The 433239-nt window shown below is 38.3% G+C and overlaps 3 protein-coding genes and 3 long non-coding RNA genes across 7 annotated transcripts; 4 read left to right on the plus strand and 2 right to left on the minus strand.

The window, feature by feature from the left end:
• Nucleotides 1–55789: 55789 nt before the first annotated feature.
• LOC135313087 (uncharacterized) lies at nucleotides 55790–363423 on the minus strand. Its single transcript, XR_010372679.1, has 9 exons — nucleotides 362854–363423; nucleotides 348950–349128; nucleotides 341809–341929; nucleotides 277395–277567; nucleotides 186209–186277; nucleotides 127020–127131; nucleotides 108505–108697; nucleotides 80545–80637; nucleotides 55790–62783 (listed from the first exon to the last, which is right to left on the minus strand). It is a non-coding gene; the product is annotated as an uncharacterized LOC135313087 (long non-coding RNA).
• Nucleotides 65429–77668, plus strand: LOC135313271 (uncharacterized). The gene is made up of 3 exons (XR_010372888.1): nucleotides 65429–65505; nucleotides 71557–71611; nucleotides 75118–77668. It is a non-coding gene; the product is annotated as an uncharacterized LOC135313271 (long non-coding RNA).
• On the plus strand, nucleotides 89878–98313 carry LOC135313272 (uncharacterized). The gene is made up of 2 exons (XR_010372889.1): nucleotides 89878–89916; nucleotides 98060–98313. It is a non-coding gene; the product is annotated as an uncharacterized LOC135313272 (long non-coding RNA).
• A 36-nt stretch (nucleotides 363424–363459) lies between the features above and the next one.
• Nucleotides 363460–374346, plus strand: CTSO (cathepsin O). Of its 2 annotated transcripts, none has more exons than XM_064449819.1 (8): nucleotides 363460–363872; nucleotides 364847–364952; nucleotides 365804–365937; nucleotides 367169–367336; nucleotides 368850–368971; nucleotides 369967–370160; nucleotides 370587–370679; nucleotides 372427–374346. In XM_064449819.1, the coding sequence occupies exons 1-8, from the start codon at nucleotides 363576–363578 to the stop codon at nucleotides 372459–372461; spliced, it is 1149 nt and encodes a 382-aa protein (XP_064305889.1). In that variant the 5' UTR covers nucleotides 363460–363575; the 3' UTR covers nucleotides 372462–374346. The 2 variants fall into 2 exon arrangements, with proteins under 2 accessions (XP_064305889.1, XP_064305890.1); XM_064449820.1 differs by having other exon boundaries at nucleotides 369967–370130.
• On the minus strand, nucleotides 374255–386370 carry TDO2 (tryptophan 2,3-dioxygenase). The gene is made up of 12 exons (XM_009504903.2): nucleotides 386262–386370; nucleotides 385787–385892; nucleotides 384570–384660; nucleotides 384047–384117; nucleotides 382171–382298; nucleotides 380329–380515; nucleotides 378944–379051; nucleotides 377861–377972; nucleotides 377682–377739; nucleotides 377082–377161; nucleotides 376418–376508; nucleotides 374255–375214 (listed from the first exon to the last, which is right to left on the minus strand). Exons 1-12 carry the CDS (start codon nucleotides 386288–386290, stop codon nucleotides 375061–375063), a joined length of 1215 nt encoding a protein of 404 aa, XP_009503198.1. The 5' UTR covers nucleotides 386291–386370; the 3' UTR covers nucleotides 374255–375060.
• Nucleotides 386371–400508: 14138 nt separating this feature from the next.
• On the plus strand, nucleotides 400509–416783 carry ASIC5 (acid sensing ion channel subunit family member 5). Its single transcript, XM_009500135.2, has 9 exons — nucleotides 400509–400742; nucleotides 402671–402902; nucleotides 404056–404175; nucleotides 405160–405309; nucleotides 405882–406029; nucleotides 407548–407604; nucleotides 409754–409922; nucleotides 412654–412745; nucleotides 413372–416783. The coding sequence occupies exons 1-9, from the start codon at nucleotides 400603–400605 to the stop codon at nucleotides 413566–413568; spliced, it is 1305 nt and encodes a 434-aa protein (XP_009498430.2). The 5' UTR covers nucleotides 400509–400602; the 3' UTR covers nucleotides 413569–416783.
• The last annotated feature ends 16456 nt before the right edge of the window (nucleotides 416784–433239 follow it).

Raw genomic sequence — 433239 nt, forward strand, 5'->3', positions numbered from 1 at the left:
TTGTATAAACATTCAAAATGTTCAACATTTTGTGGACATGAAGCCATCAAATTGAAATAACATCTTCTGTTATTGTTTCATCATGAAAATGAGTTCTGATGAAAATGTGGAGGTTTTTGCAAGTTGGTATGACTTTCTCATATCGGTTCTGGAAAATTCTCAGGTGGCTCCTAATGCTGTCTTAGCTGCTCTGTTTTGCCCCACCCTCACCCTCCTACAAATGAGAGAAATGTCTGGTGTAAATGTGGCATTTAATTATGCAGTCTGAACATTAACCCTGTATCAGAATGCAGAATTGTGGTCATACAAGGAACCTGGTTTACTTGAATTTTGAGTCTTTGACCAGAATAGAGCGTTTTGCAGGGATGTTAGGGACTGGTTTTGGGGGTTTTTTTTTGCATTAACATTGTCCTTTTTTTGTGATTCAAAGAGCTTTTGAAAAGCAAGTTAAGATAAAAGCAGAAATCACAGCCTCTGGCATCATAATTCAGCAGAAGAAGTGAAAAATGTAATTGCCTTACAGAAATTTCTGCTGTAGGAATTGCAGGAGGTCTAATCTTCTCTGTAGACTTGCTAGTGGAAGAAGGCACGACATGCATTTTGGGGTAGGTATTTGGTGGCAGCAGAAGAATGGGGAGTTTCTAGAACTGTACAGAGTACGGAGGGTAATGTTTTCCAAAAGTCGTAAGTATTTCTTCTATCGCGCCCCTCTGGCTTTGGCTCACTTTCTTCCTTGCCAGTTTCTTGCACCCATTTCCTTCTGAATTGCTTGCTGTAGACCTGCACTTGAACTCCTTATTGCTTTGCTCTTTACATCCCCTTCACTGTGCTGTCTCTCATCTGATCCAAAATCACCATCCCTCCTATTTGCCATCCTCTTGCCAAGCATTGTTAAGCTCTTTCCCTCCTCCTTGGCTCCGTGCTGAAGCTGTGTCTTCTCACTACCACTGCCCAGACTTTGTTTTTCTGCCTCCCATCAGAGTTCAGGGGACTTAGCACTCGACCTCTTCCCTAGCTTAAAGAGCGTGGGTGGGACCAGTTGTTTTAAAGGACAGGATTTGGAAAAGATACCAGCCAAACGAAGAAATGAACGGTGCAGTTTTCCTGCTTTGTGCTACATCCTCTGTCCCGCTGGGTACAGCAGCTGCTGGCTGCAGTGGGTAACTTCTGCTGGTGGCCCGATGGGGCGCACCCGAACCATGTCCTGCCTGGGTGTGCTGGGCTTGGTCTGGAGAGCCTGCCGAGCTCGCCGTGGTCTTTGCATCCAGAAGAGTCTTAAAATGTTTTTAAGATATCCTGACAGCACAGGGGAGCTGCTGTAACAACAATAAGTCACACTGGCAGCCTCCAGTTGGCGGGAAAGCGTGAGGTGAGGTAAAATACACGAGGCAAGGCGAAGACAGGTGAGGGTGGGCCGGGCCAGGCCAGGGCCGCTGAGGGGCAAATACAGCAGAAAATGGCAAGAGACAAATGGTGCTGATGATGGCAGCCTCCTAATTTGCTGCCAGCTCCCCCGCGGTGAGGGCTGTAGCTCCCTGACACCTCTCTCCCTTGGGGGTTTTGTCAGCCCCAGGTGCAAGGCTGTCCTCAGCAGGCGGTGTGGGGATGGTGCCCGCCAGCAGAAGGGATGAAATAGGGACATGTGTGGCTCTGGGTTTAATTGGGATGCCTTGAACATTGCTGGTATTTGGTCTTAAACTTTGAAAAATATACTTGATATAAAACTTGAGAATTGCACGTAAGAAATGTACTAATTAGGTTAGGTACGGTTTTAGCATAAAGGGATTATTTCACACGATACTTATAGAAACAATTACCTAACTCTACCTCTCCTAATTTGCTTACATTTCCCCCACTGAGAAGTTTTAATTTTTCCCTCTGAAGGTTTTCTTACCCAAAGATGAAATTTTTCAGTCAGGTGTTTCTGAGGAGCATTAACTTCACGTGGCCTTAAGGTGAGCCGAGGCTTGTTACACCCACAGTTACCCACAGCGTTCAGGAAATGCTCCTCTGAGGGTTTTGTTCCATTATTATTATTTATGTTCTGTTGTCTCTAAGAAAAAAGTGTGCTAAACTAACTGAAGATATTAATCATGAATTACTAACAAGCAATCAACAGTGCCTTTCACAGTTACAGGTCATCGCAGCTGAATGCCAAGGATTCCCTATATGTAGAAAAAGATTGAGAAAAGCGGGTAGAAAGCCCATGATTTTCAACATGGAATAGAAGTTGCAAGCTTTGATCTTACATCTTTGTGGAGATTTTTTAAATTGTTGCTGTCTATTTTAAGCCATGAATTGCTGAACTGCATTAATGTAAGCATCAGTGTTTGGGAATAAAGAGGAAAATTACTGTTTCCAATGGGCCTAAGCAGTGGAAACAGCCGAGGGGAATAAAGTAGCTCCTGTAAACAGACAAAATCCAAATAGTATAGGCTGCATTTTGTAGGTTTTATTGTATTCCCAATAAATGGCTTCAGCTAAAAGTAATTATTCCCCCCAGAGGAATAGGTGGGGAGCTGCCAGCCGATGGTGAGCCTTGTTTTTATGGATTCTGTAGATATTCACATTCCTGGGACCCTCCTGTCAGCCGTGGCTGGCATGGGAGTGATGTGGACCAGCACCAAAACTTTAGTCACCGAGGGCGTTAACTGCAGATCTGTTGGCTCTTAAACTCTTACAAGTTTCGCTGCTCTTTGTCTGTCCGGTTGCACAGCCACACAGCTCCTTTTCAGCAGAAGAGAAAAAAAAAATGTGGATTATACAACAGAGTGTGTGGAGGGGAAAGACAGTCAGAAGTACAAAGCCACCTTATTTAGTAGCTACTGCATCAGCTAATGTAAGCTGTTACCCAATTTCCTTTCTAACAGAGGACTGTGTTGAAACACATAAATTCGCAACTCAGATACAAGCAGGTGAAAATAGTCTCATTTTGATTGCACTGAACCCTGGAAATAGTAACTAGAAACATTTACTTTCTGTTTGACTTCTGAAGATACAGTAGTAGTGCTACTTTTAAAAGCTCTCTCATAAAAACTCATGCAGAGATGCTAAAAGAATCATGATTGCATGATTTTGATTCTAACCAAGCTCAGAAGATAAGTAGACCAACTTACTTTTCTGATGCTGCATATGATATGATATCGTATTTAAATTAGTTTGAGTAAATTTGCTTTTCATATCATTTCTGCATGGGATGCTTTATCAGACAACTTGCCTTTCAAATTCGTTTCATGCACCTTTTAAACCCAGGGACAGTGGCTTTGTTTGTTCATGTGCCAAAATCACAGGGTAAAAATATAGTACTTTTTTCAGCATAAATTTCACAAAGCTTTTCAGAGAAGGCAGCTTGCCTATTGCCTCACTGGTACTCCCCTACACCGTTGAAAGAAAAATAAGTTTACAGCTCAGTCATGGAAGAAAGATGACAGCTTTTTTAAAAGTGTGCTTCAGAGCACATAAGCTAGATTCCTGCTCTGAATCATGCTCTGCGTTAGTCTTCATTGAGCTTGTCTGTCTTCATCGAGTAGAGGCAAAGCCTGGCCCTCCAAGTTGAGGCAGCTCTGTTAGATGCATGAGGTTAATCAATGGGAATGCCCCATTTACAGGCCTGTTTTCTGAACAAAACATCTCTTTCTCAAAGAGGAGTCTCAAGAAGATCTGCAGCCTGGAATGTTTTTCTATATAGCCGATTTGGCAAGCTTTTGTTTTGCCTAGTGAAGTAAAGACAGAAGTGCCAGTTCAACTCAAGCCCATTCTGCCTTCCTCAGATTCTGCAGCACTGAAGGCAGATCCAGGCGAGCTTGGTTCTGGTGTCTCTCCTGGTCAGACTGACTGACAAACTACATCTCTCTTAGTAAACTTGCTTTTCTTTCACTGTGCAGATTCCCAGTAAGTTAACAAGGTTGGCAAGAAAACTCGTTTATCTGTCTCACTTTGTCCTGCTTCAGTCATATCCGTGGGGTGTGCTTTGGGATCTCAGACAGCACCTACATGAAACTCATTTAAGATAGAAGGCTGGTGAAGGCCATGGTATTTAGGATTCTTCTTGAAGAACAGTTTCACAGAGTGATCAGTAAAATTAGCAACTTTTTGAATTGAAAGATAGTAAAATTGACTGCATGACTTTTTTTAAAATGCTTCATTTAGAGACTGATGAGATTAAAATAATGTTTAAGCTTTGATTTCATTCTTTTCAAGTTTTTAATTATTTCAGAAGAGGGGCTGCTTTTCACCATCACTAATTGATTTTTATTGCATATCCTTTTGTCATAAGTTGAGTAATTTCCCTCAAAAACAGTAAAATAAACACATAACTCTATGTCCTCAGGTGTTAAAAGGCTGGACCCCCAATTCTTTCTGCCTTTAGGGTGACATCTCTTTTATTGTGACTAATGTACTCTTCATTGAGGAAAAGTAGGTGACCTATCTACCACATAGCATCTTTATGCTTAAGTGGCTCCTTAAACATGCTAAGCAGATTTTTTATATAGCTACAGTGAGGAGGTGCTAGACGGAAATTGGCTTTTTGGGGCCTTCAAGTTATCATGAAGTCATAGCAAGCTTTATATTGCCGAAGAGCATATGGAATTCAAATGTACCAAATTCTACCACTATTCTCCGGAAAAGATATGCCCCATGTGCAAAGCCTGAAAAATAAATCTGTTTACCCGTAACCCACTTAGTTACTTTTCACGTCTCACGTTGAAGGTAAGTGTTGAAGATAATGTGTATCTGAGCTGTAAGAAAGCTTTTTCATCCAGAGGCTTAAGCAACCAGATCTCTGATTCATGCAGTAAATCATAACAACAGTCTCATTAAATGTTATGTTGTGTAGTTAAATCTCAGATCTTAAGCACAGATTTCTGATACAGGCAGAAACAATCACCTCTTGGTCATGGGGGTAGGGTGAGAGGGGATCCTTTCTTGACTGCTTTATGGCATCTGGCTTTTCGGGAGCAGCCTGAGAGATACAATCTGCATGTGGTCCTTGGCCCCAGGCTGGCTTCCACTTAGAAAACTGCTTATTGATTATGGAAAATTAGGAGCCTGTGAATGAGAAAACAAGCGAAAGGTCTGTGTTGCTTTAGACCAGATACTCATCTAGTTCAGCGTTCCTGTCTCTATTCATGGTGATGGTGGTTGTTTATGAAAGGGTTCAAGTACATTATGCTTTCCAAATTACAGAAATTAGTAGTCTGGAACTCCTTCAGCCAGAGTTTGAATTACAGGCCTTACCATCCTCATCAGCGTCTGTAAAACACAGCACATTTAAATAAATAAATAAATGTCTTCTGTATGATGTGATCAGAGAGGTCAAAATTCAGCACAGGCCCTGCCTAAGAGAGAGATGGTTATCGTAAGTGCCATAAGCTTGGTTTCCTTTGCCACTCCTGAGCTTATTATGTTCAAAAGGGGCAGATATGCTATCTCACTACCAAAAAGGCAGGGGGATAATGAAGTACAGGTGACATACACAGGAAAAGCAATGCACTTCTTGCATGCACTGTGAAGTGTTCAATAAAAGCAGTAGTGTCATACAGACTATTTACTTGCTGGAAGGATAAAAAGTTATTAATTGTTCTTTTACACAGCCTTGTTAAAGTGCTCTATATGCTTTCCTTCTATACATTTCTTCATCTCTAAGGCATTGGTCAGGTTGGACAGTCTGTTCTCATACATTTGGCATACTCTCCTTTCTTTCATGAGTTTCAGATAAAACTTCAGCAGCTTTTAGAAGCTGATTCTGTTTTTACTATCAGAAACAATAATACAAGGATTATTAAAGGCAAACTTTAAAGCGTAGCCATCTCCAAAGAGAGATGTTATTTGATGTTAACACATCAAATAAAAGAGACAAAATTATGGCCTAAACCACAATGGAATTGTGTGGCTGTGAGGAATTCCTTTTAGTCACATTAGCAGCTTTACATTTCCAGTAGTTTAGCAGTGTGGCACATTAATGCCAAAGTACTGTACTGTTTTTCTACTGTAAAAGTAAGGATTTATTCCATACAGTTTGTGAAACTAAGCTAGACAGTGACATTAGAGAAGCTGATGAAGCGTGGGCTGGATGAGCAGGCAGCGAGCTAGACTGAAAACTGGGTGAACAGTCAGGCCCAGAGGGTGCAGTGGCACAAAGTCTAGTTGGAGACCAGTAACTAGCAGTGTACCTCCAGGATCAATAGTGGGTCCAGACCTGTTCAACATCTTCATTAATGATCTGGATGTTGGGGCAGAGTGAGGGCACCCTCAGCAAGTTTGCAGATGACACAAAACTGTTGGCAGGTTGTACTGCCATCCAGAGGAACCTTGGCAGGCTGGAGAAATGGGCTGACAGGAACTTCATGAAGTTCAGCAAGGCAAAGTCCAGCATCTGGGGAGAAGCAACCCAAGGCACCAGTACATGCTGGAGGCCACCCGGCTGGAAAGTGGCTTTGAAGAAAAGGATCTGGGGATCCCAGTGGGCACCAAATTGAACATGAGCCAGCAATGTGAGCCTGTGGCAAAGAAGGCACGTGGTACCCTGGGCTGCATTAGGAGGAACATTGCCAGCAGATCAAGGGAGGTGAGCCTTTCTCTCTCCACTCAGCACTGGAGAGGCCACACCTGGAGCGCTCTGTCCAGTTCTGGTCTCCTCAGTAAAAGAGAGCTATGGACATGCTACAGAGAGAGCAACAAAAGGTCTCTAAGGTGATTAAGGGACTGGAGAATCTCTTGTATGAGGAAAGGCTGAGAGAGCTGGTATTGTTCAGCCTGGAGAAGAGAAGGCTCAGGGGGATCTCATCAATGAGTGCAAATACCTGAAGGGAGGCTACAAAGAGGACTGAGCCAGGCTCTTTTCAGCAGTGTCCGGTGACAGGACTAAAGGCAGTGGGCACAAACTGAAAAGCAGGATGTTCCTTCTGAACATAAGGAAACACTTTCTTGCTGTGGGGGTGACTGAGCACTGGAATAGGTTGTCCAGGAGACTGAGGAATCTCCCTCCTTGGACGTGTTCAAAAGTTGTCTGGACATGGCCCCGGGCGACTGGCTCCAGGTGGCCCAGCTTGAGCTGGGGGATTGAGCCAGATGATTTCCAGAAGTCTCTTCCAACCTCAGCCATTCTGTGATTAGCACACATACAATTTCTACCAACCTTAAATTTACACCTTAACACTGAGATATTCAAAACATCATAGAACTAAGAATTAATAAGCACAGAGTCAAGTATTTCCTTATGCTGTAAAGGGTATACCTAAGGGTTGAATTGCCTCGTAATGTTTACGATCTGATAGATGACAAATTCTTTTACTTCAGTTTCTCCCAGAATAGGCTTCTAAGGGTTCATATCTGCTTTGTTAATCATTACTTTCAAGTTAAAAACTGAAGATAAGGATGTGAAATAATCATATTTTATGTGATAGGAAAACGTCTATATCTAGGCCAATATCCTGTGTGAAATCACACCTTTATTTTTCAAGTAAGATCAAGTTTCTTGTATAAGTGATAGCCTTTGAACTCTTACCAAATAGCTTACCTAATAGCCCTTCTGCATTTCAGTTTTGCTTTACATAGCATATAGGAACGTAGCCATTTTCCTCTCAAACTTGTTAACGGTACTTTGCCCTGACAAAAAGTACCTCTTAAGTGCAAAGAGAGATTGGGAGTTGCTAGCCACTTAGGAAATGACATCAGAACAATTTTATAGCATGTTGTCCAGAGGCAGCAATGCCAGAATGGTGCCACACAGGATGATGACAACTACCAGCTCACAGATAGGCCAGTATGTAAATACACACAGGATGCAGGGTTGGGGACCAGTGCTCCTGGGAGTCACTGTGGAAAGGATCCACCTCTTCAAAGACTGACTTGTCCCTGTATTCTGTTTGAGAGAATATGTAAAGCCAAATGACATCATCCTAGTCCCTTTCTGGGAAAAAAAAGGAATGAAGGGCTAGTTAAACTGTCCTGACACTTATAAATTTTTTTTGCCCCATGGGAATGTAAAACAACAAACAGGGTATTTATTTAAGCAATGCTGCAGTTCCCCTTACCCATGCTCCAGGGTGGCATTTAGATCAGTAAGGGCAGCATTCTTTCCTGTGTAAAAGCAGTGAACAAGATCCTCTATATAAATAGTTTAGTCTATAAAGTACCTGCATTAACATATCACTGCTGTACTATCAACACCCGATCAAGTCAAACCACTTTGTATCGTGGGGTAAAATTGTTGCCTTAAATATGGTAGCTTAGTTTTCAACTATTTTAAGCAGTCTTAACGGATTTTAGAATTTTGGCTGCCCTCGTAGTCTCCTCGAAGGTCGCTCTGAGTGATGGCTCCAGTGAAAAATTTCTTCTCTGTGACCTGTGGGACAGTTTTAAGCAGTGAGGTCATGAAAGCACTCTTATTTAAATGCAAGAGAAAAGGCCAGGCACAGATTTATTTTTAAGTTTCAGGAAAACCACTAGAGAAATCATTCCCAACTGGCAGAAAGGGGACTCCCATTTCTCAGCTAGGTTTATTTTGTTTCTTAAAACAAATTTCCTTATCTTTAATAGGAAAATGTAAGAAGATTAAAATAAAGATCATATAATCTAATATTTAGCTTTATTCACTTTCATACATTCTTTTCATATGTGTCCATCTGCAATACAAGCAGTGAATCTGGACTGCCTGAGCCTATGCATTTTCTGCCTGCCTTCAAGTTGTGCTAATGGGCCCCAGAAAGTAGAAACACTCAGTCTTTTTGGATTTTTCAGATCAGTGTCAGTGTAGTTAAGCAATAGAATTAGTAACCAGAGAAGATCAGTTAGTCTGTGCAAATAAAAAACCTCAGGATCTCTACAGATGAAAAATGAAAGAGTCAGAGAAACTCTTTTTTACAGACACAAATTTAAGGTAAGCACCTAGCAACTCTTGGGAGCAAGTGGACTGTAGGGTCTGACTTTATTACTATCTTTGAAAATCTCCCCTTTGAGCAAAAAGAGGGTAGGAACATATCTTTGAAAAGGGACCCAGGTGTAGATCTGAAGACCGAAGAAACTAAGCCAGGCTGAAAGGTGGTGTTTACAGAGGAAGATAGCCATGCTTGGGGACTGATTATGTTCATTGTTTGAGGAGCTCTGAAAGGCTAGGGTGTGTCTCTCTACTGCAGTCAGATGAGCGGAGTTTTACATTGCTTTGGGTCTGCCTGGCAGTGTAAGATGCTAAAAACGAGCATGGCAGAGACCTGTTATTAACAGGCACCTTGACTATGGCAGGCTGAAGGGGGCTCACCTGCACTTATATAAAAGCCTTCACAAAAGCCACTAAAACAGGAGCTCTCCTGACTGACCTGATGGGGCTTTGCCAGCGTATGCCCTCAGGGGTAGTGGCAAATACACTGTGCTGTGAGAGATCTGCCATGCGTCCCAAAGGAAGAGTGCATCGTTGGTCTGAGCTGCATTTACTAGTGGTAGGCCTCAGCTGTAATGGTGGCTTGAGCTAGTGCATTTCATTTTGCATCAGTGCTAGCTCCAAGTGCATCAGGGTCTGTTATAACGCAGCTGATGGATATTAATTTGTCCATTGTTAATTTGTTCAGTTGCCAAAACCTGATTGTTTTCAAAGGCAGCGTAAAAAGAGCAGGAGGAACCGTGCGCAATGCAGAGAGTGCAGGTCAACCACCACCTGATGTTGGCAATTGCAAGTTTGGATATAGAGGGACTGAACTCTTGAGATGGTGAAACAAAGGGGGGCTTTGGTGGGGCTAAGCTGTGGTGTGCTTCCTGTGAGGGGGAAATGTTCAGAGGCTTGTCAGGAAAACATCTGGTTTTGGAGTAGAATGGCAAAGTTTGTAGCTCAGAGACATCGGTCAGTGAGTTTAGATGTGAAGAGTGTGGAGGAGAAGGCTGCAGCCTGGAAGTGCCACCCCATGCATGAAGCAGTGGACGGTTAATTTCGTCTTACAGAAATGGCGTAGTGGGATTTACTACCACCTGCGTACTTGGAAATACTTGATTTTGTGATGTTACGCAAACTTCTGACTCTGGGATTATATAGTGGGATTATAGACAAAATTAATTGTTTGATTTTTGGTTGCTGCACCTGGCTTTTGACCAAGTAAATTGAAAAGTGAACTTTTCTATAGTTATAGCAACATTCTTTGATCCATGGGTTTTATCACTGATACTGTTATGGAGGAGGAGAGAGTGTTCATGATGTCTGTAGACATAAAGCTTTCACAGCCTCTGAGCAGCAACATTTTGTCCTGTGTGAGCAGATATATTTTGGAAAGGGTAAGCTGTAATTCTTGGAGGCCTGGCCAACGTATTGTTTCCTTGGCTTGGAAAGCTGTATACTGGGTACCTGAACCGCAGCAAGGAAAAAATGAACAGCTTTTGTAGCAGATTCAAGCTGACTGTGGAATGTGCATTTAATAGATTAAAAGAAGACATGTGTTGTGTTTAAATTCTATGAACCAAATACTCCAACTTTTCCCATTTCATGTTGTGTTTTGTCTATTATCTGCAAAGTATAGAGGAAAACATTGCAAGGTGGAGCAGGGATTTGGAGAGTCTGTCTGCTGTTTTCTGAAAAGCCATTCAAGAGTGTAATGACAGGGACTGATTGTGGTTGCACATGGCTGAGGAAGATTTCAGGAGACTGAACATTTGCATAAAATATACAATATGCATAAAAACTTAGGATCAGGCCTGTGATATAAGTTTACTCTGACTTGAGAAACTGACTAATACTTGTCTTTAAACAGAAGAAGTTTGAATATATTGGCTATATCCTAATTCTTGTAGCATGTCTTCTTCAGCTCCGGTCTCTTACTATTTAATTCAGCAAATCCTAAACCTCTGCAGCTGGAGTGAGCTGCTGCAATTGCCATTTATGTGACATGAGTACTTTGAGACCCAAGTCTAGCAAGTGGGAAATTAATTTTTTTAAAAAAATAGCTTGGGTACATCTCTCAGCAATCTTCTCCCACTGTGCAATCAAGAATATCTTTACTTTGAAAGTTTAGTCTTCTGTTTGCTAAGTTCCTTGGTGTTCCCTTAGCCTGGTGTGCTTGATTTTATTTTTACTGTTGGTGTAGCATTTTTGGTAATCGGAGGCATTATATTTAATTTTCTACTGTTATAAACTTTTTCTTTTTATTGGAGCTCCAGCAAAGTTGCTTACCAGAGGTACATACTGTGAAGTACATTTTCCTGAGCTTTCCATGGGTGAAATAAATTGCTTCACGTGGGAAGAAGAGGAAAATAATGTGATGCATTCATTCTGCAAGAGATCTTGAAATTTTATTTAGTTATTTATTGTGACATATTCAGCTTCTTACCTGAAGTTGGAAAACTTTTTGACATCTGTATTGATTTTCTTTTTTTTTTTTTTTTTGCCTAACACCTTTGTCATAGGAGACACTACAAGAGAACTTCAGATTATTTTTAAGTATGTTGGCAGTCAGTTTAGTTGTATAAGCCATATGAATATGGATCCATTCACCCAATAGCAAATGCTAACAGATCTTCTTTACTGCGGGGTAGGCACAAAGGCACACTGGGGAACCACTGAGGGAAGGGCTGTGTTGAGCGATGCTGCCTGACCCATGCACCTCTGGTGCATGACAGCACTGAAACAAAGAGAAATTTTAGTGGTGTTACCATGCAGGCCTTCAGTCTGGGGGAGCTGGGCTGGAGACCTCTTATGCCCATTTTTAATACTTTTGCTGTCCCTTTATATTGACATTTTCCCTAATGTGCAGATATCGAGATCATCTTATTTTCTTCTATTTTCAAGAAGTGCATGGGGTCCCAACAATCTGTCAGCTGCTCAGTTTCCCACATGGTCTTCTGTGGGTATGTCTGCACAGTGTTTAGAGCAGGAGTGCACTTTTGAAGCAGGAATGTACATAAATACCTAAACACATAGACGGTGTACAGCAGATCACACTGTTTACATCATGCTACAGCTGTATAGCTCCTTCACAAATGTATATGCACAAAAGATGGAATGTTACCAGTATGAATATTCATTACAAAAAACTCCTTTTAATTGTAATCTTTTCTTACTGTTGTGACAAAGGAAGAAGTGTCTAAATTAATACTGATCTTTGCTTAAATGCACTGTCTGCCAAGATTATTATGAGCTCCAAGTGATTTTAAAATCAAATTTTCTTTGATGATACAGGCATATTCTAAAGTAAAATATGTGCCTATTTTATGATCTTGTTATTATCTTGTGATATTCAAGAAACACCTTCAATGAATCGACAGATAAACAGATCACATAGCAATGAATTTGCCTTTCAGTTTACATGGGAAATATTCTCTGCCTTTTTTCAGACCAGAACACTAAGGATTTCATGCATTACAAGAAACCAGAGAAACTGAGGCTGCAGTTCTGGACTACAGATTCTGTGCTATTATAAGCAAAGACTCTGCTTCCAGGTTTAACATAATAACATCATCTCCTCCTTTCCTTCCTTCAAGCTGGTAATCTATCGGACTGGAAATAAGCATTAAATTCCTGTCGCTGCCACTGATGCCCAATGTAACGCTGAACAAGTCACTCCCCCTTTCTTAATTTACCCTGTTGGATGTAGGTGATGGTGCCTTCTTTTTACAAGACACTTTGAATTCTGAATATGGAACACGAAATGCAATTTTAAGTACAGCCTTATTTTTTATAAGTCGGCTTGGAATAATACTATGTAGATGAACCCAGGAGTTTACAGAATGAGAAAGAAATGGAATTGCAGAATCTTTTGGGCATGTAATTGCATTGCCACATAAGGGGAGGACTGTGGTTCACCCAGGTAATTATTCCACAAAGTGCTGGGATGATGCATGCAGCATTCATAATGTTGAAGCTTCTGCTTTCTCACAGTAACCCAGGCATGCATTAAAACAGAAATGTAATACTTTGTTGTTTTGGTTGGGTTTTTTTAACACGTCTTCATTAGTGCAACTTCCTTCCCAAATCAGCAGGACTAGTGTTCTGGCATTCAAAGTTTACAATGGATTCCACAATTTGTGGCTTTGTCTGTGTCTCCACTGCTTCAGAGACAATATATCCCAGCAAAGACTGGGCGTTTCAGCATGTATTACCTGAAAAGCGAGGACTTCAGGAATAATTGTTCTTTCAGTGGTTTTGTCTTTCTTGCAGTTGTTTCTTGCTACCTATAGCTGGAAGGATAATAAGAAAATCATTTTACTGTCTATGGATTATTTGGACATGTTTTTCTTATGTGGTCATTGCCCATAATCCTGAAAGAAGCCAGCTTAGATGTCTTTCCTCCACTTTACCATGTCTCTGATGTATCAGAAATCCATGTTCACTAGCAGCCATTTTGATTTTTGGCTGAATTTGCTAATAGTATTTATTTCTGGTTTTAAGGACTGTTTCTGAATTAACTAGGAGAATTTTATACTTCATCTTCTTTATAGGTATGACAAATGCTTCTTTCTGATCTAAAACATCTTATAGTATCCAAATGATTTTCTGAATATCTTGTTCTTCCTCATCACTTCTCACGTTGCAAGAAATCCCAATTTATGCTCTGTTTGGCAGTTACAAATGTAAAAATTATCAGAAAGAATATAAAATTTGAGGTTGATTATCTGTATTGGTGTAATTTAAAAAAGGCCTAAAATTACATTGAATTTAAAGATACTATGAAATGTAACTCCAGACTGGCACTGGCTTATTGAAAATCTCTGGGGTCTAGTATTGATGTTTCAAAATGAAAATAGATAATTCTTTACATGCATGTGTGCATTTCTTTTCATTTAATGTTCATTTAATGTAAAAACATCACTGGTTACACGTGTGTCTGTTTCAGCTGATACTTTTTACATGAAGTTAGCTCTCCCTTCCTATCATATATTCTTTTTTTGCACCTTCACTGTGCTTTCAATATTTTTATTAATTTGCAATGCTGTCATTCCTATCATGCTTGTAGTTTCATGAAAACAAAAAGCATATAAATATTAATGAAAGAATGAGTGGTAAGGAGTGCAAATTACACGGAAAGTAATTTCTCAAACACAGAAGCCCTCAGTACTGTATATTTTACACTTACTCTCAGAGACAACAGGAAAGCTGCTCCCCACCCTCAGTCTAATTACCATGGGCTTTATAGCACTTCCAGCACCTGGTTTCTTCTTTCCTTTCAAAGTTAAGGTTTCTGAAGTAAATCCATAAATCTAGCAAGTATTAACTCTAAAGCTTTGAACATTGCTTTGTTCCTGTGCAACATCAGATTTGTTGTTGTCCCAGTGAATGGAAGGCACATAAGGTAGAACACAGAAGGGATGGTACATCCACACTCACACCATTTATGCCATTTAATCTGCTTCTGCAGGTGTATGAGGACTGTTTTCTCCTTTGTCCCCCACGCTAATTGTAGAGTTTCATTTTGCAAACTGGGACCAAAACATAATTTTGTAACAGACGTGGTCTTGGGGGGGGGTGGTGGGGAGGGGGGTGGGGGAAAGAAACTAAACCCAAAAAACCAACCTAGTCTTCTTCCACAGAAAGAATGAGTGGTGGTCTGTTAAATTATAAAAGGAAACAAACAAAAAAAACCTGAAACCAATGTGATATGTTTTAAAATTCAAACACACAGTTGCAAAAATAAACAGTTTGGTGATAAAGCAGTAAGGTTTTTTCCCTCTTTCATCTAGGTTAATCATGACCTTTGTTCATTTAAAATCAGTAATATCACTGCAACAATGTTATGCTGTGAGACAATAACATTTTTACTTATTCAGAAATAAAATGGGGCATGCAGTACTTATACAGACAAGTTACGAACTCTTAAAAACAAGATTTTATAATGGAAGCGTTGACATAGGCTTAATTCTGCTGGCATAATAAATTCCATTATAGCATTCACTATATGAATTTCCAGTCCTTTTATAGACTATGGAGTCTCTGGAAAGCAAATGAAATAAAATAACTAGACTATCACACAAAGTCCTCGCAGTAATTACTTCTTAAAAGCGGCATATGTTTTGAGAGTGTTACTTTTGTTTCCAGGAATTGTCTCCTTTTCTCAGGAGACATTCATTGTTTTTTTTCCCCTTGCCCCTGTTTTGCCTTGAACGCATCATCAAATAGACATATAAAAAGAAATTTTCTAGGTGATATAACTAAGTTGGAAGGAAAGTAGAAATTTCAGGAACATTCAAGTGAGTCTGCAAAGTCAATATGGTCCTAGTCATACATTTTTTATCCCTTGTTTGACTGATGAGGCTCACATTTGTGCTAGGAAGCTGATGAAAGGCAAATTCCAAGGACTGAAGCAAAGCAGACCACTTTCAGAAGTTGTATAAGACCACATCCACAAAAGGATTCAGCATCAGGTTCCCAGTGTTAGTTACTCTACATTATCCGTCCATTTTGTGATGGGGCATGGTGGGAAAAGGCCAGCTAGGTCTGACTGAGCACTTGACTGGCCAGATGTCAGTGCAGTCACTGGTTTGGGTCTCAAAACAGTGTAACTACACTAATGTGACTCTGGCTTATATGGGCAGAGGTAGGGCTTATTAACTAGGAACAGGGCCATGCTGATACAGCTATAGTATTTTTGACTAAAGGCAGGTCATTCAACCAAATTCTAAGAGCCTAGATCCCACATCTTCCTAAACATGAATGGTTTCAGCTTCCTTACCTACATGCTTCTCTGATGCTGCCCTAAATCCCCGGGCTAAGGGCAAAAGCACGGTGAAGTTGCACTCTGCTCTTTCAGCTGAATCTACATTCCCATTCAGTTAAAGAAAAAACTCATGGGCTACAAGGTAGAACTAAACACAAAAGAAATGCTAGTGATGTTAAACTAGGAAGATGGGAGTCCTGGATTTGGACCTTTTCCTTTAGCCTTTATGAAATCACTCTGTTACCTCAAAGCAGGCTGTGCACCTCACAGCCCTGCTAGGCTGAGCCTTCTGAAGAGCAGAGGAGCCAGAGCGCCTGTTTGTGAGTCTGGTGTGGCCTGTGTGAGGGAGATACCTGAGGCTCTGACAGTGTGTCTGTCCCATGGGTTGTTGTGTAGGCTGAGCCTAGGGTCTTTTTACGCAGTGGGAACGTTGGAAAATTCAGGTTCTCCAGGCTCTCCCCTGCCCAAGTAGGAGGCAAGTTTTTTTGTGTGTGGATTGCTCTCTTGTAATCAGGTACTGAAAATCTGCCTGGCCCATGCATTTAGAAACCCAAACACTTTTGTACATCTGAGTCTTCAGTATGTCAAAAGCGTAAGGACAAGCCTGAGTCAGCAGGGGTAGAAAGTTTTGAGCTGATCTCATTAAGCCACTTTAAACTGGGAAATGAAAGAGCTAGGGAAAGCTGTGGGAAGATACCATAGCTGATGGGAGGTGTGGTTTGAGCACATATGCATAGTGCTGCATGAGAGGTAATGAGTGCCATCTCTCAACTGGTTGACTCAGAAACAAGACTGTGTGACCTTGGTGATATTGTATCCAAGCCCCAGCTTGTAAATCTGTATGGTGCTGCACAGATTTGTTTTTAAGACTCTGGAAGCTTTGAAATCTTAGGCATGTCCTAAAGTCTATTGACTTTAAATCAAATTAAGGGTTGGACTTCAGTATAACTTGATTTGTTTGAAGTTGTCTTTGTTTTGGAAAAGAAAATCAATTTTATATAATCCTATTGTTGTTTTTTCAGAAAAAGGATACAAAAGCTCTCTGAATGGCACCTTTTTTATCTGTATCACAAATATGTGAGACCCAAGCCAAGTTTCTAATATCTTATTATTTTCTGATTCCAATAGGTAAAATCTGTGAGCCCTCTTTCTTGTGTAATCATGGTGTACCACTTTCTTGAAGGGTTTGTATGCATTTTCACCCACAAAGAAATTTCACTATGTGTAAAAGCAACTCCCACATATTAGTCCTGTGTACAGCTTTGACCCCTTGTGTTTCAAATCGTCACTTGCTAGAAGTTACTGTCTCTTATCTTGTCTGAAAGCAGTTTTAGAAAATCATAGAAGACATTAATTGACGTGTCTTTTACTTGGCATTACAGGAAAGAGTCTGAACTGAATTATTTGATTCTCCCATATCTGTAGGTTCTTTTCAGTTGCAGGACCTGAGCAGACTAGAGGAGAAGCTTTACTGTAAGGAATAGGAAGCCTGAATCCTCACAGAAAATGTGAAAAAAAAAACAAAACCAAACCCTCAGGCATCTCACAAATACTAGCAGAATGATCAAGGTGGACAGGTTTTATTGTTCTTGTATGGTTATATAGTTACATATGAAATTTCTGTCAAGAAACTGTGCATTTAAGATGTTTATTTACAAAAACTCTAGCTCTAACTCTAACTGTTCTTCTGTAAGCATTGGGTGTCTCTGAAGTAACTCAAGCATCCACCTGGAATCAGGTGGATCAAGAAGACAAGGTAAGACATTAGGACAGAGGAACTGTTTGGATGCTCTTTAATGGACCTGAAAGTATGTTGTGGCTGTAGTGACAACCCTTCAGAAGAGACAGGGAGGTTATTGCTAAATGCAACATTGGGTGACAGTGCAACAAGTTGTTGTCCTAAGGAAGTCCATGGCAAACTTCTCTCTTCAGGGGAAATTTTGCTTTTTATGGCTGTTAAACAAGTGGCAGGGCTAAGTTTATACAAAGAGGGGAGATGGGTGAAGTGTCCTTTCCTGCTGCTTTTAATTCCCAGAGTTCCCTTTTTAGCAGTTATTCCAAGAAATGACTCAGGGAGTAGTGGGCTATAAATAACGTTATTTTACACTTAGGATACAAGAAGAGGGAAGAGAGACTAGATGTTTAGATGATTGGCCTGATACCGGAGCTGCTCAAGCCTTCATTTCCAAGCTGTGAGAGCTGGCTGAATTTAATTAGGGACAGACAGCTGACAGTTTGTGAGTAGTACATGCAGGCCATCTTTAGCTCACTGAATAGCACTTGTATTTGTTCAACTTGGCAAATACAGTATTCCTTTCACCATTCTGTAATACACATCCTTTGCCCATTTACGTGTGCAGACACATTAACTGAACAATGAAAGTACACCGTAAGTAATATGCATGACATGATTGCACTGTAAAGAATAATAACCAGCAGGACATCCAGCAAGTATATTTCCATGGACATTTCTGCATGTTCCTTTTTTATAAAATGCTAGTATTATAGTCCTGAAATTTCAGGCAACAGTACTTAAATACATAAATTCTTGGTTTAACATGTACTAAAGCTTGACGATCACACAGTATTTTCAATCAATGTATTCAGTTTATTAATAAATACAGGGATATTATAATGGTGCCCTTAAAGATGGTTTAAACCAGGCTTCTGCAGAGACTGACTCATTGATGTATTGTGTCATTGTTGCATCTGAATGTTACACTGTCAGTTTTCTTAAGACTGATTGCTCATCCGCCTATATTTTAGGAAATTTATAGGTAATCAGACTAAAAAAAAATAAAATCTAGAAATGCAAACTATTTCAGGTGAAGAAAAGTGTCAGTGGAAACTTTGGGAAAGAAATAGTAGTTCTTAAGAATTTTTTTTTTCTTTGACGAGGTGCTATAACCTTGATATGCACTGTGGTGCATATTTCAGTGAACCACTTAAAGGAAAAAATAACAGAGGAGGCTGACTGAATAATGCATATGTCAGACTCTCTGTTTACTTGTTTGCCTTTTTTGAAGAGAAAATAATGAGTTTATGGGGACAGGGGAGGTCGATTGATACATTAAGGCAACTGAGAGAAAGCCTAAATGACAGTAAAATATATAGGACAAATGTTATGGATGTATATTATATTTGAATAATTGATATGATCCGTGAACATCTAGGAAGTTTTAAGAGACATTCAGTAAGTCTATAGCTGAATAGATTATTTAGGTAAGCATGCATGCGAATGTGGTTTGCAGTTTTTATCACTCATAATTTTATGTCCAAAGAAGTGAAATTCCTTTTGTAAGGGATCAGAATAGGCCAGTACTGAAAATCACACACATAATTTATTTCTAATTGTGATAATGAAATAAAAGTTTTAGTGTTTACATTTGATTTATTTACATTTAACATTTGTTTAGCTATTAAAATATCGGGTTTTCTCTACTTAATATGGAAAAGTTACTCAGAAATAAGATATGTGGCAACTTTTAAAAGAAATTGAAGACTTTTTTTCTAAAATGAGTCAATGCTCATTCAGGTTGTGAAGAGATTTGAATTATTATAGACTTTGATCTGAAAACTTTATTTGCAAACAAGAATTTGATAAGAATTTATGATGGATTTTTCTCCTTTCTTCTCACACTTATTTTTATCAATCCTTAGGAGAAATTGCATTTAGAGAAGAGAAAAACCTAATTATAAAAGCTTTTAGCTTCAGGCGTGAAAAATGCTTTAACCATTCTGAGTTATGGTTATATTCTGCTGCACGTACATGGTATATCAGTGCCATGCCAATGCCTTGTTCCTATCAAAAGAGCTATACCAGAGACTGCAGTATTTCAATATGCAACCCAGACATTGAAAACCCCACCTACACCAAAGACTTAATAGAATATCTGGCTCATTTATAACCACAAACAGCAGGGGTTAGATGTGAGTACTTCCTCCACAATTCTATTTACAAATTTACATGGGTTTGAGGAAATTGGATGGCAAGCATTAAATCGGTACTGCACTTTGTTGAATTTCTGTTCTAGAGAACATCAATATGTGATAAAAGTAATTAGTGACTCATAACAGTTATCATGTTTGTGCTTGTGTGGTATTTAATGCTCAGCAATGGTACCAAATGAAGACTGAATGTTTAATTTTTGAAGTAACAGTTGAAGACACATCCATTTAAGATGTGATGTGTCATTGGGTGAGTCATAAAATCTTTGTGTTTTTACATCTACTCACTACTTTGAAAATTATTAGAATTATTTGTGTCAGGGTGTTGGTGGTATTGTTCTGTAAGTCACTGAAATGAAGTTTATGTGCGACTGTTTGTTGAGTTTTTTCTTGTAGCTCATCCCTGTAGCACCTGAGCTTATTGCACACAAAATTATTAAGAAAATCTAACATGGACCTTAAAATACTTAAAATACTTTTGACAGTTTGGGAACTCTTCTTGTTATTTTTCGCTTCGTTTTCACAGGGCAGGGAGACAGGGTTGTCACATGGTGGTAATAAATATAATGCTTGAATTGTGAGTGTCACTGATGTTGGCAAGGCTTTTTAAAAGAAGGCTGTGCAATGTTTTCTAAAGATGGTCAAGTCTAGATGTGCGTGCTGTCCTCTGGCAGAGGCTTTGCTTTGTCCCCTGCACACAAGCGTATTGATAATGGTGCTAATGACAATTAATCCACCTTGATTTGTTGTATAGTGTCCCTAAGGATCGCAGTTCTAGTGCTTTGCTAGTATATTTATTGGTTTTCTTCAGCTATTTTGTAGCTGCTTATCCTGAGGTGGAGGAGATTCATGGTAGCCACTGGCACCAGACTTCCCAGGTCAGTTTTAAGTTCCTTGTAAGGATTATGTATGGATTTTGGCAAATCTCTTTATACTGCAGAATTCTCACAGCTCTGTCCGCTCTATGAAGCCATTAATGGAAGAATGTATTTTCAAAGTTGTCTACTCTGTGTCTTCTCTTCTGATATTTCAGTCTGCATGCCAAGTGATTGATGCTACAGCAGCAGCTGCCAAATACCTGTCCTTTGTGTCGAGTGTTGGCTTTTTCTGTGTTGGTTGCCAGAAAATTGTGAAGGAATGAAAAATATGTCTCATATGAGGTCATTGCTGTTTATGCAAAAGATCATAGCAACTTCCCCTGCCACTTCCCCTGCTTCCATGTTTTTGCTACCTGTGTCCCCTTTCCTGCACCCAGTTCTCACTGTAGCATTGTAAAAGCTGCTTGGGGTGCAAGGACTGCTACCCATCTGTTGGTAGCAGCTGAGTAGTATGGCATTTGATCATCAGTCCTTTCCCCAGTGAGTGTCTCCTAATGCTCAGTTCTGATCTGAGTTTCTTAAAGAACTTCACTGTCAGCAGCTCATTGTCACTGGCACGTTACACGTATGTGCCAAGAGCTCTCTTCTGCAAAGGCTTACAGATGGGCTCAGCTTAACATACATGAGTAGTCGTACTAGAGTCAATGAAACCTCTTGTGTACATGAAGTGCCTATTTAAGCTTTTGAAGACAGTTACTTAAAAAATTATCTGAATATACACATTTTTGTACACAACATTTGTCTTTTTAAGGACTGCTGCTGTGATGGAGCTTATCTGGCTCATGTTGCTTACTGTAAGATACCCAGCATTATCTGTCTGCTCTTTCACACAGATCTTTGTCTTGTGCATGCATGCAGAAAAGTGAGATGTGCCCCCTTGCTGCTCAGATATTTCAGTGAGCTCTGCAGGGCAGATGGGCATTGTTAAGAGCTATTCTCAGGTCACAAGTACTATGGACATCTATGCCCACAGGTTCTGAGGATTTCTAGGTAATTGCACCTATCCACCCTGAGTTAAAAAGCTAGCATTCTGCTAACACACATGGTCAGTAGCACTGCGCTGCCTCGTGCCTGGTGTCCCCAGACAGTGTTTGCAAAAGAAGAAATATTAGTATCTTCTGTCCCATTATTTCTTGGGAACCAGTGGGGTTTTGTTCATAATTAAATATTTTCCAATTATTTCCCCTACAAAAGTTCTGTAACCCTTAACTTATTCAAAGATAGTTTGGCCCTTCTTCCAGTCAAATCCTTAATTGTTCCTTTTGCTTTGGAAAGAATGTTAATGTCACCTAAGGCACGGCCAAATACAATTATTGTCTGCTCAAATAGTAAGCAGAATGGATTGGTTAAACTTGTCCAATTTACCACTTCTGGAGGAGAATATTCTTTCCAGACCAGACATAACAGCAAACAAATCACTTTGTGATGAATATGCGGCCAAGCACTGGTGACCCCTAGTTCCATCTTTGGGTCAGTAAGGCTTTCAAGGAAGCCCCTGTGGATTGCTTGGTCCTATTATTTCAGATTGTGCTGTTAATGCATCTATAAAAATACCTATAAATAGTAATGATGAAGAGCAAGAGTATAACTGTCCTCCAGTGCCTTCAAATATTTATCATACTCTTACACATCTGCTGAAACACATTCCCAGAAGCCTTTAATTTTAACACATTATTGGCAGAAATCCATTTGTTGCCTCCTTTTGCTGCCTCTAATATCACTACTTTAGTACTTTTGTGCATTTGGTCTTTGTGTACAGCTAATATGTGTCCACAAATATTTTCAGGCCTAACCTAAGATGGCTCACTGCTAAAAAAAAATAAAAGTTACAGGTAACAAATTAGGATAAGTAAGGAGGAAAGAGAGAGGGAACCAACACTATGCCAATGTTACAGGCAGAGAAACTGAGCTGCTGTCCCATGCAGTGTAACTAAGTCTCACTCAGGGCTGTTGCTGTTCATGTTTGTGTCTGCTGGCAAACCAGCAACCCCCTCTTTACTCTAGCTCTAATGTTTGTCCAGCCTTGCTTTGGGCTGTTTCAGTGCCTTAAAGCTATAGAAAACTAACCTGAAAAGCAGGGAGGAGAGAACAAAACCCTTTCATATGGCTTTTCATACTGAAATGGCTCAGCCAGGGCCAGAGCTGAGACAGGGAGGATGGCAGCACTGAGGCAGCCAGCAGGCAGATCAGCTTTAGGAACTACCGCCTCAGGCAGAAAGGAGATTAGATAGCTTGTCCCTTATCAAGTCTGCAACAGAGCCAAGAATGAATCAAAATCTGAGTCTGAGCTGAGTGCCTAACACACAGAAATAACTCACCGCTTGATTTTTCCATTTAGTGTTCTTTTTCACTAAGCGGTTTGACATTTCAATATATAATATATAAGAAAAGTATTTTATTTATTCCTTTCTTTTGTTTTCATTTCTAAACAGCTTTGCATGCTTTTGCTTTTATTTGTGGATGTACCTCTTGCAAACTTAGATGACAAAGTAAGACAGGATTATAGGTGTTCAGATGGAAAATGCAGTGTGTCAGTTTTCAGGCACACAAAAGACATCTTGGCTTTAAAGATATTTTTATAATGTGAGAAAAATAAGATAGAAATATGTAATTAAAATTGTATAAAAATTGGATGTGTTTCAGTTTAAAAGGGCTGGTTTTTTCTATAAAGAAAGCTTATGTTCAAATACAGATACAGTTTTGTGTGGCCAGAAGTGTAGAGGCACCACATAAATGGTTATGTATGAACGAAAACATACTATATAATATACTTGTGCGAAAGAAAATACTATCACTAAAACGCTGATAACAAATGGCTGTCTGGAGTGTTTAAAAATGGGGAAGTCTAGACTTCAAAAATATGTTAATTGAAACAGGTCTTTTTTTTTTTCTAAATACAGACAAACGTAAGAAATAGAGTTGGTGTCTACTTGTGAAACAATGCTAAAAAGTATTCTAAGTTAAGTGATTTAGAAGAAATGGCTCTGGATTATGCGGCTATCAAAGTAATGAAAGGACAATACTAATTAGCATGCCAAATCTTTAATACCGTACCAATCCAATTCTCTCCTTTGGTAATTCTTTATTGTAGCCATAGTAACAAAAGAAGGAAACTTAAGTCACCCAGGCATTTGTAGTTCCTTTTATTTTTCTTAAATAAGTCTTAATTTCTCTAAGAAGCTCTGTTTTCTACTTGTAGCACTTGTAATTATACTTTCCTACATTTAAATATGACAGAATATCCTTAGGCATTAATTCCTTCCTACATAGCTCATCTAGATTTAATTTTAAAATGCTTGCTTTTGCTTTCATTATTTTATGAAGAGGCCTTCAAAATAAGCTGCAGTATGCAGAATTTAAATAAATATGTATTATAAAAGTACTTACCTAGAATAGAATAGTTATTTTGAGGGATGTACTTTTAGAAATAGTTTAAAAGATTTTCATGCTAAGGCAAAAGAAGGTTAAAGAAGGTAGTGATTAAAAAGCTGCAGGAAAGGTCTTAAAATGTTTAATGGATCATAGATTAATTCAGGTTGGAAATGGCTCCAGGAGGTGTCTAGTCTAACCTACTGCTCAAAGCAGAGTCAGTCCTGAGGTCAGGCCAGGCTGCTCAGGGCTTGATCCAGTTGGGTTTTGAAAGCCTCCAAGGCTGGAGACTGCACAGCCTCTTTGGACAACCTGTTCCACTGCTTGACTGCCATTGTAGTAAAAGAGTATTTTTCTATTTCCAGTGGGACCTCCCCATTTCTGTTTATGCCTGTTGTCTCTCACCCTCCTGCCACAGACTGTTGTGGTTGTGTCTTCTTGCTAAACTTACCGTAGGCACCAGGAGGCTGCTGTTGGGTCCCCCTGAAGCCATCCCTTCTCTCAGCTGAACAGCCTCAGCTGCTGCTCTCAGGACACCTGCACACCTGCTCCAGCCACCAACCATCTTGGCAGTCCTCCACTGAACTTGCTCCAGTTAATCAATGTCTTCTTTTCCTGGTCAAGAGGCCCAAAACTGGACATGGTATCCTAGATACGGTCTAACAAGCTAAGTAAAGGGAATAGACAGTTCTCTTTCCACTGTGTTATGTTCCTTATGATGCAGCCCCAAACACTGCTCCCTTCATTACTGCCAGAGCGTGTTCATCTTAAGCTTATGGTCCACTAGAGTCTTCTCTACAGAGCTGCTCCACAGCCAATCAGTCCCCAACTTGTACCACTGCAAGGGTTTCATCCATTCAAGGTGCACAACTTTGCATTTGTCCTTGCTTTGTTTCTTGTGGTTCCTGTTAGCCCATCCCTCCAGCCTGCGTAGGTGTTTCTGGATGGTGGCCATGCCTTCAAGTGGATTGACTGCATGCACCAATTAGGTGTCGCCTGAAAGTTCAATGACGGTGAACTCTGACCTCTTCTCCAGGTCACTGAGAAAGATATTAGAAAAGGGAGGTCCTAGGGTAAAACCCTGAAACAATCATAACTGGCCTCCAGGTAGAGCATGTACAATTAACCACCCACCCTTTGGGCCTCAGGGCCCAGACAGGTTTTCACCCATCTAGTAGACCACCCATCCAGACCCACCACCCATAATGTTCCAACTGTGATACCAGGATGCTGTGGGAAATGAAAGAGTACTTCTATTATTTTTATATTTTTTTTACCAGAATCCGTATTTCTGAACTACTGAAAAAAACTTTACTAAATGATATGCTAATATTTTCAAGTCACAGATCTATAAATATTTAGTCTGACAAAATTAATTTCAGGTTTTTGCACATTGTATATAGTGCAGTTTGTTGATTTCTATCAGTAAATAGCGCAGTGTTCCTTCTCTATCTAGTATAACAAGAGTAAGAAATACTCAGCAGAACTGTACTCAATGAACATGTAATTATCATCGTTTAAAACTACCATAACAAATGCATCATCCCCATATTGATCATAGTTCTTCTGAGAATGATTTAAATTAAAATCTATTTATTTTATTCCTATCATGTTCTGTGAAACCATGTAGGTGCATAGAACAAGAGGTTGGAGAATGGGAGTTTTTCTTAGGAGGTAACATGAGCAGTTCTTGAGATGGGAGCCCTAGAGTATTTCACAGGAAAAGCAAGATGGGTTTTCCAAGATATAGGCATCTCTCCTCCGTCTTGATGGGTGTCATCCCTAACTGATTTGGTGTCAAGTATGCACGGAACTGTGTTCCTATTAGATTTCAGGAAGCATCTCCATCCTTATACAATTTTCTTCACTGCCACAGTTAATGGTGCTTGCAGTTGTGACCCAGAGCCAGGCTGCAGTGAGTGGCCCAAAAGCCACCTTCCTCAGTGCAGACAAATACATTTGGGTCACTGGAAGCTGTCATATGTTCATCCTGAGCCCCTTGTGCAATCTATTTGTTTTAGAGCACGTGACTGAAAACCTGGAAAATATCTTTTTCCCTCCACCCTTCCAGCCCCAAAAGAGCTGGTACGTGCATATCTGAGCTGTGTAGGCTCAGCAGCATCCCACAAACAACTGAGAAGCACCACAAGTGCTGTTGCTCACTCTTCAGAGGTCCAAGCTCACCGGTCTCAGATTTCAGTCACACCAAATATTTGGCTGCAGCAAGCTGCAGTGAAATCCCGAGGAGAGGTATTTCTGAACATTGGCCACGCTTTCTTTAATATGTCCCTTATTCTCCTTTTTTTTCAGGAGTATTTTCTACCTTTGCATCACTGTTTTCCTCTCAAAGCTTTTCTTTCTTTTCACATGATGGACGTTGCCACCTGAAATAGTTTGCCTGTTCTAACCAAACACTTCAGTTGGGGCAGCATAACATATCAAACCTGGCGTTAATTATGTCAAAATTAAGGAATGCAAAATTACATGAGAAAGATAGGTATATCAATTTTTAAAATCTTCAGTTCTGAAGTAAAAATTTCTTTACATGAAAATCCCTAAATATAAAATCTTTCACTGACAGCTTAAGAATTGTAGCAAAAGAAAAATGTCAATTTACCATTTTCATAACACACAAATATTTATGTGCGTGTATGTTTCTTTTTTAATATAGAGAATCACTTTGCAATTCTTCCTTAACACCACTACCAATCTCATCTTTTAGTTTCTCAGAAAGCTTTCCAAATGTTGAGACTGGTTTCACAGTGAAGTCTACATAAAAGGCTATGTGTTGGTTACGGATCAGATCATCTTGAATCCCATCACATGGCATGTACAGGACAGTCAGCATGGATTTATAAAAGGCAGGTCCTACTTGAATAACCTGATCTCCTCCTATGACAAGGTGACCTGCTTAGTGGAAGAGGGAAAAACTGTGCATATTGTCTGCCTAGACTTCAGGTAAACCTTTGAAACTGTTTAGCACAGCATTCCCCTGGAGAAACTGGCTGCTCATGGCTTGGAGGGGCTGGGTACACTTTGCTGGGTGAAAAACTGGCTGGATGACCAGGCTCAAAGAGTTGTGGTGAATGGAGTTAAATCCAGTTGACAGCTGGTCACAAGCAGTGTTCCCTAGGGCTCTGTTTTGGGGCCAGTTCTGTTTAATATCTTTACCAATGGCCCGGACAAGGGGATTGAGTGCACCCTCAGTAAGTTTGCAGGCGACACCAAGTTGGGCGGGAGCATCGATCTGCTTGAAGGAAGGCTCTGCAGAGGGACCTGGACAGGCTGGATCGATGGGCTGAGGTCAATTGTATGGTGTTCAACGAGGCTCAGTGATGGGTCCTGCACTTTGGTCACAATAACCCCATGAAACACTCCAGGCTTGGGGAAGAGTGGCTGGAAAGCTGCACAGTGGAAAAGTGCCTGCGGGTGTTGGCTGAATAAAAGCCACCAGTATGTCCAGGTGACCAAGAAGGCCAACAGCATCCTGGTTTGTATCAGGAATAGCGCGGTGAGCAGGAGTAGGGAAGTGACGCTCCCCCTGTACTCGGCACTGGTGAGGCCACACCTTGAATACTGTGTTCAGTTTTGGGCCCCTCACTACAAGAAGGACATTGAGGTGCTGGAGCGTGTCCAGAGAAGGACAACGAAGCTGATGAGGGGTCTGGAGCAGAAGTCTTATGAGGAGCAGCTGAGAGAACTGGGGTTGTTTAGCCTGGAGGAGGCTGAGGCTAGACCTTATGGCTCTCTACAACTACCTGAAAGGAGGCTGTAGTGAGGTGGGTGTTGGTCTGTTCTCCCAGGTCACCAGTGACAGAACGAGAGGAAATGGCTTCAAGCTGCACCAGGGGAGGTTTAGATTGGTCATTAAGAAAAATTTCTTCACTGAAAAGGTTATCAAGCCCTGGAGCAGGCTGCCCAGGGAAGTGGTTGAGTCACCATCCCTGGAGGTATTTAAAAGATGTGTAGACGTGGTGCTTAGGGACATGGTTTAGTGGTAGACTTGGCAGTGCTACGTTAATGGTTGGACCTGATGATCTTAAAGGTCTTTTCCAACCTAAATGATTCTGTGAAATGCTGTCACTGAGCCTTCTGTAGTGTTTCAGACCTTCTCGTGTAAATTGTTAGATGGAGTCTGTTTAGACTGGCTCTTCATTGCAGAAGCTTCTATTTCTCCTTTTCTACTCTTTGCTCATTTCTGACAGGTTGCTCCACCATCTTTTGCAGCGCAATTTGTGTAATCCTTTCCTCTGAGTTATTTAAAGTCATATGAAATTTTCCTCCCTAAAATCTTGTATTATTTTTACCAGGATTTTCTAAAATATAAATAAACTCAAGAAAGTAAAGAGAGGACAAATCTGAAAGAACAAAGCTACCTAATACTTACTTTAAAGCTCTGCATCCTGAACTGCAGCCTTTATAACTCCTGTAAGTGGCTGCATAACTTTGGAGTCTCCTGAATCCTTTACTTGTGCATTTTTCTAAGCCCTCAGCACGTTGCCATGCTGGCATGGCTGTCCAGCTTCTCAAATGGAGCAGGCTTAGGTGGAGCTGAGTTGGAGGGAGTGCAGACTGAACCTGCAGCTGTCTTTAGCCACCTGTCCGTTTAAAACCCCAGTATTTCCTGAAGGCTTTAAATTCTTTTTTCCTGGGCATCCCAGAACTAGCTTAGTGTTGAGCAGCCCAGCTGTAATTTACATTTAAGCCTAATTTGGATTAATAAGCAAGGCATTCTCCAGTCTGTTTCACCTGAGGGGCTCTATCCAGCTGGCATGCTCTTAGCATGACTAATGGTGCAGGCTGTGCATGAAGTACAGCAGCAGAAAGAGGTGATAGGAGTCCTCATTCATTCCTCCAACAGCAGTATGAGTAGGTGATGTGGACAGAGCTAGGTTCAATCTCTGCCTGGCAGAAAGGGTTTATTCCCACTTTTCACCCCAATCTTACACTTAAAACCTATTTTAATATACCTTCTTCTGTGAAACAGCTCTTCATTTTAAAGGAATATGTACTTATTTCCATAAGTAAATGGAAGGAGGTGGGGAGGAGTATGTACAGATTTTATGCCAGAATAGTCATGTTATTTTGGTATCCTGGGGCAGTTAGAGCTCTTGCCTGGGAAAAGGAGAGGTCTGACTTCTAGTCCTTGCTAGTGGTTGTTTTAAAGTTTTAGCTGATGACTGATTAACAAAAAATTCATGAACGTTAGCCTCCTGGCTGTTGTAAATCTCAACTGGATGCCTAATGTTACTCACAGGTTGAAGAGGAAAGGGATGTACCTGCCGCAGTAGGAAGTGTACTTGCCTGCTTGCACCTCTCCCTCCCTCCCTCTAACAGGTATTTTATGTCTTTTTCTGGATTTAGACCTTGAATTTAGGCTTCAGTCCTTACATTCCCAAACTATACTGATTCCAAAGAGCATGAAATGAGATATGCCCTAAGGCACAGAACCCAGCATATGCATTTGAAAAGCTTTGTGTGCACAAAGCTGGCTATTACAGTGGTATTTGAAAATGAGCAAAAATGGATGTCATTATGCACATTTGACAGCAGCGTGTACAGAGCATGCAAAGAAGAACAGGTCTTGTGGCTTGTGTGTCTCATTCAGACTGCAAAACAGTGAATAGGAGAGGCTAAATCAAGATAGTTTGGACACCTCAGAGTGTTCGCATGCCATTTGGTAGAATCACTTTTCTTAACACTTTTTAACATAAGGACTTGAAAGGCAGAAGGCACTTAAATTACTGATATACGTATAAATGTACATTTTTGCTTAGCGGAATATGTGTGCTGTTTGGTATTTTTAAATGTTGTTTGATAAATATTCTTACTAAAGACGTACATTCAGTACATGGAAGATAATAGTAGTGCCTAATGTTTATAACTTTCCCAGCATAAATCTTGAACAGGTAAGATATTATTGCAGAGCAACTACATCAGAATAAAATTGTAGGGGTTAGAGTAGCATTTATCTAGCGCTCTGAATAAGGGCTAGCTCAAGTTACTCTTTACGCTGCCCAGAGCATTATCTAATCTTTATACCACTGACTTAAGATATAGCTGGGATGGGTGTTTGGTGGCTGGGGGCTACGTAACCCAGTGGCAAGCTAAGGGCAGATTTTTGTGCTGTTTGTGTGTAGCAAAGTCGGTATATGATCTAGAATTCAGTGTTGTGATAAGACAACCATCAGGGACACTTTTTTTCCATTAAAGTGGGACTACAAGTGAAAAACTCAAACATATGAGATATCTGTAGATTGTAACAGAGTAATTTAGCCAACAGGTTGTTTCTAATCAGGTTAAAGTAGAAAAGCTGTGAATTGTGAGGCAACTGAGGGGAAGATCAAGATGTTGAGAGATTAAGATTTATCACCAAAATACATTTTCATAGATTTGAAAGAAACAGAGAGGTCCTTTTTTCACTTGTAACACCACTGTAAAAGTATCTAGGACAGTCCATTCACTAGATTAGCTTGAAACTTCAGAAACTTGAAAGCCTGTTATATGGGAAGTGTAGTACTGCACAAGCCCTCAGACTTCAGCCAGCAAAATAAAAGGGAAATTTAATACCCCAATAGTATTAACATTGTATTTACAGCTGCTGCTGCTGCCCACATGAAAAAATGTTTCCCAGGGGCTGAGATCAAAGGTACTGCCACAGTGTGACATACTATGGGACCACACTATAATAATTTTAGAGATTTAACAGATTGTTTCCAATGAAAATGTGTGTGATATAAACTGCAGGTGTTCATAAACAGAGGATGAAGGATCAAAACTTCTTTTTTTTTTTTTTTTTTGTAAATACTGGTTAAATTTTAAATTAGCTACTCATTTCAGATGCGCAACAGGCTCATGTTTGATCCTAGAAAAGAATCTCCTTTATCTATAACTTTCAAGGCACACATATCATCCAAATATCCTAGAATTTTGGTGGGACCATGAATCCTGTGTAACTACCAGCCTACTCTTTCACATTAAACCAGAAGGCTGCTAACAGTTTGTCGTCTGTGTGCTATTCTTTTTTAAAATTAGTTTTTGTAATACTGTTAGGTACCTTATATGTAAGGAAGTTTATATGCAAGTGGAAGATTCTTTATTAAAATCAAGGCAAACACCACACAGACAGACAGACACACACACACACACAGAGTTACTGTACTTTGCAGAATGTCTTAGCTGGAGGAAATTATGCTGTCTCTTTGTTTTATTTTGCCACCCTGATATAGATGAGGGAATCATCACATCCAAAAGGACTTAGAAATGGCAGCAGCCTACTTGCCAGATGCTGTGGGTACGTCATCAGAATGGTGTGCAGGCATTTAGCCTCCTGACTCTATTAATGTTAATGGGAGTCAGGCAGTTCAACCTCCATGTACCATGCTCCAAGCATATCCATTGAAGTCTGGCAAACAAGCCCCGAGGCTTCCTTGTAAAAGCCTTTGAAACTGCTGCTCTTCTCCTGTAAGGTTTGTGATGAAAAACAAGCCGGAAAGCTGCCCACTATACAAAGATTTCCATGCAAAAACTGTGCCTGAATATAGATAGGTCTGAGATTTTGGCATACTACTGAAATCAAAGCACTGTGAGGGGAAGAAGGGTGGTATGAAAGGTGCCTGCTTCCTATGGGCAATGAACTCGCTGGCTTTGTAGATGCATCTTAAGGCAGGTATTTTCTTTGCATATTATACTGAAAGCTGCTGAAAAACACCTGAACCAGGCACCACAGTTCACATCCCCAGCCCTGATAAAGCATTGCTGATTTATTATGTTGTTCTGGTCTGATGCAAAGTGGCTCTACAGCCAGTTTATCTCTCTTCTGGGCATGTGGAAGGATATTCAGGTATTACAGAAGGCTGACCACAAAGATCTCCCTTTCAGCTCCTCTCTCAGTAGGGAAAATGACTGCATCCCTGCTGCCCCATTTATGTGAGGGGGGAACCACCCTTACAGCAGCTGATCGGCTAGTTACCCACGAGAGGAGGAGACTCAGGCACATCTGGAAACAGGGCCCCAGGGAGTTCATTCTTCATACCTTCTGCCATGTGTGGTCTTATCTATGGTAAAGTCTGAAGGTAATATTTATTCCCACGTAGATATTGCAACAGGATCACAGATGGTCCAAAAATCATTTCTGGAATACAAATAGAAAGGGGCAGGAAGCCAGCCTCCGTTGCTTTCTTACTTGCATAACTGTAAGTTTGAAATAATCTTACTCCCATTATCAGAACTACTCACTATGAAGCTCCTGGGAGAAAAGAGTCAAATTCTTTCTTACTTCCAAAGATGCCTCAAACTCCTTGACTCTACAAATGGGAAAGATAGATAGTTCCAGGTTAAGCCAGTCTGCAGTTACTTTCATGCATGCTCAGAATCACCAAGTTAACAGTGCCCTATTTTTTCACCTGCTGTATTCCTGCAGCTGCGTGGTCCCCTGCAGACTGGGCTGCCTTCCACAAGCCATAAAAAAACTTGAGGACTGCCCTGATATAGCCTTTTTTAAAAAAATTTGCCTTGACTGCAGTTCATCAGCCAGAAGTGCAGCAATGCAGGATGGTAAAAAGCAGCCATGTTGCAACTAGGAATCTGGCCCCAAATTGCCTGATTTTAATCAGGTACAGTGCAAGATATGCCAGATAACAGATTTCCTGTTAGGATAACTTTTTCAATTTTTTTATGGTAGCACGGAAGGATATTTCCCTGTTTACTTCTTTGTCCTCATTAATACAAAGTGGCTTGCAAAGAAAATATGTGGCTGGATAACTGAAATTCATGCTTCAGGGTATAATGTGATCTCTTCAGAGAAATAGGTCTCTCCTCACATGCTGCCTGTGCCATCACACAAGCAAGAGTGCGCAGTGTGATGTGTGTGTGCTAAGATATGAATCAGCAAGACTGAGTTAACTAGACCTTTCACGTTACCCTCTGAGTGCAACAGGGAGCTAGACGATAGATGAGATCAAATGTGGAAAGGTCTGTGTGCCACATTGTGTCTCTTGCCACCATAGAAGGCCACGTTTCTACCTCTGGTACTCTAACCTGCAGAGCTATTTATCTGTCTGTTGCTCAAAATAAGCTTTATTGGCTTCACCAGCAATTTTACTCTTTGCAGAAGTACCATGTCTTCGCAAGGAAGATATTGGCATTCTTTCACATGTAAACAGTCATTCTATTTTTAACTTTTACATTTTTTCCTGACTCAACACATAAATTGTAGTTTATATTTTTCTGCTGCTTCATGCTTTTTTCTGGCTCCTACAAGAAATGTGGTGAACTAATATTTAAATGAATAATATTTTTAATTCTTCAGGAAACCAATTAAGCATTTTCAGAGGCCTCTAAGATTTACATGTGCCTTTCAAGAATGGTACATAGCTTTCTATGCACGTATTAGAAGTGTAAGCTTTCTCTTCCAGGGTAAATAAAATGCAATTCAAAAAAACCCAAACAAACACTTTATTAGCAAGAACAACCAGAGTGAAACTTTTTAACAGATTTCCTAATGTTTGGATGATTGAAATTAAATGGAACCTCATACAAACTTAAAACTTATAAAGCTAAGAATAGACTTGATTTCTTTATGCTGTTTTTCAGCAAACTGTGATTATTCATCTGAGAGATAGTATTATGATTTTAAGATTGCTTTCAGAACAAATTTGCTTTCTTTTTGCTGAGAATACTGGTTGACAACGTACGTAGACTCACAATACTACTAATATCCTGCTCCTGCAGGAGACAATGTGATGAAAAGCCACCTGTGGGCATACATTGTGTGTTGATCCACTTCCTGTCCAGAGATGGCACAAGCTACAGTCTGACCCCAACTAGCAAGGTTCCTTTTGAATTCAGTGGCTCACAGAGAGGTATGATGACAGCAGAGATTTTAAAATCATGTTTTCCTCAAAATATAATATTCCCTAAGCTGTGGATCACATGTTCATCTCAGGATTTTTTCTTGCTAAATCTTCACACTGCCATCACCTTGCCTTACAGGCTACCCGTACCTTCTATCTATGCAAGATTTTGTATAGTTTTCAGAAGGATTTCAGTTGAGGTTTTTTGATTTGGTTACTGGTTTATTGAAAAGGCAAATGGATTTCCACTGGCTGGGTGAATCCAGATTTTTTTTTCCCCATCATTTTGAAAACAGGTACCCTGCTGGATGGGTTTATTCCACTTGATTATAGGGGAGGGGTTTCAGAAATGCATAACTGTGTTCTGTGCATGGTTTTCTGGATGTCCAGTTTGGCTCATTGACTAAAAGCTGAGAAAAGGTGATAATCCTGTGATCAGAATGAAATCCTGCTGCTTATTTGTGCTAAGCAGAACTTCATTGCTATAATAAGATTAAAAAATCATTCAAATTCTGAAGTAAAAGTTAAAAGATTGCCATGTTCTTAAAATCATAGCAATGATTGTAAGAAAACCACCCAAAACTATCTGCTTGTTCTTTCTGGCAACATAGAGTAACAATGTGAAATACAGTTACAATATTCCATAGGAGTTCTGTTTTTTAATATAGTTTCCTGCATCAGTTCTATTTTAAGTTACTACAACTGATATTGATACAGACTGATTTTTTTTCTTGAAAATCAGCTTTATTGATTTGCTTTACTGTTTTATCCTGATGAAGTGGAAATTTTCTTTTATCAGATGTTTCACTTTGCAAAACTGCATGGCCTTACAGCTTTCATTAGAATAACAAAGACGGTTAATGTACCAAAGTTGGAAAATGTAGAATATGTCATTTTAACTATATTTCAGCAACTATAACTTTCAAACAGAAAACCGAGCCATCAATCAATGCCAAAAAATTGTCATAAAAGTATGTATCTTCTGTGCTTCTCAGCGCCTATGAAACTAATAGTTATTAATTCCACCACCGCTAAGCTGAAAACCTACCTATTTGTATTACAATTACTGGTTAATATACAGTATACTATTCAATGGATTTGAACCTCATCTAAATTTTAAGTACAGGAATATTAAGCCATAGATACACTAATTTAATGAAAAGTTGGCAGTTTGACATTGGGATTTTCTAATAAATAAATGGCATTTGTCTCAAGGTTGCATTAAACTCTTAAAACAGGTATACCTAGTAGCCATTCACAAAGACACAAAGAACATGTAAGGGAACTGCAAATGAGGAAGGGATAGAGTAATATTGTTTGCCCAAACAGTTTACAAAATGCAAGGTAACAGCATTATACAAAATATTTGTCTTTCTGTCAATAACTTATTTGTGAAACAGAAATCCCCTTCCCCAAGCCTTATTTTAAGATTTGCTTGTTACATATTTTCAGGATTTACAAGATATAAAAAAGTATAACTATTATGAAAATAGTTTCTTTGCATAGCAAGAGGTCATGGAAAAACTTATCAGATCTCTTATAGGTGAGAATGCTCCTATATCTATTTTGTGCAGTTCATACTTCTCCTTACCCATACTAATCAGAAAAAATTAACCCCAAGAGTTCCACCTGTGATCCACTCCAGAGGAGACCTTAGAAGGGCTTAAGATGTTCCAAGTATTTATCAAAAAGTAAGCACCTAAACTTGAATTTGCAACACCTGCCTGGTGCCCCCCAGGTGTTCCTTAGGACCATATTGCCATGCTAGGCTGAGCTGCCTTGGTCTGGGGGATGCCAGAAGCTGGTCTCATCAGCTTCTCTGGGGTGGGCATTGGCCACACTGCTCCTGACAGTCCTGCTGACCTGTTGCATGCTCACCGGGAGTGCTTGTAGGCACTGCCAAAACCTCAAAAGGGCTAAGTTTCATATTAAATGATTCATATCACTACAGGGGAGATGTGTCTGTAATTTTTTGCTGTTTTGGGATTTTTTTTTTTAAAAGGGTGGTGCAAGAACTGGTGCCCACCTGATATGATAGTAGTTAATATACTAATCTAGAAAGAAAAGGCATTGAAACTCAGTGTCTGTGCTATCCTCTCCCCCGCTTCTTACAGTAGTATGTATTTTTTTGAGGTCTGCTCTTTTAAAGGCAGCCAGACAGAGGCAGATGGGATTCCTGGAGTAGTTATTCAGCTGTCGGGTACAATTACATTTTGCTGCTGCTCCTCAGCTGATAACAATTGCAAACACTTGTGCTTTCTGCTCATGCAATTTCTACAAGCTGAGCTCTTACTGTGCACTTTAGTGTGCTTGCACTAGCACAGAGGTCTGAACTTCTCACTCCTGTTTTCCTTTGTGTTCCTGTAGCAGTAATGGGTTCCTGTTTTAAGGAGTAGGCTGCTGAACTGTGAACTTCATTGTCACAAAGGGTAAGGTTATACTTTAAAGTAAGAAAACTTGCAGTGTGTAGAAGGCTAGGAAAAAGCATCCTAGGCTATGAAGAGTTTATGTGGTCTCTGAGCAAACTAAGAGATGATTTCATGTTTTTGTAGTTTTTATGTCTAATGGGTGAGAAAGAACACTAGTGCTAGACTTAGAGACAATCCACTTGTGACCTGTATCAAAAGTCAGCGACTGCTTGTGCACAGCTATGTATCTCTCTGGCTTTGAGTTTTGTCTCTGTGTGTCTCATATCTGAGTGATCTGTGTCTATGGCAATTTTGAAAAGAATGTTCTGTGGCCAAGATCCAGAAAGTTTTGAAACGGCAATTTTGAAACTGCATCAGCCTCCGGTTGCCCTTAAGGAAGAAGCACCGTAAGACATAGAAAGGTACTGTTTCCTGGCACTCCTTTTCCAACCTCCTTTATTTGGTTTTGTCAAATTTAATAAAATCAATGTCAGTGAATGTGATAATCTGGCAAGTACAGCTAATCAGATACTTAATGGGAAACTGAGCTGTGTTTAAATTCATTTCTGTTCCCAAGATACAAACCACAGATGCTTGTTTTAAAAGAACAAACTAATTGCTCCCACAAAAGGAGGCTGCAGTGTATTTATCCCATCAGTAGCTTCTACCCCTCATAAGCTCCTCAGAAAGAAAACACTGTTGGAATAATAAGTTCTTAAAAGGAAAATAAAAATCCAGTTGTTAGAATATTTGCTCAGGTTTTAGAAAACTAAGGCTGAAGTCTCTTTGCTAATGGAAAAGGCTAGAACCCTACTTGACTATCTCTGGTAGGAATGTTTTAAACCATGGAGTGGAAATATATTCTGTGATGGAGTGCTCTCAGTTTTGCTTGTGGTATTATTCAATTAGCCATTTAAATGATGGCACGTTTAATGTAAAATACAAAGCGTGGTTGGCCAGCTGCCCCTATCCTGAATTAATACCCTAACTCTTAGGTTATGCAGTTATGTTTGCACTCTCTGGGCCCAATTTTCTAACATTGACTATAAGATTGCTATGATCTCTTTCTTTCTCACTCTTGCAAACCTGGGAAGTAATTTTTCCACACAAGCATCTTTCTGTGGAGAAAGATGCTAGAGAACCCTGTAAACCTGTAGAGTTTACTTTTCACATTCTATCACCTTCAGCAGAGATGGGAATTTAAAGCCACATTTTGTTCCTTGGGTAGGTCCTCCAGTAACGGTGCTGCTGGGGTAGAGGAGACCCCTCCCTTCTCTCCCAGATAGATGGGATTTAGAGTGGGGGTTGGAGGGTTTTTTTCTGAAGAACACAAATAAGAACGATAAGAAAAAAAAGAACACCTCATAGGCTAAGAAAACCTGGCAAGGAAGGGGATCATCTCTGCAGATCCTGGCAGGGATTAGGTCGATGCTTTTTGTTTAGTTCTGCCAAGGTTTGGGCAGTTATGGGCAAGCTCAGAAGCAAATATTCCCCTTTGTGCAGAAAGAGTCTCAGCCACCTGCTTAACCCCTTCATGAAATATGGGTAGGTGGGAGCCAAACAAGAGTTCTGAGAATAAAACTTTCAGACTAATGCGTTCAAGTTACCCAAACACCTTTTATGCTAACTCTAAACAGTCATCATTAACTGTGCTCTTTTAAAATGAGGCCAATACATAAGATTGGATGAGTAAAACACTGTTTCTGCAAACATTCGCTCCTTTACTATTGCCAGGAGCCTTTTACAGCTCAGTAGGGACTTTTCATGTAAGTTACTGGTTAAGCAAAGCAATAGGTGTAGTGGTTTGGAGCCTGTAAATGCATGGCTATTTCTAAGCTGCTCCTGTTCTACAAGCAAAGTACTTCTATCTCCATGGATTCGATGTGCCATGTCGTGTACAGCATTGAGTACTTGGAATGATTTGTCTGGCAGTATTTCAGAAGAAAGTAATCAATCACTAGCTGAAACTGCAAATGGGTGCTTGTTCAAATTTAGTCATTTCAATCCCTGTCTTCAGATTTGTCTACAGATTCATATGTTATATTACGCTTAATAAAACCCCATCTTTTAAATGTGTAAAATATCATTATGTTTTGGACACCATAGCGATATTACAAGGATGCCAAGAAAAACTATTTACAAGCATTACTTAATACTATTTAAATGAGATTAAATAACTTGGCAAAAATTGTTATTCTAAAGAAAAAAATGTTTCGATTATCTAACATAAAAATCTGGAAAAATATTTCATTTTAAATATTTAAAGGCATTACTTCAAATCTAAGAATCAAATTACTAAAAGTAAATTCATAAGGCATGATATTTTTTTTTTTAATGGTGGGTAATTAAGGTTAATGCCTATTTCCAAGTAAATGGAAAGAAAAGTGAATTTTGCTGAATAAGCACTTCTTGCAATTGTTTCAACCCACCTGTGAATTAGTATGATTGTAATTGCTTGTCATGTTATTCCCTTTTAATATGGTCAGATTAGATGCAAAACTATAGAATCTTGTTTTGTAACATCAGCTGCAAAGTAGGTACGTACATCTGTATTTTACTAAAAAGAATATAAGGACTGTGCTTGTTTAGTCTGCTTCCTAAGCAAGGATCTCTTCTCTGTTATCTAGATGCTTTTATATTTGCTTTCTATTGCTTTTCCAACCAAAGGAGGCTGGGGGGGAGGAATCTGTTTAACTCCTTGAAACAGCAGGGTGATGAAGTGGGGTGTAATTTGCCCTCCACCCCCATGCTTTAGTAAACCATAATGATATGGCTATATATTGTTTCGAGCCAACATCGACATTACAATAATATGTATGAAAAGTTATCCGCAATCTTATGTGACACTTATAATTTTTATTAAGATGGAAGAGAAAAATTTACTGCTGCCTTTTATGAACCTTGCATGGGTACAGTGTACCCATTCAGTGATGTATGTTATTTATAATCTAACTTCAGATGCTTTTGCAACAGTAGAATAACATACAGTTTGAAAACCATCAGAAGTAGTTTCAATTCCTTTCTACTTATTTTTACCTTGCTTTAATTAGAAAGTGTGAAAATGCATGAGAAGAGAGAGAGAACTATTAATCTTCTAACTTTTAAAATTAGCGTTGGGGTCAACTGCTATGCCTAATGCTGTCCTCTCCCAAGTGCAAGCACTGGCAGTGCCAAAGGCCTGGACAACTCAAAAGAACAGTCAGACAGTGAATGAACTTGACTGAAAATACAAATAAGGGAGTTTTTTTTGTTTTCTGTTTCATTGGTTGTGGTGGGTTTTTTTTGTGACTGTCACAACAAGACCTAGAGTCACCCATAAAATTCTAGGCCAGCCAGCATGTTAGGTGGGAAAAGAACCTGTGCCCTGGAAGGACAGGGCTAAAAGCACCAAAATAGTGAACAGCCAAGAGAAGGTGCTTGCAGGACTGGGGCCACCTTGACATTTCTATCACCTTAGTCTCAGACTTCTGCTCTGTCAGCAACTGATGAACCTCTTGCTGTTTAAACCTAAAGTTATGCTGGCAGTGGAGAATACAACATACCTTCTCCTGAGTGTTTAGAAACAGTTGAGAACTTTGCCTTCCTCCTCCTCCTTCTTTTCTCACTCAACTCCTGCTGCCATGTATGTTACATCCACTTTTTGTAAGGACTAAGATGGATCTTTTTTGAATTAAACTCTCTGAAGAATCTGTCTGTGCATGATAATAATACAAAGGTGCAAAAGTGATGTTGAAATATATTTTCAGCAAATGTGATTACATTTTAGTGAGTTGACTTATTTGTCCCTGACTTACTTAACTTTCCTATTGTTTAGTATTTCTTCTCTGCCTACAATACTTCCTTTGTTAATTGGATGCTTGCTTTTTAATAAAAAACTGCATGATACTGTCCTTGATAGTTGACTAGTTAACATAACCATATTTTCCCTTGGACTTTTAAATATAGAATTCCTGATCTTTACCTGTGTGAATGAGGGGAGGAAAAAATTTTCTGTATTTCAGCACAAAGCTACCAGTGTGGGAAAGCAGGCAGGGAATGCAGTGCTGGTGCATTGGGCTGCTGCTTCTGTGGCCTCTGTTGCAGGATTATGTGCCATGTATAGTATCATCTCCAGTACATGGCTTCAAGTAGCCAAAGCTCGGTGCAAATATACTGATCAAAACCAGGTGTGACTGGAAAGGGAGGACCACTCTGGTTTTTGCAGCAAGTATAATTTTGTGGTCTATCGTGAACTTCTATGCTGGCTATATTTGATAACTCTGGTATTTATAATGAAGGGCTAGGATGGTGGTTTCCATGCTCTGGACCATGAGGCTGTGGTACATGGCCTTCACAACTATGTTAAACAAAATAACAGTTATGGATTCACAAGGACTGGGCTTATTGTGACCATGTGGTTTCCCTGACTTGCTCACGTGCCTATTGGTCTATAGGAGATGCTGAATGATTAGGCTAAACAAGGAAAATGTGGTTAGTCTGTTGGTAGCTTCAAGAACATGACACAAAAGAATAACAATCCCGATGGACTTCAGTCCCATCGAAGCAAAAAGGGAAATTGCTGCACCTTGTTGTTTTTATAGAGCCTAAATACCGCTTTTCTTTTCTTACTTTCCCTTTCTTCCTGCCATGATATGTAGGCCCTATATGAGCAGTCAGGATGGGGAATATGGGTGATGATTTCCACAGAAAGACAATGAGATCTCTTAGTTTGGCACAGAATATGCTTCTCTTTTTCCCCAGGCTGCTGCAAAGCTAAACATGTATGAAGACTTATCTTCATTTGTGTAAATATTCACTTTGGGGATTTCATTAACATAGGCATATGTTTTAACCTCTTTCATTCCAGAGGAGACTTTGTATGTTGAAACAAATCTCTGTTTTACAACGCACACAGTGTCCTCTATACCACCAGATAACTTTTGTGACAGAATATTTGGAGGTTACTACTGATCTGTTAACAGGGGAGGAAAAAAAGAGGGGGGACTCATATTTTTCTGGGAAGTTTTTATTGTGTTGCAGTGTGCTCTGAATACACTACTCATGCTCTACTTGAAGCTTCACACACACACACACACGTGCTTTGGGAGTGAAAACCAGGGTATGAAGTATTTTTAGTGGCACTGGAATGGCTTGTATGTGTATTTAAAAAAAAATAAATCCTGAAATGATAATGTTTTGATTCATGCACCTCAGTACCAATCCGAGAGGCTTTGCCAGGAACTGGGCATGGGATTTGCCTGATATAGGTGCTTGCCCCTTAGCTGCTTGTCAAGTTCCTTTTAAAATCCTTGGAGAGAAGAAACAACTTTAGGGTGTGGTTCTTTAGACATGTTTCAGATGCCACCTTCATGGTGAAATGAATTACTCCCTAGAAATGTTTAATCCTATTGTCTATAAAGGGAGATTAGGTCAAATAATGACAGGTACATTTAGTGGCATAATTGGAGCCATCCAGGGTCCTTCACTGCTGCTTTAACGATTCATTTAAAAGAAAATAGTTGATTAAACCCATGTTGCTGAGTAACTCTGTTAATATATTACAGTGGTAGTCAAAGCAAAGGTATCGTTTTGGTCTCTCAGTTGTAAATGGAGACCTATAATGCAGAAAGATTAAGACCAAAATTTTTTCTGATTTTAAGATGTTTCAGTGTCTGAGTTAATGACAATGTCATCAAATACAGCTATAAATATTGGGGGATATGTGAAAGAAATGGGGTTTCTGTTTTCAAGTATTTTCCAAACATGCTACTCGTGCATATTATTGGTAATGGGGATCATTGGTAATGTGAATCTAGTAAATAACTTCCTTGCATAACCAATCAGTTCTTAAAAAGAGTTTGTCTTGAGCTGCTACAGCTGGAAGTAGGGTGCTTACATAAATAGTTTAATTAGGAGTTTCTGTCTTATAGCTAGCTGGAGTGTTTTTGTTGTTGTTTCCTCAACCCGCTCTCCATAAAAATATTAGAAATTGTTAGAATGATCTGGGCAATTACGTAGTTTGTTATATGAATTCTAGGTATTCATGTTTGTTTGGTTTTTCCTCCCTTGCCCTCTATCTTCTACACATGCTCAGGCTTTACAGACTGGATTTTAATTTCTTTCTTTCTTTTTCCCCTTTATTTTTTTCTTTAATGGGAATAACAAGAGATTTAACCCAAAGTTTTCCTAATCTACAAAGCTCTGAGAAAATCATTAGTAAACAAAACAGTTCAACACATTCTTGAAACCTTTAAAAATTAATAGGATTTCACTTAAATGTGTTTTGTTTGTCTTTTCTTTTTGGAAGTTTGTTAAAAACTTTGCTCGAGATCCTGACTTTTTTTACACAGGATATCTTTGTTGTAACATCTTCATGAACATTATGACTTGATTTTCATCTATGCTTTAACTACTTTTTCTGAGGTGTCCCGTATCTTAGCTGAGTTGTGAGCCTCCAGCCAGCTTCCTAAACCTGGTGCCAATATTTTGGATTCATTCCTACCCTGCCCCTGTCAAACTTCAATGTGCTTTTACAGCCATTCTGTACTGAAATAGATGTCAGTCAGTGTCTGTCTTCCTAGAAGAGCTCCTATCATTGCTAATGCACAAACCTGGTGGGTGATAGAGATTAAAGCCTCCCTGTAGTTTATAGTTTCCTGATCACCTCGGGGAAGTTTCAGTAGAAGCTGTTCAAGAGGCTTTTAAATTTTGTGCCATATATCTGGATTCCTCCATAAAGAGGTAGCATTCATTTCAGGCTTTGCAGCAACACTTGATTAATTCCAATAGTACAAGCTGGATGTGGGCAAACACTGTCACAGCTTGTATGGATCTGCAGCATTTGGTAATAAATTATGCTTTGTAAAATAAATACCCGTTGCAAGTGTGTCCACTTAACCAGTATTTGAAGAACAGCATTTCTGACTAACTTCTATTTGGTGCATAATACAGGTGCACCGGGAACCATATAGCGCTTTTCTATACAGACTCAGTTAACTGGAGCTGTAAGTTTCTTCACTGTATGTCTCACATTATTTTTCTCCAACTGATGGAGTCTTTGAAGTCAGGTGTTACTTGTGATACTGGTATCAGCCTGATGGACCGTGTTAATTATTTGCACTGTATTGTCGGTATGCTGGACATTAGAAGATTTTTCAGACTTGACAGTAGATTGTCCACTATAGGGATGGGCAGTTATTGTTACCAGTGAGGCTTCTAATTTATTCCTGTGATGCCTGCGTTATTCAGGTAATGACAAGGAGAGTAAAGCAAAAAGAAATGAGACCAGAGCATTCCCTGTGTGCTTCTGTTACTGGATCTGGTCTGGGTCTCGTAGTTGAATAAATTCTGTTCTAAGACTGCTCAAGAAGCAGCAGACTTGTTGCAAAAATACCATGTTTTCTGTTGCTTAGAGAGCTCTAATAATATTGTGAGTACAGTTGTTTTTATGATGCTGTTGTATTTGCATAGACTGTGCAATGTGACAGTTGTCAATGTCAGGGAAGCCCTGAACATCACTTAGGGAAATCAAGGAAAACTGGTATGTAATTCTTTTTCTTGCAGATGGTATTTTAAACCAGATTTAAGAAAAGGGATGTGATGTAAATATATACTGTATCACTCTCCTGTAATTTAATGATGGAAACTTGTTTGTAAGCTTTTATAGCAATTCACTGCTCCTCTCTTTTCTGTTATACAGGAATGCTTGTCATTTCATCTGATGCTTCTGAGAGTAGTGGTGTTAATGCTCTGTTGTAATGTCGGCCTACGTGTCCATGCCAATGACTGACTTAAATCTGACCCTACTTGGTGTATTTCCAAAAGCCTGAACTGGTCTAGAGGAGTGGGGCACTTTCACAGCTTGTTGCCTCAGTGGAGCTGTGCTGGGCCTGTGGCGAGACAGCTCTCTTCTCCCTGGATGCCTAGCTCTTCCATATTCATAAACACTCCTGGGGGTGGAATGGGGAATCTTATGACCTCAGAGATAGTGTAGTGGTTTTGATGCAAGTAAGTGCACAGGGTTTAAAGGAGGGGGTGGGGGGGGGAAGCTTTAATGCAAGGCATATTGCAACTACTCAAAAACTTCAGCTTCTCCACCCATTAAAAAAGGAGAATTATTCTCATACAGAACTGAAAATAATTACAAATTGTAAATGTATTGACAAATGACATGTATTACAAAAAACTGAATTTCATGCGTCTTGGTAGGAAACCTAACTTGCCATTCTAATAGTTCATTATACTTAAATCCTTATTATACTTACATACTCACTGGATTATAATGTTCTTCTGATTTGTTTGCCTATGGGATAACTTTATGTGACTTCATCTTAAGTACCAAAATGTGAAAAAATGTTAAACCATGTCCTCCACTCTGAAAGAGCAATGAAAGAAGGCTGCTGTATTTCTACTCAGACTATAGACATAGATAGTCGTCTTTAACTCTGGATTAAATCAATTATTTCAGCACTGTAAAGAAAAAAACTTGTCTCTCGGAAAATAATTTCCAAGCAGACTCTCTAACATCCAGAACAAACATCTGGATCACGTTGACTTTTTTCACCGTGGCAAAAATGGTGAATGACATATAATTCCTACTTTCTGATGTAATGAGGATTCCTTCATCCTCACAGCAGCTGGAGCTCCCAACCCCTAAGCGCATATATATATTTTTCAAGTTGCAGATGTTATGTGTTTTTAAAAAGAATTGACACAGCTTACTATGAAGCGACTTCTCTGTCAAATGGAGTAGATAAATAATTTTTCTTTATGTGCAGTTGTCTTTGTTAGTCATTATTTTTAGCAAAACATAAAACATTAATGCCTTGCAGGATATATTAGTGGTATCAGAATAAAGTAATAATTGCTAATTGCTTATGAATAGATTAAGCTGTTCCATTTTCATCTTCTGCATGTGTTTGGGGTTTTTTTTGTATTCATAACACTTTCTTGGATCTGTATGTATGTTTGGTTTTCCTAAGTATTTCTAATGCTCTATTATTTCTAGAATAATATTCTTAATACAATATAATCTTCCATGATAAACTGTAGCAGGCTGGCCCTGGGACAGAAAAAAGCTATGCTAAATTTTGGTCTGAATTTTAGGCCCCTTGTTAGGCTTTAAAAGAAAGACCCTGCATTAAAAATAGTTTGACTCTTTTATGTGGTGGATTAGCCTGGGTTTAGCTGCTTTGAAATCTGGTAATCAGATAAAGTTCTGCACAAAGCAACTGCAGCTCTTTGCACTAGTGCTTATGGTATGGACCAGCTTGAGGTCAGTGATCAAGATGAAGGTACATTTCAATGAATTTCCCTTGGGAATGTGGGCTGAGCACTGCTGGTGGATCAAAAGCAGTGGTCTGTGGCAATGAAAAGGGGCAGAGAAGCACTTACTGTCATGGAAGTACACATTGTGTTTGCAATAGCACTTGGCATCTTTCGTAAAGTGCACGGCTATCAGGACAACGGAAAGCATGACAGCCACTCTTGCTTTTCCCTTCAAACGCCTGAGTTACGTACTTGATCTTCTGAGCAGAATTATTTAACCAGCTGTGGCACTTCTCTTTCATGTCTGGGTGACGAGGCCTAAGTGCTGGTGTAGGTTTTCTGAGAATGAAACGTCCTTTTTCCCCGACAGTGGAACTGATTCAGTTTTGCTGAAGTGAATGTCTTCATCAGGGGGGCTGTCCCTGGCCACTGGGTTGTCAGGTGCAGGTAGGGTTGTGATGGACATATGCAAAGGAGAGGGAAGCCCTCTAAAATAGCAAAAATAGTGTTTCTACTGCCAATCTGAACCAAGATGGAAGACTTTCCTACTTGCTTCCTATGTTTTTCCAGAACTGAAGGCATTCCTGTTGGCTGGACTTTGTATCCCAGTAGAGATGAATATGAATAATACCATCACACTTTGTGATAAAATCATATACATTCCAGCCTAAGATTCATTGAAACTTGTGGACAGGCACACACAAGAAAAAGGCAATAAAGCTGAATAATTTTATTCCGCCCCCTCCCCCCGCCCCCTTCTCTACATCGATTTAAGAGAGGGGAGGGTTGGCTTGCCATTTCTTGTAGTTCAAAACAAGTGTATGAGCCTGATGGCGTAGAGAGAGAGAATGCAGCAAGGCCTGTTCAGTGGATTGATGCAGACCTGTAAAATTAAAGTCTCGGGTAGCTTTTGTTATTGCAGCTGCTAGTTGTAGAAGGAGAGAGTCTGAATGTCTTCTCTCTGTTGCCTCTGACATTTTGAGCAAGCGTGACATGCCAGCACAGTTCTTACCCTGAGCTCCTGGAACTGTTGTGAAGTAACTGCTGGGTTTTTTTGCAATTGCATAGGAGAGTTAGGAATTGTACAATACAGAATTGTATTCTGCCTTCCCACTTATTCCAAGAACAGTTCCCAGGTGCTATATAGAAGTGTTGTTTTTTCCCCCTCTAAAAACTAAGGTGATCATGCTTTCTTGTCAGTATTCCCAGAAACTTTTTCTTTTTCATAGGCACTCTGAATTTCTTACCTTCATGGCATGTTCAGTTGTGGTATTATACCTTGAACTTGTTCTGCTGTGGCAACTATATGTAGTGACTGCAGACTTCAGTGACCCGGAAATAGTCTGGCAATTGGTCTGTGGTTATAATGTTTTAAGAAGATAAGTACCAATATAGGATGGGCAGTGGCTGGGCTTTATGATAAGTGTAACAAAATAGAGAATGCATTAAACTTAAAGTCGCTGGAGTGATTTTTAGGAGAAAATTGCTTTAATATGTTTTATACATGCAATAGGCCCAGGATGACAGTCAAAAACTATCCCTGCTATAAGGGATATTTGTGCTCCCTTTGCTCCTCTATTTGTTTCGATGGTTCCTCTTGCCTTATGAGTAATGCTGTGTACTAGGATTTACCTCAGTGAACTTACAGACTGACTTCTCAGAAACCACTTGGAAAGTTACACCAATATTGGAGTGAATTCATCTGTAAAATTGCAAAAATCTCTTTTTGTGTCTGAAGCAAGGATGAGAGAGCTACAAATTAACAATGAGAACATTAGTGCAGTTATGATGTCTCAGTTAGATCAGTTACAGCCGAAATGTTTTCAGCTAACTTACGCTGCTGCAGCTGCTGCTGCTGTTGTCATGTTGATCTCCAGAACCAAATGGAGAAAAAGGAGACAGGAACAGCATTAAGGGCAAGGAGATGTTACAGGAGTTAATTTTTTTAAAGTTAGGCTGATATTGATGCTTTACTTAGATGGGAAAAACTGATGGCAAAAAAGGAGGCAGGAGAGATAGGATGCCAAAACAGACAAGTGTGCTCTGATGGCTGCTACTCCCCAGGCAGATGCATTGCTAGCGCAACAAAATACTTGAGTTGTTCGCAAGCATTTCTTACGGTTTCCCTCCAGTCTTTTCATTAGAGACTGGAAACTCATAAACCTGGAAACCAGCCAGTATCTTTACTTTAGCTCATACACAGATATGAAAGTGCCAAAGGTACTTGGCAAAGGGGCACAGAACAGAAATGATTTAGGTTTTAAGTGCCGAAATGTTCATAGGGCCCAGGGAAAATATTCTTTTGTGAACATGCTATTCTGTAAGTATCCAGTTTGTACCTTCCTCAGAAATGCCCTATTTTAGTTACAGTAGATAAAGTATACTGGCTACTAGTCTGATCCATGAAGGTAATATTTGTTAAATGTTGTCTGAAGTAATATTGCCAGCTACTTTCAGAATATGGTTAAGCATGCACTGAGATTAAAATGCAGGAAAAACATTCTTTTCCAGTGTTCTTTAAAATATTAGCCTTAATGCAAAACACTAAAGGAAAGATTAACTAAAGCGTTAATATTTTTTTTTCATGTCTTTGTCCTCTCTATGGTATTGGGACAATTGAGTGAGTAAGTGCCAGCAACCTCCTCCCACCCCTTCACTGCCAGAGATAGTATTCCTAAACAGGCAATGCTTATGTGCCTGCCTTAGTTTGCTGAGATATTTTGATGCATACCACAGACTATGCCTGCTCCTAGTTTTGCGTCATGGCTTTTTGAACATAAAATGTAAGAACTAGGTAACAGAATGGCATTGGTTGTCGTTCCCTGGGTATTTGAGCCAGTTCACTGTTATTTAAAGAGTGTGATTTTGCATCTTTGAACTCCTTTCCTTATTTTCTCATGGTCTTGTCTTACAATGGCCCTGGTGCTGATGTGGCCTATTGAACTGCCTGTGCATTAGCATTTCAGCTCAAGTCAGACATGTGCTTTTGAAGCGAATTTCTGGATAGTCCCAGTTTGCTTTGGACTGTATTATAGAGGGGTCTGCAAGCACACAAAACAGAATCATACAATCATTTAGGTTGGAAAAGACCCTTCAGATTATCAAGCCCAACTGTAAACCTCACACTGCCAAGTCCACCACTAAACCGTGTTCCCAAGTGCCACATCTACTCATCTTCTAAATACCTCCAGGGATAGTGACTCAACCACTTCCCTGGGCAGCCTGTTCCAGGGCTGAACAACCCTTTTAGTGAAGAAACTTTTGCTAATATCCAACCTAAACCTCCCCTGGTGCAACTTGAGGCCATTTCCTTTCATCCCATCACCTGCTACTTGGGAAAAGACATCCCCCTTGCTACAGCCTCCTTTCAGGTAGTTGTACAGAGCAATAAGGTATCCCAGCAACTTCCTTTTCTCCAGACTAAAGAAATTGCCATGAGATAAATTTAAAGTGAGAAAGGCCATCTTAGAGAGGCACATTAATTTGTGCCCAAATGTTAATGGGGAGTCAGTTCCTGGGACCAGACTTGCACTAAAATAGATGTGAGGTAAAATGTTGACACGTATTGCATGGCTGTTGGGGTTTGTGCTAGTTGTTTTGCTCATATCCTGTTAGCTTGTGCTATTTGCTTACATAGCCTCTATTAATTGAATTGGCTCATAAAATGCAACAAATTACAATCTGGGTTATATTTACTGGAAATGGCTTTTTTTTTTTTTCTGCAAGGTTAGTGAGTTAAACTAACTTCTGGAGTTGACTTTAGTGAATACTACAGCCAGCACAGGGACATTGCAGAAGCACCTATCTGGGAGTGGGAAAAGAAAGGGGAGCTGTTATGGCGACTTCCCCTATATCTTACCTTGCTTTGGGGTAAATGGAAAGTCACTTATGTTGTCTACTGTACGGCATCTTGGCTTTTCCTTCCCTGCATCATGTGGAGATCTGTTAAATGCTTGTTGACCAATGGCAGCTTTTTTATAAAAAAAAAAAACAACCAAAAAAACCCCAACTTTTTATTGACCTCTTTCCTGTTGTCACAGATCATGACTAACATACTGAACAAAAGAGTTTGTTCTCATATTTTACATGACTTTAATGTAAAACTTGAAATCCTTTTGTAACCCAGAGGATGGTACAGAGTTTCAGGGTCTGGAACAGAGATGGTGTGCCAGCAAAAGATTGTGTTTATTCAGGTATAGTGGTGAACATGGTGTCATTTAAAGAAAAAACCTTACTGATTTTGAGACAGCTGCTTACAAGGAATTATATTCCAGATCAGTTTTTAATTGCAAAGGAATATATCTTTGGCATACGTGCTTTTTATACTTCAGTGGACACCATCAGTCTGTGATAAAGCTTCAGGGAATCTCCTGTGAATTAAGGTTTCCTGGAATGCAATTTGCCGAGATCTGTGTTATCCTAAACTTTCACTGCTTTAGTAATTTGGATGGTGCAATGGTTAACTGAGATGCACAAACTGACAGAAAAGAAGAATTGCTGTGATTCTTCTGTCTTATTGGGGAAGGGAAAGGGTGGTGGTTGCCTGTTATCCAACTGTCAGTAGCATGAGCTGTCTCTTTTTTTTGACAGTTAAGTGCAAATGGTAAGAAAAACTGAGGAAAAAAGAAACAGTAGTAATAAATGGTTATTAAGATGATGCAAATAATTAACGTTCCTTAAAAGCTTTGCTTCACTCAGATATTCGGATTCGCAGATGTCCTCCATTGAAAGTGCACTTTTGCATGCATAGGTCTGCTGACAGTGAGTTTACGGAAGATTGACATTTCCAGAATGAATAAGAGCTGTGCTAAGCTTGTTGTTCTCTCCCTAAAAATGTTACTATGGGAAAGTATCAGGTCAGAGGACATTGGTGGTGGTGGTATTTCTCTAGATACTCTCCCAGATTTGGACAACACATGGCAGCAGAGGGAGTGGTTTTGCATTTAATCAATTTTCTGGCATAGATTTGTCCAACTGAGTGGAAAAAAAACCCCAAACAACAACCCACAAAAAAAACCCACAAACAAACATAAAAGAAGAAAAAATCAATCCCCTCAAAAATGCAAATAAAAAACTGAAACCAACCAACCAAAACCACCCCAAAATGTAAACAAAACAAGAAAAAAAAACAAACAACCAAACACCAAAACAAAAACAACCAACACATGTGAGTAGTTACAGCATTAGGTGGCATCAAGCTTAACTATACTGCATTGTATGATGAGCCCCATCTCTGTTTATTCTGCTTGGTCTGACCCTGGTAGCCTCATCTGGTTATTCTAACTCTTATTTTAAAGAAGGCAGTGAATGGTTGTTCCACTTGCTCTTTCACAGTACAGGGGATTTTATGGATCTCTGTCACATTACCCTTCAATCTTATCCTTGCCGGGATGAAAACAATTAACTTACTGTTTCTTGTGTTGAAACAAATTCTGATAATTCTATTGCATCCACTTTATCTCTTACTAATTCTGCTAGTCCCTTTGGACTGTTTTATTTCCCTTGCACTCCCATTTCAAAATGAAAATGTAGGTTTATTTTATACTAACTGATGTCTTCATAGGATTATTTACTGTACCCTTAAGATGCTGGCTTGCTTTTTTTCTTCTTACTGCATCTTACAGATTTATACCATGAATTAATTTCACTGCCACTATAAATAAGAACTGCTACTCTCATCACTTGCCTGTGGGCATAGACCCTTCCTGTGAGCTGCTCTTACTTACTAGTCAGCTAGGAAACTAAGCCGAAGAAACAGAGAAGTCACTTTCGGCATTGTCTGGTTTAGTGATTCACAGAGGGGAGTGGTGGATGCTCCCTCTCTTCAGACATATTGGGTAAGTCCTTTTCATCATAAACTGGGCCAGTCTAATGGCTAGTGCACATAAAACTGCAGCCATGTTTATCTTTTAGATGTCTCTTGGGAGTAAGTTGGGGACTTTCAGTGGTCTGTAGGAAGCAGGTTTAAACTGTATCAAAGCAGGCAGTTACAAGGGTGAAATGATGTTACACAGCCCAGAAATAAGGTTTATTTTGCTTCTTTCTCTTAGTTTGGAAATGATTCTGACCTTGGTTTTGCTGTGGTATTTCAAAATACATGAAAGGAAAAGTTATTTTAGACAGAGTGGAGTAGACATCAGTTTAGAAATGTTCCCCAACCAAGAGATTGTAGGCCTGTGGCACTTCTGCAAGTGGCTCTACCACTGATGACTTTGAACAAGGCTGTTCTGGCTGGTCAGTGACAAGTGATTGAATCAGGTGGATGTGTCATAGTTAGGATGGGTTTGCTATGAGTGCATCATATCTTTTTAAAAGAACAATAATAATAAATGCAATGAAGCAAGAGGCAATCTAAGTTTAATGTCAGGATTATAGTGATTGGTTTTCTCAAAATAACTAATGGATTGCATTAAGAAATGTCCGGAGGTACTTCAGAGGTTTCTCATTATAAACTCCTCCTTGTGTGTGAAATAGAAGCAAAAAGGCCAAGATTGCAAGAATTTTAGGTTTCAGAGGATAATTACCCTGAGAGTTTAATGTAGAAGTTTTTTGCCAAGCTGAAAAAGTGTTTGAATAGCCAAATCTGCTGCACCTCTAATATTCAGTAGCTTTTTAAAGGAGTACTTCAGCTTTTTAGAGGTGTGTAGTGACTGCAGAAAGCTGTGATGAAATCATAGGAGTATATAAATATATACAGAATCACAGAATCATTAAGGCTGGAAAAGACCTCCAGGATCATGAAGTCCAACCGTCAACCCAACACTACCATGTCTCCTAAACCATGTCCCAGAGTGCCACGTCTACATATCTTTTGAACACCTCCAGGGATGGCAACTCCACCACCTCTCTGGGCAGCCTGTTCCAGTGTCTGACCACTCTTTCAGTGAAGAAATTTTTCCTAATATCCAATCTAAACCTCTCCTGATGCAGCTTAAAGCTGTTTCCTCTTGTCCCGTCGCTCGTTGCCTGGGAGAAGAGACCAATACCCACCTCACTACAACCTCCTTTCAGGTTTATCTGTTTTCCTCACAGTTTCTATTAATAGTTGGCAACAATTCATTATAGGGAATAGGCCAAAGCAATCCAGGATAGAAAGAACTGTAGGACACAATTATTATCCTTTCCCTTCATACTTTTAGAGACAGAAAAACTTTTGGTGGAGTGATTCTGCATGCTCAGTCACGTTATATAGTGTCTGTTGTCTTCATGGTCAAGGATCCATACAAATAAAAAATTATATAAATGTCTTCAGTATAAAGCTTGTTCCCCGAAAGGAAAAATAGCAAGTAGCTTTCTTGTGCAAAAGGGGCCTAACTGAAGGCACTTTGAACTGCATTTGTAAAAAGGATATAAACTGTTGAATGCCCTTAAATATATTTTTTTTTTCCCCTGCAGATGACCTTATAGACTGAAAATAACTAGCACAGTAAGAACTAGCATATCACACATTGCACAGACATGGATATCTCCTGCAGTTTCTGTAAGTAAATGCTTGGAATTCAACAAATATGAACAATCTGACTGATACTAAGAACAGAGCCCTAAGAGGCTGACAAGAAGGAGCAAATGCTGAAAGGGAAAAATATGTTGGCTAGAGAACAGGATAAGATGCGCATGTTATGCTTGAGCTTTTCTTAAAAAGAAACTGATTATTTGGGACAGCACTGATGGCCGGTAGTTTCTGAGACAATTTAAGTGTTTTTTACTTTTAAAAAGTCTTGGCTATTCCAAATGGGAATAGGTAGTTCTGAGACTTGTAGGTAATGTATTATATGTTAAAGAGCTTGCTAATTCCTGATAAATTTATTATGAATAAATAGTATTGGCCTAAAAGTTGGTATAGGTTTGATTAATATTTCTCTGCCTCATTGTAAATAGTATTCACTCAACAAAAGCTGTAACTGCTGTTAACTAACGCTACACAAAGCCTTTTAGCAGTGTCAATTTATTGCGTCCCCTGTGTATTTATAGTGTAAGTAGCTTTCTGTTAGAAATCTTGTTTCTTTGAGCCGATTTGGTAGAGGAACATAAAACAATCCCTTATGAGGAATTTAATAGTCTAATGGAAGTTCATTGTGTTTAAATAAATTTCAATCTGCAGTTCTTTCTGTTATAGGGCTGGTTGTGGGGAGTTAGTACCTGCCTTTAATCTCAATAATTTTTGCAAAGTTTTGTGAAAAAAATTGAAGATGGGAGGAGTAGTAGATTATAAAACTGAGAGGAAAAGGTTTGGATTTCAGGTGGCCACCTGGATAGGCTCACCGCTTATCTCTGTTTTAAAACAAAATGTGACATTATATTGAGTCTAGATGTTGAAGAGGCAAGTCAGTAAGCATTACACTTCCATACTAATTTGACACCTGAAGCAAGTCTTTATATAAAGTTTGCTTTGAGGTTGGTGGAAACATTTTAACACTCAGCACACTTGATTTCTTCTTTTTTAAACTGGGGATAGCCTGGGAATCATTAAGTGCCAAATGCTTTCATCAAACCCATAAACAAAAGGGGATTCTATAGTAAATCCATTTACTCTCAAGAGGTTTCAACAAAACACATTTTCACTTATTCAAAGTAGAGGAATAAATCTGTAGCTCTTTTTAAAGAGACTTACTTCACAGCCCTAGGAGGTAGACACAGTACTGGATTTAAAACAAAAGCTGTAACAAAAGCATCCTCACCAGGCTCAGTAAATTGTGGCAATGTTTTATAGGTCTGTAATACATCTGCATGTGAGAGCTATTCAGTAACTGCCCAACCTACCAACATATACAGTCTATGTGGAGAAAAATATGTGCTGTAGGGATGCTGATTTTTGATTAAATAAACGCTGAGTGAATCAGCTTCTTGACTAAAAGGAAAGGCTATGCTCTGATAGCTGTGCTCATGAGTTAGAAAATTACTTCTATGGCAACGGAAAGCTTAAACAACCTGGTGTTTACCTGTATTTAATCACACCGTACTCTTCCTGAGTTGCCTTTCTCATCACAGATCATCTCTACACAAGCACGCTGGTAATTAACCTTGCCTGACTTACTTAATAATGACACAGTCGCTGCCACAGTAGAGGCTTCTAGCTCAAACGTGGGGTTGATGTTACTGAATAAATACAGCGAAGGGAAGCTGGTTAGCTCTGGAGGTTGGCTCCTGCACCACATAATAACACTGGATGACAGCCAGCACAGAATATATCTATACACATCCATCTGTTGTCTTATGTCTTGGATACATACTCTTATATGGCTTTTGGTGGCAGAGCCTACTTCATGTATTTCTACCAAGCACTGGGGTGTCAGAAGCCAATTAACTGCTAGTTTATTTAGTGCAGAATATGGAAATATCTGCTCCTGTGTATCTTCTGAAGAGACCAGGCCACAGCATTTATCAGAACTCAGTTTTAGGGGTTTTGGTCAGTCAGGTAACCTATGGACCCTCATGGCATTTTTTAGGCCGTTCGGATATCCCTCTCACTACAGCGATAGGGAGCAATCAAAATACTCCAAAGAAACATAGTTAATTAAATCCATACTGCTACAGTCATTTGACCAGTGATGTATGTATCTGTAGTGCAGAATGCTACAGCAGTACGAGCAAGTCTTTCATGGGGCGATCAGTGTTCCTCCTCATCAGTCATAGTGTTCACTAGTGGAAATTAAAATGTTCTTGTCATTCTGATCTTAGTCTCAAAATATAACATACTCAGAAATGGTACAAAAAAACCCCCAACCAACCAAACAAAAAAACCGGTCTGGATTTCTTTCCTCTCTGTTGTTTATAAGTTAGATCAAAATAAAGACATTCCAGTGTTTTAAATTTCAGCTATTTTTATGAAAAGTTATTCTGTAAAGTATCGCTAGAAACCAAAATTATTATAATTTAAAGTCTGTATTACTTGCAGAAAACACACACTTTTTCTGACAGAAAATTGGGGTTTTTTTAGATTGTTTAAGAGAGTTTGAATCAGTATTATGCATAGCATATAAAAGATAGGAATGAATGGCAAAGTTAGCAGTGTAATCTTATATACAAAAATTACTTTTAAGCTTATAGTATGTATGCCCAAATTAACAATGAGAATTTCTGGTTGTTTTTTTGTTGTTGTTTGTGGGTTTGTGTGTTTGTTATTGTTGTTGTGGGTTTGGGTTTTCTTGTTTGTTTGTAGGGTTTGGTTTTCTTGGCTGTTTGTAGGGTTGGGTTTTTTGGGGGGGGGGAGGTTCCCCGTTCCCCTCCCCCCCCCCCCCCCGCCCCGAGCTATGCTTTCCAGATGTGTGGGATCAACAAAATAGTCTTGCCAGGTTTGATGATGTGTTGTGGCAGAAGGCTTAAGGCTTTAAATACACGTTGTGTGCAGCAACCAGAACAAAAAGGAACTTGCTAAGGATGGCTGAAAACATTAATGCTTAAAGCTCAAAATCAAACTTACAAAGGTTTCTGAGAATGGCATAGGAATTATGTTTATTTTAAGGAATATTTGAAGCTGGCAACATTATGAGAGAAGATAGTACATAAAACTTCCATTGCTTCAAAATGTGTTACGCTCTGAGTTCATTTACAGTATGTAGGTTGAACTAAGAGGACAGGGACAGGATCCTTTTTAATGGATATTGCTCTATTGAAATTTATGGTTTCTATTATTTGCTGATATTCTGTGCTTTGTATGTAAATTACTTTACAGTTTCACCTGCAAATAAAAATCATATGGTTGCAAAAAAACCCCAAACTCCAACATGATTATATTTGGAAGATTTACCAAGTTGTGTAGGCATGTCATACTAGGATTGTAATCCAGCAATTCAGCTAGCTCCATGGAAAATGTTGTAGATGTTTTTGGCATGACTATATTATTCATTTGAAAGGTGTGTTTAGACTTTGTCAGACAGATTCTGATAATGCAGCCCAGAGCAGCGTCTTTAAGAATGAGAATAGGCGCTCTATTTACGGTCAGTTCTTGCACAGAAACTATTAATGTGGATTCCTCACAGAAGTCTCAGGCACAGCAAAGGAACAATCTTTCAATAACAAATTACTCTGAGTCCACAGCCAGGAGCTATGGAGGTTTGATGAGAATGGAAATACAAAAGAACAGAAGCAGATTTATTGCTTGTGTCAGCACTAGACTGGGGGGTGGGGTGGGGGAAAGAGCTTCCATGCTTGCCTTCAAATTAAAATTCAAATTCTTCAAAATAATGATAATGAATTAAGTGAGTAGGTGGTTTAATTCTTTCTTAAGCAACATAAAGATTTTGGTGTTGACAGTGTCTTTGAGGCTTAAAAGGAAAAAAAGCATGACTTAATTCTAGCAGTGATAAATAACAAGTCAGAACGTAAGTTTCCTAATCACATTTACAGAGTACTTTCACATACATATTTGGTTAAGAACTATTTCTAAGGGAGGTAGATTTCCTTTCCCATCTTTTGTAATGATATTTCTTCTCATACAGAAACAGTAGATAAGCAGTGGTCAGAACATCCTTGGTATTACTTTGATTACTGTGGATAAGTTTCTAAATGTACCTAGGTTTTTGTTCTCATCCACCTCTACAAAAAAACGCAAAACATAATGCTTTTCTCCTCGAAAGAATAGATATAGGGTTAATTTAGCAGGTAATTCCCAATCCCTCAGACTTTGCTTACCCCTTTCTAAGGAAGTTCTGCATTCATCCCCACTGAAAATCAGTCCAAGTTGTCTACGTAACTTCACCACACTGTCTTGAAAAACTCATAGACTGTGGTGAGTTGAATCATGTCTCTTCCTCACAGTAAGTGAATGAAAATTGAGCTTACTTCTGGATTTTGGGCTATTCAGTGAATGTCACTGAAGTCTTGAAATAATGAACTTTGGCTTGGTTGTGTACAAAGAACAGCTGGGGCTTGAGCTCTGAAACTTTAGATACATACACATGCTAAGGAAAGCCACTACTCTGTGGGGAAGGGGTAGCTGGAGTCTCTTCAGTTCCACAAGCCAAATTCATGGTCAAATCATGTGAAATACATTTAATTTGCACAATGGCGAGTTCCTAAACATTTATCCCCTATTTCCCCTCCCTTGCCCCCCCAAATGAAGGAGGTTCTGATGGAGTGATTTGTAAATCTTGGGGGGGACAAGAGGACTTGAAAGACCAGATAGCTCAGAGCATTGACAGTAGACCAAATAGTGTCCTATTTAGATTCAAACACGCTGTTACATTTTGCTGTTGTCTATCCCAATTGATTTTATTTAGCCTAATTAAAAGTTTGACTGTTGCTTTGAAGAAAATGAAATCATAGGTGAATTGGTTGTAAAACATAGGAGCTGTGAGGATATGGCAATAACTGCAGAAATTTAGGTTTCCTCAAATTCAGTGAGACTAAGCAGAATATAAAAAAAGGACATATCTGTACAGGACTGGGGCTCTACTGGAGTAGGTGCTCAAGACTAGTGGGAAGAATGCTCAAAATGAGACTACTGGGAAGCTAACTTGACTCCACCAGAAAATACTCTGTCCTGAGTGACGCTGGTGGAAATAAGCCTGAACTGAGTTCACCACCAGAGTTACAAAACCTTCCAGCAGATCGGAAGAGATCATCACTGTCCTGCAGCATAATGTGTGGACAGGTAATGAAGATCCAAACTCTGCTGATGTGACTAAAATTCCAGGCACTGTGGTGAGCTGTTCAGTTCAGGCTTTTAAGTACTGCTGCAAAGTGTTTATGCATGATCAACCAGGATATAGCTTTAGTAAAATGTGATGTGATGAAGGCACTTGAATTTGCAGTCGTCCCTTGTCTAGCTTGAAATATAATAGTAAATATTTTGCCGCATTTTTTTTTTTTTTAAGATTTCCTCATCTCCATTTGCCAAGAAGTCCCATTTGCTATAGAATCATAAACACACTTTTTATTTTATTCCTCCGGGAGATAGTTATTGGTATGGCTTTACCAACTTTACATGTAGACTTTTTGTTTTTATATGGAGAACGTATATCAGACACCAACCACAGGTTAGTCTATCAACTTCTGTTGTCTCAAACCTGTTCATGTTTGGTGGGGTTTTTTTGTGGTCCCGCCCCCCCCCCCACATTATTATAAAATATAACTTGATTTAAACATGCTGTTTTCTCTTAAACAGATATAGTTTCATTCTTAATGCAGTAGGTAATTAATTACAAGTATTTGTGAGCTTCTTGCCATAGAAAAATAAAGAAGAAATATGGAAAAAAAAAAAAAAAATCAGTGTTGTGGCTGAGAGTGTTATTCATAAGATAATAGGAGAGCAATCCTGGAATTCAGAGTGATAGACTGCTAGGGCTCCAGCTCCCTGTGGACAAGAAAGACATATAAATCTTAAAAATTAAATTCTTTACATTCTTGGGACTGAGTTGAAAACAGCAGTTTGTATTGAGGCATGTTTTGGCTTTTACTGAGTAAACAAGAGCTGCACAGAGTATCACATGAATACATAAACCAGTAAGCTTCTCTCAGTCTTATGTATGCTACTGCCACTAGTTTCTCATAACTTTATCAATATGACTAGCTAACAACAACCAGATCAGCTGTGTGCAGCAGTAAATAAATATTTCATAAGCACCCACAGAAATAGATACTGTAAGCTTTTTGAATATGATGAATGTGGGCATTCTGCATCTTTGTACAGTTGCGTTCTCTGATAAATGTGATGTAAAACATACCTATAAATGCTAGTGGTAATACAAATAACTATAATAAGTACTAATAGTCAGACTGTTTCAGAATAATATCAGGTGTGAGTTCAGATGATGCAAAATGTCACACTTCTGTCGCTTTGCATTTGCAACAGCAGAAGATTTGATTCAGGTTTTCAGCTAGTTTCAATATTTCAACCACATTTTATATGGAGAAATATCCATATAATACCATTGCAACTCAAGTCCTGGAAAACTCTACAAAGAGCTATGAACAGTTTCCAAAGAGAAACTATTGACCCTTGATGAGATGTAATATGACTGAATGCCTAATATGGCCAAGAACTAAAATTTTGTTGTTCTTAATCGCAGAATACTTACTTCAAAACACTCTGACATCCAAAGGGCATTCTTTGAACAGATATTTCAGTAAATATTTGGTTAATCGTTATCAAGGTTGCGTAGCAGTGGTTTTCAAAGACTGCAGTCAATAGAAACAAAAAACACCCCACCCCTAAACAACCCAACAAATCATAGGCAAAATATTTCATTCCTATGGAATACATACCCAGTTTGGTATCACACCATTCTTCTTAAACCTATACAATAAGATGCGTAGATAGTCACACCTATGTTAAAGCAGTTTTATATAAAACCTAGTGTTTAGTTACTTCTCAGTTAAGCTAAGAAATCAGATTTTTTTTTTAAAGGGTTTATTTTTGGGACGACTCCTTACCCCCTGTTCTTCCCCTTCGATGCTGCGTTCACTTCAGAGGAGAGAGGATCAACTTCTGCTGTGTATAACTATGAGATCTGTTAAATATAACTTGGCAAAACTTTGGGAATGAAGCTGAAAATTATGGGTCTTAGTGACTGCTATTGTGATCAGTGCTTGCAGAGCCGGGAAGAAGAGATTTCTTCTCCTAATCTGCACACATTCATTATAAATGGTCTGAGCGGATAATCAAGAGAAGTCTATGCTTTGGTTCAAGAATAGGGAAGTTTAAAAATACTGGGAGGAATACAATGAAATCTTTCTTCTATATCTTTGATAGCTTCCTTTCAGCTATCAAGGGGGCTATGAGATATCCTTTCCTTTCACAAAGTAAGTGGGCAATTAAACTCCATCTGAATATTTCAGATGCACAGCATGGATTCCAGTATAGACTTTTCTGAACAATTTAAAATCAGAATTAAAATTACTAATTTGTTTTTTTACTGTAAATTTTCAACAGCGGAGTATGAAAACCACAGTACAAATCAGATATGCATTGCACACCCTATGCAATTTCTTGGGGTGAACAGGGTTGTGATACTTACCATCTTTGCTCAATGTTGCTTCAGTGTTGAACTGCATTACGGTAAACTGGACTGCTTCATCAGTAATTTTGTATTTTATAAAAGGAGTGCAATCAGAAACAAATGGTATTATTTGAAAGGTGATTTTATTGTTTCAGAAATAAAAGAGAATTCCCAGCACTTAAAAACAGAACTGAGGAAGAGCTACATATCATGGTCATCACAGATGGCTATTACAAGCTTTGAATGTCTCAACCGTAGCATTACTACTGGGTTTCTTTGGTGCAGAAGAGAAAGTCTTGTTCAAACAGAACTTTGCAGCAGGACTCTGCTCTGTGTATGGCCACTCTGCCTGGTGGTAGAGTGAGTAATGCCTTCACAGCCCATTGGCAGGTAGAATAAACACTGTGAGTAATCAGTAGAAATAGCCCATGGAAGGAGGAAAATATGATCGGTTTCTTTCCCAACCAGGAGGACAGCAGTTTATGACTTATACCTTACAAAACATGATCTTTGATGTTTGAATCCCTCTTCCTGCTTCACTGCTTCCTACCTTCACATTTACCCTTCAGGTTCCTCATCTTTTGAATGTGTTTGTTTTGTGTAGACACCACCTTAGGATAATAGCATTATTCTTGATTTAAACAAACAACTGACCAACCAACCTGTATCTGTCACCTCAGGTTAAGTAAATTTCCTACTCAAAATGTTAGAGTATGCAGCTGCTGCTATGATTGTTACTATTTCTTCCCTCGCTGTCGTGGTTTAAAGTGAGACACTGCCCCCCACCCACTTAATTATTGAGGTAATTATTGCTTAGATTAATAGTCCATTACTTAAGCAAATAAATTTGAATCGGGACCCTGTAGACTTCTTGCTTATTGCCCAAATAATGTATATGCATTGATCTTTTAAAGACTAAAGATGGCTCTGTGGTATGTTTCTTTGTGGGCTGTTTGAACACGGTTCATTGGCCTCGAGTTCATATTTGTTAAAACTTTTGAACGTGTTTACAACATTAGGTGCCTATAGTTCCATATAAGCTTGCACACTTTCAGTACCTAGTTGGAATTGGGTAAGACTCAAGTGTTGCTTAAAAAACTTGTTTGATTAGTTTGTGCAAATAATCTTAAGTGTGTTTTTGTTCTTAAAGCCTGCTCTTTAGACAAAGAGTCTTTATAGCTTAGTCATTCATGATGGAAAGATCAAAAGGCTACGGAGGAGAAAGTGCTTGACTTTGTGGTGAAAGTGTTGGAATGAGTCTCAGGAGACTTTGAGTCTTGGCTGGGCCACAGACTTCCTGTATGGTCCTTGTCTCTTGGTTCCTTCTTCTGTAAAATAGAGGTAAGAATACTGCCCTGTCACAACATCTGGAGAGAAATATTTTTGATGGTAAGGAAATACTGATTTTAATAGTAAGGAAAAAGGGCTTTATGGTAAATAACTGAACGTGGAAGTGAACCCAATTGAAGTTTGAAATTAGTAGTTTAATAATGCATTTGTACCAACCTGTCATGTATTTTTACTTGGCCTGTTGCTGTGGCATGTAAAAATAAAGGCAATGACCCTAATTTGAGTTTTGTATTAACTGTATGGCTTAAAAGGAGGAAAAAAGACAACTGTTTTGCATCCCTAGTTAATGCTATTAATGTCTTTGCAACAGAACTGCAATTCATTGTGCTTTAATCACAGCTAGAGTACTTGCTCATGAAAATTTGCTACCTGCCAACTCTGTTCTTTTCTCTTCTGCTGCTGGCTGATATTCGTGAATCAGAGCTAAAAATAGACCTACTCTTTTTTTTCCTTCTGTTCTAATAGGCATCCTTTTACTGTCAAAGCTCAGCACCTTGGACTAGCCCTCACTGCACTTCATACTTTACCTTCTTGCTCATAGAAATACAAATGATCTTAAGCAATGTGAAATCACTGCTATAGTATCTAGAACATGACAGCAATTTGGAGAGGACAACTTCACAGTATCAAGGAAATAAAGACACAAGTACCTTACAAACAAGTAATGGGTCTATTCTGGCTCAGATCTGTTTTGGGGGCATTTTGTTCAAGCAGGATAATGTAATGCAGTATGATGAGTGTAACTGGTGGTGGTGGTAGCTCATTTTCTTCTTAGAGGTCAAATAAAGTCATAATTGAATGGTATTTTTATGTGGTGGTCTAAAATCATTTTACAATCAGAAGAAAAGCAGGGGAGTGATATACCAGTGTAAAACCAGAGATTCCAGATGTGAACTGGCATAAAAAGGTAGCTTTGAGAGACAGTTGCTAAAAGCACATTGAAGCTGAAATCTAGAGAGGAACAGTGAGCTTTCTGGGATGGCTCAGGCCCTTGCTGAGAGTCCAAGGGTGCAGACACACTGCAATCAGGAAACTAACATTAGCTCAGACAGGATGCATGAGTCAAGGATATTGAAAGGAGATGAAATACATGGTATTTGGGCATCTGCCACTCACCAATTGCTGGACACAGTTTGTGGTTCATGCTGCTGATCGGAACGTACTGGAAAAGAAACAAAAATAGTTCAAATTGGGTTAACAGCTAACATCTGTCATGTGACTTTCTGAAAGACAGAACTGTTTAGCTGCGAGGACACGACCGGAGAGGACAGTAAAGAAAAACTCATGGTAGTGAGTTTCCCTTTTTGGTCCACCACACCCAGGCCCCCTCATTCTCTTAATCTCAGCTGATAAGGTTTACTAGCCTGAAATACAGAGTATAACCTGACAAGCAAAGCATGTGTGGTCCAAAAACTGCAGCCTATGTTTTGCTATTTTCTTGAGTTGTCTGCTGAATTAAAACCCAGAAACTGTAGGTGTTCAAAGCAGACATCACAACATGGCCCACTTAGTTTCATTTAGGCTGGATTAAAAACAAAAGATCCCAGTGACCTTGCTCTGACCTAATAACAGCAATTCCTCTTTCAGACCATGCTTTGCTTTAGTTACCACCACTTACAGGTATTTTTGTGGATGGATGTAGCCAAACAGTTCAATGGTATGGAGCATTTAACAAACAGTTAAATGTTTCATTTAACATATGCTGACTACTGTGCATTTGGTGTGAGCTTTAGACTGAAGTTATATCAGCAGCTGGAGACAACGACTTAGACAAGAATCTGTTCTGAGCAGTCGGTTCAGATAAGCACACGATATGTTTTGCTCTCACTACTTTCCTGACCCCCAAATCTTTGTCTGAAATCTAGTACTAACTCTGACATATTTAAATTGATTTTTTTTTTAAATAATTTGATGACCTGTATTCAAATACTTTTGTCTCCCTGTGTTTCTGGGATCTGTCAGACATGAAATCTGACTCCTCCTTTGTTATATTGTTTCTATATCAAGAATAAATTCATTGAATTCTTGCTTCTGACCTGTGTAAGCCGTTTTGGCATCTCTGGCATTTTCCAGGAGCAAGGAGTTCTCAAACTCTGAGCAATTGCTTATTTCCATGACATTTTTAACCCACTTAAATTCTCTTGGCTATGTTTGATAACTTTAGACAATGATAAGCTGATCCTCTGAATACACTGCGGCTTGCCTCTTGTTATTGAAAAGATCTATGTAGTGGTGGAATAAGTCTTTTCTTAAGACTGAAACTTACTCTTTACAGAGAAGAGACGAGAAGACAGATTTCAAAAGTTTCCAAAATAGCTTGGAAAAACAGTGAAGTAAAACTACAAAGTAAAATTGTCTGTTATTTTAAGACCCTACTGCATGCATCTGTCTAAAACCAGTACTTATGTTTGCTATCCAAAAATTCTCAGTTCCCTGGTTTATATTTTCTAAAACCTAAAGCTATTTATAGTTTGGACTCTAAATTGTAGCATTTGCTCCTGCTTTACCTTCTTCTCCCTTACAATATGTCAAATAAAAGCACTATTTGCATTTATTTGGCCAACAAAGCTTGAGTCTGGAGAGTAGGCATGATTGACTGGATGTACATGGAGACAATTTGAATTCATTTATATATATGTTTTCTCAAATTTATAGGCTCTCAGTTTCTTAGAGAATTTTTGCCCTATTGTTTATATCAAAATGGCTTATCTGACCTTTATGTTTACATAGTATAATGGATTCGCCTTTCAAATGCTGATCAGCAATGGATATTATCTTTGATCTCCCTAGCTGTATCATTATTTTTACCTTGTGAATGAATTCACCAGTTTTATTGATAAATTCCCTGACTGGGCAGATCACACTAACACTGTCCATGTCGTTAAGTCAAGAAAAAGCTCACAAATATTATTTAAAAAATAACAAGTGTAGAACTTTTAGCAGAATCACATTTATTATGTTTATTTTATCTCAAAAGCAAAACCTAATAGTATATGTTTGTTGCTTATTGTATGTCTCAAACTGAAGTATTTTCTTTGCCTTATAAGGCAGACTTTACTCACTAACTATCTGACACTTACTTTATTTAACTAGTTTGGTGCAGCCAAAGGGTAATGCCAAATTACAATTAGGACATCTACTGTCCAGAATATTTATTGTAGTGCAGCTCAGTTACGTGAAAAACAACTTCTAAATGATGTGACTGTGACTGTTTTATAGTGCTGTTTTACGTTTGGTAGTATTAGTGTTTCTTTGAAGACTTCTAAGGTTTCCTTTTCATTCCTTCTAAAGAATTTTTTTTAAAGCATCCCAATATCCAACCCTTCAAACAAATAAACACAGAAGAGGTGTAAAACATTGTCCCCTACAGTTCTTTAAATACAGTAGTAATTTGGGACACACTTCAAGCTTCTGAAAGGCTTTCCATCTGATTTCTAGGTATAGACATTTGTTGCTATATGCTGCAATTAATTTGCTAAATCTAAATATGTTTCAGAAGGACACAGTCTTTGGCTATGTCAGGGTGGTGTCTGGTGCATGTGAGGCATGAAGGCAAAGCAATATATTCAGTTTAGCTGCTCATCCTTCCAGTCACTGAGAGTAGTTTGTACACCAGCTGACAATCAGTAGGCAGCAACCCTGGCTCTGTGTCCTTTTTTTTCATTCTGAACACTTTTCTACCTCCTATTTTAAGGAATCCTGTCTAGCTACTGAATGGAAATCCTGTATTCTCTTAAATCCACATCTGACAGTTGGGTCATACTGACTTTTTTTTTTTTAGAAGGTGAAAACATCCGTAAGTAGGAGAGGAGAGGATCTGAAAGGAGGGGGAAATCCAGGACTCCCCGCTCTTGCAGAAGAGTAAACTGATCCAGTGCAATTCAGTAAATGGTTAAAGATGTTAGCCACCCTTGTCTTCCGTTAGTTAACAGCTAAAAATAGGAACTATGGCTGCTTCATGTTATTTCTGTGTAGATGATGGCCCCCTTGTCTGACAAGCCTATGTATCTACAAGGTCTGACCCTTGTTTGATATCACTGGACTCCTATGGTTTTCTGAATGACTACTGAAAGGACCTCTTCCTGGAAATAGCCCAATGTGCATCCGACATGATGATGATCAGCACAGATTAAAGCTTGGAGGCAAATGCCAATGGTATTGTCAAGAAAAATCCATCTGCAGACAACAATAGACTGTCCTTGGCTGGGTCTGAGAGCACCCTCTCTCAAATCTACCACCTGAGTTGTGGTCTGTAGGGTGTGCTAGAATTTGGGCCTAAGACTTTTAGTTACTCATCAAATGTGTTTTTTTTTGTATCATCAATTTCTTCTTGCTCACTCTTTGCATAGGGTATTTGTAAAAACTGTTTTGTGTTATATCTGTGGGCAGCTGTAATTCAAAATTTACTTTTGAACTGATACTGCTCTGGCAGTTCTTGTGATAATGAGTGTGTTGGGATATTGGTTTTGTTTGTTTGTTTCTTTTGGTTGGTTGGTTTGGTTTGTTTTCCTCCAGAGTTAAGAAAAGTATATTGCTGTTGCTAGTGCTGTTATTACTGCTATTTAGTATACTATTCAACTCAAAATGTTTAAGGCTTATACATTTAATAAGCATAATCTAAAAAGATAAAAACAATTTGAGACATTTTTTAGTGGATCTGTTCAGATGTTTGGAGAGAGCACTCTATCAGCTATTTCAGCTGATCATTAGTATTTGTTTTAGTTATTGTTATGGAGCCTTTCCAAGTTCTCCCCCAGCCTCTGATTTAGAAATGCAATATTTGTGTCTGCCTGTTTTTTCTGTGAAAAGTCTGAAGTTAATGGTTCTGGCAGACAGACTAGGCAAAATGCAAGAGTGAGCACTTAAAAACGAAAAAAAAACCCAAAAAACTGGACATTTGAATTCTGAAGTGCTATTGCAGTGATTAAAAAATAAAATACAAAACTCGTTTGATCTGAAACATGAATACAAGTTCATTTTGAGTTTACAAAGCTGAGAACACTAGCATCCTTCAAACCTCTTTGGAAAAGCAGCCAATTTAAACTTCCTGAGAGTGAAGTTTGTGGGAAGTGGCTTAACATATTAAAAAAGCATTTTGAACTCCAAACAGAATAAGGTATTATGCTCAAAGATGATCCTTATGCTTAGCAAAGGAAACTACAAATTGTGAAACATTTGGTGTATGGTTTGACTTATGCCACTGTTACAGCAATGTATGCAACTCTTCAAAATAATCTCATCGCGGGGAATGTCTCATTAAAAGGACCTCTTTTTTGGCGGTTTGTTTCCCCCCCCCCACCCTGCGCAAATAAGGAAGTGGGTAAGAGCTTTCAAACATTGTAATCAAACATTCATCCTTGCAGACTCTTTGGAACAAAGTAAACTTTAAAGATTAACCTGACCAAACTAAATTTAAAAAGAAAAGAAAGAAAAGTACAACCATGTTCTTAGAACCTTACACAAAACTACATAAGGGCCCACTGTATAAAATATGCTTTACAGGGACATGTAACTTATGCCAAAGAGTAGGGCAGGCCTAAAAAGTGATTTTTACCTTAGACAAGAATCAAGTGAGCAGTCAGGGTGCCATCAGTCAGGTGAAATTCCGTGGCAGAAGCAGAGCTTTGGATTCTGTCTGTGTTTCTGGTGCACTGTAGCCCCAAATGGTGGTCAGGCCCACAAAACTCAAATGGTGTTATACAGTCTTTGCCATCTTACAGGCATTAGTCACTCATGAATATTCCAATCAAGTTGAGTCACCCCCTAACAGCAAGAAAAGCTGGATTAAGCCCCCTTCCCTTTTTTTAACCTTGTACTTCTCTTTTTTTTTTTTTTTAATGTGGTTTTTAAAGGCTTGTCTTAGATTTCCAGTGGTATAAATTAGATGAGCAGTAGGTTGTAAACAGATATTCTGATCATGGAGGTGCTGCTGTTGAGCTGTAGGTGATATGCTCAGCTGTAGGTGTGATATGTTACTATATATTTCTGTATAAAGACAGACTGCCTGCACATGATAAATCATGCAGTATTTCCCCAATTTATGCTGACTGAATGTATAGTTAAATCTCAGAAAAGTTTGTTTTCTTCTGAAAAGAATTAAGTGGCTACTATTTTTTAACATGTTTGTCAGAATAAATTATGGGAACAGACTTCTTGGAGTTTATTCCAAAACTAAGAATTGCTAAAAGTACTAGATGTCATTTTATCTTGTGCACCTGTGCATGTGCAAAAATATATCAAGTATAGATGATGTTTGTCATGTTAGAAAGATATTTCTTTCTGAACATAAATGAACCTTGATTTATAGGGTTCATTAGCAAAAGCTGGCCCATGTTGCCATGTGTTAATTTCTGCTGGAATGAAAGCTTTCAATCTGCTTTGAGTGTAGGGATGGCATATCAGCAAGCTCCCAAGTCTGGCAGTCTGGCTGTCCAGAAAAGAAAGCAGTGAAAGATGTAGAGGAAATACTGATTTCTGTTATGACTTCTTTAAGATCCTGCTGCTATCATCAGTCCTGTGTTATATCATCTGTTGCTTTTGCTTGCTGATTCAGAAGGTGAATCTATCTCCTATCTCCTAGTGTGTTTGGTATTTATTTAAAGCTGCAAAAGACATCGTCTGAATTGCTTTTCATATCATGCATCTAGCTGTAAAAGCCTCTAAAAGTGATGGTTAGAAACAAGCATCAAAAAAATGACAGGAATATTAATATTCAGAACATAGCCTATGTAACATTGAAATAGCTTTGTGCACTGGCTATATGAAAAGAGATACCAGTAACATTATGTAAGGGAATTCACGTGCTTCTAGGTTTGTGAAGTTTTTTTGGTTGGTTAATGGTTGCTTTTCAAGTGTGATTTTTCAGTAGTTAGGGGAGTGGTCTCTCTTTTTACAAGCTTTCTAGACCCCACAAGATGTAGCAGTCTTTTCAGTAGATATAAAAGATGGCGGAAAACAAAATTGCCGTACACTTCCTGTTATCCACAGGTAACAACAGGCTTTCAGGTAGTAGCAGAGAGAGCAATTTCTCAGATGACTAAATGAAACCGATGACTAAATTCTCTGCTAGAGAGAGGAACAAGATGCGAGCAGCATGTTAAATGCAACCTTTTCTTGCCTTCCATATTGCATTTTGTTCAGAATCAAATCTGCAACAGTTTTGATTTCTCATTTCACTAAATTGAGGCGATGAAACCTCAATTCTTGCTTGTTTCTGCATTCAGAACTGTTCATAAGTGATTTTTAATTACCACCACCCCCCCCAAATACTTTGCTGCTTTCACCGTCTTTGCTGGAAATGCAATGCCATTGCACGGACAGAAATCAGAGAGTAGTCTTTTGTACTCTGTTAATGGATGTGAAGGGAAGATTTACCATTGTTTTTATAACTCCCTCTACAAAAGTTCTTGAAACAAGAAAGCCCTTTCTAGCACCTCCTCTACTGAAAGCAACGTGAGTATGTTCTGTTGCTTTTCAAGTAACAGAATTTATGGGGCTCTGAATGTGGTGAGGCTTTATTGGAATGATATCAAAGGGTTCTGTGACTTTGTTTTCTATTCATGGTGTAAAGGCCTTCATGGCTATGGAGCAGGGGCTTGTAGCACTCCCATACTGTAGCAGTATATCAGTAATGCACTTCACTGGGTTCTCAGAATTACTTAATTGTGATCTTTACAGTTTAACTGGGTTCACAAAATCTACTTTGAGAGGCTCATCAACACGCAGTAGATGATTGGCTCAGTTGGCTGCCATTTGACTGATCTCTTAAGAGGGAAGAGATTATACCAAAATCAAGACTTTTGCAAAAATCAGATGCTCATTTTGGCTGGAGCCACAAGTAAGTGCAGAAGCTCAACTGAGAGCTGACAAAGACTTTCAGAAGCACCAGAATAAAATCCAAATGGATTTTCGAACTTGCCATCCTAGGTTTCAGAAAATGCATATGGCAATAGGTCTTGTGGGTCCTGAATAGGATACTTGCTCTTCCTCTTCTGCTTATACCAAGGGACACGGTGTTTAAGAACTTCTGTAAGATGTGGTAGCTGTAGCTTCACATACTCTTAGCCCCAAAAGCTTCACATCATGGGAACAGCTTAACGTTTGTGCTGTTAGAAACTAAACCTTTTTCAGGAATTTTTCTGTTTCAGTATCTCCTTCCCCCCCCCCCCCCATTATTTTTTTCAGTGATGAGGGGAAATGGATATTGGGATTTGCATGTGGTAACTATTAATCTAGTGCATTCTTAGTGTCTCAGGAGCAGTGAACTGGTCTGTTCTAGCCTATGCCTATACCTCCTGGAAAAGTATGACCTCCCATGGAACTAATTCAGCCTTTCAGAAAATTAACTGTGGGTTCAAAGACTGTGTAAGAATCCAGTAATTCAAAATCATAAGGATCTGATTGTGTTGTGTGGGTAAGGTACGAGGCTTTGTTTGATGTGTTTCCATCTTCCCTTCCTGGATGTGTCTGGCATCAAATATGCTTTCTGTGCTACTCTTCAATCTTTTTCCAGCCTGAAAGTCACTGTTACTTGCCTGCTCCCACCTGCCTGGCCAGCAATTGCTGTATAAGAGCAAGCCCCTAAGGTTGCTGGTAGCAGATTCTGCCACCTTTTCTACCAGCAAGTAGGACTGGGAAGGAAGACACTAAACTGACATCCTTCCTTGGGCGTTGTAGCTTTAGCCAGCTCTACAACAAAGGCTTAACAGTTGCATGCTGGCCACCAAATGCAGTTTGTAATTTCAGTTTGGGCGCTCAGGCTTCTGTCGCCAAAATCTGTCCTATTACACGCTGTGAAGTAAAAGTTTGGGGTTTGCATTTTAGCCAAAACCAACAACCGAGATAGGAAATGGCAAAGGAAGGAAAAACAGGAAGAACATGTTGTTTTTGTAAAAAGCTAATGGATTTGAATGCCGTCTTTCAGTGTGAGATAATAATGAAATATTTATAATCCTATCTGACACGTATACATAGACAGAAAAATACCTTCCCCCAAGAAGGTGAGAGACAAAAATGAGTAACACGTCTATAAAGTATCAGTAAGTAGGTGCATTTTGGTTTTGAACATATCTGCTAGCATGTGAAACAGTTCTGTGTATGTGTATTCTAATGAGAAGCATTATCTATGTATCTCAATATTAGAAAACAAATGCCTATGGTGAAATTGTGTCCTCTTATACATCACTTGTTAACATTATTTTGTGGTGGGCTGCTAAAGGGTAAATTAAAAAATAATTGTAAGTGTAGCATATGGCTAATTATGTTATTGATTTCTGAGCAATTATAGACATTTTTATAATATTTGCATACTCCCTCAGGAAGGTCATTCTTTTCCCATAGTCTGTTTTCCTGTATGCGTGGTCTCTTGGTCTTCGCTTGTCATGGGGTGTGCTTATGCAATGTAGAAGGTTCTTAGATTGACAAGGAGCAGCCCTTCCTCATTGTGTGGCTTTCTGACTGGACTTACGAGGAACAGTGACTCTCTTCAGCCATTTGTAATAAAGTGCGGAGCGGAGGGAAGCTGCAGATAAAGGGAGCACCTTGTAAATTACCTATCCTGAAATGCGCATCTTACGTATATGCTGTGGTATGGCAGATGTTCAATAATACTGCTGCTTCATTTTTTTCTTCCATATAAATGCTGTTTTTAACAACCCAGTAGTTAAAAAATGAAATAATCACCATTTACCCTGCAGCACTGCAAAGAAAGAAGCAACAGGTCACCAGAGCACCAGTTACTTGAATGGCTAGAGGCTTTACAGCAAGGTCTGAGGTCTTCAGCTGAGGGAAACATTCCCTATCAGTTTCCAGAAAAAAACTTTGTTTTATATGTAGATTACAGCTTCAGTATGAATTTTCATTTTGGTCTCCTTCTGCCATTTTACTGTGTCAGTTGCAATAGAAATGATGACATTTAATTTTTTTATACTTTGCAGCAGAAGACAGCTGAGAAGGTGCAATACTACGCAGTGTAACAGATGGTCTTCTCATGTACGTGTTGTCCATGCTTGCAAAGAACATCATGAAAGTAATTCTGCTGAGAATGACGGAGCAGTGATGTCACTGGCAATGTTCTGATGGAGAAACATTTCCCTATTAATTTATTTATTCTTTTGATTTTATTCTGGATGCAAAGGAAAAAAATATTTTATATGAAAAAAGACCTAGTGCTGAAAGCAGTAAGTAAAATACGTTTCCTCTTGAAGGAAACATTTATTTAGTGGTTTCCACAGGGGCGAGTTTTTGTTTAGTCTAATATTCTCCTGCCTGTTTAATCTGTATAGTCAAAATTATCTTTTCTAACTCTTGTTTTTACTTGCTCTTTGACTGCAGAGTTCCTAGTGTTGAGAAAGATGCACCAGAACAGATTTCTACAGATCTACATTTTTTCACAGTCCCACAACAGAGGGATGTTCCACTTAACCTGCGCAAAGCCACAAAACCTCTCAAAGGCAAAGTGTCCCACTTACCACAGACGGCGAGTACGCAAGTACGGGCTGTGGCTTCCCCTACCCTGCTTTCTTTTCTAACTATATTAGTTTTCTTGGCTTGGCCTTCCTTTATGGTATGAGCTTCCTTACAGCGGGAGATATTTTAAGAAATAAACCCTCCCAAATAACATCACTTCCCAACAACCCTAGCGAGGCTGAGTGGGAAAGGACAACAAAGTGCCAAGACAAATATTGTTTGAAAGGATGGGGCTCAGAAAGGACTGAAATACCAGTCTGTAGCAAGACTTAAAAGTAAAATTTTTATGTAATCATTTCTTCTCTTACTTCATTTTTAGTACAATCCCTAAAGGGTCAGCTTCCTCTAATTTTAGTCTCATTTGAATAACCTGGGCTTTGTATTTCAATATCAATGTGGATATTTAAAGAAACCAAAGCAGCTAGCGTTAGTTACAATAATTATCCACTTGCAACTACTCCTGTTGTATCCTTTCAATGAATAAAGTAATGCTGGAGCTTTTTCAGTTCTCCCACATCAGAAAGTGAATGAGTGAAGCTCATTTTAGAGGCTAGCAAAAGAAAAGGAGTAGACCCCAGGTTGATGTCATAGCATCTAGGGCCAGAGCATTCAACAGCAAACACACAAATGCATAACCCCAGGGAAAATGTAAGCAGGAGCTAAGATGATATGGATACTAGTCTGGGCTCCTCCTGTTAAATTGATATTGGATAAAATATTCTCCCAAATGATTATGATGTCACAAAGTTGTTCATCCTCTCTTTTTCCCTTGTTCATCCCATCCTTCTTGAAGAGAAGAATACATAAGCCAAGGCCCGTAATTTTGTCTGCATTTCAATGTTTGAAATACTATTTATAGTTTCTGCTGACTATGTTGGCTTTGGGGGTTTTTTTGTGTGTTTTTTTTTTTTTTTTTTTTTTTAAAAAAAGGTAACATCAGGTTTGTGTTTTGTAGCATTGTACAGAGTTGTGTGTGTATGTAACCAATAACCATAGTTAAATGATGAAGGAAATGCTGCATGCGGTGTTAGTTGATGCATGGTAGTTACTATGCAAAGTCTACAGTACTTATTTCTGCTGGTTCTTTTCTTAGCGGCTCATAACACTGAGTCAGTTGGTTAGATTTTTCTTTTTAAATGTAATTTTCTACTTAATTTTGCAGTTTCACTGCTGCTGTTATACTAAAACTGTTTTAAGCATCTCAGCTGCATACAGGAGGTTTCCATTAACAAAACATATTATAATAACCAATGTGAATCCCTTTATCCTGATTTCTTTTCTTTTCTACTGCTAGTGATTCTAAGCCACAATACTCAGATGCTTAATAAAATCAACTAGGGCATGTGAATATGTGCAGTTTCATAAAATATTGCTTGAGTATTAAATGTATTTAACAGTTTTCTCTAAAAAAAAATATGACAGGGTTTAAAATGTTTAAACTTGAAAATAAGACTTGATTTTCATATTGTACAAGGAGAATGCTGAGGTGAAGCATCATAGTGAAGGAAACAAATCTGAGAAATCATTTGAGTGGATGCCGATGTGCAACTTTTTTTGTGTGTCTGTAGGCTGCAGAACAAAGTTATATACACAAAGGGATTTAGACCTATCTGTACATACAGTCAGGGCCTGAAATTACACTTGACTACTTTCTAGTGTCAGAGGACCCAAGTTTGTACCTGTGTCCATCACTGACCTGCTCAGCTGTCCTCTCTACCCACCAGCAAAGAGGTGTGTATTTCCTGGGCCAAATCCATGCAGCCTCAATGGCTTAAGACTAGTAGGTGGGTCCTGTTTTGTTTCTAGTGGATACCCTATCCCTTTGTGACTTAACACCTGAATGCAAGTAATTACTGAAGAGTTTACGTAAGACTGTCAACAAAGCTGACGAGGCGGAGATAGCGCAGGCATCTTTGGAGGTGTAAGGAGAGGAGACCCTATTCCCAACTTATGGGACCCAATAGCTGTATTGAATTCAAATTTTCAGGACAGGATTTCTATAAGGATTAAGGACTCTGCATCCCAGTGATTGTAAAATATCTAGACTCCCCAGGCACTGTAGTTACCCAGTGTTTCAATCAAAAAATCCTGCCCCTTCTCATCCTCTGGAAGCTTAGACGGTGGCAGCCAGATCACAAAATTGGTGCTAAATTGAGTTCCTGTTGTGGATAAGGCTTTAACAGCATCTCTAGTCTGTACTTGTTACTGTTGTTCAAATCCTATGTAAAATAGCTCCAGCAGTTGAAGTGCACTTCTGCAGAAGGAAGGCTTGCAGGAGCCTTACCTACATCTTGCCTTTAACTACACAAAGTTACCACATTGTTCAATACAATATTGAGAATGGAATTAATATTAAATAATATGTATATTCACAGTATATTTATGTATCTATCGTTAATACTAAGAATTGATTAGCTGTATTTACAAAAACATCTTAAGAATAAAATTTTAGAATTTTTTTCCTTTGTACTCTCTTGGGATAGCAAATAAGAATATTAAGAATACCTACACAGGTAAGCCTTACCATGCCACAGGGGACTGCAGCGAAGCCTGGGCTACAATAGTCTCTACTACCAAATTCAGTGCCCAGGCTTCTTTAAGTGCATGTTGCCTCTTGTCACTTCCAAATCAGTTGCCAGACCTAAATCTGTAAGCCAACTAGCATTTGTAATATTATAAATTAATTACCACTTTTTTTTTACTAAGAATTTAATACACAGTAATACATAGAAAGGCTGTAGCTATGATGAAGAATAATTAGTCTGTGCTCACCTAGCTTTTTCACACCAAAACTGCATTTCTGAGCCATACACTTTTTCTTAGGAAAAACAGAAATTGATTTTAAAACTTGTAGCACCACTTTCACCACAGCTGCATATCCCCAAAAAGCACAGAAGATGCTGACTTTAGTCAGTTACTTCTGAATACTAATCAGGTACACTTATCTGGAGGAGTGCATAGTATCATACGAGGTGTTCTGGCCAACTGCCTTTACAGACTTATTCAAGGCACTGCCCTTCTCTTTGTAGGTTGGTGAGGAAACAAGCAGAAGAAATCCACACCTGACCTACATTCTATGGATTTCTAAACATGGAGGAGGACTATACCTCATCTTTGAAAACACCAGTTCCTGACAATGCCGCAAAGCAATGGTGACCTCACCCACTACAAAAGTCTTTGTTCCTGTCAGCTAAGTAATTTTTTTTTAATGTTAACTTGGTCCTATTTTTTTTTTTTCCTAGCTTTGCAGACTACTCTAAGTGGAAATGGAACTTCAGAACTGGGATAAAGTTAGTTACCTATATTTTAAGTACCATATTCTTATCATATATGGTCACTTATCATCTAAGAATGATGGAAGCCATATTGAACATATAATGCAAAAATATCTGGGAAGTCTATTTTGTGATAAGTATTCTAGGAAATTAGGTCAGTAGTAATTATTATCAGCGTGGTTAAATTTGAGTTTCCTGTTTGCTTTTTTTCTTCTAATTACATACTATTGAAACAGAAAAGAGGAAGAAAAATAATTTTTGTTTGAAAAACCAACTACAGGCTCTCTAATGTGTCATAATTATTTTAATTTAAAACATTTATAACAAGATGTTGGTTATCTCAATGTAATTAAAAAAAGAAGCCATTGTTAAGAAATTAGTTGATAGATGAAGGATCAGAAATGGCATAAGCTTATTAACTATACCTTACAGACATAAAAACGCATGACAAAAAAGTTTCCCTGGGAAGAACACTTAGATAATTCTCTGGGCAAGTTCTGTTCTATTCCCAGCCATTGTCTGTAATTCTGTGCCACATCTCCTGTGTGCCCATTTATCATTCAGAATAGGCACGTCACTGATGCTGATATGATCTTGATCAATGAGCAACTGTATATTGTTGTTCTGTGGATAAGCCCTAGATAACAGTTCCACCAAATGTATTTAAGCCTGAGAATTAGCAAGACGATGTATTACTTGACTCTAAGGACAGCTAACAACTGAACAGGGGATCTCACTTCTTTGCTCTTCCTTTTCAGATGGTACAAGTCTTCCCTGTTACCTTTTAAAAATGAGAGGGCTTACTCAGCATATACCTTGTTCATATCGCTACAGTTAGTACAGCAAAAAATGCTGGCACATCACTGACTATTTAATGCCACAAGTAAATATTATCACACTTCTCAGCTAGTCTGTGGCTGAAAGAAACTATGTAAGTGAAGAGCAGCAACAAAGGTAAAGCAGAGGTGTGGATAACAAATCCTCAGGGGGAAAACCCAACTCTGAAGAACAAGTGTTTACATAAAATTTGAAGAACAAGTGTTGGCAACAGCCTGTGTGCCAATTCAAAATAAGGTGGTTAAATTTTAGAAAGCGGATGTTTAAGTACTGCATCTAGACAATTCTCCCCTTACCCCCTGCCCAAAGCCCAATAAAAGTTAGAAATAGCTGCTATTTATTACTGTTTGTATGGTCAAGAGGTTTCTGTAGGCTATGTGTCGCTGTTCCCATCTAGATAATTTCTGCAGAAATTGGTTATCCTGTGTTCTTAAAAAAAAACCAACACAACACGCAAAACCACAAACCACAAAAACAAACCCACACACTAAACCCAACACCTCCCCCCTAGAAAATACCCAAAAGCTGAAATAGTGTATAGCTCACTTCTACGACTACTGTTCAAGCACAAGCAAGTCTTGAGCAATGATTGCCTCAAAATAATACTTGATCTTTTAAAATGGGCTAGTCTAGCTTCTACTGCACAACAATCACTGATATTACCTTTCTTGTGTGGCCCATTACTGAGGCTGGATTTGATAAGGAAGCTAGCAATGCCTCCCAAGTATAGGAGAGGATTTATGCAGAGTTTTCTCCATCAGTATCTTATAGCACTGGAACACACTGAACCATAAGCTACAGTGCACTTGAGTCTTAAGGTTATAAGACACCCCTCTCTCTAAACCAAATTCTCCAGGAATGGAAAAAAATGGAGAAACCCAGTGACGTTTCTTTACAGAAAGCACTCACATGTGAAAGGCTAGCCAAACAGGGAGAAGATTCATTTCCAGTTCCTGTTGTTGATTCCAACTTGCTGTCATTACTTTGCCTTGCCTGGGAAAGGGTAATTTATTTTTGCCTTTTTTTAATAAAACTGTTTTCTTCATTCTGCTTTTCCAAATACAAAAAGGAACAAACAGACCCTTCATCCTGCTACCCTGTGACACAGCATTTGAACCTAGCAGCCTGGCGTTCACAAGCATGATTTGTAGAGAATGTAAGGAAGGAAGAGGGAATAGCACATGCTGCCAGCCCCAGGAAGGGATTGCAGAGCTGCACAATCTAGGCTAACCGAAACCACGGTCAGGCAACATGGTATCTCAGGAGAAAGCTGTCACTGGTTTTGTACAAAGCACTAATCTTTGCAAGTTTTAAAGTAAACAACCCATTAATACTCTAGTACTACTATAATGAATTTGCAGTTACTTTTTTTCTGATCAGCCTAACAGTATTCTGTTCTTCCCCTTATAAAGTTGCATTACTGTTCCTAATGGAGCTCCATGCTTGTTTTCACCCCTTTCATGAATTAGGTTGCACTAGATTGCCTAAGTTATATTTTACAGTTAGATCTAAAGTGCCTTTTATTGTGTGTGTGTAAATTGTTTGCAGCTTGTCAATTCAACAAACTGAGAGGAAACTATTTTTGATTCAGATCCACAATATCTATATTTAGAGTCCTTTGGGATTCTCAGTTAAAAAAAAGGCAAGCCAAACAAACCACCCCCACCCCAAACACCACCACCCCACAAAAACTGTCCTCTGTGAAGAGCTGCTGTGAAGAATGCTCTTTTCATTTGTTTGTGCATAGAGCTAAACTTGTTTATTGCAACTCCATTGCCTGCAAATAAGTCATTTCACTTGAACAAACAAACAAAAACTAGAATTAAGAGTCTTCCATGCTTTTGATTAAATAGTTACTTGCCATTGTGAAATCAAGACTGAGCTTTAGTGCCCTATTTCACCTAGCCTGACTTGTTCATGTTTTAGAAGACTAGTTGTCCTACTTGGTCAAATTCATATTCCTAAGCAGAATTTCTAGGTGGTTCAGACACAGCCTGTATACTTTGGGGTTTTTTAGCATGCCTTATCTAAATTCAGATAGGAGCTTCACCTCCTATTCATAGGTTGATCACATAGTGCCCTGCTCTTTATTAAACTTGTTCAGTGTAAAAAAATAAATTTGATAGTTAATCGATAGTTCTGTGCCTTTTAGACCCACCCCTTTTAATCTTTACATGTGTTGCTTGCTTTTTTTTTTTTTTTCTCCCTAGTTCCCAAAGTGGGATACAAGCAGGTAGTTCTGGCGTGGACACACTGGTGTGTTTTCCATTTCCAGCTCTTTGCATCACATTTTAATAGCATCGGTACACAGCAGAACTACTTACCCTTGATATCTGCATTATGTGTCTCTCTTGGTCCAACACCACTTGTTCTAATTTGCCAGGAGCTTGCAGTGCACTGCCTCAGTGCTCCTTTTCAGCATGGGATGCAGGACTGTACTCATGACTTTCTGGGAGCTCCTCTTTGATCAGTCCCCTTCCTGATCTCCTTTGATCAGCTACCTTCTGGTGAGTTTTAGCCAATGACTTCCATTGTCATCTTGTGATTTCTCACACTTCTGCTTCTTCCTACAGCTCCTTTTTCAGAAAGCTCTAAATTAGCTAATACGTTCCCAGCCACATTACCCCAGTTCATGACGGAAAAAGCGCAAGTCTAGCAGCCAAGCTACAGACTCAGTTCTGGATCTAGGTGTCTACACTTATGAGAGAGAAATGTCTTACACAGCATTTGGGCTACAGGAACATAATTTTAGTGCAAATCAGTATGAACAGTATGCATATTTTTATTAGAAAGGTACAGATTTCTGGAAATTTAAATTAATCAGCAGTTCAGAACTCCTTTTTTTTGTGTGTGTGTGTTTATTTGGTAGGTTACTAATTGTTTCCCAGATTTCAGAGTGGTCACTGTGATTTTTTTCATGAGCACTAACAAAAGAAATGGTTGTCTTTACAAGGAGCACTTCTGTAGATAATATTTGTAAAACTGGAAAACAAATCTAATCTTGATGAATAAACAACACATGTTGTTTCTGACACCTTAAACAGAAAAGGTAAAGGCCCAGAGTCCCCTTTTCATAACTTTTTCTGCCCCAGCTCTCCCACCTTTATTCTTGTTCCTTATGCTACTTTACAGCATGCATCTACAGAAGAACAATACATCCAGTTATGTGGGAATGCATTTCAGCCTTATCTCAGTTGGGCAAGAAAACTATCCCTAAACAATTCTCAAATACACACAAAATCATGAGCATTACAATGTGTGGACTCAACAGGTCCAGTATTAACATACCAACAAGAAAACCATTTTCCTACCATGTTTTAAAATTTAATACCAATTAAAAACCTACTTCTTGTTCCACATAAGAAAAACTTTTTCTTTCTTTTCAATAAAATCTAGAAACTATATGTAATATATTACATTTTCCCCAAGGTCCAGTTTAGATATTCCTAGTTCCCTGTAATCCTCAATTCTTAGGGACTAAACACTTGAGAGAACACAAAAGAGAGAAAGGGATTTAGGCAGCCATGCTCCACGCTGCAGCACATGCATTTTTTATGTTCTGCTGCCTAATAAATTTTTCATCCCTGATTGAGGTCATGCCATCCAAGCCAGCAAGCTGGTTACAAATGGGAACTCCAAAAATCATCAGGTTAAGGAGGTAAAATACCCAACATAGCTAAGAGTTAAATTCTCGCTCTCAGAAATAATGCACTTAACTCTGTTTTAATGGGGAAAGTGTGTCGGCTTTTTTTCCTGTTTTGTTTCCTCTCACACCCAAATGAAAAAAAGAATCAAGGCCAGCTTAGTCCTTCGTAAGGAAAACAGGCACTACTGTAACTAACCCCACCACTGAAGCCACTATTCTGATGTGCTGGACACTGAAATTAATGAGGAAAATCTATTTTCTTCTTCTACAAGATAGCCTTCACTCTGGGACATTAAAAGTCTACAAAGATAGACAGCACCTGAGACACAGCTTTGAAGATAAAATTTTTTTGTGCACCAGAAATGATAGCTATTAAGAATTTTTTTTCCTATCTAACCTTGGTTATGGCATTCTGATGCTTTGTCTAAAAAGGGGATTTTTTTCATTTCTTAAAAGTTTCTTTAGACTATTATTAAATATGTTCAATTTTACAGAGAATTTCAATAGTAGGAACTTACCTGGGTATATACAAAAATACTTGTTAAACACACCCACACCCACCCATGTTTGTTTAAAAGAAAAGGAAAAAGCAAGACTGACTTTTAGGTGGCTAATGTGAGCATGAAATGGAGTTTCAGTGTTTGAATCCAAAACCGAAAATTTTCAAAACTCTGTATTACTCTGCTTTATCCACGTACCTGAAATGCCTTAGTCCTCAGCTCTCCCCTTCAAAGTTTTTGTCTGAATATTCGCTTTTGAATGTTTCCAGATGCACCTCATTTTCCTAAGGGCTGAATTTCCCAAGGATAGGGGGAACGAAGAAGAAAAAGAACAAATTAAATGATAGCATGTAGACACTGAAGTCCAAGGCAGTAAAAACAGTAGAGATGTAAAAACAGTAACTAATATGTTTAAGTAACTAGGAGTCAACACACACCTTTTTTTTTTTATTAGCAAAGTTACAGTGATGACTAAAAATATCCCATAATTGAGTGTAGCTAAAATTCGGTGTTTGTGGTGAGTCCACGGATACCGTTGTGCAAAAATGAGGAAAGGGGGAGGATATTCTGCTTCTGCTGTTGAGATGGAGTGTCTTTGCAACAGCAAGCATTAGATGCGTACAGCCTGAGGAACAGTAAGCAATGGAAGGAGAGAGATGGATTATCATCCAGGAATGGCAGTGGTGCGAGCATTTGTTTTCAGTTCCTGCTCCCAACACTAAATATATTACTTTAGCTACTATTTAATATGAAATGCTGACATAGTTGGGGTATTCTCCATCCCAGACAGAAGACAACCAATAAGATAATAAGTTGTCTAATAAGCTAATAAACCTTCTGATGCTCAATCCTTGAGTTTACTGAACAAGCCAGTGCAGCTTTCTAAAAAAAAAACCAAACCAAAAACAAAAAACCAAAACCCAAACCCAAAAAACAACACAACAAAAAAAAGAAAGGGGGGGTGGGGCAGAGTGCCCACTTTCCAAGATAGCCTGCATCCCTCTGGTTCAGTCACCCTTCAGGCTTAGAAGGAAATTCCCCCACCTGCTGGACAGGCAGCCTAGTAAAGAAGACTTTTATATACAAAACAGATTTCCATTCTTTCCATGATCTTCAAAGAGAGACAAGGCTGTCACCTAGACAGACACCTAGAGAGTCACCTAACCAAGAGAAAGGAAGGACTAGCTGAAAAAAAAATTATGACAGCTTATTAACTGACTGCATTTAGGTGCCTGTTTTGAAACCTAAATATTTGTATTCCATTTTAATGACCAAACCCTCCCAAGTACTCCCCACAATGTCCGTGGGTCTGATGGTAAGCATTGAAGCCTTGGGTTAGTTGTCAAAATTTCTTTCTAAATCAATAGAGAAGTTCTCATGGGTTAATAGTTACTACTTATTTTCTTGGAAGGCACATAACGCGCAGTCCTAGATATTCTTAAAAAATCCTAATCCTTCTCACATGTTTATGAATATTTTAGTTCCCTCGTTCATGTGCTATAAAATAAAGAATAAGATCTTAGGTACAAGGATGCTGGCTGTAGGAGGACAAAGGCACACACAGTTAAAAGCAGAGACCATGTTTGAAACAAGAAAAAGAAGTACTCGAATACCATCACTCTTTCTGTCTCAAATAGTCAGTAGGCGAGTTCTTCACCTTTAGAGATAAGTTAATAAGCAAGTTTAACTGTGATTCTAATTAGAGAGAATACATTCCGTTCATTTCCCATTTTCTCAGGAAAAGATGCAACAGTTTCTTTAATCACAAATCAAAGTCTCTTTATAGCTAATACTCTGGACTTAAAAACTCCCTCTCTCTTGGCTTCTTCCTAATGGGGAACTAAATGCTTCTCTGGCTCTTTCCCGCCTTTTCTGCATGCCCAGCTGCAGGATCCCAGCCCCTCTTTCTCCACTGTCAGTATGCAATTGCCATTTCATTTTGGAAGAAAGACAACCAGCAAGTACATATAACAGCTTGATAATATATTATCATTAACCTGTATAACTTAAGAGACGTAAGAGAACTATTGCAAACATTAGACATTTACCCAGTGACAGGCAGATGGTTATAAGCACCTAATTTATACGCCATAATTATAATATGCTCTATTATATGTTATCTGCTTGCACTATAACTGGGTATATTTTTTCAGCCATATCACCATTATGTTATTCTGTTCAGACAGGGCACATACTGTACAGGTTTCACTTGGTAATCAACAACCACCTGCAACTGCATCCCATCAGATGAGATCAAGACTTACTTGCAGGAACGGAGCTTCATCGTTTCCACTGGTAATTTACAATCAAAGCCGACTGACTGGAGACATTGGTCCCAGCTGAAAGGCAGCAAATGGCAGTAACCAAAGCCTGTCAGTTGTGGCTGTTGACAGTTAAGCACACTGCACTGCACTGAAGCTTGGAAAGTAAAGACAGACAACTCGCCTAAGATCTTAGTGCCTATTGAGCGGTGATAGTTAGCAGTCCTGCTATCTTCTAATGGAAATTGGTGTTATCTCCTCCGTTATGTTGCACTTCACCAGCGGTTCCCAGCATGTATGAAGACCCAGGCTCTAGTGTAGCGTAGTGTTGCACCGGTGAGCTGCTGTTGTGCATAGTAGGAGACAAAGGCCAGATAACTGGTTTTACATAAGGAACAAAAGAAAAACTTAGACGTAATCTTTGACTCTTCTGCTGTATAATTTACTTTAGTTGGGAGAGCAGAGATTAAGGTGAAAGGCTGCAAGTAGAAGCAAGTGCTTTTGAGACCCAAAGGTTACTCTAAGTTTGGATGAAGGAGTCATCCATTGGCAAGCTGCTTTACGTACCTCAGCAGGATGGTGATCAGAATTAGTTTTCTGGAGTTTCTTGAAAGGCACAGGCTCTTCGGCAGGGCCGCAAAACACTGATTTGTAAGTGGAAGAAGGACTGAGCTCAGCAAGTTGGAAAGCATACTATGTTCAGTTGGGTTTTTTTTTCCCCTCTCCCATAGACATGTCTGCAAGACAAAATTAATTCTAAACTAGCATAGCCTTTTTCCCTCTCCCTAAAACACCATGTCAGTTGTCTAAGTTCCAAAATCCTTATTGCAGGGAAAATGGAAGTTGTTTCCATTTGCCTAAGTATATTTATCACTAAAAGTTTTGTTGAACTTTTTCATGGGTTTCAATAATAGGACTCGGCATCCTTGCCAAGACACAAAGGACAGGGTGTGGCTAAGCGGCACAAGCAGGGACATGCAAGCATCCCCTCATAGTTCTACAATGTGCATCTGATTCTACCATATGCGTCTCTGCTGCCCTAACACAGAGATTATCTTCAGTGACCAAAACGTACAACTGTTTGCACAGCAACAATATACACAGGTTATTTTTAGTTCAAACATGTGGCACTACTCATTGTGCAGCTGCTTTCATGCATTAATGCATTGTGATACAAAACCCTAACTGCAAGAACCCAAATTAATTGCATGCAATGAGACATTTTGGACTGAAAACCCCTTTTGGCTACATTGGAATCAAGTTGTTGACTTTTCAAGCTAAAAGAGATATGAATCATGGAAAATATTTCATTCTTAACCCCTCAAAGTACCCAATATTCCTGAACTAATGCAAAATGCAGTTATGTGTTGGCTTAGAAATTACAACTTCTCTGCCAAAGGTTAATTTAGTCTATTCATCCAAGATTAGTTGCAAGTTTTTAAAACTGTAAATACATTCTTGTTCCTAAACAGCACAGGTTTTCAAAGCAGGGAGTATAACCCACAGCCTATAAAAGGAAAAGATTTAAAGCAGAAATGGGACATTTGACTTCTGCATATTTGGAACATTTAATCACCCTCTTGGTTATATGGAATAAGTTAGACTGGCAGCTTTTTCTTCAGCTCCTTAGTGAAAGTACATTTCTTTAATAGAGCCTTAATGCTTGTAGGATGATTTAGAATCTAGACCTATGTCTTTTACAAACAACTGTAGAACTCCTTTTTGTTTCAGCAGGGAAAAGGCCTAAAGATTGTAAGTGCCTGAAGGTACGGACCATAACTTTTTATCCTGTTTGAACAATGGAGTGCATCTTTTCAGATTCATATTACAAGGTATTAATGTATGCATGAAACCATTAATATTAGAATTAATAGGAGGAGTTTAATCTCATTCTATTAGATAGACCTATGCAAAACTTAAGCTCTTTTTAGTTGTAAGCGCCAGGTCAAAAATGTCTAAGCTATAAAAGGACTTTCTCAGGACTTATACTGCTATAAAGAAACGCAGCTGGGGAGGTAAAGTAATTTTTATGAGACCTAGGTCCCGGACAGACAAACTTTGGCAGATTTCGCTGTGGCACTTCAAAACACTGTTGCTATTGAATCACCTCACTCTGCCCCTTTGCTGCAGACAATTGCCCACATAAAATGAGCATCCTGGGTCTGCCTTGCACAGCATAATCTCAGCACACATTTACATTCACTCACAGTTTAACTCAATTACTCATGCTGCCAATTACCATATTAAAATAAGCATGTGTGCTGTTTTGTTGTCCTGACCCGAGGAAAAAAAAAGGGTAATTCAGGTGACTAAACTCTCAAAACAGCCACTCCCTCACCCACCAGAGAATTTTGTGTAATTTCATCTCATTTTCACATTTCTTTTCCACCTCTAAAATTTCTGTGGGTACATGTGGGAGCACAAAATTTTAATCCTGTTTAGATTGTAAGCAAACATGCTTTTGATAGGTTCACCTCTGACTCCAGTAGTCAGAAGCTTATTATTTACAGTAAGATGTACATTTAAAATTAGAGACAACATAATATTTAGCACCATTCTTACCATCACTAGAGCAAATTCCTCAGAGCTGAGCATGGCAGCATTATGAAGCACAGGTGAAGCAAGGGTTGGTGAGCACCCAGGCCCACAGGAAATAAGTAACCTACACTGCCATTCAGTATATGCCCCAATGCACTGTTGCTGCCAGGTGCCTCCTTTGACTTGAATGCTTTTCCAGTCAAAGAGTTTGGATAGACTTGTGTCTTTCCTCAAAATGGTGACCTACGTGAAGTGTTACACGTGGCTGAGATCTTGAAGAGTGAGGCACTATGTTGCAAGCAGTCAGGAGCGTGTTTACAGCCTCAGTAGCCCCTCAGGCAGTAACCGTGCTTCCTGTAACCCCATTCAACCTCACAGCACAGGAACCGGGGGCCCCCATTTAGTTCAAATGGACAATGCCTCTGGTCTGTCAGAGCTGGACTTTAGTCAGTAGTGCCTTGGTAAACATACAGTCAGAACATTGCCACTGATCAACCCATGACACAATGGCCTCCAGACCACGGAAAGCCACTGTCTGCATAGCAGAACTCCTCCAGTCCACAGGCTTATCTTCTGCCCAGCTCCCAAAGACCTAGCCTGCATGAGAGAAGAAGCACAAAACCTTAACACACCTGGTGAAGAGCCTGATGCCAGAATACTATTTTCTTGAAAGTGCCTGTCAGTGATGGCCTTTATTCTGAGTCCATTTCTCAGTGGGCATTCACTATCACTCAGAAACATCCCCAAAGTAAGAAGCTTTCAAACAAGGAGTTCAGAGTTCAGAGGGGCAAAAGACATTATTTTTTCTGTTGTTCCCTCAAGCAGCCCTAGTTTTTAATCTGACAGCCAGATCAAAAGCTGTCTGTAGAAGAATAAATTTCTGTCCCAGCAGCTGTAAATCAGAAATTGGAGTGGACAACCCATGTGCAGTTATAATCAAGAATTCTTATCTGGTCCATTTGGCCTTTTCAGACCCACTAGACTATCCGGAGAGAATAAGTGACACTACTGAATTTCAAAAATCCAAACGCTCCTTTTAAGGTTACAACGATCATACACATCACTTTACTGAACAGCATGAACAAGACTAGATATAAGAGGTACCCTTTGAGTTGTCCTATGGAAAGTATCATTCATTCTGTTGAGCTTCATTTTGTACCTATGTGAAGCAGTACTACAGTCTACTGTAATATTCTGAAACAGAATATGACTTTCTGTGAGGCTGCAAAGACCACAGCAACTTACCACATCCGATGCTTTTGTCAGATCAATGAAAGCTTGCAAAATACCAGCTTCTGCATATTTGCCTTGATAAAGGTCTTGACCAGATTGTTCCCTGGAAATTTTTCAATAGGTTGCATCCAACCTGCACTAAGATTCTGGAATTCTGCTTCCTGCACCATGCAGAAATAAGTGTCTGTTGATGGGAAAGCTAGTTGGCCTAGGCTGCTTAGTGAGGATCTTTTGATCTTCTTGCTGTCTAGGCCAGGTGGCCTCCTATTCTTCCTGATGCCACTGCATGTGCCCATGTCATCCACAGTGTTGTATAGCCACAGCCTTTTCCTTATCCAGTTTAGAATAGACTAGACTGTTTCAGTTGGAAGGGACCTACAATGATCATCTAGTCCAACTGCCTGACCAATTCAGGGCTGACCAAGTTAACGCATGTTGTTAAGGGCATTGTCCAAATGTCTCTTAAACACTGACAGGCCTGGGGCATCAACCACCTTGCTAGGAAGCCTGTTCCAGTGTTTGACCACATTGGAAGAGAAGCTCTGATGCTAAACTCGAGCTTCGGTAGGATCAGCACCTGCTATTGGCCTCTTAGTTGCTCTAGCTTACAGATCAGTACAACCTTGCACTAATACACCAGCTAGTGCTGGCCCTACGTGGGGTGCTTTACTACCTTCACTGCAAGTCATTTATAGTCAGGCTTTACAGAAAGGGTTTCGTTTGGTTTGGTTCCTTTCTTTTACATATTTTAGCCACTTTCACTGGCTGCAGTGGTTTAGTTTGTAAGCTGAGACAGTACATGGCTACAAGGCAGAATAATCATAGGAATATGAGCTTGATAGAGACCCTAAGGTCAACTACCACTCTAGTTGACTGCAAAACTCATAAGATAAACTTTTTGCTGGGCTAGTAAAGAGTTACCTGTAACTTCGTGTTACTATCCTAATTGTTTTAGCAAAACCCTCCAGCCAAACATGGGGCAAGAGGAGAGGAAAGCACTGTGGTTCCAGCACTGACTCCTTACAAACCTCATCCTAGGAAAATGTCCCGTTTTCTAGCATTGGTTCTGTTACTATGTTCTGTAAGCTCTTCTTAATACTAGTGAATGAGTTTTGAGCTGGCCTCAAGCATATTTATTCACATTTAATAGCACACACTGAAATTATGTTCTGATAGTAATTTGGTTAGCTGTGTTTTATGCCAATCGCTTCTACAGTCAGTACAAGAGACTTGGTAGTCTAATCTGTAATACTGCTTTAAAATGGGCAACTATAAAAATCACCTTTTCTCTCTTTCTTTTACACATATGGTAGGACTATTTTACTTGGATGGTATCTTCCTTTGTCCTCTTACCTGGAGAGAAAAAAACCAAACCAAACCAAAATACCCGTTGAACATTTTCAAACATTTCTTTACCTTAATCTCAATACATTTAACAATAATTAAGGAACTGTCCTCACAGTTACCTTGTGATGCCTCCATTAACCCATGCCCATCCTCTGCTATTTATATAGAAACAATGACCATTAGTGATTGTGTGCTTCAGATCCTGCATTATCCCATGCTTCTTTTCCTTACCCCTAAGCTATGTAATTGAAGACAGCAATATTTCTCCAATCTTATTCCCCTCTAAACAAATGTGAGAGCTCAAATTAGAAGTACTGTAATAATGTAAGTCATAAAGGAGAAACAAGGATCACAAGAAGAACTTAACAGTTGAATAATTTGATTTGTCAGCATTACTTTGGTACATCTGGGATGTCCTAAAGCACAAAGGATATTAAAACACAGACACAACTACATCAAGTGACATAAAACTCATTAGCAAAAGGAATTTTCAGGACCAATTATTGTGTAAGTGTCACCCAAATGTGCACTAAATAATCAATTCCATAGTTAAATTTGTATTTTATGAGAGTCAGCTAAAGCGGCTCAGGACAGGCCTCATACGCAGCCTGCTCAGTCACACCTTTTGTAGTAATTATTTTTGTGAAGTTTTGTGTGATATCACACAGCAACAAGTTATTCTGTTATTTGTTTCCTCTTCATTTTTAAATAGATAAAAGTAGTACAGTCTCTAACTTTTCTGATTAAAAATGCTTTTATCTGGTGATCACCCATATATTAAGAACAGAATAAAACACTTTTCTAGACCTGTGTTATCTACACATTTCTTTCTGCTGAACAACTGCTCCTGTACAGATCTGCAGCGTGCTTCATGACTTCAAAATACTAAGTACTAGATCACCATGACTGAACCATAGTAAGCAGACTTCAGGTGTGACTGAATCGCTAAGCGTAAGTGCAGAAGTCTAGTGCAGTGTTTGTGCTCTACACAAATTTATTCTCATTTCTGTGAGTGGCTAAAGGTATAAAGCTTCTCAAATGAAGTCTGCTCATAAGGCTTTTCCCTCAGTGCTAATGTTTATGTTACATCACTTGTTATTTCCTACACATTAACAAGCTTCAGCAGTCGCTTACCTTCCTGGATTCTTTATTACCCATTTATTCTTTTAAATTAACAGATTTCAGGCACGATTACTAGCAAATTCCTTTTCTTTTGGCTACGCTTCCAGCAGCCAAGTACTAGAGCTTTTCTGGTCCACTCCAGATGTAAAGTGCACTCTACGGAATGGAAAGCACCGGGATTCAAGAAAAACCCACTCCCTGCTACATCCAGTCTTGGTGCAAGTGGCTGAAGTTGCTGGTCCAACAGAAAAACCTGTCCTGAGCAAGACTGGACAGATAGCCAGGTGCCAGGGACGGAAGGGGGGGCATGGGCAAACTGACTTCAGAGATTGCAGAGCTTAGATTTAACAAGTTGAGCAAGAACTGGCTACTGCTAATAAAGATCTTTGATATCTATATGTTATGCAACTGTAAATTTAAACGCAGATTTAGACATTTCCTTCTACTACCTTCTTTCCAGAAAAATGTTACTGTGCAGATTGTAGGAAATGGTCTGGCATATGCAAAAAGATGCAGGAAAAAAAATCTTACCTCATAGGCCTCTACCTTGCAGATCCTCATTTTCAACGACACATACTGACGTCAGTAGATTATATTACTGAACTGACAAAAACAGACACTGGGATAGTATATGATGTAACCATGCTTTACTCAGAATATAAATGAGGCAGACTTTGCAAAATCAGAAACTCGAGCACTACTAGGGTTATCTTTGCTGATAAAAGATCAGAATCTTACAGTACATTATGAAAACACGTAAAAAAAAATCAGTTGTTCTACAGCAACTGTATTCCCTTTAGAACTTGTCACGCAGCAAATCCGAAGATATGATGCTCAAATCATCCCAAACATCCTCTCCAGAGGGTAACTCAGTACAGAAATGGCTACGTAGCCATCCCTCAGAGCAATGTCCTACATGACTGCAACAATTAGCAGCTGCTACACACGTGAAGTCTGCATTTCTCACCCATACATAACCTTAATTACTCTTTCTTTAATTTCTAGTACTGCATCTGCTACTTAGTAACATGGGTCTTAGCAAGATGGATTGGTGATTTAGCTACCCTATGTAAGTATATACAGGAACGCAGAATATGGTCTGTGATCTAAAGCAAGTATTTTGCTGTTCTCTTTATCATAAACATTTTGTACCTTACTTTACAATGTTATATGGGACCTGAAATATTGCTTTCTACACCCTTATCCCACAGGGAAGTTTCCCTGTGCTAAGCATGAGAGGGTATTTTTGCAAAGCATGCATGAGGCTGTTATAATGAGAGGGTATTTTCAAAAATAATCTTCATTCACTGAAAAGTTACTTAGAAGCATAAAAAAAACCCCAAAACCCCCACACACAAAAAAACCCGATCCCTCCCTTTCCCACCGCTTTCAGTTGCTACTTCAGCAGGTCAATACACAGCATTTTGGAATATACTTCCCTGATCAAGAAGAAGAGGAGAGACAATGAGCTAATATCGCAAATCATTATTCAGGGATTAAAGACAATTTTAGCCTTTAGTGAGATGTCAGATGAAGGGAAACACATTTTTACCATAATCCTCAGTACACAACAGACGCCAGGCTTGTTGGCTTTTTCGAAGTGCAATGATGATGTCAATTGTTCTCCCTTTGCTGCTGAGATTTCTTTTGCAAGAGGCTGATTTCCCTGCCGTGTTCTTCCGTATCTCATACTCCCCTCCTAAATCAGGCTTCCTATTACAGTGACTCCATCCACTTGAGAGGTGGAGAACAGAAGTCTTCCAGCTTTCAAACTTGCCCTTTTCCTTTCACAGTTCTAGGGTCTGTTTAGCTCTTTACAGTTTTAAGAAGTGCTTGTAGCAGAGACCACTTAAAAGGGTCTCTTTTTCCTTTGCTCCTTTTTGTAACAAAATCTAACTGGTTTTCCATTTTGAAAACCATTTTAACAACTTCAGAACTATTGTGAAATACCCAATACAATTTCATTTTCTGGGAAATTAAATAAAAAATATCCCCCAAATTTTCAACTTTATCAAGTTGAATGGAGCAGATTCATCATGTGAAGAATTATGTAGCAGACTAACAACAAATCCCCCTTATTACTTGCAGCCTATGCTTCCCTCCACCCCCAGCGCTTTTTTTTTTGGGGGGGGGGTTGTGTTTTTTTTTTTACTTTTTGCACTAGCTTTTTTGATTCAGGGGACTTCCAGCCTCTCCTTCCAGCTTCTCTCACTATTATGTTTCCAGTCACCCTTCTCATTACATTCTCCTTGGGGATTTCCTCCAACTTCACCACCATGTTTGCTGACTGTCTTCAGCTTTCTTCTACTGTGCACAGCTTACAGCTCCTTGATGTTTCTGTCTAAAAAGTTATTTTAGTGCATATTCTCCAGTGACTGATTCAACTCCCACATAGCCAGGGTGAGGACTCTATTAAAAAACATTAAAAACTACACCAGGAAAAAAAGTAATGAGGAGTATATGGAGACACTGAAGGACTGAACTTTTTGAGGCTACAGAGTTTGAAGTCCTTACTTTAAACAGTACTGACAGACTTAGCATGGTAGCAGCAGATCAACACCAGTTTTAAAAGAAAATCATATGCCAGCAGAGCACTAGGAATCGGTAAGGGGCTGAGAGGATAGCTCTACAGTGTCAGTCATTGACGAAGTATTAGAAAACCTAGACTGCACAGCAGAAGCAGCAAGCAGCACAATCGCTCTGACCACTGCCAAGAAACAACTCCGTGTCAAAACCGGTCAGAAATGCAAAGCCTGCTCCTTTGCAGCATAATTCACCTTAGGAGTTCCCTCAAAGCACCACTTGTGCCAGGAACCCACACCAAGACGTAGAGATTTCTCTGTACTGCCTTTCTGGTGAGAAACAGACTACCTAATCAGAGCAGTTCAAAAACCCAACATACGAAATCCCATGTCATAAATACTAATTGAACTCTAGTATCCTGACATATAGTGATATCTTAACTAACGGTCCTTGAAACCCTTTGAGGTTAGTCGCAATCTTGGAAGGGCACTGGTCTTCCTGAAGGTCTATGATGCCTGCATCGTACAATCACATCCCAGAAGGAGGTGCCTGGCATCTGCTGAGGACCTGAGTCTTTACATCTATTTAAGAATAATGTTTGCAGCAGGGAAAACTGTATGTGCAGTTTGATACAGATTAAATGGTAAAACTTATTGAAGGCTCCTGACAGACACGTTGGGGTGTATTCAACATGTGCTTCAATTCTATTGGAAGATGTTAACGTATCTTGTCAAGACATGCATCTACTTGGTTCCTTTCCTCTTCTGAACTTTTGAATTACTCATGTAACTGCAATCTGGATTTTCACCGATGTTACCCCCCAAGCAAATAATTCCCAAAAGGTAAACTGCGAGGGTGGATGAATACTGACCTCTTCAGGAAGCGACTGACACAGGAAAATCCAAACCTAGTTCTTCACCTGAATTGAGACCTCTTTCTGTTGAAGCCGATGGGGTCTGCTCCCACTGTTCTCCATTGCTAAATTTGAGAAAAATCACCAGTATGAGTGAAAATTAAAAAAAAAAATATCCTTGAAATCCTTAATAGTTTCACTGCAGAGCATAATTATGAAAACACTGCTTACAATGAAAGAGTATACTTACCCTGAAACATAATTGATGCTTACTAAGGCTCAGAGAAGCCTACCTTGATGAAAATTGCAAGATATGAAGAGATGCAAGTCAAAATCCAGGATAAATACTAGTGCGCTTAAGTACTAAAAAGCTAGCATAAGGTGAAATAAAAGTTGTGGCTTAGTTTCTAGGCCACAAGTCCAGGAATTTGTGTGTTGCTTTTACACATGAAATATTCTTAGAAATGAGGAGAGAAGAAAAAAAATATAATTGGACTCCGCGTGCCCCATTTCTCTGCATTTGTACAATTAACTCACAAATTAGGCTGGGGTGATACATGTAGGATTTTCAAAGCCTAATATTTTCCAAAATATTAGTTATAATTTAACTGTCAAAAAGCCAGAATCAGCATGTGTAATGTGCATACTCTTGGGAGCTTAGCCACCTAGGAGTTAAAAGAAAAAAAGCTGGTAAGTAACTGAGGGGGAAAGGAACCAATTATGACTGGTTTTTCAAGGCAAGAATTTCTAAATCAGCTCTGCTTTTTAAAATAGTCCTATGAATATGCAATATCCAATCTGGAACAAGACAAAAATTTCTCAAAAAGGAACCAAGTAGACAACTGTTTAGGAACAGTCAAGAATTCTATTTTAGCTGATCCAAAGCAAGCTTTAGAGTCTGCTTTCTCCATTAAACCCCATCAGACCACCATTTTTACTTTTTTTTGTTTTAATTATATTTATTTTACTTTCCTTCAGTTAAAATAACAGATTACCAAAGAAAATTTATTATTTTATATAGGTTTTATAGGCTGGGAGAAATTCTAAGGTATTGTCCTGAGAAGGAATCTTTTCAAAGCTAAACAGGAGACGGCATTCAATACTTTTTACGGATCCAGATCCACATTTTGCTAATCGTGATAAAACCAGATAAAATTAAAAATGGAGAGAAGAAAGAATAATAGAACTGCATATTTTTAAATACATTACATATAAAATTGTCTCTTACACAACTTGGCATAGTAAGAACTCCTTCGATACAGTTGAATCTATGAAGTTCAATAGCTCTGCCTTCAAACCTATCAGGGCAGATCGGGCTGGCAGCTGCAGCAACCACTAGCCTGGATAATTTCTTGACTGTAAAAACTAAACAATCCACTATGAATCTGTAGAAATTAAAACCAAGATTAGATACTGTACTGTATAGGCCTGCAAAAGATTCACTAGGCAGTACTAACCTTATTATGCAAGTGTTTGTCAAAGTATGTACAATGCTCTGGAGTTCAGCATTTATGTTAAAGGCAGAAAATGTACAGTAAGTCATGGCAAATCTACAATTTGGCTACACAGAGTCCCAAATGCTGACTTTTCCTACTTGGACGCACCTGAAAGAAAGAACCAACAGTGGCTGTTACCTTAGAGCGTGTGTGCTCAAGGTAATCATAACGCAGCTGCTTGAACTTCCTGACTACATAGGAAAACCAAATTGTGCTGCTGGCAGGAATTCCTGTGTCAGGTGCATGTTTTCTGCATCCAGAGCCAGGGCTCAACTTTTTATTGGCTTGCCTTTTGCAGCTAGCACTGCAAGGAGTACATAACTTACTTCTTTTTAAACTATCATAGCAGCTCCTGCTGCTCTGTCCTCTCATGGAAATATACCTTCTTCTGTCTTGTATTGACATAAATCTTGGAGCCCCCAACTGCTGGTGGATGAACAGACTCATATCCTCCCCTTTTTACTGTAGGAGTGGTGTAATAATTGATCTTAAGGGAGAAATTAATGCATTGCTTGTGGTGACAACAGAGGTGACTCTGGTAGTTGAGGGAAAATTGGAAAGTAATGCACACGTGGAGAAGGCAGAGGGTGGATGGCACATACTCAGCTTGCTATTGCAGAATTATTTTCAGATATTTCCCTGAGAAAATATACTGTGTGCACATACTATGTGATGCTGGGAGGGGGAGTATATATAATGATAGTTACATGGGAACAGCAAACAGAGAGATGAGATATAGGTGCGTAAAATTCTAGTATTTGGGTCCACTTTGTTCTTTTATAATACAGATTTTGAATATTCAGTCTGACAGTTTACCAGTGACTCAGACTGCATAGAGATATTAATACGATGTCCTGGTAGTACAAATACTTGATATTCACAGAGAGTTCAAACAAAAAATATTTTGTGTGATTACAGAAACATACAATCAATTTAATGTAAGGCACATAGAACCACAACAAAAAAAATATCCCAAACTAATAAGCTTCTCTAATCAGGACCCATTCACCAGCTTTCCCAGAGCACTTGTTCGCATTTCTAGTGTCACCAGTGATGATGACCATTAAATAATCTTTATTTAGTACGATAGGACTGGACTGCAAACATGGTTGTTCAAAATTGTTCTGTTATCAGTAGCTTGGCCTATTCCAGCTGAGAGAGGAAGGGGGAAAAAAGCCAATCAGAAACGCTCTAACATTAAAACTAGGATGTTTATCATCTCCCTTTGAAAGATGAGGCATCCAATTATAATGGTGGGTTATAAAGATTGAATTTCAACTCTGGCTGTCAAAGTGGTCTAGAGGAGGTACATGTTACAGAAGTAGCTTGTAGTTTAGTGCCTTGCTCCCTTTGGACCTTAATAAATGCAGCTTAGGAGTGGTATAAACCTTAGAGAAATGTTCAGCTGCAGTCTCTGGGAGGATTGCATGACAGTCCAATGCCTGTGCCAAGAAGAAATAAATCATAATTGTCCCTTCAGGATCTCACACTTATGGATTAGCTGCAAGGGAAGAGTCTAGAAAAATAATAGTCTGGCTAAAGCAGTATTTCTTATCTGCGGCATCAAACTGAAGTTGAAAACTAACAAAACCAAACAAACAGAACTCCAACAAAATCTTTCCTAGTTTTTGCAAACTAGATGTGAAAAACATTTTGTTGTTCTCTCCATTGGCTTGTTTTATGCCATGTGTATTTCTGGTCACCACAACAGTCACATACATGGGTGTATTTATGAATGTCCATACCCATGTGTTCAGCTTCACAAAGGAGCCTCTTCTGGATAATAACAAGAATTTTCTCAGATCTCTATAAAAGTTACCCAACTGTCATGGGTTTTTTTGTGTTTTTTTGTTTGTTTTTTTTTTTTTTAATTGCCTCATCCAGTAGAATAGAATTGTGTTTGAATTTGTGTTTGAATCGTTCTTTGGAATAGAAACTTCTTCCACCTCCTTAGAAATGCTGATGTCCCACGGTTGTATGAGCTGTGGTCATCTGCTGTCCTCAAACAGATATTTCACTAAGCTCTAAATAAATCATTAGCCCACAGTGAGATAAAATGTTCTTTCCTTCACCACACAGCAGCTTTCAAATTTCCGGGTGAAGGCTTACCACACAATTAATCATGTATTTCATGGGAGCATACATACTGAATCATATTTTATACAAGCTTATGAACAGGATTAATGTGCACAGTTTACTACAGGATCTTGACTGACTTTTGTTTTATTTCAGTCACTGAGGGGCAGATTGGTCTTTCAAGGAAAATTTACCATTGACTTTTTGGAATAATGGCCTAAGTATATTTTCCTGCGTTAAGGGCATATTTTAACTGTTTCACTTTCCTGCCCAATGAAACAATCAGCAAATAGCTGAGCAAAATGAGGCTTATGCATATTTCTAAGCAAGAAAGAAACTTTAAGATCAGCAGGAAATATTGGGAGTTTATTGTACAGTAGGAACTTGGCAGCCAGAGTGCTTCCCTTCTTATCACACTGCTATAGTTATGTTCATAGAATTTTATCTTTTTCATTGAGAAAGCAGTAAAGTATGAAATAGGTGTGGTTCTTACTAAATATTCATAACCTGGGGCACTACACAGTGCAGGCAGAATCCTGTGCTGCTCATCCTTTCAGGTCCAGGGATATGAGTACTTCAGGGTATGGAGAGAGCACGGAGAGTTTAATTCCTCTGTAGTATTAAATTTTGCTTTTGCAACAATATAAAGAGTTACAAGAGTCACGGACTACCACTTCTGTTATGTCAAAACCTGTAAAAACTGCTTTCAAGTGGCAGATTTACAGGTTTTGGCCCCATTTGGCAGTGCTGAATAAGACAACTGCTTGCCGTCTTCTGGAATGAAGTTATGAGGTCTGTGACAACTATACAATGGTTCAAAGACATCACCAACAATCCACTGGTTTTTGTCCTTCTACTCTACCACACATTGGATAGCTTATGCCGCTTTATGACCTGATCAGAAGCAAATAGAATGAAAGAAATCTGATTTTCTTATTCTCTCACCTCTCACAGGGTTAAATGTTTACATTCTAATCACAAAAGAAAAAGACACCAATAATTTGTTCCATCTTGGTGAACATTCAAGCATTTAATTTTCTGGTTTTAGCTGTACTCTACCATAGAACTCTTCCCCACCATCAGAAAAGATATAATAGATTCTGTCTTAAATGAACTGAACAAATACTGTTAAAGAAAAGAAGCCATGAATGAGATTATACTGAGATATGATTTTAAGGCACGTTAGAAGAAGGACGAGAGTTTCAACATGTTTCTGCAAATATTTTGGCCCATGTAAGTAATAAACATATCCTAATTGGAAAGTAAATTACTTAATGAGCTTCTTCCTGACAGCATTTTTCTGTCAAACTACATCAGGATTTTCCTTTGAAGGACCTTTCATAAATGGAGACATATCATGTTGAGCTAATCCTTACACACCATGCTCTGTTTACCGCACTCTTTAGGAAAAAAAAAATAAAAATCTCACTTCACATTGTTATGGGATCACCTCCTGTTAATCTTGTCCTTGTAAAAGGACTCATTCCATCGATTTATGCAAATGAAGAATATAAAAGAAAAAGACAGGTTAGTTGGTGTTACACTATATTGCATCAGTTTAACCTATATATCCCTCTCATCTCAAAGAGCTTTTAAGTGCTGGTTAGGAAGGCGACTGGAAGTCTAACATCCTTCACAGTGGTACATTTATCACATTCTCCAAACCTAGTCCTGTGCCCCATTTCGATTTCCCAAATGTTTGAAATAAAATTAGTTCTATTTTTGTTTCGAATGGGACCAGGTGGTAAAATAAGAATAGGAAGAAGCGCCATAAAAAAAAAAAGCTTTGGCAAGTATATAGACAAATAATTAAGTCCTGTCTTTGCTCAACAGTGCAAAGAGAAGTTAATTCCTGAAAGTTTTTGCTAGGAGGCATTGTGTAGTATCTCCAAAGTACGTGGGGTAAGGGTGGGGGCTGGGGACGGAGGCGATCCAAAGAGAGCTAGGGATTAGATTCCCGAGAGATTCCAAGAGTCATCTAGGGTTAATAAAATGAACAAAGTAAGGAGAAAACATTGCCTGTAATGAAGTCTATTGATTATGAAACTGCCTCCAAAGGGAGTAGTGTTTGCCTTTTAAGAATACGACCAATGAAAGCACTAAAGACTGGCTTGTAAAAGGACACAGCTGTACTAACAGAGAGGGGGACTCGACCTGGGGGGAGTTTTAGCTTTTTAAACTTTTTATGCATGGTGTGGTATTTGTGTATGAGGGCAAAATGTTTTTACCTGTCTCTACACAAGTGTCAATGTCATTCCCTGCAGGTACCAGCTGGTATTGTGGTTTGCATGAACAAGCTACCCATCCCATCAATCAAATGTTTGCAACAGTTATAGACAAACTTGGTGTTCCACATGCATTTTACTACATCAAAATGAGACTGCTGTGGAAAGCTGCGTTTTACCCCGAGAGCTGTAAGTCACTGAACTCCAGACTCCCCGTAACTGAAGCTGTCGTAGGTTTCTTTAACCACTCCTAGAAATTGCATTACTTATAGGGAGAGAAAAAAAAATAAAAATATCAAGCCCGTACTGACTAGGGGGTCAGTTTCTGCATCCATCTAAAGCAAACCAGTTCTTATTCCAACATACTCATAGAAGTTTAATCCACAGAATTATCTATTTAATTCCTTCCAAAGAAACAAAAATAAGTTCTTGGCCTCATTGGGAAGTCCCAGAGATTAATTCTGTATCGTAGAAGACAACAGTGTGGGTTTCTCTTCTGTTTTACCAAAATCCATACGTAAGGAGTCAAAGCAAGCATCATGCTGTTTGAAAAATTGATAGCTTTACAGAGAGAAAGGGTAATAATTCTGTTCCCTCCCTGCATCTACCCTTTCATCCAACAAAATACTAAGTCTACCCCCTCTTCTTGATCCTTATTCTCCCAAAACATTGATTTGAGGGTTTCCTCAGCAAACACTTAGAAATTTAGCAGCCATATGACCTACTCCTCAACCAGGAAAAGTGAGTTATAGACAGATACAGAGAGGATGGAAGAAAGCAATACCCAGCTTATTATTGTTTTATTAAAGTAATCAATGATGTTAAAGAACACATTTTGTCTCAAGTCACATGTGATCACAGCGGGGGAAATCAGAAATGCATCCGGTTGCACCCCAGGTCTCAGAGAGTTTCCCAAAATGGCAGTGCGTACAGAAACTTACAGACCCAAATTCTTTCCCAACACACCAGTGGTGACTCCAATAAAGAAATAGGTTCAATGAAGAAATCTTGATCAATCCCATTTAATTGGGTATTTGGTTCACTATTTCAATATCACCAATTCCATCTACTTGGAGTTCTCTTTCTCCACCCCAACTCTCATCTATATTACTTTACTGGTTTGTATCTGAAGTTTAAAAATCAGTGGTCTGCTAAAACAATGCGGAAAAAACACCCGGGTCTGGAATCAGATTTAGGGTCTCCTCACCTCAGCCACACAAATTGTGATGATTTACAACCAGAGTCTCAGAAATCAAGACTTGTCCAATTGAAACACTTGGTATGAGGACACAATGCTTCTTTGTAGGCTGCTAGAACGCAGTTTAAAGAAATGTTCCTTGCCTTGTTTCTAAAGAAACATAGATGACCTTGCAGGTGTGCCATGATTGCTGCATGCACTGCCAGAGCTGAGATAACCAGTAGGATTCTTACAGACTGTTGAGAAAAGTCAGTCAGGGAAATAGTTCGTGTGAAGCTCTACACTTCTACAGATAATGAAATAGAGTAGCTATTTCAATGAAGTGACATAAAAAGGTGGTGTTACAAAACAATAAAGAGTTCTAAGAATCTTCTCAAAGGAAAAATAAAATTAAGTACCACTCATAACTTCTATGTTGCTAGATGATTAACCCGTAAGTCAAAGGAGATTTGTACCCATCCCTATTAAAGTTTCACTTAACATCTCCAGAGAACTAAATCAATTCCAAAATGGAAGTTACACGTAACTGAACTTGTTGCCTTCCAGTCACTCAGTAACTCTCTACAAATATTGCACAGCACTTAGTGGGATTAGAGCAAAATAAATCATAAGAGACATGAATTGCATGACTGTGAAGCATGCTGATCTCTTATTACGGCTATAATCATATCAGGTCACCATTAAGTTTTTGCGTTGGAAGCACAGACCTGATGATATTACAGTGCATATTGATTCTGGCTGTTTGCTGGAGATAGAAGTGAAAGCCTTGGAGAGAGCTGGAGTGAACTAAGACCATATGAAGTATTATTTAAACTAAAGTAGAGAGATTTTCATATCTTTGTTGATTGTTGGGAATATTTACACAGTATTAATTATTACTAAATACAGATATTTTATATACTATCTGAATAGAACTTTGTCGCATAGGTGTGTTAGCTAACTTTTAGTTCATTTATACCTGAAGGGAGACAAAGACTTTCACCAAATAATATTTTCCCAAAAAGTACAAAGCTCCGTGCTTTAGTGCTCAGTTACATGACTCGAGTATTGTCTTCTGAGCTAATGGAATTAGCAATAATTCAGTTTTACTTTCTCTCAAATTCCAGCTCTTAATTTAAGAGTTACCAGAGTTTTTCATTTGTGGCTAACAGCCCAAAAAAGGGCAGAAGGACAGAGCAAATCTCTTTCTGGTATTTATTATTCTCATTTCCCAAATAAGCACAGGTGGTCACTGCTGGATTCAAACATTTTCATGCTTCAAGTCACACACTCTCTTTTTCAGACGTATTTGAGTTAAAGACAGCTAATACTCCGAACACTGCACCAGGCTGGATTACCAAGAACATCCCATCCCATGCAACAGTAAACAGCAGCAAATAGTTTTCTCTGATTGAGGAAACCACACAAGCTTCTGTCTTTTAAGAAGAGATCAGGCCATCCATGCACAGATGAAGGCTCTCAACTCAGAATCATATTACCAGAATAAAAACAAGAAAGATTTTCAGAGCTAGAAGGTAAGACTCAGTTTCCAGTGTTCCTGAGAAAAAACAGTGTCTAAGCAGGCCCTGTTATGGCTGAATTGCCAGGTTTAGACTCCCTCCCCTGTTCTGTGGTCTTTGTGGTACCTAAGTATACAAGAAGAGGATGATATCACGGTGGAAGCAGCAGATGTTTCTCTCTCTGTGCCTTTATATAGGCAGACATTCACAGAGAATATTCTTTTCTGGCAAAACTATGATTTTTCTTCCCGCGCCCCACCCCCCCTTCTAAGCATGCCCTACACTGGGGTAGGATAGAGGGGTGGTGAAACTCAGTTTCGTAGTACCCAGCTCAACACAATTATTCCTTTAAGAAGAAAAAGAACCCAAAATCCAAACTGAAAAACAAGAAGTCATGGTATTTCCCCACCCCACCCCCCTTTTTGATTGCTCAACATCATAAACAAGACAACTACTAGTTAAGTCAGACTTGGTAACGAGATGTATTGTGCATGAATATATACCCAACCTAACATTAAAAGCAAACTCTGCAGCAGCTGCAATATTTTAAGCAGTCACCACTAGATCTTTTTCAAATATATCTTCTGAGTCTCCCAGTAATTACTAGCTGCATGCAACATACCATTTTTCTGTCTTGTTAAGAACCCAATAGTATAATTAGATCCCATGCAAACCCCAAAACTGTTTATCATAACTTGTTATAAAAGATATAAAAATAAAAACAAAACCTTTGTCTCCAATACAGGATTAAGATGACACATTGGGAACATACTTGCACAACTCAAGACCTGATCTCATAGATACATCTAAGCCAAACAGCACATGGCTAGATCAGTTGTCTGTGTCAATAGGAACACGTGCACTCAAGACAAATTTGGTGATTGTATAGAAATCACAAACTCCATAGAATATGTGTGTGGCAACGTTTAATATAAATGAAACTACTAAGCCTAGAAAGTCAAGGTAAACAGATGCCGTGCAATCCCTCCAGCTGGCTGAAACATGAGTGGCTGTTAAGGAACCAAACTATCCAGTCAAAATAAGTGCTTCACTTACCCAGTTTATTGGGAGTTATCTGTTGAGGTAGCAGATATCACTGTAAAGTAACCAGTTTTCTACTTCTACCCAGCATTTTTCTTCATGGCAATTCATCTGTTCCCTAAAATTTACCACCAAAGCAAGAAGAGGCATTGGAAGAAAATTCAGAAGTGACCGCAGCTTTTGGGAAAGAAGGTGTCACTGCACGCTGAATTCCTAGCACTGATGCTGGGGTAAGAAGTAGGTTAAGCGGGCCAGGCAGCTACAGGCTGAGCTATAAAACCACAGTCCTAGCTTGAAGCTTTTCACACGTATATTTGTTTTCAATCCTTTACTAAAATCCTGATCACAAGCACTTGCTACACAGATCCTTTTGTTTCACTGTTAAGCCTGTGTAGAGCTAGGGTGGGGAAGAGGAGGAAGATGGGAGTTGAATCGGAAGAAAACTGAGGTTCTTAACAGCATCCAGGGGCTAAAGAGTGTTTCCTGTCAAGGATCAGCCTGCAAAGAGCCCGGGTGGGACTTGTACTGCCAGTGACAGCTTCTGGGAAGAAGCTCCCTCAGGCAGGTATAAATCAATAAATAATCTGTTGCAAAGGAAAGGTGGTTGAGAGACATACTAACAGTTCTGCGTATTATTATAGCCTCAGGCAAAACGAAGCTGACAAATGACACCACTTTCACTCCCAAACCGGTGGCATACATCCAGGAGAATGCACTGAAATGTTAAGAACCCTAAAAGGAATGGGGACAACATCATTTATTTTAAAGTCTGAAATCCACCTCCGATGTTTACGCCTAGCCACTAAACAGACATGGCTTATCTTTTTTTTTATGGTATTATTGCAGTAAGCAAGTTTGTTGGCAATAGAAGTGACAATCTTTAAAGCAGTGATTAGAAATAACAGAAAGTGATTTTTAATAGGGCACTAAAACTTGAAAAATAGCAACAGGAAGGTCATCCACAATCTCTGATCATATTACTTTTTTGAAAACAATACCTGAATTACTAAAATGCATAATTAAAAATCGGCTAGTTGAAGCATAGGAATATGCTATCACGCACAGGAAAGGATCTGGAGGATTTGGCAGCACAGTGCTGTACCTTTGTGTTCTAAACTGCTCGGCCACACTTGGCCGATTCAGCCAACCACCTCTCAGGTTTCACTGACATGACACTCCTGCTTACTCGTACATTTAACAGTTTTGCCATTTTCTGTTATGAGGAGATTCTCTCTGATCCAGCTGGATTCGAGTCCCCCGACTTCTTCTTCCAAGTCGTCTAAAGCCTGACACAGAAGGCGGCCAAAGCCCTTGGAAAGCAGATTCTAGCCTTAAAAAAATCAGCATTTACTCACTTCAGCAACTACTGCAAGGAACACCTCTTCTGAGCTGAACTTGCACACTACTTTGGCTTTGCCATCTATAATGCCTACACAGTAACACGTGTATGTACATAAGCCCTTTCAACCATACATACAGGACATAATATAGACCGTTCTCTTCCTGGAGTGAGATCAGTAAGGGGGGGCAAGAGGGAAGAGAAAGGAAAGCATTACATGAGAGAGTAGTCACCTTGATTAACATAACACTAAGCGGATGCTGAGGTAGCATGGTAGAGACAATAACGGCGCAAAGCACACAGAAAAGGGCACAAATTTGTCTGAAATGTGGGTTTAAGAAAGGACTACTTTTCTAATATAAAAGCAGCTCAGATAAAAGCTAGTTCTTTCACAAGCCTGACTTTATATTCTTTATGGAAGTACCTTCACAAGAAAACCTACCGGCAGTAGATGTGATAGCCTTTAAAACAGCTATCAGTTTGAAAAGAGGCAAGTTTTAAAGTCCTGACACTACTAGAAATGCAACCATAGTGGGATAACAAAAGAATCAGGTGTTCCGGCATCTGATCCACTCAAAACAAAGTTTCCATTTCACTTATCAGATAACCACAAGTTGTCCAACTGCTTCAGAAAAATATTTGCATCAATCCAGTTTTAGGCATGACATTCATAACAGAATTCACACAATCACAGAATGGCAGGGGTTGGAAGGGACCTCTGGAGATCATCTTGTCCAACTCCCCTGCTTGAGCAGGCACACCTAGAGCAGGGGCACAGGAATGTCTCCAGGGAAGGAGACTCCACAGCCTCCCTGGGCAGCCTGTGCCACTGCTCTGTCACCCTCACAGGAAAGAAGTTTTTTCTCATATTCAGGTGGAACTTCCTGTGTTCGAACTCGTGCCCATTGCCCCTTGTCCTGTCGTTGGACACTACTGAAAAGAGTCCAGTCCCATCGTCCTGACACCCACCCTTTAGGTATTTATAGGTATTGATGAGATCCCCCCTCAGTCTTCTCTTCTCCAGGCTGAACAATCCCAAATCTCTCAGCCTTTCCTCATATGGGAGATGCTCCAGTCCCCTGATCATCTTGGTAGCTCTCCGCTGCACTTGCTCAAGAAGTTCCCTGTCCTTCTTAAACTGGGGAGCCCAAAACTGGACACAGCGCTCCAGATGTGGTCTCACTAGGGCAGAGTAGAGGGGCAGGATAACCTCCCTCGATCTGCTGGCCACACTCCTTTTAATGCAGCCCAGGATACTGTTGCCTTCTTGGCCACAAGGGCACATTGCTGCCTCATGGTCAGCTTGTTGTCCACCAGCACTCCCAGGTCCTTCTCAGCGAAGGTGCTTTCCAGTAGGTCAGCCCCCAGCCTGTACTGGTGCATGGGGTTGTTCCTCCCCAGGTGCAGGACCTTGCACTTGCTCTTGTCAAATTTCACCAGGTCTCGCTGGATGGCAGCACAGCCTTCTGCTGTATCAGCCACTCCTCCCAGCTTGGTATCATCAGCAAACTTGCTGAGGTTACACTCTGTCCCATCATCCAGGTCACTGGTGAATGTGTTGACCAGGACTGGACCCAGCACAGACCCCTGGGGAACACCACTAGTGACAGGCCTCCATCCAGACTCTGCCCCATTGATCACGACCCTCTGATTTCTGTTGTTGAGCCAGTTCTCAATCCACCTCAGTGTCCACTCATCCAACCCACACTTCCTCAGCTTGCCTGTGAGGAGGCTATGGGAGACAGTGTCAAATGCCTTACTGAAGTCGAGATAGACAACACCCACTGCTCTCCCTTCATTGACCCAGCCAGTCACACCATCGTAGAATGCTGTCAAGTTGGTCAAGCATGACCTCCCCTTGGTGAATCCATGTTGACTACTTCTGATAACCTTCTTGTCCTCCACATGCCTGGAGATGACCTCCAGGATGAACTGCTCCATCACCTTTCCAGGGATGGAGGTGAGGCTGACTGGCCTATAGTTTTCCAGGTCCTCCTTCTTGCCCTTTTTGAAGATTGGATTGAAATTTGCTTTCCTCCAGTCCTCAGGCACCTCTCCTGTCCTCCACAACCTTTCAAAAATGATGGAGAGTGGCTCAGCAAGAACATCCGCCAGCTCCCTCAGCACTCGTGGGTGCATCCCATCAGGGCCCATGGATTTGTGAGGATCCAGTTTGCATAGATGATCTCTGACCCAATCCTTCTCAACCTATGGTAAGTCTTCCTTTGTCCCAATTTGTCCTGTCTTCTCTGCAGGCTGGGATGCCTCAGCGCCAGCCTTAGCAGTAAAGACCAAGGCAAAGAAGGCATTGAGTAACTCCGCCTTCTCTGCACCCTGCGTCACCAGTGCCCCTTCCTCATTCAGCAGTGGGCCCACTGTATCCCCAGTCTTCCTTTTACTGCTGATGCATTTGAAGAAGCCCTTCTTGTTATCTTTGACATGCATGGCCAGATTTAATTCCAAGTGGGCCTTGGCCTTCCTCATCGCATCTCTGCACACCCTGACAAGATTCCTATATTCCTCCCAAGTGGCCAGTCCCTTTTTCCACGTACTGTGTACCTCCTTTTTCCATTTGAGTTTCTCTAGGAGCTCTTCGCTCATCCATGTGGGTCTCCTGCCTCCTCTGCCTGACTTCTTCCTCCTGGGGATGCACCGATCTTGAGCTCGGAGGAAGTGGTCCTTGAATACTGTCCAGCATTCTTGGACCCCCTTGCCTTCCAGGGATTCCTAGCCCATGGGATTCCTCCTAGAAGGTCTTTGAAGAGGCCAAAGTTGGCCCTCTTGAAGACCAAGGTTGTAACCCGACTCATAGCCCTGCTCCTACCTTGCAGTATCCTAAACTCAACCATCTCATGGTCACTGCAGCCAAGAGTACCCCCAACTCCCACATCCTCAAACAGCCCTTCCTTGTTTGTTAAGGTAAGACCAAGCAGCACATCTCGCCTCGTTGGCTCCTCCACCACTTGCATCAAAAGTTGTCCTCGATGCTCTGCAGGAACCTTCTGGATCGTGCATGGCTCGCCGTGATGCTTTTCCAGCAAATATCAGGGTGGTTGAAGTCCCCCATGAGGACCAGGGCCTGCAATTGTGAGGCTACTTCCAGCTGCCCGTAGAAGGCTTCATCAACTTCCTCTTCTTGATCAGGTGGCCAGTAGCAAACGCCCACAACAGTGTCACCCATATTTGGCTGTCCCTTAATTTTTACCCACAAGCTCTCAACTTGTTCCCCCTCCACTCCAAGGCAGAGCTCAATAAATTCCAGTTGCTCCCTCACATAAAGAGCAACTCCCCCACCTCACCTTGCTGGTCTGTCTTTCCTGAAAAGCCTGTAGCCATCCATGACCACATTCCAGTCATGTGAGCTATCCCACCATGTCTCTGTGGCTGCAGTGAGATCACGGCCCTGCGACCACACATAGACCTCTAGTTCCTCCTGGTTATTCCCCATGCTGTATGCACTGGTGTACAGGCATCTCAGGAAGGTAATTGAGCACACAGGTTTCCCCGGAGGGGTTTACGAGGACCCACTACAGCCATGCAAACCCTTGAGGTGGTTGGACTCCTGGTTGCCATTGCATGAGGCCGCCACGGCACCTTTATCACTGCGCAGGTTGTCCTGTCTTATTCCCCCATTGGATGTGATGGCATTAGCACCGCCAGTTTGTCCCCCTCTCCCGGAATTCCTCAGTTTAAAGCCCTCGTCACTAAGTTTGCCACATAGTCAAGAAATAAAAAAAAAAAAAAAAAGACTCCCAAGTCAAGAGTAAGCCAGGTGGAGACTGATCAGAGTGTAGAAAACGAACCTTAAAGGATTTCTTCATCATTTGTACTGCCAGCTTTTGCAACCTGTCATGTTAATGAACATTCTTCATTTGGGAATTCTAAATATGAGAAATATTCCAGCTCTAAGATGGCAGGAGGACCATCAGCCGTCACAGAGAGGACAACTGGGTCTGCCCCCCTCCACCCAACCCCAAAACACCCTGTATCATATAAACACATAGCAAAACTTGGTCTCAGCTTAGCAGGAAGTCCAAATATATCTGCTCCCTGACAGGCTCTGGGCATTCTGTAAGTCAAGCTGGAGCTGACTGGTCTCTGTGCACCGTCTAAGAAAAACACCGTTTAAATATATATATATATGCACACACAAATATATTTAAAATTTAAACACCAAGTATTTCTGCTGAGGTTGGATGGCAATGGGAATAATGGGAACTAACATTAGATAAGGTGTGTGCAATTATTATTATTTTTAAATATCACACGCAACATGGAACAAGAATTCCAGGACTAACTTAGATTTTGGCTTACGTTATTTGCAAAGCTTCACTATCAGCCCATTCCCAGTTTTCTTGAATAATTTCTCAGCATTTTAGTAGCATTCTATGTAGGGTCTCCAGATTATTTTACGTGGATTGACACCGGTGCTTTCAACTTAGTGGTATTTTATGACTTAAAGAAGCAAATATGCTAAGCTGAAGATAAACATACACATATAGGACAGAAAAAATCCCTTTCTTCTCTCTCGCTTCAGTATGTTGAAAATGCTCTCTAATATCCTAACTGTTACTCCTGCTTGCTTCTCAGTGTTCTTCCAGTGCCCTTCCGCTTTTAAGTTCAGGCTTCATATCTCCACTTTTAATGCTCCATAAAACTCTGCCCTACCAAAATCTGTCCTTTTTCCTCATGTACCATGGACCTTGCTCCACTTCAGCCAACCTTTCAGCTCCTTTTCATCACATGTTTTTTTATGATACTATTCCTGTTCTTGAAGATACTCAGTGCACCTATGTGCTAATTCTCCCACATAAACCCTTCCTAAAAATTATTTAAAACCAGTCCAGCAAGCTATGTTAAATGCCGAATTCAGCGAGCTTTCTTCAGTGTAACACCAACCTAAGCCCATGGTGCTGTGGACCTTTTTCTATGACTTCCCTCTTTGTTGGACATGAGTTGGGGGTAAAAAAACCCAACCAACCAACCAACCAACCAAAAGTGGAGAGAGATTACTTGATTCTATCTAGAAGTCATTCTGCCTCCCTGTTCTTTCTGCACTTTAACTGTAAAACATCAGTTACATATAAATTCAAAACAATTGCTAATAAACTAATTACTAAAATAGCTATTAACATCTTCAGAAATGCTGTATTTAAGCTTATGCAAATTTTATGTGTAGATGCAGAAGTTTCCCTAGCTGCATAGGTAGCATTTACAGAACACCTTAATGCCAATGCCTTTAACTCCCTCAGTGTTTTATGCTACATCCTAGTCTATCACATTCTCGATGCAGAAATGGAAAACAACACCGCTTATCCTTTAGGATATATAGATTGATTATTTTTAAATAGATACAGAAGGTAAATAATCATTGCTTTTGAGGCTGACTTGGTGCAAAGCAACTTACTGCCCGACACCTCCAATGCTGCTGCCATAGTGGTGCTCCCGGGCTGGCTGAAGTCTGCTCCTAGAATGACACCCGGTGGCCACAAAAACGAACAGCAAGGCGTTCTTGCCCTCCAGTCTTGCTCCCTGTTCTCAGGGGTGGGAGCCACCACGGTGTCACAGCCAAGCATCAGTTGGAAATTCTTCATAGGAATCTGCAAAACACAGGAAGACAATGCGCAAAATTCAAATGAATGTATGTACAAAGTTTGAGTAAGTAATGCATAGTGTTTTGGACAATTATATACTCTTTATACAATTGTATTTAAAAAAAAAATTAATAGAGAACATTTTCAGAATTCTCAAAATGAAATTTCTTGGTTTATTCTACAGTGTTTCATTCTGGACACAGCTAGCAGTAGGTGAGCGGCATTCCCAAAGCATGACTGTGCAGGTTCAGGATTAAGCCGTAAACTTCTATTCCAAGGTAGGGAAGATTAGTTTATCTATTCTTAAAAGTTACAAGACTAAAACGCATTTATTAGGTTTTAAGTTATCGGATAAAGAAATTAAAATTAAAGACATATATTGTCCTGCTTAAAATAGCTTTGAACAAAGTAACACAGTAGCAGTGTTTCAATAAGTCATTGAGTATCAGGCAAGGCATCATGCCCTAGAAAATTAATTGGCAACTGAACATCAGTGAGAGTTGAGAGCTTTTTGTCACATATTTTATTCTGCTTAAGTACCATATGAGTCGGAGCAGAGCTTTTCTTAAATAAGAGCCCTAGCCAAAAATGATTTGATGATATTTTCTAAAAAGCAATAAGAAATGCACTGTTTCAACGAAATAAGCAAAAGCACTTGATTTTTGGTGTTACATTCTTAGGACTTTTGGCAAGCGAAATGGAAAGGGAGTATTTATTGCTTGTCAGTTTTCATTTGTCTCATTTTATTTCTCAGATCAGAGTCAAAATTCCTAGTGATGCCATAAGCCTCTTTATAGTAGCTAGGGATATCAGAGAAGACAACTGCTCTCTTTTTACTGTTGAGAAATATCTATTTTTTCCCCAGCAAGTACAAAGCCAAGTAAATAAAGCTTCTCAGACATCCTTGCACAATGGAATTTCTTAAGGCAATGGCAACTCTGTGCTTCCTTTGGCGACTCTTGCACCACTACCCCCACTATGCAACGTATAATGGGGGCAGCTGGCATGTGTCTGAAAACTGGTTTACTGTTTTCTCATCTCAACCATGCCTTAACACCTCCGCTTAGAAAGATAAGCATTAAAACAACAAAGGTATTTGTTTCTATAAGCATCATGAAATCATTCAGGTACTTTGTCTGAAGTAATAGTTTATTAAGATACATTAGCATGCAAAATCTGAAAGAGATTACCAGTGAACACAAACCAGCACACGCAAGGCAAGGGTAACATGCTACACCAGTCTGGAAACAATGACAAAAATGTGTCACTTATCAGTAAGTTATACACGTGCACTCACTGGCCGACCAAGTATGCAAGAATGTAAAGCTTGTGGCAGATCCAGCGACTGAATGAAATCTAAACAAATACAAAGCATAGCAATGGGAATAATGACCTCCCACTGTATTAAGTTTAAAGCTGGATATTGCCAAGAGACATGCAAAGCTGTTGGAGTATGCACACAGCTAATCCTTGAGATACCATGGAGCCAGACCAAAGATAGCACTGGGAAGGCAGATGGAGGGTTAAAACGCAGCCGTATAAACTGCTGCCAGCTGCTAGAGCTGAGCTGGGATTCAAAGCTCTGTATTCCAACAAGCAAGGCTGGGACTGAGCAGCCTTCAGAGAGAGACTTAGTCCAAGCACCTCCTTTGATCTTGTTCCTCAGTGGATGCAGTCATGTTGCAGCAGTGGCAAAGTTTTAAATGCTTTTCACTTGTTTCTAAGTTCACTTGCTTTTTGTTCACTGAAGAATAAAAATTCATTATTAGCTGGGAAGTACAAATACCAATTGCCAATCTACTACTATGTTTTTGTACTCCCTCTTCCACCTGCTCTCTCATGCTAGATTTCTGCATTAAGCCAAATTATGGTTTAAATGTACTAGGCTCAGGTGTGAGAATACAACAGTTTACAATATCAGTGTAAACCAGATATAAGGTACACAGGCTAACTGCACAGCATTGCATTTTAGACCACTGTATTTACACCCACGTATACACTACCATTACACGTACACTGTCATCTTCACACGACTCCATATATATATGTATGTGTATATATATACATACATACTGTATTAGGGTTAAATAAGGTCTCACTGTGAGCCAACAGCCTGATTTGAGAAGGCTGAACAATTCCATCAGGATCAAGAACAATGTCAGTAATAGTATTTCTGAATGGCAGTTTCTTTCCTGCCTTAACACTAAGCCTTCTGCAGAGTAAAATTTGTTCTGTGCAACAGAAATGCTACCTCCATGTTATCTTAAGCCCTACTTTTCCCTCTCCCCACCTGCCTCCAACTGTGAATTTCAAAAGTTGGGTCTGTATTTTAGATGCATGTGTTTAGTTTTCTCATGCACAGGCCTCCTGCTCTCCTCCCCAAATCCTAAAACAGACTTCCAGGTTTGAAAAGCAAAGGTGTGAAAGCAGAGAAGCAGAGGTAAGCACCATCCCAAACCCACCAGAGGCAGGCAAAAGCAAAACTCAAGCCAGTCACATCCCTGTTGCATTCTGAACTCATTCTCAACTCCCAGATGACCAGAAAACAAACGATAACAAGTCTCTTCATAGTGAACATCCCAGGTAAAAATCTCTACTGATGTTCAGTTGCTTGCTCATTAGAGATTGCCTTTAATAGAAGCCTTTACAGTTGATAACTAATCTTCCTTGAATAATCTGAACAGTCACAACTCTCACATTTTATAAATTCTCACAAGTAATTATTCTTGTGCAACTTTACAAAGTATCTAAATGAACTTCTGTGTAGTTCTGACAACAGTGAAATGAGATTTCTTACTCTTTGGCAAAGGTTTCCTCCATTTTTAGCATGATATTTACATTTCCAAACTTGACAGGCACAGTAATAGTTGGTCTTGGCATTCGCTGTTGTGTGACTCTGGCTTATAAGTTCATTCAAGTACTTTGTTTTAAAGAACTCCCTCTGGCCATTACCGCTTTTCAGCATGATCTTGCTTTTAAGTATTGTTTCATGACAAAATCAAAAATATTTTTTTACAGAGGCATGAGATCAATGTGTTTTGGTGCCTTACAGGATAATTCAGTATCAGTTCTTTAGATTTTTGAATTCAAAAAAACATTTTCTTCCCTTCATTTTCCTGTCCTCCTCTCTTGCGTTTACTTCCATATCTTTCCTTACATGATCACCTTTGACTGGAACCCCTTTTCCAATTTGTACACTCGCTATCTCCTTCCCTTTAAAATATTTTTTTACTGACAGGTCCATAAACCCATTTGTAATTCCACGAGGCCTATAACCCCCCCCATCACCGAGAGTACGCAACGGAGATCTGCCTCCATTTTGCCTACCAGGATATGCTTTTCTTTTTATTCCATGCTGAGCTGATGACATTGCACTAATAATACTTGATTAAGACAAACAAACAAAACAACCTCTTTCAAATGGGGGATAAAGAGACAAATGAGTCAAGCAGGGATAACAAAGGAGGAGTTCTCAAGGTCCGAGAAACCGTTGTAGTAAATCTGCAGCAGAAAGCCCTCCCTTACTCTGCATGAATGCGGCTGCCATACATAGTTACTGTGAACACTGCAGGCAGCTATTTATACACATTTCTGTGAAGAGTCCAAGGATGAGACACATCTAGGCTGCGCGAGGCTGATCCTCAAGTAAACAGATACCAAGAACTAAAATCCCTCTACCATGGTACGTTACACAGTTTGAAAACTTCACATTCATTTTTGGGGATTACAAGAGTATTAATTCTTCATTCTACATTCTTGTTATAGATAATTTTCCAGTATCGCCCATTCCTACAAGTAAACTAGAAATTAATACGATACCTTTTGTTTGTTGAACGGAACTCAAGGCATTACTTTTTAAACTATTAATCATTTTAATCGTAAGCTTTATCAAAATTTTACTACTGGGTAAGCATGTGGTTGTAACTGCACTGTAAGCAAGTCCTTTAAAGTTATACTAATTTACAAATCCAATTATAAAAGAAGAGGTGAAATGGACTGTGTACCTTCTGTGGCAGAAATGGACAGAAACTCTTCATACAGCCATCTGAACTGCTAGTGCTCTGGAATCAAGGATGTAAAAAAAGCTGAAGAAATTGGCTTTTAACAAATTAGCAGAATAAGTCAAATGGAAAATTACAAGAGCCAAGAAGTGTTAGTTATGTAGGAAATAACATTTTATCGAGCATGTGGATTGTGCAAATGAGCTTTTATTTAGTGAATGCACTTGCTTCCCCTCTACTAGCAGCTCAGACGACTGCATAAATAGCAACTATCGGTAAATGCAACTATCACTTTTAAAGAGACCACTGTTACCATGGTGACTCCACAGGGGAAAAAAATCATGTGAAGTCATGATTAAGGTCAGGAAAGCCCACCTTACATTATGCTCATTTTTCCACAGTAGAAGAGAGGGGGTAGCTGTGCCATTTGCAGATAGGCTAGAAACGCAGCCGAGGAGGGGGAAACTGTAATAACAGGATGCTCAGCTGGCAAATACAATGCATAACCCAAACTAGCTAGCAGAGGCAAAATCTTCTGGATATATTTGCTGGCATAAATCCTGAGGACCAATGAGAAAAGCAAAACTTAGTACAAATCAAGCATGGGATTCTAGGTTAGTGGCTGTTCAAGCAGCCAACTGTGATCTGGATTGGACTGAGTGAATTTTGATTTCAGACTCCAGCTATGCCAATGCGTAACGTCTCCCAGATTCCTTTGTGAGGCCTGCAAAGTCCCTTTTCAGGATGGATACAACGCACCAGTTTAGCTTCTGGTTGGCATCTGGGGTCTGACCAGCTCAGCAGGTCTGCAACAGGTACACAGTCAAAAAAAACAAAAAGAAAAAAGTGTCTTGCCTTATCCTAAGCACTTCAAAACCATGGATAACAAACCTCCAACTCAGCTTTCCTGAAAGCCCTATCTGCTGTTTTTCCAAGGTCGGCATTTGGTGCCTTTTAGTAGTCTATAGCCCTAAGTAATACAATACTCTATATCACGACCTCCAGTTCTTTGGTGTCTTAGGTACGTATCAGACTTTTCAGACATTACAGAAGTGCTACAGCTGCCCATAAAATTATTGGGGAAACTGTGTACATATATATTAAAAAAAAAAAAAAAGTCCCAAACAAAACATTGAAACAGATGCGCTGGGACCCCCAGCGACTGATCACCAGCTTGGCACAAAGTAAGGTGGAAGCATCAATATATATAAACTAAAAGATACTTATATTTATGCTTTTCTACAACCTGCCCCAAGAGTAGCCAATACTGTTACTTTTAGAACAGCTTTAGAGGCGGGACATTGATATCCCAGAATTTTGCCAAATATTATAGCCAGTCCCTCTGCAGCAGGACAAACTCCCCCTTTTCCTCTTCATCTATCAAAAGGATTTGGTTGTCCTGCCCACTTCCACCTCCCCTGAAGTAGGAGATTTCACGATATACTTGTGCCTCATCTTTTAAGCTAGGAGACAAAGGCATTACTTAAACACTTTGTCACTTGGTTATTAGCAGCCTGCAATGAAGGCGCCAGGATTCATGCATAGCAGCGCTAGCTGGATGCCCCTGCAACTATTCTGAGGCATTGGTGATACCTAAATGGTGGCTGTAGTCATTCACGTTCCCTTGATAACCTCTTGAATGATCAAATCGACCCTTGAGTCGAGTTGTTCGTACATAACTTCAGAACAGACAACAGGTCTGAGTAAATGTGATCCATGTTTGCACTGCTTGTACCAGACAGAAGCCACTGAGATTTGTTCCAAGGGACTGATGCTGGACTTTAATGTATTTTTGAGAAGGCACAATATTCCCACTACTAAATGGAAATAACACGTTGAATACACAGAGATACAATGAACCCTTGACACGGTAAGATATAGAAAAGCTGGTTCTTACTGAATAAAACAAGCTGCCTCGACAAATACTTTCCCTGATGAAATAAGGCCACGTTCTTACCTTAGGTAAGCTTTTGCATACCAGTCATCTCAATCAGATTGAATTAATATGAAAATGCATATTTGGGCCTGCTCAAAGCTGGATCAGTGAAAACTTAAATCTACCTTTTCTCTGTAGAAAATTACTAATACAGAATTCTAATATATTTTCTCCAAGATGTGCCAACTGTATAACAAGGTTGACTTTATTTTAAAAAATGCTTTATTCAGTCTTGTTACAAATTCTTGCTAGTAGTTTCCAAGTACATTTAGAACATGTTTAGAAATGTTTTGGCAAACCCTGACAAGGAGTGATAGTCACTTAATAATAAGTTTCCAAGCAAATGGAGCTCTTTTCACTGTCAGGACATGAAATTGAAGCATGATTCTTACCTATTCATTTATTTCTCCATAAAGACCTGTGTCATCCTTTAAAAGTCAGAAATGGCCTACACATCATTGATTTCTACTTAAGCTTTGTGATATTTTAGTCATTAAAGAAACATTTCTAAATAAAACGAAGTTTCTGATTCTTCAGGATATTATTGGCTTTAGCATGGTGCTTTGACCTTTTATTAAAGCCAAGATGAGGGCCCTAAAAGAGAAAGAAAACACAAGAAATTGGCAGATCTTTGCAGACCCCAGAAAGTTCTGTGTTACTGTGGATAGACAGGGCTTTATTCCCCATGGATATTCTAGGAAAGAGGAGATAGGAAAACCTGCAGGACTGTCTCCCTTCACTTCTTAAGTGGCATGAAATATTTCCTCTGGTAAGAAAATCTTATGACTTGACAATAAAGTACACTTATCTGACAAGAATTCTGCTGCTTTGGAAATTCTTTTTAATGACTTTTTTTATGAGCTTCTCAAAATGTCTCTTAAAATTCATGAAAATGAAATTTCAATAAAAATTATGACTCATTTAAAATAATCAGGCATTTCACTAAACATCAACCTGAGGTGCTGCCATAGTGCCTCTAAAAGGTTTTAATATGCTCAGAATGACTAATGTATGATGGAAGATCTGTGCAACCAACAAGGTTGAAGCGTCCTGAAATGAAAATCCTATGCAAAAATGCAACACCATTTATATCCCTACAATATCCTTTTGGAAATCTACTGAATGCTACATTCTAAGTACATATGGAAACCGCTAATACGTGGCTCAGTATTTATTGCTCTAGCTAAAATTTGTGCATTAAATTTTAACAATATCTGTCATCACATAGGAACCATGTTGATGATTATGACTCCTACCCCAGATGCATCAGTACAGCAAAGGCTTCTCAAAAACCAAACAAAAACACCAGCCCCCGCCCCAGACCCAACAACCAAAAACCACTCTTGCAGAATAAGTAAGTACCCGATGGTGAACTAGCACAATTCTTAGGCAAGCACCTCTCTCCTTTAACAAGGGCAACACTGTTACAGGTATGACACTGATCATTTCAGTCTTCATTTATCTTAACACGTTAGAGAAAACAGTTAGGCACAGTGGCCAGAAGATACCACTCTGAGGGGGAAAGAAAGTAGACAGGAATGAAAATCACACTGGATTTCCACCCTCCCTCCCCCACCCGTAGTTTTGATGACAATGGTTTAAGGCAAGTGTGACAAATCTACAAGCTTTGCTGCAGCAATGTCATTATAAGTCATGGCATTCTACATTTGACATTTATTGAAGTTGTCTTCCTGGAAATGGAGCAAAAGATTGCAATGGCTCACAAGAAGCTGTACCCTTCAAAGGAAAAAATCTTTACTTCTAAAATTAGGTCTTGTGGCCTTTCAAATAATAAAAATTAAAAAAAATACACTGTTCAGTAAATAGTAATGCACATAACTCACTAACTAAAAGAGACTATGAGCTTAAAAAGCCTACAGCTTTGGTGAATTTTAAAAAAAAATAATCAGGCATGATTTAAGAACGTGTTATATTAAGCAGACGTATAGGTATACGCAAGGAGAATGAATTTCATCCATTCTCAGCACATGGCTGAATTGAGAGGTTAACAGTATTTCTCTCTAAATAAATTACCACCTAGTCAGAGTTTCATTTGTAGGAAATGAGTCATGAAGCAATGATATCATGGCAATGGCTGACTATCATTCAGGTTATTTAAGATGCAAAATGCTACAAAACATATGGAAACATTATGCTTAAGTACTTTGTGATAAAATAAAATTTGGGAACATTCCAGAGGACAGTCCTTCGTGTTTCCTGCAACCCCTTAATTGAAATACAGACAATGCCTATAAAACTGCAGATTAAAGACACGGTGATCAGGTAAATTGATTTATACACAAGGAAAAAAGGTAATATCTCAGACATTTGTTAAGAATACTGCACCCCCTCACTAAAATCCATTTCTGACAGTACTGTTCTATTTTCCAAATTTTAAATAATCAAAGAAGTGTTTTGTTACTGAATAAAAATTTGATATTCAATCAAAATCTTTAGAGGAGGAAAAAAGAAAGTCCATCGTGAATTCACCTTTGAATTCACCTGTCCTGGTCAGGGTTAAACATTCTGCTATAATAGCACAATACATTACACAAAGCTACTTTTATATGCTAGCTGTACGCTAACCATCTCTCTACATTTTTACTATTAAAAGTGCCACACTATAAACTCACGACCAAGGCAAAAATTACCATTTCTTTGCCTGTGGCCACACAAGAGTCTCAGAGGAACAATATAGCCAAACTCTTTTTAAACAGAATTTGTTCAGCCTTAAAATTATGTTTTTTTAAGGTATCGATCCATTCTGGTTTCCTGGACTTCATTAGTCTTCCATATCCATTTTTATACCAGTTTGACTGCCTTCAGTTCAATTATTCTAAGTTCATTGTTACACATCAAGCCTCAATTGAGTGTAAGTCAGATCAATGACTCAACCATGTAAATCGATCAAAGTTACACTGCAGATCATGTAGGAGGTCTGTCTTTTATGGTTCACTTGAGCTATGAAAACTATTTGGATGAGAGGACAGTTATATTAGGACACCAATTACTTCTGCTGAAACCAGTGCATGATACTGACTCCAGACGATACACATCATGTGTGCGAACTGTGGTGTTCTGATGCTTTAGCTAGGGTAAATTCATCCAACTTCAGCGGCTTCGAGCTCAGGGGTCGGTAAGTTCAAACTCACACAAAAGAAACTGTATGAAAGGCAGTTTGGGTCGATAAAAAAGGATTTGATTACCATGTAAGCTCTTTTAACCAAGGAGGTTATCTAGCATTTCCTTTTCTACCCTGACATTACTGTCAGCCAGGTATGAAGCTTCTGTACACATAGCCTTGCTATATTCACAGACCCCTTGGCAAGTAACCAGCCAGTATTAATTTCTGTGCAATGAAACATTTAAAAAGATAAATTAGAAATGTTTTCCAATATCCAATGATGTGCACAAATATATATACACATACATCCCCCCCCTTCCCGCTGTTTAGCCCACATCTTAGGAAATACTCCTACAGGAATCCAGTCGATATTGATTACAGAAATATTATGTTCCCTGCTTCCCTTCATCCCTTCTCCTGGAAAAACAAATCTTAAAGCTCAGTCTTCTTGCCTTCTGAGCTCTTGATCTCTTTTTTTTCAAGCTGACAAAAGATACTGCCGCAACTGGGCAGACACACAAGAGCAGAAAAGCATCCTGCATGAGGAAGCATTCCCAAGTCTTCAAAATAAAAACACTCTTGCGAGCGACAAATGCGCTCGGATTCCTTATCCACCCTGGTCAACTTCAGTCATGTAAACAGTCACCTATAGACACAGCCTTGACAACAATTGCATAGGGATCTATACAGCTACAAGGTCCTCCCTTACAAGTAACTGCAGGATCACACCCAAGATTTCTGAATTGTGTTGTAGAAGATCAAAGGTTATGATTAAATAAAACAACATTGGACCATGGACTACGGAATATTGTTAGACAGCAGTAGCCTCCCGCATTGCGACTGGAGCACAGCGGTCACGTTATGTTCACATCTCTGATTGCACATGTGACAATAAAAAGAACTAAGTTTTAGTGAGTGTATATTGCGGTTGATATTACTAATGCTGGCACCCGCATATGAAGCGTAGTAATTTATGTATGTGACACGATAAAAGCAAGAGAGAGATGTTAGTATCAATCCAATAACTATTATCATGTTACGCAACCATGTCATTTTCACTCAGTAACTTCAGAATTTAGGAGTAGACCCTAAGTACGTTGCTACAGAAAATGAACTTTACTTTAGGAAAGACATATAAATAACAGGGACACGTCCCCTCTCCCCTGCTTCGCACAGTTCCAGTTTTGTCTGTACCACAGAGCATAGTTAGCAGGGTTCTGCTAAGAGCTAGAAGTGGACATAAGCGTTATCTGCCAGTCACTGCTCGACAGGATGCAATTGATTCTGCAATATCAACTTAGTAGATACTTTGTAAGACACTCTTAACACTGCAAACTTTACGCAAGTACCTCTACAGATGGGATGCATGAGTGCCTTAAGACACAAAAGATATCACATTCATTATTTGTTTGGATCTTGATCAGTACACTACAAAAGGACAGTACCAGAACCATTTACAGTCTAAAAATAAAATGTCACTATGTGGGTAAACAGATTAGGGAGGGGAAAAACCCAAACCAAACCAGGAGGAGAGCATACTGGTCAGCATAAGTATCAGAGGCCCAGCCACCTCCCCGAGCCAGTTATAGTTAAAAGCACAGTCAGATATGTGAACTTAATAGGTCCACGTGTTTCAAATAAAGTTTATGTGCTTTAGATAAATCCTCAGGAACCAAGAATGTTCTTCAATAAAAATCATAGTCTCCCAAATGCACTTATTAACAAACCAAACAACATAAATTACTTCTGTAACAATTTTTTGCTAGAACTAATGAGCTGAACACTGCCACAGAAGAGGAGAGATCCCTGAAATAGTGCTGGTTTCATACTTTTTACTCATTCTATGAGCAGAGATAGAGGCTTAAATAGTATGTACGATAGGAGAGGACATAGGGCAGAAACTAGGGACCACAAAGTACTACTACAGACTAATGCGACTACACTGTGCGTAAGAACAACACTTTTTACTGAAAAGAATGCAGAAGTTATTGAGGCCATAATACAAGACCTCTAACTAGGGCTCTTGAGTGTTTAACCTGATATGTTGTTAGAACAATCTTCTTGTAGCTGTTCCATTCATTTTATAGTTAAGAAAATAGTTATTAGTATAATTATTATTAACACATAAATACTCATATATTATCTGGTCCCGAGATATCAAAATTATCCCTTCCATTTCCTAAAGGAAATGACACCAGAAAGCCATTTGCAGTAAGTCCACTAGACATGCTGGAAACAAACAATTTGCCACAGAGATCATGGAAAATTCCACCACGTTCCTCTAAAAATATTGATAATATTACTTAATAGGAAGCACTGAGTCACTGAAATTTATTTCACATCCAGAGAATGAGTCTGTGGTAAACAGGCAGGTCATCTGTTTATGCAGCCAGACACTTTGGGGGCGGGGGGAATCCTTTAGCACTTGTGTGGTGAGGGTGAGGAGGTCAGAGTATTCACAGTACGCAACCTGCTTTTCCCAAAATTCATTATGAAAGAGAAGAAGAGAGTACTCCACTTCTGAGTGGCCTCAAAAAAACAAAAAAGCCTAAGTTCAGGCTAATTTTTCTCCTGAAAGAACTGTATTCACAGCTTTACAATGGCCCTTACAGTTACCAGGAATGAATGGGATAAAACTGAGGCAACCTGCCCCTAAACTGAAAGTGAATTAGAGGATGAGACTGATGAATACTTCTGTCTCAAGCATAACTTCTTTTCATAGCAAAGCAAATTAAATGACAACATTCAAAACCAAGAACACTAACAGATCTATTCAGGATAGATGTCAAGTCCTGAAAACGAGTTATAATTTAAAAGATAAGCATGATCACAAAGAATCAGTTCTGGCAAACAGATAACGAAGGTGCAGCACATATATCCTACCTGCACAATCAAACATACATGTGTGTGTCCACATGAACCCAATAGGTAGAATCAAGACCGACAGAGCAGCATGCTTCAGTCACAAAAAAGTAATTTAACTTTGCTATACAGTTCTCTGCAGGTATGTATATAATCTACAAAACCATTCTGAATAGCATTTATCGGTGGGTAATGATTTTGGTGTACAACATCTCATGCTGCTGTATCTCATGTAGCCCCTCTATTCCATGTGGTAATTTGCAGAAAGGGGGATGCTTTGTGTCTATTCAGAAAAGGAACGTGAATAGCTATTTTGCATAAATGGGGCCCATAAAGCTAACACATTTTCTTAGCAGATTTTGCTGTAATTTAATGGGGGAAGGACAAACTAGCCCCTTCCCGTCTCCTTCCATTCATGTCTTTCTAGACAACAAATCTGTCATATTTACCAGTGACATAGGAGAATGCCTTGGGGACAGCCTAAAATGACTGTGGACGGGCCTCCATTTCCACACAGAAATGGTAAAATGTCAGAGTCACAGGCACAGTGGTAATGAGAAATTTAGTATGGGGAAAGGTACGATGAAATCATTCCCCGTGTCAAGAGGTATATTTGTCAGACAACAGTACCCAGTACCACAGATAAGTCAAGGTTTCTAGAGGGACAGGGATGGTGCTACAATACAAAGTGCTGTAGAAGGGAGTAACGATTAATATTTGACCAATCAAGGAGACAAAGAAAAAAAAAAAAAAAAAGAATTTCTGACAGTTTAGCAAGGTAAGACCCAAATATTTTCTTTCCACTTGTTGACAATGGCAGGAGGCTGACTAACTCTTTGAAGAAGAAAAACAAGGCAAACCCTTTCATCTTCGTTTGGGAGAAAACTTGTGCAGAGATTACCACCAGTGAGAGAGCTTCCAAGTCCAACTCAGCTTTGTCAGTGACACTTGCAGCAATAACTTCCAGAAAAGCATTTGTAGGTTCACTGTGCACTTTATACTACTATATTATAGTCACAGTTTGCCAGCCACTCCAACCAAAACAAGCAATACTGTTGGCACAGGAATGATTTTAAGAAAGAAACTGGAGTTACACAAAATCTAGCAGGAAGAAAAAAATGGGTATTCTTCTCCTAGTTACAGAATAACAACAACAACAAAAAAAATCTAGAGCACTGCATCCTGTGTTCCTTCTGCCTTTCAGCCTTTCTTCCTTTATTTGGGTATTAAATTTCAAACTCTCCTTTAAGAGTAAAGTCCTGTGTCACAGAAATAAAAAAAAAAACAAAACAACAACAAAGAAACCAAAACCAGCAAGAAAGAATCAAAAACCCAAACAAAGCAATCAAAAGGTTTCCCATTCTGATACAGAGTGGGGACGATGCCTCCCGAGCCTGCCGCCCCCACCCTTGCGAACAGCCAACAGCAGTTTGCAGAGACATCTGCAATTAGCTTTTCTGACCACAGTCCTAGTGCAGAGGTGCATTAGCATTTTTACAAAACTTTATTTGATTACCTTCTACAATAAACAAAATGTAATAAATTTTTGGTTGTGCGAGTTAATTTGCACTGTCAGTGCTCTAGCACTTCTCCCCTTCTCTAATAAGGCTCGAAGGGTCTCATATTCCTTACAATATGCTCCAACTCTCCCACTTCTACAGTAGCTACACTTCCTCATCAGGAGGAAGGACTCTTGATTTGCATATCCAATAAACAGCACGCTTACTGCTTCGCAAGTTGGCCCTACCAAAAGGCAGAATGTGTTCTCCCCAAATTAAATCACCTGCCACCACCCCCTTCTATCTACAAGCACATTCATTCCCCGTTTGCCAACAATAACATCTCTTTGTGTCAGATTCTGAACTCTCCCCCTGCATAGTTGGAAAGTGACCCTATGAGTCCAATGAAAAGATATAGGATACAGCAAACTTGGTTTTGTTTTGCTTTTCTTCTCCTCTCTTGCTGAGACTGGTGCATGAAACTTCAAAAATCTCACCTGGACAGCACAGGACCCTCATACTGCCAAGACTTTTTCTCTGAGTCCAGAGAAGTTTCTTCAGAGTTACTTCCAAGTTTTCCATGATACTTAACCAAAATTCCAATTTACTTAAAAAAAAAAATAAAATATTACATTTATACCCTCAAATAGTTTCCTTAGTTTTATAATATTTGCTAAGTGAGTTTGGCGAATGTGATGAGTTCAGATCAAATACACCTGAATATAAAGAAAACATGATTATTTATTTACATTGAGTTATATTATTGCAGAAAAACAAGAGCTGGATCTCATTTATTTCAGGGTAAATCTGTTCAAGAAGAAGTCAGAATAATTCCACAGAGCAAACCTGGGGAACAAAGAAATTTATATACCTAGTTTTAATTTTCCTTGCTACAGAGAAAACTGTTCCTATTCATCTGTGAACGCCTCTGCTACACAGCTACTAAAGACTAAATATACAGTCAGGCCCCTCTCACCTTCCCACATATTTTTCTTCTATATAGACTAAAATAGGATTTTAGATACTTATCTCATAAGGATTAATGTGTCTCTACTATAAATCTAGCTCCTGTACTGCAATGTAAGTTACTCAGGTGCTCCATAATCAAAATGTAAGTATAAACTGCAGCTGATTAATTCAAGGTGCGGAACTGGAGAACAGACTACAAAGTCCTTCCATAGATTTCAAAGTTATAGCCTTTCAGATCCACCCTGCTATACAGTTGGTCACATTGCAGAGTTCAGATTTATTATGTGCTTATGCACACTCAAAAGACTTACTCATCAGCTTTTCCTTATAAAAGCCTTGTAGTCCCAACTCCATTTAGATGCAGAGAGGATAGATTTTTCAGCAAGGCATTTGCCTTTTTCTGATCCATCCATCCAAGGCTCTGTCTGTTCAGAAAAGGCTTCCTATTCCACAAAACACTTAAAACATCACATAGTTTTTCTCAGCTATCGATCTGTATGTCAAATGGTGGAAGCCATGCTAGAGAACAGATGGGAAAGTTTTATGCTCATCACCTTTATTCAGAAATACTCTCTTCCTCACCAGGGATTATTCCTTTCCTCCTCTCCCAGATTATATATGGTGATTTATTAAAAGTTTATACAGAAGTAAGCAAAAAAACCAGATCACCTATAATACATGAAATTAACTCTGCCATTTTAAAAGGTTGGGTTTGTTTGGGTTTTTTTTGTTTTGGTTGTTGTTTTTTTTTTTTAATAGCAAACCCACTGATCTCTATTTCAAAGCCATTAAGAATTCTATTAAGACTGATTATTTTCGTTCAGCAGAAAGTCCACAGATTTTAACCAGTACTGGGTCAGGCCCAGAATTCTTGTTTGTTTAGCTGCCTCTGCAGAAGCAATGAATTGCAGGATTTAGCCTGAGGTCCTGGTGCCTAGACCTTGTCATTCATCTAAGTTTACCTCTGAACTTTGTGGGAAACTGTTCCTTAGGACAGAAGTGGCAGTCCTGATGCACTGTGACCAGCCTGGCCCGTTAGGCCTTGGGTAGTGGATACGGCATATGCCGTCAGATACCTTGGCACTGAGTCTTTTCTGAGGGAGAACACATCAGACACCCAACAGCTCGTCTGTCTGGTCTACAGCCCAACTACGCTGCAGCAATAGTTTCTGCAAACGTTTCTCCGTCTCTTCCCAGAGATGTTACCAAGCCATCTGCTTGCGTCCCTGCTGGAAAACCACTGAAGACAGCTACACTGTCCCAGCGATGCACCCTTTGCATGCAGCACAAATCTTCCTGCCCATGAAGGGAAACCACAATAGTTGTTACAAGACCTACACCAGAAGACTGGCAGATGATCCGAATATTAAACAGTGTCTTAGGATACCTGAAACTAGTAAATTTTGCTTTGAGTTCCGTAGAGTTGGAAAAACGTACAGTTTGTCAAAAAAGGAAAAAAGGTAAAACATCTAGTAAATTTATTTTTTTCTTTCATAAAGGCGATTTTCATGTGCAAGTGGTGAGCTTACAGACTTGAAAGTTTAAAACCATTAGCAAAATGACAATGTAGAGGGGGGAAAAAACCAAACCAAAACAAAGCTCCACAGCAGTAAAATCCTGGTAGTTTTCTATTGCCACATGTAAAATAAACAGTAACTTTAATAAAATGGCTTAATAAAGTGCTGGCTTTGGAAGATCCCTCTAACACGCTTTCTACAAGCTGAAGACAGCGCCATTCTACATTTACACAACACATAGCTTGAGAATTAAAAGAAAACTGATCTTCGTTTCTGTTACGGAAAATAAATCTGGAGGAGAGAACATTTTTCATACCCTTCAGTGTATTTGTTTTGACATGCATTTAGTTCTCCCTTCCCCACCACTGTCCACAAAAATACAGGCTTGCATTGTCCTGCACAGCCTTTTAGATTTTTCCACGCCTTAGATGTTTCATAGGTTTGTTTTTAACTTGTTTTTATATCATACTGTACGCACTGAAGCTCTTTCATCGTTACATGGTTTTCTTGTGAATGCTGCAGTGTGAACATTCTACACGTGACCACGTGCAGACTCTGGAGCACAAGTAGCATGTGGCAACTTCAGCTACTGTATACAAGACATTTCAGAGTCTTTCTAGCAGAGTGCATGCACTTTGTCTCCAGCTTCCAGACAACCTATCATATAGCACTCAAGGCAGCCAGGGCTTTTATGGGAAACACATGGTAAGTGAAAGTCATGACCTACTTAGTAACTAGAATGAAAAGAAACTTTGAAAACAGTGGGCCCAGCTCCTTTTTCAGTTCCCCACCGAGAAGCAGAAGTCATGCCATCGAAGTCAGAGGAACTACAGCACTGAAATCCTACTGCGAACCCCAAAATTAAGAACGCTGCGCGGCCTTGGTAGCGATAGCTGAATAAGGGAAATGCACATTTTGATTCAGCGAGCGTTTATGCGAACAGACCCATCACAACTGTCCCATCTGCACGCCAGACGATATTTGTCCCCCCTTTAACTAATCCAAGCCACAGAGGTTTGGGGTGATTCAGAGACACTTTATAAAACCGTATCTGCATTAAGGCTTTATCCTCTAGCATTCAGCGGTATCACACCTCCAGCAACGCTCTCTCTTGCGCATTTACCTGTTACTGCCCGTTCCCAGGATTCTGGTTCAAGAACTAGGAGTGGGAATTGGCGGCTGTAATAGAACTAGAGGCTGATTTACTCCAGGGAACTCACTAGACAGCCACTCCCAGGGTAGGGGAACACAGGAACAACATTTGAAGCACTCTTTCTCCAACTGCAGCCATCTTGACCTAGCCATTATGATTTTTTTCCCAAAATGTGTAAATTGTAAGCCTTTCAGGCAGAAGTCGGCCTTTAAATCATCAAGCAGGCAACACCTTGCAAGCAATAAGAGTCAGCTTTTAGTTTGCCTATTACATTAAACACCCACTGAATATAGTTTGATTCCCAAATTCTATGTTGCTGTACCTCCTTACAGGAAAGGTGTTCAGTGCTTTAAAGGCTTTTGCACAGATAACTACTTCAGAAAAGGCAGAAGAATGTACTTTATAATTAGCACCTTAGCGTGGGTGACAAGTTGCAAAATATGAAAAAAAATATTCTAAAATTAATTATCTGCAATCCAGTAATAGGTGTTGATGAAATAATAAGATGGGGCCTCTCAAAAGCAGAGGAAGAGAAGGAAACACAGACAAGTGTAACTCCCCCAGGCCCAGTCAGAAAAGAGCTCCATATTGGCAGAATTCCTCCCTCCATGCCACATCCTGTGCTCCTAACTGCTTGTGGGGAAAAAAAAAACCCAAAACAAACAAACAAACAAACCCCACAACGTGTATTACTGGAAAAGGTCAAAAACTGCACATGACCATTCCGGGGGAGCAGGAAGCTTTTCACTTCCCCTTCTTTGGGGAGAGAAGGACGTAGACTCCCACCAAACCACCAACTTCCCACACACAGAAAAGAAAAATCACTTGCAAACACCAGACTGAGTTTAGCACAGCAGACCTTACTGAAGGTAATGTTTTGCACAGTGAAAAAAAGAAAGGTTAAAAAAGGGGCACCAGTAGCACATCCAATTTGAAAATGCCTGAAGCTTAAAACAGATTTATTCTCCTTCCCATCTTTATTCCCTCTACACAGGCTACATATTGAAGATTTGCATTTGAAAAGGACTTGCTCATCCTCCCCAGGGGATCAAAGCAGAAGGAAATCTTACTGCTGACTTTAGAACTTCATTAGTTCCCACAGCAACAGACCCATCACACACGCACACACCCCCGTCAGCTCCCGGAGCAGCCTCCCAAGCAACCCAGGCCTTGTTAGTAGCAATCGCACATTTCGGAGAAAAGCGCACTTCACACAGAGCTGCAGCTGGAGACCGATTCCTCCAGAAAGTTTAGTACTTCACCATACCTCTCACTAACCGAAACAGTCTACTTTACTTCCTCGTTAAGTACTGTAGTTGGAAATTCATCAGCATCGCTTCAGGAGCGACAGAGTTCCACATCTTATAGAATGAGACTACCTAAATAAAAAAAAAGGTGGTTAACTGTATATTCCCTTTAAAAACTGCTTCTCAATAAGCATCACGATCCCATTATCTCTGGTCTCTGCAACTGCTGGTTCTGATGTTTCTTCTTCACCGCATGTCCCTAAGACTCTAGATGCTTTGGTTGGCATGCATGAACCAGGTGAAACTGATGATGACACATCTGAATATGAATTTATAGATGTATTTTCCCAGAGACAAATGCTTCCTTCTGTATGCAAAATCAGGATATACCACCTTGTCTTTCCTTTTACCAGTCTTACAGAAGAGATCACAGCTGCTGGCACCTTTTGGGTTTGGGGTTTGGTTTTTTTTTGGGGGGTGGGGGGAGAAGGTTGGGGCAGGGGGTGAAGAAAAAAAAAATTCCCACAAATAAGGCTTTGTGGTAAACTAGGGCCTCAAGGGAGAAACAGCTTTGTCCCAGATAATCCACACAACTCACATTTGATATAAAGAAACGAACAGAGAAGAAAAACAAATTTTCTTTGGTCTTAAATGCACAGATTCTATTGATTAGTAGTACCCTTTGGAGTTGAATGTCTTGGGCAGCAAGCACATCTACTGAGTAGCAGTATAAAAATACTGGAGGAAGCATAAAAATATATATTTTTTATAAAAATATAAAAAACTGTCCAAGGAGGCAGTCTGAGGGCACAGGTGGAAGGAAGAAGGCATATCTACTCCAGTATAACTTCTCTAAAGAAAAGCATTGGCATTTTTTTTCTCTGTAGGAGGTCATTGAATACTTGCTGCTCTGAGCAAAATGGTCTCTGGGGATGCTACATATGAAAGATCCAGGGAAATGGTGAACAAAAACATTCAATGTCATTTCCTGTCCCACCCCACACATGCAAAGACTGACACTTCCAGTTGGAAACAGACTTCTTCACTTTGTGCTTACAGGTCACGTAGATTGTTCTGAAGTCAAATCAAGAGACACTTGCACTGCCAACATAACCTAATTTGTTCCTTTAAAATAATTTCAGTTGCTAGGTGGTAGTGTTTGGGGAGATGATCATATCCACTCTGAGACAAAGCAACCCATGGAAAATAAAAAATACAGAGAGCATACTTGATTTATTATGATTTAGAAAAAAAAATACACTGTCCTACTTTCTGATGTTGTGTTGAGCTGACTACCACAGAGAACAAAAGATGGCAGACATTCTGTTACTGAAGGAGCTCGGTCTGACACCAGCCCTGCCAAGCAGTCCTTTACGGAATACTATCATAATTCAGATGAGCTCAAGACAAGTAAATTGAGAAAGTAACTGGGAGGAAGACGACGACTTGCTGGGAAGTGGAATGGTACTCCAATTTTTATCCTAATGCCAACGTATTTACTGAAGTATTTTGTCCTTTGTGTGGAAAGTGCATTTCTCCCACATTTCCCTCAAGCAGGGCTTCACTTTCATGTCCTGATTGAAAACAGGAGGAAAAGCACAGTGTTTTCCAGTCATTTCAAAAAATGAAAGAAGTCAGATAGCATGCGAGTTCTGCTCTTAGAATGAAATGAATGTTTATTATCACAGACATGTTGTACAGCACTGAGATAGTCTTACTACCAGGCTAGCTTGTTATCCATGTCAGGTACCTCTGCATCCCAGTCTAAAATGCCAACATGCAGAACATGTAGAGAAATACAGATTTTTTACAGAAAGAGCACTGGGCTAATTTTTATTAACAATGGAAAGAACAAAGTACTTGTGATATAAAGCAAATCTATATCTCTTCAGCTCCTCCAAGCTCCTGGAGGCAGTACAACTCGCCAGAGCAGTGCATCTGGAAAAAATACCAATTTAATGGGATTTCTACCTGTATTGGATGTAGAAGGGTCACTGGTTTTAAAGATGTTTGTCTTCCAACTGATACTTAGTCCAGATGTCATGAGCCTGAATACACTATACTTGAGACTACGACTCAGGTTATTTAAGACACACTGTCCTATACGGAACATTTGAGGCTCACGAAAAGCAGTTTTCAGATTGCAATGTCTGCAAAAGCACCAAATCGTTTTAAAGCCTGCAGTTCCTTTTTTGTTATTCTACACAGAGTTTGAGGTCTCTGCATTAGCCATGCATTGGGAGCCACTTGGATTAAAACATAGATCACCTCTGCCCCACCTCTCCACCGCTCTCAAACACAGTTTGTAGCACTTAGTCATGGCTTTGCAGAGAGCAGGGAGGAAGAGAAGGGCAAGGGCAACAACGTGGAAATAGAGTCAGAACAAATACAGCTACTGGCTTCAGTACTGGTAGCTCTACAAAAGGATTTGCCAGTAATTTCTATTTTCCTTTCAGGGTATTTTGGCTCTGTTTACATCGTAAAAGGTGATCTAACTGTACTGGGTGATGGAGCTTATGTTCTTCACTAAAGAGCTAAGAACAACTGAAAAGGGATGCTTCTTCGGTACAACAGTAAGCACAATTCTTCCCGTGGCAAGGTTTTTTTTTCTATTAAATCACGTTAGGTCTGTTAACCTACTCACCTAGAAAGCATCTCGAGCGGTCTTTGATGGCTAATTATACTACTTTGCATTTCCCTCTCTTTTAACTTCTAACAGTAATGTAATAACAGCTCCATTCTTCTATTCTCTGAGGTCGCTTGAAAAAAACAGCGCACACAGTAGCAGCCTTACTCTCCAAAATATAAAATAAAGTAGTAAACCCACATACAGCACAGCTGAAACCATTTTAACATTTTTCTGCAAAAGACTTTATAAGCCCCAAATCAAGTTATGTGAAACACATGATTAGACTCCGTAAGGACAGGGGGGTGACAGCAGTCAAAGAGCTCTGGGAGCGACGTGCAGAATGGCTTCTCACCATCCCTTCCTGCGCAAACAGATTCAGATGTAACTTCCACTACTCTCATTTAATATCCACAAGGAAATTCAGTTGCATTTCTAGTGTTCTCTACTGCCTTCCATTTTTGTTGCCAGTCTCATTCCCTTAGAAGTTTCAGTGTCAGTCGCTTTTGCTGGAAAGTGAAAGGTATAATTACCACAAGAGGACCGTCATCCCTTAATACAAGTAATGAAAGAGTCTAAGGTTCTGCCAAAATATTTAGCCTGCCCGTTCTTCTCAAGGAATAATTTTAATTATTTTCTTCCTGTCACAGACCCAAACTTCTGACCACAGTCTGATTTGCTGCTCAGATGTTTATAGGGCTACATAATTTTATTGAACCTTCAAGAAAGAATTTATAGGCTCTGTGGAAACTAAAGCAGTTCAAATAAGACAGACCAATGACTAAAGCAGTGTAACATGTTTCTTGGTCTCCCTTCAGCAATTTTTGCTCACCCTCCTGTGATATTCTCCCCAGACTGTGGGCATACCTCACCCATCAGTGAAAGGCCTCCGGTTTTTAATGCCTAGCAAATGGAGATTTGCCAGCCCTTTATTGGCTTCTTTGCTTCTCATATAGCCTGTAGATTGTCCACTGGAAAGATGTAAGCTTCAATGATTGTTCTATCATCCTTGCTTGCATCTATCTTTTAGAACTGTGCATGACAAATAGTTTTCATCATGTTCCCTCAATCCAAAGTTTTGCTATTTTTTCTACTATATTAACACTTCAGAGAAATTTTATGGCAACTGCAGCCTCGTTTGGCAATGGTTTTGCAAGTCTGAAATCCAAATTCACTTACCTTTAAAGAACCTTGCCTGAAAAATACATTCGTTTGCGAGAGATTTGCCAGATATATTTTGATGATGCAGATTTAAACTTGACAAACAGAATAACAGGTCTGTCAGGAGCCTTACTGGCCAAGATACTTAAGCTTCTCTGAATATTCAGTTGAAGGCTATTATTGTTGCTTGTAGTAATTCAGTTCTACCTGGTTTACCTCTGTATTTTGATCAAAATCTAGACACGTCTTACAATATCTCCAGGGGCAATAGGAATTTTTCTTGCTGCTGGAGTGGGCCACCAGCACATACATTTGGAAGTCTAGTCTGGTCCTATAGATTCAACTCTGAAGGCCTGCAGCATTAAATCTGTTCTCAATTCTGCACACAAGTTACTAGGGTTCATATCAATGCTTAAATTTTTCTTATGGTTTAATTTTTTTTTTAATTGATCAGACTATGCAATTCCTTACAACACAGAAGGTTACAATGTACCTTACAGCAATCAAACTTAGTTCAGTTTTCAACAAAACAATGCAGAGGGCTTGGAAATCTCAGCCGCCACTGATACAACTAGCAATTGTGAATTGAAGTCCTCCAGATCTCCACAACCGTTATCCCTCTTTCTGCTTAGGTTTCTTGTCTTAACTGGGTTTTGGGGGCATGAGCCATGACATGGTTTCATCTAGCAATCATGAAAGTTGTCATCATCTTTGGTGTTACACAAGCATTCTATAATGTAGAATCCTAAAGAGTTAACATTATTCCCATGTCTTGATTTGACAGCTCTGGAATTTTGTTTTCATGATGTTCCTCTTTCACTCACTGAACCCACCGAGATTTACAATGCCCAACGTCCTAATAGTACAAAGGGAAATTTATTGCAAAGTGCAATCCTATAAGAACATCTACCACTGATGTGACAGTTCAATTCATGCTTTTGAAATTCTTTTAAAACCTTAAGAAGAAAAATGTGCGACTGGTTGGTTCTTACATGCTGCTGCAACGATTTAGACAGCATGAAAATTTTTAAGACTGTTCCATTCCAAAGCCTACATATGCAGCATCTGACCAAACACTGTCATTTGAGAAAGTTCTTATAAGCTTCTAAATAAGCCCTATGATGTATTTATATTTGGTTGTTACAGGTAACCTTGGTCTTTACTTGCCCCTCCAATACATGACAAAAGTAATATCTACCCCTGACAATCTGAGGAAAATTCATTATTACTCTATGTAAATGTGTAGATATAGATACATGCACACATTATACTTTTCTAGCAGTGTTGTATACTTTAACAAGACAAAAAAAAAAACCAAAAGAATTAGCTTTTTTCCATTTTTTTCTCTGTTGTCAGAGTACTTTCCCTTTGAAATTTTGTTCTTTAAATTAAAACTCAAAGCCATCTTGATGAGCTATTTTAAGTATAACATGCTTCCCACATCACTATTAAAAAAAAGCACACAGTAATTAAATCTTAGTCCAACACAACCTCTAAAAATATTCCCAGCTGTCCAAAACCTTGTTATTGTTCTTAGCAGCCAGATACTGGTTATTGTTTTCCTCCTGTAACATAAAGCAGCAACACTAGTTAATATTTAATGCCTCATAAAGTGATAACAAACCCCAATTCTCCAGTCTTTCATCAAGTGCCCAGATCAAGTATTCAGGCAGCCTAGAAAGTGTATAGACTCTGTAGAATCTTCTGTAGGACCAACAAAACCCCCCCAAACTAAAATCCAACAAAAACCCCATTTGCTCAACTCAAACAACAACATTGAGGTGATTCACCGTCCTCACTCTCAAAAAAAGACACGACAAATACCATCTCCAAGGGCATTATATACCCACCAGAGAACCCTCAGATTACTTTGCACAACTGAATTAAGGTCACAAAATCATGAAGAATGTCTGAAACTACTTTCAAATTCCATCCCAAATTCCTGGGCTAAATGCACTGTCCCCTCAGCCAGTATTAATGACTAGCACCTCATTCTTTGTTTTCAGTGAGCCGTCTGTAAGCCACATCACCTCAACATGGAAAATGCATGAAACAAACACCTCTGATCTCAACTGAACAAAACCAGACCAACTGGGAAAGCTCCCTGGCACAGAACCAAAGAGTAGCTTTGGAAAAAAAAAAACCCACCTCACTTGAGGGGAAATTTCTAGCAGGTGCCTTCACTTACCAGCTAGTCAAACCCTGTCAGATCACCATGGCACACAGAGACAAAGAAAATAGTAGACACCATTCCCTGTGCTTTTTAAACTCGCATTGCTTCCCCATGAATACGATAATTTCAGTTTTTTAATTCCTCTTAAAAGACATTAAAGGAAACATATTTATTTGAGAAGGCCTAAGAAAACTGTGATTATGTCTTGAGGAGAGGTATTGCAGTGTTTTGGCTAGATGTACTGAGTCACAAATTACACATTTTACAGATGAAAAAAAGCCTAATCTAACATGCCGACTTCTCATTGATTTCGGAGATTCATGCATTAGGAAGGGTATTCTTCAACTTTGGTTTTCACTATTGGTAAGGATTTATTGAGTGAAGTAAAAGGTTTACCAAGTAGCAAAACTCACAATGAAGCATATGATTTCCACTAAAGAGAGGAAAATAAGAATAAAAGAACAGTGATTTTCTGCTAGCGAGTTTTCAGTTGTACAGATGCTCTTTTACCCCAGCTTTCCCTATTACTTCATTGTCTCTAAATTTTCCAGGAAAAAAATATTTTCCTAAGATCACATGCACAGTTCAGTTAGCACCATGAGATTTCACACAGAAAGTTCAATAAAGCAAAGGAGAACAGTTTAGTAGTGGAATATTTGTACTATGTAAAATTATTAGGCAAACTCTATGTTTAGGAACAACGTTGGCCCCCCACACCCAGCCTCCCCAGACAACAGCACGGTCCCATCAGAAGAACCCTTCTCATCAGCTTTTCAGGTGCAAGCGCAGAACAGCACAGTCAGATTGCCTCTGCTCCTTCCTTTAGGGAGTTTTTCCCTCTTTGTCACTTTAAATACACAAATTATTGAGAAAATGCCAAGGAGAGCACAGAGGTCCGGAAAGTCTGGGATGGGGAGAGGGGCAAAGAGATACCTGAGAAAATAAATATTAGAGGCACACTCACTACTGCATCTAGATCCAAATGGCATAATCAAGCTGCAACTGGAGCTAATGAAACTTTATCTTCTAATTAATAGTACCATCACTATAGTCCCAATTGCCAGTAATAAAATACTCAATAAAAGACTGAAGGCAGAAATGGAAAAGCAGAATCTTAGACAATAGAGCTACATATAGAGTACAGGTTTTGTGTGCATTTAATCTAATTATCATTCTTCAGATGTCGAGTGGAGAGCAATGCAATTTCCAAGTATCATTCCTGTTTGACTTGGTAAAAAAAAACCCCACCTATCAGCTTTTCTTTACCACCACTGCCAATGGCAAAAACAAAAAAGTGTGCCTTTTATAGAGAACAAGTGTTACAGTAGTACCAAAATAATCATCTGTTAGCCCCTGCCTGCCCATAGGTGTTTGGGTTTTTTTTTTAATTTGTGTACATGCAAGCAGGAAAAACGTGATCACGGTACAGCAAGGAAGACACCAAGTGGACTGAATACAAGCTAACACACCCAATTCAGCAGAAAGGGAAGTTTTAGAATACTCTATAGGAAAAACAAGGCAAACCCTTTGCTAATTATATAATTATGCCATCACATAATGGTAAACAGAGACACAGCTTATACAGGAACAAAGAAATTGGTCTCTGTTAAAACAAGTTGTACCTAGTACGGGCATAGTCCTTCACAGTTTGTATCCTTCACCCCTAATGATTTTGACTGAAAGCAGATTTTGGATCAGAAGAACATGGTTTCACAAATCCAAAAGCATATGACATTTTTTGTAAGCCAGAATAAGACATGTGCAAAAGCCAGGATTCCTATCTCCCAGCCAAGCTCCACTACCCCAACTATTTACAGTATTGCCAACACCACACACACCAAAACAGAAAGTCGCTCTCCTCCAGAACATACTGCCAAGCATAACCTAGATTTACCTTTCTTCTTACCTACGGCATTTTTATTACAAGTCTTGAGATGTTTCTTCAACACCAACTCCCTTTTCCCCCTTGCCTCCTAGGAAAAACAAAAGCTGCCAGCACCACCAAATGTAAGTAAATAAATCAAACTTACAGCTTTTCAACTACAAACATTTTGATACTGCAACTCTCCACTCCTGCTAATCCAAGAAGTGGTATAAAAGAGGAGACTGAGGAGAAAAGCCTTTCCCAGGCCTGGGCTGGAACAAACTACCTCCAGCCTGCAGCCTAAAACTGCAGTAATCACCATTAACCTCTGACACCTGAGTTTAGACCAAATGGTAAATAAAAATTTCTTTAACCCTTCACATCTCTTTAAACTGTGGTATTTTTTCTACATGATTTCTGTTCCTAACTGTATGAAAAAATGAAGTTAAATAGCCTTAGGCAGATAAACTTTAAAAATGCCTCTCACGTTTCCACTGGGAAGTTACACAACACAATACTTCAAATTTATGGAGTTTTGTGAGGAACATGGTTCATTTATTAAATGCTAGGTATTCTTTTTATTTCGGTTCATGGCAACACCAAAGAGATTGTAGCGAGTGTTTTGTTATTTTAAAATTAATCATGGAATCTAAAACAAGAGATGTTCAGGCTAAGAAAACATCCAGGGTAATGCAATAGGTTAAGGTAAGGCTAAGGCTAGGTTCAGGCTGTGGTGATAACTGATTTTTCAGAAAAATATATCACTAACATTCAGGACATTTTTCATATTAATTCAACATTACACATCCTAAAAGCAAATTTGACTCACTGTTGCTTACTTAGGAGTCAATTACATCACTGATACTTTATCAATACATTGTGTTACATTATAAATTACATTATCATTATATAGTCACAAAGGCTTCTTCTCTTTTTTCTAAAATGCAACAACAAAAGAACAGAAGGTAGTTGTATCTCCTACAAGTGAAGAAGGAGTATAATTAAAAGCAAAAAACAACACGTCAGAAATTTTATTGTGATATTTAGAGACAAAAACATTCACTGGAAATCCCTATTAACTACCATGGCTTAACAAGGAATGAATATAGGCAGATCACAGAAGTGATTGCAACATACTCCCCTCAACAGAAAAATTACTCTGCAGAGAGCCAAGTTAGAACATTTATTCTTTGGAAAAGTCAGAACAAGGTATGGCAGCACCAGTTCCCAGGAGAGTTTTAAAAAGTAGTTTAATCTGAGCAACTAGATCATAGCTTTCAGATTGTCATCTGCATAGGCATGCAAAGGAGGGTCAGCATGCATATAAGAAACCTTCCTTTCTTTCTGCCTCTGGAGAAAAAAAATTGGCACAGCTGAACTCCTTCAGCTGTTACAAATAGATGTGAAATGACCCCTACACATCTAGCCATTGAGAGTTCAGCTCAGCATCCTTAGTATTGTGTAGCAAGTTTCTATCACTTACAGCAAAGAATAACTGCATTATCTGGTTAAATATTAATAAACTGTTATTTGCTACACTAATTTAGGAAGTTGTGAAAGCAAACATACAACCACCTTTTTCACTTGATATCCAGTTGTGGAGATACTCTTGTATCCAGGGTTCTTTGTAAGCACCAGCCTGAATACCAGCTGGGATACCTAATGAGATACAGGCAAAGCTCATCATCTATTGATGAAACCCATTTTTATAAACCCTGAGTTCCTGTTTGTATGCTATTAATGACTATTATAACTTTTGCAGCTCATGCTATCTGATTATGGTTATTCTAGTTGGTTTTTTTTTTTTAGTAATCTGTTTATTAAGCAAAGTCTTCCCTTATCACACCTTTAGACACATAAGATTCTACAGAGGATGTCTGTACTGCGCCTGTAATTGTAGAGCTGAGCCCTACACAACCATTATTGCAGTTTTTCCTTGCTGCAGTCTTGTAAGTTATGTGAGTGCTGCTGAGCCAAGCTGACATGCTACAGAAAGTAAGCAATATAGTCAGGTATGTATTGGAGGTATTTTGATAGAAGTGGAAATCTAATAATTTAACGTGTGTCTTAAGTTCTAGACAGAGTCCTAGCTGTCTAGATTTCTAGATTTTTCTTTTCCTTCTCTGTTTTTCTGGTTGGTGAAATACTAAATAATGCCTTTAATCCTGTCTCTCTTTCTTTTGTTTTTTAAAAAAAGGCTGCCTCTGTGCCTACATTTGTAGAATGCAATGAATAAAGAGTAATTTTTAATCAGTTTCTAAAGTCAAATTAAAGCATATTAGTAATTTGTATTATTTTAAGAAACATACAAAAAATAAGCCCAGAAAAAAAGGTACTACTTGACAAAAATCTTTCTCCCAGTTTTCACAGCTTTTCATTTCCTATAAATTTGACTCCTAGTGCTGTTTAAAAACTTGTGGTATTATACACTGACTCTCTTCAGTTAAGAAGAACTGAATTTCACATGTTATATACTACTGTATTATGGTGAACCAAACTAGAATTAAAAGAAAATATAAAGTTATTGCCACGTGAAGTGTTTAGAGTCTGTGTCTTTCCAAGTTGCTTTAATGTAGCGGTACAGGATGGATCAGCCATAAACCGATGTTATTCCTTTCAAGTCACAGAACAGCAACATAGTGAGTCAGTTTGTTCCCCTTTAGCAGCAGGAGGAACGCTGGTTTTGTAGCATGGTAAACATACCTGAAATATGAAATTTGAAGTACGGATTGTGTCATGTAAAGAGTGAACATGAAGATAAATGAAACTCTCTATGAAAGAACTATGCAAGGAGGAGAAATTTAACTTTTACTTTTCCGTAGGACTTTCTTGTTTTATCCAACCTGTGAGTGACTCTGCTGAGGGAAGTCTTATCTTCATGTCATTGCCTATGGCTCCTATCCAGTGATTGCAGTAACGCTGGGAGAGAGCGTCTCGGTATGCCTGATTGAAGGAATTAGCATTAGTGCATTATTATTCAATTGGGAAAGTCAGAATTAGAAAAACAGGCTCACAACTATAAAAATGTCACTCACATTGCTGCTTGGCAGCTGCATGCATTTATTTCATCTCATTGCTTTTTAGCAAGAGGCTTCTTACGCTACAGCTTTTTTCTTTTTTTTTCCTTTTGGGACTTTCATAGCAGGCCAGTATTTTCCCCTGGCATGACAGTTTACCACCAATCCATTACCCATTACCTCCCTGGCAAGTGTAGACTTCAAAAAAACCTTGTCTGGGATTTGGCACTCTGTCCAGTGCCTGATAAATGTTATAAATTTTATTCCTTCTCTTGTGGTCCAAAGTGGAAAAACATGGCATGCAGTTATGCCAGCATTACACTGTCCTCAGCCAGGGTTGTTTTTCCCTATAAAGTCCTCCAAAAAGAACGGAAATAATTTAGTGTCTCTAAAACCACTACAACAGAAAAGGGGATAAAGAAAAGTGGCAGTTCTCGAAGATTTTTGCTCCTCTGAACATACCAAAAGAGCTTATATTTTGAAAATAAAGCTTCTCATTCTAAAAACTTTGAAACTTTGCCTTTACATCAGTAATGTGTCATCCATTTCTGAGTAGACTGAACATCAAAACCAAAGAGGTTTCTTTGAAGACACAAACTTTGTTGCAACTTTGCCATAACTACATTTGGTTCAACCCTAGCTGGCAACTAAGCACCATGCAGCCACTTGCTCACTTACCCCCGGTAGAATGGGGGAGAGAATCAGAAAGGTAAAGTCAGAGAACTCTTGGGTTGAGATTAAAAACAGTTTAATAATTGAAATACAATAAAATAATAAAGATTATGATAATAAATTTTAACAAAAAGGAAAACAACACAGAAATAAAACCCAAGAAAGACAAGCGATGCAAGAGAAAACAATTGCTCACCATCAACCAGCTGATGCACAGCCAGTCCCGGAGCAGCGGTTCTCCCGGCTGGCTTTCACCCAGATTTATATGCTGAGCATGATGTCATACGGTGTGGAATATACCTTTGGTCAGTTGGGGTCAGGTGTCCTGGCTGTGTCCCCTCCCAGCTCCTTGTGGACCCCCAGCCCCTCGCTGGTGGGGTGGGGTGAGGAGCAGAAAAGGCCTTGACCCTGTGTAAGCCCTGCTCAGCAGTAATGAAAACCTCCCTGTGTTACCAACACTGTTTCCAGCTCAAATCCAAAACATGGCCCCATACTAGCTGCTATGGAGAAGATTAACTCTCCTCCAGCCAAAACCAGCACATGACAGAAAAGCAAAGGAAACAAAAGAATTAATGAAAATCTGGAGTCTAGATAAAGGTGTCCCTGTCATAATCTGACTCTAATGTATACATACTCATTATAGGACATTTTTTGGTCTGATTAGTTTGCACATTAGTTTGTTCTGGACACTGAATAACAATTGTATTTCTCCATAAATAAGAGTAGAACAAAACCTAAATGAAAGTAATAAGAGCTCTACTTAAAAAAAAATCCTGATGAATTTCCATAGACTGATGCTGCTCCTAAAAATCCTGATGTTAATAAAAAGTGTGAAAATGTTACTGTATTTATATTTTGAAAATTGCATTTTAGCTCCTTTAAGTCACACTGCCTAAATTTTATGTGTACTGAAGTGAAATATCCCCGGCCTCTCATGCTGCCAGTTCTCAATCACAACAAAGATTGTGAGGACTCAGTGTCTCACTCAGTGTCTGTTATCTGCTATGATTGTTTCTAAGGTGCAAGCATTTGTTGGGTTAAGCAGTTGCGACCACAGCTAGTGTCTCCAAAGTGAAATTAGCTTTTCCTCGCCCTAGGAAGTTGCACCATTTTATTACCAACTATTGTATGTCGTGTATCAGTCTTCCCCATCTGATCTTCAGCAAACAACTTAGTTTAAAGATGATGCTTTATCACTTCAGCTTGTTTCTTTTCCCAGTGAAATCAATATTACTTTGTCACTGATTTTCATAAGACTAACATTTTAAGTGCCCTTCCTGTAATATATATACCACATTTTTTTCCCTTACAATTTAGCACATTTTATTGCTTTGTGCAGTTATATTTGGAGAAAATAGCACAAAAAAATTGATTTCAGTGTAAGATAACCCAAGGTTAGTCACCTCCTGTGATTAAAACACCTATCAGCAATCAAATACCAATGCATCTGTGAAGAAGGCAATGAAAAAAATTACCCACTCTGACCAAACTGCATTCGTGTTAGTAGAACGTTTGGAGAACATGTACTCAGGAGAGTAAATACTTTGGTTCCTTGTGATCCAAAATGGGTCCACTTGTCTGACATAGTATTTGTTCCATATACCATTGCACATTTGCAGTTCTTGGATTCTGATGCTCCTGAGGTCAATCACCCATTAGATTTGTATACTCATCCATCCTGTTGTGTCCTGAAGATGCTCTGAAAGCATACTAACTAGGGAGACTGGGATGAAACCAGATTTAGGAGAGACTTGGTTTCTTATTTTATGAAACAGATCAGTGTTTTAGTACTCACCCATCCCTTACTGTCCCTCCTCTGCCCAAGCTAAAATGGTCATTGAATGGTGAAGGCAGGAGACGTGCAGAGACACAAACACCCACACCAACAAACGTGAGAAATTGATTCTTTAGTTTTATGACCATGACAATAAGACCATGGAAAAGCGAGGTTTAAAGCGCTCCTGAAATTGGCATTTACTTCTACAAAACTCAACAGTTCCAATCTGAGAGACTGAGAAATAATCCTCCCAGACTGCCCACTTTGCCTGCCATTTCTTAGGGCACAGAAGACATACCTTCAAGGCCTTATTCTAAATCAAACAGAAGGCAAATTGAAACTGGATCCCTTTCATTCTAGTGAATATCCTCACAGCTGAACTGTGAAAACAAATCTATTCGCTTAGTGTATAGCTCCAAAGCACTGCAACAGATTAGCATTTCCTTCAAAGTCAATGGCTACTTGCCAAAGTAACTGAGGTGCAGGAGACTGACCATTGGCTGAAATCTCATATTACTTCCCATTTAGGTACTGGCCTACATCCATTCAACTTACTGGTTTCTACAGATGTCATTCTGAGGCATGTAATTTTACTTAATCCAGGATGCTATTTTCTATGCAAATAACAAAAACATACTTAAATAAATATTTTTATAACTATTTTGTACCCTAAGATAAATACTACACAAGTTGTGTTGAAACACTGACAAGACTCTTAAGGGAGAGTATGCTCCATACTGAAGTCTTCTACTTCGTCCCTTGAGCAACTAGATACTCACTTTTTTTCTCTGACATTCTGCACAGGGAATCGTTCATCTACCTAAACCTGGATGTGCAGGAATCCCCTGATCATCAGCAGAGCTCTAGCTGCTCTAGAACGCTGTTGCATGCTCATGCTCTGAGATTGGGAGCATGTTTCCTCTCCTCCTAAAACAAGCATCTAAAATAGGCGAGATAAATGACACCTTGAAAGTGGGCTCCTCTCTCCCACAACTGTAGATGAATGTAATTAACTCGAATGCACGTCTCTACACAGTTGGGGTTCAGAGTTACAGAAAATGTGTCCCAATCTGGCTAGGCCCATCTGATTAAATATGAACTCACTAGATGTTTAACTTTCTGCTGAGCTGATACATTTTGAAAACTGAGTTATCTGTAAGTATTGTGAATATATAATAAGATTGTATCATACAGTAGCTTTTGTTTGCTCTCCTTTCATCCTGCAGTCATCGAACATGTGACTCTCCCCTTGGCCAGCCAGAATATCTCACATTCTATGATGCAGGAATGGTGACAGAGCACGACTGGTTTCACATATTTTTAGAATAAAGCCATTTTATGGCAAAGGTAAAAAAAAATTACCCAATGCTAGCAGACTTAAGGAAAAAATTTTCACCACCACATACGAAGCAGTATACCAGTCCTAATCCTGAGATTTACTGGAGTAACCAAAGGGGAAATAAACATCAGACAGGTGGATCATTCAACTGGAATTAAAAGAAAGGTAGCACATTGACAACTAATTAAATATACAAACACTTTACCAGTAAAAATCATCCCAGTAGCTGCCAAACACCCTGGCACAAAAGAAAGGAATTTCTAAGTAAATCTAAAAAAGGCGCTGCATAAAAAAGGAAAAAGAAATCAGGAAAGGGATATCTTAATGCAGCAAGCTTAGACTGTCTGGCACCACAGGGTCAAATGTTCTCACTGATTCAGCCACTCCAAATATTCATCAGTCAAGGGGAAGAAATTGAATGTTGTGAATGCAATTGTAACTGAATCTTGCAGAATGAGAGCATCATAAATCCAAAAAAACCCCAAGTAACAAAAAAGAAATTCTGTTTTCTAATTTTTGCATAAACGTTAACGATGCAGTGGCACCTTTAATAACAATAATGGTTTGCTCTTTGCCACTGTCTAGCACTTTCATCATTATACTGGCTCCTGTCCTCATTCCCAGAAGTGTCTGCTTTTCACAGGTGCCTTATTTCTATGGAATTCATATTCTGGATAAAACTGCAGCTGAAAGTAAAATATTGCCATTGTAACAAAACCTACCAGTCAGAACAAGATTTTTGTATGAAATTATTATAGGAAAGATTATAAAGGTGAGAAAATAATAAAATAACTGAAAATGAAAAAGCAGGAAAGGAAACTTATGTATGTGGGAAAGAACAAGAGAAAGGCACAAGTAATATTATGCATGGAAGCGAATACATTAGCTTTTTGTCACAGGATGTTCTTATTATCCAAGATCTAGTCACAGTTGCATTCATGACATTAAATTTATTCCCTTATAACACAGGATTGGTTGCATGGCCATGATAAAACAATAAGCTAATACAATAAATTTAACTTTTATTTTCCTTTCAGCCTCAAACAAATTGCAGGTCTGTCCCTTTCAGCCTTTCTTTCACAAATTAGCAGCTATGCTGTTCGGGACAAAACTGTGGAAGACTCACAGAGAATCTGAGTAATTGTGCATGAGGTTATTCAGAAAAACTAAATCCATGGCTCAAAATAGGACAACAAAATGTACCAGGAAAAGTAAGTATGCAGCAATAGAGGGAATCACTAAAGAAAGAAGATAAACATACTGAAACTACTAGTCTGATACCCAGTTTCAAAAGCACTGTCTCACACAGATCACCATCAAATTTAGCATGTCAGCTGAACAGCTGTGCATGGAATTTAGGAGGACTGTAGAAGGGAAAAGGTTTGTTAATACATTCTTCCCCTCCATAATTTTATAAGAATCTAAATTTACCAATTTGTTCTTTTGAATATAAAGCAGCCGTATTGCAAGCCACATAATTCACATATTAGATATGTCTACTATGTCCTGGTAAATTCCACAGCCTACAATAAACTGTTTCATTAAAATTGTTGTTCTATGACTTGAGGCTTTGTTGAGGCTTTTGGCTGATACATAAGCATACCATTAGGATACAGAAATGTGTACCCTGTCTTCCATTTTTCCTATGCTCAAAAATTTGTTAAGCCTACCTGTCATATGTTTGCTGATTAGACTCAAATAGCTGCAAATCAAATTTTCATCTTCACATCACAGAAACAAAAGCTAGTGTAATTTTTTCTGTGGTGTGACAGTCTGCTTCAGCAACATGCCAGCCCTTGCAGAGCACAGAAATTTATAGGAATAATGAGCCAGTTACATTCCAGAGGCGAGTCATTCTTGTCAGCTACTTAATATGTGCCTCACTGATGACTTGCTGGCCTTACTGGTGCATTGTAGAATGAAGACTTTCTTGGTGCACATTTAGGATGACCATGTGACTCGCTTGTGGTTTTCCCAGTTGTGAGTAACGTAAGGTCATCCTGAATGAGTGCTAATATCACCTTTATATCACCTCACACTTGCATGAATTCTCTAACACATAGCATATTGGAGAAGTAACTTCTCAATGCTTAAGTGATTTTTAGAAGAAATTGTCCAGATCCTCTGGGTAAACTGAGATCTATTTTATGCTAGGAGAGGTGGTAAAATGGAGTTATTATACACGTTCGTGCCTCTCTAGTCTTGCGACTGGTGGGTGCAACCCTGGCTTGTGCCAGCTACTAGTATTTGTGCCAAAACAAGCCAGGATCAGCTTTCATGCCAGTGGATGGGAAATTGCTGTCAAAGGAACTTTTATCGTATTCCTTTTGCATAGTGGGATCCCATAAACATCAAGGAATATCTTAGAGCCTGGATAAACATGGTGAAATCCTGTCTCCATTGGGATTTTTGCCACAGATATCAGAGGCAGCAGGATTTTTAACTGCTGTGTTTAAGACTGCTTTGCTTCAGAGGATGTAATGTCTGTCCAGAGATTGTGAAGGTCTAGCAGGAATGCCAGGTGGGAAACCCCCCCTCTTTTTAGTGTGCTGAGAGATCTTTTTTGCTTCAAAGATCTGTGCCATTCTTGGAGCCTTTATTCATTGCCAGCAGCTAATGCTGCTTAGGTGAATGGCAGACATTGGCTGCTGTTCTCTACAGTAGGCTATTTTGGGTATTTGTTTGTTTATTTTTAATGGAAGGCTGAAACACAAGCTTCTGGCCTTAAGGAGGAAAGTGAGAGTAGTGTTTGGTGCCATCAGATTGTGGGAAATTCTGAAATCTGTATATTTTCTCTTGCATTTAGGACAGCAGACTGAAAGACAGTTTGCTAGCAAGTAAATATTTTTAAACAATTTTTCTTCTGCCTTAGAGAACTGTAAAATGCTAAATAAATGGGAGAATTCAAAAAAGAATGTTTAAAAGCTCAGATACAAGCCCTGAAACTTTGGGAAACATATTTTGTTCTGCAGCATGAATATTACTGTAAGACAATATAAAAACATGTGCCAAATTTTGCTTTAATCTAACTTGGTATAAATCAGGAATATAAAAAAAATTATCAGTCGATGTATTAATTTATACCCATTCAGCCATAAAGAAAAAATACCCAATATACTTTAAAATATGCTTTCATATCGTTATGATAAGGTTAAGAACACAAGAAATATTAAAATTCCTTTTTGACAGATGATCAGTTTGACTTTAATAGGAATATGCTCTACAATGTAGACATAGGCATAGTATTGTAAGTCTTTAAAGAAGAAATTCCACTTATTAGTTATCACAGATATGTGGGACATTACTGGCAGTAGTGACATGCCATAAGAGTCCTTGGTAAAGAATGGAATTTAGACACTCTGATGTACCACATGGTGATATGTTACTTAACTTTTAAAAACAGGCAGCAAGAAATGACTGAAATGAATTTAAAAAAAATTACTACAGCCTTTTTCACTTAATTTGCCAGCCTGGTGAGAGAAACTTTACATCTATTTTCTTTAGCAGGATTATTTTTAAAAGGAGGACATGGGTTGATGAAGAAATACGGTAGTAAAGCAATAGAGTATATTCTAGAAGAATGGTCAAGAGGAACAAGTGAAATGGCAATTCATTTCTATTTTGTTATGATAAACATTAAGGTCACCCTTCTATTGATCCATAAAAAAACTCACCTCATCCCATCCCATGTCAACAATATTGAATTATTTAAATAATGTACTCATGTATCAGAAGTTTCAAGGGGCCATGTCATCTGAAACCTTGATTTAGTTGATGAAACTACCACACGGAAAAAGTGGAGATGCACATGACAGCGTCATGTAACAGTGTAAGAAAAGAAAAGCTTTTCTGGGTCACAGCAAATGTCCATCTAGTCTTGTATCTTCAACCATTAGCTAAGGCATAAGAGAGGTGTGAGTATGCAGAAATATTTCACTGGCATATCCTTTCAACTTCTCAGGAATTTCCCTAAGCCAGAAGAAGACTACTTCATTACGGAATAATGTTACAGAAATATATTTAGTCTTAAGTCCAAATTCTCAATCATATTGCTGAAGCACATATTTCAGTTAATTTTCAGTTAACTTTGTAATATTTGTAATTTTTTTTCCCAAACTATTTACAGAATTAAAAACCCACCACATTGAAATCTGATTAAACACAGGATGCCAGCACATCATGATCTGGTTGAAGGATCTGGGCTTACTAAAGTACAGTATTAAAACATGAATTCCGATGGAGGTTTTATGGTTGTATATAAGGTGGACCCCAAATGTCCTAGTTTATTTTAGGTTCAGGAAACTTGCAGAAGAGCACATATTTACCTGAACATTGATTTAGTGTCTGAGCTTTCTCTTTAATTCCACTCCCATTGCTTTCATGGAAATTCATTTTTATTTCCTTAAACTGATCAATAAAATGCCCACAGTTTTACTGTAGAAGTGGAAAATCATGTAGTATATGTTATTAATCATGTTATTGTTATTTTTACAGGGCAGCACCTAAGAGTTAGCCAAGGTCCAAGCCCCATTATGCTAGGCATTGTGAAAACACGAGCAAAGTCCCTCAGTTTATGGTGTTCACTACTGTAATGGAATCCAATTTGAGTGACAAAAAAAAGGCAGAAAATACTCATAAGAATACAAGAGTCACACCAAAGGTCTACCTAGTCCATATTCTGTCTCTGACACATCAAATGTGATCAAAAGTGGAGCTCCAGGAAGAGCACAAGAACAGAGCAGGTACGTATGATGCTTCCCCCTGAGCATTCTTCCTATCTCCAAATCTTAATTCTTCAGCCCCAAATCAGGGACTTCACAGTTTCTGTGTTTCTGCATACCCTGATTACTGGACAATGAGAACAAAGATAAATCCAAAGTCCAAAAATTTTTAAATCTCCAAGTTAAAATTTAACCTTATGAGCATTTCTATTGATTCTCAAAAGCATTTTCACATACTTTATAAAAGCCTTTGGAAAATATAGATTAAAAGTAACAACTCAGTGTTTTCCAAACGGCAGCACATTGCAGAGTCATTGCTGATATAGGAAGGCCGCATCACATGTTCCTATTCAGACTAGATTTCAGGCATTGGTTAATGAAATTAGTCAGGATAAATGCCTATTAAATGAGGTGTATGTGCACTGTGCTTATTTTGAGACTTTGTGAGGCTGCCTAATAATGCCTCTCTAGCGCTTTTCTTGGGTAGGAATATTCTAATACTTCCTTACTATGAACAGGAAGCATTACTTTTTTGCAAATTAAATAGTGTTTCACATGAGACTAAATGAATTTTTAATGCATTCAAGAGTTCCAGACTTACCTAGCCCTATTATTTTTGTTTTGTTTATACAGGTCTTTCTCATATACATCTTCAGGAAATTGAATGTCTTTAGATAATATTTTTTAAAACTATCTAAAGGGCTTAACAGGCTGAGTCATTGAGGTGCTTTTCAAAATGTTGTTATTCAGAATAAACAATCATTTGCATGTTGAGTGGGATCTTAGATAAAATTAGCAGGACCTTGATTTAGCGCGGAAAATGTATTATATTTTTGACAACTCTACATAAGCACGGCAAATCAGAAAAGCCATCACTATATGGCTGCAATGTTCAGACATATTTTATACATTTCATATTTTTTACTTGCACATGCTTAAAGAACTTCAGAGGGTTCTTTTGTACTTTGATATAGAATGACAATATCTTTGATATCTTTGATTATCAAAGTTTAGCAACATTAATTTCAGATATTCCAGTAAGATCTCAGAATTGCAAGAGGAAAAAAAATGTTACTGATCGAGTTTGTGGATGCATCAGAGACTGCACAGTTTGTATAGCTTATTAGAGGTACCCTATGGCATAGCAAATTCATTTCCTCAGTATTCTCTGTTGTTCATAAAGGTCACAAGATAATACTGTTCGTAACTAGAAGATAGAACAGATGTGGCATACCAATCTGGAAATCACTGGTTCCTGATTATGCTGTAACATGTCTCTTTTACTCCTGCATTTTAATAACGATTAGATTGTAAGCCTAATAATATAGCTCAGCTGAACACTGAGATCAAATGAAAAGAGCAAGGTTGTCAGGAATTAAATTGGACATAAAACATACTGCAAAAGAAAAAAACCCCATACATAAATAATGCTCCTTTCTTCTTTTAAATACCCATTCTCTTCTATTGCTGCTGGCAACCTGAGTACATATTCCCTTGCTCCCTTCAGAAACTCCCACTGCTTTGCTCTATACCTCAGGGGTAAAGTAAATGTAATGAAAGTACCTCAGTATTAAGTTCAGCTATGAAAACAGCGAAATATGTTTAAAATATGATCTTTTCCCTTCTAGGATGCAGTTTCAAAGCTACTGTACCTCTGTGTATATGCATCTGTAAGTATATGTGTAAGTGCATGGGTGCCTGTTCACAGCTCAATGTATGAGCACACGTTGAATTGGCAAATGCGAAAAGGGTTCCTACTGAGGTAACTCCCCTGAGAAATAAATACACCGCCAGATAACTCTGCTCAGTCTCAGCAGATCTCGCCATAAATCTGCAGAAATCAGAAGAGCAGTGACATGAGGCAGCATCAGCAGGGAGTAAGGGCTGTTGCAGCGTTGTCACATGTTTTAAAGCCAAGGACAAAGCAAGCTGTGTTAGACACGAACTTCTGTGAATGGAGAGTAAGCTGCAGGTAATCAGTGCCTCTTCCATGGGCTCATTCTCCAGATTTTTCCATATTTCTGAACGGGTCATTGCTGGTCAGATTTCCAGCCTTCCATGGATGAATGCATGAATTTCTTATGAGAACTTGTATAAACTGTGGTTCAAATTTCATTGAAACTGATGTCTGCCAAGAATAATATTTTAGCGGTGCTAAAGCCTCTGATAAACTATGTATTACAACCATAATTTATATGCATCATAGAAGTATATTATCTCAGAGAAAAACTAGGTTTTCTGCTTTAATCGGTACTAAATCAGTGTTATAAATACTATCAGACTTATTTATTGCTTTTCAGTAAAAAGTTGCTTCTTTGATCCTTTAAACATTAGCCAAGGTATCTGGATTTGCTTTGTAAGGTTTAAAGTCACAAAAATTATAAAATATTAAGAACTAACTTTCCTATGTTTTTTGGAGGAAGAGAGGGTTCCTGTACAAGAAATGCAAAGCATTTCTTATGAACCTCAGGTAATTGGGTTGTAGCTTAGTGTCAAAGTGCAGCTTCAGAGCAACTTCAAAACTAATCTAAATTTCACACGACTATAGTCTTGTAATCTCCTGCTTCATTGTCCATCACCCTATTTCTGTGTCTTGGAAGTTCCAAGACAGCTAGTTCATTTGGCATTATTTCCCAAGGCATAAATCAAGATTTAGTCCAAACTTGCCAAAGCAGAATTTTTGAAGATAACAACTTTCCCCTGCAGACATCCAGAATTACAAAAAAATATACTCTAACTTTTCACTAATGACAGTTATGAAAAATACAGGGTTGTTTCTACCATAATTTGCTCTGCTGTCAAAAGTTGTCCGATTGCACTCAGTACATATGCATGTGTGTTTCCTAAATAGCTTTGGAACCCACAGTCTGATTTCAACTGAAATTAAACAAAAGGACATTGATCTCCAAGATTATTATGTTTCCATACGTTCTGCAGGAGCAGATGGTCAAACTGAGGATTGAGATCATATAAGTTTCTGGCTGAGGGAAAGGCTGCGGGAGTTCACTCTTTTTTATGATACCTGAGAATCTGCAGGCCAGCACTTATAAATACTCAGTTGAAGGAAAAGCCTCAGGATTTTTCTACCTTCACCATCAAGGCCAAACAACCACAAGGCACCAGTCCATAGGAAATGGGGCTTCATTTGTGCTGCAGCTCTACATCTCACTTTTTAGTTATATTACTTTTTCATTAGTCAGACATGGATTTATAGCCAGGTGGGGGATGGAGGGTGGTGTATAAGAAATCCTAGCCTCCCCTATTAACACAATAAAGTGCCGTGCGTTTGTCTGGGATTTCTGGTATCTGAGCTCCAGCCAAAGTGCATGATGTCTGCAATTTATGGCCAGTATCTGCACAATTCAGTCTCAGGGTCCATCCGCACAAAATCTCATGCTGTGGGTTTACTGTGGAAGTTTTGTGCAATTACCTTGTACAGCAGCATACCTGTCTTTATCTACCAGTTAAGATCAGTGGGGGTGGAATTAATTTAAGCAAAAATTCAAGTAATGAAAAAAATCACTAATTTCCAATGTTCCAAATACAGATTAAGCAGATAAGAGAGAACGAACGTCATTCTCTACCAGCTTAGTGACTATTTGGAATGGATGCAAAAAAGGGCTGTTTGAAGGTATGTTCACCGGGAGAAGAAGGTTTCATAAACAGAGGATGGTGGAGAACTCATGTGCAGTTACCGTGCTCTACATAGTGTTGTGATTTAGATAGTAGAAATTAATCTATATTATATAGGGAACAGGGAGATTACAAAGCAAGCTGAGGAAAGACAAATTTTCTAGTCTTCTTATAAAACATTTATATTTTGCGTCATTTATACAATCGAGTCTGAGGCACTGAAACAAGTGTATTATACACATCATTATGACCACTGATCGTTATGTTTACTTGCAGCTGCTTCTGCAACTCTGGATACAATCAAGCCTTTCCATTTTGGAAACCAAGGGCAGAACTTCCCAGATTAGGTTTGAAAAGCAATACTTTTGCCTCCTTCAAGGATTAATGCTCAGAAAAATTCTCTCTAATAGTGAACTACAGTGACAGTTCAGCTGGTCATATTAGGCTGTGCGAAGGATGGCACTAAGGTAGCTGGAATTCCACTGAACCGGTATGAATGTCTCTGCCCAGTCTCTGCTATCTTGGGATAGCACAACCAAAGTTAGCTGAGACCTGCCTGTACCTGTCTGTGCAGGCATGCCCTTCTTCACATATTTTTAATATGATTTTAGGCAAGTTATAATCAGTAGAAAATGGGTGGGGCTGGAAAAAGGTTAGAACTTGTCTGGAATTTTTGGTGAAACATCAAGAAATTCTGATTCTTCAGAACATAGGCTTTTTGCGGTAGCATGCTGATTTTGAAATGGAAAATTCTCAAAAGGATAGTTCAGACTGAGAGCCAAGTGTATGGCCAAAAACAAAGACCTAAAAACCTAGATAATCATGGAACAAATTAACAAATTTTCATCTGTGATTTAGGCATCCAGCATCAGAAACCTTTGGTTTTTAATCAGATAGCAGAGGTATAAGGTCTGGACTCCCATATTCCAGATGACAGTCTGGTCTCCAGCTGAGATAAGAAAAGCAGTAATTGTAGTAATTATGGACTTTTGCAACACTTTAGTAGGACACCAAAATACTGCATGTGAAGCCCTGCTTAGGGTAAGTAGGGTTTGGCAACTCAATTTGCCCTGTCTGAATTCACACATCAACTTTGCTACACAAAGATGCATAAGATTTTAGCAGTGTTTAAAGCTACTGCAGCTCTAACCTCTGTTGTGAGAAGTTGTTAAAGAAGAGAGTCCTTCTTCTCTCAGATCACGTACTCAAACCTCTCTGACATGGCATGAGATGTTGGGCAGACAGAATTTTTGTCTATGGACATGCCCACAGAAAATATACATGTATCATATTATCAGTAGGATTTTATTCTTTACAGTAATATTCTATTAAAAAACAAGCAAGCAAACAAACAAAAAACAAAACCAGAAAATAACTTTAAAGGAGTTACTTGTGAAGTGTAAGGAAAAAATTGCTCTAATCTTGTTTTCTGATACCTACCTAGAACTTCCAGCAGTAGTTTCCTATCTAATTTGCAACATTACCCTATTAATTACGTTATTGATATTTCACTAAGGCTATCAATATTTAACTGATATCAGTGAACAGATTGATTGAAAACAGATGTCATAGCTGTAGCTCCAAATAACTTACATAAAATATTTGTTCTCTAGGCCAGCTTTGTATGACAGTCCAGCATTCCAGTACAACCTATTTAGTTCCTCTGTTGCTGAAGGTATTCCTAGGAACCCATAATTAGGAAAGATAGATGACTATGCACTATTTAAACAACAGATGAGAAGCAGGATTTAATTGGAACATTAACAAACAGGATTTTTAAACTTACTAAATGAAGTAAATAAGGATCACATTCATTTATCCCCTTTTTGTTCTTATCAGTCCTGATGTTTTTTAAAATATGACTTTGCATTTAAGATTTTAATCCTGAAGTATTTTTTAGATTGTTTTTTGTCTAGCTCCTTGATTTTATTACTTCTTTAAAATAACCAACAATGGTTAATTTCATATTAACAAATAGAGTAGAGATAAAGGGCAATGTCCAAGACAGCAAAAGATCTTACAGTAACAGGTCATGTTATTGTCAGTAAAATTCTTGTCCAAAACACCATCACCAGTCATGCACATCCATTGGCAAGCTTCGCATTTCTGAGCCCTACTTGTTCTACAATATCACATAATTTTAGAAAAATTTAGGAAGGGAAATAATTTAGATTCAAATTCAGGATACAAAGATGAGGGACAAAATGTCTGGGGGTGGCCTGAACAATGTCAATGAGTATTAGCTTTTATCAGGAAAAAAAGACTGCATAGATTTAAGTAGAAGTTCAAAGACTTTACTGTTAAGACTGCGTACAGGATTGAACATTTTCAGTTATTCAGCAAAGAAGAGAGAGCTAATGCAGAAAGTTTTTGTCCAGAATTACACTGAAAGGCTATGCTTAGTGCCACCAGATTTACCAGCCTAAATGCAAAAGTAGAAAAACAGGGTTTTACAGATCTAGTCTTGTCTACGTGCTTTTACTGGACTGAGTTCTTAGGAGAAAAAAATCAACCTTTGGTGTTTATTTTCAAATACAAATTTATGGGAAAGATGAATATCCTACCAGAACAACCTAAAACGGTGCACTACAGTATGCTTGGGGGAAAAAAAATACATCAAAGCACATACACACCTCTCTGTGTGTGTGTACTGAGGTCTGGGTTCCTCCTCCATTTAAAAATTTATCTTAGTTATGGATAACAATTAAATAGTTTCCTTAAAATTCTCAGAAAAATAATTTTCTTAAAATTTAAGTCCATTCTCCAATAATTCCTTGATTTGGAAACGAAAATATTAACAAGGATAAGCAATGTAAGAGTGCATAATCACACCAACAGTATGAAAGCAAAGTGGCATGAAGTATAAATCTGTGAAAAAGATCATGGACTTCGTTACCTTTCTCTAGAAGACGATTCTTTTAGTTGAGAATTGAACATTTTTTCACATATATTTATGTGATATTGTCATATTTTACACTCTTTTGATTTCTGTTGTAGTTTAATGTTCCACTAAAACCCAGTGCAACTGAGATTCAACCTTATAAGTCCTTTAAAAAGGACACTCTTGTAATTTTGTAAATGTCCAGTAAAACTGCATGCAATCTTAAAGAAGATCCATTATATAAGCTACTGTTTTAACAGTATTTTTGCTATCAGAGCACACTGAAAATATATCCCCTTATTTTCTTTTCATAGACAGATAATCTGGTAATTTACAGAGGTCAGTTGGAAATGTTCTGATAAAATATTTTATTATGTAGCGGAATAGTGGGCTGCTAATCATTTTCAGATCATTGAAAGTAAATTGGAAAAAAACCAATAAGACCTTTCCCTAAAGCCCTGAAACTGGAGCCAGAAGTACTTTGGCCAATTTAATTAACTACTGTGTATATTGCTTCTACTGCTTCAAATTCAGATGAACCCCCTGCAAGCCCTTTGCCAGGTGGCTAATGGCAAGAAAAAAGGGCTGGATAAAATACATCAAGGGTCCCTCACAAAAAACAAATAAACCTAGCTGAAGTCCACCCTAAAATGTGTGAAATCTAAATGCAAATTCTTTATATGGCTTTCACATGAAAAATCGTGAATATAGCTATGTTCAATAACTTTTTCAGAATATGAATAAAATACACGTACACACACATATACGTCAACCCCTTTGGAGAACTTTGGCAGTGGAGCTCTAGTCCAAGACACCAGTAAGACTATCCCACAGGTATGTGTTTCATGATCACAGTAATTCATTTATCCACTAATGTCCACTTGTAAATTGGACCATCACACAACAGGACTCGTAGCACCTCTTTTCAGATCTGCTTCTACCCCACAAAGAGCTTCTTGCTAAATCCAAGCGAGAGGCATCGCGCTCTTGCTCCTGAATTAACTTTATTCCAGGGATAGGTAAGGACACAAGGCCCACAAAAACACATATGGCTCTTTTATAAGGCTTCCAGCTGTACATAGCTCCCAGTATTATCTCATGCTGTGTTTGTTCGGTGTCTTCAAATGACTCCTCAGCTGGAGAGCACAAAGGAGCCTGGGAGAGTTGAACAGAACCCCAGGTTGACATCCAATACAGGCATTTAATCTGTCCTTTTCCTTCACTTGCTGGCAAAAGGAGACACCCTCCCACCATCCAAGTCGGGTTGAAACTACTCATGAGGCTTCTCTGTTCCCTGAGGAACTGCGAGTAGGCAGCCTACGCAAATAAAACCTGTTACTGCAATTTTGCCTCCTCACTAACACACGGAGCGATTTATTATCTGGAACTTTTGACAGAACAGCGTACATGAATATGTGAAAATGGAGTAACCAATATTATACTTGGTTACTACAGATTGACTAGCAATTTCCATTTGTGAGCTTGACCTTAAAACATTTAAATTTAACATCAGATAACCATCATTATACTTAACCAATCATTAAGTCTAATCAAACGCGTATGTATCAAAGCAGAACAGGACAGAGCCAATTGGCAACAAGGGTAATTGGTACCATGAATGTACCTGTTAGGGAACAGAAATGAAAACGTGGACCATTCGCTACCTGTGACTATCAATGAAACTACAGAAATGCTGATGATTATAATTTTCTTCCCACATTTTTGTCTCTGAAAGCACTGTATTCAGTTCATCCAAGAAAATGCATGTTTTCTGCCTTTTGTTTCATTTTGTTTTGTTTTATTTTGCTGTTGTTCTTCAGAAAAGAAACAGGAACAGTGTTACTTCTGTCTATGTTCTGTCAAAGTATGATTAGCCCTAATAGTATTTTCTTCCAGTGTATTCTGAAGTTACTTTAGTGACAGGGCTCCTTCCAGTGGAAATCATCCCACTGCATAAATAAGCCCCCATTTCACAGTATCTTTCTACATTTCAGTTGAATCTTAATATTCTTTTTTTATGCCCTTTAGCATCACCATAAGTATGCTGCATAAGCTCTGTTCCTTTTTCATGATTACATCTCTCCTTTCCAGATTATCATATTCTGTACAAGTACTGTTCATGCAAGCTATGTTTGTTTATTATTACATTTTTGCTTCTTACTCAAGTCACCTCCTAAATTTCCTATATGGGTCTGCATGTGTTTGCATGTAAATACATACTACAGTATAAATATATATTATGTGTGCGAGAGAGAGAAAGAAAGAAAATGTGCATGAGAGATCTGTTCTTCTAGTTCTATACTGATGTTTTTTCTAAGCAGAAGTGCCCAGAAATAAGCACAGTTCCAGCACTGGAAATTTCCTAAATTTATTTCAAGAAATGGAACATTATTAGGAGACTGTTTTCCAAAATAGATGGCAGAGACTAAGCTTAACCAACAATAATGATATTTTAATAGTAAGTATACACAAATCATTAAGGTCCAGAATCAAAAGTCCAGGGCATTAAATTAATTCTTGGTCAGGGTTTGGCAGGTGAATCCAGCCTGCTACCTTCACTTTCCAGAGGTAGACTGCTCTCCAACCCCGCTGCCTCCTCCAAGCTCAGGTGTTAGCTGCTCACATGTCTTAACCTCACAGTCCCCTGTAAGGGGCTGTCCTTACACAGCCCTTCCTGATTATTCCAGTTTGATACCTTCTTCCCACGTGCAGTCTGTAACAGCTAAGTGGATATACCTGGCCACAAGGCTAGACTTGGTGTATTCATGTATCCATGCTTTAGCTGCTAAATATACATGACTGCTGCAAATGCCAACTTTGGAGCGGTGGAAGAGCACAGGGTGTATAGGAAAGGGAAGTAACTACATAAGGGTGGTGTAAGGCACCTGCATATGCACAACCGCAATCCAAAACCAGGCTCCAGCTCCTGCAGCAACCAGGACTGTAGCGTATTCCACTCCCTGCCCTGTCAATCCCCCAGCTATCCAGTCCATTTTCAAGATGCCTTACATGGGAGTTTATTCCAATGGCTAGTCACTGCTTCAAATACATGTCTTACTTCATATTTGTTTTGTGATGGTTTCTCATTATCACTTTTCCATTGTGCCTTCTAAATTAGCAACTTTTGTTACCCTTTTTTTCCTCTTTAGAGATACATAACAAACTATATGGCCTTAACTTTGTTTTTTCCTCAAAAGAGCAACAGGCAAAAACAATGAGGAAGAAGATGGCTGGGAGAAGTCCACATCATGTTGAAAGAGTTCAGAAGAAACACAAGGAGATCACCTACGTACAAAACAGTGCATCATGCACCCTTTGTGCTTTCTGTCTTTAGAGGGCCTCTACCAGCATGCAGTGAAGAACCTCAAAAAGAAAAAGATCACTTTCATATAAATAGCTGAAGAGGGCCTTATTCCTTCAGTGTGTACCGCTCAGTTTTATCTGTCTGTCTGCATGATTAAGTGATGGCTCTTGGGGTCATAACATTCCTGAACATGTGCTGCGGCGTGTTGGATTGGGATGTGCATTTTGTTGAACTGTGACAGCTGATTGTGCTGCTGGTTCTGAAAAGCACCGAGGCTTCTGAGCTGGCACCCAGAGCACGAGGGAGGAGGTAAGAAAGTTGGCGAAAACCTCCACAGTAGCGGCTGTGCCCTTGGATGAGCCTGTGAATGCAAAGTGGGACAGGTGCCGATGCCCCATCTGCCTCGCTGGCAGAGATCTTCTACAGGATAAAGTAGGCACAGCTGTTGTACTGTGCAGGCTTTTCCTACACCCTTCTTGTGGGGAGGGGAAGGGAAAAGCTACACTTCTGAAGCCTGTCATCAACTATCAGGTACACAGGAATATAAAAAAATCAAACCAAACAATTATGCTTTGATTGTATTACGGCCTTTCATTGACCACACAGATCCTGCAGAACTAGTCCCTTAAACAGCTCTGTGACTCTAAAATGCAAATATAAAAAATAATTAATTTCTATTTTCCTTCTATAATTTGACAGCTGAGATGACAGAGGTTAGGAACAAGCCCCTCACATTACCTCTGAATTACTTTGTGCATTTAGAACTTCTTTCTTAACCAATACTCTATTTAGAGATCCCGGCCCATACTGTCAGGAGGAGTCCTACTGACACAATGCTCTGCTTCTGTTTTGAAAAGCAAAGTACAATTAGAACTGACACGGTGTGCTCATGGCTCAGACCTCACCTAGTAATCTTTCCTCCTGATGTGTATTTCAAATTCTGATCCTCTTGCTGAATAACAGATCTAGGATTTACAATTAATATATAAAAAAAAAATTAACTATGACGCTTGTGAGACAGAATAGAGTCCCCCTTTCTCCTCAGAAGAAAAACCGTGTCTTGTATAGCAACAAATGCAACAATAAAAGTTCGTATCAAAAGGAAATTGCCTTTATTCATTATTTACTGAAATGCCTTTCAAGTGCTAGTTTTCTCATTAGATTTTTTTTTTCTGAAGGAAAATATACTATTTCATGTAGCTAGTGGGATCTTTTCTTGCACAGATGATGCAGATTTTACTTCCTAAATGCTTATTTCTTTACAAAAAACCTTCTATATGTTACACAGAGAAGTTTCATGATAGACATTTTCTTAACATCTAGAAACTTCAAAGGATCACTATTTTTATTCCTACTTTAACATATATTTTACTTTTTTTTCCCTAATACTTATTAATGTGTGGAATATGAGTGCTGCAAAAAAGAGAACTGCTGTTTTTTCTTCCAGAATGGCACAAGCTGCTTTTCTCATTCTTACTGTGAACCGCTTTGAACATCATTTCCATCGAGTACGCCAACTTTTCATATTTTGTGAGCCAAGACCTCCTAATTTCATAGCCAGCTTGCATCACCACGCAAGTTCAATTTCTATTTTATACCTTAAGGATTACGGTGATGAAATCTGACTCAGTTACCTTAGGGCTAAAAAGACTGAAGTTTTGATCAATGATCACTGTCAGCTTTAGCACACATTTTCTTTAATCCTGCTTAGTGTGCTGGAGCCATTAGGATTGTTTTTGCTGTAGTTAATTTGGGTTTTTGGACTGGAAACAACCCTTAATTTAATCATAAAAGTTTGTTCATGTCAACCACGTTTTTGGATCTGTTAAAGTTTCATTAAATATGTTGTGTGTTCAGCCATGCTTTAAGACTTAGGTGACGCTACCTAACATTCATAAAGCAACTATTTATGCATGTCAATTTTCTGTCAAAGGCCTCGAACAATACACCTTTGAATAGAAGAAATGCAAGGCATTTCTTTTAAACAAAAATAAGCTAAATGACAGTACCGCAGGAAATAACAAGATGTGGAAATAAATGTAGGGGAAAATGGACAAGTCACCTCTATTCGATCCTGCATTCCCAATTTATCTATGTCCCCCACTGCATTCCCCATGCTCTCAAACACATGAGAATACACACAAGGAGAAATCTAATATATGATCAGTCCTTGATTTTAATGAAGCAGAAGACCACCAGAATATCATACTTAGAGCTTAGTCTGTGCCAGCACCATTTCCAACAGAGATGTTTCATCCTGACTTATAGATCACCCTGATACATTGTAAATCGCCACTTTTACCGACTTGAGACAAACCATTAAGTGGTTTAGTAATGCAAAGTAAAATATTGTGAGGACCTGAGTAAGATCACCAAACTAATTCCTGCAATGGAGATTTTATTTGACTTAAAATGGGAGACCAGTTCATACCACTGAGATCTAATTTCATCAAACTTAACACCCATATTCAGCAGGCTGTGAGATTTACTTACTAATTAAGAATCCTGACATGGTGATGATTACTTTTCAGTATTTCTTAATTTACTGGGGTTTTAGCTGTGTTTACAAGGACTACACTGTTAGTCACTTCAAAATAACTTTGTTCCCTTAAAGGGACAATGCCCCTTTATTAACTTACTAACTACTGTACATAATTATTTCTAGGCAGAGTTTACCTTTATTAAGGGAACCCATGCAAAATCTCCATACTGCAAGACTGCACAAAGCTGACAGTTGATTGAGCTGGCAGACACTCAAGCCAGGTATATATCTCATGGTTAGAGTGTGCATAGCAGGTTTAGTTCTGCCATAGTAGAAGGGAGTGTTGAAGAAAAGCTTTAAAACAAAAAAGGCAAAAAAAGGCAGGTATAAAATGGATATGTTGTTTCAATGACCCACGAAACCAGCATGAAAGGGCAACACATTCTTCTAAAAGGGAAATACTTACTTAGGGTGCTAAGGTAGCCTGGGACATGACCCCTGGTTCAGGGATAACTATCTTCCCTCCAGTGATTTCTACCACCTCACACCCCTGAAAAAAAAGTTCAGCTCCTGTGTTTTCATTAAGTTGCTTAAGCTTTATCACAGGCATTGATTTCTTCCACATATTATCATTTAAGTATGACCTTACTGAAGCAATGCCATCCCATAAGCTACAGGACACATGTGCATGCAATTTACTAGTTTTGAATATGAATGAGGATATTGATTTTTTATGAATAATGTTATTTAAGTGGGTATCAACCTGTAGACTACTGTGGTGTTTGGATGCCTACAATCCTACTGGTATTGTTCAGTTTTTTAGCAGATAAAACACAAGAAGAACTTTAATTGTCAAAAACCCAGTATGTGCTTCCTTACATCTTTGAAAATCTATCCTGTGTTCTTTTAGTTGCACACAATTATGTATTAACTTTTTTTTAAAATTACAACTGTATTTAGAAGTATTCAGACTACGATGCTACAGCACTTGCATAAATAACAAACTTGGAGCCAGACATTCACATTATCGTCTGAGATTTACAGACTCTGAAAGCTTTTTCCCATGTCTACTTTTGTAATCGTGTGTGTAGTTCCTTAATATCAATCCTTAGGCTATACAAGCATGTACAAGTAGTTAGTATTATTTTTATTCCATCATTTCTCTCTGTTTGCTAATCTGGAAAAACTAGAGGTCATTTAAATCCTTACCTGATTAACAATCCTGATTAAAGATTAGCAAAAGCTTCAGTATTCTACAGCTGGAAAAGCTTCATTACCCAAGAAAACTATATCCCGCAGCCTTTGGTCTTCTACTTTCTGGGAACCCAATCTTTTTATCCTGTTTCTTAATAAGAACAGTTGTGAGGGATACAAGACATTACACTTCTATTCTTCCTTAAACAGACTAGCATATGCTTTATTATTAAAATACAGTGTACACCACATCAAATCCTGTTCGGTTTTAAGTATGACATATTTAAGAAAGGTTTAGGAGTTTATGCATTTCAAGATAGCATTCACACGGAGTAAAATTCTAAAATGTTATCACTGCCAGGAAGAACTTTGTTCATTTTGAATTATGCATAACTTTCTTCTGCTGTTTTACTTTACAACCACATCATTTGAACACCCTCCTACACATGCTTTTTCTCATATTTAACCTGCAGCCACGGTGACACTATTGCGCTCCCATTACAAAGGGGACAAACAAGTTCGGAAGCAGAAGTTGCTACCAAAATATTAAACAATACACAAAATCTCTGGTCCAGAAATTGCTTCCAAATTAAAGACACAGAGAAGAAAAAAAATGCATGCTGAAAATAAATAAATTTGTATGCAGTAATTTGATTAAACTGAGATAGCATTAAAAACACTCTTCCATGTTAGTGGGAATGAGAAGTCAATATTACAGCAAGGAGTCTTCCAAATTCTATGTAATTGCATGTTTAGGCAAATAGATTCTAATAGCATTTGTAGCTGTTTGTTGCAATAAAAGTAATCTTATAACAACAAAATTAGTTTATTACCTGTGGGCTGATTTATAAGTGTATGTATTTACTGACTCTTGCTTGTGTCCTCTCAGGACTGAGATGTTAGTTTCTATTACTGATTAATTTTCTCTTAGCTTAAGTACTCTATGACACTATCTCACAAACAAGGACCTTCAAAAAGCAGGCAAGAACAAAGACATAATATATTTTTCCCAGGACTACACTTCATGTGAATTCACAGATGGCTGTTTTCTAGGATGTGACAGCTCATTTGGTAAATATGATATTCCATAGGTGTGAATGGAAGTAGTGCTGGAACTTCTGCACCTTCTATCTACTGCTGTACTGATTAACTTCAAACCGTTTCTTCTAATCTACAGTCTTTTAAATGGCCAAGGCCTATGTACTTGAGATATATCTGCAAAGACACCCAGGTTGTGGGACCATGGTAACAAATAGGAGGGGAACCCCACATTTGGACCCAGCTCCTGCCCCCATGGACACAGATAGCCAAGTGTTTTTCTTCAGTTTCCAAACAATAAAGACTAAAAGTTATTTCCCTAAGTTTTTTAAGGAGAAAGGCATAAAAACAAACAAACAGGGAGAAATGTGCTGTTTTGGTTCGAGTCTTGATTGGCTACTTTCTGACTGGTGAGTGAGAGAGAAGAGCTGCCCAACTGCATCACAACAGTTCCTACAATATGTCACTTACATACCCAAACTAGACCACCACAGCTATACACCAAAGATAGCTCTAGTCAATTATTCTTTGTGGTAATCAAATCCTTTATTTCTTTATTTTCAATTTCTACAGTCTTCCTTATCATACACCTATAAGAACTGACTGATTCTTCACAATTTCCTGACTCACTCATGTTCTTCCTCCAAAAAGGCCCCGCTTGATAAATCACAATCTCTCCAAAGCTACTCCTTAGTAACATTTGCCTATATGCCTCAGTAGTTTACCTGAAATTGTTAGAGAGTAAATTCTATCACACCTGACTGTCTTTTCTTCACCTGTTGCCCCTTATTTCTTTCATTTTTGATATCTAAATCTCCCTCAGATTTCCTACCCCTTAGCTGGCCTTCATGTGCAGGACACAGCACTTCATATCACAATAACTGCCTAGCCTGTTGTACATAATTCATTTCTATTGCTCCAAGATTAATTCAAGTATATAATAGAGAAGGTTAACACATGCTGGAACCTACATCAGTTGTGCATGTTGTCCTATTTTATCTTATGACTATACCAGTATTTATCTTGACATTAACGGAAGGACCAAGATGCCCTGACACATACATGCGTAAGAGTACATATACAAATCTGCGACCACATCCTATCTGTAAGTGAATATATTTATGTGTCTACACATATATAGATAGAGAAGACATATGGATGTAGATCAAGTGATCCTGAGCTTGGACAGTATTAGCCTACGCACTGAAAATAAAAAGGACTCTTCTCTACTGTTCTGTTGCTTTCACTAATACAAGCCTGTGTGCTTTGAAGGTAGTCAGCAACACCAAGATGAATCATAAAGTTACAGTGTCCTGTAACTAATGTCCTGTTTTCCAATGCACAGGTTCATTGAAGGGAATGAATATAACTACATGGATCAGGGAGGGGGGGGCAATAAGAGAGAAAAGAGAAGTTACAAATAGGCAAAGTCTGGCAAAATAAAAGGAAGGATGGCTGTGTAAGAAGTGAAAGAGGAAGAGAGAAAAGGGTTGACAGAAAAAGCAAAGGTACTAATTATATGAGATGAACTTTTGTGAAAAATGATAGCAAGAGAGAAAAGAAGATGGACGAATGGAAGTCTAGGAAGGAAATGAAACTAGAGCCAAAAGAAGAGCGGGCTACATATATTCTTAAAAATCCCTTTTTAGTTTTTCTTTTCTTAAAAATACCTTGGGATCACAGCTGTATACTTCATCCCTGAGATGTTCACTCCCTGAACATAACAATAAAAACTCATTAAAACAAATACTGTTAGAGTACTGATTGCCTACAGCCATAGGTTAATGAGTATCTTTCTAACTGGTGAATCCTGCATGTAAATGAGGAATGTGGTTCTCAAAAGGTTACAGTTCTGGTCCAGCTGAATACTGAGCATGTTACCAGTACAATGAGAGATACTGTAACAGACAAAAAATTATTTTCCTTTTGTAAGAGCACATTTCTAAGTAATAGATACCATTTTGTTAATAAAATATCCAAGCTCATGACCACAGAATTAATCCTCTTTAAGAAAACAATATAAGCCAGCTGAATTGCTGTGGGTTGAAGCTCCATCTTTAACACAGGCATAAAATTTTCATTTTCAGCAGCAGTTGCTAGGATCCACTCCTGTTTCCTAGCAACATAATTTTAACCTACTTTCCTAGTGCATCTCTTACAATGAACAAAAGTATTTTTAGAAGAAATCTTTCGCTTTTCTATCAATGCAAGTATATGCATGTAATAGTAAATTGAATATCTTTCTGGAGGAGTTATTGAAAATTCATTATTTTTCCTGAAATTAAGTGCAATGAATTTAAAAATGATAATGAAGTAACCCTGAAGAACTGCAGATTTTCAATGTCTAGTGTCCTTGTAATTCTGGACTTACTATAATCTCTTGAAAAAAATATAATATTTTGTTCCTAATGGAAAAATATATTGTTTCAGGGGCAAGTTTACTGGAGATTTTGAGAAAAGGATGTAATGAAAGCAGGACTATTTAAAATAGAGAGTCCTCCTTTTTTTATTGCATCAGGATCCTTGGAGTGCGATGTACTGGATATTAAAGAATATAACACTTGGGCATATTTTGAAGTCTTACGAAGAAACAACTGAATAAAGATCTCTCTTTAAAAATTCGTAAGAAATGACATGTGTAAAGGGAACAAAGTATACTCCCCATTTCCAGTACCATTCTCATAATCATTGCTTAGATATCGTCTTGGTAAAATTAAAATCCTCTGGGTTTTTTTCAGAAGCAGAGTGCTTCTGCCCTGTAGCTAATTAAGCAAGAATTGCAAAGCATTAGAAGTACAACATTATTTGCATGTTCATGGTTTTTCATTTTCACTTCTCATCAAACGCACAAAATGATCCAACATCAAAACCAAATCATATCCCACAGCACAACAGGAGCATCACAGAGTTCTTTTGCTATCAGCCTGTAATGGGAAAACCATAGTATCTTCCTTTGGAGAGTTTGTAAACAAACCTTGCATGCCCCATGTCATTTAGAGAAATCAATCTATGCAACGTCATTATGTTTCTTTTCCAGCAGGCATTCCCATAACCTGTCAGCAAGACATACACTTTAAATTCAGAATAACTCAGCAGGCTTAATCAATATGGGATTCAAAAGAAACACTAGATCACCTTAAACATATATCAATGCACACCTTGCCAAGCTAATACTCAGATACCAGAGAAGGCATAGGGAAGACTAGAGACATTAAACACATGGGTGACATAGGAAAGCAATGCTGACATGTCCAAATTTTAAAGAATTTTTTCCTAGTTCTAAACATAAAAAATAATAAATCCATCTGTAGATTAATAAATACACATGATCTCAGTCCTGTTCTCATTTATCAGTTCGTAGTATAAAGATGACCATTTATTAGTAAAAAAATAAAGTTCCATTAATGTTGGAAGACTACTCAAAATTGATGTGCTATTTGCTATTAAAATTATTTTTTGTTTCTTCTTAATTAAACAACAGAAGAAACAATACCATGTGATAGGTGACATAGGAAAATTGTACAAAAAAGAAAGTGTACAGCTCAACTGAATTTTTTCTCAAGCTATTGACTGAAACTTTGTAAAGTTCTAACACTGCTCTGATACATTGGTAATTTACTTGCAATTAATGATAAAGCATCAGCTCTAATATTTATAGAAAACTCTCCTGATATATGTAAAATTTGTTTTAATTGGAAAAATGTTCTTGGTGTAATCACACAGATAATAGATCACTTTAGTAACTCTTCTAAAGATATCCATAACTTTACCATCATGACGGTGCACCTGTGTTGAATAAGAAGCTAGTGCATGCTTGCAACTGATACGTTATTACTGATAAATTGAATAACTCATGGTTGTAACACAGATATCTGACAATTGACTTATGTGGTAGGCACTGTGTCATATTCAATACGTTAAGATATCTTTCCTGGATATATACTCTCATTCCCAAGATATGACTGAGATGAGATGTAGCATCATGGTACATAACTATAGATGTATGAATCCTGGTGAAGCATTATCCCAGAAGCCAACATTGCTATTTCAACATAGTTACTTTCAGATGCTCCACTGGTAATGCAACAGTACTTCAGTAGAGGTTTAAAGCATATGCAATTGCCACAGTGGAAGGAACTGTGGCACATGCAATTCAGTGAAGTTTTTTAGGCAAAGATATACCAACATTACAGTCATTTTATGAAGGGTAATACAGTAAATCATTGTGAGAAATTCTACAAATACCTACCCTGCAAGGAAGTATTAAACAGCAGTGTAACTGCATACATAAAAATATGCGTATGAAGTTTGAGAAGTGCTTAGTGTAGCTCTCAGACTTTATTAGGTTAATCAGTTGTGTTTTGTAAATCATCACAAACCCACAGGGAGGAATGTGAGAAGCCACTGCCTTTTCAATATTGATTTTTATGTTACAAAACACAGAAAAAACAACAAACAGGAATATCAAACTATAGGAAACTTCAAAAGAATAGAGAAGCCTAATTGCCTTCCAAAGCAAACACCTGAGGATTAAATTAAATGGTTTTGTAATACATGCCAAGTCTTGTCACAGAATCCGACATCTTTTATCCTTAATGTTGTCCACAGGAAAAGACTAAAATATCTGAGACCTGCATTAAGAATGAAACCAAAACATTGCTTTCACAGTTCTGTTACTGAGCACCTGAGGAAACATGAAGAGAGGTTGACTTTGAAAAACCACTCAGAGACAGAAAGGCATGGGGAAAGGTCCTGCTTAGAAGAGAGATCTGAGGGAGTTGATTTTTCCTTAACCTGATGTTAAACATAAGAACATTTACAGTTGGTTTTTTTGTTGTTTTTTTTTTTTAGAAAAGGGGATGTGGCTTGCAATGGAAGAGAAACAGCAGGCAGTCTCAGAAACCTCACTATTCAGAGACTTATGTATGAATTAAAATTCTACTGAGGAAACTCTGAATAACTGTCAATATATAACATTTGAAATCAAATGCTTGAAATCAGAAAGACAATCAATTAGACGCTTTTTTTTCCTACAGTAATTATGACATCTTCTTCATTATGGCATAACATTCATCTTATGCCCAGTAATTTCCATACAATACACAGACTTGAAATAAAATTTGAGGATATGAAGGTTGACTTGGAGCATTAAGAGTCATGTATGTGTGTTCTGATACAAAAGTTGGTCCACAAGTTTCAAATGTCAAGTCCAACATCTGGGAGTAAGTTGTTGATACAAGGCGTTGGTTTATGAAAAGGAGTCACATCATACCATTTTGCACAATAGAATCTTGTCACACTGAATTATCTCATCATTATTAATGCTAAGGAAGTCAGATACATACACGTGTAGTATCTCTGCAGTGTTACAAACTCCTTATTATTCATTATTAATAGCTGAATGTATGAATGGTTTTGTCCAAAGCTTCCTACTTGAGTATATTAATAACAATTCCATACACTTACAGCTGGCATGCAGGGATCATAAGATTCTGCTAATATGCTCCTTTCTCTTGTACTCTTTTAGCACCTATATAACTAATGTGGCCTTAACATATTTATTCTTAGATTACTGCAGTATAAATTAGAAAACTGTCACTTCCTATATCTTTCCTGGAGCTTGGAATGATGATTTCATTTTATTCTCATGTCCATCCACAGTTCATTCTCATGTGAAGTATCTTCACTTACTCCTTCTTAAGTCAGTGGGCCCACTGGCTTAAGAATAAAAATGGTAGTTTTATTTCATATATAACCATCATATGATGTCACACTCATTTCATGTTTCCAGGAAAACCCAGGAAATTCACTGCACAAAAGACAGAAATGCTGAAACTGCAGGAGTAACAACCCTATAATGGGATTTAACAAGATAATTTTTGATTCTCTGATATCATTATTGCTATGGTAACGCTTGCAATATTTTAATGCTGCAAAATCTTTCACTGAAGAAATGAGATTGCACAAAGATAATTTAAGGAAAATATATGCATGCACACCCACACAACTGAAAAATAAATGCAACCTGAACAAAGACTCTTTGGCCTTTAATTAAATAGAACACTTTGAGATATATCCTCATAAACACGTACAATTTCAAACATGCTAGGAAGAATTTCACTGACATTTACCACTGATTATGCTAAAACTAGGCATAAAGAAAAAGCATACAAAACCTGTTTATAAGTGTAAATTATATTGATGAAAAATACATAGCTATTTTTCCTGTTACTAGGTTCAGGGCTTGCAACAACATGACTCAGTTTAGTAGGACGGCAACTAGAGACTGCTGTGATTCCCAGATGTCAGAGTAGACACTGCGGGCTGTTTATCCATCATCAGGTTCAGAACTGCTGTGCCACACTGCTGTCAAGGTACGACTGCACTGTAGTCGGGGGGCGTAACATTAGCAGGAATAGGCTGACCTATTTGAGCCTTACTGGAGAATGGCCAACAGAAGAAGTGAACAGAAGGGTGCAGGGACAAGCATTCTTGTTTCTAGCCCACAACAAAATTTGTGCTGATGCTACTATTATGTACGTAATCCTGCTGGTTTGATTAAAGATGTAATTAAAGTTCCCCGCTGCAGCATAGACTTGCCTTGACTTCAGAAGCAAAATTAGTTTCCACTTGGCCAAGAAATTGGGGAAATGATCAGATGATGACATACCCTCTGAAATATTTGAAATACAATGTCTGTTATGTTGCCAATTTTTCAATTTGGTTCAAAGACTACTAAAAATCCGACCACATACAAAGGCAGTCCCAGCTGCTTATGGAATATTGTGACTCCTTGATCAGCTTTTGTTTCTGTTAACTCATAATAACTGCGATGGCAACAGTTTAATAATTGTGCAAATAAGCTAAAAATATGGCTCAGAAAACAAAATTTTAAAAGACAGATTTTTTTTTTTTCTTTTCTATATGCATTATTTTGTGTGTCCTGAAAAATTATTTTGGTAAGAATACCTATTTCCCCTTAATTCCCAGAACTACCATATCACATACATAGTTCTTAGTCTTACAAACACTCATGCTTTGTACTCAAGCAATCACAAAGTTACACATTATTTTTGCACATTATTTTGCTCTTGGCAAACTGAACCTACAGGCTGTTACTTCATGGCTGCACCTAACTCTTATTTTAACACAGCAAAATTCCTACCACAGTGAAGCTCCAGCATTCCAGAGACTTCTGGTTAATAATAAAAAAAAGAATATTAATAATAGCAACATGGAACAAAAATGCTAAAACATTTAGGTGTAAAAGGCCAAAAACTACAATTCAGCTTTAAAAATTGCTGAAGTGTACTTCCAATTCCTTATCGAGGTTTGTGGATACACTTTAGCAGCTCCTTATTTCTCATACCACAGCCCCAAAGTCGTACATTTATTTTGGACACTGGTCTTCAAAACTGTTTTTTTTTAATTTTTTAAAGGCAGGGTAACTTGTTATGCAATGGAGTCTTTTTCTTAGTGGGAGAGATCTCTACTTCCCACAAACTAAAATATTCTATTTACCTGGTGAAATGCTACTAACGTACTGAAGATTTCTGCACTGAAATTTTTTTCACAGTTACAGCTAAGGTTATAGATTTTAACTACATAACAGCAATGCCCTCTGAGCTCAAACATCTCTTCAGTTTCTTCCAGTTAGTGATATGGAGATGGTATAGTGTACATTTTTCAAATTTATCTAATTACATGTCCTAAAAAGGAACCATTAAACTATAAATCTACCTTATTCACTCAATACATATCTTTTGGCCTTAAAAGACTGTATACATTATGCATGAGTCATAACAGTCTCCTTGTTAAAGGATAAATCTATGTGAGGTATTGCACAAATACCTCTAAATAGAAAATACCTATCACATTTGCTATTGAGACCTGGATTATTTTAGTCTCTGTTTTGGCAACAGTCACTGCATGCTATTCTTCTGTTTTTTTTCACAGTTGTATTTTGTTCATCTTCTTACTCCAGGCAACAATTTTGCCTGTGGATATTAACTTGACATGGTAAATTTGGGGACAAATGTTGGCCCTTCCATAAGAAAATGGTCTGGGTTCCTTGTAGGCTGTGATTTAAGGGAGCATACAAAACATAACGACAAACCATATTCAGAGCATTCAACAGTGAAAAAAACCAAACAACCCAACACTCATGGCCTTACTAGGAGCCCAGATAAGGCTTCTGATATGACCCCTTTCAGGAAACTATTTCCTGAATAACCTCAAAACTGAACAAAATCTAGCATGTATCTTTAATTCATGTGAATCAGATATGGAGCTAGCTCTAACCACAGATAAACTGAGACTGAGACACTTTCAGTCTGTAACACTTCTGTGGGAAACACACAGTCTAAATGTTTACCTTGCTGGCATCATGCAGATTATATCACACCAGTGCAGCAACGGCTTGCCAAGTACCTTTTTTCAGAAGAGTCTCTGCCCTTAAAGTATATACCCTTATACTCACAGTAACAACCTAGGGCTTGAAACAAGTGTACTACACCACTGAGATACTGCTGCCAACTTCTCCTTAACGTGGCTTTCTGCAGGGCTCCTGCCTGCAGCACAAGTAGCCAAGAAGCGCTGCAACAGTGGAGCCAAGTCTGGTCCGGCTGTGTTTCCACCCGTACGGCAAGCTTGTGTACTGGAGGAGAGACAGCTGGAGGAGAAAATGTCCTGTGTCCAACCAAATTCTTACAGCTAGCTACAACATTACTGTAACTATTCCAAATGTGTTAGGATTAACTGAATTTTCATTTTTATAACATTTGGTGATACGTTGTGCAACTACTTATTAAAAATCTACTCCTGAATTCAATGCATATAAAACAAAATCTTAACAAAATTCTCCCAGAATAAGGTTAGGGCTTCTCCATGCTGAGTTAGATCACCTGTAATCAGCACTTCTCAATTACTTATAGTCTTAACCACACCTGAAAACAGCTCCTATAAACCACAGTGTGTTTCCATCCTTCCTGTACTCCACTGAGTAGAAAGTTACAGTTCTTAGGATCTATTTTTCACAGGTTTTCATTTTGTCTTCATGCTGAAAATTCAGAGTACAGCCCAGCAACTGAGACTGAAACCAATTACAACATTTTAGGAGTTTCTCATTTCCAGTTTCATTTACAGCACCTGCTATTATTTTGAAATTGCCATTTCCCACCTTGCTGTTTAATCATAATTCTCCGTTGCTGAAGACTTCCACGACAATTTGTTTTGTTGTGATTCATGATGTAAAACACTTTTGTCTTTCTTGCACTGTGTGGTCACAGTTTGCTACTAGTAGACTTGCTTTGAACATGTACGTTCTGCCTTACACTTACTACTGACATGCTGTTTCCTAAAAAGGCTTTCAGAGCTGCTGGCAGCACTGAATTCAGCAGCCATGACACACATATTGACAGCAGCAGTGTATCTTCCTTTCTCTGAAACACAGCTCAGGAGGGAAATTGTGTTGGTATTTCTATATCCTTGAAGGACCTTAATCTAATTCATAAGAGAAAAATGCTCTCTGTAATCCATAAATACTACCTGTTACATAAATTTAAAAAAAAAAAAGCTGTATGCTAATCAGGAATATACTGATCATAAAATCTCAGGAAACTAGAAAGTCTTTGATATGACATCCTGCCTTTTCTCGGCAGCAAGCTAGGTCTCAGTGACAGACAGTGTTCTGGATTTGAAATATAAATGATGCAGGAAGCACCACCACATATAGCTTCCTCCATTCTTTCCACCATAAGCCCTTGTTTTGCTTTGACTGCCAAACCTTAACCACGTGAGTTGAAATTCTTCCTTCTAGACAGTTGTCTCTGGTTGTTTTGCTTTCTCCCTTGATTTTTCCCCAAATCAATGTCAGCTTAAACAGCATAACCATTTTGAGAGTAAGGGTAAGGAGAAAAGGTTTCTCCATATCAAAAAAATATATAAATATTTATGTAGAGAGAGTCTAGCTTTTCTTCATAAAGTTTGGAACCTTAGGAGCAGGAATTTGATTTAACCAGAAGCTGCCCTTTGTGTCTAGCTTGTGACTTTTCCACTGGATGAAAATCCACTCAATTTCACCAAATTGCCAACCCCCTGAAAAATATCAGTTCACAAAGATTTGCATGTGCCTTATTACACAGAAGTCCAGAGATATCACCCCACTGGATTCCCTGAAACTGTGAGTGCAACATTCTCTGCAAATGCAGACAAGAACTGGAAGTCAGAACCCAGAGCCAAAGCCAAAATCAAGACGTAAGAGAGGTCTGATTTTTTATTCCATCAACGTTATCTAAGAGAAATACTTAGTAACCTGAATGAAGGCTGGACTGCAGTTGGATATGACTGGCATATTACTACATATGTAAATTTCCTGAGCTTTAATCACTAGATACACACTGCACCCCCAAAAAATAAAGTAAAGAAAAAAAAAGAATAGCTTAAAGAAGAACATTAAGGTAATAAACAGAATCATTCTAATACTTTAAGCATCCATACTATTCACTAAAAAAATGTTTTTCAGTGGATCTGCTTTGAAGTTGAGCCAAAACCATTTACTTTCAGTTCTTCCATTGTTCCAGCTCACAATACGACTTCTCTGTTCCTAGCCGGCCCTTGTCACCTTTGATTCACTACTCAAACCATCCCTTTCTCCTGTTTCCTTTTCTACCATTATATTGGATATAACTAACTTAAGAGAAAATTATAGTACTGAAGAGTAAAATGATGTGAACACTTTCCCAGTCTACACAACTTGCTTTTACTTTTTTTTATTCCTGTCTCTCAAAGAATTATAACCAAATTCTCCCACAACAAATCCAAAAGCTTATCTCACCTGCACCTCCAAATCCTCTCCTCCCATCTCAAGCATTTCCTGATTCTTGTCTCACTCATACCTGCTCCCTCTGTTTTTTTTTCTTGGTCTTATCCTTCTTTCTGTTTCTTCTTTGTCAAATTAAGGGTAAATCTTTTATCCTTACAAACTTATTTATTGCCTGTTTCCCTCACAGTTATGACCTACCTTCTTTAGAATTTTTAAATCCTTCAATTTTCAGCTTACAGCCACCGTCAGAAGCTCCCTTATTCCATCTACCATTTCTCTAGTTCAACTTCTGTCTCTTAGATTTCACAGAATAAAACTGTTTATATCCAAGTGGCCAATTATCTCTTCTTAGCTAAAACTATCCTTACCATGCATTATGCTCCTCAAGTGCCTCCGGTTCACTAAATTAACTTCTTGAAGTTTTGTTAGCCACTGTTTCCCATGAGGCTGTCCTCTAGATTCCTCTTCCATGAAATGCATTCCTCCAACATTTTATGAATGCTTCATAGGCCTCTAAACTGATCTCTTCCCTCGCCATAGCCTTAGCTAATCTCCTCCACAAAAAAACAGTCAGGTATTGACAGATACAGTCAGACTTATTGCTTTCTACACAAACACCATCCCTTCCTTCTGATATCTCCCCACAGCTGTGTAGTCATCAACCCAAACAGATCTAAACCAGAGCTGTTTTCCACAAGCCCTCCTTGCTCCTTCCTCTCCTGACTGCTGTTGACATCACCAGTGCATCTTTGTCCTTTAGGACCATACCAATGGCATTACTGATTTGCACATCTCTCATTTTGGAAAGAGAAATTCCATATACTTCTAGTGACTTATACATTAACAAACCCTTTGCTGACAGCTAATAACTATTTGATAAGAAAGTAGGGCACAAAGACCAGCACCTGTGCCTTCTTACTTTTAAGACCTTTTTTAGGACCATATTCTAACCTGCAGCAGGCTACTATATGGGTTCCGGTTTCTCTATGGAAATTGTGCAAGCTACTTAATTTCAGTTTAAAAGCCATTTGTGGCCCCATCATCCAACTTATCATCTTTCATTCACTGCTGATTGGTGACTCCTGTTTTCAGACAGCTCATAATGCTAACCTCCAGCGTGCACTTGGTAAATTTTGAAGCAATTTTCTCTATCCTGCTTCTCATTCTTGGGATTAGCACCTAGTAAGTATCTACCACTATTTCAAAAGCTTTCTTTAAACACTCTGTGTTCACCATACCTACCGTGAACCTGACAATGGTAGGCTAAGGAATGGTAAGTTAGCCTCCAAAGGTTGTTATCTACCAAGCTGATTATTACCCTGCTTAATTCCTTATGCTCCTGGTCCTAAATTATACTTCAATCACAAGCTTTTTGAGGACTGACTTTTTGATCTATGTTGTCATAATAGCATGCCATCTACAACTAGGTATGAAATAGTACAAAAAATACAGAAAAGAATGCATTCTTAGGACCTCGGACCTCTTTGCTATTTATTATGTGACACCTTTGGTTATAGTGTTGTGGTGAGTTGACCCTGGATGATGCCAGGTGCTCACCAAAGCTGACGGGTTCAACTTCACTCCCGATTTCTCTACCTCCTCCTGCAGCGTGGCACAGGGGTATGGGAAACGGGGGTTGTGGTCAGTTTGTTACATGTTGTCTCCTTCCTTCTCGGGGAGAACTCCTCATACTTTTCCCATGTTCCAGCGTCGGGTCCCTCCCACAGATGACAGTTGTTCATGAACTTCTCCAACATGTGTCCTTCCCACAGGCTGCAGTTCTTCACAAACTGCTCCAGCGAGGGTCCCCCCATGGGGTGCAGTTTTTCAGGAACAGACTGCTCCACCGTGGGTCCCCCACGGGGTCACAAGTCCTGCCAGTAAACCTGCTCCAGCGTGGGCTCCTTTCTCCATGGGGCCACAGGTCCTGCCAGGAGCCTGTTCCAGTGTGGGCTTCCCATGGGGTCACAGCCTCCTTTAGATGCATCCACCTGCTGCAGTGCGGGGTCCTCCACAGGCTGCAGGGGGATGGGTACCTGCTGGACCATTAGCATCCCTGGACTGCAGGGAAATCTCTGCTCCAGTGCCTGGAGCACCTCTTCCCCCTCCTTCTTCACTGACCTTGGTGTCTGCAGGTTGTTCCATCTTGGATCTGGCTGGTATTGGCTCTATCAGACATAGGGCAGCCTCCCATAGAAGCCACACCTGTAGCCCCCCTCCCTACTACCAAACTCTTGCCACGCAAACCCCATACAAGTGTCATGAGTCAGACAGAATCTTGCGGATATCAACAGGAAGGTCTGAAGAGTCAAGCAAACAAAAACCTCGCTACAAAATTAGATTTTTATTCCTCACTCTGCCACAAAGTTTTTATGAGTTCCTGGGCCAATCATTTCAGGCCAGCCTTACAGATGTGACTGCTAATTGTATGTTTTCACTCTTTTACATCTGACCTGAGAACTTAATTACTTCATTTACACAAGTCCCAGGCATTTGGAGAACTGAGTGAGGCAAAGGTCTTTTTAAAGTCATCATTCTGTGTCATAAGGTTGTATCATAACCAGAACTGAGGAAAAATTGCACCATTTTTTTAAAATGTTGGTAGTTCATCCTCCTGCTGTTAAGTGAAACCAAGAGCCAAAATAGTACATATTCTTGCACAGCTAAAAATGAAAAACGGAATTTAACTGATCAAAATATTTCATGTAAATACCTACAAAGAGTTTCAACCCAAAGGGTTTTTTTTCCATTTTGATAAAGTTTCGATTGAATTTTAAAAGTAAAATTATTTCAAATCTCAAAATGGAATTCTTTTATTTTAAAATAAAACTGTAATACTCAGTTGCTCCTTTTTTCACTTGCAAGGATATTTGGGACTACAAATACCACTGAAGCCGATCATTTTTTGAAACACTTTGTTTCCAATAGAAAAAAAAAACTTTCCAGGATTTGCAACCACAATAAATACACATTTTCTAACTTTTGAGTACTTGACTTTACAACCTGAGTCTTTCCTTTATACATGGAAATATAAGAATGTGTATGTGCACTTATATACTGATCGCAATTCCACTTGAGCAATAACTTTTTAAAAAATCATTGCCTTCAATTCAGGGTTACAGAAGTTTTATCTACACTTAAAATAAAACATTCTGGGGACTGTGCTCTGGTCCTAATGAGAACTGGCATAGGAAATCTTCTCACCTGCCTAGCCCCAAAACAGAGCAGCTACGCCCTGAATACTTATTGAATAGTGCCTGGGTGTTACCTGAAAGACTGCTTTTTAACTTCGGCCACTACCATGGCAAGGACCACAGAAAGAGCTGAACAGCCGGGACAGTGATAAAACTGTGCTCATATATAACCTAAACTTAGCATAAGCACGCATAAACTTAGCTATTATGTTTGTAAAACATATACTTCCTTGTTTATCACTCCATCTGAAGCTGCATTAAAGCTACTGGGAATTAACTGCACTGATTCTGAATTAGACGAACATTTGAGAGAGTAGCACATTACTGAGTTATTTTCATTGCCATACAGCTTTTTCCTACAGGGATAGGGTTTTGCTGTAATCTTGTTCATAAAAATAGCTTACTTATTATTGGTTCCACTTTTTTAAACCAAGGGAAAATAACTTTCCTATCAATAAAGCTTCTAATAGAGATAGGCTAATTGTGCATATAGTTGTGATAAAGTACTTATTCTCATAGATATTGGGAATGTACTCTCTCATTCTAATTATTTATTAGTAAAGTAAGTAGTGGTTTGACAGAGAGAAGCAAATTATAAATTCATGTGTAAAACTTTACAATAGGTTTGTTTGATTGTAAATGGAAGCAAAAAGCTGGTGCCTAGGGTATGCCTGTTAGTTATACCATATGTAATAAGTTCACTGTCATTAAACCAATAAAAGCATTGTTTGAGAGATCACTAGCTCTTTCTAACCTCTGACTGATGAAATTAAGTTTTATACGTTGCTTCTGGTTTTCCTTTTTGAAGCATTTACAGGGCATGAAGAGAAGTGGGAGTCTTAGAATGTGAACCAAAGCAGTCCAGTGCACAGGGCAGAGAGCTCCCCTGGGCTAGCCAGTCAGACCACAGATACACGTCTGAAATCTCAGTCCTGCTTAGCACCGTGACCATATTCCTATGCCCACCTGGCATAGGAAACAAACCAGACCAAAGCAAAAACAAAACCAGACAAACACAAAATACCTGAAAGCCTGCTCTGAGAATTCTTTCTGACAAATGAACAATAAGAAAATTATTTAGACATCATTAGCTTCTTAGGTTCTCTGGCCATTGAAAGAGGAGGAGATAGTAATGGTGTCCCTTTCAGTCTTTCAAGTTTGAATGCTTGCACAAAGAGTGGGAGACCTGAGTTCAGACTATTTTTTTCATCGTCAGGTAATTTAAACACTCTTTTTCACATGGATATCCCAGCAGTGAGCCTGTGGGGAGTATCCACCATGCCTCACCATAAAAGTTCAAGATTTGCTACAGTGCAATGATGGTGCAAGACTGAACATGACTACATATTGGATGTGTCAATCTCAGCTGTGAAGGAAGAGCCCTGTACCTGGTCTCTGCTATAAAGATCATTTATGTATCTAATGAATATTTTGTGTGTGTGTGTGTGTGTGTGTGTGTGAATATATATTATCTATGGAACCAGTAGCATCTGGATTTTAAGTGGGTTTAGTTGGGAGACAAATGCTAAATTGCTTAGCCCAAGGCAATTTTCAAGTTGCACAAAAGCAGTAAGATGTCTAGAGGCTTTTATTACTAAAAATTATACACTTCAAGTGTTCAGTCCCTTCAAAGAAGAAGTGGCAACAGATAGTGTTTGGGTTTTTTGGTTTTTTTTAACTGTGTCTTCAGTTTATTCATCTTTACTCAGCCTCAGCTCTGTGAGTTGCTTAAATTATTAAATAAGTCTAATAATGATAGCATTTATCTTCTGATTGCTGAAGCAGAGAACAGTGAGGAATGAATTAACGTATCAGTAAGACTCCTAGCCTTCTGTTCAATGTATTTAACTCTACACACTTTAAATTTAGGCTGACATAAAATACATGATAAAAAAATTTAAATATACCCTGACTTCAGCTCATGAGTAATAGTTAAGTTGTAAAACAAGGGGAAATGAAATTACTTCATTTAATAGTGCTTCAAATTCACACTTCCAAAGGGCATTGTTCACTCTAAATATGTGACAAGGAGTTGTTTCGGCCCACATAGTGTGGTGAGTGTTGCAGCGTTATGACTTATACTGACTGGTTAGGTTATTACAGCTGCAATAATTCAAAATACAGCCAGCTCTGAATTACCCCTGACTAGATTATCCAAACTGCACATGTTAAGACTTCCAACTTGGCTCTGTTATATTGCCACCTTAGGTCCAGTTTGGTTTATAAGCTCATGAGGTTGGCGCTGTATTTTCCAGAAGATTTATTAGCAAGGGTGTAGTGCAATGCAAATACACATAGCCAACCCAGGTTTCCTCCTTTCCATGGGAAAGCCATTTGCATCACCAGTAGCGAAGGAAGGAAGGAAGGGAGATGGAAGGTTTGGAGGCACTCTGCACTAAAATAATATGCCAAATACAGATGAGATTAAGGTATAGCTATGGAGAAATTTGGCACATAACTACAAAAGACACAGACGTACTAAAAGTAGCTTCAATATAGGTAGGAGAGATAACAGCAATGAAGACAGACTGGCAACAGTGCTCCAGTGACCCCACTTTTGCTAGCTTGCACAAGCAATCTTCAGCTATCTTCACTGCTATTTCTGCCCAAGTAATATTAAAGCCATGCAAGGACATGTTTATATATGGTGACAGACTAATCCTCAATGCCGGTTCTGCCCCCTTTCTAAATGTAGATATGAAAAGGTAAAAGATTAAAAGGTTGTTAAGAGTAAGGCATGTTTGTTGCAGCACAACATCTGGTCCACCAGGGATCCAGTTCAAGCGCCTCATGCTCCTATGTGATCTTCATGGGTAGATTTTCTGTCCATGGAAACCAAACTGTGATGATGGTAGCAATCATTCACACTTATCCAAATATGGAGGCAGGACATAATCAGGCACATGTTTTGTGGTGCCTTTGAGTCCCCTGGTTTCCATATAATGAAAGAAGCATAAAAGACCAAAGAAAAAAGTGGCTTGGGCAGCATGGAGATTAAAGTTGACCTGACCTAGAACTAAATGGAAATTTCCTGCAAAAAGTATTTTTCCTGGGGAATTTTAATTTCAGCAAAACACCAATGCCTGGCAGGAAAATGTTTCATACACAAAGTGTATCACCAGCCTTTCTGAGAAAAAAAGCGATTTTACAGATGCACAGGTATACTTAAGAAACAGATTCATTTGACACACCACATCCTCATCTCTTTTTTTTGTCCATGTTACATACATTACAGGTTTTTGGCACTGCAGTGAAAAAGACTCATGAGATACATGAAAATTTTGTCTTAAAGTAAAACTTGCTGGAAGGAATTAAATGAAATTGTTTGTGATTAGCATTTGCTTTACATGAAAAATCTAAGGGCTTTAACTGAATACAGACAAAATAAATTACAAAACATGTTTTCCCTTCTTTTTAACTGGCCATTGTTAGATCCTGTTTTTTTAATTAATAGCTCAATATTTTCAAAGAAGAAAAATCCATCCATCTCTATTCCCTGTTTCAAAAAATGTCTACCCATCTTTCATACTATGCTTTTTGCTGTCATTTCTTATGTTGTTCATTCTGTTTCTATAGCAGTATCATAGCAGTATAGAGCACAGTGAGATTTACTTAGCCTTATACACTGGCTTGTGCCCTTTACTCAGAGCATTATCTAATGCAGAGAGCAATGATGGGAGATTTCATTGTCGATGGATTTTTTAATGATGTGTTTCTCTTTCCAAGGTTTTTAGCAGTGGTAGCATTAATGAGGATACTTCCTGAGATTCCTTCACAAACAAGATATTTATATAAAAATATACAGTAACTCTCAGATTAGTGGTCTCTCTGCAGTACTGTTTCTTCTTATGTGTAAGAAATTATTCTCTGACCTGAGAGCAATAATTCTCTCGTCCACTCCAACATCGTTATCCAGACATTACAACCTTGGAGGGTGGAAAGATACAAAAGCTGCATTCTGCCAGACATAAAAATAAAACAGAAGAAAAGGAGACACAGTAGTTATCACAGTAGTTATCACACAACAGGAGCAGCATCAGTGAACAAAGAGACCACAATGATGCGCTCCAGGGAGAAAAGCGGACCAATTATCAGCCACAGGATATTTAGGATATTAGTGATAGAAAGACTAAAAGGAAAAAAATTAATTAGATTTTGTTTTAAATTAGGATTTTTGTGCTAAAAATAAGCCAATTTGCTTCAATAAACCCTGAAATTCACTCTAGCTTTCATAGAAGACATGATATAACTCAGATTTTACTTTTTAGTATATCTAAATTACTGCCATTTATCCTCTGATGGAACTATAAAAAGATATAAAATTATGCCATCTAAAATCACATGTAAATTAAATTATCCAGATTTGTGATATAGATAACTACTGCTCAGAGGGTATCTAAATGTCTAACTGATTAACCCTAAAACCTAAATGAAATTACTAAGGTGGGATGCTTGTCTCCACATAAAATTAATGGAGAAAGTTAAGATCCTGCATGAGCTGAAGTCTATTTTAGGTACTTTGGTTTTGCCACAGAAATCAGATCACTGACATCGAGTTTGAATCTAGTGAAGTGGCGCACCAGAGTTAGATACAGGAGGAGCTCCCAGGTCCTAAACTACAACTGCAGATAAAACCATTTTTCTCAGTCTTGGCACAGGAAGATAAGGTTCTCTATGAGGCATTTGAGTTGGATGTATAAAATCAAGTAGTGTGAACACCTCCCCAGAAGAAATATTCTTTATGACTCAACAGTTACTTTGCTTTTTATAGACCTGTTGTAAAGCTCAATATTCCATGTTTTCCACTCAAATAAGCAAGCTACAAGTGGCCATGTAATGAACACTGGAAGACAAACATGCACAAGTACATATTGTTCCTAACATCGTATCCTACCATGATATAATAATCATCGTTATAGTTTAGTGCTACCTAAAAAGGAAAGAAGCACAGCAATCAATGACATGTGAAGAGCTGTTCTGCGGAGTTCTGCATTTTTGCTGAACTTTGTCATGACCTTGAATGAAAATCAATCTGGGATGCATGTATCCTGAAGACTTATTGCTGTGGTTTGCTCCAATCTTTTCTTAATAGACTGAGTTAAAAATAACTCAGACAGCTCATTACTTATAACACAATACATTTTCAAATTAATTTGGGGGATGGCAAATGTCTTCATTATTCTTAAAGCAACATGTGCTGCGCAATACCTACCGTACCACAAAAATCAGTCTTCTGCCTTGTGACAGCCTTCACTGCAATAATGTTTGCTTATTCCAAGATTTATCATTCCTCTCCCCTGAGAACTATTTAGAGTTAATAATAAAAATAAAATAATCACCTTTGCATGTTTGGGTTGTCTACAATGTAACTGAAAGGCAACATTTTAGAGTTACCTCACTGGAAACTCCATAGCTAAGAAAATTCTTGTGGCATTAGCATTGAATGTTCTATGCAAAGGAATTTTTTTTCTTCAAGGAATTTTCCAGTAAATCGCTATAAAAATAGCATTTCTCTTGATGTTTCCATTCTATAGTAGCATATTTTTGCCAGCTTTTTATAAAGACATTATGTAACATAAAGACTATTTGTTGTCTTTTTTAATTCTCCATTTGTTCAGTGTTTTATATCTAATAAGAGCCAATGATGGCTGTTTCATTTACATATGAGGAAGAATGTAGGAACATTGTCAGTGTATGCAGAGATGCAACAAAAAAGGCCAAGGCCCACTTGGAACTAAATCTCGCATGGGATGTCAAGGATAACAAGAAGGGTTTCTTCAAATACATCAGCGGTAAAAGAAAGACGTGAAACTGTGGGCCTGCTGCTGAATGAGGTGGGAGCCCTGGTAAGGCAGGATGCAGAGAAGGCGGAGTTACTGAATGCCTTCTTTGCTTCGTCTTTACTGCTAAGGCTGGCCCTCAGGCATCCAGCCCCCAGAGGTGAGAGAAAATACGGAGAAAAGACTTACCCTTGGTTGAGGAGGACTGGGTTAGAGATCTTTTAGGCAACCTGGATCCTCACAAATCCATGAGTCCCAATGAGATGCACCCAAAAGTGCTGAGGGAGCTGGCGGATGCTGTCGCTAACCCACTCTCCATCATCTTTGAAAGGTCGTGAAGGACAGGAGAGGTGCCTGATGCCTGGAAGGTAGCCAATGTCACTCCAGTCTTCAAAAAGGGCAAGAAGGAGGACCTGGGAAACTATAGGCCAGTCAGCCTCACCTCTATCCCCAGAAAGGGGATGGAAGAGTTCATTTTGGAGGTCACCTCCAGGCATGTAGCGGAAAAGAAGTTTATCAGAAGTAGTCAACATGGATTCATCAAAGGGAGATCATGCTTGACCAACCTGACAGCCTTCCAAGATGGCATGATTCATCAATGACCTGGATGAAGGGGCAGAGCTTACCCTCAGCAAGTTTGCTGATGATACCAAGCTGGGAGGAGTGGCTGATACGCCAGAAGGCTGTGCTGCCATCCAGCAAGACCTGGACAGGCTGGAGAGCTGGGCCCAGGGGAACTCAATGAAATTCAACAAACGTAAGTGTAAGGTCCTGCACCTGGGGAAGAACAACCCCATGCACCAGTACAGGCTGGGGGCTGACCTACTGGAAAGCACCTTCGCTGAGAAGGACCTGTGAGTGCTGGTGGAAAACAAGCTGACCCTGAGCCAGCAACGCGCCCTTGTGGCCAAGAAGGCCAATGGTATCCTGGGCTGCATTAAAAGGAGTGCAGCCAGCAGGTCGAGAGAGGTTATCCTCCCCCTCTACTCTGCCCTACTGAGACCACATCTGGAGCGCTGAGTCCAGTTCTGGGCTCCCCAGTTCAAGAAAGATGGGAACTACTGGAGAGAGTTCAGCGGAGAACTACCAAGATGATCAGGGGACTGGAGCATCTATCTTAAGAGGAAAGGCTGAAAGACTTGGGTTTGTGTTTAGCCTGGAGAAGACTGAGGAGGGGGATCTCATAAATTCTTAGAAATATCTAAAGGGTGGGTGTCAAGAGGATGGGACTAGGTTCTTTTTCAGTGGTGCCCAACGTCAGGACAAGGGGCAATGGGCACAAGTTGGAACACAGGAAGTTCCACCTGAATATGAGAAAAAACTTCTTTACTGTGAGGGTGCCAGAGCAGTGGCACAGGCTGCCCAGGGAGGTTGTGGACTCTCCTTCCCTGGAGACATTCAAAACCCGCCTGGATGCATTCCTGTGCCCCCTGCTCTAGGTGTACCTGCTCAAGCAGAGGGTTGGACAAGATGATCTCCAGTGGTCCCTTCCAACCCCTGCCATTCTGTGATTCTGTGATATTAACCATAAATATGCATTGCTAGGGGTAGTGTTAGAATCAATAAGCAGCACTGGAATTGTTTCCTTTATAGCTATGCTGTCCATTTTCTTTGGAAACTGTAAATCTGCATTGTTCATTACTCTCTCTTCTCCCTTACCTATCATTCTGTGGGCAATAAAAGCATCTTCAAACACAACATAGGTAAGAAGCAACATATTTTACCTACCATACCAGCCAGGCACAAAGCAGCTGGAAATTCAAGATTTACAGTTTTAGAACAGGAATTAAAAGTAATACAATTTATTAAAAACAAACAAACAAACAAACAAACAAGCAAGAAAACAACACACAAAACCCAACAAACAACCCAACGAAAATCCTTCTCCTCCTCTTTCTACACCTCCCTCATGCCAATAAATTCCTACCTCAACTTCTAACTTAGATACAACAGTCCAACTCCATTTCAGCTCCACCTGCCAAGCACATTTCCGTAAATCACCTTAGCCACTAGGTATGAGACCTGCATCAATCTCACCTCCCTGGAGCTGTGTATGGAAGTGTGTCATTCTGATAGCTGGAAGGAAGCAGCCCCCCCAGGGGTGTGTGTGAGGGGGTGTGTTGGGGAATACACAGCCAATAGCACTGCCTATGACTTACACTCCCACTTCAGCAGCTGCCAAAGACAGTCAGTATGAGCACCAGTAAGGACAAGATACTAGTGGTACAACATTGTAAGATGGTTTACGAGCAAACTGAACTACCCATAACTTAATTTTAAAGAAAAAAATAATTTAAGAAAAGAACCTATATTTAGGCCTGTATAATGTTAATAGGATAATGACATTGCAATGAACTCAGATGCCAACCTTAAAAAAATATGTTTGAGTCTATTAAAGAAAGCTTTTATAATCTCTAAATTAAATCTCTGCACACATATGGGATCTCTAAATCTAAAAGATATGGAACATCCATTGGATGAACACATTTGATGGGAGACCTCTACATAGCCTACCTCATTTTAGGCCTACAGTACTGAAAAGTCTGGACACAATCTCAGTTGAAAGTGAATTACTATAAGCCTTACTCGGTAGGAAAAAATTAGCCCCAAATTTCGTTATCCTGTAAGTAGGTGCAACACCTCAAACTCAGCAGATTTCTCCATTTTTTAATTTCAATTTACTATCAGAACAAAGAACTATGTATTATGTGAGCTGTCAGAAAGACAGTTACCATATTACTGAAAAGTAGTTTTTGTATAAATTTGGCCACAAAGTCAATCAAATTTATTACTTAATCTTTAAATCCGAAGGAGAAAATGAAAACAGGGAATATCAATACATCATGATTCAATTTCTAAACTTCTTACTTTTTGTGCTGGTTTTGGCTGAGAAGGGGTTAATTCTCTTCACTGTGAGGTTGGGATACCTTTCCAGCTTCCTGTGGGTGTTGGTGGGAGGCTGGGAGGGGCAGGGCCACGGCGGGGGCGGCTGACCCCGAGTGTCCAATGGGATGTTCATGCCATACCATGTGACACCATGACCAGTATATTAAGGGGGGCAGCTGCGGCTCGGGGAGGCGTGGCGTTGGGTTGGCAGGTGGTGAGTGGCTGTGTTGTGTGCGGTTTGTTTCGGTGGTTCATCCCCCTCCCTCCCCCCCGGATTTCGCGCCTCTCATTGTTCTCCTTTCCATTGCATTTTTCTTGTTGTTGTTGCTTTTTTATTTTAATTATTAAACTGTTCTTATCTCAACCCACGAGCGTTACCCTTCTGATTCTCTCCCCCATCCCACTGATGGGGGAGCGAGCGAGTGGCTGTGTGGGGCTGAGTTGCCAACTAAAACATGACACTTTTATAGCATTTAAGGTTTAGACAAGCAATAGCAAATAATGATGATGGTTAACCATACTTAACCAGCTGAGTCACAAAAAATGGCTGTAGACATGTGTCCAGCCTGTTAAACTGCAAACTAAAAACAGATTGGTAGAAATCACCTGTAGAGTGGATAAAGCTAATGCATTTTACTTACATTTGTTAGGCATGCATACGTACGGCTTATCTAACCAGTTGTGGCTTGTTAAACATAACAAGGCAGTGGTGTGTCATCTTCTGGACAAACTCTCATGTTAATGTTTACTGTTTCCAAAATTAAAATAGATGCACGAAAACTAAAGAAATTAACTATATCTGAGGTCAATATGAAATTATATATTCTGCTCCATGTCAGTCCTGACTTTGATGTCAGTTATTGTTTTTTTTTTAACAGTCATCTGACTATTAACTAATTTCCCTAATTGCATATGTCTACGCAGGGATGTTGCCTCACTTGTGCCTTATTTGAGTCTTGCACGCTTTTCATGTTAATTTCCACTAAAAGCTTGACTAGAGATTTTATTTTGATTTGTTTCAAATCCACACATAATAAGGGAACAAGTCTGTCACAGTGAAACTGAAACTGTACTAATCACTACTTCATTACAAGCACTTGAAGATCTTGTCTCCATTAGTTGGTTGGACAAAATACCTCAACCATATCACTATTCCCCCTCCAACTCTTTAACTGATTCCAGAAATGAAGATTTGAGTCCCTTGGACACTGTTTTTCACCTTCAGGATACAAGAATTCCCACTGATTTCAAAAGAATTATTCAGTTCCTCCCCTTCAGGACAGACAGACAGATCACAGTTAGACACAATTGCCCACAAGGTGGCCTGCTGGAAATAATAAAATCATATTCAAATAAGTAAGACCCTAAGAAGTTAGCATGAAACATGTCAGCCAATCAGAGCAGTGTGAGGTAACATACCCAAAGATGCTACCAGTAGGCAGAAGATATGTATTTTAACTAGGAATTGTGCAAAGAATGTCTTTGGGTCCTATTTCTGTTAATGGGAAATGGTGACATTCCTCATGAAGGAAATGACATTTTTTGTTCTTTTAGGTAGCTAAATCCTTTTCACTTGCATGCACTTCTATCCAAAATATCAACATCTTCATGTTTTTGACAAACAGCACCACAATATCTGTTTTTGTAGCCTTTATATCACTGCCAGATATTAGCCACATTCTTTCACTTTTTTAACTGCCTCTGAGACTGGATATTTGAGGCACATAAAAGAAAATGGCATGCTCGTGGATAAACATTTCATTACATGGCTTTTTACTGTGAGATTGTTTCCGAATTTGCCATTAACACAAATTTGAGCTTTCAGGTATTTCATTGGTACAACATATGAAGAAAAAAAAGATACTATTGTTTTAAATATTAAAGGTTTGCCTATTTCTTGCTCACAGGATAGGATTTCTAGGGAAAGAGAATATGCACCTTAGTTTTAAGTCCATTATGAATTATATTTCTTGCATCAAGGTGACTGAACTGGTCTCTAATGGCAGATTTTTATGCCTTACATGCTGGAAGTTCTAAAATATTACCTGGTTGCTCATTTTTTAGGAAGAACATTTTAAAATACAACTTTCCACATGCTACTACATCAAGACAGAGAAAATGAGAATCAACGGCGGGGTCTGAAAACAAAGGAAAAGGCACAAAACAAAAGTGGTTATGGTAATAAAAAATGGAGAAAAACCAAAATGTTGATATAGTTAATTTGCAACTGACATGGGGGGGAGGAGAAAAAAAAAAAAAGACGACCTGTAAGGAAGCATTTCCTTCCACATTAACGCAATCTCTGAGAAACCCACTAGGAAAAGAAACCCCTAAATACTAAGTAGGATATTATTTTTTTAAAATCTGTTAAAAGCACTGTTACTGCAGCAAACACTGATGACTAGCTGAACTCTCTCCTCAGATAGTCATAGCCTTGTTTTTGTCAATATATCTATAATTTCTCTTGGAAAATGGGTAAATAATTTTGCAGGGAAATCCTAGTTCTTTTTAAATTATCATCTCCCATCTCCTCCTTGTCCTTTTTTACTTACACTCACCTCTAGTTCCTATCTTTACATGTTTTTATAGCTGTACGCTGAAACAAAAATGTGAAAAAATAGGTGTATTGATCTGTCAGATCTTACCTGAAATGGAAAGTCCAGAAGCATAAGGTTTAGCAGGCAGCTTAGCTCAGATGAATATTTCAAAAAAATCTGTTAAAATAAACACAAGCAATGAGAGAACAAATTACTTACTATTGTTTGTATTCAGTTTGAGCATCTTTGGTAGAACATGTCTCTATGCAAAATACTGCACGTGTATAATTGATTGAACTTGCCAGAACTAACACAAATATCTTTTGCCTCTCTCTTAGAAAGTTAACTGTGAGACCACTTTACTGTAGATGTTTTGCCCCAGGCTTATATTATCCTAATTTTAGATAAACACTGCTGCACATAAAAGAATCTGAACATTTTGTTCATACGCAAAAATGACTTTGTTGACTTAGCTAGGAGCTTCTCACCAAGATTTAACAAAATTGCATGACTGTTTTTGAAAGCTGACAAAGACCACTTCTTTTCATGTGCAGACTCTGAGCGTTCTTTTCAGAGTTACCTGAAAGCTGTGCTTGTGCAGAATAAAACATTTCATTTGGCTCATCTTCCTTCAAAATTTATCAGAATCATTTAATAAGGACAGTAATGGATGATGTGCTCGTACTTTACCAGGTATTTTCATGACTTTAAGACAGTCAAGGCTCCAGGAAAAAAAAAATCTAAATATGATTAATGATACAGCAGATTCCTATAATAGCAGTAAAGTATGCAGCCATCTAAAAACACACAGGAACAGTTTTGCAATGATGAACTGCCACTTAACCAAGGAGATTAATTTCTTTAGAGCACTAATTCTGTGCCACATATGATTCTCAGTGTCACGTATGAAAATCCTTTGATCCTAGCTGGGGTTAGTTATTACTCTGGGTACAATCAAGCACCCTGTAAACAAGCCCATCTCTTTGCAGACATGCCTACATGGTCACAATACAAAGATTAATTACTTAACTCAGGCGTTGTACAGTCCTACATGGCTGCCAGATGAAAACCGGCTTGCACCCTGGTATCTTGACAAATATGTGAAGCCACTTTGCGATTGTGTGTATTTGACTTTATAGACATATCTCAACTACTTCTTTGTCGAGTTAAAGTGCCACCAAATTAATAGTTTTAACTTCTGCCACAAGTCTACCACTAGAGAATGCTGAGGAACTCCTTTTATTCAAACTTCATTCCATTAGATGTAATAATATATTGAAAGAGATTTGAGGCAACCGACTTTGAACTGAGTTCAAAGCCTACCACCTGCTAAGTTGTTTAGAGATTCCACATGTGAGAAAAATCACTTTCTGTTTTAATGTTGTACCCACATAATAGGGATAATACTACACACCTTCCAAGAAAGGAGTTCTGGAAATAATTTGCATTTTCAAAACAAGCTGAGAATACAAAATCCCAGGTGAATATGCAAAGAGTAACCAAATAATACTAAAAGGCGTGCTATTGCTTTCTGTCCAGTCATCATGTGAGGACATGAGAAGATCCAAATAGTGAGACTGAAAATTTTCAATTCAAAAAGCAACACACTTTCTGAAGTATAAACGGAAATGGGTCCAAAAGGGCTGAAATGATAACACATACAGCAGTTATAGCATGTAAAACCACAGCCGCAGATATTTTCAGTGCCAAAAGGCTGAATTTAGTTTAAATGTACATGAACAATGTGATTTTCAACACAAGTCATAACAGGTTTTCCTAATTCAGACTTTATTCCCCCAGTGGATATTAAAGAGTGCAAACTCTTTATTTCACATCTACATTTTCTGCTGTCACAGAGAGATATCATACCTCTGGGTACTTGTGACCTTTCTCACATTATGAAGAGAAAGGAATATTTGGAACATCATATAATGAGAGAAAAAGTAGCATAATATAGATAGCAATGAGAATAATACTTATGTCAACTGTGAATAATGAAGGAATCTGAAATGAACAATAATTTAAAATCCTCTAACATGGGAACTTCCCAACATCTCTCAGAGCAGAATAATGGCAGAGAAAAACCTCATAGGCCAGGTTATAGCTGAATTACAGATGGGCAGACAGATACCAGAATTACATGAAAGAAGGCGTGTGCAACCTCCTAACTGAAAACTGCAATAAGTCACCAGAATGACTCATACAGCTCACAACATCCTCCTTGTCAATCTCTTCCCAAAAGCACTTCAGATATAGGCAGGCTGCAATGTGCAAAAATCTTTCTGCCAGCTTCCTGCTGCCTCTCACAGGGGATGCCAGTCCCCATTGCATGACCACACATATCTTGCCATGGGAACAACATCCGTACGATCTGGTGACGGATGACACCTGCACTGTAATCACTCAACAAATGACAGTCTATAGGACTCTATGAAGCCTGTCTTAGTAAAAAAAAACAACCACATTATCCCCTACCTCTTTCTTCAATGTACTATCACTTAACTACTAGCTTCTTAGCATCAGCTCACTACCAACTATAATATTTTAAGATATGATTGATGGTTACATGGTAGAATAAGAAGCAAGCCACATGCAATCTACAGATAAAAGAAAACTAGTTCCTGAATAGGTCCCAAGCATTATTATACTTGTAGGTCTTGTAAAGGCAGAGGTTTTTGCAGTGAACTCTTCAACTAGCAGAAAGCCACAAGTTGAGTAATTGTTTGCTTGTAATGCAATACAAATACGATCTGATACATACTATTACCAAAAAGCGTTAGCCTGACTTGTGTGGAAAATTCCTTGGGATATCATTACAACCCATGTGTTTGAATTCAATGACAGACAAACTAGCATCTGAAGTAAATCTGACCAACAGAACCTTAAGATAAGTATTAATTACACAACGTGTCATACTCTGATGGACGCTACAAGCTGTACCCAACTAGAAAAGAGACTTTGGATTTAAATATTTTTAAAAGTGTTTTTTTTTACTTAGTACCCAGAATTGTTGGACTTAACTGGCAGCTGAAGAACAAGAAAAAAAGAATTTAGTAACATCACCAGGATCTTTCAGATTAATAAATTGTGAGAGCAGCAAATGATTTAACACAGGTTTTTAGGACTGAAGATTTCTTTTTATATTTACATTACTTCATTAGTTTCCAGAAAAATATGTGAGAAACATCTGGTAGGAGCATAAAGGACTGTAATGCTTTCTAAGGAGTCAGGGTTTATATGACAAATCACTACATTACTTCCATGAGGCATATAATCAGAAAGCATGGATTAAGCTTCACCCCCGCACTGAATGGAAAATGTCTACAGAAACTCAGGGAGAAGAAGGATCAGTAGGCCTCTGTGAATTAGAAAGACCAGGCAGCATCGTTATATTTGCTAAGATAAAATTCGTCTGGGAAGATGAATGCTAAGAAGATTTTGAAGTCATAAAGGGAAATGCCCTAACTCATGCTAGATTTAAAACTCCAGATTCATCCAATTTGCAGTAGTCCATAATGCCAGACATGCACATCAGCACTTGAATAAACTGATGTGGCTGTTAGACACAAACCAGTAACTTATAGAGACTGCAGATTCAATCAAAAAGACACCAAATATTCAGTCACAGAATTTGAGTGTTGACCATTACGAAGACCCCCAAGACATGTGGTCCCTATTTATTGGGATTATGATTCATATTCACCTTCTGTAGCATTTTTAAGTTTAAATATTGTTTTTATATCACATTTGGAATGTACAGATATACATAGCCATTAAAGGGGAGCTTTTATTAAGAACTTTACAGTTTTGTCTTTTTAATAAATTGCATTTTCCCGTTACTTATGGCAATGACTGAATTGAAACCCTGAGCTAATTTTGTGGTCAGCTGCACAGATATTAAGAGTGATTATGGTAAGGCTGACTGCTCTCACTATTTTGAAAACTCAGGGTAAATATCTACTAAGTCCTCTTTCAGCAATGTTTGAAAAGCATTTTCATGTTAAATGAAAATTCAGTATCATATTGTGTAGCAATGTCATTCATAGGCCATAAAAATATAATGTAACATCTTAATAGCACCATACAATATAAACTTTCAGCTAAGTATTCTGAATATCATAAAATCTTTTAAACCTCTGTTTTCAACTTATCTGCACTTTAAAAAGCTCGAGGAATACAGATGTTCAAAAAGGTAATTATCCTAGATAATTATGGAAGTGATGTTAGTACTAAGGAAGCATAACATTTCTATTCTGCCACGGTTTAATCCCAGCTGGCAACTAAGCCCCACGCAGCTGCTCACTCACTCCTCCCTGGTGGGATGGGTGAGAGAACTGGAAGAGTAAAAGTGAGGCAACTCATGGGCTGAGATAAAACAGTTTAATAGGTAAAGCAAAAGCCATGCACGCAAGCAAAGCAAAGCAAGGAATTAATTTGCTACTTCCCATGGGCAGGCAGGTGCTCAGCCATCTCCAGGAAAGCAGGGCTCCATCACACGTAATGGTTACTTGGGAAGAAAAATGCCATCACTCAAATGTCCTCCCCTTCCTTTTTCTTCCCCTAGTTTTATTGCTGGGCATGATGTAATATGGTGTGGAACATCCCTTTGGTCAGTTGGGGTCAGCTGTCCTGGCTGTGTCCCCTCCCAGCTTCTTGTGCACCCCCAGCCCACTCGCTGGTGGGGTGGGGTGAGGAGCAGAAAAGGCCTTGACCCTGTGTAAGCCCTGCTCAGCAGTAATGAAAACCTCCCTGTGTTATCAACACTGTTTCCAGCACAAACCCAAAACATGGCCCCATACTAGCTACTGTGAAGAAAATTAATTCTGTCCCAGCCAAAACCAGCACAACTCACATCTTCCATTTTATTCTTTCATAGAAGGAAAAACATGTTTCATTTTCACACTGATTGTGCTGTCTACACTGTATGCTTTATTCATCAGTTGTCAGAAGAATATTTTCATGCTTGTTAAGTAGCATTTCTGGGCCAGTTTTACAGCTGTATGTCAGAAACAATAAAAAGAAGTGTTCTCACAGGATTGTTATCCCAGTTGATCATGTGTTCAAGACTTAAAAGGTTATAAATGATGTGATTTTTTTGCACTTACAAATACTACATGGCTCCTTTATTTTCAACTTGTCAAATTTTTTCAAAGATAAAATGTAACCCATCATTCTTTTTTTTTTAAAATGTATTAATCCATAATGTCCAAAGGAGATTCCCTTTGTATGGCAGTTTGTCTCAGACTAATATTCTGTTGCGTCTTCTTCGTTTTCATGTATCACCATAGAATTATATTTGGAAAGTACTGGAAATGTTACTATAATTTAGATAATCATTTCAAAGAAAATTCCTCGTCATAAGGTTTATGTTAGTACCTGAAATTACTGTTCTATAGCAGGAAACCATGTGGTTTGCAAAAAATCTATTAATGCATCTTATACCAGCTTGCCCATCATTCAACCGCTTTTAAGATGCTGGTGATGTATGAAGTTGTATACACAAGTTCACTAAAAAGATCTGTCAACATAAAAAAACCTCTCAGATGTACCAGAAGGCAAATTCAGGGATCCAGCTGATTAGAACATTCTTATGTTTAGCTAAACTGATTGCAAAAGAACAATTTTGACAACCTTATTTACTGCTTCAAACTGTACTAACAGAATTCAGTATTTATTAACTTCTTTTTATTTTTTCTCCATAGAACTTGCTAGCATACGTCCTCCTTCCTGCACAGTCTCTGACTTTACATTATGGATTTCATACACTCATCTCTGCAGTATGTGTCATATAAGCAAGAAATAAATAAATGTGATTCAGGAAAAATTACTGTTTCCAGATGTCTTCTAGCAGTACCCAGGAAATACTCCCCTTCCACTGGAGAAAACTCCCTTTACAATAGACACATGACAAAAGAGTAGCAATGCCACTCCCCTGCTCCACTACTGCAAAATAACCATCCCACTTTTGGAAACCTGGAACCAGGGGCCAATTAATCGGTAACTGTTAAAGAAGCCGAGGACTCAGGCAAACAATCAAGATGCCACAACTTAACAAGATGCCAGGCACCAGCTGAGCACAGTTAAAGTCTATGTATACCCTTCGTCACCACATTTAAATGAATTAAATGTTCAGTAGAATTTAGTGCAGAACGAGACAAAGACATAAGGGAAACCTGCAGAGTACCACCAGATGACAAGGCAGGCCGAGAAAGTGGAAAGCTGAGATCTTAGAAAAAACTCTGCAACCTGTGGAAATATAGCAATTCTATAAAGCTGGAATTGCTAAATTAATTTTTCTTTCAATTAATGTGAATCAGTAACTTCATACTGAAAAGTGCCACACCACAAAGTCACCTATTAACTCTGCATCATCTTATATCCATATATAAATATGACAAACACCGACACAGCATACATATGAGCTTTGACACAACTTGCTCATATACGCTTGCTTTTAGAAAGGCCATTCATTTATTTACACAGGAGACCACCATTCAGAGTTTACAAATATAAGAGATGTTTTTCAAATCTGCCTCATGATTTGTGTACTCCAGAGAGGAAAAATTTTGGCCTCAGCGGTAAATACCAAGTTGCCCAATTATTCTCTGTGTCTAGCAGAGTAATGGGAATTAATCCAAAGTCATAGTTCTGGCCTCTGTATAAATAACTTATTAACACATATTCAAAATGTCCATGATAGGCTTCAGAGAAGGTAATGACACACACACAACTACATACATATAAAATTCAAAACTAACAGATTTTTCTATTCGCTAGACCTTGAGACAAGTGGAAATTAAATTAGTACCTCAATATATCTAGCCATACAAATATATGGGTGCAAATATCACCCTGTAAGGTTATCCAGGGCAAAAATACTATTTTTTAAAAATGGTTATGACAGCAAAAAGTAAAGTTACTTAGGCCACCCAATGAATGGAAACATACATGCTCAGTCTTATATTACAAAGCACTTGTACTGAGGAGCAAATAAATTTTGTTAAAGTTATGCTTGAACATCAAGCATGGAGCTGGGATTTTTCTGCTGTTTTGGTTTATTTTGGGTTTTTGTTTTTGTTTAAATCCTAACACAGATACATTTCCGGGAAAGGAAGTAAGACTTTGACAAGATATAAATCAAGAATCACCCATCAGTTTTGAGACACACTGAGACTGTGTCACCTCTCTGAAATATCCTTACCAGTATTGAATCTCTGCTGCATTTTAAATCAAAGTGTTCAAAGAACTTTCCCTTGGGAACTTCCAGAGCTAAGGAAACATCTCAGAAGAAATCTCGAAGCACAGACAGAAGATGACCAAGCCAGCGGAAGCACTGTATCAGATGGACAAAGAGAGTGAATGCTTAATTTTCAGTATAGTTCCCAAAACTATAACTTAGATCTTTAAAACCCTGCTCGGATACCACTTTTCCTTGAGGCAGTTAAAGCTCTGAGTACACAAACAGGAAGTGCTGCTTCCCTTTTATTTTGTGCAATTCAGACAGTGTTTTTTCTTTTACACAGAAGACAGTAAGGTTCAACAGATCTTTTGACTGAGGAAATACACATCTAACCCATGAAAAGAGCCTTGATCACCAGGCTATAGTTTAGTGTGGAATGAGGTGCTCTCCTGTGAAAATTCTTTCTTAATGTACAGAATAATTACAGATTAAATAAAGAAAAGAGAGAAATATCTCTATAGGCTGGTAGCTAGAGCACTCATAGGAAATGGAGAGGCATGAATTTAAATCCCTGAAGTGGCTAATATTTATTGTACATTCTATCCCAAGAATTCTTTACTGACATGCCCATATAAGCTATTTACTTTAACACATGCTTACAGAAATAGTCAGAGATTCATTTTGGGGTGAAACGATGACACAATTTAAAGAAAAAATGGGATTCCGTGTTACCTAACTATAATCATTAAGCATCTACATACCTCCAAAGCGGCCCATGTATTTTACATTCCTGTCTCAGGGTGGAGGTGCATATTTACCTACAACAAGCACAGAAAGAGTCCAATGACTTGTTAAACACTGACAGTTAACTTCCAGATCATTAAAATACAGCAAGAACCCTACTCCAGTGAAGAAGTGTACAATGTTCAGGTTCTCAAGACTCAGTAGAATTACATTTCAGTTTTGAAAATCAGCAACAGTGACTAATTCCTCCTTCACTTCACCCTTGGTGAAGAATGACAGGTTTACATTTAGCTTGTATCCTAAGTAGCCTTGTCAATAAGAGTCTTTTGACCTAAACAGGCTTTGGATAAGAAATGTAATACCATAAAAAACATACTCATACTCATAGGTCAACCTCAACTACTTCACCAGCTTCTTATGTAATTATTTTATGGTTAAAATGCTGAGATCTGGTGCTTATATAATGTTAATGAGCCAGAATATATAATGTATAATGAGTCAGAAAAACAAATGCAATATGTATAATTTGTCATTCTCAAATGTTTAGGACTCGGTGCTCCATCCAGAAATCTCTCCAATGTTTTAAAGCTTATCAAATTAAGCATAACAAAACAAACAGAAACCTTTTATGTCCCATTAAACATGATTATCAGGAAATGTTAAAATTAAGTACAGTAATTACTTAAATTTTGTGATTGTTTATTTGCCTATTGCAAATTACTTTCAAGGAAATATTAAGTGTAAGTGAAAGACAGATTGCCTCCTCGAGATGTAGCTCACTATAAATGCCAGTAGCTTCATTCAAGCTACCAAAAATCACAAAGACACACTGGTTTTATGACAAAGTAAAAGGCATTTTTTCTTCTAACTAGCATTTTAAAAAATATCCTGGAAAAGATAATAAAACCTGTAGTTAAAACCTTCAAAGAACTTAAGAGAGTTGTATATGTGGCATCTGAACAGATTTACATTGGATGCTTTACTCTTTTTTGAGTCCCTTGAATATTTGAGCCTATCTCTAAATCATTTCTACCACTAATGCCACAGGCAGAGATCTTTTTAAGCTATAGACCACTTGCATTTTAAAAAAGAGATGATTGGGTGTTATTTCCCAAATCTGTGTACAGTCTTAGTAGGTGTTAGAATATGATTTCCACCATATTGGCTGACAATATTTGATATTTCTAGTGCTAAAATATATTTAATATTTAATATATTACTGCAAATAGACAGTTTTCAAAACACTAATAAAGCACCAAGGATAATGACTCTACAACCAGCCTCGGCAACTGGTCCCAGTGTCCAACCACTCTCAGTAAAAAAGTATTTTCCCATGTTCTGATGGAATTTCTTGTGTTTCAGTTCATGCCCAGTGATGCTTGTTCTGTCACTGGGCACCATGGGAAGAGTCGGGCTCTGGTGTTTACTTCTTCCCAGCAGGTATTTATACACATTGAAAGGATCCCTCCAGAGTCTTTTCTTCTCCAGGTTAAACAGTCCCAAGTGTCTCAGTCTCTCTCTGTATGACAGCTGCTCCAGTCCCTTAACCATCTTTGTGGCCTTTACTTGACTCACTCCAGCATGTTCATGTCCCCTTTTACTGGGCAGCCCAGAACTAGACCCAGTACTCCAGATGTGGCCTCACCTAAGTAAAGTAGGGCTGAGTAAAGGGGAAGGATCATCTCCCTTGACCTGCTGGCAATGCTCTTCCTAATGGAGCCCAAGAGGCTGTTTCAGCGGTTTGCAATGAGAGTGCGTTGCTGGTTCATGGTCAACTTCTTGTCCACCAGTACCTTCTCTGCAAAGCTGCTTTCCTGACAGTTACCAACCTGTACTAGCACAGAGGGTTGGTCCTCCCCAGATGCAGGACTTCGTTGAACTTTATGAGCTTCATCTCTGTTATCTGTGTTATCTCCTTTTCCTCTCCATTTATCCAGCCTGTTGCGGTACCTCTGAATGGCAACACAACCCTCTGCTCTACCAACCACTCCTCCACTTTTGCATTGTCTGAAATGCTGAAAAATGTTGGCAACGATCCTACTACCTCTCAGTACCTCTGTTTCCTCAGGCAACTAAAGAATTTTTCTCAATTATATTACATGTCAGAACACTCTATGTGTACCTGTTCTGATACAATGATGTAAAAATAGTAAGAAGTGTGTACTCATTTGCAGTGTTATCAAGTGACTTTGGGAAGTGTATATTGTAATTAACTACACTAGACAGTACACAGTAAAAAAAAAAAAAAGATGTATACATGTAGTATTAAAAGTATTTCCACAAAGAGACTATCAAGAAATAGAAGAACATACAAAAGTTTCAGGCACGCACAAAGCATTATAATTCTTATGAGTTTTTGCACCATTTATAGAAACCTCAGAAAAATTAGGCACAGCAGGGAGCCACGTTGTCATTAACTACATGACCAGGATACTACACAGTAGCAGTAGTGCCACTAGCTTTGAAGTAACCACATTGTTACAGCATAATACCATCTGGTATTTTCACCTGTTACTCCATAAATGACATTTGTACGCTGTAGCTACTCTAACAACCTATTCTCAAAAGGTGAAAACACTAAGCAGATGTTGGGTCAAAATTAATTGCCTATATGGCATAGACTTCAGACAGAAGAATTAGAGCTTTTAAGTTATTTTCTCCTACTAATATTACTCTACTGTAAAGTAAATGCACAGCATAAAAAAAACCCTGAACTAAAACATAGAAGTTGCATACCTAGAAATAGATATGAAATTAGGTTCCTGGAATAATTACTGCAAATTCTGAAGGTCCTTCTATGAAGCAAACATTTTATACAGAAAAGTGTTCAAACTAATTTGTGGATTCGTGGTAGGCAGCTTTTTCTGCATGCTGTTTCAGCTGTGTTCTTAAACTGTGTCAAGCCAGACAAAGCATGGAGCCCTGTGTTTTTTTTCCGAATGGACATATGAATATAGTGCATTTACTGCAAATGTTCCTACCTGCTGGGATAAAACTTGGTATCATCACCTGTCCATAAATATCATTCAGATTTACTTCATGGTAAGAGTTTCTGAAGAATGTGCTAAGTCTTATTAAAACATTAGATACTATCTCAAGAAGCAAAATGCCTCTGATGCCAAACTTTGGGAACTCTGATTTTAACACTTTAGTATGGCTGTTGCTTTTCAAAATGTATTTATATTTATATTAAAAAAATTTGTAAGATACACTTTGATTCAAAAACTGCCATATAACCACAGCCTGTCTTAAAATGCATTCCATGTTCCTGGAGGTCTGAAAATGACATATATTGCTGAGAGAATCTTCTGACCCAGAAGGTAAATGCCACTAAAGAAGATGAGGCCCCTGAAAAGGAGAGGAGGAAAAAAAGTATTCCTGAACACCATTGTAAATTTTAAACCTGCACCTGGATATGCATTTTATAATGCTAAAAACTGCAATTCATATTTTTAAGTTATAATTCTGTTGTTCCCATTATCGACACTTGCATTATTGCTTCAGGTTATATTTCTTTCTTTAAAAAAGCAGAATTATGTACCTGCTGCATTAGTCATACTGACAGGACTAGTTCTGTTAAATTTACCTAGAAGCAAATTAGTGCAGGGATGCAGCACTTGGCTGACAGAAAGCTTAAGTTTTGTTCATCTGGATGACAACTAGGTGGTGAAGGCAAAGTCACTCCTATCCTTTTTTACTCTCCTCCAACTTCTGTGCACTGTCTATTTAGGCTGCAAACTTCTTGAGACCAAGACTGCTTTTCTTGATATCTGTCTTCATACCAGGGAAGCCGAAAAGGGAATCCTAACCTAGCAATACTATACTCATCTAAGAATTACCAGTAACACAACATACTAAAAGTAGAAGGCTTTGATTAGTGAGCTTTCTGTAAAATTCCTGTATTAGCTCCAGAAAGAGGGATAAAAATTTGCAAATATTACTAAGGCATGAAATAGCTCATATGCACACAATGCAATTATAAACCAATAGTGTACACCAAAGCTCTTTTGAGGGAAATAAAAGAGGATTTGTGTACACCTGACACCCTTCATGGGAGCAGGGCGGCAGGTGTATGCCTCTGCATGTTAAGAGAGGTTGATTATTCTTGCTGCGGTTAAGATTACTATCGTTGCAGATAATGTGAAGAATTATCATAGAATCATAGAATCATAGAATCATCTAGTCCAACCCCCCTGCAGTGAGCAGGGACATCCCCAACTAGATCAGGTTGCTCAGAGCCCCGTCCAACCTGGCCTTCAATGTTCCTAGGGGTGGGGCCTCCACAAGCTCTCTGGGCAACCTGCTCCAGTGTTTCACCACCTTCATTGTAAAACATCTACCTTCCTTTAGTCTAAAACCATTACCCCTTGTCCTGTCACAATAGGCCTTGCTAAAGAGACAATAGGCCTTGCTAAAGAGGCCTAAATAAATAGGCAATCATATTGTACATGTTATGTAATTTACATGGAAACTGTGCATAAATTTTGAACTTCCTAGTCAACCTATATCCAATGATTACCTATCCAAATAAGGACTAAAATATATGAAAGAACCTCAAAATATGTTAAGCTTCTGACAAATGTCATAAAGCAGTCTTAAGTAAGATAGTGCAGTTATGTTTTTTTCTGCACCGTTAAATTACTTAAACATATATTTGTACCTCTAAACATAACAAGACCTTTCATAAGTTTGAGGCTGAATATAATCCAAAATAATTCAGAAATGAATATGTGAGGTTCTCAACTGCTATGGTGTCTATTTAGGCTAAGAAATTATTGTTTTTTGTTTTTCCTTCCTGTTCTCACCTCCCAGAATGTTGTGGAGATATTTTCTCTCCTGACTTACACAGTTTTTCCATTTGCCTCTAGAAGCTGTATGGCATTATAGCTACAGTTTTAGAAAGTGGAGGTATTGCCAGATAACAGGCAATTGTTGCCGTTAAAAGTGGAGGTCATTCACCTGCCCCAATCCTGGTTAGATTGGCTCAGCCACCTTATGGAATTTCACCTTAAAAGGACAATAACTCCTTTGGCCCAATAAAGCTGAGCTGTTAATCCATATCGTATCACTCCAGGAACTCAATTACATTGAACTGTTCAATGAACTGTGATCCTAGTCTTTCTTCATTATAATTCCTTTTCAGTTAATTTATAGTGAAATATTTGGACAGATTTTTACAATTATCTACCTTCTAATGACTATCAGGAGTTTTGCCTGCTGCTCTGTGAATGATTCCTTATATCCATAGTTCTTTACTCAGCAAGTTTTACTTCTACACTTGCAAAAGTAGTCCTTCAACTTTTTAAAATATTCTGCCTATAATTGTAACTAAATCTCTTGCTCTTATTTTTACCATGGTTTTCATTTCAATGCTGAGAATTAATTCTTGATTCAGTAAGCTATATAGAAACACAAGCTTAAATTTTAAGCATCCACATTCATGGATTTGGGGCATTTTTGTTTACTGTTAACCCTCAAGCAGTGAGAAGTAAAAAATAACAAATTTACTCCACAATAAAACTACTATATTCCAAGCAGTCTCAGAAACCAAAGCAACATCTTACTGGATTTAGAACAAAAAAAAAAACAAAAAACTATGAGGCTGAAAGAACAAATAGTTTTATCCTGTTTTAGCCCACATGATTTTCTCTCATTAATGTTGCATTACCATATTTACCACAACACTCATGAGTCATCTGGCCTCACCTCACTTTAATAAATGTGACAATACCTGCATTTGTCTCAGTCTTGGAGGTTTCTTGTTTCACTTCATTTTCAGGGATAGCCAAAAGACAAAACAACATATCTTTAACAAATTAGCATTCTTTACAGACACATCTATGACCCTTTCTTGAATATTGACAAAGTACCTTAATTGTCCTGGTTTGTATTGTTCAAGGGAGAACTGTTGCTGATCCATCAAGAAAATAAATCTTTTTATATCGGTAAGTCAACAGTGTCTGGTGAATAATCACTCCCATCTACTTCTCTTTTCTAACTATCTTGTGATTTTTCATGTTATTGAGATCACACTAGGCAGCACTGCAGTGAAAAGGTTTCTTTTTGTTTCCCTATACAGTCTTAGCATGAAAATTTCATAGTAGGCCAATCTGTGATAATCCTTTCTCTGGATCATCAGAAGCTAGACTGAGTAGTTCTAATAAAGTCTCCCGCAGCAGCAATGCTTCTATACTATTAAGTATCTTGCTCCAGTGCTTTCTGTCAAACCAGGTCTCTGTTTCTCACTTGATTAAATAACTGGGGAAAAGACAGGAGATAGAAATTAAGAATAATTGATAATTTCCTCAGTGGAGAGAAGTCACCATTGGAAACCTGAAGGGGTCTATGTGGTTCAGCATATTTATTAATGAATATTCATTAATTAATTCACTCTCGAAATGACAGTGCGTTCACACAGTGCTCATGATATAAAGTTATTCAAGGTAGTCAAGACAAAGAATAACTGCAAAGAGCTGTGCATCTTCCTTTAGAGTAACTGGTTGTCTTGGCAATAAAGTGACAGCTGAAATTCAGTAGAAAAATATAGTGATACACAACCCTGTGGTAATACCATAAGCACATCATTGCCTGGATGTAAACCTACTGACCACTGAATGGATTCATTGTTTTCTGCCTCAAAGCAGCTCATGATACAAAGTCGCAAAATCTGTTATCTAGTCCTTTTTAACAACAGGAGAATTCACTTGCAAGCCATTTTATTAGGTCAGAAGGACACTAATACGCCTGCTTGCTTGATGTCCTGAATTGTGCAACACAGAAAATGCACTCAAAAACTTCAGAGAGGCTTTGCGTTGAAGATGTGCAAGGGGGGACGGGGCGGGGAAGGAAAGAACTAACTAGAACCAAATGGACTAAATTCATTTTAGTGTTTTCTAATAAAGGTTGTATACAGCAACTATATGTTACAGCTACCATAATGTATTAGCAACCAGCATGTGTAAGTTTTATCTATATTTAAAGAAGGAAAGCTTGAGAAGTGTGGTAAGCAGTTAACGCTATCACAAGCAAATTAAAACTGAAGTACAATACACTCAGGGTATATATGCACTCTAAAGAGGTTTTTGTGATATAGAAAAATAAAGTGTTTGGCATTGTTAAATGAAAATGGGCTTAACTGACTACAGTCTAAAATAGCACAATTGGAGGACTGCAAGTTACACTTTCCAAGAAAAGAGAAACCAAACTCAACACAGTACATTTTTAAGAACTAATTGCCCACATAATGTATTTATTGAGAGTATACAGAGTACTGGAAGTACTTCTGTACAAATTAGATTGTTTCTATGTTTTACATTAAATCAAGTAAAAATTCTATATACTGTATTCTAGTATTTATTGTTCTTAGACTTAATATATGCTGTGCACCATTATTCATCAACCACAATCTAAACTCATGTGAACAGCTTTCAACATAAAAAAATTAAACTCATATTTTGAAATTAATGTGTTCTTGCAATATGTATATTTGAACATGATCAAGTGAACATGCTTGGCTAGCACAATCTGACTTTATAAAATTGAGTTATTTTCTCTCTATTTATAATTTTTCTAGGTTCTGACATCATGAAGATAGAGAAAATGGTGTACAAATTCTGTGCACTCCTCTCCTTTTTGCTTAACTCTCTAATAACGCATAGGTTAGAACATTCCTCCAGTACTCTGCCGATGGCATTACTCGAGACAAAGTCAAGATCCATACAGTATAACCATTAATTTGGTTCTCAAAACTGACTTAGCAAAATAAGCTGAAATATTGATTTATAACAAGTAAACAAACCGGTTAAGGTTTTAAATAGCTTTTAAAGGGTGTTAGTAACAAAGACTTCCACGTTCTCAAACCCAGAATCTAGTCACTTCCAATAAAAGCATAACACAGTCAGAATCACACTTTTCTGAATTTAGACTCAAAATACTATTTCATTTTTCCATTGCAGACTTAACTTTCATTGACACATCTCTAAACACACACTGAAATATATCAAGAATGGAGATCTAAACTCCATTCATGGTAGTACATTTGGGCTATTTGACCTTTCTTATTCTTTTCTAGCTGCTTCTGCTGGACACAGTTTGGCTTCCCCACAGATGCAAAAAACGTGTTGTAGAAGGATTGAGGAACTAGAGAAAGTGGTTAAAACAGAAGAAAATATGGATGTCTAGCAAAAAGTGGCTAGCAAAGCAAAATGGTGACTAAATCAGATAACTTTATGGCAAACCACTCATGAGGTTTAGGATGGAAGAAAGAAAGGATGATGTTCAGTTTATGTGTGTATACACATTGCCTAAGTCACAAAGTGATGAATTGTGGGAATGCTGAAACTGAAAACATAATGCCTGGGAGAAAACTCTTTCACTGGCTGTGTGCTTCATTATTTCTCTTCTTTACTCCAATAGCTCTACTCCCTTGCGGCTGTGATGCATCAAGGCAATAGCGAGTCAGTCATGAGCTAGGAGATGAAGATCGTTTGAAGACCAGGCATAAAAACAAGCACAGGGGAATGAGCAGAGTTTTCTGACGAACCAGACAAACTAGAACTAGTGACAATGCAGAACAGCTCCACTCTGTTTACTAGAAACATCTTCTAGAGACACCCCTTTCCAAAGCAGTAGAAAGTTTATGGTTTATTACTTAGATCTGCATTACTCTGCTTGGACTGACTATTATTTTCGTCTCTGTTTTATTATTCATTGCTTCTACTAGAAGTGTTACCATAAGTTGTTCGTGGACTATTAAGCAAGATGGAACTGGCTAAAAGATCCACTATTACCTAGCTTAGCTGGGTTTATAGGGAGGCAACAGCGTGATTTGGAGATGATATGGATGTTCAGATCCTAGTGTGTTGCTCCAAATACTCACAGAGAAAAACACTCACATAGAAATCTATTTATAGATTTCAGAAGCAGAGGAGAAGTCAATAACTATTAAATTATAGCTGAAATGTGGCTCGTTCTCAAGATCTGCAATGTCTGCTGTGCAGACTCTGAAGTGTATTCTAAAATAAAGGGATGCTGCCTTCCAGTGCAATTTGTGAATAATTCATGACACACATTGAACCTATTTATATATAAAGATATTGTGGAGGAGAAAAAAGTGTTTGTACTGAAGTACCTACAAATATGCATTGCTGAAAACTTTCAATATGTAACAGCAACAAAATTGGCAGGTGTCTCTAAATAAAATTGTAGACTTACTGTCTCATAACTTTGATTTTGAAAGTTATTAATGTTTTTCTATATCCTATTGTTACTTTGTATTACAGTATGTATTGTCACAAATGGGCATTTCAAAATACACTTTCACTAGTAGTAGCACTATCTTTCAGAAAGCTCACTGTCAAAACTTTAACACTTTTTGGAATAGTAGTATGACAACAGCTCTGAGATAAACCTTATTTTCAGCCTCTCTCCTTTTCATTTCTCTCGTTAGTGTTGTTTCTTCGTTTTCTTCTGGCTTAAATTGAAGCATTAGCTGATGAAATGCATTAATTGCATTTAGAAATCTCACAGTTAATTGATCAATGAAAATGATCCAGGAACCATAGCAGGTAAGAACGAAAGGATTTATTTTATCCTTACCTGTGCCTGAAGGCAGAAATTAACTTGGCAGATCTACATGCAATCACTTCTTGAAGGTTTCCAAAGTGGAAACTCCAAAGCCTTACAGGCAATTTATTTCATTTCTTTATTATCTTCATCCTTAGCAAGTTTCCAATTATATGTGGTAGAAAACTTCCTTGCTGCAGTCTGAACCCTTTAATTCTTGCCCAATCTTACATCACTATGATGAACAATTCCCTTCATTTTTGCTGCTGCCTTTTATGTATTTGAAAAAACAGTGTTCCCTGAGATTCCTTTTCTCTTTAGACCAAATAACCCCCATTTACTCAGTTTTTCCTTCTATAAAGAACTCCGATAATTTTTCTCCTATTTCATTCAAAATTCTTCAGTTTTCAAGGTGTAGTATATTAGTATAGTATGTTTTGTATCACTGGCCAGTTTGGAGAGAGGTTATATATCTCATCATATGAAGTCCACCTGATCTCTAATTCTGTGTAATAAAATCTAAAATACTGTACATATAACGGGTCTCTCCATGCTCTAAGTAATCCTACACGTTTTTGGTGACTGAACGGCACTGATAAAATTATAAACTAAAAGCCCATTTTCTGACATCAAAACTGAGGTGGCATACGGTTCAGTAAGAAATGACAATTACTGTGGCTTAGATGTCAATATATTGAAGACTGACAATTTGATCTGCAATCTACAGGCATAGTTCCAATTCTCATGGTAATTACAAGTGCAAATACTAGCAGTCTGACATCTGTATTTTACAGAGCTACCAATAATTCTGTGTCCTGTTTAGCAGATGCCTAAATAATTACAGTCAAAGTTAATTATAGCACAGATGTGGAAGGCAATCTATACCTCTATGGTAGACAATAATTTTTTTAAAACACAGGATAAACATAGAATTGTTTTCTAAAGACTCATCCTTTTTCCTGAAATTGGCACTTCACCTCAACAGCTCCACATAGTTCTTACAACTTTTAAGTCTCTTCATCAATAACGACACCAGCGCAAATAGCTGTGGTCAAAGTTACCTTCAAAGTAGATTATTTACCAACAACTATTATCAAAAGAAACAGAAAACCAGACATTGAGCAAATGTGATAAACAAGTCCCACAGAAATAAGTGAGGAACACAATAGGAAGCACAACGTTTTTCCAAACTGAAAGCTGAAACTTCCTTCTCTGTTAAAGTTACCAATTTTAACAATTGAAATCTATTAAATGCTGCTTCATACTGGGATGTAACTTGGGTTCATTCACCGAAACTACTTATTACTTACACCATGTAACATGCGTGTAACTCACTGGGACAGCATGAAATAACATGGCAAATGAGACCAGCATGAGTCAAGCAGTTTGACTAAAGGCTACCTATCAACTGAAAAGGCCAAGTAAGCATACTAAAATATACAGACATAAAGAGAGCTCTGCAAAGAGATTCAGTACCTGATTTCATTCTCTCAGCCCCACAACTGAATCAAGCTGGTTTATGAAAGCCTTAATCTAGACCAAGTAATGAGACTTGCCTGTCTAAATAAGTACTGGGAAAACTATGTCTTCAGAAAAATATACAGCAGGCAAATAAAAGTGATGAATGACATGAACATAAACCATCTACATTTATTAGAAAAAAATAGAAACGATTATGCATAAAGCTTCAATCTTTCTTCATTGTGCTAACTACTCATAAAATGTTTACTATCACAAAAAAATTTTGAAATTAATGATTAAAAAAAAAAGCTTATAACCAAATGCAGAATCTTATGCTAATGAAATCCAGAATTCCTGACATAAAAATTGATCCCTTCAAGTTCCCTTCCTTTGAAGGAAAGCGTAGATGAGAAATATATAAAGAGTACCTGGTGATTTTGTGGTTATTTTAGTCGTATACTGATGCATCATAGGACTCAAGAGATAAAATTTTCTTTCCCTCTTAATTATAGTTTGAGATCTAATAGTTATTTTACAGAAAAGTATCTGTAGCTCAGATTAGGAATTTTAAGTTCTATCAAATTGGTAATGACTGTAAGACCTTTCCAGGATTGCCTAGGGACTGCACTAATGCACCTTTTCTCACTAGGAATATCCAACATCACAATATTATTAGGAATACTTTCCAAAGCCACCAGTTACAAAAGTGATGGCACTCAGTTTAACAGGTCCAGTAGTGTGAAAGTAACTATGAAAAGAAAAATGCATACATGGAGTTCAGTGTTTGGACTTTCCTTCATAAAATTCTTATGAAATGTTCTATGACCATTGTAGGGGAATAGACAGGGATCGGCGACCGGAAGATTACGGGATGTGACGGAAAGATAGACTCCTCCCCATAGGAGTGGCAGGAACAGGAACCGCAAGAGCTATATAAGCGTGTGACGCAGCTAAATAAACGGACATTTTGTATCCATCATATTGATGTCTGTGCATCACTGTCCCCAGGGTGGGTAGAGCCCTGTGTCCCGGAGGTATGCGGCCCAAGACAAGTTCTCCCGTAGAAGCGTACAGCTACAGACCATATAAATAATACTCAAAGTGCCATTAAAAAAAAAAAAAATAGTGCACATAGAAGAGAGGTAAATGAAAAAATTAAATTGGTGAAATTTCCAGGGGGGTCTCAGTTTAAAATATGGTAACATTCTTTACCATAAATCCAGATTTTTCCAATTGTAAGCACTCATTGTAAAGACTAGCTCTTGCACGGTGCTGCATTCCACTGCGAGGAGGCTCATCCTTGGAGCAGATACCCTTGTTCTTAAATTGACCAGGGTCAGAAGGTGTGTAAGCTTTTAACAGAGGCTGATAGTGAAAATTAAATGAACTGTAAGAGAAATATAAACAAAGTAAGTGGTAAAAGCCTGAACCAAATTACCCTGAGTTACTTTCAATTAAGAATAAAAAAATAAAGGCAGGGAAACAGCAAAATATTACATAACACTGAAACAGGAAGGTATAGAGCCAGTTTAGAAAGAGACATACAATAACACAATGGGAAAACAGGTAAACAGGTAAAGTGAAAAAAAAAGTTCAAGTATTATCAGACTAAAGTATAACTTAACAGGCACATGGTTTACACTGAAAAGATGTTGTTTCCTTCCTAAAGTTAAAACAAGATAATGAGAAATATTTTAGAAAAATAAGTATTCTTTTCATTTGTGATTATTTCATAGGAAAAAATCCCTTACCATATGCTATTTACTAGCACTTTTTAATTCTGTTTCCTTTCAAATTAACAACCATAGCATTAGGCAGGATCATAAAAATATTGGTAACATCATCTTTTTTCCTGAAATGGTTGAACCTACTAACTCTCCGACTGGCAATCATCGTTCTATTCTATCACAAACTTCCAAAGTTCTGAATGCAATAAATATTAAAACAGGTAAAAACATTTTCACAACTAGGATCCTACGTCACTTATTCAGAAACAGATGAGAGAAAACAAGACAAACTGAAAGCATCCATCTCAAACGTTGATGGTGGTGTTTGGGAAATCTGCTGTCAGAGGAATGGTTTGGGTTTCCATCTGCTGAGGGAGTAAAAAGAATTAGAATAAAACATCCATGTTGTACATCCCTTCCAACTGAACTATTCTATATCCTTGAGGAGACTACCAATAACTGGGCTATTGGGTAGATTCACCAAAGTACATGCAGTAATTTCTAGACTGTAGGACACTATGCCCTGTTCCTGTAGTCCAAACTGTAGGCCTAATTAACCACCACTCTGTTTCCAGATTTCAGCTCCTGGAAATCATGGAACAGAATGACTGGCCTGGCAAGGTGGGAAGCACTCTGGGTCCCGAAGGTTAGATATGGCCTTCAAGATACACATGTCATTCATTTTATGGCTCTAGATCCTGTCTTTTTTAACTTAGTTCGCTATTTGCTTAATTCTTACTGACTTTCAAATATTCCTAGGATGATGAAAATTCACATTCTTAAGGCCATTAACTAGTTACTCAAATAAATTTCTAGCTCTAATTCTGAAGTGCTCTACTGCCTTGCAGTAGGAAAAAAGTCTAACTTGCAATTCCAACAGTTCTTTTTGGTGCCCAACTGGGCACGAAGGGTTGAGATAACGACAGATCTGATGAGAGCATATTAAAACAAGTTTGTGATGGGCATTCGTTATATTAGTTTAATAGTCACTGGTTGCAATGTTGACTCATTTGCTCTCAGAGCTGTAGTGCGTTTTCTCAGAGTTCTGTTGTGTAAGATCTTCCTTGCTGTATGCACTCCCTGTGGTGCTGTTTATCTCCTCTGGGAGTGGGATTAAAGTTATCTCTTTGCTGTACTGTGTAACACTGGCTTATGATAAAATTATTGGTTGTGGGATTGCACTCAGCACTGCCGTCATCCCTGTACTTCGGGAGCCATCTCTTGGAAATTATTAATATTTACACTTGTTACGTCTTCTCCTTGGAGAACCAACCTATGGGGGAGATGGCAGGGGGACATTTGGACATTTTCCCCCGCTCCTTCACCTTCCCCTTTTCCTCAAGGCTAGTTACAAAAGCTCTTGAGAATTTTGAATATCCTTGGGATGTTCAAACCAGCATGTTCCTATTGCTATGTCTCCTGCATGTGGATCAGATCTTGTTTAGGGTTGAAAAACTATTTAATACCATCAAGACAGGCACTGCAGCTACTCCAACCCTCATGACAGTCCAGAAGGCAAAGATTCCAGAGTATCACCAGAGGAGGAGGTGATGCATGCTGAAGGGGCCCACCTGTATAACTACCAGAAAATGAGAAGCAGTATGCCCTGTTCATTGACGGGTCCTGTCGCCTTGCAGGAAAGCATTGGAGGTGGGAGGCTGCTGTATGGAGTCCTATATGACAAGCAGCAGAAACTGCTGAAGGAGAAGGTGAATTGAATCAGTTTGCAGAGGTAAAGGCCATCTAGCTGGCCTTAGGCATCGCTGAACAGGAAAAGTGGCCAGTGCTCTATCTTTATACTGACTCCTGGATGGTGGCAAATGCCCTGTGGGGCTGGCTACAGCAGTGGAAGCAAAACAACTGGCAGCGCAGAGGCAAACGCATCTGGGCTGCCGCACTGTGGCAAGATATTGCTGCCCGGGTAGAGAAACTGGTTGTGAAAGTACGTCATGCGGATGCTCACGTCCCCAAGAGTCAGGCCACTGAAGAACATAGAAATAACCAGCAGGTGGATCAGGCTGCTAAGATTGAAGTGGCTTTGGTGGATCTGAACTAGCAGCATAACGGTGAGTTAGTTATAGCTTGGTGGGCCCACGACACCTCAGGCCATCAAGGAAGAGATGCAACATATAGATGGGCTCGTGATCGAGGGGTGGTCTTGACCATGGACACTATTGCACAGGCTATCCATGAATGTGAAATGTGTGCTGCAATCAAGCAAGCCAAGTGGGTAAAGCCTCTGTGGTACGGGGGATGACGGCTGAAATATAAATATGCGGAGGCCTGGCAAATTGAGTATATCGCCCTCCTACAAACCCACCAAGGCAGGCGCCATGTGCTGCATGGAAGCAACCACCAGCTGGCTCGAAACATATCCCGTGCCCCATGCCACTGCCTGGAACATTATCCTGAGCCTAGAAAAACAAGTCTTATGGCAACACGGCACCCCAGAGAGAATTAAGTGAGAGTTATTTCTGAAATAACCTCATAGACAGCTGGAGCAAAGAGCATGGCATTAAGTGGGTGTATCACATTCCCTATCATGCACCAGCCTCTGGGAAAATTGAACGGTACAATGGACTGTTAAAGACTACACTGAGAGCAATGGGGGTGGAACATTTAAACACTGGGATACACATTTAGCAAAAGCCACCTGGTTAGTCAACACTAGGGGATCTGCCAGTCACGCTGGCCCTGCCCAGTCAGAACTCTTACGTACTGTGGAAAGGGATAAAGTCCCTGTAGTGCATGTAAAAAATACGCTGGAGAAGACAGTCTGGGTTACTTCTGCCTCAGGCAAAGGCAAACCCATCCATGGGATTGCTTTTGCTCAAGGACCTGGGTGCACTTGGTTGGTGGATGCACTTGGTTGGAGGATGTAGAAGTCCGATGTGTACCTCAAGGGGATTTGATTTTGGGTGAGAATAGCCAATGGATTAATTGTATTATGTTAATTGCTAGATAATTCTGCATATCATTGTTTCTATGGTGGCTATATGCCGTATCAATGGTATTACAGTAAGAATCGCCTAGGTTAATGAATTTTGATGAAACCGAGCAAAGCACAGCAATAATGGAATCAGAACTGGCTTCAGCATACAACAATCCAACACCACACACCATCTCTCCTGCTCTTAAGGACCGTTATGACAAACGGAGCCCAAAGTCATGGACTAAATGAACTCAACAGACATTTTATAGGGATGGTCTATAGACTAAGGGAATGATATCTTTCTGTATATATCAAAATACAGAAATGGTTGTGGTGATTAATTGGGACGTATTGGAAAGTGTGGGACCTGGGCATGATGTAGATGCTATAGAATAAGGTCTGGATACTGACCTCATTTCAGCTGGAATTGAGTTAATTTTCTTCCTAGTATCTGGCATAGTGCTGTGTTTTGGATTTAGGATGAGAATAACGTTGATAACATGCTGATGTTTTAGTTGTTGCTAAGTAGTGCTTACACGAGTCAAGGACTTTTCAGCTTCTCATACCCTGCCAGCCAGAAGATGGGAGAGGGCACAACAGGGAGAGCTGACCCCAACTGACCAAAGGGAGGTTCCATACCATATGAGGTTATGCTCAGTATATAAAGCTGGGGAAAGAGGAGGAAGGGGGGGACATTTGGAGTGATGGCGTTTGTCTTCCCAAGTAACCGTTATGTGTGATGGAGCCCTGCTTTCCTGGAGACGGCTGATAGGAAGTAGTGAATGAATTGCTTGGTTTGCTTTGCTTGCGTTCGCGGCTTTTGCTTTACCTATTAAACTGTCTTTATCTCAATCCACGAGTTTTCTCACTTTCACCCTTCCAGTTCTCTCCCCCTTCCCACTGTGGGGGAGTGAGCAAGCGGCTGGATGGGGCTTAGTTGCTGGCTGGGGTTAAATCATGACACGAAAGTATGGGATTTTACTCACCTTTAAAGAAAGTTTCAAGTGGAGTACTATTCTTTAGATGTATTACATAAATACAAAACACAGAAATAGAAAGGAAAATTAAGCTCTCCATGCTGATAGGTTCCTCTTCTGTTACTATAGCAACCACGGTAGTACTCAAAATAGGCAAGGTACTTCACTCTCCTGTCAGATAACACTTAACATTTTATTTGCTTTGTACTAGCTGGATCATGGAAACTAAACCCTCAGACAAAATTAAGCTCATATGTGCAATAAAGTGTATGAAATCCAAAATCAATTGACACATAACAATAATTTCCAAAACACAAAATAATAAATTGTATCTGAATGCTAAGGTATTGTATTTATTGATTTAAATTAGTTGGAGAAAAGATATTATAGGTATTTCACCACTGACTTAACATTTTGGAACTTCTTCGTGATGTATTTTTTAAGTTTTTATCCATCTATATATTTTAGAAGAGGAACTTTTCAGACTTAGTCCCTAAAATAAGCCATCCCAAATAGACCACTGTTATCTTGGGGCAAAGTCTTCTAAAAATAGTTGGGTGGGATTCTGAAGCTGAAATGCAAGTGTCCTCTGTGGCTTTGGATAGATTAAACTCCGAATCTCCTTCCACAATGGTGAAGGGAGTCAGATTCAACGTGATTCTACACAGTATTAAACCATATAATCAACTTATCCAAAACACTTACCAGATAGCACACAAACTTCTTAAAAAGCATTTAAAAATTACTGCATCCAATTAGACCCCATAGTTAGTGAACTAAACATTCGTTTCATTTTAAGTGATATAAAAAATTTCCATTAGTTCTTGATTGCTAACAAAATAGCAATTTATGAAATTCCTTTTCAAAATTAAAAGTGAGCTTTACCTGATGAAAGTTTTTTGTTTAATCCTCCTAGGATGAAATAAAATTGGCAGTTGTTAACAATTCAGCCAAAATGATAAACCAATTTATTAGCCTATCCAAATCCGTGGACACAATTCTCAAAACCATTCTGATACCTTAAGCTCAGTTATCCGTCTCACAGTATGCTTTTTAGTTAGTATTCACATCCTAAAATGTGACTCTTACATCAAAAGGTTGAGTACTCCAGAGTATCTTAGACACAGAAAAGAGTGTTTTGTTTGGCTTTGGACTATTCATCCTATCATTTAGTCACTGGCCTTTTTGAGACTTTGCCTTTACAGCCAACCTCAATCTACAAAGTCCTACTACCATCAAGCATCCAGTAAAGTTGATTGAAATTGCACGCAGACATCACTTGTGATAAACAGTGTGGAGGAAAACCCTGATCAGCAAGAAATATCGAAACTTTTCAGTGAGAATTTCTTTTCTAGAAATTGACACTACAGACATGTGGGCATGCTACAGAAACCAAAGCTATTAATTGACAATTATGGTTTTGCCTTTCAGTGAGATTTTTAGTTTGCTATATAACACCATGCTTTAGGAAAAATCAGAATGAAAGAAACTGCCAAAGATACTAATTAAATACTGTCAAGAGAAAAATTAAGAAAAACTAGCACAGGACAAAGCTAGCAAAAGGCAGACACAAAACCAAAAGATCAGATTTTGCTAAGTCAAAAAATGCCAAAGAAGCAACTTAGATGAATCTGTGGAGCTCAAAAATAAAATAAAAATTGCCCAGATGTAGAATTTAGAGAACAAATGTTGGATAAAAGATTAGTATTCCAATATTTACTTAATATGTATTTATACTTTATATCATGTTTTTAATATTGAACATTTTAAAAGACATTATAACAGCAAAAAGCCATTTATATGTGCTTATTATGGTTCTTAAGAAATTTTTTGGATTGTTGGAATTATTTAGTCTTTAACCCTGACATATATCAGTAACCTATATGAAGTATGTGCTTACAGTTTAGTAAAGTATGTTCTATAGTGCCTTCTTCCTAAAGTAACTCATAATTGAGCAGGCAGGAAATAAACATGACATAAAACAGCTAATATGACAGCTAAAGATTATTACTGATGGGCAAGAAAAGGTTTATTTCGATACATTTTTGAAAGGGAGTAGAAGAAGCAGCAATACGTGAGCCTTCAAATTCTGGTTGCTATAGCAACTGGTTGTATTTTTAGCTATCATAACAACTTTAACAATTGTAGAGAATATCAGTGCTGGTCTCTCCCTGATCTTCCAAATAGAAGTCCATATGTTGCTGTATCACAGGAAATTCTAAATAGTGTTTTGCACATACAAAATATCTTGCATGTCATTTTGCCAGCTCTGCCTTAGGGCAGGGGTGGGGGAGAAAAGAGGCCAGAATCATTTGGCCTTTTAATGGGATTAAAAAAAAATTACAACTAAGCTTTAAGCCTTTATGGAATTCACTCCATTCTGAACATACAGCCATTTTTAATTTTTTTTCTCCTTCAGTAGGTATTGGTAGTCAACATTTTCCCAATTATTTGTCTTTTTAGGTCACAGATGCTTCATTCCCTATTGTTCCCTTCCTATTTTCCTGCTTACAATAATTTTCTAAGTCTAAATTTATTTTACACAAATAAGCCGCTAGAAGGCGGCAATCCAAACCACGAAACAAAATTCCCCATTAATTTGCTTTTGGATCAGGTGTAAGTAGACAAGCTATTCCTGGTATAGGGGAAACTCCTCATCCTCTGTGGAAAACCTTACAAAAGACAAGATGTCTTTTAGATTGGTTTGAGCTTCCTTCCTATTCTTAGCCCTCCCTGTGGACCAGATTATGGCTGAAATCCTGATTCCTAACAGCTGTGAAGTAGGGCCAAGACAGTTGCTTATATCAGTCTATTGCTGTCATATATAAAATGTGTGTTAAGTTACGTATTTTCCTTAAGGGTACAATTTATTTGTTCTTAACCAAATGCACACAGCCCAGGAATCACAGCCTTGACAGGGTAAGAGTAGAATTTAATCCGATTTGCTGTGAGTAATAAAAACTCTGGAATTGCACCTTAATAATTTAGATGGTACAGTTTGTATCTTCCATAAATCCCAGCTTAAAACCATGGAAATCTTCATAAGTAGAGTATGATTACACACCACCTGAATCTTAACCACTGTTCAAAAAAAATGGTAAGATGCTGCTTAAAAGGCTTCTAAGTAAACAAAGCCCAGCTCGATTATGCCGATAATACATAACCCAGACTGAGAGACAGCACATTGCCCTACGAGGCACTGTGAAGAGAGATTTATAGTCTTTAGTATCTCACAGTTTATTTTCACTTTTGTGGGTGAGAAATGCTAGGCCCAGTGTGCAGGGTACATGGACTGCAACCCAGCCTGCACCCAGCAACACCTCCTTACAACGTCTGGTCAGCAGCCAAAGGCCTGTTCTCACCACCCAGAACTAATAACCCAATATGTCTAAATTGCCTTGGTCTTACGGGGGTGCTGAGCATAGCAATCTGATCTGTTGCAGAAACCTCACCAAAGTCAGTCAGACTGTCCATGTGTTCAATATCAATACCACAGTCAAGTATCTTGCAGCAGGCCAGCACGCTCAGCATCCTTCAGCTTTAAGCAATAGCTGTCCTTTGCCTTTCAAAGGTATGGCAAATGTAGACCTGCAGTTACTTTTTGCTACCCTAAAACTGTATTTTCTGACTTTTCACATGGGTTAAATTGGAATATTTTTAAAAGTTATATTTGGCACAGGAAAGTGCAGCAGAAAGAGGCTCTTGAGAAATATATTCAAAGATCAAGTAAGCCAAACTTATTTGTGGAGCTCAGTGAACAACATAATACAATAATTATTTACTGAACTTAAAATGAATTCACTTTGGCCCTGGCTGTACCACATCTGTTTAATTTCTGAAAACAAAATGTCTGTCAAGTTTTACTTCCAGGAAACAATTTCTAAATGCTGAAGAACAACTTAGGGCTTTGTTGCCTCCTGCACTGAGCACTATCTACTTTAGAATAGGCACCGCTCCTTGGATGAATTTGGAAACCAATTCTTTATCCCAGATGTATCTATGTGCATGAATAAGGCAGGTTTAGCAGGAAGATGCATGCACATAGCAGTAAATTAGTGGGGAAAGACACCACGCCATCCCATATAATTCAATAAGCCAAAAAATAATTTTACCTCAGACTTCTCAATAAGAGAGCTATAAATGCAAATATACTTATTTTGAGTAACATGATTTTAAAACGTGTGTGCTCACAAATTAAATAATGAAATAACCAAATTTTAATACTTGTGTTGTCAGAAAATGACAAACAGTACAAAACTCCATGATCCTGGTTTTTTGGAGGCTTGGTGGTTTTTTTTTGGTTGGTTGGTTTCGCTTGATTTTTTGCTGTTTGTTTGTTTTTTAAGATCTAAAGTCATGTTGGCTCCCTAAAGCTACACTTTGAAGTCATCAGGTAACTAGAGAGCAGGAGTACCACATGATTTAGGCAAGAAGTTAGAACTAACAAGCATAATGAGGATGGCAAATATGCAATATTTTATTTTCACAGCAAGCTGTTTGCAGTCATATTTATGTGAAGAAAGAAAATAACTTCGCAAAATATGTTCAGTAGATTTTAATAACAAGTGCATCTGAGAAAGTAGTAATTCACATGTTTAATGAAGAAGTATTTCTCAAACACAAATCTATCAATACTTGTATTTGTCAAAGGATGTATCCAAATTATTTTGGTTTTTTGTTTGGTTGGCTGGTTGGTTTTGTTTTGTCATTTTTTGGTTGGTTTTTTTTTTTTTTTAAAAAATAGGGCAACAAATTCCACAGGCCAGGGACCTTATTTTCCTTGACTTGTATGTGTCCAAACCACATCATTTAAAAATAAAATTACCACACCAGTAGCAAAGGCGCCTGCAATTTTGTGACAGAGGTGAGGTAGATCACATCACTGCTACATTGAAAAATACATTTTCAAATCCTGAAGAAGTTGGGACCCAGATTCTAGCTTCACTTACCACTTTTTCTCTTGTGCTTTTTTCTTTTCTTCATGTTTTGAGACTGTATTAATACAAGAAGTTTATAGCTTTAAGCTTGCTAAATAGATACCAATCACAGAGAATCAAACATGAAATACTACAGTGATCGGTATGTGGTGTTAGCTTGCATGAAGACACAATGAAATTCTATCTACTGAGCCTACCAATGAGTTGTGAGATCTGATGGTCCATGTCACAAGTATCACTATTGTTTCCAGATGGTGCCGATCTGCTTATCGTGTATTTGGAAGAAAGGTAAGCAACCACGGGCAAACATAAGATGCACCTCTTCAAGGTAAAATAACATAATGGCACAAAACTTTCTACTTTTGTGTCTCATTTTTTCAGCTCAGAAGTGTTTGAAAATATCAACACAGATTAGAAAAACAGAAATAGCAGAAAGGAGTTTAATGCCAAGACAACGATAATTTGCATTAAAAAGAAGAAAAAATCCATACATGTGAAGGCTTTAAAACAAGACTTTGTGGAATAAGAAAAACCCCAATTTCCATAAACGACCTCCTTTTGTTTTCTGAAGCTAAAAGAATAAATATATGCAAATAAAAGTCCTATCTGTTCCAGAAAAAAAATCTGTGATCCACAGCTGATTGCTCAACTCATTTATCAGAGCAGCATGAATCAAAGCAGGTTGTTTTGTCTCGCTTTCACTGAATTTTGGTTAAGACTTTATTCTTCCCTTAGTTGTCATGGAAACGTGCAAAGCAAATTAAAGCAGATAAAGTACTGCTGACAAAAAATAAGCTGTTCCTATTCAGGATGTGCTGATCAATGTTTTCTGAAATACTTAGGAAATTGTGGCACTCATATACCGTTTGGTACTATTTTAAAAGTACATTTTATGACACTAAAGCTTTATACAATCAATTGTCCAGCTACAGTCCACTGAAATGTTTATTACTATTCCCAGAATTCAACAAGCCATTTAACATTTTAGCTTGCTACAACATTGACTGTGACTTGAAATTCACATTCTAGAGAGGGACCAAATAATAAGAAAAATGAAAAAAAGTGACTTAAAGACAGTGAAAGAGGAATATAGAGAGAAGGAGAGACAAAAAGAAACAGAGAAAGACCAGGAGAAAGAATGAAGCACAAGCTCATTGATTCTATTTATAAATTTTAGCATCTTTGTATGTAAAACTTCTTCCTTTCCCTTACAACTTACTCAGAAAATTTCAAGTAACCTCCTCACTTGTCTATTATGAAAAGACCCCAGGCTCCCCTTTCTTAAATTAAGTCTTTCTCTTTGACCTGTGAAAAATTGAAGGTGTGTATATATATATACACATATATGTGTGCGCGTATATATATGTGTGTGTGTGTATGTGTGTGTGTGTGTGTATGTGTTTTTATGGCTGTCAAAAAAGGTGAAGGTTAGAGTACCTGAAGTACTCCTGTTTAAATAGTTGTAGCACAAAAACTTGCTTGTCTTGCTATGCTAGATCTCTCATGAGAGCTGCCACAAGCTGGACTATCCCACATTCGTCTACGATGTTAAATTGCCTCTTTCCCAAATACCAAACCATGAAACGAGTTACCCTGTAAGCATATACAGTAGTCTTAACAAAGCCCTTGACCATTTACTGTGTATCCATCTGTCTACCCCCAACATAACCCTCTGAGGTCCTATTCAGAGCTCCATAAAGGACACCCCTTACCAAAAAGCTGGGGACTGAGCAATGAGTGCGCTGCAGGAAAGGTATAAGCACTGATATGCTTGTGAGGACAGCCACCCAGCCTGTGACCGGTGCTTTGTCTCCCCCATCCCTGGAAGGCCACCTCTATTACACCAATCTCTATGGAAGAATCCCAGTAAGCTTTAACTCACCCCACCTTTGGCAGCTCTAGGCATATTTCAGTAGTATCCACTGGTGGGATCACCTAAGACCTTTCATGTGGTATGATAAGCAGGAGGTTGTTAATTATGGATATGAAATGACATTTCCTCTGAGAAAGATCCCTGCTGATACCGGCCCTGAGGAAGCTCTGCTTTCTTTTCTCTTACTGACTCCTACGGCCACTCCTGACTCCCATGCCAATACAGAACCTCCACTGTTGTCTTTTTTGTTCTGGAAATGTGAGAATTTATACTGAGTCTGACTTACCGCCAATGAGCAACCAGCCAGGATACCCTGGAAAATGTCACAATTTGGAGCAGGTGCAGCCTGACCAAATCTAAGGTGGCACAGGATGTCATGACATGGGCTACGTGGTGCAGGATAGTGAGGGACTCGAGTCGTTTCAAGATATCAACTATCCCAGCTGAACGACAAGGTAACGGTTGGAAAGACTTCTTCAGGTTCTCACTTCTAGAATATCACGTGTGACACTCATGAGGTGGACATTGTAATAGGGGATATGGCCTGAAGAGCACTGCCCAAGGAAACCCAGTGGGACAGCATAAGCAGATGGAAACAAGGCAACCCTTGTGTGGGTCCATAAGGTCAATACAGTCAGTAGGGCCATGCCCTTTTCATTGGAGTCTCCTGCTTAAATCCAGCAAACACGAATTTGAAGCTGAGCTTGATGCTTGCTGTTTTCAGTGGTTCATTAGGCAGGTGAACTATGTAACTTTCTATACCGGTAATGCTACATTTCGCTGGTCAGCAGGCCCTGATGGGTAAGTAACACATTACCACGCTTTACTCCATAAAAGCACCCAAACGCTTGAAATCAGATAAGAAAGCAACCTCAGTTGAAAACGTCAGATTCCAGAACCAGATTGTCTTTGTCTGTACACCAGATATCTATGCAATATTAATCAAACCCTAAATATCAACGTACTAACTAAGGGAGGAGGAAAAAAAATCATGTTCTTTTCAGGTTATTCTAAGCATTTTTATTGACTGCGGCATAATTTTTATATACATAAAACTAGGTCCAATGTACTTAATCATTTTAAACTACCCACTGTATCAGTAAAAACCACCCTACTGCTATCAGTATAATAATCCCCTTTTAATACTTAATATGCACACGCAAAGATGTTTGGCCATTTATTAAAATGATAATCTATTAAATGATATGTAAGGTGATTTAAAACTCACTAGATCTATCAGCTTTGGATCAAAACCATGTTTTCTTAGTTTCTGAATTTGAGACATAAAAGCCATGTCTGAAGGATAATTATTAATTTTCTATTCTTTTATAAAATAAAGAAAAAAAGCAAAATCCTGTTGGTTAGTGAAGACTATAGATACAAAGTTCCCTCCAGGTGGGTATTACCATGTAGAGAAAGGAGTGGATAATGATGGAATTGCTAAGAGTCATAATTACAGGATGCTAATAGTTGGCATTTCAATTATTTGTATTTAATTGAGGAGATACTTTGAATTCTGAGTTGCATAAGTACATCAGTGGCATAGATACTTTTAATTATACATTCATCACACAGCTTTTGACAATAGATTGTACTCACAACAAATACCATCCAAAGCATTTCAGAGCACTAGGATGATACAGCTGCAACACTTGCAACTTACCACTAGCGAGATTTTTGTCATCACTAATTTAAAGTTTGCCTTATGCTCTTAACACTGGGTTTAGTTTCACATAGGATTTCTGAGGCATTTTGGGTTCTCAGAAGAACATAAGTGATGTAAACACAGTTTTTAGCTGTTTGTTATCTCAAAAGTAGGGACGGGAATGTGGCCTCACTCTCCCTCTGACCTCAGTTTGAAGCCTGGCAATGACAAACACTAGACATAAATAGTCCTTAAGCGAACTAAAAACCTACCACTGCTACTGTCCTATGCCCTGGCTGTCCTCTAAGTAAACATATAGCGTGCTAGCAGAGCAGACTTCTGCATTTCTGTTTTTCAGGCAGAACTATTGTGCAAGTAAATAGACAATGTTACGTTCTAGCTCTCGGACTTCTTGGAGGACTAAAATTATGTTCAAATTTTATTATTCTTAATAATGCTTGTCTCATGTGTATGTCTTCCCATAATTACTTTCAGACAATGTTGCTGAAAGTAACAGAGGAAAACTGATTAGGTAGGTCCTTCTGACAAAACCAGTCTCAAATATTAAGCAGATTCAGTTGTTGACTTGTTTATCATGAAAGCTCCTCTTCAAATTCCTCAAAAAGCACCCTTATGGAAACAGTATTCTGAGGTGCAGTGGGTGCTTATCCCAGTCATTTATGATTAATAAAAACTCAGTTCAGAATGAAATTCACAGTTTCCACACCCAGCCTCTTTTCATGATTCCACAATGCTGGAATTGTGGAATTCTCCACCTCAGAGAGCCAGTCTTTCTTTAGCACACCATAGGATCCGTAAGAACACTTGCAATGATTGTAAATACGCTATGCTTTTTCTGTTCTTCAGAGCACAAATCCACCCAAATCAGAGAAACATCTGAACTTTAATTAAGAATTCAAAATTCTTAATTCAAAATACCAACACAAATTAAGAGACAAATTTAAGTTCTCTAATACCATAAACTGTGTGTTACACGTCACTCCTTAGCCACGTTTCCTGAAAACTTTTAAAAATTCCTGCCAATAAATTTTCACTCCTGCAAGCTTAAATGGACTTAGTACTCTAATGTCTCTCTATGCAGAATGGTGAGTATAAAAATTAAATACAAAATCCACATCTGCTACAAAATTTTGACCAACTTGAGCTGACCATAAGAAAGCATTCACTGTAACTCCAACAGGGGAAATGATCTACCTTTGCGCTAGGATACATATACACTAAAATATAAGACTATATAAATTTCTAGTTTCAATTTAATTGGCAAATGGAAAAAGCATGACCATATGCAATTTGACATCCTGATACTCCTCTGCAAAGAAAAACCTTTCTCTTAAATATTTAAAGCTCAATATGAAATATTATTTGTGCATATTAAGAAAAAGTAAAGACAAGGCTGCTTTGGCCTGAGAGATGGCCAAGGACACTTTCAGAGTTCATGTTTTTTTCTTTTCAAATAGTGATTTAAAGAATATAGCTAATTAATCACTTCAACTTATTATTAAGTTTCTACTAATATAGAAATTAAAGTAAGCGTAACTGAAGAGGAAACAAAAAACATAGTGCTGTAGGATCAGAACTCAATATGATTTATAACAATGTTATGGATTAAAAATGCTGCAGGTCATTTACTTTGGATTCACTACCTCTGAAACAAGGTTTGCAAGCTTTACAACACAAGAATTCTCCAAAATACAGAATAATAGTTTGTGAGTACTTCATCTTAAAATATTAAAAAAAGAAAAATGCTACTGAAATTTTGAATTTTGGAATCTTTCCAATAATCTTTAACACTATCTGGATTATGTGTATTTTCGAACCCTTCAGACAGCTGCAATAATTATCTTTTAGCACCTGAATGTAGCTCCAGTAGTTGCATAATTGGTAGCAATGGCAAATGCTGACACCTTACCGTCAGCTCTTGGTATAAATCCCAACTGATAAATTTGGGGGGGGGAAGCTGTTACTCTTAAGAATGAAGGGGAAAAGCAAATACAAAGCATGGAAACTGCTTAAAGACATCTTCTGAAAGTACGTAATCTACTTAATATAAAATACTATACTTAATTTTTAAAAGCTGTTTTCCTGTATTCTACACAAGCCAGAGTACAAATTTGCTCTTGGCTTTTAAGATCCTTCAAATCACTTTTCAAGTCACACCGACAGATTTCTGAGCCAGATGGACGTGGATCAAGAATGTATAAGCATATGGCAGAAATGGTAACCAATATCCTCCTAGATGTGTATAATGATTCATTTCAAAAATATATATCCCAGGGCTATTAATAGTCTCTGTTGTAAGTTTCATATTTTTAAAAGGTTAAGGTTTAGAGGAGTGTAATTTATTTCAGTTTTCTCCAGTGAAGTACCAGGCCAGCAGAGTCTAGCTGATAACTGCCCAGACCATTTCAATGCTTAGCTACAATCTTTTGGGTAACACAACATAATGAAATCTTCCTGCATCAGCACATGTTCCATCATCCTCAGGTAATCAAGAGGCTTTATTTCACCCACCCTGTTTCACTGTCAAACAGTTATGTCAATTAACAACTAGAAATAAAGGACTTCAGTTTGCTTCAATTTACATGTCTGCAAATGATGGCATGTTTAATGTGAGTCAATAAATACACTGGCCAGACTTAAGTGTAAATGAAACCAGGAGACAATGCCCTCATACTGCTCTTGGAATCTTTCAAATGCAATATTAGACAGTGAGGTAAAGATATTTTATCAGGTCCTTCACTCAGCACTCATAAAAGAACCTCTTTAGTGAGGTTCTCTCTATACTTGTCAGTACATTACTCGTTCTACAACATTATACTTCTGGGAAAAAAAACCAAAACAACAACAACAAAAAAAAACAGGATAGCAAAGAGAGAAATTGGTATTGGTATTTTTTGTAAGACAACTTCACACCCTCCAACTCCATAAAAACATTGTTCATGGCTTCTTTGCAATGACTCAAAGCTGTAAGTGCCAGATTTTTAAAAGGCGATTAGTACCTATGGATACTACATAATTAAGGACAGGGTGCGGCAAAAACATTTTGCTCAAATGCGCTAGTAGATGATACGGTTGGCTTCTCAAATCTTATGTTACTTAAGGCCAGACAATCCAAATTAGCTCTTTGGGATGCAGCCATGCTGGCTCTCACCCCCTTAATATTTGTCTTTCAAGGTCCTCTGACATTGCAATGACTTATAAACAATAGTTTTGAAGTAAAGAACTACATTTATTTCTCAGAACCCTGATTTTAGAAAAGTGAGTCAATATGACAAAACATTTTCGTGTTTACTTTATCATCTAAGCCTCACTCCACTATTCACAGCTCAGCAAACCATCTCAACTGATCGCTATCTAATTTATCTTCATTATCGAATGGGGAAAGCCTGTTCATGATCCTTCTGTAAGTTCTTTCTCCAGTGTCCTCCTTGGGGATTTTTTTTTTCCCTCAACAGTCTGTTTTTTCAGATTTAGTACTTATAGCCTTGGGAAAATGAACCATTTTAACTTAAGTGGCACCAGAATGCTCAAAATAAACTCTATTTTCAATATGTCATTTTATTTCCTCTGAGTTTGCCTCTTACTAGGCTCCTACTAGTGAATGTCTAACTATCATTGCTTAGTACGAAGCAGCTAAACTGAGGACATATGACAAAAATTCCAAACAGCATAACTAAGATGGGTACTTCTGGAGTCTCAAAAGTACTTAGTTATCTAAATACCCATGTTTTCATCTTTAATGGCTTTACTGCTGTGGCTACTTGTGCCCTAAGTGTTGGAGAGCTAGAAATGCTGACAGGTCCCATATTTTATTCACTACTGCTGGATAGAGTATTTGCAGATGGATATGTGATTAGCATATCCAAGCCATCTTTAATCTAAAGAGTTCAATACCAGCAGCTATGAAACAGAGGGTAAGCATTTTAGACAGTTGCCTGCACAGGCATCCAGGGACGTGAATGAGCTTTTGAAGAATAGGTGAAAACCCATGCTGCTGCAGTTTCACTGAAACTGAAAGAGCAATCACACCTTCTAGATGTGGCACTGAAACTCAGTACATCGGTATTTACAATTGGACCTAGAAGGTCCCAAACAATTCTTCAGAAAAACTGATAGAGGAAAAAAAGATCTGATACATTCTCATTCAATCCCATTTCCCATCCACAGAAAACTCCACTTCTCTCTGAAGTGCTGATGTGGTAAACTAGCAATTACCTACCCACTTCACCACTGGTGGGTATACAAAATAACATAATTAGTCTGCTGTGCTGCTCTGCGTTCACAGTACAGGCTTTCAGAACACTGAGAGCTCAAATAGCCTAAATTCCACAGACGCTGAAAGATAATGAGAAGTAAAATGAGCTGTGAAAATCTGGAGACCTAAGTCTTTACCCTGCTGAACCATAGTACTACAGAGATAGGTAGGTTTCCTCATACTACTGTACACTTATAAGAAGTAATATTAACTTATTATGCTAGTTCTACAGATTTGCCCTAACTACAAATTTGATACTTTGATGTTTCTTGGCTCCTACCACTTATTTTTTTAGAATGGGACATTTCAGGCTGTGACTTTTGCAAGCTTTTTGACATAACTGGCTACACGGAAAAAGCAATTCACTCAGGGATGGCATTTTGAGGAATAGAACATAACTAAGCCCAATACGGTTCTAATGTGTGACATTAAATGGTACCCTTCTGGCTTGAGGTATTAGTAACGTCTATGGGGAAACCATATTAAGCTGTTGTAACCATCTAGCTTTAAAAATGTTGAAACATGAGTATGTTCTGGTTTGTTCCTTATTTCCCACTAAGCAACTATGAACAGTATTAACATTTTGAAGTTTTATTGCAATCTACAAACTATGTAAGTAAGGATAAACCTCTGAAGTTTCTTTCCATTATTCTGATAAAACCAGCAAGTTTCTGAATGTGCAGAATTACAATTCACTCAAAGTTAAATATAAGTTACTCAATTTTTAAAATTAATTTGATGATTTTACAATGCACAATATTATGTACGTGCTGCAGATGTTCTTTCTGAAGTCATAAATTAAATCTTAAGAGTTCAGACACTTATAGTTCGTAAATAAGTAAGATTTAATGTGTTGAAAGCTCTGTGTAAAGTCTAGACATTTTCAGATAGTTTAGCAAAAGATGTTCATTATTTGATCATTCAACCTGTAAAAATGATATGTGAATTCATAAAATTTTTCCATGCCATGAAACTTACCATTACTTATTGAGCTTTGGTTCTGATTATGTGTAATATTGTATATGCTTTAGGTACCGCTTGATTCTCCCAGTCTCTGCTTTTTACATGCATAAGAAAAATGAATAAAATGTGTTAGAACAAAGAATCTGGCAAACAGTATAGGATAGCATGGCTAAAGTATTATCTTGTACATCTTTTCTTGAGGTGACTTTGTTAAATGCTGATTCTAATTCATGCTGGGAAATAGGAAACTGTGCAACTAAGCAGGACTGAAGACATAAATGAAACTTCGGGTTTTCTGATAAATGATTTTTTTCTTACTGGCTGTAAGATCGGGGTGGTCCCAGTTGGACAGAATATTACGCTGTAATCCTTTTCAGTCTGCCATTCATGTAACCAGTCCTCCAAGGTCAGCAGCCTAGACCTTAAGCCCAACATCACTATTTCTGAAACACCAAGGAAAACTATAGAAAAATCTTTTCTAACATCTGTAAGAGGAGACACTGAATTTTCAATATTTCTTTATAATTTTTTGTATATATGATGTATCTAGAACCACATATCCTGTCCAATTGTGTTAGTGCCATTTGAAAAAACTAACCAACCAAAAAAACACCACCCTTTTCTTTTTCTTCCCTGAAGCTATCTTAAAATGTACTAAACTAGATTTAATCACACAATCATGGGTTGGAAGGGACCTCAGGGATCATCTAGTCCAACCTTTCTAAGAAGAGCACAGTCTAGACAAGATGGCCCAGCACCCTGTCCAGCTGAGTCTTAAAAGTGTCCAATGTGGCCGAGTCAACCACTTCCCTGGGGAGATTATTCCAATGGGTGACTGTCCTCACTGTGAAAATTTCCCTCTCATGCCCAATCGGAATCTCCCCAAGAGCAATTTGTGTCCATTCCCCCTTGTCCTCTCCATGGGACTCCTTGTAAAAAGGGAGTCTCCATCGTCTTTGTAGCCACTCCTTAAGCACTGGTACATGGTGATGAGATCCCCACTAAGCCTCCTTTTCTCAAGGCTGAACCAACCCAGCTCTCCCAGCCTATCCTCGAAAGGCAGTTTCCCAGTCCTTTGATCATCTTGGTGGCCCTTCTCTGGACCCCTTCCAGCCTGTCCACATCCTTTTTGTAAGGCGGGGACTGGAACTGTACACAGCACTCCAGGTGTGGCCTGACAAGCACTGAGTAGAGTGGGATAATGACTTCTTTACCTCTGCTGGTGATGCCCTTTATGATGCAACCCAGCATCCTGTTGGCCTTCTTGGCCACAGCAGCACACTGTTTGCTCATGTTGAGCTTCCTGTCCACCAGGACCCCCAAGTCCCTTTCCACAGAGCTCCTCTCTAGCCAGGTGGATCCCAGCCTGTGCTGCACTCCCAGATTATGTTTTCCCAGGTGCATGACCTTAAGGGTCTTTTCCAACCTTAACGATTCTATGATTCTATGACCTTACACTTCTCCTTGTTGAACTTCATAAGGTTCTTGTTAGACCACTCTTCCAGCCTATCCAGATCTTCCTGCAGAGAAGCTCTCCCTTCTGGAATGTCTACTTCCCCACTCAATTTGGTGTCATCCACAAACTTCATCAGGCTACACTTGATCCCATTATCCAGATCACTTATGAAGATGTTGAATAACATTGGGCCCAATATCGATCCCTGGGGGACCTCCCTTTTGACAGGTTGCCACTTGGAAAAGGAGCTATTTACCACCACCCTTTGGGTGTGACCTGTCAGCCAGTTCCCCACCCACCGCACAGACCACTTTTCTAGGCCATAACGCATTAATTTCTCCAGGAGGAGGCTGTGGGGGACCGTATCAAAGGCCTTGAAGAAGTCCAGGTAGACAATGTCCACCGCCCGCCCCATGTCAACCAGGCAAGTCACTTTGTCATAGAAGGCCACCAGGTTTGTCAAGCACGATCTGCCTTTAGTGAAGCCATGTTGGCTTTTCCCAATCACGGGCTTCATTTGACTTGTGATGGCCCCCAGGAGGATTCGTTCCATAACTTTCCCAGGGATTGAGGTAAGGCTGATGGGCCTATAGTTACCCGGATCCTCCCTCGAGCCTTTCTTGTAGATAGGGGTAACATTTGCCTTCCCCCAGTCCTCTGGGACATCCCCCGTTCTCCGTGACTTCTCAAAGATTATGGAGAGTGGCCTTGTGATGATGTCAGCCATTTCTCTCAACACCCTTGGGTGGATGGCGTCAAGGCCCATTGATTTGTAGGGGTCCAGCTCCTGTAGCAATTAATGTACTAGCTCTTCCTTCACTGATGGTGTCTCGGTGTTTGGATCAATTGGCAATTTCGTTCCCAAAGCCTAGGACCCCGCAGTGCTGGTAAAGAGAGAGGTGAAGAAGTTGTTGAGGACCTCTGCCTTTTCAGCATCGTTGGTGATTGACTCTCCTTTTCCATTTAACAGTAGGCCTATGTTTTCCTTCTTTTTCTGCTTACAGTTGACATACATGAAGAAACCTTTCTTGTTATTTTTGACATCTACAGCCAGTTTCGAGCTGGGCTTTTGCTTTTCTAGCTGCATCTCTGCACAGTCTGGCACAGCCCTTGTAGCTCTCGACAGATAATCCTCCACTTCTCCATCTCTGGTATGCTTCCCTTTTGGATTTGAGTAGACCCAGGAGGTCATGGTTGAGCCAAGGGGGACTCTTGCTCCGATTACTTCCCTTTCTTTTATAGGGGATAAATTGGGTTTGTGCTTCCAATAGAGAGTTCTTGAAGAACCCCCAGCACTCACTAGCTCCTTTGTCTTCCATGGAAGCTTCCAATCGAATCCCTCTCAGCTGAGCCCTCAGTGAACTGAAGTTTGCTCTTCTAAAATCCAGAACCCTTGCCTTAGAGCTGACCTTCAGCACACTCAGCAGGATCCCGAACTCCACAATATTGTGGTCACTGCAGCCAAGGCTGTCACTAACCAAGATATTACAAAGCAGGCTTTCTCGGTTTGTGAATTGCAAGTCCAGCAGTGCCTCATTCCTGGTTGGCACATCTAACATTTGTGTCAGGAAACAGTCCTCTATACATTCCAGGAACTTGGTGGATGACATGTGAGATGCCATATTGTTCTTCCAGCAGATGTCTGGGTAGTTGAAGTCACCCATCAGGACCAGGTTCTGTTGGCCAGAAGCTTGCTTTAGTGCCCCAAGTACCGCTTCGTCGGCATCGTCATCGTGGTTAGGAGGTCGATAGCAGATGCCCACTGTGAGGTCCTGCTTGGAGACAACCCCTTTGACTTTAACCCAGAGGCATTCGATAGAGCAGTTGCAATCACCATAGTTGACTTTGATACATTCAAGGTTTTCCTTAATGTAGAGAGCAACTCCTCCACCTCTTCTACCCTGCCTGTCCTTACGAAAGAGCCTGTAACCGTCCATTGCGATCCCCCGGTCATCTGAGTTGTTTATTATTAAAGGACACACCAGATTTGCTGTCAGTTAGAGTAATGTGACTAGTGTAAAAACCATAAATTATTAAGACCAATCTACCACATTCAGAAACAGTTTCAATTAGCATAGGAGAAATCTGGGCCCTCTCATGACATAGGCCATGAAAGCAACATTCGCTGACTTCACACGTCTACAGGAATAACACTGGTAGTACTGTGCACAGGATTAAAACCATAAATGCTTTTACTCACCCATCAGCTAGCCTACTAATGCAACAGTAATGTAGACAGACTTTGATAACATGCCAGGACTCACCACACTTCCCTCCATGCTGTGGACCTAAAACTAAGTGCAGAAGCAGAACTCTGAACACACCTAATAAACAGGCTCCATTTCATATGGAGAGAGCATCTGGTAATAGCCAGCTTTTCACCACATAAGAATTGCAGTATTTTTGCCATTCATTTTTTCTGTTTGCTTAATTGTCTTTCCGTAGAAACAAAATGCAAACACACAAAGTATTACTTCCAGACAAACAATGGAGACATTATTATGTATGGATATTTTCTACATAATTTTCAGGGCACTTAAATTTCCATCAGCTATCAGTTTATAGTGATTATTTGCCCATCTGTAGTTTCATACCAAGTATACTGCTGTTATGAAAAAAAATACGGTGAAAGTACAAAAATGCCAAATGACATACATTATGCAATAGAAGGCCTCCATGTAACCTATATGAGCTTTCTGCTATTTTTGCTTCTGCCAGCAGTATTACCACTGGTCTCCAGCACACAGCACAGATGTTCCTCTTATATTGTGCATGGTTATTTTTCAAGTAGGTTCTCAAAGCAGATGTTCAAATATTCTGTAATGTTCCCACAGAGACTGCCCTCCATTTGATCCCACTAAGGGAAAACCCTGCTTCACAAGTAACAGTTGACAGATAAAGACATTTGGACCACCTCTTCTTCTCTTCCCTCAATCAATACTCATTTTTTAAAAAAATATTTCACTGGTTGTGAAAATACAGAAAATAAGAACAACAAATCAACACTTAGATAGGCTGATATTAGCAAAAGTTCCTGAAAACATAATAAATCTGTAGTGTGGGGAAGAACTGAACATTATTTCTTTAATGAAATGTCTTGCTGGAGAAAAATAACGATTTGTCAAGATCAACAGCAGACCAGTGGTAGACAGTAGACAAAAAAGCAACACAAATGCTAGAAATTACTAGGAAAGAAATGGGGGGGGGGAGGGGGAACCCAAACATTACACCAGAGTAAAAAAATATGCTTCTTGTAGCCCTTGAATACTCTCCTCTCCTATTCCCAAAAAGGACACAAAAGAACTGCAAGAAGTCAAGCAGAGGTAAGTAACGCTTTCCGTAAGAACAACTAAGTAGCCCAGGATTGTTCAAATTGAAAAAAGAGGAATTAGAAACCTACAAAATCATAAATTGCATAGAGATGGTACAGAGTTGACTAGGCTATTCACTGCCTCTGCCTACACAAGTACTAGGAATGACCAGCTTAAACTAAGAGATACAGGCTTGAAACGAACAAAAGGTTTGTGATTCAATGTACAGTGCTACACTGAATTGTGTAACTCTGAGTCAGAAGACACCGTGGATGCAGAGTTTTGTGGATTCAGAGGAAGAGTGTGCAAGGTGCACTATTAAATGTTACTAAACAGAGAGCCATGTCAATACTAAATACATAAATATCTAAATGAGACAAAGCTCAGGAAATCCTGTGAGCCAAGATATAGTCAAAGAGCAAGAGAATACCTTGAGGAAGTATCATATCCCCTTACACTGTTTTTATTCCTCCTTAGGCATCAGTTTATGCACACTTTAGAGTCAGGATATCATGCTACATAGACTCCTGGCATGAGCCAGTACAGCTATTATCATGTTCTAAAGTTTTCCAAGAGTCAAGGATCAGGTTTAACAGAACTTATATTGTAAAAGGTTCTCCCTACAAGGTGGAATTAAAAAACTAAACCAAACAGGATAACATTTAATGAAGTAGAAAAGCACCCTAGCGTCTAGTACAGTCAAGCCAAATCTCTGCCAGTCTGTCACTTGCAGGGCAAGCAGCAAGTTGAAAATCAGCTATTCTGTACATTTAAACATTCATTTCACCATGGAGAGTGACTCAAGAGCTCAGAAGCTTCCTGTGACAACTTTACCTAGCTAGACAGTCAAGTCTGCCTTTTGTTGACCCGAATGGATAAAACTGAACAATTACAACCAGGGATATAGCAAGGCACCTGCGAGGAGTTTGACAGTTAAAGCATTCACACAGCAATGAGAACAACAATACTCAGACACTCAGACACTGACTTCATGTGCATTTTGGTGGGGTGTGAATAATGCAACAGCTAGGCAGGCTAGCTAGTATGATGCTGCCTCTGAAATGCTATGCCGCATGAAGAGACATGAATATTAGTAGAAGAACAGCACTGCCTGGCTGCTGGATTTATGCTGGTTTGTATTCAGGCAGTCAGGAGACGGGAAAAACTGGTATGGAGCCACTCTGAATTTTTCACATTCCAGATGTATTTCCAGACTACTAGGCTGTTTACAGACCTACTTATCTCCTAGTGTGACAAATTTTGACAGGTCTTGGGTTATTTCAGTACAGATCTGGGCTTTCTTTTGAAGCTTTGGGGGCTGATTCCTGTTTAAAAGTTTTGCCATATTGATAGGTGTTAACGTGCTGCACACCTACACTTATTTTTATGGACTGCAATACTGACAAAGAGGAGCCCATCTCTGTTTCTGATATGTCAAAATATACACGACTCAACAGCAGAGAAAAGAAATGAATCTGCAAACACACGCACATGGCTATTCTCTATGCAACATTTTTCCTTTCTTGACTGCAGACATATGATGCTCATCTAATACATGCAAACAGATTTGGTACCACTGACAGCTCTGAAAGGCATTCTTTCAAAAAGCCAAACTGATATACATGTATTTACCATTTTTTAAATTTATTTAAACAAATGGCATAGTTGTCACAAAAATATTTTGTTACAGAATTCTAACAGATAACTGTGTCTGCTAATTTGACAAATAGGTTCTCACATTTGCTAGCACTATGGGTTTGCGTTATATATTACAGCCCATTTTGGAAGATCTTTGTTCTAAGTTCTTTTGAGGTCTGTGTTACTGTCAAGAGCCAAGAGCTTTGACAGCTGTTGCCAGCTCTATGTGGTTTGTTTAAAACAGTAAGGGAGTTGCCTAGCAACATCACATCACACATTTGGTACCCTACAGTATCTCACATTCCTAACTACTCTGCACATCTTCACAACTTAAAGGGAAACTGTCAAGTTAATAACCTTACAAGAAAAGTGGACTTATTTCTCTGTCCCCCATAATTAGATATATGAGGTGAGAAAAGGAAAATTGACCTTATTATTAAAAAAAAAAAAAAGACTGGAACTTTGTTTGCAGCAATGTTTGATTTTTTATCCCAAACCAGAAATATCTGTAATCACCTGTGGCCAAACTGAAGTTTGGCTTAAAAACAATTTAGTAAAAAGCAGTTTCTTAATGAATTTTACCTTACTAACATAGATTTTACAAAACTATTATTCTCTGTGTACATACAATTCCTATCATACACGATATCCATCTCCAAACTCTAAAATATGAATTTACTGTCAAAAATTGATTGGCTGTTATTGCTGTTAGGAGGCATTTGTAATCAAGCCTGTATGAAAGACTTGTAGGGCCTTCAGACTACATATGAAGTCATAGATTGTTTAGGGTCCTTTGCTTACACGATCAGCAGCCCTAGTTTGGGAAAAGGTCTCAACCTGACCTAAGATACCCTATATAGGAAACGCTTTTGCAACAGCAATAGAGAAATAAAGATTTCCAAAACTTTACGTTTGCTTTACCTTTGAGAGGGTATGACAAGTAAAACGTTAGCTATCTTTTATATTTGAAAAGTTCTGATAAAAATTAGATTTAGATACACTGAGGGAAAAAAATTTAATGAAATTTTAAAATTAGGTTTCTAACTATTTTCGGCATTGATCAAATAACTATAACTCTAGAGCATGCTATTTTGAAATGTCTCATTGAAAATTCCGTAGTAAAACAATATGGCTATCTTTGCTGTGCAGCTGGTCTCTAGACTGACCTTCTTTACGCTAGTCATTGCATACAGTAGCACTCCTCTAGTTCCACTTCTTCACCATTCTTGCCTCTTCTTCCTCATTCATTCCCCTTTTTTTCTCCTTTTATAAATTTGTCCATTTTTCCCCTTTATGTGATACTCTCTTGTACTTCCATTAATAAAAACTGAGGGGCATGCATGCTTGTAAGTTTACTAAAAGCTCAACACTTGCCTAACTGATTTTATTGAAAAGCCTTATTACTGAAAGCTTACTGGTTACAATTGCAGCAAAGCTGAGGCTAGTACTACTTTGGAAATCTCTCTCAAAATAAGCAGTATATCCTTTCGTGAAGACTGCTCACAACTGTTCCATATCTCATTAACTCACAACACACCATTGTAATCCAGATTCCTTTCATTTTGAATGCACTACCCAACATATTTAAAGGTTCTCTTTGAAACAGGAACTCCACTAAAACTAATGACTTCCCACAATCTGTTTTAATTTCAGTTAATTGGAAATGTGTCTTTAAAAAAATCTGTTGTTACTGCAGAGAAATTCCTGAACAGTCCTAAGAGAAGGTCTTTGAGGAGAATCCAGAACAGGAACACAAAGGGGAAAAATATTAAGAAAACCAAAAGAGAGTAAGGAGTAAGAAAGTAATTAGAAGAGGTGAGGAAGACAGCTTTACTCAATAAAGAGGTGAAACAAGATACTGTAGAGGAAAGGAAAAAAAAAACCTACACTGAGGAAAAAAATGGAAGATGTAAATCATCATCGGTATCACCTCTAGCTTCTTTTCTAGCACATGCTTCTATACTTTTTGGTTTTGGTTTTGTTTTTTTAACTGCTTCAAAAGCACAAGAGATGGCAAAAATATAGAGGATAATCTTCAAAGATAACAAACATACTGCTAGGTATGTTAAGTATTTTCTTCTCTTTTTTTCCAATCACTGTTGCATGGTAAAAGCTTTTAATGCATTAATGGTAAAAGTTTCATTTGCATCCAACAAAGAATTCAAATAGATGTCCAGGCAATGTAGAATAATGTAAATGTATATGCAAATTGTTGCAGCCCTCAGGCATCTGGAGAGTTGCCAGTACAATATTCAATCTGTTACTCTTGAAAACTTTCAGAGACCCCCCAAAAGAAAATGGAACAATTGTAAAATATACATAGAAACACACACACAGTTACACATTTGTGAAATTGGGGGTCATTACCCTTGCATTTCAATGCCATTTTGAGAAATATTTGGTTTCAGAGGTTTGTAGTCTTTGGCTATGATTTGGGACCAACTGAATCAAAGGTTACAGCTAACAAGCGCATTGTTTACCAGTTAGCTAAGGTATGGATTTAAAACATATTATCTGTTTCTTGGTATGCCTAAGAAATACCCTACTTTCACTATGAGGTACATTGTGCCACTTTCACGGCTTTTTCATTATTTATAATATTTTTTTCTACAGTTAAAAATCACACAGCTAGTAACTTTTCTTATAATATTTCAGTTACCTCGGATCACAATTTTATATTAATTTTTCTATACCTTGCATGCAACTTCAGGTACTGATTTTGCAATGTTACAATATTGGCCAAAATGCAGAGAATGTAAAAGAAGGTAAGAGACTTCCTGTCGGTCCTACATATCAAAGTCCCTTTCACTTGTTCAAATGATTCAATACCAATACCTCGGCTGGTAATGGGGATTTTTTGTTTGTTGGCTTGTCTCTTTTTTAATAATCATTGACATAAGAACTTAAAATAGCATTTCCTAAAACCACTGTGAAATAATGAGCCAAGACTGCTGAGAAAGAGGACTGAAGAACTGCTTGGCTCTCTTAAAGGCTTTTCCCACACCAGAGCCCTAGAAAGCAAGAACTGATACTATTAAGAAGGAGTGGTCATAGTTCCACGGAATACCTCCCAGAAATAGCAGCTGTGTTCCTCACCTTTGCCACAAAACCAGCAAGCCCAGATCTATATTTTGGATCTGCCCCTTTCCTCTTCACCTCTGCTTTCTGTCAGTACTAGCCAGGGCCTGCTCTCTTACCCTTAAGGCAACAATGCTCAACTTTGTAAGCAGGCTGCTGACAACCGTGTAATTACAAGGTCAATCCCTCTAAAGATAACATCAGTATGAGGTAAATGTCAAGATTAAAACTGTCATCACATGACATATGAAGAATAAATTCTAGAAGAATTCCAACAGAAAGAAAGATTATTCTGGATTCAAACATGATTCTGTTCAGTCTCTGACCATCCACCTCTTATATTTCCCCAATACGACTTGCAGCAGTGGGTTTCACTACGCATATGAAAACGACCAGTTTCAAATACCGGAATTAAAGATACGACAGCACTTCTGTTGGAAGGCATTAGAAAAAATCGCAGCCAAACCCTAGCTCCGAACACCAATATTTGCTCTGTATGTTAATCCATCCCACAGTGATTATAAACGCAAGGTGTGCTCATGTCTAAGTTAGGATTTCTCCTTATGATCTCCAAAACAGGGACAAAAAAAAAAAAGGCAAAAAAGAAAAAAAAAGTTTTCCCTTTCCTTTGTTACAGCAGACCAAATGCTTGTGAAGCTTAGAATACTTTTTGCTTGTAAAAGAGAGATATAAATACTTGTAAAGAAAGGAAAAAGAAAAAAAAACCCAAACAAACAATTTGTCCTAGCACATCAAATTTCATTAAATTTCTTCCTCTCCGTAATTCATTTTTTTCAGGAGCAGTTATTGGAAGTAGCCTTCAAAAAATAAGAGATTGCTAAAAAATTGTAATCAGTTGGGTTTTTTCCAACCATTATCAGCTTCTGCAAAGAGTATCCCAGCTCCTTAAATGTAGCCATGGCACTATTAGATCGCTGCTCTGAAAACTATTGCCATTACTTCCCTTTCTTGCACTCCCACCGTATGACACTGATTCTCTACATCAGAACTAGCTAGGATTCATAACTGACTGCTACAGCAACATCATATAGAAGAGAGCTCTGTTTTAAGTTCAAAGGTCTTACCTGCATTAATGAGCAGAGGCTTGTTTCTGATGTGTCATTTGAGCTACTTGCGAAATGAACGATGCAAATAGATTATTTTTTTTCTAGGTAGGTCAATTAAGCTTAATTGTACAGGATACATCTATTGGTGTATATAGGACAAGTGGTTGGTTTGTATCCAGACTCAGACTCACAACCTATTTAATGGCCAGAAGAATTTGGATCGAGGTATTTGGTTCAAAGCAATCTCACTTTTACAGGCAATTATTACAGTTCAAACAATGGAACATAATAAAGCAAAATTAATACAAGACTAATATACTCCTACAAATGTAAGAGTAGGTATAGCATATCACGTCACATATATAATTCACAATAATTTTGTTTTTAAATGGACACATTCTGTAATACTATGCATACTATACCCTTTCTCCTCTTCTTACTGATCAAAAATAATGCTATGAATAGTGTGCTTAATTATAGCCTCATTAATGAATTATAATGAATGGACAGATCAAGGAGATCTACTTATTTTACTTACTGGAATGGAGACTTAGTTTCAAGCTGTAATATTGATACTTAATTTTGCACTAAATACTAAATGAAAGAAACTAAAAACCCAAACACTTTTAAAACCAGTAATTTTCCAACTTAATTATAAATATAAGGAGACACAGTCAATCCTGCTACTTAGTTTTCAGGGTCTAAGGCCAGGAATATCGTCTAGAAAATAATGGCAAAAGTCTGTTTTATGGCCATATGATAAAGAAGCATTTGCAACTGAGTGATTATATCACACTATATCAAATTAGGTCAGTAAAATTAATCCAGATGGCAGAAGATGAGGAAATGATTGAAGCTTTTTAAGTGCAACGTCATATAAAAGTGTCATGGAAGCTCAGCAAATACATAAATATCCTTGAGGATGGCAACAACTGCTACTTTAGATGACAGAAAAAATTAAAATTAGCAAAATTTAGCTACATATCAAGGCTAATAGCATGCCAACTGGAGAACAGAATGGTGTGAGGAAAGGAACAAAGGAAAGGGTTCAAACCAATGCAAAGTTCAGGACTAATTCTGAATGAAGGTTCACAAATGAACCTTTCACAAATGAAATGAAATGACAAGAAGTAGAGATAGCAATGGCAAATGGGTTGATGTCACAGACATGAAAATTCAAGGATAAACCATAAGATTAGACAGCTGCAGAGTAAGAAAATACCAGCAGTTCTTCCTAGTCAATGCATTCTCTAGAGCATAACTGTATCACTTTACTGATGCTTTATTCAGCCTCCTCTTAAACTTTAGCAATGATAAACTCCACCACCTTTCATGACTAGTCTGTTGTCCTACCTCTTCACTCGTCATTTTCGTTAAATATTTTTCTTCTTTAACTTTACAATTTATGTGAGATTCTGAATAAAGGTTGGCAGGTGAACAACTTTAAAAAAGCACATACTTAAGTGGACATTGGGCACCCTCCTCCTCCCCCCCAAAAAACACTGTGATTCTGTAAACTCCCCATCAGTGGCTGCCTAGCCATGGAAGTGTCTTGACTTTTTAGATCACCTTATGTTCAGTTCAAAGCTTCCTAGAGTATTAATTATGTTTCTGAGTGCATCCCAAACTGCCACAACCTTAGTAGGGTTGAGTAGCTCCAAAACTAGCTTCTAGTCCATTCAATTTGTATTTGTTTTAATTAAAACACCATTGCTCATTTATCAAGCTGAACCTGTCCCATTACACTGGAAAGAAACCAACATAGCTGAGCTCAAGAGAAATTCTGCATCCTGGTGGACATTTATTTATACAGTAACTCCTATTCTAAAATTTAAGTTTCCCATTTGATATGTTGGTTGACTTTTGTAAAGCATATAAGACAGAAAAATGGCAGAGATCACAATTTTAGCCAGAGAAAAAAAAATAAGTAAAGCCTCCCGTTAATCATTAGGGGTTTTTTTTCTTTTTTTCAATCGAGATGGCTGCAGAATTAGCACATTTCTTAGTTTCAAAAATAAAGTAAAAAATACTGTTCAGCTTTCTGAAAGATAGTTTGTGGTAGCTAGCCTAACTAGATGGAGAGGTTTACCTTCACCTCTGAATAAGGATTTAACATGGATTTTTTAGTTCGTGTTTCCTTTTTGTTAGTTCTAGATGTGGGAATGAAAACTTTCAATTGCTCGGTGTGTTGGCTGCTTTGGATCCCACTATGTTTCACTTAGTCTTTCATAGCCCATATCGGAACCCCTTTGTTCCACACAGTATTCCTAATACCCATACACAATTCCAAATTCTTAGCTTCTGTTCTGAACTTCTCAGTGTCAGAACAATGGCTTATCATGTTTGATCAAGACAACTGATTGTCACTATAGATGCATATACACTTTATATAAAGAACCCTGGGAAGTCCACAATAGCAGTGACCAATGGGGCTACATAAAATAATCTGCATTTTTTTATGGCACGTGGGTTAGGTCATCTATTATCCTTTGTAGTTTCACTTATAAATCAAACTTACAACCATGGAGAAATAAAATTTAAGGATAGAGAATAGGCTTACACTGGTTCTACAACCACTGAAAAGCTTGGGAGAACTGCATTTACTGCAATGAGAACTAATCTTTCCCTCTGGAGCAGACTGGTGTGAATGAAACCAATTAGGCAACAGGCAAGAAGTAAACTGTAGAGATTAATATTCTATATCCCCAACACCAGCACCTCATCAAATTCAGTTTCAATAACTTATGCATGGGAAATGTATATTTCTTGCTTTGAAACTCCTTTTGAAATATTGGACATTTCAGACGAAGGCCAAAAATATTTCTTAGGATGGAAAGGGTGAAATAAGCAGAAACATAAACAAGGTAGCAAGAAACAAAATAAGATGCAGAGCATCATTGACTTTGGTTACTTCTGCAGTGAAATAAGTATGCTCTGAAAGCAGCCAGTGTTACAGATGGGAGTAACAGAGGAGGTATCCTGAAAGAGATTTTATTCTGTTGTAATATGACACAATAAACAGAGAGAGTAGCTTTTCCTTTCCTGCAAGTTTTAGGTTTTACTGAACACAGCCAAGCTCATTCACTAATACAGACAGAATTCAGGGGCTATCTTCAAGATAATTCAATAGACTGCCAGCAGTACCATTTAAGAAGAGTACGTTGGGTGGTGTAGTTAAGAAGAGCTTAAGTGGGAGACTAGAAGCTTAAAACAGATTATGTCTGTTTGAATAGGTGGCCTTATTGAGATAGATCTGCAGTAGATGTTGAGCAATTTGGATACTCCTGAATGAGAGAACAGTGCTGTATTCAGCACTATTCAGAAAAGACAGATTACAGCTTAACTGTTCAAAATGTACACATATCAATTGGGTACTTAAGAGCTCAAAGACATTTATATGCAGGTTATCTGAACAACAGTTTGTTTGTATCTAGGTGATCCTAGTGGAGGCCTCCCATTCTATCTGTTTCATCTGTGATCAGTTTCAGGGCTTACCTAAGAGCTTCTATCGACTGTGCTGTTCTAACACAGTATGCTCTGGCATGGATTGTAACCTCCCTAGTGTAACAGGATCTGTGCGTATCCACATGGTTATTCTATTTGGTTATAGTGAAAACACCACACTGCTCTTTGTTTTTGCAGGGACTGGTTATAAAGCCGTCTTCATTTGCTGATGCTATTTTAAAGTATGAGGATTAATTGCTTATCCCCTATTGATTAGTTTCTCTATACAATACCTGGAAAGTTTTGCATGAAGTGAGATAGCTGACCTAGTTTTCAGACACACAAATCCACTCCTGATCACTAACATCTGCGTCTGAGTATGCACTGAGGGTGCTACAATTTGACAGCAATCCTGGGACCAGCAGTAGCACTAATGAATTTTTCAAAATAGATACAGACGGTAAAGTGTTTCGGTTTATATATGTAAAAGTAAGTTAATATACAATGACAAAGTCTCCCTTTATCTTCACATATTTTGGCAACACAAAACTGATGGCATTTTTTGATTAATGCATTCACCCTCAAATGCTACTCAATATAACATCAACAGTAACATCATCGGAAAGGAATTTTCGCCGACCTTAAGTTTCCTGAAGTTGGTAGGCAAATTGCAGTTCACTTCAGCAGGGGCACAGTTACACTAACGCTTGGTCAAAAAAAAAATCTCAGATCCTAAAAGTCACACAGGCACTGCAGCAGAATCCAGAGCCCTTAGTCTTTTTGTACAGCATATAAGAATATTTCAAACGCTAGGCAATGAGTCAGTTACAGCCATTATAGCAAGCACAGAGCTGCCTTCAGCTAGTTACTAGGAAACAAGGAAAACCAGGGAGCAACTCAAATCCCACCTTTTTCCAAGTCTTTTTTTTTTCTGAGGCCACTGTAAGCTGTAGGGTGACAACACTATCATCATTTTCCATTGAAACCCCAAAACTGCACCATCTTTTCCAAGTTTCAAAAGAGAGAGCATGACACTAATCCAGCATGTAACTCTTTCAATGAAAGTAGGAGTAGTCTTTTAGCTTCCTAAATTTCTCAGCATCTCTTGCTGAACAGTTGAATCAATTGACATGAACATCAATTGACTCTGATTAGACCATATGTGTATGCATTTTTACCTAAATTTTTTTTTAAAAAATTAAACTTTCAATTCACACACCCCCCCACCCCACCCCCAAATCAGACTACACATGTGATTAAGGCAAAAAGAATACACAAGGTTTAAGTCCCTGTTTAGTGTGAATTTTTCAGGCCATGATTTAGATTTTGGATCAAACACCACAAGGACTTGAATATGGAAATCTTTGACCAAAAACCAGACTACTACCTACCTTTCTCAGATCTCCTTTTCAAAACAAAAACACATCTAAGCTAGTACATTTTAACAAAACAACATATTCTAGCACAGCCATTTTCCCTGAAAACATGCATCTGAGACTGATACACCCCAAATATTAAAAACCTTTTTTTCCCTTCTTCATAAAGCCAGAAATGAGCTGATAAACTATTTTCTATCAACCATTACTTCTTTCAGTCTTTGTATCAAGACAAAGTTAAGGTAACCCTCATCTATTTTTTTCTATAGTACACCTAAGGGTAAAATATCTATTGTAAGCCTGTATTCCTCTCACTTACTGATGTTGAATTCATAACAGTAACTGCTTCAGTGCATATTTAGATTTAATCTGTCTACTGTTGGCTCACTATAAACATACAGTAGCTATAAACATAAAATAGCTACCCTTTAGAACTGGTTTATTTTCATACTCTACATGAAATTACACTTACTTCTCAAAGTCAAATTAATATAAAAAATGTCATCTGTGTCATCTAGATGATCTTCAGAGGTCCCATCCAACCTCAATGATTGTTTGATTGTACAAATTTTCTTTCTCAAACTATTTTTCTCCAATAGAGTTTCACAGCTGTACAGTACTGGTATATACTCTAGCACAGTAGAAACATTTTTGATTTAAAAGTCTATGTAAACATGCAAGATTAGTATTTGTGACTGTGCTTGACAAACAAGTAAGACAAAGACAAACCAAAAAGTGATGTAAGAGATAGAAAATGAAAACCAGTGACTGAACAATATAATCAGTTATTTCAAGAACAGGTCACAAACCTTTCACTGAATGGCTGTATTTTGGAAAGAAATCCCACCTCTTCGCTTTAGTGAGATTTTTAGGGTGATGCGTTGGACATATATGCTTGAATGAACACGGGATGATCAGATATTAAAAGGATGGTCAGCAAGGTACCAACACATTAGTCATACCATTGTATGCTACAAAAAGGTAAAATAAACATGCAGAGACTATAGACAAGGGCAGTCCTTAAGAACTCCTTGATGAGAGAATAATGAGTGAGGAGGTAGGCAAAGGATAAGTGGAAACACTGAGGGCTATGTGATGAACAAAATAAAAGAGAAAAAACCTATATACCTTATTTGAATACTAAATCATGTAAGTAGAAAATTGTAAAAGGAAACAGGTCTCTCTACATATTAATTTAGAGTACATTGCTGAACATCAGTCAACAGCGCTAATGGAACAGGATTTTCATAGTCATTTAAGGTGAAACAGCAAGGCCCTAAAAGAAGACTCTTCAGAACAACCTCTTAAACATCGTAATATTTATTTTATCAGAGATAATCACATTACCTTTATTCTCTTCTTATAGTGTCTTATGCATTGTTTTTTCTCAGGACACCATTACGTTTACTCCTTTTGAGGATCAGAGAACTTAGGATTTAAATGTTAGATCAAGCAGTATATTCCTTCCCACTGCCAGGAAGGGTTACACCACACGATACGCATGTGCCCTGAGACATACACTTGCAAAGACAGCACTTATGAGCTAAGGAAAAAAATATGATTGGAAGACCAAGACAAATGTCCCTTTGGGAGAACTGGAGAAGCAAACACTGCACATGGCTTCATACACTGTAACACCATACACATTCTTCAAAAATTAATTTTATCCATCAGAAAAGGAATATAGATCTCTGAATTTTTATTTCCTAGATTATTCAGAGACACAATATGAAAACATGAGGAACAGTGAATACGAAATGTTTTCCTGACATTTCTTGATTTCTACCTGGAAAGAATTGGGCCTCAGGTTTGTTAAGACAATATGATACAGTGCCTAAGAACAGATGCTGAAATCCTATTAAGATTGCTCTTATTTACTTCCCTGTTGAAAGGCAGAGCTTGCTGCTGTTACTGGCATTGGCAGAAACATGGATTTCAAACAAAAAAAACATGATTCAAAATTCTGCTTGCAGTAGATGAATTTTGTATGCTGCTGCTGCTGCTTAAAATGGTTCTCGCAGCCAGATTGTACCATCTCACTTGCCAGAGAGTGTTGAAATATTTCACTTTATGGACTGAAAATTCCAAACACCTAAAACAAGCTTTTTTAAATTTAAGAATGCATTCATATATTACATTTGACCATATATATATGAATCCCTCATGAATGGAAACTGATTAAATAAATTTCAATTTTCTATTTTAAAACAGTAAGACCAAGAAAATTAGTTTTTCTAAATTCTGAATTTCTAATTTCTTAAATTTTCTAAATAAAATTGAGAGACACGCTCCTTTCTGACTGAGTTTTGTGATTTTTGAGCTGCAGCCAACATGAGCTACATTGGCTGTCTTTTAATGATAAAAAATGCTCACAAATGCTCATTTGTTTCCAGAAATGCCAAGAATGTGCTCTAACACTGTAAACACAGTTACTCTGGAATCTGTGCACCACAACAGATAACGCTCCTCATAGACTTCTATAATTTCTAGGGTTATACTTGAGTTCCTTGTGTGTGCTGGCTAGAAAACAACTGTTTTCCAGTAATTGGAGTCAATGTCAGGTAACAGTTTGTGTCTCTACCAATATTTGAGGATTTTATTCCATAGCCCTGGAAAACTTTAGACGGATAATAACTAAAGTAGCATACGCACATGAGGAAATGAGTGGGTTTTTTTGGTTGGTTTTGGTTGGGGGTTTTTTTGTGGTTTGGTTTTTTTTTCCAGAATTATTCAGATGAAGCTGGTAGACTCCGAATCTCCCTACCCCTTTAACCCTTTAAAAGATAAAAGCTATGAAATGCCATTCATCATTTGGGAGATATTTCATCTTCTTGCATAAACATGCACAGGTCATGAAGTCTGGTCATCTGCCACAATAAATGCATTCAACTGTTTTAGAATGATAGAGGGTTAGAAAGTCTTTATTCTATAGGAGAATATGGGTACGATAACTAACATCACTAAGAGTACAAGTTCAATACAACAATCAAAACTGACAGAGAATTAAGACATAATTGCTAATGCAAGCAATACCACCTTTTCTTATGCAGTGTGCTCCTTTATTGCTTTTTGAGGGATATCGTGCCAACGTTTCACTCATAGTTCTACTGCCAAGATTCAATTAGTTACTGTTCTGAGTAAAGCTGGCAAAGAGAATTCTAAACTTAATTTACCACTTTAAATAAGTGAATGAATTCAACATATTGGACAACTCATTAGCAAAACTTCTGCCTTATAACTGACATACACTGCATGTGCAATTAAATTTAGCATGAAATAAACGAAGTATCATGGTGTGCCAGATTTAACGCTTTAAATTCCCCTCTTTAACACTATATATTAGCAAAGTGCAAGTAAACATTCAACAACAAAATCCCAGTTTTAATGAACCGCATCATAACCTTTCTAAAAGAAAAGGAAAAGTCCATTAGCAATTAGTTTGTAATTGTATGTCTCCATGTCATCTTAATTAGTAGCAGATGATAATTTTTGGTTCGGCCTATTAGTTTCTCAGCGTGACTGGGTTTGGTTTATATTGCTTCAAGATAACTCACTATTACCTCCTTCAGATTGGTTATAATTTAGTTCTTTAATTACAGTACATTGCTCCAGCAAATAGCAATCTCAAGAGACCTAATCATCATATTGTAGCTGTGTTACATTAAAGTACACATTGAAGGTGTGCTGTGATTTTTCTCATATTTCATTGAATATCTAAATCATACTACATCCTGTGAGTCTAACTGAACAGTTCCCATTAAATAAATATCAACAGAAGAATAACAACTATTAAGTGCTACTAAAAATGAATGGTACAACTATCACTAAACTTTTACTTGCTTTTGGTTTGTTCACATACTATACACTGTAGAATGGTCAGGCTGCCTTTAAAAAACTGTAACTATAGGAAGCTGTGGCTAAGTTAAGAATTATCTAAAGAATCAAAAGTTTCTGGAGAGAATTTAGTTAAGTGAATGTGGTTTCAAACTTGACTTAAATTTTAGATGCTAAAAGCAGTAAAGGTGATACTGGATGAATAAGGATTTTGGCAACTGAGGTTTTTTTTGTTTTAATAAAATTAACCTGGCAGATTACCATTACTCTCTTACAAAAGACCACTCCTCCTACATATTTGTGTACTTTAATCAGAGCTCCACCACATACTACTTACTAGAAAATTTGATATTTTATGATATTTTATCTTGGTTCAGCAGTGTCACTGCTGTATTGTATTATACAAAATGAGCATCCAAGCTCATGACAGCACTGAAGCAGTTCAGAAAGGGGAAAAAAAAACCCAAACCCAACTGCCAAGCTGTAAATATTCATCCAGGGAACACAAGTACAGCAGAAAGGGATGCTGGGAATACGTGATATAGTATACAGTGAGCATAACAATTCTGTGCAGCCTCATAAGAGGGAACACTGCGTGTGCATGCATCCTTCTGTGCCAGTATGGGAAATGAAAAGTGTAGTTTTGAAAAGGGATGAGATTTACTTCTACCTCCACCTCCTTGCAGAAGTCTTTCACTGCAGCTTGTAGAACAGTTCTCACTTAACATAAAATACTGAGGAGTGCTTCCAAAAGCAGGTGACAGAGTAGAGGAACCAGTTTGGCTACTTTATGTCCCCCCTTGACAATATCACTCGAGGAGCAAAAGATAATGTAGGTGGGAACAAGTTACAGGGCTTCTCTGGGCAGCAAATGCTACAGGGAGAGTGTTGAAAGATGCGCTCACAAGGGAAGCGTAAAGAACCATGGTTCCCACAGGCCCAAGCAAGAGCTAGCGGAGTCAGTTAGCAGAAGCAAATACGTATTTTGATGATGCTGACATAGATGAGTACTTTGCTATTTCTGTCCTTCTTTGTCTTCCCTCTAAAACCCAGGTCAGAGAAGGAATAGGAAATTCCTGGAATTCAATCTAAACTCCCTGAAAACAATCCAATAAGTTTTTGATGCAGTGGAGCTAGTATTTAACCTTAGGAACTGAAAAAGGTAGTGTTTACTTTCCTCTACATTCCTTCTCTCTGCAGGAGCAAAACAACATCCAAGGAGAATGCCCTTGATTTCTGTTACAACTGTTTACCATAGTGCTAGTAGTTAGGTGTGATTTAGCCCACTGTAAACAATATTATAAGATTAGATCTCACTTATTAAAAACAGCATTAAACTCTCTACACACTTTACTGATAAGATCTCTACTGGAGAACTGCATGTATTACATCTAAGCAGATAAATTGGAAAGGATTTAGAACAAAGCACTGCAGAACTCCCTGTGGAAAACAGAACCTGGAGCAGGGTCAGCATTCTTACGTACAGGAAGAAAAGCAACCATATACACTCGTTATGACCTAAACATACATGTAAGTGATGTTATACAGGAATGAGAGTTCAATTAGAACAAAATATTCTTATAGACAGACTTACTGGTAACACTGAAAAGTTTAGTAAAAAGGTAGCAAAAAACTTCAGTATCACCCAAAGAATTACTCTAAGCAACTGAAACCTGTGGAAATTACCTTCATGAATAGCACTGAAGAGTAATCTTGGCATTCATCAAAAAAAGGGAAAGGATATGAAATCTGTCCTGGCTGGTAGAGAGGAGGACAATTACCTGCTAGACATTCTTTACGATTCCCAATTACATGCTACTCCAAACTCTATTGCTATGTAATAGAGTCCACGTTTGAAATCTCACCTCTTACAAATAGCAATAGCAATGATTTAGCTCTAAGTGTGCTTTTCATCATAACCTTTTATAAAGTCTTCTGAGTAACATGATCCTCCTGTTATAAATATGGAAACTAACACACAAATGAGGTGACTTGCTCAAGGTCATGCAGCACTCTGATGACAAAGATGGAGACAGACGTACAGACAGCACTTATTTCTTCAGTTCTCCTCACCCAACAGCAATATCAGAATGTTTCAGATTAGTTCAGATTCAGGTTTAGTTATGACAAACCCATATTGACATGCCACAAATAAACAGCTCAGTGCGTATATCTGTGTATTTGGATCCAGCAAGTCTAACTCTTTAATGACAGACTTAATGTTGTTTTCACACATCTGTTGGCACTTTATCCAGAACGTAAGGGGAATGGCAGTATTTCCTGTAGCACACAAACACAGTATATTTTCCTGAAAGCATGTGACAATCAAAAGTAACTTTTTCTTCTCTAGTAAAACCTTTGACATAATTACTATGATTTTATTATGCAATAACCTGCTGTAGCATTGAACAAAGAACATGTTTTTTCTAGAACAACTAATAGTGAATTAGGTTTTCATATTAACCGAGTCATAAGCAATTCCATTCAGTATATAATGAATTTATGTTCTAGGAGATAAAATCCTCTGAGCAAATGGACAAGGCCCAGAAAACTATTTTAAAAGCAGTTTCCATTGTGGCCAGTGGAAAGGGTAGATACAAGAAGACAATGCTGACTTTATTTTAGCTAAGAGACTTAAAGATGAGCAGGTTTCACTGACAGCTGAGGAAATTGTTCACCACTGCTTGTTTTAAACCATTACAAAGCATCACTGTATGCTTTTAAGTTCACTCCTTGTCTCACGGAGCTTCATTGACACAAGCGATAGGACAAGAGGAAATGGCCTCAAGCTGTGCCAGGGGAAGTTTAGGTTGGACATTAGGAAAAACTTCTTCACTGAAAGGGTTGTCAAACATTAGAACAGGCTGCCCAGGGAGTTGGTGGAGTCTCCATCCCCGGAGGTATTTAAAAGAAGGGTAGACGTGGTGCTTGAGGATATGGTTTAGTGGTGGACTTGGCAGTGATAGGTTAGCGGTTAGACTTGATGATCTTAAGGGTCTTTTCCAACCTTAATGATTCTATGATTCTATGCAAGTATTACTATGTGATTACAAACTGCTGTGTGGAACAGGTAGCTGTTTGAGATCCTTTGTACTTGGTATAGTAGAAACGTGACACTGAGGTTGCCTCCTCCCCAAGCAGTGCACAATCTAAGCATAAGCTGAGACAAAAGATAGACTGGAAACTACAAGAAGAGTTTCCAGCAGTGCTAAGTAAAATAAGAGTCCTCAGGTCATAACGCCCCTATTTAATTCATGTAAGACATTTTCTGCATTTCCCTGACTACAGTTGGGAACTCATGATCTCCAGCAATGTTTCTTTCATGCCATCTTATGAGGCTTGAGATGTCCAGCAAGAGAAAGCAAGATATCCATGACATCCCAAAGATCCCTGCTGGTTCTGTCTTGTTACAAGACTTGGCCTGGAATGAAGTTGCTGTACCAAAAGTCCTTTTTCCCCACAGGGGCACTCACTGCTCCTTAAAGTACTGTCTTCCATGGGTGCCTGTGATGTGCTGAATGTAACTCATTCCCCATTAATCCCCCGCTTCTGAGGTCAGGGCTGAGCCAGGCGGAATTGCCTTGCTGTAGCGTATAGGAAGTGCAAAGTGCCAGGCCTCACTATGCTTCTGCAAGTGAAGGGTCTAGTTAGGGTGGATAATAACCACTGACAATCATCTCTGAGCTAAGAATTGCATTCTTCCCACACAGGACATTAAACTTCTAAAGTATTTGGGGATTTCTGGAGCTGAAAAGCTCTAAAAAAAGTGTCTTACAGTCCTCACCCAGCCACAACTGCTATTAGTGATAGCTTTGAGAAGAGCTTTTCCTAAATAAACAGATTTTTTTGTCATAATAATTTATATTTATTTTCAGTTCAATAGGAACTGACAAAAAATCCCCAATAACTGAAGAAAGAGAAATCTGTTCTGAGTCTAAGAGAAATAAGCAGTATTGAATATATATTTTATATGTATAATTATATGTAATAGTATACTGTTATATATTATATATATAATGATATATAAAAGGATTATATACTTTTACACTTCTATATACTTAGATATAAGTTTATGAAAGAACTACCTGCTTTTATAAGCCAAATAAAGTCAGAAATTTTGGAAGCCTCACTCTAATTAGTAAAATCCAAGTGCCACAAAATTTGTGGTAAGCATAATGTGTAGATTGGCCCAGTTGTTGATAGGACTCCCAACATAAGTATTTAGATTGGAATGTAATACTACTGTAGATTTAAAAGCAAACAATAAAGACAACAACATATTTCACCATCAGCTGAATCTTTGTAGACCTCAGTACATGAAAAGTACATTATCCCACTCTACTCAGCACTTGTCAGGCCACACCTGGAGTGCTGTGTACAGTTCCAGTCCCCGCCTTACAAAAAGGATGTGGACAGGCTGGAAGGGGTCCAGAGAAGGGCCACCAAGATGATCAAAGGACTGGGAAGCTGCCATATGAGGGTAGGCTGGGAGAGCTGGGTTGGTTCAGCCTTGAGAAAAGGAGGCTTAGTGGGGATCTCATCACCATGTACCAGTGCTTAAGGAGTGGCTACAAAGACGATGGAGACTCCCTTTTTACAAGGAGTCCCATGGAGAGGACAAGGGGGAATGGACACAAATTGCTCTTGGGGAGATTCCGATTGGGCATGAGAGGGAAATTTTCACAGTGAGGACAGTCACCCATTGGAATAATCTCCCCAGGGAAGTGGTTGACTCGGCCACATTGGACACTTTTAAGACTCAGCTGGACAGGGTGCTGGGCCATCTTGTCTAGACTGTGCTCTTCTTAGAAAGGTTGGACTAGATGATCCCTGAGGTCCCTTCCAACCTGGGATTCTGTGATTCTGTGAAAAAATGAGGGCTATATAGATAATGATTCTATAATTGAATATCTTCTTACAATATTGGTTTCTACATAGAATGAGACTATGTTTTTTCACTGATGAAACTACCTGTAGCTATTGCCTTACTTAGAAATTGTATGCAAGATCTCATACTGCTCAGATCACAAAACAGTGGTTAAATCTAAGCCCTTCATTCTACTACTTTCTCCACTAAGTAAACATGCCCACCCTCCATCGAAATAGTTCTCCATCCAGGATTAATAATCATAACATTTATAACAGTAGAAATAATATTTTAGTTATTGAAATATTGGACTCAAAATAAGTATGAATTTATAACTACTGCACTAAACTTGAACCATCAGTGAGTGGGGCATGACCCAGCTAACAGCTGAACCAAAATCACAGTAGAATATTCAGGGTGCAACTATTTCTCTTTGCTATGAAATCATGAACAAAGATTAGCACTGAAGCAAATGGACTGATGAGGAAAGAGAAAAGGAGATCCTGATCCACAGTAACTGAACAGGAAACATTTTGCCAGTGGTCTCCCTTCAAAGGTCTTCATCTCAACAGCTTCCTCCAGTTTCTACTGAAAAAAGCAATCGTATATAGAAGGCTACAAACAGAACAATAAACTTAGCTTATAGTATCGGAAATGTTTTGACATGGGTTCTAAACAAAACATGTACAACACAATGCCATACAAAAAACTTGCTTGGTTTAATGTTCCATTACAAACTGGGAACCTAGCCCACATTCACTGAAAGGTTCACATACTTTTTGTATGGACCTGGGCCAAGCTACTTTATGGTTTCACATCAAAATGAGTCAGAATTTGTGGGTTTCGCATGGTTTCAGGGTGAAATTGGGTGAAACCAGTATTTTGCTTGGATCCAGCTGAATCCAAACACAAAGCAAAATTCAATGAACATAAAGGCCAGTTGATTAAAGTTTTTTAAAAATGCATAAAGCCATCAAGTTTTGCACATCTATGAGTGACACCTCTTTTTCAGATCATACAGCACTAATCAAATATCAAGGAGACAGTTGACAAGTCTTGTGGTCTTTGAAAAACCTTCATTCATTAAGCTCTGAAACAGTTTAGTTGAAACTGGTGCAAGCACGCTTTGTGCACAACACTAAGCTGCAGTCTTACTTCCACAGACTTTGCTTGAATTGCTGGGAAAAGAACTTAAGCTGAATTATATAAGGATTTTTTACATCTAACTGGGAATATTTGTTAACCCTCCCTCCCTGATCGAAACAGAAGTTTCTAAAGTTAGCTAAGTTAATATAACACCTTCTTTCAGGCAGGACATGAGTACAAGGGAACAGTAAGACTAGAATGTCATTAAGAGGAAGTGACCGACTTTGATTCTCTAGTGCTTAGTACCTTGCATAGACACTTACACCTAATAAGAAAGGATTGTAAAATGGCAGTCCAATTTTAATACATCAGAAGGGCAGGAATTTTTTGCCTTTTATAATTTTACCTGCAGAGAACAGTGATGCAAGGTTCAGGATAGGAAAGATCCAATTTTTATGCTTGCAAGGTCATCTGTTTCAAATTCTGGTATGCTACAAAGAAGTATTCTAAAACCTTTTCATCTCTACAGGAAGAGGAATACTAGTTTACAAAATGAAAAAAATATAGAAGATTTGATCCAACCAATTGAAAAAGATCAAAAAACAGCATTACTACCAAGACTGTGGAAAATTAATAGCTCTCAGACTGAGTTTACATGTGAAATCTGAATATGTACCAAGGAGTGGTACATAACACCTCTGTCAAGTTAAAAGAATTGTGGTATAAGGGGAACAGAGGTGATGTGATTTAGGTTAATTACTAACTTCAGTTTTTAGCCCTAAGAAATATCTTCTGTATTAACTGAGGTTAAATTTAGGCTGTTAAACCATCTTAAAACCAAACTCCTAACCCACTTTAAATATTAAAAGCATTTATTGTCTCATGTTTGTCAATCTGCATTAAGAAGTCAGCTATGATTTGGTTGCTATCAGTGTTCACACCTGTATCTAAGGGGTAAGTACTGGATAAGGAGAGAACAGGTTGAAGCATATCTAGATAAATTAGATGTTTTCAGAGGGACTGGGCATGATAGGCTTAATTTCAAAGTACTGTATCAAACTGCCAATGAAATCTCAGAGCCATCAGTAGTTCTCTTTGAAAAGTCACGGCAAACAGGAAAGGTACTTTTAAAAAAGGAGAAGAGAAAGACACAGAAATGCAGACCAACTGGCTTAAGTTCAATATTCATAAAAACACTGGGATAATTTAAACTATATGATAAACTATAAACCAGTGAAAGGTAACATTCAGAACAGATCTGCCAATAATAAATCTTACAGTTCTACTCTAATTTTCTTCTAAAATTAGGCAGTATAGATGGAGATGAAGCCAAAGATGTAAAAATTTAACCACCTTCAATGTTCTTCTTGACAGGGTTTCTTACTGCATTCTCATAAGCAGGTTATAGAAAAAAAAAATGCTTTAGACTAAACTTCTGTACAGACTCTGCAGAGCTGTCTGCAAAACTAAACTCAGAGAATGGTTATTGTGGACCTTTTCCCAAATGGAAGGATGCATACCCCTGCTGCTATTCACCATGTATTTTCTAGATATTGAAGAAAAAAATTTTTTGACAGTGACACTGAGAAGAACTAACAGTGAACGACAAAATCAGAATTTAAAATGATAGTGATAAATTAGAAAAATTGAAACTCACTAAGGCAAGTGAAAATTACATTAGGCATAAATAAACTGTACAAAGAATGGGGCTGTCTGTGTAGGTGGTACTTCTATAAAAAAAGGAATAGGCTTATATTTTCTCACAAAACCTGAACATAACTTAACTATATTGTGGCACTGGGAATAAGCATAAACTTAATGTCCATATCCAAGAATAGTAGTATAGCCTGCAAGACTTAAGGAAGTCAATCCTTCTTACTCTACCTAGGACTAGTAGAGATTCAGCTGGAGCACTGTGTCCAGCCTGAGATGGAAAATTCATGCCTAACTGGACAGACTTATCAGTAAAGATTAAGTAGGTCAAAAGTGTTTGAATGGATTCTCTGTGGAGATTGTAGGATCTCCACCACTGAAGGTCTCTGCATACAAGACAAACTATTTCCCCTTAAGAATTACATAGTGCACACTACTTTGTATTGGAACAGGGGAATGGGTTAGATAAGAACTCCAGCCTACTATCTGGAGTTAGAGTATGGAACTTTCATTCTTCATTGCAGTGAAGATTATACAACCTCCTCCTCTCTCTCTTTTCACTGTAAACATACCATGAAGACTGTCAGTCCAGCCAATACTTGTCTGGTCCTGAGTAAAGAAAATAGACACTAAAATAATGTTTTTCATTGGAAACTACTATAATTAGATATAATCATAGCTGCCTTAGAACTAGAATTATATAGATTCGTTTTCCTGTCTTTGATACAGATACTTAGCATAATATTACTAAATCCTCAAGACTTGTAAGGTTATGGATTTAGTACTAACTGCCATTAATTAATTACAATCACCTGTGTACATGATGACGATGGGATTACTCAAATTTGCAAGTTAATTAATCAAAATATTGTTGTGTCTTCGTTAAGTTGACTTTAGATGAGCTACCAAGAGAAGAAAAATTATTACTCTATTTTCCTGAAAAGGAGAGGGAGAGAGAGAAATGAGGATAAGATAAAAAAGGGAATCAAAAATAGCCTTTAGATTAATAGAAACTATATTGTTTATACCTGACTAAGAAAACAGGAATCAGCACAAGATTGATGGCACGCCAAGAAATTAATTTACATTGAGGTTAAACCAATGCCCCTTCTTGAACAATGAGACCCAGCAGACATTCTTGAAAAGCCAATACAGGATCAAGGAAAGAAACACTTAGAAAACCATAGGAGTGCAGTGTCTGTCTGCTAATGGTATCCATGATTTAACAGCATGATGTCTGCTAGTGTCGCTGAGCACAAGAAATTTGCAAGTTCAAGAGTTTACTAGCAAGCTTTGCAAGATATAACTGTTAATCAAAATAGTAAATGTTAAAAAAAAGACACAGTTTAATCTACTATAGAAAATTGTAGATTTAAAGTTATGCACCTTACAAAAGCAAGATACAGCATTTGTGCTTAAGCATTTTATTCTTTAATTCAGAGAGAAGCACTACTTAGATCTCTTGCTTTTTCAGTCTGGTAGAGGAATACCGTTTTCTTTACCAGCAGTGGTTAAAATAAGAGAGACATATTCATTAGTGTAGCATTCATTGGAAATTAAAGGATCAGTTAGAAAATAGGAGAAATAAATGTAATTTTCTACTGTATATGAAATAAGATTTCACTAACTTATTAGTGTACATGCAGTTCCTCTGTTTGCAGTTACTTAGGAACATTGGAATAATTCAATATTATCATAAGTGCTCAAAACCACAACAATTAACCCTTTTTCTACTAAACCACAGACCAAACAGTAGCAACACTCCTGACTAGGCAGAGTACAAAGCCTTCTTTCACGTTAGAATCCATCTTGAAAAACAAAAAAAAACCCAACCCTGAAACATATGTGTAAATGTCTGCATACAAATAAACCTTTCTAAATTGCTTATTTCTGAAATGCAGCTTTTAATCCCTTAAAATATCTACAATTTTCCCTTTAGTAATTGCATAACACATTTAATTATTTCTGTATTTTTTTTATCTAATTGTAAAATGCAGTGGAAAAAATAAAACAGCATGATTGGTTTCCAGGCCTTTTACTGCCTGCTTAAACATGAGAGTGATAGAGATACTAGATGAGATAAAACAGTGAAACCCATTTTATTTCTCTTTGGTAGGCTTACATGGATCAAAGATTCCCAAACACTTTTAAAATAAGAACAAAGAACAGACTCTGTCCACTCTTTCACCTCCCAATAAAGAGTTTGTTAAGATCCCGGACATACACACAAGTATCTACTACATTATATACATGCCTGGGTTTAGGGCTTATCTCCTGGTAATGTATGTGAAAAGATTTTAATTTTATGAAAGCATTTGTATTTCTGACATGAAGTCACTATAAAAAAGTGAACTATAATATATTTCTACAATGTACTGTCCTTCTGTCCTACACTGCTGCCTGGAGAGGTACCTACGGTACTTTGTTAGGTTACCACAAACACGAGATGACAAGTAAAATTAAGCTTCTCATTTTCCTGATAGAGAGCCTTGGTCTTCTACTTCAGAACTTCATTTTCTGCTCTCCCACACCCTTCATCTTAATAGATATTATTCCTAACAAGAATGTGTGCATATTGATTTCTGCTGAGACTAATTGGTGTTAACATTAGTCAAAAAGGATACTGAAAGTCAAAATTAAGTAAACTCTATCCAGGCCAGGCCAAATCTATCCCAAATAATATGACCATTGAGTCTAAGGTGTATTAACTAGTACTTAAAAATAGCTACTGGAATACCTCTGCCATTTTTGCCTCCAAAGTGCTTCCAATATTTGTACAACTGAAGTTCATGACCATTTGTCAGACATACTGGTATTGCAGCAGAAAAAGGGAAATCGTAAGAGCTAAGTTTCTTCCATCACAAGCCTCTAACAGAGTACAAAAAAAAAAAGGAGCATTTACTCTTTTAATCAGGACGTCGCAAAGCGTGTATTCTCTGTACCTCCCTCTTAATTTCTGGAAGTTGTGGCTGTTGAAGGCAATCCCTTCTCAGATCTCCAAGTGGAACAAAGCACTTCCCGTAAATCATCAGTGATGGGACTGGGTGCAAAGATACATCAATTAACTAAAGAGATTGAGACTTCCAAAGCTGTAGATATAAACATGTTGTAAAGATAAAGCTAATCTCACCTGACACCTCAACAGATAGAAAAAGCCAGAGTCAGCATCACCGCTCACTCCCTGGTTTTCAACTACTCAATTAGCTAGTCTTTCTGTACAGTTGCTACCTTTTTCAGGATTTGCTGATGAGACTCTCAGAATCAGAATCAGGATCTAGTTTATACTTGCATGCAGTCTTATACAATAACATAACAATATTCAAATCCTTAAAATAGGATAGAAGTATTGGAAGTTGCTCACAAAACTACCACATGATCTAATTCACCTTCACAAATGCCTTTGCATGAGTAGTCTTGAAGTTCTCTGAAAGAAATAAGTACATTGACAAGACAGATCTGACTGACAGAGTCATCTTGGTCATCTAAATGGTTTTTGACAAGTTCCCTTAACAATAGATATTAAGGAATCTAAGTATCCATGAAATTGCAGAGAAGGTCCATGCATTGACAATTACTTGGCTAAAACTGAGGGAACAGAGGCTGGGAATAAATACTCATAGTGGAGGAAAGAAGAAAAACTATACTTTCCATAAATGACTTGGGGGGGGGGGGGAAGGAAAAAAAAAAAAAGGCTGAATAGCAAGGTGCCAAAGTTACCAAGAATATTACATTATTTTGAGCAGAAAACACAGTGTGAAAACTTGCAGAAAAGCCTTACAGGATGCAGTGACTAGGCAACTAAATTCAGTGCTGGTAACTGTATATTGGATACACATTATGTAAAACTGTCCTAATCCCACATATAAAATAATGCGATCTAAGCTGAACATTGCCCCTAAGGAAATTAAATATTAAGATTGTAATTGGCTGTTTTCTGAAAACTACAGCTTACTGTTCAATAGCAATCAAAAAAGCAAGCTGAAGATATGAATTATGGTTAGGAATAGAGAAATAAAATGTGACTAATGTTATACAGTTCATGGTTTGCCCCAGCTTAAACACACTCCACGAGTCTAGGCTACGTATCTTGGAAAAATGACAGAATTGGAAAAGGACAGTAAACATATAGAGCTGCTTTAATGACTAAGAAGGTTTAGATCAAAAAACCACATGACTGAGGTCTACAAAATGAGCAGTAATATACACACAGTGGACTGGATCTGATTTTTCACCACTACTCCAAATACAAGACTAAAAGGCATCAGACAAAATCAGCTGGTGCAAGAATCAGAGACGACAAAAAAAAAAAAAGGTAGTTATTCACACAGTGCTTAGTTAAATTGAAGCCTTCCTAATTGGGAACAATTTTCTATAGTATAGGTGTAAAGAAGCCACTGACTTTAGATAATTTCCTTTAGTACTGGTTCATGTGCCATGCACTTCTGTGTCACACGATGTACCTTTTATCCCTGATTTGTTTTGCTCCCCATTTAGATGGCATCTTCCTTCTACAATGCTAGCAAATGTCAGAATTAAGCTTTAAGGCAGGGCTTACACAAGCTTGATATAGACTAGTTCTCTGTACCCTGGATACCAGTCACAAGCACTTTTCTGTGTATCAGTTGTATCATATTCTCAGAGAACATTTCCATGGCACTTTGCCTATGAACAGTCTGGCCCATTGATTTTTGCTTACAGGAACATCCATATTCCAATCAATATGGACATGATGAAAATCATATTCCATCTGCTTTCTCATCAAAACAAAACAAAACAAAACAAGGAGGGGGAAATGAGCTCATGGCTTATTGACCACCCCCTGCCGCCATCCATGCATTGAGAGGAGGTACTCAGCAAGCTCTGCAGAAGGAAGGAAAGGTATTCCTGGTGAAACACTGTGATCAGTTTAAGTACGGTATACTCTGAAAATCAAAACTCACTTCTAAACTCTGCAGACTGAGAGATATTGACTGATATATATTATGGGAAGATTGGTTCATCGGGAAAAATGTTTGCAGTGACAAAAATGAGAACATAGGTAATTCTGTACTATATCATTGTGCAGCTCTATTTTTACAATTTTACTTCAAAGGAGTCAAACAAGGAAAACAAGAAAAGCACTCAGATTACTTCTGTGCAGGGAGATGGGAAGAAAAAAATCCAATTCCTGATATCAGCCCAAACAATTGAATGCTGTAGAAGTCTGTGGAGACAAAAAGCCAGGTCTCACCTCTTCCATCCTCCAATGGAGAGAACAGTCGTGTAGCTTCTTCCATAAAATGTAAAGACATTAAAACCCTTTACTGGGACATGATCAGGAAACCCCTGCAGAAGCAGACATTTAGCCTGCCCTTGAACCTCTCCCTAGCCAAGGTTTAGCACATTTCAAACAGAAAGAATGCACAGAGTCCACATACACGCAGCAGTCGTTCATATCACCAAATAGCTTCTAAAAATGCCATTTCTATGCAATGGAATGTACAGAGGAAAATAATGAGTTTGTTTCTCTGACCATCCATTAAAGCATATCATCAATATAAGCAGTTAAGGATTGTTTCTTATCCAGTGGATTTTTTTCCCCTTTGTTTGCTCCTATGATAGGTTCTAAATATTTTTTGGTTTTTGGCTAAGTAACCAAGGTCTGTAAGAATTTTCATGCAACAAACCACAAATTCCACAATGCACATTCACACTTGATGTGTCTCGCTGTCAGAGCCAATAAACTGAGAAATGAGGGGGAAAAAATTACACTGTGCTGTTTGATCTCACCACTACATTTATTCCAGCAGGGAACTTTTCAAATCCACGCTGACAGAGAGTTTCACTTCACAACTCTGAGTGGTCAAAGAGAGTAGGAAGAGCAAGAGCCTCTCTCAGAGGACTAAACCAAATACAGATGCATGGCTTTATAATCTCATCATGTTATGATGATGAAGCACACCAGAGAGATATAAAGCTTCTTTCACATCCAGGCAATCTGAAAGTTCTGAGTAACTGCTGCTGAGTTGCTCCTTTAAACACAGTTGTGAAAGAACTTCGTTCTATCGCACATTTGCCGTGAGTGTTTCAGTATCATGAATCCTCTCACATATTATCTTCCTAAAATTAAACTGTTATGGATTTGGGTCCTTTGTTTTTTAGATAATATGTCTAGACTAAAGCAAGGTTTCCATTTTCTTTTTTTTGTTGTTGTTGGGGTTTGTTTTTTTTCACTCTATCATTTCAAGCAATTATCCAAAATCAGAGATGCACCATCTGGAAGGCAGTTTGCCTAATCGGTGCTCTCTCGCCTGTGGCATTCATGTATGTGTGTTTTGTGATGTGTTCACAATTGGACTTCATGTGCACAGTACCTGGGAGGATTCTATTACACTTGTATCATTTATGTTTGTAAGGTCTATCAGAATGAAGGCCAGCCTGATGAACTATAAATTCCTTACGCAACACAATTTAGTCTTAATTACCCAAATTCTATAAAGAAATGCATGTCTAAATGCTTCTTTCTTGCTTTTCCGTGTTGAAATCTAATGGTAGCTTTATCAAATAGTTAGAATAGGTAGGTAGGTAGAATTAAAAGATTTACTAGAGTTTTTAAGGAAGCTCCCAAAATGCTATAGATCTATCTATACTTCTAACTGTATCTAATAGATCTAAATAGATACGTAGTTTTATATCTAGTATGCATATATTCATAAAACAAATAAACCTGTATCTATGGGTTCTAGTTATTGGTATTATTAGTTCTAAATATTTTAAGCCTCAATATCTAGGGCACTGGAGTGAACTCATCCCAAGCAAGCTGAGCTGGTACCACCTGAAGACAGTGCAGTTCTGGATTTTGAGGAAACAGGATGCACTTCCTCCTATGTTTCAGTTTTATACTTGACAACACATGCAGAAAAAAAAAAGAAAAAGAAAAAAAGAAAATTAAAGTGATCCTTTTCAGAGTATTCAGACAACCAGTTTTGGCTCTAATGCATAAACTGTTGGTCATCATCTTTGAGCTCTTGTTACCAAAACAATTATCGAGTAACACATTACTAGAAGTATAATTCTGGGTTTCAGAGTCAGTTGGAAAATTTGGAGATATGTTTTTACTGGTGTTCAATATTTTAAGGAGGCAGCTTGATTCTGATGAGGTTCCTCAGAAGAAGAGTCAGCAGAATCCTCCTTGCTTTTCTTAGCTTGCTTGGTTGGTGGGCTCCTTAGCAGATGTACTCCTACAGTCTGCAGCTCCATGCCAAAGGCTGTCACAGGGTCAAGCTTCCAGTATCAAATGCCACACAGGCAGCCTGCTAGACCACGCTGGGTTTTCAGTCCCTCTTGCGTCTCAATGTTTTTAGCTTTCATTACCAATACATGCCTCAATAAACATTCAGGCTTAAGGCACAATTGTGACTCTCTGCACATTTTCACACAAGTGAAAGGAAATGTGATCTAGTCACTTGGCACTCCAGCAGGCAGAAAAGAATATTCTATAATTACAAAAACATTGACTGTTGTCTTACCTCTTTTCTTCAAGGTGTAGTGAAACATTGCATGGACGACTCCTGGAGCGATGCAGAGCCATGTGCCATACTGCTGCTCTCTGAGATGGTCAGACCCCAAACAAGCTCCAGAAATACCTCAGCTGTGCCCTAACCTTTAATTCTTTGGCGGGGGAGGGGAACACACAACAAAAACCCAAACCAAGGGGGGAAAAAACGCCAAAACCAAACACTACCAAAAAGAAAAGTTTACTTCAAAAGGCCAGGAAACCAAATTCAAACTCCGCTTTCTGTCCCGGTTCCAGCTTGGATAGAGTCAATTTTCTTCATAGTAGCTAGTATGGGTCTGTGTTTTGGATTTTGCTGAAAACAGTGTTGATAACATGGAAATGTTTTAGTTGTTGCTAAGTAGTGCTCCCACTAGTCAAGGATTTTTCCAGCTTCCCATGCTTGGCTGGGTGCACAAGAAGCTCTTTTCCTCAGCTCTCTTTAGTTCCAGCTCTCCGGCTGAGAGTTGCTTTTCCTAGATACTCAGCTAGAAAGCAAAAGATGTTTCCAACACATGATCTACACACGTACTTCAGTATTGTCCTGCTAAATGCTGGAAGGTGCACAGGATCCACTAGGCAGCCTTTGCATACTCACACAAGGTTGTGGTATTGGCACAGAAAAGCTCCCTTACATGAAAATCTAGGATGCCTAAGCATATTAAAACTCTAATATGTTCCCTTTAGGTCCCTGAAAATCATCACACTAATAAGGTGTTCTCTCTGATTTCCTGTTTCTTAGACATCCAACCCCAGCTATTCAGAACATAAAAGGTGTCCCTTGCAATATTTAGGGAACTGCTGCCAATGGTTTGCCAGTAATTCTCCCTCTTCCCTGCAAACATGCATGAGTACATAAAATATAAAGAATAACACTTGAGTAACAATGGATTTTTCATTAGTAGTACTAGAGTTCTATCTTCTCCATTCTACATATTTATTTACTCTTCCCACTCAAATTCTCTTTAAGAAAATAGTTTGTTTCCTGATTTCTCTACCACGTATGTTTTAGAATTTTGGGTACTGAATAAAAGAAATAAACTTATTTACTTTATACTACAAAGCTTGGACCTCAGACTACTTGTAAACATTTTAATTCACCTACCTGCAATGCAGCAAAATTTAAATTAAAAATTGGTTGTAACCCCTGATTTTTCAGCTTTTCTGCTCCATTCCCATAAATGCTTGACATTCCCATAAAATGCATTGCTCCTTTAAGTATTGTACACAATAACTTGAGAATAACAAAACCAATGTACTTCACAGGTCTTTCTCATGACATCTTTACCCATCCTTTCATATAATGTTTTATGAACTTTAAACATCTAAGAAGGACCTAATAAAGCCCTTTCAACTTAAAAGTCCAAAGGTCAACACATTTTCAAAAAGCCATGGTGTTTATTTAATACTTTCACAGTGATGAGTCTGTAGTGACCAGAAACTGGAACTTAAGCACTCTTTCTTGTTTGTTTGTTTTGTTTCTGTAATTGTCACAACTATGGTGGTTTAATGACTTTTTCAATGTCCTTTTGTCTTTTTCCAGTTAGGGAGGCTGAGACAAACGGGTACCTGGACCTGCAATGCACTTTGATTAAATCAGGTAACCCTGGTCTTCAGACACAACTATAACTTGTTGACAGCAGTACAATTCTTTTCCCTGTACACAGCTTGTATTTCCTAGCACCGATGGCACAGAAACTCAAATTTTTCAACTGCAGGAAAAAGAATTCCCTTTTCTGGTACAAGCAGATCCGCATTAGCAATATGGGTCCCATAAAACCCAGGAAATTCACTTTGTCTCCAGCATAACATGCATTATTCATATCAACACCATCTAGTTCATTATTACTTTGCAAAACTCTTGGAACACTTCAGCCCCAAACTCTATAGATAAGGAGTATCCTACTGTGAATACGTTGAAATATATCCACTACTCAAAAAACAGCCTCTAACATGATAAAAACAGTATAGCTGTATCTGTAAGGTCTGTCTTACTGTTTCTGCAGTCTTAAAGGGCCATTCACAGCATTTCTCCTTCTCCTGCAGTAATTTGCATAACTCAGACTACTAATCCAGTGCACTGCAAAGAAACCTCATCAACTGACAATCTGGGCACATACAAATAAACTGGGGGAGGAAGGAATACAACTTTGACTCATGCCTTTGGCTCAGAAGGTAGTCTATTGGAAACTTATGAAAATGTTGCAGGCAATAGACATATTAATGTAATATTACATTTATAGCATATAACAAATATAAGCATAAACTATAATAAACTTGAGAATTTTCAGCATCCTGAAGCTACAAGCAAGGGAATATCAGCATACAGGGGATTATTTGAAAACTTATTTAAAGCAAAATACTTAATAGCCCATGCCAATTTTGGTATGCTATGAAAGGACAATGTGCTGTCATTTACTGTACTTACCGTTAAAAGAACAAAAATAGGCTTACGATGTTCTAAGCGTGGTTTAAAAAAGATTTAGAATTTTAATATTCAAGGAGGTAAAGTTGGGAAAAAGACACTGCACAGAAAGTGACTTAGGAATGTTATGGCTTGCACAATATATTTTTTTCTATAGTTACTTTCCTTCAAGATAATTTTTTCTAATAAAAAAATATGTAAATTATGCCATTACTCTTAAGCTTATGTCCTCATGGCTTTTTAGATTTTGTTTGTTTTTTTCTTTATAAAATTTTGCTAGTTCCAGAGTTCTTTTGGTAAGGGAGGGGTTTTGTTCACAAAATTTGACATGAATTTTCACATACTTGTCAAAGTGAAGAGCTGGTCTTGTACTTTTAAAAAGGTTTTATTTTAAAGTCCTAATTTTCATTTAATAGGGGAAGGTTTACAGCAATTCACCCAGAAACACTTCCACCCAAAAGCTGGAATCCTATGCCTAGGATAGAAATAAGAAGATAACTTGAAAATACTAAAATTTTAACCAAAAGGAGACTAAAGAAAGGATCTTTAACTTCAGCAGATTAAATTTAAAAATGTAATTAGGAAGGGCAAGAAAAGAGTTTGAGGAGCAACTAGATACAGGGATCAAAACTGGTTCTAAATCCTTCTTCAAAAACCTCAGAAAGAGAGAAGCTGCTAAAGTGTCCATAAAGCCAATAGATATTCATGGTATAAAGACAGTAGTGAGAAAGGATGAGATTATCACAAAGAAGCTAAGTGAATTCTCTGAATTGGTTCTCTGAGGAAGAAACTGCAGAGGTCCTAACTTGGGAACCCTTCTATACAAAACAGTACACACAGACCAGATAAAGGGTAGCACACCACCAGAGCCAGACAGCATTCACTGAGGAGCTTTAACAGAACTCAATGATGAAATACCAAAACTATCTGTGTACCATGTGCTACATATGCATGTAAACCTATCAGTATAGAAACACAGCCAAGAGCAGCTATAGAGGGGTTGCTCTACCTCTAAACTCATAATTAACCGGAATTTTGGCTAGGTGGGATTCAGTGTCCTTCCCATTTTGGCAGAATCTCACTGGCAACCTTCTTTAGGCTCCTCATAGAGCAGGAGTAGCACATCTCAGCTTTTCTTTCCAGCCAGCTCCCACAGACTGCCCCAGTCTTCCCCTTTACTCAGCTCTCCACAACTTGTGTCTCCTGGAAAAGCAGAATGCTGCCAGAGTTTCGCCTTGCTCCCCAGCTTTTCCTCACCATCACATTACATACTTTAAAGTCACTAGCTGCACCTACACACACAGTACAAGGCTTTTCTGCACCACACATTAATATTGCAGGAAATTGTAATCCCTTACCCTTTTCATTCCAGTCTTGATATTTTTCCAAAGTGCTGTTAAAATGCATTTTGCTATGTTAGAATTCCCCTACCTCTCTCTTCTTTCATCTTCCTCTGCATATACTATATATGCCAGCCAACATTTAAATAATTAAGCGCAAACTGCTGTATTTCTTTTTACATGAGTTGTAGAACGTAGTCCTGCTAAAACTATAGGAATGACTTATGAACTATGAGCATGCTTCTCAGTGTGGATGGTCATAGTTACTAGATTATAGGTCGAAAAAAGAATATTTGCATATAGCACAAAATGTAGAAAGCAGGAGTGCAAAACTGTCCTTTAAATCATGTATCTGTTTTTAAGCAATGAATTTTCAGAAAGCTTTCTGGTGTTCAGTATCAGATGTTAAGCATTTTAAGAATTTTTGATTACGAATAATATAATTCTAATAGTGAATATTTTTCATTAGGATAAGACAAAAACAATTTTCTTGCTTCTTCAGCAGTTATAAAAATTTACTCCCACTTGATAAAGGAAGGAAACAACAAATCCTAGGATATAAGCGGCCTTTCAAATAATTATAGCATCTGCATAGTCTGTACTTTGAGATTTGACAGCAAGGAGATACTCAAGGACAACGTTATTTGTTGAACACATAATGGCAAAGTTAAGGTCACCAAGTAGAACAAAGCATCCTAAAAATCACAGAATTCAAAATATGAGAAAAAGAAAACAAACAGGACAAGGTAAATACAAATTTTGCAAACACACAAAATAGCAGCCTCTTCTGTCCCACACTTTACAAACATTCTAGAGCACTGTAATGCATTATCCTTCAGATTCCAGTCTTGGTATTCTTCCAAAGTTCTGATTAAAATTATTTTGTTACTTTGTAATTTCTTTAGTGTTTTTGCATTCAATTATCCTCAGCTTAAGCTATACTGCCAGCCACTAGTTAAACGAATTACAATTTTCTTGTATGTCTTTTAGGTGAATTATGAGGTTTTACAGAAAAAAACCCCAACTATTCGCATTTCACTGCACACTTACAGTTCCATGTAAACAGGGTTGGTCGATATATTTGTCTGGCCATGCCCTGCACCTGATCAGCACAGACTGTCCTCCCTTCTCATTAAACTCTATTTCCTAGGCGAGGGACCCTCCTTTCCGTGGGGGGGTGTGTGTGTCTGTGGCATGCTTGTGCCTGTGCCTATCGGGAATACACGCACAGCTTTACCGTTGGCTCAACCTGGTGACACGTTGTGGGAGCCTTGCCTCTGTCAAGGTATGAGGTTCTGCAACCCCTAAGAAATTCATATTTCAGGCCATGAAATAGTACAACAAAGTGAACTACTGTATCTCTTATTTTTACTGACAGACAACCGTCACAGTTCCTGGAGAAGGCTGTATTTCAGTCATTAATTTAAATTTTGCTATGTAATATAAAAAACTTCAAGGATCCTTCATTAAGAAGGCATCATACATATGTAAATCTCATAATTGCTACTTTGAATTAGGATAGATGCTCAGGGAAATGTTATACTGGAAGAAATATACTCAATTTCTGGTTGGTGTGGAATTTGTATTTCATTGGGGGTAAGGTGAGGGAAGTATTTCAGTTGGGAGAAAGGATGTACACCGTCCATGAAATATACCAAATACATATATGGTTATGGTTTGTGTTTTTTTCACTTCAACTGTATCAGGAGTACATTTGAAGTAAAATGTAACTAATATCCTTGCCATTTTGCACATGCACGGCTCAGTTTAAAACATTGCCTTCACTGGTAGCTGCTTTGCAAGCAGCTGGAGTCCACGTAGGAGTCCATGAAGAGCAGAAGAATATACTTCCTAATTTATTGTCTTTAGCTTCACTGAAAGACTGTAAGACAAATTAGATTTTCCAATTACCTTCAGGGAAAGCAGTGACATTTTCTGTTTTCCTTGAAGCACTTAGAGTAGATGAAGAACACAGAAGTCAATAATCAGTAGTAGCTATGCCATCCAATATCTAATTACCAGTGCAGTATTTAGAAGTACTACGCTACTCTCTCTTCTAAATTTTCCATGTAATGGCAGATTTTATAGGCTTTTAAATTTTAGGGGGTTGCCATTAAGAAGAAAAGAGAAGCACTGCCTGAAATTAAATAATTTTTTTCTGTATTTTAAAGTACTTTCTGAAACACAGATCCAGAACACAAAATATTTTCCTGCTGCTACAAATTGGATGAGACCTCCTGAACCATCTACCCTCCTGCTTTCCGCAGAATTTTCCAATTCTCTTCAGAGCATGGTAGAACAACTCCCCCCAAAAATTCCTTTTTATCTTTCTCCTTGAGGTGAATTGAGAAAAAAAAACCCACAACCACCCACCCAATTAATAAACAAACAGAAAATCCAACCCCAAACCACTGTTCACAAACACTGGAAAAGGAGGACTGTGTAACACGCTCATCAGGACAACTCCTCAAGCAGTAACAACATAGAATTACACAGGCTCAACAGTTTCATGCAGAATAGGGAATGCATGTTAATGTTATCCCTCCCTTCCTCCCATACCGAAATGCCAGGTAAATGGAAGCTAAACTAGAAAACTCATGAGCAAAACCAGAATCATGTATCAATATAAGTTTGGTCTCCCTTGACTGCTTGCCATATTTTAAAATACAAACAAAGCTAGAAAGAAATAATGGTCTCATTTCCTAATCCTGTAAAAGTTATTTTCTTTTTGGTTATGAAATGCTAAATATCTTGCTTAAATTTCAACTTATATATTGAAGGCGTTTTCTCTTTTAGACTTGAGACACTATTGTTGGTAGTAATAGTACAAAAAGTATCTAGCAGAAGGTAAATCAGAGTACTTGGAGTAGAAGAGGCTGAGATGGAAACATTGTATGGAAATGCTTCAGGATAATTTTGAAATGTACTGATATTATAGTGACATATAGAGTTATACTGGAATATTCAGTTCTGAAAGCATCAACTTTGTGGTGACTTCTGTGCAATTAGGAAGCTTTAGGAAGCTTATTAACCAGGAGTATAGTCACTCAGTATTAAACATTTTCCTAAACCCTTAATCTAATTATTTTGCTGGGCTGCCAAGTGACAAAGTAGTACAGCAAGATTTATTATTTAGATACATAAAGTGTCCTCAGCAATTTAATTAAAAAAAAAAAGTGTAAGCCCTCCTGACTTCTCAGTAGGTACCTGTAAAAGGTGAAACAATAACAACATTTAATTTTCAAATAGCACCTTGTAATACCTTAAAAATGCTGATTTACTAGTCTTCTGAACACTGTAAAGAAAGTTATATTCTCAGTACCAAGTGGAAATGTTTTCACAGCCTGAGGTATAAATAGAACTGCCTCTGGGTTAGGATAAGTTTTGGCATTCATCCCGGAGTTGAGCATTGCTGTCAGAACTCAAAAATCACTTGTCTAATTGATCAAATTCATAATCTTCCTTCCACAATGATGTTTTTTTCTCAGCTTGTACACAATGTCATGTTTGAAGTATGGAAAAAAGTTGAAATTGAAGCAGAATTTCAAAAGGCGCCAAAAAATTTATAGCATCTTCCTTACAATAGCCAGAGTTCACATTCAATAGATGAAAATGACCTGGAATAAGTATTTTGACCCTCCAAGAGTAACCACCAATATTTAAGTGTGGTTTTAAGAAAGTAAATACATGATTGCCACTTGTTTACTTCCTTGTCACAGATAAACTCTATTAACTTATTCCACAGCAGGTAATAGAACTATTGGTCCCCACTAGACCACCTGCCTGACATCTCATCACAGTAGAAAACAATTGCCCAGAAGAATCTGCTGCATTAAGACAGGTTGCTCATAGATGCAGCAGAAAATCCAGAGGTTCTAACATTTCCCATTTCCTTCTTTTCTCTTTCTTCATAGCTCTATAATATAAGGAGGAATGTGACCAAGAAAAAATTTAATGAAATATTTCTGTTTCTAATCAGTTCAAGATCTGAAGGGACTATGAAATCACTTTTCCAACTGTGGGTGGAATCAGAGTCAGACACATTCAGAAAACAAGCCCCTTGCAGCCTCAGGGACTACCCATGGTCAAAATATTAATGTGAAGGAGCAATAGGTCTTTCTGAGATCACTTAGTTCCATTACAGTGATGTTTAACGAGAATGATCAGAAGTGTGTTTTAACCCAATCTGAATATTCATTAGGAGATGTATTTACATTGTTCATACTTTGAATATTTTTTCCCTTTCTACTTTGTAATGATCATATCATGAACTCTGGTTAGATGCCTAACAAAGTGAATGGTATAGCTGGCAAAGGAAAAGCTGTCTGTTTTCATCTCTGTGAAGCACATATTAGAACACGGAAGGGGAGATCAGTTTAGTTTAAGTAATCTGTATGCAGTGCTCATCAGCAGCAAGATCATACTGCCACAGCCAGTTTTTTGGCTAAGGATTATCAGACTGTATATCCTGTATCAGGAAACATATGAAATAAATCCTCATGCTGATTAAAGAAATATGCCATCGGACTCAGAATTCTTGTTTCTAACTGCTGACTCCACAGAGTCAGTCTTAAAGATCTATGTAGCAGCTTTCTGATCTGCCTAAGCTTGTTTGCATCTCAGAATGGATAAATCACCTGAGAACAGAAAGCAGAGCGCCCCATTCTTTGACAAGAATCTTTGAGAATTTAGCTCATCCTCTAAGTCACATTGCAAACTGCTTAGCCTACTTGCACAAATAATTATGAGAAAATACAAAGAACCATGTTCCGCAAAAGGATGCTTTGTATTTTCACTCTTTAGTTGGTATTTTTGTAGCTTTGTTATTAATTACCTATTCAAAAATATACTAGGACTGTGGGATTTTGGTACCTTTGCAGAAGTCAATAATTGAACTCCAAGGATAAAAAAAAATGCTTTATTGCATTCAATTAATAGACTGCCAGCTATAGACTATTACACCCCTGGCATTCTCAGGTATGCTGGATCCGTTACCAAGGTCTACAGCAGCCTGAGCCCAAAGAGAGGTCCTGAACTGGATCAGACCATGTTCCTTCTAGGTGCCAGGCAATACTTATTTTGAGCAGACAAGTAGTTTTTTTCTGAAAGTGCAGAGAGTTCCTCCAAATAAACTCACCTAGTAGCAAGATAAAACATCATCACGGACCATGCCTTTACCCTTCCTTTCTTGGGCCCAAGTAGAAGAACAGCTGCCTTTTGCAAAAGAAATCTAAAAAAAAGTTTTCTGTTCCTATGTGTGTGCAGAATCCACATGTAGGAAATGCAGCCTGACTGAGTCTAAGGTCTGTCACTCTGAAAATGAGAATCAAAAGCATGAATTTCTTCATCTTTGTAGCTGAAAGCTATATTGTTTATATTCACTCTGTGCCTTTAATTGGCACCTTGTTGTTGCTGCAACAATGGAGGTGGTTATACTGCAGACTATGGTTCCAGAATCAAAATACAGATATTTATGCTCAACATTTTAAATTTTCCTTATCAGAATCAGGACATTCTGGCACAAAACATCTGACATTCTGTTACCACATGGATACTCTCTACCCTGGACTTTGTCCAGAGAACACTGCACGTGATGGGGGCACATGACAGGGGGCAGAGTGCCTACATCTTTTCTTTTTTTTGCTTTACAATTATTCTTCTACTCACGTGATCAAAAAATTTAACTATATAGGACGACATAAATTTCAGAGAGTCCTTTCCTTATCCTGCCTAAACAGCAATGCTTATAGGAAATTATTATTAATAGTTATTAATAACAGCAATAGCCATATGCATTATAGCACAGAGATAGAAAAAAACCGCAGCCAAAGGCATATGCAAACTACATTTAAAGATTGCAAATTCTATGAATAATTTATAAGCTGAAGTGAGCTGATGGAGCAGATATTCAGAGATTTAACTTACCTTGTTCTAAAAATACTAAAACAAGAATGCCTTGGCAATAACTGTATTGCAGGTTGTAAAGTGGCTAGTTCTAGAGCAAGACTGAAGTCCTCCCTGTCATGAAGAAATGCTTGTCTGTAACGTTGAAGAGACATTCATAATGATAAAAGAACTCTCTCCTTATTGTATTGTATCATGCACATATACAGGCGTATGTAAAGTAGCATGCATTTAATGGATCCACTTAAAAATCTGTTTTATATCTTATCTTCTGGGCTTTATAGGTTTAAATGACCTTCTGTTTGATGTTACAGAGCTCTGAAAAATATTCATCAGGTTTTCATGAAATTATTTGCATTTTCTCTGAAAGTGGTCTAAAAGTCACCACCTTAAAGCATCTGAAAAGATTTTGAAGTAATTATACATAGTCTCAACAATAAAAATGCCACCCATGAAATTATGCTTAGTTCAGAAATTAAGATCTATTTCTCACCAGTTAAGAACAAGAAGTGAAGCTGCAGTTGCTAGCCAAGTGGTTAAGCTAAGTGTGGGAGGAGGAACTTTCTCAATTCACAAGCTATATTCTCTGGTGGTTCAGAGAGAGACTGAATTTTCAATAATAACAAACATAATTATATTATCTTAAGTTGCACAAAAATCAATCCCTTCCTCATTCATCAAATTTCATTCTCCTGTGGAGCAGTACTGGAAAGGAGGACAGTATGGTAAAGAAAACATAGTATTTTTCCAATAGCGCTAACACTTTCTAGTCTGAAGTCTGTTTGAAGGACAAATAGCAAATAGCAGAAACCTTTTCTCTCTGCCCCACTGCCCTCATATTCAGGAATAGGTTCCCACAAGGGAACCTGTTATAACTCTGATTCTCCAGGCTGGCTCCTTTCCTGATAAAACCAAGAGCAGCTGCTTTGGCGCCTTTGCATTGGCCTTTGTATTCTTAGATTGCTATGAATCAGCTTAATTAAGGAGAATTACATTTACATCACTACAGAAATATTACACATTTTTACATGGTAGTCTTTAACAAAATACAGCTGTCATTCCTCTACCCCAATTACTTTCTAATACAGCACTCAACATTTAGTTCTAAACTGAAGAAAATTGCTAATTAACAAATGTTTATATTTGGCTAAGACAATATTGGTTCTTAAAGATCTGATTTTATTTTTTAATTGTCTTTTTTAATTTAATTGCATGCCCATTTTCAGTTCTCTCAGCATATTCTCGTCAGGTGCATCCAGAAACAAAAGGCCTGATAACGCCACTGAAAGGAGATCCATGACATTATTAAATGTACATCAGGAAGTTTTCTCTTTCCATACCATATTTCAATATCCTATTTAGATAGCAAGTTTTCTATCTAACATATGACATTTTTCTTTCCAGACATTTTTTACCCACTCAGTAGTACCTGATTTTCCATAAAAAAGTATATCTATCCATGGCAGTGATATTACCCATTTTAATATAATGACATGGTTCAAAATTAAAGGATACTGCCACCTGATGAAGGCAAAAAATGCCTATAAGAAAACATAGCTTCTACACTACGAAGACACAAAACATCCAACCTTTTGTTGGGGCTCAACAAAACAGTAACAAAAGAATCAGTTTCAGGAAGGAAATTTAAAAAAAAAGATAAACTTGACAAAGGTAGTAAAGGAAGTTTAGTGGGGTCCATTTGCCTCCTTCCTGTACCAATTGTAGAGGTCCATAAAATGGTGTTACAAAAATGCATACTATAAAGGATCATATCATTACAGGAGACTGACTTTCCACAGACAGACTGCAGAATAATCCTGTATACAATAGGTAACAGATTTATCAAGTAGACACAAAGAGCAAGATAAAGGTTAAGAAAAGAGCTACAGAAGTTATCTATTGACACAATCGTAGCACAAATAGTTATTATAGAGAACAACACTGGAGCAAGAAAGAGTGGATGCAAACTCCCTATTAAAAGAAGATTTCTAACCATCAAAAAGTCAGGTTTTGGAACTGGCTTCCACCCACAGTATTGGGGGTGGGGGAAAGAGGGGCAAACATCTACCATTTTAATTGAAACCTGTGGTGAAAGGGTGAAATTGTGGTCTGAAACCCATGGTCTCCAGTAGCTCTTACAGAACTTCTGTATAGTCAAATCATATTGAAATGGATGACTGAAGTTTTCTACTTTTCTATGAAGCACTCACTGACTCAGTGAGCATTTAATAAGAGAAACAAAACCTTTTTCCCATTTTGTAGTTGGTCTGTACCTGAAAAAAAAGTGTTATATTGCATTACCAATTCAATCTTTATATGCATCATTATCCTCTTCTTCTAATAGTATTCTAACAGAAATTGTTAGACTGGGCATTCTCACTTATAAAAGCTATTGAAAGCTTGAAATCAAAACAGAAACAGGTTACGTAGTGAATGGTATGAAGAATACAAGGAAATATAAGCTAGAGTGTCCTACTAATTTCCTTTTGTTCTTATGCACTCCTCATTAGAAGGTCAGCATTAACATTTACTTCTTGATACACTTGTCTGTACAGCAGTGTTTTCTTCGTCTTTTTGTAAAAACAGTTATGTTACAAAAAGGAAGGAATTTCAGAAATGTACGTGGGAAGACTAGATTTTGCCAGCAAAATTACTCACATGCTGTTTGCCTCATTTGGAACTCTATTTAGTACGAGAAGAAATGTCTAATGGACAATAAGCATTATGTTTCCTTCATATTTCACTGCTACTGTGCTTCAAACATACATAGGGAAAACAGCTGTAGTAAGACTGGAGCATCTCTCTTATGAGGAAAGGCTGAGAGACCTGGGTTTGTTCAGCCTGGAGAAAAGAAGACTGGAGGGTGGGGGGCAGAATATCATAAATTCTTAGAAATATCTAAAGGGTGGGTGTCAAGAGGACGCGGCCGGACTCTTTTCAGTGGTGCCCAACGACAGGACAAGGGGCAATGGGCACAAGTTGGAACACAGGAAGTTCCACCTGAATACGAGAAAAAACTTCTTTCCTGTGAGGGTGCCAGAGCAGTGGCACAGGCTGCCCAGGGAGGCTGTGGAGTCTCCTTCCCTGGAGACATTCCTGTGCCCCTGCTCTGGGTGTGCCTGCTCAAGTGGGGGGGGTGGATGAGATGATCTCCAGAGATCCCTTCCAACCCCTGCCATTCTGTGATTCTGTGAAAAGAAGAATACTTTGGTTTACATACTTACTATGGCTATGACCAAAAAGATGCTCCTTATTAATATACGGTAAAAGATAGACCATTGTGATAACTAGCAAGGGTAAAGTATATATAACACATTAGGGTAAAAATGGCACCTGAAATGCAAAGAAACACCCGAAATAATTACTTGTCCCCATTTTTTTCAGATCTATACATTCTGGTCAATGCAGAACCAAACTGTGTTCATTTTTTTCTTTAGATTTGGACTAAATTTATAATTGAAACTGAATCTCGACTAAATCTTAAGCAGGACCAAATATGACAATGAATCTGTTTAACTCACAAGTGGTTGTTTTCTTTAGACAAAGACAACTTTCATTTCAGAGCCTATAGCATGACTAGTTAGGAAACAAAATATTTACGTGCACAGAAAGATCATATCTCACAGCAAATGCAACACTTTGATATGATATGTTCATATAAACACACACATAGATTAAATTCTTTTGACCAGAAGCATCTATTGCAGCTGTGCCTATGGGCATAGAGTATGTATACATAAATTAATAAACAGAATATCATTCCGCTTTCTCTCAAAAATTTCACTCAAGATGAATAAGACTCCATAGTGGTAAAAAAAGCATTTCAAAACCCATTGCCATTGCCAGGCATTTCTCTCTTCACTGTAACACTTATCCACATGGATTCAACCACCGATAACTAAGCAGCAACTATTTCTTTTTGAAAGAATTGGTGGAAACCAATTTAAGCAAAGACTACAGGGCAACTCAGTAAAATCAGGGACTGAACCTGGATATCTACCCTCCTCATTAATTTCTTTAAAACAAAATAAATCAAATATAGATGCTTCACAATTTTTGGAAACAGGGACATTTTTTCCAACAGCCACAGAGGCCACTTGAGAGAAAGTACAAAATTCTACTGCAGGTTAAGTAGATTAAATTAAGCAGGCTAACTCACAACTATCCCCTTTTTCTCCATTAAAAAAAACACAACCCACACCAAAAAACGGGTGAATGCTCTTATTTGACTAGGTATATGAAGTTTATCTTTCACCTTGTATTGATTAATGTGTAAATAAGAAAACCAGAATAATAAAAACAGACTTACGTGGAACATGCTTTGACAGACACTTAAAGAATGCCTGCAAATAACTGTTCTTATTAGCTTCTAGAGAAGGAACCTTTGCCACTAAGATCAAAATCTTTTCTACCCTTTAAATTGATGGACTCACTGCTCAGAGTCTTCAGTGGAAAACCATTAAGATATCATCTGCCTTATTAATACTTCCCCTTGACATTGATATAACATCTGCAGAACTGGAACAAAACTACAAGCAATACTTGAAGGATCTGGAGGAATTAATTACATCTAGTTTCATATGTGTTTGGACCTCTGGGACTCTTCAACCCTCCCATTAACGTATTCCCAGATGTTTCCTTTGCTCTTTTCCACTGGTATTGTATCTGTGCGATACCAGTGGGAAACCCTGGAGTAAAACGAAGCATTATGATCAAGCTAAAGTAATGTCCCTGAATTCAAGGAAATATAGCATACCATCATTTTGAATGAAACCTGGCTGGTGTCCCCAGCCCAGAGTCTTGCCTCATTTGACATCAGCTACATTATCAGGAGCACGTACAGGCATGGTTAGCCACCCACACCATGACTGAAAAAGATTGGATGTATGTGCATGAAGCTGTAGGTTCTGGAAGGACAGTGTTCCAGTAGCCTCAACACTATGTTTACACGCTTACTGCCAGTACCACATATATGAACTTACAAAATAAAAACCTGTTGAAATATGATTTGAGAACGCCCTGCCATGTTTAGAATCTATGTGGATAACCACTGGTCCTATCTCCTTTGTTATCACATATAATGGAGTATTTGTTTAAATACAATTAAATACCAACACTATTAAATGGATTAGTAGAAAGAGGTAATTATAGACTGATATTTTTTCCATATTAAAACTAATTCATTTTAGGTTTATCAATAACTCTATAGTTCAAGTGTAGGCATCCAGTTTAGATTAGCGCAGAATGATAGAGAACTTTCATTCATATGCAACAGTTCTGCTATTAAAATTCTATGAAAGTCCATAAGACCTACACAAATAATTCTCAATGAATAGCTTTGAAGGGAAAAGTAAGTGCATTGTTTTCTGCTTTTATTTTTTTTTAATGCAGCATGCCATGAAGAAACAGTGAGATTCCCTGGGCTGTAAAATGCCTCTTTTGTTTTCTATTTATCACAGAAGCAATTTCACAACAGAAATTAGGTTGGCAACACAGTTGTTCTTAGTGCTAAGGGAAATGAAGAAATATATCTTAAGGGAACTTGGCAATCTACTTTTTTTTTCTTTGAAGCATACCTGATGGCATATGAATATAAAAGGAAACTTAAAGTTATCCATAATACATGAAAGACAAAATGCATATTAGGTTTGGGAAACTTTTAGCTTTTCTTTTACACAGACTTCCCTAGTTTATAATCTCATCTACAATGCATATTCCAGAACATCTGAAGTTGTAGCCCCATTTTTTCTACTCCAGTTAGAAACTTATGTTGTATACATAACTAATAAGGTATGAGGGATGTAATCAGATCCAGTAGAGATTTTTTTTTCCATTTCAGACTAATAGGAGGCTATCAATAACTGTTACTGAAATAAAACAGAGAAAACATTGTGTGTGGAAGAAAACCATAAATGATTAGTGTAGTTATGCCTTGGATCTGATGGGCATTACAACATTCTACAATGGGATCTGTTTTTCTAAACAGATCAAATCCTTAGCTTCCTCTTAAGTCTAACAGAGCTGAAAGATTATATTTGGAAGGACAAGTCCCCACTTAGTTTTGTAGGGCATCAGTACCGTATTTGCTAGATGACAACACTTTGAAAGTTTCCCTGTGTTGATGCATTTTCAGAACATTCATAATTCAATTCCATTTCTCCAGAAGGTGGAGATCTGAGATTCCTGAACCTTTCAAATGGACTTTATATTATCTTTATACTGCTTATTTGTCTTGAAAATAGTCAACTATGAAAAGCCCTTTTCCACCTGAAAACTATACGTACTATATTAATTATACTTACTAACTATACTTACTAACCCAATATTGTATAAAAATGCAGCTTTCATGATTCTTGTCAATGTTCATGTTTCAATGCTAACAAATTCTATTTTCTTCTCGAGTTAACAAAGTAACCTTCATGTTGATCTCTAATCTGTTTTTGATTAATCAGACACATTAGCTGTCTAAGGATGAAAGTTCACATAATATATGGAAAACTTCATAAGAAACCTGAAACCTCTGTCATAATGTAGCATCACACACTGTTTGTAACTGGATGATTCAACTGTGTGCCTGAAATGGAGATAAGGTTTAAATCCCTTATTCATATAGACTGGCTGATGTGAGGTGATCCAGGATGAAAAACATTACTCTGAATCAGACTTGAACCGTATTATTCCATACCACAGGGCAGCACTGTGAACTATGTATAATAAAACCTCAGAAATGTTTTGTGTTTGCTCTCTATGACAATGCAGAATGAAGAACTTCCAACCACTGAAGACTGCTGTGATGTACACTTGTTAACCATCAGTCAGCCCTAAGCATAACTGAAAACTATGTTTCAATAACTAGCATAACAAACAAAGTATGTATCTACAAAGTTGCTCTAACCCATGGATTTATTAATCAATGAAATGGTGCATATTTAGGTTCTGTTTTTCAAGCCAAAGAAAAATAAGAAAATATGTATAGAAGATCATTAATAAGTCTTCATTGGAATTATGTATATTTAACCATAGCATTTAATAGCCTCCTTACAATAATTCAAATCGTAAGTAAACTCCAACAAAACAGATTCTCCCATTTTCTACAGAAATTTCCATATTAGCTATGTTCTAATATATTGCACAGAAGCTTCTGACAACTGTAATAATGCAGAGTAATTAGGATAATTTAGGTTCCAAGATTTACCACTTTAACATTATTGAAGAAAAAATTATTCTGCTGCCGGAAAGGGAAAGACTACTTCACAGAACAAAAACCCCTTTCATTCATTTTCTGTTTTCATTTATGAGACTATTTTTCAAAAAGTACAACCATGATACTGCCTGGATTTCAAATGATCCTCACCACAGGCTTTCTGAAAGGTTTGAGTTCTTCAAACTTCAAGCTGAATTACCTTTACAGAATTGGTTATTGTAAACAGGCCAATATAACTGGAATAGCTTTTCTTTCATTTTCAACAAGCACTGGGATCTCCCATCTTCCTGCTTTTAAGTATTTTTTGACATTTCTGAAAGAGTGGCTAGTGAATGAAAAAATAAGAGGTCATCTCCTGGTGCTACAGTGAGCTTGCAGCTGAACAAACCACCTTACCTTATTCACTGCACTCTTGTAACTCTTGGCTAAGATCCAAAAACACAAACTGGAGTTTCAAGGCATGTTCTGAATGAGTTGGGTCATTAATGTCATGGTGTTGCAATACCTGCATAATCTAGAATAAATCTAATCTCCAATCTGCACTGGCGGAGAGCACTTTTGGTTTATCTGTTCCCATTCTGCTGTAGCTCCCAAGACATAAACAAGCCCTCAAAAAACAAAAACAAAAACAAAAACAAAAACAAAAAAATCTATTTTAATGTAGCTCACTACAGACTGAGGGGAAATCAGATTAAATTAGTTGTATCAGCAGGAATATTTTTTGCTGAGATCTATTTTGAAACCCCCTAGTCTACTAAGGAATTCAAGTTTCAATATTTAATATTTTATGTAACACAGTTTTTTTCCCTCCTTTTCATGGAGAAATTGAAGCTTTTTTCTCTTTTGAAGTTACTGATATCTCACAACAATAAAAGCTCTAAGTCCTGACTTTTGTTTGTTCTCTGACAAGGTAAGAAGGCCTTAAAATGGGCATATATTCAATTTATCAAAATATTTTACTATAAAGCTTCAGTGCAGTTTCTTGTTGCAGTATCAAGTTAAGTGTTGATACACTGGGGCATCCAGAGATATTGAATCTTAATCACTTAAGAGAATATGAACGAGTGCTTTCGAGACCTAGATTTTGGACTTGGTGAGCCTGTTACACGTACACCCTTAAGTGGGGGGGGGGAAGCTGTAATCTTCCAAATGTCTGAAGGGAAAATATGTCATGCTCATTCATGCTCATACTAGAATACTAGCAACTTCACTTCCCTCCACATCCCCATTTTTTAAACTAGAAGAATTCTTTTTTCAAATGCAATAAACTGTATCAGGAGCAATGTGATGCAAAAAATATAGCAAAACCAATCCATATCAGTTTTCTTCCTACACTGTAAAACTGGAAGCAAATATTCTACTTTGTTTTTCCAGAGCCAGGGATTCTTTAATAAATTCCTGCTCTTCTCATTCAGCTCTGATTTTATTCTCTCCTTTGTGCTCAACCATCAACAACCTCTTACTATGTATTAGCTCTCAGTACTGTAAATTTAAAGATTAATTTTTGTTTAGTGTACTCTTTCAGTTTTCAGGAAGATGCTGTTGGCTTTCATTGAATGGAAATCTTGCTTTGGTTAGCTACAGTGAAATCTGAATTGATATTTTTTGCAACAGCAAAAATGTTATATTTGACGGGTATTCCTGGTAGTCAGATACTTCCAATATTTGCCATATGTTAGTTCTGACTTCTACCATTCTTCTCCCTCACTCAGTTGTGACCAGAAATGTCAGGGCTATATTTTTGCTTCTGTGTGATATTCAGGAGATAATGCTAGTACACCAGTGCATGGTTACTCACCACAAAGAAATAAATGAGAGGTGGAAACCAAGTGGGAAGAAGTAGCTGATAGAACAGTTGCAGGCTTTGCCTGCAATGTGTAACTGGTTGCACCTTGTGCTCTTCTCCTTTGATTTACAGTTGTAACTTATTCCCAGCAGTGAGTCACTGTAACTGCTGTTTCACATATGCACCTGCAACATAAAAAGTTTCATCTGTTGACTCAACAACATCTAGATGCTTCCAGGAATAACATATAAATTATGTTCTTTACTAGCATGGGTTCATAGGACCTGATACTTAATAAAGCCCTTGATATTTTCCCTCTCACACTAAGCTATACTTCCTTCTAAGCAAAACAAGCATGAAAGGAAAGGAAAAAAAACCCAAACAACAACAAAAAAATCCCAAACAAAACCTGTGACTGCTCTCTTTTTTTAAAGTTCTTGCTGTTATCTTGTTATCTTATTCTTACCAAGAATAAAATGTGAAATAGGAATAGAACCTTCCTACATAAATTCTTCTTGTGCAATCTGTATTTTCTCACTAAAATAGTCTGTTTCACACTTTTAATGAATTTTAAATGTCATTTGAAAAATGAAAAAAACCCACCACACCTAAGCATCCCTTATCAATAGCAAGATCTTTCAGATCCGAACCTAATGTTTTGATCATACTCTATTTTACAGTGCTTTTTTTGTTTAAGAACAATATAAATGAGATGTGGGTTGGGTAGGATGAATTAATTTTAAATATGAAATTTACTTGTTTCAGTTAGAAATTTTAGTCCTTATTGTTATATGGCACAAATATAAATAGTGATTGCTTTTGTTCTTAAAAAATTCCAGGATTAAATATTCTTAACTGAGTTTAGGACTGCTATTTCATCTGCCAGTACCATAATACAGATGCACATATTCATGTTCTGGAATTCTTGGTATTCTGTAATTTCCAGGAGTAAAATTACTGGGAAAACTTCTATACTGAGAAGCATCCTTGTAGTGCCCTAAAACACAGTGGTGTATTTATCAGTTGGCTTGCAAATCAACACAAACACTTCATTATGACCAGTCGCTGGGATCTGCTCCCAGCCCTCTTCATTTTAAAATCTTTTTAAGTATGTAGGGTGAAAGAAGGAAATTTAAAAGCTGCTGTACAAATGTAGAACTAGCTTAGAAAAGTAAAAAGCTGACATCTGGTACGCAAGTTACCAAAATAATTATGATGTGCTTTGACAAACACCTCTTTCTCAGCCTGCTTATTTTCTCTGATCATCAGAAAAGTAAAAATAAATGGTTTGTGATGTTTCAGTAGTGGAAATGTTATGGGAAAGTTAAAAAGGGTAAGATATTTAAAACCAATGCAATAAAGAGTTAGCATGTGTTTATATTTCTACCAAACACATTTTACTTTGTTCCTCTCTCTCCTACTTCAGTCACTTATTTAGGATTTGGACTTAGAATAATAAGTTATACAATTCTCTTTTGATATTACGCTTTTTCTAAATTAAGGATGAACAGTAGTATTCAAGGGTTCTCTTTATCAGTTGTTCTGAGAGGGCTGACTTTGGCACCATGGCAGGAATAGTAATACAACGTGTCAGTTGTTTCAAAGACAGCTATGTTTTCCAAGGTATGAATCACAGAGAGAAGGAGGAAAACCTATTTTTGCTTGATAAAGCCAAGTGCAGAAACAACATCTCAAACCTTAAGTGCCAATAAACTCAATGCACTTTAAAAGGCATTCATTCAGGTGTTTTAGGGCTTTTAAAATTTATTTATTTATTGAGTTTTTTGTCTTTTCCTCACTAGTCCCTCTCTCCCACCTGTAACTGAGCAAACTATGAAAACTACATTATTCTTTTCCAAGCTTTTTTATGTTCTGAGACAAGATGATTGCCAAGTTATGTTCTGGCCAACCTGCACAACGCTATGTTCACTTTCAACAATGTGGATTTGGGAGCAAAACTTAAAATTCCCAACAGAAGTTCTTTAGATCTGGCCTGAAGGCAAGAATCAGGAAGATTCTCTCTGACAACAAGAGCAAAAATCTCCTGTTGCACTTAATAAGATAGTACCCAATTTTAGCACTGATATTCTGAAAATTGTAAGAGCAAAAGACTTTGTAGAACACAGTGTAACTAATATATCTTCTAGATGTCTGATTGTAGTCTAATTGAAGCCAATGGGGACCTTCTTAAACTGGGGAAGATTACATCCAGCAGTCAAGATTCAGAAACCCGTTCTTCAGGTACTGCACAGTATGAGAAACAAAAGCTTAAGTTGAGCTTTTTCAGCCTTTTCTGCTTCAGAATCTCCCTTTACACAGCACTTTAAAAGGATGGAAATGTTGCAGCCCCAAAGCCTGCCTGTGAACTCTTGGGCCTGCCAAACTATTAATAAGTTAAATAATGAAATTAGTTCCGTTTATCTTTATTAACTTACATGGAAAGGGAGGCAGCAATAAAGAAGCATTTGCAAGGCAGCATTTATCCTGTTAGATACTGTTATATTGCAGTATCTGGAAATACTGCTACTGTATTTTGGTATTTTGTGACATGGAAATGAGAAGCAGCAGCCAGTGATTGTAGGTTTAAGCAAAAGACTAAGAGAAAATGTATTCTCTTTGAAAACACCTGCTATAAGGATGACTGATTAAATATTACATGCTAATGGAAGAAATATAACCTAAATTCAAGACCAAAATAGAAACATTGAAGAACTAGTTATAGAATTAGATAGAGTTGGAAAGAAGTATCATTCTTCCCTATGGGAAATGGCCATTTTTCAAATATTAGAACAATTTATTAGACCAAAATATTACACAAATATTAGAATTACACATTTCAGACAACAAAATATTTAGTTAAAAAAAAGTCCTATGGTCCCTTACAAAAACTGTTCTTCAGCTTTTTCATCCTCGTTAAAATGCTTCAAAACACTCTGATCTTATGGGATCTCTGCAGCATATCATGGGAAACAACCTAAACTGAGAACTCGGCCTTTAGGGCCAAGCATGCAGGACATGAGGCACCTGAAATAATTCACATGAGATACTTGGTGATATTTCTACGTTTCTTTTCGACTGGTAGGGGTAGGAGAAGGAAAGGGAGAAAAGTATCAGAAAAAATTCTGTGTCTGTTTTTTCCCCGAGAAGTAAAACAAATTCAAATAGGAAATAGTCACTTTGAAGATCTATTTAGTTCAGTTAAAAGACCAAGTTTCTATTGCAAAGCATTCTGGCAAAACAATATCCAGCCATTTCTGAGTGTGTTTGAAACAGCTTTCTATTTAGTACTTGATATTTACCTTATTCCAGTAAATTACTATATTAAACTGTAATCTTACATTACATTAAAACCACACTGGTTCAGCAGCTTTTTTTATAGCCATAATTCTGAAGATGCAAGAATGGAAAAATAAAAGAAGAGAGTAGAAAAATAACGAAGTGCTGTAAGGTTAGACTTGTAGTCAAAGTCATAGCCAGCTCTCCTGAAGTGAGCACAATTTTCATCTCTGGCACCAAAGGATAGTTGGACTAGATCTCTTACCCACAGCCATAATCAGGTGGTCTAGCCAAAAGCAAACTCAATATCTCACAGGCTCTTCATGAAAAAAAAAAATTAAAAGGTTGAACTTTTATTTCTCTCTGAAAGAAGGCAAATACTGCTTCCAGGTTCATGTCTGCCAAGTCCAGAAGACATACATCAAGAGTACCCAGTGCACACACCAAAAAAAATAGAAATTCCATTTCCACCATGCCATTGGCGCTACCATCAAGAACTACTCCTCAGCTAGCAGACAAATAAAAGTTGCCCAAAAGTAATTTCTGTAGTGTTCCTTTATCTGCAGTTTGAAGCATCTATGCTAAGGTTTCTATATTCAAAACATACGATTAACAACAAGGCATTGATAGCTAGCATCTTAGAAACCTTGGGATTTTTCCCACTATTTAGACCACTGTATTAACAGAAGGCTGCCATTGGCTGTAGTCTTCAAAAAACATCCTAATCCAAATGAAACTAGGAACATATGTGCTCCCATCTGATGTTAAACTGTGCTCTGCGTTAAGTCTTCTAGAGGTTCTGTGACAAATAGAATTAGGGAAACCAGCAAATATGGGAGGGTCTGGAAAAAAAAAACAAAAACCAGGAGAAAAAAAACCAAAACAGCCCAGGCTATGGTGTAATATTTTGACATATTATTAAGTTACACTGTTTACTTACCAAACATAAATTTATATGAGGAAATTGGTAGATAAATAGGCAAACTGATGTCAGTTTCCTTCAGGTTTAGAAATCCAGTAAACTCTTTAGTAACAGTACCAAACCAATGGAACAAAACCCTTGGTCTTCCTTCTCTCAGAGCAGGAAGCAAGAACAGCAGCCCAGCCTCTTCTTGTGCTGGGAATGCACCTCAGCTGTCTGAGAAGCACTGCCAGCGAGACGAGGACAGCTTGGGGTTTTGTTTTGGGTTTTGGTTTGGTTTGGTTTTTAAGTCCAGCATTTCTTCACCGCCTTACTATAATTGCCAGCAAAAGGTGACAAATTACAGGATTGGATCACTAGTTTAGCTAGAAGCCATGCTAAACCACCCACAGCCCTGCATGAGCCAACCCAGCAGCTGTCCACGTCACCAGGCTGGATTACACCTGCAATGAGAAAGGAGCAGGCACCAGTAAATTACAACCTAACATTTTTGAGGGGCAACAGCAGGGAACTGTTTTATTTAACTACACTTCGGGGAAGAGAGATCAGTATCCAACTGACATTTTATAGCCCAGATTTTAGTTTGGTTTTAATGGGTCTCCCCCCTCCTTTTTATTCTTTTTATTCCCATGTACGTATTTGAAATCGTGTAGTTATGACAAAATCATTGGGCAGTCACAGCCAAGTCCAAAGCAGCAGGGAAACACCTTGGAATTTCAAGGTCTTACATGAGTGTATAAGTACTCAAGCCCCCACATTCATTGGAAATTTCTGAAATCTTTTTACCTCTTTAAAAATTTACCCATACATCAAAACCTGGTGCAATGCTTCTTTGGTGAATCCGGCAGCTACTCTTTTCTGCCCAAACCCATTTGGTTTCCAGAAACCTGGCAATACTTACCTATCTCCCAGAGGGCCTAATTGTCTAGCCGTGCTCTGAGCTTACCTAGCATGTAAAGTTCAAACCAAAGCATGCTGGGAAATGAAGTAGTGACCACCTTCTAATGACCTGGCCAAAAAGTAGGAGTCCTAAATTCTAGATAAAAAAAACTTCTCCCATAATCCCAAAGACTGACCCAACTATAAAACTATAGGGTATTTCCTTTGGTTGAAACTGGTCTGCCAAGCATCCAGCAGTATCAAACTCAGGGGACCAGAAAGGCAGGTAAGAGGGATCCTCATACCACTGTCTGGTGGTCAGCAGAAAGAAGAAAGCCCATGTTCCATGTTCCCAGGCTGGTTTGCATATCTTACATTGCACGGTAGCTAGAATAGAAATGGATAGAAGTATATGTAGATGAAAATAGAAATAATCCACAGAAAATTAACTTGAACCACAGGACTCTGCCTTCTTTGTCAAGCAGGTATCAAAGAGAAACAGACCCTGGTTGATGCATGTGTAGCGATGATCTAGCTACCTGAGCAAGAAAAGGTAACTCCAAGGACAGCGATAAAAAGGACAGCAACTGCCTCGGCAACTGGGCAGCAGGTGAGCAAGGTGGATTTAGCACTTTAGGCCAGGCTGTTTTCTTCTGGCTTTAGCTTTTAATATCATCTTTCCATGAAAAAGACTTGAACAGACTTTGAACATTTTTTTGTTAATGCAGAACACAAAAACTATTGTAGTTTACAAATTACTTTTGTAATTTACAAATTACAATTAAAAATCATAAAGAAAACCTATTATGTAAATTTACTTTTTTGTACCCCTGAACTAACTATAATTCATATAATAAAACATGTGAGGGACGTGAGAAATTTGATGGCTACAAGGCAAGTTTTCATTAAGTAATTGCTATGTAAATCAATTTTGACTTGAAGACTTTTACTTTCTTGCATAACCAAAACAAATTGCATTATTTTATTTTCCTTTTTAAAAAAAAAAAATTTTATAAGAGAACAGAAAGATACCTATAAATAATTTTTCTGTACTAGGAGTTTGCTTTTTGCTCTTCTGGAAAACACTGGTCATGTTTAAGATTTAAAGCCATAATTCTTGTTAAATTATCTACATCAAGAGCTCAGAATTGGTTTGGGTTTTTTTAAAAATAATAAACAAACTAACAGCTTTTAATTAAGTACTGTCAAACTCAGATGAAGATCTTAACAGTTTTAATTATGAAGTCTAGCTGCACAGACTAAGAGAGAAAATGTTTCCAGACGAGATCCAAAGTGCAGCACCATATCCCAGAACACTAATACTTTTTGTCCTTTGACAGTGTAGGGCAGGACGCTCCAGTTCCTTAGGACAAGGCATAAAATTCTAGATCTTCTACACTGCTGGTTTATCACAAAATTCACAGCATATGAGGTCCTGAAAGCATAATTTTCAGGATATTTTAATATTTACTAGTCCAGTGAGAATGTCACTTCACGGCTAGATGCATTGGGAAATATTTTAAGACTGTCCACCTTTCCACAGCTATTGCTAATACATAAGCAGCAACCCCCAGTTACATCAACCTACCCCCTGGTGCTTTGGCAGGTAAGCTTGTTCCGAGTGCACCACATTGGTTGTGCCTGCAGACATAAAGGCATTCTCCTTGTGATTCTTATTAGCACTTAAGCTTCTGGCAATGACTGTCAGAACTTATTGGTTTTGCCTATACCCACCAGAAAAAGCAAAACTGAAAGCCACACCTAAGAAACCCCAAAGCCACCCACTACACCTTGACTTCACGGAAGGTGTATGCTGTGGGACATCCCCCAGCCTTGGGCCCCTAATTCCCAGGGGGGCAACCTGCCTGGGATATGTCATGCTTCCATTCAGCCAAATCCTTACATCCGTCTTGTGGCATCAGGATCTGGAGGTGAAGGGGCTGCAAGAGAGGCAATGATGCATGTTTAAGATCCTCCTATACATGGAAGAGGGATGCAACGTGGCATGCACCTGTGTCAGGGAAATGCTTCCAGGTACTGCTGTTGGGAGACAGCCACAACAGCCAGAGATGTCACTTCACCTTAAAGGAAAGAAGATCGGGGGAAGAGGATCACCTTTGTGAGCGCCAGCAACTGAAAGCTGGACTTAGAAACTGAACTACTCTTTAGTGTGTTGGCCTTGTAAATACACAGTTCTCCACACTGTTAAACAAAGAAAAAAAAACCTAAATCAAAGAGAGGTGATTTCTTTTAAGAGCAGCAGGACTGCGCCTATTACTGATGATACATTTTGTTGTATAACATTTGAAGACGTAATTGTACAAAATGCTTTTATTTTCCTCCCTCTCCCTTAAACCTTGGTCTGCATGTTTCTGAGTAACCATTTAAAAGCTGTTTTTTCTTTTTATATGTAGATTTTAAGTACCCACATAGAAAAGTAGATTACTTCCCAGAAAGCCCCTAGAAAATAAAAAACAAGGAGATGAGTTCTTATAACTGCCCTTCAACTCTAGCATCTCAGCAATAAAATCAAATTTTTAAGAAAGCAGACAAGGCAAAACTACTTGAGTGCCTTGAAAGGATGATTATAAGCTACAGCTAGAACACATTTAATTATTACAGTATGACCTCTGACAGAGTTTCTTTTAAATCTGAAATCTGAAAAAAAATAATAAATCATCTCATCCTGTCATGATAATTGTGGTTCTGTTTCTGAATGATGAGATGTTGAAAATTTCCAACAAAAATACAGATGTCTTCCAAAGCTGTTTCAGCTACAGCACTTACATTCATTACAGGTTAAGTAATCTTCAATTCGTTATTCCCACTCTAAGTTTTTTGCTACATAACAACTATTTTGAGTGATTATTGCTGAAATCCACAGTTCCAGTTTATCCTCACATAGGACAGACATATCTTCATTACCTGAGCTTAAGCTGTATATCAAACAGTACAAATTTCTATCCAAACCTTAAATCTCAATATATGTTCAATCCAAGCAGTTAGAAAGCAATATTCTTTGCTTCCTCCTTCTACCACCACAGGAAAGTTTCTTAGAAGTGCTGAAGAGATGAACTTGCACATATGTATGACTTAAATGCCTGGACAATTCCTAGTATTGGTGAAAAGTGTGTACCGCTTTCCCGCTCTGCCTGAGCCAATCCCAACGAGGGACTTGGGAGTGAAGGTAAGAAAAAGGTAGTGTTATCTGCAAAGGTTTTAATTCACTGAAGTACCAGCACCTTGTTCTTGAATATTGGTACAAGAACTCGTAACCATCAGAGCTCAAGCAGATGATTCAGGATTTCAGAGTCAGAAACTTTTACATGAGACAAAATGCAAGTAAGATGTTCTGGAGCTATGAGAGCAGCCCAAAGTATGACACATACACAGAGCTTTCCAAGAATATGAAGCCTTGCAGAAAATGCCTGTTTAATTAATTTGATTCTGAAGAAAAAAAGTTTATACTTGAAATAAAGTGTTCACTACACAGATTCAGAACAGTATGAGACTTACCTGGGGATCATTTCACTTTCTATCTAACTTTTTCTTTCATTTCCTTAGATATCAGTCCACCAACTGACACTTCTATCTCTGCGTTTATACGACTTTTGCATCTCAGAATATAACAATTTTAAAGAACACTGACAGAAAACATTAGCATAATCTGTAACCCTATTATTACTTGCATTTTCATGCCCTGTCTCTCCTATTTCCAGTGATATATAATCACATTCAATCAGATTTAAAGTGAAGAAATGGTAGATAAAGACTCTTCTAGTGGCCTGAACAATGACAATTGATGTAAGCTACACAAGAGGAGAATTTGAAAATAAAACCTGTCAGACTGGATTCTGAATCTGGGCCAAAAAAAACCCCAACCCTAATTAAAAAATATATTAACTGGTAGTTCATTTTAGTGTGAACTTTTATGCGCAGAGCAAAACTTTGCACTGAAAACTTGCATTTTCTGTTTCAAAAAGAAAATTTTCCAAACAAATTACTAAAATAATTAACCATGCTAGTGCAGGAATTGCATGCATTATATTTAAAAGTTTTAGAGGTTTATTGTAGGCGATCGTGTTGGTATACTGAGATTTTGATGGAGTTGCTTCACATTTCACCAGTGAAACGCATTATCTTGGAACATTCCCTCGTTAAAAGCCACATCAGTTCTTCCACACTTTTCCATAAGGCAAATCATTGTGTAATTTAATGCAAGCTCTTCTCGTGGTTGTTATTTTGGCCCTTTCATAAATGGCATAAGGGAACACAATACCAAGGCAGGCAGACAAGACAAAACTCTCTCTGCTAGAAATGTAACATGGCATATATAGACATATATGTGTAAACAGACATGTACACACACATATTAATATGCATATAGAAATTTCTAACCAAAAGTTACTTAAAATTGTGAAATGAAGAAATGCCCATAGGATTTTCCTTTAGCAATAACAGAATTTAAATTTTAATCTAAAACCACTAAAAGGGTCAAACTTCTTTCACAATAATTTACATCCAAAACACTGTCCATCCCTTAAGTAGCTACACAATATTAACAAGGGTAAAGGTTTAAGTACAATATGTGACAGTAGAACATGGTATTTATCCCCCTGATTAAATAAAATAAAGCAAAACAGAGTATAGATTAAGCCAAAACAGAAAGCATTAAATCTGCAAAAACTTACCAATATCTAAAAATTCATAGACTTAAGAGTATGGGTGTTCATTATTTTGGAGAGAGAAAAGGTTACCAAAGAATCCAGAGAACAAAGCAAAAGTTTTATCTCCATTAAAAATAGAGATGAAAACTAAAAGATTAGTTGACCTGTTTGGCATTGAAACTGCTTGAATTATTTCTACATGCAGGTGAAAGACAACGCTGTCAATTATACAACAACAACAAAAAAAAAACCCAAACAAACAAATGGAAAAAAAACCAAACAACAAAAAACCCAACAACAACAAAAAAAAAACCAAAGAGATTGGGAATTACCGATTACCGGAGAAAATAAAATCTGATGGCTCAAAGATGCAGCAGCATAATTCCTTTCACAGGAATTCAGAACACCTTGAGCCAGTTGCTTCTTTTGCTAGTGTTTATGTTTTCCTCTGCTGCCTTTCTTAAGACTAAGCTAAAGCTGTGTTTATAAGAGATGCTAGTGCAATGCAATCCTGAGTTTGGACTGACTGGGTACAATCCCAGGAAATAGTAAAGAGTACCCATGCATAACTAAATAATTTATGGGAGTGGGGCTGACACTAATGTGACTATTGAAGAAAAACGACCAATTAGCCTGCTCCTGATAAAAAGAAAAAAAAAAAGGCAAAATACCAAACTAATATAGATCACCATATCTAATAATATTACAGCAAAAAAGCTTCAATTCAGCATTTGCAATAATTGAATTCTGAAAAAGGCTGCTGTCATGTAATAATAAAGTAGCACTTAAGTTAAAAATTTTGATGCATTTTTGTCAGCTTTGTGATAAAAAGGAGTTACTTTGTTTCTAAGAAGTCTAACAGTTTGCATCCTGCACTTTACATATATTAAAGTTTGTTTAATACATACTGCATGAATGCTGTCCTAAAGTGAGTCATCAAAAATTGTTACTCTCATATGCTAGGATATTCCTCAGAGAAAATTAAAATATACTTAAGAATACTGATCCAGTTAAAATACATTTAAACTGTTAAGCATTGCTCCAAAGAAAGGTTCTCTCCTAAGTGGAAATTCAGAATTCAATACAGCAAATACTTGAGCAACAGAGTCATTAAACTACTAAGGACAGTTGTTTAATTGTTTTAGGTGAAGTGAGACAGTAACACAGTGAAATGACACAATCCAGAAAGAAATATTTCACTGCAATATTGCAGAACAACATTACAGAACAAAACTGCACTTAAATCATAGAATCACTAAGGTTGGAAAAGACCTCTAGGATCATCAAGTCCAACCATCAACCCAATACTACCATGTCTCCTAAACCATGCCCTGAAGTGCCACGTCTACACGTCTTTTGATTAAAAAAAAGAAATCAAAATAAAAACCTTAAAATGCTAAGCACAGAACAACTTTGTAAGCCAGGTTGTTACAAAACATTTACAATGCTTTGAAAAATCTTCCAAAAAACAAACAAAAAATTACAAGCCAATCAAAAACCAAATGCAATTAGTAAAAACCAAGGCAAATCACCAAAAAGCACACAAAAAAGGCCTAATTTGGAAGACTATTTCAGTTGAAGTTTGTGATGATACTAACTCTGGCTTATTGAAGAGAAGCAAACTTATGATAGTCAAGGTGTTGGAAGATAGTTTCATTCTACTTACGAAAATGTTCAAAAACAATGAAAGAGGCAGAGGAATGCTATTCCCATAAGCACACCTATATTTAATTAAAAATAAGGTTCTTCTCTGGTTCATGTTGCAACAATACAACTAATTACATCAGGAAAGCAAAAGGAAAGTTACCAGTCATGTATGAAAGCAGCCTACTATTCCTTGCCATACAAAACAGCTTTTGTTGGCCTTACTATGAAAGGTGAGTGACAGAGGTTTGGGATAATACAGTTACTTTGCTTTAAATGTTCTTTTTTGAATGGGATTCAAAATACAAACTACCAGCAGGGATGTTATTTTCTGTACACATTGAGAGGCAAAGATGAGGTCCAAGAGAGAAATGAGTTCTCTTCATAACCCATACACAGGCAAAACCAATGTCTATAATAACATAAGATTAGCAAAAGAATAATGATATGACAATTGCCATCCTGAAACTGTTCTGTCAGGTTTTGCTATTGCTTACTGTTAAAGTCAACAAAGAGTACTGGAATACAAATTGCAATACATCTGATTTTAAAGACTGTGAACACCCTTGATTACAACTGAAGTCAGTGAAGTCTAAGATTATACAATATCAGAAAATAACAATTAACTCCTGCAAATGCAGCTACAAGTACTCAATGAGTCCATATCAATTAAAGAGCAGTTAAACTGAGTTTGCAGAGCAAGTGTGCGTGAACACCACAGACTTAGATTATTTGTTTGGTTGCCTAAAGCACTGTAATTATAAAACAATCCCACTTTATTCATACATAACTTTCATTTCTATAAAGTACATGCTTTTATAAAAATAGATTAATACTTATAGATCACTTATGTTAAAAAATCAAGTATGACCAATATAATAGAAATCCCCATATTTAACTCATTGATTTCTGTCTAAAGATGCATGGCAAATCTAAACAAAAATATTTTGGTTCTGAAAAGCAACTATAGAAATACACAAGTCATTTAAGTCATGATCCATGACGTTTTTTAATTAGATTCAACTTGACTAATAGAAATGCAAAAGAAAATAGATTAGCCATTTCATCCTCTTGTGAATACTGTGCAAGAAAATACTGACTTTTCAAACTATATTTTAATGAAAACACTGAAGAGTGACATGAAATCATGAGGCTATTGGGTACAACCTGCATATAATGTTAGCATGTTCTACTCTGCAAGTTAAACAAATACTTAGACATATGTAACTACACAACTACAATTTAAGTTTTTCTGACATAAAATGGGAACCAAGAAGCCATTCTCTTCTCACTAACTAGACAACACCACATGTATTGGCATTATGTTAGACACTGTTATAATTTTCTGTTTATGTCAGGTTAGAAAACCACTTAGCACAAAGGAATGCACTAAAAAGAGGATTCCCTCACCCCCCCTTCACACACACACACCCCCCCCCCATTATCCTCAGTGTATTGTAAAAGTAAGGTTACTTTTTCTAGAAGCTGTCATTAAGAGGGCCAGAAAAAAGTAGGCTTACCACTTTATCACAAAAGCTACCTCAATTTCTTAACACAAATCAAAAGCCATGATATCTTTCTTAATTCAAGGAGTTAAACTTCAGAAACTAGATACAATTCCCTGGTTTTTATTTTGAGAGGGTTACGCTGAGTGTCCATAAAACCTTTCAAACAAGAGAAGAAAAAAAAAAAAAGGGGGGGGGGACAGGGGGGATGGACACGACTGGAATTCATTTCAGAACCTACAGTAATTTACAGAACTTACTCAGCAGTTTACCCTTAGTGGACTCCTTTCAGCATAAAGAGAAATAGTCCTGAAATTATTATCAATTTTCACCTTAATATATTGTTTTATACCTTGAAAATTATTCATTACTAAAAGGTTCAGACAAGTTCTATTAAGGATTTCAGATTCTGCAGGCTTTAATGTTTTTCTCAGACAGCACATTCCAGAATAATGCCGGTCGTAACTATTTTTTCAAGCACCACACTCGGAGAACTCTTGCTTTGACACTGCCGGTGGCAGCGTACGTGACTAAAACCATGCAAGAAACACCTGGACAAAAATATTCTGATTTTCATACTCCCCTCAACACCACTACTGTACAACTATATTTTGTGTATCTGTGAAATACAAATGCCTTTCAGGCCCCGCTGACACATTTGTCAGCTAGCTCCCTTGTCTGCTGAGCTATAAAAGCTCACTAAATCGCAAAACAAAATAGGAGAAATCAAAAGAAGAAAGTCGGTGGATACAGCCACTACCTCTAGGCCTCCTTCTGACCATGCATTACCTCCAGCACTGCTGCTGGCTTCTTGCCAGCTTCTCAGAAGTTTACCTGTCAAACATACGCTTCCTGGAAAAACAGGCTGCTAGCAGGCCTTCTTTTCTTTAAAGGTATTACTGCTGAATACATTAGTTTTGGTACATAAAAACCTGTGGGTAGTACTGTTTCTACAACCTGAGAGTATACTACGATAAGCAAATGTGGTTTTTTAAAGGAATGTATGTATTGCCTTGGTCCACCACATCAGCCTAATACAGCAAGACTTTTTCAACAGGAATACTTAAAAAACAGCACAAAACCCAAAGAAGAAGCAGAAAGCCCCAGAGTACCACTCTATCGGAACTTAGGGAAAGTATCATCATTAGTTTATCCTCTGACAATATTTTTATGCCAACTGAAAAACACTTGGTTTTTTCATTGCCGAGATGGAATGACTTTACACAATCTTGCCAAAGCAAAAAGATAATCCCATGTCATAATATGTAATTAAAACCACATGGTTCCCATAGGAACAGATCAGGCAAACAAATAATTTCGTGATGGGCACAGCAAAAGAGCATGAACAGAACTGAGGAGCTCAATGCTCAAGAAATGTTACCTCGGTTGTAAGGGCAAGGCTTCCAGAACCTTTAAATAGTGTTCAGATATTATGAGAACAGCCAGAAAAATAACTTGAGTTTAATTTTTTTTTTCAGAATTACTTTAAAAAAAACCCTCATCATGTGTGTGATGCACACATAAACAATTACGGATTTATTGAACCATTTCTACTAGAGAACTCATTTTACATGGGTTTTCTTCCACAGATTCTCCTTCCTTCAGACCACTACGGCAAAGACATTTATTCTGGAAATTCAGTTCAGAGAACAGTATTCTGTATAGATTCTCTTCTTCTATACAGGTGGTACCTGTTCAACATGCATCAGATTAACTGTGCACCCACTCTATGTACACAAAGTCCAGTACTTTCAGATACTGCACTTCCTGCAAGCATCATAATTACTCATCCAGCACAGATTCATCTAAACAAGTACAGTTGACATTTGTAGATTGTCACAACATGCTGAATTCCCAGGGAAATGTTCCAAGTTCGTTCTGTCTGAAAATTATTTGGAGTATGCTAGGGATTGGGGCTGCTGGATTGAAAGACAGGAAGGATAGGACAAGTCAAGGAAAACTTGCTCATCATTTGTATTTAAATTTTCTAATCAAGTCAGCTTCTTAACATTATTAAGTTATTCTCCTTGAGATATCTTTAGACTACCATGCAACAGTGCTAGAAACCAATGCTGCTCTAATAAACTAAAATGTGACACAAAGATTAAAAAAAATGGGGGTATGTTTTGAATATTCTATTCATTAATTTATCTGTACTTACAGAATACCAGTAAAGGCTGAAAAATGCAAGTGAGTCTGCAGTTCATAAATTTTAGGGATTCTTTCCTGATGACATATCTTTACCTGACAGAAGGGGAGCAGTATCTTTGTGAAAATGGTTTATCCACCTACATAGTTCTCGCAGAAAGACTGAACAGTACAGCAAACTCTTCTCAGGAAATGTGAGCATTAGTATGCTTTTCAGATATTCAAACCCTGCTGGATTTATGAACTTATCCTTATTAGACGGTTAGAAGCTTATTGAGCTCATCTTCCTTCTGCCATGGTCTTTTGATCACTTCTGCTGAGCAGATAACAGAAGTTGCTTCTGACAACACCAGCCACTCCAACTGGAGCTGAGCTGAAGCTGCCAGCTAGAACTGGCGTAGAGAAGCAAGAGTATGGACTGCAACTGGCAGTTTGATTTTTGAATGCTGCGATCTGCAGTACTTCTGAAAACCTGAGCAGAAAGACAGAAAGTACAGTTCTACAGCACAAACTGAGAAGAAAGATGGGACAGGGGTAGAAGGTTTGTTCTGTACCCATTTTAATTCTTCTGAACTCAAGCACTGAAATTTAGAAGCTTACCTATAAACAAAGAGGAAGCATCCATACAGGCATCCTAAATGGTTCCGCAATAAAGCCCCATGCAACCCAGTCTTGACAACAGCAAGCCTGTGTCCAGCCGCTTCTTAGTCTGACAGTGAGCCCAAGTTCATTCTCATCAATTTAGGATGAACTGACAAAAATGCTCTGAGTTCCAGCGAGCCTCCAATCAGTTTCAGATAATTTTACATATTCCTATATGGAATTAGCTTCCTCTTTCCCAGAACAGACCTGAAGCATCAATACCATGTGAGACCAGAACAAAAACTACTCCTCAAAAACCAGACTCAGAGAAAATTTTGGGGTAAACAGGGCCACAGCTGCAGTACTGACTGCACAGCCCAAGAACAGAAAAAACACCTGGGACTCCAATAGCAGAGAATTTCAACATCTGTTTTCATCAAGGATATTAAATATGCCCCTAAATACTCCTAAAAACACTAAGACAACCAACACTCTGACTAAGGTAAACACACTAATTCCACAACCCAAGGTTTAAGTCCTCCTCTGAGCAAGCTCATTAAAAAAAAAAAAAGTAAAAAAAGTAAAAAGCCCAAATATCACAATCAATTTTCAGTCCTTCCCATTCAGATTTCAGGCCAAGGCATGATTTTTGCTCCATTAATCTACAACCTTTTTTATTAAGCAATAATATAAGATTGTAAAATCCACCTCACCATTCAAGAAGCTGGATACAAATGGAAAAGTTTTACACCAAAGGCATACTAATAAGCATAAACTTCCAGTACAAAGCGGTTTTAACTTAGATTTTCTTCAACTTTATAAATAAGCCTATAGAACTCTATCATGCAATCAATTTATTTCTTCTAAATGCTGAGAAAACAGAAGTTAGAGATCATGTTTATGACATTTATGGTTTGGGTTTTGATAACAAAGAGAATACAGAGTACAGAAATCCCATTATTTATTTTCTTTCTAAGGATAAGATCTTCTAAATTAGCTAAATACTGGGTATGTTTAAATAGTACTCAGATAGCTTGGGAGTAATCTGGGAAGAAGAAGAAGTTTCTGTGAATAAACAGAATAAGAATTTTTTCAGAAAATTTTGTCACATCTTTTCATTTTTTTCAAATAAAGTAAAATATAACACAGGCTTAAGGAAAACTGAATGATTGAATCCAGGTGGAAATACTTTTTTTTAGTAATTTTTAATAAAAGCAAGGTTTAGAATTAAAGTGGAATTATCATTTACATCACTGAGATATGCCTCAAGGTTGTTGGTGGTTTTGACTAATATATTCCAGTGGCTAAAGGTACTCACCTGAAATGAATTTTCAACCTGCCTGAACTGATATATGTATTGGAAGCACCTCCTAAAAAAAAGTTCTAAGTAACAGGTTAAAAAATCCATTTTTAGCAGGTAATTAAAACACCCATTGAACTCAAGACTTGCACTTCAAAAGGGAATTTGTCTTCAGTCTTGTACATGACCTCCAAGCCCCCTGTCCCTAGTGTAGCCCCAAATGATCAAAATGTTGGTTTAGAACACTGAAATGCTTCACCATTCAAGAATGTTTCTTCTTCTGTTTTTGTGCCAGCCAAAGCTAATTTGACCCAATTTTACTAATACTGCTAGTACTTAGAAGCTGTGTTTTTAGGTGAATAAATGACTTCCAAAACAGATGCCACCCAACTCCATATAGAATACCGGCTACAAAATCTGAACCCTCTTCAACAGTACACAGGGCACCTGCGTGGCACTATGTACCCAGTGCGCAGTCTTGCTCCCAGTTCAGATCTTACATGCTGTTCAGGGCCCAATTTCATTTCTACTCACTTCTGGTAAATGGCGTCCTTAGTTAAAAGTGAGACCACCTGGATTTTGGGGTTTTTATAACATGAAATGAACTACAAACAGGTCATTTGTTTCACCCGTTAAGAGTGAGGCTTGGCCAGATCTCTTTTTCGTACAGTTTGGAGCAAGAAGCTTTTGCAATGTGTGATATAATTAGCTTTTAAAGTGGCCAGAATAAAGATACTCTAAATCAAAGAGAAAAAAAAACAAAAGGGAAATTAGTCACTTTCACAAATCCAGCTATGATAGATATTCACAGTATTTAAACTGAGAGGTAAAAGATGAGGAATAAGTGAGTACTTGTAGGTTTCCCTCATTTTCCTTAAATCTGCCACCAATGTTTACTTGAGACTGTTCTTGTTTAAGTAAACTTCACAATAAACTGATTTTGTCCATCTATAAGATACATGCATTTTTTTCATGCTGAAATGACCTATTGTCACTATTGTGTATTCAGTGATAAGGTGGTCTCATTCCAGCAATAAAGCCATGTGGAATGTATTACTCAAAGGCCTATTAAGTATAAAACATTCAGCATTTATTTACCACATTGAAAGAACAGAGTCCTTAAAAGGTTATTTAGATTATAGCACAGAGACTAAAATACACCCAGCATCCCATTGATTTGACAGCCTGCCATAATTGCCTCATACAGTCTTAATTAGAACACAATACACACACAGATACACATATATGTACTCTCTTCTGGAAAACCATTCCCAATTACAAAAAGCCACAAGAAGAACAGCACTGCTTTTGACAGCCGGTATGCACATATTGTCATAATCCTGCTGGATACCGACTGTAAGTGAAAGGCATGCATCTTCCTGAATCTCTGAAAGGTAACGTCAGATTGAATAAAAATCAGTCAGTGTCATAGGCCCATCCACCTGGGTGACACATTGCTGACTCCAGCTTTTGCTGAGGGGGAGGAAAATTGCTTGCCATTTTTCTTTACCAACATAACCCATACATCTATTCAAATGAGAAACAGGATTTGCGGGAGGAAAAAAAAAAAAAAAAAACCACCACTTTTCAGGTCTTCATCCAGAATATAACAGCTCCACCTTGAGGCAGGACCCAGCGAATGTTAGCAGAAGGTGCAGTCAAGCTGAAGATGTATTACAGCATACAGTCAGCCACAACCATCTAAAACATGGATTGACATCTCCCAATGTCCCTTTCTGCTTACCTTCTTAGCAGAAAAGAAGGCTTGTGTGCACATGCGTGCACGTGTTTGGACAAATTTACTGCCAAAAATGAAATGTATATCAGATAAATATCAATTTTAAGAAGCAGCTCCCAAGGATGATACAAGTCAAGCATAACAAGGTGTGACAGAAGTACTCCTTCAGGAGCAAGAAGTATTCAAGTTTCTCTCTGAGTAGTGCACACGATTAAATTGCAGACCATTAATTCCTTTGTTATTGTATTCTTCCTAAATGAGCAGTAAAAAGATAAATACATTTCAGTGTTTCATTTTAATCAATATTCAAATATTTTGAGATGATCAACAGTTTCAATATGTTGCTAAATACTGCCAGTAAGTAATCTGCTCCTCAAGTATTAATGAAATTATTTCTTTTTAAATGGGTTATTTTAAAAACTTAAGTGCAAAATACCAACTTGCATATTCTTCAGGCTACTTCAGGAGTTTTATTTTTAAATTACAATGTAACATCATTTAGAACCTTTCTAATAAATCCAATTTCTACCAGTTAGATCAGCAAGTCAACATAGACGTAACAAAACCTCCATCACATTTAAATGGATGGTCATTAGGATACTGAGATAGATGTAATAGATTTGACTTGAAGATAGATTTGGGTTGTAGACTACCAATAAGTGGAAACAGTATTTGCAGCTGGAAAGCAGAATGAGCTATACCTGTAGAAGAAAATTATGATAGAAAAATGGAAAAGATTCATCATCAATGCAGTCCACAGCTATAAAATAAAGAGAGCACCTGAGTAGTCAACTTGAGCAGAATGGAATTAACCATTCTGGAAAAACAGAAAGAAAAAAATACTGGGGACTGACAGCAAGACAACTTTGAAAAGACATTCAGAAAGTTACTTTGCAGGCAAGAAACAAAAGAAATGAAGAGAGACTGAAATTCTGTCTTAAGTGAATGAGAGTTCTGCGTTAAGATTTAAGAAAACAATCTCACCCTTGGGATATGTGTATGACTTATTCCCTTTAGTCTCAAGTGTATAGAAACTCCTGTCATGACCTTACCAGCATTGATAAGAGCTCTCTAAGACTGTAATTAAGTATTGTAAAGTAGTTGACCCAATTTATAAATTAATTGCATCTAATAACCATTCAGGCCAAGGAGGAGCCTCATTAAAAAGCCATTTGGCTAGTTCCAAGATGACAGGAATATGAAAGAAACTTTCAACTTGGATAAACAGGAGATTGTTCACTAACAATTTCAAGTGAAGATTAATATAGAAAATATATTCCAAATCTCAGTCATTGATAGCCCAAACTATGACTCTTCACAGGAGCTGCAGGGTAAGCCTATTATCTCTCTGCCAAATTACTTAATTTCTAACTTTATTAAGGGAAACACAACGTTGTCATGATGTGAAAATGCAGTACAAACATAAGCATTTACTTTGATTTTAAAATTCAGTCAGCATCTATAATTTGCGATGCAATCCCTTTTATGGTTTACTAAAATAAGTGTTAGTGAAACATAATTTTTATTCTATACAGCTGAACAGCCCCATATAAATTTATGAGTGCAACAGATGTTTCTACTGGCTCATTTAGACCACTTCTCCTTACATTCCCCTCAGCTGATGAGGTGCCCTTCTATGTTACAAGGAATTCCTTTTATATCACAGTGGTACAGCTGGTTAAAAATGCCATCTGCACTCATAAATGCCTGGACTGTATTTAGCCACACTATACAGAACTTGAGAATGCCTACTCAAAACTGGAGATGAAGCTTTACATTATACTGGGTGACATTTGCAGGCATCCAATGGTTAAGTCCCTAAATACTGTTTATGCTGTCGAAATAAGTCAAAGTAGGATTTTTACCAGCATTTGTTTTGTGGTGGCCACTTGGACCAACACATATTCAGCCTGTGATTTAAGCATTTTTTCTAACCAATATAGCTTGCTTTTTCTAAAAGTCACATCACAGTAGTACTCAGAAGCAAAAGGAAGACTTCTACCCTCTTAAACCCTTTTTTTTTTTCCAAAAACAATTACATTGACAAATCCTCCCATTAATAAGAGTACAGTAATTCACACATGAAATCTACAATGTTATTTCTACTGCCACAGTGCAGCGAAGCCCTAACCCTCACACTGGGTTCCCACTGCCTGGCAAACAGCATTCAGAACTTATTTCTGGAATAGGTTTTAGGAGCTCCGATTCTCGCAAGGCGCAATTAACTCCACTGTTAAACGTGCAACTATTTCAGTAATATAGCCAGTTAGCCAAGGCATATTAAAATCTATTTCAAGTTACCTCTCCACCCACAGTGCTCACTTCTCTTAACTACTTCAGATCCTCTAACACAGATGAAATGATACATTTCTACTCCTTGCCTGTATGAGTACGAGCACTTGCTTTCTCACAAGTATTCAGCTTCTTTTTCCCCATTCAAAACTAGTTTACTTTGGCAAGCATTATAGCCAGTAAAATTGCTTCTGTATCATTTAGATAAGAAAAAAAGTGTTTATAGAAGCAGTTACACTGAAACACTATATGAAATTTAATAGACGTTTGGACATAATTTATTGATCTGATATTGATTTGTTGCTGATCAAGAGACAGAAGTTGAATCTTTAAACTAATCTGTAGCCCAAAAGCTGCTTTACTTATATTTAAAGAAGACACAACTCATCTAAGAAAATCTGATATATATAATTTTACCCTTACTCCTGCAAACAGGTTGTTTATGCAGTTGTTCACATGTGCCATTTACACTATCATTTTAGGTATCAAAAATCTGCCACAAAAAGAGTAAATGAAGAGAGATGCTAAAGAAGTTTACTGCAGGGCATACTGTTTTCTGACGATTAAATCAAGATCACAAAATATTACCATGTTTTGAAGCATTACTATGCTGTTTACCTTTTAATAAATATTGCATCTGTTCTGCAGACCTAAAAAATCCAAACCTTAAATATCATAATTAAAAAAAAAAAATTAAGTTGTTCTTCCAGTCAAATGTAACACCAAATAATTTCAAAGCTGTTATCTGGACTCATGGGTCTATATTTCAAAGTTTTAATTCACTAGGGTGTTAAAATTCTCAGCAAGTGCCTACCTTTACATAAAAGTAAACGCACAACACAGCGATGATTCAATGATTCAACTCTATAATAACAGTTCCAAAGAAAACACGTGCCTGGAACTTAGAGTTTCTAGGAGGCCTATTACACCTCTGGCAGGCAATAATACAATTATAGCCGAGAAATGCAACTTTAGAAGAATCTAGGTATCCACAGTTTTGTTGGGTGTTTTTGTTTGTTTGTTTTTAACAATTACTTTTCCTGAAGTCAGAACTTGCAAGGCTAGACCATTTATTGTTCCATACTGAAGAGTGAGTTTTACACTGCTGAAATAACCAGGAGTACTAGTTTGACAGTTTAAAAGGACTCCATTTTTCATATTCCTCTATTAATGGGAGACTTTATTAATCAAAAGAATCATATGTAGAAGCAGAGGCAACAAATATGTAACAATAAGGCATTTTCTTCCTGTTGTTCAGAAATGACTAGCAGCTAAAGTAATATTCTTTTTGTTTGCCTTTGTTTAATAGCAGACTTCAATTTGGAAATCATTGTAGGCATAAAGAGAAATTTATTGCAATAATTACACAGTTAAAAAAAAAAAGGCTTCTCCAGAAGTCTATCCAGAAGTCTAATAGAGGTTTACTTGTTAACAGCTGATGCACTTCTTTGAACTTCTAAGTTGACCCAGAATCTTAGAGATGTGCTCCGGTCACTGCCGGCCACTCACTTGAGCTACATGATTTAGTGTCAAGTCATAAAGGGAGAAGAAAACAACTATCACATCTGTTTGGAGTTACACACCTCAGTCAAAGAAATGTGTCCTCAGACAGGGAATACAGTAATTTTATTAATTTTAGGAGTCTGATCTATTTAAATAAGTACTATTGGTGAATAAGTGTCTGACAAGGCTATCAAAACAAACACAGAGCTAACATTAACATTTACAATAGTGTCAAGATGTTGAGTCTACCTGTCAGATGGTAGTCTTGGCTAAGACAGATGCTTAAAACAAATCTACTTTTTCACCCCCCAGAAAAGGGTTGGGGAACCAATCTACTTCTAAGCCAATAACAGCCTATCCCATACAACAATGTCATACCTTGCATTTTATTTCATAACCGAGAGAAAGCAGACTACACTTTTGTTACAAAGCAGTTTCACTGTCAGCTTTGAAAGATTTGTTTCCAGCACAAATCCTCCTTTTCAGAAATCAAGTGTTCAGAGAAAAAAAAAAAACCACTACAGAAAATAAATACAATATTTCCAGCAAATCTTTCACAGTGTCATCATTGTCAGTTTACAGAACACTTCCACTGAAAACTTGGTTCTTAGGTGGAACTGCTTTGACCCAGTCTTGTCCATCTCTTCTTAAATATGGCTGATGGTTTTATTTAGCAATATTGCTTATGTAGTGCCAGCTTACTTGTAATGCTATTTCAGGGACATTTATATTATTCATATTAGTAACAGAATTAGGAAGAAGATTTCTTTTCCCTTAAGAAATCCTATTTCGCATATAGAGCTAAATTCAGAGACTATGCGAAGAAGATTGCTCAATTCTGAGCAATTTTAACAGCTAGAATTCAAGCCACAGATATATCACATGCTTAGAGGCTTCTATGGTCAACTTTATACAGAGGTGAAACCTTTCAAACATATTCAGATTGTTCCAAGTTTAGGATTTTCTTTGTAGAAAACAAATTAATTTCACATTCTGACTATGTTTATGTAATAAGCTCACAAACTGTCATCTAAATGAGGCAACAGATTCTCTTTCTGGGTCTGCCAACAGACTGAATAAAGCTATAAATCTTATTACTACATTAAATCTAAAGCCTAATTATGAAACACTAAAGACTTAGGTTCTAATGCCTGAAAATTTTACTCTAAATGTGCAAAATCAATTCGGCACAATACAGTAGAACACAGGATGCAGAACAGGGTGGACCTTCTAAATTGGAGCATTTAATTATACAGACAGGATTCAGTCCCACAGCAACTGAAAAAAAAACTGAACAAATGTGGTCAAGAAAATAATTATTTTGTCACATTTCATGAGAACTTTCACATGCATAAAATCTGAATACCTCTTTGCCAAGCATATTTTCTTCTAAATCCAGGAGAATGCTGAGGCAGAGTTAGAATGGGATATCAGTCTTATTTTCAAATATTTTACCAATTTCACTAAAGGATGGTACAATAAAGACAAACCAGAAATTCTGCTTACAGATTTTGTCTCATTATTTCCAGATTTAAATGTGGAGTTAATTAGACAAGTTTTTTAAACAATAAACCAAGTTTCAAAAAAAAAAAAAGAAAATAAGTTTCTTTGAAAAAAGCCATCATAATATAAAAAGACCTTGCTCTAATATTCTGCATTTAAAACCTCAATAAAATGTTAATATTAATAACACAGAACTACAGGAAGACTAATTATTGAGTAATATTGAACAATATTTTAATAATTATCATGTACCTTAGGATTTTTGTTAAAGCCTCTGTAAGAGAAAAAAACAAGCCAAAAAAAAAAAAAAATGTGTACATCCTCACTGAATTACTAGAGCCCCAGCAAATTACTGTGGATATCCAGGCAACCATTCACCTGCTGCTATCAAACTAAAAAAGAACGGTTACCTTGGCAACTGCTGTATCTCATATTACACTGTGTTACTTTCAAGACAAAAACATGGTCTTAGGAGAGACAGTTGTGGAGGCCATGTGGGTTTTACATTTTCATTGGCAACGTCCTCAGGGACATCACAGCAGACTTATAGAGCTATCCTAATTCTCAATTAGATAGAAAATAAATGCATTTTCATTATATGAAATGAAATTACATCTATATATACTCTCCATCTTCACTAATATATAGACCATAAAATTTGTAGGAAGGATTCTATTTTGTAACCTTAGTATTAAAAAACATACAATGAAGCTATATATACTCTATAGCAAAAACAATCCATAGCAAGAAGGGAAGGAGTTCAGTGACTCGAGGATGTGTGCCTTTCACACTCTTGTGAAAGACAGAATATACACACTTCCTTGGCCTGCCCTGTAGCTACAGAAACTTCCACCATATTTTCCAGGCTGCAAACTAAAGTTCAACCAGCTCTGCCTGTCCGGCAACCAGCACTTTCCTGACACGCTTCAGGGTGGCCACAGGGAACCTTAGCCAGTTTGAGGGCCTCCTACCCACTGCTCCTTCCTGTGCCTGCATCCCAGTTACCTGCAGCAACCACTGAGCTTTCCAACCACGTTAGGTATTCCAGCCATTTTCACAAGAAGTGTTCTGCAGCAGGGTAATATAGATCTTATCAGAGACTTACATTTGGAGGCACTACATGAAAAGTTAAGCTTTCTCAACTATAGGCACATGCACTTGAAATACAGAATTGAAGTACTGGTGCTTCTAAAATGAGGAAATAAACCAAGCGGATCTGAACTCAAACTTCATGGCTTATAAATAATTTTTCTTTTGCTGATGCATTTACAGATGTTCTTCAATCACAACCCACATGCCTGAATGTGAATTTTGAAACATGATCCCAACTACAGTTAGCTCAAATCACCTCAGCTCCTTTTGCTTACATAGGAAAAATCTATTAATCAGATACCTCTGAAGATTCATGTAATACCACCTATATTTTATCAAAAATGTAGATGGTTACTATGTATTTTAGGGTTTCTATAGAGTTGTATAGAATCAATTCAAATGTAGTATAGGATACTAACTGTGGCATCACTTACTGACTACATCACACATGCATATCACGTATGAGATAGAATTGCTGAGATTTTAAGGAGTTTTACAAGACATATTTGTTTTATTACTAAATTATGCAGGACTTTTACCAAAGGAGAACAATATGTTTTCATATCAAGTCTGACATAAAATCAGGAAACTATGAAGTTCATTTTAAAATGGTCTAAAAAGGTCACAATTATTATGAAAAATAATTTAATTTTTTTGGCAGGGAAGCCCCTGTACTTCTATGTATACCATATATTATGTTACAACACTGGCATCCAGAAGCCTAATTAAACTTTCTATTCCATTCTTGAAGGCAAGGATTTGACATTTTGACAGAGTTTAAAAAAACTGATTTAAATAACAGTTCCTAAAAAAGTATGGAGAACAGTGGCTGCTTCTATTTCTACACAAATAAACATGGTAATTAACATGTATGTATATAAGCAATATATACTGACCATTTTCAAAACAAAAAGAAGGAAAAAACCCACCACTTATAAAGAGAGGTACAGGGTGTTTAAAGCAGAATTGTTAAGACAATGAGGATGTGGTATAGCGAGAATTATACTACAGGATACAAAATCATCTAGTCAAATTCTCAGGTAACTGTTCTTCCACTGAATGACCAATGATTTGCCATTTGTTGATGACACAGAAAACAGCTTTTGTACCTGGAACCTGTCAATGCTGTCAACTGAGGCTTTATCAGATGGACGTGATTTGAAACACTTTCTGTTTAAGGTTTGAGGATACACTTTGCACGCAAAAGCATTTCAGTAATTGTGGTTGTGGATCTATTCATTTGACAGGTTACACTGGTGCTATTAAAGTTCTTTCATCCTAATGTTTTCCTAGTTAATGAGAAGTGCAGCCTGAAACTAAACTCATCTTAAGGAAAAAACAAAACAAAAACGCTTCACCTCCCTCAACCCTTTCACCACATGAATATAGAAAAATAAGAGTCAGTGGATGAATCTGAATGTTTTTGTTTCATTTTAGATGTCGTCTTGCATATGTACATGTTTTAGATCTACAGACCTCTAGATATAGAGACCTTGACTACTATTTTCCATTTATACAGTATAACATAATCATCTAAGCCTCTCTGAAATCATATGTAACCTAAAGTCAGGCTTCTCTTACCTTCCTAATTGACCATTGCACATTCTCATTGACCACCACACAGGACCTTAAAAAAAGAGAGTCAGAAATCAAAGTCCAGGAAACTGTTACAAGTCAGTGTATCATCATGTTTTAGGATTTTGCCTAGATGTCAGAAATTCCGTTTGTTTTTTAATTCCCACCGATTTGAAACAAGGATACAGTTCTCCTACATCCCAACTTACGGACCTATGTTTTGGATATTTGTAAGTAAACCTTTGTTCCTTCCGTCCATGCCTAGACTTGTTCTACCTTATACAAATAGCATAGTTCAAAATATTGTGTTTTTATTGAGAAAAAAAATACTCTTATTATGTTTGCTATAGTTTATTGTTAGTGTTGTTTTTCTGATTTCCTTTTACTGTATAGATAAAGTACCGAAGAAATTTATGATTCATGCATTTCCCCAAATAGAGAGGTAATTTTCAGTGTTATTATATACTACTTTTATTATTACTCTTACGCTGGGTTTATTCTCCTGTTTATACTAGACAAGACACTGAAAATAGCAACCACTCTCTGTTTTACAGTACTGCCACCCAGTAATGTGGTTGGAGATAGGAGGATGTCCCCTGGCCAAGTTGGTGAGACATGAAACAGAAAATCAAAGATTTTATAGCCTGTGAACAGAAATAATTTCCAGTTTCTCCTTACAGTATTCTTTATCATCCTTTAGACTTGTGTTTTGGTGTGGTTAGAGAGTTTAGTATCTCTTTTACTGTCCTGTTGATCTTTGCTGGAACCTTGGTGTGCTGGCAGCTACTGCAGGAGACTTATTGCATGATAGACTTTTGAGTAGATATTCTTCCTGTGTCAAACTAGGATGATCTAGTTGCACTACTTGTAACAGCAGAGTTATATTTAAGAGTCTTATTAACAGATTCATTTAATATTACTACTTCTTACTAGGAGCATATTAAAGTTTGTATTAATGCTTTTACTGGAACTGGATATTATCAGTATTCTCTAATCTCTAATTGTACAAGACTCCTAACTCCATAAGAGCACTCCTAGTGTACAGAAAGAACTTCAGAGAAAGGGGATCACCTTCACAAAGGAATAAAAATTAGGGATGTGAGTTAACATTCATATATTTATTTTTCTATACTTTTAGATGAAAGAGGACTGTTTATTTCTAAACCAAATTCAGATTACTGATCTGACTTGTTTCATAGGGTTTTTCAAGTACATTACCTTTTCTTTATACTATATGCTTTGGCTTTCTTTGGGGAGTGGGGCGGGGGGGCCAAACCACCACCTACTTCTTGGTTTTGAAAGAAATCAGGATCCTCATGCACAGGAAAAACATGTATCGATAACTTAGATTATTCAAAATATTGTAGTTGTCTAACAGTCAGATTGGGATTTCCCAAACGAGACTGAAGAGAAATAATACAGGAGTCCTTTAACAGTAACTTCTCCTACAGCACTCAAAGTCTAATGCATGCACTTTACATGCATTAGCATAGCTATGCCTATTTTACAGGCAGGTTAACCACAGCACACAGAGATGAAGCACCTGTCTCATCACTGCTGCGTTGTTAGACTGAGAGTAGAGAAAGCCTACATACCCTGTATTCTGATCTGATACTCTACTAAGCCATACCTCCTCTGATTGTAATATTATTAGATGCTCCGTTTCACACAATCACTGATGTCAGAGGATTCAAAAACAAGTCTAAAATAATTATATACAAATGATACCACAAAACTCAATTTTAACTTCATTAAAGTAATAAAATAGTTGACAACTGGAGCCAGTCTGATGTGTCTCTTACTCTCAGAAAATGCATGAAATAATCTGAAATCCAGCCTTAGGACTGCTGCTACATTAATGCAATCAGTGAAGGATACAGCTATCTCTGGTACCGACAAGAACTAAGAACACTGAAATGCAAGACTGAAGAACTAAAAAGTAAACAATAATTCATTACATTAACTGAAATACAAGTGTTGAAGGCTGAAAGAACATACATAAGAGTACATGGAACGATAAGCAGCATTTAAAAGAGAAAAATTAAGTCCTTTGTTACCACAGCATAGAGCAAGGTCAGCACAGTATTACTAGCGCCATTAGAGGTTCTTGACTACTTTCAAAAAGTTCTAAAATAATTTTAGCAACCAATGAAACATATAGTACCTGTATATAGTAAGTTATGATCAACTGGCAAGCTATAAAAAATTATTTTTCTTATGAGTTTTGTTTTGGTTTTAAAAAGAATCTAGTAACCACTAATTTTGGAAAATATGATTTGGCTGACTGCAAGTCATCCAACTTGCTCTTAGTTATTTCATGCTGTATGTTTCCCAGTCATCCTTCTCTAGTCTTGCTATTACCCTAATATCAAGCTGATATTTCTACCAATTTATATATTTTATAAAACTGATCAACCCCATTTCACAGCTTGCATATACTAAAGCCTACGATCAGCCTCTGCTGTGGCATATATTTCTATTTCCATATCCTTTAGCTTTGACTCTTTGAAACTCCCATCTAAATATCTCAAATCAATGGCTTCAGAATATGACTTTCACAATTCAAAATGCTGTTACTTATTAAAAACAAAGTGTTCATTAAACACAAGGTGTTACCACATTCATGTGTTTCTATTTTCCTTTCCCATGCCTGATCCCCTAAACTGATTACATTCTTTACAAGCTTCAGATAAACTATGTTTGTTGCTGATCACCTCTAGTAAAACATCAAATGTATGCCCTTTCTTTATTTCCTTTCATACATAGCTTTTTGTGTGCTCTTTAAACAGCACTGGCCTATCAAGAAAGCAGTCCAACCTTGGTTGCAGCAGTGCTTCAAAATCATTAACAGATAAAAGCTCTTTTTTAGATAAAAACAAAATAGCTATTCTGGATGAACTTATTAATTAAAACAGTTTTGAACTTCAGTTAGTTTTACAGCATTTCTGGTTTCCCTGTCTCTCACCTAGAAATCTATGTGACCACTCTCTGATGTCACAATTCAATTAAATATATACTTCTAAGCTGAAGAAAACGATACTTTTAAACCTAAAGCAAGGTTATGAATATCTTTGATTGTTTTAAAGAAAGTTCATTATTTTCAGGCTATCTGCATGAAAAATATATTATAAAAATACCGTTGTTCAAACTCCATGTTAATCTCATTTATGCTAATACTTTTGATATTTGATGCAGGATGTTTTCTTTTCAAATACTTTTTATTCCCCTGTACCGCAGGCTCTTCAAAATGTCTATACTAGTACAGCATATAGTCTGCATAAAATCATGTGACGTACTTTAAGGACATCTCTTCGCAAGAAAGAAGGGCTTACTCTGACAGTTTTCAAAAACCTGGAGAACATTACGTTATGAAGAATTCACGGTAGTTATTTCTCTCTCGCTGAGATTGCTCAAAAACGAGAACCCTTCCTGCTCAAGTGTTAATCAGTCTCGTCTCTTGCTCAGCACTTAAAGTCATAATTCTGTTTGGGACACTAATCATTCCCACAGTAGCCAGCTGGGATATCCAAAATGGTGTAAAGTTTTAGTGCATATCGAAGCAGTCATTTGGAGCTCCTGTAGTCCTGTGCTCATTCTAATATTTCTGGTAATTACAAAACAAACAGTCAGAAAGCCAGCTCCTACATCATAGGGCGGTTTCCAGGTTCCTGAGACAAACACTGTTAGTTGAGTTGGCACCGTTAGCCTCACTGCAGGGCAACTGAGAGTTATTTTACCTGCGCTTACAAAACCCATGTTCAGCACAGCTCTGGGATACAAAGGAATGCTGCCAGTTCTGATTTATGCTGATTGTGCACTGGCCTGCTGTGATTCTCACTCAGGTTTAAAACAAAATAAAAAACCCAAAATTGATGCCACTGGGAACAAAATATAATAGCCATAAATCTTGTTAATATTTTAATTTTTAAGCAAGAAATACTCAAATATACATTAAGGCACACAAAGTTCAAAGCTCACACATAGAGGAAAAAAAAAAAACTTTCAAGCAGCATGTAGCTCTTTTCCTTCAATACCCGAGTCTTGTGCAGCACTGGGGTCATTTGATCAATGCAAGAAATCTGAGGAGTTGCTCCTTTTCCAGGATCCAGGATGTTTATCAGAGCATGAATATTTATATGGGATTTTTATATGGGATTTTATCAAAATCCAGCCAGATTTCATCCTAAATTGTCCTGAAATAGTCATTTAATGTTTTAAATGAAAACAGCAGCAGTGCAATTACCTTGTAATAATTACTTCTTTCAACACTAAACCAAAAACCAAGCTGGTCATATGAAATCCCTCCATTACTCCCTGGAAAAAATGCTTGGGCTATCACACCAGATTCTGTAGGTCATTATCACAACTCTGCATCTTAAAAACATTAACAAGTAGTAGAAAAAAGATGGCAAGCAATATCAAAATCTGACTTTTGGAGAATAATGTTTCAAAATAGATTGCAGGGCTCAGATTATGCCCGAAAGTCCTAACAGCTTTCAATAACTGATTCACAATGCCACCAACCCTTTCACTGCACAGGAACTGAAAACAGACAGGCTGTCCTGTTCTCCATTTTGGCTCATTGAAGAATTATTGCTGATCAGAATGTTGAACCAAGTCCATTGTTTTAATTGTTTTGATGTGAGAAAAAGCAGCATCCCTACTAAATTATTCCTCCTTGCCCCACTTAAGCAGTGCACCTGTAACACTGGAATCCCAACCTGTTCCCTCATATCATAATCTGGCTGATGCAAAAATACAATGTTAATTATTTTCTCCATATTTTTCACAACACATGGGTTTTCAAGCCACAGTTGAAACAAGGAGTTCTCAAAAGCAATTTAATTTACAAAACACAGTGCTTTTCCTCCACTTACTCCCTCCTTAGAATCCTATGTTGTCTTAAATTAAAGAGTGCTATAGAAAGGACACCAAGACATGGACAACATCTGGACAGGGCATACCACTGTGTACCTAGACAGCAGACCTGAATCTGAATCCAGAGAATCTAGTGTCAGTGAATCACAAAACCCCCAAAAATCCAAGTGCCAATTACCACACGGCTTCTGCAATGTTTTGTGAGGACTTCTACTGTCTCTTTTTCACTGCTCAGATCCTTATATGAGAGCCTTAAGCCCATACTATACTTAAAACCCTAGATCTATAACAGTAAACTGTATACACTGCATAACACAAAAAGTTCCCCAGTGTCAAGAAGAGAAGGGGCAGTACAAACAGATTCTGAAATACAACTGTTATTGCAACAACTGACTGAAAGTCCTTGAGACCATGCAAGGCAAGCCATTAATGCCAGAGTTGTTACATATTACTTACTGCACAATAAAAGACTTTACTAAACCAATCAAATAAACCTGCCAATCAAGCACAACCACTTCAGCTTACTAAGGTTGTCACCATAATGGTTCAAAAGTTTTTTGGGCAATTTATTTTTCTCTCTTTAAAAAGCAGCTACCTTAGGCTAGGTTTAAACCACTTTGTCTCTCAGCCTCCTTTTCCAATGGCTACTTTTATGCTAAATCCATTTTTCACATTACCAGGTTAACAGTAGTGAAGACTGCACAAATCATGTAATTGTCGCCTTTCCAAAGAATCAGAGGTATATCGTGATATACAGAAGTGACAAGCCCAGCATGGTCCGTGGATGCTGCACTGGACGCCAAAGCTTTTAAGCACCAAAACAGCTAAACTCTTATGAAACAGAAAAGTTGGTGTTTCTCTCATTTTAACTCTGTGTGAAGTTCAGTTCAGAATTCATTGAAGCTTAAGAACTTTAAATACTGCCAAAGCACAAAAACCAGTGACAGCAAATAAATGGCATCTAGTGCATTTGATTGTGAAACTTTTTCTGCTTTGTTTGAAAAGAAATACATAACTCAGAGAAGTGCCTTACTTTATTACTCTGGAAGCCCATTTTTACTAGAATTAATACTTCTTGAAAAGAACGCTCAGGGTTAAAAAGCATATTTGCAACCTTTTCCACAACATGGCTCAATTTGTTTAAGTGCCATAGGTAGAATCCATCTGCAGTCTTAGTATTTAACTGTAAGTGGATGATATTTATTCAGCTAGTACATTTTTTTCTGACATTTATATTGCCTCAAAGGACAACACTGCCTTTGGAAATTCTATTTCAGATTGAGCTAATTGAACTTTTGAAGGCATGGTAATCTTGTCATGAATCAGCAGCGTTGGTTATGACTTTGAAGGGGCAACGTATCATAGAAATTGATTTTTTTTCAGCCTCAGTGACAAGGAATCAAGTTGCATAAGAAAATAAATTAACTTTAAGTGAACCAGACCCCTAGAGGTATAATATCCAAATGCCCCACTCCTACAACATATACACACTTTGAAGATGGCTTGTCTTCATGAATAAGACTAAAGCTATTCTAAACTTAAGTTTACTGCTCTTACTGAATATCTCAGGCTAATAGTAAGAGTATTTGAAGAACTGTAACAATATATTACAGTGCATACATTATATATTCAAGGTAAATAATTTGGAGTAATTAGCTCTGGAGATTCTCTGGTGAAAAGAACTGTGGAATATAAACCTAATTACTTGTAATTGACAAAGTTTCTTATTTAGAGGTCATTAATCTAAATCCAGGTCATGTGAAGCCGCAAACAAGCACTAAATACAGTTTTCTATCTAAAAAGAATTGGTATTCTCAGACAGCAACCGTGGAGATGCAACAAATCTGCTTCTTCTGTAAACAACACAATCCATCCCCCTAACTGCCTCTAAAAGAGTCCACAGTACCTAAAGAAAAGCAAGTTCTTGTACACTGTACAACACTGTTAATGTGAATTTTCTAAAGAGGTCCATGCACTGAAGTTGAAAATAACTGATCTAGAATAAAAACTGTCTATTGGATATTCCTAAGACTTTTTGGCAGGCAGGAAGAACATTAGTCACTGCAGCAGCCCAAAATCTCCCAACCATGTGGGAGGGAATGTGAGCAGGGGAAGAGTTGCAGGAAGATGGTAAAGAAAATTTCAAAGGACTTCTGCTCTGAAGATTTAATTTGTGCTTTCAATAAAACACCTGTCTATTCTAAGTGGACTTTGTCTTGAAGTACGAGTTGAAGAGCAGGCCTCTTCAGAATTCCCAAATCCCTTCACACTGTTATGCTCACTTTTTTCTGCTCCAATATTTATTTGGTTGTTCATGGCACAGTGAAACAGTTCCAATAAAAGGATAAGTGGCTCTAAACAAATTAACCAAAGCTTCCAACTCTGACATTCTCCTATGTTGAAACTGTAGGGGAAACTCACTCACACTAAGACAGGCAAGTGGATTTTAGACTACCATACCTTAACAAAATGGAGTTACATTATTGAACAAAAGATATTGGAGCACACACCTGTGCTGTGTCCATGAACAGGCTTATTGAGTTTAACCTCTCAAACTGTTGGAGGATCCTTTTCTGAGGATCTGAAGTAGGCTTGAGCACAAAATAGGTGCTGAGTCATTTAACCACCATGTAATGGAGGCAAACTTTTGGTATGCTCTTAGATGAATGGAAAACTTTAACTGAAGGAAGGTTCAGCACCATGGAGGGAATAAGTACAACTGGACACTCCACCCCACAGCTGGGACTCAAGTCCTTTTGAGGCTCTGGATCTAAGAAAGTATGCTATTCCACTGTATCAACACAAAATTAAGCTTTCCATGGCATGCAACAATAATAAATTAATCATGTGTTCTACCTGTTCTACAGGAACAGATTAATTTAAAACTATTTGGGATCAAATACAAATGTCTACTGGGTCCAAGCCCTGATTCCCAGTATTTCAGGAAGAACTGGCCAAAGCCGGAATAATTATAAATCAAAATTCTCATTTTATGGCTTACCCTGGCATATTAATTTGTCTTTTATATTTGCTAAAAAGCTAAGCATTATTAGAAGTAAACAATGTATTTTCATTCAAAGATGGACATTTTGTGTAAAAAGACTCTGAAAGTTATCATCAGGGACAATCTACTGGAAAATACATGGACAATCTGAAAGCAATTGCTATATAAACAATGAAAGAACCTTAAAAACGTACCACAGTTTGAGTAGACAAATTTATAGTGTATCCTGTTTACTAGGATATAAACCAGTGCTTGATTATTTCTAATAATCCACAATTAAATAACAAGTATGACCTTTTCTGAAACAAAAATTTAATTTAAGCCTACAAAAAGATGACGAATCAACATGCCCTCACCACACAGGGTCATCACTCGGCAATTAGCATGCTTCTAGAAGATATACTTGCAAACCCCAATATAGGCTATTTCCTTAGAATCCCATTGAAGCATAAGCTGAGAAAACAATATTATCAAAGATCTCTGCCCACACATCTTACCATCTAAATTAATCTCTCCTCACAATAATAGTTAACTCTCCTTTTGTAAGTGAATATTAATGAATCAAAAATATTGAAAAAGATAATTTTATTTATTTGGCTTAAAGCATATTTACTGCAGTACACACTTTCTAAATGAAGCATCAGTCATTACACTGACACCCCATCATGCCTAAGCAAAATACTGCTTGCTGTAGCAGCAGAGTGCAGGAAAAATGAACACACAGGACAATTCAGTGCACCCTGTATAAGGGCAAAATGTCATCAACTACAGCTTATTAACAGTTATTCCTGGAAATGAAGGAGAGGGAGAACCTGAATGAAGCAAAACAATGACTGATGCCAAGCAGAGATAATAAGCAAAGCAAAAAACTCTATTGGCTTATGAGCAGCACCTAATAGGAGGAGATATGGGAGATAATAGTGACATAGGCCATTGAATTGTCTCATCACAGCTCTCAGCGTAAGTGTCCATAAGTCTTCCAGGACTAAATTATTTAACGCAAAGGCAGTGCCAGCTTCTCTGCACCCTGCACAGTTAATTACAACCTAGAAAATCTGTCCACAAAGAAACAAGTGTTAAAAATAGCTTGTTTCCTTTAACCTTTCCTTTTTCTCCTTTCTGGCTTCATTGAATATAGATGTACTGGACTAGACGTACACAACATTTGAGTCTGCAACCTACTGGTGCCTGTTATATTGACAGTAACAATGAGTAATTGCAGGTACTTCATAGCACAATATATAATCTGGACTATTTTTCAAATTATGTCTTTCATTAAATAGCAAGTTTCTCTCAATCACCTTTTTGTTTGTTCTTTCCTTATTTCTTCAAGAGATACCCTCTTGAGAAAAGTTCTCCTCGAGTAGAAACTATTTTTACTGCTAACACAAGACATTTAACAATAAAGCTAGTATGTTACTTACTCTTGCAGAGTAGTAACATCTTCTTTTAGCAATATAAAGTCTCAATAACATGTTTCACTCCCAGAAAAGTAAAGTAAGTTACATACCTTGTTGCTTTGAAGAGTACAATGCAAAATTTTCCTGTGCTCTCATGGATCTTTCTCACACTTAGCATTTGAATGTTGGAATGTCCTTCATTGGTTTATTAAAGGACTTAATTAAAAGTTAGTTTGATTCTGTCATCCTGTCTTCAGAACAAGAAACATATGCAGGCAAGTGTTATAGTAAACTCTATACATTTATATGTTTATTTTTACAGACATATCCAGGTTTTTGCTGTCTTATAAGGATTCATGCTGTGCCAGTTTCATTCCAAGATTATCAAACTACATACCTGGAAAAAACACGCACACAGACACACACCCCAACCAAAACACCCCAACCAAAACACCCCAACCAAAACACCCCAACCAAAACACCCCAACCAAAACACCCCAACCAAAACACCCCAACCAAAACATTAGGGCTTTACAGTTTGCAATTTCAAAGATAAAAAGAACAAATGATCAGATGGTTTCCAAGTGTGTACAGTCTCACATTTTCTAACACAAAATTAAATAGGGGAATCTACTCCTATATTAAACACATAGAGAACATATATTAATATTTAATTACTTTGCTTAGTTTCTCTTGAATGCCAGTGATCTATTTTAATGAAATGGCAGGAAATTTACTTTAATATCATATATAAATGCCCATTTGTTTATTGGACACATTACTGAGTTAAAAACCATTATTCTCTGTTGGTTTATGCCTTAGTCACTCACAGTGAACACAAGAAATTTCTACAACAGAAACAGAGAATAGAAACCAATCCACAAAAATTACAATCTTAGACTAGGAGTGAATTCCCATAACCAGGAGGCTATTGATAAGAACTTTTGGGGAGAATTGGAAAATGAATTGAGAAACCCAAAATGTTCTCTAACCTTGAAGTAAAACTCCTCCCAAGAATGTGCAACACTTCACCTGATCAGTTAAAAGACAGTGTCCTGAAGTTCTTCTAATGCATATAAAGTTAAAAAAACCCACCAAACCAAACCAAAAAAACACACCTATGTTGAACCAAAATCAAACCAAACAAACAAACCAACAAAAAACCTACAAACAAAGTATTGCAAATAAAACCACAACACACTGGACAGAGCAAAAGATAACACACAATTAGCAAAATTGAAATGGGGAACCAAGGGCAAGCAGAGGTCAAATTTGTGACTTAAGAAATCTTTTAAGTTTTCTTCCAATTTCATAAATGTTTCTTGTATGTAGCAACAAAGCTCTATGTTACTGCTAAATATAGTTTCTCTCTAATTTTTTAGGGTACCTTTGATTTTGTGTTTTAATCAAACTTGAAAAAGACAATCGGAGCCTAGTGCCCTCTCTGCATAGACCTTAGCGTTCTGGCCATGTTACAAAATCTGCCAGTAAAACCGATTCCACCACATCAAATTACATTCTGCATTTGCTAAATAAGCAAAGATTTATTTTTTTTCCTCCACACAGAGAAGAAAATATATTTGTTTCTATGTCAGGTGCTATAGTGAAAGATATTATTATACGTTAAAATTTCATCTTCAAGTTAAAGATGTAGTTGACCTTGTCTTTAAAATAAGTGTGATAGAGATATTCACTGAAATCACATGAGACCACTTCTTCCTTGAAGTGAAATGTAGAAGTGCTTACTTCCTTATTATGCACAACAGTTCTGTATGCATCATGAATGCAACATCTACAAAATTAGGTATTTCAATTACTTTGGGGGATTGAGAGAATAGAGGACAATCCTCTTTCCACACAGTCTTTTGAAGCTTTTAGACACTAGATGTGTTCATCTGAAAGAGTTTAGACAGATCTTTCGGTTTGTTCCATACCATAAAAGTAACTCTCTCACCTCAGTATGAATTTTAGTATAAACTAAAATATGTAAGCGCAAATATCCGAGAAGACTAATACTATCAGCCTGCCTTTTCAGAATACAGCATATGAATTTACAGTACATTCAGCATACAGACAAGAGACTGATGCATTTTCCTAAAAGATTAAAAGTTCTCAAACACGTTCTCACAAAATATCGTTAAGACCTGCAATTAGCGTTAGGGTTATGAAACAAAGAAAGCTTAAAGCTGCTAAATAAGGCTGAAAAGAGGCTGCCAAAACAAGGGGTGGGCTGCAGAAAATTCTCCTTATAGTTCTTGGTCTTGGGTTAAGGCTCAGGTGAGGGCCTCAAGTTAGGGCTGAGAAGAAAGGTAGATCCTAGAGCTGCAGCATAAGTAGGGCTAAAAGACCTGCCAAACAAAGGGGAAAGCTGCCAAAAGAAGTCTCCCCTGAAAACCTCTCCCTGGGTCATGGATGTTGGTCTTGGGTAAAGACTTATCTGAGGATCAAGGGTTCAGGCTGGCAGAAAGATCTCAGAGCTACAGCACATGTAGGGCCAGAAAGCTGCTGCCAAAATAAAGGGAGGCTGCCAAAGGAAATCTCCCCAGACAACTTCTTCCTCTGGGCAATGCCTGTTAGTCTTAGGTTAGGGTTCAACTGAGGGTACTGGTTGTGAGACAGGTAAGGCCTATGATCTACAAATAAAATTTATGCCACTATTTTTGTCCTAAATTTTGTTGCCCATTTTCAAATAAGCTGTACACTCATATGACTCTTCCAAAAGACAGTGGTCATACCATCACAATGTGGTTCTATAAATTATGGTACTAATCTCAAATCTGGCAGAATTCACAGGATTTTTCTGCTTGAATCTTCAGTGACATCTCAGTTTTGGTAAAAGACCGTTCCACATAAAAATGAACAAGCCCATTCACAATTACATACCTGAGGGACAAGTAACCTCAGACTATCTCCCCCTATATACCTGCAGTGTTCTCAAGACCTGTGGATTTTTTTTTCCCTAGACATTCTTACTTCGGCATGACTTAACATCAGAAGGGAAAAAAACCCACAAACCTCTGATGAAACTGAACTAGCTGCCAATTATTATTTTATTAAATACAAAAGTTCTCAAACATCCTGATTCTCTCTTAAGAGCCGTACAGTTCTATTTTTCTCTCCCTTACATGTCTGTACACCAGGAATAACTCCCAGAGCATGTGGAACCCAAATCAGGCTGAAAATAAAAGAAGATACTATAATATCCACATCAAGGCTAAAGCACGGAGAATAAATGAGATCAGAAATGCAGTGCCCTGCCAGCTGCCATTTTACTGAACCTGTACAGAGGGTAACAACCTCCTACTTGTTCAGTCTTGTAGCTTTTACAAGCAATTAGATTTCAAAAAAGGACTCATAATTAGACTTCTAATCCACATAAATATCCTCTACATGGATTTTGATGGATCAGAGCAGACCAATGAAGCCAGTAAAGTCTCCCTTTTATTTCCCTTAACATCTGGGTTGTCAATACATGAAAAAGCTTAGGAAGTTGACATTTCTCATTTTTCTAACAGACCTTTTGTTAGTTATTAAAAATACCTCTGACATCTAGAAATGCTTAAGGAAATTCTCCTTCTGCTGGAGCAGAATATTTTTCTAGAATTGATACTACAGAAAGTGATATAAGGGAAGTCTAACAAAAGCTCACTTACAAAAATATGCCTAGAAAACATAAAACAATTTTAAGTATTTCAAGATATATTAATATATTTATATGAACTAGCTTCTATTCTCAAGTATAGTTACATTGTTTTACAACTGGTGTCATCATCTTGTGACCAGTCATCTCCTGCATACAGCACGTGTGTGTGTACGTGTGTGTACGTGTGTTAAAAACAGTGGCCATATATAAAAATATTTTTAAAAGAACACAATTCAGAATAGGAAAGTCATAAAAATTTAAGGAAGAAAATTATATACAATTGATATTTCCTCTTGTTAAGCTTCCAGTTTCTAAATAATTCCACTATTTCCTGGGGGTTTTATTATTAATTTTTATTCCTTTACTCTCCAGAATTCAATTCTCTAAACATACTTCACATTTTTTACACTTAAAAACTGAATCTAAGTCAGCAATGCAAATCATTATAGGTTAAGCTAAAATTTCTAAATATTTATCATTAATATACTGCCCCAATTTTTCCCCAGTTGTCAGCTGTAATTCATTTACTTTGTAACAACAAAAAAAAATGTTTTTCAGCTCTCAAAACCCTGAAGTCATCTGCCATTTTAAACATTTTTTGTCCATAAAGTTATTGCTTTACATTCAATTTTCTAGCATGCATTCAGCATACTAAAATACTTCATATTCTTGTGCAGGTTATAGAAGTTAAGAGTATTGTGTAAGATACATCAGAAAAAAACCAGCACAAAGCATACATCTTAAAGCACTGGTCCTACACTTACACCATACTTAAATATATCTAACATAGATAGCCATAACATTTCAAGAACCCTACCTTAAAAGTCCTAGACCTAGTCTGGTCTAGGTCTGGACTAGATAGCCTAGTATGGCTATCTGATAAGACCATTAATTCTCTTACACCTGCCTGCCTGAATACACAGCTTTTTGCTTTGAAGCTTCATGTAGAGTTGTGCAAGGCCAGATTTAGGATCCACACAAAACAGATGAGGAATGGGTTGTCCACCAACCCCTCCACAGATTCTCAGTAAATTACAAGAACACTATCCATCTTAGTTTGAGAGTTTATCAGCCCTTCAGACATTTGCTATCCACATGTATTTCTACCTTCTCCTGGCAGAAGGCTTTTGCGTTTTCATTAAAAAGTCTTTCAGCAGCTCAGGAGAATAAAATAACCTTGTATTCAGGGTTAATGGCAACCGTCAAGATTCTATGCCAGGGTTCTACTGAAAAATCAAAGCAAATAATCTTCAAGAAAATAACCTTGTTCATGTTGTGATCTATTGCATATTGTCCTTTCTTCTGTGATAAAAATCACACTAGAAGATTAAACTGAATCATGACCCAGACTAAGGTCAGATTCTCACAACAAGGAGGTGGGAGGGAGAACAAAAAAAATACAGCAAAGCAACACCACCTCAAGAGAGTTTTGATGCAAAAGGAAAAATCTCATAAAAAGAACATCATCCACTGACGCTTAATGATAAAGGTGTTAAAAAAATTTTGATTCTTCAAAGTGAATGACAGGTTCAACTTAGCATAGTTCCAATTCCTCAACAACAACAAAGACCCAAACAAAAAAAAAAACCCTGTATTCTTGATCCAGCTGAACTTTCTTAGTAATGAAAATATTCATTATAATGACGCTTGCTCACATTTCTGCAGTCTGTCAGAGTTTCTATTATAAGCTCTTATTCATAGGAGTTTAATTTTGTATTTTAGAAAAAAAAAGTCTGATTTTGCACAAAAGGCTTGGGTTTGGGATATTTAAACCAGATCTGGATTAAATTGCTTTAACATAAGATATATAAGTGCACAGCAGGTCTCACCTATTTCAAAGTCAGTTATTTTTAGTTTGACCAACTCATCATTTCCTTGACAGACAGCCTTCCTTTTTACATTTATCCCTATTCCTATGACTTCCTCTGCTGGAGTTCCCCAGTTTTGTGCCTTTGAAAAAGCTTTGCTGTGGGCTCTGTGCAGCTGCTTCTGTTATAGGGAAGCAAAGTTATCATTAAAGAAGTAGTGATCCTGCATCCTTGGGGCTGTATGTCTCCATCAAAGATCTGGACTGACAGAATTCAGCTACACCAATAAAAGAGCTTGTACACACTTAGTTTATGGTTGGCAAGGTAACAGCTACCCTGGATCCATCTCAACACATCCCTCAAAGAATAGCAGCAAAAACAAATCAGACAATAGCCTTGCTCCTGTTTTAATTTCCTTTTCCATATCTACCTAGAAGATGATTCATAATGAAAGCAACTGTACCTTGAGAAAAGACAGAGGCAGCACATCAGAGGGAAAAGATGAAAATCAGCACCAGTGGTAACATCAGTTAAGCATTTAGGGTTTTCTATTTGTTTTTAAGAGACAGTGGTTTCTTCTTTCATAAGAAAGAATAAAAGTTGGTATATGTATTGGTATTCTTCAAGACTGACTGTAAGTACAGTCCTAATACAGATGATTTCTGTTCCTTAACCCAATGTACAAACACAGAAGAAATGCTGCATTCCTGGTATCTTTTGCTAATAGCTGACTGATAAGACATTTTCTCCTACTGTTAAAACAATTTATTTATAACCTTGGAATTGGGTCATGAATTGGTAAGAAACAGAATGCAAACAAACAAAAAATCACCACTGCATAAAATCAGTGAACTAGAACATTCATAATTAAGATGACAGGCAAATAGCACTGTTCTTTCTGATTCATTTCAGGTACCTTTGAAATGTAGAGTGATGTAATACACAAATCAAGTATTAAAAAAGCCAGAATAAAATTATAGAAAATTGTTCTCAGATCTATATAATAAGACTTGAATTAGCTTTTTACAGTTTATCTTTTTAACAGTTTGTTTTCATCACAATTTAATATCAAACCCTTAAGGCTGCTCAAATGCTCATTATTAATGACGGATCATTAGAGAGAACTCTCCAAAGTGAGTTATCACTTTAATCCTAAAGAAGTTAAGGAACTTCAGATACTATCTTGCAGTGTAACATCCATGTGATGCAGGATTATGCAAATCATCATTTTTTTTCTTTGTCCAAATATCATTATTCATACAGAGAAAAGATCCTAGAGGATCTTGATATTTTTCAACCTCTACCTCACTCTAAAACAGGGTAATTCCAAACACCACATAGGACAAGTCACTCATGTTCTCGTTCTGCAAATCTTGCAAAGTGGACCAAATAAAAACAATTAATAGGAATAAGGGTTGCATGATGAGCCTTTCACTAGACATTTCCTCCAAACAGCTTGCTGCCTTACAACCACTGCTGCCTTTGTAATTTATCTAGCTTTGCTTCTGTTCACTAGCATCACCTTCATGCTCACTTTTTTTGTTAGCTGTAGAATTTATTGCACTTTTGGAATTAACAAATGAAAATAAAAACCTAGTATAGATTTTAAAGCTGAGATTAGCAAGACACACATAAGAAAGGGAAGTGCAATTACAGTTGTGAAAGTGTTCTAAGGAATAACCCCCATAGGCAGCCATTCAGTGTCTCATAAGATATATCAGGCACAGTAATAGCACTGTCACCAGCCTGTAACTCCTGTATTCTTCAGTTATTTCATTTTACCGCACAACAAGCAACAGAATAACTCACTAGCCCAGAACATGCCTGCAAGACTCTGCTAACTGCTTTGCCCAAAAAGGGAGGTGGAGAATAATTCTTTATCCAAATTTAAATGTTGCTCATTAAGCATATACAACATATGGTTCATATGCTGTATTTCATATAAAATATAAATTGTTTCTTAAACTAGAAATATTTATATTTCTGTAATAAAACTTAGCTCATTAGCTCCACGTTAATGAATGAAGATTGACTCCAGGAACCACTTGTTTACCACAGTTCGGGTACCACTCTACTGCACTAGATTACATGCCCCTGGAAATACTTGTATTTCTTGATTAGCTGCTCCTTAATGCATCCAACAAACATACTTGAGAGCCAGACCGAAAAAGAAACACTTAAAGTGTGCTACATGTAGAATTGATTTAGCAGCTACAATTGATCTACTATATTTAAATCCTCTATGCCACACCTTTTCTTAGATGTTATTTAACTTAACACTTATAGAATGTTTAATTCAAATGGCAAAGAAACAAATATATCCAAGCCCTTGTTCTTAATCACTTCTCTATCTACATGCCTGCAAGAGTTTGTCTCGTTGTTTCCCATAGACCATAGCTTTAGCTATGGACAGAAATGAGAAGATAACAGAATCCATTGCCAAATTGTTTTTAAAATGTGGTTTAATTCTTTCCTCAGACATATTAAAAAAATATTAGATCTACCTAAGAGCCATATATCTCTGACCGCCGGGCTTTAAAGTACATCTATATTCCACATTCCGGTTTCTGTCCCAGTTGAGACATGAGGCTTAAACATTCTGACTAGAAAACAGACTATGTCATTCCCTTGAAGCTTGGGTCTAGTCATGTCATATTGGGCTATGTCATAAAATTAAAAGGGATAGGAAGGAATGTGACATTAAAAATAAGACAGTGCAGCCATTGTGCTATTATAAGCCATTCTAATATTTCTTCCAGTAAAACTTCACTGAAAGCTGGTTAAACTGAGACACTCTCATTGGAGACTTTAAATATACATAGGCATTAAAAAAGAAATAATCAAGCAGTTCTTGCAGTGCTTGCTCTACGGATTTCATACATGCAGACCTCATGAAGCATTAGTATGATCTGAGTAAATGAAACCACCTCTGGATAATTAATATGTAATAATCCACTAGAGTGCAATTTTTTCCAATTGAATTATTAGTACATAATTTCCTTCACTCACAATCCCTTCTTCTAGCGTGTGGTTAATAATTTATATTACCACCTTGTCTTTAGTTACATCATACTGCAAAATGCAGTTCAAGTACTAGTATTCAGAACACTGCCAGAAGGGTAGTGGAAAGGGATGCTTCACATACAAACACTGTAACAGAAGATATAAGCTGATTCTAGGTCAGTAATATAGTCAAATACAGTTTAAAAGGTAAATGTGAAAGACGATACAGATCAGAGATTTAAATTTTAAAAGTATTGCTGTTTTTATAGGCAACTGCTTCTTGCTTAACAGCAAAGAAGATTCACTCTTTTAGATAGGCTTATCAGTTGCATGACCATGACTTTCCTAAAATACCCATTATTTTAACTGCAGTGCCAAGGTAAAAGATTCTCAGTGCTCAGAGACATTTCAGAATGACAAGTCACTGACAGAAATTTGAAATTTAATGACAAAAATCAGTATTCACATTCTGAAGTTAAAAAAATCTATAGCAATTTTTCCTATTTTCCCTTGTGCCTAGGACTTTACACCAGGAATAGAAATTAAATGCAAAGACATGAAGAAACTATGAATCCAAGATAAAGGGTACGCAGTCAACAGTATCTCCAGACCTTCAAAGTGCTTTCATTCACGTTACCAACGTAGACCACAGTCCCTCTGAAATTACTCCCTAGAATAATAGCTTGACAAAACTGTCACATTTCACGCACTTGAGAAGTTATTCAGCCTTCAGATTGCTTACTATGTGCCAAGCTCTGTGGCTGAGAACAGTCAGCATGGATTTGCCAATGGTAAATCATGCCTGACCAACCTGATTGCCTTTTATAACAAAATGACTGGATTTGTGGATGAGGGGAAAGCAATGGATGTCTTTTATCCCAACATGGCTTTCAGTGCTGTCTCCCACAATGTTATCTCCTGGGACCTGTCCTGTTTAACATCTTCACCAATGGCCTGGAAGAGGCAGGGTGCTTGCTCTTCAAGTTCTGAAATGGCACAAAATTGAGGGGCACCCCTAGCTGATACACATGAAGGCAGCTGCCCTGTGAGGAGAGGCTGAGGGTCCAGGACTTGTTCAGCTGGGAGAAGGGATGTCTTTGGGGATACACAACAGCAGCACCCCAGTGCCCACGGTGAGATTACCAAGCCAACATAGCTGCAACAGACTATGGCAGGAGGGTGAAAGATAACAAGCAAACTGAAGATGACCACCTGGTTGTAGGGAAAGACAATCTTTCACTATTAGGACCATCAAGCAGTGGAATGGGCTGCCCAAAGAGGCTGTGCAGTCTCCAGCCTTGGACGCTTTCAGGATCCAGCTGGATCAAGTCCTGAGCAGCCTGGGCTGACCTCAGGACTGACCCTGCTTTGAAGAGCAGGTTAGACTAGAAACCTCCCGGGATCCGTTCCAAACCAAATTATTCTATGATTCTATTAAGTCAATATTCAGTGGATCACTTGCACACATTTTCCACTACAGGTGACAGCTTACAAAATGCCCTACAGATGAATATGAATCAATTATCAGGTGAATATAAATCAGGTATCGATATACTACAAGGAATAATACAGGCAAAACAGATCCCAGAGCATTTTACATTTCTTAGAACCCACTACAAAGAACAACAAGAGAAGCCAGAAAAGAGACTGCCAAAGGGGGGAAGTTTCTGAACTCCAGTCTTTCCGTACCCATTCATTTTTAATGAGTCACCATGAAAAACTGAAAAAGGTGCTTAAAGTTTATATCCCAAGTTCTACTTTCTACTGTTTAATGAAATGATTTTTCCCCTTTTTAAACAGAAAATAAAGGTTGATAGCTGCTATAAAAACTTAGTTTTGTCATCTAACCATAACTATAATACACTAAATGCCTGCTGGGAAGCACAAGACTTTCCAACAGACTGAAACAATTACAGGTCAGCATGGCCCTCTCTCCCCTCCCCCTTCCCCACCGAATCACTCTCCATACATCGCTGAAGGATTCTCAGAGATTAATTACACTTTTTTCTTAAATAAAAGGTATGAGGGGCAGCAGCAAGTCTTGGAAGGTCTCACGTGTTGGGTCTATTTGCAAAACGCCTGATACAGGGGCTCAATGTCATACTTCAGAGAGGGAACGCAGGACATCCAGAGGAGCCTTCCTCTAGGGAAAGCCCATAAATCCAAGCTGTTTGACAATCAGATGACTTTTCTTTTTTTTCTGAAATAGCAGTATAACCCTGTACATCCCATAACAGGACAACACAAGATTCCTACAAATCTCATAATCAGTATGGCACTTCTGTATCAACTGTTTTATTTAGCCATTTTATTACTATTAAAATAGCACTAGTGACCTATAAAGCCTCTAAAATTTATGCATTCTCATTCCATACATAATGAATTTATCTGACTTATGCTAAAAAGAAATATCCCATAACAAACACCACCACCAAAAAATCAACTCAGAAAACAATTAAAACTAAGACAACTTTGCCAGTAAATAATACCTTCTCCCAAAGTTCCCGACTCCACACATAGATGAATATATCCTACATGACATGGATAAGGCAAGGAGTCAAGTTCCTACTGGTCAGTTCTTGTCCTACTGAATCACACCATTAGGACAAAAATGTTTACAGAACACTTACCCGCTTCAATTGACAGGTCAACATGCTTCTGTACATAAAAATCCTGAAACATGGTTGCATTTCACAGAACTTGAAGAGAGCTGGCTTTCACAACCCATGATGTATTTTGAAATGTAAGCAATTCCTACACTATTCCATAATGCACCTAAGACATTTTGACATTTTTGTGAAGGAAACAAAATGCAAGAGCAGCCAGACAGAAAGGACTCCTTGTTTGTCTGCCCATTTTAATCTCATTTATGTCTACCTAGACAGGCAATAAGGCCCTTATTTTGACTTTCAGATACTTCTCACTGGTCACTCACGTGGTACTTGAGAAATCAGCCTTAAATAGGTCAACATATGACTCCTGAGTTGAAATAGTGTTTTCAGATAAACTTTTACAGACTGCTGTATTTCCACACAAGGCTGTGCACTTTCCAGTGAAAAAAACCCCAACAATTGGTCAAAAAATAATTCTTCAGCAGCTCAAATAATTTATTACCACAAAAAACACCATTTGATACACAGAAAGGGTAAGTAGCGCTTAAGGAATGAAACAGCTATGTATCATGAATAAAAATCTAAGACCCCTGCTTTATTTTCTGCAAGGGTTGAGAATCCAATGGACTGCATTCTCTGAAAACTTTGAAGAAAAAGTAAAGGATAACCAAATGGAAATGGTCTTTGAATACTAACTTGGAAAACTGTATTCTACCCTTAATACAAGTTCATACATGATGTCTTGCAAATCATGTAAATATTCTTTCTGTGCTGCACCACCATCTCTGAAGTACAATGCCACACAAATCATAGCAATCGTAATAGTTTCACATTTTGCATATCACTTTACTACTTTTTTTAAGTTTTAGGACAAAACAGTACAAAAATAACCATTTTGAGTCAAAGGAGGATTGCATCACATAGAGCAAATAATGCAATCAGATCCCTTCCAATGTGGTATTTAAGAAAAATACTGAACAACATTTTAGTGAGGAAAATCCATCTTATCTGGACAGTCTCACGGAATTTCCCTTGCATATGTGGCCCTTGTGCAATCTCCAACCTGGACAGAATATATACACAAGAAAAGCAACCATGACCTTAGTAACTCACATAAAGCATTCCCAAATACCTGAGGACTTGCTTTTGCAAGCCAGTGCAAAATTATGGTAATGAATGATATGTTCCCACATGTCAGTTGAAATGTCAAAATAGCTAGTGTTTGAGAGCTGCATTTCTTTTAAGACTAATATAAGAAATTCACTGCAGTTTTCCTCCATTGGCCTCAGTGGTATTGGGTCAGAACTTAAACCTTTCATTTGCCTTTGCTCACTGGCACTGTGTGCTTATCATAAATTTGAATAAATTATTGAATGCTCAATATTGCACACCACATTTACAGGGTGAACTTCTACCAAGCACGAGTGACAGCAAGAATCCCTGCACAGTATTTTCTCCTGCACTTTAGTCCATCAAAACTTTTTGACATTTTCAAAAATGAAAACAAACACCAAAAACATTAGTAAGTGACAGAATCAGGCTAACAGCTGGGTTTTGGGTTTTTTTTATAAACACATGAAAGAGTTCATCCTTTGCAAGGTTTAGCAAAACGATACCAAGTGAGGTAAAATAAAGCTACTGATGTTGTTGACACTACCAGAAGTAAAACAAGACGAAAAGAATTAATTAATGAGTCAGTGTCAATAGAATCATGCAGTAAAACACAAAACATGCCATAATGTCTTTGAAGATACTTACCATGACAAAAAAAAAAAAAAAAACAAGAAACCTACGACACCATTTAGTGCAAAACAGTGACAAACAATTAGAAAACAGTAATAAACTATTACTGCATAGTGCATCTAATAATTGAACAAAAGGGGGGGGGGGGGATCAATTATTTATGATAAAATACTGGATGACCTCCAGAGCTCCCTTACAAGCACTACCATTCCGTGATTCTGTATCAAGTCATTAACACAGAACAACAACATAATCTCAATTTACATTTCTATGATAGCCACTTCACATTATTTCAGTATTGTGAAAACTAAAATTGTAAAATTCAGTGATGTTTTCTTTTTCTAAGCCCTCATTCCACTGACAGAACAATACACAAGGTACTTTAGTGGATGTATAAAACAAGATGGTCTAGTCCAGAAGGACAACTATAATTTATTTCTCAGAGAAAAATATTTTTCTTACTCAACTAACAAAACAATAGCAATCTCTAGAAACAGAAGGGAATCAAAGATCTCATACATACACATTCAGCAGCATTTACTTAAATAGCAGCTTTTGACCACAAGTCAGCTCCCAGCTCCATTGATATTATATCAATTAAAAATTATCAATATTCACATGAATTTAGTAAAACACTATACATCTGTAGTTGTCCCCAGGAGAACACGACATACTTATCTATTCTTCTATACAGACATTTCTCTAAGAATATCAGGACAACATGTACACGTCCTCTAGGGAAATGTTTTATTAAAGAAAAAAAATAACGAAAAAGGGAGGAAAAGTGTGTCATTCTCCTGTAGACGTCCACTTTCTCCTACTGAATCATGACATGCAAAGGAATCTAAAATTAGTAAAGACAATTTAAAAAAAGAAAAAAGGAAAAGACTAACTACTTTATATTCGTTACCATGTGGCAATTAAAAACTCTTGAAACAAGGCAGCACTCATTACCTGAAAACTGGGAATGGTATTTTCAGAATGACATTATAAATTGAGGCAATGAATGCTGCATAATTTGAACACCAGTACTCAAAGTGATAGCATACTGAATTTTAAAAAATAAAAAAAATCCAATCACAGAAGCCTTTATGGGAACGCACGTGGAATTACTGAATTTCCTCAGCAAAGCTTGTGGAATTATCAACAGTTGTCCTATCAAGGCCTTTTTATGACTTCTTGTTCTATAGTATTATTTTAAAGTTATAACCAAAAATAGAGTTATCCTTTGTCACTAAATTAATTCAGAGGATATTTAAGGGAGACGCTGTATCTTTAGTAGTTAACAGCATCTCAAGGCATGTTGCGCATGGTATTACCACTGCAGCATTTTGTTTTAATAAAGGCTCTTGTGACTGGAACTAGATGCATATGTTCTCACTTTATGTCTGGTGGAGCTATCAGCTCATTACCATTCACTACCTCCTCAGATCATTCCCTTAGGTATAAAACCCGTCAGACTTATTTCCATTCAAAATGACAAGTAATATAAGGCAATGTTTTAGAAATCTGTGAGAGGGGAGGGAGAACTTGCCTTTAATCTGTAATTATAGCAAGGAGAGTGAATGTGAACTATGGAACACTTGGAAGGAATGCTGTTTTATAGATATCAATCCTTAGTTTACAGGCTACAGAACACAACAGTTCAACATTGCAGCAAAGAAGTAGGAGGTGTGGCTGGGGTTGAACACGCAAGAGTTTCTCCTCCCTGGTCCCCTGGACAACAATAACATTTGTTGTTTATTTACCACCAATAAACTACCTTACTTTCAATCCTTACATGTATGAAATGGGACTTCATATAAGGTAAAGTAAATAGGACACAAATCACACCTTAAAAAACACATCTCACGTGAATTCTGCCAATGATGGAACACAATAATGACACAGTCACCCTTACTTGCACAGATTAAGGAAAATACATTGATTTTTGACAGACTTACGAGTGATCCTCGCAAATCCATGGGCCCTGATGGGATGCACCCATGAGTGCTGAGGGAGCTGGCAGACGTTCTTACTGAGCCACTCTCCATCATCTTTGAAAGGTCATGGAGGACAGGAGAGGTGCCTGAGGACTGGAGGAAAGCAAATTTCAATCCAATCTTCAAAAAGGGCAAGAAGGAGGACCTGGTGAACTATAGGCCAGTCAGCCTCACCTCCATCCCTGGAAAGGTGATGGAGCAGTTCATCCTGGAGGTCATCTCCAGGCATGTGGAGGACAAGAAGGTTATCAGAAGTAGTCAACATGGATTCACCAAGGGGAGATCATGCTTGACCAACCTGATAGTGTTCTACAATGGTGTGACTGGCTGGGTCAATGAAGGGAGAGCAGTAGGTGTTGTCTATCTCGACTTCAGTAAGGCATTTGACACTGTCTCCCATAGCCTCCTCACAGGCAAGATAAGGAAGTTTGGGTTAGATGAGTGGACAGTGAGGTGGATTGAGAACTGGCTCAACAAGAGAGCTCAGAGGGTCATGATCAATGGGGCAGAGTCTGGATGGAGGCCTGTCACTAGTGGTGTTCCCCAGGGGTCTGTGCTGGGTCCAGTCCTGGTCAACATATTCACCAGTGACCTGGATGATGGGATAGAGTGTAACCTCAGCAAGTTTGCTGATGATACCAAGCTGGGAGGAGTGGCTGATACAGCAGAAGGCTGTGCTGCCATCCAGCAAGACCTGGACAGGCTGGAGAGCTGGGCCGAGGGGAACCTGATGAAATTCGACAAGAGCAAGTGCAAGGTCCTGCACCTGGGGAGGAACAACCCCATGCACCAGTACAGGCTGGGGGCTGAACTATTGGAAAGCAGCTCTGTTGAGAAGGACCTGGGAGTGCTGGTGGACAACAAGCTGACCATGAGGCAGCAACGTGCCCTTGTGGCCAAGAAAGCAACAGTATCCTGGGCTGCATTAAAAGGAGTGTGGCCAGCAGATCGAGGGAGGTTATCCTGCCCCTCTACTCTGCCCTAGTGAGACCACATCTGGAGCACTGTGTCCAGTTTTGGGCTCCCCAGTTTAAGAAGGACAGGGAACTCCTTGAGCAAGTCCAGCAGAGAGCTACCAAGGTGATCACAGGACTGGAGCATCTCCCTTATGAGGAAAGGCTGAGAGTCTTGGGTTTGTTTAGCCTGGAGAAGAGAAGACTGAGGGGGGATTTCATAAATACCTATATATATCTAAAGGGTGGGTGTGAGGATGATGGGACTAGGCTCTTTTCATTAGTGCCCAATGACAGGACAAGGGGCAATGGGCACAAGGTGGAACACAGGAAGTTCCACCTCAATATGAGAAAGAACTTCTTTCCTGTGCAGGTGCCAGAGCAGTGGCACAGGCTGCCCAGGGAGGTTGTGGAGTCTCCTTCCCTGGAGACATTCAAAACCCGCCTGGATGCATTCCTGTGCCCCCTGCTCTAGGTGTCCCTGCTCAAGCAGAGGGTTGGACAAGATGATCTCCAGAGGTCCCTTCCAACCCCTGCCATTCTGTGATTGTGTGATTGCTAAAAACATTATATGGTGCTCAATCCATTTAAGTATTCAGGCATTTACTTTAAGTATATGTTTAAAATGTAATTCAAAGTGCTGAGATTATTCATATGTAGAAAATTAATCATGTGGTCACTGTACAGAGCTTTTGAGTTCTTCCAAAAGAAATATTTAAATATGCTGGGCACTTCAGTGAACTTGGACTTTGGGACTGCAAGCCAGATAGCATGGCTCTTGTACATCCAAACAGCAGGGTATATTTTCCCAAATAATTAGTATTAGAGTCCCAAATAATCAATAATTCATTCAATCTACATAGTCCTACTATTAAAAGGGCTAGAGACATATGTCACACTTAAAAGTCATGTTTGCCATGGCCTTTGTCAGTGGGAATCTGTTGAGTACTGAGATCACAGAAGCGCTCCTAGGACTGACTGGAGTGACAGGTAAGATGAACATGAGATACACATGTCTGTGTCCACACACACTGCAAAGACGACGACACATCACTAGTAACAGACAGAAGAGATTTGTCAGGAGGGTTAGAGCCACATACTTGACAGCATTTTTAAATGCAAAGGTGGTATTTTACAATTATTTTACAGACTTACTCTAAGCTTTGTATTGCCACTTTATATCATCTTTGCACTTGAAATGGGTACGTACACCTTCATGAAATTTTCCCTGCAGGCGGAAGACAGGAATGAGTAAGAAAATGCATTACAGAAAGGCAGCACACTAGCACGTGCTGTAAGAATCTGGGGATAGCTGAAGCTGCTGTAACCTCCGCTTTTGTTCTTAAGCTGAGATACAAATACACATGTACAGTGTAAACAAGTCTTTATTTTGATTCGCATTAATACTTACCAGATGCAAGGAGATCAAGGAAACACTCTGAGGCTACTGTTGTGGCCAAGTCTAATCTCCCAAGAGACCGCCTCTGAAATCAAGTCCTTATGTTCATAAAACAAATGAGCTTGTGTGAACCTGTTCCTAGTAGCTGCAGAATTTAACTGCTGTGCAACTCTCAACCACTCATACTACAAAGTGAATATTGTTCCACCTTTAATTTTCATCCTTAAAATATCTAAATTTTCCTATGGTTATTTCAGTCAAAATAACATAATTTAGCATATTTATGATGCATTACCATATTTCTCAAAAGCAATGAAGCAACTAGTGTTTTCTGAATGCTTATTTCACCTATTTCAGAAGTCAGAGGCTTCTCTTTGCTGCAAGCTAAAAAAAAAAAAAAAAAACAAAATTACAACAAAATCCCAATCACCCTCCAATTTTCAGCCCTCTACTAAATTCCACACCAGTTTCATAAACCAGCATCAACTCATAGACTTAACCATTTACTATGGTCATACGCTCAGGCTTGGCGTAGGGCCAACAAAGAATGAAGTGTCAGTATCTGCACTGAAAAGTGTCCTGTCCAAGAATAACATAAGAGGTAACCAATGTTCTTGAGCCTCTGAAAATCTGAAACCATGGAAACAAGGAGATCAATGCATTAGCAGCCTGACGCTTGTCACGTTGTTACATGAACTACAGGGAGCAATTCTTCTGCCTTCAATTCAATATACATTTTATTTCTTAGCTACACTGCTGTGGTTGTTCTATCCAAATATCTTTGAACTATTCTGTTTCAGTACAGATTTATTTTACACTTAATATAATCCTTAACTTCCATCAAAAAGAGAAAATTATACAGGAACAAATTAAGCAACTCTGGAAAATACCAGTACTGGAATGCAAGGAACCATCTCTAGGTTAGCCAATGAGGGACAGTATAAAGGACTTAGATAACTGAGCACAGCAAAGAAAAGCTCAAAGCTTTTGTGGTCCTGTGTGCATGACCCCAACATACAGCAGGGAAGCCAGCAAAGTAAAAAGCAGCTTAGACAACAGCACAGCCTTCATGCGAACATTTTTATTTTAGCATTTTTACCTGATATTTGCTCAATGGCCCACTTTATTGTCTATGTAAAGAATGATATCTGAATAATAAGAAGCAACTTTAAAAATGGAATACTACATATTCATGTTATTGTCCCACAGGCTAAAGTTAAAAACAATTTTAACAGAAACTGAAAACAGAAGTGCCAAGTTCTGGTTTCAAAAAAGGGGCATTGACAGAGGACAGTGATCTTGAAACACATACAGAATAACACACTGTAGAAATTTGCTCAGCTCCTTCATCACATTTTTTCCACATGGGATTAAGGATTTCAAAAATCTGACTTGCTAGCAAAGTATACAGCCATTGTACTTCTCTTTCTCAGCAGTGAGCCCATGTTCAACTTAGCGTTAGCAGGCACCCACCTGCTCGAGTGACTGGCATTCAAAATACCTGCTCTGCTGGAGCTTGTATAATAGTTTGCTTTACAGTACATTTCCTTTCCTCTCCCACACACATATGAAACATATCATGGGGATAACCGGGGAACAGCAGCTGTAAGTCACTTGAAAACAAAACATTTGCAGGTTAAGTCTTACCTGAACTTCCCATTTCAGAATAATCACACGGCTTTTTCATTCTAACTGTGCTCTTTCTCAAATAAATGCTTTCTGAAAACAATCACAATGGTTTCTTAATTTACAAACAACAGATAACTGAGTTGCTGTTTATTGTAAAATTGCTGTTTACTGTAAAACAGCCTCAGGTCATCCCCTAGTTCACTGTGTTTTCAAGAGGAATGAAAGGATTTTTCTAATAAGGAAAACATAGTTTTGACTAAATATCGAGAATTGCACACCAGATAAGTAATGCTCTAAGGTTGGTTTTATGAAACCAAATATCCTGAGAAGTCTTTCAATAAGTCTATTTGTTCTCAAGAAGCTCTGCATCTATAGTCTTCAATTGCTAATAGAATTGCTATCTTTGCCATGTGAGGAGATAAGTATTCTTCACCACTATGACAACCCTATTTGCACACAATTTCTACAAGTTACAGAAGCTGTTTCAGTATGCAGCCCCTCAAACAGTACTTCTCCAACAGAGATCCTACAATGCATTACACCCGATAGGAGTTTTGGGCCCACGTGCCAAATTCGCGTGAAAGATTCCTCATCAACATACTGTTATTACAAGACTGCTCTGATCATTCCCCCATCAGTCCCACCTTCAATCCAGACATTGCTCCTATCGCGTTATTGGCACTAACACATCAGTAACACGCATTTTGAGTTGACATGCAGTGCCATGATTATGCAACATCATTTCATGCAAGCTGACTGACACCTTGCACTGGAGTGATTATCCAGGACTCCCACCACAGAAGACTGGCTACTGAATAGAAAACCACCACTTTCCTACTGTAGCCCTCTGGCTTCTCAGCATGCCTGCTTACAACAGCAATTGGCAGCCGAAGTTTTGTTCTCTGCAGGCTTGGTTTTAGAAATTTCATTTTAGGTTTGTACCAGCAGATAAAATATCAGCAGGTGTGGATTTATGAGTGAAAATAGTAATAGCACACCTAGTTGTACGATTATTGAGGAATTTTGTGCCCACTGCACACACAATATTTTCTTAGAGAGTAAAGAATGATTATTAGTAGACTATTGATATACTAATCTCTTGGACGACCATTAAAAGGGATAAAACATTGGCCTAAGGATAAAAATCTGATTGTCCAGATTGTGTTACTCCAGTAACACATTTAGATCAAGTATTATTCATGGATGTCTGTATTTTCCTGACCTGTACAAAGATCCTAATGATTAAGTATTTTGAGGAAAGGAAATTTACACTTGAAGGAATAAATAATGAAAATTAATTATTTACATTTGAATTGCACGTTTTGCCATAGAAAACTGGTTTTCCTTCTCACCATAATGGGAGAAGGATGAAAATATTCTAATCCACAAACAGACTGGAATGAAAACGTGCTGAAACACGTACTGAAACAAAGATGCTTTTCGCAACTTCCAAAAATCCCAGAGTCGAGGTTCCACAAAGCAAAGGTAAGCAAAATAAAACATCACTCAAAGGCACAAACATTTCTGCACAGACAGCTAGGTAAGAGAGCTTAAAGGTACATAAACACGGAGAGCCTAAATAGTCCCATAACCTCACAAGTTCAGTGTAAATTTGGGAGATTCTGTAATAAATACAGACATGACATTTAAGTTATATGTTAAACCTACCCAATTTACAGATTATGTAGAAGAGTTAGGATGTTTGAACTATAATCCAAACACTGTTACAAATGCAAATATTCCCTGCAATCACATCCACAGTCAAGTATACTGAAGGAAATCAGGCACCATGGATGATTTTTAGAATAATAATCAGTATGGTAACATCAGTCTGTGTAAGACATTTCCCAGAATGTTAATGAACCATTCCTATTCTACAATATTTATTACAAGAAGAAGGATGCATACACTACAGGCAATTTAGTAAGGGATCAAATGAAATCATAAGTTAAATCTTTTTTTTCTCTTTAACTTTGTTTCCCAATAAATGCTTATACATCCTACATTCAAGCACAAATTTCTCAGTCTTTCCAGTCAAAGGAGATTTTTTCATTTAGTCAGAAAAAGGAGCCAGGCAATCAGCAACACATATAGTTTGATAGAACTGAAGTATCTGAGACTGCAGCAAGACTGCCACTGCAGTCTTTATTCATCAGAACGATGCTCTCTCCACAGGTCCTTCAGGCAGCCATCTCTTTACAGTTCAAACCTAGACACATTAGAGACTTTGCAGGCAGCTTGTGGGGCATTTCTTTCTCTTATACCTGTATTTTCAGGAAGGCAGTTGTTGCCTTCAGTTCTTCAGGTTCGGCCTAGGAACTTCTCTTTATGGATCAGAGACCATTGATACAGATTGCTAGTTTTTCATACCACTGTTGACCCTTTCCTTACCTGTTATTCTGCAAAGAACCGTTAACAGCAGTAGCTCTAAGCCAACAATCCCGCACCCCTTCCTCCCAAAAGCAGAATTTTATTTATAGGAGCCCAGACAGCAGTGCTTTATGGCACCAAGTACTCTAAAGCCTCAGATCTCTCTACAGAACCTCCGTTCTGCAACATTACTTCTCTTCATTTAATCTACTCCCCTCAACATATCCCAGATCAAATACTGAGGGCTCAAATACCCTATCACTCCTCACAGCTTGCCTGCCTGTCCTACCCCAGGTTTCTTTTCTTTCTTTCCAAAGAACAGTATTCCTACTAGTACCTCTTGTTCCACCCCCCACCCCCCCACCCCCGATTTGATTATCCCTTTTCCTCCAAACACATTTATAGATTTGAGATACCCACTGCCACGCCTTAAAAAGCTGCCACCACTGCTGCCAACTTTGCTATCTTGCCTGAAACCTGAGACACAACTATTATTTTCCTAAAGGTCACTCTTACAAGGAATCCACAATGCATCGTAATAATTTCTAACTTACATAGGAAAGTACAAAAATATTGCTTATAACTATCTTTATACTTTCCTATAAGATACTGTTATAGACAGAACTGTTTCTATATCATGAAACAGCTGTAGGCAGAAGTAATTCCCAGAAAGTGTATGGAAGTGACCACAGAAAAATATTTCATATAAAAGAAGTAGAAGTCCTCATATTTTTAGACATTTCCCTGCAATTTTAAAATGCTGGCTGCAGATTAATTTCATGTTTTTCCTTTTAAACCAGCCAAATTGTTTCAGCACAACATTAACAAACCAATCATTTTTTAAAAAGTGAGTTGGGCTGCATGTTGCATTGGCATGAAACTCTGAGCCAGCGTGAGGTAGAGTTTAGATGGCTTAAGACTTGGAGGGGTTAGATGCAAGTTACGTCTCTGGAACACAATCTCTGCACTCTATCAACAGAATTTACTGCCATGTATGAAGATGACAGTGCTGTAAACTGAAATCCAACGCTAAGTTAACAGGACAAGTTTCTGGCTAGAGAGCAAACACACTCCACCATGAGGGCAACAGTTGGGGCATAAGCAGTTGATAAACAGTGCATTGCCACAAGTACAAATTCCAAGGAATTATCACTGCATGCCCTGATGTAGCTAATGGTAAGCCTTGTCCCCCTAGTTAAGAGACTCTGTGGCCGCCTCACGCTTGCCTATGGCAGCCCTCTGCAATAACACACACAAAGCTATGACCAACCTGTTCCTTTTCACTTCTGTCCGTCCAAGGAAGTTCTTAGATTCATAGATACTTTGCACAGCTTCCACCTCCAACAAATAGCAGCAGAACAAGGCTTTAGCACTGCAAACTATTTAACTTTCCACGCAAGATAGTCAAGCACCATGACAACAACAGTGAAGAGTTTGGAAAAAAAAAAAATAATCTCACCGAACAAAAGGAAACCAATTCTAAGTATTGACTGTAACACGGGGCAATACCAACAAAAGCAGGATAACGTAATAATAGGCAAAAACTTTACTTAATCAGAACCTCCAATCATAATGCCTCAGCTACAGCCAAGGTGTACAACTGCCCCAGTCCAGCGTGCAGTTCTAGACAAAGAGCCCAGACGCAGCCCTCATGAGGGAAGCATCCATCAGAGAGGAAAGCTACAGCTCTCCCAATGACTTTTCTGACGCTCTGAAAGTTTTTTAAGTATTGCCATCCAATTGTAATAGCATCACCTTTATCACAAAACAAGCTAGTCTTAAAAGGAAGCGTTAAATTAGCTTATAAAATACTTATTAACTTGGAACCACATTTTTACTGCTTTTTGGATCTCATTGGCTAGGCACATAACAAAACGTAATCAGCCTAGCATACACCTGGTGAACTAGAACAGCTACGTGGAACATGTCGCTGTCAGATCTATCAGTGCAACTTAACAAAATTGAGACATACCAGGGATAAGCAAAGAAAAAAAAAACAACAACGTACAGCTATAAATTCCTGCACAGAATATCTGCAGTCATTGTTAATTGATCTCTGTGTTCATGAAGGAAGTAAGATGGAGTGTCAACACCTTCAAGATCTTGACTTATAACATACCAGTGTTCACAGTTTTGCACCAAGGAGCTGTTTTCTTTCAGACGAATTTCTGTTCCATATCCTCCTCTGGCCTGTGGCATTGGAGTGGCACATTCTTTTTATCAGAAGCTTTTACAAAGCGATGTTAGTAACCTTGTCTGTAAACACCATTTAATTGTGCAGGGGCTGTCTGTTTTGAATTTACACTGAATTCCAGCAACTTACTCCTGTCCATGTACAGCCCTTTTCTAACCTGACCTTGAGGTAAAACTTCAAAGCCAGGAAAGGAAGAAAGTAACAAAATACCCTTTCACAATTTACATCTATGAAGTGTTAGTTCACATTTAGATTTTGAAGTGTTAAGCTTAAATGGAATTCTTGTGGAAAAGTCTTAAAAGTTATGCTTCTGAAATAAGATTAGAGTCTGAAAAGCTACTACAAAGATTATTTTTTTTTTCCTCCTTTTTAGCTGATAACTGCTTAAGAGATAAAATAAATATTTTATACTTCTGGGCTGCTCAGCTATGGAAAAATAAGATATGCCTACTGTCACATGAAAATCTGCTCACTCTGGCAGTGTCTTTGTGAGATTTCATATGGGAAATATTCGTTACATTTTGAGCCTTTAATTTTTAGGGAAAAGTAGTCAATTTTTCTAAAATTTATGAAAGCAGAAGCTTCAGTTCTGAAGTAGGTCTTTGGAAGTGGGGATAGGGGGAGGGAGACAATTTGCAAACTTCTGGTTTGTACCTGTCCTCAGAATTAAGAGGGTGGAGTGCATTATTACACTTTGAATTTTATTCAAGCAAAGAGAAAAATAGGGTGGTTTGCTTGCAAGTGAGAAAGAGAGTGGGCAGAAGAAGTCATACCCTTTTGCATACAAGCAGAAGCCTTGATCCTGAAAATGTAAACAGTACCCTAGCATCAATTAAAGGCTGAGATGGAAAGCGTAGAATTAGCGACCAGTCATAACCCACTGCAGAATGCTCACATCAAGCTTCTGCGTGTTGCAGTTGTGACTCACCGCACCTCTTCCCCAACTCCCTACATGCTTAAACTTAAGTGACAAAAAGGAGTTCAAACAGCGGGGCATAAAAATGTGTTCTGATACCAGTATCCCAGTATTTTTCTTAATCGTCTAACAATTTTTTGTAACTTTTTATTTCTAGATTTCATTTCTACAGTGTCACCTTAACTTTAAAGTTTCATGCCTCTGAACATCAAGCCTCCTACTCCGTGCCCATGGAAAAGCACGTCCTTGCACTGCTGAGCTCAGCTGCAGGCAGTTTGTGTGCAGCAGGCACTCTCCCCCACCCGAAAAACAACATGGAGTCTAAACTGTGGGCGGATTCAGTGCCTTGTACAGGCACAGCAGAGTATGTGCGCGCCTACCCAGGCCATGTATAATGTGGTCACCACAGCAAAAGTAATGGGGGCAGCAAAGGCCTCTGGAGACCCCTGAGCACTCACTGACACCTCTGAAGATGCAGAAGTGAGTATTTTTAAAATAATAAAATTAAATAAAATTAAAATACGAATTGGACTAGTCCCATAGTACTTGAGATACCAAAAAGGGAGAATATTAAACCAATTTATCCCAGAGCCTGAAAGGTTAGGTCCAATAAGTAGAACAGAGGACAGATGATTAATAGCAAAGGATATACAAGATACCAGCAATATTAATTTCTTTGTAATAGCTTTATCAACCCCTTTTATCATAGCCTTTCTCCTAGATTTAATTTAGACAAAGGAAAGCAAAATCAAAGAATATTCTTAATCAGTGCTTTAACTACATAACTAATGATTTATTTAAAACAAGTACCTATTCTGATGAAAGAAAACCTCATTATTTTGAAAAGCTTCCTTACTCTACTTGATTAGTCCATTTAATAGGAAGGTAAATTAAATAATATACCATACAAAACCCATTTATCTTACAAATTTACATGAAAAAATCTTGTGTTATAGGTTGCTGCTGAGTAAACTTCTAGTAATGAAACAGCTGCACAGTAGTTTCAGTTAAAAACAGTAGCAGCTTGTTTTGCAACATACAGGATAACAAAAATATAGCCTGCATACCAAAGGAACCTTTACAGTAAAGTACACAAGTATGAAAATGCTGGCCAGGATTGCAATGCTGGATTACAACCTCACTAGTCATAAGACATATGCCAGTAGATTCACTTAGCGCAGAGACCATTTCATTTTATCACTGCAGTATACCTAATGAATACTGTAACACAACAAGCAACATCAGTGTTTTCCCTTGAACAGTAGCTTTTTGCACATATGAATACGCTTGTAGAAAGGCTTTTGACAACGTAACTAATATTTCAGAGGGAAAGGAAATTGTATCCTTAATGATGTTACCATCACAGAAATTTCAGTTAAGTGCAAAGCAGACTGGGGAGTCAATCGCAGGTCAAGCCACTTAGAGGTCAAGTTGCTTGAAAGAACAGGGTTCTGAAGTTTAATTACTTTCAGCAAGGACGCTGCTGATAGGTCAATAGCACGAGTTTTATAGCTGACAACACTCATGGAAAGAAATCACTTCCAAGGCTGAAGTGGCTATGGACTACTGAACAACAAGATAGAAAAAAGTAACTCGAAGTCAAGACATATTTTAAGGCTCACTGTTTAGAAACTTTTAAAAAATTCTACTTGCATGACTGATAAGTAATGCAGCCTAATGCATCTCACTCCCAAAAGCTGTTAAAATACACAACAAAAATACAATGTTTTACATGAGAATATAGAAGTTTCTGAAGGAATTTCGGCAGCAATAATAATCTAAAATTTCAGCTTCATTCCACTGGCAGAATAACTAGAGCTTCCTCTGCCCCTTCAAGTCAGTATTGTAATGGCCTGGACAAGGTATCTGCATTATAAAATATCCATTGATCCACATTTTTCTCACACAAACTTCTGTTGGGCCTCATCTCCATTGTACTTATATCCCCCTCCTTACTGCGTCCAAAGCCTGTAATCCTTTACAGTGTTTCAAAGATGCCCAACTATCTGGAATAAAGAAATACAAATTTTCCTGAAATAAAGAAATGGGCTACAGTGCATAAAAACATAGCCTTTCTCCCGCCATAAAAGTTAAAAAGACTTCTTGATACAGTTCCAAAACTGTTCTAAGATCATATAAAAACTGTTTGGATGTTTTAATAGATATTCCTGACTGTGCCATTCAAGACTCAGAATTTTATTTTGAACATCTTAATCAGAGCAATAAACTGGACTCTCCAGCTCTGGTAAGCAAAGGAATGAAACCTGAAATCACGGTGTCACTAATAACTTACATTACAAAAAATGAGTGCATTTTCCAATAATTTCACTATTTTAAACCTTTATACACACAAATGGTACAGCCACCCTACCTACTCAAATTCAGAAATACAACGAGCTTTCAGCTTACTAATTATTTTTAAAGGCTGAGTGTGTATACCAACGTACAGCAAAATGGAGTAGAGTACTCTTTGGAAAAGGTGGCATACTGTTCACTTGCAATTTACCAGTTCACCTATTAACACAGAATTAAGAATGAGGAGAAAGACAGGAAAACAGCAACCAGAGTCAGCAGTTCTGTCTGAAGAAGGAATTCAGACCATCCATACAGATTGTTTAACTGCTAACAAAATGTATGGCAATTAGGAAGCAAGAATCGATTACAGTGTTACAACCTCAGTGATCTTCTATGGAACACACAAGCCCACGTGGGCACCTTGCCATAGTGCGTACAGAAACTTTTCCTTTCCAGAGGGAAGGTGAAATACTGAGAAAGAGGAAATGTACTTTGAAAGTACTCTGAAAGTACTGAAAGTACTCATTCCATTCTCAGTAAGTGCTGAGACTTGTATCGCTCTTGTAGATAGAGTTTAAAAATAAAAAAAAAAAATTGGGATTCAGAGCCCGAGTCAGTTCTCAGACAATATTTACTTTCTCACCAACATCTCTTCCACATATGAATAAATTAGCAAGTCCTTACAAAGTACTAATGAAAAAATCCTCACTTCCTCCACTTCCATAATCACAGGAGATATATTAATAATTTTTCATTCCAACTGAGTAGAGCTCCAATCTGCAGCTTCACAGCCCTTGCTTGCATTCACAAGCTACTACTTGTGTATTCAGATCAGAAATCTGATTGCCATCTGTATGCACTGATTACTTAGTGATCAAAATAAGGTGCAAAACATCTTCAAGTATGCAAATCAACTCTTTGACCAAATATTGAAGGCTCAATTAAGCTTGGCCACCTGAACTGTCTTTTATGTTCTACAGTGAACAGGAAGTGGGAAGAGTGATATAGATATATCATTTCACCAGCACACAGCTCCAGCAGCCTTATAATGAGAGAGCAGTATTTCTATAGGACTATAGCAATTTCATAATTTTACTGAAAACAGAAAAAAAATATTTTCCAACAAAACTTTTTAGTTATAAAATAAAGTAGTAATATTTACATTATGCAAATAGCTATCAATAGCTATACAGTCAAATGACCATATGCAGCAAGTTAGTAAGGCCTGATTCTCCACCGGGGCAATAGCTTATTCATCCTGTACACTTACTTGATTTAATGGAATTCAAAATAGAACATGCTGTAACATCTCATAATTAAACTTCAGGAAGACAGGCTCTCACTGGTTTTCTGAAAATTTTAAGGCTTCTGTCCAAAATTTCTTTTTTAATTATAGGTTAAAAGAAACATTATTTAAATAGAATTCCACATGTGTGAGACAAAGCATGTGGTCCTTTATAAAAAGGACAATGTTTGTCTATGATTGAAAAGGTTAGAGTTGTTAAAAACAATAGAAAAAAATCATTTACAAGCTTGTTCTCCGATCATTTGTTAAAAGCTATACAGGTTCTACTCAGTTTCCCAAACTATCATCATCTAAGCTGTTTCTGAAAAATAAAATGAGCAGCAGAACCAACATCTCACAGATACGGTTCGTTTCTTCATTAATCCTCTCCCCTGGGAAAAATGCATTCAGTCAAGCTTAGTGACACTTCATCTCTTTGTGACAGTATGCAATAGTACATTCTATTTGCCTGGCCTGATAGAGCCCTAGCCTATGGCCCTGACGACAATGCTAAGAGAGAAATTAGAGAGCGATTACAACTGATCGGGGGCGGGGGGTGGGGGGGTGGGGTGGTGGAGAAGTGCTTTAAGGGCAGTAATAGAGATTGTTAAATACGCTATAGGGCATGTAATACAGAATTTCCTTGTAGTGCTCAAAATTCAAGCCTTTAAAAATTTTTTTCTTACTATCACATAGGCAAGTAAAAAAGGTTAAGCATCAGTTTACTACAACCCAATCTCACAGAAACTCTTCTTCCGAACAAGGGTCCAGATTCTGCAAGTCATCCCTAGGTGCTGACACAAGTCCCTGCATGAAGAAAGGTAGATTTAAACATGTCTTACTGAACTGAAACCAAAGACAGCATCCGTCTTGGAGAATAGCTACAACCAAAAATAAAACATCTGATTGTTTTCCTCTTAATATCACACTGTGGTGCTTCATTGTCCTATTTGCAATCCAACAAGTCTTTTTAGAATGGTGAACAGTGGATGGAGGGCTTCATATTTGTTATTTTATGGTTTTATAACATTAAACAATCTACTATCAAAGTAGCAAGATATGGTGTTGCATGGTAAGTCATTTGGATGGCTTTGGCATTAGCTTTCACCATCTCAGGGAATCATTTATCTATCATATAGCTATTAGAAAGTCATTACATTGATCTTGGACAAATACTGCACTGCTTTTGATGAAAACTAACAAGGACTCTGATTAGCAAAATGAGACATTGTAGCTGGTTCAGGTTTCTTATATTTGTTGGTTTGCATGCAACAATCTGGAGAGGGACAAGATTAATTAGTCTTGAATTACATCCTAATCATGATAACTGCAGCAGACAGAAATTCAGCAAATATGCAAGACCAGGAAAAATAAGAATACTGAAGTTAACAATACACGGACCCTCTACTTTACTTCTAGACCTCTTTAAAGTCAAAGCTATAGATTAATAAAGTAATTGGTTCCCTGAACATTCATGCTATAAACAGCAGGCAAAACTCACTGCTGAAACCACACAATGGTCTAGTGATGTGGGAAAGTGTGTTTGTGGGGCTGAGCGAGACTAAAAAAAATGGGCTGAGTCTATCTCTGCGTTATGCCCTTTCCATCATGGAGGCGACATTTTTTTTCCCAAGGATTTCTAAAAACATCTGACCCAACCCCCTTTCTGAGAACACAAAATATCCACAGGCATGAAAGGTTACTGTGTATCAACAGAAGTCATGGAGGGCAACCTCCTGCCAGGAATTAAAAATAACTAGCAGAGAAAAGAGTCCAAAGCAGGGCTATACGCAACCTTGAACTTTTCTGCTCCTTGAAACCAAGCAAAACTTCATTCTGCCATAAAGTGGATATTCAGGTAAAAGCAAAGCTTTATGCGTGGAAGCACAGCATTTGATCCATTATTTTCTCCCCTTTTCTCCTTTGGTGCTAGTACTAACGTGAAGCCAGAAATTCTTCAGTGGGTTGGTGTTAGGAAAATATTTAGTAATAAATTGCTCTTTTTTTTTTTTTAACCTCCAACTTTAATGCACAGCATCTGCTGTTTTGATAAATTCCCTACAAAGCAATGTAATATTACATATAATCACAAATGAAATTAACCTAAGGTGAACACAATGTGAAATGCATGTTTACAAAGCATGCTAATTAAACACTGACAACTAATATTGATTTTGATGTGAAAGAAGTAAACAACAGCAAGGCTGAAAACAGACTAAGTTCCTTAATGGTGGCGCAGCCACAGAGCTCAAGACAATCCATCAACTTTTTTTTTTTTCTTTTAAATAAGTGCATACTTGTTTGTACAGTTCCCTCCTTTTAGTCCAGCATTTTTAGCAAGGCAGCAGAGTTTTAAGCAGACGTCATATTATAACCTACAGATCTCCAAATTTTATAGTGTTAATAACTTTATTACGGGGAACAAGCAAGCCGTTCCTCTAAATGAATAATGCCCTGCCTGGTGTACTGGGTCTGGCTGGGATGGAGGTAATCCTGTACACTGCATATGGTGCTGTATTTTGGACTTATCATTGAACCAGTGTTGCTAACACACCAGTGTTTTGGCTTGCACAGCATCGTGCTTTCCTTTCTGCCACCCTGCCCGCCTCAGCAAGCATGCCAGAGGTGTGCCACAAGTCGGGAGGGGCACAGTTGGGATAGCGGACCCAAACTGACCAAAGGGATATTCCCTACCATAGGACATTGTGCTTAGCAATAAGAGCTGAAGGAAAAGAGAATGAAGTTGTCTGTGGTTAAGGCTTTCATTTTCCCGAGTAACCATCCTGTGTGCTGAGGCCCTGCATTCCAGGAAGCAGCTGGACACCTGCCTGCCAACAACAAACATTGAATAAATTCCTTATTTTGCTCTGCTTGCCCACACAGCTTTGCTTCTTCATCTCAACCTGGGAGTTCTCTGCTTTTGTTGTTCTGATTCTCTCCACCCCATCCCACTGTGAGGGGAATAAACAGTGGCTGGGTGGGTGCTTAGCTGCTGGCCAAGGTCAACCTATCACACCTGGACACACTCAAATACGCTGTTTTCACAATTACACTCCCTGTGTTCCTTCTACATTCAGGATTTTTGAATAAAGTAGACAGATTGTGACATTTCTATTCCTTTTTATCTAACATACTCATTGCAGTTTAAAGGGTATGCAAGAAGATACAATTCAGAATCTGAAAAAATTAGATAAATCTCAAGAAACCATGAAACATTCATACTGCCTACTGTCAGCTACTTAACAAATAGTCAACACCGTAAAGTCATCATACCTAACAACTAATTAAAATAGCTGATAAAAATTGTGTAGCACAGATAGTACAAATAAATCCAGAGTGTATAGTGCTTTATATACTATGAAACCTTTAGAATTTAACAGAATTACTAATGAAGAACTGAGGGCAAATAAATGCAGATACATGAAAAGTTACAAAACTGGATGTAAGACTGAAGCTACGATCTAAAGCCTCCCTCTTGTGTTTAATGAATATTGTAGAAAATACTAAAATAGAAGTAATTACTAATATGTGAAAAATATTATGGGATCTATACTTATTGGCCATAAGTAACTTAATTTATTTATACTTCTTTCACATGAGTTATTCTTGAAAGGCAAATTCTTCTCTAGTGTATATGTATTTGCACAAATTGTAGTACAAATTTGGTTCATACTGTTCTACAACATTACAAACTACATGCAGATGTACTATGAACACTGAACTTACATTTCCAAATAAATTAATATATGGGGCATATTTGGCAAAAAAAAAAAAGGTTATTTTGCCAACCCCCCCCCCTTTTCTTTCATTTTTTTTTCCCAACAAAAGAGACAGAATTTCTAGGAAACAAAAAATTCTCAGTTAAGAATTCACAAAAAAAATATAATATGCAAGTGAATTAAAATGTTATAGACTTCTGACAGTTTAGAAACAAGGACACTGAGAATTTTAAGAGTACTTCAGTGCTGGATATATAAACAAATTGTTTACCCTCCCTTGTTAAAGCAGGAGTTATTAGTTAGCTATACAGATACATCGTCAGGCACACAGGCAGCAACCTGTACCAAATACGTACAAAAATAAGATACTTTACAGTATCTTTTATAGCTACATGCTAGGAGTTCTGGGGAGTCACTGCTAGTAAGAACAAGCATGTTACCCAATTTGTAGTCAGAGGCTGATAACAGAGAAGGACAGACCTTCCGTTATCCCAAAAAAAGGCAAGACTTCCTGTCTGCATGCTACACTAACATGAAAATCAAATCACATTTTGTGTGTGTCAGAACACACAACATTTTAATGGGAGATCAGATATATGAAATATAGAACTCATACCACATAAGTGAAATGTTAGTGCACACATAATCTGAATGTAATAAGAGAAATGCCTCAAAAATATGTGTACTGTTTCCAATTCATCTGGAAACAGCATATACATTTGCCATCTCAAAGGTAGTACCACAAGGGCAAGGGCACGCACTTTCTGGTGGAAGCTGAAGAAGTTTGAAGTGATACAATGAGATATACAACACCCCTCCTGAATATATCCAGTGTCATTTTTCTCTCTCATGGCTATCTGGAGAGAAATGGAGCTGTTGGCTGGGACAATACCGACTGAGTATTTTTTCATTCTAGCCTGCTCTGATAAACAAAGGCTACATTTAATTGAGGTAGAAATGAGCTTTCACAATCAGTAGCTCAGGTCACTTTGAAATATCCACTCAAGGCAAACCTCTTGCAGAACAGTATCTTTGAGTAAAATTTTCTACCACTTCTGGCAGACTACAGAATTAGAATCACAGATTAATACATATTGAAAAGCTCTCAGGAGATCATTAAGTTTAAGCCCTGTATGATTAGCTGAGGTTCTGCACTCAAGTTTTGAATATCTTCAAAGACGGAGATTACACAACCCCTCTGGGTAATCAGTTCCTGTACCTGACCACCCTCAATGTAAAATATTTTTTTAGTATTTAATCGCATTTACTTTGTTGCAACTTGCCTCTGATGCCTCTTGTCCTATCACCGTGCACCCACCAGAATAGTCTGGCTTCATCTTCTCCGTAACTACCCATCAGACAGTTTAGGACAGCAACACGATCTTCCCTTGGCTTTCTCTTTTTCAGGCTAAACAAATCCAACTCGCTCAGACTCTTCTTGTATACAATCTAGCATTCCGATGGCCTTCTCTCGAATCACTCCAGTATATCAATGTATTTCTTGTACTGGGAGCCCAAAACTGAACACAGTATTTCAGATGCAGTCTGACAAGTGCCAAATAGAAGGGAACAATCATTTCCATCAACCTGCTCCCTATGTCCTTGCTATTACAGCCTAATACATAGTTGGCCTTCTTTATTGAGAAGATACACTGCTTTCACATGTTCAGCTTGGCTACAGGGACAGCTGGAGCATTTTCTGCAACCTATCACATCTCCAGACTGCACTGCTGTAGTTTGATTCCTGTAGATAACAAACTTCCTCATTGCATACGTTTTTAAGAGCACCTGGGCTACAACAATATCTCATACCTGAGCACTTCACACTGTCATCCATCTTCACAGCAAACCAGGCTAGTTCTGTTTATTGCTCTACTCCAGAATAAAATGGAAGCTCAAAAGGCCAACTGAACCTTTTAATTCGCCAAGGAAGAAACTGGATTTTCAATCAAGGCCAAGACAGCACTGGCAGAAAGTAAGGTTACTGTGTATCACCTCATAAATCATGGATTCTGTTCACACTGGTAGGAAATTAGGGGAAGATTGCTATGGGTCAACTCTCAAATGCTGTAAGGTTACACCAACCTGAGAAACCTTGTACCATCACCTTACAGCAGGAAATAAAATAAGCATTTGGGGCTCTTTTTGAACATACTATCATTTACTTCCTCTCTAGATTCCTCTGGTCCTTTGATATGTGATGTACAGAAGGTAACATTTCTTACTCTTCATTTGGCTCAGAAAAACAATTTTCTTTCAAGCTAGTAAGTGTCTGACCAGTAAATTAAGTCACGTTATTCTGTGGAGGAAAGGTTTGGAAGCAGTACTTCATTATGAGCAGACACCAAATGTCTGTTTCATTTGCTTTGCGCGTCTTACCTCAGTATAAATATCATTGTATCTGTAGGCAGAAGTTGGAATGAAATATAATAGAATAGAATGGAATGGAAATTTTGTTCTGGAAAATAAATATAAGCTGCAAAGTGCTTAATACTGTAATTTCCTGATGTAGCTAAACAGGAACAGAAAAAAACATGCCAGCCTGGTATCAAAAGTGAATGCCTAATTCTCTGCTCCTTTACAGCCTGTGTGTTCCGACACACCTATAAACAGTGAGAGCAAAACACCTCAGTTTTAGGAGGATATGTCCCCTATCCTTTGCAAAGATAGAAATCTGTCAAATGTCCCAAGGAGAATTTCCTGAGTTCTTGATCTCTATTCGTTCCAGCCATTAGCCTTGAAACTGATTTTTAGTGCTAAAACACAACTTTTTGTGACCATAATTGAGCTTCCATGAAGACTTAGTAAAATGATCCTAACACAGCATTGGGGAATAATTGCAAGAAGCACCTATGGAACTCATCAACTATGAAAGACAACAGAATGGTCACATGGTGCTGATTCCTACTTCTTACCTCCTTTTCTACTAATTCATTTAACATTTTAAAATATCACCTTTTCTTAATTTCCATTTTATACATAAAGTGTATAAGTTAATATCAGTTCTGCATTAACTATGATATGTTGCAGAATCACAAACAGGACAGCAGACAATCCCTACACTGAATACTCTGAAATGTATTACAGATTGGTGATAAATACATAAGGATTCAAGAAGACACAGTTCCAGAAGAAAATTCAACAGTACACACATATAGAATCATAGAACATTCTGATATGGAAGGGACCCACAAGGATTATCAAGTCCAACTCCTGAATCCACACAGGCCAACCCAAAAGTTAAACTATATACCTAAGAGCATTGTTCAAACACTTCTTCAACACCAACAGGCTTGGGGCCATGACCACTGCCCTGGTGAGCTTGTTCCCATGCTTGACCACCCTCTCAGTGAAGAACATTTTCCTAATAGCTAATCTGAACTTCCCTTGATGCAGCTTTAAGCTGCTCCCTTGCGTATCATTTTTACGAACAGACACACCACATTCATTTTATATATTATAAAGCACCTACTTAATGTCAGTTGTTTCTGTTTCAATATCTGCTTTAGCTAATAGGGTTCTACAAATAATCACACTTCAAGGAAGTTAAATACTAATAATGTCTATGGCTTTCTGGTTACTCTCACCTTCTATTAACTTGCTTATCTATTTCAGAACACTGTAAATATATATTTCTATTCCAACGGCAAGAAAAGTTAATGAGATTACAGCAGTGGTTAAGGCACTCATTTCTATGGTGTTGATTTAATAAAAAGAATCAATTTTAAGAACTGCAGCACTAAAAAGATAATGCAAAACATTTATTTGTGCAGACACTACAGTACTGCCAGCCTGGCTCAGACAGTTGCCCTTATGGAGGGAGGTATAGACTTAGGAACCCTATTCACAGCCTTATTAGAATAATAGCAGAACAAGACGGAGTGAAATAGAGGAATGTGTAAAGGGATAATGGGGCAGCATCTGGGATGTGATACTCCAGACTGCCGAGTTAGGAGAGAGCCTTCTGAGTCCTAACCCACACGGAACTCTGCAGGTGAGCAAGCAGCATGGGAAATAACAGAAGTAGAAGTCACAACTGACAGTTCTTGGGACACGGCCTGTTAAGAAGTTACACAGTTAGGCAAGTCTCCCCAGTAAGCATACTTACCTGTGCGACTGAGGAAGTGCAACTGGAAATAGTGCCTTCTGTCAGTTGTCTGTACATATTTGTAGGTGCATCAGTCTCTCTGAAATCTATTCGCACGTCACAGAGAGGAAACTGAAGGTGAACGTTTAAGTTGCCATTTTAAACAAGATTTTTCTTCTTGAATTAGGTACAATAGAGACCTAGGATAGGAGAGAACAAGACAATTTTAGTGAAACCTGAAATCCAAATATTAAGCTTGACACAATGTAAGAAACACTGTCACAAAGGTCACTTGCTGATCACAGAAAATGGGTAAAATCAACTTCTGTAGGACTCAGGGTGGGGTGGCAGGGCGACACCCCACACAAGGTCATAATAAAAAAAATTAAAAGCCTTAGGGATTTAGTTTGGTTATTGGTTTTTTTCCTAGTTGATCAAACAAGGCTTTTTAAAATAGAGAACTCTGTGAAAAAGTAGATATTTTCTCCATAGAGGCAGAGTAGTGAAAAGCAATCAAACTGAAGATGCTGATTGTCAGTGCAATAATTTTTTTTAATCTTTTCTGTAACATTCCTATAACCAAAGTACAAGTCATAGCAGCAAGAAATGGTTAACAATTTCATTCTCGATTTAACAACTATAGTACAACAAATCCTCCACAAAACAGGTGCTTCCATCATTCAATTGTTCCTAGCCTGAAAATGCATTCTAGTTTGAACATGAACATTGAGTTAAATGTGGAAAAAGTATTATATAACATATAAGCGTGCTGCCTGCTTTAGCTCTGCAGTTAGGTAACTGTCTTCAGGAAAGCCAACATGTACCAGCACAAGAATAATAAGACCTTTTTGTTGACATTTCCACAGCTACCCATTGGAACCTCCCTTTAAACTGCTGCATTCTTACATGGTGCAGTGGATTATAAATGAAGAAAAAGTACTGGAAAATAAGATCAAGATGCCATACCATTATTCCTTGATATTAAGCTATATTTGAATGCAACCAATTCTCTGGCAGAACAGTTACTCAAATCTATTTAATGAGCACCTCTACCCTACACACAGTATTCTTCAACAGCAGAATACCATTTTTATCTGTGCTGCTATGAGTGGGGCATATGTCATACTAGACAGAGTTTTAAAAAGTAATATGGTATAAGGTTACGGTTTAAATTAACCCTTGAAATTTTCAGGACAAATACATGCACTGTTGTGTACAAAGAGCCTGCTTGGCTCTTGCTATGAGATATACTTAAAGATAGTTTTCAGGCGAGCAGATCTTAGAAGTCCAGATCACCTTTACACAATTTTGGTGAAGTTAACTGTGATTTCCTATTCTAGATACAGATTTTTATAGTAAAATTTTTGCTCACATCTAGCATATTGCTCAACTATGCTTCACAGAGATTTCTAAGCATTCATCATCCTCCCCACAGACCTACAGGGTTTGACAGATTAAAATCTGATGCAAGAAGCAGCCATGCACTCTTGTAAATACTTTTACATTGAGCAGATCTTCTGGTATTGAAATAGCATGTACTGAGTAAAGACTGAGTATGCCCCCCTCTATCTTGGTAACTACAACCTAGACAATGTAAGTATTCGCCCTCCTAAACAACCACCATCCAAAATCTCTTAGGAAAAAAAAAGAAACCTGCTGAAATATACTCTGAATAAATTTTAACTACAATATTTTCTCTCACAAATAACTGTGAAACAATCTGTAAGACACAGCTTAAAAACATTATAATTGTTGTATTTCAATTCTATAGAATACCCTTTTTTTTAATAAATAATATGCACCTCAGATGAAGTTACTGTAATTCAAGCTTATAACTTCAGACAATTAGTTATGTATATAAAGTAGGTATATATTCTATAATCAAAAATTAGCATTTGTGTTTAAGACTGTACTGTGTTAATTACATACATATATTTATGCCACTCCTGTATCTTCAAGCTTTTTCACTCACTTTGCTTCTGTGACAATATATTATTTTATTAGTTATTTTTAATTATTATTTCATTATTATTAAGTCCTCTACCATTAGCTTACTTTTTAGATTGTGAAAGGAATATCATGGGGCCAGTATGACCTGTCATGAATCGGTCAGAAGCAACAGGATCCCTGGTGAATGACAGCATCTCTGCACTGCCCTCTCCTGCGCCACCGGCTTTCCTGGAGATCTTCTCTCCTTCTCATAGCAAGAATACTCCTGAATGTCTCCATAATGCCCAAGATACTATACTATTAGCTGGGGCACCTCAGTCCTCCTTTAGCTACCGGTTAATGAGAATTAGCTGACAGTTGATGAAATTATATACTGTTCAAGTCCTCTTATAAGAGCCTTACTTTTGATCCTTCTTGGTTTATAGTTCCATTAATCTGTAGTAAATTAATTCCATAGTAAACCACTAGCTAGTCTTTGTGTTTAGAAAAGATGCAAAAGCCCTCAAGACTAGAAATTGGTGATAAGAGACAGGGGGTCTCCACAGGCTTTAAATCATGATTTCCAGAAGTATCAACCAAACAGTTACGTATGGAGACCCTTTAAAGTCAAATTTTATTATTCAGCCCCCACTACAATGTCCTACTCAAATGATCCTCCATGAACAAAATTTTGTAAATTTCCTCTGTAATTTAACTCTTTAATACATAAAGCTATTATAATGCTTTATAACCCTCCATGGGATTTTAGCACACCACATGACTACTGCTAGCTATCTGCAGTGCAGAAAAGTAAATCTGCTCATAGTACTTTCAAAGGTGATAATAGAAATATAAATAGTTCATTAAATAGCTTTTAATCAAATTAAAACTATTCAGCAAAGGAATATCTTTTGTCCATAACTCACTGACTCATATATATTAATTGTTCTCCTTCCTAAAATAATATCAGGTAAAAGATGCCCTTAATTCTTGGAAAAAACCTTCAAAGAGTGAGGTGAAGATGAACACTTAAAAACAGCATTTATAAAACCAGTCCCAGTGAGGCTTCTTTGTTTATGGAAAGGCTGTTAGAAAATGCATCGCTAACTTTAATGTGATAGACTGTACTTACCCAAAATAAATCTAAGCCATTTCTGGACCACCACAATTCATCAAGTTAACTTATTACATGGGAAGAATTTCTTAATTGCCTCCACAGTAATTTATTTAAAGTGAAAGTGAAAAGAAATCACAAATTAATCATCCTTCTCAATTATTTCTTCCTCAACTTAGTGGGACCGCTTATCTACAGGATTTTGTTCCTACTTGTACAATATAAGACTGCTCAGTGAAGTCCACTGAGCATCCAATTTAGTACTACGTTTTGGTTAGTGATACAGCTGCTACCCTGACATTTTCAGTCTTCAGAATGGTTGCAAGAATCAAATGGAACTGGCAAGGACTAAGTTGTGATTCAAAATTTGAATCATCTCTGATGACTAATCAGTATTCAAGTTCTTCAAGTATTCAAGCTTGTATTCAAACCACTTTATCTTTCTTCTTCACAATTACTGAAAACTACTTCAACAACCTAGTCTGATGCTTCAGTGAACCAAATCCATTTGTAGGGATGTAGGGAAGTTTCACTTGACAAGCAATGGAGACATTTTTAGATTTTTATCATCTTGTTAGACTCTCTTCCCAGTCCCCAGAGGTAGTAATTCAATAACTGCAAGATTAATCCAGAAGAAAAGCAGTCAGAGGCTAAAATCCACTTGAGAGTTTTTTAATGAATTTAAGGAAGGCTAACCAGACAAGCCAGAGGCATGTGCCACTTATCAATGACTTACCAAGTTTTCATGGTGCAGTAGTTCTAGTTAGGCACTATATCCACACTTTAGGAAAGAGCTATGCTGGGATTTATAGCAAACAGGCCAGATGCTGGTCTTTGTCTTCATATTTTGTTTTGCAACAGAGGTTGGAAAAAAAATATCCTCCCTTTCCAAGATGATTAGAAAAAAGGTGATCAAAACACTACAGACTGATGGGATAATCTTCTAATTAACAAGGAAAACAGAGTGCACTGCATACTTGGATTTCAAGTGCGATGGCACCAAGCTTAAGTCTCAACTTTGCAGTTGGGTCAACACTGATAAAAAGGAAAATCTATTAGGAAAATGAGAAAGTATCAGGCATTTATCCCAACATACAAACAAATCAACTAATGTCTCCCTTTTTGCCTGCATGTCACCTGATATCTCTTAAGCACAGGATGGCTGTGCCAATTGCTCACCAGGGATGCAGTCTGCCAAATCTGCAGTCAGGCCTGGCTGCTGCAGGATAGAACAGGGACTCTTGAAGGGGTCATAAACTGTCCGGGCAGGCAGAAATCTCTCTCCCTTCAATGCATTTGGGTCCATCAAGAAAACATTTTTTAATGCACATAAAGGTACAAATTCACCCCACCCTAATGAGTTCCTCTCCTGTGATGCACTGGAGAAACAGCCAGGCCAGACCTACCTGGAAATCATGGCTTTGTGGCCGTTTCCCTAGCCATGCCTCCCTGCCCAGCCAGCTACCTCTGTTGCTCCCCACCTGCTGCATGACCCAGAGGATACCTTTGACTATGCAGAATTACACTCAGAACAGAAGAATGAGAATCATTAAATTCCTTTTAATAAATTTCAAACAATGGAACAAAATTAACCCGTCTATACAGGCTCAATACCAAGGACCTCTGAATAGAGGTCTCCCTCAGCTATGACACCAGCCTTAAAGGAAAGTGCACTCCCAGCCCTCGCTCTGCTCATAAACATACTATTTCTGCTTCGTAGCCTGCCCACCACATGGCAAAGAGGAGTTCACAGGTTATAGCTAGGGCACTGTGGTTGCAAGCTCCAACCTAATACACCCCCCTTTATAAAGAAAGAGAGAGTCCTCTGGTAATTCAAGATCAGCACTGAACCCTACCCAATACTATTTAAGGCAGACTGCCTGTATAATCGGCGAGGGCAGAGTGTAATCTGGCAGGGAAAGCGAGTTCCTGAAAACTCTTAACGCTGGTCTTAGGTAAGCACCTCTTGCCACGGCAGTTAGTTTCCCATTTTAATTGCACACACTTCACCTTAACATTGGCTCCAAATTACAATAAATTGTTACGGCAAGTAACATCTCTGCTATTTAATTGCTAGGGCCAGGCAGTCTGCACTTTAAATATGGACCACTTTTCAGGTAATGCATATTCTTCTTAATACTGGACCACAAAGGTACATAATAAACTCCTAAGCATTCATTAGTGCTCATTTCCTTCTGAAGTCTATAAATGTGAAATTTAATTCAGTAGCACTTCATACTCTCTTTTGGCTGGGAATAAATGGTGGTGTTAACTGAAAAAAAAAATCCTCTGTTCTTATAATTGAAATTTAGTAAACTGGTTTAAGAAGCATACTCCAAACACATACGCAATTTTCCTCAGCTCAAACTATACATCATTTACCTTCACTAAGTTTTCAGTCATCTCAAGATATTTAACCATGAATAACTCAATGAGACAAACTGTCTGTGTTCTGAGCACAGAAAACATTAAAATGTTGTATGTTCATGGTCAACCATATGAAGCAGCATGTCTGGTGTTGGCTCCAGCCTGGCAACAATGTTACTACACCTTCTTTAACCACCCCAAAGAGAAATTCTGTTTAAGTTAAAATGAAGGATAAGCATCCCAACCTCAGAATAAAAATGCTCTGTATCTGTACATAGTAAGCTGTCAATAAAGAGCAGTGCTCTGTTCCAAAGCAAATGGCAACAGGCCATGAACAACTGGCAGAACTACTTGCTTCTCTTAGAGAAGCCAGAACATGTACCGATCCCAGCCACACGTTCATGTCTGTCCATGAATATCATGCCTATGTTCCCCAGAAATGACCACACAAAGACAAAAAAAACCCAAACCATAGTTAAGACACTACATTTCACCAGCAGTTTTACAACCCAGCAAAACACTGGTAACTTAACACAGACATCTAGATGAGGCTGACAGGCTCAGCATATAAAAAGCGACGACGCAGCTTTCACAGTTTTAGCTTGAACATCTTCTACATATATATTTATTTCTTCAGACAGTACATTCCCTTAAGAATTACCTCAATCTATTTAACAAAAGTTGCTTAAAATATATTGCTGTAATGTTGCTCATTTTAACTGAGACTTAAACATAGGTGTTAAATTAGATGTTAAATCCGTTAGATCTAATATTAAATAAGGATTACTTTCCCAAAAATTCTACCACATTGTGTTTTTATACTCTCTGAATACTTGTTTGTGGCAACAAATGCACAAGATGCTGTGCATGTGGCTAGCCTGGTAAATAAAATACATGAAAAAAATATGAGAAAAATTAAAATATCAATTTTTTTTTTATAAAAGCAGAATGTACTATGAGTCTTTTTTAAAAGAATTACATTTTCAATGATCTCCAGAATGAAGGGCTTCAAATTGCATAACTCTCAACCTCCCAAGGAAGGAAGAACTGAGATACAAGAAAGTTTTCCTCTTTAGAAGGAATGTACACTTGCCATGATCAGGATTTTCAGAAGAAATTGCCTCTCTAGTTCTCCTTTGTGCTCAGCTACATTTGAGAAGCTATAAGGTATGGAAGAGGGAATCTTAACTGCATCATTAAGAAACTGCTTTATAAACTTATGACCTATGAAGTTTCTACTTCCTGGGAAAATTAGGAGAGCAGTGCAGTATCCTCATGAACCAAAGCAAGTCAGACCTGAAGACCCAAAGACTTGGCAGTATCCTTTTAAAAGTAGGATTAAGTTTTGCTAACACAGAAAGGGTGAAGCAAGCTGTCATTATGTTTTAAATTACCCCCAATACAGTAAATATTTGGGTAATTAATGGAACTTTGTTTCTTTGTGCAACAGCTCCTGACATCACCTCAATTTTTCAAAACAATGTAATTTAATCATCTGGGAAACTCTGCTTGCAGTGCGCCATGTATGGTCTTACACAGAAGGCTGACAGTACTGGTTTGTAAGAAGAAAACTAGAAGCTGTAACAGGATTTCTCCCTGACAAGCTGTAGATGCAAGTTCAAGGTCCATAACTAAGACAAATAGACAAGGCTCAGCTGTGCTCACCATGGCATTAATTTTGCATCAGTATAATTCCACACTCACTTAAACAGAACTCGTCCTGGTTTACACCATCTAAAACCACCATTAGGACCACAGAATAGTAGTGGAACTATACTTTTGTTTACAGTCTTAAAAAAAGCATCAGCTTAATAGAACCATCAACATTTATTTGAAATTATGTTAAAATAACATTAAGTCCAAAAATCACATGAAGTAGAAACAACTATAAGCCCAGTATTGATTTGCTTGACTGCCAACTTACATTTACATAATTTATTTTCCTATGACCCCCTAACTTCCAAATATGCTCAAATTCTGATTCATAAAATGATTACATTAATTTCAGTGAAAGGAAACCTATACGAACCCTAAAGCATTTTGCCTTTCTGCATAATAAAAACATTTTTGCCTTTTCCCTGGCTCCAGATTTTTAGTCAGCATAATAACTGTATATGATGCACTACTAACTGCACTTTTTTTCTTTCTAAATAGCAAAATCAGTTCTTACAACCGAACAGCAAATAGCCCAGAATAAGAAAGGGATTCCAGTGGAAAAACAATCATTGAGTCACATAAATAAAAGCCAAGGGTCCTTACCCTTCCTTCAGCAAGTTAACTTTTTCCAATATATCATTTATAAATATCCAGCAGGTATCTTCTTTGTTAGCAGCTCCATGCTTTAAGTGCATTCTATTTTAAGTTGAAGTCTTCAATATCAATTAGTATTTACTGTCTGATCTGAATATGTTCATATATACAAATGCACATACACTTCCTATAGATGCAGAAGGTTTCATAACCAAGAAAAAAGCCAACAAACATATATTAGAATCCACAGTAAAGGTTAAAATGGACAGAGGTAAAACGAATCAAAAATGTAATAGCTCAAGCACTGCTCTTCTAGTTAGATACTGCATACATAGGCAAACTGGAGTAAGACAAAGATGGAAATTCCCTAAGTGTGTTTGCACCACCATTCAGGACCAGAGGACCAAAATATTGTGACAAGGTCATAACACTGATATACTGGCTGTAGATGCTGACTGAAGAAGATGACAACTATCCCAGGTTATGCACGCCCCACGGTAACAAAAGAGGAAACCAAGGGCACAGTCCTATTCCTCTCTTTTTCCCCTAAATCTGTTTTCCTGCATACTAATCCTCCCATTAACAACAGGCAGCTGGGTCCCACCCTCCCAGCTTATAAAAGCTGCAAGACTTCAGAAAAGCTCCGCACCTTCAGCAGCACGTATGGAAATGGTGACAACACGGGTGTGAATTTCACACATGCAGCAGCAGGGAAGAGAGGACAGTCACTCCTGATGCATAAAAGCCTGCTGTTAGAACAAAGCCTAAAGCAACAACAAAAAAGGTTACCTTTCCACCAAAACTTTACACAATAAAAATAGTATGTCTTCCTGCAAGGATTTTATTTAATGCCAGACCTTAACAGCATGTGGCACATAAACAACAAAATCTGAGAAAGACTGAAGTCAGCCACTGATGCAAAACAGACCGCTTACTTCTGTGCACAGGTTAGTCACGGACACAGGTCTCATGCTTGAGGTGCAAATTTGACATCGGTTTTACATTGCTGACCTTCCCGCAAAGAGCACTAGAAATCTATAGATATAAAGCACTATAGGGACAAGGTACAATTTCAACAGTATTATAATCATAGCAGTAAGAGTCGCAACCGACTCAAATCAGTGTGATTAGAAAGATCAGTCCTTTTAAGTTCCACAGTAAAATAAAAGTGGAAGGCATCATATATGGAACAGAAAGAATATAAGGTTGGGATGATTGAACAGCATTTTTGAGTTACAATCACCAGTGGAAAAAGTCAGTAACCGGATACTCCAAAAATGAGTGCAAAAAGTTATGTAGGATAGAAATATCTGGATTTCTGAATGGTACTTTTTAAATTTTATTTCTCCTTTTATTTGAATTTGGCAAGTCCTCATACCCTCTTGCTGGATTCCTCTACCCACGAAGTCACAGAAGAATTCACGAAGGATGTATAAACAAATTAACTGGAGGATTTACAGAAATTTGCAAAGGAGATTTCTGCAAAACAGCACTACTCCTACTTATGAGCACTCTGTCCACCTCCAATAATTAAACAGTTTGGTGGAAGAAATAAGAAAAATTAACATAAATAAATGTTTACGAATGCTTGTGCCCTCAAATGAGGCTGCACCCAATATCGCCTGAACTTCCTTCTGAAAAGCTGGCCACTTACCCCACTTTCTGGGAATAATTAAATATTAAAAAGAAAAAAAAATCCAGCTGGAAAATAAGATTTGAATGACCTGGATCTAAGAAGTTTTCTCAGCTGAGAATACTTAATGTCAAACTATTATACACACTGGCAAGTGGGACTGGCAATGAGGACAGAGAAGATCAGAAATGGCAGAGTCACCATCTTAAAAGCCAATTCTCAGCTCCCTAAAACTGTCAAGACTTCTTCAGTTTCACTCAGAATAGGTGTTGCTATGTCTGTGACAGTCTTACACCTAACCACATTTGACGGTTGGACTTGATGATCTTAGAAGTCCTTTCCAACCTTAATGATTCTATGATTGATCTTTCTACATTTACAAATTTTGGTTCACCATTTGATTTGAATTATTAGCTCTGCTGCCAGCCTTCCTCATTCATAATTTAACCCCTACTGACAAGACTGAAGAAAAATATTTTTTAAAGAGCTAGAGATTTACTGGTGTTTAGGATGTTCAGCTGAGGTACAGAAGAGTCAGGTTTGAGAAGCAGGTCCTACAGTAATTTCATTATTCGCAAAGGAAGATAGCTCTACCAGGAGAGACTTCATGGTCAACACAGAAATTTATCATGATCTAGGTAAGGCAATAACCTTGCACAGCTTGGTTATTGCTGCAAACCCAGCTATTACCATGTGTAATTTTCTCTGTTTCTCACAAACTTCAAAGTCTACCTTGGGGCTCAGAAAAGCTGACTTCTGAACATTGGCTGCTGCAGCAACACTACATATTTACCCTCATGTTGGCTTAAATAGGACCAGATTTCATCTCAAGAATACAATTCTCATTTGCTTTGCTTACATTTAATAATTGTTACCAGTGCAACTATATTAGCGAATACCACCACTGCAAGGTCTTAAAAGAAACAAATCCTTAGACTTATCCTGAAATATTTTTCCCAACAGGTCTTTTTAAGAAAAGGCACTCAGCTCCATCTGCTGCTAGGCTTAGATCATTTCTCTCCGAGGCTGAGGTCTGCACAATACAAAGACATTTGTTTTCCACTTGTTAAACATCTTGCATGCATGCAAAGGCAGAGGTCCAAACTGCTGCTATGTAGATACCTATCAAAGTGAAAGGCATGCCTCCTCCCCACAGGTCCATTAACACATCTCATTACTGCCCTTGGCAGCAGCAGTACCCACCCTTGGAAGACGCATCTTCAACTCAGAAGTTATTTATTGCGTTTTGCCCTTGTTTGCCATGATAATTATAAACATAGAGGACAAAGGGCACTGAAGCTAAGCTGTCTAACAAGACTCAATTAACTATTTCAAATAGCTATGCAAAAATCACTGGGAAAAAAAAAGAGCCGGACTACTAAATATTAACATGCTATCTCGCTTTGCCCCTGTAACGCTATGAAAATTCACCCACTAATTACACCAGTTTAAGTTACAAGTCATTTTAGAAATGGGTATTTTGCACCTGATGAGAAACACATTCTCTTAATAAAGGAGTATCTTCATTTAAAAACATCTTACAATGAGTTTAGAGGTTCTTAAATCTATATTCATTATTGATTCTTTCTTTAGTATGCATTGTCTGGACTCATTAAATACTTCTAATGAATAGCCAGAACAGTAAAGAGATATGTAAAAAGTTATTTTTAAATAAGCATTTACAATTATAAAATTCTAAATCAGAATTTTGGAATAAATCTTGCAACATAAATAAAGTATACACTTGCATAAAAAGATTTTAATCACCTCTCTGGTGTGACCTGTGTAACTAATGCATGGCTTACCTGTGTCAATGAAGCAGGAAGAATTTATATTAAAAAAGCTTTAAAAAAAAGGAAACAAACCCACAAAGTTTATATTCTATTCCTTTTTATAGGGCTGATTCTGATATTATTTTTACAAGTGTATTTTCTTTTATCTTAATGAAGCAAACTAGATTTACTGGACTTAGAACAGGGAATGCACGCCTATAGACAGCTTTTTATGTACTTTGGTGGGGTTTTGTTCATCTACGCACAAGTACAAAATGCTTTAATAGCATGGTAGCTTAGTGGAAAAATAAAACATTCTGAAACACTTTGGCTGGCAGTTACCTACCCTTTGCTGTTTGTTACACTTCTATTCTCCCTGAACCAGCAGTCGTCAGAGGAGATGCTGACTTTTCTAACACTCTCTCCTCTCGAACAAGATAAATTGACACATCTACTTAGCACAAAGAGAGGGCAAATTTAGGAGAAAAACTTTTTTCCTCTTGATATGCTGTACACTTTTTCACATGAATCAATCTAGGATGCATCTGTTTTCCCAAAATAGGAGGGGTTTTGCTTGTTGTTTTTTTTATTTGGGGGGTTGTTTATTTATTTTTTAATAAAAATCAAAACTAAAACTGCATGGTTTGCAACCACCTTTCCTGAAGTCCTTTGCTGCCCTCATGTGTTTCACAGGAAACGTAACTCCTGAAGCCTACATACAAAATAAAAGTTTCTCCAAGCAAGACAGCAGCTTCTCCTGTTATGAACAGGACACAGCCCACGGAAACATTAACAAAAAATAACTGAAAGTTTATACCTTTCTTCTAGTAAAGCTACGTTGATTGGTTTAGAAGTTAATGATAGTATATTAAGAATAATAGAATGTATTCAGTTTGAGATAATCGTAATTTCCAAGCAATAACTTCAAAACTAGCAGGCCAATTTAATTAAAGTTGATGATGTTAGCTGGATGGAAAGTCTGAAATGCTTTATTTGAAAACATACTTTTTATTAAAGCTAATTTCAGCATCTTTCTGCTGCTTACACTGACTGGCAAAGTAACTTCTTTCCTGTTCCATTATACTGTACCGTACAGAATAAAATCATGCGACTCTTGCGTTAAGGCTTCTGTTACTCTCGCGATCCCAAAGCTACAGTTCCCATATCAAGCTTTGCCTTGACACTTCCACCAGCCACTGCCCTGCATTTCTCCTGAGGGTCTCAGTGCCCACAGTCACACTTTGATGGATTTTTGCTCAGAATTTGGCTGTTGAGGTTTAGACCATCCTTAAAAGGGTTTCACCATTCACTTCTCATGTTACTGTCTTCATCCTATCCAGTCCCTATGCTGAACCCAGAGCTCATTATGTCAATACAAGTTTGTAATAAGTTGTAATAACATCTCCCATGCCAATCCTGGGTTTACAATGATAAAACATATCAGAATAACCAATAAAATCTGCTCTGATAACAAGCTCTTTCATACTCTGGCTATAAGCCATAAATCGCCCTAAATAGCCCTCCTGTACCAAAACTGGCAACAGTTTAGCAGATCCCCCGACAGCCATTCCACAAGAGGGGGAAGGCAAAAGCAGGGCTGGATCATGATCCCCACAGCCTTGTCCAATCCTGGGCACAAGCTATTTGGTAGGATCAGATCATAAACTTTTATTTATACTGCCAGGCTGTTCCTGAACTGCCATGATTGTTTTATCATTTAAACTGCCACCATATGAGTGTCTTTAAACTGCCTCAACTTCTCAGCATTAACAGTACATTAACTTCTCTCGTCACTACAGAAATATGTAGAACTCAAGGCTATAAAGCAGAATAACAAATTTTTCTTCCAACATTAAGAAAAGCTACCTGCATGATAAGTGTTCTGCAAATAAACAAGTGCTCCATTATCAGTGGGGTGGACAGGAGGGAACTGTTGCCATCTCTTTAAATACTAGTTTTTGTTCTTGCTTCCCCTGACAGACAACTCTGGTATTGTAGTCTCAGTCTAGCGAAGCTTTTTGCCACTGCTGTTCAGTTGCTTTAAAAAAAAAAAAAAAAAAGCCAAAAAACCCCTACCAAGCACAGCATAAGTACTGCCAACATCAAAATACTTTTGCCATTCTAGTCACAGAAAAAGTCACGGCAAAAGGCCATTTTATGTAAGGGGGGTGGAAAAGGGTTAAATGCTTATGTAAAGCAGAGAACTCTGTTGTGCTGCTGATTAAAGTTATTTAAATCCTTCTCTAGTCACCAGTGGGGGGATGCCAGACATCAGTCAAGCACTCAAATTGCTGGAGCTACCAGGCCCCCCCTCACAGGAGCTACCATCACAGAGTGGAACGGTATAAAAAAGCCAGTGCTCAGAAGTCACAATCCCAGGCATTTGAAACCAGATTCGCACAGTAATTGGTCTTTCAAACCTGTATTATTGGATAAAATGCTGCATGCCACAGAAAAAAAAAAAAAAAGAAAAAAAAAAAAACAACCATGGGCTGGCACAATTTTGCGCCTCACCCTTTCCAAAGCACACACTCCAACCAACACAAATTTGCTGTTACACAACACAGCGGTGGCAGCAAAGCTTCACGCCCTGCAGTTTACAGTTTCAGCGTGCGGGAGGCCTCACGCTTCCCAAACACAGCACTGCAAGGTTTGCTGCGGGCACCAGCCACAGCACAGGGCACCCGCGCCTTCGCCTTGCGGCGACGGGGTACTGGGGGACCAGCCGAGACAACCGGAACAAAGACTACGTTTAAACCAATATTCCACTTAGAAATGCTACACCTGGTGATGGAAATAAACAAAAAGGACCCTGTTAACTTTTACGGGCCTAATGAAGTTTTAAACGCCAAACACTAACCTGCTTGCTCGAGTGTCAGCACATGGCCGGACTCTGAGGAAACCCATGAGCCACCATAAGCACACGCAGGTTGCTCTCACGTTTCCTTCCAGCAAAACCTAATCGCGCCGGACACCAGCGGCTGGGGGCACCGGCTGTGCAGCGTAGGGCGGCTCTTCTCCCCCCACCAACGCCCTCCCTTGCTAAAGCCTATGAACTGTACCTCTGCCGCCCCGAAGGAGCAACTAACGCCTTCTCCTTACTGGCGGCCCCGTTTGCAGCTACCAACTAACTTTCCCCCCGGTAGCATTAACCCCGTAGCTAGCTGAGCGCTCAGCGCATCTCCTCCCCTCGTTTGCAGCCCTGCGCGCCCCGCAGCGCATCTCCCACACGGCAAAACACCGCCTGAAACACGGGCTTTTTCTGGGCGCTGCTAGGCACCCCGAGCCACCGCCGCGCCGGCAGCGGGACACCCGGAGGCGGAGGCAGCGCAGCCAGCCCCCGAGGAGCGGCGCAGGAGGCGTTACTGCCGGGCGGCCACCATTTCATGCCCCGCCTCGCCTCATCCCGCCCGGCCCGGCGGGGGCAGCCCAGCGGGGTGCCGGACCCCCGTGCCCGCCTGACCCTAGGCCCGCCGGAGGGGGACGCGGAGGGCTGCCTCCTGGTAGAGGCTGGAAAGCAGGGAGGCTTCAGCGCCCTCTTCCCCACGAAAACAAGCCCCGTGGGGTTGGGTGTGCGCCCCTATGCGCCACCCCGCTATGACATGGCGGCCAGGGGAGGGGCGGCGGCGGAGGCGCGGGGGGACCCGCCAGAGGACGGGCCCCGCTGCCCGGCGCGGCATGGTGCGGCCCGGCACTCGCCCCGGACGGTCGATGGGGGTGCTGGTGCTTCTCTGCTGCCTGCTGCGGGCGGGCAGCGCCGCCCTCGTGGGGCCTGCGGGCACCCGGCTTGGGGCGGAGGGCGGCGGCGGTCCGGGCCGCCGGCCGTGGGACGGAGGCGGCCGGCAGAAAGAAGAGGCGGCGGCGGCGGCGGCTCTCCGGGTAGGTGTCCCTGCCCGCACTTACACTGGCGACCCGCGCTACACAGCGGGCCTGCTGCCGCCGCGCTGGCTGCGGGCTCCGCCGGAGGAGGGCTGACGGCGCGCCGCTCTGCCGCTGCTAGCCGGGCGGCCGGCGGGCGAGAGGTGGAGGAAGGTGGGCCGGCGGAGCTTTTCAGCCCCGGAGTACCGAGGCCCGCTCCGGCATCCTTCGCTGGTGTGCTTTCCCCCACCCTGCCTGCTCGGCTTCCCCTCAGTTTGCAGGGGTTGGGGTGTCGCGGCTTTTCTCCCCTTCCCCGTTTCTGACGCCAGGTGTCAGCCTCGGCCCGGGGAGGCTCCGACCCGCGCGGCGAGGCGGGCGTGGCCGCGCCGTACCTCAGGTCTCGGCAGCTCCCGGGGGAATGGGGCGGCCGGGCCGGACGGGGCCCCTGCTTTCCGCCGGCGGCATTAAGTTTTTTATACTTCACGTTGAACTGCGTCAGTAGAAGGAGTTGGGTGTCAGATTGTCTTGCTTTTCGTCGGTCAAAAACATGTTTTTCATAGATCTACAACTCCTGATAATTCAAAGGGTAGGGATTTCAATGTATTTAAACCCTTATACTGTTCTTTTGCTTTATAAAGACATAAAGCGAGACAGGGTTAACTCTTATCTGAAGACATTTTTAGATATCTCTGATCCACAAGGTTTGTTGTGCTGTCAAAGGGCATCTGTTGAGTTTGACACAATTTGTTCTCAGCTTGCCTGTTTTGTCTGTCTCATATCAGTTTTTTACCCTCTATGCACTTAACAAATGGAGTTGAAATTAGTCTAATGGCTTTCATATTGGTTTGATAGGAATCCACGATGAATCTGAGGTGAACAGCTGTCTTGTTATCTAAGTTTATGTTTGCTGTTGCTAACCTTTTCTTTTCCTGCTCTTACAGTTTTGTCACTACTGCTAGCTTAATAATGTCCACAATATATTTTTTTTCCTTCAGGAAAGTGCTAAAAGAATTATATTACTGAATTCATCATCAAAAGATAATATGACTGCTTTCTATGGAATAAATCAGTTTTCTCACCTGTTCCCTGAAGAGTTCAAAGGTACATTTCCTGGCTGCTGCTAATGCCTTTTCTGTTACTTTTCTTATTCTTTCCCAGAACCTTGTGTCTTTCACATTTACAGATTCTTCCTGTGCTGATAGTCAGCTAGTTTACCATGTCTGGTACCAAACTGTAAGTACTTCTGAAGGATACAGCAATCCTCTTCACGTTTCTCTAGTCTTGCAAAGTTGAATTGCCCAGAGCCTGCATATGAATTAGTATACAGACTGTTCCTTCTTTCCTTCTTTCTTCTCACTGGGCCTTCTTCAGTTGCAACAGCTGTAAAATTGGAAAATACACAAAGTTCTCAAGTAGTCTTAAGTTCCTATTCCCTACCCCAAAACAAAATTGACTACAATCCAAACGATGCTTGGAGGTCCACAGCTGCAAATGACAGCTATGACTTTCAGGAGCAATATGACACACTTAATTTTTTTAACTAAGAAAATTTGCCTCATACCTAATCTAATCTTCCCTTCTGGCAGTTCAAATCTGCTGTTAAATGTTCTGTTCGTTGGGGGATTTCACACCTCTTTTAATTTTTTAAAACGTTGTGAAAATTTTCAAACAAAACTTGTTTTATGGAGTGGTTATTGATCACCTTTAGTAAATCCACATTACCTACATGGAGTATTTCTGTTGTGTCTAGAACTGTAGGAATATTTACATTCATTCTGGTGTATATTGATAATTTTAAAATACATGAACTTTCTGTGGATTTGAGAATGAGATGTAATCTCATGATAGTAACTACAGAACAAAGTTGTTACATTTGTGGCTTCTAGTAAAACAATTGTTTGTGGTTTTTTTTTAAGTTAGTAGATTTATAGATGTTTGTATTCTGTGTTTAGCTATTTACTTAAGAAGCATACCTCACAAACTTCCCAGATATGTAAAAGTGCCAAAGGGAAAAGAAAAACCTTTGCCAAAGAAGTTTGACTGGAGGGACAAGAAAGTCATTGCAGAAGTGAGAAATCAGCAAACAGTAAGTCCTGGTGCTTTCCTTTCCTGGTTCTCAAGCGCTGCTCAGGGACAGTTGCAGCAGGTACGTCGTAGAGCACAGTGAAGGTTTTGGAAGGGACCAGCATTGCCTCGAGGCTCCTTGGAGCGCTGGCACAAGTATGGCCGTTGAACAGAGCCACATGGCATTTCATGCAAAGTGGACTTAGACTCAAAAGCGTGACATGTAGAAGTTGTGCATTTAGACATTGTGCCATTGTAAACAGTGTGTAATACATTTTTGATCTAATTAATTAAATCTGCATATATTTTGCACCATATATATTTTGCACCATGTATATTTTGTATTTTTCTGAAGAGACGGAGGTACGTTCAGTATCTGACCTCATCCCTCCATTTCACCTGGGTGGGTATAGATTCTTTGCTGTTGTTTTCCCTCATGATTGAATGCCCTTGGCTGTTCAACACCCATGTCTTTACCATGAAACACTTCAGGATGCATTCATGATAGGAAGATAACCAGACCCGACATGATTACAGTTTATCCCAAAGTTATTAGGGTCTCTGGTAAGAAACAAATAAGCTGTTAAATCTCCAATGTCTTTCCTTTCTGTGTTTCACATAGAGTAACCTGGACCTTGCCTTGGAATAAATTTTGCTTCCTATTTTAAATGCCACAGTTTAAAGAGCCTAGAACTGCAGTGCAGATTTTTTTCTAAGATTTTTTCTATTTCTAAGATTTTTTTCTATTATGTTTGATTTCAGTTTACTGTTTCTTAAACTGTAATCTAATATATATCTATAAAATTCTTCAGACTAGAAAGTTGTAGAGTATCTCCTGAACTGCATCCTTCTGAAAAACTTACTAAGTAATGTGATTAAAAAACAATTTCACCCTGAGCCCCAATCCTTCCTTAGATACATATCTCACAGTAAAAAGCATCCTCAGCACTATCTTAAAGAGTAAAAATGAATCGGGAAGGAACCCTTAAAACAAGACAACCACAATGCAGGAATCCTTAAAATAAGACATCCATAATGCATTCCTAGCTTTCAGAGAGCAGTACAGGGGAAAAACCAGTTCAGTGTTTTAAATGGCTGATTAGATTTCTTTATTATTGTCTTAAAATGAAATTCAAGGATGAAGTAGTAAGTGAAGGGCATTAGAAGACCCTTTTGACTTTTTTCTTTTCATATCAGGCTTCAAAAACAAAGCTGACTTTTTCTTTCTCCCATTTCCCCTCTCCTTGTACCAGTGTGGAGGCTGCTGGGCTTTCAGCATTGTGGGTGGTATAGAGTCTGCCTATGCAATTAAAGGAAATAACCTGGAGGAACTCAGCGTACAGCAGGTTATTGACTGTTCATACAATAATTACGGCTGCAGCGGGGGATCCACTGTTAGTGCTTTGAGCTGGCTGAACCAGGTTTGAAACTTTTCATAAACCTAGGACCTTTCCTTAGCTTTCATATTATCATTCTTTTTTACTGGGAAATGTGATGGGGAAGGTGGAGCTCATTGGACTTTTTTTTTTCCGTATGTGTGTATGTGTGTGTGTATATGCATATACATATGTGTGTGTATATATGTATGCATATTTATTTAGTCTAGAATCGAGAGTTTATTGAAGCAGAATTGAAACTTGATTGGAATTTTATAGTCTATATATATTCTTGTGAATGTAGCAAATCAACCCACAAGGGCTAAAATACTGTTTCTTGAAAGCTACAGTATTTCCACTTAAATCAGTTATAACTGCAGGCATACAGTACCCATGTAGAAGGAGCCATTTATCCGTGTGTCATTTTGTGAATTTGAGTCTCCAGTTTCGGCACCAGCATCTGGAGGAGAGGAGGAATGCTGATATTTTCTGCTGTCAAATTTCTGTGGTTTCTGTTGCAAACACTAAAATGCAGGAGTGTGGAGAACCTCAGGATAGAATTGACTGTGATCACCTTTGTTTAACTTGCAACCCAAAACAACTAAAAGGCAGACATAGTTTCAAAAAGAAATTCTACTTCTGTCGTAGCTAACGCATTTTCATTCATGAAAAATGCAAAATGTGTGTTAATAGTATATAAGCAGAAACATTTTAATATCTTTGAAATAAAGTGTTTTCTAGCACAACAGATCAAGTTATAGGAATGTAAAAAGAATCTCTTATTTTTTTGAAGTTTTAAAAAAGTGCGGATTGTGTTTTTTAAGGGTAATTCTACCCCTAAAGATTCATATAACCCCAGCTAATGAGAGTCTAGAAAACTTGTTTAAGTTTGCATTTCAAGAAAGACAGAGGATATTCATCTGGATTCCTCTGAAGCAAAATTCCCTCTTGCTTGGCAGCAGAGAGACTACAGATGCATTAGACTGGAGAAGACAATTGTCATAAACATGCTGTATTGCAGAAGACAAGAAAAGTACAAAAGGTTGATGCAATACTTTTGTAGCTGGACTTCAAAAACTGGTAGCCGGTATAATACATTATATACTGGCATGAGGATTTGATTCTAATAGCAGAACTGGACTTAATTTCTATATTTTACAGAACTGTTCTTGGGATATTGATGTTCTTGAACTGTCCCAAGGAGAGGATAATTTTGCGTGGTGATGTGATTTGAAGAGAATGAATGGTCATTCATTAAATGAGTGCGTAGTCTCCATCTTGAAACTGATGAGATTCCTCATGAGGCTAGTTTAAACCAGAGATACCTCTTAAATTTTGTTCATTATTTACATACTTCTGAATCCCTTCTGAAGCTTTCTCTGCCAACAGGGGAACTAGAGATAGGAAATATCTTATTTCCCAACATGACATTCTTAGTTCCAATCTCACCATGAACATACTGAATTGTGAGTTCTGTGGCCGTTTTCAATGTCTGTTTTGATTTGCATGGTGTTAAGAGTTAGATGCATTAAATGCTTATTCACTTATCTTCTTGCAGACAAAAGTAAAACTTGTGAGAGATTCAGAATATGCTTTTAAAGCCCAGACAGGACTGTGCCATTACTTTCGTAGCTCAGATTTTGGAGTTTCAATAACAGGATTTGCTGCATATGACTTCAGGTAGCTACTATTGATTCTTTTTATTTGCTTTACTTTTCCTTCTGTGTTCACTAACTGTGGAGTAAGCTCGAGCCAATAGTGCATCGACCAGCCAAAGTTTACCAGGTTGATTGCATCAGTTCTGTAGCTCGGTACTACATTAATACGTAACATTTTTGAGGGTTATGGCTTGCCACAATGAGTCCACTCAACCCTACCGTCACTAAGCTTGTTCGAATTAGAAAGCTTAAGTCAGTGTCTTGTAATTAGGTCTTTTCGGTTGGCTGTGTTTAAACTGAGTCAGTTACTGTTTTAAACGTATCCTAAGTGAACATTACATTGCTTAAGTATCAGAAATGGTAAATCCTACCAATAATAATTGGAATTTGTTGAAAAATTTACAAAGTATTTAGTTACCTCAGTATTGACCCATTTACATAACCACCCGCACCCTCCTCCAGTCCATGACTTAGCAAACAGTGTTGTCAACTGAATTTTGTAAAGGCAACTGGTAGTTTTTTAGGTTTCTGTACCAAGAAAGTTCGTTTCTACTTTTCATCAGTACAGTGCAGCTGCATACTGAACTTCAAGACAATAAATACAGTTTTGACTAGGAGTTGAATTACTGCCAGACAGAATTAACTAGAATCAATTATAGCTTTGCCCGTCTGTATTTGCCAAATTTAGTTATTGCACATACCATGCAGCAATCTATAAAAGGTACATAGCACTCACCATTGGCCACTGACTTGACCCAGAAACTTGCTTCTTTTTACTAGCATCGTATCTTTGGATCTGCACCTTTCCCATAGTCCGTGTGCCCTATATTTGTATTATTGCGTTGTAGTATATGAAATACAGATTTATTGATGTATGTTATGTGGTGTGTAGAGCTCATAGGAAACAGCTAGATTATTTTATTTTTAAATTGTACTTAACAAGTAGATTACCACCTCTCACATCACTTTAGTGTGCTAACTTAAGTCACTCGGCATTATCACTCACTTCTTTCACAGCGGTCAGGAAGAAGAAATGATGCGGATGCTTGTTAACCGGGGCCCTTTGGCAGTAACAGTAGATGCAGTTAGCTGGCAGGATTATCTTGGTGGGATCATACAGTACCACTGCTCCAGCGGAAGAGCAAATCACGCTGTTCTAATCACTGGTTTTGACAGAACAGGTGTGTTTCCATCAACTGAACTTCAACCCAGTAGGTTTTATGTTTTTTTCTCCTACTTACAACTTGCCTCCCGTGGGGCAGGTGACTGAAATCCAGAATTGGGTGTTCTCTTGCGAGCCATTTGGTTTGGTGTCACATCCGTTCTGGAAGCGCAGTCTGTTCCCAGGAGGAATACTACTCTTGTCTGTGCCTCTTCAGTTCTGTGGGACTTCATGTCCTTGTAAAGTCACAAGCACGGCAACACATGTCTTTATGTCAGCAGAGAGTATATCTAGTCTCTTCAACAATGGACTATTGGCTCTGTCCTCTGCGAACAGAAGTAGGTTTCACAGTACTATATCATCAAACCATCATAAACCATGAGATACTAAACCAGTAATTAATTCTGTAGGGTGTCAGGTTTTTATGCTTCCCACATCTCATGTTGTCTCTTAATTACAAAAATGTCTCTTCCAGGTAGTATCCCTTACTGGATTGTACAGAACTCTTGGGGGTCTACATGGGGAATAGATGGCTACGTTCGTGTTAAGATAGGCGGCAATGTCTGTGGTAAGTCTGACACAAAATAATTAAAGTGATAAAGGCCACATGCTGGGATGTGTCTTTCCAGGTGAGTAAAGCAAGATAATGGGATCCTCAGAGAGGAAGTAGAAATCATTGCTATGTTTTAAAAGAGATTAGATGAGTCCAGGTGGAAAGATAAATAAAGTGGTTGCTAGTTCAACCATGCCATATAGTTGAATGATTGAAAAACACCATGCAAAGGTAAAGGTATATAAGGCATAACAAATAAAGTGCTGTTGTACCTTACCATGTAGAGGTAATGGCATTGTAAAGTATACAGTCGTGTACCATGGTTCTAGGTTAGTGCCATCACTATACTCGGTGTAGGTAAAACAGCTGCTGTCCTTGTCTGGTGGAGGCAGTTATCTCTGGGCTCAGTTTGGCAAACGGATATGGAATGTGGATCTGCCTGTGCTTGGGAATTGGGTACGCTGCTTGTGGCTTTTCTGGTAGGATAGAGGTATATACTTCTATTGCTAGCTCCATCTCCTGCCCTCTTACCATTTGCAGGAGATTTTTCTTGGTGTTTGAGGGGGTTCTGTAGTGTTAAATACCCAGATTCCTCCGAGTTGTTCAATATGGAGGTAAGGCAGGTGCAGCTCCTGTTCACCAGCAAAGATTGCTGAGCCAAATTGCTGGGACTGGACTACTAGATACTGAGTCTTGTGTGTCCATTGAATTTTTGTCTGTTAGATTAACACTGTAGGTCTTCTGTTGGTTCTTCCTTCCATGTGTGTTTCACAGGAGCTCTAACACTCATTGTAAAAGGTGCTAGATGTAAATCACCTGCAAATAAGAATAGATAATATTCAATTTGCCTGCACCCCGTAAAGATCAGGGCAATGTGTCCTGTTGTAGCTTTTCCATGTTCACAGAATCACAGAATCACAGGTTGGAAGGGACCTCAGGGATCATCTAGTCTTGTTCTTATAGTTGTTGTGTAAACAAACTATTTGGAAAGAGAAATTTAGCAGTAGTGGTAAGTACAGCAAGTCGGTTGTAGAAGTGGCCAGGAAGAACAGCTGTGTTATTTTCAAAATCCATTCTCTGAAAAAGCGGGATCTTTCTCATTTTCTTCAGTGTGTCACACAAGAACAATCCAGCAAAAGCCAGTAGTTTTTTGTTTGCCCTACAGATGTTTTCTTCTGATTTAGAGGTGCTCTGACACCACTTTTGAGGGTGTAAGAGCCGTCATCCTTTGATACCTTCACAGGCTGTTGTCAGACTTTGCTTTTAGTGCTGGAAGGAGTGCAACAATGCAAAAAGAACTGAGCATGAACAAAAGCCTAGTTTGCTCTGTGTTTGTGTGCGTACGATTGTTCAAAAACGTGTCTTTTAATGGGATTTGTGATCTCTAGTCTCTTGGTGAGCTTTCAAAGCTACATAGATTGTTTATCTGTTGCTAATGAATATGTTTAAAAGGGAATGCAATATCAAGGTTTAGATTGCTTTTCGGCACCCCAATTGGACCAATGCTGAAGCCTCAAAAAGGATCTAAAGTTTCAAACATAAAAGCAGAGGAGGGAGGAGTGTAGAGCACAGCTAGAACTCGTGTCAGGCAATGAAGAAATAAAAGGGTTGCAGCTGACTCCCTTCCCGTCCAACCCCAGCAGCTCACCTACTGTCACGCATGGAGCAGAGGGCATTATATGAAAGGGAATTCTGGGAACTTATTTCTAGCAAGTCTCCACTTCCAGTATTTATTTTTAAAAATGTTTTGTTTCATTTGTAGGTATAGCAGACACAGTTTCATCAGTATTTGTTTGACACTTACTGGCCAAGGACCACAACTATCATTTGGATAATAGTTTGGCACACACTTTATGTGAAGATTTACTTCAAAGCAACATTTCCTGAAATAAGAAATGACTGAGGGCAATTCCTGCTTTTAGGCAGTACAGGAATGGGTTGTCTGGAATTTTTTTAAGTGGTTTTATTTGGAATGTGTGTTGCCTATCAGATCTCTCGTTGAAGAAGAAGACTTGGAATCAACTGCTGAGTATGCAAAAAGAAGTTACAAAGATGGACTGAAGCTGTGAATGTGAACTCTATGCAGGTGTCGAATACTACTCCATTAAAAAATCTTCCAAGGAAAGAAGTGATGAAAAATTGTAAGGAATTTGGATCAGATATTCAATAGTATGACAGAATATAATCTAAATGCTTTGATTGTCAGAAGAACCATGATTAGGTCTGCTTTTATTGGGCAGGGTAGAAGGGCAGTTGGAAGAAAATATTCTCTCTTTTTGCTTTGATACCTGTCTTGGCTTTTCTAGCACCTCTGACAGACACACATATTTTGTCTTCCTCCTTTTGTGAAATCCTACTGTTTCTCCACGGCTAGAATAATAGAAGAGGCAAATGGAGAGTCAAAGTTGTTTCCTGAGAACCTGCTGTCTCTGAAGTGCTGCAGTCCTTCAGTTTCGGTCTTCAGACCTTTATTGCATAAATACAACATCAGAGCATTTCAGAGCAGTGAGTGTGTTTTGGAAAGAGCCTGGAATATCAGTCTTCTGGAATAATTTGTTAGGTGGATAGAAGAGTAAGAAGTAACTGTATTTAGACAAACAGAGACAGTTCTAGTGGTTTAACATCCTGTGTCCTGGCAGGATGTATGTGTTTGCAAATCAGCCTTTCTGTGCTTTGAGAGCTGTGTCAGTCCCAGGCCTTCTTCTCTACTTCACAACTGACAGTGAAGCCAGTTGCAAACAAACTTATTAGAGAAAAAATTGTGAGGGTGGGGTTTGTTAATATATATGTATTCTACGTTTAGAAAGTCAGTGATTACAGAATGCTCCTAATATAGCCGATGTTAAATTTCCCTACATTAATTGAATTCATAGGTGGGACTTGCTGTGAATCAAAAGGTGGTTCCAGCTTTGCCGACCTATAAAACTGCACTTGCAGGCAAACCTGACTGGAATTCACAACCAACCAGGCCATTCTGAAATGCTCTGAATCTTGCATCGCGAATGCTTTAGCTGTTATCTTTTATGAAGCACTACCATGAAAAGTAGTGAAGCAGTTCTGTAATTTTTGCACTCAATTACTGTACCATGTTAATAGAGCAGTGTGTTATTATCTTTTTATGACAAGTGCAATCATAATTGTCTATTGTAAGTACTGTCATTTTAGTCCTAAGTGTTAATATTTCAAATGAAAGGGAGACCAAGTACTGCATTTCACTCTTTTAGGTTCTGCTACTTACTGAATTTACTGGCTGAAAACTTGAGATTAACAGAAGGGGAAGTCTTCTGTAGCCTTGTGGCCTTCTGTAGTATGGCCTTCCCTTAGCAGTTTGCAAAAACCAAGCAGCGCACTTTCATAACTGGAAAAACAATAGCCAGAGTTTCTAACTGGCATTGATAAGGGGAATGTTGATACTGCTGTAACACACACAGTCATTCCACCGGTGTTTTTGAGGTGGTACTACCAGTACCTAAAGCGCTAAGATACGGAGCAACTCAGCAGAACTTAGGGCCTACAGCGTATGTGTATTTCCAAGGGAAGCGCTTAAAAAGACAAGAGTCCATCTAATGAGAAGACAACACAGCTCTGTCAATATTCTACAGCTAAATTTGCATTACTTTTATTACATATCAATTTTATCTTTATTTCAGTGATATTTTGAATAAAAACCACTTTAAATGCCTGTCATAGTGTTGCTTGAACTTTATGCTTGCTTTAGAAGAAGTCTTAAAGAAGAGCTTTAATACTGCTTTATTTGAAATGCAAAGTAAGTACTTATCTGCTATTCTTAATGGTAAGTATTTCTACTGAAGGGGTTTACATTCATGTGTAACAACCCATAGGTCATAACAGTATTCCTGATGTATGTAAAAGTTCAAGAGGCTTGGGTGTCTATAGATTCAGGACTTAATTTTTCTCTTATATCTAGCTTTTGAAACTCTTAACCCAATTTTCCTTTTGAATTTCCACTAGAGCTCAGAAGCGTACAAAGGTGATGAGACTAATTACATCCTCAGCTAGAAAATTTAGATTTCTAGCAGCTGTTAGCCAAACGAACAAATACAAAAATATGTACAAATAAGGCATGATCATGACAATTCTGTATAATTTGCTCCCTCTCTCTAGGTGTAGGTTTTAAGAAGCCAACTAAGAGTTAAATTGGTCATTGAGTTGAATTGGGGTATCGTTTTAATATAGGCTACCTCGATACAGATTGGTTTTCCTACCAACAATTAAATTTCTTCCATAAATCGATCACACTATTCACATAGCTGTTGTACATAAATACATATTTACACACCCACACTGTGTGAGAACAGCTGTTATATTTGAGGGGTAGCACCACTTGAGGTGAAAGTCCTGATGTTCTTTACAGCAGCCAGACTACAAAGGCAGGCTAGTCGGAGTCGTCGCTGCTAAAATAGGAGCTGTCGCAGTATTCTGCCGTATAAAGGAATTTGTGAATGGTTGGGTTCATCTTTGGTATCCAGTGTCTTGGCACTAGAAATGTTGAAAGATTGAACAAATCCACAAACACCTTGTATCTGTCACTGAAAAAGACAATCGGGAACAATTAATGCTGCTATATTAGCACAGAAGGCCATAATTTCAAAACCCTTGGGAATCATTCCATCTCTTTATTTAATAAGGTTTTCTGCACTAACCCTCCTTCTGAATATTCCAGAGTAAGAATCCGATCCTAACTGTTTCTAGGGCATAGCAGATTAGATCTAAAAAGGAAATACAGTTGCTATAGTCACATCTTCCTTCTGAAAATGCAGAGTATGTAGTCCATAGTCTCCAGACATCCATTCTCATGGTAGATATGAACTAGAATTTCTCTAGGAAGAATGTTAACCTGAGGTTAAGGAAGATTGAGGCAGCTTGCTGAAAGACAGTGAACCTTTAATCTTCGAATTCAGTCTAACCATCTGCTTTCTGTTCCACCCTCCTTTGCGATGGCTGTGATGGGAATCGCCCGCAGCCGCACGTGACACCTGCCACCTACGTACGGTTTCTCTTTGATGACAAACCTGAAGGGAGGTCCTCTTAGAAGAAGGCATTTTAAATATCCTTATGCTTTTTTGACACACCGTGGTTCAGGACTGTCAGGACATAGTTGCAGCTAAAAAGCTCGAATTGTCTAACTAGCTGAATCCTCAAATTTGGTGTAAAAAAAGTCCTACGCAGTCAGAGAGTTCTGTGCTCAGGCCCTGGCCATCCCTTTTAAATTCCTTTTCAGCAGAAGGAAACATGTTTCTGATTGTTGCTTGCACAGTTTGGGAGTATTAATTACTATCGCCTTTAAGAATATATTGAATCCCAAGTGGAAGCACCTTAGGTTATACAATTAGAGGTCATACTAAGGAGGAAAGAAGTCGTCACCAGCTGCACCGTAGGCAGGACTCTCTTCCAGCCCATATCACCTCATTAACTTGGGCTAGCTTGCATGCAAACTAAACAACGCAAGATTAATATTGCTGTTACAGTAATGCCCAGGTGCCTTGGCTAAGCATTATAAATGCTAGTTTCCATGAGTGATCAAAAGGAGTTCTTTTTGCCCCAAAAGGCTTGGAATTTAAATGTCAACCTGATAAGTAAATGTTCAACAGCCAGGAGGAAATGCTAGGGTCTCAAAGAGAAATGGCAGCCCTCTGGCGTCCAGTGAGCACCCGAATGAAATCTGCCTCCTGGCAGTACAGTGTCTATGAACTGCATCATTGCAGGCAACGGGGGAAACGCGTTATTCTTACCTCACTGTGGAGCGCAAATACTGGTAGCCTGACGAGCCCCCGGTGCCAGCCTTGCTGCCAATCATTCTGTGCACCATGCAGACGTGGTTATCTAAGTAACACAAATGAGGATGTGGCATATGTGCAGTGTTAAGATGTAACCAAAGAGTGAAATATTAAAGGTCATAACAGAGATCTTTACAGAGATACAGAACTACTAGGTCCTCAGCAATGCAGGAGTTAATTATGCCACTCATCAGTCAATTAATATAAAATTATTGCTAATACAGAATGAGTACACTGATCATCATACATTGTTATGCTCTGTTAATACAGAACTAATACATTCATTTATGGATGCCTGGATAGGGAAGGAGCAGAGGGAATGTTTGCGTATGAAGAGCTGGCAGACATTGGAAAATATATACCAGTCCCTTAAATAAAATTGTTACCCTAACTTAAAGCATGTCACAGAAGTGATAGCTATACCTATGTATCTAATGATCACAGAAGCAGCTGCTCATCTTTCCTCTTGGCCGAAGTACAGACAAAAAAAATGTCATTCCTAAAGGATGAACTCGGAAGCTCACTTCTAAAACTCTGGGTGTAACTTGTCTAACACGGTGAAACAGAACAGTTTGCTGCCATCTAGAAGGGGGAATGTCAGTCAGAAAGTGAAACTCACATCTCCATTTGGTCATGAGCACGTCGATATCCATCAGGGAGGTAAGAAGCTGAAATGGTACCTGAAAACGAGGCTCCTCCCTTGGAAAGTGAAAGAGAAGACAGTGAGACCTCTTATGATATGCAGTATTTTCTGAAGTATCGCTTCACCAATGCGTAAGAGTAACAATGTGTATTTTTCCTAAACTGGCATTGAAATGTCAGCAGATATTCTAACAAATGCTTCTGCCACATAAGTCTCGATCTGCGCCTTTCCCCTCATACTTGGAAAAATATTCTAAATCTTTCTAGGACACTTTGTAGAACAGTTTGAACAAGGCATTTGCTAGTTTTAATCTGAGAAGCAGCACCTGGTCAGACACGAAGCAGCTGCCTGGGGAGGCTGTGTAATCTCCATCCTTGAAGATATTCAAAACTCAACTGGACCCAGCCATGAGCAGCCCAATCTGACCTTCAAGTTGGATCTAATCTGGGTTTTCATGGAGGGTTGACTAGATTACTTTCCAAGGCCTGCTCCAACCTAAACAAACCTCTGCTTCTGTCCTTAACCTTCACCTCCCCTCCTGCCAGTAAGCATTAAAGATATACCTTCTAACATTACCTGTAGAAGTAGATCATTAAGGCACCCTTCAGTGCTTTATAAGACAGTCGTCTTTCTCCTGCAAAATACAAGTGTCCTTAGTTTGTTACTGATTGTCCTGCAAATTTAATGCTACTATGTGATTATACATATGTATAAAAAATAAAAAATGCATATTGACATATATTAATACAATCTACCTTTACTAAGCAGGTGTTCATGGCGTTTTTCATCAAATAACGAAAGTAATACCTCTTTCTGTTTCTGGAATTCAGATAATAAGTCATCTTTTTCTTCTGATTCTGGTTTGGCCTTTGATATTTAAAACAAAAACAGGTTTTAGAATTCAATAGGGAAAATTAAGCCCTTGAATGACCCATGATGTAACTTCTCTTTTCATCATAAATACCCTGTAAGTTTACATCTTGAAAGTAAGAACTGTATTTTCAAACAAGGTAGATGAGTCACTGAGTCACTGTCCTTTAAAAAATGCAATTACCACAAAATATACAATTAAATAGCTGTCAACATAATTCAGATGAATGAATGTTCAAACAAACTGGCAGCTCATCAGTTTTCTTTAGGTCTAGAGGCCTTAAAACCACTTAATCTTCATTTCTTTGAAGTCTCAATATTTTACTATTTTTTTCAAGGCAAAAGGAAGACATCCTTGCACAGCTATGGGTAAGAAAATTGTAAATTAAAAAAATTTAGGTAAGTTAGAAAGTTGTGAACAGATATTCTCAGGAAATTGATTAATTCTTATGTTATGGTGTTTTTTACATTAAAAATATCCTTAAAGCTACAGGTATTAACAATATTCAGTGTTTTTCTTGTGTTTATTTGCCAGTGTAATTCAGGTGATCAAACATCAGCAAATTGCCACATAATGTTAAATAGAAATGGGCCATTTATAGCGACACTCTGTACTCACAGCTCACGGGCCCAAACTTTGTAGAGTTTTACTCTGAACTGTAGACGCAATTGCTGACCTAAAGGTGCAGTTGTACTTTTAGTAAAATCAATTTCAACCCTTCCACTGATACTATCCCTTTCCTTTTGCAATCAAAATCATCCATGTATCATATTTTAAACCATCTTAGATGTCTTATTCAGATTTTCTGGAAAAGTTCGCAAATTTTTCTGCTTCTTGCAGACCAAAGCTGCTGAAGGTTAAATGAAGTGAGCGAAAAACTGTGATTGGGCCAAAAGTCAGATTTATGTCAAGATGTCATTTCGCCAGCTGTTGTTGCTTATAGCTAGATCAAGAGTACGTCATATACCTGCACCAAGGCAAATTCCTCTTCTAGACCTTTTAAAACATTCACTTCAAATTGTCCCCAGAAATCAAATCCTTCTGCGTCAAGCCCTGGAGTTCTTTCCAGCCATGCCTTTAATTATAAAAACAAGAATAATAATAGTAATAGTAGTAGTAGTAATCATAATAATAACACGTTCAAACGTTAATAACTCAAGCACATTACCCTAGAATTACAAGTTATAGCAATATAAATTGTACTGCTACAGTTGTTCTTGTTTAATATCCCATAGAGATGCTTATTGCTGGAGTAAGCATGTCCACATAGAAGATTTATAACTGCATAATAGTGCTGTGCAAACACACCGACAGGTTCCAAGTTAAATGACCAGTGTTGGAAGAAAAAAACTGTCTCATTCTAAGAGTATCTTTAAAACCAATGCCCTTGTAGATACAGGAAAACAATCTGATTCCACATATATAGGATAATCGTAAAGATAAATCTCAGAAGGAAGATACAGAACCATCTACTTGTACAGTCAATTTTTATCCTGTCAGACAGGCTGAATGCTCATCAAGCAGTCTGTCATTAGCTTACACCAAAATATGTGATAATACAAGACACAAGTCTACTTGGCAGTTAGCAAAGCTTTCTCTTTGATTTCCTTTTAACAATGGGAATGAAATTGGGGGGGGGGGGGGAAGTAAGAATATTTATGGTCAAACTCCCCTTAGAGATCACTTAATTTAGCTCCTCATCTGAAAGATACAAGAGCACAAAGTCTGAACACTGGTATATTCTGTATCAGGTGTCATTAGACAAACAGATAGCGCTAATAAGAGTGGATGCTTTTACTGAGGTTTATACTGCATTATTCTTTAGAAAGTTATGTTAATTTTGGTTGTGAAAATGACAAGGGAGTTAAAGAAATTACTGTAAGTCATTCATAACTTTGAGACAAAGTCATTAAATCAAGGTAAATGGTAATGAAGCATGTGTTAAACATCTTTTCTCCTTTCCATTTTGGGTTGTCGTTTTTCCCTTTTTTTAACCTCTCCAATAGCCATCACTAACAGTGAAAATACTTCTAAAGATTTCTTCTAAAAAAGGTTTATTGTCATGAAAAGCAACGTGAATGAAACAGTACGTTTATATTCTCAGCTCATACTTCCATGATGCAATTTACTAGTTTAACAGTCAGACTTTTCAGACAAGAGGAAATGCTGTGAAAAATCACTTGGTTTACTAATGACTAACTCTCTTTCATACAAAATTTGGTAAGAATCCAAAACACCACTGACTGGGAAATTGCCGGCGTGCAAGGAAGAAGAATTTGTCACTGACACCAGTGAAGGACATTCATGGGAGATGGGGGAAAATGAAGCAAGGTCTTAGACAGGCATTGTTACCTCCACAAGTTGCAGCAGTGTTGGTTCTTGCTCTGATTTAAGCAGCAGTTCATAATCCTGTCCCTTGAAGTTGTCACGATAATGCCTTCTGTTATAGGGAACTCTCAGACTCTGGGGAACACCAATCTTGTTCTCTAGCAAGCGAAACTGCAGGCTTTGAAAACCTGAGGCTGGGCTTAGGTAGTATCTTTGGGAACAGACATAAAGAAGATACAAAAACACACAATATTATCTTACAACATGATATTATGGGGTTCTCTGGTTCTCAACAAAATAAAAAACATACGTATTTCACATTTGAAGAATATCAAATAAATATCTGAGCATTTTTTATATGACTGCAATTAGAAAAGAAAAAAACAAGCTATACTACAATGTATGTATAACATATTCTAATTGTCTAGCTATATATTGTTTGTGCATGCACAGATATATGCACACACTTGTTTGTACTGTGTTTTAAAATAGCACCTTTGCATGTGTGATGTGCAGGAGGAAATGCTAGTGAATATCGTTTCCTTTCCAGGCAGAATAAGCAGCTTTACCCCAATAACTATTACAAAAATTTCCACGTCATTAAAGTGCCAATGAATGCATTTTAAATATGCTTGTTATACAAAATAGTTGCTATGTAAACAATAGAATAATGTTCAGAAAAATATTTAGTGGGTTTCTTCTGAGAGATTCATTAATGGGATTCTTTCAGAGTTAAATCGTATGACCATGCTAAAAAAATATGGTTAATAAAAGTAATCTGAAATCCCACATAGCTATATCATTGTAAGGCACTGTGAACTGCAAATATAAGATTCGGCAGAAACAGGTCATTGATCTGACCTCACGTTTGCTTATCAAATGACAGTATGTTGTTGAAAAGCCAAAGCAAGAATGAATCAAACCAGATGATTAGCCCATGGATTTCCCCTGCTTTAGTGTAATGCTAGATGATACAGATGTTTCAAACTTCTAAGAGAAGCACAATTGTAGTCCTGTACTTTTTAGTTAGGGGACATTAAAAGACAGAAAGGAGAGGGTACTAAAACAGTGCAGAAGTGGGCAGGGTGCTGGACGGCCCTGAGGTCACGAGTCAGACGGGTCAGCGGCCCAAGCAGAACAAGAACAGGAAGGCAGACAGGGGATGAGGCTGTTGCACGTGTGCAGTGGAAAGACCTAGCAGAAGTGAGGGAAGAGATAGAAATGCCATGGAGGAAGTGAGGCAAGCCAAGGGATCCCAAAGAAGGCAGAGGAGCTACCAACCACAGGCCCAGCAATACACCGGGCAGTGACTGGGAAGCGGAAGTTACTGGGGAGAAAGAAGAGACAGCAATGCTTCCTTCAGCCACTGGAAGCCCCCAGCACTGCACACACACCCACTGAAAACATGAAGCAAGGAAACAGTATGCAAACCAAGGCAGCTGAAATATCTGTTTGATAATTTACAGAGAGTGCATTTCTCTCACCCAAGCACTTCTGTGATTTGCCACGGAATATGGCTGGAGCTGCACAGTGGTAAGTTTCAAGTAAACTGTTGGCAGAACCGTGAGTTATTTCTATTGTTTCTATTGTTTTAACTTTTTACTCTGAAACCATTCAGCAGCACCACACATAAACATCAACACCTAACTTGTACTTCTTCGCAGAGCGTGCTGGACTCACACTCTGCTCAACTTCTTAACTCACCCTTGCACTCTAACAATGTGGTTGCCTCTCTAAGGTATGATCTCACCTTGCTGAATGATGCATGTACTACAAGCAGCCAGGGCATATGCAAAATTCACAGTCAGTTCTAAGAATGGGAATTACCAGCTTGTGGATTACCGTAGAGGTATAGTAAGTATTTACCTGAAATCGAAGAAATCCAATGCAGTCATAGTTTCCAAAACTGAGAACTGTTCCACAAGTAATTTCAGAATCATTGAAATTCTGTTCATTCGAGTAATAACTTTCAGCATGTTCCTCTCATCTCTTACCTGTAGGAAAAATAAAGAGCTCAGCCAGACAGAATGGTGTTCTCTTTATATCCTACCTATTTATTTCAGGTCTTTTCACTGCTGTACATCACTATAGTTCCCAAGTCCTTTCCACATGAAATCCATAGCAGCAGACTCTCCTATTGAATAGAGAGCCCTGTTTTTAACTGAAAGCTGAAACTATTATTTTCAAAGATTGAAATCTGTTTTTCTCTGACTGATGATACATTACAGCTAGGCCAAATTTATAAGATTTTTTTTTCTTTTCTACATTTTTGACTGAAACAGAAGTCACTTCAAGAAATTAAATTCTAGACCAGAATAATTTATATCATGATCATTTCCAATTATTACAATATGATTTCAATGATACATGGTATAATATGATAATTATATTATGCTTTCTATTACAATCACTTCTATAATCATTTCTATTATTGTGAAGGAACAACTCATAAGGCAGGTGTGGAAAGTTGAAAAGCAGAAAAATCTGAGGGGTACATCAGGAGAGCACATCTAAAAAGATGCTCCTCAGAGACGTGCATTAGCAAGCAGAGAAAAACAGAGAAGACTGCAGCTGGTGGGAAATAGAAAATATTAAATGGAAAACACAGACGCTCCCTTCTGGCTAAGTTGAACACTTGGCCTGCGGAGGAGTCTGCTAGAATTCCTATTAGTTTCAATGGCATTGAACTTCTCTCTAAGACCTGGGCATGCAACCAGATAATATCAAACTACAGAAATGAAAGATGAATACCATTTCCTTATTTGCCTGGCTGTGTAGTTAACCTTAACATTGACATTTCAAATTCTGATTATAAGTAGTTTCATTTTTTTCAAAAAAAAAAAAAAAAGAAAAATTATTCTGCCTAAGAACTGGTTTTGATCAGTTATAATTTAATATAATGTTCGACTAAAAAGCCAACAAAATTATGAATGTGGAGGACAACAGAGAACATTTTCATTGGACATTATGATAAAAAGGTTCTGTCTTTCAGTCTGGTCTGGTTTCAAATTTTCTTTCTATATACATGCTCATTATTCAAGGTCCTTCTCAAATTACATGCCATCAGCCTTTTTCTGGGGATGTAACATCAGGTCACGAGTTTTCCTTTGTTATCTATTATTACAAGGTATGATTAGCTTTGGACAAATGTTCAGAGATTTTCAAACTATTCCTGTTGCATTTGTAATTTTCAGAAATTCTCATACAATTGTACACTGTGATTTTGATTATTGCTTTTCTGCTGGATTTAGTAATACACAACTATGGAAAAGAGTTTTCCTTTTGTATAGCAGATACTGGACGGAAGGATATAGTAGGTAGACTTCAAAAGACTGAACAAAGGCAAAAGTGGCTTTTCAACACAAAAACACCTCTGAGCCCTCTGGTTCTGTTTTGTCTCTGAGCATGCCTTTTCTGCAGTAGAATATTCCCAAGTTAGGTTTCTGCAGTTATCCAGCACTAGTAGGAGAGTATGAGAGCCTTTTGGCCAATTAAATTGGTCTTGGAGAGTGATCTATGCAAAAGGCAGACTTCAGGAGGAAATAAGAGTTTGCAGATCAAATGTCTGTTCTATCAGAATATACGAGCCACTCAGCCGAATTTCACTGGGCTTTTTTTTTATGCTGTTTTTAAAAAAGAGCACATGTTGCTTTAGTAAACCCAAATATATCAGACTGGAAGGCAGACGGCAAGAGAAAGAGAGGGCTCCATTTTCCCAGAATTAATATTTACTTTTACTTACATGGCCATTTTGAAAGATGGCCCGCACAGAGTCCATTTCCCACAGAATCTGCTTAAACCAAAGCTCATAAGCTACAAGAAAGGCATTGTTAGCATTAATTTCAACATTACTTTGTTTTTTCTTCATAGCATTGAAGAAGTAAAACTCTCATATTTTGATTTGAGTAGCCTACATTTATGCTGCGGTGTATAAAAAGATGTTGATATTCAAACAAATTACCTGATACAGCGTATAGTATGCTGTCCTTTACCTAAACTGTTACATGAAATAATCTAGTGTCAAGAGTGTTACAGATTTTTTAAAGCATGTTTTACACATCAGATATTTGATGTACAGAACGTTCATTACAAAAAGGAGAAAGAGAAAATCTAGATCTGATACTCCAGTAAAAGCTAACCCCAGAGCTGCTTACAACCTTTAGGTCATCTACATGTTTCCTGTCAGTAACAGGAAAATACCATCAGGCCAGTGCCTGCAAAACATATGCCAGTCAACCACCACTGAACTCCTCCCAGCCACTTACCTTGATGCGTCACAATGAAAAGATGTTCATCATGGATTTTGTTTCCTTTCTTCTCACTCTGAAGTTCTTGAGCATTCAGTATTTTGTTCAGCTTAAAAATAAAGATAAGACTATTCTGTAAAGCTCTCAGTTCTGCTATTAGCCTTGGTAGTCCTACTTGTAGAGCTAATATTTAAGGATAATATTAAAAAAAATTATAGGCCTCATATTGCCAGTTATATGAGAAGTTAGGCTAAATAGTCCCAGGTGTCACTTTTACTTTGTAATGTAAAAAAAAATCTTGCCTAAAATGGAATGTTTAGGTACCTCAATCAAGAAAGTCTGAAAAATTATTTTAAGGGTATTTTTAATTATGTAAAAAAAGAGAAAACAAAATATCCAGCATGTTTTCCAGATCTTACATCTATACTGTCATGTTCCATGGAAATGGAGCTCCTATAGTAAAATTCTGTGTACTCATGCAATAACATCTGCACAAGAGCTGTGATTTGATGCTGTACTATTTATTTCAGCTCTGGCATTACTAATAATTTTACTGAATCAAATTAACAATCATAGTGTTAAAAGAAATATTAGCAAGATTCCATATAGTATGTCAACAAATCAATCTTCTGTTCACAAGCACGGAGTAATTCCACTCACTTCAGTTTATGCTGTCACCAAAGGAAAAAAGTCTGGATTCTTTTATTACTTATGGCATTTCATTTTTACTTATTTCTTAATTACTTCTAGTTATAGCAGTTTTTTGTTTGGGTATTTTTTTGTGTCCCCCCTGCCCAGTCATCATCCAACACCCTAGATTTCTGCAATATATTTTTCCAGCCAAATATTCCGGGCTTTCATTCAATAGTTCGGGATAGTTGCACGTGGCCTCCTGACATGGAGAAATTGCCAAGTGGTGATTGTCCAACCAAAGAAAGCCGTTTGTAGTGCACCAATTCACAGTTTAGGTTTACCGATAAAAATAATTCCCTACCAAAATCCCCGGAAGATCCAGCTTCCTTGCAGTTTGAGAAGCTAGCCCAGAGTCCACCCGCACCATCCCAGTTGAGAGAGGCACCTGCGCCTGTGACTACATGTGAAAAGCTCGGGCAGACGAAGGGCACTTTGACACCTGTCATAGTGACTGGCTGACTGCTGGGAGAAGCATCAGTCACAGGTCCCAGCTCAAGTCTTATAAGCAACCCAGGCAGTAAACATGAAATCCTTAAACTTACTTGTAGGTAGTCTCCATAGACAAGTCCACCTTTGCTGGCTTTATTTATCCCTTCTTGTGATTTGTCATCTTTTTCATCTTCCAAAGATAGCTTGTTAAAATTATATCTAAGAAAATTAAGTAAATATATAAACTATTTAATTAAAGAACTATGAATATACCTACTTTTTAACAAACAGATGCATCTACAAATCCAACAATGCTTTGTTTTGAGAAACCAAACCACTAAAGTAGGCTTTTGAGAAAAACAGTACACCTGAAATACCTCCTGTCGCAGTAACGCCTGGTAGCATTATATCTAGTTCATCAAATAAGTGCTCGATCAAGTCCTTGTACAATCTCTTTTCCTTTAGCAATAGCTACAGCTATCTATTTGTTAAGAATCATTAATTCCCCTCTGAGCTTTTATACCTTACATTTTCATTATATCATTTGAACTGACATTATGAAGCAAAACACAGGGACGAGGGACTCACAGGTTCCCTGCGAAGGGACATCCGCTCATGATTCCAGGATCCAAACTCGCTGAGCTGTGCACCAGGGAATGTACTCCGTTAGTGTTCCCAAATCCGCTGCAGCCACCTTATATGTAACCTTATCTCACCACCTAGGCCAACCCCCAAATTCTCCTCCTTAGTCCTCAGCCCATCCCCGCTATTCAATAATTACAGAAACTATCGCGGCACAAAGGTCAATAAGTTCATGCGTTGTTGGCTCTCCAGTTTGGGGGTTGGTTTTTTTTCAATCAGTCAAAACAGGAATGGCTGGTGTACCTGCTTTGTCCTATGGCACATGCTTTTTGTGTTTTTTACCGCAAGGTTTCTGCCCATTGCTTCTTTGGAGACGAAGACTGGTGTAAGTCAATGAGAGGTCTGTGGGTGAGAAAAAGGCAATATTTAATAAATTCAGCAATTGTTAAAGTAGGTTTTTAACTTGCAGCCCTTGTATCAAAACTTTTAAGTTTAAAAAATAAAGCCTATGGAAAAGGAAAGGGGAGTAGAAGGGAAGGAGAACGTATTTCTATGGCAGACTGAATAATGCTTGTAAGAGATTTGAAGTAATACACATACTTTCAAAAAATACACACATATGAAGTAAAAGAACCAAAAATAATCATGTACATCTCATGCTATTTTTCCAGAGCTTTAATTCATGACAATTTCTTAATTTTATTTCCTCACGCAAAAGTTTCACTCTCGTTTATTGACAAATGTTACTCAATTCTACTTAATCATCAACTTAACACACAATGCAGTAACATGTAACTAGTGTCCACTTCTCTCCTGCCTGCCAGCCTTCTCTGAAAAAAAAAAAAGGTTAATGCTCAGTTTTACTGCAAACAAAGCTACGGGGTCCCTGTGACCCCAGACCATTTGCTCTCTGCAAGACTTACTGTGCTTAGAGGTATCTGTGTGGTGGTTTCAGCTTTTCTAGTCATTTAGGAGCAGTTGGCTCACAAAAAAAGTTATACGCAGTATGTGGGTGATGGGATGTATACCCTGCTCAACCAGATGCCATATGTCAGGTTATACAAATATTAGCTAAAAAATAAGCTGAGCCACAACAAAAGTGGGTCTCCACCAAGGCAACCCATCAGGCAAGGTCAAGGTGTTCTTCCTTCATGATGTAAAACCTGACAAAGGAAAATAACCCTCCTCACCCAACACATCTATACATCAGCTTAGGTTGCAGGCAAGTAGAGATGAAGGTGAAAACTGGACATTGGCACAGACATCAGAAATTAAATGTTGAAAACTGTACTTTTCACCATCCCATTTGCACTCAAACAGCTTGATTACAAATGAAATAAACTCTCACATCCACAGATCTCGAAAGCATCAACAAGGAAGATTTATCCTGTCATTTCTATACACCTTCACCTGAAAAACCCAGGCTGAGCCTCCACAGTTAAATCAAACTTTCTGTTACATTTTCTCAAGGCACAAGCAATAAAATAGTGTGAACCTAATAAAAATGAGAACAGTTTAAAAACTATTGAGCTCTTAACCTCACCAAAGAAGTTACTGTCTGTTTTCTTGTGCAGTTTTAGTTTCTGCTGTGGGACACAGAGAATAATAAACTTCCAGAGCAATGATCTGTGACTTGCAACCTTTACATTGCCACCCAGCAGGCAAAGGACTTTGAAGTATCAGAGCGCTTTTAAACTCCGTGCTTAACAAAACATTAACTCCATATTTGGGAAGTAATATTACCCTTAATCTGTTCAGGGTTGCCAAACTCACTTGAAAACTAGCCGAGGATAGTATCTGAACCAAGCACCATACAAACTCCCCTTCTGCTTCAGCAACAGACAAGCTTCAGTCAATCAAATAAAATCAGCCAGACTACAATAATTTAGAAAGGTATTTCCAGTATTTCCAACATGTTCAAACTCTCTGTTTAGGGACCTTGTAGCTGAATGGTCCCAAAGCACCTCCATCCTTAAAAAACAACAGCCTAGTAACACTTGTGAAACTTGACAATCCAAATGAAACACATCCACTACTCACTGCTCCTGTTTCATGACCATGTTCATTTTCTGATGTTAAACCCTCTTGTGCTGGTGCATTTGGCTGTCCCCGGGATCCTCCTGCTGAGAGAATATTCCCAAGTGTCTCTGAGTCCTTTATCACCAATATCTGCCTTTCCATCAGTTCCTCTTGTATTTCACTAGCAACCAAGTACCTTACGATATACATGAAAGGATTCAAAAAGATGATTCTCCAAAACATCAGAAAACTGCAAAGACTTTAGGAAAAAGAAACATGAGAAATTTCAAGCCCATACTTGGGCCACAAATACTTTCCTCTAACCATGTTCGTACAACATCATGCTTTGATGTAAAATAAGAAATGAAAATATTGTTTGCAAGGCTGTCATTACATGAAACACTGTTATCAAAATATTCACTCAGATCCTAGTAAAGCCCCAACAATTTAACAATTCCTTTCCATGGCAGAGATAATTAAAAATAAGTAGGGTGTTACTTTCATACACAATGCAGAATGAAGATGGTAAGCTCAAGTTCTGTATTTTTATGAGAAGGAAATATCTGTTTAAGAAAAAGAGACTACCTAGTAAATTTGTTTTAAAATGTTTTTAACATCTAAAATATATACCCTATACTCTGTATATGCTTTGTATTGAACACTACAGACTATATTCTTTGCCTTAAATGCAAATCCATGTTTGCCAGGCAAAGTATATGAACTCTCTGATTTTGCACACAAACCAGAAATTATTTGCTCTCTTTTCTATCTCTCATAGGTAACCCTGACTGAAATAAATGTTCAATCTAAAATGTACATAAGTTCAATCAGTCTGATCTGATGCTGCACTAATTTAACAGTTCATGTTTGAAAACTAGAAATGTTGGAAGTGGCTTCATGTTAACTTCTTGAGCAAAAGCCTTACCTCTCCCATGCCCTGCCTCAAAAGCAAGCAAACAAAATGACACCACTGAATTCCTGTTTTATAGAGAGAAGCAAAAACAAACATGGGACTGAAAATCGGTACCTCCTACCTGCATTGCGTATCTAGTCAGGGCGAGCTCTGTAAACTGACCATTTCCTGAAAAACTTGGTAATATTATGAGTGATGTTTTCCTTGCAACCAATCATTTAAGAAAATTTAATCTCACACTAGTGGAGTTCTGCTCTCTAATATTCCAACTACAAGAGACATCAAGCCATCCAAGATCAGTGGAAAAAGAGGTCTTAATAAGGACTTGAAAACCCCTGAAATAAAACCATATCCAATACAGAACTACCATGCATTCATCGACTGGCTGGGCTGACGAAGGAGGAGCAGTGGGTGTTGTCTATCTTGACTTCAGTAAGGCATTCGACACTGTCTCCCATGGCCTCCTCACAGGCAAGATAAGGAAGTGTGGGTTGGATGAGTGGACAGTGAGGTGGATTGAGAACTGGCTCAACAAGAGAGCTCAGAGGGTCATGATCAATGGGGCAGAGTCTGGATGGAGGCCTGTCACTAGTGGTGTTCCCCAGGGGTCTGTGCTGGGTCCAGTCCTGTTCAATGTAGCTCTGTTGAGAAGGACCTGGGAGTGCTGGTGGACAACAAGCTGACCATGAGCCAGCAATGTGCCCTTGTGGCCAAGAAGGCCAACAGTATCCTAGGCTGCATTAAAAGGAGTGTGGCCAGCAGATCGAGGGAGGTTCTCCTCCTCTACTCTGCCCTAGTGAGACCACATCTGGAGCACTGTGTCCAGTTTTGGGCCCCCCAGTTTAAGAAGGAGAGGGAACTGCTTAAGCAGGTCCAGTGGAGAGCTACGAAGATCATCAGGGGACAGGAGCATCTCCCGTATGAGGAAAGGCTGAGAGTCTTGGGTTTGTTTAGCCTGGAGAAGAGAAGACTGAGGGGGGATTTCATAAATACCTATATATATCTAAAGGGTGGGTGTCAGGACAATGGGACCAGGCTCTTTTCATTAGTGCCCAGTGACAGGACAAGGGGCAATGAGCACAAGTTGGAACACAGGAAGTTCCACCTCAATACGAGAAAAAACTTCTTTCCTGTGAGGGGGCCAGAGCAGTGGCACAGGCTGCCCAGGGAGGTTGTGGAGTCTCCTTCCCTGGAGACATTCAAAACCCGCCTGGACGCGTTCCTGTGCCCCCTGCTCTGGGTGTGCCTGCTCAAGCAGGGGAGTTGGACAAGATGATCTCCAGAGGTCCCTTCCAACCCCTGCCATTCTGTGATTGTGTGATTCTGTGACCTTACTGGCTGCCTTCATCTGACCTCAGTAATGCTTCACAAGTGTGTAATCAACTTGGTACTAAAAAAATTTTTTAAAAGTGACTTGTAGTACCTGATCATGAAATTGTCTTTTGTCAGTGTAGATGATAGCACAGATTAAAAGAGCCCTCAGGTTTGGATGAGCTCAGAGCCTTAAACTCTGGAATGGCAGCAGACACCCTTAGAAATATATGTGCTTCTGCCATGCTGCTCAAATCTGGGGCTCATTGTAGGGACCTGATTTTTCTTGGAGTGGTTTGAGTGGCCTTTATGCCCTGACAGAGGTTCTACAGCTACTTTGCCATCTCTATACTAGCATAATCACAAACAAGTCTTGATAAGAAAAGGTTTTCCATGTGAATGTATCTGAAAGCAAAACATGAACTTAATTTTAATTGATGGTATTACTTTTTTTTCTCAAAATGCACCATCATTTCCCTTTTTCACGCTGAAGACTCAGAAACACATAGAAGCAGATGGAACCACACACACAACTTGCTGTTTGTGCTGTGGATGACTGAGCAAGGCTAGGAAAACCAAGAGTGTGTGTGAGCCCTTGAGTTATTATTCAGTTATTCGTTTATTTACTTTTAAAGCATGAAAGTCAGAGAGAAAGACTTCTGTTCATCCCAGATACATATCAGAGGACTCTAACCTTCGGCAGAGAGTGAGAATGTTCTGTTTCGTGACTGGGCAGAATACAAGACAAACAGTTAAACACAGTAGAAAAAAACCCACGGCTTCCCAGAACTGCACTTTGTGGCTTTCAGAAGAACTGTCATGGCCTTCATGACCAAGCATGGGAATTGTTAAGCACCCATCCAGAGATCCCTTCCAGTCCTTACCATTCTGTGACTCTGTGATAGTCCCAGTAACCCTTTTCTGCACTTGTGAAGATTCTGTTGTGACCTTTTTGAGATGAAGCATTTGAAAGGCAAATATCTTTTTGATGTATAGATGTGAGCAGTGTTAGTTCCATAAAATTATAATGATTAGAGTATTTGTCTCTTGGACAACAAACCCACAATTATAATAGTGAAATGTGCTACAGCAGCTACTGGTAGGTTTTGGTTGACAAGGTGCAACTCAAATTACACAGGGGAAGCACCCGGTAGCCTAAGCCAGAACCTCACTGCGCTGGCTGCTATACAAGCACTGAACAAAAGTCACTTCCCCAGCCAATTTAGTAATATAAAAAGAGATAAATAGGTGAATAAAGACATATAAAAGGAAGGTGAAGAGGAGAAGATAAATCTGGCACCAAAACATGTCCTCTGCTCAAATGAGTGTTTTGTGATTTTCAAAACTGGACTTGCTATTTAACTAGTATTTGAAATTAACAGCCAGTTTTAAACAAAATAAAATTTAGTGACTCAAGGCTAAAACAAACAAGCTTAAAGTTGATGCAACATTAATAATCCAATCAGGCATTTGTACCTGGGGGAGGAACAGAGCTCAAGGTCTTGCAAACTACAAACAAAGAGAAGAGATAATGGTGTAAAGATTTTATTTTTTTTAATAGCGTATTTGTTGTACTTAAGCACAAAGAACTGTGTCGCCACTTCCCAGCACACCTTTAACTTCCATTTATGTTTCACACATCCAAGCACAACACCACCGCCCCCCCACCCCCCACCCCACCCCACTGTCTATCATTTGTGGCTTAGCAGAATGCAGCAGAATTTCTTTCACATTGCACAGTATCCAACCCTGTTAATGCTGGTACCGAATCTCTTGCCCCAAGCTGTGCTTAAAAAGGAACTCTTCTTAGATTACCACCAGTTTTCCTACACATGTATTTTCTAACTATACAGCACTCACGCTGATTGTGCTTTCACAGGTTGTCTGTGAGCTGTGTTCCTGCGGTGAAGCAGCCTGCTCTCTGAATTGTCCCATAAGAACAATTTATCTTCCTCATGTTCTGACTGATAATAATTTCCCAAGTATGGAGAAAATAGTCTTTCACTGTTATTGCCAAAACTTCCTCCTTTCATCAAAGGAATATTTCAATATCAGCCAAAACTATAAACTTAGGAAAAACAACATAGCTTGAATACATACCACAGAGTTGTCCCAAGGCAAACCTATGCTTTTTTAATGCCTTGCAGCCACGCACCGTGAGGTGCAATTCTTTAGTATAGGAAGGCTGTTGTTTTTCCCACCCTAAACACCCGAATCCTGGTTACCAGTCCAGTACAGTGAAGTCAAAATCTGGAGCCATAAGCTACTCCCATGCCTCCACGTGGCTCAGTTCGTGCTACTGTTTACTCCATGGTACAGCTGACTAGCAAGTGCAAAGGGCTGGTTCAGGACAAACGCTCATAACAATTTGCTAATCTGCTGCTATTCAGTATTATCATTAATGGCTTGGATGATGGACTTGGTTGTACACTTCTTAAATTGACAAATGAGAACAGCGTGGAAGGTATAATAGCATGCTGGCAGATGGGGGCTAGAATTCAGAATTATCTTAATGTACTGAAATAAATAATGCGTGGCTTCAGCATTGCAAAGAGTAGTACTTTTGAACTTCAGCTGTGATAACCAAATTGGCAAACAAGAAATTCTTTAGAAATTATCTGGATATTTCAGTTATTCAAAAATAACATGTTAAGCAACAAAGGGCACAACTGTGAAAAGAGCAAATTTTACAGTAGAAAATTTAAATGGAAACTTTCTACACGGCATGGACACCCTGCTTTCCGTCCAGCATCAGAAAGCATTTGTCTGTTGTATTATGCCTTGGGCACCACTCTTCAGGAAAAGTGAAGACCACGTGATAAGGACTCAGAAGAGAATGGCAAGAACAACAAATGTAGAAAGTTGAAACAAACTATGTAGAAAATATGACCCATTAAAAGAGATGGATAGAATTATACTTGACCTGTAAAACTAAGAGAATTTTGTGGGAGAAGACTGATAAATACCTTTCCTTCAAAGGGAAGAGTAATAAACAATTTTCCATATACAAGAGGATGAGAAAAGGAGTAACCAGTTTAAATTATGGCAAGATAACACAGACATCAGAAAACAAAAATTAAAGAAATTTCTAGTATCTGCAGAGCACTAGAAAACATTAATGAGAGGTTATAATTTCTCCAGTCGTAGCCGATTCTGCCTCAGTGCAGAGACAGACCCAATGAGTCCTCAAACTCTCCTTAAGCCCCTACTTCTGCAGCGCCCCACCTCCATTGCTGAATCCACTGACATACCTGCTTTGAAGGAAGGAGCAAGACAGATGCTTGCATATACCGTTAGTTACCATTTTCCGTATATGCCAGCTTTTGCCATGAAGTGGCAATGGCAGTGCGTTATAACAGTCAGATGGTGGTCACCTTCCTTTTCTGCCCTGGTTTTTCCTTTTGTGCTAATATTTTTTTGTATAGCAGTCTGCTATATTAGCAAATGCATTACTTGCTCTGTCTTAAAAGGACATAACATTTGAAATTTTTCTATTAAAAAAGAGACCTCAGCAAAACATTATAAGAAGCATTTATGTCACTAAAGCACTTACGCAGCCTCACGCAATGAAACAGAAGCTGGAAGGAAACATATTTTCTGGAAAAAAATACTGTCTGATGAAAGCTAAATGTACATTGAATACATATTTGTATGTGTATATGCATGTGTCTTCTCTCAGCATCCCATAAGATTTCCCACAAGACATTTTGCTGCAACTAGGATATAAAGAATTAATTTTATCAGAGACAAGTTATCTATTCGTCTCAGCAAATAGCTATGTAGTTATGCTGGCTGCAGCATTTTTTTTTTCATTTGGCACCATAATAGAAGAACTGAACAGCACTGAGGACTAACTTCAAATAACATTTTCAGTACCAAATTTACAATATGTGTTAATACAAGAAATTGTGACCGCCTCTGTCATCAGTTGGTTTTTCTAACTTTTACGGCATTAAATATTAGGGAATGTGCTGTTTAGATAACCAGATACACACTGCAAAGAGTGAGAGGACAAACCAAGCTCCCTGTGATCAATTTATTACCTGAAAGCTATTTGTGCAAGTCATTCGGGAAAGAGGAACAAATACAAGATGGTTGGTCTTCGCCCCCTAGTGTTTGCTCAAGAATTAATGTAAAACAATAATAAAAGAAAGAAATTTTAAAAAATTAATTTCTTTGGTAAAACACAACCAGAGAACACAAGCCATGTTCATCTAAAGCATTACATAAGCATAAAGACTCTTTGTAAGACATCAACTTACAGATTTTAAAAAAACAAAACAGTAAGGTAAATCATATTTGCTGTGTAGAGAGCAACTTAAGAGTATGTACTTCTTAATCATATGCACACAGCAGCATAAAAAACCAGCCTAATTTGCTTAAAGAACTCAAGCACTTCAAGCAAGAGGCATTGTCTGGGTACTGTGAATTAGAGTGGTTTGCATTAACAGGACACAACAGATCTGCAAATAACTGCTTGGCAGCACATGAGATGTAGTGGAGTTACGTACAGATGTTGAAAAACAGTTTACTGTTAAGCACTTCGCTGCTTGAGCGAAGGCAAGTGCTGTGCAAAGCCTGTTCCAGCAGAGACCCTCATCAGTGAGGCAAAAGTGATAAACGGAGCTGGGATTTCCAAGAAGCTGAGTACAGAAATCTTCTGCTTGTCACATGGGAATGATTAAAAAGAGCTTAGCGCTTTACCTTGCAGCTTGTAGCTCTAGCAACACAGCTGGAAAACAGTTGGCAAATAACTAGACAGGGAGGCACTGAGAGGCCAGGCAAATACATCTGATAACCCCAAAACACTGTGAGCAATCAACTCAACCTCTTCTAGGAAAGTGAATGAAAGAAGCAGCAGCCATCCCCATCCCCTGCAGATCAGAGGGGGAATGTGAAGGGGTTTTTTAAATTATTATTTCGTAAAGCATTCGTCAAGCACATCGCAGTTCTGAATTTTTTAGTCTTTCTAATTGCCTTTTATTAAATGCTCAGTTCTTTCCTTGAAACAAATTTCAAACAAGATCATACCACACATCTAACACAAAAGCAGTCTCTTTCCTTATTCCTAAGGAGTTACTGGAATGATTGACTCTGCATACATTTTCATCCTCACCCACAGGGTTAGTTCTCAGAAATAACAGCTCATTTTTTCTAAAGCCCACAAGAACATGAAATCTGGAGGTGGTTAATAAAATTCAAAGTTCGAAGTGTGGATGAACTGCATCCTCCTGCTGGTAGAAACCTAGCGGCAGACATTTATTGCCCTCCAGAGCAGGAAGGGTTCCTTCTCTACTTAAAGAGGATCTATTCAGCTCTGAACAGTGCAGTATTTTAGTGAAGATAATTGGCCTTTCTAAAATAAAAGGAAAAAATCTGAAAGAAATTTGCAAGGTGATGCAACACACAAAACAAGACTGCACTTGTACTATTATTAGTATAATATATACTTGAAATGTATAAAAATATGTACATCTGATCCCATAATAAAAATAATCTCTTTTGCATTGCAGACCATGTTACTTAAAGGCAAAACATAGCAACCCCGGCAGGTAAATTGCCCAGTGTTTTGTGTCATCGAGTATCACCTCCCATTTAGTTTTCTATAAAAGCCATTACCTAGCAATGATCACAGCAATAAGGCAGCTTGTTATCCATTCCTTCCTTACTGAAATAAGCACAGCCTCATGGACCAGCTTGGGAGATTCATTCAATCAGATGCTAAAGGTATGTGACTAGACATATCAGAGTGCTTTACCAAGAGTTCTGTTACATTTTGGTAGTTTTTTTTCAGGAATGACATCCAAAATGAGAAAATGTGTCTCCTTTATCTTGTAACCTTATCTAAAAATAGCAGTAGGGTACATTTTCAAGGCATGAAGAAGAAGAGAGAGATGAAAAACCTTGCAGAAAAAAAATCATAACACTTACTTAATACCTCTAGCTATTGGTCCTTTATGCATTTAGAATAAAGCTAACATAGTTTTAACTAGGCAATTACTTCTCTGAATTATACCATACTTTAATGATTTTTAGATTAAGGCAAAGGGGAAATCACAAATCTATCTAGACTAACTAACCCTTGCACAAGGCTACATATAACCTTCCTGAAATAACTGCTTCCAGGTAAGAGCTCTGGCTGAAGATGAGCTATGTTTTAAAAAGCCATTCTTTTTTTAATATGTTCATTAATGAAAATCTGATCACAGTTAAACATTGGGAATACAAATGTAAAAATGTACCTTATTTATGCTATGCAAGAGCTCAGCATCCCATTCTTCCCACTGGGTCCTGTTACATCATTTCCCCCACTAGATCAAAGAGCCTATTATTATTATCTATCAGTTCCCTATGCGAGTAGTTATAGATTGTGATCAGTTACCTGCTGATTGAAGTTAAAAACCCCTTTAAATTCAATTTACAGTGCTAACATCAAAGATACTGTGAATTTCTGAGGTTTTTATGTAAGCTCATAACACTATATCCCTGGCCATGTATCCCTGGTTATACATGCAGAGAAGTAATTTCTTCTTTACCAACATTGACTGGAAAATCAGGTTTATCTGACTAACTGTGATGGTTCTCAGGGCTTCTCCGGTAATCAGTATTTCCTGAGGCAAAGCATCTGCAGCCCATCCTGAACATATCAGCTACCTTACGAGTTCTTACATGCATGTCCTATATTTGGCTCCAAACTTGTGGTTTGCTCCTGGACCTGGATTCCTCTCATTTAGTTAACTCCTTGCTTTTTTAGTTACCCATCCTCCGCTCTTTGGATCTTCTATAAATATTGGTTTTATTCACATCTTTGTAAAAAATATTTTTTATTGTGGTGCCTGCATTAAATGTACTTTGTATTGCTACTAAAAGAACATTGCACTGTCAAGATCTTATTGTCTAATATGTCTGAGGTCTTGCAAGACCTTACTGTCTATCTGGCAGCAGCTTGGATACTCTGACTCACTTACACTTGGTTCAGCTGTGCTGGTTACACAGCCTTAGACCTCTCACACACAGCCAAAGTTTTGCACAGCAGAGGACGAAGGGTTAATCATTTACGGTCTCGCACCCACCCATTATTGTGGTATATTATTTTACTTTCATTAACTGAGACCTGGAATAACTATTCTATTATTAATTATGTATCACTGGAATGTACCTATTCCTCATAAACAGACCAAATACCCAAATAAATGGCTAGCCCCTATTTATATATTTCATACTATTTTCCAATCCACCAGAGGTGAGAAATTTTTTACTAGAAATTTACCACCTGACCCTACATAGAATAGTCAATCTTCCTTCCTTCCTTCCTTCCTTCCTTCCTTCCTTCCTTCCTTCCTTCCTTCCTTCCTTCCTTCCTTCCTTCCTTCCTTCCTTCCTTCCTTCCTTCCTTCCTTCCTTCCTTCCTTCCTTCCTTCCTTCCTTCCTTCCTTCCTTCCTTCCTTCCTTCCTTCCTTCCTTCCTTCCTTCCTTCCTTCCTTCCTTCCTTCCTTCCTTCCTTCCTTCCTTCCTTCCTTCCTCCCTCCCTCCCTCCCTCCCTCCCTCCCTCCTTCCTTCCTTCCTTCCTTCCTTCCTTCCTTCCTTCCTTCCTTCCTTCCTCCCTCCCTCCCTCCCTCCCTCCTTCCTTCCTTCCTTCCTTCCTTCCTTCCTTCCTTCCTTCCTTCCTTCCTTCCTTCCTTCCTTCCTTCCTTCCTTCCTTCCTTCCTTCCTTCCTTCCTTCCTTCCTTCCTTCCTTCCTTCCTTCCTTCCTTCCTTCCTTCCTTCCTTCCTTCCTTCCCTCCCTCCCTCCCTCCCTCCCTCCCTCCCTCCTTCCTTCCTTCCTTCCTTCCTTCCTTCCTTCCTTCCTTCCTTCCTTCCTTCCTTCCTTCCTTCCTTCCTTCCTTCCTTCCTTCCTTCCTTCCTTCCTTCCTTCCTTCCTTCCTTCCTTCCTTCCTTCCTTCCTTCCTTCCTTCCCTCCCTCCTTCCTTCCTTCCTTCCTTCCTTCCTTCCTTCCTTCCTTCCTTTTTTTTAACTAATTATAGCATTTTCTAATGAAAACTGAAAGTAGAGCAAGGTTTCTTAAAAACACTCACCTTGCTAATTCCTCTCATGAACGACAGTAACGAAAGCAGCAATATGATATTAGATAAACTTACAAATTAACAGCAAAACTTTGACAATCAGATAAAACACCATGTATACTTACCGTAGTAGCTATGCACAAGGGCTGAAATACAGTTTAGTTACGTATTTGCATAGATTCTAAGTTACGCTTCTGCTTCTGTAAGTTCTAAGTTACGCTTCTGCTAAATGAGTGGGTTTTGATGGCAATGGACTTTTATGTAGGGATACGCTACCACTCTCTTACCTTGCACAGTGTGTACAGGAAGAATAAACACACAGCACTTTCCCTTGAGAAAAGGGTCTGACCTGCCTGTGGTCTCTTGTTGGAGTCTACGGGCAGCAGATGCAGGCCCACGCTAGGAATGTACTTTGCTCTGCCGTTACTCGGGGAACGTGCAAGGTGCTTGTCCCACTGCACACGTGCTGGTGAGAGAGAAACCTACAGCAAAACCAGAAATCCACTCTGTTCCAGTGCGATGTACAAAAGCACACACGGCTGAACAGCTCTGCAAGGGGATCCAATAGTCACTAGTGCTAAGAGTGACGCTTTTGAATAGTTCTCCAGCAGAAAACTGTTTGATGATAAAAAGGGGTCACCGTTCTTTATACTAGTATTGATCAAAGTTGTTACATAGATCTTTAAAGAAAGACATAAAGAAAATTCTTTCCCTTCAGAAATATTTTGAAATCCAGCACCGTCTGGGATTTCATTATCAGAGTCCAGAGACTGTGCAGAGACGAAAGCGGCACCCCAGAGCGCTGATGTGGTCATGATAGCTTTGGCAGATGACTCTTACCTCCCTTTGTTCCTTGCCCAACTGTAATAGCCTCAAGTAAATCAGTCTTTTAACGGGTATATTTTCTTCCTACCATACATGCCACACTATTAAATCTCTTTTTTTCTTCTTAAAAACAGAATTAGGGAAGCGTTTAATTCCAGTTAAACACTGATCTAAATAAGCGGATAACAATTTGTAAATGAAGCCCTTTGCAAAGAGACTGATCCGATTATGACTAGATACAGAAAAGGTGTTATTAAGTTTCCCTCGTTTTGATGTTTTGAGAGAGAACATTCTGTTCAACTCCATGCTCAAAAGATCATTCAGCAACAAGTGTAAGAAAATGACTACATTTCTAGATACTGATTGTATTCATTACTGTTAGAGCTCTTAAATTTAGATTTAAAAATGTTTTTATTTTGCTTTGGGTTTTTTAACATCAGTTTGTAAAAAGCCTGGGGTACGTGAAAACTAAAACCATTCGTGTTTCAAAGTTATGGAATCAGACAAGCATGAACCTAAAAAAAAGAGAGCAGATTTCCTTTTGAACATGTAACCATTCCAGTTTTATCCAGAACTTTTTAACAGTGAAAGAGTGAAACTCCCTTTCACATCATTCCATATCATTCCCTTTATACCTTATTTCTCAGAGCAAGTATAAAGGACTAGGCCTTTAATGGGATGTTACTGTAAAAATCAGATGCTGAGCTTTTTACAGTAGATTCATAGCCACCTGTGGCTTTAGAAGACCAAAGTATGTCAAAACCCAATCTTTTCCACAGAAGTGGAAATATTATTTTGCATTAATGGGCTTAAAAATTTTTGTGCTTAAAATATTGCAAGATAAAGGCTGTTCTCAGGCAGCGCTGAGCTCATCTCTTAGCACACAACTCCTCCGTTCTCAGAAGCAATTTTCCTACCTAACGAAAGAATTTACAATTAAAGAGAAATTTTACAAAAGCTTCCCAATACCAAAATTATGTGGTTTTCTTTCTTAAGTGCCATTTAAATGCTAATTTTAAAAATGTGTTTTAACTTTGTTCCACGTTAAGGAATATTGGAAAAGATACGATTGTACTTAATAAAGAAACTGCTGCCACATTTGGAAGACAGAAGGAAGTATCATCAGGAGTTTGCCTCTTCTACTTCATTTCATGGAGTGCATAATATTGTTCAAACACAGAGCAAGACTCGCAAAGTGCTGTGGCTGTTAGTAGTCATGGGCTGTCTTGCCATCGTTATGTGGCAAATCTGCAGTCGCTTCATCTACTACTTCAGCTGGCCAACCACAACTACAGTGGTAGTTCAGTATGTGGAAAACGTCAAGTTCCCTGCTGTGACTTTTTGCAACTTGAACAGGTAAAAGTTATGTTTGTTGTTCACTCTTGAGAGGCAACACCTTTTTATCTAAAAGCAGTCAGGTTCCACAACTCATTTGAACAAATCACACAGATCAAGGAAAATATGGGTCTGAGGGACTTGTCTTCCATACCACCATGTGAGCTTTAAATGAAGAGGAAAATACAAGAATCAAGGAAGGGAGGTTGCTTTTTTAATCTTCCCCCTCCTTCGGATGAACAGTTGCACTACAGATTTTTAAGTTTCAAAACATAAGTTGCAATAGAAAAACCTCTCTGTGGTGGTGTTCTATGTATGAGTGTTGCTTCTACGGTGTAACTGAGGGAGAGTCATCAGTCACACCCAAGTTGAAAACACAAGTAAGATTTGCACAATACAAACCTCACATAAATGTAGAAATCTTATGCAAAGTAGATTTTATTTTTTTCAGAGGTGCTCAGCCAGTTCCAGCTGATGTCAGTGGGATTTGCAGGAGGGAAGCATTTTGTTTGCTTGGAAGTAGCAGGAACTTCACTACAGATTTCCACATCTGAAGACAATGGCCAAAATTCAGATGCAGCCAATTTGAAAAGAATATAATAAACTTATGGCCTGATTTTTAGAGCAAATATGTGATTTAGGAGCAGTTTTAGAAATACAGAAAGTTGACCCATGCTGTTTCCTCAAGAACTGTAAGTTTTCATATCTTCTACCTTCTGCTGGCAGAATCAGCCAGAAGACCAAGTCTCAAATATCTGGAGCCGTTCTGCCTCACTGTGCCTCCTTCCCATTGCCCTGCATAAAGCTGCATAAAGCTGCACAACATGCGCTGTGGATAGAAGTCCCTCTTGATTACAGTGGGCTATTATAAAAATGCCTCACTTCTTATAATTATGGCAGCAGCACATTGTAAGTAAACAGTCAGCTACTGAGCACGGCAGTTGTCCGCCTAAGCGACAGTTTGCTGCCACATCCATCTGTTGTTCATGCTGTACTTATCCTTCCCTCCTGTTTTTAGTAACCAGCTTTTTTGTTGGCAAGACAAAGAGGCACAGATCTACCTTTTGTCCTTATTTTATTGACCTAAATTAAGTTGTGAAGAGTTGTTCCTTCCAATCTTCCTTAAGTTGTGGCATTAAGATCTATGATACAAATACATTGAGAAGTTTTTTAAAATACGATTACATAAAACAGCAATTCTAAGAACACGGTATTGTAGTTTCATTTGTGGTTATTCTCTTTTCACAAACTTATAACTGTTCTGTAAACCCTTACTTTACTTCAATAAAGGACTTCAATGCTGTACAACAGGAAAGCACCTCCAATGCCTCATCATGTTTTTGAGATTTTTCTAGTGGATTCTAGAAGTAAGGATCACCCTCGGTTTATACCACTGTGTTAGCAGCCACAGAGCTCACGGGAAGGTAGACTGTCTCTACACGGGGATGTAGCACCTTAGTAAAGCAGGTATATGAGATTATTGCAAAGGCACTTAGAAATCAATTTTCTAAATGATGGAAGACAACTGTTTGGAAAGCAACAGCTCCTGCCAGCTAGTTTCCCACATGTAAATGCAGTTGCTCAGCTTGTCATGAGTTCTGCAAATCTGGTTGTTGGCTTATGCAGATGGCTAGTCTACTTGGGTTTGTTTGGTTTTCATTTTTTTAATAAACCAGCACACACAACAGAAATGTTTCCAGTATGACTGACCAGAATGGCCATGGGAAGGTGTCCATTTTCTGTTTTCAGATATGGAAAATATCCTCCTAGAAATGTAGACTATATTATTTATTCCTGTTGTAGAGATCAAAGCGCAATGTGGTGGGCAAGCATCGCTTATAGTTTGCGAGCAGACAACAACTCATGTCACAGATTTGGCAAGAGCAGCCTTGACATCAGTCCTATAGCTCTGCAGACTCCAAGCAATTTTTTCTCCTTCCCACTGACAGGTTTCAAGCTCATGCAGTAAGCAACCTCAAAATAATTTTTTTAATTTGGAATATTGTGTCTGGAGTTCTCCACAAATTTGCTATGGAAGATAAATATGCTCAAGAGCTAAATGATTTCCTTCTTGGGAACCAGAACTTCAGCATCAAAGAGTTTACAAGGAAAAATGGGTTTTATCTGAACAGCAGCACATTGCTAGAATGTGAGTTTTTTGGAAAGCCATGTTACCCACAGGTAAATATGTTTATTTTACTAACAGTAGAATGGAGGGGAAGGGGATGTATTCTTACCACTCAATTTGAGACATCTAGCTTCGCCAGCTACTCCCCCTGTTTTCCCTTTACAGCCAGGCAATGGGAAAACAAAAAGTCCTACTCTAAATCACCCTGGGGACCCTGATTTTCCCACTGATGGCAGACACAGCCTGCTGAACTCCCTGAGCTGTAAAATGGGATTTCAGTCTAAATTGCTCTCTGCCTAGTGCTACTTCTGCACGGATAGCAGCCTTTGACAGCTGTCATTCCTCCAGGCTGTATCTAACAACCTTTTCCATAAATGGCCTATAACAAAGGTCAGTTTGAGCAGAGTTTTTTGCATGACGTGCGTAGTTTTGTTCTTGAGGTCAAGAATATAGACAGTCAGGGTAACTATATGCAGACCTCACAGGAATTTTAAATAGTGAGGTGAAAATAACCTATCTTTCGGAATTTTGGACAACAGACAAAGAATGTGATCGTCCCATTTTTGTGTCAGTGCTTCCATAGGGCAATTCCCAACTTAAATAGAAAACATGAACAGAAAAAAGTCAGGCCTATATTCTTTCAGATTAATCTAACCTTTAGATATGCTGTGACTTCCAAAATTAGGCATTGGAGAATTCTCTTACCTGAAAGACGCTAGTGCTAATAACTAAAGCTAAAGTAATGAGAAGCAGTCATATTAAATGATGAGATGGCTTTGGGAAAAATGCAAATATTTTACTTTCATATGTAACATGGCATTTAGCTTTGAAACAGTCTTCACTAAACATCTGCTGGAAAAATTAAACAAGTTGTTTTTGAATATGTAATTTCTATGTAATGTAAAAGGTATAGAAAAACAACAGGACCTCATTAAATGATTCTGAGCAGCTCATAGGTATTAATAAACAATGTGAAATTTCTTCTTTAAACTCTGTTTTTTATAGAAAGGGATAAAATCCTTTTGAATATTTCCATCAATTACCACTTTTCTGATTGTAATATTTAGCACTGCCTTTGGGGGGTGGGGGAAAAAATAAAACCAACCCAACCAACCCCAATAGCCCATCTCTTGCACTGTAATTCACCAAGGAAACTGTAAGCAATCTTGCTTTCATTTTACTCTTCCCTATTTTCCTTTATTGAAGGATTTTGAACATGTTTTCACTGAATACGGGAACTGCTTTACTTTTAATCGCAATGATCTTCCAGCAAGAAGAGTGAGTTTGTCTGGAAGAGGCTTACATTTGCTTTTTGATGTCCAACAGGTACAGCTATCCTAATGATTATAAACAACAGAGCACATAATAACTTATAGATGAGTAGAGGTGTTTTGTTTTGGGTTTTGTTTTTACTTTTTGCTTGGTTGGCTTTACAAAGATCTTTAGAATTTCATGCACAAAATTCTGTACCAAGAGTATTTCTGATTGAGAGGGCATTTTAAAGGAAAGTTCTAATACAGATTTTAAAAGTCAGAATTATTATTGACTCTGTCCCCAGCTAAATGGTTCTGAAAGTTGCAATGAGTGTAAATATGTATATATACACAGTTCATCCACAGCTGAAAAACAGCATCAGAGCAGTAATTTGGTTTTATACAAGTACTTCCGGATAACATAATTTCATTTTCATAAAAGGCCCAGTAGGGAAGGTCATACGGTGCCAATTTCTACGCAGTGCTGAAATTTTAGTTGCAGCAGCAGCAGCTGTGCTCAATGTCAGCTAAGATCTGGTCTTTGCACTGTAAATACTTTCTAACCTTATTAGGATTACCTTTGACCAACAGAAAAACTAGAAAACTCTGGGAATATCACCTTGTGAGATCAGGGAGGAAAACTAAAATCTAGAGTGGTAAATGACTTAGACATTCACTTTTATTCTTTAGGAATTATGAGACAGGAGTGAAGGTTCTGGAGAGGGTAACAGAAAGTTTGCTGAAATGTGATGGGTTGTTGGGAGTAGAAGGAACAAATATCCAAATTATAAGTAAATATTCATCTATGTCTCCTTGCTTTTGAAACTGGGAGATGACAGAAGGAATAAAACCCCCGAAAGCTTATAGTAACTGGAAGGAACCCCACAGAGGTAATCAACAAAGGAAATTCAAGTCAGTTATACTTTTCTGTAAATTGCCAAAAATGTGACTAGAGCTACAAGGCCGAAGAAAATTGCTTAGTACCATTTTAAATATAGCTAAAGCTTCAGAAGGTAAGCAAAGCCAAAACTACTTTAAATAATTATTTTTGTATCAGGAACAATTCACTGATGGACCTGCTCTTGGTTATACTGATGCTGGCATAACTTTTGTTATTCATTCCCCTGAAGAGCTTCCACGCTTTGATGGTTTAGGTTTATTAACATCGGTCGGCATGCATGCACAGGTCTCAATCCGCCAGCTGAAGGTAAGGACTTTGTCCATCAAGAGAAAATATTGATCTTTACTCTCTCTAATTCTCTTCTGAAGTGTGACAATGAATTAGACATTTTCAAAGTTAAAATATTTACCGTGCCAATGTGACTCCTAAAATAACATTTCCTCCAGACACAAACAAAATTACTGCTCTTCTGGGGCAGGGTGGGGGCATGTCATTGGTCTTTGTATCTATTAAAGTCAGCCTTTCTTTCCTAACGTCTTACAGCCTTTGTGACATATAATGATACAAGGACACCACGGTACTTCCCCACCAACACATTCTGTTACCATTAAGGTTGTCTTGTATTCCTTGTGGAATCCAAATGGAGAGGACTACCCTTCTGTACTAGACTGTCGATTAGGTCCTACTTTTGCTGTGAGAGAGAGGAGCAGATTTTATAATCCCATAAACACGAACTGTAACTGCCTCCAATTAAATCACAGTGTTACTGCTTATGTCTCCAACAGGCTTCCTTCAGGACTTTAAAATGTGAGAAAATAATACCTAAATTTGAAACAGAGACAAAAAAAGTTATATCTTCTGTTATTATTACCCTACAGTCAATTATCCAAGAATACCCATGGGGAGAGTGCAAGCCTGATATAAAGCTTCAGTACCACAAGATATATAGTACTAATGGATGTTTGCAGGAATGCAAAGCCCGGTACATACAGGACTGGTGTGGCTGTTTACCATTCATTCTTCCAGGTATTTCTCAGGAATATCATCATACCATACACTGATCATCTTGTTAGGAGACCTCACCTGCTATTGAACAGCAAAGGAGATGGGGCACATGCTTGAGGGATATCTACAGCTGGGATTAATTAAAATTATATTAATTTGTCTCTTTTTTTTTAATTCAGCAAAAAGAAGCAAGATATTTTGGTCAGCTCTAGACCTAGTGTCTGGGTTATTGGCTATTCTTAGGATACAGACCAAAAACCTTTAAAGAAAATATTATGCCTCAGAGCTGTGAGACAAGTCTGTAGTCTCCAACCTGTCTTCCTAAAGAGCTGGAACTAAATCCATAAGAAGTCATAGATTTTCAGATGTACCACAGAATACTTACTTTGCAGGCATTTAGCAGCCACAGCAGAACTGATTGCCTGAAGACAGAAACCGAGGTCCCCCACATAAACCATGGAAAGAGCCTGGCACCAGAAGAGGGCTCTGCAAAAGCCAAAAGGCTGCGTGGAGCCATCTAATCAGCCCAAAATGCGGACTATAGGTGTATGCTGTAATACTCCCCTCAAGAATCCAGGCATCTTAATCCCTCTAGAAATGTAAAGCAATAACATTGCGCCCTGACCAGTCTGCTCCCTCCCACCTTTTCAGCATTGAAAGTAATGATAATAGTCACTTCTCTCTGAAGCAAGAGCTGGAACGCAAATCTCTGCTCTCACAGCTCTTTTTTCACAATTAGTGGGCAAGAAAGCCACTGCCACGTCTGCACTTTCTGACTCAATCTATTTTTAAATATTCCCAAGCAAGGCAGAATGTTTTCACTAAGGGACACCCTTAATAAGTAACCTCTAGCCTGTTTGTCCGAAAACCCCTTGGAAAGGAAGCTGGCAATCTCCTGGAAACTCACGTGGAAAGGAGTTTGAGAAGGAAATTAAGTATAGATCTCCCATAACCAGAGTGAGAGCTTCTTACAGTGAGAGTCAGATAAAGGAGGGCAATGCCTTCTTTAACTGTGTGCCAAACTGCTAAGTAACATTTCCATGCAAAGGGGAAAAAATGGGGTGAATCTGAGACCATCTGAAATCCAACAATTTTGCTGTTAGCTCAGGGTGCTATCTTGCCCCTTATGTCTCCAAACAACTCTTGCATGAAGTTCAAAACTTCTTCTGAAACACATGGGGTGTAATCATCTACAGTACTTTGATTTTCATCACTAGCAAAAACCCAGAAATTCCTGGCTTTAGCAAGCTAACACAAAAAGTGATCCACAAGCTTAAAGGCAATTCTGGCTGGCACATGTACTAACGACGTTTGCTCCAAACACAAGCCTCCTGGCTTGGTCTGTTGTGTCTCTTCACTATGTACCCCTTGTGGTGTTGGTAACTGCACTGTGCCCAACTGAATTGATTTCTCAGTTGTAAAATGATAAACATGAAGTGGTGAGCGGACTTTGATGACAATACTTTTCAGTTTAGTAGAAATACAGCTAAGGGTTAGATTGTTAATTGAAGTTCCTAAAGTTTGTTGTTTATTTTGAAGGAAATGGAACAGAATGTGATTTGCTGAAGTTTTACAATTGTGTTTATCCAGCAATCTGTAAGTAATAACTTCATATTTTCTAAGCCAATTCCAAACAGTAGACAATAGCTGTCAATTAAAACAAAGTACTGCAAGGAATACTGAAACAAAGTACATCCCGGTTCGTTTAATGTTCTGAAAACAGAGACCAGACAGAGCATTACATAGATGCCAATTAAAAAACCATAGGAATTCATTTTAGTAATCAGAAATGGCTTAAAATGGAAGAATGTTCAACTAATCTATTCCCAGTTACCAAGCCTCTAGCTTGTATTTTTGCATCTTCATGGTATCATGCTTCTAGCTCCAATGTTGTATTCTTTTTGTTTGTTTGTTTGTGACAGAAAAGTGAACAGCACAGTAATAAGAGGTTTGCTAAGTAATAGAAAATACAATTTAAAAAAAATCACTGGACTTTAAGGCTTTTCTTTTCAAAAGTAAAATGAATTACATATTTTCGAAGTGCTCCAAATGAATTTATTTCCATAAGCAAATAATCTGCACACGGTAGATATGAAATTTATAAATAACTACAACAGACTTTTTGGAACATACTGTAAATGGTAATCTGAGAAATAACTTCTCACACACTTTAGAAAGCCTCTTTTTAAATTGTTTTGGATTTTGCTCTGTAACATGACTCTCCCTTCCCAAAGGAATGGATGATTAAGATACCAAGTAAATTAACAAGTCTGGGGGGGCCTGTGTGAGGCTTTACTTCTGTTTTGATTAGGTGTGCACAGCACTCAGGCAGGATCTACTACTGTGAACCATCACTATTTCTTTTTCCTGTGGCTCTTTTGAAGTAGATTCTTCTAAGTCCACATTCTTACATAATCGTGACATTTGGTAGCCTGTCATGGTGGAAATACGTCTATTATTTTACTTAATGGATATTCTGTGATCAAGTTTCAAAGAAAACACTGAGCAATAAACAAAAGTGACCCCTAAGTCTTATCAAGGACAGGTAGGATTCAGAGCTGGACCCCAGAAAGAACAGGCATCACAGTACTGTACATGGCAAACCTGGCTTGTAGGTCTCCGGTCCCCAGGACCCCCAGTTACGTGCTAAGTCTCCTTTTACAGTGCAGGAGAGGTTAGACACCTGATAACAAAATCTCAAATGACAGCACACTGATACAGCATCTGCGGGGCCTACTATTGGTGAGAGCATTTATTTTAGGGACTCTGAAGGCTGGCTGTCCAGAAAGAAATCCACAACCCCAGCATCCCTGGAGAGTACCTCAAACCATCAGCTAACAGGCTGAGATACCTCCTCCCCTGTGGGTTGCAAAAGCGAGAAGCCCACACGCAGTGGGAACAGACACAATGGCCACCACCACACCAGGACAAATAGAGCATCACAAGCAGGAGGTTATGGTATCTCAGAATACCAGATGGCTTTGGGTGATGGTTTATACTTTAGGAAATATTTATGCCTTACCGTTTTTCTTCAACATTAATTTTCTCCAGCTTTCCCAGATTTCTGTAATGATTTCTTTCTGTTAGAACCTCATCAGAGGAATGGCTCCCCACTTTCATGAGTGGTCAGACCTGCAGAATATTGTGACTTCTCTTTGGTATTTGAAGAAACAAAGCTGTCCCTAGGCCCTCTTAGCTGTCTTAAACCCAATCATCAAATGGCAGGCAGGAGTTAAGGTAAAGTGAACTTAGCTCACCAAGATTTTTCTGTAGTTATCAGATGATAGTAAACTACAACTGGCATTGCTCTGGAAGCGGTTTCTGTGCACTGAAATGAGCGAGGCAGACATCAAGGCATCAAGACCAAGGATTATATACTTAAGTATGTAAACAGAGAGCTAGCACAGAACATGGAAAGTCTTCTGTTGTCTGGCTGTTTAACTGTGACTGAGAAATAATAAGCACATAAAGCCCTAATGAAGGCAGAAAGACTTACAGGTGCTGAATTTCTTTGGAAAAAGTGACCAAAAAAATCTCAACCCTTATTACTGTGCACCAGTTTCCCAAACGCCAGTTACAAATACTTATTTGTTCCTTCAAAACTGAGAAGTATCCAATTTTCCCAGGATAACTAACCTGTGCATTTATCAAAGTCAGTAAAAAGTAATTTTGTAGGTTTTAAAAAAAGTTTTTAAACCCTGCTTTTTAAGAAATATTATGCAAATTATTTCTCATGAAATTTCAGATGATATAGAGATAAAAGGATTATGTACAATAGGAACCCACAATTCCACTTGCCCTGCCCCATGTGAAGAAACGGATTATCCTACCACTGTCACCTACTCAAGCTTTGGAGGAGAAAAAGCCATAAAATATTTTTCTGCAAAACTGAAGAAAAGCCCAGAATACATCAGGTAATCTTGCTTAACACCTTGTCTAATATCTTTATCAATTACTTTTAAGTGTGCTAATAGAGCGTATGATGTATATATGACTTTTAAAATTATATTCTTTTGTGTGGTATTAATAATGTCTGTGAGATAAAATAATCTCTTTAAAAAAATTGGTTAAGATTTATGCATATTTCTATATACATGAAATATAGACTTGTGGATAACATAAAATAGATACTGCAATTAAAAAGTAATATTCTCAATTACCTCTGTGTCACTGATCTCTCATAACAAAGATTTTTGATCACTTTTGCATTTAAAAATAAAGAATGGGCAGGGTTATCAAACCTATCCACAATCCACATGAGCAATCCATCCAATAGAGAAGGCAAACCTTCACCCTTCCACAGCTGAAGGCAACGAACAACCTAGATGCTATATAAAGTTGTTCTCCTTTCTCTCAACCCTTCCCAAACAAAGCTTCATAACCACTTAAGAGCTAGATTTCATTGTAGCTATAATATCACAAATTTAATAATATTTTCTATTGTTAGTAGAATTCACTAATAATGTTTATAATATAAAAGTTATTTAGAAAATATTTGGTACGATATTAATTCTTGTGAGGTAGCAGAAGAGTGAAATAGCAGGCCATTACACGTACAGCAAAAGAAAATGGGTCTATATCCGAAAGAAGAGACCTTCTAGCGTGAAAACATGTCTCAACAGCATTGACTACACCTTTTATTCAGGAAATGGTGTTAGAACTTGTTATGCTCAGACCTATGTCGCTCAGTAGTAGCACTGAGCTGACATAATCTGGATACTTTTAAATTCATAGGAGAGATATCATATATGCTCATGCCTGAATAGTGCATATGTGCCTCACTGTTACAATATAATAAATTGATGCCAGATTTCCTTGCAAATGCAAGCATTAAATATCCAAAAACAGAATGGTTTCCAGATTTTTTTTGCCAGGAAGATGCAATCTAGTTGTCAAGGAGCATTTAATACAGTTTTATAAGCTAAATTGCCTCTTGCTCCCAGACGAAGATGTCAGCAGTACAAGAAAAAGTATTGACAGGTGCTACATGAACTCATAGTTTCCACAACATCCAAATGTGTTTATAAAGAACTGTAGAAAATTTGGCTAACAAAATATCTCAAAGTATTTAATTGTTTCAGTGATTTCAGTTTTCTCACTCTTGAAGCCGTCAGTCTGTAAATGCTTGCATACGTTTATACGTGAATAGGAACTATATGAATCACAGAAAGGTTTGGATTGGAAGGGACCTTTAGAGGTCACCTAGTCCAACCTCCCTGCAGTGAGCAGGGACATCCCCAACTAGATCAGGTTGCTCAGAGCCCCGTCCAACCTGGCCTTGAATGTTTCCAGGCATGGGGCATCCACAACCTCTCTGGGTAACCTGAGCCAGTGCCTCACCACCCTCATTGTAAAACATTTCATCCTTAAATCTAGTCTGAATCTACCCTCTTTTAGTTTAAAACCATCAGCCCTTGTCCTGTGGCTACAGGCCCTATTAAAAATTCTGTCCCCAATGAAGATTATGAAAATAAAATCTGTTGTTACATGTAAAAGATATTAATCGTTTGAGGACATTTTATCTTTGTTGATTATTTTATTGTCTGTAAATATCATGTGCAACCCAGTAATTATTCAATTAAGCAAGTGAAAATACAGAACATTCCTCTGTTACCAAGCCTTAACCAATAGGAATCCTGGCCACAGATCAACAAGTACATATTCTGAACTATAAAGCGCAGAGACCTATTGATTTCTGAAGATGTTAGAAGGGAAAAGTTAAATATTTATTGGATAGTTCTGCTAGCAACTCCATGACAATGGTATGAAGTCTTATTAATAGAAGCTATAAGAATAAGATTATTTTTATTACTCAGTTCTACCCGAGTTTTAGAATTATCACCTAAAGAGATAGAAGTGATTATTTTACATAGCAAATGCTTTATGTTCATGAATATTTTTAATGAGCTCATTATCACTGTCAACCTGAAAATCTGTAGCAGTTCACTCTTCTGAAGAATGATTGCTAATTTTATTCTTAAAGGTCACAACATTATGTGTGCAATGAGTTTTTGTGTCTGTTTTATTCCACAGCTGTTATGTTTATACTCTATTTAGGACTTAGGCAGAATCCTTCTGTAGACATGATATCATAAAGATGAGCTGTTTGCTCACATTGAATCATTCCAACTGAGATTTACCTACTCTTCTGCTTTTGCAGTGGGCAAGAGTATAATTAGGTAAGTGAGGCTATTAGCAGAGGACAGAACTAAACATCCAAGTATAGGACAAAGGCTCTTACGCACAAACATGCTTATTGAAATAAGCACAATTAAATATACAGTTGCACATAATCAGGAGTGGTAGGCTGCACTCCCAAGCACTGCACCCGCTGTAGGTCAGGATGCTTGACCCTTCCACTCAAGCTTATCTCTGTGACCCTAAAAAGTATGAGTCTCTCTCACAGTACAGATCTAGAGTTACTTTTTCAACGTAGCCTGAAGATCTCCTCTGACAAACTCATTATAACTGTTGTTATTAGATGACTGAAGAAAAAATAAGTGTCCTAACTCATTCTGGTAACACTCATCTAATTGTTCTTTAAAAGACACCGTCACTTTCCCTGAACTTGGTCTGTGCTGATAAATGCTGGTAAAAACAGCACTCCTGACTGTCTCAAATAATACTGTATGTATTTGTCATTAGGCAGAACCTTGTGCGTATTGACATTAAATATCATGATCTGAGCTACAAAATAACACAGCAGCAAAAGGCCTTGACTATATCCGAGTTGCTTGGTAAGTGAATGTTTAATATTTATTTATTGCTGATTAATAATTAATCTAAAAAAACCAACCAACCACACAAACACACCTGGTTTTTTTATTCTCTCCCCTCTCAAGTCATAGCCTATGAGGACTTCCAAACAAAAAGCAATACCTTTTATATTATAATGGTAATAATCATGTCTGCCTCATGGTAATTTTTGGTACCATCTCCTGTCATTCCATTAAAGAATCTGCACTACGGACAGCAGCCAAGTGTAAGAAATAAGTTTGGCACTAGTTTATGGTTATATCACACACAGGACTGTAAGAAAAGTGAAGTTTACGGGATTTGGAGGGGAGAGGGAGAACATGAGAAGGAGAAGCAAGAGAATGGTTAAAAAAGCATAGAAGTAGGAAATATTTTAAGTATCTGCTCCACAGTAGGATGTGTTGTGTTGTACTTGCTTTATTTAGAATTTTAAGAACCACATTAGTCTTCACCAGTAAACATTCTTAAGAATATTAATTCTGTTTTCTTAAAGTGATGGATTATCTATATTGAATTTATTTAACACTTGAACCTGGCAGGGTTGTGTTTGCTTGCTAGACTAAACCAAATGCTTAGGATGACATATGTTTATTTCCTTCTATTACAGCCGATGTAGGTGGCCAGCTTGGATTGTTTTGTGGTGCCAGTATGATTACAATCATAGAACTGCTCGAGTATATTTTTACTAACTTCTGCTGGATGTGCATCTTTCTTCTATTGAAAGCTCCTGAAATGCCTCAGTGGAACAATCTTTCTCAGAATCAACCAACACACAAGGAAAAAAAGGGAATACAAGAATGTTAGTGGCTTGTAGAAGCACAAATGAATTATTTCTGCAACTTCCCTTCCTTTTTAAGATACAAAACCAACAATAATATTTTGCATTGCTCCCTTCCCTGCACTCCTTATTCTTCCTGTTTCTTTTGTTGCCTAGAACTATTTAACTGTGCTACTTTAAAGAGTGAACTTTGGAAAGTCTCTCTTTCTTATGTAAAGAAAAATGTAATCTTTACCCAAAATTTTATTTTAAAGAATTACCAATTCTTTTAAATAGCATAACAAGTGATACTGACATACGATGCAATTTAGAATTTCTGACCCAGCTTTATCTTCTGTATTCTGAGTGAGGAGAAATAACACACATGCCAAATTAACACACACGAGTTTCTTAACTGACATAAAGGTGGAGAATTTCTATGCTGAAAAAGCAGATTCCTTATCAACGACAATGTCTTTGCTCATAGGTTACCACTGTTACATGTTCCAATAAAGGATATTGTAGCTTTGCCTATCAGAATTAGGAGTGTGCTTCTACAGCCTATTATCTGTTGCCTGAAATGCATTTAAAAAAAAAAAAAGAAAAAATCTCATGAGACTGCCAAGTACTATATAGAGAACTGTAGGGCATCTGAGCGGATGACAAGTGGGCAAACATAGGCAAAGTTCTGCATTTAATGTCATGAAAGATGATAGCAAAGACTAAAGGCTTCATCTAAGTCTTACTAAAAATCAGTGAGTAAGAATTTTGTGGCTTTGGTGCTGAAACAGGCTTCCTGAACATTTATTCCTTTAGAAGTGTTCAGAAAAGCTCTGTGCTTTCCTACACCTGTGTGGGCCTATGGAACAGTAGTGGCTTAGAGCCATATGGTTGTAGAAAAGACTTTGGTGATTGAATACAACTTCCAAAGATGTGTAATAGTGTAGTGCATACAGACACTCTCCCCGCCCCATGCACACTAAAGCTCATAGAACAAGAGGTGTGCACTGGAGGGGGGTGTTGTGTTCTTTTTAAGTATGTCTTAGTAAACAGCATAATCATTTTAAAATGTGAGAGTTAATAGGATAGGATGATTTCACTTTATACAATTAAAATATACAGTGTATCTTTACTACATTTTTTTTCTCTACAATAGTTCTCTGAATACAGTTCTGAACAAATCCATGCTTGCCCTTGGTAGTCATGATAGTCTCTTGCCAAATTCTATCTATCAGAGCTTATGATGCTTTTGGAGCCTGGATGGAAACCCTTTAGGAGAGGTAGATGCAAAAGAGTCTTGTAAAAGATGCACCCAAGACTAATTTTAAGACTACATGATAAAGGATTATCCTGATTTGAAGCATTGGCTTCTATTCAATTAACTATACATGATAGTAATAGATAACTGTTTATCTGAAAACTTAGAGACAGTTGTCTAGACCTAAGAATAGCACCATGTCGACTTTGCTGATCAAAACATACCCACATTAGAAAGTTTACGAAGGCTACAACATTATACCTTCTGAACCACTGCCCCCCCAATAAGCGCCAGGGCTCTGCAACCCTCAAACTGCCCAGGAGCATGTCTCTGTGCTCTTAAGTAACGTCAATGCCGTGCCTGAAACTCCAGGTGAGCAAGCAGCCATAGCCATGCCCTATAATTCACACTATTCTTCCATACCACCTGCTCAAATTCAGCGACTAATAATAAATCAGTTTCTACAAAGGAAGTAGTAACTGTACTTAATAAGCAGCCAAGTCCTTAAAGTTAGATATAAAGTAATGAAAAGGCTACCATATGGCCATCATTAGCAACAGTTTCCCTTCAACATAAACCCTAGGATATGCAATTCAGGAAATACAGGAAATGTTTTTGCTTCATCGAAAGATGCCTTGATTTTACTCCTCAGTAACAGCAGGCTTGAGAGACCTCAAGGTTAACTTAAAGATTTTTTTTATTGGTCATCTCTGCTGGGACTTTCCCCCCCTCACTATTACCAAGCACACGCACACTTGGAACAGCAGCCATACAAAAAGGTCTATCTCACCCCACTGTCCAAGGTGTGTATTGGCCAAAGCAGAGGAAGAATGGAAAGAATGGAGCAAACATACTGCAATATTTCTCTAAAGATTTCTCCCAGCCTCAAACAGTTTGTAGCTGTGGAATTCTTGAGCCAGAAGAAATTCTATTTTTGGAAGTAGGAATCAGGTATTATCTGGCTTCTGGATAAAAAGAAAAGCAGGGGAAAGATTAAATATAGTAATCTAGCACGTGTCATATTTCAGAGATCAAAGTGTTTTGTAGCTATCAATCACAATGATGGGTTTTTTGGTTTGCTTCTACTAACAAGGATTAAATAAAAATTAGTATTGTAAGGACTAAACAAAAGAAAACGGATATTGTTTCTGCTGTGCTGAAAGTTCAAGTGCAATAAAGCACAGAACATGCTAAAGAATCAGCAAAAAACCTCCACAGTTCTCACAGAGGGAAGGTACTTGCATCTTTGCTTAGTTTAACAAAACTAAAATGACTCTTGCTTACTCCGCTGTCTTCGGACAAGGACAGCTGAAATCACTGCTTGGTTACAGATTCTTCTAACACATGTGGCAGAAGGAGCTCTGAAGAAAGCACGAAGGCTGGTGTTTTGCCCAAGGTCAAGTGACAGACTAAGATGAGTTTTTTCAGCAATGGCTTGTGATGAGATTATATAAGGAAATTGATTCCCCAGCATAGCTAAATATAGCAACTGTGCTGTGCAGCAGAGCAGAAGTAAGGGTGCTTTTGTATTTTGATCTATGTCTATTATTCTATTAAGGCAACAGAATTTTAAAGTTTTAAGAAAATATTTGTCTTACTGGATAGGTAAATCTATTTATAGATCTATATCTATAAGTGCAGCAGAAGCAAGGTATTTTAACAGTTTGATCAGATCATCTCCCATTTTAGCATTACTTCACTGCTTATTTGTTTGCTTTTCTTTTTCACAAGTGCACGTCCATGCTCCACGGACAGATATCAGCAAGCTTTTCTCATGCTAATTGTTTGATTCTAAAATGTTAATCTTAACAACAAAACTAGTGACATGATTGGGAAAACCCCCTTGGGCTCCTTCCAACTCCTTGTCTGATGCGTACAAAGAGATGCAACACAGAATTTTGTAGCTAGAAACACATCAGCCTGAAGATGACACCCTCCAACTGGCCCAAAGTAGTTAGTGTTGCACAACAAATAAAATAAAAACGGGACATATTTTAAAATACATTTTGCATAAGTCATTAAAATTTATTTAACACTGTAGATAATATCATGCTGTTGCATACAACATTTTCTGAAGAATGGAGGAAGGCAGTTGGGTTGTGTGGATAATGATCTGTGTTTGTTTGCTCTGGATTTTGTGTCTGGAGAGCATTGTTGCATTCTCTTATGCATTGCATTCATTTTCACACCCTGGGCAGTGGATCAGAGTATATAAGTAGCTCCTGGTACAAGGAAGACAGCTTTATAAACTATCAGACAAAGAACCTGCCATGACAGATTGGGGTGGGGGAAGGCTGGAGATTGTTAAAGACTTGCATTGTATCTTTTGACAGATTTCTTCAGCTCATTTCCTTATTTCTTCTAAGATCTTTCACAAGGCCACTATTGGAAGATATGTGGCAGACATCTCTAAAGAAGTGTCAGAAATTAAGGATTTATTCAAGTAGAAATTGTGATTTTGGCCAAATTGCTCAGGAAGCAGGCCTGGCACTTGCTTAGTAGGCAAAGCAAAATGAACACATAATGGCCCATACAGGAGAAGGAGTGGGATCAGACTTCTATGCAGCAGATTAATTCATTGCAGTGTCTCACCAGTAGATGCCCCACTTACCTTAGGCTTCAGTTCATAAGCCTTCCTGTGCATGGATTTGATTTCTCAGCATCTATTATAGAATTACTCAGTATAACTTAAGGCAGACTACTTCCCTCTGATTAATTGATGTATGAGCTGGGGAAATATTTCAAAGAAGTTGCTGGCAAACCTGATGTTACTTAGCCTGAACTAAGTAGCAGTGTCTTTGCTGCACAATGTTTAGATTAATTTCTGAGGTAAATAAACAAACAAAAATATACAGCCATCCCCATACTGCATGAAAATAAGTTGATCAAAGTATCTCTTAAGAAGCTTATACAAGCCCGCTGATCTACTGTTGCTTAAGAAAGTGTTAATTAAGGTAAATAGGTATTTCCTTAATCCTCACCAATTCTTTAAACTGAAGTTTTACAGGAAAAAAAAGGAATGTCCCTGTACAATCACTTAAGTTTGAAGGTAGTTAGCCGTGTCTACCCTCTAGCTCTAATATGGCTGTTTGCACTGTGTGTGAATCTGGTTCTGGCAAAACTTCAGGAAAGCAGTCTTCCTCACTCAAGTAGTACCCCATGGCAGCATGATACAGCCCCTTGGTTTCTTGCAGCTCCTTTCGAGTCTAGCACTGCTCTGCAGTTGCTCTGTATTTTGGAAATTCAAGAATCATCAAGCAATTCTAAAAAAATCACAGACCAAGATAAACCATAATGGCTCACTCATACTGCCTGTCAAAGTACACAGTGTTTTAGAAGTGTATATCACTTATTACACTATAAACATTAGTACAACTAGTCACTGTAACTGCATTCTGAGCTAAAACATTCTCAGCCTGACAGTTGATGTGCTTACTAAACTCAGGATACAGGAACTATCTCCAAGCTCATATTGTAGTAATTACTTTCTGTGATGTTGAAATATGATGGTTATAAACTACAAGCTCTGTATGAATGGGATACTGCTGTAGAGCCAGGGCTAGCATCACATCTTGTTGATGCTGCTTATGACCACCCTGGCCTTGCTAACCCTCTCGCACCGCAAGTCCCTTTCCCACCAGAAGCAGATCACCTCTGCTGCCTCCTCGCTAGAGGCAAAAGACACCACAAGAAGAAGGGAAGCTTCTTTGGAAGAGAAAAAACTCCAAATGACCCTTCCCACTGCACACACAACTGACATCCAAACAGAGGTGCCCGACCCATCTCCTACCTCACGACAGAGATTAAAAAAGAACCAAAACCCACCAGCCAAACACTTTTGGGCTCAGGAGTGCTTTTGCAAAACTGTAGAAGGGAGAGAGAGATCCTCACATGTACCTGTTCTTTCCAGACTGAAATACTAAAACCCTTCTACCTCTAGAAAAGTGTGTCATTTTGCAACATGAAGCCTGCTTAAGTGCATGTCTAGTTTTGCCTTGCAGATTGTGGAGATTGCTGTCAAAGAAATGACCCTGAGCCTTAGAAAATTTAGTAATACTTCCAGGACACTTCAGGGTCCTTGATTAAATAAGGCTTCTAGTCCACATCACAATTGTTAGTATTTCTGCTTACTGCTTACTTTGTGACACTTTCAAAGCCACTTTCAACCTAGCCAGTTGCTTTGAGTTAAAGTGATGAACACCTAGAGTAACACAGGTTGTGTCAAGCATAGCATTGGGTTCTTTTATGTACTTCTAGCTATTTAAGACTTGGCAAATAGATATTCAAGGCAGGATTGGTGATTATATATTTGACTATTGCTGATGTATCTACCACATACTTAAAGGCTTCTATTTAAACTGCAAATCAACTGAAGACAAGAAATAGGAACAGTTACAAGAAGTAAGACTTTCGTACACAAGCTGTGAAAAATGTGGATTTCTCAGGGCTGCACACATGCCATAGAGCATGCAAAAACTGTCCATTAAAAGCCAGTAAATTTGCTTCTGGTGTTGTTCAACTCAACCCATATGTCTCCCACAACAGTGACTCAATTCTTAGTGCAGTTTCCATAGCTAAAGTTATTGGGAGTATCAGTTAAGAATTTTAATATAACCTCTTTTCCTGGGGTAACTGACAGGTCTTTGCATGTAGTAGCTGCCAAAGAAAACGTTTTTAGAGAGCCTGCTACAACTCCTGGCTAATAGGACTAGGTCTGGAGCCCTGGAATATTTTCCTGTTGGTCACCTGGCCTGCTACGTTTGTAATCCTGAATGAGCCCTTAAAGTTTCTAGCCACTGTCTGCGGGACTAATATTGTTTGTTACAGACTTGGTCCAGAGTTCAGTGGAAATTTTCCACCCTAAAAATGCCAAACAACCTCAGACCATGCCCATGTAAACTTACAGTTCACTTATAGATTGTGCATCCTCTAATCTGGAAGTGTTACATTACATCTTGATCTTTTCCTGCTGTCTGAATAAATGGAATTTGGGGGGGTTTAGTTCTAACTTCTGAGAAATGTATGAATAAAAATGGCAAACAACACCCCACATGAAACAAACCAGATATGAGAAAAAGCCCAACTATTTAACTGTAGAAACATCACAAAATCTGTTTTAAGACTAATTGTAAGACGATGGTCACTGTTGAAACATCTAGCAAAAAAAACAGTAGCAAAAAAAAAAAAAAAAAAAGGCAAAACTGTTACTAAGAGACCAACATAATTCTAACAAACCCCGAGGGAAAGAAAGAAACAAGGTCACATCATGCAACACAGCACCATATTTTAGAGAATTCTTTTTTCCTGAAGAGTAAGTTTAGTTGCTCTTTGTTTTCCAGTATCCCAGTTCGGACAAGGACTCCACTGAGCGGAGTACTTCACAAAATGTGGACCCTGTTCCAAAGGTCCCTCAGCCTTAGAAAACTGTAAAGCATCTGCTTCATCCCTCAATTCAGAGCACTGAATTCAAAATGCCAAAATGTTTTGGGATGCCACTTCAAATGCTCAGATAGGAAAGTGGGGTAGGTAGTCAATGGCTATTACCTGTTCCCTCATTGCTACTGCTTGCAAAGAAAGCCTAGCTGCCTTAACACAAAACAAGTGGCCTAAAGAGTGAGCAGACAACAGCAAACAGCACTGCCATAGCGATGGGCATGAGTGTCCCAGAGCCTCCCTCACAGAGAGCGACACGTTATGCACCCGGTGTGTGAAGAAGGAGGGGGCAGCAACGGTTTCAAGTTGTGTTGAACAGCCCAGTTTCCTGCCACCCAGTCGTTTTGACGACATCTTTGAGTTCGCTCCAGCAAATATTCACCCACATAAGCTCTGCTGGGGACACTCGCAAATACTGGATTAAGAGGTTTATATCTAAATTTGGAGACAATCTATTCATTTTTTACTGCTGATACACAACTGAATTCTCTCTAGTTGGCACTGCCAGTTTCTGCATATCCCGTGAGAAGTTTTCAGTACAATGAGCCAATAAGAAACATTTGGCAGAAAATTCTGTCTGGAAATCAAGAGAATTATAAGCAAGTTAGTAACTGTGTTCAATCCCAAACATACATCCAATAGGGGAAATAATCTCTTTGGGGAAGAGAAAGGGGTAGTTTCCAACAACAGAACAGAATGTTTGTTGTGACACTTCCAATGAGAGGCAGGGTTCATACCTCTGAAGAAAATCAGAAGGGCTGAGGATCCAAACAGTTCCTGTGATAAGGAAAACACTAGACATTTGCCTTCTTTCTCAACCTCTGTGTCTTTTGTAACACCAAACAGGAAATATACCTTCTAAACATAGCTGCTACTGAGTTTGCAGTGGAGTTAGACTGCATTAATTAACCTTTACAGGAGCTTTCATCACACTTAACAGTTTAAAGTCAACAAATATTTTTCAGAATTCAACTGCATAATTCTGACATAGTTCCCTCAATAGAGAAAAGAATATAAACATGTTCACAAACTGATCAGTCATTTGCATGATTTCAAGACCAGCTCTAGGGTGCTCTGTAAGGAAAATATGCAACAGTCACTTATCAATATGGATTTAATTAACAACAAATTCCTAAGCAATAGTGGTTAAAGCTAGACAAATTCTGAAGGGTTATATCGAAGATAAAATTTGACTACTTTTTTTTGTCAGTCTCCCTGTCCAGATTTATAAACACTAGGTTACCCAAAGGCTCTCTACCTTCAAATAATGAGCTGAAAGAGGCTGAGGGTTAGTTTTTGAGATTGTTAGCAATTAGCCACCAGGACAGAACCGCTGTCCTGCTGAGAAAGCTATAGGAGGAATGGATTTATATCCTGTACTCTGACTGCATGCATTCGACAACAGATTAATGAAATAAAGCATATACAGCACTTGTTAATTAAAATGAATGCATAGTTCACATGCATCAACAGATGAATGTTTGCCCTAAGGAGCGTGAAAGACAGCAGAACAGACAACAGACATCTCTCAGACTCATAAAACAAACAACACTTCCTTTAGCCATACTTACAGAATCGGTTAGTGCCCAACTTCTGTCCCTCTTTTTCTTGTTAAAAGTGAAAAAGCGGCAACGTTGCTTTGTACTGTTTCTTTGGATGCTGATGGGAAGAAGGCCCTTGGCAGGGACCAGAGCTGCCAGCACCCTGCATGCCAGTCTCCCTTGCCTGGCTCCTCTGCACCCACAGAGCCACACTCCCTCTGCTACAGGGTAAGGCAGGTGTACCCCACATGCTGCTGCTCATGCAAGTGCCCAAACAATGAGGGGCCTGAAAGAGGCCTCGTGCTCAGAAAGCATCAGGTCTCCTTTGTCCTGCACCCTCCTGATTATCTCTCTGTTCGACCTGCCCCTGTAGGGTGGAAACAGGCATCAACAAAAAAGCCACAGCAGTGCTTAAAGCTATTCCCTGACTGAGCTGTGTGCTGGTGGGTGGAGGCTGTTCCTTTCAACACCTAATTTCCTGCTCAGGTCTTTATTGCCTGATTGCTACTAAAATTTTGTGTGCTCTATGAGTGCATAAAACCATACCTCATAGCCACACACTCATAGAATTTACCCACTTGCACATAAGCCAGAAGAAAGCTGCTTTTTGTTTTTCCACAGGCAGGGAGTTTTCCAGCATGTGCTTGTTGTCCGGGAGCAGGAGACGTTCCAGCCTGACCCAGCTACTGCAGTCAGTAACTCTAATGACTTATGGATGTTTTCAAGTACAGTGAGCAAGAAAAACAATTCTGATAAATGCAACCCAGGGTTCATATCTGCATTTCTGAGATACACAGAAGGGGATTGTTAAAGAAACAGACTATGGAAAGAAGCAAAGACTCTTTAACACAGTCCATCCAGTTTATCATAGAACCATAGAATCGTTAAGGTTGGAAAAGACCCCTAGGATCATTGAGTCCAACTGCTAGCCTATCACTGCCAAGTCCACCACTAAACCATATCCTCAAGCACTACGTCTACCTTTCTTTTAAATACCTCCAGGGATGGAGACTCAACCACTTCCCTGGGCAGCCTGTTCCAATGTTTGACAGCCCTTTCGGTGAAGAAGTTTTTCCTAATGTCCAACCTAAACTTCCCCTGGCGCAGCTTGAGGCCATTTCCTCTCGTCCTATCACAAGTTACTTGGGAGAAGAGACCAACACCCACCTCGCTACAACCTCCTTTCAGGTAGTTGTAGAGAGCGATAAGGTCTCCCCTCAGCCTTCCCTTCTCCAGACTAAACAACCCAAGCTCCCTCAACCTCTCTTATAAGACTTGTCCTCCAGAGCCTTCACCAGCTTCGTTGCCCTTCTCTGGACATGCTCCAGCACCTCAGTGTCCTTCCTGTACCGAGGGGCCCAAAACTGAACACAGTACTCGAGGTGCAGCCTCACCAGTGCCGAGTAGAGGGGCACGATCACCTCCCTGTTCCTGCTGGCCACACTATTCCACATCCTCATAACTAAAGATTGTGCAGTAGTTTGAAGATGGTAGAACTGTAGATGAGAACAGAAACATCAGAGTTAGGGACTTTGGCCCTGGTTTAATACAACTTTTTCTTTATATTCACCAGAGGGTTCTGGTCAAAATGAACATAAGGCACAGAAATAGATTTGTAAAATGGACTATGCTGCATTGGGAGTGATACCGTTGGTCAGCAGATATGGAACCTCCTAGCAGATAGGTTAGCACTCCACAACAGAAGCCATTCCTGAAGTGCTAATGAGTTCCAAACAACTAATTCCATTAACAGACCAGATAAATGCATCATGGTAATGCACTAATATAACATTGTCTTGCAGCAATGCTGCAGTTGCCACAGGTCTCCAGGTTTGTGGGGGCAATAAAATCGGCCATGCAAGCAGAAATGACTCAAAAATTCTTCTATAATAAACTATCTGTGAAATATGAAATGAAATGTTTAGAAAGATGTGGTAGTATAATATCTTTGACTTGTAAGTCTTAAACAATTAAAACAAACAATTCTCTCTTAAAATAGCATCTGCTTTGTAACAAGTTTGGTTGCTTCTAGGACACTTTTCTTCTAAGAGTTTCCTGTAAAGGTAGTTATGGGAATACTGTGTGCTGCTAGGGAAAAGTTTAGCAACTCCTTTATCTTGAATGTTGTTACATAATGGTGGTGTTACATAATCCTTACCAAAAAAGTTACCAGAGATCAATGGCATTTTAACCATTTCTTTTGTAGATACTGGAATATTTTATCTTCATTTAAAATGTTAGGTTATGTTACATCCTTTAACACATGGCAGCCGTTGCAATGCAAAGTATTGATGCATCTATCAGAGACACAACAAAGAAGTCAGAAGGAAAAGGCTTGTGATTTCTTGGGGATGGCAGGGGCAGGCAGGTGTAAGATGAAAATTCAGCACTTCCTAAAAACAAAGCCAATGAACCAAAAGGATGGACTGCGTCCCTTGACAGGTATGCAGCATGGTTTGGGGACCGTTTCTCCAGGAAATAAGGTTCAAGTAAAAACTGAGGTTGAGCCTTTCACAGAGGTAGAGATCTGATCATTAAACCAGCACTTTTGTCCAGATAGCCTCTCTTTTCAGCCTTACAAAATGAGCAGTGGAAATTAATATATCTAATTCTGTACTTTGACAAATCATTATATCTTGAAGGAAGCAATTGCTTCCAAAAATAAATATTTTCCTGTACAACAAAATTGACCTTTCTTTTCTTCCAGTGATCAAAGCAAAGCAGCAGTTATTTCCACGGTCTTCCTTAGGAGGAAAATTGAGTAACTCAGGAAAGAATGTTCTTCCAACAGCTGCTGACTTTACATTTTGCAGTCTGTGTGGAACTCTTGCTACTCTATGCAAGAGTGTACAGTACACAAATGGGTACACAGTAAAAGGCGCCTGTTTGGTCAGTGATTAATTCCTCAACTTTTAAACAGAAGTACTGCAGGCACAGCGGAGAGCTAAATGCCTGCTAGTCAGGGGAAAGCCAGCGACAAGCAAGGTGACCTTGTGCTTCTTCCCTAACAAATACCTGCAAAAGTCTGCTACCTCCAATCAAAAGCAAGCCTCCAGCTCTCAAGGCAAGCCTCCAGGCTGGTAGCCAGCTGCTTCTCTGTACCCTTTTGCCAGGATGGTGACAGCAGGTGAGGCTGACAAGACCCTGGAGATGCAGAGTCCTGTAGCCACAGCGAGCACTTTGCCCCTTCCCTGTCTGGCAGCAGACCCTCACCCCTGATTGCAGATCAGACTTCTGGGTGCCTCTTCTGGGTGTCTACGCAATGCTGGGACAGAAGCAGTCATCAGCATCAGGTCACCTCCCTGATGGGCCTTACTCGCCACCTGCTCACAAATCCATGCCTCCAGAGGCAATGTCCTCGTTCAAAAGGGAAGAGATGTAGCCTGCCATTTGTGCACACCACCGACCCCATGGAGGTATTGAGGTGGTACACTTGGTAGGTAGGTACAATCTCCCGCACCTCCTTTCTCCTCTTCCAAGTGAGAGTTTATCAAGGTTAGGCCATTTGGAGAGTGAGGGAGGAAGGGTAATTGAGCGTTCGCAGCCAGAGCTACACTGTGTACATGTTCTCTTTGATTAATTTTGCCTTTTCTTCCTCCTCTTTCCTGCAAAGCATCTGCATTCTTATGAATTATCTCCAGCCATGATCTATCTGTGGAAGTGAATTGCCCCTACAGTCTGTGTGTTTGTTTAATCCAGAATTTACTGGCTGCCCTCAATGACAGCTTTGCCTGGGTATTAGTTGCAAACTCTAACATCCTGTAACATGGCTAACAGGACTGCAGTCCCCGCTCTCGGTAGAGGTGACAGCCCAAGACAATGGCAATCAGCCAGAACGACACAACCTCCACCCGACAGGAACACTGTGCAACATGTTTGTGTTCATGTCACGGCCGAACAAAAATAAAGTAACTCAACAACAAACACACAGCCCCTCAATTAGCTCCTCTTTTCCAGGGAAAGCTTTATCTTCTAATCATGTATAAACAGATAATAAACATTAAAACATGATAGGGTAGAACTATCCAGTTCACAGTACCTTCTTCTACAGACTTCAAGCTTTAAAAACCCAAACAAAACAGACACATTCCTTCTTCAGGCAGCTCCTGTTCCACCCTTGGATGACCTGTTTGAGACTGTTAATGTCTTTTTTTGCTGGGGTCAGGGCAAAGCAAGGCCCTAGTGTTACTTTCTCCTAATATTTTATAGCATGTGATACTTTCACTTTAACCTGTTTTGAGTTGCTGCTCAAGAAAAATTACTCTTCTCGCTAAAAATTAACAAACAACAAAACAGAAGCCTGGAGTAATTGAGCAAATGTCTTATCAAAATGTTTCTGACAATGTTGCGGTGCTTCAGTAGATGGCGTCCACTGCCAGGCTGCGCGCAGATCCAGCAGAGCCAGCACAGGTCTGGAGCAGCTGCAGGTCCTGGCCTCAGGAACAAGAACCTCATACCTTTTGCAAGACTAACACAAGTTCAGTAACCCACCTCACTGCCTCCTTTTAAGTTTCAACTGAGAAAAGGTAGGATCTCCTTTTCTAAAGTGTGTTCCTCCATCCTGTTTTGTTATGATTTTACAGATTAAATAGAAATTGTTTTTCAGATGGAGAGTATTTTACCCAGGTGGTATTAGGGTGGGACATGCAGGTACCTCTCAGGCAGGATCATAGGCAAAGCAACTTCTACAGCTTTATCCTGTCAGCCTTGCAGAGCTTTCGAAACCTGACACGACAGTCTAATATGATATCCTTTTTGTTTTCTTCAAGACTGTTGTAACATTCTACATAGTTTGCCTGGTATTATTGTAGCAACAGGGGAAGAAAACGTTAGCACCCTGCAGCTTTTAATTAGAAAACATGAGATCATCTGACACAGAACAGGCTCTCCCATCAGACAAGAAGGAACATAAAGACTGGCGACCGGCAGCTGTGCCAGTGAGGAGCTACCCAGTCAGATTTATCTGTTGGCTACTGCATAATCTCCCATGTTGCAGCAGCTCTTCATTTTGCAGGTTCTTTCTGAACAACTTATTGGAGAGTTTTTAGCCTGTTGAGGCCAGAAATGAAGAAGGCATAATGAGAAAAGGAATCCATGTTTTTTTAAAGTGTTGGGTTCATTTTGGCTCTTTTTGGTAGGCTACAGCACTCAGTCAGAGAGTAATGTTTCCTAATGCTGCAGTGCCATGCTCCCAGGAAAAACGTGGTCCAAAGATAAGGAAGCATCATAGTTCATAGAATCATGGAATCATAGAATCATTTAAATTGAAAAAGACCTTTAAAATCACCAAGTCCAACTGTTAATGTAGTACTGCCAAGTCCACCACTAGCCATGTCCCTAAGCACCACGTCTACACGTCTTAAAATACCCCCAGGGATGGTGACTCCACCACTTCCCTGGACAGCCTGTTCCACAGCTTCAGAAATTTTTCCTAATATCCAATCTAAACCTCCCTTGATGTAGCTTGAAGCCACTTCCTCTTGTCCTATCACAAGTTACTTGGGAGAAGAGACCAACACCCACCTCGCTACAACCTCCTTTCAGGTAGTTGTAGAGAGCAATAAGGTCTCCCCTCAGCCTTCCCTTCTCCAGACTAAACAACCCAAGCTCCCTCAACCTCTCTTATAAGACTTGTCCTCCAGAGCCTTCACCAGCTTCGTTGCCCTTCTCTGGACATGCTCCAGCACATCAGTGTCCTTCCTGTACCGAGGGGCCCAAAACTGAACACAGTACTCGAGGTGCAGCCTCACCAGTGCCAAATACAGGCGCACAATCACTTCCCTACTCCTGCTGGCCACACTATTCCTGATACAAGCCAGGACGCTGTTGGCCTTCTTGGCCACCTGGGCACACTGGCTGTCAACCAACACTCCCAGGTCCCTCTCTGCCGGGCAGCCCCCCAGCCACTCCTCCCCAAGCCTGGAGCGTTGCCTGGGGCTGTTGTGACCCAAGCGCAGGACCTGGCACTTGGCCTTGTTAAACCTAATAAAATTGGCCTTGGCCCATCGATCCAGCCTGTCCAGATCCCTCTGCAGAGCCTTCCTACCCTCAAACATATTCAACACTTCCACCCAACTTGGTGTCATCTGCAAACTGACTGAGGGTGCACTCGATCCCCTCATCCAGACCATTGATAAAGACATTAAACAAGACTGGCCCCAACACTGAGCCCTGGAGAACAGCACTTGTGACCCGGCTCTCAACTGGATTTAACTCCATTCACCACAACTCTTTGAGCCTGGTCATCCAGCCAGTTTTTCACCCAGTAAAAGTGTACCCAGCCCCTCCAAGCCATGAGCAGCCAGTTTCTCCAGGAGAATGCTACACTAAACAGTTTCGAAGGCTTTACTGAAGTCTAGGCAGACAACATGCACAGCCTTTCTCTCAACCCCTAAGCAGGTCACCTTGTCATAGAAGGAGATCAGGTCAGTCAAGCAGGACCTGCCTTTCATGAACCTGTGCTGAGTGGGCCTGATCACCTGGTTGTCCTGTATGTGCCATGTGATGGCACTCACGATGATCTGCTCCATAACCTTCCCTGGCACTGAGGTCAGACTGACAGGCCTGTAGTTCCCTGGATCCTCCTTCTGTCCTTCTTGTAGATGGGCATCACATTTGATAACTTCCAGTCAGCTAGAAAATTAGTTAAAATGTGACATACCTGGGAATGCAAGAGACAATGAAGATTGTCTCCAGATGTAGTGGTGTTTTCCAACTGAAAATACAAGTCAACGCTTACTCACAGATACCATAGCGGGAAAATCAATCATGCCCCATAATGACAGTAAGCAAAAAACCTGTCTTTAGACAAGCATTTAATAAATAAATGTTGACTTTGTCTTGGCATCTCCATGATAAAACAATTAATTATAGCTTAAAAAAATACTGACATCTCCAGTTTAACACACACACACACACACACACACACACACACACGCATGTGTCCTCAGTTTGTGGGCAAGTTTCTTATTGTCTAGATCGTTACATAATTGCCCACAAACACACCTATAATGTGAGGCAAGGCTTTGATTTCTTGTACAGCCTGTTAAATCTCTGAATGATTCACTATGCCCTCTGTGGAAAAAGAATATTTACTCTGCAACCTCCTAATACACGTTTTTTGAAAATCAGATTGTTTCTGAACACTTTGCATCTGAAAATTGCCATTTATTAAGTTGACTGGCACAAAATATCTGAAAATAAGAGGACATAACCTGCTTTCTTTTCTTTGCAGGAACCTTACATACAGCATTTAGGACTTGTGAGAAATAGATGTGCATTTCTTCACACTTAGTACATTGCGTATTTCAGTGAGATTTATGAATGTGGTTTGATTTTTCACACAGTTCATTACAACACTGCTTGTTTTGACGCAGGGGCTGAAGCCAGCAATAGTCAACTCAAACAGAGTTTTATTTCTCATCTGAAAACTATGGCCATGCAGTTTTTGTGGGTTTTTTTTTTTTTTTCTGTTTGGTTTTTATTTTTAAACAAAGGCTCAAGGACTATTGACTTAATTGGTCTTCAGTTCAGGATTATGATTAACACCAGCTAAGAACTAGGAACACTTTCAGTCTTTTGTCTGCACTCAGCTAAGTTCTGTCATTTTAATCAAAAGTCATTTGTTTGAGCACTAGACAGGATACCACACTTATCAAAGTGTAAAATCAGTTTTGGAAGGCTAGAATGACCCTGAGAACCTGCAATATAAAAAACCAACACAGGCTCCATGCCAGAGGTGTCCAGCACATGAACAGATAAAAACAAATGTGTGCTAGCATTGGCTGACTGCCGCGAGTTCATAGACCCCCATCACAAAAAATTGCTTCCCTTGAGAGTACAACTGTACTGTAGCATAAAATCTGTAAGAGGTGCTTTACATATATTGAAATCCCCATAATCACCTCTGCAAAAAAAAAACAATAACAAAGACAATGTCAATCTGACTGCTGGACACGTGGAATAGTCCGGAACAAAACCTTTCTAACACAGAACACAGATCTTCATCCCAGAATAATAATCACAAAATGTTCTTACATTCCCCTGGTTGTTGTTATCTCCAAAACAGCCACATTGGCAGAAAGACCTACTGACCATTATGATGAAAACGAACATTAGTCTTTTCCTGATAATAACAAAGAGTGAACTGGTGGAGACGGCACATATTGGTGCAGTTTTTCCACAACTGTCACCCAAAGCCAGCCAGAAGTCTGAAGAACAATAGAGAAAAAAATAGTGCCTTGTATGTACAACTATAAATTGGAGAATAGAACCACTTTTGATTTTTTTCTTTACAGTTAGATTAGCCTGGCTGTTTACTGGCTTATTACTTGCTCCCCTCTCACTGTCAGGTAGGTGCATGAAATGACAATAATTTCTCCCCTAGGAAAAAGATAACTTGTTAATTGGAAAACAATAACACAGACACTCTGTGCGTCCCTGGCACTCAAATAAAACATGACTAAAAGTCCAGTAACATCCCTTTACTTGGAGATGATAAGCCAACACAGCGAGTGACAGAATTCACTTACAACCCATAAGCTCCTATTTGTACCGCTATGCTGACTGCCTGATGACTGTCTGGACAACATGAGTACCAAATTCTCTTCAAGTTCTCACGCTGCTAGAATGTGATGACTCAACTTTTTTTTTTTCTTTTCTTTTTTTAATACACAACGGCTCTGGAAATGCACTGAATAACCATTTTACAGTTTGTGACAATAGAGGTATAGTGTTGACCCTGACCCATCCACGTGGTGAATGAAAACCACATTAGGATACCGATGCCTCAGGCCTTGCTCTGGCTCCACAGAGACAGGTGTTATTGACAAGGCTATCAAAGTTTCAGAGTACAAGAGCGTATATTGCAATGCACAGCTTGGCTGCAGCACACTTAAATGTTTATTAGGCTTTAGATTTCACTAGAGTTTTGTTCAAAGAAAAGGTTCTGGGGCCTTGAGCTCCACCCAGCTCTTATTCGTATCAGATGCTAACATACCCCTTCCTATTTCCTCCTTGTGCATATGATTGTCTTTCAGTTGTGAGCTTTTAACTAGTCAAATATACTCTGCACTACCGCCTACGTTAAACACTGGAACCAAGTCATGAAAAAAATCTCACATAATCCAATTGGTTTGCACTTTTGACTTCACGACTCCTTCCTGGAGGACATCCTTTATACACACACACACACATATATGATATACACTATATATATGTATATAAGAACTAAACTGACTTTTCTGGGTGCTAATAAACCATTGCTGCCAGTCATACCTTTATGAGGTAAGAATAAAAACATGCAGTTCCTCTAGAAACAACCAACCACACCAACCAAACAAAATATAGCCCAATAGGAGCAGCGTGAATTATCAGACTTCTGGGAAATAGTTTTTATTACTGTGCCCAGCACTAAGACACATACTGCTGTCTCCTGTTTCCACAAACCTGTAGTGAAGGTGAACAAGATGACCCCAGATCCTGCAAAATTTAAGTGTGCATTCAGCTGGACTTAGTAGGCAGTCCCAGCAGAAATCAGAGCAATAAGGACACGGGCCCCTACTTTCATGAACAATGTATCACTCTCTTACATCATCAAATCTGGGGCATGGGAGAGACACTATACCTCTAAGATCATGACAGCTAAGCTGGTGTTGGATACAGGAGGGAAAAGAACTGAACTATGAGCTGTGTAATAGCTTGTGATATCAGAGGGATCAGAGCTGGAGTCCTGACATTCAGTCTTCTGCTCTAGCTGCTGACTTGTTTGCACCTTCCAGCTACATCCCAATTATGACAGCTGTAGACGTGTTTGCCAGAATGGTGAAATCTGCAATCCTGCACTCTCCTAAAAGAAAATGGTGTTCTGCTTGTGTGGCTCATTGTTTGGTCTGTCCCCACGCGTAACTTTCAGAATCTTACAGAGTTAAAAACACCAGTATTCCACCCCTGCCCTTCCCATGTATTAAAGTTTCAAGATAGTTTTCAAGCTATTCTTATTTATAAAGCCTTTCTAGTTCCCTAACCAATGTAGTACAACATTTTAATTTCTTTTTGTAAGTAAAAATACAAGAGTAACTGTTGCGATAACGCTATAAATAGATAGCCAAATGAGTGTCTCAGTCATGGTTTCTCCTTCTGGTTTTCCTGCCAAAATTACCAAATTTGAAAGTATGTTCCCAGAGTTTGCTCCCATTGAGGACTGGATTTACAGTTTTTACCTTATGGCATACAAACATAAAGAAAAATTGACTGCATAAGGGTCAAAACTTGTAACATCCCAGCAGAGCCTGTGAGAAGTGTATTGGTGATTAACAAGCTAATATAGTAATAGTATATCCCTCTTATTATGACAGAATTGATAATATTTTTGCTAAAAAAGTAAACATGCATATTTGCCTATGCATATAAATTTAAAAAAACCCCAAGTTTTGATAGAACTCCACATGGGGAAGGTCAATGAAAAGAGCAGCATCTAAAAATATGGGCCATATTATCAAATGCCTTGTTGGCTGTGGAAGTCTTTATAATGTAACTTCTAATGATTGACAGTATGCTTTAAATATGCTTCCTTCAAGATCTGCTGAAGCCAGCGAGAGTCCTGTTTTTCAAGGCGTGTATTAGGAAAGAAAGGGACTATATTATTCAAGAAAGACTAGCAACAGACTACTCAGCCTTGCATTATGGAAGCCAACCACAGTGCCAACTTTAAGATAGCAGTAGTCCCCTGCGGGGCCACAGCCTTAGTTAATAATACCACAGAAACCCAAATTCTTTCGCATATCTGAATTCAAAGGAAAGCATATGATCCAGAAGATTACAAACAGCTAAGTATTCCATATTTGCAATTTCATTGCTGCTTTCCCCTTTCTTTTCCTTGTTTCAACTCTTTTACAAAAAATACTAAAATAAAACAGATGCATTTGTAAATGCCTTTGAAACAGACTTTGGTAATTACTCTGCCTCATGTTTCAGCTAGAGAGCTTCTATTGAAAAAATAAATCACTATAGTTAAATAAAAGAGGAAATAGAGAACACATAAAAGAACTAAATACCTGCAGAAGTTTTTAACTGTTATCTGAGACTAATATTTAACCAAAGTATAATTTTAGCAGCTGAACACAGCACTTAAGTGAAGACCGTTTTTAGTAATAAAAGTGGCTAAGTGCCTAAATCGTACCAGTTTCCTTGAGATAAAAAGCTCTTATATGAGCCCGGTATATGAGCTATTATTCTAGTGCTTTAAGAAATTGGTTATGTTACAGAGTAGCTTAACAGGAGCTTTAACACTTTCAAATGATTAAGAAGGTAAAATACAAACCCAGAGCACTGAGTTTTCTGGCATGCCATCTTTCATCAGCTTGAAGCGTAATGCAGAACCTTCAGTTACTTCACATCCATTTGCATGAATTATGTTGATGAACAACCACAGTTGTCACAAATCCCATGTCTTTAGGGGTCACCATTACGGTTTTGTTAAGTTTGAT

The sequence above is a fragment of the Phalacrocorax carbo genome, chromosome 4 (genome assembly GCF_963921805.1).
Source record: "Phalacrocorax carbo chromosome 4, bPhaCar2.1, whole genome shotgun sequence".
In the NCBI taxonomy this organism is placed as follows: Eukaryota; Metazoa; Chordata; class Aves; order Suliformes; family Phalacrocoracidae; genus Phalacrocorax; species Phalacrocorax carbo.

What these genes read in the sequence shown, in the direction of transcription:
- CTSO (XM_064449819.1), top strand. Translation starts at nt 363,576, where the DNA reads ATGCGCCACCCCGCTATGACATGGCGGCCAGGGGAGGGGCGGCGGCGG. An exon ending in ATCAACTGAACTTCAACCCA is followed by an intron (nt 370,161 to 370,586) that starts GTAGGTTTTATG and finishes TGTCTCTTCCAG; the next exon opens with GTAGTATCCCTTACTGGATT. An exon ending in GATAGGCGGCAATGTCTGTG is followed by an intron (nt 370,680 to 372,426) that starts GTAAGTCTGACA and finishes TTTCATTTGTAG; the next exon opens with GTATAGCAGACACAGTTTCA.
- TDO2 (XM_009504903.2), bottom strand. Translation starts at nt 386,290, where the DNA reads ATGAGCGGATGTCCCTTCGCAGGGAACCT. An exon ending in CCATCTTTCAAAATGGCCAT is followed by an intron (nt 382,299 to 384,046) that starts GTAAGTAAAAGT and finishes TTTTTCCTACAG; the next exon opens with GTAAGAGATGAGAGGAACAT. An exon ending in CACTGCTGCAACTTGTGGAG is followed by an intron (nt 379,052 to 380,328) that starts GTAACAATGCCT and finishes TTATAATTAAAG; the next exon opens with GCATGGCTGGAAAGAACTCC.
- ASIC5 (XM_009500135.2), top strand. Translation starts at nt 400,603, where the DNA reads ATGGGCTGTCTTGCCATCGTTATGTGGCAAATCTGCAGTCGCTTCATC. An exon ending in GAAAGCCATGTTACCCACAG is followed by an intron (nt 402,903 to 404,055) that starts GTAAATATGTTT and finishes CCTTTATTGAAG; the next exon opens with GATTTTGAACATGTTTTCAC. An exon ending in TTGTGTTTATCCAGCAATCT is followed by an intron (nt 407,605 to 409,753) that starts GTAAGTAATAAC and finishes ATGAAATTTCAG; the next exon opens with ATGATATAGAGATAAAAGGA.